The sequence below is a fragment of the Zosterops lateralis genome (genome assembly GCF_965231275.1).
Source record: "Zosterops lateralis genome assembly, chromosome: 1".
Lineage (NCBI taxonomy): Eukaryota > Metazoa > Chordata > Aves > Passeriformes > Zosteropidae > Zosterops > Zosterops lateralis.
In genome coordinates, this window is record NC_139762.1 from 141096403 (window position 1) to 141673118 (window position 576716).

Sequence of the window (576716 nt, forward strand, 5' to 3'; positions counted from 1 at the left end):
CTGAGGACACCAGCCCTGGACTCATAAGATCTATTTGTTCTTTTGACTCATGCTTTGGGCATGATCTTGGCCCATGGTGGCTCTTGTATCTATCCCAACCTCCCATGAGAGAGTAGAGAACCAGGAAATGCTCTCAGCCATGAGGGTCACAGAAATCCCTTTTGTAGATGGAAAAGTACCTACACTCTGGTTGCTGTAACCATAAAAATATTTCAGAGAGCAAAAAGGGCCTCTGTAAAAGTAGTTTTGCCACCATGGAGAATTCAGAGTGAACCCTGAGGAAAAAAAGGAATCTTTCTCACAGGAAACAGGACTGTCTTCACATCCTCTTCTTCAGTGAAATTAACATTGCCTAGGAAGGATGACGTCTCCTCTAACGTCTTAATCCCTGCCACCTACCCTGCTGGCACTGGGATCATATGCATCTTTGGCAACAGGCAATTGGCATTTTCAAAGCATGTTAAATTCTTCCCTTCTGCTGCAGTGCATCGGGACATGGAACATATTGGCAGCCTTGCTCAATGTTATCATTTTATTACAAACTCTTGAAGGAGCATATTTGTCTTATCCCTTCAGTTTTTTGTTATTTCTTTCTGGTAGCAAGAACCAACAGCCAGTGAGGTACTTTCCAAAGAAAATAGTGGCACAGTGTCTGCCTTGCAGGGCCATCAATCCCTTTAAAATCCTCTGCAGTGTTGTGAAATAAGAGAATCAGAAACCCAACTCCACCATTGTGACAATGTAAAGGTACTTTCAATATTTCTCTTTTCTGAGTGTCTCTGTGTGAGTGTGTTTAACCTTCATCTGCTTAATAAGGAGGTTTATTTTTCCATTGTAAATGTGATGATTGGGAAGTGTTCTTGATTTCCCTGCCTTAATCCAGTTCCTGCTCCAAGGTGGAATATCACATCAGCTGTGCTGTTAAACACCGAAAGTACTTTTCCTCCTCAGGGACCCTGGAATAAGCAATTCTTATGGATGCCCCAACAAAGTCTGGAACAGCACTGGCTCAAAGAGTTTGTGGGGATTTCAGGAGTACAGTCAGCATCTCATCTGATCTAAACTGGTAGAGCTCTGCTGTGCTCTTCAGAGCTCTGCCAACTCATACCACATGGGGATCTGGCCCTCAGCCTCTATTAATTGTCACACGCACTCAGAGATGAAAAATACGTTTATCACAAAGCAGGGAGGAACCTGCACGAGCTGCCAAAAGGGGAGGTGTTCACTCAGCTCAGCTCAGAGGGGCATTGCCCCAGTGGCACTGGACACAGCTTTGCCAGCAGCAGGAAGGCTCTCACTGATGTTAACCAGCAGTGACGGAGAGAGACCAGACAGCACTTTGGAGTTCCTCCCTGCCCTATTTTTCTGATGTCTGTTATTTAACAAGGAAACAACTCTCCCCTGTTGGTACAAAATACAACAACCAAAGCCAGGCAATGTCATGCAGGAGCAGAGGGCTTAAAGGGTTGTGTGGCTCTGTTCAGACAGGATTTTAAGGACAAATTTGGGCTTCTGGGAATTGAAGATATGGAGTGGGTAACCAGGAGATCCCAGTGGAGTAGGGCTACATGCAGTGATGGTGGTGGATGAATTCAGAGCAGCTGGCTCTCCCTGGGCATTTCTCTGCCTGCTTTGGGAGGTTTCATAGGGATTAGAGAAGGATTTGTCAGGCTGTGGTGCCAAACCAGTGTTTATCCACAGAAGCCTTTTGATTTTTTAATTGTGTCAGAGATCTCTAGCTGGCATCTCTCTCTCCAAACCTGGCCAATCAGTGGGAATGGAAGATTTATACCCAGCCTTTGTTTTAGGGCTGGAAGTAGGCAAAGGGAGGACTGAGCTTTCTTTTGTCTGACTTTAAAAAGATACCCCCTCCTCTTCATCTGCTTCCAGCTCATCCTCCTGGCTGGCAGACATGGAAACACTCCTGCCAGAGCTATGGAGGGATGGGGGAGGCAACAATGGCCCCCTTAGTGTGAGAGCATCAATAATAACACAAGGCCCACTCAGATGCACACGAGCCCTTCTGTTGATGGCTGTGGGAGTTGCCTGCATATTTTAGGAGACAATTAGGCCGGTGCTGTGTACACTGCCTATTCAGTCTTCATTTCCAACCCTGGGGAGCAGAAGGAATGATTTATTAGGGAGACAGACTTAATGTCTTCTGGCTTTGGTCAGCTGTGATGTGAAAATAGCCTCATTGAAGGCAATTAATATCAAATCCTAATTAAAAACATGATCTTTCATTGGTTTGCTCACAGACAGCTACTGCACTGGAGCACAGTCTTGCAGTGGGAGGACAGGGAAGGTGTAAGAGGAGATGGGGAGGGGTAGGAAAAGGCAGGAGCTCTCACTCATGAGAAAGGCAAGTGTGGGTACCACTCAAGACCACTCAGCCCGTCATGGAGGACTGCCCCAGCAATGGGAATGTCTCCATCCTGCTGTGCTGGGGCTATACAGTGATCTGAAAAGCCCAAGAGAGATGGCTTGTGTTAGCTGGTGCATATCCAGAGAGTTCAGGAGAGACTAGCACTGCTCTCCGTGACAAATCCTCAATAATCCTCCAAAAGCAGAAACAAAAACTAAACAAGTGATGCAGCCTGAGCTTGCAAACAGGTGTGGGTGGCATTGTTTGATCTTTGGTCCCTGCCCAAATGGGGCTGGCTAAACACCAGCACTCCCACGAGGTTTGTACCAGCAGAAAGCCCATAGGTGCCAGGATGAGCTGCTCACCCCTTTGCTGTGGCTTTGCCTGCCAGACCTCATGTCCTTACTTCTACCCTGAAGCACAGTGTGGAGCCCCACATTAGCTGTCTCATTGCAAATATGCTTGTTCTGCCCTTGTGCCTGGTCCTCTGTCAGGTTCATTAAGTGACACTGACTGAAACCATTGCAGAGAGGGTGTTTTGTGCCTTTATACTGAAACGTGCCCTCTTTTGCGTGTCCCAATTCGAGCCAGAGGCTGCAGAATGGTGGATCATGTGTGGGTGATGGGGAAGCTCTTGTGAGGCTGGATTGAGTCTCCAGTCCCCATTAGCCCTGTGGTGGGGATGCCCACCTGTAAGGAATACCCTGCCAGGTCTCACTACACGCAGTGCTCCAGGGGACACAGCAGCTGCACCTCTGATAACAAATTAAACATGCCCAGGCCTCTTCTCTGTCACTGAGGCCAACCAGCTTAGAATAGCCTGCAGCTGTACTTCTGAGCTTTTTTTGCTCTCCAGAACAGTGTAACCTCTTCCAAGCTGCCTGCTGGGAGAGGTGGCTGACCCATGCTGCTTCCTGAACTGCACTGGAGACTTTTCTTACAGTGTAGATAAGTTCCAGTGCTTTTGAAATAGAAAATCTCCTAGCAGTATTTAATTTATCAGTCGAAATAGAGATTAGATGTTTTCAATATCTTCAGGTTAATAGAGCTATCCAAAAGAGCTATTCCAAAATGCCAATGGTGTCGGAGAAATTTTTAGGGCTGCCGTTCTTGGAAAAGCAATCTCTGCATGAGCTGAAGCCATTACTAATCTGAGCATGAGTCTATTCAGCAAGTTCACATCCACGACATCTGCTGCAGCCATAGGCTGTGTGGTTCTCAGTGTATGCCTGCCCATCTGCTGAGCATCCACCTGCATCCCACACCACTGCTGAGCTCCCAGCTCCCTGTCTCAGCCTAGCTCCTCACACTCCAGGAAGGAGACACAGCCAGGCACTGCAGTGCAGCTCCACTGGGATGCTGGGGCAGTGCCTGGGATCTGGGCAGCAGTGTCAGTGAGGGGATGTGCTGATGGCTGTGCTGATGGCTGTGCCCATGGCTGTGCCAATGGCCATGCCCATGGCCATGCTGTCCCCTTCCACACAACCCACTTCTCCACTGCCTTGGGGTTTGCCATACGCAGGACCTGTGAACAGCCTGAACAGCAAACCAGAGCAAAGTCGGCCCACAAACAATGCACAATGCTTCTAATACTACAAAACAGACTATTCTAAAGACAAGTTTGTATCTGGAGTGTGCTCCTTGGGCTCCTTTAGAACTTTATTAAAGTTATATACATTGCAATTAAGCATCCATATGACTCATCACAGTTTAGTAAATCAGATGACACATGGCAGCCAAGTAAACCAACCATATTTCAGCATTGTACAGTGTGTGGCAACATACACAGCAATGTATATGGGGGTAAGAGAAACTCACTGACAACTTGGTACCAAAGCATGTGATCCCACTCAGTTCTGATAAGATTTCCATATAAAGAAGTGGCTTCCTGTCCTAGTTTCGTCTGGAATAGAGTTCATTTTCTTCTTAGTAGATGGTGCAGTGCTGTGTTTCGGATTCAGTATGAGAATAATGTTGATAACATGCTGATGTTTTGGTTGGTGCTGAGCAATGCTTTCCCTGAGCCACTGACTTCTCACTGTCCTGGGTTCTGCCAGTGAACAGGTGCACCAGAAGCCAGGAGGGAACATGGCCAGCAGAGGTGACCTGAACTGGCCAAAGGGATATTCCACACACTAGAATGTCATGCTCAGAATATAAACTGCAGGGAACTGGCTGGAAGGGACTGATCACAGCTCAGGGATGGGCTGGGCATTGGTCAGTGGGTGGTCAGCAATTGTAGTGTGCATCACTTGTCTTTCTTAGGTTTTATTCCTCACTCTCTTTTTGTTCTCTCTCTTCTCATTACCTTTTTTTTTTTTTTTTTTTTTTTAATGTTACTTTGATTATTAAATATTAAACTGTTTTTAATCTCAACCCATGGGTTTTATCTTTTTCTGATTCTCCTCCCCATCCCACTAGGGGTGGGGGGATTGAGTGAGCAGCTGAGTTGCTGTCTAGGGTTAAACCACGACACTTCCTTATCTGAGGAGTCAATAAAAAATTGGGTTTCTGTTCCTAAGAGGAACTGATGTATGCTATCATCTGTCCAATTTGTTCTGAGGTGTCCTCAGGTTCCCCTGCATCACTATGAATCACTTCCCCAGAATTATGTGCATTAAAATGTATGCCTGGAGTATTTTAAAAACAGAACTAATTGCCAGTTTTGGGCTCCTTTTGCACAGTCTATCAAGAAGATTTTGAAGATTAACTGTTTTATTAGATAGCCAGGATTAGATCTTCAGCCGTATAAACTAGGACAATCTCACTTCAAATTCCCGTGGATGATCCTTATCTCACTTGTGCATATGTCTTCAGCCTCAGGCTATACTCACTTCTTCTGCATCTTGTGAGAAACTCAGTGGGTGGAATAACCTGTTATGTATCCTAGTGTGGGGGAGATGCTGTTGTAGCACCTGCCCTAGTGACCACTGAAGGCAGAAAAAAAGCTGCACTTATATTTTAAGATCAGGCCTAAGCCTGGCAAAGCAATGCAAAATGAGTAATTTGCTTCCAGTGTGTGCCTCATTTTCAGTAATTTCAATGAGACTCAGAACTGAGATTTTCCAGAGACTTAATTGAGGTTATGGTGAACAGGTTGTTGAATCAGAGCCTGGCTGGGGTTGTTTCATTTGCAGAAAGTGGATTAGGGGTTGCACTGAGGGATGCTGCTGCAGACCTTCCAGGACAGATGCTCTCACTGCCACTCAGTCCACCAAATGCCAGATCCAAAGTTTTCAGATGCTGCAGTTAACCTGCCACATTCCCTGTGGAAAAGTCCTTCACAACTTAATAGTAAATTCCAGCCTTGTTAATGCCTATTTTGGGGCTTTTTAATAATTTTAATTCTAACAGGAAATTGCATATAAAATGCTGTAGAACAGACAGGAAATCTGCTGAATTTCAGGGGGTAGTTTTGATTTTTTCTACAGTTCCCTATTCTTGAAGATCCTCATGATTTCACTAATGTTAAATTTCCACAGAGGAAATCTGTCATTTATTTTCTTTACAATTTCAACTAAGCAAATACAGACAGAATAAAGTTTACTGTGGCACAAGGGAGGCTTGAATCTGAAGTCACTTTTCAACAAATACCTGGAGCTGTGAGTGATATCTCATGCCCAACAACTGAGTATGTAATTTGAAAAATCCTGTTACATGAGCAAATGAGAAGAAGAAAATACCTTGCTCAAAGCTTTTCACTTTTCCAAATTTTCTTTCTTTTATTATTTCTTCCTCTATCTGCCTTGATTTTAAGGGACCAACTCACAAAAAGTGTGCTTTTCCTGGTCAAGACACAGCTGTATCCTCAGAATTATTGCATCTAGTCCAAACTGAATCTTGATCCATGTGTTTCCTCAAGCCCCAGACTACTAGAGACTCAGGGTTGTGATTCAGGTGCACTTTCCTAGTGAAGATTAATTACATTTGGGTTTCCTTGAAGCTTCAGAGACCCAAAATGCTGCAGAGAGACTAGCAGAGATTTGATTTTTAAATTAAGGAAAACCCACAAAACCCACTGGCGGACATACATCTTTATATACCCAGTTTGTATATGGAAGAAGATGACTAAGTATTTGTATATGCCTTTATCTAATTGGGAGACTAATTATCCAGGTACAGATTTATAAATAGAATGGAAAAAGAGGGCTGAAAAAGGTAGAAAAGTAGATTATCAATTTCATCCTACCCAATCTATGCTCCTCCATCCCAAACACCTATAGAATCTTCTTCCCTGTGTGGGTCTCCATCCACTCCTGCCATTCTGGCACATTATCTTGCACACACAGCTGTTGCTTTAGAATAATGAATCATTAAGTTTGGAAAAGACATTTAAGATAATCAGGTCCAACCCTCAGCCTAGAACCACTGCCATGTTCATGATTAAATCATGTCCTTAAGTGCCATATCCACAATTTTGAACGCTTCCAGGGGTGGTGACTTCACCACTTCCATCAGCAGTCTGTTCCAAAGCTTTACAACCCTTTCTGTGATTTTTTTTTTTTTTTTTTTTACTACTAATATCTAGTTAAATCTCTCCTGATGTTACTGGAGGCCATTAGCTCTCATCCTTACATTGCTGTGTTATACAAGGCCAGACACTTATGTGCTATCTGGATGCATCCAGTGTTGAAATTTGAGCCATACTATCAAAGCTAATTCATAATGATAAATAACATAAAAATCAAGAGGAGATTTTATGCTTTGAGTTATCACAGCAGTGCAGGGAACCCTCCACAATTTTGAAGTGGCTGCTGCAAAATGCATGTTTTGATTCTGTGCTGTGGAAATCTCACAGCTCTAGTTAATATTTCTTTTCCAATTATTGCTGTGATTGGATAAAATATATTTTAGTATCTTTGTGCTAATGGTTCTATCTAGAGAGAGAAAGAGAGAGAGAGAGAGAGAGAGAGAGAGAGAGAGGTATTTCCACTGCACTGCAAGACCATTACATTTATTTGTACAATTCACTTAACTCTGGTCCATGATATCACCAGAAGCTCTTGATGGAATTATGGTTCCATAATTATAGCTTTATACATTACAGTCCTTAATGGCCTTAGGGCTGGATTCTCACTTGCAATAAATCATCAGGGCTTCATTGATTTTATTGAAGTGTATGGAGGAATGTCAACTTACACCAGCTGAAACCTGAGGTGAGATCTTCACCCTTTGAAGCCATCAGAAGTTCTGCCATCAGCTTAAAGGCAGCCAGAAATTAACCCTTGCTCCTCATTTTTCATAACCACTTTGCCACGATGAACTGCATCAAGACAATAAATTGTTGAAGCTAATGCTATCACAAACCAAGATGCTGCTGCTGATTAAAATCTATCATTATCACTCATTCTCTAAAAGGTTGGGCACTAAAAGGTTTGATTCCCTACCACTCTGCACCTTAGATTCCCTTTGTACAAACCAAATGCAGCAACCCACCCTCAACCCCTGCAATACCCTCATACATTTTTATGGAGGTTTTTATATATGCACACATAAATTTAAAGTTTCAGAGTATGACACTGTGCACTCTCAGCTAATTTACTGTTCATATATGAGCTTCAGTGAAAGGAAAGGATAAATAACAAGAAGACATCCAGCATTTCAAATGGTCAGCAAATGGATGGATGAGTTCACTCAGGCTCCTCTGGTAACCTCCACAGCCTTCTGCCAAGACGCCAGACAGTGGAAGAGGAGATTAAAATACTGAGTGTGGGGAAATGCATTGCACTAGGGGAAACAAATCTATAACATTCATATGTAAGTAGTGAGAATCACTCACCGCCATAGGTCAGATTTGACCTAGTATTGATCACTTGGGGTGGATGCACTATCAGTCACTAAAGAATAAGTGCATCAATGTATTTTAATGATAATATTTTTGTGGGCTTAAATTTGGCCATATGCATCTTCTGTTATGGAAACTGAGCTACTGAAAGTTTCAGTCCAAAACAGACATAGTTTTCTTTGGCAACTAAAATGTGGAGGTCTGTGCCTTGCCCAAAGTCAGCGTTGGCAGGCACGTCAGAGATCAGCAGCTCCTAAGTCTGAGCAGTGAACTTTTGATTACAGCTTATTGCCCTCCAAATCTAATTCCTTTAAAAATCAAAACAGGTCCTCCAGAGGAGGATTATTAGGGGCCTGCTAAGGATAGAACAGCACAGGCCCAAATTTACCAACAGATGAGACAGGCTGTGGCGTAGGCGAAAGAAGGCATAGAATGTTTATCCCTTTAAGCCACAGTGACTGATGAAGGGTACGCTGAAGGGAATGCTCTCCAGAGACCTCTCCTGCACTGCACTGCTCCAGTTTTGCTTTCCACTCTGCTTATGGTTATAACTGTCTTATTTGTCCTTCCACTAAGATAAACATAACTTTCCCTCATTTGAATCCATTAGGACAAATTTGTTGGGTTCACTCAGAGAAAAACTATCTGTTGCTTCTTGGTGGCTCCAGAACAGAAAGATAAGGATGGGGTGGTTGAGCTTCTCATAACTAGAGAATCCAAGGTCAAAGGACAGGTGGGTGATGAGGAAGCTCCTGCTCTGGTGGGGACTGTGCTCAGGAGCCTGTGGCAGCTGGAGGACTCTTTCAGCTCTGATACATCAAAGGTGGCATTTGGAAAGAAGAACCAAGAAAAACAAAAAGCAAAGACAGAAATTCAGGAAAATGGAAGAGTAGCCAAACCATTTCCATGGAGCATATAACTGAGAACTTAAAGCCACTTGGCCAGACACTTACAGGTGGTCAATTTAGCTTAGAGGATAATGCACTGATGCCACAAGCTGCCCTGAAAGGGTAGAGTGGCCTTGTCACAATGGGCAGCTGGAATCCTTTCAGGTCCATTGCAGCACAAAATGTAATGGTAGGGAGGAACCTACTCCAGCATGCCTGAACCCACATGCTTTCATGCTAACTAAGCCCTAAAAATAACCTGCTGTATCAAATGCAAAATGATAAAGTCAGTCCAGGGTTTTTTTCTCCTCTGCTGTCGCTTGAAGAATGCTGTAAGCAGTTTCATTTCAGTCATTTAGTACTAACAGATGCCTCTGCTCCTCGCACTTATGGAGAAAAGTGAAGCTTTCACGTAGGGAACACAGTTACTCCAAGCTACCTGCAAGGCAGTGATGAATACAGCCCCAGGGACCATATTTTTCTGGGTACAGCACATTAACAGAACAGTAACCAGGAGAACGTTAATTGCACATTGTCGCTGCTGCTCACCCAAAAGGAATTCAGACTGGCAAAACACCATCATAAAAAAGAAGGCATTTGGAACAAATCAATGTGTATGTGACACAAAAATGCCATTTGCATCTTGCCTAGGAAGGCTCTGCAAGCCTTGCATCTGCCTCTTAAGGTCTCCACAGCATCATCAAACACACTCTCAGATGATGGTCCAGTGACTCTGCACTCCACTTAATGAACACTGACAGGGAGATTAGAACAAAACCCAAAATACCCTTTGGTAACGTTTCCAGATATAAAACCTCCTTTTCTAGGGAGTTTTGAGCTCTTTTTTTTTTTCTCTTAAAAGTTCTGTTTTAAGACAGACTTCAACATTCCAGTGACCGAGGGCCAAGACATCTGGGTCTCTGAGGTTAGAATGTGCTGTGAGGACACAACTTCCTGATTCTCTGCCCAGTTTCATCCCCAGAGTCTCCCAGTCTGCTCAAATCTGCACTGTCCCCAGGGCCCACAAACCAGATGGGGACAAACCAGCTCAGCATACCCTGAGCACTCAGCTTGCACCCATCAACCCCCCTTGGAGAAGGAGACCAGGAGATCCATTCTGCCATGTCTATGACTGCTGGAGATGACACAGTGTAGAGAAGAAAGTCCCAAAGTGTTAAATCAATTCCCCTGAGCCACAGATAATTTGGTTTCTACTCAGACTTGTTTAATGGAGTACTGATCATCCATCTTCAGTGCACTCTGAATGAAAGCATACCTGTCATCACCATCACTACCAAGTCACTGTTCAGAAGAGCAAAGTGACCTGTATTTTAAAATCTATACAAAAGTTACTTTCAACAGCTGGTTCTGTTAGTGGAACACTCTGCTGTTAATGTATGCACACACACGGGGCACAGCCTGGTGTGAGCATGCAACTTTGGGTTAAAGCCACCATTGCTTTATAAATTGCGCACAATCATCCGTAATCTTTACAAAATACAAAATACAGTTTGCTCTCTGTTGCCTGTTTTGCACAGCCCTTTCATTACAGAAACATCTGTTAGAAGTGCTTTAGCTGAGAGCTCGTCAGACTTTCCATTATAAACCCCCATATTCAAGGGGTTACTGCAATTGAGCCATAAAAAGTTGCTCCAGGCTCAAACTTGGCATAAAAGGTCTCCAGTGGGAGAATTATTTTTTTCTAAGCCCAAAATGTTAAAATACATGTTAACAAAAGCAATTCACTTTCCCTCAGAGACTGCCTCTCCTGATTCTATGTGTTAGACTTACTTATATGTACTAATATTTTGCACGAGCCTTTAAAAGCAAGCTATTGATTAATTAATTAATTAAGCTATTTGTTAAAATAAACTCACTAACTTCTCAGTCTTAGTGATTCGTTTAAAATATAAGTGGCCAGATGATTTCAGATAGAAAAGCAGCGACCACATAGAAAATAACATTTCCATCCACATAAAAAAGCAAGATGTGGGGTGTGGGGGAAGTACTTTTATGTCATCCTTAGCTTTAACTAACTTTTCTCTTGCAGACAATGGATTTACCCCTGGGCTGACAGTAGGATACAATGACAAAAACGACCTGAGGGCAAGTAGAGAAGCTATTTTTACTTTTTTTTTCAGAGGCAGCCTGCTCTAGCAGGATGGTGGAGATTAGCAGAAAGATGTTAAGTAGGAGGAAATATGCTTGTTTAGAGAAGATAAGCGGGGGCGGGTGGGTGTGTGTTTGTGTGTGTTTCACTGTACTGATCAAGGCAGTTAAGGTGATCCACTGATCCACAAGCAGTGGTAGAGACAAAAATCCTTCACGCAGCCTGGGGACAATGAAGAAGAGGCAGAAACCATAGGAGAGTTCAATTTAGGAAAGACTGGTTTGCAGGTAAAGGAAGATGAAGCAAAGCTAAAACCCAGGAGACCTTTGAATTGAAGAAGGGCTCATTTTTCAAGCCTGAGGCTATGAGCAGTGTTGATGTTCAGCAAGGCAGCCCTTGGGTATAGAATGAGCAAAACTCTTGTTACACCATTAATTGTGCTGCACCCAGCAGCTGCAGCAACAGACCTCTCTGCTGATCCTGCAGGAATTTAAGCCCATGAGTAATCCCATTTAAATTAATGGGATTATGCCTCAGAAGTGTAGAGTTAAGCATATGTGTATTGGTTTGCTGGAGCAGGCCTGGGGCAGCAAGCAGGCTCACAGGCCCTGCCTGCAGTGCCAATGCTCTTTGTGCTGCCATCCCACAGCCCCTGCTCCTCCATCCTTCCAGCCATTGGGAAGGAAGGCTGCAGAATGAGCTCTAAGATCTCTAAGGAAAACCCCCCAAACTGAGGGAAGTCATACAGTGATTCACCATTGAATGAGTGCCACCATTGAGTGGCACCATTTCCTCTGAGTCAGTCCTGGACAAAAGTCCCAGCACAGCCTTAGGATGGGAAACTGCGGCTGGATGTGCGGTCCCATGGAGGAGATGGAAAACAAACATCCTGCTGGTGACTGCCACATAAGGTCTCAGTAGCTCAATTGGAGGGTTCGTTTTTTCACCCTAGTGTTTCTGGCCAAGATCCAAGTGCTGTAATTCCAGCTTTCTGGTTCACCCTCCCAGCATGGGCTCCTGTTGTCTTGTGGCCTTGGTTGCATTTCTGAACACCAACGAGCAGCTGCTGGAGTCCTGATGGGTGAGGGACAATGTCTCTGTACACACAACAGATGACCCAGACACCCCTAAAGAATGAACATGATGTGAAGAAACAACACTGCAACTTTCATTCATGCTGAGGAGAGCTTTGGTTTGTATTAAAATCAGGCGTTGCTCAGCATGCTTGACTACAGCAAAGTGGCTCCCCAGCCTTCCCTGACATTGGAACAACTCAAGATTTCCCTACGTGGAAATGTTCCTTTTAAAGCTTCAGCCCTAGCAGTGAGCTCAGGGAAAAGCTGTGAACAGGGTGCAGTATCTTATGTGAGTAATGCACATATTATATCCTGCCTATGGATGTAAGATGAATATTTCACCACTGCAATCTTGCTTATCATCATGCAATATGTTTGTAGGCTCCTGATTCTTTGGGCATAGGCCAATCTCCTCCAGAGCTCTGGAGTTAACACTGCCATCAGCTGATGTATTGTGTCGCACCCTCTCTTGAGCATCAGGAGCTCCTAGAAAGGAAAAGCTCAGACAAGGAATCAATCAGTCACTTAAGTCATAGGTTATCTGAAGTGAAGAATACCCATGGCTTCCTTCCTTTTTCCTGTTTTATGCAACCTTCTTCTACGGCAGTTGTCACCATATTTCTTAGGCCAAGAACACTCAGATGACCCCTCCTCATATTATTAATTATTATTATGAAAACATTAAAGTTCTCTAAATTAGAGTGTGCCAAATGTCATATATTTGACAAAATTGCTCCCCAGCAATTTGGTTTTCTGTTTTTGCTTTATGTGAACTGTGTAAATACATGTTTTGGCTAGTTTAAAAAACTCTTTTCTTTTACATATAAACAAATATTAAAAATCTGACAACAAAAGCTGAAATTAAGTAGCTGGAAATCTGAGATAAGTATCAGCTAAAAGGAATTTCCTGCTGCTACTATGTGTATTTCTACTTTAATCACTGTCATATTATTTTCTCATCCCTGCTTGTCCTCTATGGCATGATATGAGCAGATATGAGGTTCTAAAGAAGCCTTTTAGAATAGACCAGCCTTTTAAGATTCACCTTTGCTGTAAGAAGGGAATAATTCACAAGATTTATACTATTCTATGTAGTGAAATACTTTTCCTGGGCAGTTGTATGTAATGTCAACTTTACCTTTTTTTCCATTTTGAAACTTCAAACATGCTCATATTTACAAGTCAAATAATAATAAAAAAATCTTTCTCTTTGCACATTCTTTATGTGAAAGTGATGAAAATCATATACTTAAAATGAAGGGAATGTATGTGAATCTGTTACTTCAACAAGAAACAAACTGGTATTTCCATAAGCAATTAGACTATGTTAATAGTCTATAATCTTCCATGCCAAGAAATGCCAGAAGCAACTTCTCAACTATATAAAAGTGTCAGGGGTTTAGTTGATGTTTCTTCTTTAGAGAAAAGATAACTTCACATGTCCATCTGGATCTAACTCAGCTGTTGTGAAAGAGCAGCATCAGCATCCAGAGCAGCAGAAACAGCAGAGAGTCAGAGTTCAGGTCCCAGTGCCATCCTGTTGTTTCTGCAAAAGCAAGGCAAATGACCCTGGAAAAACACAGCAGAATGCATCAGGGAGAAGTGTTATTCTTGGCTATAAAGCTCTCTCTGAAGTAATCACTGTGGGTGTTGATTTGTCTTTCTTTTATTTTGCTTTTAAATAGGATCTGTGATCCTGTTAGCATTTTGCATGTCACAGTGAAACTTCACCCTAGAAAGAGTTTGGGATGGAGATTGCTCAGCTGTGGTCCAGGGCACAGTAGTGAGCTCACTGTGCCTGCAGTATGCTGACTTGCATCCTGGACTCCATCTGAAAGGAACAGAGCCAAGGAAAGGAGAAAAGATGAGATAAACAGCAAAAGTAGAAACCATGGTCAACTTTTACAGGAAGGTCAATACCCATATTCCTCTAAAGACTTCTTAAAAAGAGGCACAAATGCTTTTTCAGTATGGTTTTCCATGTAATGTAAATTGCCACAGTGATGTTACACAATGACTTGGAGGATAAGTACCCATGAGGCAATTTCTTTATTGAGATGTGGAGCTCATCATAGAAAAGCTGGAAAACACCTGTAGGTGTGGGAATAAGTTTCTAGTCTTAATGGAATAATATACTCTGGTCATTGTTCTGACTTTTCAAGATCCCATAGCATACAGCATCTATTTCTGTCTGTCCTCTGAAGGATCTCTTCCTTTTTTTACTCCACAGACGAGAATATTTACCTGGCATTTACCAGAAGAAAAACCATTAAACTACACATTTAAGATGGCCCATGATGATCAGAAGCCAAGAGACATTGGGAAAGAGAGGAAATTAAATGTGTGAAATGCAAGATTATGCCAATCTTGAGATGCAATGTTAGAATTGACTATCAATGGACCACATATGTTGTATTCCCTATGAATAGGTACAGCACTGAATGATGCAGAGGTCTGACCTGAAGACCGAAAAACTGAGGAAAACTTTCCTATTGACTTCAGGGCCTTTGGATTACTAGTTTTTGCAAGAAGCAGCATTGATTACTGAAATAGCCTCAGCCATATGAAACCCCTGAGAAATTTAGTGCACTATGCTGTAGCTATTTCTGCCACTACTTCTACCTTAGCTGTCTGTCTCAGGCTGATCTATTTTAAATAATTATTTCTTTCTGGAACTTTAAAGGCTTGAGTCATCCAAGATAATGAATTTGCAGGGAAAGCTCCTTTTCCACCCCCCTCCCCACACCCCCCACATTACAGCACTGTGGAGGCCTTGTACATGAAACTTCACTCCTCCATTAGAAGAATTTGAAATCTGACAGTGGCTTGAAATTTGACAGTTTGCATATGGCTTTTCAAACAGGCATTTACTTTCACACCTTTGAAAGGCAATATACACCACAGAATCACAGAATCAGCTGAGTTGGAGACCCACAAAGATGGTGGAGTCCAGCTCTTGGCCCTGCACAGCACCATCCCCAAGAGAAACACCTTTTGCCCAAGAGAATTGTCCAAACACTTCTTGAATCCTATAAGGCTTGGGGCTATCACCACTTTCCTGGGGAGCTTATTCCAGTGCCCAACCACCCTCTGTCTCTGGCTGAAGAAATTCCGTCTAATATCTAAACTAAACCTCCCCTAAGCCTCCTCTGACACTTCAGGCCATTTCCTCGGGCCCTGTCACTGGTCACCACCGAGAAGAGATCGGTGTCTGCCCCTCTGCTTCCCCTCACAAGGAATGAGGTTTCCCCTCAGTCTCCTCTTCTCCAGGCTGAGCAGACCAAGTGACCTCAGCCACTCCTCATATGGTTCCCCTCAAGGCCCTTCACCATCTTTGTTGCCCTCCTTTGGACACTTTTTAACAGCTTAATGTCTTTCTGACATTGTGTTCCCCCAAACTGCACACAGGACTGCAGGTGAGGCTGCCCCAGTGCAGAGCAGAGCAGGACAATCCCCTCCCTTGCCCAGCTGGTGATGCTGTCCCTGCTGCCCCCCAGGACAGGGCTGGCCCTCCTGGCCCCCAGGGCACTGCTGGCTCCTGTCCAACTGTCCACAGACCAGGAACCCCAGGTGCCTTTCTGCGGTGCTGTTTCCAGCCTCTCATTCCCCAGTCTATACACACAATTCAGGATAGCCCCATCCCAGGCAGAGAATCCAGAACTTTCCCTTGTTGAACTTCATATGGTTGGTGATTGCCAAGTCCTGATTTATTGAGGTCTCTCTGCAGGGTGTCCCTGCTCTTGAGGGAGTCAATGGCTCCTTCCAGTTTTGTATCATCTACAAATTTGCTCAGTATCCTTTCCAGTTCTGCATCCAAGTAACTTATGATGATTTTGAAGAGCACAGGATCTAAGAAAGATCTAGGTTTCCATGGCCAAAATTACCTGAGACACCCTTGCTATGTAGGATATGCCAGCCCCAACCTGACCAGGGGTGATCTAGACTGCAACTGGGTCAGTGCACAGACATCTGAGAACTGCAAAACTCACCCCAGCTGTGAAAAGAGGGCGGGTAAATCAGAGATTAATCAAGAATTGAAAACTACATATTCACATATCCAACAGGGATGGAAAGAAACTTAAGTGACCAAAGATGGGGAAGAGACAGCTCTGCCACAGCTCTACCCACGCAGCTTTAAGTGACTGATCTACACTCTCTTACAGTATGGTTATGGCATATTTTACAGTATGCATTGAATTTTAATTTTTCTGTGCAGATTTCACAGCCTTCCTTCCTCCTGTAGCTTTTACTACCCAAGAAGGGAGAGAGGCGGAACAAAAAGCTGCAAACCAAAGAGAGTGTGGGTGTGAGGGGGTTTATGTGTGCTTTGGGTTTGAAGCTTTGGCCTGAAAAGAGATATTTCTGTTAACAGACTACAAAAGATGGAAGATTTGCTGTACTGAAAAAGTTAGAAACTCCTGCAACGTCAACACAGTTCATTGAAAGTTAAGAGGGGGCGTGTTATTTTTAGGTGCTAAGTAATTCACAACATTTTGTGTTTAAAATAAAATATTCATCTGTATCATTATGAGTCATCTTTGTTCAGATAGCTTACTAAAATATTCTCCTTATGTAATACTATCATCCAACATGCCTGAGATCTCTATTTTATTTTGAAGTTGGTGTTCAGCAGAAAGTCAACAGATACATTTGTGTTTTTAAGGTTAATGGGGAAACAATATTTCAGGTATAGTCACTATTAACAAGTTGTAAAATGTTGACTTCCCCTGCTATATTTTCAAATATTCTGTGTCCTTTCTATTATTATTTTTGTTCTGCAGTTTATGTGCTGTACTCCTGCAGCCAGGAACATGTGTTTCCAATTACTTGAGCTTTCCATACCAGCTTTGCGTTCAATAGCAACATTTTTTTAAGGTACAGCTCCTCCTCCCACAGAAGTTAATATTCCTCTCCTTTTTCATGCAGCTAACAGCAGTGGCTCTTGACTTCAGGCTTATTTTAGAAATGATTTGATTGGGAGCTCCCCCAGACAAGAATATTGCTTTCTTCTAAACTTCTTGTACATTTTAAGAAAACCAAGCTTTCATATTGAATGTATATGAAGCCTTGAAGCCAGACAGGGAAAACTGACGTAACTGAGTCTGCCTTGCATGACATTTTCTCTAGTTTCTTATACAGCAAAGAATCCAATTTGACCACTAGAGCCACAATGGTAGAAATATGAGACATCATCCTATCCTTAAAACTTAGGCCTTAAAGATCCCATTCCTGTAGCATCTGTGCAACCTGTGTCCGAGTAATGTGTTTTAAGGTCATCCATTGTGATTATGGAGAATTGAGGCAGATAGATGTTTTTGCCTCTGTGTTGGCTTAGGGATCAAGGTTGACTTTTCTGGGACCCACCACTGAAGAGGGATCTGAAGGTCCTTGAATGTTTCCTGAGGAGGGCAACAAAGCCAGTGAGAAGGCTGGCAGTCATGAGCGGTGAGGAGCAGCTGTGGGGTCTGGGCTTGTCTGGTTTGGAGAAGAGGAGGCTGAGGGGTGACCTCCTGCTCTCTAACAGCTTCCTGAGGAGGGGAGGGGGAGATAGAGGTGCTGAGCTCTTCTCCCTGGGATTCATTGGTAGGACAGAGGAATGGTTTAAAGATGTACTAGGGGAGGTTTACACTTGATATTAGGAAGCATTTCATGGAATCAGAGAGGCATTTTAGGTTGGAAAAAACTTAAGATATCCAAGCCCAACTATTAGCCCAACATTCCAAGTTACCATTAAACTATGGTAAATTACCACTAACCCTAAGTGCCACATTTGCATGTTTTTTAAATACCTCTAGGAATGGTGACCCCATGACTTCCCTTGGAAACCCATTCCAATGCTTAACCACCTTTTCTGTGGATATTTTCGCAGTGCCCAATCTAAACCTCAGCTGGTGCAATTTGAGGCCATTTCCCCAGGTCCTGTCACTTGTGACCTGGGAGGAGGGACTTGACCCCCACTTCTCCACCACCTCCTTTCAGTTGTAGAGAGCAATAATGCCTCTCCTGAGTCTCCTTTTCTTCAGGTTAAATACCCCCAGCTCCCTCAAGTGCTCCTCACAGGACTCGTGCTCTAGACCCTACTCCATGCTGCTTTGCCCTTCTTTCAACATGTTTCAGAGGGTGTCAAAATAGTGGAACAATCTTCCAAGAGGAGTGGTCAACACTCCAAGCCTGTCAGTGTCTAAGAGGTTTAAGGGCATGCCATTAACAACTTGCTTGTTGTAGTCAGGCAGTTGAACTAGATGAACATTTTAGGTTCCTTCCAACTGAAATATCCTATTCTGTTGATCATCTGCATCAATTAGACATTGGCTTTCAGTCAGGCTTCAGTCTGAGAAAGGCCATGGGCTCATCATACGGAGAAAATTCAGGCACAGAGCTGGAAATTGAGATGCAGAACTTACAGACAGTGCAAACATAACCAACATAAAACACCTAACAAGAAAAGGGCCCCCAGCATGAGGTACAGTTCATCAAGAAGTGCAGCCAGAGAGACCCAGGCTGTGTCTTGTCTAAGCAGAAGGAATGGGGCAATGTTTGAGTGGAGTGGAGTAGAGTTACTGCACATCCTTTCATCCTGTTTCAGGTTGGGCTTAAGACAAAACACAACTAGACAGCAGTTTGACTGTGCCTTTGTATTAGCCACTTTAAGTGAAGTTTGGGTGATTTGACCAAGGTCAGCATAAGAGCTTGAACTTGGCATTAGCCAAGAACTTGCTTAATTTAACTTCATTAACAATTTAATCTGATTCCTAGGACTGGATAGAGATCAAAAAGGGCAAGCCAGTGGGGCAGAGTGTGGTCTGGGCCCCAGGCAGCAGAAAGGCCAGTCAGAAGGTGTTAAGGTGTTTGTAATAGGTTATAGACCTCTGGCCTTTAGTCACTGAGTAACCAAAATTGACTAGCAGATCTCTCACCTGACCTCCACGAGAGGAAAAGTCATGATCCCCTGTTTGCATGAAAAGAACCACATGGACACTATTTTGTGGTTGCCCTGAACACTGGGGAATATGAGTACCTCCTTCTGAAGTACAAAGGTGGTGAGGCAGTGTGTGCTGAAGTTATGAGGTAGGAATGCAAGATATTTAACCCAAGAAGAGTCATTCAGAAAGGAGATTAATTAATGCATGGTGGTGTATGATCTTCCTCCATGGATGTGCTTTGTAGACCTCAAATAGACACTGTGTTTGAAACCTCCAATGATAACATGGCAGAGCATAAATGAGAGATCGTGGATGAGCCAGGATGAATGTTTCCACTGGTGAGCAGTTGCAGAGGGATTCACAGCAAGTGAGAGTGGGATGAAGGCAGCCACCACCTCCCACAAGAGATGAAGAAGCTTTTCCCAAAGAGAAGCCTATAACCAGAGTATAAGGCAGAACAGTGATGTGATGAGGAGAAATATGGAAATGAGTCATCTGCAGAGCCCATTCCTTCTTTGGGGAAGTGCTGCAGTCTCTGTGACAGCAACGAGTCCTCTCTAATCACTATTTCTCCCCACAAACCTCTCTGGATTGTGCATTGGTAGCAGAGGGCAGGCACTGCAGCCCTTCTGAGCATGGGACACAGCATTTTCTGACTCACTGGGTCTAACAGAGGCCACCCTGCCACCCCACCACCCACGCTGCCCTGGTTTTCTCTCTGTAAAAGTCACATCTTTCTGCAGCAGTCCCAACCTTCTGCTGGGCCATCTCCTTCTTATCTACATACTTCAGGGCCATACCACAGCAGACTTCTATTTTTGTCTTTGGCTTTGTTTCTCAGTCCTGTTTCCTCATCAGCCTTCTAGGGTTTGGATTTTGATGACACACACACATACATATGCATAAGCATAAAAATCTGAACTCCTAATCAATTACAGTCATGGGGGAAAAAAATGGATTTGAGTCTATCTTCCTGTTTGTAGGCATGTTTCCACGATGGCCACCACCTATTTCCAAAAGTTGTGAATACAATTAGAAACAAAATTATTTTCTCAGTGGCCTTTAATTTTCTGGACCACTCTTAAGTTCTCCAGGCTAACAACTCATGCTCACAGCTTGTGTTGCATCCATTTATTTATTCAGTGCTCAGAGCATGTGATGCTTGCAGCATTTATAACAGTGTTGACTCTCACATGCCTGTGACAAGTCTCATGGCACTCATCCATAGTTTCAAATGCTCAGCTCCTTGTGATAAAGGATCAACAAGAAATATAGCACTAATTTTTTATGTATACATTTACTCTTCATTTGTAAAAATAGCTTAAAATAATTGCTCATATGACTTCCAAAGACCCAGACCATGAGAAGCTTAAGTCTCATTTTAAAAAAATAAAATCCCTGATTGCTAAACAAATCTGGTGATCAACCGGGGTTTGTCATACTGTTTGTTAATGTCTGGAATTCTTGACTTCTGTTTCTCATTTAACTTTTCTGTAACAAACCAGTGACCTCACATTGAGGAGGCACGTTTTCCAACCATTTTTAAAAAGGAAACCAAGGAAACTTTTAGTGACAATTGGAGAATAAGCCCAATGTGACGCTCACATGTCCAAGGTATCCTTCCAACCCAGCCATTTCAGCACAAGTGACATCCAGGAAACCTATAGAGAATATTGTAGAGAGAGTCAGATTTCTACACACAATATTTTTATTGCAACTTGGGTCTGTGGTGCACATTTCAACTTATAATTGTCTCTCAACATAATGTGGACTGTCCATATATCTTTGGAAAAGATGAAGGTCCCACCTACTCTGACACCATAGGGACCTTTCCACATGTCATCTGCTAGAGTACTCTTTACTGTATATTTCTATACAGCATTTTTTGAGCAGAGCCAGCAAAAATAATTGTCTGTATATGTCTTTGGTTTCCTCCCTTCACATGCTACACTGGAAAGAAAATAGGGGGCGAAAAGGGGACTATGAAAATACTCCCCATTTTTGCCACTGCAACAAGGAATAATGAAGGAGGGGCAAAAAAAGGAAATGCTTCAGATTTTGGGTTTTTTTTCTTATTTCAACTAAAAACAGTTGAAAATTAAACATGTACAACCTCCTGTGCATCATTGCAGCCTTTAGGTATCACTAAGGGTCAAGTGCTTCTTGTCAAGGCAGTCTCTAATGCCTGGACCTTTTCATAACGTCAAGAGGTGCTATTTGCTTAATAAATGTACAAGCATGTTGTTAAACCTGTTAGAACACAGCTTCTGCTGTATTTCCCTGAATGAACAGTGAGAAAAGTGGCAATATTCCTTGTGTAATCCAAGAGCACATGGTTTGCTGCTGGATGGAGCGGGGCTTGGTGCTTTCCCTAGTGCAACATTGCCAGCAGGGATGCTGATCTCAAAAGTAAACCTCCTTGGCTGCTCATTTAGGAAGGAGCAGGACTAGTAATAAAAGTGGCAGGGATCTCCAAGGAAATGTTAAAATTGAAAGCCATTGCACAAAGAGATACATTTTGTAGCACAGCAAGAAGTCTCTAAAGTTAATTACTGAAGTTTTCAAGAAAAATAGTGTTTATAGCTTATGCTAAGTTGTGTCAGTGTTTATGATATCCTTTTGGGTAGTCTTTTCTACTCATTTTCCCTAATGTTTGCAAAGTTTTAGTATATGCTGTAGTAAATCCAGACAGAGTCACAGTGTGATTAGGGAACATGGTTAAGTGTGTCACAGTATTTCTCCAGCTCCAGTTTCTGGTATCTAGAGGGAGAGAGGTCTGGGATGGCTGAGACACAGGGCTGGTCATGCTCTAAAGGGAAAGTACATTAGTTTCATACAAGTACATTAGTGAATATATCAAGTCACTTTTTTCAAGGATGTGAAGCCTCCAGATGACTGAAGGGTGGAGAACGACAAAACTGGGACCTGCAATTTCTTTCTCCAAATGTTTTAATTATTCTGTTGAAATCTTCTCCAAATCCAACAAGTAGGGCAGTAAATAATTGATCTTTCTTTCAGATCTATAATGAAAAAAAATCCTAACTATTATAATGATAGGGCTTGTAATTGAAACATGAAAAGCAACAGAGCTTGGGGCCTCATAGGTTGACGATAACTTTCTTGAGCATTTTGCTCATGATCTCAATAATGATTTCATGTGCTTTATCTTTCACATGCATATCTAAACCCTTTTAATCTTTAATGAACTGACTTGTCTTGATTCAGTAGCCATAGTGGTCTCTGTGGAAGAAGTGACAATTTTGTTATCAGCTCTAGGAATACACAAAGCTACACCCGGGGGATATAGAGCAAGTGATCAGAAAGCTCAGCTGCTAAAGTGGGTACATCAAGGGTGGATGTGGTCCAGGAGTTTTCCCAATTTAAAAGCAAGCATCTTCATATCTGTACTGAATAAGGCCACTGGGGGCTTTTTTTTTTTTTTTTTTTTTTTTTTTTTTTTTTTTTCCTAAGCTGATGGGGAACTTTTTGCAGCTGCTATGCCCTTCCAGGAATATTTATCCACCCTTTAGCTTTGATAATTCTGCTTGCCTGAGTCTGAAAATTTATTTCTACCCCATTTCTGTTGGAATGTTTCTGTAAAGTTTGTTATTGTCAGCTTCATTATTTTGCCTACCATGCTGTCCCTCTCCCTTTTTCCCAAGATGGACAGTAACATCTTTTAGTAGAGTTTTTCGACACAAATGTCTCATAAAATTAAACCTTTCATAATAAGCACAAACTTTTTTTCTACTTATTTTTTAACTGGAAAAACAGAAAAGTGTTTTTTATATTTTCTGATTCTTTCTGGAAATCGTTGGAGATGTGTTATAAACTGATAGTTTTCCATTGAATATCAATGATTCCCCTATCCCACCCTTTTGGAATTTTTCTAGACAGAAACCCAGTTTTGCAGCAAGCACTTGCTCTTCTGCTTACAGCCTATTGAAGGTAGCTGGAGGACACAAGGCTTTTTAAATTATTGCTTTATCCCCTCTCACCTTGACCTAACTCTGCCCTGGTAGGGAATGTTTGCCTACCTCTAACTGATTTACAGCAGATGTTAGTGGTAATAAATTATATCCCACTTCCCCCAGCTCCTTTTTTTTCTAGAGCTGCTTGAACGTTTTCAAATGAAAAGTCTCTCAGTCTTAAAAAGCTTTTTTTCTGGTCAAAATGCATATTTTGAAGTATTATGGCTCCTTTCTCTCTTTTTAAAAAAATTTCTTTCCAGTTATACTGAAAAGGCTGCACTTTATGCCTTTTCTCTATTTTTTTGCTTTCCTTTTCCTCCTGGAAAGAGTGGCACTAAGGGGAAAATACAAGAAAAGTAAAGGTGAAAAATGCTATGACAACAGAAGAACTTCTATGGAAAAAAAGTGAATAACTGAAATAGCTCACTGGCAAAGCACATGGAACAAGAAAAAAAATAAAAAAAAATGTTTGACTCCGACATGTTTTAATTTTTCCCTGTTTTTCCACCAGTTCCCTACTGACATCATCAAGCAACCATTTGGTCCTTGTTTCATGCAGCATGTGCTAGGCAAAGCAGATGACTTCATGCCTTGCAAGTCAAGTACTTGTTCTACCAGCTCTTTGCACAGATGCAGCCACCAGTGCTCCAACCACACTCATAGGGACCGACCCCCATCACCAGCCTCATGCTTTCCAAAGAGTAGTAGGAGATGACTGGGAACATGAGGACCCAACTTGAAAGATATTTTCCAAATCAGAATTAGGCTGGAGATCAGATGAGAGTTCCTGATGAAGGGATGCCCCCAAAGTCTGATTTTCCACCCCATTTCTGCTGCCAGGCTCCCTGAAGCCAACACAACCTAACTCCATAGTCCAGGCATGATGTCCAAGCCTGGCCACCTTCAAGGAATGCTGTAACCAATGCTGGTTTGCCAGAGCTTCTGTTTTTGAAATAATAAGCAGAAACACACTGCAAGTAGTAGAATATGCTGAGGGAAGCCTTTTCCTATAATGCTCCTATTTTTTTCCTAGCAGGAAACTTAATATAATGATACAGGTTAATATTGCATGTGGGACTCACATTAGGGCCATTTCAGATGAGATAATTGCCAGTGCCTTAAGCGAGGGCACCAGTCAGTGGATATTACCTCTGTGTCTAATTACTTCCACCAGCAAGTGGAATTCAAGGTGCTAATTCTTATCTCCTTTTTTATTATTATTTCTATGAAGTCTTAGGAGAATCGGAAAATCTAAAGACGTGATGTTTCTTTCTGAAGTGCTTTAGGCAGGACTGTCCCAAAAAGTCAATTTTCAGAGAGAAGAAGCATTTTTGGAAGTGGGCCCTTGCTTTAGGAGTCCATAATCTCTGGAAAGTAGAGAAGCCTGCCATTGTCCTCCTCCAGAAAATACAGTGAAATCTCCATTCGGCAAACATGCAGGGGCTTAACTCAGTGTGTATGTGTGTGTGCGTGCTTGTAATACTATGAATTTACATTTGGCAACTCTCATGTAAACTTAATTTTATTAATTACATCTATGGGAGCAAGGGGTCAGCTCTATGCAGTATTATTGTTTCTCCTTGCCTCTGTAACTAGCTAAAAGCTTTACATTAATAGTGTAACCAAGGTAGATCATCTAAAAGAAATAAATTAAGAAGTCTAAAAGTGATATTTTTATGATGACGAGTGAACCACGAGACACAAAGAGCCAAGTGTATATTTTGAAAATAGCCAACCAAAAAGGCTTCATCTCAATTTTGCTAGGGACTGCAGAGTCTGTTCCTCAATTCATAGAATCATAGGATAGTTTAGGTTGGAAGGGTCCTTAGAGGTTATCTAGTTCCAGCCCCTCTGGCCTGGAACTAGATTCCTTGACAAAATGTCATAAAGGGAGTCTCCAAACTCTCGTGTGGCATTAAGTAGCCTGTCCCTACAATTTCTAGGGGAGGAACCCCATTGTACCAACCTGGAGTAAACCATCAAATTTCCCACAATATTTGGGAAATATCCCACAGTCATACAAATCTCATGTTACAGCAAAAGAGAAGTGGACAAAGAACCACGTAAAACTGCCTCAGGACTACCAGGTATCCAAAGTCAATGGCACACAGGAGTTTGGCAGGTTGCTGCAGGGCCCAGGGTGCATCTCCTTCTCAGAGGAGGAAAATTAGGCACCTTTTCACTAAAGCAGCACTGTGTAGAAATCAATGGAGTTAAAAAAGGCGAGGGCAGGGCTGAATGCAGGGCTGCTGCTCAGCCTCCTGAGCGCTGAGGCTGTGCAGCCCCCCGGGCAGCTTGTGTTTCCAGGCGTCTCACATCGCAGATCTGATTTCAGGCTCAGCCATGGGCAGGCAAGGGGTTAACAGGGACGCTGCACGTTAACTGTATCTGTGGAGATTATGGCATGTTTATCCAGTGTTCAGATTTCCTGTCTGAGTGTTTGGATTTCCTGAAATCCCTGCTATCAGCCCAAGTGCTGTCCACTGAGCAGACCTTTTTCTCTCTCTCTCTTCCCCCCACCCCACCCCCCTCTTTTTTTTTTTTAACTTTGCTCACATGGTAGGTTTTCCTTCCTGCTCTCTTTCCAGTTGTAGTGCCTGTGTCTCCTCACCGGTCAGAACATTTATGGATGCTGATCAACACTCCCAAACTCCAGAACTCTGAGGATTGCCGTACATTGGATTTCCTTTTTATTATTATTATTTTTTTTATTTCACTTTATTTCATCATTTTGTGGCAAGAAAACCTGAAGAAACATGCTCTTTTTCAGCTGCCCATGGGAGAATATGTTTTAGCCTGAGATGGAATAATGGCCTTAGGCTTGAGGACCAAATCTGGAATGGGAATTCAGACTGCACACGTCCTGGTGAGTTACGGCGCGTCGGGGCTGCGCGTGGCTGGAAAGGAGCAGCTCAGACAGGGACAAAGGCTGAGCCCCTCCATTCAATGTGGCTGCGGAGCAAACTGCAAAAAGCAGATGGGTGAAGCTGAAGTCAGAACGTTTTCCAAAAAAAACAACGGAATTCCATTTTTCGTTCCCGAAAATGCACATGCTGCTCCACAGCCCAGATAATGTCTGGGTAAACTTTGTAGCCAAATGTGTAAGGCCAGATTCTGTCAGTCCTTTCTCATGTAAGAAACTTCTGCTCACATAAACCTCAGTGACTTTAAAAAGAGCTCATGTAAGAAAGGACTTCCAGAATGGGGCCCCACATTGTAAATTGCAACGTCTCGCTCTCAGCAAAAATTAATTTTAAAAGAAAACTGAGCGTTTTCTGATTGTCTTTGCATGTTTCCTTGGCCTTTTACATTTTATTGTGGTTCTAGATCGAAGTTTTAAGAAAAAAAAAAATCCGTGTGCCAACTATTTGCCCTATTGTCTCTTAAATAAGTTTTGCAGTAGGAGTGACAGTGTATTCCATGCAGCAGTTCCGGGAGGCCAGAAAGGGGCTTTCTGTTGTTGGAGGGAAAATGCTGAGTGCTGTGCTGCTCTGAATGAACTGGAAAGCTGCATTCAGACACAGGGCTTAGCTAAGGTTTTAGCTTCGTTTTTGGATGTGGCAGTTCATGATGACATTATCAGCCTTAGGTGGTTTTAGCTAAACCACAGTCACAAATGCAATGAGTTGAGCAGTCTCAAAATCAGTGACTCAGAATTTGAAAAGAAAAAAACCCCTTTCTTTCAGGCCTCTGAAACAGACTTCATTATTGGCATCCACAAAAGTGTTGCTGGAGTAAGTTGTGGAAGATAAAGCATCATCACTGTTGCAACTTTTGTTCTGTCCCATGGCTGGATGCTGTGGTTGTGCTGAACATTCCTAAGCTGCTCATTGGAGTCAGTCCAGGGATTTGATTCTCTAATTGTAGGGGAAAAACTCGTTTCAGGAATTGCTTAGATGTAGGGAAACATCTATAGGAAAACCAGTTTTTTATAGTAATTTTATTATTTTATAGTAATTTTTCTGTTCTTCTTAGACTATTGAACAAGTCCTGAATTCTAGGGTACAGCAGTGCATGTCAAAGAAGAGACTTTGATATTTAAATTTTGAGGGGGTTAGTGCGACAGAATACTTTCCTTCTTATACCAGTAAAGGAAAAGAGCCATTTTCCAAGTTCTTTGCAAAGCTTTCAGATTTGGGGTTTTAAACTAGCTGCCTGGTGTGCCAGCTGTCTGTACAACCCTTTGAACATGATCCTGCTGCTCATCTTCAAGGTTTTCTTTGCTAAAAGTGGAATGTTTTCTGGGGGAGCCAGACCAAACTAATGTCTTGTGTGCCTGGGAACCTCCAGGAATTCGGTTTTAATTATTGACATGGGGCAACATTGAAACTGGGGGCATTTCACGCATTGAAAGGTCAGTTCTTGCTGTGTATGTAGGATGTTCTCTCATTCTAGTGGGCTGACTGTCAAAAAACGAAAGGGGGGGCCAAGGAGCCCCTGACCTGAGTTAGACTGGACCATGACACCTTGCCTTGCAGTTACCATGCAATTTGATGGTCTGTGGCCATGGGTGTGATTAAACTGGCTGCAAGCAGAAATATGCTCCTCTCAAAGCTGGCACAAGAGTCAAATGTCATCAATGATCCGTGAACTTCAGAGAATACAGATGAGGAGTCAGGAGAAATATAAAGACTCATCTAGGTCTACCCAAATCTCCTAGCTTTGGAAATTTTGTTGGCCTTCCTATGAGCAAGATCCTTGAGACTGGGTCAGTTGTGGGATTTTTGCCCCCTTTTTGCAGGGCTGTTGGGACTTTTCTGGTTTCAGTCAGGTTGGGAATGCTGTGGGAATACTTTTTCTGGTGGTATTTTGGAACTTCCTCTTTTGCTCACACCCAGAGCAGGAAGTGCAGAAGCACAACCTTCAGCTCATTGTGTACGGGTTTCTTTTTATAAACCTGAATTCTCTGCCCGCTCTCCTCTTTTTTTTTTTTTTTTCATAATAGCCTTCACATAGGATTAAGGCTCTATTGGATTTAGACTGAGAATTTTTATATATTTTCATATAACAATAATAAGTACTCCGTAGTTTCTTGATACTTCCTTAATAAGTGATTATCACATTAATTTTTGTTTGTCTAAATGCAATATTCCCAATATTGCATTGATAATGTCAATGTGCCAATGTTCTCCACCAGCTGCTTCTGCTGGCATTTACCTCTGAGCCCTCAGCACCATGAGGACTAACTGGCCATCAGCACCCACCTACTCAGTTGCCCATGAAGAAATTCTGCAAATTCTTTTTTTTTTTTTTTTTTTTTTTGTAACAAACCGCACCATTAAACTCTCTAAGATTAGACACTTCATGCTTTAGTGTTCTTCCCCTCACTCATTTTCTTTTTCTGCATCAGTGAGGAGGTTCAACTCATGCGCCCTCACTCCATGTGTCCAACTCACTCACCATCACGACTGCCAGTCCTCCTGCCTTTCTTGCTGTTGTTGGCAAGGATGGATAAACAATTTTGACAGGTACAGAGTCCTGCAGAGCTAACTTCACAAGCAGAGTGATGTTTCACTGCTCAGACAATAAATGGACCAGAGGAACTAAACCACTTTCACTGAAAACGTCCCCCACATCCAAAAAATTTTAACCCTTCCTTTTCATGCAGTTTTCCTCAAAAACCAGAGAATTCAATTTTGTTTCACACCTGAGAAAGCAGATCACATTTCGATTGCACCTTCCCCCTCAAGACTATCCTAGCCAGGCTGTGGGCCCTTAATCTGCAATTTTAGACATGAAAATGACTGCAATTTTAGACATGAAAATGAAGTTAAGATGGATCTTAAAGTCAGTCCATGGCAAAATAATTATCTCTATCTCCATTTGCATCCACTCTCAGGAACACTACATGAACAGCTCTGCCAGTCATGATTGTAAACTGTCTCCACGAGTTTGCAAGACAATTTGCTCCTCAACAGTTTCATAGTCTTCAAAAATACAAGGAAATACAAGCAAAGGGAAGTTAATTTACTTCACTAAAATCCTCTGTAACTTAAGAAGATTTAAGCAGATGCAATGCAATTACTAAGGGAATTTGAGTTCTGTGCTTGCTTTGGGGTGTTTCTTTTTCTATTGCTGTTGGCTCCAAGTGTCTTTCTTGGGCTTTGGGGAGCTGCACAGATCCAGAGAGGGCACAAGGAGGGGGATGGAATGACAGCCTGAGTCATTATTTCAGACACTGATTAGCAGCAGGCCTCAGCCTAGACCACACATCACTCCTCCCATGTGGCACCCAGGAGCCAAGCTCCATCCCTGCTGAATAGGGTGAGATGTGAGCCTTGCTCAGAGCCCCCAGAACTCTAAAGCTGAGTTCAGCCCTGCCAAGTGATACTTTTAGTGCATCTTCCTCTATCTCGACTGGAGCTAACAAAATCCATCTGTCTCTCTGAGTCAGCAGAAAAGTATTCAGCTTTTATAAGAGTTAAGGGACATGGGATAGGACACTGTCAGAGCGAAGAAGTCTTCCCCCAGCTTGGCACTTGCACATCACGCAGGGAGAGGGGGTTGCATTTTCAGTTCCCATTCACCAGAGGAGCTGATTTACACCCGTGGAGGATGTGGCCCGTGGTGTGCACGGCCACAGCTGCTGAACAGGGCTCCTTTCATCAGTAAACAAATGAAATGTTCGAATGTGCACACAGCATCACCCAGCACGCACGGTGACACGGCGGCTGCTGGCACTTTAGGGAAGTCAGAAGATAACTCTATTTTCTTCTCATCAAAAGCAAAAGGAGGAAGTCTCCCCTCTCCTCTGCTGCCCCCAGTGCTACCACCCTGGCTTAAGCAAGTTGATCCTTAGGTATTTGTGTGGGGGTTTGTTCTCAGCGGTTAACCACATAACAATTTGAAGCATGTGGCTCACTCCAAAGAAACTGCCTTTAAACATTTGCAGACTGTAATTGTGTTGGAGGGAGCGAAGCCCCGGCTGGGGGCTGCCGGACACCCCGGGGGCTGCGGCAGGAAGCCCTGAACATCCCGCAGCAAGGTCTCATGAAGAGGGGGGGAAAAAGCTGATTTTAGATCTAGGAACTTCTCTTCTTATGCTCTACAGCCAGGGCCAGGTGTTCCCACCTCATGTTTTGTGTCTTTACTTGGTGTGTCAGAGCAAAACACCCGACAGGAAACAAAACAGAGAGAAAAGGGGTGGCAATGAGGGGAACACTGTTTTGGCACACCACTTTCATAAATAAAGACACAGAAAAAAATAACCAAGAAATTGGAGAAACTTTGCTGTGAAGCTGACACTTTGCTGTGCCTGAGACTGCTGCATGATCCTTGGGGGAAGGGGTGAGGCAGTATGGGACTGGAGAGCCAGGCTTTGTAGGGCATGGCAAGGATCAACCCTGTTTGGGGTGGTAAAATGCCTCATTAGAGTTCTTCCATCCCTTAAACCTGACTTTGTTGTACAGAGAGGAGAGACTGGTAAAAGGAGGTGTGCTTGCAGGGGTAAAGATCCCAACACCTGCATGGTGCCTCAGAACTTGTTATCCCAGAGCCATGAGGCTATGCTAACATCCAGTTTTAAAAAGTCTGGGGCTTAAAGAAGACAATAAAACTGAAGATTGCAACATTTTCCCATGGGAGAAGAAGTCTGTGAGACATTCTGCAAGTAGTTTGTGACTCTCTAAGGCCATAGGCTTTTAAATGCCATCTGATCCAGTGGATCCTCAGTCCATGGCTGGGAGAGCCTCTCCTTGGCAACACATACACAACTCCTAAATGTTCACTGTGAAAAATAACAAGTGCAACTAGTCTCCTTCACCCAGCTACAAGCCTTACTTGCAATTCAGCAGGTAAAAATACTGTCTCTACAATTGCCAGAATGGCCCCTGATCCAGGAAAGCAAATGGCTTTTGGAGTGTAGCCTTAAGGTTGAAAAGTTAAACTCATTTGGAGAAAGGGTAAATAAGGCCTTGCCAAGCCTTCTCTAATGGCTACAATGACAGAAGCTGTAGTCTGTGGCCCAGAGATGGGACTGGATTCCAATTAGAAACTGAGCTGTACCCCCAGGACCTGCAATCCCAAAAATTCCTTCATATCTGTTCTCCAGTCTGGGGAGAAAATAAATCTCTTATTTAGAGGCTGAACTACACCTCTGTGATTGCCACCTTCTGTCTCTGAATTATGATGTGACCATGGGTAGGTCACTGCATGACCCTACCCAGACCAGCAGCAGGAGCAGCATGGCTGGCTCCCACTTTCTTTTGTTCATCTCTGCAGCAGCCAGAAGGGAGCACATACATGGGAAACACAGAGCACATGGTTGATGGGCTCCTCAGAACCACTGGGGCACAGAGAGGGAGATGTCTCCTGCCAAGCCTAGCACAGCTTCATGTCCTTTTTATAGCAGCTGGCCAAATGCATAGAGAGCAATTTTGTCCTGGCCAGACCTGCCAGCCAGAGGACATTTCAGGCACTAGGACAAGCCTTATAGTATCTGGATTCAGCCTAATACCAAGCCCTTAGCACAGTGCTATGACTCTACACAGGAACATAAAACCATCTGAGCCAACATTTCAGGATCTTGTCTCCAGCAGTGGCTGACACATGGAAGGTGCAGGAGTTGAACAGAGAGGACATGTAACGGTATTTCCACAGACAATGGCCCCAGGATCTCATCTGGAGGATTTTCTGAGCTTTTGGAGCTCATGCTTAGGATGCTCTTGTCCTGCAGATATTTGCAATATGCTCTGTAGGCTTTTTCCTACTTAAAGTAATATACATTTTAGGCATCCATTTTAAAAAGAGGTTCAAGAGATTGTTAGACAAAAATGGGTAGGCAAAGTCATGAAAGGAATTTTGTCCTGAATTTACAGTTTTTAAATCGTTACTAACAGTGAGGATATGATCCTAGTTTCCTACCTGATTTATGGTAGTGCTACACACTGAATTTTACGGAAATATTCCAGATTAATTTGTGAGTAAATAAGATCTGTGCCAGCACTGTGCAACTCTAGTGATTTATTTATTTAATTTAGCATGGAACTATATTGCTACTTTCCTTCTGCATTAAAATCCAAGCAGTTCAGAATTCACACAAATTAATATGCCTACTGATGTAGTTATTTACATAGCATTTGTCACAAGATGTGTAAGACTTCATTCTCTGCTAATGTAGCATACTGGCTCCATCCATCTGATAAGAGGCAGGCTGTAGTTGCATATCCTTTAATAATTATTTCAGCAGGTGTCCTTTTATTCATGTTCATAATTAGTAGCTGTGTACTTAGCAAAGCTTGTCAGGATCAGAAATTCCTACAGTTTAGTAGTTATCTATATTCACGAACAAAGAGGATCTCTACCTCAGTAGAATAATTTCTGAAGATATTTTAAAATAATTAAGGTATTTAAAACTAACAGGTAACATAGTTCTACATAAAGTATAGAGCTTTTGAATTATTATCAACCAGCAAGGTATATTTCTGATGTTACATGTGTCCTAAATGCATCTGATTCCAGATTCAATCAATGGTAAGATAGGTCTTAGCCATTATCCCAGATCTCACAGGTCATTTAAATTTTGTCATTTTTATTTTCTCTGCTTTTGAAGCTGTGGCAGAGAATGATCTATCATATTTCTGCATTAACCAGGATGGGGTTAAAATCTAGTATCCAAGATGATCTACAGCTGGTATTTATTGTCACTACCTAGACAAATGGGATTTGACTCAGTGGAAACAAATGTCCTTACTATTGAGAATATCAGACTTAAAAGTGCATCAGTAGCAGAGGAACAAGGATAAAAAGGTGATTGTAAGTCATGTTGTGCTGGAGCCGTACAACAGCCTACCTGACACCTGGTCTGAATTACGGTAGTCTCTTGATAGTTGAGATTTATGCTTTTCTTCTCAGAGTTCCTTGGAAGCTCAGAGCAATAATTAGGCTGTTTCCCCTATAGGGTGGTATATACATGTCTGCACAGGGTATTCCATAAACTCCTACACTTCATCCCCTCCATTGCCTTGGAGCACAGAGGACAGCCTGGCTGTAAGGTTCCTCTTCAGTGAAAAACATTCTTCCTTTAAGGATAATTTCTAACACTACTTCTGCCCATTTCAAGACACTTTGGTTTCCCAAACAGCCACAAGTGGTTGGCACATGTATCTCCTTCCAAGTCTGGGATCTGCAATAGGCACAGGTCCTGTGAGTCACATCAGCTCTGTCCTAAGCAGAGTCCTCCAGTAGCTACAACTTAAGCAAGAGGGTTAGACTTACAAGTAAACCCCTACCATAGATCAAACACCATTAGACAGACAAGGCAGAAGGAAGAACATGACCCTAAACCTGGTAAGACCAGGTTTAGCCTGACCCTAAGGAAAACAAGAAATCTTAAACAACACTTTTCCGTGGTGTTGGTGCTGAAAGACACCTTACCATTCAAGGGAACCTTATCCATGTGGTGATTTACATCCTGGGGGAAAAAAAAGTAACTAATATCATAGGAATTCATATTATTTAAATAATGTGACACTGAGAACTCTGCAGTATCTGTAGCCTGTCCATAAGTGAGACTGAGGCAATTGCATTGTGTGTGTATGTGTCTCCCCAAGATTTTAACCTCCTCTCAACCAAAAGAGATGGAGGGAAAGAGATCTCAAGAGCTCCTACACATTTTGTAAAAATAGGCAAATTGCTAGAGGAAAAAAAAAATACTGTTTGAAACCTCTAACTACTGTGGTCGTGGTGTCTTGGGACCCTCATTCCACCTTGCCTGGCCAGCCCTGACACCGGCTGCAGTGAGAGGTACAGTCCAGTATCCAGGGATACCTTCCCCATCCTGTGGGGTCTTTGCAGCGACTGCAGCAGGAGCAATGATGAGGAAAGAAAGGAAGGACTCTGATGGGGAACTTCTGCTGGAGTCTATTGAGGCCCACAAGGGACCACGTGTCCACCAGAAGGTCTGCCCATGAGAGAGCAGATCTCCCTTGTGTCACACCTTAAATGCAGGGGAGGGGCAAAGGGAAGGGTACAGTGTGGGACCAGTCAGGGGGAAGGAGGGAATGGCTCTGTACATAAAAGACAGACAGAGAAACAAATCAAAAAGGCAAAGGAGGGGACCACAGGGATCCTGCCCAATCACTCAACACCCTCAATGGAACTTTCTAGACCCAGGGAGAGGCCCCGAAGTGACTGACAGAACTCAGGGTTTACAAAACATGATGATGGACAAATGACAGTAACCAGGGTAAACCACAAAGGGATAAAAATCGGGGTACAAGGGACAAACCATTATAACTTACACAAAACAGTATAAAAGCAAGGAACAAATACACACATAAAACTGATAAAACAAAAAATACACCCCTACAAACTACCACCTCCCAAAGGGAAAAGCCACTGTGAGGCCAAAAGAGAATTTCCACAGGAGTGCAATGATGTGCTCACTGCAATCTGGGAGAAAAGATTCCACAGCATTTGCCCCTCCAGGCTGCCCATAAGGTGTTTCAGAATTCCCAAATCCTCTTGGTTCTTGGTATAAATTCATGCAAACCTGTGTGTGCCAATGTGGCTTTAGGAGCAATAACGGTTCAGTTGTTATTTGTCCCAGGAGTTAAATTCTCTTTCCTTGCAATATCACAAGCCATTAAACCACCATGTAAATGCAAGAAGAGTTTCCTGGACATAATAATGTCCTGGCATCAGTATTGCTCCCATACTAGTGCTGGCTGCTGTTACTGTGCCAATGTTTTGAGAGGACCCTCTTTGCTAAAACTGGCTATTGAAGGTAAAATCTTAATTAGTAATTTTCAAAAGATGGTTGCCTAGAATTCAGAACTTTAGCTCATACAAATTAGATAGATTGGATTAGATTACCTCAATGTCCTTTTGAAAGTGAGGTTGATTATTTTAGTCTTGTAAGGGTTTTGCTAGACAAGAGTTCAGTGCTTCCTCTCAAGTGTCCCAGTGCAGGACAATGTAACTCCACTCTGAGCTGCAGAACATTTGTTTTTACCATTCAAGGCCTGTTCTAAATAAAAATCATCAGGTGGGTCAGGCTGTTGAAGACAAGTCAATCTGAGTCTTGTGGAAAGACACTAGGCTCCCTTCAAATTGGGAACTTAGATGGGAGAGAAAAGGGGATGCCCAGAAAGGACAGGTTTGTGCTTTTGCTCCTTAGCACCTCCAGCCATCTGCAAATATGAGTTTACCAGGTTTAGCAGGAGATGAATGATGGTCATGAGCACCAGAACTGAGCAGTACCCGCCAGCTCCCACTCCAGAAGCAAACTGCAGCAGGTTTTGCTCTGGTTCCCACAGATAGAATGTAAGGGAGGAGGAACACCACAGTGACCAGGCAGCATCTGTGTGAACACTGACAAAACCCTCTGGTTTCGACAGTAGTTATCACAAGAAAATATGTTTCTGCTTTGTCCTTTCTTGTGCATGACAGAAACAAACGGATTTTTTTTTCCCAGAAAAGAAGCAGGTTTATTCTGGAATGCACTGAGCAGATCACCTTCTTATAAGTACTGAAGGATATATATGTGAGATTTCAACATTTTTAAGCCCTCCCAGGATATTTGTGCAATATTAATTGTGTCAGTTACAGCACTGTTTTTGCAGCAAACAATAGACCCAATGTAAGGAAAGCTGGCCTCATTTGTGCTGTTAAGTCTTTCTTAGAAGCAGAAACTATTTGCAAGATCACAACTTCCCTCACAGACACTATGTTTAATTGGGGAAGAGTTCTCTTACAGGAGTAATATTCTTACTTCTGTTCACATCTGCACAGTATTTTCCTGATCAGGAGATCAAGAGAAAGAATCTGAACAACTGCTTCTCTAAGTAATAATGAACAGAGAGCTGTGCAGTAAATCATAATGTTCAATAAAATTAATGGCTGGAAAGGGACTTACTGAATTAAATTGGATCAGATGTTCCCTGGAAAAAAATCTGAGATATATTCACAGGGCTCTATGGTGTTGGTTTTGTGTTTCACAGAGGAAGATTTAACTTGATTGTTTTGCAACTATTAACAGTTTCTAAGCCTTGCAGAGTGATCTTGGGGCTTGTGGGAGAGGACAGGAACTGGCTGGAAACTCTGGTCCCACTCAGGCAGGGGAGGGGAATGAACACAGAACCTTCCTGCTACACAATGCCACAAACTTCTGAAGTATTGCAGGAGCATTGCATTTTTACAAGATAAGGAGGGCTGACTTCAGTTCCCACATTCAGGGCAGATTTCATGATTACAGGTCTGCTGCAAAGGCTGACACCCCTGAATTCCCTAAGGCTGTACTCAAAGCCTAGCTGCACCTCTCACGTTCCCTGTTACGTGGTTTTGGTGCCTCCTTCTTACTGTGTCTTCTCCTATAAAGCCAGTTTTAAGTGTCCAGCCCTTCAGATGTTGGCTAAAGACACATATGGGCTCTGACTCAGGCTTTTCAATTTTCCCAGTGTCTAAGGCCCTCTAAATCTACCCTCAACTTGGTATCTCACTGCCAGATTTGCTTGTGACTCCAACCACAAGCAGCAAAACATTTACACTTCAAGAAGTGCTCACCAAAGAAACCGACTTAGAACTGTAAACCAGTGATGGGGACCAACATTTCCCGCTGGTGCTGGTGGTTTTTCTAATCAGAGATGTCTCTTGTTTTGCCAAGATCCAGACTCGAGTCATTAATATATCAGATGAAGGAAACCAAAAGCTGCATAAATTGTCATTGATCATGCTAGAGATACTGAAAACTCTTTCCCCTTCAATTAATTTGCTGAACTGAAAGTGAAACAGAACCGTAGCAGGACAGATCAAAAGGCCCTTCTCGGCAGGCGTGATGTGAAGGTGATGCACACACTTCCCTCATCTCTGCAGCCCAGCAGATCTGCAGTGCTGAGGTTACAGACCTGGCCTTGTTAATTCGTGCTCCTCAGGCTTTTGTAAAAAATGGACTTAACAGCAGTTGCCTAGAGCCAGAAGAAGAGGAGAAAGACTATGTTATTAAAACCTAGAATGTAATACCATTTTAAAATTCATCAAAGAGCTCAGAGCAAATTCTCTAGAGACTGGGGACTTAGTCATCCCAGGTTTCTCTAGCTCATCTAGATAATTGCCCTTGAAATAGCTGTCTTCTTTCTTTCTTTCTTTCTTTCTTTCTTTCTTTCTTTCTTTCTTTCTTTCTTTCTTTCTTTCTTTCTTTCTTTCTTTCTTTCTTTCTTTCTTTCTTTCTTTCTTTCTTTCTTTCTTTCTTTCTTTCTTTCTTCCTTCCCTTCCCTTCCCTTCCCTTCCCTTCCCTTCCCTTCCCTTCCCTTCCCTTCCCTTCCCTTCCCTTCCCTTCCCTTCCCTTCCCTTCCCTTCCCTTCCCTTCCCTTCCCTTCCCTTCCCTTCCCTTCCCTTCCCTTCCCTTCCCTTCCCTTCCCTTCCCTTCCCTTCCCTTCCCTTCCCTTCCCTTCCCTTCCCTTCCTCTCTCTCTTTTTCTCTCTCTCTTTTTCTCTCTCTCTCTATCTTTCTCTTTTTTTCTCTTTCAGTAAGTAAATAACTAAGTATTCATGGAGCAGGCAGATCAGCTCCACAGCTGCAGAAGAGCAGAAGAAACCTCCAGATACCCACCATGCACATCTCTGCTTTCTATATTATGAGTCAACCCCATCTGAGTGCATTCAAAATACTCATCTCACTGTCACTTGCAGAGATATTAGGAACTCATTAGTCAGTTTAACTAATTAATGCATTGGTATATTAATTTTTATTAAGCATTTTATTAAATAATAGGAGGTGTTTAGAGAATATCATGTGTTATTTATTCCGAATTTTTATCTACCTTCAAGGCCTGGAGAACGTAGTTCTCAGTGCTTTCCCACCTTCTTGAAAACTGTATGATTTGCTTGCTTTTATCTTGGTATAAATTCATGCTGTTACCAAGATAGGCAGCCTAAGTAGTGTTACATGAGATTGAACAAGAAACTGATACCAATGAAACAGAAAAAAGAGGTTATTTTTCAGATTTTGGTAAAAAAATAAAACTTACATTGCAACGTATAATTTTATTGTGGGTTTTGGTGTAACTTCTATCAAATAAATTCTGAAAGATCAGTACAACTTCCCATTAGATAGCCACTGGAAAATATGTCAACATCCATGGCAGTGTAGCAACTTTGTTTGTGTCGTTTTCCATTGAAAGGTTGGGTTTTGGTTTTTTATTTGTTTTCTTCTTCCTGACTGTAGAACTAGAGGTACAGTCTTATACCTGACTGTGGTACAGTGCAGGGAGAAATAAAAAGGCCCTGCTGCAGTGCCCTTAGGCATGCATTATCTGTGGAGTAGCTGTTCACCTCTGAAATCAGCACCCTACTCTCTCTTTTAGGAGATTTTTCATGAGATTTTTCAGTAGGATGAAAAAAGCAGTTTAGCATGTGATTCATCTGATTTTATAGACATCTACTTTATTATCTCTGTTTTAAACTTCTACTTTTGTAGGATGAGGTGAGATGCAACCTACTTGCAGTTGTCTGTGTTGACCATATCATCAGTCACAATGAAAGGAGTCTGGAGTGAACAGACGAGGCAAAGACACTTTGTCAGATACGTCCCACTTTTACAGTCTAAAAGTTGAGTCAGAGCTTGCTAAAGAGAAGGTAAAGAATCCCATTTACATGGACAGAGTTTGGGTTAAGTTGTAAAGATTCTGTTCTGCCACTAACTTTTGAGTTTATGTCATTTTTCTATGTAGACGGAACATATGATTTCAAAGACATAAATATCCATATTCATGAATCTGGGCATGACTAAATGTATGGGTAGATACAGACCTTGAGGAGAACAATTAGGAACATCTTTCTGTGCCTGTATTGAGGTTTCTATGTGCCTTGTATTTTGGGAAACTCTCGACAGACACTTTGATAGTTCTTCACTCCACTGAAGGACAAGACGGCCAGCAGTACTACTGAGCCAAAATAAATTACATTTTTACAGGGCTGTTAAGTAGAAGTGTGGTACTGCTTGGTGAATGTCAAAGAGGAAGGAATGACATGACAAACAGGGCACTGTGAAGGACAGAGCTGCATCAAGAAAAGCGGGGTTGTCACAAACTGGAGCCTGATGCTCTTGTATTCAGTCTGCCGTCCTATAAATGTGTATCAAATATATTAATTTCTGTGAGATGTTCAGACACCAGGACAATGCATGACCTCATGAGTGTCTGACTAATAGATGAAGGCTAGAAGTAGATGTGGTGCTTGCTTTGCCTGAGTGCTGCCAACTCAGAGTAGAAAAGCTGCTGTAGGAAGGACATGGAATGTTCAAATGCACCCAACTTTTTTGTGCAGAGACAATTTAATCTTTACATCTTAACACAGATGTACCAGGTTTAGTTTGTAATTTTAATAATGACTCCTTCCTAAAAACTCAGCAAATGACTGATCTTGAATTCAGCCTACAATCGGTGGCTATTGAGAATGAGTGGGGCACTGACAAGAGGGCTTGATGTCATATTCACATTATATTATTAATTTTTATCTATAATCTATATACCATGCACAGGGTATTTTGCTATAAACTTTGTACTGAGTAAATAATTAAGCAGTGACTAAGCATACAGGGAAGGTGGGAAGCACTCTTGTGTGTTATTAGTTTTGGATTGTAAGTAACTCAATGTCTTGGATTACAAATGGCAACCTTGTCATCAAATATAAAAAAAAGTACCCTTAACAAGATCAGTGAAAGCCCTCCAGAGATCTGAAGCTGGGCAGCAGACACTCTGATTAGGTGCTGCCTCCACGAAATGAAAATTCTTCCCTGAGCCCAATAAAACAGCTGATGGATATAGTCAGAAGTGATAAAGAGGTCACTCTTAAATGGATACAAGGAGATTTAACTCACAATACCACCATCCTGAAGCCCTTAAGACAAATAAGAAAAGATAGGCTTCAAAGACTAGAAAGTCCTTCAGTCTAAATACTTACACAAATCTTTGTCATATATCTGAGTCTTAAATAAAATTCATCTCTGAACAAGACTGCAGAAAAATGACCAAACAAGAACCCTTGAGCCCTCTGGCTCTCTCTGGCAATGTGCTACAAAATCCCAGGGTGGGGATACAGTAAAAAACTGTTCAGTCTTAGAATTTTGTTTTGCAGCATGAATTCCAAACCACTGTTCTAGTTCTAGCACTTGCACAGCCCATCCATGATAATTTCATAATCATATGACAATTATATCACATGAGACAGAGAACTAATTTTCATTCTAACAGTAATAACTATCTCTTAAAACTAGGTTCTTTTTTTAATCAGTTGCTATTTCTAAAAGTGCCACACAAGAAAAAGTCTGAATTTTTAAGTTGATTTTCCATACATATTCAAACACGACGGTATTTCAAGATGAATAGAGGAAATCTCATACTTTGCCAATATATTTAAAAGTTTGGTGTAATAACCTGAAGATTAATAACCCTCTCAGCCTGACATCAATTCAGTGCAAAACACTGGAATTGTTAATTCCAGGTATTATTTATAAAGAATCAGAGAAAAGTAACACAATTTATTACTTTTTTCATTACTCATTGCATGCCAATCAGGATGAAATTAAGGGAAATACATTTTATTTCAAGAAAGCTATCTTGATATTTTTTCAGGTTTTAAATTTTCCCGGGGAAAATAAAAATCTATACTACTTATGTATTACTTATGAACTTTGGTAGCACTTGTGGCACTAAACAAAATTTTGATTAAGAAATTAGAATTTTCCAAAGTCATCACTGCAATGATTGAATAAACTAAAACCTGAGCGACTGACATTCTTGGAAACCCTCATAAGTGGGGACTCATCATCAAGAGGATGTCACTCAGCCCTTCAGGGTCACTCCTGGGTTCTGTGCTGAGTGAATTTTCCATTATTGTTTTCTTTGAGGATTCAGCCCATGTCTATGAGCATGCTAATATTTTGATTGTATGTTTATGGAAGCACTGAAAACCCATACAGCTAATTCATGAGGTCAGAATGGAGCTTCTACTGCTTAGGACATACTAAAATCAAGTCCACAGACAAATATCCTCAGATTTGCTTCTCTGAAGTTTGTTAGACTACATCTTAATAGTGTTATCCAAATGTTTGTCACATCCTGTTTGGATGATACCAACACAGACACAAACAGAACAAGCAGATTTTGGCATGAAATGAAAGATATTTTTGTTAAAGAACATGTCAGTTAACACTTGGACTGAGTAATTTAGTTCCGTACGTTGAAAGTGTCTTTAACAACCTTTGCACAATGTGATTTTGAGGACAGTCTTTAAATTTTTAATATCTGCTTTTCAACAGAACATAGAACAATGACTTGATTCACTGCTGTTCAAATAACCAACTTATTTTTTTTCATTTGCGGGAAATAAGATTTTTCTATCTGCTTTATTTTAAAGCTTTTGGGGTTATTAAACCTTTCTGTGCAGTCATTAGCTGCAAATTGCAGAATGAAGCAGTACCCTATAGCATTTCCAGATGAAGTAGTCTGTTTATACAGAAAGCACAAGAGCTATAATTACTACATGATCACATTTGTATATCAAGGTCAGATTTCTGTGATTCACGCTATTGTTTGGACATAAAGGGAGTTGATTTTCAGCATGGTGGAGCACAACCACTATTGTTGTTATATCAGTGATTGTAGAAACATTATTAACTTTTGCTTGTTTGAGTTCTTCTAGTTAGGCTAACTCTAGTTCGAGCATATGAGAAAATTGGCTGGCTAGTATTTTCCCTAAAATAGTCATTAGACATGAAAAATATGGACTTATATTATTGCTACTCAGGTCATATAATCTGTTATGAAAGAAAAAAAAAAGTCCTATAAAACAAAAAGCAAGATAAAATAGGTCATTAAATGACTTAGCATGAAATCACACCCAGTTTAAGCAATATCAAAAGCAGGTAATTAAAGAGTGTAAAAAAAAGATTTCCTGATATTTTCCTCTACTCTGGAAAATCCCTGAGTAATTTTTTTTCTTGATTATTACCCAATAGATTGGCAATTTTTATATTCTCTTCCTAAGAATCCATTAGTTTTCCACAACATTTACCCTGTACTAAAACCTTAAAAATACAGGGATTCAACTCATTATACTTATTAGTTAAGAATTAGGATTAGTCAAGCATTTAGACTGTACCAATTAATGCAATATAATTGTATGTATTTATAACTAGGCACAAGAACAAATGCTTTCCTCATCTAAGGACTTATAGTATCTGCTATTGTATTACTGTATTGTGTTGAGTGTCACCCAGCTGCCATTAATGTCACCCTGTTCCCAGTTAGGCCCCCTCCTTACTTAAGCCCCACTTGACTTTCTCTTTTCAGATGTGGGTGTTTCTGGGTGAAAGGCAGTCATATTTCTCCAGTTTTCATTGTTCTCTCTATCTTCTGGGCTTTAATAATTCATATTCACTCCCTGCTCCCACTCACATACTGTTTTATAGGCATTTTCCACCAAGCTTGGTAATGTTATCTCCACACTGCTAAGGATGGTTGGGGAGCATTGGTTTTGTTTTTTTGGGGGGCAAGAAGAAGAGTCAAAATGCCATCTTGACACAGCCCAAATTCTACCACCATTATTGGGTCAAGCATCAAAAGACTTAACCCAGATAAATGACTCTAATGAGCATATGGCTTGAGGAATTTGCCATCTGAATGATGGCAAATGCCCTAATAAATTGTCCAAGGTCACTGAGTCAGTGTTGAACTTACATGAGCATTTTCATCACTGGGCCATCATTCCTCTCTTTAGGAGAGCCACATATGTTTCCTTCTCAGTGTTGTTTCTCATCAATCAATGATGATAACTTCAACCAACTTGATTTCTTTATAAATATTTTTCTGGATTTCTTTGATATTTAATTTATTCACTGATTGCTCTTGTATCAAGAGGCCCCAAAATGAGTAGGAGACCTAGAAAGGGAATATAATCATTCTAAACCACTGAGATCTAACCAAAAATGCTCATAATACCACTTGTAGCAAATGAGCAATTAAAATAATATTCAGTAGCTTATTACAGCAGACATAAAGAGATTCTGTGACTTCTTAGACTTATGAAAATAAATTGCCATCCATTTAAAATGTAGTCCAATGTCAATCATAGTTATTTGTAAACTTAGATCAGCATCTGATTTAGAAAATAATAAGCCATTATATATTTTTTATTTCTTGCTTTGATTTGAATAAGATAAATCTATGATGAGGGTGACTATTTTGCCTAAGGAGATGAATAATATAATTAAATGGAAGAGGTGCACTGTAAAATTAAAGCACCAGCAGACATGTCATCATGGGTTGAGTCATATCCAGGGCTGCCAGTGGCTATGGGTTTGCTGTAAGATGGTGGTACTCAGTTGTCTGCCAGGAGAGGCCTTTCCCAATCCACAAAAACATAGTGCAGTGCCAGGGCCGCCTTCTCACTACTTTTTCCTTGATAATATTCTTGATTTGAGGCAGATACTCATCCTCTTGTACACTTCAAACAAAGGACACATCTCCTTATGAGCAGAGCCTGTAACCATTTATCCCCCTGTGCTGCCAGGCTGGTGGCATACCTGGTAAAATATCAGATCCTTTCCAGCCAGCACGTAAAAATCTGAAATCTACTTGTAAAAAAGATGTCTAACCTTCATAATAAAAAAAGAGCTCTTGACAACATCACTTGAAAGTCTCCTAAAGGCTCAGAAACAGAAGGGGAAAGAGATATACTAACAGCGCATCCAAAAACTTGTATGTCGCAATTTTTAATTGAATCTCATATGTCTTGGAGACAGGGATTATTCTATGTTATTTTTAATGCTAAGGGTTGGAAAACCTCCAGACCCACATGACATATCTGGAAACACAAAACAAACAGGACAAACCCCATAAACAAACTACAGCAGCCTCTGGGGAAATAGGTCAACAGGCATAACAAGGCTTCTCTTAGACAGAAAGTTAAAAAAAAATACTCATGGAGAAGGATTTGTGTTTTTCCTCATGGAAAAAAAGGAATTTCCTCAAGGAATAGAGTGCTGTGCTCAAATGAAAATGGGCAGACTGGTTAATCAAAGGGTGTAATCTGGGGATGGCCTCTCCCTCACTCCCTCACTGCCTGGGCCCCTCTGACTCATCTCATCCTTATGGGTCCTTGTCACCTCTCCCATGTGCAAGCTCACACAGCCCACATCTCTTTGTCTCACAGGGCTTGTGTCAGCCTCCCTGCTTTATCATCTCATGGTGCACTGTAGTATTCTCCTTCCCAGCACACATATCTGGCCTCAAGCCTCTGCCACTCCTTTTCCAGCTTGTCCCTTTGGACCAAACATAAAGATCAGCCCAGAATGTCCCAAAGTGAAAGGTATGTTCCAGCCCTACTCACCTGCTCAGGGCTCTGCAGCATGTCTAGCACGTTCCTTTCCTCACAGCAGCACAAGTATTAAACTGGAGAGAGTATGCAATATAATGGCAGAAAAACCTGATGAAACACTGTGAGACCACTTGTCCATATCCTGCTATGACTCTCTCCCCACAGCCTCCTGCCCTCTCCTACGTGCAGGATTACTTCCTGTCAGAACACTTCTTGTTCCCAGTCTCTTTATCCTTCAGATCTTATCTCCATCTTCCAAAAAAGATCAGTCTGGTGCATACACCTGACATGGAAATTTTCAGCTCGGATGGTTAGACTGAAGTTATATCAGAAAACAGGGTCTTCTGAAGTGTCAGCCAACTTGGGCAGGCAATGTTACCAGCACTGCATTCAGTGCAGCTGACTGAGTAGTTGCCACATTGAGTTAGACAGAGTTTTCCCAGCCAGCTAAATGAAGCTCTCCTCTAGCAATTTTTAACAAGGTGTTCTTTTTCAGGGGATTTCTAATGGATCTGTTTATCACAGTGAAACTCACAATATCAAATGCAGCAATCAAAAAATGTAAGATAAATTTCCATCACTGAGGAATTAACACACATTGTTTCAAACTGACTGTTTAAATAAGCAACTTTGTCAGTCCCATAGCTTTGGTCAGTTTTACTTACTTGATCTTTTCTCCTCATCCAGGTAGGTTTCTGGTCGTGACAGATGAGACATGAGATCTTCAGCATCCAGGCTTTCAAGTTTTTCTTCAAGAGATTCACTATGGAATCGGTAAGAAAGACAAAAGACCTAAATATAAATAACTAGTTTAAAGAGTAAAAAACAAACCAGATGTTTTATCAATTTTAATAACTGCCAGTGGGGCTTTTTTCTGCTTAATGCCACTTCAGACTTTACTACAGTGGGTGTTCCTCAGAAAAAGTCTAACCTATTGATCATTTCAAGGATCAAAAATTCCAATAAATCAGTAAATCCTTACAAAGCATTGACCACCTGAGCAATTATTATAAAAAACACCAATATTTATTTACATAGTTTGCTTTGCTTTCATAGATTTCAAAGCTGGATGAGGGGGGCAGGATATGCAAAGGATATTTTAACTCCTTTCAACTCATCTAGATCTGGTAACTGATGTTGCTTTAACTTTGAAAACAACAAATCTCTCAGATCAGCCTGAAAAATCTATGGCAAGGTTTGCGCAGAGGCTTGAAAAAAGGAGGGACTCTCTTCTTTGCATGATGTAAAGTGCTGAATAGCACACAGTTGTCTAAATATGCTTTTGTTTATTCAGTCTCTGGATGGTGAGTTCTCTTGTTTCAAAGTTTTCACTCTCTTTCACTGAACCACTAAAAGCTACATTTGGATTGCCTGACTTGAATCCCCTACAACAACAATACTGATGGTTAAGGCTGAAGTTTTCTTTGTGCTGGATGCACGGGCTGGAGCTACCCTGGCACAGGTCATTGCTCCCTGTGTGACCACAGAGCAGTGTGGGACTTGCATCCTTTCTTCCTCCCTGGGGGAATCAGTTGACCACATTGCAGTCCAGACCAGCCAAGAGGGTGAATCATTGCTGCTGATCTTCTCAAAACTGAACAAATCTTCCTTTGGTGCATTTGCTTTGTCACATGGCTACACATATTTTTCCTTTTTTGAGTCCTCAAGGTCTTAAATAAGCAAGAGTTCAGAAGTCAGTCATATTTAAAAAAAAATCTAGAGCTATTAAGCTGGACATTCCTATTTGATTTTGAACCAGTAGTTACATTTTTATGTCCTACTGCTCCTAGATTTCCTTGAAGGACAACCACCAAAAGGAAAATAGGTAGTGCTAAAATCTCTGAAGTTAATGAAACCAAATTTCCTACAGACGTGTCTTGACTGATGCTCCTGGGAAGGTGCAAACCATCACTGAAACTCTTCCCATGACTAGGACACTTGTGGGATCTTTCTCTCACACAGATTAACTTGACAAAGAACAAGGTGACAGTGACCTTTTCTTACTCATAAGAGCAAGAAACATCTTTTTCCCCTGCTCATTTTTATTTTCCTGCAGAACTTTTAGGAACTGAATCTTTCCTGCCACCCTTTCAAATTTTCTGAGATCAGCATTGCTTTAAAAAAAAATCCTTAGAGGCAGAACAGATGAGCAGATGGTCACCCTCTACAGTAGTCAAATGGAGCACCAGTTAACTTAGGAAGCTGCAAGCTCAAATGCAGTGGTTAAAAGTAGAAGCAAATGAGTAATCAGCAAAAGGAGCTGCTGCGATGGACCTCAAGGCTGAAATTCTGCACTGCTAAATTCCATTTAGCACCATGTGAACACTGGCCCAACAGAAATTTGGTATACACAGCAAAACTAGATTCCAAAAACTTCCATATGGTTATCTGTCATCCTGGGTTGGGAACCCTATGACTTCAACATTCAAACATCTACATTAATAAAACCTGCAAACCATAATTTTAAATATTAGTAATTTTGCTTGAGCATAAAGGAGACATGCCTCACATTTTTTCAGATTTTATGTACTGTTAAACATTCTGATTTCCTCAATAAAACAAAAAATATGCAAACAAAATAAACACAGACAAAATAAAACCCAAAAGGCATCAGTCCTGAATTGGAAATTTCTTATGCTACCTTCAAGTCTAGGGTATGGCCAAGTGATGCAGCCTTGAAAACACTAGCTTATATAAGGGAAACACAGATGTGCTGATACATACAGCGGTTGCAAGGACCTTTTTTACAACATCCAACATCTGCCGATTTATTTCCAGCCTTTCTCTAATGAGATGCTATTTAGGAAATTATGAGAAATAAAGTATGCTCAGACAACACTATAAGCCAGCATTTAAACTTCAACTCAGTAGGCCCATACACATTTATGTCTGCAAACCATGTCTTAGCAAAGCTTGTGTAAAGCACAAATGAGTTCTGTTTGTTATCATGGGGGTCTTAGTCCCTCTTTTTCCACAAAGTAATCCTAATAAATCTATAATATAGAGGGAGAAGTCCCTCACAAACCCATATCTTTCTGATTTATATTTTCACAGCATTAACAACTAGTAGAAAGAAAGCCTTTCATTTACCTGCCAGACCTTTTTGTCTGTCCAAAACAATGCTGACAAAATTGTTTGGACTGAGAGTCCTTCTCAACCCTCAGCTACTTTTTGAAACTCCTACAATAAAATGTATATTAAAAATACTTAGTTTTGATACAGCAGTATTCAGCTGAAAAAGCCCAGTGTGCTTTCACCTGGAAAAATAAATGTAATTTTCTGCATTCCACAGATAGAGAAATGATGCACACAGAGATCAGTTGCCACGTCAGAGCCATGAGTGGCAGCTCAAGGACATGATCCCAGGTCTATAGAGCCTTTATTTCATTCTCCAACTGCTCCCAAGGTTCATTTTGGTCTGAACCTTCATTTTCACTGCAGGGATAACACTGCATGTTGCCGTCAGCATACATTTAGCAGCTTCGGTAGAACCAGAGATGTGCCTGGTAATGACACAGCCATATCGTTTCCAGAGGGAAAGAGAAAATATTGAAATGTTTGCAATGTGGGTTGAGGCTTTATTTCATTCTCTTTTTATTTTGGAGAGCCTGCTATGCCAGCTGCCCTGCAACATGTTCATTTCTGCAGTATCACGCTCTGATTTTAGTCATTGCTATTTCTCATATTAAAAAAAAAAAAAAAAAAAAAAAAAAAAAAAGCATCCAGCTACTATGACTCCCTCTTTGGAAGGACTCTTTATTTCTCTCATTCCAATTAGAGTATCTCTTCATGTCATGTTGGCTTCATCTTGTCCTTTGCAATCCCACTGGCATGGCCTGCTCTCATGCCAACATGTCTGCAGTGCCCTTCCCAACAATCCTTTAAAGACTGGCTCAGTGTCAGGAATGCAAGGATAACCATGCCCAGTTTTCCCTGTGGTGTTCCTCAGCCTCACCAATGCAGTGATGGTGGGTAGTGCTGGAACACCACCTCCCTCAGGGTAGGCAGTTCTTGCCTGACCATCTCTGTGAATAAGGAGCAGGCTCACATTTTCACTTAGGCAAGGGTTAATGTCAAACATGTGAGTGGCTCCACTGAGAGTTTTCTTTTTCATCAACACTCATACAAGTTTGATATCTTTGGACTCTCCAAAAACCAGTCCATATAGAAGAATATACTGCTGTGCTTTTATATTCTGTAGATGTTGTAAGAGTCGTGTTTGAATCTGTTGTCTCCTGACACACAGAATCATAGAATCATAAAATATCACAATGTCACTTAGTTTGACTCCTTGCACAGGACCATGTCCAAGAATCCCACCATGTGCATGAGAGCATTGTCCAAGCACTTCTTGAACTCTGTCAGGCTTGAGCTGTGACCACTTCCCTGGGGAGCCTATTCCAGTGCCCAATCACCCTCTGGGGAAAAAATCTTTTTCCTAATATCCAACCTAATCCTCCTCTCACAAAAGTTCCAGCCATTCTTTTGGGCCAGGTCTCTGGGCACCAGAAAGAAGAGATCAGTGTCTGCCCCTCCTCTTTTCCTCATGAGGATGTTGGAGATCACAATGAGACCTCCCCTCAATCTCCTCCTCTCCAGGCTGAACAACCCAAGTGACCTCAGCTGCTCCTTGTATGGCTCCACCTCCAGACCCTCCAAATGCATTACTACACTTTCTATGAACTGAAATAAGATTTCTTAAACGAGCATCCCTAACAAAAAACATCTGTGAAATAGAAATGCCAAACCCAGCACACCTGTAACAAGAAAAGGAGGATATGTGTCCTGAGCCTGCTGCCTCTTGCTGCAGTGAGCATTTTGCTGTTTTCTCTTTGGAGAATGCAGAGGTGGCAGGGGAACAGCCCATTGCTTGTTGTTGTTACTGGGAGCCTGGAATGCCATTATATCTGTTTGACACTTGATCTTGCATGACAAAACCAAAAAACAAAGGCAAAACTGAATCAGCAGATTAGTCAGCTTAATCTCGTGTAACTCAATGCTGCACTTCATTTTCAGTGCTGTTATTTTCAGCTGTCCTTTGAGATGGTTATTTGAGCTTCCTTATCATTCAGCCAAGCTACTTGCCCAGGACATTCAAGTAAATAAGATCTAAAATATATAATTCAGCAAAATATTTCTGATGTTTTGATTTAATCTTTTTTCATTTTGTCCATGTAGCGTTAAAACCATAAGATCTTAATGCTACTAAAATGTAATCTATAATGAGAACACAATGGGCTCTCTTTTTGCTATCATTGAAAGAATGCAAAAAGAACCTTCTGTTTAAGCCACTATTGTAAGTGCTAAAAGGTTTTTAAAATAACATGTAGTTTCTGAGACGTTTGCCATCTCATTTTAAATACCAGATGAAGACAAATGCTGGGAGATGCCAATATTAAAATTGAAATCAGCTGATTCTTGCATTCAAAACAGTCATAGCAGCAGCACAAATTTTTGACACAGCTCATGTAGTTCATAAGCCACATAGGCAGATACTATTTCTTAAAAGACACAGAATTGCAATCAGCATGTTGGCTGGACCTGGATTTTGGTTTTCTTCATGTTTAGCAGTGTGACCTGGGCAAGAAGTTTTCTTTTACTGGAAAGTTACCTGACTATTCTGTCTCAGTAACACAATCATTTCAAAGGTTTGTTTGTAAATGTCAAAGCCAAAAGCTTTCTTTCTCAAGCAGAAACACTCTGCAGTTTACCATGTAAGTTCCCTTCAAGCAAATTAGCACCAGTCACAATGTGTGATGTAGGCTTTAGTGTTTAAAATAGACTTTGCCTTTTCCTGTGAGTACATCATGCACTTACATGATATTAAATGTGTAAACATGCTGCAGGTTAAGATACATAGAGCTGTTAAATTTTGTACAAGGCTGTCAGCCGTCCTCTGAGAGGACACAGCTCCTGGAGGTGAAACGCCTTCTGACTAAACATTTCCTGCTGAAGCACAAAGTGATGACGTTACTTGTCCTTACATAAACGGGGTGGTTTTGTTTGGCAAAACAAAACTAGGAGAGTTCCATTAACAAAAACAGTTTACTGAATTCTGGCACGTGAGATATTCCCAAACCAAAAGTGTAATTCATCCTGCTGAGATTGTTGTTGATTTGAAGCTTCTTTTACCCTCTAAGCCCAGCATCCAACTCAAATGAGAAGAGATGATACTCAGAAATTTGTGAATATTTTAGTACTTATGGCCATAAATTTAAATAAGTCTTTCCCATTAATTTTGTCAGAAGTTATCTGAAAGTAAACCCATAAAAATTTGGGAATAGCAATTTACTGTATAGATGTTTTCTCAGGGAACCTCAAAACAGCTTTATCATGTATCAGATGGCATGAATGTCTGATGTTATACAATGATCTCATAAAGTGAGTTAGGATCAGGAGGAGGATGGGAAGTACTGCTGACTGCCGTGTTTAGCTGAAATGGATGAATCTAACACCAAACCACAAACGTATTCAGGATAGCAGTATAGTAGAGAAACATAGCCTAAAGATATTTTCCTGATGAATTTTAGCACACCACTACTTCTGTTGCTATTTGCTGCTGAGCTGGTGACACTCTTCATGTTTGTGGAGATGCTAAGGAGCATAAAAAGAATAATTATATAGTTTACTAAGAAAAGCATGTGCATTTCAATGATTTGAAATTATTTTAGTTTAAACACTACTGTCTATCACATTATAAAATCACCACTTTTATCTGCAGTAATAGTCAAGATGGGAACCTTGCAAGTCAAGAAATTAGTGTAGTTGTAAATCTGTATTTGCAAAAAGGCATCATCATGTTCATACTTGAGAATCAAAACCCCCTGAATTTGACATGTGAGATCCTGCCATGACTACACCTGTACTAATCAAAAGGAGTCCCTGCACAGAACCCATGTGCAGAGTGATTTCCTTCTCCAGCTAACAACTCACTCCACTGCCACACTGAGAGGTTGCAAATGGCCCTGGAGGCAGCTTGTCTGAGCATGCTTGATAACACACTGGTGCACAGCCAGGGACTTGGCTCAAGCTTGTTTCCAAAAACCAAGCGGCAACCACACCTGAGTTTGCATCTGTGAGTTTGCTTTCCTATGCAGCAGGGAAGTGTGACCTCAGGGTGGTCCTGGGGCTGCTCTCTGCAGGCCCAGAGATTCACAGCCCAGAGATTCACCACCAGCTTTGCCCTAGATGAGGTGCTGATACCCTGAAGAACTGACTTTGCATGACTAAAGCTAGACAGCCACAAATACAGCAGGGCCACAAGCTCATCTATCTGGCTCCTTATCTGCAGTAGAAAGATAATCTTGCTGTTCTCTAGCTCATTGCTGTGTGGTTTCAATAGTTAATTGTATTGATGATGTGAAGAGCTACGCAGGTGCCATGTAGCTCTTCACCTCCGGCACATACTGGTCATGCTGCAAAGTTCACAATGATGACAGCATCATCACCTGTTCGCTCCTGCTCGGCTCCTGAGAGTGAACTGATGACCTCAAGCTAAATATAAGCTGCCTAAAATACTATAAAATGAAAAATACCATTATAGCTATTCAGTTTATTGCACAACACCTGTGTTAGTAGTTCGTCATTGCAATGTTCCTTAGCCTCTCCCTAAGACTGGTGACTATCACCAGTACTGCAGAATTACTGTCAGTTTGCTGTAATCAACTCTTCTGTTTGCAATCACAATAAAAGCCAGGGAATCAAGTGGATTTGCAGACTGAATCACTGGGTGGGATGGCGAGGCAGCACAACTTCCTTCACTGCAATGCATCAGCAGTAAGGAGTAAGTGATTTCCAGTGCTGCTTGCAGGATCCTCACTGGCATTAGCATGTCCAGGGTGGACAAGGAGATTTATTTCACTTCAGAATACCCAGAGCAGTGAGATAAGCAGAACTTCATCGGCAAACCTGCCATGAGAAAAAGACTGTGGCACAGCCTCACTCAGGATCTGGCACAGACTAAGATAGCATTACAGCAGGCGCTGTGAAATAAAACTTTCACACTCTGATGATTATTCTTTGACATTTGTGAAGTGAAACAGCGATTTCAGTTAGTGACAATTTATAGAGAGGTGCATCTTACAAATTTAGAACTGAATCTCAGATACTGATCGCAATTCAAAACAGGAAACGTGGTTAAATCTGAAATTCACTAAATGCTATTTGAAATACTTACATAATTTGACCAGTTTAAACATTAGCATATTTTTACAGGCAGCTTGTATAATTTATTTTTATTAACATCACATTAATTACCTGATCTTGCTTTGAGTGAGTTTAAGTGAAAATAATCCAAGTCTAAAGAGGTCATGCCTATAGGGCTATTTTCTCTACTACCATTTGAATAGGGGAAGGGAAAATCCTGTTTCTAAGTAGCAAAACTCTCTCTGGCAGAATAAACAATTTCAGAACTGTCAAAAACAGACCAAAAGGCAATTATGATCTTCCTTTTTCATTTTTAGGCCTTGTGCTATTCTCTTTATTTGCCAGTCTTCTTCTGTATTCATTCTACTTTGTATACATTTAATACATCTTTTTAGAAGACAACTTTTTTTCCTGATGAGAAAACACAAAAGCTCAGCTGCACTTACTCTCTGCTCTGTCTTCACTTCTGTCATTCTTCACTGCTATGGTTTGCCTGGCCTGTCTACTCCCTTTCTTCTTCTCCCTTTCTTCAATTCTGTAGTTTAAATTTTCACAAAACAGTACAACGAAATTATTATTTCTTTAGCAGTATGTTCAGCTTCTGGGGAGATTTGTTCGGGATAGCAGATGAGGTTATTTTACAATCCAGAGATTAATGGCCAAGCTCAGTAATTTCAGCCTGAAGAAGAACAATCCAACCCTAACAGTGAGAGTACCCAATTAATTAAACCAGTTTGTCCATCAGTGTGATGGATTTATCCTCACTTGAAATCTGCCAGCGAGGGATCAGGAATCTCCCTAATGTGAGCACTGTGTCTGACGTGCAGCCCACCAGCCTGGCCCAGGAACAGCTGGGTGACAGCCCGTGATTGATCTTTGGCAGGAAATTACAGGGGATGACCACAGAGACCCTGCTCGGCCCTCGGGCCACATCCCTCACCCAGCCAGTTCCAGAGCAGGCTAGGCCAAAACAGCTCTTTGGGATGTCACCAACAGCTCTTCCCTGGCCCAAGCCCCCAGCCAGTTCTTCACTCTTCTTTCCATACTGCCTTTGATGCCACCAGCCATTTTTATCTTCTTGGTCTCTCTTCCTCCTCCACTCCTCTTACGAACACGATCATCAATTGATTTTTCTTCCTACCTCTCCCATTGCTTCTTCAGCGCTTCATTTTTATTATTTTTTTTTTCCCAAATCCATTTTTCAGTGCGACTCCCACACAGTTCTTTTCTTGGCTTCCTCCTCCTCTTGCCTACTCTACCTTTCAGAGTCTCATGACGTTGAACAATCATCTGTACGAGCTCAGAGCCTTTGTGCCAGGAGCTGCATCACGTGAAGCAGCAGCAGCAGCAGCAATCACATGGCCATATGGAGGGCTTCTACCAAGGCAATGAAATCACAGGAACGTGTTCAGGCAGGACCATTGCTTGGGAATATTGGTCATATTTTTGCAGATAGAATTGCATGGAGATATTTTTTTTACGAGTATACTCAAATCAAGCATCTCCTTTTTATCCTTACTCAGGCATTGCAGTTTTTAGATGATACTGCCAACTATTTTTGAGTTGAACGGGCATTTTATTAGAATTACCTACAAAACTATGTACAAGCCTATGCACACATCGTAATGTGGTAGGTACTTATACAGAGAACATAAAATCTTTTGAAATGGATACAGCCATATAATATTGCTCATTCTCAAGTGTTCAGATTTGAGAATATTTGCCACTCCAGAATGGCCCAGCTTCAGTGGAGAGAATCCGAATACAAGGAGGAGGAAATCACACAGTATGACTAAATAAATCACACTGGCGCAGCAGATGACCACAATTACTTTGAGCCTCCTGAGTCTTACTTAGCCTTCCTTAGAAAGGAAGAACATATGGGACCCCGGACCTAAGCTAAAAAAAAAAAAAAAAAAAAAAAAAAAAAAAAAAAAAGAGGAAAAAGAAAAAAGTCATTAGAGCTGTCTGTCAGTTCCCTGAGTTACATGATGCAATAATGAATAAAGGACATTATTATATTAACTATTCAGAAGTGTTGCTTGTGAGCGGACTCAGGGCACCACTGGCACAGGTCTGCTCTGGAAAGGCTCAGGAACAGAACGAGCAACGCAAAATCGGCAATAGCAACTCCTCTGAATCGTAGCAGAACTTCTTAAAAATTAACTAAGTCTACGGAGCGTAAAAAGCCTATGCAGCCAAGACTGCAGGGAGGGATGGCTCCCACAGCAGTGTTTGCACGAATCCTCGGCTCTGCATCACCGGCGGATGGGGCTCCGACCGCCTGTGACCGACTTTAAAAAGGGAAAAAAAGAAGCAAGAGACCCTGTGGCCCTGGGGGTTCCCTGCACCGGGAGCGGAGCCGCAGCCTGAGGCGGGCAGGTCCCTCCCCGCCGCCAGAAGGCACGGGAAGCTCATTCTCCCGCTTAGGGACAGCACCGCAGCCCAAAACCCCCATACCATGTCAGCTTCCACCAAAAAAAGCCCTTTTTTTTAACGATAAGAAAACGAAAGAGCGGCATCCTCCTCCTCCCCCCTCATAAACCGCGCGGGGCCGGGGGAGGGGAGCGGCGGCGGCTGCGCCTGCGCGGAGGCGCTTCCTCCTTGTGGCGCGTAGCGGCGGCGGCGCGCGCCCGTGAGCCGTGCCCGTGAGCGCGGCCCCGCGGCCCCGCCGTGCCCGTCAGCGCGGCCCCGCCTCCCCCGCCCGGGGGGCGCAGCCCGAGCCCGCACAAGTCAGTGCTCGACGCGGGCGGGAGCCGCGGCCCGGGCGGGGGGCGTGGGGGGCTCCGCTCGGCTCGGCCGGCTGGCGCGGGTGGGGAAAAGGGGCTGAGCCCGGCGCGGTGGCCGCTCCCCTCCCGCCGCCCTCCCCGCAGAGCAGCGCCGCGGCGGGGCCGGGCCGGGCCGGGCTGGGGCTGCTTCTGCTCCTGCTCCTGCTCCTGCTGCTGCTCCTGCTCCTGCTCGGAGGCGGCGGCGGCGGGAGCGCTCCCCACCGGCGGGGCCGGGCCAGGGGTGCCGTGCGGGGGCCTCTCCCCCTTCACCTCCTGTCCGGAGGAGGAGGGGGCGGCCGAGGAGAGGCTGGATGCAGCGGGCGAAGCCTCAGCCTCCCTCTGCGGCTCCGGTGCTTTGATGCTGCGGGTCTCTGCTGCTGGCTGCTAACATCTTCTTCCCTCTACCTTTTTTTTTTTTTTTTTTTTTTTTTTTTTTTCCGCCCCCCCCATCTCCTTTCCCCTCGGAACTTGGCTTCCCCTCTCTCCGGATCGGTGTGCCCGGCTGCTCCGGGGCTTTCCCGTTGGGGCAGGATCATGCCGGACCAGATCACCGTGTCGGAGTTCATCGCCGAGACCACCGAGGATTACAACTCCCCGACCACCTCCAGCTTCACCACCCGCCTGCAGAACTGCAGGAACACCGTCACGCTGCTGGAAGAGGTAAAGCGTCCACACCCTACACCCTAAACCCTGTTTTTTTATCTTCGTTCCTTTTTATTTTATTTTATTTTTTTAAATTATTTTTCTGTATGCCTTTGAGAGAGCATCAGGGACGGGGCAGCACCACCCGCCCAAATCCACAGGAGCCAGAGGCGTTGGTATGCATGTAATCTGGTTTTTTAATTGTGGGACTTTGCCCTTGTATTGAGCTAGTTACAGAAAGCTTTCCTTACTCTGGCGTCTCAAAGATTAGTGCGTAAAGCAGTTGTCTGAACTTAAAATGTTGCTGTGGTTGGTGCTCCTTGGTGTTTTCAGTGTTGTCAGTTGTTGCAGTAGAAAAAAAAAATGCGTGAATGTTGGGATTTTTAGAGGGAAGATGAAGGGTGAGTTTTGTTTGGGAGCGTTAGTAGAGGGTTTTCCCCAGCCACTCGTTACATCAAGTCAGCACAGAACTCTGACTGCAGAAATCTGCCAAGGGAGACTTGGTTTAAGAAATGAGGTAAGGATGAAGAGATTAATGTGGAGCGAGGGAAATAATATGAAAACAGAATTGGTGGAAGGAGAGGAGCAAAATAATGCAGCAGAAGAGATTATACAGTCTCAGCACTTCAACCTTGAAGCCTCAGTCCTTCATGCTTTTTTCATGCTTGTTATGAGTGTCATTTAAATGTTCACCCTGCTCTGCTGTCAATAAGTAGGAGTGTGAAAATGGGTAAACTTCCAGAGCTGGTTTCCAAGGAATATCGGTGCACTGCTTCCTATCTGAGGTTTCAGAGTAATTTCCTATGGACTAGGTCAGTGGTTATGAGGAAATGTCTTCCAAATGACTTTAAAGCAAGGCAGTGTACAGCTCTTCTCTTGCCCTGTGCTTGCTTGAAGGTACAAGCACAATGACTCTGAAAGAAGACAGTTTTTGCTGTTGTTGCATAGGTTGCAGTTAGTTGTTGTTTTGGGTTGTACAGTTAGTTCATCAAGTGTTTGTCAATTCTTCAGGAGCCAGCCCGTATCTAGGAGATGGATTTAATAGAGTCTTCTAGTTCTGCTGAGTGTGTTGGCATGAGCAAAACATTTGGTATGCAAGGAAAGAGTATTAATTATTTAATTATGGTGCTTGCCTGATAGTCTTGGGTATGGAAATATAATTCCACAGGATTCAGATCAGCCGAAGTTTTAATAGAAAAACTGTCCATGTTCAAAATTTTAACAGTGCTATTGTCTGCAGCAACTGACTAGAGTGATTGCAAATTCACATCTAGAATGATGTATTTTATTTTTATTATGTAACTTAGAGTAACATCTGTAACTTTTCCATAACTGTAGCTGCTTTTGTTTTTCTTTTCTCTTGTAACAGAGCCATGGCTGCTGATATATTTGTCAAAAATCAACCTGTTAGGTTAGTGTTTGACAGAATTGCTGCCCCCTGGTCTTAACTATGTGGAATAGGTACAGCCATTGATGTGCTTATTAGTACAGTTGACAACATGCATAGAGTTAAGTAAAAATATATATTTTGTCATCACTGGTGACTTACTTCTAGGGTAAGAATACAGTGTAATGCTTTCATGGTTTGGGAGATACATCAGTGCAGGCTGAATGTGATAATGCTGGTCCAAAGAGAAACAAAATATAGAAGGTAAATACACAGTGTTCTGCACTATTTGTGTGGACTGTGTGTGTTTTAGAAGTTTTTATGTCACATTTGGCAGCAATAAATCAGAAGAATAAAGAATGATGGGTGCTTCTGGTGTTTGTGTTGCTCTTCTTTGGATTTCTTTTGTTTGTATAACTGTTTCATGTGCCCTATTTAAACTGATTGCAGTTTAAACTGGACTTGTTTTGCATTTTATTTTATCTGTAAATACAAAAAAGCTTTATTTGGTGGGAAACAAGATATAAACAAGCTCTACCTTTACTCTTGCAAAAAATCTGCAACTCTCCCAAGTATATAGTTAATTAATTTGCATGGGGAAATGCAGACAGTCAGGATGTGGCTACTAAAAGGCTCCTTTGGAGTCTTTGTGTGTGCAAGCTACAGTGAAGACACAGTTTTGCTGCTGCTGCTTTCAGGCTGGGCTGATTTCTGTATACCTGCTTATCCAAAGGAGTGACTCCTGTGAAACACAGGGTTGAAAATGAATGGTCCAAGTGGGTGTTCTGTAGCTGCTGTTGTTGATGTGTCGTGGTTGACCCGAGAACTCCTCAAGCAGCTCCTGAACTTGAGTGTTGAGCCTGCTGTGTTAAGGCAAAGGGGTTGATTCCATCCTTGCAGCTGTTTGGTTTTTAAATGGATGTTGCATCTGGGTTGGAGCTCTCTCTGGGCTTTCACAGGCAGTGTCAGGCTCTGTGCTGTTATGGCGCTGCTGCCTGAACTATCTCAGGTTGTTATTTTACAGCTGATTTAATTCAGCACAACCTGCTCCTACCTCAGTGGCTATAAGCTCGTTTGTGGATTAACTAATTATTTTCTTTATTCTAAGCAAGGCTGCAAACTATTGGAACTATTTTCTGAGCCGAAGTGGAAGGGAAATTGAACAGATTTGATGAAAGTTAGGTCTGTTTCCCAGCCTCTCAGTCCCATGTAATTCCTACTGTAGATCATCAGTTTCTCAGATCAGAAACACCTTTTCATAAAGAAATGGTTTTGTGTGTGGATGCCTTTACCTAGTTCCCTGAAGTTATTAAAAATTGTGAACTTACTGTTCCTACATAACAACAAACAGGTTTTCTGAAATAATAAGAGGTGATGGACTCATTTGCTGATTTTCTCGTGCTTGTCCATCAGTGACAGGGGCAGTCTGTTCAGCTGGGTGAATTGCTACATATTATCTCCTAGTTACTACTCTTTTCCTATTATAATTAAAATAATTTTCAGGAGAGGGAGGAGATTTTGGATCCAGTTAGATGCAGTTTTGGAACAAGTTTCAGCTGAAAAATCAGAGCAGACATGTTTACTGCTTCTGATGAGTTTGCATTCAGTAAGTTCACAGTGGAAGGCCCAACAAAACACAAAGGCATACCTCACAAAATGAGAACCATGGAAGTGCTCCTCCAAAGGACTTCTCTGTTCTCAACTTATTAAAAAAAAAAAAAAAAGACAAAACAAAACAAAAAAATCCTTCACCCAAACTTTATTTAAATCTGTCATAATATTATCAAAGGCAATATTAAGAACATGCTGCTCTATAGCAGTTTATTGAATAGGAAGGTTTCATGCTACATTGCTTAAAACTACTGACATTTAGGAAGATTTGCAAATTGCTTTTCCTTGTAAGAGAACCAAGCTTAGATTATTTTTGTCATCCAGTCATACCAGATTTAAAAAAAAAAAGCCCCTGCCATATTTCTAGCCAGGCTTAGGCATCTTTAACAGTAATTACCAAAAGCTGTAAGATTGTTTTATAGTATTTTTTCAGAGCATGAGTGTTATGTAATTGCCTCAAGTAAACACACATTTTAAAGTTTATTCTATTGCTAAAATAATAGGGCTTTTTCTCAAACTCATGGAGAGAGAAGCAACCATTATATTATACTATGGGCTGAGTTTGAGAGAATTTGCAGTCTGTACTCCTTTCTGTTGATTTCTTCTGTATAATCTTACATTCATGCAAAAAAAAGTTACTTTTAACATATTTCTGCATGCAGGTGGGAGATGTTTTATAATGCAACACCTTCCTCTTTAGAAAGGCTGAGACAGTTGGAGTGGGACGTTTTACAAGGGCATGGAGTGTCAGGCCAATGGAGAATGGCTTTAAACTGAATTGGACATAGGGAAGAAATTCTTTACTGTGCAAGTGGTGAGACACCGGAACAGGCTGCCCAGAGAAGCTGTGGATACCCCATCCCTGGATGTGTTCAAGGCCAGTCTGGATGGGACCTTGAGCAAAGTGGTTTAGTGGAAGGTGTCCCTGCCCATGGCAGGGGGTGGAACTGGATGCTCTTTAAGGTCTCTTCCAGCCCAAACCATTATATAAATCTATAATGATCATATGAACAGGGAATTATTGCATATGTAAATTGGATGGTTAATTTCTTTTTCAAATAAAAAAAAAGCCTAAATCATAAATACAGACAGATTACTGATTCAGTCTCTTAAAATACAGCCTCTGCTTTGTTTTGACCAGACATGCTTTTATATCCACAGAAGCTCCATGATTGGTATTACTCAAATAGATTTTGAAAAGTTGATTTTAATCATTGAGTTAATATTACTTTGTGAGCTAGTTGGAATTTTTAGAGAATGATGACATCTGTTCTGAGAATAAGTAGTGCACATGTGGGATCACCACAAGACTGTCTTGATTATCATTTCACTGTGTCCCAGCTCCAGCTGAAAGGACATCTTTGCACTCAAGGGATAGCTCAGTTATCATGACCAGGCAGTTCTGAGTCTTTCTCCTAAAGTAGCAGATGTTGTGCAGGACTGTCTGGAGACAGAGATTAAGCTTAAATATTTAAATTCTCTTCAGTCAGGCTGGTAGATATGAAGGAACAGTTAGAAGCTGATGATAAAATAAAGAATAGCTTCAGTTGTGTCTGATGCTGATTTTGCAGTTTAATGCGTGTTTTACTGTTGTACTTCTGTAATACTTGAACATCTTTAATGATTAATGTTATTTCTTTCTTCTGCACTTGAGTGAGAAGTTGAAAACTCAAAATGTGCTTTCTGACAATTAGATTGGCTGCAGATGTTTGTGTTTTGCTTTCAAGTTTTGAGGGTTTTTTTTTGTTATGTTTTGGTTTTTAATTAAAAAAAAAAACACCACCACCACCCCCAAACAAACAAACCCCACAACACTATTCCTGCAACGATTGTTGCTCATTTTTTTTCTTACTGTGCTGATGTGCCTGAGCCCAGCAGTCTGTCAGTCCAGGCTGGTCCAATTAACACTTGTGTGCATATACATCAGTAAAAAAAGTGACTGGCTCCTGCTCAGCCTCATACACAGTTTGTTGTTCTCAGTGCAAGTCTGGTGTAATCTAACATAGCTCGAAAGGAGAAGATTTCTGATGTTCTTCTTCATGTCCTGGATACGTCTCTAAGATTAGAGATGCGAAAGGGGAAAGTACGGGGTTGTTACTTTTTTTATTTTGCCTTTTAAGAAAAATTTCTATCAAGATGTGTTGTGTATGAATCATTTTCACAGTTCCCCATATGTAGCTTTCCCTTTGGGTTTCAGTTTATGCATATATTTCTTATTCTGCTGTGAGGGAGGACTTTGGGCATGAGGGTGAGGGGACAGCATTTTCCCTCCTTATAATTTTGTTGAAACTTTTGTAGCACTTAAAGTGCTGTAACATCAGATCTTCTGTGGTGTTTTAATACACTTTTCCGCCACAAGATCCATTTCCAGTGACAAAGTACTGTATCAAGGGAGGCAAGTGAATCATGCAGGTGAAGAGGAGCATTTCCATTCTGAATGAACTTTTATTGGTATTATGCACAGACTTTGTTCATTAGCCTGGACTGTGATAATGGGTAGGATCTATTTTTTGTGTATGTTAAGAGAAAGAAATAATAGAGAAAATTCTATCACTTAATTTCTTTTGAAGCATCACTCTATATAATTGCAGTAAATAAATTGTAACATCATATTCTTTGTATTTCTTCATTTTTTTAAAATTAAAATATATTTTTACTTTTAGGAGGTGAGTCCAGGCAACTCCAGCAGCACTAGACTTAAGCCCAGCTTTTCCTAACCTTGCAAACTATTACTTATGGCAGTTGGAAGCAGTCTTGCATCATAGAGAGCTTTGTACTTCAGAGCTGGTTGTAACAGGCCACGAGCAATCTTCAGTTTTTGAAGAAATGTGTCTTTGCTAGCAAACCATCATAAAAATAACAGATAAGAAGAGTTTATTTGTGTAGTTAATAAAACTCAGGATAATTTTTGCTGCTTTTGCATTGAATGACAAATTGCTACAAAGATGTAAAAATGGGGATGTGAGCATTCTGAAATACAGAGACCACAGTGAGAGCACATGGGGGACTCCCAATCACAATACTGAAAATGTGATACAGGTGCAGTTGACAGAAGTGTCTTGTATTTTAAATGCAGCTGAGGATGCTTTTATATTTCCATGCTACAGTGCTTATTCATTTAGTGTGTAATCAGTTTTACCCTTCATTTGATAGTAGTCAAAGCATTTGGTTGTAATAAGGAGGCAACCTCCTTTAACGTGACTGATGTGAGGAAAAATAAGAAACACTCACTGGTAATTCTAAGTTTCAGTCATGGCAGATGAATTAGCTTTGCCTTTTGAGAATTTGTATTCATTTTTAGCATATTTTTGAAAATATTTACTGCATTTAGTACCTCATATGTTTTTTTGAGAAGTATTGCTTCTTGTTTTGAACTCCCAACAGGCTTCTTCATGTTTACTCATCAGTTAGGAAGCTGTGAAAGTGCTCTTTGGTGCACTCTGTTCAGTATGCTGTGCAGATAAACCCTGACAGAGTGTGTACCATGTAGTCATGGGAACTTGGCCCCCATGGAGGGGAGACACTTAAAGTGACATGGCTTAAAGTTGGGTTTAATGTTTGAATTTGAGTCCTGTGGAGGCACCTTCCATAGTTAAAAAGCAATAAAAAAAGTACTTTGAAGAAAGCAGAGAGGGGAAACAGCCCACAAAGCCACGTTTGTATTTCAGCAGGGTGTCACTGAAGGGCTGCACGTGAATGACTCAGAGCAGAATGAGATTGGTTGATTTAATTTCCAGTATTTTTCTTACTGCAAAGAGTAAAACTCAATTTTCATAACTGTCCTTGTGATTTGTAACAATACGAATGAAAATGGTTGTTAATAATTTTAAACAGCAGATGTGAAGCGAATTTACAGAGGGTAATTGTAAAAAAGATCGTAACATCTCATTTTGAATAGAATAGCACTTTGCAATAAAACCATTAGGCAGAATCAAGCCTAGAATGCTAATTATCAGTATTGTTTCAAGTGCAAAGGTAGGTAATATAAGCATCTTCTAAAAAAAGGACTCTCAACTAAACGTGTTTTTATATTTCATGGGAAACTTTTCAGGGTCCAGTTTGTAGCATATAAGTAGTAAGTAGTACTTAACCACTGTTCAGCCATGTTTGTTTGATACTGGCCAAGAAGTCTAAGGTTTATTGGTGAGTACAAAGGAAAACCCCTGAGATAATAGCATGAGTTTCCTTTCCTGAGGGAGTGCAGCTGGAAGTCTACTCCCAGCTGAGAAGTGCAAGAAACAGTTATTTTGTATTTCTAAAGAGAGAGTGTTGATCTGTGTTATTTATCTATATCTATATATAATGGGTTGTAAATATCGCTGTCAGTGGGCTAATGCTGAGGTTTTGTATAATCATTGTGACAAGTAAGATTTTGGAGTACGGTGGGCTTGATTGTGGTGATTATGGAAAACATTTCCTTTAATGATCCTGTGAAAAAGCAACAAAATGCTGTAAGGATCCCATTTCCCCTGAAAATTACACACATAGATGTGCTTGTGGGTGCACGTGGCCTTCTTGTCTCTTTTAGTCAGTGCTGGAAGGAGAGGTCTGAAGTTGTGCTGTTGCTGGTTAAGCTGGAAAGTGTATGCTTTTTCTTTCTTTTAAATAGTCACCTCTATCTTCACCTTCCTTGTTTTGTCCTTCTTGTTACGTTTCTTAACAGAAAAAATACAAAGCTCTTTCTGATGCAGAAATAGAAACTTATGATGCCAGTAGAGTCTTTTAATTTCTTGATTTTTCTCTTGGTTAAGAGCTAAAGATCAGTATGGTGCTGGAGGTAACTTCCTGCTAAACAACAGTCTGTAGGATTAGTCTGTCAGGCCTTAGCCATGGTGTGCTCTGGAAGCCTTCTGGTGAGAGATGGACCAGGTCAGGGGTCTGCAGGGTGGGTGGGACATGGACTGGGTTGCCAGGCCCTGGGGATGGGGATCAGTGAAGCAAAGTCCAGCTGGCAGCAGGTTGCAGGTGGCACCAGTGCCTTCCAGGATCAGTTTTGGGATTAGAACTATTTGGTATCTTTTAATTGTGTGGATGGTGGGCTTGAGAGTGATCTCATCAATTTCATTTGGACAATACCAAATTGTTCAATGTGCTGGCAGCAGCCACCCTTCAGTGGGACCTCGAGAAGTGGCCTGGTACAGGAGGAGCCTTGTATGACTCATTGAAGAGAAATGTGAAATCCTGCTCTGGGGATGGATGGAGTTGCCATGTGCAGCAGTACAGGCTGGCCAAAAGACACTTTTCTAAGGAAGAACCTTGGACTCGGGTGTAGGAGTTGTTGAGTGTGGGTTCACAGTGACAAAGGCCAGCCACAGTGACAAAGACTGTGTTATAAAAAGTGCAGCCAGCAGCCAGAAAATATTGGTTCTCCCCCTCTGTCAGCAACTGTGAGACCACATCTAAAGTACTGTGTTTGGGGTTCACCAATACAGGAAAGAAATTATAGACTGTCACAAGTCCTGGTGAGGATCACCAAGATGATTAAGGGCTTAGAGCACATCACTTGATGAGGGAAAACTAGACTTCAACCTTAGGCAAGAGACTAAGGGAAGGTCATATTGATTTCTCCAAGTGGGTAGTATATGTAATAGGAGGAAACTGATAAAGCAGAAATTGATTAGTATTGAGGGGGTGTATTTGTGGTTCTTTATTATTATTATTTTGGGGGCTTGTTTGTTTTGAACCATGATTCTGGTGAACAAGTGCTCAGATAGAATGTGAAACCTCTTGTCCTCAGAGACATTCAAAACTCCACTTGACTGTAGAAGTAGGCTCCTTAAAATTGTTTGGACTCATGATTTAATCTTTTAGAACATAAGGAGGCAGAGTAAAGTGGTTGTTTAGTTTCATGAATGTGTTTTTTTGTGTTTTCAGGTAGAAGTTTACAGTGAACTTATTCTTGGAAAAACAGCAAATTAAACCTAATAAAACTGGTGTAAGCAAAATTGATTTTTTTTTTCCTTCATTGAAAGGAAAAAAATTATTGCTTTAATAGAGGAAGTGGGATACTTCTCACGTTTCTATAAAAGTGTAGTTGAAAAAGCTTGTCAAATTTGGGGCTTTGTGTGATTTTTAGGAATAGTTTAATAGTTATTAAATGTTGGAAAATTTTATAATTATTTTTAAATTATCAATCTGCACTTGTAGAAAGTCAGCTAATTTATTCCGTCAAATTATAACTATATTACAGCTTAACTATGTCTCTGCTGGATTAATTTTTAACTTGTCTTTGTAGGAAGGTGATATGAATTTTCAATTCTAGAGCTCCTACCCTGAATTTATTACACTAATTTACTTCTTCCTGTAATATATTTTACTCTTCAAGTAAATTGTCTATTGATTTTTTTTGATTCTCAAAGCAAAAAAATTTGGACTGAATAGGGAAATATGCCTGCAGAAACATCCTTAATACAAAACTTAATCTTTTCCATAGCACTTCAGAAAAACTTATTAGGGGCAGGGGAGGCAGAGCAATAAAATATAGCAGGTTTTGCTTGTTGGGAGACTGGTGTCTTGTTATGAGACCACACTAGGATTTAGATGGCCGATTTTGGTTAGGTTTTTAAAACTTCATTTTCTAAAATCATAGAATATGGGGAATTTTTTCCTAATGGCTAATCTAAACCTACTGTATTTCAGTTTGAAGCCATTCCCCCTTGTCCTATCACTACATGCTCTTGTTAAAAGTTTCTTTCCAGCTGTCTTGTAGCCTCTTTTAGGTACTGGAAGGTGCTATAAGGTTTTCCTGGAGCCTTCTCTTCTCCAAATTTGACAACCCAAATGCCCTTACTTTGCTTTCATAGGAGAGGTGCTCTGATCATCTTGTGCCCCTCCTCTGGACTCACTCCAGGTCCCTGTCCCTCTTATGTTGGGGACCCTTGAGCTGGGCACAGCACTCCAAGTGCAGCCTCACCAGGGCAGAGTAGAGGGGGAGAATCACCTCCTTCAACCTGCTGGCCATGCTTTTCTTTGTGCAGCCAAGGTACAATTGGTAACTTCATATTGCTGGATCATGTCTGGTTTCTTTTTTTTTTTTTTTTTTTTTTTTTTTTTTTTTTTTTTTTCCACCAGAATCCTCCAGGCCTTCTGGACACTGCTTCTCTCAGTTCCTTCATTCCCCTGCTTCCTGATATAGGGAATTGTCTGGACCCAGATGCAGGAAGTTGAGCCGTTGATTCCAGCTCTTTGGATGTGGTCATTGAGCCAATTCCTTGTCCATTGAATGATTCATCCATCAACCCTGTGTCCCTCTAATGAGTGACAAGGATGTTGTGTGTGGACATGTCCAGGCCTTACAGAAATCAAGGCTGGTGACATAAAAACCATGTGACAATCAAAGGACATGAATGCAATGCTCATACAAAACAGAACCATTTTAATTAATACTTCTACATGTCAGTGTCATAATCTTGAAAGTACCACACAGTGAGAGTAGTTGAGTTGTTCTGTGCAGTAAGGAAATGAAGGCAGCTGCTAGAAAAATGTGATGGTGATGTTAAAACAAACTTAGGATGCTTTTGTTCAGTGATGACAGACTGGCTGTTTACAACCTTCAGAAACTGTTTAATTGTCAGTTTATGAAACTGCTGAATTTTAATAAAGTTGAATAATGCCAGGACGATTATAACAGAGTGTGTAAATTGTGCCAGGCTGTGCCACATTGTAAGTAATCAGGACCATGATGGTCCATCCCTGTGTTCTAAATAATGTAGTATACAATGGTGATGTTGATTTAAAGTATGGATGACTTTTAACTAAGAATTTTTAAGGAGCTAGCTTAAATTTAAGATACATGGATGTCGTTGGTTGTGGTCTGGCTTTCTAGTTTTCTTCCCTCACTAAGTGTCAAAATTATGGGGAAAATTGTTAAATGAAGAGTGGTGATGTTATGACAATGCAAGTGGGATATCATGAGTATGTTTTTTGTCCAATCCAATCCCTTATCTTAGAAAAGTATTTATATTATCTGTGTTAGTCACAAAGTTGAAATGTATTAAAACAGACAATGAGTTTATGGCAGACAATAAGTTATAACTAACTTGAAAGAGAAAGCTTAATGAAGATGCCTTAGATTTTTTGACAAAGCTATTTGTTTATACTATAAAACTGGTCTCAAACACTAAATTTTCCAAACCCTATAAATGATGCTTTTATTTCTTTTGCAAATTTTTCTTCATATGAGACTTTGCCAAAATTAAGCTTTTATGATTTGATTTGTGAAAAGCTACTTGGGCAAAACAAACAAAAAAATTGTTTTGCAAGGCAGATGGATAAATATATATATGTTTTAGTTTTCTAGTATATCGTCATCTCTGTAGCACTTACAATGGTATCATTTTCAGGGGGTGTTTTGTGTTGAGTACTTTTTTTGTTGCCTGTTTGGTTGGTTGTGGTTTTTGTTCCCCTACCTCTAACCTCTTTCAGGGAGGGATGAAAGAGGCCTAAAGAGACTCTTTGATGTGAAGACCTACTTAAATTATTTTTCAGTGTTATGATAGAACAGAACTGTCTGCTCACAGATTTGGAAAAAAATGGTGCTGTTTCTAAGATGATGTGATTTAAGTACAGAGAGAAGTAAAATCTTTTAGGGTGGGGTCACCTGCAGAAGCCCAAGTACCCAAGTATTGTCTGCTCACTAGTACAGTTATAAGGAAAGAGATGCTAGATCTCTCTAAACCCTCCTTTAAAAAAATATGTTTATAATCCTCTGGTGCCAGATTTGTGGCCAAGCTTTCACAGGAAGTGCTTGGAAGGAGGCCTTGTTTAAACTGACAGAGAAAACATGAGAAGAAATGCCTTTTTTTCTTTACTGACACTTTGGAGGTTTAAGCAGCTCCTTGCTGCTGACTTAGACCCGCAGATTCACTTCCTGCCCTTCCTTGTCTCCCCATTTCATTTGAAGTGCTCCATATGCTTCCTTGCTTGCTTTTTCCCCACCATGTCTAGGACAGGCTTTTCAAAAATGCTTTTTTTTCTGTGGTTAAAACAGCTGTAATGGTGTTGCCTTACTGCAGCAAAGCCTGCTCTATTTGCTGAACTCGTGCAGTTTAGTACAGCTTCCTGTTTTTCTCATCCTATTTAATTAGGCAACAAGTTGCAGCAAAGCAGCTTCCTTTAAAATGAATCAGTGAATATTGTACATATTGTAAATATGAAAGCAATTCGTGTCTCTTTGAATCTTACAAAATCGTGGGTATTTTTCCATAGCTTTAATGTTTGTGTGGAAGGTCAAACCTGGTTGCATACAAAGCAATTTTCTCCCTTTCTGTGTATTCCCTTTCAGTTTGATTTGATCTTCTTTTTGTTCTCTATTGCTGCCTTTTGATGGTAACAATAAAGAGCTGTCCTGCCTTATTTTTTTTCTGTCATAATCTCTATTGCTTCATGACATATAACTTGTTCCTACAAGTAATGGTGCTATTTCATTGGGTTGAGTGTATGCCATTAGATAACTCATCAATAAAATTGACAAGTACTTATTAAAACTGTCTCATTAGTCTTGCAGTGAGCATGGTATAGTGTGTTTATTCTTATAGCAATACAGCTGTTTCTTTGAAACACTCCATGTGTGTTCACTGTGAGAAAAGCAAAGGGAAATGAGTTAATACAACAAAGCATAGTTTGTATCATAAAGCTGGGAAACAATTACAGGCTTGGGGATTAGTCTGAAATCATTGATTGGTTCATGACTCAAACTAGGAAAATACTGGATGGAGTGATGACATCTTACTTGTAGTTGAAGTATGCTGGAAGCACATGTACAGTGTGTACACGGATATCTGGATGGATGCCTCTTCTCTGATAGAGTGATTTTGCCTGTTGTGAACATGCACCTGGACCTTTGTCCATGTGCCAAAAGTTAAAGCAGAAGGCTGTGATTTAGACTTACTCAACAGGACGTTTTGGAGTATCATTCTCTCATCAGGTTGCTGTGACTCTCTAATTTGAAACAAACCTATAATCTTGTGGTAAGGAAGAAAACCTGAACTTTGTTCATCATGAAGCAGTGTTTAATAGAGCTGGAGTTTGGCCTGAGGCTTTAAAAGTAGATGCACCTGTAGTGATTGTTATGAGGTGCAAGAAACACTCTTCATGTTAGTGATTCCTGTATGTCAGTGAGTGAAGTGCAGCGCTTGAAGGACTGCCCAGTCTTTATGGACTGGACTATCAACCTGCTGAATAATTCCACCATTTGGGGACTTTATGGTGCTTCTGCTGGAAGAATTTACAAATTAAGTTAAAGCTTGACCATGATTGAGAGTTTTTAAATAAAGATTAGATCTCTCTCAAAACAGCTGTGGATGAGTTAAATGTATAAAATACTAGGGTTTGATAGTGTGAATTTTTAACTATTGCTTATACATGCTGAAAGTCTTTTTAGTGTGAAAAGCAATTGCAGAAAAAAAATAATTATATCTCTTGGTCAACTGAATGCTAGAGAAGTGGGTTTGTCCCTGTCCAGTTAATGAATTTGTCTGAGGTAATTAAAAACATCATGTAGCATGTTTTCCATGTGACCAATAATTGGAATTTTTTGATTTCTGAGAACTTGCCTTGAAGTTGAGTAGCCTAGCTGAATGAAGAGAATACTAAGGTTCTCCATGTGAAAGCAATTGAATGTATTAATTGACCATAGCAAACTTTACAAAACTCTGGGGTACTGGACACTTAACTTTAATGTACTGGACACTTTCTTAATGGAAGATCTTAACTCTGGTAGGTCATCTTACTTTTTTTGACAGGGACCCAGGTAAATTAACTCATATTGCAAAATTCTGAGTTATAGTAGAGTCTCATAAAATGGCAAATAAAATCTAATATTTCTGTTTTCAATGCAGGATTTGAGTAGCAAGTAGTTGTAACAGGAAGGAAAAATATGCAGGCCTAGAAGTTTATAATGAAAGTAGACTGAAAATGTTTTAAAAAGGAGTTCAAGCACCACTCAGCCTTTTGGGAAGATGGGCTGGGATAAATTAAAATGGAAGTCTGTAGAGACAGATGGTCATTTAGGGATGTGTCTTACACGTGGTAGCAATTAAGATGTGAATGGAGCCTGCAACTGGGCTTCTGTGTTCTGTACTAACTTTCGTTTTGACCCTCTGTGTTAGGGTATATTCACACACATCAATATAAAAAACATAAAACTGAATGGAGCTGCTGCTTTTGTGTGTCTAGTTTCTGGCCCACTAAGCAATGCACACACAGTGTATAGACAACCAGTGCTCTTTCTTCGGTAATATGGGCATTTAATTTGAATCAGGCTGATGCATAAAGAGTTGACCCAGGCATGTCACTTCTCTCCTGAAACTTGAAGACAGTTGGTAAGTTTAGGGTAGTATAGAATCATAGAATCCAAATCAATGGTTTGGGTTGGAAGGGACCTTCAAAGGCATCTTTTTCCAGTGTCCCACTAGTGAGAAGGAAAATCTTCAACTGGTTCATGAGCTTTGGTTTATTTGACTGCATTGTAGTCTCAAACAGGCTTCCTGTAATCAAGGGGTTTGTTTGTATTGGAATTTGATTTTGTGGATTAATCTTCAGAACAATTTTGACCATTCTTAATAAGCTTTTAACTGAATTTGAAGGTGCCCTACTTCATACTTTGTGTGCATTTTTAAAGCATTTTTTCTTTCTTTTTATTAATAATGGCATTATTAATTAATAATTATCTGTTAATGAATTATTTTTATTAAAAATGGAATAGAATAATATGTTGGTTCAAAAGATAGTTTGTGAAGAAAAATGAAAATTCATACAGCAGAGTAATACATGTACTCCTCAAGTGCATGTGATACATGGATGTAATGCGTTGTGCTGTGTTGGATGTGGATGTTGCTTTCCAAAAAATTATGTGAGCCATGTGATGAAGTATAAAGCCAAAAGTAGATAATGAAGGTTTATGATCATGTTCCAGGATCTCCTAGGGACCAGGTATATTTTAGTACTTAATGAGTTGATGCCTTTTGTGCTGCTCTTACTCTGTACTCAGTGGTTTGATATCCTGGTAGCTCCTGAATGTTCAAGGATGGTTCAAGAAAACTCTTAAAACTACAGAATGTATTTTGTCTACCATGGTCATGGTTGATTCAGACTCACATTATATATGTAAATTTACAAAAATGTTTTTCCATATGCATTACTTTATGCCTTTACATATATATTTCTCATCTGCTCTCTCAATGGGCAGTTGGAACTTGTAAAGTTACGTAACCTCTCCACAACTAATTTTCATTTTTCATTCTCGAACATCTCATATCATCAGTGAACTTTGTTACTTTACCAACCACATCCTTTCAAGACAGTGTAGGATGCATTGAGGTGTACAGATGGCAGAACTGATTCCTGATGACTTCTCTTGAATGGCAAAATGGACCTTTTGGAGTTTATTCCTATTTCCTTTCATTCTAAACTGTTGCTGATCTGGAAGAATGGCTTCTCCTCATATCGTGGGTGGGTTGTGGTGGTTGTTTTTTTTTTCCTCAAGCACCTTTGGTATTGAACATTGGTAGATCTTTTTGAAAGTTCAGGTAGTTCAGGTAGACTGTGTTAAACAGGTTGCTAACAAACCTATTTGTCCACCAAATGTGGATGTAGTATATTAAATGACTTGGATCTTGAGGTATTGCTGTACAAAACTCATGGTTTGAGTTATTTTTGTTCTCCCTCTCCCCATGTTTGTCTTTTTTTCTTTTTTTTTTTTTGTCATTTTGAGGTGTGGGAATGAGGGAGGAGGCTCACAGCTGAATTAAGACAAGCTTTTTGCTTTCCACGTGTTTTAAAAATATATTGGGTTTTAGGCATTTAGAAGAATTGTTACTGCAGATCTCCTGGTCTGTGATTTTTACGTTCAGTTTGCAGAGTACTTCTGTGATTGCCTTATTTACCCATCACTGCATCCTTTTGGAGGATGTTTTCTTTTAGTAATCTCTCTTACAGGCTCTTTTATCATTGTGGTCTTTCTGAAAAGCTCTGGTTTTTAAATGACAGACATACATTTTCTTAGGTACAATTACTTAAAACATTATAATCAAAAATCTAAAATTGTATATTGGAGAATGGGAGAAGATCTCCTACATACCTTGTTGAAAAACTGTAACACTGAGAATTATATGTGAGTACTAATTTAATATGAGTAAGTATTTATACTGTTTCGCCAGGAGACTTTCTCAAACTAAACATAATTTTAATGTACTTTCAAAAAGTTTTTGTGTTTTCAAATAAGCTTAGGTTAATAATGCAAATGTTTGTACATTTTCAGGAAAAAAGACCTTTTAGCCAGCTGACCTTTGCTAAAAACATGGGCAAGACTGGGATGCTTGTGGAAGAATTTTACTTTAGAAATACACTGAAGACATCAGCACCTAAATTCAAATGAGAATGGTGGACATATGTTCCTTGCATTGCTCTTGTCCACTGAGATGATGTTCAAAATGTCAGGAGACTTCCTTCTTTTTGTGTGGAAAATGAGACAGCACGTCAGTCGGTCAGCAAACATTAGAATATCCTGGTCTGACGTTGTCATCTGAGAATTGAGCAGATGCTTACTTCAAAAACATGAACAAGTACTCAAAACTGGGCTAATTAATTCAGTAGAATCAGGGGTAAGGTTTACAGTGTTACAGTTTTTTCTCTTGCTTAGTTAAATGAGTTAAATTAAAATTATTTCTTCTTTACAATGTTAGCCATATGTCTTTACATGAGAGAGAGAGAAGATTTTGTGTCCTTTCTCTCTGTCCTTACATCAGTGCATTGCTGTGGGGCAGAGCCTGTGCTCAGCGCTGCTGGAGCTGCATTAACCACACAAGTGCCTGGCCAGGAAGTGGAGATTTTCTTGCCTGCGCTGCAAGAGAAGTTGTGACATGATTGTGCAGTGGCGCTGCTGGCAGGAAGTTCTGCCTCTCTGCAGGAGGAATGTCCCTTCTCTGCCCACTCCTGAAGAGGGCTGGTCAGAAAGGTGGGATTTCCAGTCTTCAAGCGGACATGATCAATTCGGGATTTTAAAATGTGTTGCCAGTCGCTTTCAGTTACACTGTCGGCCCAAGCAATTTGGTTTTTTTCGTGTTGCCTTTTGGCTTGGTTTTGTCATGGCTTTCTTTTGATCACCTGTGCAGCGTGGCAGCAGTGAAGGGTATTAGTCCTCCAGGCTTAACTTGTTAACCAAGCAGTGTCTTTGTTCTTTGTTTCAATAGCTGTCCTTTTATCAAAGGGCAGGTGAGCTATTGGTGTTACACAACTCTTCTTATCCGGGGGTAGTTGCCTCTGCTGCAGGAGTGGTGTTTGTACCACCCTTCCTTCCCCAGCCTGCTTTTCTGGCCAGGCTTGTGTGCCTGGAGCAGGAAGAGCAGCACTGCACTGTGCTCTACCACTGGCTACTTCTTGGCTCTTGCTGCTGAAGAAGGAATTGCCTGCCTCTCCTTGCTTTTGTTCCTATTGATTGGCCAATTGTGGTTCATTTTTAGGAGAGTATTTGTTTACTGGGCTGGATGTTTTGGCTGACAATTTTTAAATGTGACAAAATACCAACAAGGCATCTGCCTTGCCACTGGGATTGCGCTGGGAAGGCAAAATGGAAAAGTTCTGTGGAAAGAAAAAGGGATGAAAAGGGAGATGAAGTGCTTCAGACAGGGAGGAGAAATAGTCTTTCATATTATCTTCAGGATGTGGCTCTCCTCATCTAGTTTATTTTTTTTTCTTTACAAGATGGCAAAATGTAGGCAAAATGTAGATTTAAGTAGGAATTTGTTTGAGGCGTGAAGGTATTCACAGTGTCGGGTTTTTGGGGATCTTTGATGTTCATTAGGGAGTAGTTCTGTGCCAGATAATGTTTACTTTGCCTTTTTTAGTTTCCTTTGCAAGCTGCAGTTGCACTATTTCATCCTTCCTCCTGTAACTGTTAATGTTTCTTAATTAGCTTTTCTTTCCCAGACTTTTCCTAGGCTCTAGAAAATTTGGTTATCTGACTTCTGTGGGATTAAATTTAACGCAGAGGAAATAGAGAAGATGTGGTTTTGAGGTTTTTTGGTGTTGGTGTTTTTTTTTTGTTTTGTTTTGTTTTGTTTTGTTTTTTTTTTTTGTTTTTTTTTTTTTTTTTTTTTTTTGTTTTGTTTTTTTGTTTTTTTGTTTCTACAAGGGACTATTTTTTTTGCAGCGTGTTAGTTCTAAAGTTGCATATGAATGGATAGGTTATCCTCATGTGGTCATTAAAATCAGTACTTAAAATATTACAGTGTGTCATGCTCTGTGTTTGCTTTTTATATTTTTCTTATGATAGTAAATTGTATGTTAATTTTATTTTCTGTTTATGTTCTGAGTATTTCAGTGTTTGCTTTTCAGATAATTTTAAATAAATGTTTGGGTTTTGTTAAGTCTAATGGAAACACTTCATAGTCTTAAGAGACGTCTTCATAAAATTAGCAGAACTTTACATTTGGTGTCATATTTAAACTAAAATACTGTTTAGAAAGAGAAAGAGTAGTTATGCCCTGCGAGTCATTATTTACAGCAAACAGAAACTGGTTTTGCTTTATTTCCTCAGTCTCAATACATTTAGTTCTCTCCATTCCTCACATTGTAAACTTCTGTCTGAAATCGTGTGGGTGAGGAGCTGGTACTACAGGCAGGTGTCACGGGTGTTTACTAATCAGATTAAGAGAAACTGAAATAGAGAAAGGAACTTGCACAGAAGGTCAGAGCGCTGTGACAACAGTAATGAAACATCTACGTGGTTTGTGTAGGAAGCGAGCAGGTTTCAGCTTAAGGCCAGGAGCAGGGTAAGTGCCTGTACCAAGGTTACTCTGCGTGATTGATCGGAGGATTGCTCTCTGAGGGCTGATGAATAAGCTGGATTGGTATCCCTGTAATCACGTTGTGACCCAGGCTGGCCCGGGCAGGTCACAGGGCACCGCTGCAGCAGCTGAGCTCTCCTGGTGCCTTCAGCCAGGGATACCACTGGGGTGTTGCAGAGAGAAGTCTGAGGAGACAACCTGCAAAACCTGAGTATTCTCACTCCCCTTTCAGATGTATACTTCTTCTGTTTCATAGTGAATAACATTTACTGATTGTTACACTGTTTCACTAGAAGGGATTAAGAGAAACACATCTGAAAAGCTTTATCTAATTCGTGAAAGTTGCAGCTTTCGTGATAAAGTTGAATGAATGGTGAATTAAATGATACATGAAATAGTAAATTCATTTAAAAAAAAACTACTCCCAAGATCAAAAGCAAATTCCAGCCACTGAAACTAAAGAACGTGTTGTAAAATATATTGGGGTCCTTTGTGGAATAAGAGGACCTCTTATTCCTCTGTCCAACATAAAGGCAGCTTCTGGTGTCTTCTCACAGGAGCCACCTTGCAACTCCTCTATTGCCCTGCCCACAGCTACCAAAACCTTGCCACATAAACCAAATGCACTAAATAGCACATCTACCTACCAGAGAAGTTATTTTAATGTTGAATTTGAGAATGTCCTTATCCAAGTCGTGGTAACAACAGCTGTCAAGTATGGCTGTGGATTAGAGAACAGAGTGGTGAAAAACTGATCAAAACGTGCCTGACATCAGCACACTGTGCTGATAGTGCAGTGCTTTGCATGACTTTCTAATGTGAAATTGCCTGAAAGTATTTGCCAAGATCTAGTTTGACTGTTAAGTGTACTTAAAGGACATTTAAATCAGTTTTTCAGAGTTATTGCATGTGTAGCAAGTTTGACAATTTTGGGGGAATCAGACTTTTAGCAGAGTTGGTCTGGAAGTGTGTGCAGTGCTTTTAGGAGTTCCTGTGCATCCCTTGTGGATTTTGCAGAATGAATATAATGAGTGGGTGCTGATGTCCAGATTGCTGAGCATGTAAAGGAGTTTCTGATGCATGTGATATGAGCAGGTACTTACCTGGGTCAGAAACCCTCTGGGAATTCAGACAGCTGCAGAAAATCCTCAATTTGTGTGGGCACAATTTTTGAGTTTCTTAACCAGTTCACTGCTTGGATCATCCAGCCGAAGTGGGAACTTGTGATTCTGATAGCCCCTTGAATAATCAGAAGTATGTAATAGGCAGCTGGGGTGTTTGGTAGCATATCTGTCTTTTGGTAACTTGCTACACAGTAGAATTAAAAATTCTTTTTTTTTTTTTTTTTTACCTTAAAATCACAATCAACTCCAACCACGGTAAAATGGAGTGCAAATTTAAATCATTCATCATGGCTTTGTGAATGGCAAAACACAGTACAAATGTTTCTGAATGAAGTAGGAAAAAAAATGGGAGAATGATATTTAATCAAGTTGCAACTGACTTCACTTAGAGGTTTTTCTTCCCCCTTCTCTCTCACTGAGTCAGCTGGAGAACTGCCTGTCCTGGATTCTTTCTTTCATCCTACCTCCTGCTGCATCTGGTAGAAAGCACAACCAGCCTTGATGCAAGGTTTGTGTGTATGACTAATCTTATCCTTGAAGCCACAGGTGGAAAAGAGGGAGAGGTCTAGACTTAAAATTTTCTTCAATTTTTTTCTTTCTTTCTTTCAGCTGCAAATATGGGTCAAGGTGTCTTGCAGACTAGCACATTGTATTTTTCAGGGCAATTAGCAAATGTGTTTGCCTGAGAGTGGTAAAATTTTCTGTTCCTTTTTGTGACTTGCTAAGTATATTATGCTGCAGAGTCTACCTGAGTTACTTTTTTTTTTTTTTTTTTTTTTTTTTTTTTTTTTTTTTTTTTACTTTAAACACCAGCAACCATATTTTATACAGTTTACTGAATGGGATAAGTATGTATCATTATAGGCATTGAATTGTGTGTAGCCACAATGAGGTCTGCAATTTTTGTGGTAACTGACCTCCAACTTTTTTCCTTATAATAACAGTAAGACAGTAAGCCACACCTGCTTATCAAATGTAAACAGGGTGTGGGATGAATATTTGAGAAAAACAAACCAAAAAGCCCATTACTTTTATGTGTAATTGTTTTGTGGTTTTTTTGTCAGAATAAGGTGTATTCAGTTGTTCTTAACAAAACTGTAATAAAATCATCATCTTTGAAAAAGAATGGCTCATTTGAGCATTGCTTGTACACTAAAGGTATTGTTAATGTATAACACAAATCAGTAGAAATAGTAAATTATGTATTAATAAACATTTTATTGCAAATATTCCCTATTTTCTGCGATTTGTGATGAATGAGTTGTAGCAAGACCTGTTAAAAATTCCTCCCTTGTGTTTACTGATGCCAGTGTTAAGTGAAAAATGTCTGTTCTTAGTTCAGTAGTACAGCACCAGTGATGACTGTTAAGACCACACAGATGTGTTATTCTTCTTGAGAGCACTCGGGATGGCTCAGAGGATACTATTTACAGGCAAAGCAAAATCCTGGACAGCTTGTTTTTCATTCCTTTCCACCAGCAGTTTAGATCGATTGGCCTCCAAGCTGGCAATTATGTTTCATCTTTGGAGGCCTTAAAAGATACCTTTAAGGTACATATATCTTTTAGTGTCTCTCTTGGTACTTTTCGAAAATAATACTTCTCCTGACAAGTGAGTTGCTTGGAAACTGCTGGATGATTTGGAAAGTGTATTTTCTGGTCATGATACTCCTTGGTAATGTATGGCACAGATGTAGTGAAGGCCTGTAAATTAGGTAACTGCAACAATTGCAGAGTGCTGTTAATACAAACTTGTAAAACCATGGTCTAAGCTACTCTGGGTTTGTTCCAGGCAGGGACCATGCACGGGGGTATCTATTAGTGGTTCAATTTCATTTTATTTGTTAAGATGCTGTATATTGGTTATATATCTTAAGATTTGGAAAACAAAACAACCCAACTGATGTTGTATGCTCTATAGACATTCGTACATTGGTCGTGACTTACTGATTTTTCAAGGCTTATTTTTATTAATATTGGTGAGTCATTTCTGCAGAGGTTATTTTGTTTCCTTGTGTCACAAGAAATAATTTAAAAACTGCTGCTTCTGCTAATAAAGAGCAAAAAGCTTTCTCCTGACTCAAGGCATAAACAGAAGAGAGGTCTCAACTGAGCATGTGACTGTTCAGGCATAACAAAATCAAAGCAGCTGGTTGAATAGCTTGGAGGTTTTTGTTTGTGCCAACCTTGCCAAGACATCTGTGTTCTATAAGACATTAAGGGGAGAAGTTGATTTCAAATAGTTTTATGTTTTTGACGGCCTGGCATTTGAATAAAGGGTTTGTGTAAGTTTCTTTGGACAAAAATGCAGCATGCCATGTACTGTGTCTTCCACTGCAATCTTTCTGAAATTCAAAATGTTTTAATAAGAATCTGTTTCAATTTGAAGTGTCAACTTTATGTCAGCTGGTCTCTTACCAAGCAGAGAGGTATTTGGAGTCATTGCAACAGTCAAACCAGCACTGAGTTTTGCCTTGTGAAAACTAGGGAGAGAATCTTTGCTTTTGAGGTATTAGATTGGCTGTTGTATCACTCATCTGTGAAACTATGAGGTGCACAAGTTATTTGGCTTTTAGCTAAGAATTTCAGAAATGAATGCCAAGAGTATAGTATGGTAGTTATGAGTGAATCTTTTTAAAGCGGACAATTACTTCCAGCTAATTGGTTTTGAATGCTTTTTCTTTCAGTTTCACAGAGCTTAGAGTGTAACTGAGATTTTATTTTTCCTCAAGATTCTTAAGATATCCAATACACACATTGTAATCTAACACTCAACATAACTTTAGGAGTCTGTGATACCACACCTCATTCTAAATTACACTTGAAGGGTTCAGAAGATACTGCTGTATCATGGAAAGTGCTTGCTTTTTATGAGACTGAGGATTCTCTGAAATGTGTAAGCTCATTTGAAGTCATTGACACTTTGTTATAGGAATACTCCTTTATTTTGGCTAGTATACTGAATTTACATACTGCTACAAATAGTACAAAGGGTTTAGTTCTTAAACTCAGAAAGCAATTGAGAAGAAGAGCTAAGATGGTATTAATTGCTGTAGAATGATGTTTGTTTGTTTGAATTTTAAAGTTCCCATGTGTAAGAGCATGCATACATTCATTGCATCAGGTAAATGTGTTATTGCCCAAGTGACCATGTAGTTTTAACTTGTTGTTGAGTGAAGGCACCTCAAGGTAGTAACAAACATTCCTCGAAGTAATGTAACAAACAATCTGAAAAAGTCTTTGGAATTTAAATTTCTTACTTATTAAAATAAGTCTTACTGAACTGTTAGCAGTATGAAACACGTAAGCGTGAGCTATTTGTGGAACTTTGGAATTACAGGCCAAAACCTAAGTCATCGTTTTTCAGAGTTTCACAGACAAAGTTTTTGTAGCATCTGCTCCTGCAGGGCCAGGCCTGGTGAGCAGCTGAAGGTGCTGTCTCTGCATGAGGCTGTGCAGGGTAGTCCTGCCTCTCTTCCAGCCCTGGGCTGCCCATTCTGCTGTGTCACAAGCCAGGAGTGCATGTGGAAGGCACAGCAGCGCAGTGGGTTTGGGTTGTCTCCAGGGAAACCATTTCTGGAAGAAAATGGATAAATGGAAATGAATAAAATGGAAAAAATTTCCTTGAAAAGTCAAGGAAATTCTGCGGTTTTTTTTCTTCCATTTAATTAGTAGTGCCTATAATAGGACCTTGAGAACAATTCCTTTTTCTGCTTTTTAACGGCATGTTTTTTTAGATTTGTATTTTATCGTATTAATTGGTGGTCAATTAATCAATGAAGTCACTCAATTGTTTTGTTAGACTGTGAGTGTGATGTTTTCTTTGTTTGTTTTGAAGTTACCTGCTGAAAAAGGCATATTAAAATATGTCACTTGTCTGTTAGTTTTTGGGTAGATAGTAGAATTCATAGGGTCTTTTGGAAGGATATGAACTTTTCTTGAGCTCTCAGCCAGAACGGCTGCAGATAAATGTGGTTTGCAAGCTGTTAGCAAGGCACTGATGGACTGACAGAAAGAGACAATAGGAGTAATGGACAACTGAGAAAAAACCCCATTAAATTCTCCTAGTGAAAGTGGGAGGAGGAAGAGACTAGGTGGAAGAAAGATTGGGCATGGGGTGGGTGGGCTTAGACAAACACAGTAAGGATTCAGAAAAGGGAGCCCATAGAACTTTAACAGCAGGCAGAAAAGGACACAGTGTTACGTGAATTGGCTGTAGATTTTTCAAGTCAGTAACTTAAAAACAAACGTAACCAAAGTGGGTTTTATTTTTAGCAGCACACAGCAAGGTAGCCTTCGGGAAAGCAGAGCACTTTCAGAGCTGCGTGTAATGCAACTCTTGGAGCTTGTTGGTCTTGCCAAGGTCTGAACTTGGTGAGGGTGAGATTTTCTGGTTTTGCAGTGGGTTTTATGTAGTTTGGGGTGTTTTTTAAAGTTCATTTATTTAATCCAGTTCTCAACAAATTCACTGATCTCTGGGATACAGATGAAGAAGAATGTGTGTTATCTTGAACAGTTCTGCTAGAGAAATGAGTGCCTTGATTTCCTCTAAAACAGCTGTGCTGGCTTGTATGTACACCTTCAGCTTTGCTTTTACTTTTTGGGGAGGAGTAACCTTACAGCTTTACCCTTTTAACTTCTTGTCTCTTGCTGTCTTCCAGATTTGTCCATACCTGGCTCTGGCCTTCTGTGTTCTTTTGCTTGTAGACTTAAAGGGAACTTCTTTGACTTCTTACCCTTGCTAGGGACTCCCTATGGATGTGCTCAAATGTTACATCTACCTCTTTCATGTTGTCAGTAGAGACTTGAAAAGAGTGCTGTCTGTCATGCTATCAAGTGCTGTCTTGTTGTACTCCTCCTCTGTGTAGAAAAACATTTTCATTTTCTTTCATATGTTGTCTCTGTCAGATCAGATACTCTGACACTTGCAGAGTTCTTACCCCAAAGGAGTTTGGCTTCTGCTTGGACACTTTGGTAGTATAAGTAAGAATACTCTTACCTCGGCTCTGCAGCTTTTTTCTTTCTTTCTTTTTCATTTTTAGACTATATTATCTGTGGGGAAATTATCATTAATTGATCATGTCCTGATTGCTGTAGAAATTAATTTCTTTTCTTCATTTTTTAAGGAGATAGGGAATGGTATGTACATCCTGGCAAGTTTTTGATGATTTACAAACTTTCAAATAGATCTTTATTAAAAAAAAAAATAACCTTTTTTTTTGTAGGATATAAAATTGTTAATGTTGGAAAAGGCCACTAAGGTCATCAAGTCCAACTGTCAACCCCCACACCACCACCATGTTCACCACTGAACTGTGTCCTCAAGTGCTACCTCCACATGTTTTCTGAGCACTTTTAGGGATGCTGACTCCACCAGTTCTCTTGACATCACCTTAACTCCTGAGTATCTGAGGAACAAGGTGTACAATGGTGCAGTCCTCTCTGAAATCCAGGGGATAAATTAGTCTGTGTGGTAAAAGACTCATCTCCAAAACCACAAAGTGACTCAGTGGAATGGTGGCAGATGGGGAAATAGTCTGAGAAATGGAGCGTCCTGACCTGGTTCTTCTCAGGTCTGCCACAGGAAGGTGATCATTTCCACAAGACTTATTATGGGATGGAGGGGAAAACCATCCATAAATTCTTTAGGATGTATTATGGAAAGTGTAGAGGAAGGGCAAAAGGCAGGGTCTGTGATTCTGTAAAGGAGGATTCAAGGTGATTTGGAGTGGAAGCAGCATAGGGGAGAGCAGCATGGGGGAATAAAGGGACTAGTAATATATTGCTGGGTGGGGGGGCTCTCTTCTAAATATATTTGTATATGTGGAGTATTGAGCGCCAGTGTCAGCCCACAGTCCTGACTGGAGTGGGAGCATTGGGTGTTAGGGGCCCTGCACCTTGGTGTCCGGTCAGCTGGAGGGTGTGCCCTGTGTGGCGGTGTCAGTGTGCACCAACAGCAGGGCTGGTATTGTCCTGGAGAGTGGTCAAAGGCTTGGAGCCAGGTGTTGAAGCAGCCATGAATCCAGGAGGGACAGAGAGCAGAAGCTCTGCCAGTTGCTGATGGAGGGACTCGGGTCCAAGCCAACCTCTGCAGACACAATAAGGCCTCAGGGCTGGGTGAGGGCCACGTTTGTGAGTGGAGTCTGTGCAGAGGCACATCAATCACACTGCAGGGATGTACTTCTGTCCATTCAGCTGTAATGGAGCCCTTTGTGCTCTCTCTGTCTGCTGGAAGTACACACTCAACCTTTGTCCTGGCTAGGACTAGGAACGTGGAACTTCACCTTTACTGAGCTACTGGAATTGGTGACACGTGAGCCATTTGGAGGAGTTTGTGTATGGTTGTCCTTTTCCTCTGCTATCTTATGGGTGTGGCTAAAAATGGTACAGGGTGGACTCTGGGTATATCTAACCATGCCCATTAGGCTCTTTACAGATTACAGTTCAAAATAGGGTTTTTTTGTAAATTATATATTTAAGGATAGCAAATCTTCATTGAGATATAACAAGTATCTTTGCTTCAGATATTTTTTTTTTGTGAAGCCCTCTGGCTCCTGTTATCAAGAGACTCTTGCCTCTTTCTGCACTAACTTAGTCATATCTGCCCTTTTCTGCACATCCTGTAACCCACAGTTTCCACTTTCAAGGAGTAATGAATGAATAGAATGTATAGAAATGAACATAAAAATTACAGAAGTGGAGGATGAGCAAGCGTAGTCATCTTACTGTTGCCTTCTGAAAATCAGACTCATCTGACAGTAAGAAGTCTTTGATAGGGGTCTCAACTTTCAACACTACTCTGTTCTAGTTTGGAGCTTAAATATTGTTTTGAATTCAATTTCCTTAATATCCCTCTTACTGTTCTGTGTTTTATGTAATGGAACAGCTTTATAGGAGACAAAACTGGATTACTTTTGTATGAAAATAAATTGGAGGATGCACTTTCAGTTATTACTGAGCATTCAGTGCACAGAGCAGTTTAGATCTGGTCTAGAGTAAACTCTTTGAAATGCATCTTATGTGGACAAGTTTTGTTTCACAGATCATATCCTATTATTGGGCTGTACTTGTGGCTATAGATATGTTTTCTATTTTGTGGAGCAGCACAAATATGTGGAATGGTTGTTTGTTTGCTTTTCCTCCTTTAAACAACAGCAAAGCTTCACCTAAGAGGAGTTCCCTTCTGATGTTCTCTAAGAGGCTTTGTTTTTGTGCACCATGCTGATGAGGCAGCTGCAAGTCATATATATTTCTTGAAAAGATTCAGGATTGCTAATCAGTTCATCCTTCCTTATTATGGTGTGTATTTAAATACTTTTCCACTGTGCTGCTTCTTTTTCTTCTGTTCGTATTATTTCCTCAGTGCTTATGACTTTGTCAGTTGAATGTCTGTGAAATAATCCTTTGTCTATGGTCCTCAAGCTCTGCCTTTCATCTTTTTATAACTATTGTGAAATGTACCATACAATCACATCCACTGTGGGAGCTGGTTAGCTCCAGTTGCCATCACCTACTGTATTGTATGACTTTAACTATGATTTCTACTTTTTATATTATACAAACTGTATGTAACATTGGCATTAAATCAGTCTCTTTCCAAATTCTGGAACTCTCCAATTTCGTGATTAACAAGTGTTGTCTTTTTTGATTATTCAGTATGTAACTGAATTTGAACATGTTCCAAATGCAAATGCTTAGAAAAGTAGTTCTTTACTGAATCTTCTATTTATATTCCTCATGTGAATGAGCTGGAGGTTTTCTTACTTTCTTCCTCATATTCAGGCAGAATACAAATCAGCAATAGGATTTTTTTGCATCATTGCACACAGCTTCCTTTTCTACTGCTCCATTCTATTTGTGTCCTGCCTTCAGCCCTGCTCGGATACAGCCCTTAGCATTCTGTGCACTCCTGGCTTGCAGGCAGGCAAACAATGCAGCCTTCATGAAAGCTTTGAAAGACTGCAGTTGCCAGGTGTAGGACTTACCCTGGTCTAGCTGGTAACTTGTAATAAACCAAGACAAAAATAGAATCCTACAATATTCTCTTGTGAATTCACAAGGAAAGATTTCTGGTCATGGGGATGTAGGTACCTTTGCTTGCTCAGCCCATAGCTGTCTCTAACCAAGGTGAGAAATGGATGCTTATGGAAAAAGGGTAGAAGCAGTTTGCAGTGATATTTCTCCTGGTATGCAGTTCCACCGGTTTTTGAACAGGGACATTTTCAGCTGGAGTTGCATAAAAGCTGTTGGGATTAAACCAAGACTTTTTGATTTAAAGGTAGCATCATTACTGTCTTTTACCATTTCTGTTTACCTTCAATTTAATCCAAACCTGTGATGATACAAACTGGAGTTTTATTGTGTTTTTCCTGGTAGATGTTCACCAATTTTTTTTGTGTTTGTTTGTTTGTCAAAGCATTCTGGGTCAGGGTAGATACTTCTCAAATGCAGCATTGCTTGTTCTCCTTGCAGTAATGGGCTGAATTTACCATGGTACATTTCTCCAATGTCTGATGTACTAAGAGTCTTTCCAAAAAAGTATATGTACAAAAAAAAAAAAAAATCTATATTAAAAATGTTAATCTTAAAAGGCTAGGAGCTAACTTAATACAGTCAGTTCATTTTTCTCTAAAGGATTATGGATTTTATTAAAATGAAATAGCTTTCTGGGAAAACTTTCTACTCTTAGTGTTTCAATTTAATGCATTAGTTCAGTAACTTTCCACTCACTGCATAAAGACTGGATGTCCTTGAGTCATATAAAGAAGTTAATTAACTTTCACTCTTGATGTGTATAGGGCAAAAGTTACAGTATCAGACAGCTGTCCTTGTAAAGACTGGCAATAAATCACACTTTTCTTTTTCTGTGACTATAAAAAATTCTCCAATCTAAACATGAAACAATCAGGTTCTGTTCTCGTCTTTAGTTTAAAACATATTGTAAAATATGCAAAGGAAATTTGAACAAATTGTATATTTTGCTTTGAGTTTAATAATTTGATTTTGAGTGGAGCATATCAATTTGATTTGTGGAACTGGAGTAATGTCTAAAGGGCATGTACATTTACAAACCAAAATGTGTGAAATGTTTCATTGGTGTGGTGATCATAATTCCTGGTGATCAGTTAATTCCTTGCTACTTAGCTACTGTTAAATCTTTCAGAAAATCTTCCCCCTTCTGTGTGTAAATAGCTTTTGGGGCATTTGTTATGATACCTGATTCTCAGATCTGAAGAGGAAAAATTGTCCTAATTTTGTACAGGACTTCTGTGGGCTTTTTTCCCCAACTTTTTACTGAGGTTTTTCTGTGCTTGCTATTGTGCATATATGGTTATCTACTGGTGAATTCCTTGTTACAGCTTACATAACAGAAATGCCATTAGTGAGGGGAAGAACAGCTCTTGGGGTAGTCTAGAAGTTGATGAAAACCTAGGAGTTTTCTGATATTGCCAGCAGTGGAGGATAAAGGAAGGGTATAGGAAAAGGGCAGAGTTGTAGTGATACCTTCTCCAGTATGACCTCGCCATCTCCAGTAACATCCAGCTCAAGGTATGGCAGAACAAAGGTATTAAATTTATATTTAAAGGCCATACTGAAATTTTCTTCCATGACTTTATTTCGTCTTCTATTTTTCGAGGTTTGTATAATTTTAAAATTCACGGGGTGTTCCACAGCTTACCCTGTGTGGTGCAAAGCACTATACTTTTCCTTTTTTTTTTTTTTTTTTTTTTTTTTTTTTTTTTTTTTTTTTTTTTTTTTTTTTTTTTTTTTTTTTTTTGTGAATTTGCTACCTGCTGGTTTGCTTAAAGTTCTGTACCCTTTATGTTGGAACAGACTGTGTTCAGCCATTGGCTGTGCACCCCACTTTGTCATTTGGGATTTTTATAGGCCTGTGAGGCCAGGCAGGGTGCTTGGCCCTCTGTCCTGCCATGTGCTCCTCTCCAGAGATGGACCTTGTGCCTGCTGTGACTGCTCTGCAGAGATCTGAAGGGTTGTACTTACTGTCTTGGGCAAGAAGGAGGAATAGGTGAGACTTTTGAAGGAGCTGCTCTGTGTAAGGAGATTCAAGGTGAAGTATTTCTAGAAAAGCTATTGTCGATTTTCCACAGCTTCTGTAGCACCTCTTAGTGTTTTCTTTCTGTTTAGTGCTCTGTTAAAGCCAGCATCTGGCCTTGAGGACTGAATTCCCCCTTATTAAGTACCACCTTTCTCTGGGCAAGAAGTGTGCTGAGAGGAAGTGCCATCTACTTAGAGCAATACCTGGTGTAGTGGATAAATGGTCTTATAAAAGCAGGAGGAGGTATTTAAACCAGGTTAGTAGACAGAACACTGGAAGTTACATAAAGTGCTTTCCAGATTTTGCTCCATTGGTATTGTCAAGTGCAGTAACTCTGTAGCTGCAAATGTAAAACTTCGGATCATTCTTCAGCCATGGTTTATGTACTTGTGAAGATCATGAGAAATGGCGTAAGGAACAGCAGTGAGTTACTGTAGTTTAGATAGCTGGCTGAGTTTCTGAAGGATAAAGCCATCTTAAAATCAAGAAAAACAATGTGAGATTTAAACAGGAAAGCTGTAGATAGTCACCTCTGCTTGGTGAAGGAGAAGACAGAATTTAGCCTCTGTACATGGATATTTCTGCCTTCTGAGAGAGTTACTTTCTAAGCATTCTAGTTTTACAGTCTCAAAGTGTATCTTCACAGATCAAAAGTAGGTGAATTGCAAGGGATGCAGCTCAGATAGAATGAATCTTAATGTAGTTGAAGTTTGAAATACAATTGTCTTCTCAGATCACAGTTTTCGTGGAGTCCCAGAGTGGGTAAGGCTGGAATGGACCACAGTGGGGTATCTGGTCCAATGTCCCTGCTCAAGCAGCATCATCCCAGAGCACATGGCACAGGATTGGTCCAGAAGTTTCTTGAATATCTCCAGTAAGGGAAACTTCATACCCTCTCTGGGCAATCTGTGCTGGTACTTGGTCACTGCACAGTAAAGAAGTTCTTCCTCATTTTCAGGTAGAACTTCCTGGGCATCAGTTTCTGCCCGTTGCCTCTTGTCCTGTTGCTGGGCACCGCTGAGCAGAGCCTGGTCCATCTTTTGGCACCTCCCCTTAGATGCTCATCGGCATTGATGAGGTCCTTTCTCTGTCACCTCTATTCAAGGCTGAACAGGCCCAGCTCCCTCAGCTTTTCCTCATAAGAGAGATTCTCCAGTAATCTCCCTTAATCATCTTTTTTCCTTCACTGGACTCGCTCCAAGAGTGCCTGCCTTGTACTGAGGAGCCCAGAACTGGACACATCACTCCAGGTGAGGCTGCACACATCTGAGCAGAGGGGCAGGATCACCTCTCCAACCTGCTGGCAGTGCTTTTCCTGATGTATCCCAGGATACCTTTGGCCTTTTTGGCCACAAGAACACACTGACCTGTGTGTGCAAGTTTGAAAGGGATCCTTTGAAAGGGATTAGAGCCACCATGTGTGCAGTTTCATTTGCAATGGCCAGCACCCACCAAAAAACACAACTTTAGTCTGATCTAATTCTTGACTTTGTGATCACTAGTGTGCTGATACAGAGAAGGTGGTGGGAATGAAGGTTGGAAGAGGAGAAACAGGAAAACCATATTTTTCAGGTCCTGTGAAGGAACTGACCACTCTAGCTTTCCACTAAAACCTGCAGGGATTACTGTTGTCTTGTTGCTTTCAACCAAGAAATACCAGCTAGAATGTGGAATGCTATGGATTTCAACCTTCATTTGCCTAACGATTTCATCTTTCCTGTCCAAATTTTTGTTATATTACTCACCATTTTTTCTATACATTCATTCTGTGTTCCAAAGTGAATCTTATAACCGCACCCATACATTTGATGTATATTGTAGGACCTCTATTGTATTTTATGCTACCTGAAACAGTTGTTGCTTCCTAAGGAAAAGGAGAACAATTCATTTTCATTCATGTGCCTTCACTGAATTAAATTGCATTTGAAGGTGTTAAATTTTTATCAAAAATACTGTAAGAAAGCTGCAGAAATGTTAAAATGAAGAGAGTGTCTGTCTCACTAAAAGCGATCATGAAATGGTTCTGTGTTTATTGGTGATAGCGTTGTGTTGTGTCCCATAGCATCAAAGGCTGAAGGTGTTTGTCAAGCAAATACATTGTAGCACAAATTCAGAAGTTTCTGTTGTGTTCCCAGCTTCTTTGCAACTTAGTGAGAGGTACTGGGCTGTTACTTGTTTTTAAAATACTGCAGCCTGTTAATCTATCATTTTTCCAGTATCTTAGTCTGTTTAGTTTTTATGTAAATTTTTTCCTTGATTGTGGAAACCTCATGATTCTCTTTAAGACTGATGCTGACTGATGTTGACTGAGGTTAATTTTATTTAAGCACTAGCTGCATCCATTAGATTTAGCTAATACAATATTTAGAGTGGGCTGAAATGAATAAATAGTTTTTGCAAACCAAGGTAACTTCAAGATAAATGCTATAAATTAATGGGTTTTAGTATTAGTCTTAATTTTGTGCTTTGGAGGGGAACGTATAATTAAAAGAAAAGAAACATTAGACTAAAATATTAATAGCTTGGTTTTTGATTAAATATACTTCATTATGTAATTACTTCTCTATTGGATGGATTTTAGATTAATGGATTACTTTTTCCTATGTTTAAGTGTAATCTATATGTTCTAGTTGTATATTATACAAGCATGAAAAACTGCATGGTAAGAATCAACTTTGTCCATGCACTCTTGTTACCCTGTGGTAACAATTGTGGTTTTCATTTGCTTTCCCACATTCCTTTCTCCATTCTGAAACATAAATTATATTCTTTATTGTAGAGAAGGATGTTGCCAGCCTGTGTTCTTTTGAAGTGACATCCATCCTTGTTAGAGAATCATAGGATGATTTGGGTTGGAAGGGACCTTAAGGATCATCCAGTTCCACCTCCCTGCCCTGGGCAGAGACACCTTCCACTTAACAGGTTGCTCAGAGCCCCATCCAACCTGGCCTTGAAGACTTCCAGGAATGGAGCATTCATATCCTCTCTGGGCAGCCTGATCTAGTGCCTCACCACAGTAAAGGATTTCTTCCTAACATCCAAACTAAATCTACTCTTGTTCAGTTTAAAGCCATTCCCCATTGTATCTTGTAGCTCCTGTAGCTACTGAAAGGTGCTATAAGGTCACCCCAGAGCTTTCTTTTCTCCAGGCTGAGCAGCCCCACCTCTTTCAGCCTTCATCACTTAGACTGCTATTTAGATAAAACAAATCAAAAAACCACAGCAGAGTTCATTGCATAATTATTTTATATTCACCGTGGGTGTCTAGTACAAGTGCTAACAAAAGTATTTTAAGCTTGAGGAAGAGAAGGGTGATTGTGCATGGTCTCCTCTACCTCCACTGAACTTGAATCTTCTCCTTCAAGTCTTGCATATATGCGGAAGTTGTGTTCTTTGACTCACTTTTGCTTTTGAATCTGTGGAATGTGAATGATTTTTGTCTGAGTATTTTAAAGAAAATTGTTGCTAGCTTAATTTAGCTATGTTTAGGATCTTGGCTATAAATTGTGTGTGAAGTGCGATATTATAAAAAAAAAATTATAGAATATTCTCCAAGGGCATCTGCTCTCTAATACTGTAATAAAAGAAAAATAGCATGGGGCTCTTTTTGCAAAGCACAAAACTAGGTTAAAAAAATCCTGTGAAGTAAGTAGCAGCTTGTTTGCAAAGTACTCGTAATGATTCCTAAAATGCTGAAAATTGCTGCCAAATTCTTCCAAGTTTCACTGTGGGTTTAAAACAATACCTTTAAAATCAGCACTGTATTTAAAGTGTTCTTGGTATGGTAGGGAAAGTTGTAGATTCTGTGTTGTCCCAATGACTTTGTCAAGTCATATACACAATTTGGGGAATTCGAGGTTGCCTTTACATTGTAGGATTTTGGTGGTGTTAAAATATCCTCTTCTTGCACCTTGATTGATTGGTTGCTGTCACTTGTACATGAGCCAGAAATTATTTTTTATGCATAACCAGTTTGCAAGTGGTCATAATGTGTGCCAGCATCCCCAGAATAAACCCTTCAGAGTATAATCAAACACAGGTCTTTGTTTTAGTTTTGATATCCCTTCTCATTTCACCTTTTTTACCTGAGAAATCAGATTTTACTCTAGTCTTAAGTTGTATATAGAATTATTCTGGTAATTAAATATACATATAAATAAATCATATGTATTACACACATCTATTTCTTCAGCCTCTATTGCTTTTAAAGGTCTGTAGGTTTTCTGTACCACAATGAAGATGAGATACACATCTTCATTTTCTACTGTACATTTATGCTGGTTTTGCATGTTGCTTGAAAGGTGATGTAGAAGAAAATAGAAGCTTTTAGATGAGGCTTTTATAAAAATACTGGACTTTGCTTTTCTGTAATTTTCCCACTAAATTTTATATATGTCCAGGGAATATATTTATATTAAAGAACATGACATGGAAATTAAATAAATAAATATATATATATTTCACATCTAAATTGCTGTTGTGTTTTTTTTTTTTTCTCTCTTTTTAAAAGGGGATCTCCAATCCCCTCATTTATGTGTTTTATAAAGCTCTAGTCACAGGCTAAGCAGAATTAGTATATATACTATACATACTAATATATAGTAATATATATATTACTATATATTAGTAATAATATATAATATAATAAATACTACTGCATTTAGTAAAACTTCTCATTTCTGTTTTTTAAATTTACCTTAAAAGCAGAAAATTTTGAATGTGTGCTTATTTTATAGATGGGTTCTAGATGTGTTTTTATTTATTTTTCTGTTATTATCCCATAGTTTCATTCTGTGTTATATCCTGTAATGAGGATTGCTTGTAAGATGATAAGCCCTTTTAGCTGGTGACATGAATGCAGCTGTGAATTTTGTAAGTGGTGGTGGTTGAAGGTTTAATATGAGGTAAGATGAAATCTGGCTGAGTCTGCCATCATTGCAGGCTCCATAAGCAGAACGAAACCGGGCTGTAATAGTGTCCCATAATGTTGTAGTAGTCTTTGAGGTCAACTTGAAGGAAGTAAAACTTGAACTTTCTACTTGAAAAATAGGAAACCGTATTTTTTAAAAATTTACCTAATGAAACCCTTGAAAACTGCAGCCTGAAAAAAATAGATACTTTTTTTTTTTTTTTTTTACACTAAACACTATTAGCGTGTTAATATACTCACTTTTTTTTCTCTCAATGGACTAATTCTGAAATGGAATATTGCAGTCATCCATCAATGTATGCATTTAAACATTTCTTCAGGAGTTAGGAGGAGAAAGGAGCATGAGTTGTTTCTGTTCCCAAGTAAGAGATCGTATCTGTTCCCTCACCTCAGCCAGGGCAATTTCTTTTTATTGAAAGGATTTCTAATAGTAGTAATGGCTGGTAGATCCCATGAATGCCACTCGGGGTTGGAGTTTATGGAGCCATGAGATGTGACTGTGCAGCGTGCCTGCAACACCGTGGAGGGGTTGCATTTGCTCCTCAGTGTTGCTTTTGAGTTTTGTAGCACTCCACAGAAACTGTGTGCCATATTTGAAGAGTTTTGCTGTCAGTAAGAATAACTAGTCCTGATCAAGTGCATCTTCCCTCCCTGAGTAGAAAATCCCTGTGAGTTACTGGGATAACAACTTAAATGCAGAGCCTGCTGCAAAATACTTTGTGGCCTCAGAAAAAGAAGGAAAAGAATTAACAGGGGACAAAAATATTTTGTAGTGTTTAACTCTGGTGGGTGCTGAAGAGCTCTCCTGCTAGTGAAATTTACAGTCTGGTATGATGGGGGGAGCAATTTTCCAGAGACTTATGTGCTTTTTTCCAGTTCAACTTGTAAAGAATCACATTTTTAATAACCCCCATGTCTGTTAGCACATGTATTGAATGTGGTTGTGTTTATGCTGTTTGTATGTCGTCTTCTCCTCACTTTATTTCCTTTTGAAAAGAAATTGCCTCAAATACTCACTGTCTTGTGATGAGTTTATTGTTTGATTGTTCTCAAAAATAAATAATCTTGTTTTATTTTTTAGTGTGTTAGTGTTTAGATAAGTCTCTTGCATATAAGCTTTTCAGATTAGATTTTTATTAAATGAAAAGTCACTTTGTAATGACTTGGGTTTTTTAAATGACAAGAAACTTCAATGAATTATGCTGGGGAAAAAGAAAAGTGGTTTTGTAAGGTAGTATTTGGTAGCCAATACTCTTACCCAAATCAATGTATTTCCCCTGGCATTTGTAAAAAGTGTAAAGGGAGGTTTGCAAGAATGCAGGGAGAGAATAGGCTTTTATTGGTTCAGGATCATTCCCTTTGTGCTTTTAAAACAGTACTTAATAGATTGCTGATGTGGACAAGAAGAATGAAGTCAGAGGGAAAAAGACTGACAATATGCCATGACTTGCTCAAAAGTAGAGTGCAACAGCACTCGTTATTTTTAAACAGGAGCATTTGTAATGTGGGAAGATTCTTGGGTTGTGTTCTATGCAACCACCTGCTAGTGCTGTGCAGCCTTGATGCTGGTAAAAGCCATGTGTATAACCTGGGAATGATGTACAGTGGAATCTTCAGGGGCTAGGAGCCTGGCTATGTGCTGGTTTCTGAGCTGTAGCCGTATTTTATCTCTGCGGTCGTGCCAATGTGTTTATCCAGCACCTGGGGTAAGAAATAGGGAAGGTTGTGCTGCAGTGACATTTAAACTGGGAAGGTTTTTTTCACTGGTTTTGCTGTTCTAGATTTCTGTACCATCCAGCTTTACTCCTGCTGAGTCAAGAAATGGGTTTGTATATAGTGAATGGTGGGTGTTCCAGCAGTTGTAGCTAGTTCAAGGTGTGTTGTTGCCAATGTAAAGATTAGAATATTGTCACTAAGTAGTTGTGGATGTCCCATTATGTCCAGAGAAGCTGTGGATGCTGGATGCCCTATCCCTGGAAGGTTTCAATGCCAGGTTGGGTGGTTTGAGAAACCTCTAGTGAAAGGTGTCCCTTCCCTTGTGAAGGGCACTGGAATTAGATGATGTTTTCCAACCCAAACCAATCTCTGATTCTCTGATATTTATCACCTAGATTAGTTTCTACCCAGTGAAGCTGTTTTAGGGCCTGTGGAGGAAACAGTCACTGGATGGTTTGAAGTGTTGTCACTGGTTGTGGGCTTTTCAGCATCTCCTGCACAACAGAAATTAGAAAATAAATCTGATAAGTGTCATCAGCATTCCTGGAAACAAATCTCTTAGCTTATTCTTCAGATATCTCTAAAGGTACCTTGTGCACAAAATAAGTTGAACTCAGAAGTATTGATGTAACTCAACTGAGAAACTGCCCAAAACATTGTTAAGCTTTTCCAGGTGCGTCAGAGCGTGCGCAAAATCCAACATCCACACTATGATCATTAGGGAAAATGTGATATTAACTCCATTTTATGCAGAAGTGATCATACATAGATAGTGACTAGTGTCTACATTCTTGCTCTTGCAGAAAAGGCTGCTGGGTGGGAGGAGTCTGGTTGCAAAGAAGGATCCAGTTGACAAACAAATTACAATTAGCAATACTGCAATAGCTAATACAAAGTAATATCTACTGTGCTTCCATTTGAGTAATACTTGGAGAATAATAAAGTGGCTAACATTTTTGCAGCTCTTTTAGGAGCCCACACAAATGAGCTGGCTTATCTCTTGTGACCTTTACAGTACTGGAGGTTGATTTTTGTCACATATGTGGAGTTTGGAGAGGCTGTTGTGCTTCATCAGACCATATAGCTGAAAACAGATGTGAGGAAAGTTCAGCTGATGGGATCTGTGTTAAATTTCTACATTACCTGAAAAAAAAACTTTGGAAATAGTGTATTCACTCTGTTTGATCACTGAATGCTTTTTTCATTAGTTTATGCTTAAAACACTTGAAGCTTGAAATTTTCAGAAAAAAAGAAAGTTTTGAAGACAATGGTTTTTTAATTGGTCTTGTGGGAGCAGCTGGTCAGTGGAGGTGTATGAAATGATGCTGGCATCAGTTATTACAGTGATAAATGCTTGGTGATGTGTTGTTTTGGTTTGTTTCCTCTAATTGGGATGCTCTGGGGTTTTCTTAAGTAATTCAGGACAATTTCAAGCTGGACCTTTCTATATCCACCTTTCACAAGCAGCTTGTCTCTAGAAAATTCTTAGCACTTGAACACCCCTATTTTTGTCATGTAGACATGTGCTGAGACCAACAATTGGAAACAGTTTTCATTCTGGTGACTGGCAGGACCAGTAAAAATTGAGTGGAGAGGGAAGGACAGGGAGGGTGGTTTGAATCACTTCTCTGTGTTCAAAATTAAGTGGGTTTGGAATTCTGCTCATTTCTGAATGAATGAGCTACAGGAGACCAACACTTGAAGCTAATATTCTCTTTTGGTTATATTTCACTGTGGCAATTACAGGGGTTTGTGTTGTTGCAATTTCAGTGGCATGCAATAACTTACTGGCTGTCTAGTCTGTGTTTATTGTATATCCAGTAAAGTCTGGATTTTATTGTGAGGAAAGCTGATACTGCTGCTGAACAGCCATAACTTTGTAAGGTGCTATTGCGCTGCTTCGTTCCCTGGGTCCTGTAACTGAGACTTGAGCAGAGGGCAAGCATTTTTTATAGTATAGCCAGCAGTAACTTCTGTGCCAGGGTTAGAGAAGTGTGTAAATTGGTAAGTGAAAGATTTACTGCTTTTAGTCCCTTGAAGCCGATAAATCATCCGTGTGTTCCGTGAAATAATTATTCTTGTGTCTGACAATACAGGCACATGGCTACCAAGCATTCATTACACCCATTTGTGTGTATAACCTCAAATATTTTTATGTTTCACATGGATTACCTTTTTAATATAAGAAAATAATTTCCTGAAATATGTGGAGGGAGGGGTTTTTGTGATGAGTACGTAGGTTGTGCTTGCTTTAACCACCTTCAAGGTTTTGTCATGGGTTTGTCTTGTGCAAAATATTGTAATGGTTTAAAACATTTCTCCTCTGGTTTACTATTTTTGTGGGCAGGTTCTGGTAGTGGTAGGATTTGGAATCTCTTGTGGCAAACCTCCTACAAGTCGTGTGAATTTCTAAACTTCCTCTGATATAAACATGAGTGGTTTGTTCCAGTTGGAAAATGCATCTCCTTTGGATAATAATCTACAATCTACTTGAGGGTAATAATATCCAATAATATATTGATATATATGGGGTTTTTTACCCTTCTTCAAGCTGTAAAGGTTTGCAAGGTACACAAAATGTATTCGATATTTTAGGACTCTAGTGGGCTCAATGGGCAGTAGCATCTTTTGTGCAAATGTATGCCTCTGGGTTGGTGCTGATTTCTAGAAAAGCTAAATTTAGTATGTGTGCAAAGCACTTTTGTGATTGGTTTCTGGACAGCAGTTTTGTGGTAATCTAGAAAGAAAGGTTTATATGTTTTTTAAAGCATGTTTTCCATGTGTAGTATCAATAAGCACCTCAGATATTCATAAGTAGGCTTATAGTATGTAGACTTTTGTGTACAAACACATCAGGTCAAATACAGGATCACAGAATGGTTTGGATTGGAAGGGACCTTAAAGTTCATCTAGTTCCAGCTTGCTGCCTTGAGGAGGGACACTTGCTAGTACACTCTAATATAAGTATTTATGCACACACATGCCCTTAAATGCATACATATCTATACAGAATAAAAAGACACGAGGTTTTAAAGAAACAATTAGTGTTTTATCTAAATGTGAACCTGACAGTTTTTACCACCTCAGAGACAGATGGCAGACCAGAATCTACCACTTTGCACACTGCACTGTAGTATAATTTCTGGTTTAAAATTTAGACGTTATTAAAACAGAGCATGGTCCCAAACTATAAATATCTTCCACTGAGATCAGGCTCTTGAGGGCTGAGGAAAGGCAGAAGCAGTGTCTGTCAGCATGAACAGCAGTGGAAAATGTGTAGCAGAGAGGACTGGTGTGGGGTAGGGAATGTCAGCTCTTCTCACCTGGCCCCTGATCTGTGTGCTGTGGAAGGCTGGTAAAAGTGCACACGCACTACCCAGTGATCTACATCAGTGAAATGATTCTTTCCATTGGGAGAACCCACCTTGTCATCTTCAGCCCAAAATTAATTTGCTTTTATATCCTCAAGTGGACAATTTTTCCATTCACTGATATGGCTAACTACCACCAAATGTACACCTTAGGAGGGAGGAGATACCTTGTCTGAAAGGGAAATGGTAGCTGTAAGGACAAATGTCTGCACTGATGGAAGGTGAGCTAAATCTGCAGTTCTCAAAAGGATTCACAGGACTGACTGTTGGCACCACAGCAGCTCCTGAGCTCCGTCAGTGTGAGGGTCTGGGGTGATGGAGCTGAGACACTCCTTCCTTCAGCAGTGCAGATTTGAACCAGCAGTGCAGGTTGGTGGTTTGAAATGGCAGGCTGGGTTCAAAGCAGCCATATTTTAGCAGAAAGGAGAAATTATATCTGGGGTAACCATGTAGGGAATTCCACACTGATTAGTTTGAAGAGCTGATGTTGGATGATCAGGAGATTTTCTTCTTGAGCATAAACTTCAATTTAAGTGAATGCAGCGATCTGAAACCTCAACAGAGCCAGAGAATCTGCTGAGAATGAGGAGCAAGGACCTTCCCTTGCTTCATTTTATTTAAGCAGATTAAATATGGTGGGAGTTTTTTGTTCTTTCTCTTTTTTTCCTTTTTTTTTTTTTTTTTTTTTTTTTTTGGTGGAAACTGATTTTGCATTATTTTGAGTTTCTCTCCAGAATGACCATTTTCAAGAATAAAGGTTTGTTCAGCTAATAAGGTAATTAATCTGTAGTGTAGGTACCTTTAAGTGATTCATCTTTCCAAAATGCTTGAGAGGGTAAGGAAAATGTTCTGCTGTGGGACTTAAAAAGGCCTCCTGGAAGATGGTATCATGGAAATGAAGAGGCATTTGCCAGGAGTGGGTGGTGGTAAGGCAGAGATTAGTAGGCAGGAAGGAGTGCCACTAAATACCTAGAGATTGTCACAGAAACCCCTTGGCTCTCTAAGACATTGCAATTTTCAATTATATAAATGTATGCCACTTTTAATGGAAGATTTTGTGTCTTCTATGATAGGTAGTTAAAATATTTAGTATTCTAAATACTCGAAATAAAAATTTATGGATACTGCAAAAGCTTGTTTTCACCTAACTAGGGAAGGCAAGGCTGTTCCTGTCTAACATGCTGAGAAGGTAATATTACTCTGGAATAATAATTGCATTGAGCATTGAGTGCAACTTAATTCCTTTGCAGCAGAGTGCAGCTAAAAATTATCAGCAAAAGACATTTAAGAGGAATGTAATATATTTGGAAACAAACTATCTCCAGTTATATAAAGTAAACAAATCAAAAACAACCAACCAAAAAACCCTCAACACCCAAAAGCACCCAAGCAACCCTAGATAACAGGTTTTGTGTATCTGGTATGTGTGTTTTATTTATAGTTTTGGACTGTGAAGAAGTAGTTCACATAAAAATCGTATTTGCAAATATAAAAATACAAAATTGGCCTGTGATGTCATTCTGACTTAGATCACTGGCTCCTTCAGGCTGCGGATGTCATCTTTGTATGTTGCTTTGCTCAATGATTCCTCTTTTAAAATAATGGATGTTCCCTTTCGTTCTCTCACATTGGTGATTACATCTAATTCAATAGCAAATCCAATTTAGAAAATTTTTCTAGTCTGCTTGTCATAGTCTTTTAGATTGATAACTTCAGGAAAAAGTTTCCTGAAGTTTTTGTGTTTCTTTCTTTCTTCTGAGTGTCCCATTTGCTTCAATACTAGACCTTAGCACAAAGTTTTCTCTCTCAATTTCATCAATGTTAACCATTGTCTTTCTTTCAAAATATTAGTTTCAAAATCTTATCCTGTGTTCAAACTCACAGTAGACAAGTGAGTCATTATTTTTTTCTGGTCATTGAAGATGGAGAGAACTTCAGTAGAGATGTATGATAGCAACTGCCTGACATAGCAGGCAGGCAGAAGCAAAAGCTTTTGACAGCATTTGCAGAGGAATCAAAGAGAAGCACTTGCTGTGCACTGCCTTGGAAAGGAACACAGAGTTCCCAATATTTTATTACATTTAAAAATGGTAACTTTTCCTGGCAAGATGTAAGGCAAGTCAAACCCACTATTTTAGTGGGGAGCAAAAGAAGTAATGATGTTTGCAGTTCTTAATGTTTTAATCCATTGTTCTGCTGTGGATGGGAAAAAAAAAAAAAAAAAAAAGAACCCAGAGATAAATAGCCTCAGAAGGCATTTTTACAGCTCTTGTGGTTCCAAACGTTCTAGTTTTAGCTGCCACAGGAGTGATTGTATGATTTGAGAAAATGGTTGTTTCCAGTTAAGGAACAGAAACATTCCATTTTATTTTGTTACAGATTATCGTGCATTGTTCAGCTATAACATTTTGCATGGTTAAAACTGGGCTACTCAAAACAGAACCATTATCTATGAATTGGTTTCTCTCTGTATAGATTCCTACTGTAAGTGTTCATACACAGGAGCACTCAGTGTTGGAACTTACTGAGGAACAGTATCCTCACATTTAACCATCTCTAGTGCTTAACATGGTAGCTGACCTGGAGCTCCTGACATGTTTCTGGAGCTTCTTCATACCCAGTGGGATATTCTTCAGTTTTAGAATCATAGAATGGCTTGAGTTGGAAGGAAAACTAAACATCATCTAGTTCCTACCCCCCTGCCATGGGCAGAGACACCTTCCAGTAGACCAAGTTGCTCAAAGCCTCATCCAGCCTGGCCTTAAACACTTCTAGAGATGGAGTATCCACAGCTTCTCTGGGTAACCTGTGCCAGTACTTCCTCACCACCCTCACAGCAAAGAATCTCTACCTAATATCTAATTTCAACCTACTTGCAGTTTCAAGCCAGTCCCCCTTCTCCTAGCACTCTATGCGTTTGTGAAAACTCCCTCTCCAGCTTCTTGCAGACCCCATTTTTCAGGTACTGGAAAGTGCTATGAGGTTTTATAAGGCTTTGACTGTCAAAACCATCTCAGTTTTGACAGTGAAAGCTCTGCTTACAGGGTGTTTTCACTCAGAGTTACTGGTGGTGTCTCTCTGTGAGGAGGTAGGAGTAGCTGATGTTGTGCCTTGTTCTGCCAGTCTTCGGACCTCCAGGAGCTCCAGAGTTTAAATTTTTGGGAGACAGGGCTGTGCAAGGATCTGTGCAGGTGAATGGTGTGGTCATTACCAGCTCCCAGGCTCAGTTGTGCTGCTGTCCTGACAGTGTTTCTGAGTACAAGTTCTCCAGTCTTCAGTGGTTTGAAAGTGAATATAATATGGCAAACACTACCAGTTTCATTAAAACTTGGAGTTATTGATCTAACATTACCTAGGTAGTGGGAAATTGCCTGTGATCTAAATGGGGAACAAATATAGCAAACTATTTAAATATTTCTGTGTGTGATTAGAAATCTAATCCTCAATTACTTAATAACATTACTTAATAACATTTTATACTGAATTTTGGAACTATTGCAGAAAATTTAGAATTCTTAAAGATGTAATCTTGAAGATGCACTCTTGATGATGATGATTATTATTATTATTGTTCCTCCTTCAGTCGCATTATGTTACAAAAAATCAGATATTATTCCTTTATTTTGATTTGCTACTTTTCATCTGCTGTACTTTTAGAGTTATGTTGTGGAATTTGGTGCAAGGGATTAATGTGATAATTTGAGTCTATAGTTATACACTGTTACTCTGGGAGAACCACAGATGTTAACAAGCAATTTAGTTGTAGTAGAAACTCTAGGGCTAGTGTAGAAGCATCTGCTATTTTTTGTAGTTTTGGGTTTGTTTTTTTTCCAGAATGTAATGCAATTTGAATAAATGCTTTGTCCTTTGAAAAACTCTAATAGTGTTTTTCTTCTAGCACTATCAGTACTGTTCTACTCTGTTGTCAGGGCATTTTCAATTCTTTAATTCATCTTGAAGGGGCTGAATGACCCCAGACCTTCCCACAGGCTGAATCAGTTGTACCTCCAGCTTTTTCCAGCCTGTGAAACTATTTATTTTGTGTGTTTCTTTTTAGTTGTAAAAGTATATTCTGGCAATCAATGAAGTAAATATTTAAAGTTTGTGTACTTCTTGCTATTCTAGGCATTGGATCAAGACAGAACTGCATTACAGAAGGTGAAAAAATCTGTAAAAGCAATATATAGTTCGGGGCAAGGTAAGACATTGTTTTCAGCTTTACACCAGAATCAAAGCGTTTAATTTTAAGTTTGAGGTGTCTTGCAATTCATCCTGTTGAAATGTATAGCATAAGATATATGGAGTGTTTGAACTTCAACACTTTCTTTCCTTACTCCTGGTTATACATCAGATTAATGTGCTCTCCAGTTCTTTTACCCTCATATTCCTTCTCAATGGCCTCTAGGACAATTCCATGGGTAAATTTTCCTACTGTCATAATAATTCAAGCATTTACCTTTGACTAGAACAATGAGAAAAAAGTGTTCTCAATGGAATTTTTAGAAAGCAATTATAAGTGAAATAAGATTTGGAGCTTTAAAAGTTTAAAAGTAAATACATTAAAAAAAGTTTGTTTTGTCAACATGTGCTCTCCCTTCATAATGTATTTCCCTTCTTACCTAAAATAGTGTAATCACATAATTGTTTTGCTTGCTTAAGAAACTGTTGATGTTTTACTGGAACTGTAGTAGTTACTTTATTGGGAAGTTATCTGGTTAGAATATGAGTAGATAATCAGTTTGAGTGCAGTAACAAATGGTGATCGAACACATCAATACAGAAATTTGGTTTTAAAAATGCTATAACTATTGCTTCTACCTTTGTTTCCCTTAAGTTCTAAAAACTGTGCCAAAGGCAGATAAGGTAACAGAGCTGTGCCCTTTCCAATAATCCTCTTGCTGTAAATACAGGATTTTAGAAAATCCTAGTTCCAATTTCCTAACAATAATCAGTTTAGCAAATATTTTCCATATACAGAGCTACTTTTGAGTGCTCTTAGTTTCTGTGTTTATGAAAGTGTCTGGGATTTTTAATATCCTGTAGATTCTGAACTATTCTCATTTGCCAATCACTGATGTTGGTCTGGTAGCACCACGCTTTAATTAGCTGTAATTTCAGTTGTTGATAAATGTGTTCCCAATAGACTCTGAAGCCTGATATAAAGTGAAAATAGTATTTGGTGCATGTGTATTTAGCGTTATGCTTTTAGAAGTATTCAGGTGCTCCAATAAGCTTTTCTGTTTGACAGTATTTACTTAAACAGAGTTTAGAAAACTGAGTTTCAAAACTGATGAAAAGTGTAGAACACAGTAAAGGTGTTCTGCTTGTTCTGAAACATATAAATAGCTACCATTTGAGTCTTGTGATAAAAATAATATTGTTGCTAAGGCCTGTAAGTAAGGCAGTACTATATGATGAATTCATTGCATTGAATAAAAGCAATAGAAGGTGGGTTAATGGTTTTGATTGGGTGCTCTGCACTTTAAAAAGAGCAGAGATTCATAGTTAGTTTTAATTTTTTTTTACTTTTTTTTTTTTAACAAGCTTTGTTTCAAAGGTACAAGTTAGCAGGAATTCTTTTGGCTCAAGAAAGCTTTATGCATAATCCTCTGGCTCCCTCTTCAGAATGCTGCTGTCATAGGCTCTGTTACAGTGAAAAGGTCTGTGCAGGAGTCAGTTCATGCAGTGACTGATAAACTGGGATTAGTAAAACTAAGACCAAAAACCTGTTATACATGTGAAACCTTATAAAAATAAATGTGAAATGAATCAAAACTCAACCTCCTTTTGCCTCCTTGTACAAGGAAAATTGCTGAACCAGATATTTTCTTGTGCTTCAGTGATGAAAATGGATTTTGTTGATATTTAAGTAAACCATACCAGAAACGGCTGTAAATGGAATTGGGGTTTATTAGATCAAGAAAGTATTATGTGGCTATTTTTATATTTCAAAAGAAAGCCTCTAATTACATTTTGAGAACTCAAAATTTGAATTTTGTTTTACAAATTTAATAGTTTGATAGAAGTTAAGACCATATTTAATTTACTAGAGTAGGAGAAGATATTTTAGTACTCCTGTGCTTCATAATCTCCTTTGAGAACTCCAGCTGAACTGGTGAGAAAGAGTTATTCAGGGACAATAGAAATTCTTTTTTCAGTTCAATAATCCAATTCATATTCTACCAAAAGCCATAGCTAGGTTTTTTTTGCGTTGTGGTGGTTTGGGGTTTGTTGTTTTTTTTTTTTTTTTGTTTCTTTGGGTTGTGGTTTTTTGTTTGGTTTTGGGTTTGTTGTTGGTGTTTGTTTTTTTGTTTTCTTTTTGTTTTGTTTTGTTTTTTTGGGGGGGTGGGGAGAGTGTTTTTGTTTAGTTGGGGTTTTTGGGGGAGTTGTTTTGTTTTGTTTGGGTTGAGTGGTTTTTTTTGGTGGTCGGGTGGTTTGGTTGGTTTGGGTCTTTTGTTTTCTTTTTTAATATTTTTTCCCTGAGTAACATTTGACTAGTGACAGTGACACAATGCAGTGTCTCATACAGAATTCTTCAGGAAGGCTGAGCCTTGTGCTGTGTTGGTTTGTTCCTCTCCCGTGCTGAATTATGAACCACAAGGGTCTCTGGTCTGTTACAAAGAGCTTTAACATCACCCAGATACTTTCTGCTCTTCCTGTACTTCCTCACCCATTGGTCATACTCACATTTAGAGCTACTGCTGTGGAAATGAAAATATACCAACACAAGAGTATAGAAAACCCTTAGAAATGTCCCTTCCCTATTGTCATTTCTATAAGTGTTGTATGGGAAAGGACTGTTTATGAAATCCAGTGAGATATGCAGGCAGACACCTCTTTCTCACCACTTGCTCCCTGTCTGGCTTGCTATTTACTTCTGGAATGATTGATTGTATCTGTAACTAGGAACCCTTCTTATGGCAAGGGTGCTTGAACTTAATGAACAATCTGTTCTGACTTCCTTTCCTGTAAGATTTGGATTGAATTGTAACAGCAGTAGATTGCACAATTATTTTTGCTGTAGATTTTTCAATAGCTCTTTTTCATTACTTCCCTGGGATAACTCCCAAATATAATCAAAAAGAGTTTACACAATGGAGAAATAAAACCATAAAATCCATACAAGACCAAAGGTACTGAGGTGGATCAGCAGTCCACATGGTCTCCCACAATGTTCAGCAGCAGATGCTCGAGGAAGTAGATTTTAAGTATTTTATTTAGCACTTTCTCAGCTCACAGTGACATGAAGGCCAGGAATTACCTTGAGCCAGAAATGATATTGTGATGTTTGATACTTCTTAATGGACTTCAACTTATTTTGTCCAAAGAAGTTGAATTAATGTAAATATTTGTCATTCACAGTCTTGCATCACTCTAGTTAAATTCTCCTGTTTGGAGTTTCCCAGTGCATATTCATGTTCTTCAGATCTTAAATCTCCTGAGGAGGAGACTCACAGCATTGGCTTCAAACCCACCAAATTCTCATCTGATATGAAATTGAGGGAGCTTTGCATGTTCTGGCCATGAATGTTTGTAAGAGGTATTGAAGTGCCAAAGCTTACTAGAGCCAGAGGAGTTTTTGGTGGATGAATCCAAACCTTTTTCTGTGGACCATTGTCTCTCTTGGGATAGGACTGATTTGTTTCCATTATTACTCACAGTATCTCTCTTCTGAACTCAGCAGCTCTAGGGGGTTTTAAAGGGGTTTTTTGTTGTTTGTTTTTTACAGAAACCATCACATTTAATTGTCCTCACTTTCTCTCTCTCTCCAAAATGGCAGCATCGTCTTCCTTTTCTAAAATAGGAAACAGGAAGAGTGAATTTTGGGGAACAGGGACAGGAACTGCACACAATACTCAGGGTTTAAGCCCACTATGGCAATATTTTGATATTGCTCTATTGCATGCTGTGTTTCTTCATGATTTCTGATGTGCAGCTTTGTTTTGCTTGGTAGTGAATGTCAAGGTTATAGAACTCCAGAACCTTTCCCTGCAATGTCTAGTAATGCAATAATTTCCTTAAAGTTAGGAGTGTTTTCTCTCGTGTGCTGCACTACCTCTAATGCACACATCTATGCACTGGCCATTCAACATGAGATTCCTCTGCCTTGGGAACTACCCTGGTAGGAGCCTCTTGCTCTAGACTGCCCAATTAGTGGGTGTATATAGAGACTTCTAATTCACTGGTGACCTCCCTCTGGTGAGAAATTAAACCTTTATTCTTTCCTTCACTTTTTTTTTTTTTTGCCTGTCTTTCCTCCTTGTGAGGCTCATCCCTCTTAGTGTGCTTAGTTCTTCCAGTGTTTTTGTGAGGGAGAGAACTTCTTGGAAAATCAATTATTTAATGTAGACTTCCTTTTCCTCTGTGTTTGTTGATCTCCTGGAGGTGGGAGTTTTATGATGTAAAATTTTCTTTTTATAAAAGCCATGTTTCTTGTTCAGCATTTCGTGTTCATCCACATGTCCACCAGTTCTGTTCTGCTCTGTAGTTCCTACAAATAGCCTGGGGAATATATTAGCAATATTGCTGTTGGTGCATATTTGAATTCTCAGTTCTCTCTGGAGCTTACTAAAAATAGCTATTATATTTGCTTTTCATTCTTCCTGTAGTGTTGAGGATGGTATAAATAAGAGGCTTTTCTTTGCAACTGTATATTTTGCCTATTTTATTCTTTTGTAGGTGGATCTAAGTGACTTGCCATTGTTCATGTTATCACATTTTAAGACCACCATAGTTAGATTTAGTATAAACCCTCTGAAGCAGAGGAGAAAGAAAATTCTTCCATGAGAATGTCTTCAAGTGTGTCAATGGTGAACAGACATGCAAAAAGAAGTAATTTACTTTTCTGGGCTGGGTTATCTCTCAGTGCTCTTGTACTGTGATGATCTAGAGAACCTTGCAGAATCAGTGAGATGCTTCTTGCTCTGAAATATGGAAAAGAGGCTTTTATTACTTTTCCCTTGAACAATCTCATTTGACAAGATGTTATTGTTATCAAGATCAGACAATTGTAGGCTGGTCAAATAATTTATTTTTCTATTATTTTTTTCATTATACTTCAGCTTTGTGAAGAATGAAATGAGAAAGAGTGGAGTTTTTTTTATTTCAAATAATTTCTGCCATCCTTTTTAACCTTGCCAACTTTCTTGCTTTTCTAAAGCCTTTCTGAGTCATCTTTCATTCATAAATGCATCTTGGCTCAGACCCTGGTTATTTTTCCTCTGACTATCCATGGAACAAAGCTGTTTTAGAAGTGAAACTTAAAAATAGTTTAAATTTGATCAGAGTTCTGAAACATGATTTTTATTTTTGTTAACCACATATGCAGAATTAATGCTTGTTAATTTAGACATTCTTCAGGTTTCTTTGGGCAGAATCAGTGACAAAAGAGAGTAATGTTTTTCTTCTGTAAATTATCTAATTTCTTTTGTGCTTGTGTTCTTCGGTGTTTGCAGGGTAATATATGTGAACAAAGCTGTTGTAGAAGGAGGAAATTTTAAGGCTTTAATTTTAGTGATGTGTTTTGTAGGTTCAGCATATAAAGGCTATCCTTTAACCTCTCTTCACAATATTTGTACTTCTGTACTCTTATATGCACAAGTAGGCAAGAATCTCAGTAAGTTCAGAAGCATATGCTAAAATTCTGATAATTTTTGAGTGGGAAATAAACGGAGTATTTAATGAATGCTGTGAGCTCCAGTGAAAAAGTACAAATTCTGAGAGTCTTATTTAAGTATTTTGTGTTCATAGTGGGAAATTTCCCACAAGGTCACTTTTAGGTATGGACAACTGCAGGTGACTGCCTGGGAATGCAGTGCAAGGCAGGATTGAGCCTTGGGAGTCCTGCAGACTGTGCCTCTACAGAGCTCAGAGCAGCTGTGCTCCCTGCTTCTGGCAAGTGCTGCTGTGCACCAAAGGGCTGCTGTAAAGCTGCTGTGGCTGCCATTCCTTCCTTAGCTCCTGGGATCTGCATCTCCAGAGGTGTTCCTGTTGTTTCCCCTTTGCACTCAACATTTCCTCAGTATACATGTTAGAGCTCAGATGTAAGGGATGCCACAAAGTTATTGTGCCCTGGGAGCTTGTGAAGGTTTTCTCAAACCAAAGGTAAATACCGTGCTGAATGTTGCCCAGAGTTGAAGGTGTGGGTTGTGGAGGGGATGCACAGCTTTCAGCTCAGAACATCCCACTGCTGTGTCCAGGCCTGTATCCTGCTTTATACCACGTCTGCTATGCACTAGTGGCGTTCTCAGTGTGGGCTCAGGGTCTTGCCAGATCCCACTGGGAAGGGAATGATGAGCTCCCTTTGAAGGGAGCTGCATTCATCAGTGGGTGCAGAGCCCTTCCTCAGTGTTCCATGATTCTGGCATGCCTCAGGGAGCTGCTGAAGGAGCAGGATGTCTGGCTGGGGAAGCTGTTCTATTTTCATCACAGCGCTGAGCGTTGCTGACAACATCGGAAAGACGTGATTCAGTTCGAGAAGATAAATCTTAGTCCCTGTATGTACTGCTGTCAGTGATCTTGTCTCATTCTCAGCGTTATTCAAGTCTTGTATGAGAACTTGTAGCTAAGAAAGTAAATATCGTTGTGCCTATTACAGCTTTCTGTATGCAAAGGAAGTTCTATTAGGACGCCAGGAAGTAATTCCTGAATTGGCATGAGGCACCTACAGTGAGAATAAAGGATGCTCTTTGCTCTGAGCATGTCATGTTTCACATTCCGTATTTTAGCACACCTTAAATCTACCTTCCAGACTTAATTTTTCAGCTATGTGCACTTAAGGTTGAGTAGGGAATTGCATTACCTCTTCAACAGAGAATAGTTAATCTCCTTTTGCAAGATTTGCATTGATACTTGTGTAGAAATTGAAAATTTCTTATTCTTACAGAGTACTTGCATTTTGTGTGGCAATTACAGAAGTAAATACAGGAGTATTCCTTTTACTTCACCATCAAAACTGCATTTCTGGATTTAGGTGATTTGTAGTCTGGGATTCTTGAGAATTTCCTCTATTTTGTTCTAGGACAATGATCTGCTTCCTGCTTCCTCTTTCTGACTGGGAATTTCTTTTGCCTTTCCACAGATAAAGGAAACAAGCTTCTTCAGCTCTTTTTCACTCTCTTTATGAAATAATTTTTAAAAATTCTCTATGAAAGAACATAGTCCTTAAAATCCAAATGCTGGGAAATACTGTGATGTAAAAAGTGCTTCCCAAGCAGGGACAGGGATTCCATGATCTAGCATGGCTCGTTCTGACCTTCCATTATCCTTCCTTTCCCTTCAGCACAGCTGGGTATGCTTGGGATTTACTCACTCATGACTGCATAAGCTAAAGCTCCTTCATAGATAAAGTCCTCTGTGTATATTTGTGCAAAAGCTTTTACATCAAAACAAAATGCATATTTTATTGTTACGTAGTGGTTTCTGTGCTAAGCTTTTTCATTAAAACTGTATGCTTTTGGAACAGTTTTCTTATAAACATACAGCTTGAATTCCAACTCTGTATTAACATATGAATTAATATTTGGCCTTTTGAAAACTCAGTATTAATGTCTGATTTTTAGAATTTGGTGTGATGTGTGAGCTTTGGGGCTTAGTATTGGTAAATAAGAATTGTACTTTTTTTTAACAGGTTTTGACATTTTTTTTTGTTGGACCTTTGGTGCACTGCTGAGTATCTGCAATACCTTAGAAGAGTTAACTGTTTAACTCTTCATCAGCTGTTTGTTAATGTCCAAATAGATTTGTGAATTATGAGAAATTATTCATGAGACTTGTTTGAAACTCACATCTTTTTTCTTTTCCTTTTCTTCTATCTTTTGAGTCATAAGTTGTAATTCAGATGCCCTCAGGCAACATCACAATCTGAATTTAAAAAAAAGAAAATTGGAGATTTTGGGGTTAAAAAACCCCATGGTACCAACTGGCAACTTTTCTCTTTCCCTTTTTCCCTCCCTTTCATTATGCAGAACTTGTACTGTAGCTCTGTGGTTTTGTGTTTGTGGTTTGCAGAAAGGAGCCCACATAGTAAGGCTAGGAGATGCATTAAAATTAAATATTGATTTAATTAATACCAGTAATATCCTCTAAGAGAGATAAAGGTGATAAAGTCTTTCCCAAAGGGCTGTAGAGGTAAATTTTCTATTTTAAGAAACTAAAATGGAAGTAACAAAAATTATGCAAATGCATGCCAGAAAGGAAACTAAATAGAAGCAGGAAAGACATTTCAGGTACAACAGTTTCAAATTCATTCTTGAGTCAAGGATTTTTCTCACTTTCACTGGATTCAACTGCATGGTCTTGGTTCTGCCCTCCCTGAATGAGCAGTTTGCTATTAAATACATTGGAATGGGTCTTTGGCTGTGCACCAATACACATCCCATTATCTGGGATAACTCAGTGTACAAAGCAGGCAAAAGGGAACCTTTATAAGATGTTTCTTCTTTTGACCTTACAGTCAGATTCAGACTTGGTCTCCTTACTTTTATATCTGATACTTTTTACTTTTTTTGTTCTGTAAAAATGTCCAACATTTCAGAAGAAAAGTTCATGTATTCATGAAAGTTCCTGTAGTGGGCAGCTATAAATCATGATGTTGCTTACAAAACGGGCTTATGTTGTTTCACTGATGTATTATTGATCTTACTACTCTGTCAATAGCTACAAAGTTTTCTTCATCGCTGTATTACAAATTCAACTTGCTGATTTAGAAAGCATATATATGCCTATTGCTAAATAGTTCTTTTTAATCTTAAAATTATTTTAGTTTTCAGTAAATGTGCTGACTTGTTGACTTTTCTCAAAGTACTGTTTGGTAGTTGTTAAGTTGCAATAAGCTTAAAATTATAATTGACTGGCTACAAAAAATCTGACTTCTGATTTTTCTTTGCAGATCATGTTCAAAATGAAGAAAACTATGCACAAGTACTAGATAAATTTGGAAGTAATTTTTTAAGTCGGGATAATCCAGATCTTGGCACAGCTTTTGTAAAATTTTCCACACTTACTAAAGAATTATCAACACTGTTGAAGAACCTGGTGAGGAATTTCAAACTTTCTTAGCTTTTAACTTTTTTCAAACTACAATATAATAGAAGAACTGCGTGATCATGATGACTAAGGATAATTTTTAAGATGCTTTCAGTTTTTGTCAAAAACAAAACCAACAATTTCTGCAGAGAGGATCTCTAAAGGCTGTTATAACGCACTCTATGTTTGATTCTTAATTGGCAGTTAGGAAGGTAAATATAAATGTTGAGACATCCCTTGTGTCGTCATTCCCAAGTGATTGATGGTGATATATACCTCATGGACCTTAATTTTAAATCATCCCTTAACTTGAAGTCTTTCTAGTTAAAAATGCAATATCATTAGTTATGGGTATTTTGTTTTACCACAAAAGGGAAAACATTTGTTTTTTGGAAGAAAAATAACAATTTGAGCATGTTTAACTGGTGTCAACAGTCTGCTCTCCCTGTGATATATAAAGCATCCATTGCTTAAATACCAGGTTTTGCAAAGTGGTTTAAAGGTTTGTCTCATTTAAAGTTTGCTTTAGGCCTTTTATGTTTGAAAGCTGCATAATATAACTACAGTCATAGCAAATACCTTTGAACACTGAAAGTAATGAAGCCACATGTCTTGCGAAATCGTTTTTCATGGGCTTTGTAACTGTTATATTCAGAAAGTCATAGCTTCAGTTTTACATTTTTCTTATAGTTGGGCTTATTTCCAAGTTTTTTGGTGTGTGAAGTACAAGAGGTATTACAGACTTGTCTTCCTACAGTCCCTAACACAACAAAAACTGGTGTAGATCACACCAGAGGTCCCTGTAGCAAAGTTCCCTGCCTTTGACAGTGGCCCAAGACTGAGTCTTGTGCTTTCCTCTGTGGAGACTGCTGTCATTCTAGGTTATTTTGACCTTTAATTTAACTTTAGTGCACAATTGAAAGTAAGTATTTTAAAGTGTGAATTAAAGTGCAATTTAAGGACAGTTTGGGACTAGGTTTGGGACTAAGTTTTTTGGAAGCTTTCTAGACTGTCATTCCTAGCAGGGCATCCACAGAAATTTTTAACCTATTTCAACTAGCAAACAAGACATTAGAGTTTGTTTATTTATTTATTTAAAATAGTGCTGATCAAGAGGAAAAAGCACTTTTAATTTACAAAGCCACACTTATTCTAAACAACATGATGCTATTTCAGCTAGATTAGGAAGCATTATCTACTCAAATTCTTGTTGACAGAATTCAAAATAGGGGGTTCACTAATTTACTTCATTCAGAAGTCTCAAATAGACAACAAACTTATTTTACAATTGCCTCAGCATTTTAAAACCATTTATTTTTCTTTTTTTTTTCTCCCCGAGATAGAAAATACTGCTTTGTTGTTCTTAGCATAATTCTGTTTAATAAGATTATGCTGAAAGAGAAAAAAAGATGTTTATTTCAAAATAGAAGTTGAGGTACATTGAAAAAGCAGTTGAAAGGAGGACTGTTATATCACTGATAAAGCCCCAAAGTAGGTACTGAGCCTTATGTTGATAAAATTAATTGGAAAAGTGGCAGGAGTTGTTAAGATGAATGGCAGGATAATAGGTTTGGGTTGTTGTTTTTCTTTTTTTTTTTTTTTTTACCTAGATAAGATGGTTAATGCCGTATTTAATAAAGGTACAATAAAATAATTAATGGTCTTCAAAGACATAAAGATGAATAAGAACTAGAGCTACACAGTAAACAATGAAAAAAAATGCTTCTCAAATTTGGATCCTTTTTGTTCCATCTTTGAACTTCAACTATGATTAATTGAAATTTTCATATGAATTGTGATATTATGGATATTTCATGAGAAGGAGGGTACGAAATAACTTACTTTCTTCTTCATCAATTATGGAGTGACTACTTTTTGACTGATAGACACTTACTATGAAGTAAAAGCAGCAACTTTTATTACATACACAACTTTTGGAAAGCATAATTTTGAAATGATTGCTTAGCACCCAAGGGCAAGAATAAAAGCATGTCCATTAATCATTTTAACAAGGCTAAATAAGTTGCTGTGCAGTTTTTAGTATTAGCTGTTGATGTTATCATTAAATATAATGTCTGAAACTTGAAATCTATTAAAATAATAGTTAAATTGTTGAATCATTATTATTAGTATTATTTTATGCAAAAGACACACAATGATCCTTCAGTAAGATTTTACAAAGGTAAAATATTGGGATTGGCCATTTCCAACCCTGGTCTCTGTTTTCAGCAAATTCTGAGTGTCCCACCAGAATTAGTTTCTCTGGTTTTTAATTCTACCTCCTTGTCCATTTCAGGTTTTGTTCAGTAAATCATTATAATAGTGCATGTGGAAGGTGTATATGAAGATGAGTGTGTCAATATCTTTACATTGATCTAGATGAGGTTTTGGCAGAACATTTGTAGCACTTGGAGGTTATTTATTTTGAAAATTTGCATGGTTCTTGCCTTTTTCCAAGTGTTTAAAGCCTGTTTTTCATTACCTTAATTTCCTGTAAATGTCCTCAGCTAATCTTCGTAGGCAAATTACCTTTTATTCACAACTCCCACTATGTTCTCATATGTTTCCATGTATTGAGGGGTTTTTTTTCCCCTTTTATTTTGTTTTATATGTGAGACTATTTTGCTTTATCAGATTGTTTCCAGTTCATTTGGGCTAGTGTTTTATCAGGTCTTCAATGATGTAATAAATTATTCCAAACCCTTACTGTATTGGAGTAATACACTGCTATTTAGCTTTGGGGTTTTTGGGTTTTTTATATAGCTGATATACTCACTGGCTACTGTTCAGTCATTTCAACCCAAAATTTAATGGCTTGAGTTAGTTATTCTTAAAGGATGCACCTGGAAAAATGGAAAAAATGGCTACAGTGTCTTTAGAATATATGAGGAGTTTGAGTTGGAACACTAGATCTAAGAACCTGTTTGAGTGGTTGTTTTGATATTCTTGTTGATAATCAAATAGGCATGAACTCTGGGGGGTGAAATTTAAACTCATGAGAGTTTAAGATGATGTCAGATGTACACGATGGACAGTGTTCCCAAAAAGGGGGGAATATTCAAGGAGCTGGTGCTCTTTTTGGCTCCTTCTGTGGTTGAATTAGCACAAGCTTTGTGTGTTCCCTGCCTGTGGCACAGCCGGTCCTCCTTACCCAGGAGACTGCAGCCAAATTTGTACCCAAGTTTTTGCTACAAGAAGATGAATACTGCCTTAAATGCTTTTAGAACTTTGCTTATGTGCTATTTGTAAAATTCTGGGTGTACGTCACCTTGTTTAAGTAAATGTTTATTATAACCTTTCTATGTCTCATGCAAGTAAATGTTTATTAATTCTTCCCATACTTGAATTTACTATGAATTTAGAAATGTGAGGTGATTGCAACTTGATTGGTGAAGTTCAAAGACTTGTTGGCAGCAGTTTGATAAGATCATAATAAATCCTGCTGAATCATAATGTTTTTGTTTTTAGCTCCAGGGTTTAAGCCACAATGTTATTTTCACTTTGGATTCTCTCTTAAAAGGAGACTTAAAAGGTGTTAAAGGGGTAAGTGTTGCAAACTAAATTATTGTTTCATGTTCATCTGCCTAGTGACTGTTTTCCTTTCACTCATGAGAGTATTTCTTACGTTGGCATTTTTTAATATTCTGTATTTAGTTAATGTTCTGTACAAAGAACAAAATTGGCATGACTGCAATGAAATCTTGAAAACTTCATTGTCAATTTCTGTGTTAACGTGCACAGGAAAACAATAGTTTACAAGATTCAAACCCAATATTTTTTTTCCAACTGCTGTCTGAAAAGTTATGAAGAAAACAATATTTTTATTGCTATTTATTACTTGATAACTACAAACAAAAAGTTTAAAAATGTTCTAAGACAATTTTCTATTTCCTAAGGACCTCAAAAAGCCTTTTGACAAAGCCTGGAAAGATTATGAAACCAAATTGTAAGTATTTCTCTCCTACTTGGCTTTGTTTTGTGTGGTGTTAGGATTTTTTATATTAATTACTAGTGGTAATTTTGTTTTTATGGTTATTGCTATTATTAAGATAATAACTATTGATTGTTTTCCCCAAGTAACATACAATCTAGAGAACAGAGTTGAAGGAAGGGCAGTTTCATGGCTCAATAGCTCATGGCTCAAAATATACAGAATTTGGTAGAGGAGCTAATCTTCACAATGTCTTCTTTGATACTTCTTAATTATTACTTTTTTCCCTAAATAATGCTAGATCACATTTTAATAGAAGGAATTCTCTAAAATGTTTTCCAATTAAAATTTCAGCACAAAGATCGAAAAGGAAAAAAGAGAACATGCGAAACAGCATGGGATGATAAGAACTGAGATAACAGGAGCTGAGATAGCAGAGGAAATGGAGAAGGAGAGGAGGCTCTTTCAGCTGCAGATGTGTGAAGTAAGAAACAAATTTCAGTTTCTAATTGCAACACCATAACTCATTATTAACAGACTTTGTGGGTCTTGAAGGTGGTGAAATCTTCTTTGTCGTTTAATGGGGGCAGAGAGAGGAAATTATTTCAGTGTGACACAGTACAGCAATATAAACAATTATTTTAACAACTCTTTTACAAAACTTGGCTTCTTTTTTGTTTTATTCTTTTCCCCTGTTTTTAGATTATTGTGGGAAGGTTCTTGGGCTGAAAATACACTATGGAAATATTTCTTATTTTATCAGGTTTATGGTTTTAGCAGTATTTTGATATCTTTCTTCCAATATGCTTTCTGAAGCCTTCTAAAATTTCTAATAAAGTGATAAATCTTAATGATACATTAGTTCCATAAACCCAAATTTTTATACTAAAAGTTCTTTTTATTACATTGTAGTGGGGATTGCTTAAATTCTACAGTGTTTGTTCTTTCAGAATATTTCGGTAATGACTACAGTGGCATTAAAAAAGGAAAATCTTTGGACAATTGTAAAGGATAAAACTTTTTCCTTGAACTTGCTTTATGTTTTGGGGTGTTTAAATCTTATGAAGTGGCCAGATAAACTGTTACCTGTTTTAAAGTTGGTTTAGCAGTGGTGGACTGGTGTTTTATGGGTCAGCACCCAAGTTAAACATAGAGTTTAATTCATTGAGCAGATGATACTTTATTGTTTGAAAACTGTTGAAGATTGTGATACATGATTATCAACATGTTTTCCATTGTCTATGCAGTATCTTATTAAGGTTAATGAAATCAAGACAAAAAAGGGTGTGGACCTTCTGCAGAACCTTATTAAATATTACCATGCACAATGCAAGTAAGTGCTGCAATGCTTTAAGCTTCAATTACAAATTTCTTTTTTGCACAAGATTTTGTTTCCCTTTGTTTGAATGTATCAGGGCTTTTTTCATAATTGTGATGTGCCAGGTATCTGGATCTTCCTTTTCTGAGGCTGTAGATTTCCAGTAGAGATTTGAGAGTGAGTTTGTGGGGCGGGGCAGTGATAGAGGCCAAAGGAAAACCTTGCATATTGCATACAAAAAATAATTTTATTTCTTGAGACATAGATCTAGAATGGATTTCTAGAAATATCTTGTTTATTCAAATTAATAATTTTTAGTCTTTATGTAAATTTTAAAAACACTATGGAAGCCAGCAATTTCTTTATATTTCCTTGAGGTGAAACTGGTGAGATACAACCTTGGCATCAGTAGAACCACAAAGACAAACACACAGGAAGTTAAGTTAAATACAGAAAAAAGATTTTAGAAATTACTGTAGGAGAAGCATGTTGGCTAGATTCTCTCTGATTTGGTATTTGCTAAAGTCACAATGGTGTATCTCCACTGGTGAAAGATACTGTACTTTAAACTACCAGAAAGGGGCTTTTTTTGTTGGGGTTTTTACTTGTTTAATTATTTTCTTCAGTGTTGAACATGAAAGAAGCTGGATATGTTTTATTGGTTTTGCTGTTTTTCACCACAAGACAATGTACTCTGTGTTATTAACTTGATATATTCCTGATAAATCAAAGTATTTTTTCATTCCAGTTTCTTCCAAGATGGTTTGAAAACAGCTGATAAACTTAAACAATATATTGAAAAGTTGGCTGCTGACTTATATAATGTAAGTTTACTTACAAGAGGCTTTAGATCTGAAAATGAAACTATTTTGTTATATAAGTACATTTTAAATATAACTACAAGGATTTATATTTCATTTGCATCTTATAAATGAAAAGTGTTACTTGAAACTGAACATAGATGGAGAAAGACATCTTGACTGTTAAACTTCATATGCAGTTTTTAGAGCTATTAGGAGAAGTAGGTTTCATTCTACTAATTCAATCATACATTATGATAAAACTACTTTTAAGTGTGGATATTGGAATCAGCTTATATTATTAGCATTAATTTTAGTACCATTTTCACTTTTTAAAACCAAACTACTTAGACAGCACCAAGGTTTTAAAAATAATTTGTGATGTTCATTGAAAAGTAATAACATGGAATCAAAGATCACTTGTCACCCATGTGGTTTTGTATTCTATAATCGGAATTACAGTAATCCCATTTGCTATTGTCATTCGTTGCTAAATTAATTTTCATTCCTTAAGTAATCTATCAAACTTATTGGAGTTATTTTAATATTTCAGAGGAAAATTTAGTTGCATTAGATATAGTAAGATATTACAAAGTAACAGAAGGAACAGTGCATGTCGGGTTCTATATTCATTTTAATTTGCTTTTCAAGCAATAAATACATATAGAAGGTAAAGATATAATAATGGACTGCTCCATGAAAATAAACTCAACTATTACAAAAGCACAAAATAATTGAGCTGGTTGTTCAGGACATCTGAAATGGTATATTGAAATGCATAAAACATTAAAGTTGCATCCAGAAAGCATCTAATGGCAATCTTTTTCTATAGATAAAGCAGACACAAGATGAAGAAAAGAAACAACTTACAGCTCTTCGAGATTTGATAAAATCTTCTCTGCAGCTTGATCAGAAAGAGGTATATAATTTAAACATGCTATTCTTATATTCAGAAATTGGTTTAATTAATGTTAAATTTGTGCAATTATTGGCTCAAAAGAGTTGGACTTTGAGCATTATGACAAATCTAATATTTACAATGTTCAACTACATATCAACAAAGTGTTTTTACACTTGTTTTCTGTTTCCTTTTTATGTACAAAAAGAAATTATTCTCTTTTTTTATGTATTTTCTTAACGTACTGTAAGAAGAGTTGTAATGGGTCAGATACATGCTTTTCATCTACTCCAGAATACTGTCCTTGACAATGATAAGGAATGATTGTTCAGGGAAAAAAAATGAGGAGAAGGGAAGCACACTTCCATCTTGTGCTCTGATAATCCTCCAGCCAGTTGGTGTTCAGGATTTTCCTGACCCAGGGGATTCCCAAGGCAGAATGAGAACCAGAGACTTGCCTTTAGCTGTGGTTTGCACGTTGGAGTTCATCTGCTAACTCACATGGATTTTGTGCTGTTGTTCTCCTTTCCAAACTCCTTTTGCTAATAGTATATAGTAAGGAAGAAAATTTGCTATTTAAACAGCAGGGGCTGAGACAGATGGGGCAGTTAAAAAGTAAAATTCATCATCAAATGCACTGATATCTGGTATCCACTGCAAAAATGGAGGGAAGCACATATGATGTCTACTGCAGATGTTCTGGAATAGTTCTTGAACTAGGAGCTAACATAATAACACACATTCCAGCTTTTACCTGAGATAATACTGTGACTCTTCAAAATCATATGCTTGAGAGAAATACTGAATATCCCATGGTGACAGTGGCTGTTGGGAGGGTCAGTGTAGCTTTCCTTCAGTTTCCTTACCCTCTGTTCAGTTTTCTTATGGGTGTATACATTCACATTTAACAGATGTCTGTTATTAAATATGAATTATAACTAAACATTAGACAGATGCCATTCTGCTTAATATATATGATCAACATTATTGCTAATATATATATATATATTTAAATAATTTACAACCAGGTCACTGAGTCAGCCACATTTCTGATGCCAGTTAATAATGGGTCTTGAGAGTAAAATGCAGAGCAATAAGCACTGGTACTTCCCCAGAATACCCTCCCAGCAGTAGCTTGACTGCCTTGGAAGTCTTTGAATTTTTGCAGTTGCCTAACATAAGTGGTGTAAACCATCCACTTATGTTACAGCTGTGCCTTTCCCACCATGGCTGCATGTTTTATGGAAAAATAAAATCTTTCCCTTTTTATTTATTTAGATCTGCATACTCTATCTGAGTCTGTGTGAATTTATGATACCCTCACTAGATACTTTTCTGAACTTTTTTTTCTTTTTTAATTTTTTTTTTTATTTCTCCATATAAAACCTTACATTGACTTGCTTTTTGGCCAGAGGAAGTGTGTAAGTTTAATCATCTGTAAAGCTATAACCATGTCATCCTGTTTCTGAACCTTCATGATGAGCTCACAGTATCTTATTCTCCTCCTCTGCATCACTTGGCATTTTTTTATGCTGATCTTCACCTGTCATTTGTTGCCAAGCTACTCACTAACATTGAGTTCCTGAGAAATTCTTCAGTCAGCCTTTCTTGAGTATCCTGAATAATTTAATAGCATCCAACAGAATTTGACAGTTTACTGTTCGCCCGTTTTTTTTATTGTTTGTGTTAGACACCCACCACATGTGCTGGCACAGCTTTCTGTGAAACTCATTTGGCTGTTTCATGCTTTTAACCTGTTACCTCACCTTAGGACTTTCCTCTCATCCTGTGGCAATGTAATTCTTTCCCTGTCATAAGGAAGAATAAGTGCCCATTGAAAGTCCAGGTACACTGGATTAGTCATCATTTACTTACTGATCCTTCCAGGAAACTCCAGGAAATGTTTGTACATAACCTCTCTGTTCAAATGCTGCCCTGATTTTCCAGTGTATGTAATAATACTCTTCAAAGTAGTTTTCATTAATGTCCCTTCTGTGGTGTGAAACTAAACAGTCTTTACTTTCCTGGAATTCTTTTGGAACTTTTGAAAAATAGAACTTTAGTAACTGGGGCAAGTATTTTCATGGGCTGTCATGTAATTTTATAGATAGCCCAGTGTGATTATGGCCACTGTGTGCAGATGTGTGACTTGAAATTAGTAAATAAACTAATGTGGAATCACAGTTAATGAGGAATGATGGACAAGTAATTCCTTACAGTGGTGTTTGTTTTTTTTTTCTTTTGAATGCTTGCATACATAACAGGTGCACATCATATAGCAGACAAACCTTGGCCAGGAGGCTATTTTTCCTGCCATCTCTAATCCCATCATTCTGAAGGACAACACAGCCTTACAACACACTCTACATGCTTTTCATGCTTTTTAGAATTTCTTTCATGGCACAAATGCTAACAGGAGTACCACAGAGCAGCTTTGAATAGATCCCAATTTACTGTAAAAGCTGCCTGTTCTTTCTAGTGCTCAGTTTTCCCTTATCTCATACTTCACAGTCTTTCCTGATTCTCGGTTTGGTGGGTTTTTTTCCGTTCCATCTCCAGTGTGCAAATGGACTTACCAGATCTCTTCCATAACACTTACAGAGCTTTCCAGACAGGCATTACTTTCGTCATCTAAATCACTCTGGACTTAGTTCCTACTCATTCTTCATCAGGAATTGATTCCCAACACACAGAGCAGCAAGATTTACTCTGCTCCCATGTACCTTTTCTTCCACAAGAAAATTTGGGAAGCAAAAAAAAAAAAAACCATCTCCTCCTCTCCTGGATAATGCATATGTTGTTGAGTTCATGCTTCTTGATAATCAGCCAGTTCTTGGAAATAAAGTAGGACAAATGGGTGGATGCTCTTCAGAAATGTATTATGCATTCGTGGCTGCATATGGTACAGTCCATACAAGTCAAGTTTCAAAATTGCTCATAGATTATTTTGAGGCAGAGTAACAAGCGAAATATAATGTTTGGATTTTTGGTTACCTATTTTCAGGATATGTAGTAAAAATACTGTGTTTTAGTGGAAAGAAACCTTGTGGGTGAGCTGTGGGGTAAGGCTCTGTAGCCATGCAGAGTCCCCAGGCAGGTGCAAAGGATTGCAAAAAACTGGCCTTTTTTAATCAGTTAGGCCATTATCAGTTACAGAGCTTTAAATCATAATAAACATAATTCAAGCAACCACCATACACCATGATGGGAACACATGATGGTTCCATGACTTGTCAGCTAAGTCACTTTCCCCTATCCTTCTCTGCTTAACTGAAGTAGCAGCCTGAGCCATGATTTTACAGGCCTTCCTTTCGTAATGTTTTACCTATAAGCAAGAAAACCTCATCTGAAATATAGAAGTAAAGTCAAATATAAATGTGAAGTTGAATTTTGAAACTTGAATGCATGTAGAAATAAAGTATCTTCACAGGCATCACCAAAATAAACTGTGCAACTGTTCTGACTGTAATTACAGTGTGGACAAATTGTAGGACTCATGAAAAACTCCGTGTGTATGTGTGTATATATAATATAGGTATATTAAGTTATAAATATAAAAATAAAGTGTTTATTTTTAAGAGAATTGAAGTTGTGTCCTAGAATAAAAAGGAGCGGTATTGTGATTCACAGATATCCTGGCAAATCACAGGAGAGAGAGAGAGAAATACTGTTATGAAAGAATCTGCTGTTTTGATAAAATAACCATTTGATCACATTGATGTTCATGTTTCTCTTTCAAAATCAGCATGAGGACTTTGAGTCATGAGATTCTGCTATGTGACATGAGTCAGCGTGTAATGATGCCAGCAGAAATTGAGGAGCTTGATAAAACAATGTGTTCCTTAGGTATTCAGTGTTTAATCCTGAAGCAGCATGTCAGCATTCATTACTCCTTGGTTAAGAGACAGCCAAACCTGACACGGCTGCAGTTTTTACCAGTCAGCCTCCATCAATGTGTATATCCAAATCTTTAAGTACATAAATCTGGACTTCGTTATTGGGACAGATGGCCTGGTGGATTATGATTAAGTATACATTTTCCCACTCATATTAGTGCATTATAATCTCATCACTGGGAAATTGATGGATTAATGGAATTACTGAAGAACATGAAATGAATGGGATTTTTTCTAGTGGATTTGTAAAAAAATCAGAAGTACTCTTACCAAACATTGCTTTGGCAGGGAAGCAATTGGAAATAATAAAATTGAAGCCCTGGTTGTTTATAGTTAAAAGTTTATTTGACTGAGAGAAGGAAATTGAAACCAGTGATTCCTGTCCAGATTGTAAATTCTGCCACCTTTAACCTCTTTAGAGTTGCTATGAAAAGTGAGACATCCCAACATTTTGGAGGTCTCATAATGCAACTCCTGTTTACTCTTTCACTTTTTGAGGTGTTTATTTAGCATTATGGGCATCTGTGATGACCTCACCGATTTTTGTAGCATATCTGTCCTTTCATCAGTAAAAAAATATTACTGTAATCGCTGCAATTATCTGGTTTCTGGAGAAGCACATCTTGACTGTGTTGAATCATGGGCTATGCAGCAATGCCAGTGCTGCAGCCCCATTGCAGGAAGTACCATTGACATTGGCTCTGCTACAAGCTCTGTTTCTTGTGGCCACTGTTGGGACAGATTCTGTTACCTTGTGCAAGAATTATCTAATTTTGGAAAATCATTATGGTTTATGGCTTTTGGAAAAAGTATTTTAATGAATACTAGTGTACTTTTAATTGTGTAAAGCATCTGATCTTGTATGTTGTGAAATGCTCTATCCTAAGAAGCTTAAAATTTAAAAGAAACTGGGCCTTTAATACAGCCTTCTGTTCCCTATTTTCGTCTATTAATTATTGCTGCAAATTAACTTAAGATCATCAAGTTGAATGTAGCTAAGTTTTGGACTCATGTTTTGTGTCTGTTTTGTCAATTTTTTCTTTACAATTCGATTTCCCCAAATCTCCATTTCATATGCTACTTGCAACAAGAATTATATCTCATTTTGTTCTTTCCTATGCTAATACCAGCAGAACCCTAATTCCAATGGGGATTTGAAATTTGCTTTTAACAAATGAGCTGCTGATTGTGGTGGTGTGAGCACTGCTGGCAGCACCCAGCTCACAGGAGCCTCTGTGCTGCTTCCAGCCACAACTGCCAATTTTACCAAAGCACTTCTCTAAACTCTGTGGCAAACTTGTTACAAAATGAAAAACAATTGTAAGCACCCTGGATAAACCAAGAGGGAGTAATCTCCTATATTGGTTGTGGTAGTAAGAAACTCTTCTTTAGAGTGGAAAGGTTATTGACAAGGGAGTAATTGAACTTGCTGTTCTTTTGATTTCTTGGTTTTTTTGGTGGGATGTTGTCAAATGCTTTGCAAGGTATTGTTTCACAATTATATTTAAAAACAAATTGACGTGCCCTTAGTTATAGCTTTTTGCATACATTTGCAAGAATTAGAAGTTAACTTTGGGCCTGCCTGATCTTTTTCAATGGAAATTCAGAATTAGCTCCTATGGTGGAGGATACAATATAACTATCATTTTAGGCAATTTAAAGATTACAAAGATCAGAAGATATATTAAAATTTGATCCTGCAGTCATCTTAGTTGTTTTGTGAAGCCAATGTCATGTATGCCAGGTTGCCTGGAATTTTGTAATGCTATTTTGTTACTGGATGAGGCAAAACATCAATATGCCTAAAAAAATAGTTCTTTCCTTCTCTAGTAGTATCTTTAGAAAGGGGAAACATGGTTTTAACAATGGGGGTTGTAAAATTTCTTTTCAAGGAACATGTTTTTTTAAATGAATAATAATTCTTGTTTTAAATTATTTGCTTTCTCTTTCCTCTCTTGCTTTTGCCTTTCGTGATCGAAGTCTAGGAGAGTAAGTCAATGTTTTAATGAATTTGGGGGATTCTTTTTTCTGATGTGCTTGTAACAAGTTAATCTATTTCACTTAATTGTTTCACTAGATCAGGTCAAAAGTTATTTCAGCTGACTTCATTCACTAAAACTCCTGAATTATACATATTTTTATTGGGAAAAAAAAGTGATTATTAGCATTTGTCTTTCTTTATGTATGTGTTCCTATATATATATGCATGCTATATTCTGTTGTTTTCTTTTTTTATCTTAGCCTTTTACATTTTGCTTATAAGATTGTGCAATATTAAACATCTGTATTCTGAAAGTCTTTGTTTTGAGATGCCTATTTGCATCAAAGGCCCAATGTATTAATTAAATCTTGAATACGCATCTAGTTCAAGATGACATGGTGTAAAAGCAAGCTCTCTTATGAATGTAAACCATGCACTAGGAGTTCTCCTTTTTTAATCTTTATGAATTTGTGGTGTTGTAGAGAAAAAAAAAATAAAATAGGCTTAAAGGTTAGGAAAGTTTACTGTGCACATCAGGAGAACATTAATGTTGTGTTTCCCTTTTTCAGGATTCACAGAGCAGGCAAGGAGGGTACAGTATGCATCAGCTTCAGGGGAATAAAGAATATGGCAGTGAGAAGAAAGGTTATCTTTTAAAGAAGAGTGACGGGTATGTTCTGGTAGCACATAATAGTGAAATGTACTACTATGTTCAGGCTCTAATTTTAATAGCTTTCTACTGTGGTTGCTTCAGGCATCTTCTCCTAATGCATGTGCCACAAGTATTTGTGAGTTCCAAAGTTCAAGCCTAAACACAGAACTGAATTTAATATAGCAAATATAAAAAGCATGACAGACAAGCTTGAAAAAAATAAACATAGTTAAAAGAAAGTTATTGTCTTTATAACTCACTGTAAGATGATTAAGATCTCTCACAAATCTCCAAGTTTCTTTTGGTGAAGCATTTAGTAAAATTTTGACTGCATCTGTTTGTTTTTATAGCTAATAGTCTCAAAATTATAATGATATTAATGTGCTTTGAAGTCACATCTGTTTACTAAACTTGATCTGATATTCTTATGTAGGTTAAGGAAAGTATGGCAAAGAAGGAAGTGCACTGTTAAAAATGGAATTCTTACCATCTCACATGCAACGGTAAGTTATTTTTATATCCATGTATGAAAATAATAAATAGCACCATCCTTTCCTGGTGAATCTGTTGCTGCTAATGTGCTATTGCAAAAAAGGATGTTATTTCAGCTTCTGACTGTTGAAGTTTTATGAAACTGTAGCATATTAAATGAATTTATCAGTAGTTCAATAAGAAAATGGCAAATGTGTTGAACAGACTTGTTAATTAATACTTCAGATGGATTTGCTTATAAGGATTGTCATGGTGTATATGTGACCCACATAATTTGGGAAATAGGGAAGTATTTGATATTAGGTTAGAGACTGAGAAATGAGTGAATGTGTTTAGTATTTTGAATGCTTTCAGTAAAAAGTTTGAAATGCTGGGAAGTTTTGATCACAGTCAGTTCTTGGAATCAGGCACATACCTGAAGGATTCTCCTAGGAATGCTCAGTTGTGAGGTAGCACCAAGGTGATCATGGTGGGGCAGTGCTAAAACTGCCTTGTGGGAGTGTAATAGGAGCTTTTTGGAAACAAGCACAGGAGTTGCTCTTGTTAAAGAAGATGGTCCCATTTCCTCACCTCTTTTCCCCCTTTGCCCCAAATTCCATTGACAGCCCTCAATTTTTAAAGCTTACTGTCTCTACCAAGCCCAAATTCCTCAAAGATACACTTAATTATCATGTCTTAAGTGATTTAATTACAGCACAGAATATCAGAATTCGTATTTATCCTGAGTTCTGAAACTCCAGATCTTCAGCTTTCCACTTCCCTTTTAAAGTTTTAGGATTATATTTTGATTATTTTAAATGGGTGGAAACTAGGAATATGGGCATGCTGTAATGAAACACTGCATTATAGTTTTGCCATTGTTGATGAAATACAACTTAAAAATATTAGCATGTTGTAAATTTAAGGTTGATTCTCTTCATCCCTTTCTGATAAAGTGAGGCCATGCAAAATTTAATTTTGTTTAGATTTAGCAATTTGTCCATTTTGAGAGACCAAATCAGACCAAGTGCTGCTGCTCTCCAACTTTTTAAGGGTGGCTATGTGTGCATGTCCAAGCTTTAAGTTATATCATACATGCCCACTCCCCAGAACGGGAAAATAATCCTAAATCAATACATTTTTAAAATAAAATAAATTTTCTTTTTAGTCCAACAGGCAACCAGCTAAGCTGAATTTATTGACCTGCCAGGTGAAGCCAAATGCTGAAGATAAGAAGTCCTTTGATCTAATATCACGTATGTAGCAACTTTAGTACCATCTTGTATTGTGTGGGATTTCTGAAAATGTCATTGCAATGTGCTTTGAGTAGAACACAAGGCTAAAGCTCAAAGTTCAGGTCTGTATCCAGACACACACAGTGTCTCATGAGTGTTCAGAGCTTTAGTTCTGATGAGCAAATGGATGTAGAACCTTTCTCTTTGTAGATGTGGCATAAATAGTGTTTGTTTGTGACAAGCCGTGACATGCAGCCCGTGTTGGCTCCCCTAAGTTCAGAGAGATGTTAAACAGCTCACTGGAACATGTATTAGCTGTATCCACCAGGAAAGGAGAGAGACTTCTGGCTTCATCCTGCTTTTCAGTCATTGTTCTGCTTTTTGGGTGCTATTTGAGGGAATGAAGAAGACAAGAGACCCAATTTCTTTCTGTCTTATCCTACAGTAAAAATGTATTTCTCTTTGTCTGAAAATTGGTAGTGCCTTGTCTTCTCAGGATTAAAGCTCCTGTGGTTCCCCTTCTTCCCATTTTGGTCTTATACAGCAGGTATTTGTATCCAGTCTGATTTTAAAAACTTTTGATGAGCCAACTTCATGTTTTCAGACTTTACATACAGAGTATTAATCAATAAATAGTTTCAACATTCTATATTGAAAAGGACAGTCTAGGAAACCTTTGATGTGGGAGATAATAGCCACTTCATGTCTTCATCTGTTGGATAGTAAAAGGATTTTCTTGGCTCAACTGGAGGGAAAAAGTATATAAAAGGAACAAATTAATTTTGCCCTCTTCTCCTAATTATGTTTCAGTTTTGACTTCTGAAAGGGTAAAATTTGATCCAGGTGTTTATTTTTCTTTAGTATTTCAAAACTTAAGACTTTTAAAATACATGCAATTGGTGTGAATCAAAATTTACAGTTTCATCTTCCTTTTTTCCTTTTTTTAGAGTCGTTATCCATAGCTATGAATAAAGGATTAATGATGCCTTTTAAGAGAAATTGCTCTTGAAGACTTTAGCTGCCAAATGGGTTTTAGTACCAAATATGCAGACACATTAACTTTTATCATGTGCCAAATGCAAAGATGTATTTCTTTATTTCAGATAACAGAACATACCACTTTCAAGCAGAAGATGAACAGGAATACGTAGCGTAAGCATGTTTACATTTTTTCAAGTTTATTTTGCCAATAGAGATGTATAAAAATCACACATAACAGTGGAAATAATTTTCTCAGCTAATGCATAAGTAGTGCCTACTGTCTCTTTTTTTTCTGCTGTCATGAATCTGTAAATGTAAACTATTTTGTGTCACACTATAGAGCTCTTTTAAATCCTGGTAACTTTAAAACCAAAACTTAAGCCAAACCCAACTAACCAAAACCCCATTTAGATTGTAAATCCTGCCAGTACCTGTTTTGTGTGAAATGCTTGGGATGATATTGTAGATCAGATTATTAAAAATCAAATGAAATATTTTTAAATCCTTCTCATATCTTTTCTGTCAACCCTGTTCTGCAGTTACTTCTTTCCCTCTTCATCCTGCCTTTTCCTTGAAATGAAACATAATAAATAGATAGAAGATCTCCATATTTTCCATAGAAAATATCTACAGGCAGTGCACTTTTTCTTCTGTAGGCCTAGAAATAAACAGCAAAGCACATCTGAGATTTGTGTACTTCAGAATCCGGTGCTTCATTAGTGCATGTTTCCAATTAGATTATTTCCTTTTAAACAATCTTTCTTCCTGCTGCATCAGAATAATTTCCTGAGGACCATACACCACTGTTTTTCCCTCCTGTGTCACCAGATGTGTGCTGTGGATGTTGTCTAATGTTCAGCACCCAAAAGTTCAAGGAATAAAGTTACTACTGAAGAGGACAGCAAAGGCTACCTCATTTTTTCCTTAAATATGCACATTCTAGTAGAAGACTGTGTTGCTCCATGTGTATTTTAGAGGTACAGGGGATGTTTGTAGGGTGTTTCACTTGTTTGGTAGTGTTGGGTGGCATTGGCATTGTCAGCTAAACCTTGCAAGTCATGGGTGAGATAAAAGGGCTGGAGAATTCTTTGTCGTGCAGCTGTTTCCTTCTGGGCTTCCACAGGTTTATGTTGGCTCTTACAGTGCAAAGCTGACTTGCTAGTCATGATTACTGCATTCATCCTGTATCTTAATTTTTCTAATAATTTTCTTAGTCAAGAAGAAAATACCATTATTTCTTATGAGTCGTAAATTTTTGGTACTCTGCCATAAATCAATTTTTACTGTATTAGTTGGTTTAACAGGTGAAGTGGTTTGTTTGGGGTTTTTTTTGTCTTAACACATGAGCAAGGTAGGGCAAGAATTAATATCCTTCTTCTCAGAGGCAGATGAATAAATTTAGTTTAGCAGGCTGCCTGTTGGACTGTTTTGAAATTCCAGACTGGTTTTATTCCCTATTAGAAGCACTAAAATTTTTGTCTATCATTTTAAAGTCAAGTGGCTGAGAAAATTAATTGCTTTGGAATACAGAATCCTAGAATATCTCAAGTTGGAAGGGACCTTTAAGGATCGTTGAGGCCAACTCCCTGCTCCTCCCACTAAGGGTATTGTGGCTAAGGGTATTGTCCAGATGCTCCTTTAGCACTCACAGGGTTGATAGCCTGGCCATTTCCCTGGGGAGCCTGTCCAGTGGCCAACAACCCTGTCAGTGAAGAACCTTTTCCTGGTGTCCATCTGAACTTCCCCTGATGCAGCTTCATTCCATTTCCTCATGTCCTATCTCTGGTCACCAGAGAGGAGTTCAGCACCTCCTCTTCTGCTGCCCTCCAACAGGAGGAGGAGCCAGAATGAGTGTAATTGTGCTGATGGGAAACTTTTTTTCTTGTGCAGCCACTGAGTGGGCCCTAAAAAGCTTTATTATCTAAAGTGTCATGAGAACAGCACCCCTTGAATTTCCAGCCTTAGTGATTTAAGGGTGTTCTGCAGGAACCACTTGATGTAACTCCTCGGTTATGAGCTGTCATCCTCTTGTTTCAATGTCCTCCTGACTGGTGTAGGTGTGCCTCTCTCTTGGTCCTTTCCTCTTGTGTTTTGTCCACACAGTTTTAGTGCTGCCTCTCTTCTGTCCTTTTTACTTTGTGAGCCAATTGAAAATGTGTAGATTTTCGAATCACCTTTTTTTTATAGATTCACTTCTAAATAGAGAAAAATACGAGATTTATTTATTTTTATTCTAGTTTAACTGGTCTTGCATACATTTTCCTCCAGTAATCATTTTACACTGCTTCCATAAGTAGCTCCTCAAACTTAATAATAATAATGATTTTTACAAGGAAATTTTTTTAAAAAACATGCATACAAAACACTGAAGCCTACTTGTTACAGGCTTATTACTGCTCCCCCTCAAAAATTTCCTTCTGGCCAGTGCCATTCTTGATTTTTATCCAGACAGCTGTTTGTTGGCCTTTAATTACTTACTGACAGTCCCTAAGTTCTCAATGGATTATTAGTTTCTCTAGTAGATAAAGTACAATTGTTAGGGGGAAGGGGAGTGTGAATAGTGCATGTAAATATATATTTTTGTGTAGATTATAGGAAAAGTAACCTGATTTTTTTTTTTTTTTTAACAAATACAGTTGCTTTCTGGGGGGTTTTTTTTGTGGTTTTTTTGTGGGGTTTTTTTTTTTTTTTTCAATAATTGTGGATAAGGCCAAGCTTTGGGCATGATGAGCTTTGGGCTCTTTTCTGTCCTGTTTTTGAAGGTCAGGAGCATATCCTTACCTGCAGGAAATGCCTGGATTATAAAAAAAATGCTAGATTTAGAAAGTTTTCTATGAAGAAACAGATATCTAACTTCAGTCTAGTTTTTAACAGCAGTCCTCAGCCATTTTTCACCTTGGAAAGACTGAGCTTGAAGGCATTGATACTGTCTGATGCTTTTTCCATACCAAAAAAAGAGTTATATATCAATATTTGAAAAATATTATGCTATTCTTGTTCCATTTACCTGGAAACAACAGTGTTGCAATAGCAATTGTCAGAAGACAGTTGAATATTTATTGCAAAATGAAAAAAAAAAACAAAACCCAAAAACTATTAGACTGGTTCTTATTCTTGGGGGAGGGTTTTTTATTGACTTGAAAATACTGAAGCAAAATAAGAAGTGTGAGTAAAGTCTGGTCCATGCAAGATTAACAAATTCCTGTTTCCTGAAGGCACCAAGAATGCCAGATATTTGTTTAGACTTGTTTCTTCAAAATTGTGAATCTCTAGCAAACAAAATGCCTTAAAGGATGATAAGAAATTACTCATAATCAGAAAAACAAGTTTAACAGATGAATGGGCCACTTATTTATTGTGTTAGGTAGAATAGTATCATAGACTAATTTAAGTTGGAAAATACCTTTAATTTCATTAAGTCAAATCATTAATGAAACACTGCCAAGCCCTCAACTAAACCATGTCCCCAAGCACCCCATCCACACCCCTTTTAAAGCCCTCCAGAGATGGTGGCCCAACCACTTCCCTGGGGAGCCTGTTCCAGGGCTTAAAAACCTATTTTGTGAAGAATTTTTTTCCTGATGTCCAATCTAAATGGCTGCTGGGACAACTTGAGGTCATTTTCTCTTGTCCTAAAACAAGAAGACAAAGCTATTCTGTAAGACTTGATTAATTTTTAAATTATTTGAAAGAACACTACAAAGTATTACCAGAAGGTTTTTGACTATTCATTTGGAACTGGCAGTATTGTGAAATAGAGCAAATAGAGCAATAGAGCAAAGGGAGAACAAAAAAGACTAATACAGATAAGAAAAAGAGAAGAGCAGTTAGAATGAGTTTTATAAACTATGAATATTTAATTAACATTCCATATTTATGGCTTGAATTGTTTATTTTTGAGTGTGCAGTTTGCCAGGAAGGCCTGGTGACCAACTAGGCACTTCTTGATAAGCAGCACCAGTCATTCAGAGCATGTCTGTCCTTGTGCTGCCTCTTGCTGTCACTTATGGGTGCCCCAGTGACAGTCCTGGACAGACACTTCCTCCTATCTGAGCAAACACAACCAAAATAGTGATTGCTCTGACAGTTAAATACTGGTAATAAGGGACTCTATATCAAACTAACAGCTGGCTCACTTGTGTTGTGTTTGTTTTAGTCGTATCTAATAATTTTTTAATTGTTACTGCTTTGTTGAGTTGTATTAAAATTCTGCCTTTTTAACAAACTACTCAAATTGTGACTTAAAAAGAAATTCTCAGCAAATGTCAGAATAAATCTTGCTTGTCTAGGTTTAATTATTATTTTACTCTGTATGTTTAACCAAATATTGCTATAATATTAGAAACGAGACACCATTGTCTTTTTTTTTTAATGACATTGACTTTCATCAATAAAATTGCAGAAGAATGCCCCCTAGTGTGGGTTCTCATGTAATGAGAAAGATTAATGTACCTTTATTGTTTTCAGCATATAAACTTTGGAGCAAATTTGTGCTCAAGACTTTCAATTTCTCTTTTATTTTTAAGGTTGATTTTTTCAATATTTTAAAGCATTTTAAGCACTAGTTCATAGATTATTTTCTGCATATAAAAATTTAAAAAACATATGTGCCTGAAGTATATAATATGGAATGCCCATATATTAGTTCAGGCTCTGAATCTGTGTTCCTAGATTACGCAAATAAAATTCCCTTTGAAATCCTTTAAAGCTAATCTTTTCATTGTTATTTCAGTGAGAAATTATGAATTTCAATTCAAAGTTCTCTTAGTTTGTTTAAATGCCCATATCCATTTCTGCATATTTCAGAAGACTGATGATTGCGGACAATCTGAATATTGTAAACATGAAATGCATTGAGGACACTGCCAATTTAAAATATTTCTGCATTAAAAAAAATATATATATATATATATTTGCAGTAAACCTAAAATCATCTAAAATCACTTTACCTGTGAGGAATTCTTTTTAACTTGCTCTTTTTTTAAAATTCTGTGTCTGCAATGTGTCCTTAGTGAAACTGCTTTCCCTTCTTTACTTCCACATGGAGCACAGCAGCTGCTGAGAAGGGGTTTTGTTTGGTTTTAATTAAAACATTACGTGTAAACAACAACTTGCAGAGTTATTGGGAGGGGAGAAAATAGTGCCTGATGTATCATTAGAGTCTTGATTTGTTGCACTCAGCTGTTGCTCCTAAAGTTTTCTGTTGGCTATTGATATTGTCACTCACCTGTCCTCAGTCCCTTGGTTGCCATGGCAGTTGTCATTAATTTGGGCTTTACAGTTTGATTAGTGCACAGAGATCTGCATGTAAAAGGCAACTAGACATCAATACATTCACCAGGGTGCTTGCTGTTTCCTCTGTGAAGAGAAAGATGCACACTGCAGAAAGTAGAGGTTATCATTTTCTCCAGGAAGGAGACTTTAGGAAGATTTTGGGCACCTTTTAATAGAATTAAATTTACAGGAGCTTATTGCCGCTTTTATCTTTCACAACTTCTGCTTATCTGAGAAAATTGTTCTGTGGCTTTAAAATTGTTCACAAAAAAGATGTTAGAATTAAGACTATTTATCTCTTCTCATTCTTATCTTTTCTCAAATCTTTCCTTTTTTCATCTCACTTCCCCCCTCCTCAGTCTCTCCCCACAATTCAGTCCTTCCCTGTAGTCCCACTAATATTTTGTCCCTGGCAAGCTTTCTACAGTTTATAGATTAACGTGTATTTGCAAATGCAGATCTTCATTAAGGTCTTTATCTTGTGCTAGATGGATATCAGTGTTGACTAACAGCAAAGAAGAAGCATTAAATATGGCATTCCGTGGAGAGCAGAGCACAGGTGAAAACAGTTTAGAGGATCTGACAAAAGCCATTATTGATGACATACAGAGATTACCCGGCAATGAAGTCTGTTGTGATTGTGGCTCACCAGGTATCTCCATTTGTTCACGTGGTCATCTTCTTGTTGGGAGCAAAGTAATTTCTTTTAAGAAGTGTTTGTAGAGTGCAAACTAATTTTCTAAGTGATGTTTCTCAGTCTTCAACCTGTTTTTAAAAGATCAAGTATGACTTTCCTACATCAGTTCCGTTTAATTCACTAAAATATTTTTGTGTGTTGTCTGTGCTTACTTCCAGCAGTTCAAGCCCCTCTGGAGTTTGAACTGTTCTTGTTGCACTGTGTCTAGATGCTTGTTGCACTTGAATGGAAGTTGCTTGGCATCACTGATCCTGTGCATGCTACTAAGTAGAAGTGAGTAATATTTAGACAATGATTGTGGAAAAATTGACCTGGCCAGGATCTTGCTCTGAGGCTTTATCTGAGCATGAGACTACTGGAATTGCAGCATCAGAAGTTTTCAGAGATGGAATAAGTAGTCTTATGCAAAGGAAGAGACCCAGAGTTGAAATCCTTTCAGATAATCTCTTCAGAAGTACAGAGTTACAGGTCAGTTATGTGTCACTTAGAGCTTGACAAGGGGCAGCTGGTCACAGTTGGACTGAGCTGGTGTGGGAGCTGTGAGAGCTGGCAGCTGTTGCAGCTCTCTCATCAAAGGGACACTTCAAAAAGGTGATGCTGATTTGGAACTGAATAGATCCTGTGTATCTTGCTGATGCAGAACTGATCCAAATTTGAAATAGCTAGTTAAAATTACAAACTGGGATATAATTATGTCAAATCCTGGAATTGGTTCATTCAATTATTTCATTATGTAAAGGTATAGAAATTTCAGATTACAGTTCTCATTCATCTTTTAATTTGTAGTAAAGTTTTAAGCTTCACCTCTGTACTCCAGCTTGCTGCTTTAAAACTCTTGGCTTAATGCTTCAGCGGTTACTATTTAAGGTCAAGGAAGAGATTAATTTTGTGCACAAAGTATGTCTGGAGCTTTTTCTTTTCCTTAAGAGCTGGTCATGCTTCTTATGTAGCATTCGTAGTATAAAATCTATTCTAATTATACATGCAGATCTCCTCCATGACAGCATTTTTTTAGTAATTTTTTTTTCCCTGGACTAGCCAGTATTCCTCAAATTTCTTCAACACACTGATGTTTTACATACTGGAAAGCGCTATGATTAATCTTTTATGAAGGACTATTTAAGTTTAAGAAGTAAATTTTAAAACTTCAGAGGTTGTCAAATTTAGGAGATCTGTTGCTTTTAAAAACAGGAAGTAATTTGTACAGAAAACAAATGCTAAATGTGTTGAGATACATTCATTCAGTATGAATGAATAAGTGTGAATTCAGTGCCTTTGGGAATGTTCCTAAATCTGAAAAACTGCATTCCATTGGTAGCAATTTGTAGTTAAATTTGCACTAGAGTTTGGAGAAAAGTATGGAATGTTTTTAGTTTATTTTCATTCTTTGAAACATTAAATAAGGAATCATTTCAGAATACATCTCTTACCACCATTGCAAACCTTTTCTTGGACTTTGATTAAATACTTTGTTTTTCAATTATGCAGATCCAACATGGCTGTCAACTAATTTGGGCATTTTAACCTGCATTGAGTGTTCTGGAATACACAGAGAAATGGGTGTCCATATTTCTCGAATCCAGTCTTTGGAATTAGACAAATTAGGAACGTCTGAACTCTTGGTAAGTTTCTTTAATTTATATTGGGGTTTTTTTTGTCAAATGTTGACATATATGTAGGAAGTACCAAAATGTACAATTTACCGTTAATCTTTTTCAAGGATTATGTTTTTGCAGAATTTCTCCTTCGTATTTCTGTAGATATTTTACAGGTGCACAGTTATATATTATTATATATTATTGGTGCTCTTCTCACTTCTCATTTCATGTCCTGTGTTGTAGAATCAGTGTTGACATCCATTGTAATCATTCCCATCAGAATTTTGCCTCTCAACAGCTGATCTTGACCCAAAATCAGGGCAGTCTAAAAGCTCATGCAATTTCAAACATGAAGCTAATTTGACTTGGGAACAGAGAATGACTGTTGCTAATTCTAAAAAAAAAATATTGGCGGAATCTTAAGTCAATGAATGAAATCATGTAATATCAAAGTTATAAAAGGAATCTGATGTGAGACTACAAAAAAAAAAAAAAAAAAAAAAAAGGAAAAATATAAACAAGTCAAAAAAACCCCAGCTACAGTAGTTTTATCTCCCTAGATAGGTTTGGCCTGAAAGAAGAAACTTGTTACAAAAAATTTTGTATAGGCAAATTGAGAGAAAATGTAAGGCAGATCTGGATCTGGGTATAGGTTCAACGTTACCACTTTCTCTCTTCATTAAATACTGAGGTTTTTTGCAAAGTTATTATTAATCTAAATCAAATTTTACTAAGCATGATCTTCAGTAAGCCTGAGCTGCTTTCCCAAAGCAGCTTCCTGATCAGTGTATCAGCACTATTTCAGTGTTCGTGCTGCTGGATCCTCATTCTGGTTTTGTGTTGGAGGCAGATTGTCTTGAAATGAAAATAATTCTGTGACTGTGAAGTCTATTGTACAAGTTCTGGCATAATAGACCCATTTTCTTTCTTTTAATTGCTCTGTATCTCCATGTAATCATTGGACTTTAATTTTTCAGTCGTCTGTTTTCCATCATTTATTAATAGTGTGGAAAAGGCACATTAATAGTCCTGTTGTTAGGTTGCTGTTAAAACCCAAATATACCCACCTTCATTTATTGTTTTTCTTATCACAGCTGGCCAAGAATGTAGGAAATACTAGTTTTAATGATATTATGGAAGGGAATTTACCTAGTCCTTCACCTAAACCCAGTCCATCGAGTGATATGTAAGTATTGAATCTTTAAACTCTCTAAGTTTACTGTGGAATATATCTGTGATGTAAAGTGTCGTAAACATTAACCAAGCCAGGGGAAGGCATGGATGGCAGAAGACTGAAGGTTTTTATTCCCACTGTGGAGCTTCTTAGAAGTTCAGTCTCCAGTCATACAGTCGCATTTTAGCTACCTCAGCTTCCCTGTGTATAAAACCCTTAGTTAGGGTTTTAAGGTGCATTTTTTGACTTTTGAATGGTTTTGAGTTTTGCAATAAACACTCAGATGATAAACACCATAGACTAAATGGCACCAGCTCTGCTTTTTTTTGCTCTTAATCCCCATAATAATAGTAATTTTTGTATATAACAAGAAGACAGGACAAAATTGACAATTTTTCATATTTGGGGCTTGTTTGCAAGAAGGACATGCAGTGTAACAATAAACAACACACTTTTTATCAGATAGTTTTCTTCTTCCCTTCTCAGCTTCCAAGTTAGACAAGGTGATTTTAAATTATAATCATTGACCCATTTTTCTAAAAATTTCTAAAGCAAGCTCTATTTTCACACCCCACAGGACTGCACGTAAAGAATTTATCACTGCTAAATATGTAGATCACAAGTTCTCTAGGAAGACTTGTGCATCTGCGGCAGCTAAACTGAGTGAATTACTTGAGGCTGTCAAATCCAGGGATTTACTTGCACTAATTCAAGTCTATGCAGAGGGGGTAGAGCTAATGGAGCCACTGCTGGAGCCTGGACAGGTAAGCTTATCAGGTAAACACTTAATGTTTTAAATCATGTGTACTTGTAAAATGCCCAGGATCTAGGGCAGCTACTTTAGGTGATAAAAGAAATAACAGATGAAAATTATGGGGTTTTTCTTCCTTTCCTTAACGTTGCATCTTTGTGGGGAGGGAAAAGAGCACTTTATCTTTTGTCATCAATTGTTCTAAAGGAGTGTGAAATGCAATAGTGATCTCATACACTGTTTTGGTGCCACTATAGTGTGCTGAAAAGCACCTGTTCTGCTGTGTCTCTTTTCTAAAAGTCCCAAAGAACTGACTTAATAGCCCAGGGTCACCTGGTACACATACAGTATCATACCTCCTTTTAAAATAGTGGCTGAAGGAACACATTATTGGCTGTCTGCAAGTCTCTGTTTACCGTAGACAAGGAAATAATAAATCTGATGACTTCACAGCTTCTGATGAGACATTTACAGAAGTACAGTTTCAACTCAGTACTCAGTCTTCCTTCTGAAATCAATAACAGTTTTTTGGAAAAATCAGTCCAGGTCGACCTCAATTACCCATGGACAAATGTTAATCATGAGCAAAGTAACCTGTTTTTATAGGTAATAGATAATTGATGTCATGTAACCACTTGCCCAGCAATGTTTTCTCTCAACCTGGAGACATGTCAGAGAATGTTTTCAACAAGTTGTGTGCAAATAGCTAAGTTGGCAAAGGACACAGTGCCTGTCTGTGTTCAGTGGAAGGGATAAGTTCAGTATAGTCTCAGCACCTGAGCTGTCACAGAGTGCTTATCATGTAGAAACCCATTACAAATGCTCTGACTGCAAGGTCAGCTTTCTCTGTTTGTCATCCACAGCAGTTGCCACAGAATTAGCTCCTCAGTCTTCCCAGCTATTACAGGTAGTGACATCTAGAAAGGTATGAGCACCAACTGAAAGTAGTTTGCAGTTAGGACATTTGTGGCAGTATTCTCCTCTGTAAATTCTCTGATGTTTAATAAAATATTTTTAGTTAGGACTTTAATTCTAAATATATATACTCTAATATGCTTTTTAAATTGTCCTTTATGATCAATAGGAGTTAATGAAATCTAAATTTAGAGTAACTTCTTGTGCAACTTTTAAATAGAATTAAACAGCATTTCTGTTTTCTATTTCAATGCATTAATGCAAATGATATATATATATAAAATAAAGTATGATTCAGTTCAAGTTCCACAAAGAGAAACCCTAGATATGGGAGAAATATCTGCACCAACTTTATGTTCTGCCTAAAGACACCTGGGGGTCCTGATGGACACCAAGGTGGACATGGGCCAGCAGGGTGCCCCTGTGGCAGAGGTGACAGTGGCATTCCAGGCAGTGCAGATGCATTGGCAGCACATGAAGGGCAGTGATCCTTCCCTCCACTCAGCACTGGTGCAGCTGCAGTGCCCTGCCCAGATCTGAGCTCCCCACAACAGGAGTGACTTGGGCATGCTGGAGAGAAGGGTCACAAACATGTCTGAGAGTCTGGAGCACCTGGAAAGGCCCAGAGATCTGGGACTGTTCAGCTGGGAGGAGGCCCAGGGGCATCTCATTGTTGTATGGAAATACCTGCAGGGTGGGTGGAAGGAAGACAGAGCCCAGTGGTGCCCAGTGATGGGACCAGAGGTAATGGCACAGACTGGAGCACAGGAGGTGCCCTCTGAACATGAAGAAATCTTTTTGTATTGTGAGAATGACCAAGCACTGGCACAGGTTGCCCAGGGATATGGAGTCTCTATCCTTGGAGATATTCCAAAGACATCTGGACATGGTCCTGGGCAACTGGTCCTCAGTGGCCCTGCTTGGGCAGGGAGGTTGGTCTACATGACCTTCACAGGTCCTTTCCAACTTCAACTGTTCTGCAAATCTGTAAGAATTTTAATGTATGTGGGACTGTGACTTTTGTGATGCTGTTTTTGTAGCAGATGATGTTGTGACATTGCTTGGTGCTCACCAGGCTGTTGTAAAGCAACAAGTACTGCAAACTTACTTAGTATTCCTTGACAGGATCCCTTTCAATTACTGGTAGCTAAAATGGTTAAAGCCTCCTCAGGGTTGTTCCATCTGGGAAAAGTGAAAATTTGGTTTAGGAAAGATCTTGGGAAGTGTAATGCCATTTCTTTTGAAGCACTTGGTATCTTTTGGAGATAAAAAAGACAATAATAATTTTCATCATAATTTCCTAATATTTTTCTTTCAAAAGACTTGTAGAGAGTGAATGTGATGTATCTCATAGGTCTGACATACAAGTTTTGCAGAAATAAGACAGAAATCTAACTTACATTTACATGTGTTTAGGAGCCAGGTGAAACAGCACTTCATTTAGCAGTCCGGACTGCTGACCAAACCTCTCTCCATCTGGTTGACTTCCTTGTACAAAACTGGTATGGATTGCTAACTTCTCATTAAATTGTACATGACAGTTCAGAGTCGTACATGGATATTCAGAGTTATCTTGGCAGTGCCTTGGATGGTGTTTGCTCATCACTTACAATCTTTCTCCTTAGATATATTTCAAAAAGAGAATAGTTTAGTACCTTCGAGTTTACCTTCGTGCTCCTGATCAGAAGAGAGAGGGAAAGATGTGTAGATTAAAAGCATTGAAAGCAGTTACACAAAAATAGGATGAAAGGAAAAGCTGTGTAGTGCATGAGAGAGCCTTGATTTAGAGCCCATGATGATATGTAGCCATGCAAACAAATAGTTCAGGTACAGGAGAGGTGGCAGGTAAATGTACCAAATGCAGGACACATGCAAAGGAGTTGTAGGAGTAGAAAACAGGGTTCTTTATCAGAAAATTATGAACAGATGCTACATTGACTTTGAAAAAGGTGTTCCAATAATTAACAAACTGTATTAAAGCTACTGAGAGCATAAACTTCTTAATTAGTAATTTGCAGCATCTAATTTATTGGCTGAGTTGTTCTTTGTTGTCAAGGGATGTGTTCATAGAAGTAAAAATCCATAAAAAAAAGTGAGTGCTGATTATGGGAGAGTGTTATTAAAGTAACAAATGAAAAATAACATTCCAATATTTTCAAGCTGTTTGAGATCATAATTTGAAAAATGTTTTAGAAGCCCAAATTACTATTTTGAGCATTATTAAAGGATTTTTTTTATTTTGGACCATTATGTAAAATTATTTTCTTTGGTAATGGATCTTCATAGTTTCTTCAGACAGCTGTAACGTTCTGTATGCTTCTGTCTGCTGTGTGGGTTTTTGTGGCAGTCTCAAATTTAGGAGCATCTTTATAACCCTGTGGGCTCTTACTGTCCAGTATGGGTAACACTGGGAAAAGCTGTTTACTCCTGTGCTTTGCTTTTCTGGTTTATGAAAATATTTTATTTTTCCCAAAATATCAGTAGCAGTTTTTGAAAAACCTGGGTTTGGAAGTTGAAAACTGAATAAAGTACAATTTTTAAAAAACCTTGTGGGCTTCTTTGCCCGTTTGTTTTTTTCCTTGCCTTAATGTGTTGTCCTTACTTTCCTTCTTACAACTCTTCTGTTCATTCTTACAGCTGCCCTCCTGATAGTTCCTTGACTGCATGGGATTTATTAACCTATTTTAACTGTATTGGAATTATTTTTCAGATATTTCTAATGGGCTAATTTAGCATGTTTGAAAAAAGAATTATAGTCAAGTGGCAAGTGGAAAACAACTGGCATGACCTTAGAGAGATTTAGGTTTGAGTCTCTGAGTTTCAGTTCTTTAGTTTTTTTGAATGAACATCTGTAGATTTTCAATACTTTTCAATCACAGCTCAGGTATTTCCAGTGTCCTTGGAACAATTCTTAATATTTTGAAAGTAATGTTTAATTTAATTTTTTTGTCCTACTTCATATTTGTCCAGTATATTTTATATGCAATTATTGCTTACAGGGATGCTATATCTGAAATTAATGGCACAGCTACTGTTATTTTCTTGATATTTTGTTCTTTTTTTTTTTTTTTTTTTTTAGTGGAAACCTGGACAAACAAACAGCATTAGGTAATACAGTTTTACACTACTGCAGTATATACAATAAGCCTGAGTGTTTGAAATTGCTTTTGAGGGGGAAGCCAACTCTTGATTTAGGTAAGTTCATTATTTAAAACCAGAAAATACAGGTTTCCTAACATTTCTTCCCATTATTTTAGCCACTTCTGTTTATTCTCTGTGCTAAGCAAACTTCTAAAACTATGGTAGAAGGATGAAGATCTTGTGAACAATAAACCTAAAGGAAACATCCAGTTAAGAAATGGAATTCTTCAAAGATAATAGTTACAAAAATTCCTGATATGAAATACTAATGGCAAACCCTAAGCAGAATTCAGAGTTCCTTTTCTGACCCATTTTAAACTGCCTGGAATTTAGGTTTATTGTTTATTATAGAATTTGTATGTTATAATGCTTCAAATGTTTAATTCGACTCTTAGATACATGGGCTTTAAGTACACAGCACTTAATTCTTGTGTTGATATCAATGTGGCGTGGTTTCATCCAGTATGTCCCAGCCAACACTGCCACTGGTTAGGGAAGGGAGATCATCTAGAGAACAAGAGATTATCATCTGTTTGTGAGCAAACAGAGATTCTATTTTCAATTAAACTTTTGGTATACCATTGTGACAAATGTACTGATATAGGTGGAGCAAGTGTTACACCTGTCTAACACATGCAGGTGCAAGGAGAAGCTGAAAAGCAGCTGAGAAGGTTGATCCCATTTTTCATGGGATCAGCTTGTTAGGCCCAGGAGTTAAATGTGATCAGCCTGTCTATAAAACATTTGCATTCAGTCAGTTAATGGTATAGAAGATTTTTAATGGCTGAGGAAAACTAGATTTTGTTTCTCCCTTTTTCTTCATCACCTTTACTTTCCTCCGCTCCCTTGTAAAGAACTGTTGTATAAACTGAAGTTCGCAGTTTAGTGGCAGAACTCACTGTGTTCTTTGCCTTTTTATAGACCTTTACAATATGTTCTAATATTAACATAAGTCAGAGAATTTAATGTGACCTTTTTTAGCAGGTATAAGGGGAAAGCTATCTGAATAAGTTAAAGTAGGTTTGTTGGTCCTTCCATTGAACTTTCTTCTAGGTAGATGCCAGAGGAGTGTTCAACACCTTTTTGGTTCCTTGTTTTTTGAGTGTTTTTTGGTCAGAGAGAGGGTGTTGTGCTCCTTTTGTTGTTTTTTGTTTGTTTGTTTGTTTTTGTTTTGTTCTGGGTTTTTTGGTTTTTTGTTTGGTTTGGTTTTTTTGAGTGATCTCACATAGACCTTGAAACATCAGGTGTACACTTAAAAGTTGAAAGTTTGGATTTTATGCAGTCCTTAAGCTATCTGTGTGTTAACTTCAATAAGAGGTACTATGTTTTCATTCCTTTCCATATTGAACCATCTCTGATAGATCTTTCCAAAAGTAAACCCTTCTTTTAGGGATCTGAATTCTTTCAAAGTCACAGGCCTTTCTAGAGGACTACTTTGTATTTTCTAGGATTCCTAACTGATATTCTCTGTGTAATATTTCACACAGACATTATAGATCTCAGTTTGATCACTTTCAGTTCCTGATCACAGAAATGCTTTCCAGTCTGGTCGTGCTTTAGAGCATTCTCTATTCCTGCTCCATGGCATTTACTGGTGTATTGTGAGAGTAGATTTTACCTGGGGTTTATTCACATCAGATGTGGGAGTTGTTTCTGTTTACTGATACTTGCTACTGAGCATCTAGGAAGGATTCCATTAGATGCTGTGCCTGAGGACCTCCCAGCAGCCTCAGATATCACCTGCTTTCTGATCAGGTGTTACTTTAAATTGTAAACCATTTTATAGCTTTGAGAAAGACAAAGTTAGATAGTCTTAAATTTATTCTTGTTCAAATGTCTTCAAACTAAGGCTTCAAGCCTCTACCTATTAATCAAAGTAAAATCTGCATGGATCAACCTTTACCCCCCCCCCTTTTTTTTTTTTTTTTTTTTTTAAGTCTTAAAATTAGTTTTCTTTTTGGAGCTTTTTTACCCTGCCTGGTTACTTCTCCTGCTTATTCAGGTAAGAGTTTTATTGGCAAAGACATTGAGTGGAGATTGAGATGAATATAAATTTCTTTATATTCTCTGCTAGGGTGGGTAGGAAAGATTTGGGAGCTTGTCCCAGGAGCTGCTGCTGTTCAGAAAGAACCTGACGATACATGAAATGCATGAGCACTTAGCGTGGAATCTTAAAGAACTGCAGCTGCCGTAAACAGACATTTTTCATCACTTTTAGAATTTACTGTGTTACAAGTAGTGAAATTTAATAAATTATTTCTTAGGACATCTCAAAGAATTGCTCTTTTTTGTGCTGTTAATTTTGTAGTAAACCAAGCTGGAGAGACGGCTCTGGACACAGCAAAAAGGGTGAAAGCTGTCCAGTGCGAGGAACTGGTAAGAACTGGGCCTGGGGGCAAAGGCAAAGGCGGGTGTTTGTGTCTTCAAAAATGTGATCTACTTTATATATCATTACATTGTATCTCACACTTGTTATTGCTGCCAGCTGGCTAAGTGTTGATCTGAAGGCCCTACCACAGGTGACTGTTTTCTTACCTAAAACACAACAGTAATTTTCTTTGTAACAGATTCAGAAAAAAAGATCTTTCTTCTAGTGGCAGTGCCAGTTATTATAACCAGTGTATTTGAAGACCTTGAGTACCAAAGGATCAGATGTGTCAATAAATAAATACATCATTCAAGGAGATTGGGGCTTCATCACCTCAAAAGTTCTTCCTAGAGGCTTTTTATATCAGGAGTACTAAACAACTCCTGTAATATTAAAACTCTTTTAGGTCTGGATCTTAGTGTCTTTTCCTGCTTTGGCTTTTTTCAGATTATTTAACAGGATAGATAATTCAGAGATGGTGAAAGTCTTCTAATAAGGAGAATTGAAACAACTTAAAATTACTATCCTGAAGGGAGGAAGAAGCTAAAGGGTAATGTCTGGAAGTTGGTGTATCAAAAGATGTAGAACACCAGCTTCTGTGGGACTTTGTCCCTCTGCTGAACTTGATCAAAGCAAAAACCTCCTGGAATTTTGAGGATGTGTGAGGGATTTTAACAGAACACTTGAAAAGATTATTGGAGTTCAAGAAATAAGGATTTTCCCAAGTACTCCTCTGAAGCATTTAGCCAGGAATAAGCATCTTACATCAGACCAACAAGCTGGGTTGTTCTTGGCCCTCTAAAGTGCCACCAGCATGCATTTAGTAGGCAAGTGAATTTAATTACTATCAAGATACTAAAAAGTCTTAAGTACCGTGACAGTTTCACATTCAAGATGAAACCAGGGGAATTTACAAAACACCTACCACTTGCCACTTAATTCTATTTCTTCTTCCTCCTCATTTTGATGATCTGAGGATATCTACTTTTGCTCTGCAGCTAGTAATTTTAATACTTCTCCTGTGACAATTGAACGTTCTTGTCATGAATTAATTATTGAATAATCAAAAGACCTTGTCCTTCACAAATCAAAGAAATTTTCCATGTTTCTGGGGATGCAACTGAGCATTTTGCTGTGGTTGATAAGATGGGACTGACTTCTCAGTTACTGCTGTGTCTACTGTGTAAGTAGGTGCTGTTTACAGTGGTTTGGGTATTCTGTCAGCTGGATCAAGCAGATCACCTGTGCAGCACACAATTGGGATGGATTGGTTTTTTTTTTATAATATCCCTTTAAAAAAAGTTACTTCTGCCATTAATGTGGATCACCTTGACTATGTTACAGAACAGTCAAGTGGATGTTATCAGTGAGTTTATCTAGCAGTTAAATCTTTAGTTCTAGTGATCCAAATTCCATGAATACCTCACTGATTATTTCATTCAATTCTCATAGAGCATTTATGTATTTTCTCTTTTTTTTTTTATTTTTATTTTTTTTAATTTTATTTTTGAAGAGGAAAATGATTTCTGCATTTTTTTTTCCAAAAGCTGCAATGAGTTAAGAGTGAAAAAGAAACATGAATGAGCACATTGTTTGCCATGGGTAATAAAAAAGTACAAGATAAATAACTAGGTGTTTGCATTATGATAGATGTACTAAACTCGTTTCTGTTGCATAACTAGAGTCTTAACTGTGTAATTAAATTCAGTTTCAGCTCAAGTGGGTTCATGAATACTTACATAACAGATTGGAAATACTTTTTTTTATTCCAAATTTCATTTCAGGAAGATGGTTAAAGGCACTCCTGAATCAACTACTATCAAGTAGACTACATTTCAAAGAATATGAAGGAATAAATAATGATGGAAGATCTAGGCATTGAAAAGGAGAATTTATCTCCTCAGAATAACCATGAACTGCTCTATTAGGTTTTTTGCTGATCATTGAGGTAGTTATTTTATAAAGAATGTGAAATACATTATTTGGGCTGGAAAAGTCAAGGAGTTTTGTGCTTAAGACATATTGACCTCATCCAGTGAGAGAGAGAGGCAAAATATCTCAATAAAGAGCAAATACCTTTTTATTTGATTCAAGTACAAGGATTGTGATTTTGATGGGGCAGCAGTTGTATGCACCAAAATTTATAAATAGGTTTTGCCTTTCCTTTTTGGAAAGGAGGGCTACAGAGAAATTCTGCTTTTGTGTGTATACCTTCTCTTGGTGTCATCTTTTCAAATGCTTGTCAAACATGGTGACTTCTGCCCATTTTGAGAAAATCTTTCTTTTTTACCTTTTAGCTGTTTTTTCTATACCTCAAACAAATGAAAGACATTTGTGTGATTGCCCTGAAATTGTTTTGTTCTGTTTTGAACCCAGAATAATTTTAAACTTCTAAATATTCCAGTTTATTTCTTTCCATTACGAAACTAACTTAGTTAACACCAAAAGCACAGCAATTATTTTAACAAGACTTTTTCTTCTTTCAGCTTTCTCAAGCCAAGGCAGGAAAGCTGAACCCACACGTGCATGTGGAGTACGAATGGAATCTTCGTCAGGAAGAAATTGATGAAAGTGACGATGACTTGGACGATAAGGTGAGTGTGAATTACTGATACAGCTTTGCACAAAAACTGTCAGCATCTCTGCTCCCTGGAAATAAATGGTGATTAGAGACCCACTTTAGCCTTTCTTCTCTTACAGATACTTTTTGGGGAAAAGGAAAATCTAATTTTGAGGCCTGTGTTAACGACTAAGTGCTTTTTGAATATACTTTGTCAACCTAGTTACTATGGGCTGTTTCAGAAGTTTGACTTTGACAAAGGCATACAGTATAAATATAAATCAGCAAATCTGAACTACTTTGTTGCTTTATCCTCTTCAGAATTCTAGGCTGTTAGATTTTAGCTGGAGGAAATCCAAAGCTTACATACTTAATTTTTTCCATTAATTAATTAAAACCCTAGTTATTTAATAAATAACTCTGTTTTTCACAAGCCATGCAGTGCTATTTGTTCCTGGTTTTTTTTAAAAAGAAGTAATGGAAAGGCAAAACTTGAGGGCACAGAATAATTGCCATCCTAGAGCATGTGAAAAATTAGCCTCAGTGTCCTACTTTAGCAAGTCAGTTAATTACTGTGTGCTCTATTTCTGCAATAAATGCAAATACACCTCTCCTGTTTTATGTGAGTGCTGCAGAAAGAAATGTGGACAGCTTCTCATTTTATGTGAAATTTGGGACTGAAAAATTCAGAAACCTGAGTAATTTGCATGTCCTCAAGGACAGCAGAGAACAAAATAATCATCTGTGTGAGGAGCCTCTGGAGGATGAGAGATGCTGTGCTGGAGATAATAACCTGAACCAGAGCTGCAGGGAAACAGATCGTACTCCATATGCACCCATTAACGTACAGCAGGCAAAAACTGATGTGTAAAATTTCTTCAAAGAGCAATTAGATGTGTTTAAAAAGAGCTGCATCATGGATTATATTGCTAGTTCAGGGACCAAATAAATCTGATCTGCCAGAAGAGTTTGTTCATTTTTACTAGGCATCAGTGGCATAATATACTTGATACTTGACGATAATTGTTTAGTCTGAGTTACGTGCTATATTCCCTGAAAATTACTCTTATATTCTAAAACATACTAGACTTCTATTGGTATTTTATTTAGTATGTTCTTAGTGTGTATTTCCTGCTTTGACATTGAATCTAATTTTGTGTTCATGATGATTTGTTGATGGTACAATCCTAATTTTCATTTAGAGAGGACCTTTCAGGTTGAATTGCTGAAAAAGGGAGGAGTGCAGGTTTATTTGTCCAACAAAGAAAAAAAAACTTGGCTCATGTTCACTAAATTACATTCTAGTATTCTATTTTCCAAACATACTAACTATAATTAGTGTTTAGACAGCTGTGTCATATCTTTGTTTTTCTATTCACAGCCTAGTCCTATAAAAAAGGAAAGATCTCCAAGACCCCAAAGCTTTTGTCACTCCTCAAGCATTTCTCCCCAAGACAAACTGACTCACCCTTCATTTAGCACTCCCAGAGACAAGCAAAGACTCTCCTACGGAGCCTTTTCCAACTTTGCTTCTGTAAGCACAGACTCACCCACCTCTCCAACGTCTGATGCTCCTCCTCTTCCTCCTAGAAATGCTGGCAAAGGTAAGTCTGTCTCCAAACTACACTTGCAAGCAGTGATTTTCCCACTGTTGCCCTTCCTTTAACAAAGGACATTGCAATGTTTCAAGATACAGCACATTCTTCCTAGTGATGCAGTAGTGTGTACAATGCATGTTCTAAACTTAAAAGACCTGGGGGGCACTTTGCAATAGACTCATTCATAACACTGAACATGAATGGGTGAGGAATAAACTAATACTCTGCTAGATGAAAGTCAGTTCATTTTATGAGACTTACAGCTGCAGTGGATTTTGATGGTTTGACCTCAGTATCTCTAATCTTTAAGTTTAGAGGATATTTTTATGGAACAAAACTTTTTACTGTATTATAATTTGTGCAGATCTGCTTTTTAGGACAAAGAAACCTTTCATTCATTTTCACATGTTTAATTTAGAAATTGATAAATTGTGGTTTTTATAGGAGACTTGTTAGAGAAATCTTTAGTTGTGAGGGTTGCAGTATATTTTAACACTTCAGCAGCTATGCTGATGTTCCATTTTGTTAGCACTACTATAAGTTCATTTCTCAACTGGTAATTGACTTTGTTTAGGAAAAGTGCAGAGATGCTCTCACCAAAATGTGAAAGAGTGAAAGGGACGGGACAGTGTTGGCATCAGGTATTTGCTTTTACACGGTTCAGATGCTGTCCCTAAGCACTACTATTCCATCAGTCTTTGTCATGTACTGGCAACTTTTAAATGGATCCCTTGCCTCTCTCTTTTAAACAGGTTTGTTTCCCATTACAAGGCAAAGCAATTTTGCCAGGGTTTGCATTTTTCACATGAGATTTTGTAATCCATGTTTCCTTGGGGACTCAGTTGTATTCCATGTAACTTTACTGTGTTGACCTGCTCGTTGGTATTATAATATTCTACTTTTTCCTTCCACTCTCGCATCCCTTTAACATGCTCTATCTCAGAGCCTGCTATGGATTGTTCATTGCAAACACAATGTACTGGCTTAGATATTCATTCATGACCTAGGATAACTTATTTTTTTGTCACAAAGTTGCAAAACTTGGAAATTAATCATGCATCCCATTTCTTGAAAAAGGTTAATGAGGTTGCATCTGGTATCTGTACACACTGCTTAGTATGTTGTCAGTTTTCACAAGATTTTAATGAATTGATTTCTTTTTTTCCAGGAAGGGGAATATTTATGTTCATATTTCATTTTAAGTATGTATTTTAGTTTCTGAAATGTTAGGCATTTTCCTAGCTGTTCCTGGAATTCCCTTGTTGTTCCTAGACCAAGAAATCAACACAACACCAGAGCTACTTGGAAAGACTTGAGGCATTGAGTTTGTATGTGTTTTCATGTCAGACATTATGCAAAAAAATCCTTATTTATATCACAATGAAATAATATTACTATATCACAAAATTACCTTCTAATGTAACATTAACTACTTCATCAGAGTGGAAAATGTCAGATTCAGAGAGTAAGTCAGAGAGGTTGAATGGAACTGCGTCACTATGCTGAAATTCTAAAGTCTGTGAGTGATGCTGGAGTGGAGTTTTGGTTGATACCCACTCAACAATACTGTGAAATTAGAAATTTCCATTGTATACATGCCTGTGTTACAGGAATAATTCAAAACTTAAAAGTTGGAGAAAAAAGTGACAAATGCATAGGACAACTCATCAGTGTGCTGTAGATGCATCATTTCAGATGCACTTATGGTTCATTTTAAACTGTGCTGTTCCTTGTTATCTCCCCTCTTCCAGCTCTCAGATTATTTAAAAGAAGATGAAGCAGAGACTCTCCACTTCCATAAGATACTGTTGACACATCTGAATTTTGAAATAGAGTCAATTTTTTTGTGTAAGAAAACATAAACCTGTAGAATCTTTCTTCTCTTTTGGATGAGTAGTAATAGAGTATATCTCTTACATTGAAGTTTACAGAAACTTTCTTGTCAGATGTGTGTTTTTATTTAAAAAGTTCATTTTAATATCTTGTGTTTAAGATTATATGAAAACATAGTGTTACTTTTTTCACTAAGCTCCCTAAACAGCAAGAGTAACAAAAGCACTGAATCTGTATTTAAATTTAAGCTTACCTTCTGTCTGAAAACATAATCTGATCTTCGTCCCTGTGCTGCTGTGAGGCCCTGGAAAATAGCATGGGCCCCTGCTAGGACTTGGAGTCTGCAGGAAATGGATAGCAGGTGCATCTGCATTTTGGAAGGAGGAAGACAGTTTTTAATTTTCATGGATTTTCATCCTTTGGGACATGCAGATGAAACTGTCTTTCCAAAACATGTTTTATTTTTAAGAAAACCCCCTCCCTGTTGCCCTCTGTTTCTTTGCCCAGTGATGTTCTGTGGTGTTCCTGAGGGGCCACAGTGGTCAGGAAACCATCCTCTGAACTTGTGCTGGGGAGAGGAGGGAAGTTTAAAGGAGTTTACATAAGGCACATCACTCTTGCTCATGGTTTTCAGTGGACATGCTGGCTAAAAATAATTTTGTAGGTACAATAGTTAGAGGAGGTGTTATGGGGTTGTTTTAAATTTCTTCATACATCATTATAACTCATATCCAGATTTTTCATTTGATAACTTCTTCAAAATACTCCTAAAAATGCTGGAACCTTCATGTATTTTACTCCACACTGTCTCATTTGTGGATACATCTTACTTGCTGCTATTTGAGCTATAGATGTAGTTAATCCTAACAAAATGAAAAGTACAGAATAAGTGCAGTGGCTGCCTGAGCCAAACACTTTGTCTTTTTCAATAGTTTATCTAAGCTTATTCAGGTTCAACCTGCTTGTGTTCTTAGTCCAATCTTAAGCCTGTAATATTCTCAAAATCATATTTTTTATTGCTCTTTTCAGCTTATACCTGTACTATGGCTCCAGACATCTAACAGGTCTTCTGCTTATTGTTTTACAAAAAGCCTTAAAAAAAATAAAAATCAATATTTAAGTAGTTGCATGACTTGCCACAATAGCTAAATAAAATTTTGCACAACTTTCATTGCAAATCCAGTGTGAGGGTAGTTTGGCTAACTAGCTTTGGAGGAGTGCTAGGCAGTCTAATCCAGGTTACCTTCACTTTAGCTGAAAGCCAGTTGTTTTAATGGTTCTACCTGTTTATCCCAGATGAACATGGAGGTCAGGGAGAAATTGTGTATCATGAAGTTAAGTTTGGATCTTCAGCACTTACAAGGTTATATAGTTTACACTCTGTCTCAGCTCTAACGTGAGGAACCTAAACCCAAAGACACTTCCTTTGTGGTTCCAGTCCACTGCTGCTGCAGACACAGTCACATCATCTGCTCCTTCACTGGGTTAGACTCCATTTCTAACCAAATTAGTTTATTTGAATTTACTAGTAACTTCTAGAAGTTGTCTGACTGCACTGCACCCAGGATTAGGAATCTTCTTGAGTTTGCTAAGTTACTTTGGGCATGTACCAACATTGCCCTTCAGCTTTGGTGTTTTTCTGTGGCTGGTGGCTGTGTCAAGGCACTGCCTGGATGGAAATCGTACAGGTCTCCATGTCTGGGGTGTTACACTAAACAAACCAAGCATATTTTACCTTATCTGATTTTATAATATTTTCATTCTCCTGGGGTTCAAGTTATCCTTTCATCACACTAACTCTTCTTTGTACCTTTGCTGTTTAAATCAGCTTTCTGAAATACAACTGGCTGCAGGTGTCGGGACAGTAGTAAAATTTGCTGTTTCTACTGGAAAGGCATATCAAAGAATCCTTTGGTGCTATTTTTTTTCCTGATTGTATCATACTGTGGCGTAGCAGGCATTACACAGTCTCTACTTATTTGTAACTGAAGTTCTTAATTGATAGCACAAATGTATTTGTTCTCATTTCCATTACCTCAGCCTTTGCGGTCATCCTGTTTATTCTGAATGCTTGCAGGATTCTGTGCTTCTCTTGCATATATTTGCACATTAAAAAAATATTCTTATAAATATGTTGAACATTTTGATTAAATAATGCTACTTATCCCACTAAGACTTTGTATCTTTTAATACCATAATAGGAAAGGAAGACTAGCTGACAACTTGGTTTCATGGGCTCTTCTATTTCTGAATCAACCCAAAATACAAAATTCTTTAGTATAACTTTTACTTTTTTTCTTTTTAAACTGAACCTTTATTTAAGCATTAATTATCTAATGTACTTCCAATGCTAATGTTGAATCAATTTATATTCTTAGCTTTCTTATTCAGAGTGATCATGATCATTTTGTCTTTAATTATGCTCTTCAGTACCAAAAACATATCTGAAGTAAGACAAATTGAAAAGACTTTTAGTAATATCTGTTCATTAAGTCACTCATGAGAAATTTAAAAATAAGGATAGCAACACTTGTTAATGAAAATACTGTTTTTAATGTAAGTTACCTTCCTTTGCAGTGTCCATTCTACCATTAGCTGGAATTCTGTTTTTTCCCCCATCTCATTAAGTGTTAAAAACAATTGCACATGTGAAGATTTTACACTCTAAACCCATCATTTCTTGGTTCGGTGGCAGCAGCTCTGCATGGTTTCAGAAGGACACAAATGAATTTTTACTACACTAAACTACACAAACCCTAAAGGACAATGCATTAATTGCACACCTTACCCAGTTATTTACCTTAGTACAATAATTTTGAGATTATTTGATCTATTTACCCATGAAAGCCTGATCTTGGTAATATGAAAAAGTGATAAAACACAACAACGGTTAGTACTGTAAGCATTTGCTTCCCAGTAACTGGGGAAAAGAAAGCCCGACAGAAGCAAAAGGAAAAAATTCTAGATCAAGTTTGTTGGGGTTTTCTTTCTGGTTTTTTGGTTTTTAATCTGTGTTAGGAAAATGTCCTTTACAAAATGTGGACTTCTCAACTATGTGAGAAATCATGATTAAGCCATCTATTGGAGAGGAAATGACTGGCTCAATTGCTGCCTGGTTAAAATCACAAAATACCTTTAATGTAGTAACTGCTCTGATTACTGCTCAAAGATACCTGGCCAAGCCTTGTATAATTAAAAATATCACACAGGAATTGTTTTGAGCTGTTGGTTTTGCACACACATTTGTATTTATGTGTATGTGTGTGTATACACACAGGCTCACTGAGGTGAGCAGCCCTGGTCCCAGCACTGGAGGGATTCCCAGAGCAGTGACAAATTGTGTTGTTGCAGGAGCCACAGCAGCTGACAGGACAGCACAGCAGCTGAGGGGACATGGGCAGGGCCAGGGGCAACAGGGCTGAGCCCAGACGTGTGGTAAGAACTTCTTGGAGAGCACCGTGAACAGTGCGAGTGAGCAGGGAATTTGCATTGAATGGCATGCAGGAAGGGGCTGTAACTCTGCCAGCCTGACCAGGGAACTATGGTGTCTGCCACTGAGTTATCAGTGCACATTGCAGGAGCTTTAAACTAGATTTGAAAGGGGAAAGGGACAAAACTAGGCTTGCTCAAGGTAACCCTGGTGGCAGCACACCAGTGTTTGAGGGAATGTGTGTGCCAGTAAGGTCCTTTGGGCTGGTGTCTCAGTGCAGTGGGGAAGTGACAGCAAAGACATAAGGCATGGAAATGCCTCCAAACAATCTTGTAGAAATTAGAGCTTCCCCCCCAAAAAAGGTTTCAGGATCGATATCCCAAGTGAAATGCATCTACACCCCTGCACACAGCACAGGCAACAAACAGGGGGGGCTGGAAGCCACTGGGCAGCAGGAAAACTGCAGCTGCCATCATTTTTGGGATGACTCACAGAGCTGGAGGGCTGTGATGGATGGCTGTAAACCCTTCAGAAGGAGGCAGAGGGGCAGCCCTGTGTGTTAGGGACTGTTTTGAGTGTCTGAGCTGAACAATGGTGGCAGTAGGGTCGAATGTTTGGTGGTAGGAACCAGAAAAAGGCCAACAGGCTGAAATCCTGGTGGGAATTTGTTAGAGACCACCCACCCAGGATGGAGAGGCAGATGAGATACCCTGTAAGCAGCTGGGGAAGGTGTCTCACAGTTGCTGGCCCTTGTTCTGCTGGGGCAGGAATGTCTAGGATATGTCTGGAGGGAGTGGAAGAGAACTTCCCTACTCAGCTGGTGAGGGAGCCAGCAAGGGACGGCACCTGCTGGACCTGCTGTTCACAAAGAGAGAAGGACTTGTGGGTGATGCAGGTCATCTGAGGCACAGGGATTACAAATTCTTGGACAAGGGGGATCAGCAGAGCTGCCACCTCAGACCTCCAGCGGACAGACTTTGGCCTGTTTAGGAGCCTGGCTGACAAGAGTCCCCTGGGAGACAGTCTAGAAGGAGTCCAGGATATTCCTCAAGAAAATCCCAAAGGTGCAGAGATGTGGTTTAGGGGAGGACTTGGCAGTGTCTGACTTAGTGATCTCAAAGGTCTTTCCCAGCCTAAGTGATTCTGTGATACAGGGTATTTTATAATAATTGTACAGACAGTTCATACGTAATCAGGTCTTGTATTATTTCACCAGTTGCTTCCATAAAATGATTTTGATTCAAGAACTTTCCCCATGTTTTCTTTATTCAAAGTGTGATGTCATTCTATACCTCTTTCTGAAATTATATTTTGAAGTTTTCTTTATTTTGTTTGTATTTGAGCCTAAGTTATTTTGTATTTCAGCCATAATCTTGTAATCATTAGTGTATTACTTTAGTATTCATATTTATTCCTTCTGTGAGTTTAATGCAGAAACAAATGCTAGGAGTCTGAAAGTATGATTTGTAATACCTTAAACACCTTTTCCCCATCACATTTGTATGCCATGTGAACTTCTGAAAGCTGTGAGGGGTTTGTTTTTTTTTTTTCTCATTCTCAGTAATGTCTGGATACATATAACTAATGTGAAATCTAAAGCATGCCCATATAACATAATTAAGGTTTTTTTTTAAATTATACTAGTTTAATTTTGTGGCAAAGATTTCTTCCTCTTATTGGCCATTTAAAGTACTGATTTCACTTCATGTCCGAAGCTGAATTTTGGCAATAAGCTCACAATACCATTTCAATGCCCTTCCTCCCGGTGTTTTCTGTTCTGAGCCATTTTTGGGTGGTTTGTGCGGGGGGGGGGGGGGGTGCAGTGCGCGCAGCCGCCGCCAGGGGGCGGTGGGACCCTCCCATCGGGTGTTGTCACCCTGGGAAAGGTCCCAGTGTCGCCACAAGGGACAAATTGCTGCTCGGACAACGCGGCTGTTGCTGCTCCGTGCTTTAAGAATAACCTTACTGGTACCAGCGGATGGTGCCTGTTCCTGTCCCCTTGTCATTCCTAGGCGCATTCGCGTTACATCATAAATCAAAACAGCTTTTGATTCACATTTCTGAAAGAAAGAATCGGTGACTTGCAGGAGTTTAAGGGATCACCAGTCAAAATTTAGAATGTGGAAAGTTGGTCTTGCTTTCAGAAACATCTCAATGTACAGTTTAAGTTATCTTGCTTACTTAAGCTTAAGGAAGAAATTAAAATGAAAAAGGGTGAGAGGATGCAAACTGGGGAACAATCATTAAATGCACTGGAATTTGACTTGTCAATTGATGATTTTGTGAACTTGGAAGTAAATTGAGAGGAACAATTGCAAAATATATAATTTGATTTACAAAAGCAACCAATTAATTAAGCCAGGCCCAAAATATCTTCTGGGCTTGTGGTTGAGAAATTCTGCACAGCAGAAGGCCTTCCAGGATTGAATCTGGAAGAGAATAGATTGAATTATTGACTCATTAGGGGCAGTTCTATTAAATTTTTCTGTTTATAAGACAGAGGGAGGTCACCTGCTGAAAATATCTGACAGATTCATGCCTATAGAATCTTCAAAGTTACTTTTGTCACTGTTAAACATTTCATCTATGGAATTTTAACAATTATTTTTCACTGATTTCAATATTTCTATAATATGTAATAATTTTGGAAGGAGTGCAGGTATTGGTCATTTCCAGTCTACTTACAGAGAACATTCACAAATATTTTTGAAGAAGACAGTTTAAGTTTTGTTTGCTGCATGGTAAGATATATGTCAAGTAACTAAATGAAGGTTTTGTCTCAAATACTGCTCAAGGTAGCTTTTCAAAAATAGGCAAGTTGGTTCTACAGTGCTAAAAAATAGACTGACAGTAGACTTGAAATTTCAAGTATAAATAGACTTTGCTTTTAAAGTTTTGTGTCAATTTTCTGCGTTTCTCCGGACTGATGACAAAGCTGTTTGACATGTAAAACTTCCTGCAAGTGAAGACTGCAGTGATGCCTTAGTTGTTGGCTAGAGTAACCAAAGACAAAACCAAGAAACCCACAAACTAACAAAAACCACCCCAAGAACCAATCCCCTGGAGCTGTTCTAGCTAATGCAGAACTGCAGAAAGTGTGAGGAGTCATTTCTGAGGGTGGTGGTGGCAGCTGAACTCCAGCAGTGCTCCCCTCATGCCCTGCTCTGCTGCCTTGAGCTTCTGGTTAGAGACCTTTGTGAAGGTCAGTGGTGGAGCTGATTAGGAAAATCTCAGTCTTCCCACTGGGTTATTTTGTCTTTCAAGCTGTATCTGTCCCCATTTTGTGTAAAACATGCATTGTGTTGAATAATACTTGTGCCAGCATTAAATCAGAAGGAAATTAAAGTATTTAAGGGTAACTGCAAAGGCTTTTATAAGCAATGCTACCATGAAATATCTAATCTCAGTCCCAGAAAGGACTTCTCTGATGTTTATTTTATGTACAACAATTTGCATTGCTTTTGGAATATTTTGATGTATTTGATCTACAGAAAAAAGAATTACAGAAAATCTTCTCAAGCTAAAAGTCCTATTTTGAAAGTGAAAGGAAAATTTGTAGGCGTATTTGTATTTCTTTCCTCCTTCCAGTTTATTAACAAAATTTTTATGAGATGGTCTGGAGGTCTAAAAAACCTTCCTGCATATTAGAGCATATAGAAAGCACTTTCATTCTGGTATAAATTAACAGCAATATCAATCCCATGTGCTAAATATTACTTAATTTTAATATTTCATGCTGCCTTTTTTTTTTTTTTAACAATGCCTAAAATTAGAAATCTTGGCGTGATTAATCCTGTATTTTTTAAACACAAGTACACATGTCGTTCTATTGTCAAGTTGCTTATATTCCCACAGCTGAGATGGTTAAAAATGCGGTGGACGTGTCGTTTAATCTGAACAGTGTTTTGGCATGGCTTGTCTTTTTATTTTAGTCTTTTGCTGCACTTCACTGTGGGTCTGACTGTGAATTTTTCGGTGCTGCTTTGACGTTTATGCACATGTATTTGTAAGAAGGTTGTTTGTTATTTTGCAGGCCCACCTTCAACCCTCCCTCTAAGCACTCAAACCTCTAGTGGCAGCTCCACTCTTTCCAAGAAGAGACCACCTCCCCCACCCCCAGGACACAAAAGAACCCTCTCTGACCCACCAAGCCCACTACCTCATGGACCCCAGAATAAGGGCCCAATTCCTTGGGGTGAGTTTTGAAATGCAAAACAAAAGGGCAGGGGAAAACCTTTATGATGGCTGATATATGATCTTTGGTTTCTTTTTACCTGGTGCTTGCTTTCCAATGATTGCAGCTTGATGCAACGTCAGCTCAGATAAATCAGCAGTTCCATCTTCTGTCACTCTGCCTTCCAGGCTGCTGCAGCCGAGTCTCACTTGAGAAAGCTGAAAATCCTCCACGCTCCCCTGGGGCCCAATCCAATCTCCTCCAGTGCCTCCCTGTCTCTGCCGTAGCTGCCCAGGCTCTGCCCTCACCCCAGCCCCTCAGCCACTGCTCTCCTCTGCCTTTGCCTCTGCCCCTCCTGCTGCTGCTGCTGCTGTGCCCAGCTCAGGAGCCAGTGCAGGGATGCAGCTCTGGGGCCTCAGACCCCACTGTGTCTGTGCAGGTCTCACAACTGCCACAGGAGTCTTTCCTTGGGCTCTGGGCCACGCCTCTCCTGTCAAGTGTTCACACCTTGCTGGTGGGAATGTGTTGTCTTAATATGTGATGTTGGCTTTTGTGATGTTGTCTGTACATACACAAAGACTGATAGGTTTGTATCCTGCTACCAGAAGAAGTTACACAGAAACTGCCTTTTTTTTTTACCAGGATACCTTTCTGACAGATGCTTTTTGGAAACTGTTTTCCAGACTACTCAGATTCTTCCTCTTTTGAATAAACATTGCCCTATGCAGTCTGGTTCTCTTGGTAACTATAAATCTCAGGCCCGTGTAATTTTCTGTGATTTTAGTCTCAGTGGCAGGATTTCCATAAATCTGTAATTTTTTTTAAACTGGAATCCAGTGCTTACATAGGTGCATCATCCATAAACTACTTGTACCTTAAGAGAATCCTCTCTATTCTAGTACAAACACACAATTACTAGTCTAAAATAAAAAAAAAATTGCTAGCCTCAAAGCACCATTTTTTTCAGCAAATTAAGTGTAGTAAATCATGGAGACCTCATGTGTGATTTAATCTGGATTCAATATGAAGAAAAGTATAGAATCCAATTAAAAGCAAAGACTTTTTCTCAAGCAATAAAAATAATGGAATCTTTTCAGTTCTCTACTTCTCAGAGGTCTGAGATATGGAAAAAAATGTTTCCTGTCTTCTGGAGTCTTACAGCCCTGTGCTTTTACAGAGGTAGTAAAGACATTTTGAAGAGCTTGAACTTTAAATATGTAAAAAAATCCCAAATATTTAAGTCCAAAAGAGCACAGAAAGTACTATATGCTAGAATACTGTATGATGTAGCACTAGTAGGATGAAAGGTGTAATAGGATTAGATGCTAAGCAGGTGCCAACTTTTCCTTAAATGCCTTAGGCAACAGATAAAGGAAGAAGAAAATATAGGAAAGATGCAGGTGTGCAGCTGAAGATGAAGAAGCCTGTAGCAGTAAAGCACCTTGTCAGAGCAGGACCAAAGAATATTGCTTTTCCTGTCTCTTCACTGCTTTTCAGGGCAAGCTGAACTTCAGTGGAGGGAGGAAGGGCCTCTTCTCCCCATTTTTTTAGCTGAGATCTGTACAAAAGGTTGTTTCAAAGTCCATTTGGATTTTTAAGCAAGTATTAAATTTTGTGTTTATAAAATAGGGAGTTTCTTGTATCTGCCTTTGTGTTTTTTGCTTAAGGATATTGTCAGATGTTCACTGCTTTTCCTTTCAGAAGCTTTCTTCTCTGTTGTTGTATTTTTTGCTATGTTGAATTTCAGCATTTGTCTTCTAATCTGTGCATTAATTGTAGTTTCAAGCAGAGCAATACTTAGTTTATGTCTAAGCAAATTGAGTTACTATTCAAAGATTTTCTAAAAATGTCATTTAGATTATTTTGTATTTCCATAGCAACCATGAGATATTTTTTCCTTCCTTTATCCATAGGATCTATATGTTTGCTGTTTTACCTTAGTTCCATTTTTGCACCTCTTTTAAACACAAACATATTTTTAGCAAGGCACAGCACGAGCCTTTTCTGCTGTTTCATTTAGACATCAATGCGCCAAGAATGGTATTTAGAAAAATGTGTCATTCTTTTGAATGAGAAGTATTTTGTGTTCTTGGACCATGAAATGTCACTTTGCATCTCTTTCAGTGACAAAATTTACTAATGGTTGTTGAAGCTGGTTCTGAGATTAAGACATGCTGTAAAAGGAGAGGCAAAGGGGCATGAAAGGGCACTAAACCAAATGAGTTGGTGTCATTATATCTTGAAAATGGTGATTGCTAATGAAGAGAAGCTTTCTGCTGAAGGAGTCTGAAGCACTTGGGTTTGGATTTTGCTACCTTTTGACAGAATTCTGTATACCCAGGATCTTTTCTTTACCAATGGCTAAAGTGCAAATTATGGGAACAGACAAACTTAGTCACTAAGTCAGTAAAGGCTATTCTTTACATAGGATAAAATACCAATCCTTAGAAATTTAATGTTATGTGAATCACATTGGTGGTGGTTTCAAAAAGACGTGCCTCACAGTGCAAAATGCAAACATCTGTGATAAATTTATCTGATACTGGCCTGCTGTATCTCCTCCTATACAGAGAAAATTGAAACACTATTTCAAAACAAATGCCCTACAGCAATGTCATTCAGTCTTCCCTTGCCAGGAGATGAGAGCTACCAGTGAGTTGTTTTAAAATGTGTTATATGGAAGGTCATCTTGGATTATTTTGTCTCTCCTGCTTTTTCAGCTGCAAAATTATTAATAAATAATAAATTTATAAATAATCTTTTAGATGTGTTGTATAGAAGATGCATAGAGTATCACATGTTTTGCTTTAAATTGCACCCTCTGCTGATCATATTTCAGTTATGCTAATGATTTCTTTTTTCACAAATTGTTGTTTTTTTCACCTCAGGTAATGATTTAGGCCCACCTTCAACTAAGGCTGCAAACAAGTTTGAGGGGATGTCTCAGCAGTCAAGGTAAAATCTGCATATATGAAGGCAAAGATGAAAATTTAAATAAATACAACTGATTTGTAAATTAGAAAAGAAAAGCCTTTCATAGGAAATAAAATCCTAGCTATGTTTCTTCATTAGTTTTCTGCATGCCTTACTAGCATGCAAATACTTTGGCTGCACTGAGCCTCCTACGCTTTGTTCCTGGCTGTCCATGCACAATCCACCCTTTGAGCAGGATGGACAGAATGGCCTGTCCCCAAATCTATCTGCTGCTCCTACAGAAGTGCTCTCCCAGCTGGGGAATGCTGCCTCACGCCACAGTCCAGCAGGACAAAAGTTTCATTTTCATGTCTCCTGGCATTTCATTTGATCTGCTCCAGTGTGAGGTGTCCTGCCTGTAGCAGCAATGTCACTCTGGGTACAGGGTGGCATCTGTAAGAGAGAGAGAGTTCATCTCAGTGTTTAGCTGTTTTCCACTCTGTCAGGCTTCTGTGCTGCCATGCACTCTGCAGTAACACAAACTGCTTTTAGCTCGTAGTTCATGAGCTCTGTCCATTACAAGTGTCTTTTTCCATAGTTGGAGCAGCAAGGACAAGCCATACATTGCTGTCACTTAGAGTTTGCTGCTCCTCTGTCTGTGCTGTGATTCCAAGTCCTGAGGTTCAGAGCATGGCAATTCCAATAAGCACCTGCCTCAGGCACACAGCCTTCCATGACCACGAGTGTGTGGGATGGGCTGTGGCTGGGGATGGATGTGTAACCTCAGACAGGGCACAGCAGAAGATGTGTAGGAAGAGTTTCTGGACACCCCCAGACTGTGATGTGCCTTGTCAGGACAAGCGGGGGACCTGTTCGTGGTTGCACAGCTGGCTTCCCACGTTTGCTGAATCCATCCAGCTGGCACTGGGTATTCAGGGAAAAAGTGGTAGTGTTCCATAGCAGAGAGAGCTGGTCCATCCTAGATTCTTGTCAGACAAGGATGAAAGTGTGGTCCTTGTACTCCGTGGTATTAGAGAGAAGACGAGGTAGTTGCTGGGCTTTGATGATCTTGGTGGGCCCCTTCCAATTCAGGATACTCTATGATTCTATAATTTATTGAATCAAGATTGAGCTTGGATGTTCTTTCAGTTTCATGCCATGACGTATTTTTGCTATTTAAAAAGCAGCTAGAAATTAAAATTGTTTCATCATGCTTGTTTGAAACATTGGCTGCAGAGACAAGCAATTCCAGAATCAAGGCAGTTGATGCAGAAGAGTCTCTGCTCTGTTGAACATAAACTGGCAGCTTTCTCACTCATTTTACTTTATTTCTTGGGTTTTTTGAGTCATTATTTTGAACAGATACTGATTTTTATGTATTGCTAGCTTTCTATGCCTTAAATCAATTTACTTTCTTCTCTTTTTCCACATTCCTTTTCTATAAAAGTGACACAGATGTGGTTTTAGAGGAAAAACTTGGATGGGAATAGCTAACATAGGTGTAACATGGGTTGACAGAGTAAAGCATGTTGTTTTCCCACAATCAACAGCATTTCCTGGGAGTAGCAGAGACCTTGTCTCCTCCTGCAGCAGAGTGTGTGTGTGATACAATATCATACATGTGCAGGAGGCTACAAGGCTTAGGCTCAGTCCTGGAAAATTTCACTGACATAAAGCATGGATTATGTTTTGTATGTTTTAGTATAATTATTTTGAAGAACGAATTTTTCTAAAGGCTCAAGATCTTCCCACAGAGTTGGTCTTTCAGCTTCACCTATTTTCAGAGTACATTCCACATGTACCATAGCTCATAGAATATATCTGCCCCGTACCATTGAAGTTGTGTAGAGTTTGTATGTCTTTTTCTCTGAAAAAAAAGCCAGCTAATTCTTAAATGCTTTGAGTTTTGGGATTTATTCACAGACAAAGTGATTATACAAAAGGGGCAAAATAAATGTGGAATTTTTGGGGGGATTTTTTAACTTATGTATGTGTAAAGGGGGAAAGTGAGAAATAAGTATATTTTATAACAGTTGTAAGCAGTAATAATTCCCATCTGTTGATTTAGCACTGGGTCTGCAAAGACTGCACTTGGCCCTCGAGTTCTTCCCAAACTACCTCAGAAAGGTAAGAGATTTCTTTGTGTCTATTCTCATAATAGCACCTTTTAAATGTGGGTGAAAGTAGATACTTGTTTTAAATATATGGATCTTTTCAGCAGAAATTTTATTTCTAAAAGGCCAGGAACCATGAAAGCTTCAGAAAACTGAAAGGATTTTGGATGATGGGGAAGGCTTTTATTAAACTGAAAATTATACACCTAGGAAGGGGGAAAATAAATCATGAACTGATTGAAGGCAGAAGAGACCTTAGGAGGTTTTGTGATCCAGTCCAGCACTTGGAGCAGGGCCAGCTTTCTGCCATAAGGGCAGGTTGCTCAAGGCCATGTCCAATCACATTTTGAGTCTCTCCAAGGATAACTTCTCTGGCCTTCTGTTTCTATTCTAAACCACTCTCATAGGTTTTGGGGGTTTTTGTCACCCTAATATCTCCAAGTCCAATTTCTTGATAGCTTGGAGCAAGCTGTATCTGTGCCATGTTCTGGCAGTCAGGGTTGTGGTCAGTGCAGCTACTTTGGAAAGAATCAGCTACTGTTACATGCTCATTTATGTATAAGTGACAAACTCACTGAGACCATCATCCTAGGGAGCACCTTTCTTTTAGAAATGTTCTTTTCTCATATCTTTAAACTCACACAGCAGGTTTTATTTCCTTTATTTGAGTTGTTGCAGCAGTTGACTATAAAATAGAACTACTTCAGACTATTCCATCTGAATGCAGAATCCATCAAAAATATGTTACATCTATATGAGTGGATGATCACAGTAGAGCCCAAAGATCAGGAAATGCTGCTTGTCCAAAAAGCCAGATGCCTGAAATTGAGAGTGCAAGTCATTTTTAACAGTAAAAGCAAATGTAAATTTTCAACTTTAAATAAATTATAATTATTTTGACATTTTAGCTTTTGAAAGAGACACCAATGATGCGCTAGGGTGGCACTGTGAAGGAAGTCAACACTTCCTTGATTTAAAATTATTTAGGTGAAAATTTAAGAACGGCCAAATCAAAGCACTTTGATAAGGGCTGTTATCAGGGTTTTTCATATCATTTGCTTACATCTCAAACCCATGTGAATGATCAGTGTGTTCACATTTGCTGTGAGGTAAGCCTAGGACACAGAGCCATATACAGGGATGAACAAAGACTTTTTAAAATGAGACATCTTATAGTAATTATACACTTTCTTTAATGGAAACTGCAGATGGGTTTGGTTTGGGGTCTCTCGTTGTTTTTGTTTGTTTGATTTGATTTTTTGGGGGAATTTTGTTTTTGTTGGTTTTTGGGGGGTTTCTTTGTTGTTTTTTGAGGGGGGTTTTGTTTTTGTTTGGGTTTTTGGTTTGGGTTTTTTGTTGTTGTTGTTTATGGGTTGTTTTTTTTTTGTTTTGTTTTTCGTGGGGTTTTTGTGGATTTTTTTTGTTGTTAGTTTGCGGGTTTTTTTTAATATACGTAGCCATAAATGTATCATACAAATGTTATTGAAGTGGATGATATCCAAAAAGAGTGTTGTTGCTTTCATAGTCAAATGTCAGGCCGCTTTTATGGCTGGTACAATATGATACTAAAGCAGTGCTGAATGCAATAGGAAATTGTTCATTCTAGTCAAAATGTGTTGCTTTCATCACAGGATGTAAATGTTTTCTCTTTTGTCCCCTTTCATCTGTTTTAACATTAGGGTTATTTGATTTAGAAGGTTCTGGGTTGGGGTTTTGTAAATGAGGTAGATTTCAGTTGAGTTTTCTTAGGGAGCTTAGCAGTAAAATCAATAGATGACACTGAGAAAAAGCACTGTCTGGAAATCTAATTTCAATTTTCTTCCATCAAATCTGCAAAATACACATTTTAAACCTTTTCATCTTTACTAAATTGTAAATACATACAATAATGCATTTTTTCTTAGTTTTAATGTGAATTCCTGTTATGTTCTATACAGTGCATAGATCTATATATGTGCTCACTCTCTCTCTTCTGAGAGATTTTACAGGTACTAATCCTGAGAATCTGGTGGTTTTTTTGTATGGGACTCAACTGTATATGTGAAAAATTGTCACTAAAAAGAAATTTTGTTACAGTCATACCAATTGGTCTATAGGTGATTTTGCAAAGTCTTTTATTATATTTCATACTTTTTGGGTTAGGTCCAAAAAGTGATCACTGTATTTCATTTTAAGTGAATAATCTATGAATTCACATCTAATAGCTGTTGGAATAAGCACTGCTGGCCTCCAGGAGGAGCAATTAAATGAGACCTCAGTGAACAAGGTTTATGTAAAGTTGTATTATCTTGCTTTTGTCATAGACTAGCAGGATTTATGGGCAGTTATGGGGCCCAGTGACCGTGTGGTCATTGACACAATTGCAGCTTTGATATATGCCTTCTTTAATATTAAGATTGTGAAAAACATTCTTTTGCTTTTCTGTTTTAGTGGCACTAAGAAAAATAGAAACCAGTCATCATCTTTCAATAGATAAGTCCCATCAGCACATGGAAATGTTTCAGAAGCCCTCACTGTCCATCGATATACCACAGAAACCACAGCCTGGAGACTTGCCCCCAAAGCCTCTGCCTCTGGAATTAACTCAGAAACCTCAAGTGGGAGATTTACCCCCAAAGCCTGGAGAACTACCCCCAAAGCCTCAGCTGGGAGACTTGCCACCAAAACCACAGCTTGGAGACTTACCTCCCAAGCCACAAATGAAGGACCTTCCTCCAAAACCTCAGCTGGGAGAGTTGTTGGCTAAAACTCAAGGTGGAGAAGCAGCATCGAAGCTCCAGCCCTCAGAGGCAAATCAAAAATCTCACTCCACAGATCTCTCTCCAAACGTACAATCCAGAGACACCGTCCAAAGGCAAGCATCTGAAGAGTCTAATGACATAACACACACCCTGCCAGAAACCCCTGTGCCACTTCCCAGGAAAATAAATATGGTAGGTATTACTCCAGCTCCTTGGAAGTATCCATGGAAGGCTTTGAAGTTATTGTAGGACTTTCTGTGCTACCCTTGAGCTATGCACTCAAGGCAACATGAAGCTATGGGCTGGGGTAGGGAATGAGGGACTCCTTTTGTGCCCCAAGGAAACTTCAGCAAATGTTGGGGGTTTTCAAGGCCCTCCTGCATGCTCAAACAAAAACTTGCAGCATAAAACAATAACCTTGGGAGCATGACAGTGTATTTTGATTTATTAGGATTTATGTATTTATTATATCTATGCCAATCACAACTCTGAATGAATTGATGGCCTTCTCTGTTGCCTTTGGTCATGGGTCTGTGTGCCTTAGATTGCTAGAATATTTATGTATTTGCCTTTAAGAAGGGATGCTAGCGCCTGTTGTCAGTAGATGCAAAATTTAAAGTCAAGTCAACTGCGACAAAATAGTAAATATCCCTCTTGTGAGTATTTAATGTTGATGTACTTAATGGTTGAGGTGTAGGTTCAGATGTATTGACATTGCTGCATGGTATGTAGCAGTAGAACTGGAACTTTAACTTCATTCCAACCCCGAATTTATCTTACTGTTCATCTTTCTAACTAGTACAATTTCCAACAGAGGATTCTTAATGCATATGTAGATTTAGATAGCTGTGAAACTCCAGAACTCTCTTGAGATTTTCATCATGAAGAACACATCAAAAGGGAGATGGCTTTGTTTGTCAGATTGGCCATGCAAAGCACTTATGTAAAAAGGAAATAAGACTTCATTCTAGTGAAACAGCAAAAGCAGAACGTGAGTTTCTGCCCTGTGCTTGTCTGAGGAAGAGCCCTGTGGAGACATCACTCTGCTTGGCTTCTGCCATGGACTTGCCTATAAGCTCCTGTCTGAGCCCAGCACAACAGAGTTGTTGCTTGGGCTTCCTGAGTATTCTGGAATTTAAGTATTACAGGGATCTGATCAAAAAGTGTTTGTTTACTTATGTGCTTTTAAATATAAGCAGGCAAATGATGCTGGTCATTCTCAGCTACTTTTCACTTTATTAAAGAAGAAAAGAAAGCAAATAATGGATTACCTGTTTAGTTAGGTTACTTTTAGCTTTTTTTAAACTGTCACCCTGCTGTATACAGAAGAATTCTGAGGAAAGCTTCTTTGTTCTCTAAATTCAGCCATTTTCACATGTGCAGTAAATTAAATAGTTCCACTGTTGTGCAGTGATCAAAGCTATTCTATATCTTCCCAGTATATATAGATATCTATATCTAAATATGTATTGCCAGGTTTTTGTACATCTTTGAATGCACACTTGTATCTCTTTGTGTTCAGTGCAACCTTTTTTGCTTGAGTGATAATGTGCAAGAATTCCTCTGAAATGTGTTTTGCCTCCATTTTCATCCTCTGGCTGTATCCTCTGCACAAAGCTGGTGAAATGCCTCATCCCAGTGATCAGTGACACTCACGACAGCAGCCACTGGGCTCGACTATTTAGCCACTAAAGAGAGAAGCATAGGGTGTTTTTTATTGGTAGTTTTAGAAAATTAATTGTTCAGAAATATAATCTAAAAATTCCAATGCTGATGATTTATAAGGATTTGAAAGGATATTTTTAGAGAAGCAACACTTGCACTGAGCGCTCCTGAAAGAGCACTGAGCACTTAAGCATTCTTTTGTGTGTGGTGGTTTCTATAAAGGAGACAAAATACTCATTTTCAAAGAAAAAAAAAGTTAAATGTAAATAAGAGCATGGTTGGATTATTAATGATCACAGCATCTCATTACTGTTCAGTTTTAAGCATAAAATCTCTTGTTAATAAGCACTGTTGGGTACAGGGAGTCAGTGGTGGGTATTTGTTTTTTAGTGCCAGATTACATTTCCTGGAATTACTTCCATTTCTTTACACATCAATGCCACAAACTGTTCTGGAATGTGAACAAAATATGTTCTGGAACATGTGCTCTCTACATATCCATCCTTTTTTATACCTTCCCATGATTAAATACACCTTGAGCTTGAATGCTTCTTTTGCTGCTTTCCGTGAAAGGAATAAAATGTTAAAATCTGATGGAACCAGAGTAATTCCCATCATTTCTCATCTGCTCTTACAAGCCGAGTTCCATACAGTTTTCTAAGTTTAGAGGAATGTAAATTTCTTTATTCTTTTTTATTGAACAAGACAGTTTTTACCTTGCAGAAGTAGTTGCTTCCCTTCATCACTGGAGGATTGATTGGGAGAGAGCACTCTTGCTTTGTGAAGGTTTTCTGGAGTTGAAAGCTGGAACTGTCCCCAAGCACCCATTCCTGTTGAATTACAGTCCCTAGTGCTGGATGAGATTTTGTTTAAATTACATTAATATATTTTTAAGAAAAGAGGAAGCATTCTTTGAAGTGACTTCTCACTGCAGCAAACCTTTGCTGTAGAAAAGAACCCTTGATCTTATATGATCTTCAAGTATTTCACTTCATTTGTCTTGAGTATGGCTTTTTTATTAATTTTATGTTATGTTAACTGCTTTCTCCCTTAAATCCCCTGTAATTGTTATTTTTCTGTACCCTAAATTTAGTGGTGTGAGTGCTTTCTTCAGTGTGTCTGTTCTGCTGTTGAGCTGCAGGGATTTTTTTTTTTTTTTTTTCCAAAAAATGGAGGAATTTCAAGTGGGTAGGTAACAGCAAAGAAAAGACTCCCTAGGAAATTTCCTCTGTGAAGTTAGTTTTGGCTCAAATTCCTCTAAACCTGCTGACTTTTCCCTTCATAGCCCTTCTGCTTCTCATCTCCTTCTGCTCTTCTTGGGATTTTGCATTCTTGTTATCTGATTACTTCTGTTAAAAGAAGCAACTGTAGGTTTTGAAGAGGTGTGGGTATGAAAATACAGGAATATAAAGTAGCAAGAGTGTTTTGCTGTGAATATTTCTTACTTACTCTATTTGGAAATCATTTAAGTCATCTTCTCTGCCATAAGAAACATATGTCTGGGGAGGAGTCCATGGCTGAGGCTTTTTTCATATGAATTAGCAGTATGCAGCAAAGTATGACCTAGAAAATACTTGGACTCAGAATGGTAGAGCTGTGAGAATATCTAGTGTGAATTATCATCTGAAAATAGTACTGCCATCTGATATTAAGGTAATTTTAGTAAGAAATTGCTAACATTTGGATGGAAAAATCTCTAAAAAAATAATTTCCAGTCCTGTAAGCAGATTTGAAATCAAAGAATACTGTGTTTTTGCACTAGATCCAAAACCAAAACTGTAAGGAATACTGGGATTTCAATGCAGCATTTTCCTCAGTCCTTACCTCTCTTGGAGCATTCAGAGGAGACTGGATTTAATTTTCTGTTCATGGTTTTTTGATGAAGTATTTATTAAAGGAGAAAGAAGGTATTTGCAGACTAGAACAATGTAAAGACATTATTTAAACTTTGTTCACCAGAAGAAGCAGAGGTTACTTAAGCCCTCTTAAAGGGCTACATGTTATGCACTACACATTACATTCTGCTGGGAGTTCCGAATCTTAAGGAAAAAAACCTCCAACTGTGTCAGTAACTTTTTATTTTTTTTAATATCCTTGTTGAAGCAGAGTTTTTGGATTTCCATATTCCCAATTGCAGGGAAAGTAATAGATAGCCTTCATTTTCTTGTAAAATAAAACACAACTAAAAGGCAAAATTCATATCATACGTATTTTTTCTGTTTCCCATGTCCTTCATCTCAAACTTCATTCTGTTTTTAGGGGAAAAACAAAGTTAGGCGAGTGAAGACCATTTATGACTGTCAGGCAGATAATGATGATGAACTCACATTTGTTGAAGGAGAAGTAATTATTGTAACTGGTGAAGAGGACCAAGAGTGGTGGGTATGTATCTTTCCCTTTTACACTTCCACATAACTTCTTTATGACTTTTATAGGGAAGCCTTTTTTTCCAAATGTGGAGGGTTTCTCTTTATTTTTGATTGTAGGTGGTGGGTTTTCTTTTTGTTTTGCTTTTTGTTTGGTTTCTTTTTGCCTGAGCTAACAGCCAGCCCTTAAACTTCTAAGAAGTTTAAAGAGAAAACCCTTTTATCTGGGAGGGAGAGTCTATTAGAACCAGCCCCACCAGGTTTAGTTTTATTGCTGGCTTATACAGAACATATTAACACATGTCTCTCTCTGTAATGCACACAGCCTTTCATTAAATGAAGAAGTGGTGATTCTTACTCCATTTAACAAACTTACACCCTCCATGAAAATGAGATGTGTAAATTATCTTCAGTTCATCCAAAATGTTAAGTTATACCTACAGGGGTTGCTGGAAATCTGAAGAATAGTTTGTAATTGATGCTATAAGCTGATGGTTTTCCTCTTAAATGAGGGGCAGCAGATAACATTTTCTTTCCTTTCTTCTCTCTCATGGCCCTGTTTTATACCACACTCCCCCTATTGTGGACTGCATATTGTTCAAGTGCTAACACCAGGGTTATTTCAACCCCATGGGAAGGCTTTCTTGACAATCCAGCTCATGTCCCTAAAGCCCTGCTACATCATATTTCACTGCCAGAGAATTATTACTGGGGATAATGAGACAGATTTCATTTGACTGACTGAAACAAATTATTATTGCAATGCTGCCTGTGATATCCTAATCTAAGTGCAGCACAACCTTTGCTGTTTTGTTTCCAGCTACGTTTTCCTCTCACTCATCATGTAAGTGTGGAAGATTTTCAGCCAAAAAACTGATATCAAAAGAGCAGTGCCCAGTGAAAAGTGTTTGTGTTGCTCCTATTGCCTAGTCCCTGATTACTGCTGCATTCCCTGCTGAATCTATTTTGTGAAGTGGCTTTTTAAGCCCCTTAGGGACATGCCCAGCAAGTTCCATGAAGCACCCCAGTCTGAGTGTTTCTGAGAAGGGAAACAAGGGCTGTTGACTCATATGCTTCAGAACTTTGGCTCTCCAAGAGGAAATGGCCAGCCCTGTTCGTTTCCCCTTCCCATTTTGTAAGCTTGTGGAAGAGGAAGGAAGGTACACCATTATTCTCCATGTAGTGAGCAGCACTGTGGCAGGGTGAGAAGAGGGTTACGTGGTCAGTCAGGGCTGCTGCTCCAGTGCTATTCAACAGTTGTTTATAATTATGCATTTTAAACATGGAAAGTTCATATAAAATATTCCGTTATTTTTTTAATCTTTTTGAATAAGTCTATCAGCTATTTCTTTATAAGTAATCATTATGCAAAAGATGTAGGAAGATGTAGCTGAAGGACCCTTAATCAGACAACACTGTAAACACTAGTATGCACCTAAATCATTAGGTATCATACTAATTCAATGAGAAAACAGCTGGGCTTTTATCACCTTAAGTGAAACATGCAGATTATCATGAGTAACTTCACAAATATAGCAGACAATTCCCTTCAGTGAGATGTTCAGGATTTATTCACTTAACTAAGATAAGTGGTTTGCAGAGATGTTACTGAAAATCTGCCTATCAGACAAAAGAAACTCAGGCTTCTGTTTTGGTGAGATTCTTGAAATTCAGTGATGTATGTAAGCTTCCCTTAAAAAAAAAAAAAAAAAAAAAAAAAAAAAAAAAAAAAAAAAGTAGTTTTATTCTTTTCAGATTTAATTGGCTTCATTTGTCTTATTTATAATATGCTTGTGCAGTTTCATTTTTTTCCTTTACACGAATTCAAATGTTGTTGACTAAGGTCTGCTGAGGCTCTGTGAGCAGTTCTGCTGCTTTTGCATGAATGCAGTCTGTGAAGTCTGTGTGTACACATGCACATCTATCTATCTATATATATGTATATATGTACCTTCTTCTCCTGTGTTGCAGATTGGCCACATCGAAGGACAGCCAGAGAGGAAAGGGGTCTTTCCAGTGTCCTTTGTGCACATTCTGTCAGACTAGTCAAAACAAAACAAATCCTAAACTTGAGCATTGCACATTCTTCATGCAAGACGGGCTTTTTAGCAAAAGCGAACGCTGCTGCCTCCCTGTAATCCTGTGCACAACTGTATATATAGCTGCTGTTACAAATTAAGATTTCATTTAAGTTTCACCTCATGAGGTTGAATTATATGTATTGTAAATATACCGTGTTATTCTGCCTTTGCCAGTATTATGGTAGCCTTGGAACCTGGCACGCCTTACCGGGTTTGTTGAAGCCATCCTGGGCATTTAGCACTTCCATCTCTGTCCGTGCTGTCCCACACGTGTGGACTGCCAGCTTCCCAACATCGGTGGTCTCTGTCACCCACGTCACTGTACAGAAATGACTGTTCCTGATAACTTGGTATTCTCAATATACAATTAGCAGAAAGTTAGAAGGAGTGAATGGTTTTGGACAATTTAAAGATTGGTCTGCAGTTCATAAGTGTATGTGGTTTACAGCTATGAAACCCACTTCGATATTTATTTAATATAGTGCTCAGTTAAGTGTAATTATGAAGACAAATATTCACTGACTTTACAGATAACAGTAATGTTTTACAGTGTGCATACAGCATTTCATGATTATATTATGTGGACCTATGCCAAACTGTGATTGCAGTTCCCCTGTGATTATTACCTCACTATAAAAAGTTACAAATTTATTTCATTCGAAAACTTACTTTAATGAAAATTAGTCATATTGTTCTTTAGTAGATATGTGTGAAATTTGCTGGTTTCTTTCACTGAATTCTTAGTAACCAAGGACTTCTAGCAAATGTTAACTGTTGACATTGTGCATGCATTTAGATGCTTACTTGAAACCTGCCTTTGTACAAAAGTAGTACTGTAGTCATATAGCTACATTTGAGGAAAAGAACATTTTAAACTTAATTGCTATTCAGGTTAATGTGAGCTTGCAACAGTATTTGTTTATAGCTAAATTGGCTCTTTGAAAAATGATTTTGTGGATTTTTTTCCTCTGTCTTCAACCTTGCTAAAAGTTAGTTACCTAAAATAAATTTTTTAAGTGGTGATATAAGGATAAATTTAAATTATTTTTAATGCTCTAAAAAGTGGAAGCTAAGATGACCTCCTGTGCATTTGATCAGGCTGGTAATGATAGATCTCAGATCACAAGGATAAGGCTGGTTTTCATGGAGTTCTCCAAACTGTGACAGTAATGGTCGCAACCCAAAGCACGAAGTGACAGACAAACGGTCACAAAACTCATTTCCAAGAACATCTTTGGAAGGCTGCATTTGACCTGAAGTTTCTTGAAAGTTGGTATAAAGTTGCATTGCCAGAAAACACTTCAATGTATTACTGGAAACTTTCATTTCCTGTGTCACTTTCAACAATAATTTTTAATCTTTTGAAACATCACGAGGTTGTGTTTTTTCCCATGGTTTGTCTGTAGCGGGTTCCATGACTTTCATATGTAGTTTTGTATTACTTGCTTTAAATGTTATTTTGGCTTCAGTACCTAGTGCTGCTATTTCAAAGCAGATTGTCTTGGCTGCATGGAAAGATTTTCATTTCATAAAAGCATATCTCAGACTTTCTGAGGGCTTTCATTTCTAATACAGTTTTACAAGACTGTAGTCAGTGAATATTTAATTCTGTTTGTGGTTAATTTAGAAACAAATATCTGTCTAAATCCCACATGAAAAAAAAATGCAAAACATTTATCAACTATTAATGGTTTTATCATTTATTTTTAAAGAATGAATTCCAAAAAAAAATATGCAATGAGTGAGCGAAGCCTGCTGGCATCTAATCTTTCAGTATTACCAGCTCCAGTATTTCAGACTTTATTCTGTTTTTATGGAAAGGAAGTCAGGTTTAGCATTTATTTAGCATTCCATTTTATCCATTACTACAATGTTTTAAGTTGCATTAAAGAACAAAACCTATTCACTTTTGTGGTCAATTGTATTTTTAAGTGATCTTGAAATAAACTGATAAATGCAAATCATATAATGAAAACCTAGGCATGTAAAATTATGTAGAGTCAAATGTCTATTCTTTTCTACGCTCTTTAAAATAGTATACATATGCATTTTATAAAATTAAATGAGTTCCATAAGGAACAATAGTTCTGTTTATTCTGGCTTATTGTGGGTCATAAGAAATCTGAAAATGTATGATATTGATTGAGTTTAAGTACAGTATTATATTTGAACTCAATGAGCCACTGTCTGCAATTTTGTATATGACATAGTATTTGGAAAGTCTAAATCTTTATGGAAAATTAGCTGATAAAGGGTTGGGGGGAGGGGCAGGGGAAGGTGCCCCCAGAGGGGGAAGTTTGCTTTGCAGATGATGTCTTATTTACTGTTGAACAACAGTTGCTATTTATTTTTTTATTACATAGTACATCAACGTGTACAGAAATCAGATCTGGTCATGCCACTAGTTAAAATCTTGACTTCTCATTGAATGTTAAGGTAAAACATCAGTACACATGTCTATTCACATGTATTTAATGTGACAGTTTTTGAGTACTGTATGTGTTAATTTCTACTTTTTTAATATTTAAAATTGCTTTTAAATAAATGTATTCAGTTGATCCCAGATATCTGAACGAGGCCCTTTTTGTCAACTGGAATATCTTCTAGGGAGAGAGTCTGGATTCCAAACAGGTAGAACTAAGACATTTGAAATGTTTTCTCTTGAATATAAAGCACTCCTTATATAATGCAATTAAATGTGTATCTCTTTAACAGCTGTTAAATATGGATGCAATTGCCTTTATCTGGAAAACTTTACTTACTAAAGTTAGCATCAAACCACTTGTTTTGTCCATGAGTTTCCATTGCTTTTCTCTCTGGCCTTGGCAGGCTCTGTGGGCTCCCAGCCCCTCTGTGTTGTTTCCCCAGCCGCCCCTGGGGCTGAAGGAACCATTCACAAACTGTCTGTGGGCAGGATCTCCCAGCCCGACAGCAGCTCTCACACCAACTAGAGCAGGACTAATCTTTCCTAGATGGAGTGACACTGTTGCTTAGAATTTCAGTCCTGACCCAGCTTGCAGAGGTTATTTTTTCCCCTGTCCCTGACTCAGTTCTTGGATGTTTCTCATTTGAGACCTATTCCTGTCAAAGCTACTCCAAGATGAACAAGTCACTTGAAATTGCTAGAAAGCAACAAGAACATTCCTTAGCCAGAGGAAAAGCTGGAATGTGGAGCTATCAGATCTGGTTTGTATCAAGAACAGTGGCTGCCACAGCACAGGGCTCAGGAGTCTGCTGTGGTGAGAGCTTCTTCAGCCTGCATTGTGGCACTGGTGTAGTCACCACTGTCACAGAACATCCTACTTGCTTTGTTTGGGGCTTTCAAATCTACATAGACTCAACATGGGGGGGCTGGAGGGGGGAAATATGGATGTGGGGCAGGAGAATCTGGTTAAATATCATGCTCCTTCTCAATTTCTACTCTGTCGCAGTATTTCAAGTAACAGCATTGAGAGAGACATTGATCCCAACAGCCTCAGTTCTCTGTCCTATTTGTATTTCATGTTCTTCAGTGACATGTATTGATTTCTTTTCCTTAGTCAAAACTGAGGTAGATATCTCATATACTTTTGGAGCAGCAGAGAACAAGACAAATACATGCCCAGAGAACTCTCTTGTTGTTCAAAGTTTGTCTCCTTACCCTTCTCCTGGCAAACAGAAAGCTCATAGTTAAACAGAAAATTGGCAGTCTATACCAGTGAAAGTGCTGCAAATATTAAATACCAAAGAATGAAACTCTTAAGTAGCTCCCTACTGCACAGCAGAAAACAAACAGTTCAACCATATAAATCTGATTTGTTTTCAGATGCTTCCCCTCCCCAGAACTCTCTAGTTCCCTGTGGTAGTTCACCTGAGTATCAACAGAAAACAGCTTTATTTTCCCACTGTTACATAGTTTCATACCCTGGACTGGGAACCCTTCTGTGCCATGAAACCAGAACTAGACAGAGGAGCCATAAGTAAGTGAAGTTCAGCTTCAGGCCTTCCATTCTTACAGAGAGCTTCTCACCTTAAGAGTTTAAGGCTCTCAGGGATGCTTTTATTGGATTCTTCAGCCCTTCTGAAACAGCTGGAGGCTTTTCGGGTGGATGAAAAATGCACACACAACTGTAAGATGATTTCCTCTGCATAGCTGCAAGACAACATTTTTCTTATCTAATACAAACTAACTATTCTAAGTCGTCTTAATGATTCTTTTAGGGCTATACATAACAAGATTTACAGCTCTGTCATCTGCTGAAGGAGTGCTCAGGTTTCTTCTCGAGATAAGCTAAGTGCTGTTTGTCAACTCGTGCTTAGCTGACACCCCCACCCCCCCAAGCTGCAGCGGGCACAAAACCTGCACGTCTTGGCTGGTTCTGGTCAGCTGCTGCCGGGGAACAGTAAAAACGATAGTGTGTCATGGTACAGGCTCTGCCTTGTTCCTCTGTAAATTACAGAACAGATCCTCCCGGCTGCAGCAAGGCGGATGTCTGCTCCAGCCCTTTTGTAATGCTGGGGGCGGGGAGGAAAGTTTGTGACAGCTGTCACATCTGTTAGGCTGTCAGAGCGGAGGGGAAGCTCATCGGTCATTTTCTGCACCACCTAAAGAATGTTTTTGAACAAGGTTTAAGCTTACCTGGAACTAAATCCAGTGTTGACTCTATTAATGTCATTCCTACAAGTTTGACCTGAGTTCTTGTAGTGTCTGTTCAGAAAAATCCCTTCTCCTTGTACTTTTTGTTGTGTTGTTCTCTGAAAAGCTGTAAAGCTGTGTAGGACTATGTCCATTTCCATGTCTTTTTTTTTTTTTTTTTTTTTTTTTTTTTTTTTTTTTTTTTTTTTCTCTCCAAGGCTTGAAGATAATTTTGTCTCAGTTACCACCAGAAATTATGAATCTGATTCTTCTCTTGCAGTCCCATTGAGTGGATGAATCAACCCTGAGCAGTCAAACTGCTCTAGAATGGCTGTATTAGAGGTTCATTCTTGTCTTTAACTTTGTTCACTTCAAAACAGTAGCACTAGGCTTTGTTTTTTGATAACTAATTAATTTCCCCAGTCTTTTCCTCCAGGAATAACTTACTGCCTCTGTGTGCAAACTTAGAAGCTTAAGTTGCTCTTAAACCAATTTTAGTAAAGTAATGTTTTTTATCTCTCCTTGCTCTCCCATCCCTACCGTAGGTGTCAACAGTCCCTCTGATCTGGGGATCATAGTCCTTAAAAAAAATTCAAAAATTTAGGTATCAGAAAGGACTGAAATGTTCTGAACTTCAGACTGAAGGAAAGACAAGGCACCTTAAGCTGAATGCACAAAAAAGGACAGCAGCTGTTTGGTGATTAAGCAGGGGTTTATTGTGGTTTTCTGTTGGAGTCGGCAGATTTCCTTAATGACCTGACACCAGCAGCCACTTGCTGCTTTAGACACCTCAAAGACAAAGCAGACTTTTTTTTTTTTTTTTTTTTTTTTTTTTTTTTTTTTTTTCTTTTCTTTTCAAATAAGTAAAGGTTCTACTACCTGTAATCACTTGTCTGTTTGGGATCTATTCCCATCCATGGTTCCAGATCTACATATCCAAAGGCCTTCCCTTTATTCACTGTAGGGTTTGAATTCAGAGCTGTAGCCCTACTTTAACAACTGTAGGCAGGAAAGCAGGAGCCCCAGGCAGCTGAGCAGCAAGTGAGCTGCAGCCAGCCACATGCTCTCCTTTCAGCTGAGAAAATTTTATTGTGTGGAAACCCACCCAGGAACTGGGAAAAAAGCCTTATGGAGCAATTTCAGGACCACTGCAGTAGTTCTGGCCTCTGTAGATAGAAGAGTGGGGATGAAGGGCAGATTTGTGATCCAGGATACTTCTCAGTCTCTGTCCTCCCTACACGAACTGGGCCAAACTCTGCAGAAAGAAACAGAAGAAAGGCTAAACCTGCTTTGACAGGATGCACAGAGCTGCTTAAAAGAGAAGCTGGACATCTGGACGGCAGGAAACATCTTTATCTGAAGTGAACTGACACCAAGTGATGCTGGAAGACAGGGAGTTCTAAGACTTTTGCAGAGTATAGAAATAAATCTGAGCTTTATATGCTACATGGTAGAGACATGGGAAGAGCAGGGGATGGAGGCCATCACATACCACAGCTTGGACACCTCTGAAAGAATATAAATGACTCCATTGTTGATGTCAAGATCAACATAAGGAGTCAGCAGCTGTCCTGTGAGTGCTGCAGATACTTACCTGAGAGGTCAAGGTAATGCAGTCTTTAGTAAGGTGAAGGTCCCTTGTCCAGGAGAAGCAGCAATACCTTAGCAAGCAGAACTTGGGGTGGGAGGGCAGCAGGGCAGTAAGACCATCTGGTCAGCATTATGCAAGTAGCTGCTGTGATTGCTGGGCCCTGAGAAGGAGTAGCAGGGCTTGTTCCTCCACCTTTGGCTGTAAGCAATGAGGTGCTGCTGCCCTGCCAGAGCACTCTGGCTGCAGCCTCACACAGGACCCAGGTGCACCCTTAGATGTGGTTCTGGCACCCCCACTTCCTCCTTGGAGCAGATCTGGAAGAATGACCTTGCTTAGGGACAGAACATCCTTTAACCTGGCACTTAAGTTCCCGGCCAGGTCTCTCTGGATGAGCTGCTGCTGGGTCCAGCAGAAAAGCTCCTTCTATGACCCTTTCCCTGCTGGGATGTAGAGACATTTGAGAGGGGAGGAAAAAACCAATATATCAAAAAACAACAACAAAACAAAAAAATTGGAGGTGGAAAAAACTTCTTTACTTTAAAATCCTTGAGAGCAGGATTTTTTTCCTCTCATTTGCCCATGGCAGTTCCATCTAAATGGTTTTTTATGCCAAATGGAACCCATGGTACTGTTTATTTAGATGGGGACTGCCAGGGGTCATTGCTTCCCTCTGTAGAGCAGGCACCTACATCTCTGTAGTGACCCACAGCTTCAGCTGCTTGCCTGGTGGAGTATAAAAAAAGGCACCAAATGAAGTATTTGTGCATAGGGGTCCCAGTACCTACAGGACTTCTCTGCACCCCAGCCTCACTGCTGCCCACGTCTCCATCTGCTTTGGGCAAAAGATGGGACTTGTAGCCACGGTGGCAAGGCCTGGTCCTTGGGGGCTGCAGAGTGAACTGAAGCATCACAGCCCCCAACAGCAACTGACAGTAAAGCTGGAAAGCAAAATGCCATTTAGAGAAATTACTTTAAGACTTGTTACCCACACCTAATCCCTGTCCCTTCCTGAATGGGATTGATGGTGCAGGAGGACAACAGCATCTGTTGCTGGAGGGAGGGAGAGCTTCCTGAGGAGCAGATGGACAGGCCGTGTCCTGGGGGGACCCTCACTCCTCCTGTGACCAGGATGTCATCAGTTGTCAACAGAATGGAGAAGATGAAGAAGAAACAGAACAAGGTGCCTCAGAGATGTCACAAGTGCTCTGGACTCTTGAGTGTACTTCTAGAGATGGAAGAAGCTTTTGCGGCTTGAAGGAGAAATTAGGCCTTGATGAGTTCTTTCTTTGATCCTCCAAAGCTTGTCTTGTATACAGTGTCTCACTGCAGTGGTTTGGCTGCCAGGCTGGATAACCAGGCCTTGGCCAAAGCAGGGACCAACAGCTGCTTTTGGAGTTGCCAACAGCCCCGTCCCGGGATGTCCCTCCTTCCCTGCAGCCCCGGGTGCTGCTCGGGCCAGAGCAGCTCCAGCAGAGCCCGCAGCCAGGAGCCTCTGGAGATGGCTGGGGTTTGTTGCACACATTTGAAGCCTGCAAGGTGCTCTGGCATGTGGCTGCTCCCTTCTTCCCATGGCTGCAGAGCCTCGCCCGAGCTCTGCTGTGCTGTGTGCGCTTCCTGCGCGCTCGCCCATACCTGGCTCCTCACGGAGGGTCTCCCCATTCCCCCGGGATGGATGTGGGGGCCGATGCCAAGGCTCCGACCCGCGCCCCATCCATCCTTTCCCCCCGACCCGGCGGGGTGAGCACCCCTGGAGCGCCGCTGCCCCGGGGGCTGCCCGGGGGAGCCGCAGCCGCTGCTCGGGGGCGGCGGGGAGGGACCCGGTGGGGGGCCCGGGGCTGGGAGCTGTGGGGGGCCTGGGGCTCGGAGCCGGGCGCGGCGAAGGTGCCGGGGCCGCCTCTCCCTCCCCCCGCGCCGCTTCCTTTTATATCGATGCGGCACCGCCGCCCGCAGCCACAACCTGCGGCCGTGACGCCGCCGGCAGCGGAGGGACGAGGCTGCGCCCCGTGCCCAGGTAAGGGCTGCCCTAAGCGTCTCCGAGGGGACACGGGGATCGCCTGAGGGGCCGGGAGGAGCCCGAGCGGAGCCGTGGGGTGAGCGCGGGGCGGAGAGGGGCCGGGGAGCAGCCGGGGTATGTGTATGTGTGTACGGGCAGCCCCCGCCGCGCTGTCCCCGTCCCCGTCCCCGGGCGGGAAGGCGCAGCCCCCGCAGAGGATGCTCAGCGCTGCCCGGGCGGCGCCGGGCGCTCCGTGGGGCCGCCGAGAGAGCACAGGGGCGACCGTGGGCAGCTCTGGCCGAGCTCTGCTCCCCCCAGGGCACCGGGACTGCGGGGCCGCCCGGGTCAGGAGGGACCAGGCGGATCTGCCCGTCTGCGGGGTGGGGGGTGACAGGCCGGGCACGGAAGGTCCCGTGTGCCCTGGGTCAGCCAGCGGTGTGACAGCCGGCACACCAACCCACAGCATCCCCAGTCACCGCCGGATTGAAGGCGAGCAGCAGCCGGCCCCCGGGGGAAGCCATGGATGGGTCCTGTGTGCCATGGGGTGCTGCTTGTGGTCCTGGGCTGGAGCAGCAGTGACCGTGTGAGATGGAGGCTTTCTGTACAGATGCCGGGTGCCAGGCCCAAGACTTATTTATTAGTCGTCCTCGTTTATGCAAATGTTGTAGCTAAAAGTTCAGCTCAGCAGGCAGAAATGTGCTGGAGTGGCTGGTGAGAGGGTGAGCACTTCTGCTTTGGGGTGTCTGGTACTTCCTCATCCGGGCAGGAGCTCTGGTGTGGTTGTGATCGTGACTCTGTGTGAAAACTGCCCCTCTCTTGAGCAAGCTGTAGCGTTTCAAAAGGGTTACTGCTGAAACAGAATAGCTCAGAGCAGCCCCTGAACAGGGAGGATTACCTGGCTCTATGGTTTGGAGCAGGAGTTACCCTTTTGCCATTTAAAAACGAACTCTAATCCCTAATAACCATTTTTAATATACATAAAAATGCATACATTCTTTAAGACCCAAAAGGCTGTGAAGATGATGCTTATTCAGTGTTTTGTTAGATATGTGATTAAAACAGTAGAAAGGCCCTTTTATTTCATTTAAACAGAGAAAACCCCACATCTGCATCCCAAACTGAGAACTGCTTTGAAGAGATGTGGGATTTTGGTGGAAGTTTAATGTCCTCTTTGTTTCAGAGCTTAACTGAAAACGAGGTTGGCAATGGCTGCTGCCTGTTCAATGTTGAGGAGGCCAGAACTGATGCTGTGGGGAGGTGGGTGTGCTCCTGGTGCCTATATGTGCTCTGAAGGACCCTCTCAGGTGCACACAGACACCCTGGGTCATTTCAGTGCTTGGTGCTGCTCAGGGTCATCTTGCCTTAGAAAGAGGCAGCATTTGGCTGCATGGCTCCTCCTGGGTTCCCTGCTCAGGGAGGGATCAGGAGCCTGTGCCTGTCCAGGCAGCAGTATGCTCTCCAGCTGCTGTTGCAGGCAGCAATCCCTACCTGCTGCCTGCTCTTGCTCTCTGGGAGCACTGCTCAGGCCAGAGGTGCTCCGTCATTAGTGCATTCTCTGATGGTTGTCACTGCTTGCTTTCCCAGGGTCGGTGATGTGGTTCCCTCCACAGGAGCCCCTGGCAGGAAGGAGCTTCTGAGGAGGTCTGAGGCAGTGCTCAAGAAGTGTTCAGCATCCAGTAGAACAGTTGTACCAACAGGACTTTTAAAGGCAATTCCAATAAAGTCCAGAGCATCCTTTTCTCTAACTGGGATCAATAGTTCAGACTGTTCAGCAAGGAGCGTGTGCGATGGATTTTCAATAATCAGCACAGCACAGCTCAGGCTGGAGGAAAAAATTATTAGGCCTCATTCCACGCCTCTAAATCTGAGTGTGCCCAGCAAGAGCACTGGGAGAGGCTGATGCACTGAGGGGAGTTAAAAAACATCAATTCTGCCTCTGAGCGGGGAAGGGCACAGCCACTCTCAACTACTATTTATTTCTTTGTACTCAAAGGCATCAGAGGGTACACAGTGGCTCACAAAAATAAAGACTGGTATTTGAGATACTTCCTGTGCTTGTTGGAGGGGAACAAGGCCCAGAGTATTTTGAAAGTAAAAGCCTATTTCCTGTGAAAAACTGCTGAAGTGACGTGTGAGATTGTTTCAGGGCTGGAGGCACAAGCAGTGATGATTCAGGCCAGCAGTGCTGGCAGCTGGGCTGCTGTGGGGCCAAGGGGAGCGTGCTGAGCACCAGCCTGTCTGAACCTGCAGACAGGGCACAGGCATAGCGTCATGTGCTCCTCTTGCTGCCCTGGGAACAGGAAGACAGGCTGTGTCCTCTGGCTGCAGACAGCCTCAGGGGCTTGATTAGGGACTAGAGGTTGGTGTGCCAGCAGGTAAAAGCAGACCTGCTCTGGTTGAGTAAGTACATGCTCCAGAGGCTCTGTAGAGAGCCGCTGGAGCTCTCTGAGCTACCCAAGCACAAAGGTAATTCCACTGTGGTATCAAGACTGTTTCTGTATGCTGAAGGTCATTCCTGCACTGTCCTCTCTCTACCCTGACTTGGAAAGACTTGTCTCTGAGGTTAGTTCAGTCCAAGACCTGTCTTCCTGATCGTCTGGTTTAGGTTTTCCTTTAGTGCTTACCATGGCTGTGAGCCTGCTTATCAGCTGAATCACTGTCCCCATTCAGACCTGCACCGTTCCACTGGGAGCTGAATCCAGCTCTCTGGCTCCCAGGAGCCTTCTCTTCCCTGCAGCAGCTCCGAGGGAGGTGGCTGGGAGCAGAACACAGCCCTGACAGTCTGCTGGAACACAGTTGCTGGAGCAGGTTTTCAAATCTGCAGCAGGGCTGTATCTCACAGTGGGTAGGAAGCACTTTGCACAGTGTCTGCAGTCACTCAGCTGTTGGAAACCTTTGTTCTGTGCTGCTCTGTGTGGAGCTTGATATAGATTGGATTTTTTTTCTTTTTTTTTTTTTTTTTGCTTGAGTTCTATTACTGTCCTTGCTGGGTATATTTTAAAACAAATACTGCACACATGAATTTATTCCTTTGAGGTCTTTCTGCACTAGAGATGTTCAAACTGAATGTATGTGTGACCTTGTGGTAGTAGGTGGGATAAGTGTAATATGTAGCTTTGGTTTCCATTCCCAGCAGTTTTTCAGGTGGTGGAAGCTGCATATTCTATCATAAAAATTCATTTTTTCTAAAATTTCTTTCTAGAGCTGGGTTTGCTGTCTGTTTTGCCACAATGCCGTAAGATCTACCCCAGGGTATGTACGGGACAAACTCATTTCTCAAAGGCTTGCTATATAGAAAGGGAAAAAATGCCAAGTCTTCTGACTACAGCAAAAAACTAGGAATTTTATCTGAGTTTCACTAGGATAGTCTTTGTCACAACCAGAAATAGGACCACCCCCCCCCAATCCCAAGCATCTGCCTCGTTCCCGCTCTTGAGGTCAAACCTCCTGGCCACAACCCTCTCTATCTAAGAAAAAGATGTAGACACAAGTTGTAATCCTTGCTATGAAAATCTAATCTGTGACCTAATTTGTTGTGATGCCATGAAGAACCTGTCAGGAGCAATCACTGTAACCCGTGGCACGGAGGCACTGCCGGCTCTCCAAGAGCGCTCGCTCGCTGCCGCCCCAGAGGGAGCCGTGTCATGCCCAGGGAGAGCATTTGGGCTCCTCCACTGACAAATCTGGGGACAATATACAGACAACTCTCAGGTCAGTTTTTTATTCTTTTAAAATTGAAGTGGTATGGGCAGTCTTGCTGTGTATGGAAGGGAGGCTCTTCTGAAAACTCCTGTGGAACAGGCTGGTTTGAAACGTGTGGGGAGGAATGAGATGCGACCAAAACTGGGCAGTTTTCTGTGCCTGCCATAATTGCTATTTACCTGCCTGTTGTTCGTTCCCCACGACCATGGCAGCAGCTTGGATGAAACCATCTCACGGGGTGAGTGGTTAGAGGAGGGACTTGTCTGAATAACTTCTCACCAGTGGGAGCTGTGGTTGCGTGGGCTGATTCTCAGAGGGCAGAAATGGCTGGCTTCTGGTACAGCCCCTTTAGGCCAAGTTTGTTGTCCTTTAAGGTGAGAAAACAAGGTCTTTTTTGGTGTGTTGCTGAAAACACAGCACTGTCAATCTTGCTCTGCGAGGCTGGAGAGGGAAGGAAAGGTTTACAGGTCAGGAATGCACATGTAATAGGCTGAAAAACTGGGAACTGTACTCCCAGGTCCCTGCACTGCTACATCTGTCAGGGAAAAATCTTTACTAAGGAACTACTGCTGTATCAGAAACAACAGAGCTGGGCTTCCATTTTGATTGTTCTAGAAATAACTGGGGGGTTTGGGTTTTGTTTTTTGGGTTTTTTTAAATATTATCCTTCAATGCTTTACTTGAAAGTACTAAATTAAAATTTACAGGGATATGCAGTCTGTTAACAACTGCTAAAATCCATGTCTGGTTAGTGAGCCCATCAATGCATTTGGACTTTGAGATCCAGTAACCTGGATCTAGTAAGATGAATGTGCATGGTCTGCTGCCTCCTTTTCTCACCCTCACTGGAGCTACTTGTGCTGCTGTGCATTCGATCTTAAGACATCTTCTTTATTTTGAGCCCCCTCTTTATTTTCAGTACTGTGTTCCCTAGCATACATTAGGTGTATGTTAGCATAGAATACTTGCATTCTGGTAGTAATTTGTGTGTTCTGGTTTTTTTTGTATTTCAGTGTGCTGTTACCCACCCTGAGCGCTCAGAGCTCAAGTTTCAATGTGTTATTTGTTGATTTTTGTTCACTCCAGGCTTTTCCCTCCACCCACTCACTTCCTCTCACAAATGTTTCCTCATTTCACCACTTTTTCACACCCATTTCTAGCGCAGGGTTGCCTCCCACTGCGGGCAGGCTCAGCACTTCATCTGCTGTTCACCTCTGCGGGAGGTGGGTGACAGATCCAGGTGTGAGGGGAGGAGCAGAGGGACCAGAAGGTTCTTGCCCATGTCAGGGGAAAGGCAGTGGCAGGGAGAGGAGGTCTGGGTGCAGCTGTATTTTTGGGCAGTGGGACCAAAGGCGTGTAAGCAAGGTGGGTGAGTGGGTGGAGGGAGTGAAGGTAGAGAGTGCAGGTGGTTTTATGTTGTGCTCATGATGGGGCACAGCACAACCACTGTGTGTGCACAGCTGGGAGACAGCCAGGCATGCTGAGCTGGGACCTCTGAGGTTTGGAGAAGGTGCATCTCCAGACCACAGTGCAGCCAGGCCAGAGGCAATGCACTGGCAGCTGAGGTGGCACTTGTGATAGCTCCAAGTTTTAATGTGCAATTTCATTCTGTCTGTCTTTTATTTTTAACAAAAGGCTTCTCACCTCCCCTTGGACAGCACCAATTTCTTAACCACGCAGAGTGCATCTGGCAGCTTACAACCTGTTAAAAAGAGGAAAAAATACCACGATGAAAATAACATGTCTGTAGTTTTAAATTAGGTAAGGGCTAAAATTAGTAGGAACAGGCCTGTCTGTGGCTGTGCAAACCGGCAGAGGATTAACATTCATCTGATGCTGAGCAAGGCAAGCAGAGGTTTGCAGCTCACACTTCCTTCGCCTTGTCCCACTCCTGTCCTTGCAGCTTCACTTCCCCGCAGGGCTCAGTCACCAGTCAGCAGAAAGCTGTGCAGATACCACTAACCTTGTGCCAATACTCAGTGCTACTTTCAGCACTGTGAAGTGTTAGCAACAGCCAGAGCATTTTTACCACACTCCTTTCATTTCTTTGCTCAGCTGCTGTGAGTGCATCTTTGGATTCATCGGGCTGAGGTCCCTTGTTGTCAGAGCCCTGGATGTGGCCTGAGTCCCATGCTGGGGCCAAGATCCACCCACCATTTCCTCGGTGAGATCGGAGCCCCCAAGACACTTGTTTCCTCTTCCCAGCTGTGGTTTACTTTCCTCTTCTGTAATTGTGTTTCTGTTAACAGAGCTGCAGTAAAAACCAGTTGCTGAATTATTCACCTCACTAGAATAATTCTCGGGTGGTTTGGCTCTTTGCAGACTATTTTTCATCTCACATCCTGGCGTCGTTTCCATTCGCAGCATGACCCATGCAAACAGGTTTATTGGTGCAAGTTAAAGTGTGCAGCAGACTGGTGGGGTGATGTGTTTGAGGGAGGGAGAACAGCAAGAGCCTTCACCTCTCCCCCCTTCCCTGGGAACTGCCGTGCTAGGCCCTGTGCCCACTGCCAAAGTCAAACTCCTGGGAGTGAATGTTCTTCCACCCCTAGCATATCCAGAGGAATCAGAGGTCACTTGGAAATCAAAATTAAACAATGCCTTAGTGCAGCTTTGAAAAGTTTACTCAAAGGGCTGGCGTTGCTCCAGCACAGTTAAACTGGTGACCTCCTCCTGTTACAGCACCAGAGAGGGCTCTGGTTTGGCTGTCAATGGCCAGGGGTGGCTGCAGAGCTTCACCCTGGGTGGCAGGGCTGGATTCACACTCCTTGCACCGTTCTCCCAACCAGAGCATGCAGGGTGCAAAACCAGGGAGGGCTGGACTGCGTCAGGCACGTTGCTGCCCAGAAACCTCTGGCAGGGGTTGTACTGGAGACTTGTGAGGTGCCCAGGCTGCTTCAGGCAAGGGGCAGGGCCCATCCCCAAATGGGAAAAGCTACAGAAGACCTGGACTTGGCTGGTTTTCCCTGGGTTGTGCCCCCTCTGAACTATCCCATGGAGGGACAACTGGAGACTGTCTCTGCAGGCCTCATCCAGCAGTGTGCTCCTGGCAGTGGACAGGTGCTGGCACCAGGGCACTTACATGATGGATGATTTATGTTCCACTAACTCAGTGCCAGAGTGGACACTCAGTGCCAGAGTGACATGGGGAGTATCTCTGTGGTCTGCAAGCTCTAGGGATGACTTGGGCTTCCATGGTGGTTGGTCTGGATCAGTCAACAAAACGCATAGGCAAAAATAGGAGCCCAATTCCCAGGACTCTTCTGTCAGTCCCAGAACTGAGGAGAGCAGGTTCTCCTGCCTGTGAATCCTAACCCTCACTGAAGGACTCACTGATGACCAAATACCATCTCCTGTGCTTTAGTGGGTCTGTCAGGCAACCTGCTTATGTTAAAGCATTAAGAAATATTTACTGTACATGTTAGTGTTCTCTTGTAAGTGCACTCTGAGTATCACAGATATCACTGGCAATGGCCTACAGAAATCCATCAAATGTGAATGAAGAAGCCACTCCCATCTCTATTTGAGGACTGGGACCACATTTCTTTCCCAGGATTACTGCCTTGAAAGGAGATGGTTTTAGGAGTGCCTCCAAGTTGCAAATCTTATACCAAGACTTCTTGTGCTGAGGATTCACAGCTGATACATCCTGGTTACTGGTGTTACTACAATTGCATTTATGAGCAAAACCTGCTTTAGGTCCACTTGCACCCTTTCTAGGTCTGCTGCTATCCCCCTTCCCCCTCCATGCCTGGACATAACATGAATCACACCACCTCTAAAATACATTTATGCACTGAGGTATAAATGCACCCAGGGCTGCATCTGCTGTTCATACCAAGAAAACTGGTCTTTTAAACTTGTTGAGGTTTTGTTTGTTCTGTCATCTTTTGCTTAAAAAAATAAACTACCTGATTTGAGAAGCACTTGGTGGATGTGCTCAGGATTCTTGGTTTGTGGGAAAAGGCCACCTGTGTGGTGACTGTGCTACCCCATGCACTTCTGCAGAGGGCTCCCAGGAGATCACATAGCTGGCACAGGAGCAGTAAATTCTTCCCTCTGCAGACGCCAGTCAGTTTGAGGAAGCAAGAAAGGAAAGCAGGGGCCCAGAAGGACAATACTATGTTCAAGTGAGCACGTAGGAAAGGACTGATCCTGATAAACTTGAGTGCCTGCTGAGCCCACTGGCAGGCTGGAGCACTAATCCAGAGCCCTTGGAAAGGACTATCTGACCCAAGGCCACCAAACAGATCATGCCCTATCAGCACATTGCCCAGTGCTGCATGCGTTTGGAGCTGTTCCTGGGTAGTTTTCATGGAGCTGAACACAGTTATTTGCATGTTGTACAGTGTCTGGGCTTTTCCTCTTCCTCTTAGCTCTGTTGGGCACTGCTGTACAAGTGTCTGCGAGGGAAGTTGTGTTCTCAGTCAGTGCCCAAATTGGTGTAATTTCCCCTGGACAGTGGCTCCCAGAACTGCAGCCCCGTCTGCACCAGCCCTGCTGGGGAAGGGGAAGAGCAGAGGCTGTTCTGCAGGGGGACTTTGGTGAGGAACTTCCCCTGTGTTTGTTCTCCTCCCCTAGTTCCTCATGCATGAGATGATCTGAGTCCTCATGTTTCCCGTCAGGTGACATTCACCAGCTGGGGTTTCTGCAACAGGGGATGCTCGTGTCCACTCGAGAGGAGCCGTGGGCTTCCTGTGAAATCCCCTGTGGAATAACAGCACACCCCCCATGCACATTACTGCCCACGTGTCCAGCATGCCTCTCGTCAGCCCTACTGCTGGGGGAGCTTTGGGGGGCAGTTAGAGGTGTCCTTGCTTCTGGGGGAAAGCAGAGCCAGCCCCTGCTGGCCCTGCCTGCTGGGGTTCAGCACATCCCCTTTCACTCTCCTCTCCTGAGAGCTGCACCACCTGCTCAGGTACAGGGAGCCAGGAGGGGGGTGAGCCATGTTTCTGCCCCCAGTGCCCTGCCTGCAGCCATGGCAGTGCCCTCCAAGCCTTGGTCCATGGGCAGGTGGTGCTAGTTCACACCCAGCTAAGACCCACCAACTTGCCAAGCTGGTCTTTTTCCAAAGTTGCTCCATATCTGCTTTACTCTCTTCTGCAGGATGGAGCCCAGACCAACATTCAGGCTTTGCTGTGTTCCCTTAAGGTTTGACCTACTCACTATCTGTCAGGCAGTTGTGGGTATGTTCTAAGTATTTGTTTAGATCATCTTTCTCATAGTGTGCTGAACAGTTTCTGAGCTGGAAGAGCAGGCAAAGCATTGGACTGGGAACAAATTAAGCTACCGCCTCTTGGTATGTTTTTACTTTGTTTTCTTTTCTTTACTGCACTATTTTGTTGGGCTCCAACACGACTGCGAATTTCACTGACATCAGTAGAAAACTGACAATTTCCCCAGTGGATCTCAGCAGGATCAGAACTCTTCAGAGATGAAAGCATATCCAATTGTGTGAAAGACATATTTTTCAGAGGTCACAGAAATCTGGTCCCTTGTCCCAGAGCTTCCTTTTGCCCTAGACACTAATATTGCAAGTGCAGTAGGTGAATTTAGGTTCCAGCCCCATGAGAAGATACACTAGTTATTAGAGAGAACTTTAGAAATTGTCCTTCCTCTCTGTGATGTAATTTTTATCCCTTGAGTGTACAGAGATTAAAAGATAGCTGATGAGCATACTAAACATTCATTGCACATTTCTCTTCCAGTATCCAGCTGACCTCAAATCTAGAATGAAATGAATTTTCATTTGTTTCTAAAAGTATCTTATTTTGTGAATCAAAATGTCAACACATTTGAAAGTGGTCCCACATGAGACATTTGTATCTCTTGCAGTTTAAATGGCTGGATCAATGTCCCATTAATACTAAGGGTGTTTAAAGGACAAATTCTCTGCCTACTGCAGTGAAAATTTACCCCGAGGTATGACATTTCACCTGCCACTGAGTAGAAGATTGTTGAATATAATGGACCGGAATAGCAAGATTTGCACATGCTGGTAACAAAAACGGGTGAGCATCAGATCCCATTACAGAAACTTTTTTTTTTTTTTTTTTTTTTTTTATCCCCTCCTCCTTTTTCAGGCATTAAAACTTGCATGCTCTTTGCAACTTATATTACTGCATTACTCAGAAGCCCATGCCTAAATTTGGGCACAGTTTAGACATGCAGCATAAGAGAGCCCCAAAAAGCTTCCACTCAAAAGGGTGCAAGGAAATCAGAGCACCGGGGTACATCCAAGGTCTCGTGGCACAAAGCCTGGCTCCAGCTCCCCCAGTTCCTGCACTGGAGCACAGAGCTGTGAGCCCCATCACATGCTGTCCTGCTGGTAGCTCTGCTGATGGACAGAGCTTTGTCTCTGCCCTCAGCATGGCTCTGTCCTGAGGGAGCAGCAGGACAGTTGGCAAGTCTCGACCCCCTCTTCCTCAAATGAAATACAGAGACAACTGGGCTGATCTATTGGCAAACTGCAGCACTGCAGCAAATACTCTGAAGGCAGGGGCCCGGAGAAGCTGAGCCTGAGGCGAGGCATGTTTACCCAGGGAAGTGCCAGCAGAGCCCAGGAGAACATACCATACAATTGCACCACAGCGTCCCTCCCTCGCGCTGTCACGGAAACCAGATGCCAGGATGGAAAAGCACCAGGAGATGAACAGAAAAGCTTCAAGTGTCAGAGAGCCCTGCTCAGCCCTACCTTCTGCTGCAGGCCATCCATGCTTCCCAGCATTCCCTGGTCTCTTGCCAATTCCCATCAACAGCTGTGGTTTGTGGTTGTAATGCTCAGCATTTGTCTCCTCTTTCTCCTAGCAGACCTGCCCAAAAGCTGGATGTGCAGCATGTGGCAGTTCAAGGGTCCCAGGACTCCCAGAACTGGCCTCTAAGTATGAAAACAAATCCTTCTTTACTCCTTTATCTTCTCCAAGGCCTGAAATATTGCAAGTGTGGGTTTGTAAGGCTTCTGGGCCCTTCTGGTGGCATTTGTGAGGAAAGGTTACAGATCACAATGCTTTATAATACATAATTTTCCTTCTTTTAAAGAAAAAGAAAGTGCCAGCAGTAAGTCTAAACCTGGATTGCCAGCCCAGAAGCAGCCTGCTTACTGGATTTAGCAGATGAAATGTTCTTCACTCCACCATGCCCATTCCCAGTTTCTGTGTCTATGAATTGCTGTTGAGGCTGCAGCTTGGGTGGGAGCAGCTCCAAGATGTTAGCAAGTGTCTGTTAGGAATCCCACTCCCTGTTTCAGGAGGCCCCAGAAGTTCATTAGATGTTTAATAGCTTCCAGTCACTGCAGTGGTGGATGGACCTGAACTGGTGACCGAGGGGGGAAAGGTTCTCTCACACATTTACAAAGCCTGAAGCATCTGTTCCCCAGACACAAATTTGTCTAATTCCCCTAAACCACTGGTGATCTGCCCTGAAATGATACTCCCATTCCCTTAGGAAATCCCTTGGGTCGATATCAAGTAGATAGTTATTTTTGGATTCTTTCCCAGAGAGAGTGCACTGTATTGCTCTGAACCCTACACACCAAATAAATATATCATCCTACTGTAGTAAAGGTCCAAAAGGTTTTATTGAAGGGGAAACAGATTATTAATAATTAAGGGTAGTTCACTGTATTGGTTTTGAGCCAAGTAAAGCTAATAGAACTTTTTTATATATATATAACAGAGGCAGAAGTGTAGGCTATTGAGACTGAGTTGATTGCAGCATTTAATGCAACATAAGGTCAAATCATGGATTTCAAGGGTTAACTCTGCATTAAAATGAAACATGATGCTCACAAGCAATATATTAAGCATTGTTACAGATTAGCAAAAGCAAACAATCAAAAATCAGAAAAACACCCCTTTTTGATTAGTAAATGCCTATGTTTTTTTCTTCCTAAGGGAGAAACTCATATGACCAACATTTTTACTTCTTTTATCCTAAAGTTCTGGGCACTTATGCATATGTGTGTGCTTTCCCCTTACCCCCTTTTAGAACAAAATAAAGCCTTTACAAGAAGATGATCAGTGATTTACTCTAACAAAATTCTCCTACGGCTGCCTGCAATGTTCTTGTGGCAGGGATGGACAGTAGTGTAGAGGGAAGAGTATTTGACAAATGCTTTTGTAAGAAAGGCTCTAAATGAGGAGAGTTCTAAACTGCTACGCATTTGGACCACCCCATGCTGTTTATTGTCTACCCAACTACAGTTTCTGAGTTTAAAAGTATATTTTCTATTTCTCTGCAATAGCAGAAAAACATGACACGGAAAAGAGAAAACAATCACCAGGTGATTAGCTGTACTAATGAGGATGAGGAAGGCTTTAAAACATTAACTGCAACACTGAGCAATTTAAATGTTTATCGCAGAATAAACCTGCAGTCATTCCTTCTCACTGACAGCCATTATATTGTAGTGTTATCCCTTTGCAGCCTTTCCCAAACCAGACACTTCTTCTGAAACCTTTGTCCAAGTCTCAATATGACATGAGGTCTTTCTCTGCACCGTGGTCTCCTACTCTCCGCCTTATTTCTTGGTAGCCATTCAGACTTCCAGTGGGCACACGTGCCCCTCTTTGCCATCTGGCCACATTCAGGTCCTGAGTGCAGCCCCCTCTGCACTAAAGCCAAGCTTGTCACACTCAGCTGCAAAACCTTTCACAAGCTCAGGGGCAGAGTCTGTCATCCGAGCAGCAGCGTGTTGTGCCTTAGGACAGAAGTGACCCCATTAAAACCATTTAGAAGCATGCACACTTATGACTGGCTCACTGCCCTTACGCCTCTCCTTGTTCTCACATGGTTCCCCAGGCTGTCTCGCATCCCTGCTTAAGCTGGTCTTCTTTGAGCAAACCACAGAAATGTGTTTTCTACATCTGCCCCTACCAGCCTTTTAAAGTAAAATTCAACTGATAAAAAATTTAGATTAAAATAATAATGGCAACATAATGGGACCATGAAGGAGCAGGTACTATTGGTCTTTTCTTAGAAGAGAAGAAAATATAATTGAAAAATAGAGTCCTGTGAACAGTGTAACTAATGAATTGTAATTTTCTCCTGATTTGCATTCTGTGTACCCTGCTGGATCTTTCCCACTGGATCTTTCTCAGTGCAAAACTTCTGGGCTCCTCACTGTTTCCAGCTCTCTCTTTCCCTGCTACATTCCCAGTGCTTCCACTGCAGTTCCTCCAGTCTCTCATTTACATCTTGCCAGCCAGGCAGGAGATGACCAAGCAGTTTCACTGGTCAGTATACACATGCTGTTGAGTAAACCTGATTTCCAAGGGAGTGCAGGCTGTGTGTCCTAAGGCAGGAAGAATGGCTGCCTGTCACAGGCCAGGGGCTCACAGGAAAGCTAGAAAGCCACTCTGAGTGAGTGATCAGCCTCACTGCATAACACACAGCAGAGACACTGTGCTGCTCCAGCTTTTGTACCCGTGTTACTTGGTTTAGGACTAGCTTGGTGGTGGAAAGCCAATGCATACAGCAGATCTCAGCATTTGTGGTTTCCTCTCATCTAGGACTTAATCTGCAAGCTGCTTGGAGCAGGAATTACACCAGTGGTTTTTTAAGGCATTGTACAGATATTTCCAACTTAGCTTTTTGCATATGAAATCACAGAAGTTTAATGGTATCACTTTAGGCATTTAGAAGTTGTCAGAATGGGAGGTACCACTGCCAGTCTTCAAAGCCTTCTTGCTTAATGTCATAAGAGAAGTCTGGGGTCAGAAATACGGTCTAAGCTTCAGAGTTACACTCTAGCACCTCACAAGAAAAGATCATTTTGCTTCTTTCCAGTTTTTAGCTTGTTCACTGCCTGAGAGAGGAATAATGTAGAATCAGGAGAATATGACCATGTATTTAAAAAGCCCTGCTGGTTTGTGATGCAATCCTGCAGAGGTGGTGTGATCATGGATAAAAACTGTCTAGTCTGATCATTAACATAACAGGCACCTAAGCTGTGACTCCGGGAACCCATTTGTCTCAGATGGGACTGGATCCAGATTGGTATAAACAGGAACAGAATGTTTCCCAGCTCATGAGTGGGGTTTATCACCTGGACATAAAAAAATATTATCTTTTCATCAATTGCGAAAACTCAGAAGAAGTTTAAGCAATTACAATGTGCAATACCAGCTTTACTCTCTTTCCTTGCTAACAGAATATTAAACAGCTGTGTCTGGTGCTAGATTTAGCCCTAGGTGCCATATTCCTGCTCAGGAAAAAGGAAGAGAAAGACGTCTGGTGTGCAGTGTTACAGTCGCTCAGCAGAGGAAGTGTTTAAGTGCCTGCCTAAATGCTTTGTTTCATGGAAGCGTTCATCTGCACCCCGTCTGTCTCTCACAGATTACAGCGCGGGGAAGTCCTGGCTTCCCATTTCCTCTGCTAGCAAACTCCTCCTTGCAGCTAGAGGGACTTGCGCTTGTGGGACCAGTAAGGACTCTATTTCTGTCTCTCGGGCTACCCAGGCATCTTAAAGTGATTGTGCTCAAAGATTCTGCTTCATAACCCAAATATGTCTACCATGAGGGTGATGGGTGACTAGGAATTTCTTATCCCACAGAAAAAGAGTGCTACCTAACCACTTCATATGAGGTCATGGGAGAACCTACAAGAAAATGTGTGTACTGATGAGGAAAGTGTTTCTTCAAAGTTCTTTACATTCAGTAATTTGGTACACCAAAAATGGTTTTATTGTCTGCTGCTCTTTGGAGCACATTGATGGCATTGCAAGAAGGCAGCAGTATTAAGGGACACAACAGATCACCTCTTCAAAACAGTGTAATTTTAAAGAGGTAGATGTGGTTGGTGAGCTAATACCTAAATCATAGTCTACTTTTTCTCTCATTTTTCAGTAGCCTTGTACTCAATATCATTTAGATCACACACAAAGATAAGTTTGGTTTATAGAAGTTCAAGTGAATGCAGCAGAACCAGCTGAGGTTTTGATTGATTAAATTGAATTCCAGTTTTCAGATTGGACCAAACAATCAGGTCCTTTCCGACTGAACTAGTGGTGTAACAGCAGAACAGTGGCAACAGTGACACTGCAGTCCTGTGAGGTGCTGAGCACCCTCAGCTCGTGGTTATGCCACTGGAGCTCAAGGAAAACATCCCATGGGATGCAGCCTGAGATGCTGTCCTTGCTCTTGTCTTGCCCAGCAGTGCCCAACACTGTTTGTTAGTTTGTGAAATCCATGTTTACTCACTGAATTTTGAAATTGTCCCCTGAGACTAATACTCTGCAGAGCCCTTCCCTGAGGTGCTTTAATTAAGTTACCTATTTCCCCAGCAGAAGACTGCAACTTCCCCTGTGATGTGAAGAGGAAACTAGGAACAGCTGTAGCAAAGGAAACAGCTGAGGCAAAGTGAAATGGTCTCTTGACAATGTCCCTTGGTAACACCTAGACACAGGCCAAAAATCACTTATGAGCCAAATGCTGTTCTCAGGGCTTCTAATGACAAATGAATTAAGTACTTTGGGAAAAAAGAAAAGAAAAAAAACCAAAAACACCCACCAATAAACAAAAACCCTGAAATGATTACATCATGACAAAGGATGTGATCAAAGTAAAATACCAGTCTCATGCTCCTGAGGTAGGCAGAAATCTCAATGAAATCAATAAATATTTGTTTCCATCAGGGCAGCACAACTGTGTTTGGTCAAAAACATCCAAATCAAACCAAAACAAAAAGCTGAGTTCTCTTCCAGAGAGTCATGAGACAGTCTAGCTCTCTGGGACATTGTCTCTGAAACATTGATTCTGTCCATTAACTTGAAGACTTACACTGCTGATCTAAAAAAAAAAAAATTGGGAAGAGAAGAAAAAGAAAATTACAATGTTTGTGAGAAAGTTCCAGTTCAGATATATATTTTATTTCCCCCTATGGTCCTGGTGGTTTACTTTGTTTAATAATCTGGCTTTACTGGGGCTAATGGGAGGTCAAGTGAAACTCTGCCACTCTACATCACCTGATTTGCAGCCTCCTCTGACTTGATGAAGTCCTCACTTAAAGGCACTGACTGCTACTCAGAGTGAATAATACAGTGACCTTCAGGAGTTTACAGTGACCTTTAGGAGTTTGCTGGAGAAAGGTGCCTCTCGTATGGGCAAAGGTGATGGCCCAGCACCTGCTGAGGTGATCACAGCTTTTCCACTACACTGAGCACAGACAAACAGGTGCATCTGGGGCTTTTCCTCCACTGAGTGCCATCAGTGCAGAATCACAGTCTGTGGTCATCACCTCCTAAACGTGGTAATGCTGGATTTTTTTCAGTTGCTTAGCAGGCCTCTTCCCTTGCCAGTTTGCTACCACCACAGGTTCACCACTGCAACTGCTCAAAGTTGTCAGTGCAAAGGAGTCCATGTGGTGATCACTGAAGAAATTCTGTATTTCACAAACTTTTATAAGCAGCTTAAAGATCTCACTGTTTAATACTGTGTTCTGCTCTATTCTGTAGCAGGTCTACTACTCTAATTTGTCTTTCTATTTTCCAGTAGAGATAAAACATGATTAAAATAGCTGCAGTTCCTCTTTCCGCCTTCCTCAATGCTTACTGGTCTGTAATCTTCTAATGCAGGCTTAACACCTGACATTTTCTCTTTTTTTCCTCCTTTTTCTTCTCTGTCTCATATAGGTGAGCTGTATTTTTGAGGTAAGGCAACAAAATGTGATTAAAAAAAAAAAGATTCACTTTGTAAAATCTCCATTATTCTTGATCACAGTCCAGCTGACATGGCACAGAACCCCCCTGTGTTACTGGACTTAGAGAAGTGTTCATTAATTGAGAGTGTGCTATCTATTTTAGCTGAGGCTCCCCACACGGAGAGCCCGTGCTGATCATTTGTAGGGAGCAACTGCATCACCAGATGAGCAAACTAGGAAACAATCTCGGACTTTGCAATGGCAGAAGAGGAGATGACTGATGCAATTAGTCACTTGAAGTGACTGGGGCATAGCATGAGGAGATGACAGGACTTCACCAGCTCTCTCAGGATAAAAAGATTGAACTCCAGAAGCATCTCAAGTTTTCCCATTTGCCACCTAAATATTGAAATGACCTTTTTTTTTGGTGGGGGGAGGGGAAGGCATGCTGAGGTTGTGAGCGCCTGTCTCCATGTGAGTACAAAACATTGTAACTGTTTGGCATGACAGTATCTGGAAGCACTTCAGGGATCCTTATGAGCATCCAGCGATTTGACCTTGGCTTTTTGTTTCGTCTGTGCTTCTGGAAATTTATGTAGATCGTTCATATTTTGTTACAACTGTTTACATTCTGAAGAGCAACATTCATATCAGAGGATTTGTACTATCTAAAGGAAAGCCCTAGAGGACTCTGTGTATAAGTGTGGCTGCCTCTGCTCTCGTCTACTACCGTGGCACTTGAGAATGTGGGGAAATCTGGGCAGGGGAGGGCAAAACCTGACATTAGTTTATCTGAGCTGAAAGGTGCTATGAACCACAACAGCGTAACAAGGGAGCCCTGCAAAGCTGCCTTTCTTCCATTCTTGACATTTTCCGTACGAAATTTCATCCTTTTAACCATTTCTTTATAAGAATAATCTTTATCCATAGGATGTTTACTTTCTATTTTCATCCATGTAATGGAAGAGCCCCCCAACAGGGCTGCTGTCAGTGGCCAGGACTCTCTATTGTCCCTGCTGAGTTCACATGGCTCGGGGTGTTGGTCACTTCTCTTTCCCTTTGGACTCTCCCCTAGGCTGCCATTAGGTTGAAAAGCAACCCAAGTATCCCAACAGTGCACGGCACCTCAGGGCAGCTTTGCTCCTGTGGTTTTATTTATCCATCTGGCCATCCATATATAAAATAAAGTCATCTTTTGTCACTGGTGTATGCACACAGATACACAATACATATACATCCAAAAGTACATTTGGAGCTTATTCTTTCTTTCTTATATCTTTCTTTCCCTGATAAAAAATACTCTGTCCTGTTTTCTTTCCTGTCAGATATACCTCCCTGGCACCAACACCCCTACTAACCAAACGATCCTCAGACATTTAGCAGCATAGGAACAGTTATGTTCTGTTACCATACCTTTATTATATGATACTAACTTACAAATATGATTTTTAATTCTGTTTTATTGTTGTTGTTTTGGAGGTTGTTTTTATTTGGGGGAGGGTTTTAATATTTTTTGCAGTAATATCCTATAAAATAACTTTGTCTTCAGAAGAAGCAATTAAGAAATTAAAAGTGAAGGCAGAACTAATAGAAAATTGATGGGTTTTTTAGTCATGCAGCATTTTCCACAGTGTTCAATAATTTTTTATGCTTCAATTATTATGTGGGATGTGGATGTCTTAGTGTGCAGCTGCTGTTAAAGCATCAGTGATGCTCAGTGTTTGGGCATCCTTGTACTTCTGAAAGGTATGAGAGCCAAATCAAAGGTACCTTAAAATTTTGGAGAACTCTAAAGTGTATATATTATTATAAACCTGCTCATGGTTTCAGTAGGAAATTTTCTTTGTCTAACTCCACCCTGCCAAGCCCCGAGGGCTTTATGATGTTACGAAAAACAAAAACTGTTCATCCTTGAGGCTGGTTGTGTGTAGTTCTTTAGTTCTGTGTAGAGACCTCCCAGTTTCTATTAACCCCAAATGGTAACAAGTCCAACATTAATTAAGAGCACAATTCTCCTTCCCTTGAATTCAGTTCAGTGGGACTTGGATCACCACCTCCTGCCTGGCACACAGAGTTTTAAAGCTCTGTGGAGTTTAGAGAAGATGAGGATGTGGTGGTGACCTGCCTCATCTCAGGAAGGAGTGTGCATCGATTCACACCTCAAAATTTGTATCTGCTGCAAAAACAATCCTTTCTGTGGCAGAAGTGAAAAGCCTTGTCAAGCATTTGTTCAGCCACTTACACAAGTCACACACAGGCAGAACTGGAACTTCTGTCATTCTGCTGAAGGTGCTTCTGTGAAAATATTTTTTTGTATCTCCTTTGACATCTCCCCTGTTTGCTCCAGTGTGTACAAACCTCTCAGAGCCTCCAGAGCTTGCTGGAACACTCCCTTTTCCCTGCTTGGGTGAAGGCAGTGGGCAGGTCTGTGCTGCACCAGCCCTGGTCCTGCCTGACTGCTACCCAAGGACCAAAACTCAAGTGTGGTGATTTCCTTCCAGTTCACCAAACAGGTTTTGCAGCTGAACTATACTCACAAATGGCTTCCTTCATATCCCAAGATACTCCTTTAGCTATTTATTTAAATAGTTAGAATATTTAATAGAATATTTAAAAGTTATTATAGTCAATCCATATAATCTTGAATCCTAACAAGTTAAAGACAAATTAAGTTTATCAGATTAAGTCAACATATGGTTAGGTATGAAAAGAAAAAGAGAAATACATTGACATATAAATAAATCTCTGAGCTGTTTTCCATTTTTGGGCTTTCTCTGTGGCTTGGGGGTATCTAATATTCACTAATATTTGGCAGTTAACAAACTTCTATCAGGCTTCCTGAAGAGAAACTAATAGAAATGGTTGGACTGTGAGGTGGTTGGTTTGTCTCTTTCAGATTGAGAAATAGCCTTTGATTGCATCTGTACTGATAAAGTTTTACCATTTGAGGGTGCAAGTTTTGTCCTTGGCAGTGTCCACACACCATTGCCTGGCTGTCAACTCCATCTCTGAACTGCTCCCAGTGCAGCCTCACTGAATGTGCTGTGAACTTCCCTCGGCATCACAACAGCTCAGTGTGGAGGCCAGGTGAGACTTCATGGCAAAATTTAGAAAAGCATTGTCTAGATTCCAGGTTATGTTATTAAAAAAAAAACAACAAACAAACAAAACCAAGGCAAACCAAAACCAGCAGAATTTTTAATTTTCTTCTTTTCAAGTAGGTCTGTGTGGAATTTTACTAAAGCAGCAAGCCCTAAAACAAAGTATTTGTGCAGTCCTTCTGCTTTGGCAAATTTATCCACAGCAGGAGAAGCAGGTCAGACTGTGCATTGTCCCTGTGTGAGGATACCAAAATCCAGAGTGCAATATGGAAGGTGAAACCTTCATAAAATCAGAGAATATGCCCAAGTTGGAAAAAACCCCCAACGAAGACTGAGTCCAAATCCTGGTCCTGCATAGAAAGCACATAATTAAGTCCATGGGATGTTCTTAAAATGTTTTTGTGTTTAGAGTCATTTAGAATCATTTCTGCTGAAGAAGAGCTTTCAGATCATTGAACCCTTCCATAAACCTGTAGCAAAGTGACCACTAAACCACATCCCCAAGTGCCACATTTACATGTCTTATAAACATCTCCAGGGATGGTGACTCCACCACTTTTATGGGCAGCCTGTTCCTACGCTCGACAACCCTTTTTATGAGTTTTTTTTTTCTTTTTTCCCCTAATATCCAATCTAAACCTTCCTGGTGGAAGTTGAGGCCATTTCCTCTTGTGTCTATTGTCACTTGGGAGAAGAGACCGACCCTCACCTGCCTACAGCCTCCTTTCTGGTAGTTGTAGAAATCCATGAGGTACCCCCTGAGACTCCTGTTCTCCAAGCTAAATAACTCCATAACTCCATTAGGTGGTGTTTGTTTTGTTGTTGTTGTTGTTGTTGTTTTTTTTTTTTTTTTTTTTTTTTTAAATTTTATTTTATTATTATTTTTAAACGCATTTTGCATGTCTTTTGCGTTTTCGGGAGATGGAAAGCATTCCAGGATCAGCCTGAGCGCAATGAGGGAGCTCACTGGGGCTCTAGCAGTGCTCACTGAGGGATGGAACTTTTTTTTTTTTTTTTAAATATTTATTTGTTTATTTATTGCTCTGATCCACCTGGGCAGACACTTCTGAACGGCTTTAAGCCAGCAAGCCCCGCTTTTCCCAGAGGAGGAGGACCCCCATCTCCCTTCCCAACCTGGCTTTGCCAACTACAAACACTTTAAACCCCGGAGCCAGGCCTTACAAAAGCCTTACCCGAACCACCCCGCCGGCTCCAGGAGCGATCAATGATGTTGATTGAGTGACGTTAATGAACTGTCCCTGGGGGGCCGCGGGAGGACGGCGGCCCCTTTAAGGGCTTGCCCCGCTCGCCCGCCCGCCCGCGTCTCTTTCGCTCCCCCGCCCGTGCCCGAGACACTGGGAGTCGAAACAGGTGCATGCGCAGTGCGCTGGCGGCCGGGCGCGCTTGCGCAGTCACCTGCTGCTGGCCGCCCCCCCCCCCCGGTACATCCGGGTCACGCACGCCCGCCCGCACGGCCGGTGCCCGCGGTGCTGTGCGGCCGCTCCCCCCCCTCTCCCCTGGCCCCCCCCCCTCCTTCCCCGCGCGCGCTCCCGCCGCCCGCCCGCCCGCGCGCGCTCCCGGCGCGCTCCCGCCACCCGCGCGCGCCGCTCCCGCCACTCGCTGCTCCGGCCGAGCGGAGGAGGCGGCTCCGATCCTGATCCCGATCCCGGTATCCCGCTCCGGATCCCGGTCCCGCAGCGGTGAGTGCCGGCAGGGCGGGAGGGGCCGGGCGGGGCGCTCGCCGCTGCATCCCCCGCGCCTTCCTGCCTTCCCTCCTTCCTTCCCTCCTTCCCTCCTTCCCTCCCTCGGCGGCGGCGCGACCCCCGCCCCATCCCGCGGGGCCCCCCCGCTCCCCGCTCCAGCTGTTGCTCTCCCCCCCCCGCCCCACGGCGCTTCCCAACTTCTCCCGTCCCGAGGCGGGGCCGCGGGGGCACCGGGCGGGTCAGCGGGACCGGAGCCCTGCCCGGGGCTCCCTCACCCGGCGGCTCCTGCCCCCCGTGACGGGCAGCGGGCTGGGTCAGCCCTGGGGAGCGCCCCGGGGTGTGCGGGCAGCGCCCGGGGATGGATGCGGGATGGATGATGGAGTGACAGCGTTAATGGATAACGGGAGCGGCGGGAAGGGAGGGAGGGGAGAGAGAGCTCTCGGAGGGACATCTGCAGCCCCTTTCCGAGTGTGGCTGAATTTCGGATCCTTGCGGGTTTGTCGTGGTTAAGAGTGTGTCCTGCAGGTTTGTGCAGCGCGGTGCTGGTGCTGCTGCTGGAGGTGTGATTCCAGCTGGGGTCCAGGGGAATTTGGAGTCTGTGACAGGAGAGGGTTGTTTCTAACCTAGTCATTATAGAGCTGATAAAATCAAGTTTTAATTGCATTATAATTTCCTTCCATGTAATTCGAGAATTACCTGCAACTTAATTTTTTGTTACTTTTTTTATCTGGTGTCATATCTCACTTGGTAAAAAATACAGTAAGTTTCTTCACAGACCCCAAAGGAATCAAGAGACTGTGTGTTACTGAGGCTTTTGAAGTTTGTTTTTTTTTTTTCTTTATCTGTTCCATAGCATCAGCATCCTGGATTCAGATGTCAGCAACAGTGTGACAGCTGTCATACTGCTGTGGTAGTGGAGTCTTAATAATGTTTAAAATCTATCATTCTGAGTTTCTGGTAACATTAAATGGAAATACAAGTGTACATTAGCATTAACATTAGTGTGTTAATCCTCAAACCATTAAAACATTCCCTAGATTGATATGATAATCTGCATTCTTCATTATTACTCTTTCTAGGGGTGAAAATTGCAAAGTCTCTTTTGCTCAAATTCTCTCCCTCCTGATTGAAACAGAATCTTTTTTTCTTTGTGCTCTGACTGCTTGGACTTAAAATACAGCTTTTAGTTAATCAGCACTTTCTGTTGTAGGTTGTGGCAGATTCGGGTGTTGGACAGTAAATAGCCTGAGATTACTGTTGTCAAGGTTGGAACACGGATTCAAACTTAAAAGGCTCTCCCTGACAAATATCTTTGTTCAGCAAGGTGTGTTGTTTTGCAGAATGTCTCTTTGGTTCTGTGAACAGCAAAACCTTAAACCACATGAATAAGGTACTGCTGTTAAATGAAGCTGGATTGTCTCTTGCCTGGCATACAGAGAGAGTTCTATTGTTGAAACAGAAGCTTTGAGTAGGAGAGAAGATAGATTTTTATCCCAGTCAGACTGTCAGATTCGTTATTGCATATATTAGCTGTCTGAGAGCAGGGGCTGTGGAAAGAAGTGATCCCAGGATCTGTTTTAAAATATCCCTGTCAAGAGGCACCACAATTACATGAAAGTCAGGAATGAATTTGATCCCATCTGTTATACAACTTCCATTTGTCATCAGGTGCTCTAGATTTTCTTCCTTGTTTGCAGTTTAGCTGGGGCCACCTGAGGGGACAGATTATAGGAGAGTTTGTCTTCTGAAAGTCTCTGCCTCTTCCTGTGAAACCTTCCCTGCCCTGGCTCTGGAAACCTGGTGTCAGCCAGTTCTCTTCTTGCATACAAAACTATTCTGTCCCTTTATCTGGGTTTTATGTTAGTCTTTATCTCTTGATAAAGAGAAAAAAAGGAATCAATTTTCAAGTGTCTATCAGCAGTTATATATATTTGCAAAAGAATTAATTGTTAAATTATTGAATGCACTAGTTTAAAGGCACTTACGGGGGCACCTTAAGGTGTCTGTCACCAGACCTCTAACAGGGCTTACTAAGTATTTGGAATTAATACTGTAAACAGACAGAAGGACAGGGAATATTTTTATTGCAGACTACTGAATTATTGAGTAATACAGCAACAGAAATTGTCTCTGTCATTTGGAAAAGCATATGTAGGGGCCACTTTGGAATTTCTGCAGCTGCTTTGGCATGGTAAACATAAATGTAGAATTTTTTTTTCCCCTCTTGCTTGTGTATCTTGGAGAATACAGACACACAAACAGCCTGCAGTCCCCTTTTTCTTGTTCTTGCCTGCCAGCTAGGGGCATAGCTGGAACCAAGGCATATCTTGATGCAGGCAAAATTAAAGCTTGTATGCAAGGAGTTGGATTTGTTTTTTAAACTGGTTTGTGTGTGGCTGTTGTAGTTCATTTGGTTGGTGGTTTTTAGGAAATGATGGCACTAATGTAAGTCAAGGTTGTCACCTTTGCCTGTCCTACCTAAAGGCTTGTTCTCTTTAATTATACCAAGAGTTTCTGTCATTGATTTAGATGGGCATAAGTTGAGAAAATGGGTATAAGTTGAGAAGAATGACTCCTGTTCATTAAGGTAATGTTAACTACCCTGAAGTACATTACAAATCAATTTCATGAAACACATCCATCGTAAAAATGTTTGAAAATACATCTTCAAAGCTGAAATATTTTGAGTGTTGTCAAATTGCATCTCATGGATTATCAGCTGTCAAGCAAATGTGCTATAGGCAAGGCATGCAGCTCATGTGAATGTATGTGCTGAATCCACACAAGGCTTGAATGTCAGTGCCAACCCCTGTGCTTGGAGAGTCATCCTGGTAGTCATTTTGGTCCAGCTGAGTCCTTCCACACTGTCCACATGTCTTCAGAGGTGATGAGAGAAGGGGATATGGAGGCAGCTTTGCCTGGATTGGAAAGAGTTAAGCACTGGGGACCCTCAAGCATTGGCACTGCTTAGCTGTGGCACCTGAAATACATGTATGTATGAATTAGGCTGGGTAAGAATTACTTCAAATCATTTTCCAGCTGTTAATGTTGGCCACTTGTATGTACCATTTGATGTCTTCCCTACTCCCATTTGTTTGTGTATATCAAGAACACTTTTAAGTAAATGGATGGTCCTCTTGCATGCCTTTTAAATTTTCCTTTATATTAATCTATGGCCATATAAACTTAGGAGCATCAGCATTTTCTTCCTTGTGATCGTGGAAAATTTAACACCTCTACCCAGTGTAGAGAAATCTGCATTTCTCTTCATGTTTACAAAAACAGGGGCTTATTTGATTGCCTTTAATTTCAGGATCTCTTGTAAAATCACCTCAGTTTCCCCCCATCTGTGATTCAGGAATGTTCTCTCGAGTGCCACAAGTTGGCTGCTGCAGCTGGCAGAGTGTTTCCAACTGTCTAGAATTTGCTGAGGGTAATGGGCTCTTACATAGGCACTGTTTTACATTTGCAGTTCCAGTGCCTGCTGGGGATACATGTATTGCAATCACATAAACAGCAGAGCTTAACAGAAACCAACAACAAACAATGAGCAGTTTTAGAATTGACTAGGTAAAGCTGAAAGTGTTTTTTAGCTGCAGCACTTTCTCCTGTGTTCCCCATCCCCTGTGGTTTTAATTGCATTCTGCTTTTTAGAAATGGTATTTTGTCCTCTCTGTCACGTGGAAGCCTGATGTACAGAGAACACCTTCACTGGGGAAACAGTGAAACAGTTACAGGCAAAGCATAACTGAAAATGATGTATTCTTTGGCTTTTCACTCATGATCGTTTGAATTTCGGGTTAGTTGTTAGACAGTCATGGTTGTGAGGTAAGGACTGACCCTATCCTGCTCAGTCTGTTTATTTGGTTTTTGAACTCAGATCTGTTGTTACAACCTTTGTTGTCTGGTTGTGCTGCCCTCTTCATTTACTGTTGCTATTGAATATGGTGTTATTGATGAAATGTTTAATAGCTTATTTCTGGTTAACTCTGACAATGTCAATGCTGTCTATGTAAATGATTTGTAAAAGTGTTTTTGCTTCCAGACTTATTATCTTTGAATGTTCTTTAGGATTGCTTTTTCAGCACGTAGAAAGAGAATTTTTATGATTCCAATACCTAGACAAGTATTGACTAATTTGTGTGTCTTGGGAAAGGCTTTTGTTTGCCTTCTTTGCACTAACCTAAAGTTCTGATGATGCATTTGGGGAATGGTCTCTGGCTGACCAAATCTGCCTTTTTTTTTTTTCTCTACTACATGAAATCATTGTGGGACTGCAGGAAAAAATTGGGGACTAAACATCTGTGAAACAAAAAGATTGTACATAAGGACAATCTTCAAGTGTATAAAACTAGTTCTCTGTAATGATGTTTGTATGGGAGGAGATATTTTTATTCTTTTACTCCAGTGAAAATGCTGTATGGTTTGTGGTCTTGATTACTAAGTGTTGGACTGATTCTCTGGCTTGTATCTACAGCACTTGGGATTCCCAGGTGGTCCCTGTGCAAACAGTGTGACTGGGGCTGGGACAGCTTAGCTTGTGAGATTTGACTGCATTCACTTTGGTGTGGCTGCAGCTACAAAAATAGCATGCCTTGCAAAACAGGCCTTCTGTCTGCCACCCACACCAAAACCTAAAGCTTGATCCTGTAGGCAGTTAATACGTTTATCTTGGAAGCTGATTCCATCAGCAAATGCTTTACCTGAAATTGGTGTCCACCAGGCAAAAAAAACCCCCACCTGATATTGGTAATCACTTTATATATAAGAAAGTACAGCAGAACACTGTCCTAGATACATTTTTAAAAGCACTTTTTTACTTCAGACTACAGGGCTTAAATGTTCCCTGGTAGCAGGAGGCAGTTCTGTGAGCAAATTCTGTTTAACTGGCGTAGTTCAAAAGACTCTTCAATTCAGCCATGAGGCAATTCTGCTTCTCCTTCAGTACTAGATGATTAAATTAAATGGAGTGTTAGCGTGAGTAACTTTTTCTGGTGTACTACACAAGGTAATAGATGAGTTCCTGGGAGCCCTAGTTGTAAATTAGGTGACTGGAAAGCCCCGTTTCTGTGTCTAGTGGCTGTAGCAGTTGAAGAACTTCAAAAGTTAGGTCTAATTGCATATTCTCCCAGTCAGGTGTGGCACTGGATCATGGCTCATTCTCCTTTTTATTACAGCAGTCTTGAGGGTAACATCCTCATGGAAACAGATTTCTTGCCTTTTTGTGTTGCACAACAAAGGTGTTTATTTCAGCCTCTGATGTACAAATCAGTTTGACCCTCTACTGAATTAAAAAAGAAACAAAAAACTAAAAAAAAGAGTTTTCTGAATTCTAGCACTGTTATTCTGGAAAAAGAAAGCTGTAAGAATTAATAAGAAATACATTCATAGTAGGGTTGTTTTTGTTGTTTTGGGTTTTTTTTGGGGGGGAGAGAGGTTTGTTGTTTCAACAAAACCTTCCTGTTTAGTGTCCTTGAAAGTGATAATTCTTAGGCAAAGTGCATTCTGGGCATGAAAAGGCAGTTCATTTCTTGTTGTATTTGCACCTTTTATGTGCTGAGACATACAGTTACTTGAAACTGTTCCCTTCAGAGGTGGAAGTGAAATAAGTAACCACTGGACTTCATGAGGCTTCATTTCAAAGATAAAATTGCTGACCTTTTCTATAAATGAAGATCATACAGACAAGAGGGAGCATTGTGTAAGGATTGCTTATGGAAGCAGTTAATTGATTCAGAGTTTAGATTTCCTGGTTCTGTGTGAGGAGATGTGGATTTGTCAGCTGAACAGGCAATTGAATCGTAATGATGGTTTTGAAATTTTTTGCTATGGCTGCTTTGCTTGTTCTCATGTATAACTGACTAAAGTCATGTTCTCCTAAGCACTAAAATAGGAAATGCTTTGTCTGTTCTTACCTTTGCATCTCCGAGTTGAAAACTGAATTAATTTCTTTGCAGGAGTAATAGCATAACCTAGTTGATATCTCTGACCTTGAAGTTTTGAGGACAATCCTGCAAGAACTTTCAACTAGTATGACAAAGCCCAAGCTGTTTTCTTATCTCGTCTGAAGTTTATGGGTTCAGCTGTGTCCAAAGTTTTTGTGGGGAAACCATTATTCTGTGACTCTGACTTCTAAATAAACGTGGGGTAGAATTGTGTCCCAGTAGAAAACTCCCTGTAGGTGTGACTGGCAGTAGAATCTAGTAAATGGCAGTGTAAGAGACTATTGATGAAGACCTAGTATTTTGAGTGTGACATAATATTGATGTTAATATCATGTCAGGTTTTCAAAGGAATTTCAGTCAAATTACTTCAGTAACTGCCAAAAGTGGAGCTTGGGAACAGATGTTGTAATGGGAGTCTTAAAATTTGACAGCTCTTCAAATAACTCGTGTGTCTGTGCTTTAGAGCAGAGTGTTTTTGCAGGGCTGATGCCTCTCACTTTGCTTTTCTCCCTGTCCCTAGTCCAGAAAGGGCCTCTGTTTTACCCCATTATCATCCTATGAAAACTCATGCTCTAATAAACATGTATCCAAGCAGGCAGCATGGAAGAAGAAATGGGTTTGGATGGAGAGGACAGCTGAGGTGAGGAGAGATGGCAAATTAACTAGGAGGAGGAGCAACTTGCTTTGAGTTGAAAGCAGGGAAGAATTAATTAGAATGTGGGACTGATTTAGGCCCAGGTTAATGATAAACTCTCAGAGAGGTTGGATTGTGAGCTCTTTGGCTGTGTGGGAAGTATTGGTCAGTACTGGGGGAGTGTGCAGGAATGATGCTGCTTCTCACCCAGCATCCTGGGGACATCAAGGAAAATGAGGACTTGCTGGACAAAGAAAATACATGAGAGAGCTGGTGGGCAGGGAAAGGCAGACAGGAGTAGTTACGGTTTAAGCAGGGATTTTGTAAAGAAGGCAGATAGGTCTCTTGGACAAGGAACTTGCGATGGTAAAAGTCGAGTTAGAAAATCTGTGTAAGGGAAGGGACTACAGTGGAATAAACACTTTCAACCATTGCCATTAGTAGCCAATGTGTAGCCAGCTACCATTTCAGCTTAATATGTATCTCTGAGTGGTAAAAATTGATGTTGTGAGCAAGTGGTTCTGATTCTGGTCATGAGCTGTGTAACTATGAGGATGAATTGTCTGGGCTCTTCTCCTGGTTAAGAATTTGCACTGTTTGGCTGTGTAGCAGTGCTCAAAAGTCCAGAAGTTGCAGAAAGCAAGCAGCCGTGAATACATAATTGTAGGACATTTATTCCATTATGCCTTGCTTCATCCTCCCCCCAAGTGTCTGGTGCTATTTCCATAAACAGTATGTCTTCATAGGTTTATACTGCGCCATGCTCTTGCTAGATTGCTCCAGAGAAGCAGTTAATTTCCTCACAGATAGTCTGGTCCTGCTTTCTGTAAAGTTATTTATTATCAGAATGGTCTAGTGAGATGAGGAAGTAGTTCTCTTCCTATTTTACACGAGGAGCGAAGGCACGGAGAAGTTCAGTTAGTTTTGCGTGGTTAGAAATTACTGTAACCTGACTCTTTTTAGACTGCTTTACATGTTGCAGCCACATCCCCATAGAACCTGCTACTTTTCTCTCACTGTGATTCCCTTTTAATGATAAATTCTAACCTCATGCTTATTTCTTGTTTGTAGTCTTCTTTGGGCATGTAGGTGCCCCAATCGAACAGGAGGATGAGGCAGTGGCTCTGCAGCATGGGCATGGCCATTTAAAAAGGCAAAGTTGTTTCTAGTTTCTTCTTTTGTAACTCTGTCACTTGCTCAGAGAAATGAGGAAGTGTTAATTCCGGGCTTGTGTGACTCTGGGGTACTTGTACTCTCTGGTGTTAGGAGCTCCTTTAAGCATTTGATATTGATGTATTCCTATCTGTACTGCATTCACACAGCTTTAGGGCCAAACTGACACATGTTGTAAAAAGACACCTACTTGGTGTTTTAAGTGTTATGGAGAAGCTGAAGTGGTGTTGCAGCCTTATTAACAGAATTGTGGGCAATGAATTCCTTTCTCAGCTTTATGGTGAGGGAAGGAAGGATGAGCTGGTTTTTCTTTTTCAGGTGGGAGTCTCTCACAGTTGTCCATATTGCTCAGCTTATCTGTTTAATTTGACAGTTCTGTCCTTCTGTCACCACTGCACCCATAAGTTCTTTCTGGTTTGGAGCTCTTACGGCTTCTTGAGTTTCTCTATAGGAATGAAACTGTATGAACCAAGGTAAAAAGTATAAAGCTGCTGTTTCATCTCTCAGGAGAAGCAGTGATAAAAAAACCTTTAGCTACTACCCTCTTGGGTTTTTTGATGGTGTCTGTGTGTTTTTTAATTTTTTAAAATTTATTTTTATTTTGAATCATGCTCATCAGTTTTTCTTAGACACATCTTTTTTAAAGAGAAATTCTGTGAATTAAGTTTATTATGGTTAGAAAATTATACTGGCTTTTTTAAAAAAAGAAAGGAGAAACTGTTTATTCCTGGGTAATGAAGAGACCAGTAGCCTCTGCACAAAGAGCTGTGGTGTTCTGCCTTTTCTTACAAGACCTACTATGTTGGCTTATGTTCAGTTAATATTTGGCTGACCAGCTTTTCAGCCTGGAGGACAAGAAATATTTCTGCTATAGAATAAATTTGGTGGAAACTTTCTCTCTCATAAAAGTGTGGCATTCATTGGTACCAAATCTCTCTTCATTATTAAGTTAGAGAAGGGAATGATCATGGGAGTGCTTTTGATCTCAAGAGTCAGTCTGGGTTTCTCAGAAGCACAGCTGGCTTCTTACGTGATATTGGGAATGTGGCAAAGATTGGTGCTCAAACTTGAGGTGCTTTCATGTGGAAGAGGACACATAAACAAAGATTTTAAACAATTAGAACCTCAGGTGCTGTTTCTGGCCTTACGTAGGCTTTTTGTGTGTTTAGTTATGTGATCTGTCAGCTCTTCCCACCTTTATCTCTGTGGGTGGATTTATTCAGTTTAAGTCTCTTCAGTTCAAGTAAGAATTGTAGTGACACTTTATACAAGAACACGAACTGCAACATGCTGAAGCATAGCTACATGTGGGTGAGTCAGGAGAGAGCTGGAGTAGCAGCACTAAAAAGAAAAGGAAGTACAGTCATGATAAAACTTTGTTTAAAAAGGGGAAAAAAGCAACCAACCTAATAATAATAAAAAAAATACTTAATCAAAAGCTGTCTGCCTCCAGAGGATGGAATGCAGTAAAGTGATATAGATTGTATCTTGGTGACTCTCTGTGTGTAGAGATTTTTATGTGTGTGTAAATCTGTAATGCCACACGTGCAGCCATGTGCTTGGCATGTCTGCACACTGTGCAGGTAGTCAGCTGGGTTGTGTCTCAAGGCACTACTCCAGCAGAGCAGTTTATATCCAAAGCAAATTTGAGCTGATGTAGAACTCACATGTACCAATATTTTAGTTACTGGTCCAAATACTTCAGTGACTTTAAGCTCCTGTTTTGATATACAAGTGATGCAGCCTTTGCTTATGTTCCATCTGCTGAGGGCAGGTCCTCCCTGCCAGGGGCCAGGCATGCACACACTCCCTCATCAGGGCACTCTGTGTTGCTGACAGTTGTCAGGAAACAAAAAATGCTGTGTACAGTAAAGTTTGATTTCTCACAATGTGTTGATTTTACAACACTGCCAGAATGGTTCAGTACTGCATAATTTTGTGTTTTTGGTATATGTGCCATAGCTTCAGTGAAGGAACTAAAAATCACTTACTAAGATCCCGTAATTTGTGTTTATCCACAGTTGCATAGCTTTACTTCCTCAGAGAACATGCCATCTTTGGTCTTAGTATTTTAGCATGTTAAAAAAAAAAGTTGTAAGTCAAACACTTTCTTTAAAATGAAAAGCACAATTGTTGTGCTGTGGTCTATTTCCTGGTTCTGAATCAGTGTTTGGAAAAAAAAAATATTTACTTGGCAAAATGTTGTTCTCTGCAAAAGGATTGGTGTTTTGGTTTTGTCATGTGTTGTAAATGAGCACAAATTTCATTTCACTGTTCAAGATATTACTTCATAACTTAATTATAAGAAAAATAGGCTATATTATGTTGGTACTTCAGCGTATCTCTTTTCAAGGACAGTGTTCTAGCTTATGCTACTACTTTTTGGAAGTCCAGAGACAGAAAAAAATTGAAGACAGTGAGTGAAAGCCTTGTTAGATATGTCTGAGCAGTCATCATAGGGCTTTATAAATGTCCTAATTCTTTGAAGCGCTTGTGTGTAGTTTTTTGCTTGATTTAAAACTGGTTTATTCAAGGTATTCTTTTTTCCCCTTGCCTTAGGCAGTCCCAGAGTATGAATTTCTACACTTCATCTGCTGCCCTTCACTGAAGAAAGGCACCTCTTAAAAAGTATTTTCTCTCTTATCAGGTGGTTATTGTGTGTAACATCATCTCTGCCTTACTGCTGTCAGCTGTGCTCTGCCTCAGAAATTGCTGAGGCTGCTGTTGCAGGAAATGTGGAGGCTGTGTCCTGCCTGCAGTGCTGTAATAGAAGTAACTAGAAGGTGGGGTTCATGCTCTTGTTTTGTGTCTGCTCAGATCGTTTCACTCTCACTGTCTCTCTGTCCTTCCTTATCTTTTATTTAGCACTTATGTAAAAGGCTCTTCTTGCTTGTACTTCAGGAAATATCTGACATAAATAGCATTCTTTGTGTTTTCTTTTGCTCTTACCACCCGTTGCTGTGCTTCATGCTTCCCCTGAATGCTCCTACACCAGAAAGTTTAGAGTAACTAAAAAGAGCTACTAGTAGAGTCTAATTGAGTAGTACAGTAGGTCTGATTGTTTTCCTACTGCTTCTTTCATTTAGCATCACGATTATTTGTAATCATCTCTGCAACGCTGCGGCCAGAACTGCCTGAAAAGGAAGTTGTTTGAATTTTGTGTTTGAACTTTCCTTTTTTTTCACAGAATCATAGAATGGTTTGGGTTGGAAGGGAGCTGAAAGATCACCAAGTGCCAAGCCTTCTGCTCCTGATGGAGAATCTGTTTATCAGTTCTGAATGCAGGGCCAGGCAGGCCAGGAGTGCAGAGAGGTTCTCTTTGAACTGTGTTTTGGAATTGGGGATGGCTTGTTGAATAAGACATGGCTTCCTTTCTTTCTTTTTTTTTCTTTCTTCCTTTTTGCTGCTTCTCAGAGTTTCTCAGTACTTGTAATTGGGGCAGACTGTAGTAGTCTGGTTTCCATTTCTGACAAATACTCCTTTTGGGTCTGGGTGAGGTTTACAGTGCAGAAGCACTTTTCTTCTTTGTGAGGAGCCATGAGACACTACTCTTTTCCAAAGCAGTGCTTCTAGAAAAAAAAAAAAACTTTTGCAGTGAAACTGATCTTCAAGGTCAATACTTCAAATTTTTTGAGTATCATTTGAAAAGAACTAAATTCAGTATCTACTGCCTGAGATTTTACAATGAAATACATTTATGCATTTCTTAGTTATATGGCAGTAATTCTGAAAATCTGTCTTGGCTTTTGTCATTTTTCTTGAAAAAGTTTGAAAAAGGTAGTATCTTTTTCTTAGGCAGGTGGAGTCAATATCCTCCCCCCTCCAAATTTTGTAGGTTTCTTACAAAAGGAAGTCTGTAGAGGAAGTTTGTCTCTGCACAGTAACTGTGTCCTCAGCCTGGAAACTTTGTGATTAGTTCCTCCTTTGCCTATAGTACCTGTGCCAAGTAGTGACTCTCTGTACCTTATGAAGTGGGACTGATTTAATCTTTAAATAGAAATAGTATGGTCATGTTTTTTAAACATGCTGCATTGTTTTTTTAATGGCTAGCTACACTTCAAATAAATTAGTTTGGAGAACACTTGTGAAAGTCCAGCCTCAGAACTATCCCATCTTAATGAGACTTGAACCTCTTACTATTGACTTATATGTATTTTATCTCACTTGTGTTTATAGAAATCTGCAGCACATATAAAGATTGAAACAGTAATATCAGTACTTTTGACTTACACAGAACAGAAAGGATGGAAATGTGTTATCTAGTCTATTTGCCTGGTAATAGGGGATTAGTTCTATCTGCTTATCATATTTATAAGAAAATTATTATATTTGCATTTGTCTCATGGCCCAGCTTGTATATCGTGTATAATACATCAATATAAAATACATATTTAAACACATGATATTCAAATACTTTTTTCAGAATTCAATAGATGGAGTATGCAACAGAAACAGCTGTACCAGTTGATCTGAGATATTATTTAATTTTTTTTGTTTGGTTGCGTGGTTTGTTTTTTTTGTTGTTGTTGTTTTGTTTTTTTGTTGGGTTTTTTTTTGGATTTTTTTTTTTTTTTTTTTGTGAGTGAAATGCTCTAATCCCAGTTGCTTAATTGTTGTGGTCATACAGGTGTGCAGGGTAGGTGATTTGAAAAGGTTCATCTATTTCAGTGTGATGAAATGAACTGAAGTTGTCTATTGCATAAATAGAAGTAGTCATCTAAAGCTTGGACTTACTGAAGTTCACAGTTGTGCTTGCCCCAGCCTGTGTGCTGGTTGGGCTGCACAAAACAGGCTTGTGAAACTGGTCCAGACTTCAAACAAACAACTTGTGGGCTTGTAGTAGTTTTAACCAGTGAACCTACCCATGTTAGCCCAATGATATTGCTGTTGGTAGAACAGAGGAAGTAAGGCAAAAACTGTTTCATCTCTGGCAGTCACGGCTTAAAATATTTTATTTAAAGTGGTGGAGAGACCAAAGGAAATAAATACAGATCTTAATTTTATACTTTTGAACTCGCTGTGTAAAAAGGCTTTGTCTTTATAGTTAGTTGAATGAACTGTCTGCTTGCTCCCATGTGAGGGTGGTTGGGTTTGGGTTTATTTTTTTTAATGCAGTAAATAGAGTAATTTGTATTCCAAATGAGGAATTTGTGTACATTATTCACTCATAAATGTTAACGCCTTTCATTTATCTTGGAAATCCTTTGACAAAGTTGTCTGGCTGTTAAGAGCATCAGGTTTTGCTTCTAACAGGAAAAAAAGGTGTGCAGTTCTCTTGTCACAGCAGAAGATGAGCCAAAGAATTGAACTGTGGCTTCCCCTGAATGCAAGGCTTTTCTGTTAAAGGAGGGTTATTTTTGTGTGTGAGTTTTTTTGCTTGGGCTTTTCTTTTTTTTTTTTTTTTTTTTTTTTTTTTTTTTTTTTTTTTTTTTTTTTTTTGCTTCTACCATGGTTTTTTAACTTTCTAAAAGGAGACCGAAGGATATGACTCAACCTTACAGAAGGAAGGAAATATGAAATGACGGCTGCTCCCCTGTTCTGAACTCACAGCAGCCCTTAGCAGAGGGCTCTGTGTGGTGCTAAATAAGTGCAGAACTGCTGTACTGTTCATGACAGGCAGGGAGAGCACAGCAGTGTCAGTGTTCTGGCTTTATGGAGAAAAGAGACTGCATGTAATGACACCTTGTGTGTCACTACAACAAGAGTAACCTACCCCCTCATTTAAATAATTTCAGTCCAAAGAAGTATGAAATCCTATTCTTCCTTCCCCGTGTTTTTAAGTTGTGGGAACAAAATGCTCTGTATCCTTGCTGTTGTGAGAGGAGAGTTTGAGGTGGTGGATTCAGGTTTGGTGTGCAAACAGGACAAGTGTGGATAGGAGGATGATAATACTAGTGGTTCTCCATTTTTATAGATACTTTAATCATTTTGTCACTTCAGAAGCCTGAATATGATTATTCCTGTCATCTGTTGTTCCAAAGTAAATTTATATTCAATACAAATTTAGAAACAATAGTGACAATCATAAATATTAAACTTCTTGGTTTATGGTAGTTTTCTTTGTCTAAAAATAGTATGCTAGCTAAGAAACAGAAGATGTCTTTATTTCACTTTTTCTAGTGTAGTCCATAGTCCCAGGAGAGTTACCTCCTTCATGGCACTTCTGAAACTGGTTTTGTTTTCCCCTGACTGGGGGACGGACAACACAGTAAAGTTTTATAATAAGTAAAAAACCAAGAAAAAAACCCAAAGACCCTCCAAAAAGTCAGCACAAGTGACAGCTGGTGGTACCTCTGAGCCAGAGAAGAGACTTGCACAACCATAGAAAGAGTTTCTCCCAGCAGCTGAGACAAGTGGCAATTCCCAGTACTTTGGTAATAGGAAGAAAAGTTTGGGAGAGGACTGAGACCTGGCTGATGGCTGATCCAGGACTTCTGCACTATATACTTGCTCTTGATCTGTTGTGCTGCAGTTTGAGCTGCAGGGTAAGTGAAAAAGGAGAGACCTTCAGGGAAGTAGAGATTGAAGGAGAATGGGTGGCAGAAGATGGACTTTGTTAAAGCTGCGACCTTGTGGGCTCAGTGTTGGATTAATGATCTGTTCAGGTGCCATTTAAAAGAGTACAATCATCCAGGGCTTTAGGAATAGACGGAAAAAATTCCTTGTAGCCTCTGTAGATCAACCTTGTTCTAATAAAGGTTCAAATGTACCAAACAAATACCATTACTGCCTTTTTCTGTTTGTTTGCAGAGATAAGAGTCTGCATGGGTGTCAGTAAATGGTTGACCTAGTTTCCTGGCTACAAGCTAACATATATGTCTGCTTTTTGTAAAAGCTGGTAACAGACCAAGCTAATGTGTGAGGTGATTGGAAGTCTTAGAATGCAAATGTAGTTTACTAAACTGAATACCTGAGACCTTGATTTTAGGGAAATTGAAAGGCAATGTGGTAAAGGTATAATAAATGAATGATACAGCACAGGCTGACAGAATCAGGAACTTTTCTTCACAGCACTGGAAGTTGGCACCCAGTTATCAGGCAATATCTGTAAAATAAATCAGGCTCTTTTTTCCCCCTCCCCTCACACAGTACCTAACTGGGCTGTGGCACTTGCTGTCATTATTGGTTGGAGATGCAGAAGATGCTCATATCAAATTTGCAGGAGTAACCTGTAGTTCAGGCAGTCTCTGCATTACCTCTATGGTGGTCCCAAGGATATTTCCCTAAATACCTGCTGTTGGACTTGGTGAGCCCTTGGTGTGAATCGTTTTGGCTGTTTATACATTGCAAAAAACACCCATTTGCATATAATACATGTGAGTGTACTGGGTAATAGCCTGTGCACAGTGTCAAGGTCCTTTAACCTTTTAAAGAGGAAATTCAGGGCTTTTCTTTGTTTTTGGATTTTGGCAAGTATGGAGACAAAGAAAGGATATTCCATGAAAAAGTCTTCTGTTACAGTGAGAATATTCAGCTTTAAGTAATGTTTGAGTTTATAACTTCTGTGAAAATAGGAGCATGTCTATACTTATTCTTGTATCAGTGCTGAAAAGTTAGTGTTTAAAGTATTTAAAGTTAGTGGTAGTGCTGGTTGTGATACTGATTGTGAGATTTTTTCAACACCAAAGAGTAGAGAGTGAGGGAAGCCAATCACCCTTTGTTATTAAAGGCCACTAGATACAAAATTCTGTGCCTTGAGAGCTGTGTCTGAAGTAGTCCTAAGTCAGGATGTCATGTCATTCCTGTGGTAGTCTTCTTTATAAAGGATGCTGAATAATTATTCATGTATCACTTCTCAGGGTGGAAGGTGATTTTCTGCTGATGTTGGCTCTAATCAAACCCTCCATCACCTATATACTGGCATCAGTCATCTTGTTTGCATTTCTGCACTGCAAATCCAAATTTTTGTGACTGGGTTAAGCTTCAATTGGAGAGTTGTTTTTTTTTTTTTTTTTTTTTTTTTTTTTTTTTTTTTTTTTTTTTTTTTTTTTTTGTTGTTGTTGTTGTTGTTTTTTTGTCTCTACTCTGTTCAGCAGGAGAAATAAGTTAACCTGCTGAATGGAAAAGAAACAACTTCTCCTTCTTTTGTTTGTGTGATACTAACTGTGCTATAACTGGGGGGAGAGAAAGGCAGGAAGAAAATACTTGTTGATTAACAACTGCTGTAATTTTCAAACAGGGCTGCACTTCCCCTGTTAGTCTTGTTTAGTATGGAATTGTACAATTCTGTATAAAGGTAGTGCTGTATTTATTGTGTGGTTACCTTCCCGTGCCAGTGGTGTTTTCTTTATTTTGTGAGAATACTATAAAAACGGAATTGTTGATACTGATCTGCACGAAACGGAACTTGATTGCTGCATGAAAGTGGGATTTTTCTGCTAGCAGATGTAGTTCAGGGGTTTTAGTTACAGTCATTCCTGTTTGTATTTAAAATATTGTGTAAACTGATTTTTTTTGTAGCTCTTTTGGTGGCTTTGCTTTTTTGCTGATGTTAATAGCCTACATGTAGTTCAGCATTCTACATGAAAAAATGAAGAGTAAAGGTGCAGCAAGAACTTAAGTAATGTAACACAACCAACTTCTCACTGTACCACAGCTTTCTACTTGTCCCCAGCCCTCCAAGCTCCACCTTATCTCTGTGAGTTTGATTCCCTCCACCCCAGTGCTGACTGAGGGAGCCCTGCACTTCCTGTGTGGTTTTGGAAAGGTGTTTTATGCTTCTCCCCCATTTTTCCAGCCTGCCAGGCTGGGTCAGTGACAAGGCTATCTCTACATGCCATCACATCTCCTGGGGTCCTGTCCTCATGGTATTGCATTGCTTGAGACTCAGGTCAGCGTGGGAAGTGTCAGGGATGCTGCAGTCAGCAGTGAGCAGCTCTGGGGAGTGACAGCCAGCCAGTTCTGGAATGGGAGATGCCAGTGCCAGTCCCATGGGGACCTTTCTTGGACCATCCTGGCTCACCAAGAAGCAATTCAGTACATCTCATCAGGCAGTGGAAGGTCTCCTGCTGGGTTCCCAATAGCTTCAATGTGGAGGGTAGCACTGTTTCTGAGGATGTTGCTGCCCAGAGCAGCGTGAGGTTCAGCAATTGACAAGTGCAGGGTCTGGAACCTGGGTCCAGGCAAGCCCTGGTATCAGTGCAGGTTGGGGCATAGAGGGGTTCAGAGCAGCCCTGAGGAGAAAGACATGGGGGTGTTGGTGGATGAGAAGCTCAACATGAGCCATCAATGTGCCTTTACATCCCAGAGCCAGGGATGGGCTGCATCCCCAACAGCAGGGCCAGCAGCTCAGGGGAGGTGGTTCTGCCCCTCTGCTGTGCTCTCACAAGACCTTACATGGGATAAATACTGTGTCTAGCTCAGGAGTCCTCAGCACTGCAAAGACATGGACCTGAGGGACTGAGTCCAGAAGAAGCCCAAAAAACAATCAGAGGGACAAAGCACTTTTTCTTTAAAGGCAGGTGGAAAGAGCTGGGGTCATTCAGCCTGGGGAAGAAAAGGCCCTGGGGAGATCCTAGAGCACGTTCCAGTACCCAGAGAGAACTTGTAAGACAGATGGGGCCAGACTTTCAACACGACCTGTTGCACTAGCAGAAGAGACAATGATTTTAAACTAAAAGAGGCCAGATTTAGACTAAGGAAGAAATGTCTTGCTATGAAAATAGTGAAACACCAGCACAGGTTGCCCAGGGAGGAGGTAAATGCCCCATCCCTGGTAGCATCCAGGTCTGAGCAAGCTGACTGAGTTGAAAAATGTTCCTGCCCATGGCAGGGTGTTGAACTAGATGCCCTTTAAAAGTCTGTTCTAACCCAAACCATTCTGATTCTGTGCTTCTTGGCAGGAAGTGATGCATTGGGAAAATCTGTTTTGAGATGTTTCTCTGATCTGGTGATGTGTGTTGATTTTGCATTATGCATTCATGGTTTGTGTTACTTGTTTCTGTCTTGTTCTTTTGAGTAGTTCAGAATCCGAAAAACGACTTAAACCAAGTTAATTTTTGGACTTGTGAATGTTTTCTACATTGTGTGGCTTTTGCCCTCCTATGCTATTAGGAAAGAAGGAGCAGTTGTATAAACACATAGTTAAATCTTCTCAACCAGGAGAATTGAAATAAACATTTTCCAGCTAAAAATGATGAACAGTTTGGCCTAATCTGAAGTCCATCAGAGGCAGTCAATAACGTGTTGTCAAGGAAAGCTAGAGTTTAACTCTTACTCAATATGCTTTATATATTCCCTGTGCTGCCAGGGAAAGTAGCCTGGGAAACTGTTGGCATATGTAGTGCTGGCAGTTATAGAATATCTTAAAGATACAAGATTTTGTTGATTTGCATTTCACGTTAAACATAAGTCCTACCAAGAAGTTAAGTAGGACATCCTTCCAGGATCAGATGTCTTTGAAACCAATGCTTTACTTCTGGTCCTTTCAGAAATCTGTTCCAAATGTCCCTTCACTGTAGCTGTTATTTAAGACCTTGTTTAACTAACCTGTTATCTCAAAGCAAATTTGAATTAAGTACTGGTCTCCCAGATAGTGCTGGCAGACTGACCTGTTTAAATAAAATTGGGAATCACAATCTTGGTAGTTGTCATATTCACAAAGAAACACAAACTCTAAACTGTGTCTTAGTATAAAACTGATATAAATTGTACATGTAACTGACACAAGAATTTGGCAGTATTTGTAAGTGATGTTTTTTCAATTTGCAAGATTTTTGATTGCTGAGTAGCAACTTTTTGTGCACGTGTGTAAAGATGGGCAGGAAATGATGGCTTGTCCCAGCTGCACAGCAGCACATTTTGCTGGCTACTGTTAAAGTAACTGGCGCAGTCCTGTAAAAGGTGTCTGGGGAAATAGAAAAAAAAAATCTACACATACCAGCAAATTCTTTTTACTGTTATCTGTGTTGTACAAGGAAAAAAGTGCTTTTTTCTTCTTTTTATCTCATTAAGCACTACTTGGTTAGACCTGACTTTAGGCATCTACATATAAAACTATCTCATGAGAATGGACTGTATTTTTCTTCCCATGATACAGCTTGAGGTGACGTTAAGTAGAAGGTCTAGGCTCAGCTGTATGAAAGATAGGGTGGAAGGTTAGAAAAAAAGAGAAGAGAAACTAAACTAAAACTCAACTGATAATAAATCTCTGCTGTGTAAACTCAGAAGATAAGGCAGTCTCACTACATAAGTGTTCATGGTGGCAGAGCTGAGTTTTCTGGGGAACTTCTGTGTACCTGACAATCTCTGTAGTGTTGCAGTCTTTAAAGAGTAAAGCCAATGGGAAAGAAACCTTGATTTATTCTTAGGAGCTGGGAGGAATTGTGTTGAATAAACATGAAAAGTAAAACTGAGATCTGTTTGAGGATGTAGCTGTAACATGCTGACTGACTGTCATGCTTTTTGTATCAAGGGCTGTGTGTGCTTGGGATTGGAGTTAGGCTGGAGCAGTGGTGTGAATGGCAATGCCTTGGGAATTAAAGATGGTTGATGAAAGTTGCAGTTTAATCTGTAAACAAGAAAGTTGAGATTGTTTTTAATGGTTAGGTGGTGGAAAGGTGTAAGTGTATACAGATATTAAGTCCTGCAAGTACTTGACAGGCAGAACTCCTCTGTTGTAACACAGACATTGATGGAATTTTGACTTTGGTGAAAAGACAGGCTGCTACATAACCCATAACTGCAGCTGCTTTCTTGGAACCACTTACAGCATTTACAGCATGGCTTTAACTGTGTTCCTGGCATGACAGCCTTCCCCCCTTCTGATTTGTTGTTTTGTTTTTTTTAAATTTCCTTCCTTCTCAGAGCTAACCTTTCTGTGCTGTACAGCAATAAAAGATGTGTCTTCCTGTCTCCCCTGAGAGATAATGGGGGCTGGTGATGAAGTGGTTAATATTGCCTCCTACCACTACCTCTGTCCAGTAGTTCCTTCTAAGCTTAAATAAATTTGTAGGAGTTCTGTTCAGCGTTTATAGTTCATTTTGTTCATTTTCAATTTCAGCAGTTTTAAATCTCAAAACCTTCTGTCTCAAGGCTTTTCCTCTGACAGTATCAGGCTCGTAAAGAAGTAGCAATAATTCTTACTAATCCAATTTCAATAAACAGTTGTCAGTGACAAGTTACTTGTGGGGACCTGAATGGATTATGTCTGTAAATTCCAGCATCCTTCCTGTTTTTAGATGTTTTTCAAGGAAAGAAAAAACTGGTAATTCAGGCCAGTTAATCTTATTTTTGTTGTGAGGAGAAATGGGCATTTTCAGGTCTGATGACAGAACAGATCTTTAAGGTAGGAGCCACTTACTCTCTTGCAGATACCTTTTATAGTATATCCTTCCATCAAAGTTGTGAAGGCAAGTGCTTTAAATAAAAGTTTGTAGATAAGTTTAATCCTGTGATCTTTGTCGCAAGCAATCTTCATTGTCAGATTCAGGAGTAACATGAGATTGATTGCCCTGATGCCTGCCTTTGAATTCTGTACAGTTGTGCCTTTTTAATATTAGTTTTATGTGTGCTTTAGAATTCAATGGATACTCCCTTCACCTACGAGGAGGTATTGAATTTACCCTTTTTCTTTGCCTATTCATATAAGTAGTACAAAATTGCCTTCACAGTTTGTATGCTATCTCCTCACTGAAAGCATCCAGGAATGGCATTCCTTGATTTCTATCTCTCTTCTACCATGGAAAAGAACAAACTGCTAAGATTTCTTTGCCAATTAAGAATACTCTTCTGCATTTCTTTGTGATTATAGCTATCTAGAGACAGTGTAAATTAAAGAAACTTTAAAAGTAGAAGTGCATTAATCTAGACTGACTGAACAGATACTGGAACTTGCTTAACTTCCCCTTTTAGTCAAGTAACAGTGGTAGGCTGAGACCCTGCCTGCTCTTAACTGTGATGCAGCACAGCTGTATAAATTATTGTTTGGAGTAGTTCTGAGCTACGAGATTTATAAGGACAAGGCTGGTAACTGCAAATACTTCTTCATTTTCCCCTCAGGTAAGTGCAAAGTTTATTCATATTTGAATAATTTGCCCAGGGACTCGCTTCCGTATACAGAGATTTCTCCCAGGCTTGTACTGTTTGGCCTGGTTTCTTCTCCTCAAATAGTTGTAGGAAATCTTTTTTGTCTTCTTAACTAAGTTGTGGATCTGGAGTTGCTTGCTCTTTGCCTTCAGAAATGGGGGGAAAAAATTATGTACATGGACAGGTTTTGGTTTCTCTAACTTTGAATAGTGTCTATTTTAGCCTCTGAGTATCAATTCTATAAATAGGGAAAAGTAGACTTGGTTAGAACTTTTGAAAGCAGAAGCAAAGTCTTAAGGGTCAGAATTTCAGAAGTGCTCATTTTCTATTAAAATATCGAGCTAGGCATTTTTTAAAAAGTAAACAGGCCAAAAGTAATTTTTTTATTCTTCAGAACACTAAGGAGGAGGCTTAGGAAAGCTATGAATTTGCATGTTGGGAATGGTGTTTATGGTGTTGACTTTAAACTGTGTTGCAACACTTGAGTGCTTTACTGGTTTGAATGTGGCTGATAACAATGATTGCACACCAGAGGAGCCTGTCCAGGGTATGGCAGATTCAAAGTCATGAACAGTCACGCAGATAACAGAATGTATTAAGACATTGTTAATACTCCAGCTTTTAAAAGATTTTGTAGCTAAGAAAACTTGTGTGGCGCTCTGATTTCTGATGAAAGGTAGCAACAGATTCAGGTTAAAACACTGAACTGTTATGTTGCTCTCTGTAGAGCATGTTTCTATGTGTAAACTCTTGAAGGGTGCTGATGTGGCTGAGTTTAATTTAGAGCGGTTTTTATGAAAAGATATTTTTTTTTTTTTGGGTTCTTTGCCTCACTTCCCTGTTGTAAATATCTAAAGCAGTGTAAGATGTGAAATGTATATCCTGTATTTAAGTGCTTTATTTACTTACTAGGAATTGTAATGGAACTTAGACAGTCATAAAATTGATAGTATGAAATATTAGTTTAATTTAAACCAGAAATTCTAGAGCTGTTATTCTTTTGTGGGTGCAAGACAGCAACTTTGTGGGAACCCAGGGTGCAGTGACTATTGTGAAGCAGCATTTTGAAGGGTAGAATGGATCAGGTATAGGCATCTGTGGGCTGTTTTTTGTCTCTTTTTCTGTCCCTCTCCTTCCTTTTTTATCCTTATCTGTTCTTAAGTACTCTTCTTTTCACCTTGTGTATCTTTTGAACTTCCATGTCACTGTGTGCGTGACTTAATTCTCCTGGAGTTTGTGTGCTGGGACTTGATCCTGTTTGCCATTCTCCTGCTCTTGCAGTCTCAGAGGAAGTGAAGTGTTCTGCCTTTGGGCTGGCACAGTTAGGGCTTATTATGACAAAAAGTAGGAAGAGCTGCAGTGGGAAGGAGGTTGAGAATCACTGCCTTCAAGCAGTAGCTTTTATTGTCTAGTAGAAAAGTTATAGCTCTGTTTTCTGAAATAAATCTGCTTCAATGGCTTGGCACTACCCCAATGTACCTTTTTGTAACAGTGATCCTTGACATAAGTGAGTGCTGAAACAGCTCTTTCCCATTCCAGGCAGAGGGCTCAGTGGAAGAAACTAAAAGTCTGTAAAATACTGTTTGATAACTCCTTGTGATAATCAGAACTTTGGTAATGTGTGCAAGAGTTTAAAGTAAGGAAGACATTATTTCCTCAGAGTTTAATTTCGTACCATATGTTGCTCTTGTGATGCCGTGGCACATTGGGCACCAGAAAGTGCCTCAAATATTGGGTTTCTCAGTGAATTAGTTCTTGTTATTGTTGTATTCTGGTCTTAACAGCATGTGACACCTTTTAGGGCAAGGTCTGTGTGCCTGAAGTTACAGGTGTTGTACCTACTTTTGTAGTATGTTTTATTTGCTGGTTTCATAGTGGGAAGAGGAGGAGTAGCTGCTTGTGCCCTCTGCTATCTGTTAGGAGTGTGACACAGAACCAGAGTTAGAGATGCCACCTTTCTGAACTGTCCTTGTTTGCTTGCCTGGTTCTTGAGAATGTGTTTCATGGTCTTATGAACTGCTTAATAACTTCTCTGTTGTGTTGTTAAGTGTGGTGTTCATGATCACGGAGGACAGTCTGGCTGACCAGCAAAACAAAAAGCTGGTTTTACTTTACCCAGGTATGGTTCATTCTTCACTAGTTCTATAGACTTGTTGCAGGCTCTTGTTGTATGAGAGATTGGAATTTGTGGATCCTGTTAATGGTCTGAACACAAATTTCTTTTGGTCGAAGGCTTCTTCCATGGGAGCAGCTTTTTCTATGAATTTGACTTAAATACATCTACTAAAATGCAAATTGTACATTTACACTCATTTTTCATCTTAGAAAATTGTCCCAATGTAGGTTCAGTGTTGTTTTTTTAAGAAGTGTGTTCCAGCTACAGGGCATCTTATGGCATTCCTCTCTGATAATCCAGCAGTAGCCAGTGTTGAAGTTGGTTGATCTGGATGAAACTTTATTTTTTTCCCCTCGAGCACATTGTTTGACATGTGCATCTTTTAATTATTTTTATTTGTTATCTTGGTGAAAGGATAATTTGATCAGCAGTTTGGAACACTAGAATGAATTTACTATTCTTAGTAGGTTAATAAAATATTTTTTTGAACTGTAACATGCATATTGAAGTGAAGTTACTGTTTATGTCCAGGATTAGACTGGACTGTCTAAAAAGATTAGTTAACTTCTTACTGTCTGTAGGGCCTTAACTTAAAGGCTTAAGAAGCTCAAGTTTTCGGCAGTAAAACAGTAACTTCCATTATTTTTCAGGCTGATGGATGAGAGTTTAACAGGAATATCTTTGCTGGATAGGAATGCAGTATCTGATTTTTGGAATCTGTACTGCTTCAGCAACTTCTGTCTGTGATGTGATGTAGTGCAGAGATTTTGGAGGTATTTTGTATTTGTGCTTCTTGCGGAGTATCCTCACTGCCTGCCTGGAGAGTCCCTAAACAGCCTCTTCTGTGCTTATGCCTTGATCTATTGCTGCCCTTAGCAGCTCTTGCTGTAGCAGAATTCGAAGACAGCACACCTGGCTAAAGTCCTTCTCTTCTGAGTGTTGAATGTTTGGCCTCATCACGAAGAAAGATAAGATAAGGAACTGAGGTATGGCAGTGTTAATTACCTGGAAGCAAATAGGAAGTTGTAGTAAAAACAGGGATCAAATGGATGTTTCCCTAGTTACTGCAGCGCTGGAGTGAGTTTCTGTAGTTGAATGACTCCTCATAAAACATGTTTAGAAGATAGAAGCAAGGTTTGTAATAGGATACAGGACTCCTTTAGTTTCTCTGCAGTGATACATTAACTGAAAGTACATTCAAGTGAAACCTTTTCATACTTTCAGATCTGGAATATCTTAGTCATTGTTGGTGGCTTTCTTTTTAATACTGTTTTTGCTGATCCTTGTATTTTTAAGAAAATAACAATTTGCACAAAAATGAGATGAAGGTGAACATCAATTTCTAGATTAGAACGATAAGACAATAAATAAGTTAATATTTGTCTTGTTACTAAATCTTTGAAAACCAGTTTAATTTTTATTGAAAGACAAACTACTGGAAGCCTGTTGATCACCCAAAGGGGTTTTATACTACCCTTTGTGAGTGAGCTTTCTGTGGTGCTTATGACAATACCATTAGGCAGAAGAAATTTTCTAGTTCAGCCACAGTGACAGGCATATCTTTATTAACAAGATTTATCGTTGTGTAAGTCGTCTTACTTCCTCTGTCTTGTTTTTGTCACATTCCAGTATTCAGAGATTGCTGGAAAATGTCTGTTGTTGGAAAGCTCCTACTATAGGAGATCTCTGCTATAAGAACACCCATAAATCATCCAGTTCTTTGGCAGTGTCTTTGCCACATGAGATGTCCCTGATAAATTGTGTAAGTTCATGGATGGCAATACAAATAATTCCATAGTAGGTAATGTTTTTTTTAGCCCATGCTGGGCACGGTGACCCTCAAACTAAACACTGTGAAAGTTAACTAGCTTTACTTACTCTGAGACTCCTGAGAGAGATGTGGAAGCTTTCTGTAGTTGCACTGAGTGAGGTCAACAAGGCTCAGTCAGTCCTGTTAGAGCAGATGATACAACCTTTCTGAGTGCTCCTAATTGTATATGTGTGTGTAGCCTTCTTGTGTCAGTTGCCAGACACATCCATGGTGTGCAATTAATCTGTGGATCCGTGCTGAATCCAACACACTCTTCAGGCACTGAATCATAGTCCATGAACAGGTGAGTTCTGCAGCACCACGGATGGATCCAGCTCCTTGCTGGAAGTTACACATGGATGCTGCTTCCATTTGTACCTGTGGCCAAGCAGGAGCTTGCTGCTGGGCTTCTGCTGCACAATTCCTGTCTCTCTGAGGAGCTCAGGAGCCTCTGCCTGTCATTTGGTTGAACACACAGAGTATGTGGCACTGCCCATGCTCTGGTTGCATGGTGTGGTGAAGGGCCCTCTGGGTTTCTCATGGAGGAGCAGCCTAAAGCACGCTCTGCCTGTAGAGCAACTCTCTCATCACGTGGTTTGATGGAGTCCCTGATCTAAATTTGGAGGTTGCAGAAGCCAGGCACCTTAATTTCAAGTCTGGTTACACATACTATACAATTTATACCTGGTTTTCAATGATGCTCTTCAAGTTGGTGGTCCTAGGACTTTTTTTAGGATGCTGGAAGTACTGGTGATACTCTTGTTGAATGTGCTGGCAATCTGTCTGAAATTAGTGATAATTGGATGAAGGGAAGCTGCTACCTGGGCATGTCTGTTTTGGAGTTTTACTGAAATGCAGCAACTTTGTGTATACCAGAGTTATGCTGGCCATGATTCCACAGTTTTGTGCAATACAGTTCCTTTTCTTCATGCGTGTAATTAAGTTGAGTTTTGTGGCTATATTTCTTCATGGAAAGTGGTTCTTCAGAATCTGTTAGTCTTAAGTAAGTCTTTCGAGCCTCAGAACAGCAAAAAAGCTTTGTACTGTGACACATCTCTAAATAGAAAATTTGTTATTTTTTTTTTTTAATTTGACTTCTGTTCCAGGGTAAAGTTTGATTTCAAAAGCATGAACTTAACTGCCTTACTGCTTGTGTGAGTATTTGAACATTGGAGTTCGGTTTTGTTTTTTTTTTTTTTTTGCTTAAGCAGAAAAAATGTAAGACTTGTTCTTAAATGCTTCCTTTGTTACTCCAAATACATGGTATGCTCCTGTTTTGACTGAGGTTGTAACTTGCACATTAAATGTAGGAAAAATGCCTCTGGAAATGATGGCATCTACAAGTACCCTTTGAACAAAGATCTTGTGCTCTCTCAGTACAGACTTAAATGAGAGGATGTGGGAGTGTAAGAATGGCTTGAAAATTCATCAGATTTCCTGTGCAGAAAGAGGAGTCCAGTTGCCTTTAATGTCTTGGTAGTGAGAAGCGGATGTAAGAGCTGAGAGTCAGCAGACAACCTTTTGAGGGTGAGACTTTTTACTCAAGGTCTCAAACATAAGCTTTGCAGTATTTTTTTTTTCTTTTCTTTTCTTTTTTTTTTTTTTTTTAACAAATATTGGATCCTAAAAAGATCATTCAGACTGCTTAAGCTAAGAGCTTAAAACTATTTACTCATCAGATAATGTTAGGTACTGTAAACATCACTAAGAGCTGGAACTAATGCCTGCCTCTCTGTGGACTAGATAACAAGCTTGTCTAAATCCAGCTGATTAGAAAATGGGGGAAAAAAGGATATATTGTCCAACTACTGAGAGCAAGGGCTTTACAGCATTTTTCCTAGGCTGTCTTCGCCCTTCAGAATTTTTAAATTAAAGACTTGTTCGCATAATGATGGGTAGTATAAGGGACAGCTGATTCTAGTGTCTATTTAAGGAGTCTGGAATTGATTGTCTACATGAGAGCCAGGCTCATGCCTCCCTCCCAGCTGAAAGCTGAGACGCTTTATAAGTAAAAATATGAAGGATACTGAAGCTGGGACATGTTATGAATAGGGGCTTCAGGTGTGTATTCAGGAAAGACTAAGCACTAAGAGCCTGGTGACAAGGAATTTTAATGGAGTGGGAAAGTCTTCTGTGTTTAGTCCTTGCTTTGGATAGATCTCTGTCCAGGGGAGATCTTGAGCTGATCTTGCAGTTAGGACATGCAGCTTCTATCTTATAATTACAAGCCTTAACTTATTGAAGAGTTTGTGTAGCTTCCTCATAACTTTAACAGTTAAAACTCTTAGAAAGCAGAACTGGTCCACTGGTTCTGGTCACATGAGGGTCTTCTCTTATTGTGCCTCTGTAGACAGCAGAAGAAACAGGACTGATCCAACAATCAGTCCTTGTGTTAATTCCTGGTTTCTGTAATGTAATTCAGTACCTTGGTTGGGCGTTGTGTATCCAAAGAGAAAAGATATACTGACTGAGATCTGAGGTAAGAAAATTCGTGGCGTCTGTACTTGAGAGTGAAGAAATATTCCAAGTTATGCTTTGTGCCTGTTTTTCTGTACAGCAAAAATGTTTAAGACAAAAGAACTGCTCTTGACATTCATGATAAGATTTATCAGACTTTCTGCAAGGACTCTGCACTTCTACCAAGTTTCTATAAGTTACCTGGTCTGAACTTAGTTGTCCTTCTCCTTTGTATTTATCTAGAACATTCTCTCGTTAGAAATAGGAAAAAATTTGTCCTTTCTCACACTGTCTGTGTATACATGCCCTTTTCACCCTGCTATGGAAACCTGCTCCATAACTAATCCAGAGAACATGTAATCTGTGTCCTGTCTCTTCATCTCTGAGTTGAGTCACTCTAAGAACTTGAGTCACTCTCAGAAGAGTAGTTCTGTTTCAAAAGGGAGCTGGAGAAAATACTCACCCTGTTATTTCAAGTCTGGGATCAAATACATTCTTCTCCGCTCACAGTTAAACTTTAAGCCTGTCTAATATGAGGGTATTCAAATGATTGGCATATTTACTGCTTCCACATTTGTCTTTGGAACAGAGGAATATACTTATTGTATGGCTAAATGGAATAAGTATGTAGCACTTTCAGTTTAGTTGGTTTTTTTTTTACACAAAAGCTACTTTCTTCTTATTGCTGCATTTGTATTAAATGCAGATACAGGTTCCTGAGCTCCCAGAATCTAGGTGAATTAGAGCTTGAAGGTCAGTAATAGTCTGGTGGGAGTCAGAACTTCTGCAATGTGAGCAAAGTCTACTGGAATTGCAGCATTAATTACATTTCCAATTGTAACTAATAACAAAACAAAAAGTGATAAGGATATTAATCTACTAAAACTCAGTCCTTCTGTAGTACTTAAAATTATTTTGAAAACCTGTATTTTTAAGGGAAGTTGCTAAACTGTGCCATAGTACTGAACTTGAAATACCAAGTCCAGTATTTATTTGTAAGTTGCAATACAACACTGACAGAGGGAAGTATTCACAATTGGAAATCCTTTCTATGACTTTAGAGTAATTATCAGAGGAATAATAAGCTGGTCAGTGTTCTGTTGGATAAATTACACTTCAGAGAATACATTGTGTTGGGCTGATAATACTTTAAACCTCTGCCAAATGTTTGCCGTAGGACAAGGGAAGGTTATGTGTGTCTTCCATCTCTGTCTTTGCAACTCTTAGCTGACTGGATGATCCTAATTTACTCACAGAATTAGCTTCTAGTACGTGAATAAATACTAGAGGTACATTTTAAGCCATATTTAGTGGCTTTGCAGCTCAAACCTGTAAGGACTAGCCTGTTTAAGTCCTGTAACTCATGCTGTTCTAATGAATGAAAAAAGAAGGAATACTTTGGTGTTGAAAATGCTCAGGGTGTCATTAGAATGCTCTGGTGTTACATGGAAGCAGAGCTGCAGTCTTCTGAAGGCAAATAGTTTTAACCATGGAATGAGTCTTAGCATCAGTGTTATTAACTGCATGATGTACAGTTGAAGCTCAAACTGTTGCGTTTTAGTGTAATTATTTGATCTTAAACACTTGGTTTCATTTCTGTCCTGGAAATAAAGGAATGGCAACTTACTTTCTTAGCTGTACAGAAGTGAATAACTGGGGATTTTTGAATAGTTCTCAGGCTACCAATTCTTCAAATCCCAGGAGAGTTTCCTCTTTCAGCTGAAAATTAAAGTTTTGGCAAAATATGTTCATAAGGGGAAAAAGTAGTTCCATGTCCTTTTAGTGGGATATAAAATTCTCAAGCTGTCTTGCTGTGGACCTAGTAGTGAATTCTAGTATTTGTGTGTTTTCCTGTTCTTGTAGGACACTGGTTGTGTTGCTTTCTGCCTCTTTTTTGCATAGCTATTTACTATGAAGAGCAGCCTGCCAAAAGCTCTACAGGGGTTATTTTGACTGCTCATTGTGTGTGCTCTCTTACGTCTGATACCAGAATTGTTTGTAGGCTACCATAAGCCTTGTGACACTTAGTTATCTTTATGGATCTTTATGGCTTATTTTTTCTTCAGCTCATTTTGTATACTTTGCATTTTAGATCTGTCTTATGATGGGCTGTTGTGTCTAGCAGTCTGTTGTGATCTGTGTTAGGGAGGATCCATCACCTTAAATCCACATTATTGTCTCTCCTGTGCTTTCTATGTTTTGAGCTAAGCAAAATCAAGCACAGGCAAGGATGATATGTATAATGTGATTTTTAAATGTGGTTCATAACTATACAACAGTCTTAGGTACACAGGTTAGGTGGAGTTACTCCTAAATGGAATTCAAAGCTGTTGAGTTGAAATAGCCTGCATGTTAAGTTGTGAAATCTGAATTTGTCTGGGCTTTTGAAGATGCTGTGTAGGTTACCAAATAAAGAGGAAGTGAAATGGCTCTCAGGCCGCCCCAGATGGTCACTTCAGCAGTGTCTTTGGGATGCAATTATCTAACTGGAGTAAGGCAGAGAACTGAAACGTGGGCTATTGGGTCAGGAGTTGAGGGTTTGGGCAGAATTTAAGGACAGACTGACCTCTGCATCTGTTTCCCTCTGCATCTCAGCCCTGAGTCATTCCTGTTACCTGCTTGTGAGGACACGTAGCCAGCTCTGACATGAGCCTTACCTGAGCTGTAAGTGTCAGTCTTGATTTAACAGTGGCAGTCTGCAAAATTATTTAACTTGAAGCCCTATGTAGAGACTGCTGTATCTGACAGCGACTGCCTGCCTTACCTCAGTATTTCAGCAAACTGCCTTGAGTGGATCCCTCAGTAAAACTGACTAAGCCCTGTGTTAGTGGCTTTACCCTTTTCTCCTGAGGATATAGCCATTAATAAATTTCTCAGGACTTTTCTTCCTTGTAGCTCAAGTGAGTGTGAAACTTGGAGGCTTGAGAAGCACTGGCTGTGTGCCTCTGCCTGTTGAAACATGTACACCAGGGAAAAGCAAACACTGTGCGGTTCACAGAAGGCTTTTTGCATCTTTATGGTTAATGGTTTTCTTGAGCATGAATTTTATATAGAGAACAAGATTTAATCAGGTGCTGTACTAATTCCACCTTCCCCTTAAGTGACAAAGCTAATGAAGTAAGGGATGGTCGCTTACATCAAGAGATGAAGTCTCCCTAATTTAGCAGGAACAAGTACATTTATTGTCTGCTTCCTTCGTTTGAATTCATCATCCTACAAAGCTATGCCAACACAGTGTGTGGAGGGCAGGCAAGGATATCTCCTGGGAATGAGCTTACTCTTTTGCTGTTCACCTGCTATTCTCATTAGCCTGTCAAAGAAACAGTGTTAATTTACTCCACAAAGGTCTATTGAAGTAAAGCAAATGAGCTTGTGAACAAATCTTGTCTGTAAACTAATGGCAGCTAACTTGTTTTTTCTCAGCTATGCTATTTATACCATAGGTTACAGTTTGGGGATCTGTTATTTAAAAAAAAAAAAAATATCTCTTGACAGGTTTTATGGACTGAACAGGATTAATCTAGATCATACATAAGGAATTGTTGCCTTGAAAGCTGTTGAGATCTTCCAAAGGGGCCACGCTTTCTGCAGCTTTTTCTGCGTTTGCTCCCACTTCAGCACCCTTGTCCTTTCTGTGTGCAGAGCTGCCCAGTGCTCCTGTGCAGCAGCCTCCTTCCTCTCCAGTTCCTCCTATCACACCAGCCTTAATTCTTTGCCCTGTGCTGGCAGATGATGTGCTTCCACTGTTTTTTTTTTTTTTTTTTTTTTTTTTGTTTTGTTTTGTTTTGTTTTTGTTTTTTTTTTTTTTTGTTTGGATGTTCCCATCATCTCTTCAATCTACTCTAATATACGGCAGTTCTGCCAGGTGGACTGGAGAGGGCAGAGGGGTCTCCAGTGGGCTTAGCTGCTCCTTTCAGTAAACAAAAATCCTGCTTGTGATTTCAATAGTTACAAGATTTAACCATTTGAATTTGGCAACATGATGCTCCGTGTCCTGCCAGTGGAACAGCAGAAATATAACATTTTTTCTGTTTAATGAAATGATCAATCATGCTTGAAAAAAATTCCATTTTTGGTACTAAGAAGCTTTTTGTACTGTGGTGTAGAAGGGTAGAAGGAAGTGGTTTTCATTGAGTGTATTTGAAGGAACTTGTTGAGTTTCTCAAATGGTCACTCAGGCAGCAGGGTTTTCAATCCTGTTATGGACTGTAGGCAGTGTTAGAGCTGCTCTGCTCAGCTCTTGCCAAGCAGCATGAATGAAAGGATCTTATGGCTTCCATTCAGTTTATAAGATGATTGTTAATCTATGCAGTTGTCTGGCAAGAGGTCCATGAATGAAAGGGACTGAATAGGGTGGAGGAACAATTGTTAAAACAAAGCCTATGCATTATTGGAGTGAATGTGTTTTGGGTGTTTTTTTAGATTTCCCCTTCTGCAAGAAGGAGAAATAGTGCTTCTTACTACATTTGCAGAAAAAAACCCACCAACACATTAACTTGACAGGCAGTTGCTTATCTTAGGTGCTGCCTTGACACGAATTGGCAAAAGCTATCGCTAGTTAATATTATTCTTTTTTTGGTTTTGCTTTTCAACCGTCTGTTGCAATTACTTGCTTCGATGTAGCTGTGAATAGGATCCCTTGGTTTTATTTGGCCATTATATTTTGCATAGCACATCAGAGTCCTTGCCTTCTTTTCTCCTAGCTGTGCTCTTCAGGCTGCAAGGTTTTCCTTTGCAGAGAGAGCAGGAGGCAATGGGTGGCATCTTCTGTTGGTAGTTTTCACTGTGACTAAAATCCTTGCCCAGCCTTGTTCTTCCCTCCATCCTTCCCAAGCTGGGACAAATCAGTAATGTTATGGTGTTTGTGATTAGAAATTTAACTGCAAAGCAGCACATTTTTGTTAAATGCTTGTTAATCAGGATTACCTGATGTAAGAGGAACTGCTGATAGCTGATTAAATACAAATTAACACTGAGTCTTTCATGCCTCTTCAGCTGGATTTGAAAAGACATGACAGGGATTTTATATTTCTAAACCAAGTTCATGCTAAAAACAGATGTGTTGCAGAATATGCTTGACTTTGCTTTAAGAAGCAGAAAGAGAATTGGAGGACAAAATGGGAAGATCACTCTCTAAAAGAAACTTTGAGGTGTGAGATACTAAAAAGAAGGATTCTGGTACTGGGAACACCTAAAGCAGGAGCAGCAGTGATTTTATATTGGAGACAGGTTAAGTGACAACACTCAAGTATTTAAATTAGCTGAAATCCTTGAAAGAGAAGCAGCCTACAAAATGCCAAAGGGAAAAGACTTATGAACCTTTCATCACAACAGGAAGGTACAAGTTCTGGGCAGTTCATCATCCAGTTACTGTACTAAAAAAGGTAGGCTGCTTGCTATATATATCCACTCCCAATGAGCTGAAATACCCTCCAAGTGCTTGCAATGGAATCTCAGTGCTGCATTTCCCTAGGAAATGCTGTTTGGTCTGGCCATACAAATACTGATTTTTCTAAACCAGAAACTTTGTTTTGAAACAGAAAATCCTAGTAATCCTGGAGAAGTTCAGATAGGTAGAAACTTCGATTGGTGGCATTTTTCTTTACCTGATGAAAACCGTAGCAATGAAGTATTTTTCCCTGTGTGTGCAGTATGTGACACTGTAAATAAAGCTTGAACTGAGACCTACTTTTTTCTGCTGCAATTATGTGTAACTCGGCTCCGTAATGCAGAGATGTAATGCTCTATTTTTTGTGCTGTAACTATGTAACTTAACTCGGTAATGCTGAGATGCAATGCTCTATTTCTGATGCCTGTGATGGTGGCTAGCTAATAGCCTTACTGACTCACAGAAGAGTTTGTGAGGATGCTTCTCTGCTTGCTTTTGTAATGTCACTTCCATAAAATCACCAAGTGTTTTTGAAATTGGCATGTTTCATTTGCATTCCTAAAGGATTATGTAGGTTCCTTGGCACTGCAGGATTAACTTTGATTTACCCCTGGCACTGGTTTATGTGATTGAAATAATGTGCATTGTTTATGTTTAATGGGGTTCTTCTGTTTTTTCAGATTGTGAGGACGAGCTGCTGCATCAATAACCTGAAGAAGAGAATTCTCTGTTAAGACTGCAGGAAGATACTACTAACTGGTAAACACTTGCTTGGGTTTCTTTGCTTGTAGAATATTTCTTTGTTTTCCATAATATTTTAGGCCAAGGAGTACAAAGTATTTTGATCTGTTGAAAACAAGAAGTAGTTCATGCAATATTTTTTCTTTCTGACTGTGTGTAGCTCACCAGACAAAAGACTCAGTAGCAGTGGATAACATGTGGGTATTTAAATTGGAATACAAATTGATTAAATTCCTGCTCTCTCAATAGGAAAAAAAAAATCTTTTCTTCCTTTAATGACATGTTAGACATAGTCTGTTTGCATTTTTAGCTGAAACAAATACAGTGTGTCTGTACTGTGTCCTATATAAATATTATTTGAAGCGTGATAGTGCAAACAGTGAAACTTCAAGTATAGTGCTTCAGAGTCTGGAGAGAGAAAAAAGGAAGCCTTAACAGAAGTCCAGATGCTTTGGAAGATGCCATTAATGTGCTTGTAATTATTCAGTGGATGTTTGTTGAGGCCTAATTTTCGCTGAGAATAGTGTATGATAATAAAACTAAAGACATCTTGTGATTCCCAGACACACCAAATCATGCGCAGGCTCCTTTTAGGTGGAGAACAATAATAGGATCATCAGTGAAGAGCTATGACCACTTAATAGCAGTTTGCCAGCCCATAAGTCAAGATGTTGAGCTACGGCATTACACAGCAATCACAAGGAAACCTGAGAATTTGGGGCATTTGAATGTCCTGACATAGGTAAAGCATGTGCACATTGATAGTGGGTACCAGAGTTACAGCTCATTTCTCAAATACTTAATGTTGTACATAAAGTAGCAGTTATCCTCTGTAATTATACCTTACTATTCGCCTCCTGTAAAGCTTGGATCTTACCTTTCTGTTTACTGCTGCCACTTGAGCTGCAGGGTTCATTAAACTTGTGTCAAGAGAGGGTTCTTAGCCCAAAATGGGGTGATGTGGCTGGGTTCAAGGGTGAACATGGAAAGAAACCCATCCTAGCCAGTAAGAAAGCATTAAGCTTTCATGACTTAAGCATTTGCAGATGCTTTATTAATCTTCACTCACCAGTTAATTTGCCTGAATTTTATAAGCAGTCAAGGATAACTTTATAAAGTTTTTTGCTGTAGCTGTTGCAGAGAATATTAAAATGCTTGGTTACTCTGCCAAACCTAGATTAATGGTAGGAAAGTTTTGAAAGCTTATAGTAGTCAGCAATGTGCATCTGTCAGGATGACATAGTAAAAACAAAGTTTGACTTCTTTAGTCTTTTTTTTTTTTTTTTTAATATAAAGATGAGTATGGTTGCATAGTACAGCTATTTCTGAGCAATAATTTCAAGAGTTTTGTTGCCTGTAAAATTGCAGTTTCTGAAGCTAAAATACATACGAGACTCATTCCTAAATACTGGTTTTGAAAGTGTATGACCTTCAGCTTACAGGGGAAAAAACCTCTGGCATGTGGTGTGCCACCATTTGAGGTACCAAAGCACTGTGTTGCCAACATAAGTTTGGGACCACACTATAATTATCTGGTAGTAACTTTTAGGATAATACTTTGGATTATTCTGGTTGTATATAATATGAATATGTGTGTCTGTCTCTAAATTTGGGGGCCTAGCTTGCCCTCTACAGAAGACTGAAAAGCTCATTAGTCTAGAATTGAAGTCTTCTGTCTTTTTCCCTGCTTTGGCTTCCTCTTCCAGCCCATCATCTCCCCATCTCTCTCGGAGAGGGAAGTTTAACAGAATGGCCATGCTGAGTGAAACTGGGTAGTTCTATGAAGTAGTTCTTTGTCTGCAGCTGTGGTAAAGTATTTGTCTTAATTCAGTATTTCCTTTAGGATCAGTAAGTCCTTTTTTTAGCTTGGGATAGTGCTGCACAAACTTGGTTTCACTGTTTCCAGCAGTAACTTTGGTTTGGGAAGACAGGAGGAGCTGAGAGTCTGCTGAGCTCTACTGCATTTTAGACCTGACCCAGGTTCTCAGCCCAGGCCCCCAGCTCTGGGACTGTGCTGAAAATGGAACATGACACAGAACTCTGCATCCCTTGGGACAGAGCTTGTTTGGGCCCAGGTCTTCAGGACTGGTGCCAAGATAAGAATTCCAACCCAGCTAGTCCTTGGTGTGGTGCAGAATAGCCCAAATGGTTGCAGAAGATGTGCATGCCCATTTTATCCAGGTGGTATTTCTTTTCTTATGGTGTTTCAGCTGTCCATTATCACAGACACTGAAGGATGAGTAACATTTCAGTGTTTTCCTTATTTTTCTTGTATTTGCTGTTCTTTTTCATTACACTAATTTAACTTGTATAGGATTATTTTTCCAGATTATCAATTGTTCAGAAAAGATCTTGATAATTGTCTTCTGCCTTCATGTATAATTTCTGATAGTTATTCACTCTCATTTTAGTGCTATCTTTTAGATACAACTTGAACTTGTCTGCATGCTTGAAGATTTAAAAATCTTTCCATGCAACTTAGAATTGTTCCCCTGTAATGATGATGGGGAGATGTTTTAAGCAAACTGATTACCATGTTGTGAAGTCTCTGTTCCAGTACTGATACTGCACTGTGGGTGGATTAACAGGTTTTGCATTTATGCTAATTTTAATAAATATGAAAACACGTTCAGTATTATGTTTACAAAATGGAAGTAAATGCATGCCTGCCATTTTCTTATTAGCTTTGAGAACTCTTTGTTGTGGCTTATGTAGTTCTTATGAAAGTAACATTTGTCTGGCTGACACATCTTTAAGTGTTTTGCTTCCTCTTGTGAAGAATCTTTAAAACTTCTTCAGTAACAATATTAGTCTTTTCCCTTTATCCCTTTTCCCAAATCCCTTGATGTGTGTTAAATTTTAAAATAGCAGGAATATTTGTTGTCCCCATATCTGTGTGCCTAAAAAAGGTTTGAAGTGAAGGATGTCATGCAGAAGAGATACTGCATTTGAGTAAGGCCCTATTCTGTGTGTTTACAGAATTCTGTTTGGTTTTGACTGGTGGGGAAGTTTATATAAAGTCAAACATGCTGCAAGAAATATAAAGCTAGGTTCTGGGGGTTTTTTTTATTTTTTTTCCTCAGTGCTAAATGTTTCCTCTATTAAACAAAGAAATAGATTTTTAAATGTATAGCTTTTAATGCAGCTTTCACAAGGGTTGATTTGTTTGTTTGTTTGAGGAAACCCATGTAACCAACATAGAAAGTGGTGACATTACAATTACTTCTAAAAGCTTTCAATGGAAAGCCCACCAGATAACAGCAGGGTAGTGTGGGAACATCAGGGGTAAAAAAATAATCTGCCACAGTGATGTTATAGAATGTAAACATGTGAAGTAAAATTGTCTTTCTGACAACAGAAACCACCTGTACTTCCCATTTGTGCCACAAATTAAAAACAATCTCCTTTGGTATTGTTGTAAGTTTGTCTGTAAATTCAGCAGAGCCTCTTGAATAGATTTCTCATCCATGTGAAAGTGGGTTCTTGTAAATGGCTCTGAGTACATTGAGGTTAAGTACTTGTTGTGATTCTGACACTCAAGATGATGTGGTAGAGATTCTGATCATGATGCTGATATTCTACCAGCATGCATTTATTTTGCATTAATGGTGGTGTCTAAGGCAAAAAAGAGGAATAGCTGACTTGTTTTAGGCTGAACAGAGCTGTCTTATATTTATTTGCTGTATTTTATCTTGGGGCTTGTTTAACGTGCCTCACTGCAATAGCACAGGAATAGATTGATATGTTAGAAGCTTATATGCAATGCTGTATTTTTAAAAGTTTAGTAATGTCCCTATGCTGAGGAAACATAATGTGGTATCTTTTTTCCCCACAGTAGACGTAAAATAAGTTAAACCTCGAATGAAGATTGTAGTAATCTGCAAATGATTAGTGACAAGACTTTTTCACTGTAACCAAGTGGAATTCAGCGTCAAGCTCTTCCAAAATATCCTTCCTTTACTTGTAGTAGTCCTACTGCAACAGTTAATAGAGTAGTTTGAAAATAAGTGAGTTTTGAGTTTGCTTTAAAAGCTTATTTAGTAAACTGTGCTGTTGAGACTTCAGCCATGCCGACTTGTTTATGAAGGTAAAGCTGCTATTTTTCTTTACCTGTAAATAGTTGCTCAGGACAACACGAACTGTTTAATTCTGTTTGTCCAATAAGCCTTCAAATCAAAGGCATTAATTTAAGGGTTGTTTTGACATTTTGAAAAGTCTCTTTTAAACAGGGCAGCAAAATATGTAAACTTTTCTCATCAGGAAGACATTTGACCTGAAAAGCTGTGCTTGTTGAGACAGGTGACTGGACAGTCATATTAAGTTTTATGTGTTCTGTTCTATTAGGTTAATGTCAGATGTTGCTTATTTCACTTCCTGACTTGGAGAAGAACACTTAAATACTTGTTAAACGATAATTCTAGGTTTTTGGAGGGAGAGTTTTTGGGGTTTTTTTACTCTGTAGGCACTTGAACTATAGACATACAGTCCTTTAGTTCTTGTTAGTGTTCGGCTTACTGCTTGACTGCATAACTGCAGTTTTATTATTTACGATCATAGAATGTCTCAGGTTGAAAAGGGCCCACACAGAACATCAAGTTCAGCTCTCTGCCCCTTGCAGGACTCCCTGCCACTAAATGGTGTGACTTAAGAGCATTGTCCAGATGCTCCTTGAGCTCTGTCAGGCTTGGTGCCATGGCCACATCCTTGGGGAGCCTGTCCCAGTGACCAGACACCCCTTCAGGGCAGAAGCTTTCCTAATGTCCCATCTGAACTTCCTTTTATGCAGCTTGCCTCCTTTTAGGTGATCACGGAATTAATTTGAGAAACTATTGAAAAGAAATAGTGTGCAGCTGTTGAGACTCAGTGCCATTAAATTACAATGCAGGAATTATGACCTTGTTGTATAGCTCCTGGTTTTTTTGGTTTATTTTCCTGCCTGTTGGACAAAGCTGTTGAATATACAACAGTCCCTAGGAGCTGAACATGGGCATTCCCATGTTGCCCTGTGTTTTATAATTTTTGGATGTTTTTCCATCTCATGTGCTACCCAATAAACATTTGAGATCCCAGGTTAAAATAGCATGGCTAGATTCTTCCTTTCTGGACAGCTAATGATTGATAGTATTCTAATCACCCATGTTTTTACTAGAATGATTTCAAAACTGTACCAACTGCAATGTATAGCTAATTGGAATAGCTTCTTCATACCCTGCCCTCTTCTTTTTTTAACTGTAGCTGCAAGAATTATTGCAAATATTTGTGTAGGTGAAGCTCACAGAGCTCCTGGACAAGCTGGAGGCACTTTTAAGAGTCTCAGTGCTCTGTGAAAGTTCCTGTGGAGGGAGCAGAGCTCCTCTATCCTCCTCGACAGAAATTGCTGCTTGTCCCCAGGCTCTCCTGGAGTCACCCTTTGGAAAGTCCTGCCTCCTTTAGTGTATGAGTTAACACTGGAAGGAGCTGCCTCTACTGAGATTTGCACAGTGGGGTAGCACTGGGGACCCTGGGGAGAAGGAGTTAAAAGTGAGGTGCTTGACTGTCACCCAGGAACTGCTCAGCCCTGAGCCTGTGGCAGAACTCACTGCTGCTGGTGTCCATAGGAAGGGCTTTCCAGGCTTTTAAAAATGTCAACTGTGTTGTTAGCAATCTGAAATGAACTGTCTCTGAGCAGCAGAGATGGTGTGTGGGATACTTCCCCAGCTGTAGCATAATCAGCTTAGGTCTAAGTTCATCTTAGAGTTTACCTATCTGGCAGGTAACCAGGGCTTCTGCTTTCAGTTTTTCATACTGTCGATGAACAGTTGATGGTTAGAACTCACTAAAACCAGTAAAAAAGATCTTTTAGATGGGAAGTGACTATAACTTTTCTGTGGCTGGGATGGTTTTTGGGTTTTTGGGGGTTTGTTTGTTTGTTTGTTTGTTTGTTTTGGTTTTTTTCTTTTTTTTTTTTTTTTTTTTTTTTTTTTTTTTTTTTTTTCTTTTTTTCTTTTTTTTTTCTTTTTTTTTTCTTTTTTTCTTTTTTTCTTTTTTTTTTTCCTCTTTCTTGTCGTTGTTTAGTTCGTTTTTGGGATGTTTTTGTTTGGTAGTTTTTTTTGGGTTTTCTTTGTGGTAGAAGTTCCTTGCTGTTCATATGACCTAGTACAGTCCTGAGGAAAGTTATTTTGTTATTTTATATATATATATTTTTTACCCTGAGTAGAAATCTAGATGATTAAGGAGCAACTTCTCTGTTCAAGCATTAGGGAATAGGCCTGTGGGTCTCGGCGTTGCTCAGAGCTGCTCCTACACCACTAATAATGTGAATGGAAAAGCTCTGCTGACCTCTCCTTGTCTTACTGTTTGCATTGTGCAAGTGCTGCAAACTTCTGGGACATGGGCATGGTCTCATTTCTGTTTTGATGATATTGAGCCAGAGCTCTCCATTAAGCTCTGTCATATTCCTAATAAATTATATCATCTGTATATCTTAAAGAAGCTGTTGAATCACTGGGGTATTCAGGAGCACTTCACAGCTGGGTGTTAACAGCAGAACCACACAGGAGGCATCTACTGTGGCAAAACAGCCATGCCAGGTAGTCATGGGGAAGTCAAACATGCAATGGAGCAGATGCCAATATCATTTAAAGGTATAGGAATGATATCCCATATCTCTTCCTACCTTAGGAATATTTCAGTAGTTTCTTTGAGGAGTGAAAGCCTGAATTCTGTACAGTTCCTAAAAATTCTGCTAGTGTTTTATATCTGGTACTAAATCACTTCAGGATTTGGATTTATGAAAGTTTAAAAGAAATACAGGAGATAATATGTTGCCAAAAGTAGAAAGTTCACTTGTTTGAGTAATTGACTATTAGACATAGGACTTGCTTTAATAAGTCTTGCAGGCTTTTTTCTTTCTTTATTTGTGGTAAAACCAGAAGCTGTGTTGCTTGGACTAAAGTTCCACAGCTCTACCTCGTGCTCCACTACCAAAAAAAGCAACCAACCACAAACTAATACCCAAGTCTAAAGTAAAGAACTGAAGAAGTCCCGTCTCTGTTTTACTAAAATTCCTTATTTGTCTTCTGGTTACCCAACAGTTATTTTTCTCATTTTGTTTCTATAAGTGAAAAAGTTTATTTGGCAAATATTTAAATTAACTTTTTGGTTAAAAAAATGGCTTGTACTTTATGTTCAATTTCCAAGGTTTTTTCTGTGTAGAGCTTTAAGATGCAAAAATGAAGATTATGATAGTTGATTTTACTATTTCCACTCAGCCAAAGTAATGGCTTGTTGCAGAACACAGATGTGTAAGTGGATGAAATATACATTTTCATGCTGAAAATATGAAATGAAATATAAATTTTTATACTAGTTTTGTGTGAATATCCTCTTCTGCCATACAAGCTTCTCAAATATCTTTTAGTTTTCCCTTTTTTTCCTTAAGTTGTTGAGAGGGGTGTATGTGTAAAACTTTGTGTCCCTCCTATTGGTCTATAATGCAGCATCTAACTTTCCTGAAAGCTTTCAAGGAATCTTTTAGCTTGGAAGAGATGTGCAAGATCAAGTCCAACCATTACCCAACCACTTGCCAAGTCCCCAGCAATATAACATGATAGATAATTACAAAAGGTATTGAAAAAAAAGGAACCTTGACATTAAGATCCTATGAAGTGAAGCTGCTATGCAACAGTAACAGTTTAGAGATAATGTATGCTGTGAAAGTATAATAATTAGGAAAATTGAAATTAGCTTGAAAAATTATTATGGAACACTAAACCCTCTGATACATTCACAGTCCATTTCTATCATTAAATGACAAATTTAAAACATGGGTTTGAGTGTAGCAAGTAATGTTAGGTACTGTGGCAGCATTGGGAAATTACACAGGATAGGGAAAGATTTAATTTAACACTTGGACTTCTAAGATGCAATTTTGCCTCACCAAGATAAATGAAAATGAATGGAGAAGAAAGATTTGAGCTGGAAGTCAAAAAAGTGGTTTTATAGCAAGCATCCAGTACATTTGCTCTTTATGAAGAACTGAGGTCACTACAGCAGTGGTAGCCTGCTTTGCTAATCTTAGTCTCATATACAATTGCCATACAGATATAGAAGAAGCTTTGTCTACAATCACTGATGTTAAACACCAGAGTTCCCATCCATTTAGCATTGAACCGTGGGTTCATCTGCAGATGCCCTGAAACTCCCTTTGAAACATGCTCTTAGCAATGAATTATTTTTTTATAGCTTAGACATCTGTTATGGTTACTGAAGTAAAAATCAAATTTTATTACTAAACATTTCTTAGTTTTCACTGTTTATTACCCACAAGATGTGGGATGTATTTGACTTGTGGATTCTGTTTTGGACTGGGCTTGGTTTTTATGTGTTAATGTGTGCTTCTAAGGGTAACAAGTTTTTTAGAGCTGTTTTCACAAACTTTATTTCAAGTCTGAAACTGAACCAAGAGAGCAGGAGCATCTAAAAATTGCCAGGGCAGGTAGTCTTTGAGATAGATTCTGTTATCTTCTGTATCCAAGGGCTTACCAAGAGGAGTCCTAGTGCAAGCTTGAACTGCAAACTAGGAATTTAAACATTTCCTCTGTAAAAGTAGCAGTCTATTGTGTTTTGAAAACAACTTTAGTCTGGGTGCCCAGTATTTCACGTAGAGTACATTAATCCTGTGCAAGCTTTTGCTAGTAAGTGTTGTAAGCTTTGTGAACTTAATACTTTCTGAAGTTCCCTGATGAGCTGAGATACCAGCTGAGTACACAGAAAGTAATATAGATTCTTGCTTGCAAAGTTGTTGTTAATTATTGCTTACCACTCAATGTTTTCAGTTTTTAATAGGCAGAAGAACCTTGAGTGTTGGAAAGGATGAAAAATCACCATTCTTGTAGCAAATCATGACTGACAGTCACTGACAAGTCCATACCTGAGTGTAAAGGCTTCTTAATTAGTTCAGCCAGAGTTGGGCAGAAGACAGTGGTTTCATACTGGAGGTTAATGGTTTGCTGTTCTCATGTGAAATCTGTTCTACATATTGCTGAGTTCAGCAGCATGAGTTCAATATGAGGTGGATGCCCAAAGCACAAGGATTACTCAGTGGTTAGCCAGTTTTCATTGGGGTTTTTTTCTCTCCCGTTTCAATATTCACAGTGATGCCAAGTTTATTTACTGTATCTTTTTTATCTGGGTCCCCTGTGACTTGTCAGCTACAGGCTTTTCCTCTGACAAACTGAACCATGCTCGGTTTTGTTTCTGTTATGCTGCAGTTTAGATGATTCACTGTCCCTCTCTGATGGTTCTAGACAGTTTTCCATTTTGGTTCTTCAGCTGTTGTCACAATTCTTTGAATTTCTGTTGTAGTTGGCCTGAGATATTGGCATGTGCTTTGGCCTAGTTCTGCTGTGGTGAAGTTAGGCTGCAGTTCAAGGGAAGGGGTTGTGTGTCTAAATGAGATGCCTGGGATGGGATGCATTAATCTTTCTGCTGTTCGACTCCATGAGCTGTAACCCACTGAATAAAGTTAATTTTCCTGCCTAGAACTTTTTTCTCTGTAATGTAACATTAAATATTTGACTACCTTAGAATCACAAGGAGTTGAAAAATGCTGGGTCGCAATTATTCAATTTTCTCTGCCTATTAATTTGTATAATTTACATGTCTCATCTTGTGCCCGTTTGTGGTATTTCTATTGTAATCTGCAGATCTAAACCTTGAGGATAAGTCAGAAGGAAGCTTAGAGGTTTTGCAGATCCTCTATCCCAGCGTGAAAACCCAAGTAGTGTGCACTTTGAACCTGAAAGAGTTGTTCATTTAGAAAGTCTTTTGTCTGAGTTAAGGTGCATCCAAAGTGCAAGAATTAATTCTGTAAAGAATCCATTACACCAATCATTTCACATCTGTCTATTTTTAATGCATCTTTGCTGATGTTTCTGCCTCACTAGAGATCAGCAAGTCAATTTCTTATCCATTTAGGCAGTGATTTATTATATTGCTCAGTGCTAACCTCTAAATTTAAAATACCATGATGTGAAGTCACACCATGCAAAAAAAATCAAATACCTTTCAGCTTGCCAGTATAAACCATCAGCAGTGCTCAGTGTGAGCTGCTTTGCACAAAGGCTTGTTCATAGGTACTAAGAGATGGGAAACCAGTTAATGGATTCCTGTGCTAACATCTCTCTGCCTGTTATTGATGACAGTCCAACTGACCGATCATTCTCAGCTTTCCTGGCTGCTTCCCTTTTGCCTAATGGCTTTGTTTTTCTCCTCCTGCCTTCATTACCACAAGAATCCTAGGAGGCTTTGTTAATTATTAACTTCCACTCATTCATTGAAGCCTTCAGGACAAGCTGGCTGAGCATCAGCACGTTGTTCTTGCAGGTGGTGAGTGCTTGTGTCTCTGTGTTGTGCAGCATTGTGTCCAGAAAGATGGAAAGAGCTGAGCAATGCTCATTTTTTCTTCCTAATAATCCTATCAGTTGTAAATGAACTAGCACCATTAGAGTACACTTTTTTTTTAATAGTCCCTAGGCTAGCTGCTGCAGTGGGCTTTTTTTTCTTTCATTTTCAAATTTTTTCTTATAGTCTGCTCATTCTAATGAATTTAGGCTTCTTGTTTTTGTTTACAGCTCAGTCCTATCCGACTTTTCTTTCACTCTTTTTCAGGAAATTAGCTTCTTACAGTAGTGTTGGGTCACGCCTTGGTTTCAGTTTCTCTTTGCAATGTCAGTTGTGTTCAGCCCTGACCTGCAGGGGACCAGCGATTTCCAGGGGTTTATTTTTGTTGTGCTGTCTCAAAGCACAAATTGAGTGATCTGAAGTCATGAGAAGGTAGAATACCCCCTAAATATATTTAAAGTATGCTTCATGAGAGTAGGTGTGTTTTAGGGAATTGCAGCAGCTCCTACAAAGACAGTGCTATTAACCATGTTTTTATCCCGAAGTACTGGCTGTTACTTATTTCTGAGATACTGAGGGAAAGCTGAAATCAATGGGCAAAGGCAAAAGCAGCTGCTACCAAAATTTACGCCTGGTCAAGGGGAAAACTTCTTTGAGGGAGATGCATTAACTGGAAAGGATGGAGAGTTAAATTTCTGCAGTTGTAGCTGTGTCTAATGGTCATCTTTCTGTTTATGTTCAGTTCTCTGGGCTGTGAAGAGTCATTCTCACTATGGTCTCCACTCTGTTTCTTGCCTCTGCTGCTGTGTATCTTCCCTAGCTAATGTTACACTATTATTTCCTGTGAGCTTTGAGTTACTGTAATACTCCATATATTCTCCTTTAAACTGTGCTATTAACATAATTATTTGACCATGTTAGGACAGTGGTAATGATGTGTACAGCACACTGAGGCTGTCCAAGAACACTAGTTTTCTTGGTTAAGCAAATGGTTTTCAGTGGTGACTTGAAAATGCCTTCTCTGGAGGCCTTAAATTTTTTTCAAGTGCACATTTGTGTGATTGGATCAGAATCTTGTGTGATTTTCATGTTAAAGCAATGTGAAATGCAAGCGGAACAGTTCACCACTGGTATTTTATTGCAGCTTTGACTCTTTAGTTATTAAATTTATTCTGGAATATGTGTGTTTATGGATTATCTAATATGGCAACCTTTTTCCCTGTAAGCACATTCATTGCCAAATAACAGCATTCCTTATTTATTTGTGTGCCTAGAGATAAATTACATTTTCTTAGCATATTTTTGAAAAATCCCACTGAATCCCACTATGTTGATGAAGTAGATACACAAGAACGATGTCTGGAACAGATGTGTGTTTGCTTTTCCAAGGTCACATTGCATTGCATTTAAGACTTTTGGTGAAAAATAATTAATTTCCATAATCTCTTGTTTTTCTTTTGAAACAGACTGGAGGCCAAGAACAGAGTGCAGCACTGGCTGTAGGTAAGAAATGAAACTTAACCTGCTTGAAAACTGCTGACAAATAAGCAAAATTGCAGTATGTTAAAGGACAGAAAATGGGACTCTTTCAATATTAGTAATTTTCCCTTCAAGAACTTGTTTTCCCTCTTTTCCTTCAACAGCTCTTGAAATTTGTGGTGTTCTCTGGGAGTGCTGATCCTTGACCAAATTTATGCCTCTCTGTTTAAAGGTGCTGAACTAGTCAGTAAGGGTTTGGTTTTTGCCTGCACAGGGCCTCACCACACAGGCTGGTGAGGCTGATTTGAAAACCCTTCACCAGAGTGATGTGAAGTCCCATTACTTCAAAGAAGGCATTTCCATTATGCACAGAGTTAAAGTGGTTTGGCCACTTGTGTGTGAACTTACCCTAGAAGACTATGCAACTTCTTGAACTATTTGAAAGAAGAGATAATGTTTTGGTGGTTTTTCTCTCTGTCTCTTTAGTAAAGCTACTGTGTAGCTGAACCAGATCCTTTATGCCAGAAATCAGTACTCTGAACCAGCTTGTGAGACTGAAGAGGTAGCACATGCTCGTATGAAGGTGTTAAGTCTTAGTTTTATAACCTGCTGCTTGTATAGAGTGTCTGTGTTATACTTCATGTTTATTGTGCTTTGCCAGCACAGCTATTAATCTTCTGTCACATTGGGAAGGTAATGGTACCAAACTTGAGGTAGGATTTATTTTTCTTCTGTTTCTGATTAATCATCAAAAAGCCTTTGAATTCTGGGGAGCTGGTTGAATGGATTTGTGTTGTGGGTTAATCCAGGCTAGATGCCAGGTGCCCACCAAAGCCACTGTGACACTGCTTTCTTAATTGGAGAAGGGAGACAAAATACAATAAAAAGCTTATGGATTGAGATAAGGGTGGGGGAAGATCATTCACCAGTTATTGTCATGGGCAAAACCAACTCAGCTTAGGAAAAATAGATGAATTTATTACCATTCAAACCATTCCCCCCACCCCTCCTTCTTTACTAGGCTTAACTTTATCCCCAGTTCTTTACCTCAACCCTCCCTGCTCAGTCAGGGGAGATGGGGAATGGGGATTACAGTCAGTTGATCACAGATTGTTTCTGCTGCTGCTGCTTCCTCCTCTGGGAGAGGAGCCCTTCCCTGCTCCAGTGTGAGGTGTCCATCCCACAGGTCACAGTCCTCTAGAAACTTTTCCAGCTGGAGTCCTTCCCAAGAGCTACAGCTCTTCACAAACTGCTCCAATGTTGTTTCCTTCCATGGGGTGCAATCCTGCAGGAGCAGGGTGTTCCAGTGTGGGTCCCCCACAGGGCCACAGGTCCTGCCAGGAGCCTGCTCCACCATGGGCTTCCCACAGGGTCACAGCCTCCTCTGGGCATCCACCTGCTCCAGTGCAAAGTCTTGCACAGGCTGCAGGTGCATCTCTGCTCCCCTGTGGTCCTCCATGGGCTGCAGGGCACAGCTGCCTCCCCATGGGCTGCACCACAGGCTGCAGGGCAATCTCTGCTGCAGCATCAGGATCACCTCTTCCCTCCTCTTCCTCACTGACCCAGGTTGCCTGCACCATATTCTTTGGTGTCTCTCATATATTTTCACTTTTCTGTTCTCTGTCCACAATTAATTCTGTGCCATAACTCTTTTTTCTTCTGAAATATCCCAGAGGCACTACCACCATCAGTGATGGGCTGGGCTTTGGCCTTTGGTGTGCCCATCCTGGAGCTGGCTTGCATTGGCTCTGTCAGACATGGGAGAAGCTTCTGGCAGCTTCCCACAGAAGTCCCCCCATAGGCCCCCTGCCATCACAGCCTTGCCACACAAACCCAATGCAATTTGTCATCAGTTTTGTCTACAAGAGTATAAAACATTTTCTAGCGCTGTGTCCAAAACTATTTGAATCCTCCACTCAGAATTAGGAATATGTGGCATATAAATGTGTTACTGAAGTAATTGTCTTTATTTTAGTGCATAATTCATGTTTTAAAATGCTTACTTTGCAGAATTGCAGGTTTTGATGAGCTGTCACATTTTTTTTTTCATTCTTACGGTAGTTTATGATGTTGCTGGTTCAGGCCCACAGTCCTTCTTTCTTACTGACTTGTGTCTCTGGGATAAGGAATGAATCTAGGAACTGGGCAAAAATACAGCAATATTTTCCAAATCTTTAATAAACTAATGGAAAAACATCCAGTGTTAGCAGCAGTAGTACCTTTTTCCTTTAATAGCTTTTACTTACAAAATCCTTGAGGATGTTGTTAAAGCTGCAATTGGAACTAGTGCAGACTTCTAATTTACAGCATTGTGTGCATTTGCAAATTATACATTGTAAAAGTCACCAAAGTGACTCACTAAAGTGAGTCAGACCATGGGTCCATCTAGGCAAGTTCAGGCTCCAGGATTACCATCTTTCTTCCCTCTGCATATGTGCATTTGGTTTTGCACATCCTTTCACACCCTCTACTTGCTCCTCTACTGGACCAGTGCTGCTTCTGCTTCTGCTCAGGAAGGTGAGAGTCACCCAGAAGAGCTAGGAAAACTCAGGGTGCTGGGAAAGATATTGCCTGCAGGAAGAAGAATGCTGTCCAGCAAAGGACTACAGCACATGGCAAATAACTTCTATTTTCTTTGAAGAAACTGTGAACCAACAGTGTTTCAGGTATTGAAGAGAGAATGTTTGTAATCAAGCAGAAGCTGGGGTGTCAAGCTCCTGATGCTTTCAACTTCTCCAGCTAAGCCAAGACAAAGTTAGCTGCCAGATGCTTGACAGCATCATAAATCATCAGGGAATCAGCAGTCTTCAGAATTGGGAGGGACTGACAAACCCTACCCAAGCAACATGTAAAGTAAAGAACTGGAGACAATGGAAAAGTTTGGTTAAGTTTTAAAAGATGGGACGAACTGAACTAGATGTTGCTGTTGAATGAGGTTAAAACCTGAAAAAAATATTCAGTAAAACTTGAACCTTTGTGTGAGCAGGTCCTGAAGGAATAGTAGGAACAGGGATACCATCTATTTGTGGCTCTTGTAGTATGTATTTTCAGATAGAGTATTTTTCAGAGCCAAATGTGATTATTAAACATGTTCAGTATTAATATCTTTCTATTCTGCCTGTGTACCTGGTTTTCCCCAGGAACTGCTGCAAACTTCTTGTGAGGCAAGATGAGATGGACCTGTAGAGTTCACAGATGGACCACTGCAGAAAATCATAACTCGGCATGATATTCAGTATATTTGTTACTGATCTAAATGGATTTCAGGTTGTATGATATCACTGAAGAATAGCAAATGTTTCTCCATATTTTCAACAGATGGATGAGAATTGTCTTATAATATCCTAGCCTTACTGGGTACCTTTAGTTTGATTTTAAGGTTAAAATAAAATTTCAGATGACGGGAGAAATGGAAAATGGGATGAAAAAAATTTTCATATTTGCATAACTAGAGAAATCTGGACCACTGGGGTCAGGTGGAGTTTTCTTTGAGTTGGGTTTTTTTTAACACTTTCTTTCCAACAAGAAAAACTATCCAGGTTCAGTAAAAATACTTGGTGGTATATTTGAGGGGAACTGAAGTAGTAACTGGATATAACAAAGATATCTGTAGATCCCTGTTCTTGCAAGGAGTCACTTTTGAAGCTTCAGATAAATAAAAACCACGTAGAGACCAATTTTATCCCTCTGCCCTGCCTAATGCCTGCCTGTTTGTTACTGCTTCTGAAAACAGATGGAATGAGAAGGAGCATCATCCTGCTACTCATTCTCTGTTGTACCATTACATCTCAATGTGCTTCATTAGCCTTCTGTATCCTGCAAACACACTGTGTCTGACTGGTGTCTCAGAAAAAGGAAAGTCCACAGAATAATCTGAAAGCTGTCCTGAAATACAGAAACCTGCCCTTGCAGCTCCATGATTTAAAAGGTTGTGGCCCTTCCTTTCCTGGTTGATATTTCAGAGCTGCTGTGTCACTGAACTGAATTCTCAGGTGGATAGTCAGTGTCAGGTTCATACACACAAGATTTGTGGTGACGCTGTGACATTCCAGTAGAAGTCCCTTGGGATGGGATATGTTAATGGCTATTTCTATCCATCAGCTTGATGACGAGATAATTTATCATGACATGGTTAGTGCAGGGCTGTAAGCCAAGGCACTGAAGGGGTGCAACACTTTTAGAACTGATCTCAGAGAAAACATTTTACCTGAGTGTTGCAGAGCAATGTGGGTGCTTGTACTCCTTGTCCTGGTGCATTAGATGGCAGCACTACCAAGGCTGTGGGATCCTCAGTGCAGCTTCTGATACTGTCTGACACGTCTGGCAGTCTGATAGATGGGAAGTCAGCTCCTCTGAAAGAAAACCATTTCCAAATCAAACTAGACTGGAAAAGGAGTGCTGTTTCACATGTGAAATACCAACTGAAAAATAGCATGTCAACTGGACTAGTTAGGAATTAAAAACATACTTATTTTTTTTAGCATTTAGGTAAAACTTGCAGGTTTGGTTTTGGAGCTTTTTTTTTTTTAATTTTGCTTGGAGTTTTGCTTGTTTTCTTATTTATACAGAAGTGATTGGCAGGAGAAGGGCTTACCATACAAATTATTGTTGGTTTGTATTGTTTGTTTTTTGGGGGGAATGAGAGCTTGAGGGTTCTTAAATTATAGGCTGACATCCTGGAAATAGGAAACTTTCTTAGTAATGTGGTAGTATAGCACAGTTCTAAAGGCAATGCCATCTTTCATAGAATGAGCAGCTTTTCTCTAAAAGAATAAAAAAAAAGTGTAAATCTGCCACAGCTCTCACTAATTGTATTTTTTTTTTTGGTATCTTTTTCTACCTGATAAAAACATTCCCAGCTGACTTTGAGAAAAGGCAGACTTGAGGACGAGGCATCTCCCTGTCCCTGGAATATCCATCCAGCGGTAGGGCAGCGGCCTCTGTTGGGGAGGGGCAGCGCTGCAGGAGAAAACAGAGTGTAAATTGCCTTCCAATGGAAAAACCTCCCTGAATTGAAAAGGGTGGGTTTTCGCCATGGCTGCAATGTAATGGAATTAAAACCAGCATTTTGCAGAATTAAGTTAAAGCATGTTGAGCTTGTGTCCTTTTGAAAAAGGAAAGTGTAATTAATTATTTTTTTAACCCCAGATTCACGCTTGGAAAAATTGTGCAGTTCCTTGTTGAAGGGTAAATCAGAGCAGATTTCTGGAGCATAGTCCCTGCCCTATTCAATAAAAGTTCTGTTTTAAAAACAAGCGTAATTCTTCCAGACAAATTGGATTTATTCCAGACTTGTGTGAGCATGCTTAGTTATTTTATTGTAGCCCCTGTCAAATACGTTATTCAGTGTCAGCTGTGGCACTAAAATATTCCCAAATTAACAAGGCTCTAAGAATACTTCTAAAGAAACTGTGGATTCTTCAATGCCTTTCCTTGATTTCCTCTAAGAGGAAAAATGGACTGAATAAACACTCCTCTGACTGTATTTTACAATTCTGGTTTTGAGGAATCTGAGTCTATTCACTAGTCTGTTTTCCCTGGCAGACCTCCATCCTCCTGATATGACAAGTTTTGAATTCAGTTTTGTTCTAAAGGAGACTTTATTGATTATGTGTGATCTCCAAAAAAAAAAAAAAAAAAAAAAAAAAAAGCCAACCCAAAACAACTTTGACTAAAACAAGTTATTGTATCAAAATCAGTTTAGCCAAATAAATTGACATCAGAGGCAGCTTCAAACAGCTTTTCAGTAGTCTGAATACTTACTTTCCTGTACAAAAACATTTCCTATCTGGCTGTATAATTTGTTTTTCCACTTTTCAGATAAGATGCTAATGATTGAAGCCTCCAAATTCAGTGAAATAGGCTGGTTTATGTGTTTGGAGGGGGATTTTTCGCTTCCATGTATTTTACTCTTCTTGTGGTTGGTTCGTGGCCACTGGGTGTCAGCAGTGCAGAGCCGTGTGCAGGTCTGGGCATGGGTTTGGACTGGGAATTCTGTCCCAAAAGAGTCTGTAAAAACTTCTGAAATCTTAATGCTGGCTTGAAAAACTTGTCCATCAATGAAGTAAAACTGTGTGTTTTATGCAGCACTGGGAGTGGCTCTGGCACTTCATTCGTGTGTTTGATTCAGCACATTTGTACAGGTGACACAATTTGAACTGTTACTTTTAATATTAGTGATGTTACTAGAGCTGTGATGAATCCTGAAAATGAAAACAGCTTATCCAAAATATAACTTGCTTCAGGCTAATGGCACCAAGCTTCTCCTTCCTAAATCTAAAGGTGATGAGTGATAGCTACTATTTTTAATATTGACTCAAATTATTTAGTTTCTGGTATGTATGATACTGCTTTGGGATTTTGTATCATGGCTGGTCTTTTATTTAAAAACATCACTAAATCAATAGATGAAATTAGGATGTGTCAGAAGGCATCTCTGCTGCTCTGGCACTATTGAGAAGAGAAATAAATATGCATTAGTCCAGGAAAAACACGTTTGTATCCAGGGAGAACGTTGCAGCCATCAAAAAAGAGCGATTCCTGCCGTGCATTTTACCAGCTTATTTCCATCCCTGCAGCAGTCTCTAGCATTTTAGGTTGAGGGCAGAAATGTTCTCACTGGTTGTGAGGCTTTGCTGCTTCATTGGCAGAGAAAGGCACACGGGATCCCATAGGCTGCCAGGCTGTGATGCCATGTGTTGCTAAGGGCTGCCTTGGATTCAGCTGATGTGGGCAGACACCTATCCTCTGCCTCATTCCTTTTTTCTTTTTTTGCTTTGTTTTGTTTCTTTCTCCCTGTTCATGGCTAGATACTGTTTGGTAAGCCTTGAAACAGGCTGTGATAGGATTATCCTTCTCGAAAAAACAGTATAGGGAGACACTCAGTAAGTGTTTTGTTCATGTGACAACACTGCAAGTTATAACACTGTAATTCTATACTTTAATGCTATGCATGTTTTTTTCTTACTATTTTGCCAAAATATCTGAATTAGGTTTTTGCCACATTTATGTGACCAAATGAAAGTTTAAAACTCAAATCCCAGGAACAAAATGTTTGTTGTTTCATTAGATGTGCTTTCTGTATAGTGTTGTGCTTAACTGCATATGAAATTTTCAGAGAGTACAGTTTTCATCCTGTGAATTTTAGTATTGGGAATAGCTTACACATGCCTGAAAGGTAAGCTGATGTTTTCTTGAAGCAGATTTTCTTCAGGGATCACAAACAAATCTTTTAATCTATTTATCTGACTGTTCTTTTCAGCTAGTTTGAAAGTATATTATTCTTGTAATAGAACGAAAAAAAAAATAGAAAACATCACTTATGAACACCTTGGTAATCTTTTACCTGTAATGAGAGTAAGTTGTCTAGCTGCTCACCAGTTGAAAGAAACATCCTTGTTAATGCCCAGTTTTTCTTTCAGGTGTGAGAGGGGAAATTTTTTTGGGGTGAATTTACTTCCATTGCGTATTTCTGTTATGTTTCCCCTGGGCTTATCCCTGGGGAGGGGTGGGGGGCACTGAGATGTGTGGGGATGTTTTCCACAGGCAGGGCATGCGTGCAAGACTTGTTTTGAAAATATGCCTTTGCTTTCCGCTTGTCTGATCATGACTCCACACGCAGCATCATACAACCCCATAAGGCTGGAATGGGCCCAAATCATCCTAATCCAATGTGGCATTCCGTATGTCTTCCTCTGCAAGTAGGTCAAGTTTAAGCCGTGTTTCCTGGCTTGTGCTCCTATTTCCCATAACCTGCTCCACGTGGCTGGAGTATTGTGCTGGAGTGCAGAGCATGCCAGCAGGGATTCCGAGCAGCCTCACAGGGACAGCCAGTTTTTGGACAGAAACTACTGGTTTTCGTTCTGCTCTGATCTCGTGATGTTGCCTTCTTGGCAGGAGAAATCTTCAGTGGTTTAAATGTGTGCTTTTACTGAGTCTTAGGCTGTTAGTTTACCTAATGAGTTGCCTCTGGATGCTGCACTATAAAATTTTAAAATCATTAATACCTCTGGGAGAGAAATTGGTTTGCGGGTTTTGAAGTTTATTGTATTCTGAATGAGAATACCAGATAAAATTGGATAGAGGTTGATGCTCTGAAGCTCTGGAAAAACAAGTAGGTGGTGACCTAAAGTGTACTTCATGTACATGTGAGTATTTTGTTATTAATGATTGCAATATGCAGAATTCTTGATAAGGATTACAGCTTCAATGTGCCTAGTTTTCCATTTGTTGTGAGTGAAAATGTGGGTTAGCACCCACAGAGGTCACCTCCAGTCAGTGCTCTGAATCAACTATTTGACTCCAAAACAAACCCCAGCTGCAGGACATCAGAGTCAACAGTAGTGCTTGCTGATGGCTTAGGTCTTTCTTGAATTGGAGCTGGTTGACGTGTCAATGTGCTCAAGAAGGGTGCAGTAAGTGCAGGGAAATGTTCTTGACTAGGCGATGGAGGCTCAGTGTCAGGGCTACCTAGCTGGAACCACATCTGACTTTCTAAACCAGTAATCTTACTTACTTCAGATGAAGTTGTGGACTTGCAAGGAAATTGTAAGAGAGCTTGGTAAATTAATACTGCCTGAGCATGCCACTATGTGGTTAATTACTAAAGTAATTCACAGAACTATCAAAATCTTCATGCTGGTGATGCTTTTGCAGGGCATCAAATAGCAGAAGAGGTCACTGAAGCTAAGTGTTAATAGCTGAATTTGTAGACTTCTTCTCATGCAATGTGCAAATTGTCATCATCTTTAGTATTAGAGCCAGTAGCAGTCCTTTCATGTGTTTTGGGCCCAGAAAAATTGCAAATGATGGGCCATCTTGAACAAAACAAGGATCTCTAGTAAATATTTTCCTTATGTGTCAGAGACCTGATGCATCTCTGAGCTAGGTTGGTTTACTCTAGATTGGTCCAGATATTCTGCTGGCACAGCACCTTCTCAGAAAGGTCAGATTTCATTTTCTCCTCTGAGGTGTTCCCTCTGAGTACAACAGGTCAGCTCTGCCAGCTGCTCAACTATGCCTTCTGAAGGAAAATAATGTACAAAAGCGAAGGGCCACCTAACCTTAGCTGTGGCATGTTCACCTGCAGCTGCTTCCACAAATCTGGGAAGTTCCACAGATGGCACCATGGTCTTGTTTCTAAAAAGTCATTTCAGAGCTCAAGAGGGAAGTGCTTAGCTTTGCCAGAGGAACAGATTCTGACCTTTTGGCTCTTGCATTCGTTATCTGGAATGCTAAGCTGAGGGGAAAGCATCTTCCAAAAAAATGCTAGAGAAATTACATCTTCTCAGTATCTATCTAAATTGAGTTTTCAGGCTCTTCGTAGCCTAAAGTCTTTTTGGATTGCAGCTGGAAGAAGTGGTTGTTTCCACAGTTCTTAAAACACAGCAGGGCTTCCAGTTTTAAGGAATGCTTGAAATCCTTGAGTAAATGGCACAGTGTGTCTTGATTCAAGTTTCAGAAATACTGGCTTTGTCCAGTTTCAGCTAGATTTCCATGCACTCCATAAAATCTGAATACACAGTGGCTGTTTTGCTGCTAAGAAGGCAAATGTGATTGCATATCTTGTAAGTAAAACTCTGATGTGACTAAAATTTATCAAGATTTTTTTCAGGACAATGGACACATGAAGGGAGAGGTTTGTTGAGAGCTCCTTTACGAACAAGTGTTCAAGCAGCTTTGTGTTCATGTAAATTGAAATACATTCCTATAGCACATCTTGTCATCTTGCTGCTGTCACAGTTGAATTAATCCATTATCATCCATTTCTCTCCTTTGCTCAGGGAAGCTCTTCAATGAGATGTTGCCTTTAGATCAGTTGCATCTTCTGCTTGAATATCGCATTGGCTGTTCCATTGTAGTGCCAAAACTTTTATTATGCTTCTCTATTTGTTAAACTTAACTCCTGGAAAAGAAACTGTATATTCTTCCTGGCAAACTTTCCTGAGGGATGAAGGTATACGTATTGCAAAACTGAGTCCCCAACTCCCTACTCATATTAGGAGGTGGTAGGTGCTCAGTGAAACAATCTGTTCTGCAGTGCCCACATGCTCTTCTGTGAACTTAAGTTCAAAATATTTCAACTCTATAAACATGTCCCTCCTCTGACCTTTGTAAGTAGTGTTATCCAATATTTAAGCCACGTGCATGAGCCGGTAAACTCTTAGGAGACTGGTTAATATCAAAACAAAGGCAAAACCTACACAGAGGCATTTTTTTGAGACATGGAAAATATTTTGTTGGAGGAGGAGATGGTGCAGCTGAAACACAGCAATAATTGCAGGTACAGGAGTCCTCTTTAGGCCATTAGCACTATTCACTGCCACATGTTTGCTGCTTGTTTGTTAATGTTGGAATTGAAATATGTAATATGCTGTTCTAAGACTGAGGTTTGGTTTTTAAATCTGAATCTGTAAACTGGATCACCATTAAGCAGCTTCTACTTCTGGGTTTTTTTATTGGCCCTTTTGAAAATAATTTGTTTAAGGACTCCTCTGTCTGCTCCCCAAGAAGAGCATTCATAATGTGGAAAACTCTGAAATACAAAGTGGCTTATTCAGTCCTGTGTTATAGAACACACTTGAGAGATATGGAAAAGTAATTTGTCTGCTTTCAACTGTTGCATGTTTACACAGCATTGGTTCACATGTAGCTTTAACATAGTTTGCTGTGCTATGGGATAGAAGGTCCTGGGAAAGCTGCCTCTTTGAAGAACCGTGTTTTAATGGATTAGTTTTCAAGAAGAGTCTCTAAACTGGACAACCTAAGTTAAAAATTCCTGAATTCATAGGTGCTTCTCACAGGCTGAGAAGTTTGATCCGAATTTCCAGGAAATAAGTTCAAATTATTTGGAAGCAGGTCTTGTATTTCCTTGAGTTTCAAGGAGAAGGTTGAACATGTGAAAAAGCCAGCATACAACCTCCTGATGAGGTGCTGTGTGCAGAGTCCCCTCTGGTCACCTGGGTTACACTCAAAGTCACAGTGCTAGATTCTTAACAGTCATTTGGTCATTCTGTAGGAGTTGTTGCAGCAAAGACTTGGGTTATTTTCAGCAGCTTGGGATTAATTGTCCCTTCCTTCTCAAGCTTTGATTGCTGAAGATCTTGAAAAATAAATCGTATGCTGTTCTTAGTTTGATGAAGAAATCTGTCTCAATACAGGTTCTGAAAGTTTGTTTTACTAAACAATCTGTTTTGAGTTCACATTGTTTCAGTTTCCTTGACTCCTAATAAAGTAATGATTCTTGGTGTCATGCTATCTTCCTCCAGGTAAACATAATTCTTCAGTAAAAGTAAAAATTGGTTGATATAGTTATACTAATTTGAAAATCATTTTTTTTATATCTTGTGCTTGAATCCAAATGTTAGATTGTAGATGGCTTGGTCTTAAAAAATTCACAATGAGATTTTTGGGTATGTCTTGCTTGTCTTGCAGCAGCACTCTAGTGAGCTCTTGGCATTTCAGAACAATGGTAATAGGGATATTTTCAGCCTCTGTAAAACATGGGAAGGTTCATGAAAAGGCTGCTTTGTTATGAAATGCAGTTTTCATACTCCAGGTATTGATTTCTGAATCTTGTGGTAGCATTTGAAACTTGATAATTTATCTGATGTCAAGTAATCTAACAACTATTTAATTTTCCTTCCATTTTTCATTTCTTTTAGCTGGGATGTGACAGCAAACATAAGAAGAACTGTTGAAACTTGATTTTTCTCCTGGTCTTGGAAAAGTGTAGTTTTTGTTTTGCTTGTAACTCTGTGATTTAATGGGAAAACTGTTCATTGGCCACAGATGACTACTACTGAGAGGCTTTCTGAAATCTGTTTTGGATTACAGAGAGGTAGTAAAAAAAGTGCTATGATAACACCAGTTCCATTTGAGGTTCCTTTTGTCCTAAACAATAATGGGTTTGTTTGGCATTGAGTGCTGCAGTTATGCAAAACAATTGCTCAGTCATCATAGGTCACATGTTCTTTATATGTATTAAACAAAGATGAAAAGGAGCCAGTAATTCACATCTTTATTTTTGTCAAAGATTGTAACTTTTCCAGTTTTTCAACAATCACTGCTCTCTAAGAAGAAGGGGCATGGAAATGCACTGTACAGTGCACGAGTTCTGCTCCCCACCAGGAACTGATGAATCCAGAGTCCAAAACGCAATGAGAGCCCTGCTCCAGTGAGACCCAGGCGTGTACTTGAAGTAGGAAATGGTTATTGGAACTAAATTATTTTGCCATTTTTATTTTTAGGTTTGCTGGCATGGGTAATCTCATTAAGGTGCTAACCAGGGACATAGACCACAATGCAGCACATTTTTTCTTGGATTTTGAAAGTAAGTCTCTCAGCCCTTCACAGCTGGTGCCTTTCAGATGGTAAAAGTAGGATTGCTTATACCTGCTGCAGTGAAGGCCAGGGGACTCAATTGCAAAGTTGGAATTTGAAAGAGTTGCATGTGGTTTTTTTTGTTACTTTTTTTTTTCCCCTTTTTCCCCCCCTCTCCAGTAGTAGCCAAACCACCATCATGCTGCTGTGTAAATTTTCTTTCCATGTGCATAGTCATTTTAGGTCTCTGTGGTCAGTGATGTCCATCCATCTGCCTGCAAATCAAATAATCATGAAATGAGAAATTCTGTCAGTATGCCATAGTAATCTGTGCTGAGCAGTTGTTCACTGTAATCCTCTCATACACAACAGTGTGTGCTAAATCATTCCTGATCCTGCTTTGGTCATTCATCGTGCAGTTAATGTGTGTTTTTTTTACATCCAAAAGTCTGAAGTGAAACTGTCTCAGTTTCACAGATGTTTTAGGCACCTTGTGTGAAAGATCTGTGGCATATCTCTATGAGCATTTTCTGCACACTGAAATGATGTATCACGATGTGATTTTCTACAATGGCCTTCTGACACAATTGTAAGGGCTGACAAAATTAAAGCTCTTTCCTTCTGTTGTCCCATCAGGTTAAAATCTAGCATGGCTAATGCTTTCTAATCTGGTACTTGGCCCTCAAGGCAATACTCCTGCTCAGGACACTGGTACTAGGGTGTACTGGGACAGAACAGTCCCTGGCAAAGCCTTTGATTGGATCCTGCCCCTTTCCCAAAGGGGCAGCTATGACGATGTTGGTGACACGGTCACTTCTTACAGGAAAGCTGCACTGCTGGGGCCACCAGCTGTGCATCCTCGAGGTGGGGATGTCCCTTCACCCAGCCTGAAGGACCTGATGGAACTCCCTGGTCTTCTTTTCCCACTGCTTCAATCAACTACATTTGGGCTGTTCTTTCTTACAAAAAGAAAAATTTCTTTTCTCTCATTCTTGTCTTGGCAGGTACCTTAACATGGGGAACCTTCTAAAAGTTTTGACATGCACAGACCTTGAGCAGGGGCCAAATTTTTTCCTTGATTTTGAAAGTGAGAAGATGATTTTATATATCTATTACTCTTTGCCTGCAGTAGACTGCATTTGTCATGTACTAAATGTATGTTTTCATTTTGCCATCCTTCTAACTGCTTTGCATGCCTGAGCTATGGATAATTGTTCAGCAAACTTTGGTAGAAAGCAATAACCTGTTCTAAAATATCCTCAGGTCCTAAAGTGTAAAATCTTTATTTCAAGAAGGGCTTTCAAATTAAAATTTGACTGTTGAAACCTGATTTGCTTCTTGTTTTTTAAACCAAAATTCTGCCTACTTTTAATCAAAATGTTAAGAACAGATGTAGTGATTGGAAGACTTACTGAAGTTACAACTGACTCACTCAAATTTGTGAGTTTTGTCCCATGCTCCTTAAAGAAAAAAACCTGAAAATAAAACCTGATTCTCATCACATTCAATGTGACTTAATAATTCTGCATACACAGACTGGCTCACAACAGCTATTCATAGCTCCACCATCATCATGTTAAAGGTTATATGTGAACCTTACTGGATCTGGCACTGAAACTTAACCTCATGCCTTCTTAAAAGGATGTCTCAAGGTGTACAGAGATGAAATTGATTTTGAAAAGAAGAGACGTGTTGCTTGTCTGATCAATGCCAGGTGTTCTCAAAGGTTCACATATTTCAGTATTTCTGCTTTTAGTTTTTGTTGCATGACACAGGATAGCCTAAGAATGGCAGGTAAGTGTTGCTTCTGCTGTGCATGTTTAATTACTTTCTTTTGCGATGTGGTGTTTCTTTAGCCAGCTGTACATCAGCAAGCATAAATAAGATTAATGTTCAAGTACATTTTGACCATGTAATAGAGTACAATGGAGTAGCATAATAAAAAAACTGATGATGTATTATTATACGGATAATTCGAGGTGCATTATATCTTTTTTCCCCTGAATTGTTTTTCAGTTGTTTGATGAAACAGTAGCAGGGTTTTTTTATATTATAATATGAAAGCAAATGCTTGAAGAAATATGGTTTTGCTTCAATGACATTTAAAGTTACAGCTTTTCTAAACTCTTACCCTGTAGTGTTAAATTTTATCACTTGTCTCTTCTGAATATATTGTTATTGGAAGATGCTAGCCATAAAAATTATTCATAAAGGGAAGATTATCAAGGCCTGTGTTCAAAAATCAGAAAGCAAAATTTGTCTCAGACCGATTCTCACATATTGTCATAATAGGTACAATTAAAGGAAGGGGGAGAACTCATGTATGAGGCCATTGGAGTTGTGAAGCTCCAGCTTAATCTGCAAATACTGAAAATTGAATTGGAGTAAGTGAAATTCATGGTAGCTGGATAGGAGAAGCATAGTTCTAAAATAAATTGCAATTAAAATTGCTTGGGTTTTTTTTGCCTTTTTAAATACAAATTCTTTATCTATCAGTTTTGTTTTAAAATGCATGTTTTGAGCATGAACAGGATTTGGCATGAGAGTAAGCAGGTTGCTGACATGAAATGCTTTCATATGCAGTCAAATTAGGTAACTTATATTATGGCTGAATTTTTAGACTGTTCTTTGTTCATTTTGGACCCTGTTCTGCATTTGTTTCTGCTGCTATACTGTGTATCCATGCTTCTTTCTCTGTTTCAGATAGCTTGCCTTGACAGGATCTTGGCTTTGACACAGCCAAGATCTTTCTTCAAGACTTGGCACTTAATCTTGTGATAGTTAATGTTGTGGTTTTGTGTGGAAGGACAAGTAAGCTCTGTATTAAAAACAAATTTGCCAATTCTGTGTTACGCCTGGCCCAATAATAGGCAGTTTTAAGTCCTTTGTTCTTAAATCCGTGTATGTGAGCAGGCTCCAATGTTTCTTACATAGTACCATAAAGAACTAAAATGTAACATTCATAAAGCTTTGTAGTGCTAGAAACTTCAAATTTAGAAAGGTTTTAGACTCCTAACCATTATTTTTTTCCCAGATGTTTTTCTTGGTGCTAGATTCCAGTGATTGGTGTGACTATCAGAATCCATGTAAAAAATACAATGAGCTGTAGGCTTTTCCTTGCCTCCACACTGGTTAAGCTTATGCTTTCTTTGGTCATCCACCTTACGTGTTTGAAACAAATGGTTTTCTTGAGTGTTCTTTTAAAGTCCATGCAGTGCCATTAGAACATGAGCAAAATGCACAGGTCAATATTGTTTACAATAAAACAGCCACCTAAAGTGTGGGAAACTTACAGCTCAGCTTTTACATTGGTGTCATCACTGTCACAATTGCAAATCTTTTCCAAATTTACTGATTTGAATAGTAGCTAAAATACAGTGTACTCTGAGATGGTGATATCAAGCTAGCACTGACAGTATCCTGCATTATCTCCAGAGGACTTGGCCAGGTTTCAGAGGAGCCACAGAGACAGCATTCTCCATAGTAATGCCAACAGAGATGAATAAATTATTTCATCTCCAGCAGTCTGGCATTTTTTCCCCTTGTTTGTGAGTTTTGTCCCAGACAGTTTCAAATGACTTGATGTGTTCTTCCCTGGGAAAAAAATCTCAGCTTAAATAGTTTGCTGTGCAGTGTAAACTTTTAACCCCAAATTTCTCTCCCTACTAGTTCTGTAGACTAGTCAAATATTATTTTAATAGTTACTAAATGTGTGTGTTCCCCCTCCCCCTGGCATGCAATATGTTGTCTCACTTTTGTAGTATTTAGTTCACATAACAGCGTTTGTATATTGTTTCAAGTCTCCTCTTCTGTCTCTAATACATTACTGTGTGAGCATTCTGAACTCTGAGTGTATATTGCATCTAGTGCAGTAACATTCTGATCAAACACAAATTACTTTAAAGACAATTCCTATTTACTTGCAGAACCTCAGTCTTCCCTTTTGTTACTATTGGATTTAAAATAGTAAAGTTACCCTGAATAACCAGAGGTCAGCTCCTGTGGCCACAATGTCAAACCTCAGAACATCTGGGTGAGCTGTGCTGTGCTTACTGGGTTTGTTCCTTCTGTGGAAAGCATTGGTAATAAAGGCACGGCCTTGTTGTAGCCTTGTGGCAGGAACTTAAATGGACAAGGGAGAAGGGAAATCCATGAAATTGTGTATGTCACTTCATCCTTCTGTTTGGATGCCTGGCACTGCTGGCTGCTTTTTCTCAGCTGCCAAGAGTAACTCCAGAAGTGCAACTCCCTTTCCTGCTCTGTGCACTCCACCTTGGGGAAAAGGAGTTCCACAATTAGTGGTTCTCAAGTGAAGGTCCTGTAGCTTGAGCCCTCAGGTACGTCCTGGGAGGTGCTATTCCCATAATATGGGAGTGCTGCCTCCATCTATTCAAGATGATAACAGTGCTTAGGAAGAGGGACCTCTCCCTCGTTCTTCCCTGTGGTGGGCTTTCAGAATACAATGCCCTGACCGGCACTGGGAAGCAAATAAACCAGTTTTGCTCTGGGTCAGCCAGCATTAGGCCCTGAAGATTTTTTACATCATGCCTTTTAACCCTATTCTAATAACGTCTTAAATGTTTTGTGAAGGGATTATAAAATAAATTAAATTTGCTTTTAAAATTCAACACCTCTTTCAGAGAGATGGCAGAGGAAATGAGTTGGGACAAATCAGGTTTTCAGATGTCTTTTATTGGAGAGGACTAGGATGACCAAAACTGAAATACATACCAAAAGAAATAACTCAGTACCTACTTGGTTTTCAAATAGATTGATATGTAGAAGTTCGTAATAATCGAAACAAACAAGCAAGTAAAAAACCCCACTACCCCAACAAATTAAGTATCAACCATTGGTTTAACTTCCTGGAACTTTTTAAGGAGATGAAATACAGTAGTTGGCTGATTACATCCTACACTAAGAGAGGTGATGATGGTGTTGACTTGCATAGCCAGCTGTCCAGTGAAGACCATTACATTTGTATCTGGAAGATGATTTTCATTTCTAAACATGGAGGGTCACAGTGCTGCAGCTGTTCTGCATATTGGCAGGTTTTGAAATGAGGAGCAGGAGTTCTTTTGGGCCCTCCTGCTCTGCCCCTCCCAATCTTGAAAAATTAACTCTCCTTACTGCACAGGGTAAAGAAAAAAATGGCCTGAAAAATTAAATAGGCAGGAGATGTTCTCAGTGTGAGACAATCCAAGTGACAAGTCTTGATTGCATTATTTAACAACACAATCTGGAATGCTACAGAGCTTCACATCTTAGTCTGTATTTCACTGTAACATTTCATGTTCGTGCATGAACTGCTGCCAGTCAACTGGTGCTTCCCTGTCTGCTATTTTCCCTCATTTCTTGTCTTCATTTCTTACAGCAGTCTTCAGCAGCTTTCAAAATTATGTGACCTTTGTGATGATCTGAAAAGCACTGGCCACTTTTACTCGATGCCTAATCAATGTGGTGCTCATTTATTTACAAAGGAGTGACCAGGTTCTTTTTTAACCTGTGCTAATTCTTGATGTTTCTCAAAATACCAGTTAAACTGTTGCAAGGTCTATATGTAGGCATATTTGCTAATAATGCCCACTCTTTATGCATTAAACTATAAAAATAAGAGGTATTATGCAAAAATTACAGCAAAATCCAGACATGCAACATATGTAAAATTTATTTTTTCTAATACAAACTTTGTTTTGTCTTGTGTTTTTTCTAGTGTATAACACTAAGATAATGTGGGACTTTTTTTATTTCACATGTAAACTTCCATGGGAAGTTGTACATATGGATCATGGAGAAAGAACTTGTAAAAAGACATTTTCCAGACTCTTCAAACTGCACAAAGTCATGAGGATATATTGTCCTTAGATAGCTTTTGTCTGTCCTTATAAAAAAGAATCTATTGTTAATACCCTGATTTTTGGCATTGGAAATAATGGACTAAAATCCAATTATATTTATTCCATAACATATTTTTCCCATGTTAACAGAGAAGTGGGGTTTTTTTACAAGAGCTTTAGTAACCAACATTTTTTTTTTAATACTATTCCAAAAGGGACTAACATTATAGTTCCCATCACCATTTGAAAAGAAAAAAATTTGGTCCAGGTAAACCATGTCTGAGATACTTGTCCAAGGTGATTGTTTTTAAAGAGTAAAACCTTTTGTTGATTTTTCTCAAAACATGCTTCTTACAGAATGGCATTTCTTTAAAAATGTACATATAGCTTTTTGAAATTATGACCCAATATACTTTTGGGAAGCCCTTAGCTAATTAGGAAAAAATGGGAGACAGCTTATATCTTTAAAGACAATAAAATAGCCCTACACAAGCTCACACTAGATCCTTTTGCTCTCAACTCTGATTGTGCAATGAGTGCAATAAAGAATGCATTTTGAAAATTAAATATATTTATTGGTAAAAAGATATGGCTCCTTTGCCAAGCAGTTAAAGATGAGGCAGATAAGATGGAAAATAATCTGATGCAGTGTTTCTAGATGACAATAGACATGGACACCTCCTGTACTATCTGCAGTGACCATGTCTTTTTAGTGCTTACCTAAGTTTCTTCCAGTGAGCCTCTACCGCACCCCAAGGTGAGATTATATGGTAGTCATAAAGACAACAGGATTTCTTCTGCTAACACAGTTTTAAATAAGTGAAGAAGGTAGAACCCAGGTGAATTTTTGGGATGGTAAATTAAAAGAATACTAAAATGAATGCAATTAGTCTCTTGGAGTTCCTTATACGTTGTAGTAGCTCTTCAGAGAATGAAAATTCTTAAAGAGTTGCTGCATGAAGAATTTGTCCCATAGGTGATGGTGTGCCTATTGAGTTCCATGTTGTTGTTAAAAATATATACATTTAATATGTTCTGCTGTTTAGATGCCCAACCTACAGAATCTGAAAAGGAAATTTATAATCAGGTGAATGTAGTGTTAAAGGATGCAGAAGGAATACTGGAAGACTTGCAGTCATATAGAGGAGCTGGCCATGAAATACGAGAGGTGAGCTAGAGCGTTACAGTTGTGCACAACCTGTGGTTGTTCATTGTCCAATCCTAACCAAATACTGCTGGGGTTTAACTTTGCTTGCAGGAGCTGTTTTGGCAGAGCATGTTGTGTATTAAAATCACTGTCTTGAATTTCTGCTCTGGAATGTTTCTTTTTAACAGCAAAACAGATGTTGCTTGTTTCAATCATATTAATCCACATATGTAATAGCAAATGATGCTTCTCAGAGTTTTTGGGGTATTATTGCTATTGATTTTCCTTTGTGTTCCCACATAAGCTCTTCTTGAGTTAATAGTGAATTTGGAAAGAGCATGGTGTGACTACAGTGCAATACTGAGTAGTGTTGACATTCTCTTGTATGGTAACTGGAGAAGCCTGGTTTGGTAAACCTAACAGAAAAGGCATCTCATTTTCAATCCCTTCTAATTGGCTTTTATTTATTAAAGTAAATGTTTGGAACAGAAACAAAGTTCCTGTACAGAATGTCACTCCATTTTTCCTTTGTTTAATAGAGGGTGGAATAAATATTCTCCCAACCCTCTTTCTTTCTTCCTCACGTGCATGAGGGCTGCTTTGCTCATGAAGGAAAGAGTTACTCACTGTAACATACCCTTAAGAGATGATATTAGAGAGGAGTCTCTACTCACTCCATAGCAATTTGAGATATTCAAAGCCATTCAGCTTTGAGAGTTTTTCTCTCCATGGAATTGATAAGGTAGGTTTAAGAAGGATAACTGTCACACAAAACCCTTAGGAGAGGGGACAGCTTACTTGTTCTTCAAGGAAGGAGCATGTTCAGGGGCAGGCTGTAGGATCAGGAATGTGTGTCTGCAGATGCCATGGAGAAAGGAGAGAGAATTCTCTGAAAGGAGGTAGATATGGCAGGGAGGAAACTTTCTACGACAAGAGAAGAGTGTCCTGCAAGACACATTGCATGGTTGACTGAAACAGTTCTTGAAATCAAGAACTTGACAATGAAAATGCTGGAGGAGAGTTATGAGCATTTTTATTTCTGTTTTCTTGGTATATTTTCAGTTGCTAATTGGAGTGGTTGAATTTAAGGTATTATATGTCTGTGAAGTTTACTGTAAAGACAAAGTCTATAAATATATCCCTCAAAGCTGTGGTATATACTGTGTCCTGGTGGTGCTTTATGTCATTGATTATGCTTGAATGTTCCTACTGTAATAGCCTGAATTTCACAGCAATTTTTTTTCTTTGCAAATTTGGGAATTAGTGATAGATACCAACATTAAGATGAGGCTTTGATCTCTAAATTTTTTTTTGCTTGGAGTAAGCACAGTAAAGTTGTTAATTTTAATTAACTAGGTCTGGTTATGTAAATTTTCTTATCTGAGTAACTTGATTTTTAACCATTTCTTTATACTCTCTCCAAGTAGTTTTCCTGTTCAGGATGCTTACTTTCAACACAAATTTTTAGACCTTTTTGGAACAGACATGGGTTAGTACATGCTTGTCTCTCAACTGAAAACTTCTTAGTAGGTAGATTTTTAATTATTAGCTCTTCAAACAATTGTCCTGCATAGGTGTTTTGGTTTTTTGTGTTTTGTTGTTTGGGGTTGTTTTGTCAGCAGTGCATTAGTTATTTCCAATGTAAGCATACTTTTCTCCTCTCTTTTTCTAATTTAAGGCAATACAGCATCCAAATGATGAGAAGCTGCAAGAGAAGGCATGGAGCGCAGTTGTTCCACTAGTAGGCAAACTAAAGAAATTCTATGAATTTTCTCAAAGGCTAGGTAAGTGGAAAGGTGTTAGCTTGGGGGGTTTCGCCTTCATTAATTAGTATATTTGCATATATGCTGATCACATCTAGTGATCACATCTAGTGATCACATCTAGGTCAGCTCCTTTATGGAAAAGAGCTCATACTGCACAGATTCCTCCATACACTGGATGACAGCAAACTTGCTTCAGTGGATACCTGAGAGGAGAGAGAGAATGGGATCATCCTTCTTGCTCCTCCTCTACTCCTTTAGTAACTCAGGAAAGCAGTAACGAGCTGATTGACTGGAAATTAGTGGACTAAATAATCAGGAATTAATTCTGTCAGTGCTTCTGATACCAACAGTACTTAAAAGTGACTGTATTATTCCGCTCTAAACAACAGAAATAATTTGCTGTGTGGAAATGCCTGATCTTGGTTCATACACATGAGATGGTGCTTCATGCCTCTTCAGAAACTCACTATTGTGGTGGCTATGCTGATAAAATTTATGGCACTTGTTTTTTTCACCAGCTTTCTGCTGTTATCTCACTTTTAATCAAATTTATTAACATAGCTTGTACAAAAAAGTGTTTAAAACATGGAAACTTTTTGCAGGCAAGTTCTGCTTTTTGAATTGGGTGACGCATTTTTCTCAAGAAGATGAATAGGAAGCTGGATTATAAATTTATCTTAAACAAGGCATGACTTCTGCTTCCAGCTGTGTGCCCCTTGTATTGTGTTTTTCTCCTAAAGGCTGAAGTCTGCTAACACAGACTTCAATATATTATTGAAACATGTTCTACACAAATGTTGCAGACAAAGCATGAGTAAAGCTTTTGAAGAAGTTTTGCTGTCAGTGCTGATGAGACCTGGTCTGTACAGCAATTTGTATGTAAATATGACAGCAGTTGACGCATAAATAAGCAATTCATCAAGTCCCTTTATTATTAATCACCATGCATTTTGGCAGCTGTCTATTTCAAGCCTAGCATGCAGAATATCAGCCAGTACTGATACAAGAAGCAGGTGCAGTTGTGTGTTGCAAACTCCTCTCCTGTCGTTGCAGAGGCGGGACTGCGGGGCCTGCTGGGAGCCCTGACCAGCACTCCCTATTCCCCAACACAACACCTGGAGCGAGAGCAGGCTCTTGCTAAGCAGTTTGCAGAAATTCTTCACTTTACACTCAGATTTGATGAGCTCAAGGTAAGAGCTTCTGATCAGAAGGGCTGGAAAAAGAAGCCAAGTCTGTTTACTGGAGCAGCCTGAGTTGTGTTCTGTTCTGGAATAGAATGTGCAGTGGATACTCAAATATCCTATATGCTTGGCTTGCTCTCATGACCTAGAGTTAGATTAAACTGGAAAGCAGATAAAATATCATATTAGCTTTAGGCACTTGTTGTGTTTCAGTTCACATTAACCATGTTTCTTCACCCAAAATTGGCATATCTCTTGGGATAATGCTGCTGCTTTTAGCTTGTGTGCACCCATAGTCCAGCTATGTTCTTCCTAATGTGCAAAGAACTAAGCTGAAATGATAATTAATTTGCTGGTTTGATCCTTGGAGTCAAATTAGCATAGCAATTTTTTCAACCTACTAATTTCCAGCTTGTATTTAGGAGTCTGCTCCTTTTCTCATTCTCTTTAGAGCTTGTTCTGAGTGTGAGAAACCAGAAAGCTTTATGTTGTGCTTACCATCTTCCAACATGTCACAGGCCTTTTTACTTCGCTTCATTCAGCAAGTCGAATATTTTCTTGTTGGGTGTATTATGTTTCATGAAAACTTGTCCTTACTTTTCTTGAATTTGTCACAACTCTCTTGCTTTCATACCTACACAGATGACAAATCCTGCTATACAGAATGACTTCAGCTACTATAGAAGAACTCTGAGCCGTATGAGGATTAACAATGTCCCAGTAGGTAACCCTTGGATAAGATGAAATGTAGTCTTCTGCTACCACCTCTCTTCTCCATGTGCAGAACAACTAAACCCTTTCTTCTGTTTTTCAGGCAGAGGGAGAAAATGAAGTAAATAATGAGTTGGCAAACAGAATGTCTTTATTTTACGCTGAAGCGACGCCAATGTTGAAAACCTTAAGTGATGCCACAACAAAGTTTGTGTCAGAGGTAAGAGTATAAATTTATGGCTTGGGTTATGTGCTTCATAGCACTGCAGGGCCAGACATAATGGGCAACACAACCTCCTCCAGCCCTAATCTGGCATCTGGAAATAAAACTTGGGGTTTGGAGCCTCAAGAAATGTAATGTGTCTTTCCCAGATGCTGTAGAGTTAGGGACTCCAGACAGGCACTTTGTGTGTGCATCCCCAAAAGTTAATGGATAGTGTCACATCAGTAGTGATGGCTTTCCTCAAACAGGGAGGTAGGACAGGTAATTATTTTGCCTGCATTGTGGTGGTGGTTTAGAGCAGAAATTTCAGAAAATTGAAAGAGAAACAGCTTGATTCTCTCTGCTTGAAATAGGGAATGGAATTGAAATGTAGCTTCCTGTTCTCCTTCCCAAGACTCTTTCGTTACACTATGTAAAGTCAAGTAGACTAAATTATTACAAAAGAGAGAAGGAACCTGAACTGGAAAAGTATTTTAACATTTTGACACATCCCTATTTATCCTTGACTACCTAAATAAATATTGGTTGTAAAATCCAGTCACTACAAGTACTGGGCTTGCCTTCTTGTAACTGTGATGATTTTTGTCTTACAAAGAATGCTCACTATTTCTTAGTAGAAAATAATTGTACATTACATGATTAATGCAAAGTTACATCTGTCTTTTAATTTTTTTTCCTTAATTCTGCTTTATGCTTGAAATGCCTTAAGAAAACTGTCCTCTTATTTTACATTTATTTGTGATGGTCATCTACCACAATTTTAAGCTTTACTATTATGGCAGATGAATATGTTTGGCTATAGAAATTTCTGTCTTTGAATGAGCAGGTTAGATGATTCCTTGAAAACTTTCCAAAAGTCCATCATGTCAAGGGTGTAATTACTTGACTACAAATAAGCAGGCAAAACCCATGTGGTAGCTTTCCCTCTGTAAATTACTAGTCTATATGATAACATTTTAAAAAAACAGTGCAAGGACTACCTGACTTACCATAGCTGCATTGGTGTTTTTAATTGCTCCACATTGCTATGCCAGCAGATGACTGATTTGACTTAGGTTTTACAGTATAACATTTCACAGTAATTGAATTGTGGAAACTGTGAACCTCTCTTTTGCAGAATAAAAATTTACCCATAGAGAATACAACAGATTGCTTAAGCACCATGGCGAGTGTGTGCAGGGTCATGCTGGAAACCCCGTGAGTACAAACACTGCCTGGCTTTGGGGATGGGTCACCTCTCTGTCTCAGACCTGATGTGGGATGCATGGAAGAAATATAATTGGAGTAATTAGGAACTGTGATGTTTCCTTTTTACCAGCCTAGTTGTTTACACTGACATGAAACCACCTTGTCTCGTTTTGCCAGCCACGCAAATCATGTGGTCTACTTTTCTGAACATATTAATATTTAAAAATGGAATGGCTGTGGAAGCCAGACAACCTCTTGGCACTCTTTATAAGTGGTTTTCTCATGTATAATTCAGAGGAATAAACTATTTGAGCATGATTGCCTAGGGCCTCCTGAAAGAGGGGCTGTGGGCAATACTCTGGATGGGGTGTCCTTGCTGACTGGCCCGGCTGATGACTCTAACAAAATGACAGTGCTTCTCTCAGGGGAATTAACTGACAGCTTCCAGGCATGAGGGAAGTCAGTTGTCTTCTGTACATTTGAGAGGCACTGGGAGTATGACCAAAGTCAGACTCATCTTTGATTATTTTTTTAAATTGATTTCTTCTGCGTTCTAAATAGTTTTCTATTGGTAAAATTACTGGGGCATGAGCCATGTCTTTATAAATGAGTTTCCATCCAAATACCACAGGACATTTGTTTTGGAGTACATTAAGAGCTCCAAGCATTTATACTCTCACTCTTCTTAGGAATGGAACTCTTTATTCCATTTAAAAAAGCAGTTAAAGGTTGTCCATTCACCTGCCTTTTTTTTCCTAAGTCAGAAGTTTGAGTGTTTGTTAGAAGGTGGCAGGGAAAAGTGTAGGAAGCACTGGAGACAAAATTAGTATGTATTGTTTTAATCTTTGTTATCTCTGAATGGTGTAGAACTAGAATCCTGTTTTAGGTTTGAGAATTTTTATTAATATTCAGGTAACTTTCTGCACAATCATCTGACTTTTGGCAGGTTATTGAAGGGAATAAAGAAAACTCTCAAAAGTTTAGGATTGGTGGATTTGGTTGGGTTGGTTCATTTGTTTTTTCTCTGAGGATTTATAGTATATTTTTTCTCTTTAATCTTAATTTGAGTGTTACTAGTATGTACTGTTATCTTGTGTTTCATAGATAACAAGCTGTGTTTTTAAATTCCAGTGAATATAGAAGCAGGTTTACAAATGAGGAAACAGTATCATTCTGTCTGAGGGTAATGGTGGGTGTCATCATACTCTATGACCACGTGCATCCGGTGGGCGCTTTTGCCAAAACTTCAAAAATTGATGTAAGTTTTTACACTCCTGAGTATTTAAATTGTATGTAGGTTCCTTTTCTGTCTTGCAGGCAATAATAGCTTATGTGTATACAGGGTTGGTGCTAAACACGCAGCTGTGAGCAAAAATGTATATTTAAGGAGCGAGAAATACAAACGAGGCCTTTGGATGTGTAAGTGGGTTGTGAAAAATCTGGTTTTATGTAATTCAGGTGTCTAGAAATATTTGTAAGCAGTGGTTGTTTTGAAAGATCCAGATCAGAAAGTAACAACAGCCCCAGTAACAACTGGAACATTCCTCACTGACTGGTGCATAGCTCAGTTCAGCATCCACCACACTTTGAGTTTCCAGCTTTCTGCTGTTGTTTGATAGTAAGCCCTGTGGAATCCATGCTGTTTCTGTGTGTGGTTTTGTGGTTATTTCAAAGGGAGTATTAACCCATTGTATTAATTACATGGTCATTATTTCATTGGCTGAATGTAGTACTTCTTAATGGATTTATGATAAACATGTATTTTCACTCACAGTTCCATTTTTTTTTAAGATTGATAAAGCAGAGCTTGAAAGTTGCATTTGCTGAAGTTATCATAGAATGGTTTGGTTTGGAAGGGACCTTAAAGATCATCTAGTTCCAGCCCCTTCACCATGGACAGGGACACCTTCCACTAGACCAGGTTGTTTAAGCCCTGTCCAACCTGGCCTTGAACACTTCCAGGGATAGGGCAGCCACAACGTTCAGAGTCATTCTCCCTCATCATATCACTACATGTTCTTGTAAAATGTGTCTTCCCAGCTTCCCTTTACATACTGGAGAGTGCTCTGAGGTCTCCCCAGAGCATTCTCCAGGCTGAACAGCCCCAGTTCCCTCAGCCTTTCCCCACAGGAGACGTGCTTCAGCCCTCTGATCATCTTCATGACCCTAGACTCACTCTGGCATGGCCATGTCGTTTTTCTGCTGGTGATACCAGAGCTGGGTCCAGATGGGGTCTTCCAAGAGCAGAGCACAGGTAGAGAATCACCTCCCTTGCTGTGCTGGCCTCATTTCTTTTGCTGCAGCCCAGGACAGTGTTGACTTTCTGGACAGCCAGAGCACTTTGCTGGGTCATGTTGAACTTCTCATCCAACAACACCCCCAAGCCCTTCTCCTCAGGGCTGCTCCCAATCCATTCTCTGCCCAGCCTGTGTTTGTGCTTGGGGTGCCCTGTTCCAATTGCAGGACCTTGCACTTGGAGTTGTTGAGCTTCATGAGGTCCACAGGTCCCACCTCTCCAGCCTGTCCAGGTCCTTCTGGATGCCTTCCCTCCCCTCCAGTGTCAGCCACACCACACAGCTTGGTGCCATCAGCAAAGTTGCTGAGGATGCATTTGATGCAGCTTTTTAAGTAGCTAAGCCAGTCTGTGATAGGAAGATGTAATACTGAAAGCTTAATTCCTTTCTAATATCCAGAAAATGTCTTTACGCAGCTGCTATTTTTAAATACTTATTTTTGATCTTTGACATACTGAATATAAAACATTCTTGTAAACTCAGAAGGTATTAGCATGGAAAAAAAACCTGTAATTTTTTTAACTCCTAGATGAAAGGATGCATCAAAGTTCTTAAAGACCAGCCTCCTAACAGTGTAGAAGGCCTTCTAAATGCTCTCAGGTACTCCTTTTTGTTTCTTGGAGGGCTTTTTTTAATGCTTTGATGTGAGTTTTTATTAATTGTCCAGGGCATTTTCTTACAGGAAAGTATTCAGTGACTGTTACAAGGAAAGGTGTATTTAATTATTGCAGGCCTTTCTTCTAATGTGTCTTGAGACAAGGATGTATGAAGAAGCCTCTGTATTTTAACAGGGTTGTGAATTTGCAGTTGTTCATTCTAAGATAACTTTTCCCATGCATGCAGGTTAAGAATGAGTCAGTATGACATGGTAAGTAACTAGAAATTACTCCTTTTCAGAAAGAACTAAAGGCACAAGTCTCTGCTGTAGAATAGCTGAGACAAGAATTTGCCACATTATTGGAAGAGTAAAGAAAAATTAATTATTCGGTGTATTAACCCAAAACCTGCTAATTTGGGTTGTAAAGCTGTATCTATACTCAGTCACATTAGTTGTGTGGGTGTCCAGAATTGGGAAAAGTGGCAAAAAGTGGAAAAATGTGATAGGCAGATGAAGTCTTTGTTCTTCTCCTTACTTGGAAAACTATCATTACATTGCTAACAAATAACTGTAACTGGGTGTTGTTACTCATGCACTTGCTTGGAATGTGGAAGCTTTAGTTTGTCTTGTCTGAAATTGTGCAATTGTGATTTGTTTGCCTTATCTGTAGAGAATCTCTAATTTCATTTGCCCTTCTTTTTATTTTTGTGTCACAATGTGGTAAGGAGTTAAATAATGTGGCATTGTAGGTGGGTTCTTTTGCAAAGTTGTTTCAGATTATTAAAATTTTAAAAATCCATGCCTAATTTGAAACTTCATGTGATTATTTCCATGTTAAAATCATGTTCATCTCTGAACTTTCTATCATGATCAGCCTGGGAGATGGTGATCAGTAAAAACACAGGCTTCCAGAGGAAAATGCTGCATTAGCATTTATTTCTGACTAGTTTATTGTGATTGCAGCTGCCTTGATCACCAGTTTTTACTAGTAGCCCATTTTTCCCATCGTTGTTGATATTATGAAAGTACATGGAAGGTGTAGTTCAGGTGCTCACTGCACTGAGCAGTGGCATTAACTTTTGGTTAATTACACAATTCACTTTGTGGTTAGGAATGTAAATCCAGTCCATGCTCTCAAGCTGTGCTCTCCCTGCTCCAGCCCTTTCCATGCATGTAACAGTCCTGGCTTTGTACATTTGATTACTCTCTGAGTAGGATATTTAAATCTTTTCTAAACCACGTTTGGAATTGTCAGGAAGAGATGCAGGGGTGAGCTGCTGTGTGCTCATGTGATGAAAACACGTTCAAAATGTCATCATGACAAATTAAATCCAAATCTAAGTCTTTGATTCTGGAGGAGTGAGAAGTCCCTGTGTTTCCCCAAGAGACATATAATGTGTTTCAAAAACAAATGGAAGGTAGTATGGATTTTGGAGGGAGATCAGCTCTTTGTAATTTCAAATTCATCTGAGTATTGTAATTGTGTTCAGCTTTTTCACATGGGCAGAATACCAAGTGCAATAACATTTCAAGATTTCAGAAAACCTTAGGCTACTTGTTTGTTGAAAATATAAATTACCAAAAAAGTGCTGAAATCTACAGTATTATTAACTTCCAAACTAAAAAGTCATTATATATTTATCAAGTGAACAAGTAAGATAGTACTGCAGTTGTGGATAACAATGGAAGTTGTTGGTAATTTAACATGTTAAATTTAAATTACGAAGTAAGTTTTATTTGCTTTTATATTAGTTAGGAAGATCAGGGAAATGAATCATACAAAAAGCCTGCAATGAGGATGTCTTTTAAAAATAGAGATAGCTAAGTTTTTGAAAGTGATTTAAAAATGTGCTATTATCCTAAGAGAATTTTGAAAGGGAAAGGAGCTGAAATAAGCACATCTGTGTGCTCTTCAGTTTTAGCAGCACAGTCACTTAACTCAGCAGGAAATTGGGCTGAAAAGTGATTAAATCCATAGTCATTGAGGGATCCTAGGAAGGTTTGATCACTGGAAGTTTTGAAGAAGAGTTTCTCAAGCTGTCTTATTTGAAGATGTTTCCTGTGGGCAGAGCCCTCAGAGTTGGTCTGATGGATAATTACCTGTCACAAGTGGTACTGTGAGCTTATTGTTAAAGCCAATGTCCAGCTGAGATTTATTTTGAGCTCCTCTTGGTGCAAGGCTGCTGGATTACAGTTGTGATTGGTAATATCATTTTCTGATCAGAATGTGTGACTTGTGTTCTCGGTGACCGTGGAGTGGATGATGATCCATGGCTGAAGGTTTTGCTCTGGTACAGTCAGGTTGAGCCATAAACAAAAGAAATTAGATTTGTAAGCTAAATTGCAATAGCATTTATGCTCATCTTGACTTTATTTCTGTGTTTAGGTACACAACAAAGCATTTGAATGATGAGACTACCTCCAAGCAAATTAAATCCATGTTGCAATAACAATTACCTGGAATTCGCACCTGCTGTAGACAGTATTCTGCAATGACTGAGATGCACAGATTTTTTTTTTTTTAGTGATTGCAACTACTATCTCGTTCATTCTTGCTTTTTATTTTCTCTCTTCCTGTTTACCCTTTTTTTTAATCACTTTCTTGTACCTAAGTAAGCTCAGACTTCTTTTCTGTGCCAAATCAATGAAAATTATCAATTCTGGAAAGTATTTCTACTTTTCAGAATAGCCATCCTAAGTGGCAGCTAATTATGCGTTGCATTTGGATTTCTCTGTACTGGGGAAAGATTTGTGACTTGAACTAAATATTTTTAAACTTGTGGTTTTTTTCTTTTTTTGAAAAACTAATATTTAATATTGCTTCTTCTGCATGGCAAGACTGCCTACTTCTGCTATTTAAAAATCCCTTGATGACTTCATTTTCTATTGCAGCTTATTTTCATGTGCAACCATGAGGAAACTAAAAGCAGATTTGTTTAAATTAACTGTGTTTGTACAAAATGGTACCCAACACAAAAAGTTTTTTTAAATGAGTAAAAACTGTTTTGTTTAAAAGTTACGTTTGCATTTTGACTCATTTTTGTAAGGATGTATGTTGTATGTTTAACCTTTAATAACTAACGTTAAACTGTGGTGTGTGCGTAGCAAATTACGTATGCATGTTCATGTCAAATGATTGGCTGTGGATAAGATAATAAAATCAGCTTTCATTTTTCTAAGTGTGGTTTGATTTACCAGTATTTTGAGTGAGATGTCTTCGTGCTCTTTGGATTTTTACAAAAAAAAATAAATTTATAAATTTTATATAGTGAAAACTCTGCTGTTTCATTACCAGTAATCAGTTGCCTAATCCACTGATTTAAGCCTAGTGTGTTTTAGGGTTCTTGCTCTCCAGTCTGTGCTGCTGCTTCCCTCTTCCTGAGAATTATTACTCAGGTAGGGTTTGTGGTGAGGAAATTGGTGCAATCCATATAGATCCCAGTGGACACTGCTGAAGAACCTGCATCTGGACTACCTCATGCTGCCTCCTCAGCAGAGCCATCAGAAATGACACTGCACATTGGGCTCTTTCCATACCAGGGGTGGGGAGATGAACTCCCCTTGCTCTGTGCTAGTGTGTACTCTTATGAATCTAGGTATTTGTACTCTGTAAAATCTGAATAATCACAGCATACTAAATAATGTTTCCTCTTAGGGTAACAATTTATGGCAACAAGGCTTACATAGGTTGGTGAAGAAATTGAAGCTCTTTTGGGAGGGAAAGGATTGAAGGGGAAAAGTTACAGCCCTTCCAAAGGACTTTGGCAAATTGGAGAGATGAGCAGACAGGAATTGCCTGAAATTCAGCAAAGGCAACTGCAGGGTTCTGCACCTGGGGAGGAACAACCAGCACAGGCTAGGACTGACCTGCTGGAAAGGTGCTCTGTGGAGAAGGAGCTGGGAGAGAACAGCTGTCCATGAGCCAGCTGGGGGCCAAGGGCAGTGGTGTCCTGGGGTGTGTTAGGAGGAGCACTGCCAGCAGGTCAGGGAAGTGATCCCCTCCCTCTGCTCAGCCTGTGCAGCCTCACCTGGAGTGATGTTTCCAGTTCTGGGCTCCTCAGGACAAGGCAGACATGGAGCTTTTGGAGTGGGTCCAGCAAAGGGACTGGAGTTTTTCTCTTACAAGGAATGGCTGAGGGAGCTCGGGCTATTCAGCCTCAGAAAGAGAAAACTGAGAGGGGACCTCATCAGTGTCTGTAGGGAGGTGTCAGAGGATGGACCAGACTCTGCTCAGTGGTGCCCAGCAATAGGACAAGTGGCAATGGGCAGAAACTGATGCCCAGGAAGTTCCACTGGAGTATGAGGAAGAACTTCTTTGCTGTGCAGTGACCAAGCCCTGGCACAAATTGCCCAGAGAAGGTGTGAAGTCTCCTCACTGGAGATATCCAAGAGCTGTCTGGACACAATCCTATGCCATGTGTGGGATGACCCTGCTTGAGCAGAGAGGTTGGACCAGATACCCCACTGTGGTCCCTTCCAGCCTTACCCATTCTGTGATTCTGTGAGAACAAGAATTGAGAATGACTAGAAAACTCTGGGAAGTCATGTTTTGCACTGATAAGCAGGTGCTCATTAGTGCTCCACGTGTGTGGCACCATTGTGATTATGCCTAACATGAGTTGTCAGTGTTCTGGAAAGGAGACTTGAAACCTGCAGGTGAGTATGAGTCTCTCAGCTTTATTTGGTGGACAAGAAATATTTTGTAACTTTGCATAGCGTGGTGGCTACAGATAGAATGTATCAGTGTGACCATGCTTGATTTCCTATGGCTATTCCTTCTGCACCATCAAGAAATGTTTTCCTTTTTTATTTTTTTTTGTTTGTTTGTTTATTTTTAAAAGAAGAGATCTGCAAGATTGTGAATCGTGGCACTTGAAGATTTTGGAGAAGGTTCAGGTGTGTACTGTGGGCATCTGTATGTCCATCTCTTAGGACAATACATTTTTTTCTTTCTGGCCAAAGATGCTTAGCCAAAGTCTCTGTCACTGAGAAACCAACCCATGTGCTTTGCTGGCCACAGGAATAAAATACTCTTGCTTTGACATTATACTACTCTAGTATTTTTTGCAATATTACAGTTGAAACAGGCTGAGGAAGGACAAAACTGGATTTGTTTGGGGTTTTGAAAAGGCAAAAAAAAAAAAATCTGAGTGCTACAAACTGTATACAACTGACCCTTTTGCAGAGATCTGAAGGGGAAACTGTCCTCATCAGTTTATTAGCCTGAAGAAAAAAATAATAATTTAGTGTCAGCCTTGTTGCTGCAAGTACAGTTAAGGAATAATAATCGCAGGAGGAGCAAGTCATGCTCCTTCCAGTATTACTTTTTGTAATTAAAGCTTTCTAAAGGAAAGCTAATTTACAGAGAATGAGTTTTAAGCACAACTTGTGTATTTGACAGTTTTACTTCTGATTTTATTGAAAAGCACTTGAAACAGTAAATCAGGCTTGAGTGCTGTCATGGCAGAACCAGCCATACAGCAGATTTCTTCTTTGTCTTGTCTCAGCGGCTGCTGACTAAAACAACACAATTTCTTCAGTCAACTGTTTTGGACAGATCTTCCCTTCTGCTGCCCTGACGGCATCTTTGCTTTTAAATGTTTTTCTTGTGGCCTGAGAATAATTGGAGCTTTCCTTTTTTTCCCTCTGGCATTTGTGTTTTGCAGTTTCTCTGTGTACGCAGCTGGGACTGGAGATTAGAGCTGGCTTGCCTTGGAGCTGGCTGGCCCACTGCTCCACAAGCTTCCCCACTCATGAGCTTTCCAAGAAAACAGGCTCTTCCAGTGCACCGGGCATCAGCTGTTTGCAGTTTTGGGCTGGAACTGCTGTGTGTTCCTGCTCAAGCTTTGGTGCTTGTTCCTTGCAAAACCATGCTTTAATCTTGCCCTCTTCATTTTATCTGTGCTGGTGGACAGGAGAGCAGCTGGCAGCCCTGGCACTAAGTATGGGTCACTAAACAGCCTCTATGTAAGTTTTGGGGGGAGATTTGCACCGTTTGGATGGCACCACCCTGTTGTGTGTGATAGCTTGTAATTTTGGGGGGCTGGGCTGGGTGGCACTCAATGGTTAAAATAAATCCTGTGCTGAAATTAGGCACCCTCCCTGTGCTGTGTGCTAGTGTCACCAGCCTGTAGCTGTTGTGGATGAAAGGCTTTCTTCTCATGGTGCTGCATCTCTGAGTAAACACTATTGCTTCTTTCTTGTGAGCCTCAGGTTCCAGGCACAGATGGGTCTCTGGGGGAAACATCCACAGTGCTGTGTGTGATGTGTGTCACGGGCAGTAAAGAGGCTGCATGGCTGACAGCCTGTCACCCCCAAGCTCTGGAATGTTTCTGCAGTTCTTTAGTACCAGTCTGCTTGAGTGATGTTGATTTCTGTTCCTTAAATTTCACTTTAAATTATGGACGTATCTCTCCTAAAAGAAGTGTCCTTTCTTGTCCATATCTTCTGTTAGTAAACCACATTGGGATTTTACTTTGCCAGAAATGTTGCCTATTTCTGTGTAGTTTTATTATGATTGGAACAGAGCTGGAGAGAAGGATCCTGAAATGGCCTTGTTTCATGTAGACTCACAAGAGCATTCCTGTGCAAACATCTCATTCTGGATGAACTGTCTGTCCTCTGGCTTCTTTCTCCTGGCTTGCATAGCCAATGCCAGTATGTCTTTTACAGCAGGGATGCGATTACCCTTCAGACTGCTGCTCCACTTGAAGGTTGCTCATCTTCCTTTTCTTTGGGTTTGTTAAGCTTAGTGTTATCTTTCTGTCCCTGCAAAGACTTGGGCTGGTGAAATAACTAGCAAGGAGTAGTTAAGGCAGTTGCTGTGAGTTTGTAGCTAGGTGTGGGATTTGAGGAGTGTGGCAGTAGTGAGTTCACTGTGACATTCCCTGGGTGCTGCAAACACATGCAGTCACAAGTCCTGTTGGATGCAGGAAACATCCTTGAGGGTGCCTTTTTTTTTGGCTGTGGGGTTGGGATTGCTTATTTCTCAAAATCTTGAGAAATAACTCTGTGAAGCAGCTTCTTTTGTCAAAACAGAAAACTAGCTCTAAATTACCAAGCTGTTGGTTCTTTCTTGCCCTTTTGGTCTTTTTACCAGCCTAAGGAAGGTTTTTTGAGCCCTTCTCCCGAGCCCTCTATAAATGCCTGCTTGGCAGATCAATAGTAGCAGCTCAGGGGCAGTAAAGCAAGGACTAAAGCAATCCCAGTATAAAGTTCATGGTATCAGTTTGTATATGAATTTTGTAATGAATTACTATCACACAAGATATTTAAAAACTGGATGATTGCAACCAGCTAAGTGCCCTGGATCTGGCCAGTGGTCTGCTTCCCCCTGTGCTAATGACCCTTTCAGGCTGGTCTCATCCCTCAGTTTTATTACTATGGTAAAGGTGGCTGGGCAGGGTTACCTCTTCTGTCAAAGTTACAACAAAGGGCTGTACATAGTGAGCAAATCTAGCCAGGTACAAACTGACCCTGTCTCTTACGCCTGTGTGATGCTGTGGACTCTGTCACAGCTGTAGCAGTGACAAGAGGGGCTTTCTGAGGTTCTCTGGGCCAGTGGTGAAGTTATCAAGTTACTACTGGTGTGTTACAAGTTAGAATAGATAGAATCCAGTTTTCTCCAGGGGATTTGTCAGATTAAGCACTGATCTTTTTGATCTCCTGAACATATACAGGGATACCATGTGCTGCAGAATGATGTCAGATACAGCTGACACTGCTGAATCACTTGAACCCTTGGATGTTTTATTATGTGGATTCACTGCTGTAATTATTTCACCAGCAAATGCTCGAGTGCATGGTAGGCTGGTAGCAAGTTACACAGACTTGGTGTGTTGTGAACACACTTCCTGAGGTTGCTGTTATATGTGAGTGGTCCTGGAGCTCCCACGGCCACACTCACAGGCTTTCCTCACTTGCCCTGCTCAGTCATGTCTGTTTTACAGCTGTAGCTTCACCCAAGACCCTTTGTCTTCCTTTCAAAGCAGTCATCTTACCTGTCTTATATATGGAGAAGTGCGTTGGTGCTGTCAGTTATCTTTCATGTGCTTCTGAGGAATTACTGAGGACAGGTCTTAGGATGGCTCCTGAGACCTCGGTTCATGCCAGAGGAGTTTGAGAAATTCAGGAGGTGTATTTGTCTTCTCCCCTTCAGCAGCATGCTGTGAACTGCAGCAGTCTGCTACCCCCTGCAGGCTCCTGCCCCAGGGCCCTACTCATGCTTGAGCCCTGTCCTGGAGCCAGCAGTTACTGCAGGGATCAGAGGTGACCTGGTGACCATGATGATGAAGTGAGATACAGGAGTGCTATGCCCTGTCCTGGTTCCTGCTGTGGGTTCCCTCCTTAGAGGTGGCAAATTCCTCTTGATCCCAAAGTCTCCAGAGGAGTGTTTCTCTGCATTCACCACTTCCTTGCCATTTAGGATGTATCATTGATGTCCCCATCCTCAGAAGCAGGGAGAGCTCCTGTTGCAGGTGACAGAGGTGACCTCTGTGGTCATGGTAGTCTAAGACAACCCCAAGTCAGAGCTGGTCTGGCAAGAACATGTATCTGGCCTGACCCATCTCTTCCTTGGACACAGGCAAGGAAACAACTGAGCTGCTTATTTTATCCTTGCTCCCCATGTTCCTGCATTGCGTGATTTCACATGTGCCTATTGTGTCAAAGTGATGCTTGAACATTGGCTAAGTGATGGGCCAGTGTCCAGGTTTGGGAAGGGAGTATGTGCACACATCCAGCTCATCCAGTGGGCTGGAAACACACCCATCATGTGAAGGGTCACATGAGATGTGTCCAAGTGCAGGGTAGAGAGAGATGAGATGTTGCAGTATAAAACTCATGTCCCCATAACCAGCTATGTGACCCCTGATCAGTATTGGTGTAATTAAACAGTGTAGGAGTGCATTACTGGAGCATGTGAGCTTAAGTAATGTAGCCATCCTAACTGTGCTCTTTCTGGCTTTAAAGCAGTTGCCTTTATCATCTTTAGTACCCTTTCTGTTGTTTTTAAGGTGATAGAATCTACAATCAGTACTGTACGTCTTTGAAATGACTTGTAAGTGCCTGAGAGTGAAATGCCACTTGGAGGCTCTAGCTAGAGATGCTTTCTTTTTGTGGCAGCTGATTGACTATTCTGGCTAGAAGAGTGATGATTTAATGCCACTGGAAGGAAAGTTGGCTGATGTCACTAGGAGTTTCCTAACACTTCTCTTATGCTAACGAAAACATCTTGCAAGAGAAGTGTAAGAGGCTCCTTAGAGACATTCAATCTGGATTGAATAAAGGGCAAGAGGTGTCCATTAGGAAATGTTGCTGTGCTGAAGTATCCCAGACTGATTGACAGGACTTTTTCATCTTTAATTGAAGTTTGCCCTGGAAATTATGTTTATGAGGTGTTCCTGCATAGGCAGTTCAAGGTGTCAGAATCCAGAAGCTGGCAAGCATTGGACTCAAACATCCTCCACAGAGCATCAATAATAACGGAAAATATAACTTTGGCTGGAGTTGCAGAAAGCTTTGTTTTATATTCTATTAACCAAAAACTGCTCCCAGAAAAGCTGCTGGATGTTGGGAAAGAGAAAGCAGCCATCCTGAAGATGGCAGTGATGCTCTTCTCAAGCAAGCTCTATTTATTGGCTGTACGCCGCTGTTCTTTGAGAGTGACTGTCCCACCCGCAAACTCTCCCTCCTATAAATTACTGCAATATTGCTTTTCCCTTCAAAGACTCAGTGATCCATTGCTCTCTTTATTTCTCTCCCCATTTTGACACATTAACACAACTTGCTTCGTGCTCTGGCTTTGCAAATGAGGAGCAAGTGAAGCGGGAGTGTAATTGCGTGTCTGCTCTCGAGGAGGGAATGCGTTTCCAAACAGAATGGTCCTGGACTCCAAAGTTGTGCCTCTGCTGATCTGCAGCTCTCTAAAGGATTTTTGAAATATGCTGTTAATCAAAAGCTAATTAAACATTTTAATTAGTTTTTACAGTGTGGGTTTTGTTAGAAGGCTCTCTCTAGGTTCTTGTCATGGGAGGCTCTTGCTCAGGAAGCAGAGCAGGAGAGTTTCAGTCAGTTGCTGAGCTGAAGGACACTCAGCCTCACAGGCACCATCATCCTCAGTGTCTGTCCCTCTTCACCTACAGCAGGGAGAGCTGTCTCTTGTCAGTGAGGCTTTGGGAATGATGCTGTTCACAGTTCATCACCTGCTTCTCTCCAGCTGAACGTTGCTCCATACTTGGCCAGCTCACAGCCCCTCCCATGCCTTGGACTCGTATTTACCCTTCAGGTCTGAGTCCTGGTCTCTGCAGCCCCAAATAGCTCTCCAGCAAACGGATGGCTCATCTGGAGCTTGGATCTGGAAACCCTTAAAAGCAAGATCCAAAGGGAGAACAAGCCTACCCCATCTGCTCAGGAGATAGATTTCTTCTGCAGTCTAGGAAAGCTGGAGGACAGACCATGGGAAATTTCTGTGGTCTGATCCTAGATCAGCATTTACAGTTATTACTATAAAGTGCTCTGTGCATCCCTGTGTGTACATCTCTCTCATCACCTCCTGTGCCGCTCTTGTCAGCACTGCAAGGTTACACTTAAACCTTTGCTGCAGGTAAGGGAGGAGCTGATCCTGGGCACTGCAGGGATTTCTTTAGCCTGCTACATCTCCCTCCCATCCCTTGGCTGGGGCTTTTGCTGGATTCTTATTCCCCAAAACTGTTCGGTGTTTTTTTGTTTTGTTTTGTTTTGTGTTTTAAATAACGTCAATAACAGCCACAACTCGAGACTACAGGGAAATTTCTGGGGTCAGGTTAGCCTGAGGCTGCAAATATCCCACACTCAATTCCTCCCGTAAAGGAAGAGTCTAGCTCTCTGAATCTTCACTGCGTTTTCGGGTGTGAGCAAGCGGCCAAGGCTGTGCTGAGCCGTCCAGAGAGTGACTCGGAGGGGCTGTGTAAGGGGATCGGAATTCGGTCAGTCTGCGCCGCTTCCTCCTCAGCGCGGGCCGGGAGATGAAGGAGGAGCTGCGGGAGCCAAGCCTGGGTTTGGGACACCCCGAGGAGTGCCAGGGCCGGCACACAGCCTGAGCCCCCCTTCAGACACAGCCTGATGCTGTGATAAACCACACAATGCCCGAGCATCGGGGAGCAGGGCTCTGGACCTGAAACAATGTGTGCCCCAGTCACCAATGAGGTTTGAGACATCCTTTTTAGGGAGATTTTTGTGCAAGGATAACAGATATGCTGATAGGCACGGTGTAGACTGTAAATGGGGAAAGCAGACAAATTTACATCGCGTGAGTTTCTGGGGGTGCTAATCGAGCTGCATTTCTTCTTCAGGAGTGATTTGGCCACTCAGCAGTTCTGTCACCTCCTCTAATCAGCAGCCTGTTGCCTGAAATGCCCATTTCTCAGCAGGAAGACAACGTCAGTGCTTGCAGAACATCAGGTTTCAAGGACGAGATTTTAATTTGGGCCAGGAGGAAGGGCTTGTAACTCTTTAGTGCATCACTGGAAGATCAAAACCAATCAGGATGCAGGACAAATGCTGCTTCCCACCCCATCAGTGTCTGTTAGTACTGCTGACCATTAGGTGCCATCTCACAGAGCAGGAATTTTTCAGGATAATGCAAAAAAATAATCTGAATTTTTCATAGCGAGTCTCACACGGTGAACAGCAGCATCCAATGGGCTGCCCAGGATTGGTGTTACTAGATTTGCTGAATCCCACAGGAATCACCTTCCTCTCACTTTTTTATTTTGCTGTCTGAATGCAGCCACCAGAAAAGCTCATTAGGGTGGCTCAGCCTGAGTGCAGGTCCTGCAGTGGGAGTTGTGTTGTATGATCTGGACCAAAGTCCTTGCTCCCAGCATTCCAGCTCATGAGCTGGCTGGCACCACTGCTTTGGGGATAGTGGCACATCATGGTGGCATTGTCAATGTGTGGCACTGCTGCCACTGTACCCCTTGTCTCTTGGTCATGGCACTGCCTGGACTGCTTTGCTTGCCATGCTTTGATCAGCTCCATGGGCTTGGCAGATCCTAAAGAAACCTGTCTTCTCCTCCACTTCAGCTGTGGCTCAGCAGGGCCCCAACAGGAGCCCCAACAGGCACATCTGAGTGGGCATCTCTACAGAGGCTCCCTGCTCTCAGTATTGGCACTGCCTGACCTGCACAGTTTGGGTATTCCTGTACCTCCTTCTTGCAGAAAGAACATTCTCACTGTTGGAGAGAAAGTGGCTGTAAATCTGGCACAGGCTGTAGCATATGGGGGGCTCTCACTAATCCAAAATGCTACCATGTGTCACTGGAGCAGCACTGGCTGCTCCAGCACATCTCTTCTGGTGCCTGCCCTGTGTGCTGCTTTATCAAAGAATCATAGAATTGTTTGGGTTGGAAGGGACCTAATCCAACCTCCCTGCCGCTTCTACTAGACCAGGTTGCTCAGAGCCCTGTTCAGCCTGCTCTTGAACACCTCCAAGGGTGGGGAGTCCACAAGTTCTCTGGCCACCTCTGCATACCTGTAGCATTTGTCAGCTTACACCTTCTCCAGAGGTGTGGGGGGAAAGATTTCTGGGCTTGAGCCTGTAACATACAAGAAATCACTAGGTGATGTAGAGAGAAGTTTGTGGTTTGCCATCAAATTCCTTTGGTGGCCTGCTATGGCAAAAGAACACACATTTGGGCAGGAGGTGAAACCATTCTATGTTGAGGTTGTGGATCTGAAGACCATGATCAACCTCCACAGCTGTAAGGAGCATCTTTTGGTCCTGCTCTGTATAAAACCAAGACTAGCTGCTTCCACAATAAAGCACTCCCCATCTTCCTGACCTGGCAGACTGAAAGCAGAAGGGGCTGTAAACTGGGCACACATAGTGATGTAATGTCATGACTCATTTGTATTGAGGGACACAGTCAAGGTTGGAGAGCTCTTGCTTTGGCTGTTACAAAACGGGTGAAGAAAATTAGTTGGGGGAAAAAATCCCAAACCAATAAATGGATTCAACACTGTATGGAGAAAAGAGAAGTAAAGCAGACTGCACATTAATAATTAAACTTTCAGAGTTATATCTATGATATAACTATCTATGATACATATCCTTGATATATGTATATCAAGGAGTCCTATGTATTCCTTCCTGAACTGCTTTATATAGTCGCCCTGTAAAAGTGTTGGGTCTCCTGCAATGGGAAGCTCTTTTCTCATTCTCTCTTTCTTATAGGCTAGAAAAGCACTTTAATATAGGTTTTAGTACCTAATTTGTATATTTATGTGTGTGTATGTGCATATATAAATCCAGATATTTGTAATGGACAAGCTATTAATTACAGTTCCTGGGAGAAAAAAAAAGAAAAAAAAAAAAAAAAAAAAAAAAAAAAAAAAAAAAAAAGAAAAAAAAAGGTAGCTATGGTAATGTTTTTCCTGTAACAAAACATCTGAGTTTAGATAATAATATATTTCTATAATTACTGTAGAAAATCAAATGTTTGTAGCAAGCAAAGTGTAAGTTACAATTGCTTTTCTAGGAATTTAGGAGCTGCTAAGCTCCCTCAGACCTGCAAGACTTCTAGCCCAGAATTTTGACAGTGACCAGAACAGGGCAGACCAAGGGTGTTCCAAGAAACCCTGCAACAAGCAGTTAGGTTATCCCTTATCTCAGTAAAGTTTCCATTCCTCCCCTTCCCTCTGTAATTAGAGGTTAGCTAATGCCTTTCAAATCATGAGAGTTTACATCTTTCCTGAGACTTCATTTCAAAAATTACACTAAATATTTACTGCTATAACTCTGGTCATGCTCATTACTCATCAAAATGTCTAATCGTGGTTGGAGTCTTGCCAGGGCTTTGTTATCTTTCAGCTTCATCCCATTTTCCTTCTGCATGATAATCTAAGGATGGTTGAGAGCTGTAGAATGACCAAATAAAGAATGGTAAGTTTGTAGAAATCACTAGAAAACAACAAATCTTTTTCTCTCTGTAGTTTTTCCATTTCACGTAACATTCTGTTGCAGGAGCACAAAGGCACAACAGCACCATGTTTTGGGGTTGTTTTCCATCCTGGTGACCCCGTGTTGGTGGCAATACTAAAGCAGGTTGCCCAGAGGTGGCCCTTTCTGATGGGAGCTGCAATGTGCTGCTGGCTCAGAGCCACATCAAGACCTTGGCTGGAGCAGCCCCCTCCTCATCCTTCTCATGGGCTGAGGGTGGTTCTGGAGGGCAGAGCTGCAACTATTGCCCTGCAGAGACAAGGGGACCACTGCTGACTCAGGCACGGAGCTGTTTGGGCACAAGGGGTTTTGTAGGGCCTGGGCACAGCATGCTGGGGAACCTGTGCAATCTGAGGCAGGTAAGTTGTGCCAGTATGGAGGCAGATGTGGCCCTTGTGGGTGACACAGCCACCTTTGGCACAGAGGGGAAGCAGAGTCAGACACAGATTTCAGCTACGTGGAGATGCACAGTGGGCTGGACACACCCAGTGTGCTTGGGGATGTGTCTCCAGTCAATTACCAAATATCATCCTTGTGCTGAAATGGGGCGCAGAGCAGCAATGTCTGATTTTCCTGTGAGCCACAGGCTGGGGCTCTGTGTAACAGGTGAGAGCAGCCTCATTCCAGCCTCAAGGTTTGCAGTGACAGTGGTTCACTCGCAGTTCACTGGAGCACAGGGCTCTTCTGAGACACTTTGGTCCCTCTGGGATTTGCCCCATGAGGGCTGGACTGGTGTGTCTGCCAGGCATGCTGATACTGGTATGAAAGCAAGGCACTGGGGAATGAAACAGGGCTCTGGTGGCATGATACCTCATCACAGACTCCCTGTTTGGAGTTAGTGATGGATGAGATCCTGCTGATAAACTGTCTGCTGTGGTATTATCAGGATGGATCTCAGTGTTAAAAGCTGGTTTGATGTGGTGGAATTTAGTTTCCTTCCTACTCCTATCAGTGATAAGACAGTGATATTTAGCTGGGATAAATACTCTGCTGTATTCTGCACCCAGAGCTTTCTTTTCCCCCCCTCTTTTGCATTAACAGCAGGCATTATTATAAATGTATTACTGTGTTCAGGAGGGAATTGTGAAACTGGCAGTCGAGAATTTCTCAGTCTCTCTTGTTAAAGGGAGGCAGCCTTTGCTCAGGCTGAGTCAATATTTAATCTTGGATCCTTTATTTCCTGTATCTGCCTCTATGGTCAAAGCTGCTGAATAGTAGGGAAAACAAATTTGAACTTCTTTTGGAAGTTCAGTGAGCAATCAGTAAATTTTCTATTTAGTATGGAGGAAGCTTTGCATTTGGAAGAAAAATTCATAGACACTTTCCAGTGTTGATAGGTGGATCTTCAAAAGACAAAGCATCTTCCTAACACTCTACTAATAATACTGGTGTGCTTATTTGTATTTGAGTGTAAATGAAGGTACCTCAGAACCTTTGATTTAAAGATTGAGCACTCACAGTGCTAGAAGCTGTAGAAGGGGGTAAAAAAAATATAAGAAAGCAGCTGTTCTGGTGATCAGACCAATGTGATTATTGATTACAGATTGGAATACAACATGGAATAGAAGAGACAAAGGACTTGTAAGTGCTGACTAGTCATAAAGGGTTCTTATTTCAAAAATGACTGTATCTTAATTCACAACTTAATGGTCCCCAGGTGGCATGATTTACAGTAGGGCTGCCCACATATAGGGGGCAGAATATAATTTGTTTGCTTGCTGTGGATATTAAAACCATAGAGTGCTCACATCCAAGAGTAACATTTTACGTTCAATGGACAAAAATGTTAAGGTGTGGTACCAAAGGAAAGATATAGGGGAGTGGGGAATTGAGAACATCCCAAAGCCATGTCAAACCACCCTAACCATTGCTTAAGGTCACACTTGTCCTCAGGCTTTGGTTATTGCTCCAGCAGCAATTTATCTGAATGAGCAAAGAGCACCACGCTCTTTCCCTTCAGCTGCAGCCAATTCAGATCCTATTACTGTCTCCAACAGCGTGGAATTGCTCTTTGTGGGATTCATTGCTGGTGCTTTCCTGCACGCCATGGCGGGGTCTGATGCAGCTGGAGTGCACAGCTTTGGCCTCCACCCCCAGCTCTCCTGACAGAGTGGCTGAGGTAGCACATAAACCCATCCTCATGCATTTAGATGTCTTCATCAGCAGAGAGAACCGTTTGGGAAGGCAACGTTTAAAAATCTCTTTGTTGGGTTTATAGGTTCTTTAAAGCCACTTAGTCATTAGATAGCAGGTTAAAATTAGTCCATACAAGATGAGGCATCAACAGAGTCTTTTCCCAGAGCTCCTTATTAGCATTGATTTTTCAGTCAGGAGAAGAGCCGAGTAGTGGAAGATTAAATTAACGACGCTGCGGTCGGCACGGTTTGCCGGAAACGCCTGGCATCTTGTGCAGGCATCTTGTCACGTGGCTTTTCATGATACAAGACTGAAAATTCAGCAGCAAGAACACATAAAGGTCATTCTCATTTTAGGGTGTTATTTTGACTGTGGTGAAAACTGTTTTTCGCCCCCTCTGTCTTTCATTTCACTAATAGATGGTGGATGACCTTACATGATTCTCATTTTTCAGAACTTGGTTTAGAAAATTTCCTGGTGATCGTGGCCTTCAAATTCATCAAAGCACTTAGAAATAGTAAACTTATTCTTTCAAGAAAATCCAATATTTATTTTTTTTAGTTGATTGATTGCTTGGTTGGTTGGTTGGTTGGGGTTTTTTTCGAAAGCTATATGTGAGGGAATGCTCTGCAAAATGGTGTTCTGGAAGGAGGGGGTGCATTCCTAGTGGTTGTGTCTCACTGCTTGGCTGTTGCAGACCAAAAGGCTGATGCAACATCTTGAAATTGATGTGACTTTTTCTCCTGGCATCTGTGGGCAGCAGAGAGGTGGGATGGGAGGATGAAGCCTGGCCAAGGCTGGAGCATTCCCTGGTACCTCCAGGTATCTCTCTCTCTCTCCTTGTGACTACAGGAGAATCTAGGTGGCTGTGGTCAGGTGTGTCAGATCATTCTACAAAATAATAAAATGAGAAATTAAGGGGAATTGGCTTTAAACTGATAGAAAATAGGTTTTGATTAGATATTCAGAGGGAATTCTTTACTGTGGGGGTGGTGAGATGCTGGAACAAGTTACCCAGAGAAGCTGGGGATGCCACATCCCTGGAAATGTTCAAGGACAGGTGTGATGGGGCCCTGAGCAACCTGGTCTAGTAGAACGTGTCCCTGTCCATTACAGGGAGGTTGGAACTGTATGATCTTTAAGGTCCCTTCCAACCCAAACCATTCTGTGATGATTCTGTGATGGTGGGTTTATTGCTGCTATTTTCTGAAGGGTAACACTTGAGCCAGCACAGGTGCAGTTATAAACTCATGGCAGAGACCCTTGGGTTGTAAAGTGTCTGCAAGACAAGCAGGTCACAAAACTCTGGTGCAAATATATCTTGACATTTTCCATTTTATTTTTTTTTCTACACTGGAAGTAGCAAGGACTGGATAGCCTGATGTCTGAGTACTGGGAAGGAAGTATGGTCCAAAAGTGATTTGACCACAAAGTTTATTAAGAAAAATCTGCAGGCCAGTTTGTTTTGCACCAGTGAAGTCACCAGAACTGCAATCCTGTGCAAAGCTGTAATTAAAAACTTCTTAAATGAGAAACTATGATAACAAAATATTAATCCTCATCTTTGCCTGGCAATTGACCAGTCACCGGTGTTCTCCATAGACATTGTCAAACTCCTGCTGATGAGTGAGAAGTCCTCATTTGGATTGTTTTTCCTTGAAGCATTTCACAGACCCGTTTCCCATTCCACAAGGCAGTTCCAGCCCATACTGGTTGGTCCACACCTTACAGGCTGCAGACCATTGGTTTAGCAGACACTTGGGGATTGGACAGGTGCATTATATGAGGGGAGATCTCAGAGGCTGTGGGGGAACTGATGAGGTGACTCCTCTGAAGGAATGGCCTGTAGGTGATCATGGAGAGATCACAAGAGGAGCCAGTTCTGTTTATTGATGGTCACTGTGGTGTTGATGTGCTGAGCCCTGTGGATGTGATGGCCTCTCTGGAGAGAGGGGACAGTAGCTAAGGAGAATTAAGAAGGAGGGACCTGAAATACCAAATGTATCTCCCCTTTTAATTATTTTTTTTACGTCTTTAGACTCTCTTTTAGGGGGATTGTGTGGGTTTCCAAGCCTAAATTTTGCCTTGTGGGAAAAAATGTGTCCTAATTTTTATTTCTTTAGATCCTAGCATGTCAAGCTGGGGTCCTTGAGGATGATGTGACCCCTGTCACAGCAGCTTCTCTAGCTCTCCTTCTTCCCTTCCCCAAAACCATGTGTTTGAGCACGGCAGAAGATGTCATCAACACTGTAGCATCCAGTTGCTTTATACTGGTTGATGCCATCATTTCATAAATCAGATCAAAAGACAATACTGGGTCGTTGTGTCCTGACTAAAGTGATTAAGTAGATCTGTGCTATTAACTGCAGTTATCTTCTTAAAATGTCAGACATCCTGCCAAGATCTTGCCGTGAGTTAAATAAGCATCTGCTGGCTGAGGATTCAAACTCTGGATTGGAGGCAATAATTTGTAACTCCTAAATGAAAACCCATGGATCGAGCTGCCCCCTTGGACCACTGGATCCTTCATCTTGGCTACCCCTTGGTGTTGTAGTTCTGCACAGAAAACTCCTGTGCCTAGCAGTCTTGTATGATCTTTATGGTTTCTTTCCAGCTGAGATATCACATAGCTGACAGTTGTTTATTGAGAGGCAGCAGTGGGAAAAGAGGAGTTCTAAGGAAATTAAATATTCTTTTAAAACAGCAAATCTTTTTCTGCATATTCAGTCTGTTAATTCAGTGGCTCCCCTGGACATCTGGCAAGTATTTTGGCTGTGTCTGAGGGATTTTGGAGAAGGAAGGAACCTTGGCACTGACTTTAAATGCCGTAAGACATAACCGAGAGGAGAAGAAATTGCTGCTCTAAGGAGGGAGAACATTTGCCGCAGTGCAAAATGGCACGGGGAGCTTTTACTGCGGGCTGAGATGGGATTAACATGCCTGCAGCAGTGTTTTGAACTGCCTCCTGATTGTCTGGAGATGGCTCAGGACCTGCCACCCCCCTGCCGCGGCAGTGCCGGCCCTTAGCATTCCTCATCCACAAATGGATGCTGAATCACACGGCAGCCCTTTAATAGTTCCCTTCAGGATCTGAGGACATAAAACATTAGGAAACTTGCAGGGCTGTAATAAAAGCCACTGGGGATGTTTGGTAAGACAAACTATTAGAGGTTTCCTCCTGCATAAGTAGTCTGTGTGTGTGTATATATATATATATATATATGTGTGTGTGTGTGTGTGTGTGTGTGTACACAATGTTTGATTCAGATGACGTGCACAGACAGAAAGTCAAAGCTTAAAGCTTACTATCCTCTTCCAGTTCAGGGCAAGACCTTTGATGTTGCTAACATGTGAAAACACAATCAATGCTGAATTTTGTGTATTAGGCTTTACTGTTTTCTTAGGATTGCTTTGCAGCCTTATGAGGATGCAGCAGAAATAAAAGGCAGAATCTTTACAACTGAAATGCCCTTTACATTGACAGGGTAAAGGCAGGGCTCCCAGCTTTTATTTCCCTTGGAATTTTGAATGTTGTCTTGCCTATTGCACTAAACTTCCCCAAGATCCAGTTAACTTTATTGCTATGACAAAAATATTTCCCTGGTGCTGTGAGGCTGCAGGAAGCAGGTCAGACTGGTAGAACAGTAGGGGAAGGACAATTGAGTTGTCTGGCCTGTGCCTATGTCCTCACCTGTCACTGTTCCAGAATATTTGCTATACTTACCATTGCCTTTGTTTCCAGTGGAAAGGTTCAAAATGGTGGGTATTTGGAAGAGTGTGTTCACTTGCAGACTCTTAGGCATAAGGGCACTGTCACTCGATTCCTGAAGTGGTTTAGTGGCAAGGCTCAGCTGAGTTTGCATGTTCAACACCTTGTTTGAGTGTCTGTCTCAGTAAAGAAGAAGCATGTCCTGGGGCATCACTACAAGAGCACCTCAGCTTTGGGACAATAACTGTGGGGCCTGGGAGAGATGGGGATGGTAAATCCTCCAGCCTGCTTTGTGTTAAGGGAGTTCTCCCACACACCTCCTACAGGATTGTCCTCTCTCCCCAAGTGAGAACTTTCCATTTGTGAAGGTAAGAGTGCTGAGCTGTGCAGGACACGTTTCTTTCCTGTTAATTCAGTGCTGTGCCAGGAGAATTGGCCCCTGGTGGGCTGGTGTCAATGGCTCCAGGCATTTCCCCTCCTGGCATGCTGCAGCCATATGGACACAAGGACTCTCACTGCTCTCACAGCCGGCGGTTTTGCTGCAGCTGACTTTTTTCCCTTTAAACTTTCCATTGCCTGAGATAATACTGCAACTCAGAAGCTCGTGTGGCTGTGATGATCCTTTGCTTGTTGGCTGTAAGAATTTATTTGCTTGTTTATCATCCACCCTTGTAATGCCTTAAGCCCAAGGTCAGGACAAGAAAAGATTAAAAAGCCTGTTTTATAGTCTCATGTAAATACCAGGGCCATCAGTGGCATTATCTCAGTAGGATGTTAGACCTCAAATTCTTATATTCTGTATTTTTGCATAACTTTGTCAGTGTTTGCTGGGAGTGAAAACTGTTGTGTCACATCCTCAGCTGCTACAAACTGGCACAATGTCATTGAAGTCAAAAGGGAAACAATAATTTACATCAACTGAGCTTTCTGGCATTGTGAAGTGGTGAAGAGGGGACCCAAATTGTTTCCCCACATGCCCTATACTGAGTGACCTGCTGTGTCCAACTCCTGCATGGCAGATTGATCATTTTCTTGTGCTGCTTGGCAGTTTCAGTCTAACCCCTTTTCTCCATTTCCTTCTGCCAAAAGCAAAATAAAAGAAATTAGCCAGGACTCCATTGCTCTGGATGCATCTCAAAATCCCTTGGAAATAATGTCACTGGATTCTAGTAATATTTGGCATGGGTTTTTTCCATCCATGGTTTATGGCTACTAATTATGGGCTTTTCAGGCAGTTGCACAGGGCTGTCTGTGGGAGTCAGGAATACTGAGCATCCTAGAGCAAGTAACTAATCTCCATTCCACTTTGGGGTGACAGATGTTGTTTTGTGAAATATAATAAACAACCCCAAAGTTCAGTGGGAGATAGGGGCATAAGTTTTGCATTAACGGTTTTAACAAAGAAGTGAGTATATATATAAGTAATTTTTTTTTTCACCTGTTTCTCTGGTTTATCATTTACATATCATCTCCAGTAAATTTCCTGGAGAAACTTGTTTCTTGATCATGGAATTACTTTTAACCACATATTTGTTTCCTTAAAATAATTTGTCTACATTTTTTTTTTCTGCTTCCTCCCTTCAGTTTTTTGCTTGCTACAAACAGAGTCATTTCCAACCTCGAACATTTGAACACTAATGATATCCAAGGGCAAGTGTGAATTTGGTGCAAATTTGCCAGATTATTACTGATTTCTCTGGCAGAGGGAATGGAGAACATTACTCATGAGCTGTGAGTGTTCTGTAGCTTCTTGTATGAGTAAAAGTGCTTTTTTGTGGCTCCAGGTACCACAGTGATGGAGCACAGATGGGGTTTGGACACAGGTATGGTGCAGTAGGGGTGCTAGGATCTGCACTTTAACTAAAGGCTGTTATTGCTCTGCACCTCAGTGATGAGTTCTCACCTCTTTCATACCAAATTGTGGGATAGTTAAAGGGAAGAGCAAAGAAGAGCTTGTTTCTCTCAAGCTGCTGGTGTCAAATATGGGACCTGACAATGGGAGAAGAACACATGCCCTCAGATGTGGTCAGGCAGAGGATGAAGCCAAGAGAAATCTGATTTATTTCAGCCCCTGTTGCCTGGTTGATCTGAGCCTCATCACTATTTCAGCTGAGAGATTGAGACACAGTGAAACATTGTATGGGAACCTGAATCTCTCCAGGTATCTTTGCTGAGAAAAAGCTGCAGCGTTTCCTCCTTAAGCTCAAATTGACTTGGGGACCCTCCAGTTCCAGATATGCTCAGCTTGTGAAGTAATGAGTTATTTTTTTGCATTTGACTTGTGTGCATACCATATGCTGTGGGAGAAGAGAAGGCAAGTTGTGCTGAGTTTAAAGTGCAGCCTTTTCATGTGCTCCTGTCCTTTCCCCAATCTGGGAGCCCTTTTCATTCTCCTGCCCTTAACCTGAGCTCTGTAGGATACCAGCTAAGGGAACATACTTGCTTTGTATGGTGAATTAATGAGTTCAAATGGTCACCTTACACAGCAGAGATGTGTGGGAAAGAAACCTGTGTCAATGTGAAACATGTGTTTGCCTGTCCAGAAGATGAGGCGTCTGATTCATAAATCAGTGGCAGGGAGGTAAGGAGAGATGTGTGGGTTTGGTAACAACTGTCAGACTTAAATGGTGCATTTTACTCTTTTTCATCTGAAGTCTCCCAAGAAGATCATATTTTTGACTTACATGTTTTCTCTCTGTTGCTGGCCAGAGCTTAAAGCATCCAAAAGGTCAATATGTTCCCATTTTGTGTCAGCTTGTGATTCCTGGTGATGCTGTAGGCACACAAACCCTTCAGGATCTGCAGAGTACTCATTTGGGGAAAAAAAAGCAGGCTGCAAAAGCTGTCTGAGAACTGTGTCTTGTCTGCCCCTCTGGGCAGGTTGAAACCTGGAGTGTGTTAATGCTGCAGTGAGTGGGATGTGAGGAAATTCAAAACTGCTTATCTGTGCTGGAAGCATTTCCAGCAAAGACACAGGAATATATTATAGGGGAAGATGTAGAATATATTGTTCTTGTTTCTATTGCCCCTTTAATACAGACTCTGACTGAATTTGCACTAGCTCTAGATATCATACAGGGAGTTCTCCCATTGCTGTGAAATCTGTAGCCCATGAAGAAACTGCCTGGAGCAGGCAGCTCCTGGAGATGGGGTCTGAGACCAAAAAATAACTTTGGGACTGAGCCCGTAGTTGGCAGACTCTCCTCTTCCTTAGTGTGATTTTATGTTAGCTGTTGCAGCTGTGGATGTTGAGAACCCCAAACCTGGGTGCTAAGCTTGCCTCTGGAACCAGGCTAAGGTACAAAGAGTTGGTCTGGGTCAGACAGAACATAGATGGAAAGAAACCTGTCCATTTTGCTAGCAGACAGCAATTCCATCTGATATTTTAGACAGGCCTCTGTTTTTACCCTTGGGCTATCTGCTTTAGCAGTCCCTGAGCATTGCCTCTGGGCTGAGGGAGACTAAGGCTGTGCTGAAGTAATCCACATCATGTCTTCTCCCACACCACAAAGGTCAGGCTGGTCCTGCCACAGCTCTGCAGTTCCTGTTTATGCCATACATGACGTCCCCAACCCCTTCAGCACTTGCAGTATCATTTCTGCAGCTCTTCCTTGATAACTAACTCCAACTGGCACAGCTGAGACAGCAGCAGGATGAATCCTTGGAGTGCAGCCAGCTCTGGCTTTGATTTTTGCACTTGTGTCCCTGATGTCAAGCCTTTGAACAAGGCCTCTGCTACAGTGAGGGGCAGACACATGCAAGAACATTCTTGCCTTGTGGGGACAACCAGAGTCACAAGATCTCCAATGGGAATGCCAGAGTGCAAGTGTTTGTTGTGGTCCAAGCCACTACTTATTTCCTTCTCCAGTGACGCAAACTCGTGTCATTCCCTTGTGACACTCTGGTGTCATTCCCTCTGCTGCCCACCCCAGCACTCCTCCACTTGTCCTGGGCACCAACTTGTGCAAACCCAGAAATGAAGGGCTCAGTGCAAAGATGGGGCTGCTGGAGCTCTGAACCAAGAGCTGTGGGGCTGGAAATCTCTGAATGAAGACTGGGAGAGTGTGGGGTGTGTAGCATCTCTTGCAGCTGAGACTGGCAGAGGCTGGTTCTTAAACTTTTCCAGCTGCAATCAGGAGCTTCCCAGCAAGAGCTAAACATCTGCAATCAACATCTGTAAGAGCGGTGGGGAAGAAATAGCATACTCTTAACTAGTCTATGGTAAAAAAAATTCCTGCCCCTTGGTTTTGTTGTAGGTGTGTGCTTTTTAGGGCAGGACTGTATGTGGGAGCAGCAGCTGTTGACTTGCTTTGCCTTACAGAATGCTAACAGTGAAAAATGCACCTGCATTGCACATGCAAAAGCATTTATTTAGCATTTATGTTGAAGAATATTCTGTAGAAATTATTATTTTCCAGGGGAGACTCATCAGTCCCTTCCTTTTCCTGACAATGCATGACTCCTTGAAAGCATCAATCTGTTCCTATAAATCACAGAAGTTCCCACCGAGCAGGTTGAATGACCTCTACAGAAAAACTTTCTGGTTTGGAATGACAAAGCCTTTTTCTCAGTGAAAATCAAAAATTGAGTATATGTAAATTCTTCCAGTTTGTTGATTTATTTAACTTTTTATTCCACCCCCCCCCCCCCCCAGTCTTTCCTTGTAATGGAAATAATAATGAGAATAATAATAATGTATTTTCTCTGCCTTTATTGTGTTTTATGCACACAATGGCATGCAAACTGAAGGTCTGACTTGATATTCTCAGCAAGACATGGGACAAGTTCAAAGGCCTGTTAAAACCCAAGTCAAACTATATGTCTGAGATATTTGGCCCTGTCACCTGCAGCTGTGAGGCTTCTCTGCAGAATAACTCCAAAATGCTGCAGGGGATGTGGCTATGTCTTAAATAGCTTTCCCAATAGAAACCTTTGCACTTAAATTTGGGAGAGAATGTTTCTACAGAGCAAAAGCACCATATGCTTTGATTTGCCACTATATGAGTTGGAAAATGTAAGTAGAATTAGATCATGTTACATAAACATTTTCCTTGCCTGACTGATAGATTTTTCCCTATACATACTTTAAAATAGTGGGGGTTTATTTCTTTAAGTCTCAGATCTGATACTTGAAATATATTTTTTTTTCTAATTCGCAGAGGTAAAAAACCCTATATTCTCTGTTATTGTAAACTAATTAAATTACAGAGCAGACCAGAGAGTCACTACAGGTGCAAAAAGGCTTTCTCTGCCTTCCTAACTTCTCTAGTCTTATTATCAGGCATAACAAATTTCTGACAATTGACTTACCAGCTTTCCAGCAGCTATGGGCAGTCATTCTTCTTAGTGAAAATCAGCCAATCCTTTTTTAACATGGAATTAATGAAGTGATGAAAATTCACATCAGCAAAGGATTTATCACAGAGCCTTACTACTGAATTAAAGGTATTTATGTTTCCATAAATACCAACCATTGTTGATAATCCAAGACTTGAAGTCTTAATTCTGTCACTTTATAGTTAAGCTGGTGAAGAATAAGAACGAAAGAGAGAAAAAAAGCCTATTTTGCTACTCTAGTAAAGAGAAATTATTACTTGAGCAAAAGTTATGGCCATGCTAATTGGTGAACTGAGTGAGTGGATTTGTGCAAAAGGTTTTCATTGTGTGCAATAAAAAGGTATTCTGATATCCCTGAAACTTTTCTTTATCTTTACATCTGCTATACAGAATAATCAAGTGTCAAATGCCAGTATGCATAGGGCCAAATGGGCCAATGAATCCTCCTCTTCTTCTCTCACCTTGAAGTCTTCATTTCACTGTAACAAATGAAAGTCAGAGGTAATTCATACGTTCTGACACCTGACTAATCACCTGTAGTTTAAATGAGATCTTGAAGAACCTGTGTGGTCATTGTGAACCTACTCAGGAATTCTCAAGTCCCAGAAATAGCATTCCTAAAATATATACTGAGCAATTATTCATTTTTTCAGTTGGATGGGTGCAAGCTGCGGGGTGTTGCTATTGTAAACTGTTCACAGTTTTCTCCTGTTGTGTTTAAAAAAACTCCACACCTGGATTTGTGCTCCTCCCAATGTATATTGGCAATGTATTTTTAAAGTATTCCTTGGAAGAGAGGGAGGGCATGCAGGTAGGCAGTGACATAAAGACCAGGTACTGCCTGTACTCTAATTAAGCCAGATCAGGAAGCACTGAGTGCTTCTGTGCTAATAATCAAGGACAAGTCCCAGATGTCATGATTAACTATTCCTTGTCTTCTTCCAAGGAGAGAGGACATATACAAATAGTCCTGAAAATGCATGGAAACTTACTGAGAAAGCCCTTTCTATAGGAATGAATGTTTATTATTTTTATATTGGGGTGGTGCTCTGAAAAGATGCTTCTGGGTACCAAGAGAAGGGAGGATGATGTGGGAATGTACCCACTGGCAGCCTGAAGTAACTTGGAGTGTGACAGGGAGTGCCTGGTCTTGACTGTGCAGAGTCTCATGCAAGTTTCCACTGCCTCATTTTCTTTTTGTTCCCCAAATAAAAGCAATCACTCTTCCTATGAACACATGAGATTAGAGGTGAGTATTTAGCAGCATTAATTCATGGTCTTTGTGAGAGCTCATTCCTTCCTCACCCCACCCCAGAGTGTTTAAACCTTCTCTCTGCCAAAATATAATAAATTGCAGGTCTGGCCCCTAACGATTCCTCATCCGGGAAGCCAGGGATGAGGGCAATTTATCTCCTAACGATTAAACCTGCAGGAAAAAAAAAAAAAAAAAAAAAAAAAAAAAAAAAAAAAAAAAAAAAAAAAGTGAATTGCCTGAATGAAATTACTGCCATGCATTATTCAGCCACCTGTGGGGAGTTTCTGCAGGAGAACAGAGGCCAGCATCCCAGATCAGGTGGGTTCCTCTGGGATGGGCGACCCACGCCAATCCCTGTGGGGAGTTATGGGGCTGTAGATGGCAGCAAAGGCTGCAGGATGGGAAGGCACAGTCAGAGCTGGTTTCAGGGGCTCCCAGGGAGATGGTGTGTGGGTGCATATGGCTGGAGCTTTGCCAGGCCATGGGAAGAGGAGGGGTGCTCACCCCAGGCTGGGGCTGCGAAGACATCAGAGAGGATCTGTCCTGCAGACAAGAAGTGTGTGACAGGGAGAAGGTGGAGAAGAAGAGAACTCTCTGCATTGGTGTGTGCTTGACTGCCCTGTCTGGAGTGTCCAAATCCCACCTGTGTTTTGCTCTTGTCAGATCCTCTCTTGGCCCATGTAGGGGGCTGGTGCTGTGCACAGTGGCCAGAGGGCTTTGCTTCCTCCCCAGGTGCAAAGAGGCAGGAGGGGACAGTGGAGGAGGCACAGCAAATCATCTGTCATGCTGCTCTGCTTTGATAGTTGCTAAATGACATTTTTTCCCCCCAGTTTTAATTATAGTGCCCAACTGGATATACAGATGTTAAAATTTTGATTGTGAGTGCAAGTTATGGAGTCTCCCCTGTCCTGCACCTGTACTGTCTCAGCTTCTGTGGCTGCCTTTCCCTTGTCTTCTCAAAGACAAGGTGGGACAGGGTGTTCTATGATGAACTCCCTTATATTTGCCCCTACAAAAGACATGGTTCCTGGTTGAGCTGGGACTGAAGATCATGTATCACATCTGGCACATGAGGCTGCACAAGACTTTCAGGAGCATCACTCTTGCCCATCCTGGTTTAGGGGTAAACTCTGATGGCTGTCCTGACTGATGGGTCAGCTTTGGTGCATTAACCCTGTACTATGCCTTCACTGCAGGGTAACTGATCTGGGAGCCATCTTCTCATTTAAACTCAGAGGGTTGAGAGATGCAGGGGAATACATCCAGATAAGTGCTCCCCAGTGGACTCAGATGTCAGCCTGATGCTGACCATGGTGTCCCTGGAACTGCTGCTGGGGAGCAGAGGGAATTTACCCACTTTCTCTGCTTCTGTACAAACTCTTCCCTGAACTGTCAGTTGCAATGCTCTAGAAAACTGATCAGGCGTATTTGATAATATGAAAAGCTGTATTTTCCTCTTGATCAATCCAATGAAAGATCTACATCCAGTCTCCAGCAAAATCACCTTAATTTTGTTCTTTAGTCTCCTTCTAGCTTTAGCTGATGCAGGACTAGGGCAGAGGGTGTGCACAAGTGCTGGGAAGTGAGAGCTGCAGTGCTTTCACTGAAATAGCATTACTTGGCAGGCTGAGTGAAAGCCACCTTTAAGCTGTGCCAACTGGCTATTTTGAGTCTGGGAAATAGGCAATACCTCTAGGGTGCTAAAAGTTCATGAATTCTCTTTATTTTGATTGCAATACATAATAGAGAAACCAATGCCTTTTGCTCCAGCAAGATGTGAGCAAGTTTTGAAAAGTAGTGGTGTTCTGGCTGATGTCTCTCCACATTGAAATGTGTCTTCTACTTCCTAGTCTCAAAGTATGGTAAATGCTTTTGGCCACTGATCAGGGTCAGGAAGAGTTTTTCATCCCAGAGCAGTGAGGAAAACTGTCTGACTATGGGTGAATGAGAAATACCAGTTCTGTGGGAAGTAGGTTGGCATCTCTGTACCAGAAATGGATGGGAATCCCAAATGGCTGCTCCAGTGCAATGTGTAGCCTCATCCCCTGTGAATCAGACCTGCCTCATACCCAAATTTGCCTTGACCAACTCTTAAATGACATATCGTGTCACTGGAACTCATGCAATCACAAAACTCATCCTGGCTGAAAATGGACAAGGAGCACTCTGGGCTCTGTCACTGAGCCCTTCTCTAAAAGCCTAGAGACTTGCATGACAGGGTTGGTTGTTGGTCTCACATCAGGGTTTGTCCTGACTTACTGGAACTGGTTGAATTGAGGGTCATGTGAGGACTGGTGAAGCTGGATGGATGCATTGTAGTGTGAGAACAAAAAGAAATGGTATTGCACCCATCAGCTCTGGCCAATGAATAATAGAGATTCCTCATTTACAGGATGTGGGACAATTGTTTAATTATCTCAGTGTTTGCTGGTATTTTTCTTCTGTTTTGTCACATTTTTAAAGCAGTGTGTTTAAAAACAAGGCTGCAGGAGATGGAGTGAGTCTATGGAGCCTTCATGCCCACTCCTGGACTATGGACCTCCATCAGCAGTGACCTCCAAGAACATCACCTTTCCCACCTCCCTGCCCAAAGGTGCCATGGGATTTTTGTTCACCTATTCAAAGGGCCTTTGAAGGAGACAGCAAGACCTAAGGGAGAGCTAACAAATGATCCCTCCTGCTCCTTCTTGCCCTTCCAGCAGGCTGGGGGCCATGTGGCTTTAATTAATCAGTCGACTCACGTAGTGACACTGACACAAATGGCACCTGCTGTCATCCCCTCCCACGTAAATGCTGGTGATGAATGGCACAGGCTGTGCTGGCCAGTGATTCCAGTTGGCTGAGCAGAGATGGATGCTTGTGTCCCTCTCTGTGATGGAGGAGTTAATCATGATGAGGAGTGAACATGTAGGGCAAGCAGCTCCAGCCTGGTCTTCCAAGGAGGGTGCTGTGGTCCAGTTCACAGAGAGACTTTACCAGTGATTTAGAAAGGCATAAAAGGTACCAAGTTCTCCCTCGTGTGCAAGCAGATGGATTTGGTGCAGGTCAGTTCACATTTTAGAGGATGTTTTAGGTAACTGTGTATGGGAGGCTGCTCCTCATCCTTAGCCCCTCTTAGATGCAATGTGCTATGAGTTCCTCTTCCAGCAGAAGTGTCCTGGCTGGTGTCACCAGGCATGCAGCTCTGCTCTAGCCTTGGGAGGCAGAGACACTGCTTCTGCCTGGCAGGCCTTCCAGGCTCCTCAGAATAAATGGTCATTAGGTGTATCGTCAGGTCCTGCTGACCCAAAGGGCTTTCTTGATCTGTTTAATACATCCAGAGGGACGAGTCTGGGCTTTCTAAGTTCCCTGAATCCACCATTGCTCCTCTCCCTGTCAGTATTGTCTCACTATAAAATCCCAAAGCTCCTTCCACCATGAATGTACCTTCTAGGGCAGGAGATTCTATGAACAGGAGTGTGACTCGTGAAGTGATGCAGCAAGGACTGTGTCCAAGCTTGGAGTATCAGAAAAAGGGTCAATGCTATCAGATGGTCACACACTCCTCCCTGTGTTTAGCCAAGGAGATGTGCTGGTCTGTGTCAAGCATCTGCATGGCTCTAAGGCCAGTGCTTCTCCCAGCAACTGATCTCAGCCGCTGCTCTCAGTGACAGTGACTAGTAACAGTAAAAAGAAGCCAGGCCAGAGGGCACGTATGCATGTGCCCAATTTTCCCTTTGCAAAAATGTTTTAGAGGTATCAAAGATACTCAGATGATGTGATATCTGATGGTGGAAATTATGTGGGGGCAGGAGAAAGAGTGCAGTGGGCAGAAAAGAACCAACTGAAATTCAACAAAGGCAAATGCAGGGTCCTGCACCTGGGGAGGAACAACCCCAGGCATCAGGACAGGGTGAGGGCTGACCCCCTGGAAAGCAGCTCTGTGGAGAAGGACACGGATGTACAATAAGCTGTCCATGAGCCAGCAGTGTCCTTGCATCCAAGATCAGTGGTTTCCTGGGCCACATTAAGAACTTTGCCAGCAGGTTGTGGGAGGTGATCCTGCCCCTCTGCTCAGCCCTAGTGAGACGTGCAGAGAGGTCCCTGCCATCTCACAGGTGACTCCAGAGATGGATCTGGAGTGCTGTGTCCAGTTCTGGACTCCTCAGCACAAGAGAGACATGGAGCTCCTGGAGTGGGTCCAGTGGAGAGCCAAAGATGATTAAAGGACAGAAGCATCTCTTATGAGGAAAGGCTGAGGGAGCTGGGGCTGTTCAGCCTTGAGAAGAGGTTACTGAAAGGGGACTTCATCAATGTCTATCAAGGATGAGCTCTGTGGGAGTTGTTTGGTCTGTGGTGTAAGGTATTGGGTGGGGATACAAAGTCTAGGGCACAAAGCCTTTCTCTCTGGTGCTCAGACTGGCTGCACACAATCTGCAAAGTCTCCAGGCTCTCCTTCAGACCTGGCCTACAGGATCAAAAAAGCACAAAATACTTCCACTGAGGGAATCACTGGAGCCTTCTCCAGCAGCCAAGGAGAGCACTTTTAATGTCTGCAGTGTCCTGGTGGTTATGCTATGTGACCGAAAAGTTGATATTTGTATTGTTATTGACTTCTCCAGAATGAATTCAGCAACCCTTATTAAGGATCTCATTCTTGAAGTAATTTCATAGTTACTGAGAGTAATCTTCATAAATGATGCTATGCTTCTGTGTAATCTCATCCAATAAATTTTACTGCATCAGCTATGATTTTTTAAGTGGGGAAATTGGTGCAGAGTTCCTTGTTTTACTGAAAGCAGACTCTGAAAAGCCTTCTAAGCCCAAACTTTTTTTCAGCCTGGGCTGAGCAGTGTGGTTTAAGACTGAAAATACATGTTTCTGTCTTAAGTTTTTGACAGTGCAATTTGACTGTGAAGAAGTGTCCAGTCTTTTCTGCCCTGACAGCTCATTGTACAGGTCTGTGTGTCAGTGCACCATGTGGGGACATTACCCAGACTGGGGTCACCAGGGTGACCTTTACTCATTGCTTTGCCACCGAGCTGGACATGGAGGGAATTGGAGATGCTGTCTGCATGCCAAATGAGATCAGTGTTCCCAGTCTTGCCTCTTCTGCTTTGGGACCCATTGATCACTGTCAATATCTGCTAGGTGTCCCCTGAAACAGCTTTTCTCTGTTACTCTCTGTTCAGATTGCATCAAGGGCTAAAACCCCCTTTTGACTTCAGTGATACTTGGATAGTTTTCTTTGAAAAAGAGAAAATAAAACACATTAACTCTGCTCCAAATCCCCAGAATAATTAGAAATAATATCAGTAAAAATGATGGGTTTGACTCAAAGTTGAGTCGCACTGCTCTAGGAAGAGAGGAACAGGGTTTGATTTGTGATACAGTTGCTGTGGAAAAGTGGAGAACCACACATTCTTCAGGCAGCATTGTTAGTCCACATCCATGGACCAGCTTGGTTCTTCCACTGCCTTTTCAGACTACAGCTCCTGGCCGCTGTCCAAGATGGGACACAAGATCATGCCTTGGACTAAACGTTCCACATCTCCCTATCCATGTGAAACAGAGAAAGTTCTTTCTATCCTCTTAATGCTCCAGGCTAGAAGTTGTTGAACCTCAGTGCTGGGTGTGGGCTGCCCAGAATTTTGCTATTAACTTTCTTTGTGCTGATGAGAGCTGTGCATAAGTGCAGAGATGTCCCTGCCATCTCACAGGTGACTCCAGAAGAAGCTGACAGGATTAGAATTGGATGGCAATCTCTCATTTCCAGCCTGCAGCAACCCCTTCCAGGCAGTGGTCAAATTTTCCCTGGGAAAGAGGAATGAGTTGGTAGGGTTTGCTCATGTTTCAGTGATCACACCTGTTCTCACCCTAGGGTACAGCAGTCTTGTGGAGCTACATTAACAGCACTGCTTGTGCTGTCAGCAGAGACCTTCATGTGCCTTGATTGTGGAAAATTAACTCCTCCTTCAACCACTGTGGTGTTCCTGGGGGCAGGACTGATGTGGTTTTGTTGGACCAGATTTTTGGGTAATCAACATTCATCATTAGCTACTTGAGGGAAAAGTTAGAGGCATGTTTGATCCCATAATAGCTGAGCTTGCTTCATATTTTACAGAGATCTCAAAACATTTAGGATTAAAGTTGCACATGTGTGCAACTGGAATTTCCCAGGATTTCACACAAACCACATTCTAGTCTTTCCCCTTTGGACCACTTCTAAAGTGTGAGGCTACTGTAAAAAATGTTGTAAATCAACATTTATGTCTGTGGAAAGATAATTTAGTGCTCTGGCACATTAAGTATTTTGTTCAAGCATTGCCACCAAAGCCTGCTTAATGAACTGAAGAAAAATTCTCCCCAGGAGGAGGACAAAGTTTGGAGAATCAAAATAACTGGAGAAATTCTTTCCTTGGTCAATATGGCCACGTGTCACAGTGAGAGGGGAGGCACTGCCAAGACTTTCTTTCACACAGTTCTTCTTGACCACTCAGGTGTCACTTCTTTATGCTATTTTTGTTCCTTCCAAGAATGTGATTAATGTTTTGTAGATCAGAAGAAATGAAGAAGAGAAGAAATCAAGGATTGGCACAGTGTTGCCTTTGTTAACACCTCCTGAGCTATGTATGACATGGGAGTGAAGCTTGACTATAGAAATATTTCTGGCCTAAATTGAGAACACTTACAGAATCCTGGATTTCAGTTCTTTGTGCAGATCCTTGTGGCTGTGTCATATTCTAAACAATGAACTATCTGTGTTTCTATTAAAGGAGTCTCAGGTTTTTAATTCTTCCATTTTAGGTTCCCTATTTGAGACACGTAGGTTTTGTTTTCCTGGAAGTATTTAAAGTCTGACTGGACAGGGCTTTTAGCAACCTAATCTAGTGGAAGATGTCTTTGTCAATGGACGGAAGGTAGGACTAAATGACCTTTAAGTGTCACTTCCAACCCAAATCATTCTATGACTGCATGATTTTCAGTGAGTCCAGACATCCATGGATTCTGTCCCTTTTAAGCCACGAATTTTTATCCAAATACACTTTTACATCACTTTTTCCTCAACTTCAAATTTTGGTAGAGCTGTGTTTTGGCACTGTTTACACAAAACCTACTATAAATATACAGCTGCTCCTTTGGTTTCTCCCCAGTATTTCTTACTTTATTACATTTCTCAGATGTATACATTTTAAAATCCCTTGTCGGGTTACTATTGGATCCAGGGGGAAGCATAGACCACTGTGTTATATCACACAGCAGCAACGAGCCAAGCAGTACTCAGTGGTGGGTGCATGGATGTGCCAATTAAGATTGCATCCTACTTTCTCAGTCTGCCTGCTTTGCTCATTTGGGGGGGTCGAATTGTTTGCTTGCAATTATTTAGTGAGTTTAATGAGGCTGAAAAGAGGTCAGATCACCTGTAAATGTCTTAGAAATCTGGAAGCAGGTGTGATTTTTTTTGTCTATAGAATTTAATGTTCCGAAGACTTTAAGGTAGAACAAAAAAATAGCCCCAGAGTCATGGCTCTGCAGGCTGAATATAAAAACAATTGTCTCCTAGTCCACATAACCTTTGGGACTCTGGAAAGAAACTGCCTGCTAGAATTAAAGAGCTATTGCATTCAGTCTGTCACTTGTAAAACCCAGTGTGCCATTTCTGAATGTATATGCTGATATTTTCGTTCATCATGCCCTGACTGTAGACTTCACTGCTGGAAAGAAAAAAACAACCTACAGGGATAATGATAGTTTTCTTCTTGGGCCACAGGTGGTTTCCTTGATGTTTGTGCAAAGTTTCAATTGATTTTCCTAGAAGAGGTACCATGACCCTTTCATGTGTTTATCAGTCACAGTAAACTGTACTTTATGCAAGACTGAGGTTACAAAGATTGTGGCTTTCTATGGTATGTCCTGGGAAGGGTTCCTATCCCAGGGAGTTAAGTGGACATGGATGAACCTTAACCCTGCTTTGAATTGGATCTTCTTTCATCTTAGGAAAGCTGTGATGGCCTGAGCTGGAGCATAATCATAGTTCAGTTTGTCCCTTCAAATATTACTTTTTAATATTGCTTCTTATAATTATATTATTAGTAATTGTTTATAGCGTTGTTATTACAAACTATCAATATTACCTATCCAGATCCCTCTGCAGATCCTTCCTACCCTCCAGCAGATCAGCACTCCCACTCAACTTAGTGTCATCTGAAAACTGACTGCGGGCACTCTTGACCCCCTCATTGAGATCACTGATAATAAAATAGAATTATCCCCAAAACTGAGCCCTGGGGAGCATCACTGGTGACTGAGAACCACCTGGATTTAGCTCCACTCACCACCACTCTCTGAGGCTGACCATCTGACCAGATTTTTACCCTGTGAACAGTGCACCTGTCTAAGCCATGGCAAGCCAGTTTCTTTAGGAGAATACTGTGGAAAATGGTGTAAAAACATTTACTAAAGTCCAGATAGACACATCCAGCCTTTCTCTCATCCTCCAAGCTGGTGTCCTTGTCATAGAAGGAGAAGGTCAAGCTAGCCCTGCTTTTTATGAACCCCAGCTGGCTGGGCCTGATCCCCTGATTATCCTGCACGTGCTGTTTGATGGGACCCAAGACCATCTGCTCCATGTCCCTCCTGGGCTCTGAGCTCATGGTGACAGGACTGTGGCTCCCTAGATCCTGCTTCCAGCCATTCTTATAGATGGGTGTTTACATTTGACCTCCAGTCAGCTGGGACCTCCCTGTTGAGCCAAGACTGCTGGTAAATGATGGAGAGTGGCTTGGTCAGCTCTTCCACAAGCTCCCCCAGTACTCTTGGGTGGATCCCATCTGGCAATATGGACTTGTGAGTCTCTAAGTGCTGTAACAGCTCACTGACTATTTCCCTTGGATCATGGGGGCTTCATTCTCCTGCCTGTCCCTGTCTTCCAGACCAAGGGGCTGAGAACAACTGGCCTCTTAAAGACTCAGGGAAAGACAGTGTTAAATACCTCAGCCTTCTCCTTTGTACTATGTTTCCACCCTCTCATCCAATAGAAGATGGAGCTTTGCCTTTGTCCTCTTTTGTTAATGTATTTATATAAACATTTTTTTATTGTCTTGTACAACAGTAGCCAGATTAAGCTCTAATTGCACTTTGGCTCCTGAGTTGCCTGCCCCTTCTTCCAAATGCCCTAAACTCTTGTTTCCCTAAGTCCCTGACAAAACTCTTTGTTCAGTCAGGCCAGTCCTCCCCACTGGCTCATCTTTTGGCACAGAGGACAGCCAACTTCTTTAAAACTTCCTTCTTGAACAATGTCCGGCCTTCCTGGATTCCTTTACCATTCCAGAAGTTCCTCCCAAGGGGATCTGTCAGACAATAAAATGAAGATTACTGGCTGTCTTTGCTCCATAAAGCTTCTAAACATGAGAATGCATGAGAAGACAATTTAACAACTCTAATGTTCAGAGAGATATTTTAGCTCAGGCTTACACATTGGCATATGTACAACATGAAGCACATGTACAGTCTTTGGGATCAATCACCAGAGCCAGGTTCAAGAGGTGCCAGTTGGTTTTTTTTTTCTACAGAGATTCCTGAGAAATTTCATACTAACTTCACATAAAACCAATAATCTCCAGCTACAGAGTATTTCAAGTTTTGTCTGGGAAAATGAATTTTTTAAGATACTTTTGAATTTTGGACCAAAGTAGTTTTCCTAATTTCACCTTGTGCATTGCTGTTGGGACTGACACAGGAATCCAAATTCCTGCAGTCTCATTCTATTACCTTACAACTTCTCATCCTCCTCTTAGTTTTCCCTGATATGAAATAGAGCTCTTATACCCATTCAGTATCCTTCTTGGGGCTCTGTGGAATCATGTTGCACAATGTTTGTAGAGTTCCTGGAAGACTTCTAGTTGAAAAAGCATGGTATTGGAGCTGACACCATTTCTTCTCTTCTTCTGCTTTTTAGTTTTTTTTTACTTCAAGAGTTATAAATCTGCTTGCTGGTGTTCCATCCTCCTGTGGCTTGGTCGTTGGTCTGCTCCACATCAATGTGTTCATTATATAATATGCTGATGTGGAAATTGCAGGAAATTATTGCTTCCTATTACATAATTGGTGCTGCGTGTCTGATGTGTTTTCTGATGCTCAGGGGAACAGAAAGCTTGGTGCCTCTAATTGCTGTTATGCTTTTGCAGCTCCTTGACTGTACACCATCATTAGTCTTAAACAAGATGATTTTATTGGAATGTTGCAGGTTTTTCTTCAAATACCTTTGTGTTTGCATGTTCCTTTGCTGTTCTCATAAACTCAAAGCTGGTATTTGTGATTTTGCACAATTATGGTGGAAGCTGTGGAGATCTAGATCCCTGCAACACACAGGGATCTCAGGCAGTGGGGTCAAACAGCTTAAATCATGCATACACAGGGCTCTGTTGCATACACATGCAACAGAGATGTGTCAAGTAAATCCACTGAAGTGTAGGGGCTGGGCTGATGTATCTCTCCTCAACCCTCAGAGCCCTTGCTCTTGACCTGACAATGAGGTCAAGTCTTTTATCTCAAACTTTGATAAAGAGCATTAAAGGTGCATTATATTTCCACATATCTGGAGATAAGCAATCCTCTGGACAGTCTCCAGAATTCAGCTGATTAGTGATAACTAATGAAACCACTGTTTCTCAACTGTGTGCGCCAAGCCCTCAGTGATATTAGTACCTGATAGAGCTACTAGCTTCTGTGAAGTGGCAAAACCTCAAGGTTGTCACAATGGTAGCCCATGTTCTCTAATTAATACTCTGTAGAATGATTCTACAGCAGCATCAGACTAAAACTGTGCTGGCAGTTGCATATTTCAGCAAACTGAAATCAAAGCTGTGTGGATGAATTTGAGTCAGTTTGGAAGTCACCAACCAACAGCATAAGTAATGAACCCAACCAGGGTGTATCCTGTAAACTTTTGTGTCACAGCTCATAGCACATTATCCAGCAAACACTGCATCAATCAAATGTGTCATAAAACAATTATAAACAAAAATAATTTTGGGAAGATGGTCACAACAGAATCAAAGTTTTCAGAGTGAAATAATATCCTGTATCTGGAAAAATATGACGTGTAAATTTCTAGTAAGAAGCAAGAAAAATAATTTTGTAGATTAGAAACTTTGAAATGCTTCTGATATGTGTTGAGTATTAATGAATATGGCTAGTTAAAATGTGGGACTCTTTGTAATAGGCATTTTTGAAAAACACAGATAGAGGACAAAGTGTCTCTGCCTCAAGTGACATTATGTAAGGTAAGACACTGACATTCACTTCTGTTACAGGTCTGTATCCTATTTCCTTGCCCAGCCCTTACTGCTCATTGAAAAGATTCAGCCTCTACAGCCCATGTGTTTTGCAGTTTGTCTGTTCAGCAAATTCAACATATTTCATGTGAAACCAGAATGTTTGGGCTACATGCACAGGCTGAGCTTCGTGGTGCTTCAGTGGCCCTGCAGACCCTGTTAGTCAGGTAGGCAGAGAAGGGAGCACAAAATCCAGGACAGACCAGGAGATCAAGTTTCAATAACTCATCTATCACACTGCTATCAGATTTCCTAGATAATTCTAGGAAATCACCTGAGCTTTTCTGACTACTGTTGGAAACACCAATGCCGATATTAATGACGCAAATGAAGTTTTTGTTTAGTATCAAATCCATGCGGAAAAAAGGAATGCTAGTATTTCTCTTTCTTCCAGTGAGACATAATTTTAACTGAATCATATTGCAGAATTTGGGACATCTTTAAATTAAGAATCCACTTCCAATTCTGCTGAGAATGTTTGGCAGAGTAAGATCATGAGGTCATGGGATAAACCCAGGCTGGAAAAGACTGCAGAATTTTTTTTGCCCAGCCTCCTACTCAAAGAAGGGTCACCTGTGAGATTGGAGCTTCATCCTGTTGGGCTTTCAAATCCTCTGAGGATGGAGAGACCACAAGTTCTCTGCTCCAATGCTTGGCTGTCCTCATTGTCATCTCTTATTGTGTTTTGAGAAGTATATATCAAGGGTGTGATTCTTCTTATTTTCTTCAGAGCAGCCAGTCCAGACACCATATCAGTCATCTGATAAAGGTAGACAGATCCCTCAGACTTAAGGTAAGGGGCAGAAGTGCTTGGACCAGGCAGAAATAACTGCTAAGCACCTAAAAAGTCAACAGGAAATCAGGGATCTTAGTGTCAGGAATTAAGAAGGTGTCTGAGATGATGCTTAAGTGGGTTTTGATAGAACTAAGTGTCAGTTTTTCTTTTTTTTTTTTTTTTTAATTTTTAATGTTCACAATTAAAAAAAAAATCTGATTATTTAAAATGCCCCGTAATGTACTTTACTTTCCATTTTCTACAAAGACGAGGACTCAAAAAGAGGATGCTGTAGTCAGGGAAAGTTAACATGTGGTTAATTATTAGGTGATTTCTGTATCAGCAATCATTTGCTAGTAACTGTGACCAAGGAGCTGGGATCATGAGTGCCTTGATAGTGATTTCTGCAATGTCCTCGGGCATGTTTTTTAATTTCTTTTAAGTTCCTCATGCAGAAAATTATGCTGCTTACTTTCTCTCCATATTTGTCATGTCTATTTAGAAAGAGAGTGTGAGGAATCTAACATAAATAACCTTGTTCTTGTAAAACACTGTCTTACTGATGTACAAATAATAAACAGAACAAAATGCCATGCTGATGCTTAGGTCATGCTGAAAGAATTGTTTTAAAACAAAGATTTTGTTGTTGTTGAATTTTTTTCTGTTTTCTCACCTGAATTCTGTGTGCTCCAGAGGATTCCTCTTCTCCTATCTAATTATTTTTTCCTAACTCCATCAGGAGGTCCATTGTATAGGAAAACTTCCAGACATTCTCTCTCTCACAAATCTTTTTTCTGCAGATGCTCTAGTGAAAGTGAGGAAAACTGCATGACTGATCTGTTTGAATGTTGCTTCACTGGATCATGGTTTCTTTCAGCTGCTTTTCCTGGGGTTTTCCTGGCATACTCTGATTACATTTTATGTCAGCTGAAAAGCGGATTATTTTTTCTGACTTCTCAAAATGCTGCCCAAATCTCTGTATAGGAAGGTGGGAAAGTGCCAGAAAAGGCTGATCACAGGTGCCCAGAACCTCAGGGTTCAATACTCTGTGATATAATTTGCGAGTTGCTTTGCAGGGGATGAAAGGAAGAAAACTCCCTACTTCTTGCATTTCTTCCTGGACTATTACAACATCAATTCTCAGACTGGTTCTCAAGATTTCAGTGAAAGTGAAAACAACAATCCAACCACAAAACTTTTAATCAGGGATGTCTATATAAGGAATATTGAAGCGAGTTCCCCAAACCCTCTGTGAGTATAAGGAAGATCATCCTCTTAGGAGACTTTAATTAGGCAATCTTAACAGCTTATTGAATATTCTTTTTGGCTTGGTTCCATCACTTTTTCCAGAGTCCCTCAATTTCCATCAGTTGTATTTCTTGACCAAGTCATCAATTTTGCAAAATAGGATTAGAAAGTGGTACATGTACCCCTGTGTACTCCTGTCTGCTAAAGCCCTGAGGGACAGAGATGGTGCTGCTAATTATACAGGTGGGATTACCTACAGAAATCTTGCCTTGAATAATAGTATTTTATGTCTACTGTTTCTTAACTTGCATTGTATCATTTGTTCTTTCAGTGATAATTAGGTAGATAAGGATTGGTTGTTTACTGTTCTGAAACAAAAATGCTTCTGATGGTAAGTGATAGAACTTCAGGTAGAATTGTTAAATCTGATAGCTACAATGCTCAAGACTTCCTTTAGATCTACTGTAAATTTATACCCATATAAAGCTCACAAAGGTGATGACATAGTTTATGGGTTAGCACCTGATACTATGTTGAATATCAAGTAATACCTTTTTCCAGAGAATGTGTGTTTCCCTTCAGTCAGCTGTGAATGAGCTGAAGTGTCACATAAAGTCATGTCTGAACAGCTGCCTGTCATTGTGAATAAGGGCCTTAGAAACTTGATCTTGCTATTCCTCTATTTATAAAATTTGTCTGTAAAGGGAGATGTTCTGCTTTGGGTTAACACAAGGAGTTTGGCTCTTGGTCTTTCTAAGTGTAGTTTACTGCCTGATGGAGGGAGGGAAGTAGAACTTCAGAAATCTTGTTTCTTAAGTGTTTGTCTATTGGCAAGCACGAGAGGTACCATTTCTATGGATTCTTGGTATCTAAAAGAAATTTCTGCACATCAGACCTTGCCTTTGTCCCATCAGTTACTTCTATCCAGAATGCAGCTCCTCTGAGGCTGCTTTTCCTTTGCCACATTTGGTTGATGTGGATACACATTTTCCAGCTATTGGTGAAGGATTGTCTGACAGGAGGTTCAAGTATCCTAAGCCTTGTTTATTTAAGGAACAAGTTAGAAAAAACGATAAACTTTGGGATCAGATTCCTAATCAAGTCTCTTAGACCATTTCTGCTGTAATGTCTGGTGTATGGGTGACATAATATCTTCTATGGGTGTTCATGATTTAAACCACAGAGACTATTAGTTGATTGAAAAGAAATCCAAGGCTTTCTGGAATGTTCCACCAACAGAATACTTGGAAGCACATACTGGGATAGTGACACAGAACTACAGACTGGAAAAATCCTTGGATAACACTGTGGGTCTCCTACTCTAACTTGTGTGTTCCCTTCTGCTGAAGCCCCCCAGCAGGGCTGGCACAGACACAGGTGTCCTCTGGTGAGAGCTGTTCTTACCACAGACACTGAGACCACAACATCTTTGTTTGGCATCTCCTTCCCACTAAATGCATGTGATTGTCTGTGAGCAAAGCTCAGTGTAACTCCTGCAGGAAGTGCTCCTGCAGAGCCCACTCTAGTTTTTTGGGCTGGATATTGATGAGTCTTTTCTGTGTCAACTGATCAAGTGCTGAACGTTAGAGGAAACGGTTTTCCAGGGGATAATATGAATATACTCATAAGAGTAATTTCCAGGATATAATAATGCTCATAAGTTTATCAACTAACCAGCCTTTTCTTTGCTTTTTTGTTTGACCTTTGGATAGCAGAGTTTTAGATTGACAGAGCACCAACAGTTCTGTGACAACAGAGATGTAGTCATTGACAGGACTAAGATTTTGGTCACTATCCAAATGGTTTAAGCATTTTGCTTACCTGCAGTTACCAATTTTTTGGGACTGAAATGACTCAAACATGTAAAGTTTTTCTGCAATAAAATAAGGAATTAAAGCAATTGAGAGACTCCTGTGGAATCTTTTTGACTTTATGCTCTTGCACTGGTAGTGCCTGTTCTTTAAAGTTTAACTGTAATTTTTATAATCTATAAAGTGAGAAATTTAAGTCTTGAACACCAGTGTGTTATTTTAACTGTAGGAGGGTCACAGCACAGGCAGGTCTGGAGTCAAGAGAAAAAAAACAAACTAGAAATAATCATAAATATATTAAACATGTGTTGGGAAGTAGATGAGGCTTCTTTCACCCATATGTTCTATTTATAGAGAGTTGTTTATGTGTGTATATGTCAGAATAGACACATTTCTACAGATGCACCCATACTTTAGCAGAAAAGCACTGATTGCTGGGCTATGCTGGTGTTTTCCACAGATGGGTTATAGGATGAGGAGTCAGAAGTGGGACAGTGTTAAATGTTATTTATCACTTGGTGCAGGGATGCAGCTTACTGGAGACCAGGAGGACCAGCTCAACTCTACTCTTTGTTTTAGGTGAAGGTGACTTGTGGGTTTCATCCACACTCTAAGGGCCAGCCTTGCAGAAAAGTGGCTGTAATTAATTTGAATGAGACTGCTTCTCAAAGGTGTTTTATAAATCAGAAGGTTCAATAAGTAAAAAACAACAAAATAACAAATGTTACAGAAAGCAAATAATAAGCTGTGCACAGATGCCTGAGAAAACCTCTTGCATCTTGCTAAGACACCTCCAAAAAGCCTGGAGTTTCTTTGTTCTCTCTCTCTTTAGTACTTAACAACTTAGGTGGGCTTTTTGGCCCTTGGTCCAATGAGATGAACAACAGACTCTGAGTTGCATTCTTGAAGTCCAATCCACACTTCTGGGCTATATCTCTGTCCAAAAGGCATAGAAGTTCCTAGGTAAACTTCCTAAAATGTCAGAGGTAAACTGAAACTCTTTCCCTATTTGGAAGCACCTGCTGGGGGTGTAAGAGATGCTTTACTACAGTAAATCCTGCTGATTACCTCAAGGCTGCCTGATCTGTTTCCTGATTTCTCTATTAGCCTCCACTGAGGTCCTAAACTTACTTTGGTTCTGTGTAGGACTGTCTTAAGGATTGAATATGTGTTGAATACACTGTGCTTCTAAAAACTCACCTCTGCCATCATCAGGTCTGAAAATCCCTGTAGCTTTGAGCCCTGTCACTCATGGGGCTTATTCTGTGTCTTTGACTGAACTTAGAGGGTTTCACATCAAGATTCCTGCTCACAATCATTTGTTCAGGACCTCACACAGAGACCTCACTTAAACTCTGAAATTGCCACATTGATTTCGTGTAACAGTTTCAGATATCTGAATTTTTTTGTTTGTTTGTTTGTTTGTTTTCAGTATTCCATCAGTTGGAATTTGATTGCATCCTTTTAGCACTTTTCTTCTGGCAATTACACTGTATGATTTTGCAATTTGTTCAGTTTTGCCACTCTGTTGGGGACTGCCTGAGCTTTTTGTCTTACAAACAGGGAACTTAGGTTTAAATAGAATTTCAAATGAATTATATAAGCAACACAGCCCAATAAAACTATTTCTTCTTTTGATGAATCTAGACTTCCTTCAGCTTTGACAGGAGGAATCTCCCAATTTTGTGAAAAATATGTTATTTTTTCTTATGCAAGTCTAGTGTAGCTATGATTGATCATTTCATATTCATAGTTGCTAACTGTTAATTGATAGAAGAAGATGTGTTCATTGTGCTCTGGAGCATTTCCCCATCTTTCTCACAATATTGCTGAAATATTTTTCAATAGCTAGCATAATGTTTTTTTCAATCAAGGAAGAAATTAGTGAAAATATATTATCACTTTATTTCTAGAGCATTGCCAGCCTTAGTGGAAATAGACCAACGCAGCCTCTGACAGATATTTAGAATGCATGTATATTTATGACATTATTCATGGAGGTGTAATTTTGGTTTTGAATTGTGCTGGGGATTTCTTTATTTGTTTTCTTTGTAATGTATGGGGTTTTTTTTAAGGGTATTTTGAATAAGCTCAAAAATATAAATTTTATTGTAGAAGTTTCAACAAAGAACATGTTGAAGGCAGGATTTGTATGAAAAGTGTTTTGCATCATGTAAAAATGTTTGCCTTCCTTTAATCCCATTTAAAAATCTGAAGAAACAAGTGTCTTCAGCCAACCCATCATGATGGTTTTTGGGAAAATTATAAGCAGATGATGGCGAGGCATATGAAACCATATGTAGGTATTCACACTGATGCTTGAAGAAACAGGCAGTGGGGCTGCACAGTTATTGGGAGGGTTACAGGAACAAGATATGGGGACAAAAAGACTGCTGTGAGGAGAAACGACTGGCCACTGAGATTGGCAGAGGAGTATTTGGAGAGCACAGCCTCATACAGACTTATGAAACAACGTACAGTAGATTTAGATCAAGTGGAAGCTGTCGCCTTGATTTGAACTCATTCCTGGTATGATAAATTTGACACGTGGGGTCTTGGGGCAAGTGGGTGGAAATTGTTGCTTAGAGACCTGTGTAGTGAGGGTAAAAGAGAATGTAAAGCTGGAAGGTGAGAAGGAAACTGCTGATACCTTTTTGACTTCTGCCTTGTCTGTGGTATTGAACTCAGCTATCGTGGAACCATCACTCTGTATCTCTCTGTTTGTGCCACTGTCCAGGAATATTCTGGCACTTTAATTCATGCTGGCCACAGCTGCTGTTCTGGTGCAGCAGAGAGACTTGGGACCCCATGGGATCATCCCTGCCTCTCTGCCAGGTGATTTGGTTTCCCTCCACTCTGCCAACATTTCCAGGTGTGAAAATGTGTCTTCATGCAGAGCTTGAGGGGTCAAAGAGGAAACAATATTTTGATTTAGATATTTTGAGGAGACCAGTTTAGGCAGCAAATACCTGAGCAAGTTATTGGTAGGTCAGCGGGTTGACTTCAGATGGAGGGAAAGGCGACAGGGTTGGCTGGGAGAATAACCTTCCCCAGGACTGGTTTGCAGTAGGAGAGGGTGTGTTATTCCTGCATCCTGCTTGTTTCCACTCTGCTAGGCAACTCACAAGCCTCTACTCTGTCTGTCTATGCAGTTCTTGGATGCTTTGACTCTGCCTGCATGCCAGCACACTCTCCCTTCTCCCTGCTCCCTCCTGCCTTTTCTTTATTCCTTATACCCTGTGGCTTTGCAGCTCATTAGACACAAAATATCAGCTCAACTTGACACTCGGGGAGCAGCGATTTACAATTTTTTTCAGTTGATTTCTCTGCAGCTTCTCCTGGATTTCCAGTGAAGTGGAGGGTTACAGACACTTTGACCATTGGAATGGTTGGTAATGACCTTGGAGTGAGGAGCACCCGAAACAAACCCCCTGAAAGATAAAGCCTAGGCAATAAGCAGGGCAAGGGTCACCCAGACACAGGCATGTTTTCCCCCTATTGCCTCAGGGTTAAGAGTGAGTAATTGGTATTTCCAGTTTGGCTTCTTTCTCATTTTGTGTCATCCCATCATGGCATGCCAGGATGCATTACATTAAATGGCATCAAATAGCTGGAGAGTGTGACACTATACATTATCTGACATGTCATCTCACACCCTGTCATAACACAGTGCACCCAAAGATCAGTGGGGACCAGAAATTCATTTGTCTGATTTCATTTTATCAGTCAACCCAAAGGGAGGCAAGCATATTAATTATTTGCATTGTGGTTTGCATCCAGTGCTGGTGGGAAGAGGATGGGGGCATGATGGCAGAAGGACAATTTTTATGCAGAAGGACAATTTCTGTGCTTCAGAACAGTTTTAGATCTACTCTCTATGCATATAATGGTTGTCAGGGAGGGTGTGACAATGAAGGATCAATCTCTAAAACTTCATGCGTGATGAAAAACTAACACAAAAATAATACTTGATACTTGAAGAAATGCTGGTTCCTCAGCATGAACAGGTACTGGAATATGAATTAAGTATCTGCTCTACAAGAAAGAGTGATTAGAAAAGCCCAAATTGCAAGGATGTCTAAAAAACCCTTTGTTGACAGCTGGTCTTAATATGTAGATTTTTTTATGCTTCAGAAAACTTGCTTCAATGGGCATAAATTGTGTGATAAATGAAACTTCAATGGAGTTAGCTGGGATGCTTTAGGACATTTGTTCCTTATTTTTAATGTCCAAAGTCTGTTCAGAGGCCAACACTGTTGATCTCGGTTAAACCCATATGTAACCTAATGTGTTAGCTGATATTGTCCAAGAAATTGCCTCATGACATGAGACTGGATATGTAGAAAAGGTGAAAGCATATGATTTGGACACCTGAAAAGAAAAGGTTCCATTTCTAACTGATTTTTTAAACTAGAAATAAGTCTCAGCTCTTCCAGATTTCGTGATGTGCTTTTTTGTGAGTAATTGTATTCTGTGACTGGCAGTCTGGAGCCCCAAACTGAAATTATTATGAATAAACAAACAGAGGTCGTTTGAACTCATCAAACAGATGAATGCCACAGCAGCTTAGAAAATGTTCCTTTATAAGTTACAGGTGTCACATAAACTCACATAGAGTATGACGAAAAGAAGCAGTCATGCATCTCAGTGAGTGAATTTAAATACAGGGATGTGTGCAGCAGTGTGAGCAGTGCTTACCCTTATGATTGCTTTTAAAGAGGGAGCAATTTTAAAGACACCACCACTGGTGGTGTCTGGTACCTCTGGCTGTGGAGAGAAGCAGCTCCAGTGCATGGTTCAATTATATCCCCCACGTCATTCTTGTTCTGAAATGTTTAACATTAGTTTTAAGGCACTCCTTGAAGTGGCTTATGCAGTATGGTGTAAGTAGTAAGCAATGTTTGCACTGGAGTAACACAAAGCTGTGTCCAGTGCCAGGGTATTTGCTCCTGGCCCACATTTCCCCATGCAAACTCCATGACCAGTTGTAGTTTGACTTGTGGGTGAAGGCTCACATCAGTTCTTCCATATGAACTGGGTAGTGCCTCCCTATTTAGCACAGATCTTCAGAGAAGAGTACACATTAAACATCTGCAGTGGCAGCTCTGTTTCTTGTGGTAGGAAACTGCATTCCCCTCCTTTGGCTGCAGATAGCCTTGGCAATGTCCCAGGTTTGTGGAGTGGGATGTTGGAGAGACCATAGTTTGCCTCTGGGGAACAGGATGGGAAGGCATTGCTGATTCCAAAGATGTGTCTGCAGCAGGGAAGTGGATTTCACTCACACACATCCTTCAGGGAAATATCCCTGAAGTCTTTCAGCTTTATGACTTGGATCCATGCAGGCTGCACAATGGAGAGATGTGTGAAATCAGAACATCAGTGAACAGTATATCCTCATCCTGTACAACCAGTGCTAAACTATATGGAAATAAAATAATCCTTTCCGGGAGATGACAGCTCCAGATGAGTCATGGAGCCATGATAGACATATGCAAAACTCCCAAAGACCAGGTCTTGTCACAAACTTCTGAGAAAAGACATTTTTGAGTGGAACTTATCATTGCTTGATGCTTTCATCCTCAAACCAGACCAAAAATAGTGCCCCAAAACACACTGAGGATGAAGTCATCCTGTTCCTGAGCTGATAAAGCAAGTCATGAATAATGGCAGATGTACTGTCCAGGTTGTTTTTAGCTGTTTCAAAAAGAGACTTTTCCTCTTGGTGTAACTGGCTTTGGTCCAGATGTGGTGTATCATTAAAGGGAAGAAAGGAAATTAGTAGGTTTTATCAACCGTGCTACTAAGCCAGTATGGTCAAAAGGGAAATTATTTATATTTTCTCAAAAAAGATTCTCTGCAAACAAATGCAGAAAGTGGGAGTGAATTCTAGGAAAGGGGAGTGTTTTATACAGATTATGACTTATGACTCTCTTGTGGCTCAGACCACAGTACAACAGGGCTGAAATCTTTAATAGAAACTTTTATAGGCCCTGTAAAGATGAGAGTGGGAACAAGCGTGGCATGGAAACTTCATGATGTATAGACTTAGAAAAGGTCAGAGGAGAGGAAGGGATTGAATGTGAGTAGGAGCAGGATAAAGAAGAAAATACACTTGGAGCTTGAAAGGTGTGAGTTTGAGTGACACTCCTGCCTGTGCTATTTCAGCTTTTGGTGGGAGAATGTATCTCTACAAAAAGCAGGCAAAGGGCTGGGACATGTTCTGTAGAATTTGTACAGATTCTGGTCCAGGTGCTGCAAAGAAATAACTGCAGAGAACATCAGGAAAGCAGAGATTTAGGCCACCTCATTGCAGCCACTCAAGTACAGTGTCCCATTCAGGATCCTGGCAGCTTTAGACCCCTTCAGTAACCACTGAAGGCAGGGAAGGATACAGGTTTCACAAAGAATAAGCATCCTTCTCCATGGTCTTATATCATGCTTGCTCTTGTTCAAAGACAAGTTAAGTCAATAAAGTGAATTTCAATAAGCTCACTGTCACATCCATTGAAATGTGCCTTCTGAAGTCAGAGGTATGGATGGGATTCAGTCACCTATCATGGCAGTTTGCACATTTGGTGCATATATCATCAATAGAGCAAGACAGACATCAACCTGGGACACCTCTGCTGGGGCAAATGAGTTCTGCTAAGATGAATCCTTCTTCTTTGACTGGATAGAGTCCAGATAAACAACTCAAACTAGATAAACAGCCAAAGATAGACAACAGAAAGGCTACAGTAGAAGTTATGATATGGTGATCTGCTCAGGACTGGTCTATACTGGGGACAAAATGCAAGCTTTCCTAAAGAACTGCTCAACAGATGACATCTTCTTTTGCTGACCTCTGACTGCTGTGTGGAGTGCAAAAACATATCTTACTTGTGGCCAAGAACTGGCCAGGCTCAGTTCAGATGAATCTTTGGCCCACATGGTGAAAAGTGATTTGAAAAACTGGGGGTTTGATTTTCAAAGAGGCTTTCTCACAAGCAGCAGGGCTGATTCCAGGAACAGTGCTGTGGTGATGGGGTGTGGAGAAGACAATGTGGTTCCCTATGCTGGCCTCATTGTTGTTTTGATTATGCAGCATTCCCCTCTGCCCACAATGCATGGATCGCCAGAACTCGTGAACTGTTTTTCCTCTTGGCCATATTTTATTGCCGTTATCCCTCAAGATAGTCAATATTTAAATGAATGTGGGTTTTGTTGTATGCTCGATGAATTCCATGTGTTCATCTCTTAGAAGCAATTTGACAACAATTAAGACAAGAAAATTTGCAAAAATAGTGAGGACTCATTTTCAGGGAAAAGTAATTGAAATTATATAAGCCCAAATCCTGATTGAATTTCTCAGTCTATGACATGGCTTGAGCAGAAAGTGCTAGAAGTTCTGGCAAGGGTTTGTTCCAGAAACATATAGAAATGTCCAGCAAAATCTATATCTATCATTTAATGCCCTGGTGATTCACTTAAATGCAGATGCATGTTTAACCTTTGTCTGTTACTAAATGGAGATAGTCAGAAATTTGTAAGTGAAAGAAGTTTATTTATATCATGTATGAATATGTAACAACAAAAAGCAAACCACATAGGATACTCTGATCAAAATTGGAAATTAAATAATGCTGTAATTAAACCTGTGTAACTACTTGAGAAGGCTGAAAAAAGGATGTGACAATTATACCAGTCACCTTTCACAAAATACTACTTTCTATAGCCTGGGATGTTATATTGCACTGATTCTGATCTTGTGTGATCCCTGAGCAAATGGCAATACAAAAGAATTAACACCCACTCAGGCACACACAGAGAACAAACAAACAAAGGAACAAACCAGGCAGGGGAAGCAGTAACCTGAGGGCTGGTTGGGGACAGAATATATTTTGCTCTGAAGAAGAATCGATTTCTTGTGTAAGGGATGAGAAGCTATCAAATTTACCGTTTCCCTCAATTTCTTAATTAATCACAACCATACACAAGCATTTCATGCCTTTCTGCTCTCTCTGTTCTTTCCCTCTAATAGACGTTTTCCCTAACAGCCTCTGGCTCATTAAGCACTCAACAGCCTATTGCAGGATGTTAACCCAGTGCTATCTGACCATGGACTTTGTGTAGATTTCCAGTTTATCATATTTTTCTCTGCTCGGTTCCTGTGATCCATGCAGTAGTTCTGGTGATAGCCCATTCATTCACATTGTGTTGAAGAGCTGACTGTAAAATTCTTCTTTCTTTCCCCCCTCCTCTTCTTGCAACTTAATGCCTCTTCTTGCTCTTTGATTCTGGCAGCATTCTTCTGGGATTAAGGGTTTTCTGTTTCCTAGAAGGAATAAAATATGACTATCTGAGCCAGAGGAGTAGGAAATCTCTCCGTAAAGTCCTTAATGGGGGTTTTTATGGGATATATTTTCACCTCATTTAGTTTTTATTTCAGTGTGGCTCTTTCATCAGTCTGAGCATCTGAAGGAAATGACAACTTTATGGGAAGGCAAGAAGGAATCATTGGATTAAAAGAAGATATGAAAACAGAACTCAAAGAATAAAAAGGTTTAGAAAGAATAAAAGCCTAATAGTGACTCACTGAAGTCAAACTAAAAGGGTTTTTTGGATGGAGAGATTCCTGAGACATTCTACACGATGACCAAGAGCTGTATGGGATGGTTCATAGAAGTGGGCAGATTATCTTTCTGCACAGATTTTAAAACCAGTAAAGAGGCTTTGATCTCCCATGCTGCTTTCTTCTCAGCAAGGGCCCTGATCATCCCCATGAATACTTCTTTCAGCTAGGTCATGGCATTATGGAAGACAACTGGCCTTTCAGATGTCATGAGATTTGCAAATCAACTTCTTTCCTGGGTAAGTTATTTTGGTAATTATCTGAACTCATTCTTAGCATATTTAAAAATATATATTTTATCTCACCTGTCTGATTTCAAATTCTAGCTGGTCAGGCATTGCATGCCTTTTGTCTGTTAAACAGAGCAACTTTTTATTGTCAGAAATATTTTCCAGTCCCAAATACAGACTGTGATTCCATTGCTTCTCAGAGTTTTTTCTAAGAGAAATTAAAGAGGCTGAGCTCCTTATGTCTTTTGTTTTAAGGCAGAATTTCCAGACATAGAATCATTGCTGTAGCCTTTTTGTGATCCCTTTCCAGTAATTCAGCTTCCTCCTTGGCCTGTGAATGTTATTTGGGTAATGGACTCACCAGCACTGGGTGCTGAGGTAATAACAACATTCCATCTGGCTCAACATGCTCTTTGTATATCCAAGCATTGTACCTTCTGTTTTACAGGATAGTATACAGGAATTTGAGTACCTGATTCTTAATATGCTCTTAGAGTGGATCACTAGATGTAGAAATTGTGTGTTTTACTGCAGGGCAACTTTTGGAATAACGGTGTCAACCAAACTTTGAGGACAACTGGCCCATTCCCATTGTTGTTTAGTGTTCTCCAAGTGTTTCTGTCCTCTGAAAACTTCACCATCCTGGCTAAAGATGTTGAATAACTTTTGACAAAAGGAGATCTCTGTAGGATGCACAGAAAATGCCCCCCTTTGATGGTGATTTCCTATTAACAATTGCTTTTTAGGAGTGTAACTCTGGAAGAGACCTCCTGGGTCATTGAGTCTAATCCTCAGCTATTTAAAGTAACCACATCATACAGTTCCTATTAGAAATCTAGTTCAATTTTAATCCATTTAATATGTGCTGCATTGGTTTTTATATAGTGCTGCTTTTGTGCTGAATGCCATGTGATAATAAATCATTAAGTCATTATTTTATTTCTAGTAATGACAAAACCCAGCTGAAGTGATTTTTATATATTGCAACTTCAGTCTAGAAACAATGAAATGCTCCCCAAAAAAAGAGCCTGAGGTTTTTCTTCTTCACTCTTTTCAAATGAAATATTTTTTAAAAATTAAAATAACAACTAAGATGACACCAATAATGTACTGAGACACATTGCTGAAAAAATAACATGTGGGATGTTTTTAGTAGGACAGTTCAAAGTTCCAAATGGATTTTTTCCTAAGGATGTTGATTCATAAGAACAGGAAGATAAAACACAAATGGCAGGGTCAACCGCTTTCCCCAGTACTTCCTTCCCTTCTTCTCCCAAAGGTTGCTGCTTTCCTTTTCCTGGAAGCTGAGTTCCATGTGAAGTAACTTTTGGACTATGGCCATTTGCATCTGCTCTGTTAAAATCACCCAGAATTGCAGATGCTTGGAGATGGTTTAGGAATCACAACACACAGAGTGTGACTGTAACCTCTGCAGTGCCACAGTCTCCAGGAAACAGAACAGGTAGTTGAGGGAGGTCTCTATTTAACCTACTGGTTGCCACGAGTCAGCAGCCCTATGCCCAGCCTGGGCTTATGATGCTGGAGAAGGCCAGGCAGTGTCTGGCCCCTGCAGGAGTCACAAGCTGAAGGATGAGGTGGCCACTGTCAGCTATTGCTGAGTTCAGCCACAGCTGATGGCTGTAGTAGTGATGTGCCTCCTCCTCTGTGTGCCATGGCCGTCAGTGACCAGAGAAGGTGCCTGTGTGTTTTTTTTGGGGGGAGTGAATGCAGCACCCAAGCCAGTTGCCTGTGTGCTCTGAGGATTTTGCTGTAGAACTTTATTTCCATTTGTGTTGGGAAAGAAGGGTCAGGAAGGGCTTGTGAATATGACTGCATGGTAAGAAATACTGCAGATATAAAACCTGTGAGTGAAATAGAAATGAAAGGCAGTTTCAAGATGTGAGCATGGCAGGCAGGAAGACAGTGATTAACTGGAGACAGGAAAACAAAAGACACAGGAATGTTGCCTTTCCACCTTGGCAAAGGCATCAGGGAACAAGTACATAAGAAAGAAGTCTATAGAGTTTAGAATATAAAATTACATGGTAATGTAGTAGTTCTTATAGGCTGCATGCAAAGTTTGTAGGTTTTGTATCACATGTCGGTTGGTCACTGTAAATTAGAATATTCAACACAAAAAGAGATATAATGTATTGTAACAGGAGGATCGCTCTCTTCTCTTGCCCTCTCACCTCTCTTACCCTCCTCTCTTCCCTTACCCTCTTGGCCCTTCCCCTCTCTCTCTCACCTCCCTTGCTCCTGCTTTCTCCCCACACTTTCCCCCTGCTCCTGCCCCGTTTTCACCCCTTAGCTCTCTTCTATCTCTCTCTCTCCTCATTCTCTCTTTAGGGCTTTGCTTCAGCCCAGGCTGGTGGCTGGAAGCAGGCCCTCTTTACCCATGGCCCTTGTAATAATAAAGCCACGTGTTTCTAGAACATCTCAGGTCTGCAGAGTTCCTTATCCCTGCCATCCACGGAAATTTCTACACATTTGGTAACTGGGAACTAGAAAGAGCTCAGCTATTTAAGGATATATACTTTAAAATTTTGTCAAAGTGGATTTAGGTAACACATATATCCTTCTGTCACAGTCTCACCCCAAACCAGCAACTCAGCCTCACAGAGCCACTCACTCACACTTCTTTGGTGGGATGGGTAAGATAATCAGAGGAGAAAAAGGGAGACAAATCTCAGGTTAAAATAGATACAGTTTGAAGGTAAAACAAAAGCTGTGCACGCCAGAAAAGTAAAAGAGGGAATTGATTCACTACTTCCCATGGGCAGGCAGGGGGTCAGCACCTCCAGGGAAGCAGAGCTCCATCAGTTGGAATGGGTACTAGGGAAGAAAAATAAAATCACTCCAAATGTTGCCCCCTTCTTCTTCCCCAGCTTTATATGCTGAACACAATGGGGTTCACACTACCTGGTGTGGAATATCCCTTGGGTCAGTTGGGGTCAGCTGTTCTGATTGAGACCCCTCCCAACTGCTTGTGCACCCCCAGCCCCCTTCCTGGTTGGGGTGGGGAGCAAAAAAGACCTTGTCTGTATAAACACTGCTCAGCAGTAGCAAAACATCCCTGTGCTATCAACACTCTGTCCAGAATACCTCCAAGGCACAGCCCCATTCCATTTACTGGGAAAGAAAAAAAGACTCTACTCCAGCCAAAGCAAGAACATTTTCTTAAATGTTGGAGACTGAGCATTTCTGAGCTCATTTTTAGAGTTGGGAATGGGAGAAGAGTTAGAAAAATCCTGGGTGTCAGACAATATATTCATTTATAGCCTCATTTATTTGATAAATTATACTTCTGAAAACCAACCCACAGTATTCAAGGCTTCCCTGCCCCACTGTCATAATGCTTACAAGAGATGTTTCCATGCCTGTGACATGTGTCCAATCAAAGAACAGAATTTTGGAAGCTTCAAAAGAGGAGTTATTTGTTCTTGCTCAATAACTTCAGAAATATCAATCTTGCTACTTCTGTAAGTGTATTTCATCAGGGACCTCTTCATGTTGGGCATCAGAGTGGAAAACACTTGGGTAGTAACTGAGGGAAGCCATTCCCTGCACAGCTGGGTGCTGGTGGGATGAGGGCACTCGTGTGATGGTGTGGGATTGAAGCCAACAGAGCAAAACTGTAATCTCAGAACTTTTCCCCTTCCATTTGATGGGACTTCCATTTGCTGTTCCTGGTAGACACCTTTTCAGAGGTTGCTTATGCAGAGTTTAGGGCCCAAAGATATTTGTGATCTGCAAAGACCACATAGTTAAAAAAATAAAAATCACCTGTTTTCTAGATCTGTATATTTACCAACTGCATTTTCCTTGAATTCTGCTGAATGGAAGGACTCTCTCATTTTGTCAGTGTTCCAAAATGTGAATGTTCCAGAGAATTTAATTTTATTTTAGATTATTCTCCTTTTTCTATCCAAGGGGGCATGCAATCTTTTCTATTGCCAGGTTCAGAAGCTGTCCAGAGCTGGCTTTTCAAAGCACTCTGATGTGGCCAAATGGCTAATTTCTAGGCATCACAACATCCAAAGTGAAGGCAGCTAAGGCATTTTATTGTCCATAGCCTCCCTTATTCCTTAGTTCCCATCTCAGCACTGGGGTAGCCCATTCTCCCTTCTAAGGATGGTGCGAGGATAAATACATTAAAAGGGATGAAGTGCTCAATTATTATGGTAATACGACTCCTATAAATACCTTAGATATATATGTATATTTGGATTTTAACAGAACCTAACTTATAACTGCAGCTTAAAAAAACAAAACCCTGCCATAACCCCCATATAAATTCCATCTGTGAATATTTGATCAGATGCTATGTGGGTGGAAAAGTATGTTTCATTGCTATTGTGATTGCTTCCTTTCTTTAGCTTTTCATGAGTAATAAACATGAAGAATGTCCCAATGCTTTTATGCTCTCCCAGTCAGTAATATTTTCTCCGAACCTGTATGCGAATGTTTAATTCATTAAATGGTATCATGCAACTTTATGGTGAAATCATAAATCTGCTCTGTTGCATTGCTTATTGGAAAATCTTCAACCCCAAGCAAGCCCCTAGCACTATAGCTTGCCTCCCTTGATTACATACGGCTTTTTTTGGCTGCTTCCCACTTTCTCTTAGGTTATTTTCTCCCTCTGCTTCCAAACTCTTCATTCCACTTTATTGTGAATCCCACTGGTTTGGGAAGAGGACTTTTTACAAGTGCATATAGCTGACAACAGGGATGATACATCTTGTCCTGCTTTTTACTTCATAGGGATTTTGTGCTCAATACTGCCCAGATTTTCGGGATGATTGTCAGTGCAGCAGTACTGGAAAATTCCCTAAGGGCATGAGACACCTATGAAGGTACTTGAGGTTAAAAAAACTCAGACATGTTTTTGGATTCTCATTAGCCATTTCCAGTGTTAGCCAAACTGTGCAGGATAGAGTGCCACATGCAATATCACACATTGCTATCATTCTCACCAGCATGCTTTATTCATGGTCATGAATAATCCTCTAAGGCCTTCAGGAAATGTCTCTGGAGACCTGGAGGTGGGTATCACTAAACTGAAGAGCTCCTAGGAAGGCAGTTTGATAGCAAGAACATAGGCTGATAAATCTCTGCAGAAAAGCCCAGCATGCAGCCTGTACAATCTGCCAGAGGGGTCCAAGTTTTGGCTATGATTATAGACCAAATACCTGTCCAGGCTGATGATAAATGAACTGTTTTTTCTAGACTTCTGTGGCCATACTTTTTGCCAGACTCCCAGTGAAATGCAGTCAAAGCCAGCATGGCTGTGAACATCACCCCAAGGGACAGCTGAAGAAGCTCCCTCCTTGTGGCTCCTTGCAGCTGCCTTATCTGTGAGCTGCATGTGCAGCTGTGAGAGAAACAGGGCAAGCTGCCCAGTGCTCAACTATTCCAGATTCTCTTGAACACTACCTTTGAATCCTTCTTCTTCCTGAGCTGTGTTGTGCTTTTTGTGGTCACAAATGATCTTGTTGGGCAGTAATTATTACTGAAGGCTTTTTGGGGGATCTTTGATGAATTCTTAGTGTGCCAATGTCCACATCTCAGCAACTGCCCAGGCAATTGGAAATAGTTGGTGGCTTCTTGGTAGCGTCAGCTGAAACACTCAAAAGAAGAGATTGAACCTTAGCTCTAAAGCTGGCTCAGAGGCCCATAAGTTACAAAAAAATTGCCCTTCTCTTGCTATGTCTACTGCTAGTGGCTGCTACTGCTTTGGATCTCTTCTATCCCCATGCTCTGATTTCCAGAATGGTCAGCAGAAAGGTTTCAGTCCAACAAGATATGATGACACTATGGCATCATTGGGCATAACAGTACAACTCATGTCTGAACCTAAAAGATGCTTTCCTTAGTGCCTAGGTACTACCAAGAGCCATGGGATACAATAATGTTTAGGCATCTAAAGACACAGAATGACATGACACTGGTTTTTAAAACCCACATGTTTTATGGAATTAAAAATGCCTCTTTATTTAAGGTGGGCATGTGCTTAAGTACTCTGGTCTATATATATATATATTTGTCCTTTATAGTCTCCTGTATTTTAAAAGAATGATTACATTTGCATTGAGGAATGTGCTCTGTACAAAGGGTGGGATTCCAGTATATTTTCAGGAAAGTGAACCGGGCAATTATCCTGCAGGACCAGTGCGGACGCCAGAATGAGGAGGTGTGGTGAAGGGGAATGTGTGATTGATTTCTTTTCTACTCCAGAGCTGGATGAAATGCCTGACACAGCTGTTAGCTTACACTGCTTACAAGAATGAGGAATCAATCTCACCAGATGTTGTTCATTTCCTCTGTTGCTGTGTGGCCAGCTCTGTTGTACGGAGGATGAGGGGGGCGGAGGGGAGGGAGGGAGGGAAAAGAAAAGGGAGAAAATCTCAGTCTAAATTACACAAGAGGGCCCAGTGTGGGAATTCAGCGTAAACGAGGAACACAAGAATGAGCCATGACTGAGAAACTGGAAGCTGGAAAGACAGAGCCTACTCATTTGTGAGCCTGTTTCATTCACTGGGGAGCACAGCAGACTCTTGTTCCCTGTGGGACAACACATGACCATCTTATGAGTTCTCCTGAAAGCTAATGTTTTCAATTAAAAGTATGCAGGAGGTACATGGGGAGGCTTTGGTAACAAATGATTCAAGGCCATGTCTGCCAGCTGAAACATGTGCTGTTGGGTGAGCCTGTGGAGCATTTACTCACGTGTGTAGAGTCTTTGAGCAGCATTTGAGGAAGGGATCACAGTGCCAGTGTGATGTGCTGCTACCACAAACAAACTGCCTGTGTGCTTGGGGTCCTGTGTATGCCAGCACCATTCCCAACCACCAGATATCCCCAGGCTGGAACAAGCTCCTGTGCTAGGAGATGCAGCTGGAGAGACCAATCTTGACACAAGAGGTACCTGGTGCTGGGAAGCAACTGAAATGTTAGTCCCCTCTTCCAGCTTTTTTCACCACAGCAGTTGTCTTCTGCAGATCCCTAAAAGGTTTCTTTGCCAGTGTGACTGGTTGACAAGGAAACAAGCAGAGGCAGAGGAAAGCACTTTCAAATGGGAAGGGCACTTAAAGCTAAGGATAAAAGTTTCAGGAAGAGAGATAAGAAACGAGCAACCTTTGCAGATGAGCTATAGAGGTGCCACAGACCAGGAGAAGGCATGGTGATATCCGTTTCCCATGGAAAAAAAGCTGTTTTAATAAAGCTGTTGAACCCTGACTTAATTATCATTACTTGTTATAAAACATCCACTCCAAAGTGAATTGATTTCTGTTGCACACCTTTTTGACATCTTTGTCTGCACATTCTCCATTTCTTTGCTGTATGGAGCATGTAGGTTACTGCCTCTGCTTCTCTACCATCCTTAGCAGGTTGGTAGGAAAAGGGGAATGCTCACAGGGCTGCTGCCATGGGAGGTAAGACCAAACAAGCCCTGGTTTGAGGTCTGTGAGAAAGGGCTACTGTCATGCTTTGTGACTTTCTGTCTAAAACACCTGAAAATAGGACCATTTCTCTGTACTGTTTAGCATTTAATGCATTATTAGTAAAAAAAAAAATCCCGAAGATTTAGAAACCAAACAAAAAAGGATCCTGCTGAGGAAGGGACACTCAGCCTCCTGCTCTCTGGATGTAGGACAGGTATATTCTTGCTGAGGTGAGAATTGAGATGGAAACTGGACCATAATGCTCCCAATAACAGTATTGCATTTCATGATGTGTGGCCTGCAATTATGGGCCAGGATGGAGCTGCTCTAAGATGTCTTCACTTGAAGTAGTTACTTCTGCCATGGGTGGGAGACTGGGTTCTATGGAGCACTCCTTTTTACTGTTGTGCCAATTCTGGTTATCAAAGGGAGTATAAATTAACTGAGGAAGCTTTGTGTTGAAAGTAATGCAAAGGTTCTGTTCTCCAGATGCAAGGATTCTAAATTCTGAACCAATCTGTTGACATCAGTCCAGATAATCTAGATTTGCATCAGTGCAAAATTTGTTCATTCAGATGGATTATCGGAAGTGACTTTTTAAGGGTGGATAAAATGCTCTCACAGGACGTGTCAGAGGCTCTAGTGAAAGGAATCATTGTATGGCTCCTGGGAATGTGGATGAGGCATCTTGATGCTCTATAGTTACATTGATCAGATCCTCACTATTGCTCAAGGCAACCTGGAAGTTATTCCTTGAAGTCCATAAATATCCTGCTTTGTTGCAATTACACCAAACCAAACCCTACTTTGTCACATGGCTTTGAATAGACTGCTCTGAACATCACCCTGGATATCCCTCACTGGCTGTAGTTTTTGAAGTATTTTATGCAATCCATGAGGTGTGCCAAGGGGATTCTTCCCTTCAGTGCCAAAGCTGGCAACTCCTCCTAAGTCCTTTGCTCCATGCAAACCTCCTTTGCCATTGCTGAAAGGCAGAAAATGCATGTGCAGTTTGAAGCAACGGTTAAAATTACGTGGAAAGAAAATGACAGGAGCAGCTGTCATATTTTTAACAAATCTTGGTCACTGCGGATATGAAACCTGAGAACTTGCATAAGAGACCCGCTCCAGTGAGTGTTGGTTTAGTCCACAGAGCAGCTGCAGGAAGGGGGGCACTTCGCCGCTCCTCTGGAGCTCCTTCTCTGGGGAATTGTGGCTGCAGGTTCCCGAGGGCCCCCTGGTGTTTTGCGCAATCTATCTTTAGAGAACTGCAAGTTAATTTCTGAGAAGGGCACTGGCTTCGAGCAGGGACTCCCTGCAAACTGACAAACCACTTCCTGCAATCGTTAACTGAATTAAGAACTTGCTGTCCCTTGAAAAGACCCCCCACTTCCCACCCCTTCACCACCACCACCACCCCCTTGGCTTGGCATCAGGAAATATTGGTAAAGCACAGGGAAGGTTGAAGTGATACTAATTCATAGATCTCGCCCTTGCCTGTGTCTTCTACAGAGAGCTCTGGTATCAGTCCCATTGGCTTTCTGCAGGAGCTAAAGCCATGGCAATTCCAGAGTGTTTTCCAGTCACAGGAAGGAAGGTGCCTGTGTGTTTGGTGCTTCCTTTGTATTTCTACTAGCATCACTCTCCTCTGACACTGATGCAAAAGGGTGTTGTAATTTTTGGTGAAATTGTAGGAAACAAAAGAACACCTGCAACTCCTGGGGCAGGATTTCCTTCTAAAAATATCCCAGATCTGATCAGTATCATCTTCCATTAAAAGATGTGGCAAAACCTTCTAATCATCAGTAATTTAATCATCAGTTCAACAATGTATTCTCATAGCCATTGAGAAAAAGAACAGCAAAACTACTCTGAATTCTTTCTGTTTGATTTCGTACTTGGTGATGGTGGCTGTGGGTCTTTTTTCCATTTTGTTTGTTCCCAGATGTGTGGTCTTTTAACATCTACTTCACTCAATTTCGGCATATGTATGTCTCCAAAATGTCTTTCTACTGGGTGAAATTTACAAGTGGTTACTTAGTACATGTTGCTTTCTCCCTGGGTTCCTGATCCTCACACTTTGAAGGTCCCCAGGCAGGTTTATTCCCTATGGACTTAGAGATCCAATCAGAATTTTGCAAACCAGTGACTGAAATGGAAATGTTAGCTCACTAACACTTTTCACTTATGGACAAGGTAATTTATTTGAAAGCATATTTTTGTTTCATTTTTAAGATTACAGAATCATTGCAGGTACCAATTGGTTCTATACACATGGAACACACTAGTAGTTTTAAGACTGTAAACACACTTTAAAACATGTTCTTCTACTTCATTTTTATTATCTAAGCTCCATGAAAACATGACCCTTGCTTTGTAACTTAAATGGTCACGAAGGATATCCTTCCTACAGGCCTGTCTATCTCCAATAAGAATATAAGGTTTTTGACTGTTTTCACGTATAAATATAAAGAAAGATTTGTTTTGCAAGCAAGCATTTTCTCTCAAAACAGCTGCTTTCCTTCTACTTTGCCATAGACATGATGCCAACAAGAATCAAGGAAGAACTAAATGGGGCACATATGCTCTATATTAGTATCCAAAGATGTGAAATTCATGGAGGAGTGCATAGCATGAGCAGAAGCAGCCAAAATCAAGAATATGTAATTCTGGAAGAAGTAATTTGAATTTCTTATTAAACTTTGAAGGCTACCTTCCACGTGCTTGCTTTTTATCCTGACAATACTTGCAGGGCTGAGTACTGTGTGTTCCAGAAGTTGCTGACTTCTGTCCCAAAAAACAAACAGAAAAGCATCTGGAAGCCTCAGCTTCTACTGTCTGTGAAAGAAGAGCAGGAACAAATGACCAGGAACAGTTTGTCCTCCCTCTCCATCTGGAATGAGGACCCCCAATGGTGCATTTAAACTCTTGCAGAAGATGGACTGAAGAAGCATGTAATCACTCCAGTATCAGAGGTCTTGATCCAGTATTTCCTGAGTGTGCAGGGCATCTGAAAGCAAGATGAGCCTTTCAATTAGCCCAAAGGACAGAACTAGGGGAAAAAGCTTCAGCAGAGCAGATTTTCATTGGGAAATAACATTTATTTGGAATAAGAACTTTCCCTGGGAAAGTACCAGTTGGAATGAAACTTGTCATTGTCATTGCTGACAAAGCTTCAAACTCCAGAAGTTTATAAAAACTGAAACTGCATAAGAAAGACATACAGGCATTTAGCTTGAATACATTCTACAATATATACACCCCAGGAGTCTGGAGTGTATAGAGGCAGACATTTGCTCCCACCAAAAGCATTTGGAGTGTTTCCATCTTTCTTAATAGAAGCAAGATCATGTCTTGAGTGTGAAAAATGCAGAGGCAGATAGTGTGAGCCCAGGGGAGATGCTCATTTGTTTGGCCATTGCTGCATGTCTGTTGGATGCTCACGTTAGCTGCAATAGTCCTTTTTCAGTAGGAAGCCATTGATGCCAAGGATGACATTTTTTACACTTGTATAAGTTGCAATTCAGTCCATAAATGCCCTGAAGCCTTCACTGGGTCCTTGCTAAAGCTGGGAGTGAGAGTGATATCCATTTCCACTGCTGTAAGCAAGGTTTTTGAGATAAATAGATAAAACATGCTACGAACACACAGAGGATTGTGTCACTGTGGTTTGCTCAGGGGTTGGCTATTGAGCTGCCACTCTCCCACGTAATTCACATGAGATCTATGGGCTGTGGCTCACAGCCAGTCGTGCACCCTGGGCTATCGGAACCCACTTCCCTCACCTCTGAGAAGAGCATCCTGCCAAGTGTGCCCAGGGGATATTTGCGGCTAGAGCAGTGCAAGTTGAATTTGGATACTTCACTAGAAGTGGAAGGTCTGAGAAGAGCAGGAAGTGAGAGTGAGAGACTGTGCAGCCCAGAGGCTGGGGTAACTCTGGTCATGGAGCCCCAGGCTGGGCACTGGGCAGGTCCTGGTTCAACAGCAGCCTCTGGGCTTGATGCAGTGACTGCCTCCTATTGCAGATGGAAAAGGGCTTTCACAGAGACACTGAAAGAGAGAAGGTGAAGATCATGTCTCTGCAAAGCCTTTCTGAACCCTGCATTTCCAAATTATACATTTATCATCCCTTTTTGCATATTTAATTCTAAGTTGTGGCTGCTCCATTTGATAATGGTGGGGTTTTAATGGTATAATTGTCAACTAAGCCCTTTGTTGGTCGTCTAATGGAAAGACCTGTATTAAACTGCTTTTACAGCCTCTGACCTAGGACTACAAACTTCTGCCTTAAGAGGCAGACTAAGGTTAGACTAAATGCAGGTATGCTTGTTCACAGATCTGTGTTCTAATGTATTTTTCACCCACCCACTGCCAGAGCCTCCCACTTTGAACTTGCTGTGGTATAAAGTCCTTTGACTCAAATGCCTCAGCAAAAATGCATGCAGAAGATCTACTGAAGGAAAGCACCACTACCCATGATGAATTTTTTTGAGCTACCACAGAGAGCAGCAGTAACTTTTGAGAAAGATTCCTAAATCTCATTTGCTCATTTCAAGAATCAGAGCTAATTTTCAACCATATTGGCCAGAGTTTGTCCTCACTGCAGCAGAGGTTGTCATTGCACTGTTACACCCCCATGTGGCTTGTTCAATTGACCATCTCTACTCCTATTTAAGAAGGTTCAGCTTCTCAATGTAAAGCAATAGAAATCAGGGCCTGAAGGGATTTTGTGGGAGCTGTCTAGCCCATCCCCCTTGCCCACAGTTCAGCTATACCTAAATTTGTGCATGAGGAAGGGCAAGGAGGGGCAGCAAGGCTGTCAGGCTCCAAGCTACTTTTGGCTTGGCCCTGATTAGCACCAAGCACAGGTGTTAAGCACCTCTTCACTGTCAGATTTTCCATGCAGTGTGTGTCCTTAATACAGGCAGAAACTATTTTTGGTTGCTACACAATCAGCTATCTTTATCAAGGGGTTTTCTACAGGACCTGACTGTATAGCAGCCAAGTACTTCCCAGACAGATTCAATCTTCGTGGCAGGAATGAGAAAGAATTTCTCTGACAAATTATTTAAAAATAGTATGGGCAGATTTATTAACACCTTATAAAACCTAGGCAGCTGGTGCTAAGTATAAAGTCAGGCAGCAAAACGATGGGTAAAAGCTGGTTTATGTTTTACGAGAGGTTTTCTAGACATAAAAGAACACTTTTTTTTTAAAGTGATTTTTTTACAGAAATGATGTGTTTGAAAATTTTTGTTTGCAATTCACTTACACATTCCAGACACACAACCCACAAAATAAACATCTTAAACTTGAGAGACTCACTTCAGTTTACTTAATTCCAGTCACTAATTATAGATATTAGATTTCTGTAAGTAACATCTAAGCTAAGTTTACATTGTCTGCAGAAAGGTTTGCACCATTTAAATCTATTTAGAAATCTGTTAAGTAAATCTGACTCGAGTTTAGTTATAGCAAATATTTTAGCTAATAAATTTCTTGGGACTGGGTTTTATCTTTTTCTGCATGCATGGATGAAACTCAAGTGCTCTCAAAGCCTCAGCAGATAAATAATAAATGATGCAAAATAGCTTTTTGATACATAATAATATCATAACTTTAATTTTTTTTCTAGGACTAGAAATGAGTGTGGTGTGCCCCTCTGGGAAGTTATTAAATACCAAGAAAAAAAGAGCTATTTCTAGTGTTGGAAGCTGGTCAATGCCTCTCTCAGCACACCCTGATTCCTGGTAATCATTTACACTCATCTCTTACACCCTTCCAAAGGCGATGTAGATTATTGCCAGCTCTGTATGTTGCACCTACCTTATCACAGGTGAAAACAAATTTCAAAACCATGATGATTCCAATCTTTGGTATACACATGGGCAGAAAAGCTGCTGCTTTGGCTTATCAGACATCCTTACTTTGCTTTACTCCATTGTAACCTCATGTTTTATACTCTTAACCCTTTCTCAGCTGATACTTGAGCCCATATATCACAGGTCTGCTCTCTCTCATATGTCCATAAAGCTTTCTTACTCAGATTAATCTCCATTTAGACAAAAAGTGTTTCTCACCTCACTAAACTGATGTTTAGTGATCCCTTGTGACCTTTGAGCTCTTTGGATTTTAAGGCAATCCAAAATCTAGCAAAAGCTGAAATCATTTAACTGGTGTGGCCAGGTGGAGTGTAGTCAGTGTCACAGGTGAATAATATTTCTTAATCCATTTTCAATTACGTATAAGTAAATTAAAAGTATCTCTTAAATGGCTCTATTATAACTTTAGAGAACCACATAAAATGCCAAATCTTCCCTTCCATGATAAGTTTAATTGGAAGTTAGACTTAACCTTTGATTTTCCTTCCTGGAAGGAGCTGAGCAGGCTGAGGACATGACATCCATTCCTCTCCTTCCCCTTCCATTTTCAGGAGCAATATCCCTCCTTTCAATAAACCTGATGTCCCACACAGCCCCCTGCAGCTGTTACTGCAAAGCTCCCAGGAGCAGTTTCCCAGCACCTCACAGAGGCCATGCCTGCTTCTCTGCTGCTGCCATGTCTCTGTTCCTGGGACCCTCTTAGGACAAAGAGGCAGATATTTGTCATCAGCTTTGACAAACGAGCACCTTAGGCACAGTAATTCAGAAGTGTTGCTTGTAATATTTGTCAACATCTTTGTAAAAGTCCCTTTCATAAGTATTAAAAGAAATCTGCAATGGTGGCGAATTTAAGTACTCCCAAATTAGGAGATAAAGCAGATAAAATTGTCCAGGCAGCTCCAACTTGATCTCTTCATATCAATAAGTCATCTTTAATGATGTAATAGCAGACCCCTGCACTTCCTGGGGCTCCCATGCACAGTGGTCACTTCACACTGGGCAGTTCAGTTCAGAATGGTCAGTGTGAGGCTCATCTTGCCAGACCCACACAAACCAACTCCCTGTGCAGTGCAGCACCACTCATTTTCCAAGCATTTTTCTATCATGCTAGAAATCAAATACTATGCTAAAGGAAATATTTGCTCACTAATGCCAAAAGAGTTAAGCTATCACTCTCATTTTTGGTGGCAGAGAGATTCAATAGCTTTTAATACAGGTCATGATTTCTCATTGTCCACACTCAGAATATGGCTCCTTGCACCTCTAGTCACAGCTGAGAATTAAGACTGTTTTGTCCTTTTCTCTGAATGAACTTGGGAAAAGTAGGCTGAGTATGGAATTATGGGTTTGAAAGACCTAGAAAAATTGCAGAAAGAGGCTGGGTGTGTGGCCTTCATTTCATCCTGCACTTACTAACTTTTTAATCTAAATATTCCTTTCTATCTCTAAGTTGGAGCACAGTGCATTTTTAGATTATATTTTCAACATATCCAAACATTTGAAAACAGCTTATAACATCATTAGGAATCTGAACTTGCCATTGGATCAACCAACACTTTAAATTCAGTGTATAAACCCTTCCAAGTTAATCCACAGAATCAGTAGATTAATCCACAGAAACAGGAAAAATTTGGGGCTGGAGTGTAGAACTGTAATGATTCTTTGATGCAATCACATCAGAAAAACTGGCATTGTAGGAAAGAGCTTGGAAGGAAGAACGGGGGATCTTTGTGTGCTGCTGAAGCCACTGCTGTCAGCCCCAGCTCCCTTGACCGCTGCTTTCAACTCACACAGGACAGGAAGAGTACATTGTATTTTATCTCAAGCTTCCTAAAGGACCAATTACTCCAACAACTCATTCCTACTCAGAGGCAAATAAGAGATTTCTAACAAGACATCACCAGGTTTCAACCACTCTCTGAGCTCGCCATCTCTGTGCTGTGGATGTCTAAAGCACCTTGTGAGTTTTAGCTCTGCTTTGCTCAGCCTTGAGCCTTCTCTTGCTTTATCTCTTATTCCTGTTGGTTTTTGGTTTTGATATCAAGAGTTCAAACTCTTTTTTTTTTTTTTTTTTTTTTTTTTTTCATCTTCCTTCTGTTGTGGAAACTGTGGATCTGTCTTTCATTAGTAATTACCTTGTGGGAGGGCGACAACTTCACAAGAGGCTATTGTCCTCTGATGCAATACACTAGTCCAGTGTCCTGCAGACCCATTACATTCATCTTATCCAAGATCATGATAGATTTTCTGCTTCACTTTTTTTGGTGAAAATGCTCCACTTTTTACCATTAGCACCTAAAATAATGTGCTGGTCTAGGCAGAAGTGTTCTCTGCAGGTGGGAATCCTGTTCAGAGGGTATTGCTGTGTTCCAGGTCTGATTCCTCATCTCTTTTAAGTGCCCTTTAACAGTTTCTTTTTATAGCAGCAATAAAATATAACTATCCTAGAGCTGAAATAATGCTATTTTTAAATCAAACTTTTTTTTCAAAACACAGCCATGGCATTTGTGGCCTGTGAGCCATTACTGCTGCAGATGGTATGCTGTGGCTCACAAAGAAAGGTTTTACATGTGAGGTGTCATGTTTGGAGTTATATTCAATAATAATGCTCTTTATGGGTAAAAAGGGATGATGATCTAGATTTTTTTTTCTTCAACACAGCCAAATGAATTGATATTCATCTTGGATAATTATTTAAAGCTTTTGAATTGTCATTCTGTGCTGCTTCTGTTTGTCTATTCTGTCCATTTTAAATGGCCTTTCCTTTACAACATTACTCAGATCATATTAGTCAATATTTTTCTGTGTATAACATTTCTCTACATCCTGGGTATTTTGAGCTTTCTTTTGTAATTTCCATATTTAATCACTTTTCCCTCCTCCTTACCACTCTTTTATGTTTTGCTTTATTTTTTCCTATTTCCCTGCATTCCTCTTTGATCTGTGCCCTCCCCGTTTACTGTGCCTCGGGGGGCCTTCTGACGTAGTCATTGCAAACCTCATCTTCTAAAAATTTTGTTCTATCTCAACTTTGTGTTCTCATGACAGAAGGGTTTGTTCTCTTCTGGTTTTCACAGATCACATGCTTATGATCCACTCAGAAGATTGGCTGAATATTGTTCCCAACTCTGGACACTTTCCTTCCCCTCCCCATGGGAGCAACCCATGAAATTAATGGATAGAGAGGCTGTGGCATTACTCAGGGTGCAGCTGAACCCTGGGAGTTTGCAACATGTGCTGAGACTGTGATGAGTTTGGTTAGGTCTCAGAAATGAGTGGAAAAATCTCCCTAGGGAGCAGAAGGACAGTGGACACTGGACAGTATTTGCTGCCACTCAGCAGTGCTCGTGATGTCTAGAAACAACAACCTCCAGGAAGAGCAGAGGCCATGGGCATGAGCTGGTTGTGTGTAAATATTGCTTTTTCCACTTGACTTACAGAGTTGAGTATTCTTAATTTAAAAAGTGAAGGTTCCATTCAAATCAAAGATATCTTTTTGGGTAGTGCACTTCCTGGAAGCCCCTAGGCAGTGCCACCTCTCCAGCCAGAGGAATGTCCTAACGTGCCACCTCTTCAGGAGTGATGTGTCCCTGTATGAGCTGAGCATTGCTGTTACTGATTCTGGCTTCACACTCTGTGTTGTAAATCAGGTATCGTCCTGACCTGTGCACCCAGTTGAAATTAATAAAGTGTCTGCTAGTGTGCAAGGTAAAATCTGCTCCATGTAGGTCTTAAGACTTGCTTAAATCTTTCCAATAAAGAATTAGGCTTGCTTGTGTAGAGGTAATATGGTTTACACCCACTTGTGTAAATTCTGTTTTTATGGCAGGACTTTGTAAATTACATTTGTATTTTCTTCCAGTTTTTGTGCAGTTCATCATGATCCCTCTTTCAAATTTTTTGCAGTTTTTCTGTTTCTTTCTGAGCTTTTGATTTTCTTCCAGTTGTTCCTTTGATGAACCCAACCATCTGAATATGACCTGTTTTCCTTCAGAGCTTTCAATCTGAAAATTATGTTCCCTCACTTACGGTGTAATTGGCTTTTCCAAACTGAAGTCAGAATATTTTCTGCAATCTTGTTCTTGGTTTTGTCTCTCCATTGCAACTTTCACCTCCAATTAAAGAGTTCATAAACTCTCCAAACAACACAATTGATGCAATCACCATAATTCTGTTCTCAAAAACTCAAAACTCCCTTTCCTCCTCTTTTTGAGTTCTCATATATCTTGTCACATAGTACTCTCAAAAGTTTCATTCTATCTTGAAAGTTTTTTTTTCGGTCTTGATTATAATCTCATCCCTAGTTTGACCTTTACTTAAATGCATATTATCAAACAAGGCTTGTGATTCTCCAACGGAAAGGCTGTTTTTAGTCACCTGTTTCAGTATCTTTGCTTGACCTCATCAAGGCTTGATCCAATTGCTTGCTGCTGATTGACAGGGTCAAAGCTGATTTGGCCTTCTGTGTGCCACATTCTTTGCTCTTTTATTTTCCCTTCTGTTTCTAGATACACTCATTTGTAGCAGCCTCCACCTCTGCTGCCATGTAGCACTGGAAATTTCAGCAAAACTGCCATTTTGGTCCCAGAATTTTCTAAATAAAACGGCAAAAATCTACTATGTCCAAAAGAAAGATTATCGCCTATTGCCTTTTTTGTTTGTTTTGGTTTAAATTTTTTAAAAACAATTTAATTGTTAAAAAGTTTAAATTGTTAAATTGTTGTTATTTATTTTTTAAATACATTTTTATTAATTTAAATTGTTTTAATTTTCAGTGTATTTTCTTATTCAGTAATTGCAATATATTGATCAGCTTTTCCAGATTTTCATTGGTTCGTATCTACATGTAAAAAAATAACCCAAAGTAGTATGTAACCTGTGTTCACAAGGTTAAGGTTTTGCAAAATACATGATGACCTGAAATAAATTTTAGAGTGAGAAATATAAAGCAGCTAGTATGTGCTTCCAGCCCACCATAAAGGGCATCTCTCTCATAGAAAAAGGGCTTTGTGGAAGGTGTGCTATGCTTGTTGAAATGTCAGTAATGAACATTAGCCTGCAACATTTCATCACCTTTCCAGCTTTTTACATTTGGACTCTTAATCCTACATCCCTGTCTTGGACTGTTTCATGCTCTGATTGTATCACAGTATCTGGACTACATGTCTGTAATCAAAGCTGTGCCAGGCTTTATCTGTCTAGCAGTCAAAGATATAAATTGGGCACTTTATTGCCCTACCTCATGCTGAGCTGAACTGGGAATAGAAGTAATGCCACCTCTTTACTGGTCTGGCTGCAGTCCCCTAATGCTTAGGGACCATGTATCTTTTCTAGGGCAAAATCATCTGAGGACTGTTAGAAATTCAACATTCTCTGATATAGTTTTGTTGTTTGTAGAGCTGTTTTACTCCTTTATTTTGCTCAATGAAGGCAGAACAGGGAGAGAAGGAAATGATCTCAACCAAATATCTGTGCAGCAGGGTTAAGGGGAGATACATCCTCAGTGTGAAAGGTTGTGGGAGTTCAGATTCATTTTGAGATCTAATGCATGCATAATACATTTATAATACTATAAATAGGTAGCAGGTCATGAGAAAAACTCAAGTGTTAAGAGCTGGCTGGAAACCAAAGCTGTTTGTAAACAACTGAAGTGAGCAAGAGTCACCATTAGCATGCATGAGGATAAATCCAGCGCTGTTTCCTTGTCATTGGGAATTTCTAAATTTGTACCGATAGGATAAAGATAACTGTGATTCCATGGCATTTTACTCACTGAAGATAATGACCTGTTCCTATCCCCACAGTGACCACAGGATACCAGGAGATTGGGAGACAAATCAAAGTGTAAGAAAGGTATGAAATGGAATTGAAATTGGCAACTGTAACTAAAAGCCAGGACAGAAGCTCCTATTCAGAGTTTAGGTGACCTTAATTCACATTTGTCTGGCTGACTTTAAGTGCACAAACCATTGGCTCTCTTGTGCATAAGGACATCCAGGTTCAGCTGCCTCATAAGGAATAACATACTCAGGATGTGCAAGACAACTCCAACTTTCCTTTTAAACAGCTGGAGTTTTACATTAATTGCCTCTATCCATAAATATACTTTCTTCATCCTTCAATAAGAACAAAGAACAGCTGTACTGTGGTTTGTTGTAATGTGAGTATGCACACATCTCTAGAGATTACTCCCCCCCAGGCCTATATGCTCATCTCAGATCTGACTTTGTGAGACAGTTTGCTCTGTTTTTCGTATTCAAACTTTTAAAACTTGCCATATATATATATATATATATATATATATATATACACACACATATAGCACATATAGGTTGGGTTGGAGTTTTTAAATATCTATCTATCTATCTATCTATCTATCTATCTATCTATCTTTCTACTATCTTTCTACTATCTTTCTATCTATCTTTCTAGGACCACTAGAAGCATAAAACCTTTTTGACACAGCTGTGTGGTAAGACTATTCCTGTTCTGGTCAGTGTTGAATTATTGTAATTCAGTATCAGCAAGGGAAAGTGTAAAGAAAAGTAGTTTCTGGATGAAAATGTCACTTTTACTTCTCACTAGGCTCTAGACAAATGAAGTGAGCCCTGGTGTTGTGCATCTCATCTCCTCATCCTTGGAACTTTGCTCTGTGTTCTGACAGTGGCTTTTTGAATCATGATCTTATCTGGGGCAGATGCCCTCCGATATTAACTGTAAATCAAATTTATTACTGTTCTCTCTTTCTTTCCTTTTTCCTGATAATCTTGCCCTTAACCTCTGCTTGCCATAACAGAATTTTCTAGCAGACCTCTCTAACTATAACACAAGGGCCTCACCACCTTACTTGTCCCAGAGGAGGTTATGGTTGGCTGATAGAGGGGGAACCAAGCTGCTCTTCCTCTCCAGTGGTGGCCCAAGAGACTGGAGGACAGAAGTTCTGCAGTTATTGCCCAGGGTAATAAATCCCAAAGGGAAGGGAGGATTGAGAGCACTCTAAGTTTGCTCAATTTTGACCACTCTCAGTCGCAAGTTGGTGGGATTTTCTGGAGGGTAGGAACAATCTGCAGAGGGATCTGGACAGGCTGGATCAAAGGGTCAAGGCCATTTGTATGAGGGTCAACAAGGCTAAGTGTCAGGTCCTGCTCTCGTGTCACAACAATGCCTTAGAGAACTCCAAGCTGGGGGCAGAGTGGCTGGAAAGCTGCTCAACAGAAAAGGCCCTGGGGGTGCTGGTCAACAGATGCTGAACATGAGCCAGTGTGTGCGCAGGTGGCCAAAAAGGTCAATGGCACCTGGCCTGTGTCAGCGACAGTGTGGCCAGGACCAGGGCAGTGATTGTCCCCCTGTGCTATAAGGCTACACCTTTTGGCTCCTCACTTCAAGAAAGACATTGAGGAGCTGAAGGGTGTCCATAGAAGAACAATTGAGCTGGGGAAGGGTCTGGAGCATAGGTCACATGAGGAGCAGCTGAGGGAGCTGGGGGTGTTCAGCCTGGAGAAAAAAAATACTCAGGGGAGACCTTATCCCTCTCTACAACTGCCTGAAAGGAGGCTGTAGTCAGGTTGGGTTGGTCTGTTCTTTCAAGGAACCAGTAAAGAGACAAGAGGAAATGGTCCTAAGCTGCACCAAAATGGTTTCAATGGAAAATTAGAAAGAATTTCTTCACCAAAAGTGTTATCAAACATTGGAACAGGTTGCCCAGGGAGGTGGTTGAGTCACCATCCTTGGAGATGTTGATGGGTAGATGTAGCGCTTAGGGACATGGTTCAGTACTGGACTTGGCACTGTTGGGCTTACAGCTGGACTTAGACATCTTAGACATCTTTTTAAACCTAAATTATTCTAAGATTTTCCTGGAGGAGGACATGACTGGCTGGTATTGAATGGGAACCAGGCTGATCTTCCTCTCCAATGATGGTCCAGAAAGCTGGAGGATACAAGTTTGGGCAGATATACTCGACTGGCATCTCTATGGGTGACACTTGGAACTTCCACTTCCCAAGAAAGGCTGAAATTGGCTTCGATTTCAAATGTGATAACAAAGTAGAAAAAGAATTGAAAATAATTGCTACATGAATATGTGCCACTGAGTTAAAGATAAGCTGACTACTCTTCGTGGCTTAAAAATCCAGACCAAAAAGTGACAATAGCTTTCAGCTTTTCTGCTCTATTGTGACAGGTGAGCAGTGGTAGTGCAGTATATAATTTTGAAAAATTCTCTAGTGAGGTTTCAAGATTTTTCCTCAAAATTTTTCCACAATAAAATGTTTATAGCTTTAACCTTTTTTTTTTTTTTTTTTTTTTTTTTTTTTCTGCAGGAAAATGAGTTCAGTTTTACACAATTTTACAAGGAAATATATTTGATTTTGATATTTTTCCTTCCCTGAAATAGAGCTCCCAGATGTTTTGCTGAAAAATTTTCCAGTATATCCCAATCTTATAAAAACAACCAGTGATATTGCAAAATTTTGGTATTTGATGCAGACAATACCACTGCTGAAGCAGAGAGCTGTAGTCCTTGCATGCAGAGAAAATTCTTAATGCAGTTGTTTGGAGTATTGTGCAGTCAATTAGATGGCAGGACTTAAACCATACAGATTTTGGAACAAATGTTTTGTGTTATAAAAACCTACTGCCTTTATGTGTTTGTGCTCACACTGCCTCCAGGAGATACAAATCTAAGTTGAGTGAGATAAGACTCTGGTCTCTAGGGAATAACACAGGAGCTTCTGGAAGGGGGTGGGTGATTTAGCAAGAGCATTCTTTCTGCACTGACTGGAACAGAAAGCATAAAGCTGATGGAGTTCCCAGCTAACATACCAGAGATAAAAAAGAACGACGAATATTTATGTTTATGAAAGATGTCCTGGCATTTCCCCCCCACAAAAAAAAAAAACAAAACAGGAAGCTGAACTTCAAATCGGCATCCTGGCTGATTGCAACTTGCATTCTCCTCCCACAGACACCCTTCTTCCAACAAGAGGAAAAGGGTGCTGTGCTTCCCATGTGCACCTTCAGCTTTTTACTTTATCTCAGTGGGAGCGTGCACAGGCACAGCTGCAAAGGTCCTCTGTTCTGACAGTGGTGCTGTGAGCACAAGGCACACGTGAATTCCACCCCAGAATTTAGTGGCTATGACTGTTTGTGACAGGAGAGATGAATGCTATAGATTTGAATTAATGAAAGCATGAGAGAGATAAGATTAGAGAATCACAGAATCCCAGAATAGTCTGAGTTGGAAGGGACCCACAAGGATCATTACAGTCCAACTCCTGGCCCTGCATAGGACAGCCCCAAAAATCACATAATGGGCCTGTAATTATGGGTTTATCTTCTCTGCTTTTGGTGTCCAGGCTCTGGGCAGAATACATAATGCTAATGCCAATCCTGCCCAGATTATTAGTAAATCTTAATTCTTCTTGGGCCCCAAAACAAGTATCTGATTGAATTTCATTCTGTCATATACTGTGTATGGGTTTTGATGCCTTTTGCTGTCCATCATTTTGAGTTAAGATGAACTGCACTGAATGGCAGAGATATTTATACTGCAAATATATGACACATATTGGTACAATCCCTGGGTTCATTGATCATTCAGACTCCTGCTGTCTTTTCCCAAACTCTCCACTGCACTTCTAGAAGGCACTGTGTAGTCTTTTAACCACCAGACAGTGGTACAATGTACATCATTATGTATGTGATTTGTTTGAAGGATCAAGTTAAGATGGAACTGGCAAGTACGTATGTAAGAAGATAAGGTCCTCTGCCTTTGGATTGCAAACCTGTATGTAAACCATGGTGAATCCCATGTTGGAAGCAGGAGAGACTGTAGAATACCATTGGTTCCACTTGGGGATCACTTTGGAGACCACTTTGGAGACCACTGAGGCACTGCAGAATCTCTGGATAGAGCAGGTACATTCCTCAGGTACAAGAATCACACACTGTCTGTGGTCCTCTGGGGAAGCTGGACCTGGTGTTATGGAATCCAGGCTTTATTCTGTCCTTGACACACATTTCCTTCTCAAGCTTGGGCAACTTTTGTTCTTGGGCATTAGAAATGCAAACACAGTTGGACCTCCTTTTTGGAAGGGCCATGGGGAAATAAAAATATGGAATATACAACTAACAAGGAAATAAAATGATTATATGCAAGTGATGTTTTCGCAAAATCGCAAAATCATGATTCTGTAATTATATGCAAGTGGTGTTTTGTTTAGTCTTACTAATTTGCTATGAATTCATCAAAAATCCATGCCAATCTTTCAGCTGCCTTGTCTGTCTGATGAGAGATATTTATTTTGGGTGACTAATGGATGCGAATAAAGATAAACCATAAGACCACATGTGTTTTTCACGATTATGTCTAACAAAAAACTTCTCTTGGCCAAAACCTTTTCCAGAGATTCCCAATTTCAAAAAATACTCATTGCAAAACCAACTGAAAGCACATTTGACTGAAACTATTTTAGTTTTTCATTCTCCAACTGCTTTTGATCCTTCTTTTCTTTTTCTTCTGTCACATTTCAATTCACATTAATTAAATTTCTCTGCCTGAAGGGTGTAAAATATTGACCATTTTCTCAGCGTTCACTGCAATCCCTCCTGGGATCAGCAGGGGTTCCTCTTGGACTGTGGCTAACCAAGCTCTTTGCTCTTCTCCTTTGCCACTGACCAGCCCAGGGGATTTCTTCACTGGCTACCTGGTTTATGCAGATTCTGTAATGCTAGGGAAACACAACAGTGCAAATATGTTAAAGAATTCTCTCGTTTTTCATCTTACAGAATATCCAAAAAGTGTAATCGATGGATCACTGTAGATGTGTTTTCAAAGCAGACTGTCTGTACTCTAAAAGCCAGGCAATGAAAGAGCAGCATCACCACCACATTCAGGAGATTATGACCACTGATGATGTGGGCAAACTTTGATATAGCTTTTCCACACCTGTAATTAAAGCATTTTGAATTGCACATCTGGACAATAGAAAACCCCACACAAATATCTTCTCTGATGATTTCACATTGTCACAGCTGAATACAAGCCTACCTAGAATATAATGCTCTTGTTTGTCTGCAGTATGTTTAGTTTAGTTTCCTCTAGCTCAAGGATATTTGCACTCAGGATTTGTGTTTCAGCTCCCCTGGGAGCTGAGGAGTTTGACCCAGATGATAGGGAGCTGCAGCTGACTGTGGTGGCCAAGGTGGCTCGTGATAGTGTGACCTGCGGGTCACCTCAGGGTGACCAAATGACTCAGGTGCTTTCCTTCACATGCTAAAAAAAAAGGAACAGAAGGAATTAGCTCCATTCCACCAGCAAGGCTGGCCAAATGGTCACAAACCTGTGTTACTGATAAACAGACAGACTGGACAGTTGCTAAACCATGTAATTAACTGAGATGGGGTTTGGGACAGAACCAGCTTTCAGAAGAGAACAGAAGACGATGGAAAAGGTGAGTCTTTACCTAATTTGTGTCATTACTGAAAATCTGAGAGAATAAATTATTTTTTTCAGCTACAGACAGAACCCCATCTCTCATACTAAGAAACATTAATTGAAGACAACTATGACTTACTGCGAAAAAAATTAGACACTAAGAGCAGTTTCTGTAAACTGAGTTGTAGCTATACGATACAATGCAAACTAATGCCTCTCCATTTTTATTACAGAAACATGAAGAACAGTAATAATTGATTGCTCAATCTTTCCTAACCTTTAGTAATACAAAATTCTTTATTTTCTGTAGAGTGGGAAAGGAGGGAAGGAATATTTTTTGGAACCAACATTCATGTGATCTTGTTTTCTTGCTCTGCCTTTCTCTATATTGTTTTTGTTCATCAAAACTCAAATGAGAGAAGCTTTTAAGGCTGGTTTTCAAGTCTTTTAAATTCAGGTGTTCTGAGTGTAGGTGTCTGGATCTGAGGTGGCTGGCAGTAGATCTCTGTGGTAGTCTCTGAAGTCCCAGAGCAATCAATGGGGTTCAGGGTGATATCTGACCTCCTGAATCAGCGGTCTGTCTGTGCTGGGGTCTGTCTGTGCTGGGGTTTGTCTATCTTGCTCTCTAAAAGACATAGATGCTATTGGTCAGCTCTAAATCCACTTTGCAGATGTGCTCAGGTTCTAAGCCTATGTTATAAGCAGTTAGATTTGGCACCACAGCTCTTAGGACTTGCATTCCAAGTGCCACTTTGGAACTCTGGGCTCTTTGGATGCTCTCCACTCTGCCAGAGGGGACATGGGTACCCTTCCTGGATGAGTATCAGTGAAACCTCTGGGTAAAATTCTAGCTTTCATTACAATTCTCTATTATTTGCTTGAACTTTTAGTGAGTTATGATTTCATTCCATGGCTTATGCTGCTCAAGCTGACAACTATGTGCTGGACATTACCTGAGGCAAAAATAGGAGAGACTTTCATGGCACTGTACCTGGGAACTGGGTGCATAAAATACCTAAAATAACCCAGGTTTATGCATTTACTATCAGGTTACCTGAATGAAAGTGATGATTTTTTTTTTCCTGGCTTGTGTAGCCTGAGATTGTACAGACCAAAATTGAGGAAGCTTCTCTATGGATGTAGGGGATGAGTTTGAGGTCAGGCTTGTGCTGAAGCTCATTCCTCTTGATTTGCATGTATGATAAAGCTGGCCAAGCACTCATCTCTAGAGAATTGCCTGTGCATCAGAGTACTCAGACCTTGCTTTGCACACCTTCTTCTTTGTTTCCTGAGACCTGGGCTTAGTCAGGAAGGGCACAGCACCAGCTGTTTACACCAACATGGCGAGAGAGTGGGAATTGGAATCACAGCCAGGAGCAACACCACTAGATCAGACCTGGCTGACTGCTAGGACCTGCCACATCCCTGATGTGTCTGGTTCTGTTTGTCATGGCTGGGTAGGTCATTGCCTGTCCCAGCTCCTGTAACACACACCTTGTGCCACAGATCTTCTGTGGACCTGGCTTTAGAACAGTTTGGAGGAGTTTCTGTCTCTTACAGAGCTCATCTGCATTTCTGCTCCTGCTGGGACATGTAGACACTACAGCTATGCAAGTAATGTCTGGCTAATAAAAGCAATCCCAAATGTTGTGGGTATTGCAATGAACACAGAACTGTTGTATTCCTTCTTTCTTCATACTTGCAGTATGCTAGAATGATAAACATGAATTAACAGGTAAGGATTTGTTTTGAATACTGTTATTGAGGAATCAGCCATGCTGTTCTCCTGACAGGCAATAGGATATGCATGACTAATTCCCTGAGAAATGAAAGGACAATGTCCTTTGTTAATATTAGATAGAAGGAAAACATTTGCATTATGAATGCAATGATTTTGTACCTGAATGTAACCAGCTTTACTCAGTCTATTGCCCTTAAATGATTTCTCTGTCTTGCATGCAGAGCAAAAAAAAACCATTTCACAGCTCCTCATGAAAAGTGGCCAATCATTACTGCAACCCTTGGGACAACCCAGGCTGTGATAACATTATTCATGATGAATTGGTTGGACATCTATGGAACCTTAACACCTTTGGACTGTATTTCTGAGTACTGCAGACTGGTTTATATTTTTCTTTCCACTCACAGAGAAGTTTTTCCAGTCAGTAAAAGTATCTTATTCACAACATCTCACCTGACTATTTGTTACAGCACAACTGCAGATTTTTCCTTTTCTGAGGTCAGAACCATGAACTTAGGTCTTCTGATAAAAAAATGGCTTAACCATAAACAAACTGGAGACTATATGATCACTGAAGAAATTAGAGCCCTGAAACAGTTCAAAATCCTACAAGCTGCTCACTCTAAAAAAAAAAAAAAAAAGAAAAGAAAAGAAAAGAAAAAAAAAAAAGAAAGATCAAGGGGAAAACTTATCTCTTCCTGTGTGATTGATCTTTTTTTCTTCCAATTGCCCTCTGACCTACAATAAATCATTTTAGAGTGTGTCAGGAAAATCCCTTCAATAGCTTTAGAGCTGGGAGGAGAAATGTTTTGTCTCTCAAAGTATTATCACAAAAAGCATCCAAACAATAGCAGCTTTTCTGTTATTTTTCCCACATCCAGTGAGATGATGAAGGAAGGTTTTTCCCCCATGTTGCTGTGAGTTGATTGTGTTTAATGAATATTCCCATCTAAAATCCATATACAATTTTGATGCTGTAAGAAATATGTAGAAGCAGACTTGGATTTCCATATGGCTAAAAAACTTAAGAGGGAAAAACCACACTGGAGGAATTTTAGCCCTGCTTTATGGAGCTTGTTCTCACTTGGAAATAAGGGTATTTTTGAAATGATTCTTTATTAAACAGTCAAAAGTATATTGCTGAAACCATTGTTCCACTTGGTGTCAGGAGGCAAGAATGGGTATGAAGGCTGACTTTCCTCTGATCTGTTTTCAGGTAGTATGATCCCTCATGGTCATTTTTGTGATAAGTTGCTTCTAGGAAACCACTGTCTCTGCAAAACCACCTGAGAGCTGTTGTGAGGGGTAGCAACGCCTTCTAACACATTGCCCTCATAAAACCTGAATTTGTTGGCTCTTGATGAATGCATCCTGCACAAGGCATTCATTTCACAAGTAATTTGGAGGTGGGTGATGCCTCCTATAATGACAAAAACCTGGAAAAGACTTTCTGTAGGAAGCTGAACTAGTTCCCATTACAATAGTGTTGAAAGTTGCCATTATTATGCTGGGTTATTGAACATATTTTAGGACATTTGGGATGTGATTTCTGTGGGCAAAACAAGCATCTAGTACACATCTCTCTACCTGTGGGCTGGTAACTATGCATTATCAGTAGTCACTGCAGACCAAAGAAAAGTTTGATGCATTCTGAAGAAAACATCTAAAATATCATTCTAAAAACATCCTAAAAATGCGTATTTCTTTTAATGAGCTTTTAATTTCTCTTTCTAGAACTCTCAGAGCTTAACTCAGAGCTAGATGTCAATATTTCAGATGTGTGATGTTAGGAGAGATGAATCACTGTGGATCACAAACAAATTTATAGGCATTTTAAAAGCAGAACTCCAAGCCTAAACACACGAATAGACTCAATAGCTTTTAAATGCTGACTTGCTATATTTAATTTTACAATTATAGGGGTTTGTTGCATGTTATATATTACAAAAATTTGTTAAATTGCTCTCCCATTTTAATTCAATTCCTTGCGGTTTTTGCTATCCACAACCCCCACTCCTTGCTTCGAAGAGGCCCCCCAGATATTTACCGTAAAACATCCCAGAAATGCCATTATGTAACTCTGATACCCTCCTAATCAGTTGAGCTCTGGCTGGGTGGGTAACCCCAGAGGCAGCAAGAATCTCCCGCACCTACAGCTTGTCCAGCTTCCCCTTCTCAGAACTACTGACCACAAGAAACTCCTGTGGTTACTAACAGAAGAAACAAGTTCCCTCCAATCTCCCAGTGCACCTTGTCAGTTGTGGTTTGTGAGAATTACACTCTTCTCTTATCCAGAGCAGGCAGGAGCAGTGCAGGCTTTGCACCCCCTTTGTGCTGCCGGTTTGGGGTCCTCAGCTCTCAGCTTCAAACTTTCCACCATGGTGGCTCCATTCTGTGGGAAACTGTTCAAATTAGTCCCACAAAGAATGCAAGTGCCTTGGGAAAGCTACCTGTGCCCAATCACAACCACTCTGTGGAAATGAAACAATGCTTCCCTTGAGATTTTTTTGATTTATTTTTCATTTTTTGTGTCTGCTAAAGTGGGAGATTGTTTGTGGTAAAAGATCTTGGTGCTTTCTTCCTTTTAACACTTTCTGAGCAACCTGTATTCATTTGTATCGTTACCTTTGCTGTGAGAATGATAGGAAATGAGCCATTTAATGGCAGTGAGATGGGAACTGGGCGATGTGAAATGACATGTTTCCTAATTAAACCACTAATGACCATAAAATATGCCACCAGGTTCTTTTATTATAACACATAACTACAACAGGAAAACCTTTGGAATATAGCTAGTCTCTCCCTTTTCGTTTCCTTGAACCTTTATGTACATTTGTTTCTCAATATGATCCAAAAGATCAGGCCTTGGAAAACATCTTCCTTTGTAAAAAGCTACCCTGTGCTCTGTCAGTGCATCCCTCCCATCACTGCTTTTGTCCTGTGACTGCTTGGCTGTGATCCTGGTGGGATTACACCAGCCTCTAATGGGCATGTTTTCCCTGGTTGCTCCTGGCTATTCTGCAATAGTACCACTCAGCTCCATCAAGGGAATAACTGCAATTTTCCCTTCCCTAATGAATTTCATAATGTAATCAGTGTCAGGCCCGTGACTGAGAATGAAACTAAAATTTGATGTAATGGTCAGGCAAGAAATTTGACTTGGAGCTTTGTTTTGACTGGGTCCCAAATGAGGAGAGGAATTGCTGACAGCTCTGAATATACTCTGTGGATGGTGATGGCTCCAGTGGTAATAAAAATGTTCACAGTTTTTTGTTTTTGTCTTGTTTTCATTACCACTGTCATGTTGCCTCTTTCTGTGAAGTTTGGGTTGCCAGCTAATGAACTGCTTCCAGGGACAGGAACGACCTTTGTCTTCCTGCAGAGATTAATTAAAGAAAACACAATAAAATCACACTGGGAGTTCTTGTGTGGAGGCTCAGCCTCCACAGAGTGCTGGCTGAGAGCAGGTAGACAGCTGAAGATGTCACCAGGCATGCAAAGGTGTCACCAGGCGTGCAAAGGTGTCACCAGGCTCTCAGGTGAACACTCAGCTGTTGAGTGTGCTTGGGATGTTAAATATGAGTTATTAGGTATAAAACACCAGGGACAAATTGGTGAAGGGGCACCAAGCTTCACTCACACAATAATCCACATTATTTTCATACTCTTCAGCATGACTCAGTTTAGGTAGGCGATACTACAGTGAGCAACATGTGGTCAAATAGTGACAAGTCTAACTACTACTCCCTTCCCTGCTTTTCTATGCATTTTGAAGCAACTGGCCATTTCAACAAGTCTGGGGTAAAATTCTGTTTGGGCCTGCACATCTTTTTTGGCTTTGGGACAGGACAGTTCAGGACTCCCAAGCCAAACATCTGTTGGAATCTGAAGACTTACAAAGTGCATTTCCAGAGGGTTTTAATGTAAGAAGCCATTTGGCTTAGCCAACATGTTGGCATGGGAAACTTCTGAATGTTGCCAGATAAAGGGGAGACCAATGCAGCAATGAGTGAGGCAAAGCAGCGTGACTGTTTCTTCAACACATCAGCCCAGCACAGGCCAGATACCCCCCTAAATGCTGCAGCTTCTCTAAGGTCCCTTGATGAGCCTGAGCCTGGGGGTGAATCACCAGGACCGTTGTCTCTCGGCAAACACTGATTTCCCAGGAGGCTGGAAAAGGATGAGATGGCTGTCTGGGAACCCTTGAGTTTACAATTGGAAGAAAAAAAGCCACCCATAGTTCTATTGTGTCCAGTTGTGGCTGCAGTTATTGTGCCAACCTTCCTCTCCAAGAGCCTCGTCCAAATGCTGTGGTTCTTTCCCCTGGGGCTGGTGGCTTGGGAGCTGAAGCAATGGGAGACTCCTGGAAAGACACTTGGGATTTCTCCTTGCTACAGGCGAGGCAGCTGCTGCTTTAACACCCCTGAGAGTGGTGGTGAACTTTCCTGGTGGGCTTTTGCTGGCTCATTGTGCTGATAAGCAGAATCCCACACTTCTGGAGTGCTTTGAAAGGGCAGGGCAAGCTGTAGCACTGTGGGTGAAATGCATGCAAGGCTTCACAAAACCATTTATTACAACTGCTGTTCCACTGCCAAAATCTCTGCTATGGTCATTTGGCACCTGTCTGTGGAGTTGAGCTTAACAGAGACTATAGCCACCAACAGAGACTTGGACCTCTCTGCTGGAAAATCCCAGCCTTCCAGGATATGCTTATCTTGCTACAGCTATTTTATTTTGTCTGCAGTAAAGCTGGACAAGTGATTTGGCATTGATGGTCTAGGCTGTTAAAAGTATTCATAAATGTGAGGAGTTTCATCACTGCAGAGGACCAGCTCCATCCCTCACTGCCTCACTGAGGGCAGCAGTCTCACTTCAATGAAGACAGGCAGCCAACAGTGCTGGGCCCTCTGGTTTCTGAGCCCAGAAAGAGGTTAATCTTTCCTGACTCTTGCCCTAATATTCTTTATTTTGGATATGTCTAACCTGAGACCTTGAGTTTCCAAATCTCATGGCTCACCCGTTTGTGAGTATTTGGCATCCCCAGTGCTGTGATGACCTGCTCTCCTCCCCTTAACTGGGATGCTCTGATGCTGTGCCCCTGGTAATGTGGCTTCCCCTTCTAGGCTCATGGCTCTGGGTACCTCACAGGAGGCACAATGTGTGGGTCTCCTCATAGACAAAAGCACTACAAGGATGCTGATGTTCATGAACTATTTCTGACAGGATCCCAGGCCATCTCTTGGGCGGATTAAACTTAGAGCTGGTCCACAGGACAGTCTGGGAAGGTGGTATTTCCAGAAAGAGCCACTCAACACAAAGCAGAAAACTCAAACTACTGTTTCTGAAATGTGTAGAAAATGACATATTTTCTTGTGTTCCTGAGCAGAACATGAATATTGGTGCTAGGCTGCATTCAGGACATTGCTATTTTGGTTTGGTGGTCACATATGGATTAAGAAACTCACTTGGTGTTCTCTTCACTTGAGAGGGAGGGAGACTCTTGTGCACTGTGCAGAGCTCAGTGCTCTCAACCTGCTAAGGGTGATACTGATGAATGCAAAGTGCACTGAAGTTTCACATGTTCTTTTTTTTTTAATTTTTTTGGATGAAAAAACTGTTCAGTAGAATATATGTTTGATGAAATACAGCAAATCCTATCAGTAATGGCAAAGAGAAGCCTTACAAGGCTGTCACTTCCCCACAAATTTTCTCCTGTAAAGAGGAGAGGTGAATTGCTGAGATGAATGGTTCAAAATAGCTGTAGTAGTTGTGGATTGTTTTCTTGGTTTCACTTGGTGATGATGTGATTGCTTCAAGGTACACACTGCCTTTCCTCCCAGGACTCCAGTCAAAACATGGCTTGTGGAAAGCAGTTCCCTTTTACACTTTGACTGCCTGGTATTTACATTCTCTGCTCATTGTTTGTTCTCACTTTCCTCTTGCCTCTGTGGAAGTGCCTGCTGAGAGTTGTGCCATTTGTTAGGGACAGCCAGAAGATGTTGACTCTACTGCCTTCCCTGCAGGAGTCTTCTTTGCAGTGATGCTTATGGCAGCTGTGTCTAATTTCCTGAATGGTGTGCAAGGCAAACGTGCAATCAATTAGGTGTACTGCACAAGTGATGGGATCACATTGCTGGGATCCATCAGTTTTAAAAGCAGAAAGAACTCTTATCACGTAGCCCCACCTTGCATATTCCAGGTTTTGTTGCACAATTTATTGAAAGCCCTTTCCCTCCTTTGTGATCTGTAGGGATAGGCAGTACTATATATAAGGCTGATGCCCACCTCCCAGGTTCCAGAGGCAAGCCCCAGGAGGGGAGATGTGATGTTGAAAACCTGGTGAATCAAATTGGTATTTAGCTGCTATAGCACTTAAATGCTGATTTCAGCAACTAGCTGGAATATATGGACATCCTATTTAGGCATGGACAGGACATCATGCACTGCAGTTTCCTAGCACTAAATTTTAGAAAATCAGGCCAATGACCTCCTTTAGATTTTCAGTTTCAGACTGATAAGTGTATTAGAAAAATTATCTGTATGTTCTTTTGTTAAGTGTATTTTTGCAAAGATAGAAAATAACCTTTCACACATAATAAATTTTAAAAGGGTCCTTAAATAACAATCAGAAGTTTCTACACTTCTTACAAGCAAACATTCCCCCTCTTCAATTAATGTCTCCCTAGGCAAATTAATAATTTTAATTAAATGCTGTTTTCTCAAAATCCTGTTAGAATCATAAAATATCCTGAGTTGGAAGGGACCCATAAGGATGACCAAAGTCCCACCTCTGGGTCATTATAAAATTTCACCATGTGCCTGATAGAGTTATCCAAATGTTTCTTGAGCTCTGTCAGGTTTGATGCTGTGATCACTTTCCTGGTGAGGCTATTCTACTGCCCAACCACCCTCTGGGTGAAGAATCTTTTCCTAAATTCCAACCTAAACCTCCATGACACAGCTCCATGCACTTCCCTCAACCAAATATATTAGTTAGATTTGATCCAAGGTAGCAGCCATATGGGCTTCATGTGATTATTTTTAAACAATTTTTGAATTCTTAAATCTTTAAATTAGGGAGCAGTTGCTCAGGGAACAGAGCAGGTGGGATATTATGCTATTTTGGACAGTTTGCAGGAGAAGTCTAGATGGGAGGAGAGGATGGTCTCCACCACACATGGAATGTGGATTGCCAGTACCCAAAGGGTGGGAGTGGACATGGTGCCAGATCAGAGCTGCAGCATTTGTGTTTCACTTTGGTTTGGAGTGAAGGACCTCACACACCCTGCAGCAGTGCACACCACTGTGCATAATCCAAGTCAAGATCAGGTTACTTCCAGCATCACCCTAAAGAGTGCTGTTGTTGTGTGCTGCTCTTGAGTGACTCTCTTTCCTGTCTGACTGAGGACACAATTTTAGGGGAAAAGTTACTTGACTTAGTAATCCTAACAGCACTGCACAGGTGTGGGCTGATTCCAGATCTTCCAAGTGATTGCTGCCCACCATGCAGCCCTTACTAGCATAGATAACTAGTGCTATTAAGGAAGTTGAGAGCTCCAGAGAGAAAAAATTCAAAACTCTTCTAGAAAAATGAGTCTTGTAACCAACCCAAAGGTAGAAGAGAGGCAAAGACTAGAAATCACTGAAATTTCTGTGCATGTAAGAGAGTTCTGTGGGGCTTTCTCTATGGCTGTGTGAATCAAGAGCTACTATCAGCCCCACTCCCCCGAGACCACCAGAAACACTCTTGCTGATTTCTCTAGATGTGAGATCAGATCTGCAAGTGTTGCCCCTAACAGGCAGAGATCAATGGGAGAAATAAGGGCATAGACCAATGGGAGAAATAAAAAGCTGGTGTTAGGCAGCTGGGTCAAACACCAGCACAGCCTGGTCAGAAATGACCCTCTCTGACCTCAGTTGTGGCCACCCCGTGCAACCACAGGAGAACTTGACTTTCCTTCCATTACACAGGTATAAAGGTACCCACACATGGTTAATTTGCTGTGTTGATAAAGGGTTTGTTTCCAACAACAAATGAAAAAAGTCAGGCAGAGCTGCCAGGGCCACAGAAAATAAAGACAGCGCATGTGTGTGCCACAGCAGATCGACCCCTAATCTGTTCCTCCTGTCAAAATACTCTTTATTGCTGCTTGTCAGTAAAGACTGACCAGTAAATGGAGATGCCAGCTCCATCTGGGAGCCAGATTACCAGGAGAAGGGCTTCTCCCTTTGGATCTTCCTGACAGATTTCTAACACTTGAGCGAGGATCTCCCCTTCCCTGAGCCTCCCAGCTGTCATTAGAGGGAGCTGTTGCCCCAGCAAGATCCAACCTCCCTCTGCGCTACTCATCACACCTGCCCGAGCTGCCGTGCCGAGGAAATTCCCTCCAATCGTGAGTTGGCACCTTTCTGTAAGCACTGTCGGTCATGTCAGCTCTTGAGGGCGCCTTGCAAATAAAGACCTTCACTTTCATTTGTTTGGTTTTCTGTATGCAACAGGAGAGAGACATCTGAGTTTAACCATTGAGGCATTGGGATCTTCCAGTGCATGATGGGGAAGCCTTTTAGCCCTTCTGTTAACTAACCTAAATTAACAAAAGCAAGGGAGATCCTTGATGTGATTTTCTATCATTTTAGTAGCCCTTTGTTTGAACTATTAGTATTTTCCCTGATCCTGACCCTGTTCTCATTTCCATCCAGACTGGAGTAATTCAAACCAAGCCAGGAAGTTACATGAGTACAAACCACTGTGAATGAGATCAGAGTTGGTCTTTTTGTAAAAAAAATAACAAAGGCCTGTGACTAAAACTTTGCTAAGTCAAGCATCTGACTCAGTGGTAAACGTTTGCTTTTAAGTTGTAATGATTTTTCTTGGAAACAATCATCAGTATGGAGGCCCTGAGTACTCTGTCTCCATGCATTCCTTGCTTGTTTTCCTGGTGGGGATGGGCACATTCTTGGGTTTTGTTTTCTGATGAGAAATGTGTGGAGATTAGATACACGATGTCACTGGTGTTATTCCAGGCTGATAACATCACATCGTGTGTTTCATACTAAGAGAGGGTGTAGATTGAATTACTGCAGGCCCAGCACGGGTCGTGCAGTGAGTGTGTAAGAGAGTATTTCAGCTGAGTGAGGCAACACATGGGGCATTGTTTTAAATGTGCATGGGCTGAATCAAAAAAGCCAGCTATCACATGAGGTTTGTTTTTGAATGGACAGGAACAATTGTGTAACCATGCTTATTAAACCAAATCCAGATTGGTTGATAAAATTTAAATAGGAATTTATTTGCCTGTTTACTCTGAATATCTAGAAGCCGGGAGCTGGCTCACTTCCTGCAGTGGGACTGTGCACCTCGTGTACCTGTAAACCACCATTCTTAAAACTGTGCTATTCATTTGAAGCAGATAAGGTTATCATGGTGTTTGCAATTTCCCTTCTACTCTTCTGTTTTTCCGGGGGAGAGCACTTGGCACTGTCTCTGCTCTAAGGAAATACTATTTAATTTTCCAAAGCAATTTGTCAGGTTTCTAAGTGTGACCATTCAGCATGTAAATTCAATGCATAATCCTTGCGCTGTCATCTTACTCACTTAAATGAACTGAATACAAGCCATATTTTTGTAATCTGTCTCTGCTCTCTTGGGACAGCTTTGTAAATGACATGTTACATTCCCGAGTCTCAGCCAGGCAAAGAGGTTTATTCAGTGCCAATAAAGAGCAGTTATTTCCTAATATGTATATTAACTGCTCAAAACGTTGTTGTGAAGATCTGAGAAAATGCTCTGTCAACAGAAAGCAAGTGTGAGCGAGCAGCAAGTGGCTCTGCTCAGGATGTGTGTCTGTCAGGCTGGGAGCCTGTCCATCAGGGTGTATCCAGCGCACTGCTGACAGACCCGGCCTCTTTGCCTCAGTGAGGTGACCCAAGTGCTGGGCTGAGCTGTTCTGGAGTCAAAATGCACACTACCAAGCAGAAGGTGCCCAGGAGTCAAGTGCTGTGCTTCCAGGCTCTCTGTAAGCCAGCAGCAGCCACCACTGCCACTCAAAAACCTGCTCTGCCTTTCCCTACCCTTCCTGTAGCCATCACCAAGAGTAGGTTTTTCTCAGTTCTGCAGGTAGCAGGGTCTTGGCAGTAACCTGGTCTAAAACTTCCCAGGAAACGGCAACCAAAAATCATTTTGACTGATCTGATTTATTGTAAAGCCACAGACACTGGCCCCAAGACATGGTGAATAAACTGCAGAAATACATTTTATGGAGCAGCAACAGGACTACTCTGGTTGCAGTGCTGGTTTATGGTGCTTTAAAATGAGCATTAAACTCCAGGTTAAGATACCTATTGCAGCCAAAACCTCTTACCTGCCTCAGCTCCACAGTGCTGAGCCATTAATTCCCTAATTTAAAGGGCTCCTAAAGGAGGTCTGCTCTGTCAGCCCCTGGATATACCCATGTCCAGCTTTGTATCTCCTCTGTGTCTTGGGCAGTTTGGTTCAATCAGTGCCAGTATCTTCTCTAGTGAGTTCTCTTTGTTGCTTCTTCTTTTGCTGCCTTAGTCTGTCAAGTCATGGTCTTAAATTTCATGCAAAGCAAAGAAAATAGTTTCACAGGGTTCAGAACTGACCAGGGGAAACCACTGTCAAGGAATATAGATGTCAAAAGCATAAAGAAAGTATTTTTAAAGGCTTGTAACCTTATGAAGGAGGCTTATACTGATAATGATAACATATGATGTCTTAGAAAAGCTGTTATTAGCTAATTTATTAGAAGAGGATAATTCTGCACATTACCTCTCTGTTCCTTAAGCCTAGTGTACCCCCTTCTGTCTTCTAAATGTGACAGGGGCTAAGATTCAGACAGCAAACTGGAGTGTTCAACTTCTGGTTTGATCCAGAACAGACTTTCCTACACTTCAAAATATCATAATAAACTGTGAATGGAACTGAAGATCTGAATGTGCATTGTCACACTTTGTGCACATATTATCACCTGCAAAAGCAGTAGCTTATCTGGCAAACTGCATGGTTGTATATTCTCAAGGAAGAATAAGATCTGGGTGTTAGCTTAGAAACGTGAAGCTTCCCAGTCCTGCACAGCAAAGATAAGGCCAAGTATGTTAAACTTCCATGTTCTTACTCCAGATGGTATTCTGCTGTGGACACTGAGCTCTTGGGGAGAAAGGAGGAATGTGAAACCTGCTCTCTTTGCTATATAGCTTTAATGATAATCATTTATTTATCCCACAAGCAAATGTTTGTAACTGAAAATCTGCACAAACTATTTGGAGACTTGCTTTTATTTGCATGAGGATAAACATAGAAGGATTCCTTTGCAGCTGCTGGATGTGGGGCAGTGTGACAATGAGCAGAATCAGGCCTTAAGTATGTCAAGGTGCCTTCTCTTCCTGAGTCAGATAGAAGAATCAGAAAGAGCTCCTCATTTCTGCCCTCTGCTTATCCCACTGGCAGTGTAGGTGTAGCACTCAAATGGCAACTGGGAAAATTTGGATCAGTGTGGCATTTTTTTGTAAGTGGTCTTTTAAACCTATCTTGTTAAGAGGGAAAGACAAATATTCCATCATTCCTCCACCTTCAAATACTTTGCAGCTCATCTCTGGACCATGTAAAAACTTCTTAAACCTGTGCCATTACTTATTGCTGGCCCAATGTAGTAAGAAACACTGTCACCCTTAGTGACTGTGAAGCTATATCAGGTGAGAGAGGGACTCTTCCGTGCCTGTGGCATTAATGTCAGGTTGTGTGTGAGGGAAGGGAGTTCTTGCAGTTGGCTCTGGGGTTCCTTGAGCTCCTGGAGGCAAGAAGGAGACCTCTCAGGGTGTGCTTCAAATATGTGACCTCAGGCACGCTTGAGGGCTTGTGGGATTTATCAAGAAAAATGAGAGATGGTTCTATCCTTTCACTCTGTGATTTGGAAACTACACACAGCATGTCATTGCCAAGTGAACCTGTTTTCTGTGCAGTGAACTGCACAAAGCCCACTCTCAGTAGCAAAATGCACAAAGAGCTCCAAGGCCTTCTGCCACAATTGCCACCAACAGAGATGCAGGAATTTCAGGGCTGAACTGAGCTGCAGCAGGACATGCAGCAGGGAGGGGATCCTGGCTGCCCAAACACAGCAAAGAAAGAAGTGGTTTCATTCAGAAAGACGGTTTCTGCTTTTCATTGAAAGTGGGAAGTGCGTGACAGGATCCAGCGAGGTGATGGAGGGAAGTAACCTGGAGGGAAGTAACCTTTACACGCAGTGGGAAACGGAAGTCATTGAAGAAATACCTCCCCATCCCTACCCATCTCCTAAACCCATCTTCTGCCGCAGGAAAGATCATCTGTCAGATACTGGTCAGGCTCTTGTTTTTTTCTCAAAGAAAAGTAGGAAGCTCTAAGCATCAGGCTCACAGATCCCGCTTCCTCCTGCGGGCCAGAGTAGCAGACACTTTCAGACCACCTCTTGTGAGGGGAGAAAGTGCTCTCTGGGGGGGTTTGGCCTTCAGGGCGGCTATGGCTATCGCTCTTGTCTGGAGTCATGTGCCTTAATCCCCCAAAGTGGGCTGCCCTGCAGTTGAACATTCCTCGCATTCCTGCCGCCTGCTGACACGAAGCCCATTCAGAGCCAGCTCCCAGGCTGTGGGAACCCTCTGCAGCAGCTCCCGCTCGTGTCCCCGGTGCCAGGGATGCCTTTCTATTCGGGGCTGCAGGGCCACCCGCGCTGGGGATGGATATAGATAGGGAGCAGCCTGGGAGAGAGCCTCTGGAGAGACACCAGCAGCGCCCATGGGCTGGATGCTCACTTGCTGCCAGGGATCTGGCGCAGTGCAAATCCCACTGCTCGCTAGAAAGAAATCGAGGCAGGGGCCAAGAGAGATTTTTTGGGGAGGCTGGATCTTGGGTCACAGAGGTTGAGCTGGGATGGAAAGAGAGATCCAGAGATGAGGAGAAGCTATGGTAACTGTCTGTACCTCCATCCCCCTGATGAGACCTAGCAAGGTGGGGAGGGTACTGCTTCTGCCTAGAGTGTGCTGTGGGCAAGGTCTCATAAATCCTTAAAAATTCAGGAGAAAGTGACATTTCTGCTATCCCAGAAGGGTGGAAAATTATCATCCTTGTCCTGCCTGTGTGTTTGGCAAACCTTAACATAAATCCAGATTAAGGCTGAAAATGAAGGCTAATGTTCTCTCATTCCTCTGTTTGCAAAGTGGAAACAATAATAATAATAATACTTATAACAATTAGAATTAATAATTCTGTCACATAAAGAATGTTCTGAATTTGATTATAAATAAAAAAGTAATGCAAGTATCTGCATCCTTTGAGAAGACTGAGAAGTCTTGAGAGTATCAATAGGATGACTCTGCTGAATAAGGGTTGTGCTTATGAGAAAAGGCTAAAGGGGCCAGGCAGTGGCAGAATAGGAAGGATCATAGTAATTTTTTTTTCTCAGTCTGTTCTGGTTTCTCATTTTCTAAGAATTTCAGTGACAGGTAGGAATTTGTAAGCTTTTGTGGGCTGATAACAATGGCCGTTAGGATTTGACAAGTGTGGAAGACAAGCATATGTTGTCCCCAAAGATATGCAACACCAACCCTCAATGCATCATCTGTGGACGAGTGTTTACATTGTACAACTTTCTGAATCAACTGTCACTTCTTCTTGTTCTCTCTCTCTCTCTTTTTTTTATGAATGAAGTCTGAAGCAAGCCAGACAGAAAGGAAGGCTGCAGCATGTTTTATAGCTTGTGTTTCCTTCTGGTGAGGATGTTACATTTGCTGAGGCGAATTTCTGAAAGAGATGTGGAAGGGTTTTCTGGTCAGGGTTAGGGGATATTTCATTCATGCAGGAAGTTGCAAAAGCTGAACAGAAAGTGTATATTCTAGAAGTTTCAATTAAAAAAAAACTAGGCTGAAGGGTAAAATTGCAAAATACCAGCTGAGGCTCAGAAGTTGAGTTCAATTTAGTAGTAAAGTTTAATATTAATAGCAATAAAAAATGCTTTAAATCTAAGACAGGGGAATACTTTTTCTTTCAATCTTCTAGTGCAAATTTTTGAAAATGCTCTTTTCTATGATGCATTTTCATTACAAATAATAGCTGCTTCTTACATAAGCATTTCCAGTGCAGAAACCTTGGACTGAACATAGGGAATTCTTCAAAGCCAGGTTGGATGGGATAGACATAATATCACTTGAATTTGGATTTAGGGAGTTTCAACATGTTGCTTTCAAGCAAATCACCAGAGCAGCAAGAAATTGAAATGCTGCTCTTTTGTCCAGAATGGATGCATGAGCTGATTTGAACAGGGATTGTGGTTCAAATGCCTTTAATACTCCACATACCAGTGCATCAGGGAGTGGAAGCTGATGTGTTTTAGCTTTGTTCTGCTAAGCAGTTAGTTTTTCTCATTCATTTGTCCTAGACCCATGGCACACAGCTTTACTACAGACGTGTAGCCTCAGTGGGCAAGATGCCAGGGGTGGGAAGGGAGTGTTGGTATAGACAGTGAATTATACCTTACTGAACCACAAGGATTCATAGTTTCATAGGTTTTGATGTCAAGAAGAGTTCACTTAGTTCACTTTGGCTATCTAGTTTGACTCTGTGTCACATGGGTGAAAGAATCTCACCCCAAACTTTTTACGCCACACTCAAAATTTCTGTTTGAATGTGTGTGTATTTCTAGAGACAAAACCAATCTCAATTTAAAAGTTTCCCAATGAATTTTCCTCATCTCTAGTTAAGGTTATGCATAGAAACAACTCAAGTTGTGTGAGCCCTTTATGCAGAGCAGTTTCAGCCAGTTCAATCCTCTCTTGCATCACTTTTCCAAATGGTTAATTTCCCTGGTCTGAGCACATGATAAGGAATAATTGAGTTACTGATAATGTCCATCATATGAAACCTGCTAACTAGCCATGTGCATGCCTCAAGCCTGACCCACTGAGAAGTGTGTTAGTTTAAACTGTCTCTACAGTGGATTTCATTTTCATTAGGAGCTAAGCTGGCAAAATTTACTTTGCAGCTGCATTATGCTAAGGACACATGCATGGTCAGGCATCAACCATTACTGTGGCTTAGCTGACAATCAGTAGCTTGATTAACTGCCTGAATTCACTCATGCACCTCGGCCCGAAAGGAGTGGGTGGAAAAGATCTAAATATCTATATTGTTATCTCATTTAGTTGTCCCTGGACACTTTTTATAAGCTAGAGGAGGCCTTGAATGCACTTCAGAAGTCAGTTTACTGTGCTATTTAAAAGTGAAGGGCAAATAGAGGCAAAATTTACATTTCTCCACCCAGAAACAGGACCTCTAACTTAAGCTTTTTTTGTTAAAGAAAGCAGTCTGTGAACTTCAAAAGTCACAAGCGTTCACGACAGCAGCTTAGCGTCTCATCCAGAAAAAGGACTTTTTCTGTAGCTTAGCCACCTCCTAAAATCACATGAGGGCACTGCTGTGAGGGCTGTGACTGCTTTGCCTGTGTGATCTCATGGAATCAGAGCCTGGAATGGCATGTAAAGTGACAGGCTGACCCAACAGATGGTTTTGTTAGTACTGCACAGGTCATGACAGCAATGCCTGCAGTAGCCCATGAGCATATGTGCCAGGACATTGGGAAAGTGAAGACAAGTTGACAAAATCACCAGAAGAAAAGTAGAATAAGTAGGAAAGCATATGAAACCTGGAGGCAGATCTGGTTTTCTGCTGGTGTGCATCTCCAGCACACTGACGACCAAGTGCCTGACATGGACTCCAGCAAGCATTCAAAATCAGGACATGCTTGGAGGTCTCTGCCTTGTGTTTTGCCTTTGTCATCATTCCTAATCACTTGCAGGTAGTTTACAAAAGGGATATTTATTCAACAGCTTGGTGTTTGTCAGTGCTTTGCAGCCTGAGTGGCCCATCCTCCCCAAGTCACAGCCCCGTGAGCCCCATTCAGCAGGGGTCCATGATGTTTCATGGTGTGTTGTATGGAGCAGGGACTGTTCCTAGCCCTGTCTGTGCTCCAGAGGATTGCAGAAATGGCTGGTGGAAGTGACAAATTGGGGGATAAATAGTCCTTCCTCCCTGAGGAAAATGGAATATTTTCAAGTGAAATGAAATGCAGAGCCGCTGTATGGATGGAAGCACAGCTCAGGGCTTGCAAGAACAGAGCATCCTAACGCAGTCAAGAAACACCAAATGGGAAAAGAAAATAAAGGAAAAGGGGCAAACCCTCATGGTTTTCCCAGGAGAATAAAAGAAACCATGAGAACACATTTTGACATCTCTCATGGAGAAAATACACAGGGGAAATCTTTGAACTGGAGAGGAGTAATTTTTGGTGTAATGTGGGTATAAAAATGGAAGATTTCCATCCTCATGGGATGAAGCTCTGGGGTTCTGCAGAAGTTTGTGGCCAACCTCCAGTTGCACTGGAAAAAAAATTTACCCACTGCTAGTTATCAACCCAGCTGTGTCTACATACCTAGTGGAGATGACTAGCTCAAAAAATAATCTCTGGCAAGGTCTTTCCTCTGCTGAATGTGAATGTCATCGATCTGCTGAGCTTAATTAAACTGTCTGTCTGTTTCAGCTTGCACAATTTAGATAAGAAAATGACTTTTTGTGCCAGACTCAGAAAGAAACAACTCAGTCTCTTCCTTATGTGGTATGAGCCTGTCGTTGTCCTGCTGCCCAGTTTGTAACACTGAACTGCCTGTACTCAAATCGAAAGCTGCTCCTACCACAGATCAGAATTCTGTCTTCCCCTCTAGATGGCAAACTCTCCTTAATTTTGGAAGGGGAACAGCCACAGTGATTGCTACTGGCTTTTGTAATCGTTAATTTGCAGCATAACTTTTGTTTCTTGTTTTGAATCAACCAGACCCAAGAAAATAAATCCCAGGAGTGGCAATGGAAGAGGAGGGAAAGGGGGGATCAGTGGGGACATACATGAGTTTCACAGATTCCTGGTAAGTGAAAATGGGAATTAACAGACATTGAGACATCTCACACACTGGAAAGTGCAGTCTGGTCCCTGCAGCTGGGTGCTGTGGATCTCCAGGGGTTACTTCTCCAGTACTACATAATTCTGCTTAGGTGCTTCAGTTATGACAGAAGCAAGAATAAACATGAACTTCTATTCATTCATTCATTCATTCACTCATTCATTCATTCATTTTGCCAGTGAGAGGAGCCTCAAGCAAGGGGTCATGGATCCCAGTTTTTCAGTAGACAGCAAATTCTTCTGTTCTTCACTCGATCCCCCATCCCTTTGGCTTTACCTATCATCCCGTTTCAAAGTCTATTTCTCTTTTTTCAGCTGCCATCTCCTGCCAAATGTTTCCTATTCTCTTTTTTCAACCATAATCCAGCCCTGAAGCTCCAGGAGTTGGGCTTTGAACCTTGTGGGTCCTTTCCAGCTCAGGATACTCTGATTATATGATCCTTTAACCCCAGCACCTATGCACCTCATTCCCAAACCCCACCTCTGCCCAATTCCCATCTTCCCTAAACATTCAGATCCAAAACATGGTCAGCACTTCTGCAGAGCATTTTGGCAAAGTCACAAATAACCATCTCTCAGTTGCCTCTCAATATCATATGCTCCACAACAGGTAAATATTTGAAGCCCTACAAAGTGAAGAAGGTTTGTTGGGTCAGTTCTTAATCATCCCCCCTTTCCCAGAAGCACAGGCCCTTGGGGGAGAGTGTGGGCTTCCAGGGAAGTATTTATCTGCTTAAAGTGATTGTCTGCAGTGCAGTAATCAATATCTGAGCTAGCCACCTGGGCTGCACTTACAATCAGTGGAGAGTTGTCAGCAGAATCTTGGGTACTTCCGTGTGGCACTCCCTGAACTACCCATAAAGAGAGCCTGGACACTCTGCTTAGATGGAAGCTCATACCATAGGGAAGATGACTCTCATTTTTTTTGTTCCTCTAGTCAGCTGAGGTGATATTTTTATTTTATCTATTTATTGGAATTCAGAATATTTCAGACTTCCTCTTTGTGCAGGAAACAAAACAGCCTTGGACATGACTAGTAAGACTTCCTTCTTCCTTTCTCCTTGAAAGCTTTTAGAAATCAATTCTCAGTCCCTCTAGTGAAGTTAAATTTAAAAAATAAAAAAGTGAGAAAATCCCTCTGGAAAATAAAGAAAAAAGGTAAATGTAGTATTTTCCAAATCAGGATTGTGTAAACACAATTTCTTATGTATACTCTTGATAAAAAACCTTTGCAAGAATATGAGGTTTCAGAAAGGAACTCCTTCTTCTTTCATTTTTAGTATGATGAGGGGGATGAGGAGACCCAGTTGAATATCTGTGTTTGCTGTCTTATCTAGCACTGCAATATTTTCCTATAGTGAGTGAAACACCATTTGTCTTTTCTTAATCATCAGTACTCAGGATAGAGAAAGAACAAGTAATTTCCAGACTATATAGAGTCAGTTTGATAAATTACTCCCCTCCCCAGTGAAATATTTGCTAGCTTCCTTTATATTGCTATGTTAGTACCAAAGGAAGGTGCCAAGCATGTTCCTGGATGGGAACATGTTCTCAGGATAACAGGGATTTCAGAGATACACACCCAGTGACTTCTCTGTTCATGACATGGTTAGTGGAAGTATCTCCATTTTCAAGCAGCTGAGCCAATGGCCTTTTATTACAGAGACTGATTTCTTATGCTTCATGTAATCTGGTTTGAAAACAATCAGTTAATAAAAGGATAAAAATTAAAACTGCTTGTGCTAATGAGTGCTACCTTCTCAGTATATTCGGGCTACAAAGAAGCCACATTCAGACCTATGGAGATTTAATGCAGAGCTGTGCTGGAAAGGAAAGGGCCAAAGAATGTGAAGGTCTGGAGCTCACAATGAGGCATTAGAGGGCTCCTGTTGAGGCTTTACAAAAGGCAGTGAGCAGCTGCTTTGCAAAATGCATGTAAAAAGTCACATCAGCTCATGGCATCTCAGCTTTGATTGTATGAAGGTTTTGCCCAACTCTATGTGAGTTTTTAATTGCAGATTATGCTTAGTTATCAGGTGATTGTTATCTAGTCTTTAAGTTATAGAAGATTTGTATTTTAAATATTTGTTTGGACTCCAAAAAGCGGGCTTACTTTGTATGTAGAGAAAAATATATTAATGAAAGAAATTAAGCTGTGAGAAAAATGCCACTGATTGATCTCAATTTAAGCAGAGACCCCACCAGTAATTACTTATTATTATGAGCACACTGCCGTAGAGCTTTTATTACTCATGGGAAACTATTATTTTTTATTAATTGATTTGTACTTAATAATTTCAGCCATTACTCAGTGCCTGTGTCACAGAGATTGTATGGGTGCAGAGGAAAAAGACATGAGTCAGAGGGGGAGAGCCTAAGCCTAATTTGCCTTTTCCCAAATTTACCTTTATATTTACAGATGGTTGGGAATTTTCCTACTAGGATATGCTAGTTTTGCAGAACTAAAATTCTCATTAGGGAAAATATAAATTTTACATGAAAATGTTGAGGGTTCCTTTGAGAACTTGAAAATATGGTGGATACCTACTGATCTGGGAGTGTGGCATGTCCAATTGCTCTCACTGATACTTGCCAAGGAAACAGCCGGTCTTACATCTGAACTGGAGGCTCAGGGTAGAAGAAGGGGTGAACAGGACAGTTGCACATAAATCAGCTTTCCTAGAAATTGTAATGGCCCAGTACCTCTGCATACAATCACCTCTGGGAATGAGTGGATAAGGGAATTTGCCCTGTTAATTACTTGGGGGGGAAGTTTAACTATTAATCCCACCTGACAATATTGTTTTTCTGAAACCCTGTTGTTTTCTGTGGAGCAGAAATTTTGCTGATGGCCAAGTGTACAGCACAAACCTTGCTCTTTACAATGCCAGTTACTGCTGACTGACTGTCTTACAGTGCAGGCTATCAGGTACATGGCTTAGCCATTCATCTCAATTGGTCCATCATATCTCTGCAAACATCTTTAAATCCAAATTGATTACCTTTATTGCTACCTCAGGATAAACTCTACACAAGTTGGTCTTTCAATGGTTTGTAAATGAATACCTCTCCATAGGCTGTTTATCTGCCATGTCCTATGGAATTAATGATGTTTATCCCCAGCTGACCAATTTGCATTAGTGCCACCTTTACCCAGTTGCAGGATATACTTGAGCTGACCCTCCACAATTAATCATGCCCATCAACACAGACTGTGCAACATTCACTCAGTCTCATTAACCAGCTGGAAACTGTTGATTCTTAATAGGTGGAGGTACTCATTGGAGTCCCTGTGAAGAAAAGCAGAAATTCAATCTCACATGATATTTTTTTCTAAATACATATACCTTAAAAATACTCTGGGCTTAATTCTGGACTACAGAAGGAGATAATTTCTCATGCACACAGCACTCTCAATTTAGACTAATAAACTCCAACATTTAGACTCATCCAAGCAGTTTTGTTTACTTAATTCAGAAGCCAAACTAAAAGATTTTACACACAGAGCTGTTATAGTCGAGAGAGAGATAGAGAGGAATGGCCTTCTCCAGGGTGTGCTTTAGCTCACTAAAAATCAAGCCAAGAGAAGTACCTGCACCTTTCCACTCATGACTCTTCAGCTTACAGAGAATAATCATGGGCCAAAATGGGTGGGAATGGCCTAAGAAAGGGCAGGATAGAAATCTCAGGAAAGCTTCATAGACATGCTTTCAGATGAAAGAGGATTCCTGAAGGATGAGGAAAGTCAGCTTTGCTGGTGGGGAAGAATCTTAGGACGGGTTTTGAGTTGCTTGTACTCCACATCAGTCATTAGCCTAAATATATGGTCTGGTGACATTTCAGACGCCCTGCCTTGCCCAGCCTAACCTTCAGCTGCTGGAGAAGGGCACAGATTTCGTGTAGTTTATGTGTCACATCTAGAAGACTGATCACAGCTGTCTACTTCAGATACACAAGGGCATTTTATATGGCATCAGATACTTGGGTTTAGGTAAACCAAATCTGCTGAGAGTTATGTAATAGTCCCTTATCAAAAGGTTAAAGAATCCCTCAGAGTGGAGGAGATGTCTTGGTATTTGGGTTCTTTTGGGCAGGTAAATTGTTTGTGTCCATCCTCCATGCCCACAGCCTACTGTGGAGGATATACTCCTGACATAATCTTGAGTGACTGACTCCTCTCTGGGCTCATCATACAGTGGTTGTGAAACGTGTCTGCTGACATATTCACTTCTCAGTGGGTTGGGTTACTCAGATCTCAAAGACTGATGAGAAAAAGATAAAGGGATAAGTGTGTATTTTTAAAGATGGTCCTGTGGGTGACTTTGTTCCAGTTGCATTATTTAAAATTAGAATGGTCAAAATTTAAACCACATCCTCCAACTTAGTTAAGAAAAAGTAAAATTATTCCCTTCTTCTGTCTTTATTCTTTCTCCTACATTTCCTCTCCTTTTCCTAGCGAGATCCTTTTTGCAGGGGATTGTCCTTTTTGCCAAGGTGTCACTGCTTTTAATGGTGTAGGAGCCTGTCTTTAGCTGTTGGATTAACCCAAAGTTCAGGGCCTTACAGCTCATTTCACTTAAAAGGAAAAACCACGGACATGTGAGGTTTCTCTTTGTCTGCTTAAACCAAGGGGGCATGAGGTCCTTGTTGGTGGGATCAATAATAGATACTGAGGATGCTCAAACCATTTCAGGCACCTGTCTTTGAAGCCTCTGTGCAGCTGCCAGCTGCAGGCACACCTGGATGGAGCCTAGACACATCTGTACATGCAATGGTTAAGTTTCCATTGGAGAAGTTAGATTTCCTAAAATTGATTCCTAAAATCAGTGGCATGAGTAGTGTCTGCCACATACAGTATCTCCTCTGACAACTTTCTGCATCGGCATTTGCTCCCTCTTTGCAAGCTTAGTTCCATAGTTTTCTCTGGATTAAATCTGGCCATTTTTACTTCATTTCTGCCAGCCTTTCTCACAGAACACATTACTCAGTGAAAGCCTCCTGGTCCACACATACTTTCAATACACCTGTGACAAGGGCAGGCTCATGCACCCATGAGATGATGGAGGTCACAGTTGTCTTTTGAGGGAGGCTTGGCCCAAATCAGCATAAACTGTTCCTCCTGAGCAGCGTTTTCCCCAAAAACATGGGATCAATGTGGCTTTGGCTCTCCTCCCACACCTTCATTAATGGTGTTGAACCTATTGGTAATGTTTTCTGTTAGCAAGGTCAGAAACAGTGTGTATTAGTGCATTTTGTATTCATGCATCTGTGTGTATCACATCATTCTTTCTTCACCCCAGTAAGTTCACTTTCCCAAGCACATATTTAAATCCCTTGACTACAGTCTAGTATTAAGCCAAGCTTTTGAAACCCTGAATGCAAAATTTTGAAAAAAAGCAGACTTGCTGTTTAACTAGAAAAACAATAATTTCTTTTTTTACTAAACTTGTTAATATCGTGATTGCCCAAATAGTTTTCACTGGTATGTGAAAATTCAGACCAGAATTATTTGGTTAACAGCTGCTTGACTAGCAGGCTCCGGCAGATTACCAAGGCTATGGGAATTGCTCTACAGAACTGTAGCCACCTCATCATGGGAAGGAGTCGTGCAGAAAGATGGAGAAAACATGGATCTAAGAAGACCCTCAATGTGTGTAAAAATGAAGTAATTGATTAGTAGATTGAGGCTGCCAGTCCAAAAGTGTGGGATTTTTTTTTAAAGATGACTCCAAGAGCTATGTTAATTGGTGTGTATGTGTGTGTGTAATAAACAGGTCCCTGAAGCAGTGTGGTGACATTACTGCAATGCCTACACTGCCACTCAAGTTCAGAAGCTCTGCAGTGCTCAAGTGCAGTGGTGATTATGCAACTTTTCATTCCATAATTGGTGCATTTCAGGGGTGGACATGTCCCTGGCTTATGACAAAAGCTGGATTAATCTTGCTTTGTCTTAGATGTCCATGGTGTAGAAGCACATGCATACCAGCCAGTCACCCATGGCTTTTTCATGGTTGATGGAGAGAAATAGTACTTTTCAGAACATTATTCCTGTGATGTATTTTAGATGTCAACTTTACTGTGAGATAAGTTATGCCCCAGAAGAGCCTGTTCCTCTCCACTGGTGATAAAGGAAATCTAGGTGGTTAGCTCAGAAGTAAACAACTACAAGGAACTAATTGGAGTGCTGTCTGACAGAATATGCAGAAAGCATGAATCTGATGGCTTCAAGCTGTGTGTGTTCTCTGCACAGCCACATTCTTCTGGCAATAGACCCCCTTCCATTTTGTTGTGATTAATGACACATTTTCTGCCAAGTAAATTTTGTCTGGGCCATTTGCTGACCTTTGCAGCCCATATTTGCACTTCAGTATTCATTTTTAATTGGATTTATTTTGGTTTTAATGAACTTTTCATTCAGAAAGCAGAATTTTGACTTGACCTGCAAAATTCAACCCTTTTTGCAAAGTCAAGCCCTGTGCTGCAATGTTGTTGATCTGACCTTGTTATCAGTTACACTACAAATAATCTACTCACTAATCCATTTCCTAAACTATTCATTCTCAGTAGTCTAGTTTTAGCAGCTTTCAGTAGTTCTCATGCTTCTTCTGAAGTGTACTGTCAGTTTCCAGTGCCTTTGGAGCTGCCACATCCAATACTGAGGAAGATTTCAGTCTAACTTCCCTGAAGTAAGGGAATTGTTTCCAAGTACAATTAGGAAAATGACAATCATTTCTTCTACTTCTGTCCCTCAAAGGAAGGACCCAAATTTCATGGATCATGCTGTCAGAGTTATAAAAGTTCACTGCTTCTATTATATCTGGTACCTGTCATTATACAGGTATAAAAAGTGGGTAGCAATTCATAAGTGCCACTAAATGCTAGATGTATCAGACTGGAATGATTATGTTGATGATTCAGTTCAGATCTTGGGATCAGATGTAAGGAAGGTACATGGAACATCCAGTTTGTCCCATTCCTGACTGTATACATCGATGACAACTTTTTAATGATTTTGTCTATCAATGCCCTCTAGGAAAAAGGCCTGACAGCCATCAAAATTAGCATGATGTAGAAAGTAAGATAGAGAGGAGAACAAGAAAATGTGCAGAAGAGATCAACAACATCAGTTATGTTCTGTATCCATAAAATTGAAAAAGGAGGAGGCTGAGGATGTTTGGACCACAAGATGGAGAACCAGAAATTGATTAAATCATCTGCTTCATGGAAGATCACTAGACATGTGAAGGTATGAAATCACTTATGCAACAATGAAAAGAGACCATGGCACTGAAAATTTCTCAGGATATAATAAAGAGGATTCATCTCTGAATCCTGTAAGTAAACTGTAAGTGAAAAGTCAGCCATCAGGTGTGTCCAGTTCCCTTGTAGTCAGTGGAGAACTGATTAATAGCATTAGCAGAGTTTAGGGTGCACTCTAGTATTTTCTAGGAGACTCTGATATTTGGTCAAGTGTACTTCATCTGGCCTCACTCGTGCAAGACTGAATAATTCCATGGTGCCTTGGGCATTTACCATTAAAGAGCAAGCCAAGTATGGTCCTCACTGTATAACCAATTTATAAATGTTTATTTCCTGCATTGTAAATGGAACCTTCATGTGCTCTTTGCCAAACACATTGGCTTGGATTTTATTCAATTAGTAATGAAGAAGCATGGAACACTGAAGACCAGGAACTTCGGCGATTTTATGCACCAATGTTTGGCACTTCAACAGCAAGCAAACAGTGGTTTCCTACAGACATGGTTACACACTGGTGGGGCAGAACAAAAGTCAACAAACATCTTAATTACCCTTGGTACCGTATCCACAGGTATCACATTACAGCCCATGTACTTCAGAGAAAGCCGCGGCTTAGCTGCAAGGAGACCAGAGCCTTTGCATCAAGCAAGGTCAAAAGTCAAGGAAATGCCAGTAGAAGCAGTAGTCACAGTAAAGGAGCTCAATAAACCCCTCACCTTCTTGTTTACTCTTGATTTCTCATTTATTGTATAATAAAGGCAAATCTAAATGCATAACGGCACAAGAAGCAGCTGGACTGTGTTTGTTCAAGGAGACTCAGCTGCTGATGGGGACAGGAACTCTGTTAATCAAACCACACTGTTGTTCTGCTCTTTGGTGCCCTGAGGCCGTGCATGCAGTAGCTGGAATTAAGTCCTCACATTTGCAGTGATGGACAGGATGCCTTTGACAGCACCATGAGAGAAGGAAAAAGTTGCCACTAATATTAAGTATGTAAATAAAGCCAATGGATGAGATTAATGCAATTGCATGTCTAGTGCATGTGCATGATTTCTTTAACTGAATGTGGGACCCAGATAATGCTGGATTATTGCTTGACAGCTGCATAACCACCAGGCTGCCTTCCCACCTTTCTGTAGCCAGCTGGGACAGACACTTGATAGCAGCTATGCTGGTATAGTCTTTCTGTTGTAATGGATTGTCCTGATTTAGGTCAAATTTTGGGAGGAAACCTCTGAATAGGATCCCTCTAGAAGGAAAATTCAATTGCCCCTTCCCCCAACTGTTTAGAGAAAAAAATATTGCTTAGAGAAAAGTGGTAAAAACTGTTTACTGAACAGGCAAAGTGTTCACAAGCACTAAAAAAAAAAAAAAAAAAAAATCAAACAATAAAACCCCTCGCTGTTCTGAAGAGAGATGGCAAAATTGAGAAAGTCTTTGCTGTGGGTGTAGCTCAGCTCACCCAGTCTCTTATCAGTCCCTCTGGTGCTGGAAAATGCCATCCTGGGCCCTGGTGGGCTGCAGGCATGAGCTCTGGGTGTTTTTTGGGTTTTTCCGTCCTGAACAGGTTTAAACAGTTCCAAGAAAAAGAAAAATATAACCACAGTACAGGGAATTTCTCCTCAGCTAGCTAAAAGCTAACTCAAAAGCAAAGGGAAGCTCTCTCCCACTGTCTGTCCATGGACAACACAGTCCAGGAGCAGAATGCAAAGGACTGAGGGCAGTTTCTGCAAACAAACCGTGTGCTTCTTCTTACCCCTTACCTTTGCTCTCAGAACCAGTCTTAAAGGTGTAGAACTCAAAATCCAGCATAAACAGAACAGACAACTGGGTACAAGTATCACAAAGTCACCCCAGGAGATTGGTTTAACTCAAATCATAGATTAATGCTGCTAAAATAAGGCCCAGATTTACTGGGGCAGGTCCTTGAATAGATGTGGTCAGAGCGCAATTGTTGTGGCATGAGGTCTTGTGGTATGAGTGGCTGGAGCATTGGGCAGCTGCCTCTGCAGGCTTTGTACCAAGGTCCAGCTGCCCTGAGAAGCTGTGGCCCTCACCCTGATCACTGTCCTGAACCTCATTTTTGCGTCATCTGCTCTGATTGGTGTCCCTCATCCTCTGCCACCACTGCCATTGCAAACACACTGACACTATCAACAGTCTCTTTCTGTTCTGCTTGAGATGTCACCATGTCCCATCCCAGGGGCTGCCAGGAGGTGCATCCTGATTGCCAGCAATTTCAAGTGGTGCCATCATTATGGTGCTGCTGTTTGGAGCAAATCTAAAGCAATGGAGATCCCAAGTGCATTTTCTTCTGATTAGAAAAGGTTCTTTTTTTTTTTTTTTTTCCATCTCTCCGGTGATTCTTGCTTTCTTCAATTCTCGTTACTTTTCACCCTGAGTGACCCCAGGGTAACTTCTGGGCTGGAACATGTATGACATGTCCTTACAGAAATCCAGAGCTCAGCTGCTGGGTGAAGAGGGGTACAGAGTCTCACTTAAATCTGGTGCTCTGCCGTAATTTCTTGTGTGGCATTGGATACTCTCCTACGACACCCATAAATCACAAGTTGGGTGTCTGTCCATGTCTCGGATACCCTGTGCACAGTCTACTCTTCACTCCTATGGTACCTGGACACTCAAGGAGTGTTGGGAGAGTTGACATCCTGTTGCACTTGGGCTGAACAAAGAGCAGAGAAGTGACAGCCATGACTAAAGCAGCTGCTCTGGGGAAACAATCTGAAGATGATGTCTTAGGGACTCTGAGGTGCTCAGGTGCTGCACTGACTGATTTTAAACACTCAGAATTTACCAAAAGCTTCACAATGTTTATGTGGATTAAATGATTAATTTTAATTGTAAAATTGCCCATTTAGTTATGCAACCATTTCAAATAGCCTGTTATGTACTAAATCACACACCTGCTTTCAAGTCCGTAACAGTTACTTCCATTTTGTGCTCTCTCAGTGTAACTCATTGGCATAAACAGATGCATCCCAATGAGGAAATTTATCCTGGTACACAATTTGACTTTTCATAATTATGGAAAAGAAAGCTGATACTCATACTAACTGTAGATTTATGTCTTTACTCTTACCGAAAGAGATTGTGGTTGTTTATTAGTATCTCATAAGTTGTAGCTTATGTATTATATGTAAAATACAGTACTTCAGCAATTAGTCTGGGTTTCAGAACCTGGGATGGAAGTGCTTACGTGTAATGTCTGCCACAGAAAAACCTGAATGGGCAAAATTACTCTTTTTCTACATACACAAAAGGTTTAAAAAATTGCCAAAGCTGCTGTGAGGTCACCTGTAACAAGTTCCAATTCCCAAAGCATGTGGGAGAATTTTCAAAGTCAAAAATCAATGGCTATGAAATTACTCATTAGTCTAAGGGAGTGTATTTGCCTGTTTTCACAGCTAACATTCATCTTCTATAGTAATACTGGCGTAGACAATTTGACACAGTAAAGTTGATCTATAAGTGTTTTAATTAAAGCTCTGACAGCAAATTGAAATCCTATTTTACTTACAGAATAGACAGAATTTATCTCCCTCTCACCTGAGGACTCAGGTTTCGAGGAAGACCTCGGGACTGACACAAGTCTGGGAGGTATATTAGGAAAACAGACACTTATCCAACTCTAAGCTAATGCTGTTTTGTTTTCTTTCCCATGATGTTGTTATAGTTTGGATACTTCTTGGGCATTAAGATTCATCAGCTCTTTAGCAAAGGTCTCTGGACACTTCAAAGTGCTGGTTTTTAGGAGCTGAGGGGAGATTTTTTAGCTGGTTAACAGAAAGGCAAGTGGGGAGAACAGCACTCTGTCTGAGCAAGGCATGGAGGCTGCACAGAGAGAGGAGATGACAAAGAGAAAATGCCACATTTCAGTAAAGAACCTTTGATTTTTTTCCCTCATGCTAGAATAAGGCAGTAGCCCTCAGGAAGGACAGGGTTATCACAGGCTTTGACAGACTCTTAGCCAATGCTCAGGAAAGAGAAAAAAAGTAAGGCAACAGTCTATTGCAAATTTTATTGATTTCTGTGGCTCTGCTGTGCCATGTGAGACACAACACATGGTTGAGAAGGCTTCAGATGGAGGCCAAGTAGGTAGTTATCCAAGTACAGAGGTGGAAATGGCAAAACTGCACTTTGGAGAGAGATGTCCTTGGTCTTGAAGAAGCATTAGCATCTCTGTAAGAGCCAGGTACAGCTCAGTGCAGCAGGATGGAAGGAAATCCCCAGCAGTGCTATCAAGCCCTGATGTACTTGTTCATCAGGAACAAGGGCTGCCACCTTCCTGGCAGCTCTTCCTCTTCCACTGCTGACCAAAAGTCTGTGAATGTTGTAGAGTTGCATCTGCTGAGAAGGCAAAGTCTGGGAGCCCTGGTTCCTGGCAGCACTCATTGCTCTTCCACCCCACAGCATGGTGTGCACAGTGTCAGCTCTGGCAGAGGAATGGGCTGGGGACAGGCCATGCAGGGCCATGACAAACTGCTGCAAGCCTTTTGTCCTCCTGAGTTATCTAAGTGATGCTGATGCCCAGAGGAGTTCTGCCTCCTGTGCCAACATGAACTTTTCCTTTGCTAAATGAGAAATCCTTTAGTCTGTGAGTTTAGAGATCTTTCACTGATTTAGGCACAAGAGGTGTCTGTCTGTTTCCACTGACTGGACAGGGCATCCTTAAGGGCGTGGAAAGACACTAAAGAGATTAGAGTCCTGAGAAAAAGATAATATTAATCAAAATGAATAATCAAATATTTGTAGTCATATAAAGGAACATCTTAATTCCTAGAAGTTCAGTGGGAGAATTAGGCAGTCTATAAGAGGATGTGTATCAGTCTCCTACATTACCAACTAAACTGGGATTAATGGATACAACTCAATTTCTTCTGTTCCCAGTTTTCCATTCCAAGATTTCCCTGTGCAAAAGCAAGTATAAAATATATATTTCTTACAAGGCAGAAATCTCTGGTGGGATGGACGCTAATATTTTAATTGAGTTTTGATTTGAGAAGTGATCTGAGAATTGGCAAACTGTAACACCATATAGCTTTGCTGTCAAAATTCCTTCTGCAGGTTATCTCCCTGTTTCTCTCTCTCTCTCTCTCTATTTATCTATTTATTTAATCTTTTTTTTTTCAGCCAGGGTAGAAAAACACTAGGAAGCCACAAAGGCTCATGCCTAATTTTCACAAAGTGTGAGGCCATGGTGGTTAACCCACAAGAAAGAATCATGAATCTTTTCTAAGTCTGCCATCTCCTTTTGGGACTCACACAGCAGCTTGGTTTTGTAATTATTTATAGAACATTAATTTTCAGTCAGGAAAGAACTGATTGTTTACTATTAGCATAACATTCAATTTGAAATAATTAACAAGAACTCTTTTTTTTTTTTTTCACTAATCTTAATCTAAGTCTAAAATGTATCCCCAAAGTCCATTAAAAACAAGCAAAATCTACTGTTAATTAGCAAATTGCTCCATTACAATAGCTATGAGTTTTAACAAGTTCAACCACGGACTATGCAACATTATACAATAAATCTCCTGGTTTGTCACATTTGAGAGTTACTAATAAAGAGGATAATTTAACATTATAAAAGTACTTACTTTGTCTGGGAAGGCCTAACAGTATGTCAGTATTGTAAAAATTCACATGATGGCAGATCAGAAGAGAGATATAAATTGTCTGGTTGGGTAAATTAACTGAGGATTGATTCTCTCTGTTTTAATTTAGCATCAGAATGCTAGAAAACTTCTAAAAGCAGATGGGCTATTGATCCAACAAGAGGGTAATCAGTGCATCGAAACAGGGAGAGGACAAGGAATGGGTACTCTTGAGGCTCTTCAGCAATTGCTGCTTTAGACAGAGAGGTCTTATTCACAGCGAGTAAGGAGGGGGAAGAGGAAACTGGGGGAGGACAGGCTGCTTTGGGACAAACTCCTACCCATGCAAGTGAAGCTGAAAAAATATATCTAGCAGAAGAGGAAATGTAAAATTTAAAAGGGAAGATCTTAAATCACAAGAGTATGGGGGAAAGGAAGGCCTTACAACCAGTGAAGACACATGATCCATCAATGTCCATCCTGTCTGCAGGGCACTAATTGCCATGTCCATGAAAGGAGCTTGAGAGACCTGAGGGGATGGGCTCCCAAGAAACCCAAGAGTTTTCTGCTGTGTGAGGTCCATGTCCTGGCATGAGCTTCCATGACTATTTACTTCTGCCTGAAGTTTTTGAAGGTATGGAAATAATTAATGATCTGGTCGTGTCTCTCTGGCTCTGGAAGCAGAGCAGCTCTGTGTCCATGTTAACCACACAGAAATGATGCTGTCCGGTGGGAGGCTGTGTCACAGAGTCAGAACGTTCTGACTCCTGGCACAACACACAGTTGTGTGCAGTGTCCTAAAAGCAGCATGGGAGCATCACTTTTTGAGAAGAATAGGGAGGAGAAGAATAAAATTCTTATGTTTAGCCAGCAGCGCTTAACACAGATCCTGGAGGGAATCCAGGAGGACTTAAAGAAATATTTTTGTTTCCTTCATCTCAGTTACTTTCCCGACATAGCTTCTCTCTGGCAAAATTTGAGTGACCCAGAAGAGGCTCTGTCTTGTGCACACCTTTGTTAATCTGTAGTCCTAATACAGTGTTTGTGGAATATTTGGGGAATGCTGCACCCCTTTTCCAGACAGTGCACCCTACTATGGTGTGTCTGTGCACACAGATGGGGGCTGTGGGAGTGTGGTCTTTGATTGATGCACCAGAATGAGACTGGTCTATGAACCATAGACTTCCTCAGTGACTCTAAGTAAATCACTCTTTTTCTGCCTTTTTACATAAAAACAGGATGAAAATTTCTTTCCCCTTAACCCTTGTGTGGCTGTTTTGTTTGTAAGTATGTCTTGGAAGAATGGCTTTCTCATTATGTAGAATGCATCACACAGGAAAGTCCATCAACACTTAGTTGTCTCTCAGTTGGAGTTCGCACCATTTCACACGTCCCTGGGTATACTGCAGACCATGGTCTGCTGAAGGTCCTGCATCAGACCTGTCAGCCCCCTGTGGACATCCTGGATACCTTTGGGCTCCTCACAGTTCTCTGACTCACACCTTGTTTGCTGTGGTGGATCCATCAACAGTCATCAGTTCACTTATTTGTGTTTCTAAGCCCTTCTGAGGCATAAATTTGGTTGTATGAAGTGGATGTTTGATCCTTGCAAGTGTTCAAGGACAGGTGGAATGGGGCTGTGAGCAACCTGGTGTGCAAGGTGTCCCTGTCTGTGACAGGGAGTTTGGAACCAGATAATCTTTAAGGTCCCTTCCAACCCAAACCATTCTACGATTCTCTTACAAAGCAATAACATTGGGAACTTACCGACATTTAACCATTTTTTATGACATTGAACTAATTCCTAAGTGTTTACTGACTTGATGATGCTTCCAGTGGGTTCCAGTGACTCCCAAAGTTTGTTCATCACACGCTTTCTTTTAATAGTGATGTATTACAGCTATTAAGCTATTAAACTATTGTATACAGCTATTAACCCATGCCTTGGCATTAGTGTGACATGCTTCTCACTTACCAGAATACTCTTGGAATGGGTGGAAGGGCTGATGCTCAGAACACTGATATTAGGAGGATTGTGGGATGTTTTCACTTGTTTTGGATTCAGGACCATCCCAACCCCTATGAGACAGTAATTGTGCCACTGGTATCAGCTCTTCTTCTTCCATCTGACACCCAGAGGAGGAGCCATCATCATACACAGGATTAAGATTTATTCTGGGAACCAAAAGCAGGTGCTCTCCTGACCACAAAATTCTGTGTTTGAGCTGGGCAGCCATAATACGAGTACAATTTGTCCTGATCTTGATATTCTGAACCAGCTGCTCTGATATTGCTGGTTTAGAAATGGCTATGTAAAGAACAAGTGGGCAAGGTTGGAGATGCTCCCTGTAATTCTGAGGTTTGCCCCTATCTAGGGACATTCAGTTTGTGGTATCGTTAGAGGAAACAATTTCATATCACAGGGACTCTGGAAAGGACAAGTAAAACCTACTCCCTTCCTTGGGATCAAACTAAATGCTCCTGCCTGAAAGACATCAAATAGTTCTCTCTTGTTTTGTTAAGTATCAAAGGTGCTGTTCATTGAAACCAAAATATTGTGCTTGCTAATGTCTTCTGGATTTGAGTCTACAGCTGAGCTGCAGGCAGTAAGAATGCTTAGGGATTCACTGAGGAGTGGAAAGCATTTTTATTCACCATTTTTTAATAGTAAAATCTCAAAATGCTCAAATGTTTTTTTTTTAGAAATTTCAAATTTCTGTGACAAAATGAAATTGCATTTATACCTACATTAAAAATTCCCGTCTGAGTTTGCAAGGAAAATTTGAGCATTAACAAGCTGAAAGCTGATAAATCCCTACCCTAAACCCTGAACACTTAAAACACTCTTTAATTTTTTACAGGATTTAGAGTTGTAATAACTTTGAAGGAGGTTGATAATGCCATGGAGGCAGAATGTAAACCTCTTCTTCTGCTGCTGGTTGACTCAGCAGCTTGTCACTCAGTGTTGGTTCCTTACACGTCTCTCTTCCCTTTCACCTTGTTGACAACCTGTGTGCTCACCTTAGCTCTGAAACCTCCAGTCACTGGCAGGGAGATGTCAGAGGAGAGCACTGAAATGTCTGTGGTCCAAATGGGGAAGGGAGATGTTATGACCTCAATTCTAAAGGTACTGAAGCCAAAGGACACTGAAAAAAGTAGCAGCTACAATGGTCAAACCCTGTTCAAACCCTGTTACTCATTACCCTGTTCACCGATGGTTGCATTTAAATGTTCCTGCCAAAACTAGTTGTCATGAAGTTCACTTTTCAATTGTTTTAGTTGTCAATAAAAGATGTTTGAAGAAGGTGAAACTGCAATGATGACTTTAAATTAAAGGGCTTTTTCTGAGGGAAAAAAAAGGTGCTTGTGTTAATAATTATGTGTATTACAATTGTACCTTCAGGCTTCATACAGAAGCTGCCTTTGCCAGGGAAGAATTCAGAATTAACCTCCTGCAGGGTGCTAATCCAAGCAGACCAGACAGACAGAGAAATGATTATCCCTGACTTATCAATGGAGATTTGAGGGATTAAACCTCGGTTCCAGAGACCCAGGTATGACCTTGGTGGAACTGAACCCTAAATAAACTAAAACCCTGTTCAGTGCTATTGGCTGCTAACATTATTTCTTTGGCCTTAATAGTCTGAAAACAAAGAGCCCAAAAAAAGCATTGTACAGGTGTTCAAAACTAGTGATAGAGCCAATTAGGGAAGCATGATGTTACTGCATTGAGCCCTTTGGTGCATTCCTTAGAAAATACCCCAGTGAACTGCTGTTGCCTCACTTATGGCACTGAGGAGCTGACTGTTATGGATGGGTATGAGGGATGAGAGCAGTACATGTAATAGTGAGGGGTAAAATAATTTCTTAGACCAGCTAAGATAGATAGAAGAAGCAGGCAGTATTTTTGGCAGTCGATCCCTTCCACTGGTTACCGTGTCATAATTAGATGATAATGGGATTGCTAAGTATTCTTTAATGGCTCTTAAAACATCACAAGTCATTCCCTCCTAGCCAAAGCAGTTTGTTTCCAGCAATTATGCAATCTTTGTTTTGAAAGGGTGACAGAATCCCACTGCAAGGGGCTCCCTGAATACAAAACCTGGCACTGTGGTAAGGAGCACTTGCGGGTTCCACAGGATCATTGGTGTGAAGATTGAAACTCTTTGGTTTTACGGCCTTCAACCACGAAACAAACAAAAGTATTCTGTTTCTCTTGAGGATTTGCATGGCCCAGTGCAGTACATGATCTGGTTCAAGTGGTGTAATCATCCATTTAGCATAATATCCACTAGAGCAGATTAATTTATCGGGGAAAGCGAATAAGGCTGAGTGTGACCACACTGTTTCTGATCCAGCACTGGTTTAACTGTCTCCTTCCTGCTTTGCTCTGGTCCTGTAGGGTGGACATGCCCTCTGAGGACCCAACTCATGTCAGATTCCTGAAGGCTGCCCAAGCAGGCTACATGAGACCCTTCTGAGAAGATTATTTCTCTTCTTGGGCTGGAATTATCACTAGAGGGATACAGGAGTGAAACAGACACGCAAAGCCCAAGTACACTGTAGGTTAGTGAACCGTAAACATCTCTACAGGATCAAATTGCCTCTTCATCAAGTCATTTTCACAGAAAATGTTGCTGTTGGAGCCACCAATAGGTCTTCTTATTCAGTATTGCAGGTAGGGACAGATAAGTGTATGAATAGGGTGATTTACTGCGCACTTCCAAGGATTATTTTCCTGGGTGGATACTTGACTATGGATGCTGCCTTCTTCTTGGCCCAGCTGAAGCACAGAATATGAACCTTCTGCCTGAAGGATGGCGTATGCCCTGTGTTGCCCAATACCAGGAGGAAAATTTTATAAAGAACCTCTTAGGACTTACTTCTTTTGCTATCTGCTATCTTGTCTCTGCTATTGGCCTGTGAAATGAGGCTGCCTGGAAACCAGAAAGAGAAAGGAAAAGAGAGGATATTCCAAGGTTATAGATTTCTTTTTCAGTAAATAAATCTGCAGAGACTTGTGGCCACCAAAATGGTAGCTCCTGATGTTTAAATTCCCTACCCACTATGCCTGAGTGAGCAAGTATTTTCCCAATTTATTGTGTTCAGCTCTTCCCTGTTCAGTGGCTTATGGAAATTTACAATTTTATGATTCACAAAGGAAATAAAAATACTTCAATTGGCGTAATGCATCTAACATATAAAGTTTATAGCAATTCTTTCAGTAAGTAAAAGCATGACTTTATTGGCCTATATTGAAGTAAGTAACTGAGTGTGATTGCTAAATCATCATGCATCATTCAATTTGGTTTCTTTGAAGATGTCCTGAAAATTGCCACTGTAAAACAATGCAGAGCATTTGTGGTGCGTTGCTCACATCACAGGCCATTGTTTTAACTGACACTGTAGTCAACTAATTATACCCATATCATCACCAGGCTTTGAAAAAAAGCATCGTAATAGAAGCTGGATGAAGACCAGTCCACCTCTAGAAAAATTTGGTTTCAAAATAGCAGTATGCCTTGCTTAAAAACCATTCTGGGCAGCTCTGTTTGTGCCTTTGGGACGTTATTTGTAGTTCCCAAACAGGACAGCTTTAGTGCAAGAGAGCTCTCAAGTCCTGCTCTGTCCACCAAGGAAGGAGTTGCTTCTTCTGATAAAGGTTTTTCAGTACCAGCCTTCACCCAGATGGGGACTGCATCATACTCCCAGAGGTGAGGAATTCCCTGAGCACAGAGCATAGGGGTGGGGATGTATACTAGGCTCAGATTGGCTCAAACTGATGATCTCCTCCAAAAAGAAAAAAACAACCCAAAACAAACTCAAGCAAAAAACCAAATGCAGACTGTAAGGCCAACACATTTCAAGAACCAAACAAAGGCAGTGCAGTGTAGTGCTTTCACATCCTTAGGGCTTTGGAAAAGCATATTGCTTTTAAAGGACAAACACACTAGTGGAATTCCTGTTGCTTCATTCTCCTTTTCTGGGCAAGTCCAAAACTAAGAGCCTTTTACTATCCTCTTAAGGAAGGAATGTCTTGTAGGAGACGCTTGTTAAAATCTTGGCAGTGTGTAATTGCAATGTACCTTTCCAAACAAACCCACAGACCTTATGATTGCTTCATGGTATTTAATGTGTAACATGGAGTTCTGCTGCTATTGTAAAAATACCAGCTGACTTTTAACAGGACCATTAATTGATACAGTATCTTATTAGAACTCTTGTTTAAGTGGCAGTAAAATGTTAAACATTCTTGAATGTATTAATAAAGAAAGGCAATTAGACATGCTTGTTTCAGGAATCTTGATAAATGAAAAAATCTTGAGTTAATTACAGTGTTGGGCACTGAGATTTAGCTCTCAGAGGCTACAATCAATACATTTCAAAAGGACTCTCATCATAGTTGAGTACATGCATGCATAAATGGTAAATCTGACAGGAATGAATGTAAGGGATAACAATTCTCTTCTCTTCATTATCTATTATTATTTTTTTTCGAAGTTCATATGAAATCCAGTTAACACTGCAATCTGAACATCTCCAGAGGTGTGAGAGGAGGTTTGGCCACCTATTTTTCTTAATATCCTTTGGTACCATTCATTACCAGATCAGAACTAAGTCACATGAAGTAGGGTGACACTGTACATGAACCAAAGCCATTTCCTACCATTTTTGTCTCACTCTGCCTTAGAGGTGGGATAGAGATTAGACTCAAGGCTGAATATAGGCCTGAAGCATTGTCTGCTTCCCCACCAGAACCGTTTGCTATAGAACTGTATCAGTAAATACAGGAAATGTTTCCTTAAATCTTGGTATATTCACCTTTTACTTACTGTTTTTAGTAAGTACATGTATTTTTACACATAAAACTTTGATACAATACACTTGCTAGCATTCTGAAAATCTTTGTCATGTTGTTTTTATGCCTGCTTGCCTGAACATCTGGTCTGCTTTAACTGGTGACAATGTTCTACTTGCTTTTTAAAGGTTTTTATTGATTTAGTCTATAAATTTATAGAAATCCTATATCCAGTAGTAATGTTTAGTAGTCTGTCTACTTTTGTAACTGGTTCACACTCTGTGAAATGTTAAGTTATTCTCTTGAACTCTGCCTGTACTGGCCAAGACTCAGTGGCACCATTCTGCAGAGTATAGGGTAACTAATATGTGGAATATTCATTTTTTTTTATTTATCTGTCTAACAACACTCCTCCATCCATCTGGTCACCATGAAACTCTCCAGAACCTATTGCTTTTCAAATCTCAGTTTCTTAGGTGGAATTTAAATTTATTTAAATGGATGGAAATGCAGAGAGGAGAGAATCCTGGCTCCAGCCATAGGATTCAGGATGCCTGGACTCTGAGGCATTATTCCCCAAACTCAGAGTCCAGAGAAGCAAGGTTTTGAAAAGATGTGTGTGGTTAGTAACAGAACAGCTTCAACAGTGTATTTCTGACATGTTGCAAACTAGAAATGACCCCATGCTGAGAACAGCTCAGAGTGTAAAATTCAGTTTAAGAACACTATTCTGCCATGGTCATGCAATTTAAATAATACATGTTGCGCTGTCTTTTTATACCACAGATAATTTTTTTCACAGACAGAGCATGGGTTTGAAGCTGAAGAAAGGTACAAGGAGCAGAACACAAACAGGATCCTTTCTTTTAAGTCAGTGTGAAGAGGAACCAAAGGTTTTATTAGCTTAGTGTAACTCAAGGCTCAATGAAAGCAGATAAGCTGTATTCCTCTAAAATAAGCATGGCAAAAATTGACCCACCAGCAATCACATGGAGATCACATTTTATTAATTCTGCTTTTTACTAGGCAACTGGCACATAAATGCAAAACTTTGAGTCTTTACTTCAACCATTTACTAGAAAGATAAGACTCTTAAATGAAGTGTAATAATAGAAGCCCTTATGAGAAGCAATCAGAAGAAAGGTTGAAAATCTAGTTTCTAGTTCTCATAATTTCCTTTTAACCAGATAGTTATTTGTGTTTGTGTTCAATCAAACCATACACGTATTTTGCCTTTGGTAAACCATTGCTTCACCTGGGTATTTTTTTATTGATTCCTTCAAGCTGGAGATTCCCTTTGCTGGATTTCTGCAGAAACTGACAGTAAAGTCTGATGATAAACTATTGGTCTGTGACAGTTATTAATAAAGAAAAGTCAATAGTTTGTGAAGTCAGCAGAGAGATTTCTGATCTCTCTCACTCTTTGAACAAAATGACATTGCTTCAGTTTTACAACAGCCCCCTGCACCCTGGGATCTGTCCCAAGAAATTTACTTTTCAGAGGGGTGGATGAAGAATGATGATTATGACTCTAAATTCTAATTGTTATATCCTAGCCTAGCAGAATGACAACTGTGGATAGCAACAGGGTCATTTCTGTAATGAGAAAGCCAGTGCTATTTGTATTGTGTGGCTTTTTTTATGATTAGAGAAGCAAATCTAAGCAATTTGTAAGGAAGTTAATTACTTTACAAATGTGCTCAGATTTGCTTGTCTGCAAAGCTGTGTGCCAAAAGATATTTACAGAGGTTTTGCTTGGATTAATGGTGGGAGGCCAGAGGGCCAGCACAGTGCTGGTGCAGTGCAGAGCTGTGAGAGGGAGCCCTGGGCTCTCTCTCCCTGAGTAGGTGGCTGTGAACACCCAGAGCAGCACTGGCTCATGCAGAGATGTTAGAGACAAGGAAGTGTCTTCTTCCTGTGAGCAATCACAGCCCCTGTTCCCCTGACTGTTTAAGAGGTGGGATCAGGAAACCCTTGCCTCATTTTAGGGCAGGATACCACCTACTCAGTGCTGTGTTTTCTCTGTTTAACTGGGGACTCCCCTTCCTGCTCCAGTTACGATCTTGGTGTCTTGCTGGATAGCAAACTGGGACATACAGCTGGCCCCTGCTGCCCTGGCCTCAGAGATAACCAGATCCCCCAGACTCAGCAAATATGAGTTACCCTGCAGCTCATCACCATGTTCTGTGTTTAACTGTTTCTGTATGTTATTGTGGATAACTCTTTAAACACTGCTGAGAAGAAGAGTCAGTCATGGTGGAGGTCACCCCACATCACACTGCATTTAAACCCATGGCTCCCCACTGGAAGCAGATCTGTGCACTCTGGTGCCTCAGCAAACCAAGGGGCTGAGCCTCTGAACAGACCCATCCACACACTGTGGAAGCTTCCTCACTCCTAACCAGGGGAGTGAAACCAGTGCTACCCACAGCCAGGGAGGGTTTACTGTAGTGGTGCCTTATTTATCAGAGGGTATGGTGATCTGCAGTTGTAGGGAATAGAAGCAATAAATATCAGACCTGTTCAGCTCAAGTGAAACCAGCTGAGGGCTCTCAGAGGTCTCTGCCCAATAAAAGGGCTAAGTGACAACACCTCTGTATTATGAATGATCTCAGATTGTCCCCAACAGTGTTAGGTTTTAGATCCGTTTCCAGTGCCAGAATCCACACAGGGCACTAACCTGATCTGAGATCTTTTACCTTTTTTTTGTCCACTTTCTTCTATTAAAAAAAGAGTTATCATCTTCAACCCAAATGCTGAAGAATAATGTTTTTAGCCGAAAGGATGAGAAAGAAGAAACACCGTCTTCCCTACCCAATGCCAAAATTATCTGCTTTCAGAGGAGAAGTTTCCCTGACCAGCTCAATATGCCACATTTCTCCTGGAATTAAATTAACAGGTCATTTTAAAATGGAAAAGGCTGAGGATTGATTTTCTTCAAAGTCCATATTCCTTTATACAGGCCAGTTCCCTTGTCTAATGCTCTCTACAGCATGGTCACTGAGGTAATGCTTCCCTGAGACAGTTTTCCAGCATGATGACAGTGCCTTTTCTAGCTCTATGCCTGGTTTCCATGCCAGATCTGACAACTCTTCATTTGGGCTGAACCATTCTGCTCGTAACAGCTGAACAACCAAAACCAAACAGCAGCAACCGTGTGGGGAAATAAAAAAGGGTCAGAAGGATTTGTCCTTTAACACCTTTCTTAAACCTTTGCTTTCTTCACCTTGCTTAAATCTTTGCACTGGATATGTCCTCTAAATGACTCTCACTTGGTTTTTTTGTCTTAGAAGGAAGCTTTTAAAGTGAAATTACTCCCTAGGAAATTTTCTGCCTGATATTCCCAGGCAAGATGACAGTTTTTCCACCTGAAGGTAAGGTCTAAGTGAAACTGAGGTCACTGCTTTTTGTTTTGTATTGAAGAGAAGATGATATAGTTAACAGAGGCAGTGCTGTCCTAACTGCTGCTGTGTTGTCCAGACCATGCTGCCAAAATAAGGACAGCATGGCTATCCTGGATCTCATTTCCCACTTCCTCCTAAAGGATGTCACACTCCTCCTCCCATGACCATGGATCAATCGTGCCATTCTTTGGTCTGGAGTAACTTTATGTGTTCAAATAATAATTTTGTGCTGTTTATATGCTGCATATGCTGCTAATAATGTATTGTGAATAATAATAATTTATCCATGATTATAATGGAACTGCCTGTGCTTGCTACCAGGATGACAAAAAAGGTTAAAATAGAGCTTCAGAAGTAAGATTAGTTAATTAAGGGGGGGGGTACATGCGCAGCATTGTTGAAGAATTAAGAAAGAAAATGTTCACAGATTTGCATAGAAAGAACCACAGAAGGAGGAAGAGGACAGGTTTCTGTCTTCAGTGAGACCTGCATGGACACAGATCTGCAGTGGACATGTCTGTAAAGTGTGAACTTCCCACATTCCACATCTGGGGCTCGGGATGAAATCTGTGCTACAACCCTTGATCCCCCACTTTATTTAAATGCTTTAAATGCAGTGTGATGTGTGATGTGTCAGTAATAGAGCAAGACCATAAAAATATGAGGGCCACTCTGATTTGAGTGGCATCACCTGATGTGTGCTCCTCTGCTGTGCTGCTCCTCCTCTGTGTTGAGATCAGGTGCTGGGAGAAGCAGAGCAGTCACTCAGGGGCCCCTTTGCCAGGCTCTGAAGGGCAGTGCCAAACAGCCATCACAGCTTCCCTTCTTGCATGGGACACCTGGCATATGCCGTACCAGATGGGGCTGAAAGATGTTTTCCTTATAAAGCCTCAGCCAATCTTCTCTTGAGGAGCTGTGTGCATCAAGTTTGGAGTCTGCAAGGGAGAATGCAAAGCTTGTGCTGTGGTCAGAGATCCCCAGGTGCTACAGATGTGCCACATCTGGCAGTCAGGCTGAACTATGGGACACTCACACACGTGTGTCAGATTGTGTCATCTGTAGCCCTGATTTCATGCCTGAGATGTTTTGGTTTTCTGAAATTCTTTTCCCATGGAATTTTCTGTAAACAAGAGACATGTTTTTGTAAACTGTGCCTATGTTATTAATTCCTTTTTCTAGGAGGGACTTCTTCTTGATGTCCCTCTGGTCTGACCAATGTGATTGAAGAGGTCTTTGTGTCACCAATCAAACACTTTTTATTGTGTACTCTTTTACCGTGTAAAATAGTATATAAGGAAGACACATCCCAAAAATAAAGGAGTCATTTCAGCCTTCTGAAGTTTGGAGTCTGTGTGCTTGTGGTATAAAACAGCATTAGTCTTCTTGCATATATCCCATTAAATGCACCAGTGTAGCTGTGAACAGGGATGAGAACCTTTCTGCCACAATGAGGGAAAGCAAACCCTGTGTGCTGCTTTTGCAGCAGTGTAACAAAGACATTTCTTTCAGCTCTGAGAGGACCTATAGGACTAGTCTGAACCCATCCACCTTCAAAAATTGCATTCTTTTGTGCAGTTTTAGAAGTATAATTTTTGCTGAACGTGGACTCCAGACTCTAAGGAAGATAAGCAATAAGGCTTAATAGTTACATCTTCAGGAAAACTGGGTGGTAAATAGGGTGTTTGTCCCCATTAAAAGATGAAGCTGAGAGTTACAGAATACTGTGGTTGACAGTGGTGTGTACCTGTTGAAGGAAAGACAAATTGGAACCTGGTGGAAGACAGTGTCTCCATTTATTATGGGACTGGCACCCATTTCCACAGAGTCACACTGGTTCTGCCTGGAGAAAATTTTAGAATTCTAAAATGATCACATAAAATTGGAAAAAATGTTTTCATTAAACACCCAAAACCTACAATGTACACTGGCAAAACAGACAGATGTCTATTCTATGGAGCAGCCATTTGAGCTCTCCACTTCAAACCAGATTGAAATGTAATCTCTCCCCTAGACAACCATCCTCAGGAAGGTCTCCAGACAAAATAATGAGGTTAAAAAGGGAGAACATTCACCTTAAAATCAAATTCACCATACACTTTTGGGCCTGCCAACAAGCTGGCCCATTTGAAATAGTAGCCAGGAGAATCCAGATGTATTTCAAGACTTTTGGAGCTATTTGTACTTTTATTGAGGTTGTGTTTCAGAGTTCACAGCCACCAAAATTCAGGCTTATATATATGGTCCATGTAAGCTATTTTTTTTTTTCCTCACGGAGAACAAGGACCAGTCCCATGCACAGGAATAATTTTCAACCACTGCCCTTTCCTGCAAAAGTTTTCAAAGATAAAAGTGCTATCAACATATTTAATTCTTGTTTTATATCACCTAAATATTGCCCACTACTCCTTAGAGCTGGATTTCACCTTAGATAATGGCACTGCCATTATCAGCTGTATCTTAGTCAGGCAGCAAATGAAAGAGGTGATGGATTTTTCTGATGCAGGTGATAATAGTTATCTAGGTGTTTAGATTAGCACAAACTCATTGATAGTCATGCACAAACAATTTAATGAGATTAAATAGATGAGGAAAAATACAGTTTTTGAATTCAAGAATTTCCCTTCCCTTTGAAAAAAAATGTTAACCTGGTATTCAGAAAGAGAATTGTATAAAATTATGTGTCTGTTCCGATGTGCTGAGAAATGTGAAGCAATGACATTTGCAGGGCTATGTCCTTTTCCTTCCCTGGATAGCCCAGCTGTAAACATAAGGCTTCAATTTGTCAGACAAAGTTAACCCAAAGTTTAGAACAGAGAAAAGATGGAGACTGAGAGCTGCATTTTTAATCTTTCATTATTTCAAGCCTCAAAGATGTAAAGTTTTGATTCAAGGCCACTGCTACTTTAATTGCTGTTGAAATGCAGCCAGGCTTTGGATGTGAGCATCTTTTTAAAAGGTACAGTAATAATTTTATCAATATTCACACTGACAATTTATAACTAGCTTCACAAGTTTCAAAACCTTTAAGAGTTATTTACCTTCTGGATCCTGCTTTTAAAAACATCTACAAACTGCTACAGATCTTTTCAAATGCTCAACCTCTTATTGGTGATTTTACACTGACAGAAGTCAAATTCTCTGTGCTATAAGCCTTCTGGGCACTACAACTTAATGACTGAAACTGAGTAGCAGTAAAAGAATGATTAATGGCAAAACCTCATGTCTCCCTATCCAAGCTGTCTCAAGAGCTCTGCTCATATAGCTGCAGATAAAATATTTCTTAGCTTTGCAATCTTCAGACAATGAAAAATGGCATCTTATATATTTCTAAGATAGATAGTTCCCTTAATATTGGCTCTGTTATATGAGAAAATTATGCTTTAAATAAGGATAAATATTGACATAGTTTATTATGGAAAATAAACTCACATTTGAGTCAAAATGCCACTACTGTCTCCTTCAGTAAATTATTGTTTAATCATTATTTAAATTTTGGGTTGATTTACTTGGAAAAAAAAGACACTTCAAAAGAAGATAATTTAAGAAGCTAAAACAGTGCAGAAATGACAAGAACCCAAATGCTTAAAAACACAGAAAGTCAAGAGTGACATAACTGGGAAAAACACTGTGAAAGGGTTTTAATCAGCAGAAGTCATGACATATTAATACCTCTGAAAACACATACTTTGGGTTTAAAATGTTTCATGCAGGCAGTTTTAGAAATTATGTGTGTGAGGTTCCCAGGAAACTGCAGCAGACATGAGTCTTGTGAAACCCAGGCCAGGTTTGAAACTCAGAGAGCTTTGTGCAGTTGCCTCACAAGGTACCACAGCCTGATGAGGAACCTGGTGGCTGCTCTGCCAGGAGCATGATGAACTCTGCAGTGCCACACCCTGCTGAAGATAGTGGAATTTCTGGTGGGGGTTTAGTGCTGTCCGTGAGTCCTGGATCCAAACGTAAGGCTACAGAACAGGAAGACTTCAAACTTGGGAGACGCTGCATTACTGTTGGTATAAATTTCAAACTGAGTGTGCTAATGACACTAGAGGCTTTTGATTGCAATATTGGTTGCTGGATTTCTCTTCTTCCCCAGAAAAGGAGTATCTTGTCTTGTTTTGTCTTATATAAATACATTATTTCATTTTATTATATCTTGTTCTATTTTGTTTGTTTTCTTTAATTTCTGCTAGCATTGAAACTGGGCTAGAAATGCTTCCACCACACAAAATGCTTCATGATTTTGAAATCTCCATTTAAAATTAAAAAATGACCCTTAATCCTTTAGTGCTCTGTGTGCAAATAGTGGGAGGTAGCTTCTGAGTGCCATGTGGATAAAGGCACTCAAAATGCAAGTTCGGTACTCTTATGATTCCTGGGCTGATGACAGATCTGAATTGACTTTTTCCATGTTATAGATAATAATTTCTTCCAGCCTTACACTTTTTGGGGAGAATTAGAACCTTTGCCTTGATCTTTGCTGATAGAACATCCCCTGAGAGATTTTTATCTCTCTGTAAAAAAAATTTCATTTCCCAGACAGGTGCTGTCATTTGGACAGCATCCTTGCACTACTCAATCTGAAGAAAAAAAAATTAATTAAAAACATTTCAATCCCCTTGGAGAGCAGGAATGCTCACTCTGAGCTGGCAGCATCCTTAATCTCAGTGGAGATTTCTGCTAACAGAAAGAAATGGCAGCTGCAGAGCAAAAGGTGAATTTCCATGTACAGAGCAGCTGACTCTGAAAGGTTTTGAACAGCAAGACAAAGACATAGATCTTGATTATCCTTAACAGAGAGAGCACCACAATATTTAGTTTTTAGGACACACTGAGATCTACAGCATTCCCTCAACAAATTGCTTCAGAAACCTGGACAGAGATATGGACTGTGGGGAGGTTCAGGTGAATATCCAGATGGCAATATCAAGTCTTGTAATTGTACAGCCTCTAGTAAAATTTATATATAAGCCATTGGCTTTCTAAAGGCCACATGTCTAGAATTATTTTTTCTCCTTTGTGCTAAGACACAGTTTTTCAAGAAAAAAAGTATTGCTAAGAAAAGGGCACCTGTCTAAAATTACTAAGGCTCAAGAAAGAGATTTGCAGATCAACTTCGTTGCCCTTTTCCCCTTGCAGTAAAATGATCCGCTTTGCCTACTGAGAGTATGAGAACAAGAGAACATGCCCTTGCCTTGATTTGTGAACTCTAAAAAATGCTGAAAAAGTATTTGTGAGGAAAATGCAAAACTGGCCTTCAGCTGTGAAGGATTTATTTTCCTCATTTTTTAAAAAGAAAATGAGGATGCCATAAACAATCTGTCTTTATTCTTGTGGTCCTCTGTTTTTCCTTAAAATAATTATTGCAAGGTTTATTTACACCATTTATTGATTTACACTCCAGTCAAAGCCAATATATTTTCAATATAAAAAACCCCAATAATCCAATAATCGACATTTGAATTTGTTTACTTCAGTAGTTGTATTTAAACCTAGTCAGAAAATAGAATTTACAGTCTACATGAAAGTGTGGAATATCTGTATTTATTTCATTTTGGTCTTCACTCAGTATAAAAAGACTATCACTGGCAGAATAAAATGCTGCAGAATAGTTTGATTTACAAATAATAACAAAGCATTTTTTATTTTGACATTAGAGTTGAACAGAGTGTTCTGCTGTAAAATAACCATCTGCCCACCTCCTTGCTATGTTTGCCTTCTCTTGTGCAATTTTCAGCTGAAGGAAGATTTGCTGTATAACACATTTTTCCACTGAAAATAATTTTATTAAACCAGCTTCCATCAAAATACGTAATTGCCAAATGATGATTATTAAGAATCTAATTAAATCTTAAGAATAGCAAAACTTGGGGATTTTCCAAGCCGGTTTCCTACAGCTGTGGGATCACTGTATTGCTCCAGTCCTAAACTGCCCTAGGACAGGGACAGCTGTGCAGGGCCAAGGAGGTGTTTTGTGTGCTGGATTCCTGCACCATCTTCTTCAACCTATTTGGAGCGAATCATAAAAACAATAAAGAGAGAATTTAATGAGTTGACATTATAAAACTGATGACAAAATATCACATCTTGCTGCTGATAAAACCAGTCATAAAAGGAAGAGAATGTTTTGGGCCCTTGCAGTGGATCTGTCACGATTCAAGTGTGGCCAGGCTTAGCCCCTACCTGGTGCATAAAATTCTGAACAGCTGGTTCCTGAAATCCTCTGCAAAGGAAGATGCCACTGAGTAGAAATGGCTTCATCTCTGCCACAGTGTCTTAGGTAATAGTAAATATTATTAAGACACTGCTTTGCTCCCATGATAATACCGGCAAAATTTGCTGTGCATTGCTTTATGTTACAAATTACTTTTCCAGTAAAAATACATTTGCAATTGGAAATATCAGGGGGAAAAAAAAAATCAAGAAGCTTCTTGGCTTAGTTGTTATTAGCATATGTTAAACACTTCCCCTCTATGTTGTACATGAAAATTAAATGTACAGACCTGAGGACTGAGGGTTTGTGTTATAACTGTGCAACATTGCTCAGAGTCTGCAGATATACTTCAAATCTGTGACAATAGTTCTTCAGCTGCTGTAATCAGCTTAACTATGGCAATTTACTTCATTGTAAGATTTCTGCTCCAATTTAAATTTTTTAATTCCCCTGGGTTGAAGGTAGCTGTGGATGAGTCTCTTGGATAAATTCTTTCATGTTGCAAAATGGTGCAGCTTTATGCACACAAGTTCTTGCTCTGTTCCGACTGTTCCATGACAGGAAGGAAAGAGCCTCAAAATCCAGAAGCTGCTTTTCTTCCCCAAAATATAAACAATTTTTTCACTTCATACCAATGTGTATATTCACCTGAAGGAAGAACTTAGCTTCAGTTAAGTCAAAATGAGTCTCATTTTTATAAGACCAAAAGGCTTCTACGGGTAATTTTCTAAAAGTAAATGTATGTGATACTTTTTCAAAGGTGTGTGTGTCAGTAGTAGTATCTATACTTGTACCTGCCTGTTTTTTAATGCATAAGAGTCAAGCATATAAACTTGAGCAGCTTCCAGATTTTCCACAAATAGATATTCTCTAAGCAGCTCAGCAGGCACACCACATACATAGAGCTGGTATTAGGGTAGTGCTGTTAGCTGGCTTTAAACCAAAACAAAATAAAATTGCTTTGCAGGTTGTCTTTTTCCTTCATCTAGCTACAATTCTGTGCAAAGCAACCAAAGAAGCAAAACCAGACTGCAGCTGCTGACATGAGAGATGAGTCAAAGTGTGACAATCAGTGAAGCTGAGAAGAATTTCTCTCTCATGAAGTAATGTGTCCTGATAATCCTGGATATCCTTCAGTTGGAAGAGCAGCCTTGTATAGGGCTCATTTTTTCTTTGCTTTGAATGAAATTTGCTGAGTGTCTGGGTCACTGTGGATCATGGGAGACACTTTCAAAAGAACCTCAGTCACCAAATGCAAAGATATTTGATAGTACCTGGATCTTTATCTATTTCTGAAATGTTCTCATTAGGAAAGAAAATAATTTAAAAATATAGAAAAACTTTAAAACAAATCAAAGCACTTACACAGGACAAGTGATAAGTGGTGTGGGGACAAGAAGTGCAGCCACAGGAAATAGGTCAGTGTTTTAAAGCACAGATTCAAAGTGTCATGATATTTATTTATTTATTTACAACGACCTTTTGAACTGGAGATAGCAGATAATGAAATAATACTGGTAAAATAAGATATGAAGGTTCTCCCTATGGATAGTGCAAGTTCTGCAATGCTGACAGCAGCAGTCTGTGCCCAAACATTTTGATTCCCAGGGAGCCCTGGCTTTCCTGACAATGCTCTGCAAAAGATGTTGCAGGTCCATGAGCAGTTTACATCAGACCTCCACACTCTTGGATTTCACTCTGTTTTCAGTGCATTAGCTCAGCTTTACAGATTTGAGCACTGGTGCCTGGTGTGGTTAGGAGTGAGCTGGCACCAAGCACTGAGCACATTGCACCCAGAAGGAGTCAGTAGCTGATCCAGCAGTTGCTTGCTGTTTATAGGAACAGCTCAAGATCCCACAGTAAATTGCCAGAAAGCCACTTTCATGACAGACCACATTCCTTTCCCCCTCATCGCTCCCCTCTCCACATGACATAGCTGGATTTCCAATTATGGTTGAACACTGATGTGTCTTTTATGCCCCTTTTATTTTTTTTCCCCTAACCTCAGAAGCCATTGCCAACCTGCTCTTCTCTTAACTAACCATATTCTTCCCTCATCAACGGGAACAAGTGCGGCACCGTTGAGCCCTGTGTAAATAGCCACAGTGACATCTGAAACAACAGAAATGTCAGTTTTCTCTTGATGGGGGTTTTTAACAACATGCTTGGAGATGTCGAGGGTTTGCTCTACATCTGCAGCATATTCACTATGTGATCTGTTGATGGGTTGCAGATGGCATCATGAGCCACTGCTTGCAGCAGAAGTAACAACCCTGGTCACATTTTACCACATTAAACAATTTACTTGGGTGGTAATTACACAGCAATTAACTTTGCTGCCTCACAAATGCTATGTGAGTAGTCTGGCTTTTGCAGTTTTTTCTCCTCTGTCAGTTTCAGTCTTTTATCTCAGGCTGGGTACAAGTGTTCCTGCCAGAACAAGCCATTAGGAAATGAGGGCCAGCCATGATCTCTATGGGAAATAATGTCTGCTCCTCTGGGCAGGGCTGGGAGATGAGCTACCGGGGTATATTTTAGCTGCCACTGGATTACTGTTACCACTTAAAGGACGGGCTCTGTCTGGATCAAAATATTTGATGTCTACTCAAAATCTGCTGCCCAGGCTCCTTCTGCAGTCACTGGATGGAGCAGAGTCTTGACAGGGTGATTCACACCCTTGTCTAGTCCTGAGGTGAATTTCTGATGCTGAACACAGACATGACGTGCATAAGATATTTTTAAATAACTACATGTTAGGGGAAAGGAGCCCTGTTCAGCCTGGCTACAATCTGAAAACATCTAAATAGTGTATGGAAGGTGGACAAAGTCTTTACAAACAGAAAGAGCTTGAGCTATCCATTTCAAAACATTTACCTCCAGGTGATAAGACAAAGTGGCTCTTTGGTACTTTTAAGATTTATAACCAAAAAACTTACAGTAGAAACATTTTTGTGGAACAGAGGTGTCATCAATCACTAGGACCTCTGCGGTGCTCTGTGGTAGGTTCCTGAATACTTGACATGAAGACTGGGCATCTTTCCAAAATATATGTAATACATACAAATGATATGCTACATATTAATGGGATGAGTAATGTATGGATATTTTCTCATTGGATGGCTAGTGTAATCTTTCTGGAGAAAAGTCTGTGAAAAATTTCTTACATACATACCTTTTGTCCACAAGTTTTGCTGATAACATATCTTTGTTATATTAACACATTTTCATCACTAAAATTATTAATAACCATCTTTAAAGAGGAAAGGTGGTTGTGGAAGAAGGCATTGCATGAAAACAGAATTCATCCAGTCTCCATTCTGCCAGTGATTTTATTTGTCTCAATAAGGTTCAGAACTTGCAATGTTTTTAATATTGCTTTTGAAATCTGTGGGAGAATGATTCATAGTTGAGCTTTGGGCTATGTGGGTTGCATGTAGAATTTCTACAATAAGAGCACAACACCACCACTTCTGCTTGTTTGACATCAGCACTCGATGATCTCCTTTGACTGTCTCTTGTTAAGAGCTGCCAGACCTTTGCATCTTAATCAATTGAGAGAGGATGAGTCTCAGCTCATAGTTTGGCCACCTCCAGTAGCAGGTCAGAATGGGATCTTTTATCTTTTTTTTTCTGATTTTTTTTTTTTGTCATTCCTCTTCTTTTTCTGCAGAGTCTGTAATCACATTATATGTAGACATTTGAAATTGCAGATGCAGCTCTAAGTGCCACTTTAGCATAAATAAAAACCAGCTACACAGGGCAGTCACACTTGATAAGTTTCTTTCAAAGGCCTTCACATTTTGTTCAGTGTTACTGGACATTGTGGAATTGCTTATATTTTACAGGATGGACTGTAAATTAAGAAATTTTGCCTCATAGAAGAAAGGTGGCATCTGCAGAAGCCAGAAGTTTAAAGTCCATTAAAAGTCAGTAATATTGTTGTTTTATAATCTCCTTGTGTAGCTTTTACTATCTCTGACCATCTGTTATGACAGAACTTCTCTATGTTCTGAACAAAATCCTGGAAAGATACTTTTCTAGTGCCATAAACTTAATGCACTCTAAGCTCTGATTACAGTAGGGCAATGGATTTTTTTACCTGCATTTATACAATCACTATGCCAAAATTTCTGTAAAGCAAATGGTGTTCTGACTGCCTAGAAAACTCAACAACTTCAGTTTTTCTCCTTGTCTAATATTTAGCAAGTGTTATTTAGCTCTGTGGCATCTGGACAAGAGCAGTCTAGTAAAAGCTGTTAATGTTATTTTTGATTATATGTTCCCCTTCCTGACTATCTTGCTTCCTACAACAGCTGCTGGAAGCACTAAAATGCAACTTCTACCAGCCTTTAGGTTATTTTTTTATTATTATTATTGTTATTATTGTTGTTATTGTTATTGTTATTATTGCTATTTTCCTAGTTGTGACAGACACAGCAAAAGAAAGTTTTGTGACAGGGAAGTTAATCTGTGAATGAATTTCTGTTGTGGCCCATTCCTTCCAAAATGACAAAAGTCTTACTGGATTTATGCCAGAAACCTATCTGGAAAGAGGGTAATATTGCTGACAATTTTACTAAGCTATCTGAGCCATCACTACTGAGGTAGATTAGAGTTTTCCTAGTTTATATCGGACTGGCCTGGAATTCTTTGTGGCAAAAATAGTGTTACAGAAAATCAGTTCTATCAAAAGGGACTTTGCTACACTTTAGGCACTGATTGGACCAACTAAATAGAAAATTCACATTTTTTAATTTTAACTGAAATTTTCACTGTTGGATCACATCATATCATCATATGATGTCATATATCAATGTTGGATCATCCATGTTTGCCTAATGATGTGGCAACATTTAAAAAATGTTGAAAAAGTAGTTTTTGCCACTTTCTTTTTTTTTACAGATCAGTATTTGCTTGCAGGATAGCATAGATATCCTAATGTACAATAAATTAAGGCTTATGTTGCTTTAAAGTAGTCTGGATGTGTAGTAGCTGAGTATCTAACCAGGGAACACCACCTAGGCCTTATAAAGTGAAAAACAAGAAATTTACCTATCTTCTAGATACTTATGTGATCTTGATTAATGATCTTGATTAATGTAGTGTAGGCTCATATCATTTTCTTCCTTCTCAGCATCCATGAGTCAGCAAACTGCAAGTATTTCTGTTTCTCATGTGAGAATGGAAGGCCAATTCACACACCTGCTCTCTGTGAGCAGGAATAAACAGTGATCTATGCTGCGTGCTCAGCTACCTGCTGGGATCAGGGTAAAGGAAGCTAAAAGGAAGCTTAGGCTTAAACCTCCTCTTTGCAAAATAGTTGCCAGAAATAAGAGAAATGTAAACTGTTTTTTTGCCTAGGCCAAGATAGCTCTTTGTGGACAGGGAGCTTCAAACTCAACCTTTGCTTGATTTGGAGCAGAACTTGAGGGTCATTTTCCTTCTCCAGGAGTGAAAATTATAGTCCTCTTTTTGGAAGAGTTCCATTTTATCTAGAACCACTCTTCACCAGGGCAGCATCTGGACTCCACTAATTCAATTAATGACCATGATAGTTGAATTGCCTTTCTCTTACATTATACAGGCTATAGGAAGAGAAACAACAGTCTGGTGACTCAAGAACTTTCCTAGAGGTGACTCATGATATCAGGTTCCTGTTTTGGTCTGGAGAGTGAAAAGCCATGTTTCTTCTGGTGCAGACACAGGCTGAAATAACTGGGTAAAAGAGGGCAGCAGTTGCACCAGCCCTGCAGTCAGACTGCTCACCACCTTGGGTGTGGGGACAGAGAGTAGCACGCAAATGATGAGTGTGGAAGAGGCTCTGCAGATCAACAGGTCACTTTATATATTTCAAGAAAAAGAAATGTCATTGCTGAAGGAGTTCCCTGAAAAAAAAAAAAAAACAAAACAAAACACTTTCATGCTCTAAGGGTAGGCAGAAACTGAGTGGCAGGTTAGACTTTTCCAATTAATGGCCTGAGATCAGCCTGAAAACTTTAATTAATCTGCTTTAGGAGCAGGTTGTTTTTATGTTGGTGGTTAACACCTTAGATGAAAAGGATTGTAACGCTCTCCTTGTTTATGGACTCTCTGGAAACACTCCAGGATGTGACTTTGTCCCATGACTGTACTTTGAGAAACTTCCTCTTCTACTGTGGTCTAACCATGCTACGTGGCTGAGATTTACAGGCTGAGGTGAAGCATGAGTGTGACTGCTGAGGTGTCAGCTCAGAGGTAGAGGCACAGAGCCATCCACAGTGCAGAGAGCCCATGCTTCTCCCTGAGCTGATGGTGCCAATGCTGCCTCAAAGATGGGCATGGGCAGCCGGAATGACCATCTGAGACCCTGGCTCTCTTCTTGATTCTTGACTGTTGAAGTTGAGGGAAACAGGGTGTTGCCTAACTTGCCATGACAGTTCCATTTCTTATAGAATTTCTCCTCTACTCGAGAATTTCCAGTTAATCAAACCTGCATGATAACTCTCCAGGGAAATAGAAGAAGAAAGTGAAGAAAACAATTGGAGCCACATGAAGGAAAAAAATATGCAAGGAAAAGCTCTTTGGTTTTTGTGCTGCAGTCACTGAACTTAGCTGTTTGTCCCCTAAAATAATAAGATCATGAGTCATAGAATAGTTCAGGTGGGAAGGGACCTCCAGAGTTCATATGGTCCCTGTCTTATTTTTTTCATTCAGACGTTCTCTTGACCGGAGATTGGCAATCTGTCAAATAACATCCTTGTTATAAGGTGTCTCATTGTAAATATGTAACTGTGATTTGCATCTCTCCAATCTGAGATGTAATCCTAAGGATTTTTCCTCCCCTGACAAAACAAATACAGCCTCAGTATTCATAAAAAGTTAGACATCAAAATAATATTGAGTAATCTTTTAACTGTAAACAATGTGGTCAAGTGGATTCAGTGTGAGAAGAGCAGGGAAAGGCAATAAGGATTCACATCCGTGTTGTGCATTCTCCCTAATGTATACATGGCCAGAGAAGGAAAGCTGTGCATGGATGACTGCTCTGACTCAGAAACATTAAAAAAACCACCAGGCCTATGAAGTGTAAACACAAGACTAATTCTGTTTGGCTTAATTTGAATTTTCTCACTGATGCCTCCTATTGTGTCTATATAATAATTTATGCCCAATATCTTTGCATAATCTGCATATACATGACAGGATATATCTAACAGACAGAGCATGTAATCCTAAACATCTGCTGGAAGACATTACATATTCATATATGTGCTTAAATGTTTTGTAAGCACAAGTTGCTGTGAAAATGTATATTATTTCATTCCTTCATCTGCTGTAGAACTGAAGGTACTTTAGAGACCTACTAATCTTGCATTCATGCCATTTAAAACTGAATAAAGTCCAAGAAAATAATATAGGAAATTATGCATCACTGGAGCAAGAGGGAAAGGCTGGCTGCATTCCTTATACTCATTAAGAGGCTTCTGTACCAGATTTCAGAAATGTAAATATGATGAGCTTTCAAAGGAGTCAATGAGATTTGAACTGCATCAAGGGTCAAAATAAAGGTCTGTCTAGCTCAGCATCCCTCTCCTGTCCATCTTGTGCTTGGTATAGGACAAACAAGATATTCTTGGGACCTTGCAAAAGGTTCAAAAGAAATCCCATATAAGAAGAGAAAAATTCAGTGGCTCAGTCTTCTATATGGTGTTTCCTGAAGGAATCAGTACACGTCATTTTGGGGCAATGCATGAAAGGAAATAAAGTTTCTGATTCACAGGTGCCTAGACAAAGTATCCCCTACGGCTCTTTCTTCTCCTTTCCACCTGACAACTTCTCTGGGATGCCTTGAGGTGAAAATAACTTCCTTGTCCTCCTGAAGCTTCCTGAACATTGTCTTTTCCAGCCTGAATTACTCCCTGATTTATCAGGGGTGGATTCAGCGAGGAGAGAGGAGTAATTAGCTGTACCTTGCCCTGGTTTCTGCACCTCAGGACCAATCACTCCAGCTTGTGATGAAGCATTCTCCTCACGTCATGCCAGAGTCTGCCATGTGGTTGCTTTCATCTGCTCAAATTAACCCAGGGTTGGGTTCAGTTGGCCAGACGCTGCCACCAGCTGTATTTAGTTCTCACAGCCTTGGCAGGTGCAGTAATTCGATGAGGTTAACCACCAGCTAAAGAGATGCAGAAACCACTTCTCATGTTTCAAGCTATTGTATTTTGTGTGGTAGGAAATGTCCCTTCTATCTATATGGTTATTGATCATATCATTAAAATGTAAGAGTGGCTGGAAACTAGAGCTGTGTGAAAGCATCAGCGGTTTTATTTCCCAGAGATATTATCAAGAAAAATCACCTCCCATGCCCTCCATCAGGCTGGTATTTAGATGAACCCAACATTTCTAAATTTAAAAAGTAAATGTTCAACAACTAGTATGCATTGCATTTAGTGCTTTTTTTTTTTTCAGGCAAAACTTTAACAGGGATGAAGGAGTGATCAAAACCACAGACTAATCAGAGACAACTTTGAACCTAGCTTATATATCTATTCATTTTTCAAATGTTGGCCAAAGTTTTGGATCAGGAATGAAATAAAAAAATCAGACCAAACAGCTCTATTCCATCATAAATTAATAGCAGGATTGTGCAGGGAATCTCTGAGATCACTGTATAAATTCACCATTTAGCTCCCTGATCATGGTCTTGTTTCCTTACAGCATGAGCCCCCTCAATCAGTCTCACCTCTTTTTTTCCTACTCCTGCTAGGGAAGAGCTGCTTTATTGCCACTGGGTATAGCACTTTGCACATTAGTGCCTTGCTGCACACACAGAGCACCCCTCATGTGGTGTGACCAGCAGCCCTTTGGCTGGATTTGTAAGTTCTACAGGGTGCAGCTTTCCCAAGTTATGTCCAATTTTATATTTAATTAGGTTGTTTTTGTTTTGTTTTGTTTTTTAACAGAAATATGCTATGTGAAATTTCTGAAGTTATGATCAAACAAATTAATAAATGTCTAATGCTACTAATTGTAGACTGACCCAGCATGGTAAGAGTCCTGCTGAAATGTGTGTTGTGTGTCTCCACATAGGCCAGAGCTCTTACAGCTCACACAATGTGCTCACTAAAGCCAGTCCTATGAATCTTCATTAAGCCAGAAATTATAGGCACTATCACAGGTCTAATTCTGATTTTCCATGTCTGTATCTGAGACTGTGCTCAAGAAAAATACCACTTTATTTCCAAATAATTTACAAAGAGTGTATTTTTCCCCACTGAGAAGTTGCATTGTAACAGCAATCAGCAATTCAGAGCTTTCAATTAAACATTGTGGCAGTAAATGGTAGTAAAAATGAAATGGTTGAGCAGAATAGGAAGGAATCTAAAACCAGTTGCAATTACATTTATTTTTATTTCAGACTCTTAAATTTTAATGCCTTTTACAGGCACACAAATAAATGAATTATGCAGGATTCACAACTGTTGGGAATTAATTCATACCGTTCCAGAAACCTCTGGTTCAGCAGAAGTAGAAAGTGGGATAATAGGTTCTAAATGTGCCAACTGTTGGCCATAGGTCTCCCAGTGATTCCAACTACAGGTTACAGCACCTGCTGTGTTGCTTGGGATCAGGGGAAGGGATTGCACCACACCCTGAGAAAATAACTCCTTATGAATTTCCGTGGGACATAACTTCTTATTTTGCCTCCAAGGAAAACAGTGTTGCTCTTTACTCCTGTGCACACTTTTCCCCTCCATCCTCAAGTAGTATTGACAATATAAGTTGTTTTCTCTTGCCCTTGTATCACTGCATAACAAGGGCACATAGTGATAGGACAAGAGGGGAATGGCTTCAAATTGAGCATCAGTTTAGAGTAGATATGAAAAGGAAGTTTTTTTACTGTGGGAGTGATGAGGCAGTGATACAGGTTGTCAAGAGAAGCTGGGGATGATCCATCACTGGTAGTGTTCAGGGCCAGATTGGATAGAGCTTGGAGAAACCTGGTCTAATGGAAGGTGTCCCTGCCCATGGCAGGGGGGTTGGAAATAGATGATACTTTAGATCCCCTCCAACACAAGCCATTCTATGAGTCTAAAATAACAAGCACAGTCTCCCATACTTTGGACATTGGTAAATATCATTATAAGCTCAGTGGCCTGTCATGACGATCCAAACATCAGTTTGTACTTAGATTTACACTGCATAATTTTGTCTGTAACTTGGGACTTTTTCACTTAGGCTCCTTGTGGGTTGCAAATTTCCTTCAATTCAAGGCTATTAACACCTAATGGGATTTACAATTGCTGATTATAATTCAGGAGCTGAGGCTGCTGCTCTGCTCAATGAAAGTTTGAAAGTTCCTCTGAGGATCTTACTTAGGTGTCTGAAGTCTGATGATATGAATACTCCTCCTTTATCTGTCTGAGGCAAAAGTCTGAAATCACAGCTCCAAAATGAAGCACTGACTTGCTTAAACAAGAAAGTAATTTATCTTATCCATGAAAGAACTAGCATAAGGCTTGACCTGAGTTATTTTATTGTTTTGGGCAGGGATTCAATGCTTTATAAATGTCAGGGAACATCAGCAGCTGACCTGAATCACACCAAGCCCATTTTGCCATGTTCTGAGTACTCTGTGTTCTCACCACTCAGTAGAAGTGAAAGAATCTGGGAAGCTCAGATGGGATCTTCTGAACCTTGCAAAACCAGGAGTTTATTAAACCAGCATTCCCTGCCAGTTTCTGCAAACAGGTGCTACTTCCCAAACTGCCTTTCTACAGCACTTTCCTGAAGTGAGCCAGGGTTGTCAACACAAAAACCTGTTTTCCAGGTCTGTTTACCACATATACACACACCCCCTGTACTTGGGTATCTTTTCTCATGTGGGAAGTAGCAATGAAAGTTCAGATGACCACAACACTGGTTTGCAGTGTGGTTTTTATACCATACATGAGATGCTGCCATGTGTCTCTTGCTCAGCAGCCATCACCCTCATGGAACCATAGAATATGAATCATAAAATACACTGGGGGAAAGTTCCCCCAAGGGTCATCGAGTCCAGCTCCTGGCCCTGCACAGGACCACCACAAGAATCACTTCATCTGCTTGAGAGCATTGTCTAAATGCTTCTTGAGCTCTGTTGGGCTTGGTGCTGTGACCACCTCCCTGGGGAGCCTGTTCCAGTGCCCAACCACTCTGGGTGAAAAATCTTTCCCTAATATCCAACCTAAACCTCCCTTGACACAGGATCAGGTTATTCCTTTGAGCCTATCACTGGTCACCACAGAAATGAGATCAGTGTCTGCCCCTCCTCTTCCCCTCACGAGGAGGTGCAGACTGCAGTGAAGTCTCCTCTCAGTCCCCTCGAGGCTGAACAAGCCAAGTGACCTCAGCTGCTCCTCACATGGCTTCTCCTTCAGACTCTTCACCATTTTTGTCCTCCAATTCCATAGTACCTCCACATCTATTTGAAGGTTACCTTGGAGTGAATGCCTTGCACAGTGGTCCTGGAACATGAACAAGTCCACAGAATGCCCCATTAAATTCTGCTGAAGCTGCAAAAGTGTGTGAAGAGGGGACACAGAGCAGATACAAATGCAGTTACTTTGTGCAGCTGATGGTTCAGTATCTGGTCATCTTGACTTGTGTTAGGAGGTTCACACAGGAACAAAGAGGAACAGAAAAAGGAACTTTGCTGTTCAGCTTTACCTACATCCACTAAAAGAGTAACTTTTTGGTTTCATGACCCTCATGACCTCCCCTCCCCACCCCTGCCCCAGCACTGCATTTTTTTTTAGTGTTACTGTACTATTCTAAACTTTCATTATTATTCTTCAGAGCATTACACTGACATCATTGCCACTCCCATTGTGTCAGGGCAAACTGGCTAGATATAAAAGTGAATCTGTCTGTCCTCTGTCTGCATCAAAGACAAGTGTTTTAGGGAGGAATTACAATATGAAGCTATCAAGAGTTTCAGGTTCTAACTTTTCTAAGAGCTGGGTAAGTTCACTCCCTTTTTCCATGGTGCTTTGTAATTTATTCTCATCTGAGAATATTCTTAATTCTGGGACTTGGAACACACATGAAGTTCACAAGATTTGTCTTTGAATTAAACTTACTGCATCTCAGATAATGAACTGAGACAGTATTAAGAAGAACATGGAGTCCTCCCAGTACTTTCCTCCCTTCTATCCCTTGTAGTGAGATCAAAGATCCCTGGAGTATATCAATAGTTTATAAAGAGAAAGGCAAACCTTCACCCCTCTCCTGCTGAGGCCTTGCCCTGGTTTCAGGCTGCTTTCTGTGATATGTAGAGTAGGGTGTTCCCAGAAAAGTTCTAAGCTCTTTAATCCCCCACTACTCTGGTTTGGCATTTAGACAACCTTGTAGAGTGCATTTGCAACCACAGGACAACGTACAACCTTTAACAGGAGACTGGCTGATACCTCTGGAGTTATTTTCACACTGATAAGGATTCAGTTAAGGTAAATATAAACAAGGGAGATTTTCCTGAGTGCTAGAGGACTAGTGGAAGCCAGGGAGGCAGTTTCTTGTTGTTCCAATCACTGGAACATATCTTCCATGATTGCACTGGGATCTCCTGGAAGTGGTTCTGTCCCTCAGGCAGACAGACCACAGCACCTATGTCCTTTGTGTGCATTAGCAAAGGGGATAAAAAACAAACCCTCTCTCATTCCAGAGGACAAACCATTCATCTGTGTCGGCTTACTGTCACTCTTCTTGCAGTTAAGCTCCTTTAGCAAAGGCATAACAAATTCTAGCTCAGACTTTCTCTCCCAGAGCTCCCAGGTCCTCCTCACCACCCATCTGCACTGTCCAGGGAGAGCTCTGCCAGTTCTTACACAGCCCAGTGATGCATCCAACCTCCTCTGGGAAGCCTGTGAACCCATCACTTCTCTCAGGGTAGGTAAAGGGGAGTCTGCTGCTCTGCTCCATCATCTGGGGCCAGGACTGGATTCCCTCTGTGCAGAGACCAGACTGTGTCCTAAGCTTCACCAGGAAGGAAAAGTGCTCTGAACAGAGGCTGAAGACCTGCTTTGGGAAGAGAGATGAGCATAAGCCCAGCTCATGTGCTTTCTGTCAGTGCTTTTCAAGTGTGCGACTCCAATAAGTGTATTTTTGTAATTTCCAAGGTACACATTTTGTGAGCCATCACCAGTGAAAATCCCTCAGCTCAATTGTATTCTGATGTTTTTGTCAGAGGGCTAAAAGTGCAGGAGTTAGTTACTAAAGATTTCTTCTTCTTTTCATCATCACTGCTGACCTGATGTCAGAGCCATATTACATTTTTTAACACATCTAAGTCACAAAGATTTTATTTCTGTAATATTTTCTCCCTTCATGGTAAAAGTAATTTTAAAATGTCAAATTTTTGGAAGCACTCTAAAATAAATTAGAGAGGTGACTCTGTGGACTCTTCAAGAATAGCTCTTTCTAGAAGGACAAATCATCTGAGAAGAAGAATTTACTGAAAACTGATATAAATTGTTTTACTGGTTGGTAGCTTATCAACCAGTGGTGGCACATAATTCTCATTAATGTTCATTAAATGGCTGTAAAAATACAAAATTGAAACAAACACCTGATTCCCACAGCTGCAAACAAAATAGGAGGAGAAACTACTTTCAATGTTCAGCCTGACCCTTATTTGCTTTTGAATGACATGACATGGGGCAGCATTGCAGAAAATTGTCCTAAAACTTCCTGCTACAGGCGGCCTTTTTTGATTCAAAACAGTTGGAAAAAACACGTCTATGAAAGTGCATTCAGAGGGACCAGCTGTTGAGATGGCTGCACCACTTGAAGTCTTGGAAAGTATAGTGGAAAACTGTCTCAGAACTGGCAAAGAAACAAGCTCAGGACTGATCTTCCCACCAGAAGTCAGTGTGCCAACAGGAGTGCAGATACGAGGGTGGGCAAAAACTTGGATGTGAAACCACAGCCGCATCAAAGCAACAAACTCCTATAAATGGGATTATTTCTTGGAGCAGTCTGGGGTTTGTGCTTCTTTTAATTTGGAAAATTTCACCAGGCTATGACTGCCTTACTAAGGGAGGTACTAGAGAATGACAATTCAAGGAAGAACCATCAATGGCAAGCAGAGTGTGACTTCAGAGACATGACACAGAGTCATTACTCAGTTATTAAACCCCACTGATTTAAATGGGAAGTCATGTAAACAATCACTTACCAGAAGTGTACAGCTGCCAGCCTCTAATGGAAATAAAATATAAAAAATTATAGTGAGTGGAGGTTATGTACAAACAGTCAAGAAAGAAAGAAATCCATCTTTTTACAGTTTCTGGAGGTAACAGCAGATAAAACACCTAAACTTGAAATACTGGTTGGTTGTTGACTACTCTCAGAGGAAAATCTCTGAAAACCACAGAAGTGGGAACACTGGTCTATGTTTGATAACTCATGGATGTCTGCTCCTGACATGCACCAATCTAACATCCAAATTTCAAATCCCTGAGTGACAACATCACCTACATGGGTAGGCAAGGGAGGGAGCACACTGCAGCCCTCTCTTCTGAGAGGGCAGGAAAGCAATGCTAATAAACAGGGGGAGAACCAGCAGCAGTGTCCAGGCATTAAAAGCAAAAAGTCACCATATCACTGTTTCAGCTGTGCTCTGCACATCAAGGAGCTGGAACTGGCAGCTCTGAGAGGAGGAGGCAGTGAGACACGGAGGAATTCAGCTGATTCAGTATGAAATAACCAGATGTGGAATTTTAAGGCATGAACAGGTGTAGACATCTCTGAGTGCATTTTTGTCTGGGTAAGTGCCCTGCAGAGCCCCAGGATCAAAGTTAGGCTCTATAGTGGAGGAAGAGAAGTTTGTCTTTTGAAGAATGAGGGGGAAGATCATTTTTTGAGCAGACGGTGAGTGAATAAATGCTAGCCAGGAGTGTTCAGGGCTGAGAAAATAAGAACAATGAAAAGTTTGCCAGGATTAAAAGCATCATCCTCTGCAAGTTTCCTCATTATGTTCTTTCACTCAGTTGGCTGTGATCCAGCATAAACTTGGATAGAGCTCATGACTACATAAAGGAAAACACCTGAACTCTTTTTCATATGTGCACCCACACACGTATGGGTACATAACCGCCAGATTTAAAACTTGTCCTACTGGGAAGGGAAGAATTGCCACTGGACTTGCTTGTGAGGCATCACCCTTGCCTTCATCTCTATCCAATTGCATTGTCTGCAGCATGACTGAGGCTGCAAAGGGCCTCACACATTTGTGCGTCTGCCACTACAAACAAACATAAAATTAAAAAAAAAAAAATGGTAGAAGGAAAACAATGGGCTTTATTCAACTCCCAGAGTCTCTTTGTTTTATTGCTGACCACATGCGTGGGGTTTGCTGCTATCCTGATTTTCACCAAGTCAGTTCTCTATTGGTCCTTTCTTGCCTGGATAAAACTGACTTTTAAGTAAATTAAACTTTTAGGTAAGGTAAAACTTAAAAGACAAGTCCATACTTGTCTTTCTGCATGTACATTCATTGATGATTTCTGTAAGGACACAGATTTCCTTGATATGTAGCATATTAAAGCTTTGCATTTCATCCCACTCTTGTTACTATTGTGATTGCTAAGCATGGCTGCAGTTTCAAGCATTGTACAAGCACAGAGCATAAAAAAGGTCCTGCAGAGAAGAATCTGAAGATAGGCATCAGCAACTACCATCACCACCACAACAACAAAACAATCAGAAATTTAGAGAGCAGAGATTTTTTTTTCCTCTTCTTTTGCCTTTTGCTAACCACACCTCTCATCTCTGTCCAGCAGTGGAGACACATGCTCCACCCTGCTTTGTCCATACAGAATGCTGCCCCTGGCACAAAGAGGCCTCATGCTACATCTGCATTGTGCAGGCAAGGCAGAGGGAAAAGAACAAGCTGAAATGCTGCTGACTGACCCATACCAGCACATGGAACTCCAGCAGGCAGCACATCTCAGATGCATATTTGCACACAAATGAGGCTGCACTGCTGCTGCTCCCAACTCTGCTCAGCAGTGGTTTATGTTGGCACAAGCACAGAAAATGCATATACTTTTTGAAAAGAGGAAAAAGAAAATGGAAGAGGAATGTCCAGCCTACTCTCTCCAGGCTCACTCATCTCCAACATTCTTCCCTGTAGTAGCTCTCAGAAGGGCAGATCTGGGAGCTCCCAACTTTCATCCCTCTGTCATGAAATCCACACATAAGGGATAAATGAGTGCTGGCATGTCTGAGCAGAAGCTGTTCTATATGGGAAGCCTTGCAATCTGAAGAGCAATTCCCAGCTCTTAGATGAGGAGCAGTGACTGCTTTCGCCTCCTCCATGCAATGAATGTGGATAAAATGATGACAGAGAGACAGGAAAAATTTGAATTTGAGGAAGTCACACCTTGGTTGCTGATGTTCATATCACACTCAACATAGGTTTTGCTGTCCTTGCACTGCCATTTTCCAATGTGCCACAGAGTTTGGACTGACAGATTTTAAACTGCATCAAAGGAGCTGTCAGAAGTGAAGCTACATGTTTTGACAGCTGTATAGTGGATAGCTGATGCTTTAGACACCTGGAAAGGCCTTGGGAGCCAGTTTGAAGCTCTAGGATAAGCACATTAAGTGGATGTATTGGCAAAGTAACAAAGTTATTAAGAATGGTGGGATTTAAACTGTCATCATAAAACCTTCACCATCCTGACTTGCACTCCATTCTTGCTTTCTGGACTACCTGTGCAGGGACACACTGTTTCTTGGTGCCTGGTGATTTCGGCAATGGTGGAGTCCCACATTATCATAGGGAACATGTAGCTGACCTACTTCACCTGTGCTCACAGTAATTCTAAAATCTGGCCTGGATTTTATGCTTTTTAACAGGTGAAAGTTGGAAAGGTCCCACTTTGTCTTCTGTCACAGATGGCTTCCTTCCCTGTTCACACACAGTCATTCTTCTCTGACTAGCCTGAAAACCTGTTTTGAAAAGACTGAATGTAATAAAAGAAGATGATTTGAAGCAGTTGGAGATTTTGTTACCAGTCTACTTCACTGGATTTGAAAATTCAGTACTAAATCTCCACCATCAAGCCGTTTTTTGCTGGGCTGTGACAAACCCTTAGAGTTCCTACCTGAAATACATAACATTTGCTGCACAGATGTCAGAAATACATCTGTGGTGACACATGCACACACAACCCAAACTCATTTGCAGAACAATTCATCATCTTAGTGATTATTTTCCTTTCCTTGTTTTCCCATGGATAAGATTAATTCACTTCAAAACTCATTCCTTCATCTTGAGAGCTAAGGCAAGGCTTGTTTAGGACTAGGTCTAACCAAGATATGTGAGGACATTTGTAGCTGAGCCAGGAGTTCCAGATCCAGCTGACATGCAGCCCTAACAGCTGATCCAAACATCTACCAAACAGCTGGCATGATGCAGCCCACAGCTGTTGAAAAAAAAAAAAAAAAAGACAAGGAATGGTGTCTGTTTGAAGAGGCAGAAGAGATAGTTAGATAGTTTAAATCCTATGACCCAGGCACTAGCAATACACAAAAAAAAAGATCCTTTCAATCCCCCAGTGTTGTACACATTGGATGTGTGCATATGCTGACATGCTTAATTGCAGTAGGCTGCAATAAAATATAGTGGGATAATTGCAGCCTCAGTGCAGCTAGTCATGGCAAGGCTGCATTGTTCAACAAGGCTGTGCTGTTCAACTCCCAACAAGAAGAACCCCATGGGATCATGGATCCATGTGAGGGAGACAAAAACTGGGAGGAATGGCAGGGTGAGTGTGGCTGCTCTAGATTCTAAGGGTGAGGAGTTGCATTAGTGAAATCATTCCACTGCTTCCATGTGATGCAAAGCTATGCCAAGTGTTTTGATAGGCTCTGTGTATATCAGGGAGCAAAAAAGACTGAGGCTATCTGTCTTGCTGCTCAATAAGATCACTGTTTAGGTGTTAGAGTGACTTAAGGTCAGATTTGAAAAGTTTAGGAGTCTAGAAGTAAAGTGCTGTAATGTTTGATATTTAGGAGCCAGGTCTCTGGAGCAGGATCCAGAAACTGAATTGTCCCTCACATGAAGCCTGAGGAGCACTAGTGTCTCCAAGCTGATGCCCAGACAGGAAGAATATGCAGTTACAGATACTGGGGAAACACTGGTGACAGTAGTGTGGGTGGAGTCCAATCCTTCCAAATGCCTCACTCCAGATAACGGAAAAGGCAAGAAAATATTGTACTGACCTGACCTGGTACCTCAGTTGATTTTCTCTGAGTGAGGTCTGACCACAGACCTCTGTACTGAGCTGTCATGGGGTTGTACATGGACCATGTGTGAAGATACACCCATCCACAGCTTGCAGTCTCCTGTATTTTGTCACATAAAAGCTTGAGGATTAACTGTAGTCAGAGGTGGAAAAGCTGCTTTAGTTGCTGAAGCCCAGCCCCCTGCGGTATGGGATTTTCCTCTTGGATAGCTCAGTCAATAGGGGAAACAGAAAACCAAATGAAATGAGATATTTGGCTTCATGGAACTCAGTTTGGAAGCTGCACTTTTATGAACATCTGGTAATGTTGCCTCCCACTCATAAATGTCAAATGCAGGACCCTCCATGTCCCTTTGGTCAAGATCTTCCACTTCTGCTGCAGTGCTTTATCCAGGGAGGAATTTAGAACATTTCCTCCTTGCCAGCAGGTTGGAAAGTGGAGGCCTTAAGGTAAAAAAGATGTTTCCCACTGCTTCATTTTTCCTTTCTGATCAGAACGGACCATGAGAGCATCTTCTCATTCGTTAAAAGTCCTCACACATTTTCCTGGTCTTTGTGTCCAAAACAGTAAGCAACCCTTCTGGTCAAAGCTTTTAATTAATATGTAAAAATCATTTATTTAACTGTAGGTTTTTGAAAAGTCTTACTCTGGAAGGTCAGCTGGGGTCCTGGGGTTGGCTCTGGCCTGTGGACCAATTTCCCACAGAGGAGGCAGGGACATCTGTTTTGACGGTGAATATGCTGACATAACTGCAGCTATTCCAGTGCCAGCCCTTGGTGGACGCATAAACCCAGAGACCACAGCTGGGGACATGGGAGAACACAAGGACCCTGAGTATGAGATGAGCTCTGGACCACATCTCTAATTTGGCCTCCCAAAGAGAGTAATTTTACTAGGATTTGGTTCCTGTGGTGGGCAGTCAGATGTTCCAGGTTAAATTATTGCTCATCTTAAATACAGTGAAAAATTTAACAACTGTTGTCACATGGATCATATTAGAAACAAAGGATGGGCTTTAATACTTAGGCTACAATGGATGAAACTTAAATAGTTGTAAACCATTTCTAACTTCAGGGCAGCCTCTCCTGCTGCTATGCTTTGTTCTGCCCACATGTACATAAGATCAACAAGATTTCCATGTCAGCACAGGAGCAGCAAAGACTATTTGCGCCTTGTTCTCTTGTTGGGATAAACAGTTGACCTCAGCCCCAAATTCCCTGAAATCAATGTTAATTGCCTTCCATAGGTGTTGGTTTAAAAGTGATTAAAAATAAAATATTGTTTGGAGGAAAAAAATGCCTCCATTGACTTCTCAAAGGTAAAGAATAAGAAAACCATGCCAGTGTGAACAGACAGATAGAAGAGTTCCTAGCTTGATGCTAGTACAAAAATTCCAGGCTGTGGAGGATTGCTGTCCCCAAAGGGGTTTTCCTTCCTTTCTCACCATAATTAGCCACCCTCTAAGACCCTAATTAACTGTCTTGTGAGGCCCCTAATGGAGTGGGAAGACAAGGAACAAATTCATGTGACTGGACTCTGGTTTAGCTTCACTTTTAACATTACTCCTGTTACACTAGACTATCTGGGTGGTGCCTCTGGTTGCTCCCTGAGGTGTTGTATTAATGGTGCTGTGGGCCTCCACTGGAAGAGCACAACTTCCATTAATGACCTCCTGTGTTTAAAAGAGGAAGACATTCCAAAGGATAAAATGTTAAGTTTCCTACTAGCAAATTTATGTATGTAGACCAGATGAAATGACTACAAATCAGTTTATCCAAAAATCAGCATCCTTTGCATTTTTAATTTTATCACTTGTCTTAAAATTAGAATTCAGTGGCCAAACCCAGAAGATGTAGTATTTAAATAGAGACTGCCCTTGACTTAAAAAAGCTTGTAGACTAAGTTCAGATGCAGTGTAATATAAGAAGACCTCTAAAGAGGTCTAGTAAGAAAACCTTGCTGAAATTCTATAACTTAAAAAACTGTGGAGCAGTTTGTGTGTTCTTTATTTCTGTCTTCATGAGGAGGGAACTTCAGAATGCCTCTAGCCAATGTTCATAGGATCACAGGATACCTAAGTTGGAAGGGACTCACAAAGTTCATTGAGACAGGCATTTGCTTTGGTTGAACTCTGTATAGTTGATGATTGCCCAGTTTTCAATTTGTCAAGGTCTCTGCAGAACCTTTCATGTCACTGCTCTTTCTTTCTTCTTGTTGCTTGTATATGCCTAAAAACTGTCTCATGAAGATTATATGTTCCTTCTGCATCTTTCTGTCAAACAATATAGAACTCTGGCTGAATTCCCCCTCACAAATATATGCAAAACCATTTCAGTGAAATTTCTCACTTCTTGTCCTTTGCTTACACATGCATGGACCAGAACACACAATTGAATATTGCTAAATTTTAATGGAAAATATTAAATTTTTAGGTAAACATTTCAGTGGAGTTTAGTGTTTAAATTTACAGAGCTCTGTTGAAATATTTTATTTATCAATTCAACAGTTCTTTTCTTGACCTTTCTTAGGGATTTCAAGAAACTTCATTTATTCTTTCTCCAGAATAACCCATCCCAGGCCTGCATTAGGGAACAGAGGTCAGTCTTGTCCATCACATTTGCCCTAACAATGCAGCAGTGTTCTGCCATAGAGCATTTCTAAAGCTGCTTGCATGGGTTAATTCCTCCAGCTATACCATGGCAACACCAGGTGCCAAAAAAGAACTGTGGATATTTTAATGGTGGCCAGTACAGCCCACGACATAACTTCAAAAACCATCACGTTAGCAATACTGGTTTCTTCAAGGCATTTTTGCCAAATTAAATCTTAGCTGACAGAAGTAAATTTGTAATTCTGGTGTAGTTCATATGCTTTCATGCCTATATCTATGTGCCTTCAGCCTTCTGATTAATGTTGTTACCTTTGGTTACCTCTGGACCATCTATTTATTTCCTTCCACAGCATCATCATGACCAAGTCCAGGATACTTAAGCACATATGATTATTTAACTAAAAACAGTGGGAAAATTGGCCCATGTTTCTGAGCTCTCCTAGAAGAGGAGATTCTCAAATTTCTCATGGCATCCAGTGAAAAATCAGGCTTTTAAAAAGTACTATGAAAGACACGCTTTAAAATACATTTAGAAGTTTCCTAACAGTCATCCATCCCATCCAAATGCCTGTGGAAAAATACTAATGGTGACGTAAGTGTAAAAGATTATAAATGTATCTTCATGTAAGCCTTCATAATATAATTATTGATCAACATCCACAGGGACAGAGTAATTTTTGTAAATGAGCTGGTGTGGGGCAATATTGAGATGTGATGACCTTCACTTTATGTTGCTTCCTCGCCACCAAAAAATCAGCCCCTAAAAGGTTTACCCTTCTGCACAGCATGGTGCATCCATAATACCTCAGCCTTCAAGACTTAGGTACATATTCCTATTAAGTAAGTCAAAGCTATGTCAGTTTAAGATCACAATCTGCTAATGGAAAAACATTAGGTGTTATTAACCATAAAACATGGACTTGAACAGAACTGACAATATTTTTATGGAATATAATTTTGGTTAAATTATAAGCAATTTCCTGGTATCGTTTTGATAAAATCTATGCTGTCTAGATTTCCTTTACAAACTATAAGTAAGCAGGGAATTATTTATCTAGGCTGATTCAGAATGTGGGAAAATGATAATGTAAAATACTAGACTTTCACTGGAAGAGAAATGGTGTAGTTACACTCTCAGGAGCAGCTCAAGTTCCTGGGCTGAAGAAGTTCCATTAAATACAGAAACAATTGAGTGATTAAAGAGTTGGAATTTTTGGGTTTTTTTTAAGTTAGACCTTACACCGGCCTCTTGCAGCTAAGAGCTGTACACATACCCAACAGCTTGTGACCAAGGGATAACCTTAAAAAAGCCACACGAATGCAGAGAGAGTGAAAGGTGGAGGCAGTGAAAGTTATAGAACTAGACACAGTAGGTGGCCTTGTGCCATTTCAGTGTCAGATTCTTTAAAAAGTATTTCTATAATTATTTTGATGATTTCTATGATTATTTTGATACACAGAATGGTAGCATGGTCCCTCCTCTCCCTTCTTCTCCCAGTGTTAGTTTGGAAGACCTGTGTATTTCTGCTTCTAGTCGTAGCAGGAGACCACACCATGGGATCAAGCAGTCCATACCATGAAGACCTGTAGAGACAAATTTAGAATAGCATAAGCTTTATTACCATAAAACAGTCAAAACTAGAGTGAATTCTGTGGGAAGATTTGGACTCCTGGAACTCTTATCTGTCAGAGCTGATCTGGCCATACAGTTAAAACATAATCTCCAAGATCACATCCTCAGCCTCACAAGAGCACCAGGTTGGAGGATGGGTGATAAAATGCATGGACAGTTCCTGTTGGGTAAATACTGAGTGATTATGACTCTTCAACACAGAGAATAGACAGTAATGACAGAAGTCTGTAAAATCATAAACAATACAGGGAAGGTGCCTCTTGCAGAACAAGGGGATGTCATGTGAAAATATCAGGAAACAAGTCCAGAGACAACTCTTCATACAGCACACTGTTAAGCTATAGAACTGCTCCCTACAGGATATGGGGGATCTAGGTTCAGGAAGGAACTGGACCACTTCATGAAGGAAAAATCCATTGAGAGCTATTAAATATAAGAACTTCCAAGTCTGGTTTAGAACATCACTAAATTGCAAATTATTGGCAGCTGGGGTGCTTTTCTGGGAAAATATCCCTGAATGCTTTCCCCAGCTCTTCCATGGGGATCTACTATAGGGCTAAACTGACCTTTGATGTGAGATAGTGTAGTACCTCTTGCGTACTTACATCACAGAATTACTTTAGACCTGAAGGAAAAAGTGCCCAGCTTGTACAATTGTAAAACTCTACATTTCAGTATTTGTCTCCTGCTTCAGAAATCAAGTCAAGCCTTTAAGACAGCTTCCCACATACGTTTAGCTCCAATGAAACTTATGCCAAGCTTAAGGCCCTCCCTTTAGCTAAACTGGACCACAATCTGCAGGTTCAAAGACACAAGAGAAAGAGTCTGTGATGGGAACTATCCTCCTTCTCAGTGTGGACACTTCCAAGACTCTGTTGTATTCAACTACAAATAAATTAAAGTATGATTGAGAATTGTTCTTTTAAAGGCCTTGCTTCAGCCCTACATATTCATTTTGAAATTCAAAAAGCTGTTTTGAACAAAGAACCTGGAAGATGATGTGGTTAATATCGGAGTTATATCAATGTCCCAGACTAAACTTCCCAGGTGACAAAGCATCAGCGGGTTTCTCTTTTTAACTGAAAACTCAACCATGAAACCCAGAGCAATTCATCATCAAACAGATTTTTCACACCTGTTCGGAAAAGGTAAAAACCACCAAGGAACCACCTGGTGTCAGAAGCAGCATCTGGAGTTGTGGGGACTGCCACCACCCCAGTAGGAAGCAGAGGTTATTTTTTCCCTAGGGTACTGACCTGTGTTCCACCACCCTTTTCTTGCATAGCTGAGAGATTAGTCTCCCTCTGCCCTCTGCTATATCTACAGAGAGGCCTCTCTGGTGTGCAATGACCTGGTTGCACTGTTTTTAGTTGAAGATGATGGCAAACAGGCAAATTGTTATAGCTGGAATCTGAAGATAAATGTTTCCTTCTCCTTGAAACCAGAGCTTCTTAACTTTGAAACATGTGTGAATAAACAGATTCACCTTAGAAACAACATATAAGAGCTTTTTTACTATTGCTTTATTTACGTTTGTATTTATTTAATGCTTTTTGAACAATGGAAACCTATATTTCATATGCTTATCTCTCTTCAATTGAGATGTTGACACTTTTGATTAAATCTTTGATTGACCCAAACCTGAACCCATTTTCTCAGGCATGGAACAAGGAAACACTTTTTTTCCCCATACTTTTAGGATGACTGGTAATTTTCTGTCATTACTCAGCATGTGCAATCTTGCAATATCACCTCAAGCTTTTAATTCCATCCAGAAAAATAGCTTCAACTCAGTGCAAATTATGCCAGATAATGTCTCTTTTCAAACAGGATAAAAGAACAGCAAGTGCAAACAGTAAGAACTTAGATTATTTATTTAGCCCTCACAGTGTTTAAGGGTACAGTGCTCATTATAATGAGAGAAAAGCATCACTGCGTTTTGAAGAGATCAATGGAAGGTATCAGATTAAGGAAGAAGTCAAGAGCAGTCAATCAATGCTCTCAGTGCAGAGCTGTTTGGAAGGTGTGACTGTAGTTATCTAATAATCTACCTAAAGACCATTAATTTAGGTACCTAACCTCAATGGAAGAGGGAGAAATCAAAAATTATCTCTCTTAATTCTCTGTATTGGGAATTCCAAATTTTAGAGGGTGGTTAAATAAGCTTAGGGGTTGACCTTGAACCTTATGGAAAAAAGGATACTCTCTTTGGAATCTGCAATGTAAGATATTCTGCTGTGAAATAATAACCAAAAAAACATGTAACACTGTAGTTTCAATCAATTTGCTCTTGTTATAAATCTACTATCTCTTGTCATCAATCCAACCTTTAGTTACTTATTAATACTTCATTAATTGCTTAGATTTTATGGTCGTGGACTGCCTGATGAAACCTTCAAGGTAAAGTTGTGTGGTTACTGGGAGATTGCTAACAGTTATCACAGGAAGCAGGACCCAATACACCAGAGAAGCTGAGCATGATATATGTTGGATTGTTATGATATAATGTGTTCATTTGCATATTTTGTACTTGTCAGAATAGATCAATTAATAATGATCCTGCCAGGCCTATTTACAACAGCATCTCTGTGGAACATTATTCATATAATTTCAGTCTTTTTAATATAAATTTAAGGCAGCCAATATTGTGAATTTAGTCAAATGCTTTTTTCTTTTTCCCCCCTCTAGGTATTTTTAGAACAAATAGTGCTGCTTTTGTTGTTTCAGTGGCTTTTTAAAAAGCCTTTTATTTGCATGCTGAAAAAAAAAAGCTCTGCTTGCATCTTTTCCCTGCAGAACCAGCCACGCCGTGTTGCAATAATAACCAAATCCCTCCCCACATCAATGTCACAATGTTTGTTTTAGCAATCTTAAGTTCAGCTGCCAGCTGTTCTGTTCTTTGGATTTTATTGCAGGAAATATAAATTCCCCTTGGTTTGGCTGGAGGTGATTTTAGAAGCCCTCAAGTGAGGAGGAGGGGTGGTGGAGGAGGGACGGGAGAGCAGGAACAGCGTGTCTATTTTTGTTGGGGCGGGGTGACAATCAGTTAAGGACTATTAAGCTTAATGGCCTTGATGTTATAGCGTTGCATCTCTTTTTACCATTTCTTAATCACTACAGAGTAATAACATCTTTAAAATTTATTGGGGCAATTAGAAGAAAGCACAGTTCCTTTGACCCCAGCTGTTTCAAAGACTTCTATGGTTTTCTCTTCTTTCTCTCCTTTTTTTTTTTTTTTTTTTTTTTTTTTTTTTCCCCAGGAAGAATAATCACTGGATTGAACTTCTTCTTAAGTAGTTTCTACCTTGAGATTTATGTCAAGTTCCAAGTTGCTGATCAGATGATGATTAAACTCAAAAAGAGAAGGAATGTTTTAATGAATAACATAGCTACCTTTGAGATTTTAAAACTGTGAAATGAAGATCTCACCTGGGTAAAGAAAAAAGTCCCCCCAGTTCTTTGCCTGAAATTTGAGGCAAATATTTTTTAAGAGGTTGGAAGAAAGGGATGGAAATTTAGTTAACACTTCCCTTTGTTTACATTCCTGGTGGCACTTAAAGTGATACTGAAACACAGTAACAAAGATTGGTTCTTGTCTTTTATCAGTCTACATGTCCCATGTCCATTCATCATCTCATTTCCTCCTTCCAGTTCAGCTTTTCTCCTCTTCACCCTCTTCCATTTTGTTAGAAATCTGTGAATTTTGTGGCTCTGAATTCCTCTCTAATTTTCTTTTCTTTCTTCCACAATGTCCCACATAAAGATAATTGCCATTGTTCATTTTGTCTGTGTCACACTAAAAGATAGCTTGCTTCTCTCTTCTGATACCAATGAAGAAAGAATTGCATCTATCATCAGGTTTTGGATCATTTTTACATTGCTTGTTTATAGCTTCCATGTCAGGGAGAGGAAGAATTACACGTTTTAAAAGAAGAGATGAAACTCATGGATGAGAGCATTAAATACCTAAATGAGACAACTAAGTGAGTGTAGTCAACACTGCTTCAACTAAATAGCTATCAAGAAAAAGATAATTATCTCCAGAGTACTACTCAACCCAGCTAAATCTTAATCCAAGTTGTCAACTACTATCTCTTTCTACCATCTACATAAAAATACCTACAGGAAAAAAAAAAAAAAAAAAAAAAAAAAAAAAAAAAAAAAAAAAAAGAGAGTATTTGAACTCAGATAATCCAAAGACAAAGACCTGGACACATGCCAAATTGTTGTAGTGAAAGATTGTGTCAAGATGCAGGCTTTGTTCTAAGTGCAATCTCCTGGATAACCTTTATGGCTTTTTCAGAACAGATAAGTGAAGTTTGAGTTCCCACTTTCCACATAAGCATCCTGGCAGGTGGCAGGGCATCACTCCCCTCTTTTGGGACATGCTCCACTTTGAGCAATAATTTCAGTCAGCTCAGAGTGAGACAGACTGCACAGCCCAATTGACCACACTTGGGGACCTTGTGTGTTCATTCGTTCACAGTATTTGCAAATACTCACCTCCTTGAGTATTTGCATCAGGTCTCCTGATGAAAGTAACCATTCAACCTATTTGATGATAGAGTGGTCTTGTTTTTCTCTACCGTATGTTAGGAAAAGTATATCCTGTAGCAATAGGGAAGCAAATGTTAAAATAGCAGCAGTTTGCCAAACACACTTTTGCTTTTCTCTCCAGCTTTGTCTGTATGTTTCTGCCTTAATCACTGGACCAGCTTTCTTCTATTAGAGTCCTAGAAGTAGTATTATGGGGCTATCATACTTTTATGACCTTCAAGACTGAAATCATATCATGCCACATTGTTTGAGAAATGCCATGTAGAAATGCTATATTGTATATATCACAATATAGCCCACATTGTATCATCTTCCAGGTTTGATCACACTGAGGCCAAATTTATTAATCACCTTCAACATGAATCTAAGCAGTTACCTGAAATGATATACTATATAGATTATGTAGTTGAATTCATGGAACATGAAGGACCAAAGTTTTTCCTGTGGTCCTGTTGAGAGATCTAATTCAGTACTGTGAGATTAGGATTCATGTATAAGCATTTTAACATCTATATATTCCTCCAAAAGTCTGTGCAGATACAGTCAGTAGTCAGCCAGTAGATCAAGCTGGGCTAGAATTAGCTTATCTCAGCTTCCTTCACTCATTATTTCTTTTCCATAATGTATCCAGATATTGTATTACCTAATAATCCAGCTTCAATCCATAACTGTAAAAATCTTAGATTAGAGAGTTAATGTCATATAGCCTGGCAACAAAAAACTCCAACAGTATTTTGTTCTCTTTTTTCTCTTTATTTTGAAGACTATAAACTCACCTCTTTCTACTGAAATCAAACTGTAGATAGAATGTCACCAAAAAAAAATCTGAAATATTTCTCTTTTTTAAAAAAAGAAACACTTGAAAGTTTTGAGCAGCAACATTTGATGGTTTTGAATTGCTCTCATTTCAGCTTTTTTTTCCCTTCCTCTCAGAAGATTCATGATCTTCTAGGATAAGCCAGGATCCTAATCAGCTAGTTAAATGTTATGGATTCAATGAGGCTGTATAAACAGACACTATCTAAATGGTGTATGGAGAGCTGGAAGATCAGTAGTATAAATAGGCACTGTTACAGTAATTATGTAGGAAGCACATAGATGTGTCCATGTGCATTTATTTATATATAATGTGAACAGTTTTTTGTTATTGTTTTGCTTTATTGAGCCCATTGATTACATTTACATAATGTCATTAAATATCTCTGCAGAGGCTCATCTGCATCAATATTGTTATAGCTCTAAATCACAAATGGATTGGGCTTCTCAGTCACAGTAAATAGCTCTCTCTAAGATATGCTACAGAGAAACAAAACCAAACTGTGAAAAACTGCAAGACATTGCTGTCCTACTAATTTAGTAGTTTGGTTACTGCTGAGAGCTGAAGTCTGCCTAGTACAGGCAAAGAAGTTAATGAGAAGAAAGGAAAAAATACTGGTTATAAACCAGTCATGAAGTCCTGGAAGACCAACAGAGATCTCTGAATATTCATTCAGCAATAAATTAAAGAGCAAGAGACTTGAAAGAAAGCAAAGACTTCCATGAGCATGGAAATGAACTAGAAAAGGCCATGAGGAGAGTGTATAAATGGAGCTTGAGAAAATGGTTATTCTAAAGGTAGCAGTGAAAACCTCTATTTATGTAATTTACCAGGATGAATGCATGTGCTAATCTCAAGACCCTGGGTGCTTTCCAGAGTTAGGAAGCTGACCTGTCTGTACCTTTGTTGGTAACAGCTTTTGTGAGGAAAGCTGAAGAGAGAAGATATAAGGCCAGGCAGAGACACAGCTGAGATGCCACTGCAATGCAGCACTGGTGAGGGCCAGTGACAAAGCCTCAGTTTAAATGCAAATCCCAAGGGCAGGGAGGGACAGGCTATTACTCCTAGCTTTAAAGGGCCCTGACACTAAGGGGAATACAGCATGAAGAGAAGAAAGCCCTATGTGTACTCTCAGCTCTTGGTCCACACTCACAGTTGTTGAACTAAGCTTGTATATGGTATTTGCTGAGCTTCACATTAGAAGTGGTAGGGCCATTCCCAGCTCTGAATCTCATTATTTTCAACATCTTAAATTGAGAAGGGTGGTAAGTGGTACTTCTTTTAGAGAAGTGGTCCAAAATGTTGCAAAGGCTATAATTTTCAATGGAAATACAAGCTTAAAGTATTACAGCTTCTGTAGATGAGTTCAAGAGTGATTCTTTATACATTTGCAGAAACCAGGGCCATTTTTGTGGCAATTTATTGAAAGGACATTCATGGTTCTGAGTTGCCCTTCCAGGAAAGCAGTAAGCTTCCTTTCCTGCTGAGCATTGCTGTAAAGCTCTGCAAATGCTGCATGAAGCAGCTGTCTGCAGCATTCTGTACAGTGCCAGAAATTCTATTTTCTGGTCCTTGAAACTGAGAAAACATGGGGGAAAATGATCAATTGAAACTTACACACGTAAGTTAATGTATAAGTGTAATTGTGTATGGGTTCAATAGTGTTGCATGGTTTTTATGGGGTGTAAAGGACTGGTTGTTTGAAAATAAATGGTGATGTTTGTCTGACATTTCACAGTGACTCTGAGTTCAGTACTCTAGCTTCACCAATGGTAGACAATTTTAAGTTTTTGGACAATTCTCTGTTTCAGGGGATTCTTTCTGTGCATATGCCTGAGAGGGATTTACTTATAAGTTCCAGCAAAAATGTTCAGTTAATTTAATGAAACAGATTAGGGGGAAAAATATGAAGTTTTGTTATTATTGAACCACATTTTAGGAAAACCATGTTTTGAAGCAAGTGTTTCAAATTTGGAGCTTTGTGAACTTTATTAGCAATAGATCTCTTGCTGATGTCATGTTGGAAATCCCTAGCATAAGTAGCTAAGTAATAAATGAAGGAAAAATTCTTAGTTAAAAGTTGCTCTGAATTCTATTTTGCACAGATAACCTTCCAAATCCTCTCTCCTCATGGATATCATGCTAAGATGGCACAGCACAAGCTGAATACACTTCTCTCCACGACTTCTGATCCAGACTGTGTCAGTGTGATCCTCCATACTCTGACCTGATACCCAAATCCTGGTGTGGAGACAGGAATATCTTCCCTTGGCTTTGGATGGGATAAAAGGCAGACCAAGCAGAGAGAAAATAGCAAAATACAGGTACAACAAATGTGTCTACATGTACCAAAACAACACAAGCAGTAGCTGGGACTTTGGGGTAAATGAGATGATTAATCTTGATATTCATGCAAAGGGCAAATAGGGACAATTAGGAGGTTGTTAAATAAGAGGCAAGCCTGGCAGGAAAGAAGGCTGAAACCATGAAAAGTCCAATATTTTGGTCCAGACTCCCCTACTTTAGTGTCCAGCTGAGTAGTCTGGTCTGAGTAACTCACCAGTTATTTTCTGGCCTAAAACTTGATCTTTCCTTTAATGGAAATGTTTCATGGGACAGTGAGAAGCTGCAGAATGTGCAGAGAGCTGATGTTCTCTGTTTTGTCACCTCAGTTTGGAGTGAGAAAATGGACAACTTAAGAAACCACCACTCCTACCAGTGATCTAATATTTAAACAGGTTTTCAGAGACTGGGAGGGATGATGCATGTCCTGGGTTGTAGTGTAGGATGTTTACAAAGTATTTATTCTATCACCATCTTCATGAACTATTAAACCAAGTGGGGTAGTGTTCTAGTGTTCCCAAGCCCCCTGCCTTTGGGCTGTCATCTGCTAATGGCCCATCAATGCCTTGCCCATGACTCACAGGTAACTGTCTCCAGGAGTTATCTCTGTTTAATGGGCCATCAAGGACCCACTTCACAACTCCTCATCCCACTGGGAGATGCTCTGCCCACGGGGAGGAGCCAAGCATTCTCATAATCTGGGATTTGGGACAGTACAAGCAGCCCTTATCCACTGGATTCCCAGAGGACCAGAGCTCCCAGACCTTTCTACAGGATCACTGCTTCAGGAAGACCATCTCATCTGGACTGCTTCCACTATCCTGTTCAGGTTGTATTCTGGCTCTGTCAGTGGTCTTTTGTGTTATTGCATTTATTTTATTTAATTTTTACCTTTTAACCTTTTAACCTTCTTTCCTATTAAATTGTATTTCTGACTTGGAGCCTCTCACTAGTTTTGCTTTCAAACCATGACAGTTCATAAAAAATATCTGGGCACCAGGAGGTTGATAAATCATTATTATTTTCACTTAGTTTACTATTAGAAGGAGAATAACAGCTTCTTCTCCAAACAGCTGCTGAGTGAAGCAGAATTTGTAGCCTTGTTTCATTTGGTATTTAGTCTAGGTGTTCAAAGGATCTCAATCCAGAACTTGGGATACTCCTTCTGAAAAGCATCACAAAAATAACAGTGTTCCAATGTCTGTGGAGAAATTAGATAAAAGCCAGAGTAGTTATATTTGGAGCAGTGTTGGTAGACAGCAAGCTAAACAAACATGAAAGCAGACACTTATTAGTGAGGTTGGAGGGTGAAAATGCAAGATGTAAATTCAATGAGTTTAATTGCTTTTGCATAGTAAAGAGGGCACATAAAAAAAATCTGTCATTCTGTAATTAAAGGATATTTGATAAAATGTGCACACAAGGTACAACTGAAGTTGTATATTCATCCTTAATGATGGCATTTCCTAACTGATGATTACTTGATCTTACCACCTTGTTGCTCTTTAAACAAAAGCTTTGGATTTAATGAATTTATACACTCCAAAATATGCATATTCCCCTAAACCAGATAGCCTTTTGTATACAGAGTGTGTACAGTTATTCTTGACTTATAATTAAATAAAAAAGTGTGGGGAATCAGGTATGTTTTAAAATATTTTAAAAGATATCAAAACAGAGGTTTAAACCCACGAAACATAATGGACCAGAAATAAAGATGAGACCAACAGTGTGTATACTAAAATAAAATCTTGTCTATGAGAGTTCAAATGGTTGATGACTTTCAGTCAGGAAGTGAGACAAAAGGATTTTGAATAAACAAATTTAATTACTAATGTGATAATGGTACATTAATAGCATGGAAAAAACAAATGGCATATTGGAATAGTTTTCTAAATTGAAGTCTATTATCCTACTGTTTACACTGAGGGTGTCTGGTTATCAACAGGATGTGGAATTATGCTTCGATTCAAGCATGTGTTCAAGTGTTTTTCCTCATCCTCGAGACAGTGAGAGTGTGAGCACACAGCTCCTCATCTCTCCATGGGGAACAAGTGAGCAGCACCATGCTGCTTACAAAGACTGCTGTTCAACCAGGCCAAAGGAGGAAGACCAGCCATAATCACTTGGTGGGAATAACTAGTATTTAAAAAGAGAAAAAAAGAAAGTGTAAGGTTTATTTTTCTTCCTTAAAACTGGAGAAAACCAACCATGCCAAGGAAAGACACATTTAGACGACGTACTATGGAAGTATCAGAAGTAAAATTAAGTTCTAAATCTAGGGAGACATGAAATGCAAAGCCCCTGTCCATAGAGTAAGCCCATAGTACCTCATATTAAGAAGATTATGTGGGGATTAGTTCCAGTGTAACTGCCATATTAAAATATATGGTGACAGGTGTTTCTAAATTACTGTAACAAGGTGGAACCTTCTCTCATGCCCAGAAATTTTGGCAACAAAAGAAGCTGGGTTTTAAGGATAAGAAGCTGCAGACAACTGGAACAAAGAGAAATCTATTGACAACAAGTGGAAGACTCTGGTGTATATTTATCACAGAGACTTGAGTGTTTTCCTTAAACTTGGCCATGTATTGTTTAAAGAATAAAAAGGAATTCTGCTGAAAAATTCCCCCTTACTCAGTTGAAAGTTCTCCTAGCAGCACATTTCCAACCAGCTTTCCTGAGAATATTTAACATTTCTGTGTTGACTGGTGAGGAGTCATACACATAAAAGAGGACAAGAAACCTCAGATGTGAGCTCTACATCAAGTTTAAGAATTTTGATGTGGATGCAACAGCTGAAATCCAACTCTAGAGATAAACAGTATCCAATAAGTGGCAAATATCTGTGCCTTACGTTGTCATTGGGCTACTGCCCTTAAGGCGTTTATATGTCACTGGCCCATAAAGGAGTGACCTGACTTGTGTGATGTTCTTCCCACATGGAAGAATGGGTCCAATTCTAAGTGGCTCAATCCAGAGTGAGCTCTGAAACCCTCATTTTTAAACCTATAAGACACCATCTTTGGAGAACCACTGTGATTCAGAAAAAAAGAAAAAAAAAAAGAAACAAGCAGCAAAACTGGTTAGGATTATTTTAGTCCACTTCCAACTAAATCGATGACTTCAGGTTTTGCAGAGTGAATCAGAACCAAACACTGCAGTAAATGAGGGAAGGGAATGGACAGTTAAGATGTTTTATTTTATCCCTAAGGCTGCATCTTGATATAGTAGTAGAATAATAAGAAATAGGAACCAAAAGTGGAGTCAAAATCACTCATATACTTCCTATTGCTGCACTAGTACATTACAGACACTTCACCTCGATCACACATTTGCCTGAACTCTGAGACTATAGGCAGAAAGACTTTCTTCCCTCTAAGATACAGGTATTTAAAGTCTCCTTTATTAAGTATATTAATATATGCTTAGTAAATACAGTTTAGTTTAGGTGTCTAGAGCATGAGTCTTTGCATCTGAGCTACCTGCTTGACTCCTGCTAAAGCTCATTAAGGTGTAATCAATTAGAGCCAATGGAGGCTGATTGGCATTCATTTAATCTCACAGCACCCATTTAAACTGAGATAGTTTCATAAATTTCAGCGGCAGGGTCTTTACTGACAATTATGGCATCCAAAATTATTTTCTTAGTGGTGAATACTTAATTTGTAGGCATTCCGACTTAGGGAAATCCCACAATGTTGTTTTTTCTTTCTTATTTCACAGGTATTGAAATACTTGGCTTTCCTGTTACAGTGCACGACTCGTGCCACGCTCCAGTTTACAAGGCAATGAAGGAGGAACTGGCTGTTCCATGCATTGCTATGCCCTTCTTCGCAGGGCTGCTCTGAGTACCTTCCTCCCCCAGCCTGTTTTTGTCCTGGGTGCTGTCCTGACCCAGAGGCACGTCTTTACACTTGGCCTTGCTGAATTTTTCCCAGGCTGAGAGGAGTAGCCCACTTCAATGGAATATATCTTAAGTATAGACTACAAATGTTTTCAGTCCAGAGTATATATGCTCAGGTAGCTCTCAAAAAATCTGCAAAATACTGGTACTTCAAAACCTCTTTGTAGGAGGTGGGTTTATAAATGTTCTTGAGCATTTTTTCAGCTGGCCTATATTCAACAGAGGTATCTCCTCCCACCTTCACAGCACAACAACATGGATATTGAAGTCCTTTGGTGTAGAATGAAGCGTTGCAGGAAATGACTGCAATGAGTAGTGCAATGAATACTCTCCCTGAGTAGTCATGCTGCTCCAGTAGTAGTAACAATCACACAGTGTAAGTCATCACACTCTTTAGACAATAGCTGAGAGAAAACTGTTTCAGCAGAGCTCAACTCCAGCACAGATACAGGTGCTGGTCTGGAGGTATTTACCGGAGCACAGCCCAAATTAGCCCAGGCTGATGGAGCTTTGCTGATCCCAGCAGAGCCATTGGATTTAGACTGCTTGAGAGTCTGCCTCACTAGTTTTACTACACTCTAAACATTTGTGTTTATACATGTGGATTCTTTTGATTTTTAACACTTTTTGGCATCGCTAACCTCCTGCAGATGAATAGTTAATTATCTTCCCCCCTGCGCACTTAATAGTATAAGTGGCATTTGCAGGGTTTTTAAGAGCATGTGCCAAGCAAAAGAACTTTCAGCAACCACAAGAAAGTGAGATCTTATGATCTCTTGGCTGGAAGTGTATGCAGGGGCCTTGGGTGGTGGCACTGCCGTCTGCAAATCCTGGCACCGTTTGGTTTCACATGTGCCTAGGAATGCCTGCCCTTCCTCTGCAGTCAATTTCCCTGTCTCCAGCTTTATTTGGTTAGATGTTTCTCTTGTGCATCCAGTAAAACTCGACCACAAGAATGAGTAGTGCTGTTTATAAAATCAGCACATTGTTATGTAATCCAGATGACAGGAGAAGTGTGAAATGCTGTTACATACTTGACTACAACCACAGCTCAGTTAGATCTAGACAGTTAAAGTGCACTGGCGTCTAGGTTTCCTGAAGGGCTGACTCTAGAAGTGGGAGGCCCACTTCACTTTCAGGGGGTAGGAAACAGAACAGCTTTCACTGAAGTGTATACACTTATTCTGACTTTTTCCTGGTATGAGTGAAGGAGCAAGGCTACCAGTGTGACAGAAAGTATTAGATACATTCATAATTTATCTGAAAATTATTAAACCTCCAGGAAATTCCAGAATATTTCCATTCACTTAGAGAACAATCACACTGATAAAATGGCAGTTTTGTTAATAGACATGTATTAACAAAATCCTTTCATCTCCTTATTCTAATGGGGAAAATAGAACAACTAAGAAGTTCTGGACACTGGGTTTCAGGTTCTGTTCATTCTGTTCAGGAGCACCAGTTACTAAATGTGAAAATATCTTCTTGTTCACAAATTATTTTTTTTTCAGTGCTATTAGTGTGGACTGGAAAAAATTTTGCTTTTTCTTTACAAATGTGATTCCTTATGATGCCTTATTAAGCTAGCCAGTATATTTGATTCTGTATCCAAGTAAGATATTTAAGACTGAAAATAAACCAGAACTGCTGAAGGGAGATGCCTCCCTGCTCCAATTCTATTGTCTGCCTACTGACTCCATGAAAACATTTAGGGAGGAGTGGTGAAACAGCTGGGTGACAACCATCATGTCATTCATTCTACATTTTCTCCTAAACTGAATCCTGTACTACTTGGTGGAAAACAAAGCCTGCTATGATCCACTATTGATGTCAACAACTCCAACAAACTTACACTTGCCAACACTGTGATGTGCTGAATAAGGTGAGGCAGTTCCTAATAACTTCACACCCAAATGTATTTTTGTTACTGGCAATGCATTATTGAAAGCAAGAATAGATGAATTTAAAACATCTACATTTCTTTGTAAAACAGAGAAATACTGCTAGCTTGAACCTCACTCCCAGAAATACATGATAAAGAAATACATCCCCCAGGTTCTCTTCAGAAGTGGTGTTTCTGTAGCCATAGGAACAGGAATACTGTATAAAACAAGGAAATACTTTATAAATGAGAATGAACTTAGGATTTGGGAAAAAAAACCCCAAACACAAGGTGGTACTCAGAAATTATTTATTTTCCCTGTCCAAAAAAGTGAATTTCCTAAAAGAAAAACCCACTCACTTCCATTTTTTTGGTCTCTGACACATTCATCTCATGGTTTTGGAGGTGGATCTCAGTATGGTCCAAGTATACAGGGTCTATCTTCAGTCTCTAAAATTGTTTCTTGGATCACTGTATGAAACAGTTGCACAGACTTTTGTTTTACTGATCCTGATTGAATTATTACCTGGATTTACTCAATTTTGTTGCAGTCATCTGTAACAAGAAACATCTTTGATGCTGCCTCCTGCTGCCCAACCATCTTTAGAAAATCCCATTACAAAACTCTCAGGGGGTGATGTGTCAAAAGCATAATTTGTCACAGAGTTGGTTCCTACAAGATGTGAATTCTGTCTTCTCTTTTGCCTTGCCTTGCTCAGTCTTGCTACCTCCGAGCTCTGAGTTCCTGCCTGTTCTGGGGGCTCCTCAGGTTATCAGTCAAAGTAAAAGAGAAGAAAATTTCATCTCTTAGCTGCAATTTCTGCTATTCCCATGCTGAATGACAAACAACTCATTCCAATGTGCAGCTGCTGTCCATTGTTCCCCCTCTCCCTTAGAGGACTGTGGCAAGCTCAGCATTTTATGCCTTGCAAGGACATAGAGTTAAACCCAGAAAAATCCTATTTGAAAGGTACTATTCCCAAGATCATACAGAGGGATTACAATTTTTATCTGTCCACAGCAGCTATTTCCTATGAGTTAATGTTCATTCTACACTAAACAAATATAGAACAATGCTGGGCTCTTTTACTTAAAAAGTGAGCAAACTTTATCTGCTCAGATGTGGCAGTGAAGAGAGCGGACACTGGTGCCCATGAGCACCAGGAGTGTGGACAAGTGTATGTCTTGCTTTCTCCAACTTTCATCCAGGGAAAATTATTCCTTGTATATATGGCAGCCTCTTCTTTCCTTCTGGGAGCTGAACCTGGTCTACTTCAAAGATTGTCTCTGACATATGTTTAACAAAATGGGGTGCCTCATGTAGCAGTGAACAAGGACTACATATCTCCAAAACTGGTCAATATCTGCTTTAATATTCTTCCAGAAGCTGCTGAAGATTGTGTTTCATCTCTTTGCTATCTTTCCATGTTTCTTCTTCCAGTTCTGCTCACAAGGAGCTCCTGTCTCTGTCCCTGTCCCTGTCCCTGTCCCTGTCCCTCTCCTCTCCCCTGTGCTGGTTGCTCCAGTGAGTTGGAGCAGCAGGAGAGGCCAAAGATGTGTAACCACGAGTAAATGCCATGTATGGCATGGGTGGCACCCTAAGCCTGGGGCTGATCCCCTTGGGCTGATCCCCTTGGCCAGCCACACATCTGTTTTCTTTATCATGGATACCCAACTACTCCCATCCTTTGGCCTAGCAGCAGTCCTCCTGCCACACTGCTGTTTCCAGGAAGTGCTTTTAGAGATCAAATGTTATCTCAAATTTAATTTTTGGATAAGTGCATTATCAGAGCATGCATCATGAACAGGGATTACTTTCATTTAAATGTAAAAAAAAAAAAAAAAGGAAAAAAGTATTCTAGAAGGACATTCTGATGTACAATTCCCCCAGCAAATTATAACTTAATATTTTGAGTAAATTAGTAGATCAAATTTATGAAACAACCCTTTTAAAGGTAGGAAATTAGGGACTTGCATGAATTTGTGTCACAGACTCCATTTTACAAGCTACATTTTATCATTCACAGTACAAAATGAAAGTAAGGAGCTCTGTTTCATCAGTTACTCATATCCAGCTGCTACAAAAATAATATGTTTGATATAATTCATTTGACATTTGATGGGTTTAAGGTTCCTCTGACAAGATATAATCAACTCATTATGGAGAAACAGAAACCTTCCTTGTTACAAATAAATTATTCCTAGTCATGATTGAATTACTGTGTATTCAATGAAAATGGGATGGAGGGGTTTCCAGTAGAAGTGGATATTTTATCATCAGACCTGTGTGATAAAAGCCAACTCAAGTCACTTTATGTTTTCTCTCTCCAGTGCTCTGATTAATGAGTGGCATTACTTTTTCAAACCAACAAATTAGGTCTTTCCTCTCCATTTTTTTCACATTAAAGCTGCTAGATCAAAGTATAAAAACTGTGTCTTTCCTTTTTATGCACAAAGCCTGGATAAACAGCTTGAACAGAGTGCTCTTTTACTTTATTTTGTTAGTTTATTTTTTAAAATCTCAATGGTGTTTGTGAAGAAAAGCTGGCTTCATGGGTGGGGTGTGAACTGTCTGTTTCAAATCAGAACATGTGATTAATTTAATTCTGGTCTTAACATCAAATACATTGCACGCCGTGTTCTGCGCCATTACTTTGGAGGAAGAGGAGAAAGTTGTATCATTTTGCTGGAATTAATTAATTAAAAATGCATCTCCAGAGGCAGCTGAGGCAATGCAGCCATCCAGGACTACAGAGCAATGCTGGGCATGTTTGGGACTGAAGGAACGGTGCAGTGCACACCAGTCTGAGAGATCAGCTCTCATGATTTCAAAGGAATTCGAACATGCAAAACCTTTTTGCAGTTTTTATGGCCTGTAAAATAGATCAAAATAATGTTACATGGTGGAAACATAAAAACAGCAATGAAAATAAATCTGGGCTGACAAGTTTGGGGGAGCAGATCAACATGTGAGGTGGAACCCTGCAAATACCACCAGAGGACCACATTGCCTGCTTCAAAAGCTTCTAATTATAACAGTGCTTCTTAGACACTAGAACAAAAAACACTAGGGCCATTTTGAAGCAAAGGCACATAAATTACCCAGCAGCTACTGATTGTTTCTCTAGACTTCCAGAAATATTACCTCTCATAGGAGCCACTTATTATTTCTGCATATCTAAAGCATAAAAAAAGGATTTGTATACAGTTAAAAGGAAGAAGAACAGACCTGAGAGCTATGCACCATTTCCCCTGCTCTTTCTAGTTCATCTTTAGCAGGAAAGTAGGAAAAAACCCTGTTTCTTTGTTCTTTGTCATTATTATAGCATAAAATGTATGATATGTGTGTGGCTTCATAGCTCATAAAAAAAATTTCCTGTACTGTGCTTAGTTAATGTTACCACACAGGGTCATCTGAAGTCCAAAAAGATCTAAACAAAATGAACAACTGACACCACTAATACTGTAAAAAACTAGAATGATGCAATACACATAAAGTCACTCTAAGTCTCACTAATTCCACATGTGCCAGCCCTGACTCTGCTCTGTAAATTATCTTATTGCCAGTTACAAGCAGTGCAATTCACCATGACACAGAGGGATTTAAAAATTAACCTCCAGCTATTCCACTAAGCACCATTCACTAGAACGTGATGATCGCTCAAGGGAAAGTTTGCAAGATCTTGCAAACTGCCTATTGAGACTGAATGGTAAAGTAATACACTCTCACGAGTCCCTGCTGCTTTTCAAAGTGCAGCTCTGTAACCCTTGCCAAAAGTCAGAATAATCTCATGTTGCCACACTTTTATCTCTCTTAGATGGCTTTGAAAGCTGTAGCATCCAAGGTCTCCATCATGCTGACAGGTTTGAGTCTGCAGTTTCTTCTCGAGGGCTGGAATTCTTTGTAATTTTTCAACTCTATTGCTCAAAGTAACTTTGACATCTTTCATTTGGTCTTGGTTTCCTACTGCATTTTCTCCCTTGTTTCCTGGAGCTGTGAATCATATTTCTCACCTGTTTACAAATGTTTTATAAGGTTTTTTTCTTGCTGTGGGTCAGCAGACCATGCTTGCTTTTCAGAGAGGGATGAAAAAAAAATGATGGAAGAGACCTATATGCATAATTAATATACAGATAATTTATAGCATTTTTTCCTCATTTAGACAAAATTAGATAACCTACTCCATGGGAAAATACACGACTGCAGTCTATGGAGAGCAGAGACTTTAATATATGTGTAGCTAGCCAGGATTTCTTCAGTTCATGCTTTTGTTTCTGCAGTTTTTTGTAACCAGACATGACAATTGTGTCTCTCTCACTGAGTTAATTACATGTGATAACTGTTTTCTGGAATTCAAGCTCTTCTGAAACATAAAAGTTTCTTGGCTGTCATGCAGCTGTACTGTTCACCCATGTACATGGGCAGGGGATGTGAACTATATAATACAGGTGTTTTAACTAAGATTATGGAAGTGAGAATCTGCATTTTTAGAGTGGTCATTTCAGTCTTCTGCACTATCAAGTAGCCATAACTTAGTTAGCAGCCATAGCCTTTGTTAGTGAAATTAAAGCAGTTCCTGCGCAGCTGGGAGAGGATTTGAGAGCAAGATCTCTGTGGATACTGTGGGGGAATGAATGGCCAGGCCAGTGGTGGGAGGGAATAAGAGTTGATGGAGAAAAGCAGAAAATGTCATGGGAGGGGTAGAATTTATCTGCTGCTGCTGGTAATTATGTCCATAGAACAAATCTGTATTAAAACTAGAAGAAATAAAGACTCTCTTCCCACCATCCTCTCTCAACAGGAAAGGCAGTTGAATCTGCTAAGAAATAAAAAAAAATAGTCTTGGCAGCGAGTGCCTGGAAATACAGGAAATTTAAACTCTAAGGAAGTTAGACCTTCTACATTGCAAGAATCTGTCTATATTGCAGGAGTTGCTGAGAGAAAGGCTGCTTGGGGTGACTCCTTTTGTTACCATGGGAATAGAAACAACTGTTTTAACAGTACAACAGCCAGCCAGATTGGGTTAATTTATGAGTATTTCACAAAAAGTTATTTTTTAGCTTCATGATCTGAATTGTCATAAACATTAATCTGTTTACTTGGCAATCTTCAACAAAAAAACCCCACAAAACCACATATCTTAAAAATTATTTGACATCAGGATTTTACCAATTATTTTGCAAAGTACGAACCTGAAAAGTTTGGTGGTTTTTTCTTTTTTTTTTTTTTTTTTTTTTTTTTTTTTTTTTTTGGGGGGGGGTGTTGGTTTTTTAAAGAAAATATGTTAGAAACAAAGCAAAGCAAGGCTGGTTGATTGATATAGATTTTTAACAGCTTCTTGCTAAAATCTATTTCATAGACAAGCTGATGCCAATAGCAAAGCTATTTCCTCTGATCAGCAATAAAGAAAATTATTAGGGATTGGCAAATGGATTCAATAGGATAATTTACACAATCATTATTTTATAAATGATGTTTTAACTGTCCTCAATAACTGCAGGATGTGATTAGCTTAGTTCCCTTCAATCAAAGCTTACTCTGTTTTCCCCACTTAAGACGTGAGCAGATTTTTTTCTCAAATGGGAAATTACCTAGAAATAGAGAGCCTCACATTTCTATTTTCTAAATTAACTTCCACTGTAGAAATGGGTTATACTTGAAGTGACAGGTGTGCTTAAAGTTCCTCAAACTCAATCCTGAGGGAAAAAAATTCAGCCACCTCAAATCCATAGATTTTGATTGCATATAATAGAAATGCTATTGACGCAATTTTGTCTATCCAATGATTTTTAACAGGGGTGATTAAGAAAGCTGGGGACCTAAAAAAATTAAATTTTGAGGTTTTTCCAATTGTGACAGAATCCTTTCTATTATTTTATACAGCAAATAAGGGTCAATTGCTGAATGCCTTTGTAAGGATATTCTTGATGAAAAATCTGGCTAAGAAACCTGGATGACAAACTGGATTCTGAGTGGTAAACCCATGAATTGCTTAAAAATTCATCTAGAATTTCATAGAAGAAGAGGGACCCATACAGCTATGGAAGGCAAACCTGTGGTCTCTGTTTTGGGGTGCCTTTAAGACTTCAGAAGAAAAGTTCCTGTCTCATAACTCTGCATGATGTCCCTAATCTAAAGAGAGGCAAGAGTCACTCAGGTGTGTGAGCTGTGCTGTGCATCTCATGCTACAGACATTGCCATGGTTTGTTGGTTTGTGTCTCCTAGTAGCAGTGGGACTGAAGATTTCTGCATTAAAAAACATGTTTTCTTGAAACTGAAATTCTTTCCAAATAATTTTTTTTTGGGATTCCTAATTTCAGCTTTTAACATTTTTCATTTTATGTCACTTAATTGCAGCTTCTTATTGTAATGAGAGATTATAATTTTTTAATTTTATTTCAGAATCACTAGAGAATTGCTACTTATGTTTTAATGCTTGTCCTAGACCAAGTTACTTCCTTTTTATTAAATTGTAGGAAACTCCACACACAGAAATTAAACAAAAGGGACATGGGAACAAATTTTTTTCCAGTTTGAACAACTATCATTAAATAGAAATTTCCTGTAATTACATTATAATAAAGGAATACCAATAACATTAAATTTGAATAAAATTCTAGGCTTTAAATATTTTGCAATTAAAACATCTGATTATATGTCATTGAAATATTTTGAAACTGAACAAAACCACATCTCATAACAGTGGAATTTCTTCAGAAAACTAGAAATTCTCATTTATCACCAGTTTCATTTTGTAAGCTCTTGCTCAGCATCAGTTTTACATCTAAATCACCTAGCTGACATAGAACTTATTTAAAACATAACTCTGAGGGATAAGCTTTTGAGATACACATCTCATTTCCGAGATGGGCCCAGTGGGACAGCAATTAAGCAATCATCTCCCAACCCAGTTCAATAATGGCAAATAAAGGCTTGAAAATCAACCAAAACACTACTTGAACACATTTTAGTGTTGTTTATTAAATAAAGTTGTCATTTATAATTTTCTCTTTCCTTTTAGTCATTCCACAAAGCCTCAACACAATGCCTGGAGCACTGTTTTTATTAATACCTTCCTCTAGCAGAAGGCTGTAAATTTTTCTGCATTGTGGAAAGTGCATTGTAAAGAACTTCAGTGAAACAAAAATCTTTACTAGGATATTTCAAGTTATATCCTGTACTTATTTTTGCTCTTGTTGCTCTCTGGCAATAGCAGTGGAGTCTTACTAAGTCCTGTGAATGCCCTCAAGTCCCATGAAGAATTTGCCAAGGGAATTCACATTGCTTCCATCAATAGCAATATCCCAAGATCATTCAGGGCTGCAGCTAAAGCAGCCTGGAGACTTCTTTGGTAATGGAAATGGGGTCATCTTGATCTGCATGGACAGTTCCCGTGCTCAGATGGTTTTGCTTTCAGCCACATCCATTTTCTCCCTCTAATTCTGATTCCTTAGGCATTCAGCCCCTCACCAAGCACAGCTAGAAAAATTCCCAGGAGGACAAGTCTGTTGGCTGCACATCCCCTCTGTGCTGCTGCTGGGTGGGATGTAGAGCTGGGCACGGTGTGGGCACTGTGGTGTTCTGCTGGAGGACAGGGCATAGCTGCAAAGCTACTTTCCAACCAGTTGCTTTTGATACCTTTTTTCTTTCTTGTCTGGCTCCTGAAGAGGGAGAGCATTATTATATGGACTGTACAGAATTTTTCCACTGGGAAAAGAAAATAAAATTTTTCCAAGGGAAAAGGACAGTAAAAAAAATCAGTATCTTTGTCCTTATGTTCTTTCCTAGCAGCAGTGACAGTGAGAGAGACACAGAGAAATCCTTTTCTAACTTGACACCTACTTAAGGTTGTTTCAGAGAAATATATATATTTTTTCCAAATACTTTGCACAGGATTATTTTTTCTTAGAAAGAAAATAGAAAAGCATTGAAAAATATTTCACTATTTGGCTATCAAGAAGACTTTACTAATAAAATCAGTGAACTTTTAATCCTAAATGAATGAATAGCATTTAAGTCTTCCAAAGAATAACAATGTCTGTTCCATTCATAATTTACAAGAAATGAGAAAAGTGACACCATTTTGCTCACTGGGTTTTCTTACACAGAACTGTATCACTTCATCTAATGAAATATGCAGTAAAATAGATTAGTGCAACTAGAGTACTTTTTTAGTACTTTTAAAACCAGGACTTTTAAGAATTGTACCAGCATCTTTAGAGTTAACCATCTGCATTCCCTAAATGCTTTTCTCACAAATGTTGTACCCTGTGCATCAGATGTGACCAGCCAAAGAGCTACTTATTGATCCAGAAGCCTCATTACAACTTGTACAATGTGAACTTACCATCACTGGTCATGCCATTAGTGTAATTACCTTATTTCATTAGTGATAATGCCATTTTACATTACAGTATATTGGCTCACTTAAAAAGTAATAAAGATTTGCAATCTGGAGATGTATTTGTTAACTTCAGAGCATGCCTCTGAACTTGTGCTTGGCCATGCTAACTACCAGGATGTGCAGGAATAACTAAGGCTGTGTAGTTCTGAGGGTGGCAGCCCTCCTGCACTGGCAGTGTAATGAAATTTAAGTGTAAAGCACTGATGTCCATGCCTGGCTTCCTGGAGTTTAGGAGAGACAGCTGCATCTCTGGGTTTTGGATCCTGAAAGGCAGTCTATTTCTCATTAATGTGCCAATAACTATAAGTTAGGCCCTCTGAGGAAGCATTTTTGCTCCCAGCATCACGGTCTCCATCAGGATCTGACCTTTCACGGTGGCTTCTGAGCAGGATGCAAACACTGGTGGGTGATACACCAAAAAGCTAATGTATTTTTGAGGGATTTCCTCTTCTCCATCTTTTCAACACACTGACTAGTACAGCAAAATGTAAGTTCCTGTGGAGACTATCAAAACTCATCATCTGCTTGGGTTCAGTAAAGGTTAACTTGAGGCTATGCCTGGGATCCTTCATTGCTGGGCAGTAGAACTGGTGGCTGGATCCTGAGTATTTGTTAATCTAAGTAAGCAACCACCCTTCTCAGTCAAGCAGAGGCTGCCAGATGTTTTCTACTTCTCCTTGCCCTCCTTTATCGTGTCCTTCCTGTGAGTTCAGCAAGGAAACAAGCTCTGGGATGGCTCCATCTCACACTTTTGCTCTCTAAGCTTCCAGTGAATGAGCAGAAATTCCTCTTCCAAGACATGCTTCTGTAGTAACAGAAAGACTCTTTCTCACCAGAGACCTGCAGCACTTGGGCTTTGAATCACAGATCACAAAGCCCACTCAGAATTGGCACTGGGATTGTTATTTTTGTTACTACATCAACTTTAGTTTCACATATTTAATTTACACTTACGCATTTTAACAGTGGACAAGCTGATGGGTGTTTTTCAGCCAAGTAAAAAGCTAAAGTATGTGGAGATTAGACTGGAAAACTGTTCAGAAGAAAAGCAGAAATCTAGCATGATAAAAGAAAACATGTGCTTTCAGTGTCTCGTCCTTGCTTTCAGTTATGAAAATTATCCATTAGCCCTTCTCTACCACAGATGAGAAGTGACTTTTCTTAGAGAGGGAGTTTTCAGTGTGGACAAAGCTTGTGTTCTCTCTTGCAGATAGACACAAAAATGATTCACATTTTAAGCAGCTCATGTGGTCTCTACTTTTATTTCTTCTAGCTAGTTAGTATTAATGGAATTTGCTGCCTTAGCACTTTTGCTCTTAAACTTTATGACAGCATGAATAAAACTGCATTTCAGATTACTTATTTCTGGCCAGTCCTTGGAAACACGCTGACACTAGTGTGTTGTTTTCTTTCACTGAGCTTTTGTTCCTCAAGGATTGCCATTAAAACCACAGTTAGTAGACTGGGGTATCTCAGTTTGCCACTTTGGTCAGTCTCAGGCATTTGGCAGGGCATGTAAGGGATGCAAGAATTGCCATCTTCAGTGTCAGCTTTGACATGTGTCTTGTCCAGTGTCCAAGAATACTGAACCCAGGAATTTTGGGGGAAAAAAAGTGAAAAAAATAAGGTTTATCATATGTAATCTGACACCAGTCTGAAGCTGGAACAGTTTTTTTGTAGTTGAATGATATTTGAAAGATCCTTTTCATCTGAGTAGAACTATGAATCATTTTTATTGTCACAGAAAAAAATGGAATTTTACTCTTTTCTCTTAATACTCTACCACTATGATAGACAAGTACAAATTTGTACATTAAAAAAAAAAGAAATTGAGAGGCTCAGAAGTGGAAAAGAGTTTATTAAAATTAATATTTAATAAATGCTTTTAACATGGTAAAAACTTGAACAAGGATGACTTGGGACTTACCTCTCTCAAATGTGTTCAAAAAGAATTTTAAGCCATTTCATGGCAACTTAACTTCTCAAAATCAATGAGCCTCATTATCCTACTGTAGATGCTGGTGATGAATCTCCTCTAATAGTTGGTAGTACAGGTCTTTAAATGTAAACAGATGCTGTTCTTTCATGGCAGATGGATGCAGTAAACTCGTATTCTAGCTCCTTGACTCCAGGACAAAAGTCAAGAAACATGCACATTGAAAGTATTTGCAGTGCCACATAAAATAAGAAACCTGAACATCTAAATCTTTTTGCTTATCCAAAACTGTCACCTTATCATGCTCTTGTCATTCAAAGAAATTGTCTTCACTGCGAAAACACATGGGATAAATACCAGAAATCATCCCACTTTTGACACCTATAGACAAACATACAAAATGGTCTCAAGTTCTGCACAGCTGATCATTTAATTCTGTAAGTCCAGACAGTATCAGAGCACTACACACTGCCAGAAATAATCTCACATAGTCAAAGTGATGGATTAACAAATTTCATCACCCTTTTCTAGTACTGAGGTTTTATGAATTGTGCATTGTGGGTTTTGATTTGATGTTATGGAAGATGGACTTGATAAATGCCTTGTTTTTGTGTATTTAATTTTTCACTATAGTTCTAGATGAAACATTGATGATTTCTTCAGAGTACACATGAAGATAGCACTTTTGAGGGAAATAATGGTGTGATATATATGCAAAGTGTCTGATTGGGGGGTGAGGGAGGGAGAGAACAGCTGCTCCTTTCAAGATCAATCTCAGGTATCAAGAGTGTGAATTACTACTTTCTAATCTCCTCAGTCATGCCCTGAGACTGTAAAACCAAAGGCTTTATTGCAGAATTACTCCTAGAAAACCATCTAATAATTATCTGATCTTTGAAATGGATACAAACTCACCATAGCTTTGGGAGCAGCAGGTAAAGGTCACACGCTGAAATTGCTACCAGTACAAACAACCAGACATGCTGGCTATTGCTGGCTTAAAGATATTTGTAATGACTACTCAAACCCATCAAAAAGTGTAAAATATAGTGGCTAAAATCTGGTTAGGAACATATTCCAAGTAATCCTGACCATTACAAGAAGATGATGCTATTCTTTAAGCACTTTCCTAAAATACTTAACTTAATAAATAACTCCTAAAATACTAACTTAACTTAAATATTTGCCTCTAGGATTCCTCTGTATTCTAAGGAAACAGTGAGGTGCCTACAGAAAATTATTCAGAGCAAGAACCTTCCTTTGATTCTTTGAATATGCCTTTGAGGAGCTCTTCCCTCTGCAGAAGACAGTGTCAAGTCATGAATATTTTATAGAGTGTCCTGCAAAGCCATGGTGCTTGTGCTCACGCACCAAAGGGCAGCCAGTGCTTTGTGAATCCACATCCTGCTCCTCCAGTGTGAGCTTCTCCCTGAACCTGGCACAAAGATTTCCAGTGAAGGCAAAGCTCCTTTCTGTTATGGTAGGGCTGAGGTTCAGAGCTGTCAAGAAGAGACCAGCTCCTCCCATTGCCCTTACAAGAACCTGTCATGCCCCAGGACACTGAGACTGGGAGGTGTCATCCCAAATTTCACACATTGTGTAGATGTTGCTGTTTCAGACACTCTCATGCTTATTCTCAGTCTGGTGTCTCTGTGTCCTCACATATGTGGTGGGGAAAAGGGGGATTGTGCTACTCAGCTTTTCCAGTCCTGTTTGACAGAATGCTTTCCTTAAAAATCTGTGGAGTGGAGCTGTGCCCTTCTGTTTTATTAAAATCCATCCAAAGACAAGGGGAGAAATAGTTCAATAGATTACTAGAGCTATGACTGAAATTACCTTATTAGTAATGAGTGCCTCTTCCTTTGCAGATTTTCTGTTGTTTGGGAAGAGGATATTGGAGAAAAAGGTCCACCTGTCTATAGGATTATGGTAATTTTTCCCCTGAAATTTGATTAATAGAAAATACGGCGACTTCATAAGAGAAAAGAAAAAAATAAAATGAGTGTATAAGAGGTAACATAATAACTCAAAACTGACAAAAGAAACATGCCAGAAGAGTTTAAAGTCCTGCTGCAGCGATGCTGGCTCTCTTTGGAGTTATGCAGTACATGAGTAGGAAGTTTACTTCTGACTATCTCTGTCTTTAGGAGAATTACCTAAAATCTGTGTAATGGCAAAAGGTGGCATGGTGGAAAGGGCAAAGAGGGGCAAGACAGCTAAAACAACGGGCCAGATGATAAAGTAAAGTAATCATTAGCTCACACCTGAAGGAGATCCGTGGCAATGTTCTGCCCCTGAACAGAAAATACACTGTGAGCGTCTTCTCACTGTCTGAGGTTTCCAAAGGATTCCTGAGCAAACACAACCATGGGTAGTTTAACAACCTAATTATAGCCTGCTCACCCTCCATTCTTGAAGTGTTGCTGAGTTCTTTGGCACAACAGCTGTTTGAAGTGTGCTTCCCAGAAGTCTTGGGCTCCCTGCCATGGTAATACACTTGATTTATATCAAACTTTCACCAGGGGACCTAGGGGAGACTTGATTCTGGAGCTGATGATGATTTTTTCCTTCAGACCTTGGAACCAAGAGCAGTCTTTATTCTGTTCATGCCTGTAGGTGTCCAGATCAAAAGTCCTGGAGTCATCTGCTCCCTGAAGTGCTCCCTGGAGAAGTGAAATCTGCCTCTGTGTGGGATGAAGAGCTTTTCCTTCCTCGTGCTTGTTCACTTGACAAAGTACTAGACTTGTTAAAAAGGACTTCTTTCTTTCTTAGGTTACTGGAAGGTTTAAAGCTTCTAAGCACAAATCACTTTTTTTTTTTTTTTTTTTTTTTAAAGAAAGAAGTAAGAACATGGGGCCAAAACACCTCTCAGCTCCCCAGGGTGCAAGTCCCTGGCTTCAGTCCAGGGAGGGAACAAAGCTGAGTCCCTCCACACTGGCAGCAGGAGGATTAAGAACAGTGAGTCTTGGCCCTATGTACAGAGCAGGCTCTCCACACACCACAGAGCCAGCCTACTGAAAAAGTTTACATCTGGCATGAAGCTGGCAAGGCAGGATTTCTCCTCTTTGTATATGGAGTATCACTTAAGTTTCCACTGTGTCAAGATTGTTTGTTTCTTGGAGACATGGAAACGTGTTAGACAAATAGTGCAGGCAAATCACATCACTTGAAACTTTCTTGGCTGGAAGATCCAGAGTGGGACTATAGCTGATTATAATTCCTTTTGTATTCTGAGAAGGCTCAACAATCTTTAACTGAGCTTCATAAATAAGAACTGATCATTACTTGCCAGTAAATAAAATTGATTTTAAAGTTTTGACTTCCAAGGTTCTAGTGACTGTGGCTTATTTATGAACACAACGTGGGCTAAATGCTTCACTGCAAAGGATACACATAGAATAAGTACCCAAACTGTGAATGAACAGTGATTGCTAAGTACCATGAACATCAAGGCTAAGTGCTCTTCTGACTTAAGCATCGTTCAATTGTCTGCTTCTGTACTGCACAAGTGGAGGTGGAAACTGCAGTGATGATGCAAGAATAAGGGAAAAAAAAATAAATCTTGATAGTGGTGATGTAGTGGGGCTCAAAAGTAAGAGATGGTCATGATATACAGCAAAATCCAAGAGACAAGGAGCTTCAAATTCATGTTCTTCTTTCAGAAATAGACACCTATAATATCCACAGCTGAAAACACAAGATCTTAGTGTTGGTGGCCAGATTTGTAAAAATTAACTAACTTTGGAGGTGTACCTTGGGAATATCTGACAGCTTGATTTAGAGAAGGGAAATATAAAATGCCAGCTGGAAAATCAAATGCAATGTAAACCATTCAAATCTGCAATAAGTATCCAGAGAAATTATGGCACAGCTGGCAACAATCTGCCCCAGCATATAGAAGATGTCCAATATCTTTATCTGCAATCCCACCCAAATAACCTGCTCTTTGGTGTAGTATAAATGTGAACTTTTCCACAAAACTGTTATCATGAGAGATTCAGTCTGATCAGAGAAAACGCTACTCCTGGGTAATTTATTTCAGTATACTAGATTCTTATCCAAGGATAAGAATCTATACACAGAGAAGGAAGATGTTTCTGTCAGAATAAAACTCAATAATTTATTCAGAGCCTTTATTTAAATGCTAAATGTAAGCATATATTAATAGACATTGTATTATGTAATAACTGTACATTGTACATCTCTGAGTGGTACTAAAACTCAGCACTGCCATCTCCATCATCAGCAGGTTATGTCTAACATTCCCCTGTGAATGGATGGTGAAAGACAGGTGAGACCTGCTCATTTCAGTCACCTGAACCTACCTTTGAGACCAGACCTAAGAAGTTAATGAGAATAATGGAAAAGGACAGTGCTTGAACGAAAATAAGTTTTCTTAACATTCTATAACTTCATGGCTAAAGAGTAGAAAGAATTTGAATCATGTAGGGATTATTCTACATTGTTTTGAATGATGGTAAATTGAATTACTAATAGGGTATTACATTACCAGCATTGTTTATAGTGCTAACTTTTTTAATGCCCCTGAAGCACCAGGTATAGACTGTCACCGAAACGAAGACCTACAATCATTGGTCTGTTCCAGTATGGCATCTCTTCTCTTGAGTGTGCAAAATGAATCATTAATCTAGGATTGTATGACTGAATATTCTGAAAATAAAAATCAACAGAGGTCAAGTATTATAATCTGAAGGAGGGTAAAGTGAAAAAAATCCATTCACTATGAGAATTTCACCCAATTTTAACATAGATCTTGGCTTTTCATGTCTAAAAAATTGCTGAACATGTAAAAAGCTTCAAAATGCTAGGAGACTATCATGGAATGCAATTTAAGGGTGTTATTGGTTGATTTTTGGTGTTTACAGATAATTAATAATTAATGTTTTTCCTCTGATGGATCTATCTTTAGTGAACCTTCATTCCCAGGAAAATGTTGAAAGCACCATTTTTGTGCCTTTCATCACCAGCTGGTCTATATAGGGATTTATCAAGGCCCTGTGGCCATCCAACCCAGAAATAATCCAGGTAGAAGGCAATCAATAGGTTTGGCCACTGCATTACTCCAGTCCTATCCAGCAGATACATCTGTGTGTTTTGCCAGGTTACGCAAGCCAAGTTTTCTGAATTGTCAGGTTAGATCATGCTATTTTGTGAGTTCTTACAGGTTACTTGATAATATTTTCTCTGCTTAAGTCAAGGCTAGTAAAATTGTCCAAAGAACAATTGAAGGTAGGAAAACATTTTCCCAGGCTGTGTATTTTGTCATCAAATTGTTCTTGGCTAGTGAATGTCAGTGCAGAATAATGATCCCACATTTGGTGAAGAGGGAAAAAACCATCCTTTTTGCTTTTAACCACAGATAAATTTCAGCTGGGAGAGATTAATCACCCTTGCAAAACAGCCACCCAGGTAAGGGCACTGGCACAAAAGGATTTCCTCTTAGGGTGGATTTGATTTCACTGTCCTGGCTTTTAATAACATGCAACATGGGATGGTTGAAGTCAAATAAAAAGAGTCAAAATGTTTGTTCCCTGATTCCAGTTAGGTAGATGACTTCTCTGAACTGCTGATAGTCTTTAGAGAAGGACTAGACTTAGGGCTGAGGCTGAAGTCAAGGCCAGGAATAGCAAACAGTTTTAAACTGATCTCTTAGCCTTCAAAAAGTTGGAAAAACTCTCTTTTACTGATTTATTCAATCTGATGTGCAAGGGAGAAAAATATTTATATCAGAGCTTCAGTCATCCAAGTTCTGAGTCATGTGAGTAGCAATTTATTCATGTTAATTCAATGAATTCATCAGCTTCAAAGACAATGCTCACATGTCTCCAGATTTGGAGGATCAGGTCTTATTTATGTAATAGCTTGAAGAGTGAGAAAACCAAGAACTGTCTTTTCTAATATTCTCTCCTTATATAATTTATTTACATTTTTTGTAGACATTGATTAGCACAGATGGTCCTAATAAGATTTTCACATCTGATCTGAATACATTTTTCTATTGTTTTGCCCTTGAGAAACTAGAAAAGAGGAAAAAAAATATTCCCTGATCCTCAACTTCCTTTCAAGAAAAAGAGAGGATTTGTTTATTGTATGAACGAAAAGAAAATGTATTTGTGGGTAGATCTTGTGCATATTCTTTGGCTGAACTATCTTTTAGTCAGAAACAAAGATGTAATTCCAGAAACCAAATCTTAATCAACACATGTATAGCATTACTTTACCAAGTTATTTTCATTATGTATGAGGTGGAATAAATATTAATAGTAACCCTGGGCAAGAGACTTTAAAATAATTTCAGAAATCATGGTGTAAGTAGGCACAGTGACAATGAGCTCATTGTCTAGCCTAAAGTATCTTTTAAGTACCAGCTTAATCAGGAAATGCTAGCAGGCTTTCCCATAAAGAAATAACCCAAGAACCACAAGTGCAGCACTGCAAACTTCTCTCCTACACAGATACTGGCTCTCTGTGACAGAGTTCTCTCTGTGACTGGGCTCTAGCAAACACATGGTAAAATGGCTAGTCAATCTAGCTTCATTTGTGTACTTACAGATTTAAAAAATAATGAAAACATTTTAAAAAAACCCCAAACTTTTACTTCCTCAACATGATTAACCCACTAATTTGCAAGATTTTTTTTTTCCTATGGACAGTGTTATCCAGAATCAAGGAAAAAAGATTCAAATGAAGTTATAGCACTTGGGTTTAATTTCTAGAAGGGCAAGGAAGTATCTTTCACAGTGTAAAATCTCTTTTCTGTGCCTGAGAACATATCTGGAATCCAAGTAGGCTCAGATACTGAATTGCAATTTTAAGCATTTATTTCTGAGAGGGAAATAGTAAAACATGTTATAATGACCACTACTTAGATTATTAGCCTTTTATTGGAAACATCTGCTTAACTGTCAAATGTCTGATATGTAGGAAAACAGGTTTAATTGCAGAGACAGTGGAAAGCCTGTTTCAGAGCAAGCCTTCAAACAGTTGTTTTGCCACTCATTTGGGTAGAAGAACATCCAAGATAACATGAGGTCTGAACCATAATTCCTCAGGACAGGCAAACTAAAATGTCTTAGCTCCTGAGACGTCATATGCACTGAGAATCAACCACAGCTCAGATTTGATCCTTAAGATCTTTGGTGGGGCAACAGCATCTGGACTCCATGTCCTGCCCTAGTTAAGGGTTAATTATTCACTCAGTGGAAGGAGCAAGGTTAACAACAGTGAGCATCAGTTCTCCTTCTATCCCCTCATTACACTGATGCTTGAAATGGGAAGACGGAAATTGAAATCTGTATCCACCTTCTGTCTACAACAAGCTGAAAATCACTTCAAGATGAATAAGGAAATGAAGGAAGTTTTCCTACATTCGAGGGAGGAAAACCTCCTAACCAGTCACCTGATAGAAAATAAAAGGACAACCTCTTCATTGTAAATATTTCATTGATCTGATTGAAGAAGGATTAAAAAATCTTTGCTGAATTCATACTGAATATTTTTTTCTGTATTGCAACCACTGCAGAGAAATTAGAAAGGAGAAAAAACATTTTTTTAAAATATAAAAACACAAAGGTATTGTTATACCAGTCCCAGTAAATTTAAGTCTCATAATGAAGTAGTAGTTTTCACAGAATATTAGGCAATACAATTTCATCTTCCTCAAAACCTAATTATCAAAATAAAATTTACATATCTTTCAGATTACAAGGAGTTCATTTAGAATAATGATAATTGATGTAGAGTTTAAGATCTCTAACTCTTTTGTCTGGTTTTATATACACTAGAAGGGTCTTGCCAGCCATTCTGGGTTTGCTGAGCAGTGGCTCAGTAGCAGGGTTAAATGAGTAGCTGTGAATCCCACTGTTGATGTCCATTTCACCAGGCTGGCATTGACTGTGTGGCTGTGGGATGATGGTTGTATTACTGGCATTGAGATCTATACAGAATAGAGAGCAGTCATGAGCCTACTCAGTTTAGAAAAGAGAAATACGATAACATTTACTTGAACAGGAACTTCCATTTAAAAGCTGTATTTTTTATTTGAAATTGTCGTGGTTTGAAAGCAAAATGAGTGAGAGGCTGCAAGTCAGAAACACAATTTAATAAGAAGAAAGGAAAAAGGTAAAGTAAAATAAAATAAAATAAATGCAATAACACAAAAGACCACTGACAGAGTCAAAATACAACCAGAGCAGCGTGGTGGAAGCAGTCCAGATGAAGTGGTCTTCCTGAAGCAGTGATCCTGTAGAAAGGTCTGGGAGCTCTGGTCCTCTGGGAATCCAGTGGGTAAGGGCTGCTTGTACTGTCCCAAACCCCAGATTATATCCAGGTGGGAATGCTTGGCTCCTCCCCCTGGGCAGAGCATCTCCCAATGGGATGAGGAGTCGTGAAGTGGGTCCTTGATGGCCCATTAAACAGAGATAACTCCTGGAGAGAGTTACCTGTGAGTCATGGGCAAGGCATTGATGGGCCATGAGCAGAAGAGCCCAAAGGAAGGGGGCCTGGGAAAACACTGCCTCACTTGGTTTAACAGTTCATGAAGATGGTGATAGAATAAATATTTTGTGTACATCCTACACTACAACCCAGGACATAAATATTGTGCTATTTCATCAGCTCAGCTCCCAATCACCTGCAGTAATGTGCAAAGCTAAAATGCAGCCTGTTTTAGTTTTACTGGGACACAACTTGTGCAGCAAGAGTTTGAAGTTCTTATTCAAAAATCTGATGACTGGAAGAGCTCACTGAAACAATATATTTTATATATATCATTGTACTTAAATTGCTTCAGGAATATACCAGGCTTCCAGGCTTGCTAAACAGATTGAAAAACCATAACTTAATTATGCCACTGAAGGCAAAGACAAATTTACCTAATTTTAACCAGAGAGAAGAAGCAATATTTAAAATTTGAAAAATGACTCAAGACGTATGCTCCAAACTTTAGTGTTAGGGTGTTTTAAAAGGTCTCTCTGTTTCTTCAATACCAGATTATTGAGCTTTCTGGTTGTCTTCATATTGGAAGGTAAGATTCACGCTCTGTTCCCATTTGAATGTGATTTTTCATGTTAATAGCCTATTTAGGAAATTTAGTGTCCTGCTTCCCAAGAAGAATGTGGAACTAAGAACAGAAGTCTCTGTATAATAAATATTAGAGAAAATGTGAAAGGAATAGAATTTCACGAGTACTTCTCCAATTTATTATATTAAGAAGGTGAGGTCATGCTCAAAGAAACAACTGTGGTGTCTGTCTCTGCAAAACTATGCTGCTGCCAGAAGCTCTGGCCTAAAGGAGTCATGGGACAGAGAGGGACCTGTTAGGAAATAGGGATGGAGGAATTAACTCTTAACAACTGAGAAACATGAGTCCAAAGTCCCTGGAGAATGGAATATCAGCATAGCTTAGTACCAGTGTACTTTGCTGTTTGTTTATTTGATACTCCAAAAGGCACAAGAACTTTTGTTTCTCACAGGGAAGACTCACTACAGACAGACTACAGTCTAACAGAAAATACTGAGCAAGATAAATGGGGCAATTATTTAGAGCAATGCAGTCAGATGAGGAATAGGGAAGTCTTTGTCCGGGCTCAAGATTTTCCCATTTTCCATGCATATATCTTTATTTCTTTTCTTTTAAAATTTTTATAGCAAGACCTGAATTCCAACTACAATAATGGAAACAAAATGTTTAGCAATTATTTTTAATTTCACTTACTACATATGGTGGCAGACCAGTTTATCTTTATGATTGAGGGATGACCACAAAATTCACAAGTGGTGAAGTGCAGAGAAACCATAAGTGCCAATTACACAAGGCTATATCCCTTGAGTGAAAATAAATTGGTTATTCCAACCTCCACACACTGCATAGTTGATTTATATAGTTTCATACTCTCTCTTTATATTTATTATAATAGTTTCAATACTTTCAATTACCAGGGCTGGCTACTGTCCTTGGGTTGGCACCTGAAATAATTTTGTATCTAACTGATAAAGCATTGACAGGAGAGATTTACAATATTAGTAATAACAAGTATTTGTGCATAGTCTTGTAGCTGTTTCACTCTGAAAATCTCAAAGCACTTTATATATGGTGATTAAGCTCTATAACTGGGTCCTTTGTGAGGCAGCAAAATTTATCTCACACTCCTTTATACTGCAAGATTAACAAACAGCATTTGATCCTTGCTAGTATAGGGATATCAGATAAAAGGAGGAAGCAGACGGACTATGAGATCTAGCTGTTGTAAGAAGACTGATATGGATTTGTGGTTAGAGATGTTTAAGATCTTAGGTCATGACAAAATTCAAGTGACTTTTGTAAGATGGTTGTGGGACTGAAATCACTGTGGAAAAAACAGAAAGAAGAAGATACATATTTTTAATATAAAAATACAAAGATATTATTATGCTATTCCCAGTAAAAGGCAACCATACCGTCTCAATTCTTTAGAGCACCATAAAATGAAAGAAGGCTGTCCTGTATCACAGGAATCAAGAAGGGTCTCCTTTAGTATCTACCTCAACTACCAGGCAAGAAAGATGAATAGAAGTTGAAATACCATGTGGTTGTCTTCCTCCTCTTCAAAGAAAGGCTGGGGCTTTTGCCTGAAAATACTTAATGAAGGATAAACCACATTGAAAGTTTTTTGGAAGTCTCAGTTTTGGGACAGTTCATTTTTGTGCTGATCTCTGAAAAGATCATTGAAAATATCCCAAATAGGAATGTAAGACTGCTCCCCATTACAGCGTATGTGTCTACAAACCTCATCTGTCACTGGGAAAGCAACACCAAATTTCTCACCAGTGCTAGTGCTCAGCTGCACAGCTCCTACTCTGCTGAGTATTGTGCACAAGCTTGATAAAATACACCTACACTTTCTCCATGAGGACTGCACAGCTAGGCAAACTCAAAGTAAAAATGGTCTTAGGAAAATACTTGGCAAAAAATAAAATTAAATACTATTTGAGCATAAAGAGAAAACTGTTACAAATTTTCACCAAATTTGCCTCCAAAAGAGTATGATGAAGTTTTCTGAATAATGCTGGGGGTTTTTTGTGGTTTTTTGTCAGCATTAACATCTTGTGAATTAGCATCAAAGGAAACAAGAAAAAAACATTTTTGTATAATTGGAATAAATTCCATTAAATGAGAGTCAACAGACATGCATCAGAGAAGGGATTAAGTTGTTTAAGCGGCATTAAAGATTAAACAAACCCCATGGCAAAACAGTATCTGTTTTCCATGTGAGTTTGAATATAGAGGGTCCCAAAAAACCACAGTGTGGCCAGTGAATTTTTTGAAGCATCTTTTGTCATCAGTGAGGTTGCACTAAGTCAGGGTTAGGGTTAGGGTTAGGGTTAGGATTAGTGTTAGGGTTAGAATAATATCTGTTCCTTAGCCTGACATCCTTGCATAGAAAATACAGCTGTGAAAACTTCCAACAGGCCTTAAAGCAGGTAGGTGGGAAAATGGTTTAAATGAGCAGTTGGTGCACTGATGTATGTTCTTGTCTCCCTGATGTCAGTGGGACTTTTGCCATTTATCTCAGTGATGCCAGGAGTTGTCTCATCTTAATTTGTTTTCTAATTTTTATCTACAGTTTCCATTAGGCTGGCTGCAGTTCAGGAAAATTATTGAACCAGTGGATGGTTTCTCATATTTTTGCCTTCCTCATTCATCTCAGTAAGACTGTTCTTAATGAAAAACCATTGCAACTACCTCAGTGCAGAGCAACACTTATTACAACAGCATATTTGTAAAAGAGAAGTATTCCAGCTAGAATAAAATCCTCTTCTTCCAGAACAAACCTTTACACCTTCCCTTAAAGTTTATTCCCCACTTATACTAGTCCCTAGTCTCACACTCCTGACTGAGAATGCTGTTTTTCTTTAGGAAAGGGGAAAAAAAAGAGTCAAGTTCCCTTTAGAGTTGAGTTTCTTTATAAAGTCTTGGCTGAACTTTGCAAACTTTACCGAAGGGGGAACCCTTTCCCACAATCCATTTCAAGACCAACCCCTTTGATGTCACAGCTGGCTCAAGTAAACTCATTTCCTTCTTCCCTAATGTGTGTCTGATGCAATTTTGGCAAGCCATCTCTCCCTGCTGTTACTGCTGCCTGTTTTGAAAGGAGGCCAAGTGCAATGTTTAATGTGAGTGTTTGGTTTGGCCTAATCATCTGTGCTTTGTTTCACTGGTACTCCACGTTATATATTTATATACCCAAATCTATCTATAGAGATCTATAGGCATTTCTTTCTATCTTTCTCTCCTCCTTTGCAAATAATTCACACCACATGTTTTCATTTTATTCCTTTGTGGTCTACTCCACCCAGTTCCTAAATCAGTAAATCATCTTCATGCTTCTTCCCACACTGAATGAAAGTAAGTTCTCAATTACAGAGGCAGAATTGATTTTTCAAGCCTTTGCGGTAGATGTTGATTAATTTCTTGGTGAAACTTGAAGGTGCTTGAAAACAGTAGAGAAGGTTTTGGAATAGCAAGGTTTGCCCTGTATTATACATACTGCTTCAATGTCAATGGCAGTTTGAAGATGAGAGGGGCATGTCAGGAGCAGTTTGTGAAGGAAATGACATAGCACATCAAAATCGTGGGAATAATTTGCTTCCTCTGACAAGAAGATGTTGATAGTGGAGAGAACTCTCCAGAGCAGGAGATGTGAGCCTGCAGAGCAATGTGTCTTGAGGGTCACCTGTGAGATTCCCACCTTTTTGGCCCACTGCAAAACCTCTTTGTCTCAACACACTTATTCAAATTTGTTTCAGGGATTAAATTTGACTCTAAAGTTAAACTTCTATTAGGAAATCAAACAGTATCAGGGGATATTCCCATGCCCTGGGGCTGGATTGCTTCTATTGCTGTACTATTAGAATGGCCCTTGGCATTGCTTTGGCCCCAGTCAACCTTCTAGACAATTCTGTGTATTGTTCAGGGAACAGTAGGGCCAAAGGCCTTTCAGTTAAACAAAAAGAATACAGCCCTCACTGTTTTAAAAGATAAGGGAATTTAAAACAGTCTTTCATGTTGCTCAATATCTGTGCCAGAGAAGGTGCTGGGAAATGGGGAATTTCCCAACACAGTTATGGCCTTGGAGGCTTTTTTTTTTTTTTTTTTTTTTTTTTTTTTAACCTTACCTGGCATTAAATATCTTCTTCGCAGTTTAAATGCAGAAATTAATGTTTCCCTCTGCATGTAGTTCAGAGAAATGTATCCTCTGCCCCTTCCTCTCCTCTGAAAGTAACTCCAGTGTATCTGAGGTAGGTTGCACTGAATAACCAAATCCATTCTAGGGGACCCTTCTCCTCTCCACTGACTATAGAGAAGAAGCAGGGTCCAGCTCTCAGACAGTAGCTTTGGGATCTAAAAGATGTGCTGCAATTGAATTCTTTGGCAATACAATAATGAGAGGCAAACTGGGAATGCTCCTGAATATGGATAAATAATATTGCAATAAACCAATGTGACAGGTTGACCTTGGGCAGCTTCCAGATGCCCAACCAGCTGCTCTCTCAACAGGGTGGGGGAGAAAAAGGATGGAAAAGCTCCTTCATCAAGATAAAGACAGGGAGATCACCTACCAGTTCCCATCACTGGCAAAACACACTCTAATTGGGAAAAATCAATTTAATCGTTACCAATTAAAATATGTTCAGATAGTGAGAGAAAACAACAAAATCCATAGCTTCTCTCTACATTTCATTCTCCCAGGTGGGGAATGGGCTGTGGTCAGTCCCTCCCAGCCCCTCTCAGTGGCTCCCTCCAGCCCCACTGTGTGGATACATAAAAGGGGTAAAATTAACACTCAAGAAAAGTGTTAAGCAGGAATGGGAAGGAAGCCTTTTAGACTCCTATACTACAAATTGCTTTTTTCTGGAAGTCAAATGATACTTGACCACAAGTTTCAATGCTCCACATAGTTAAATAGAAATAGCAAGTGCTCACCCTGATTTCAGGTAAATGGGAAGGACTTACAAGGTTCAGGTCCTGTAAAAGAGTCTATCAAAATTGTGAGTCTTTGATACAAAGGTCATGAGCTAGAACCCTAAGTTTAGTAGTTGGGTTTGAATTCTCCTAGTTGTTGTTGTTGTTTTTTTTTTTTTTTTTTTTTTTTTTTTTTTTTTTTTTCAAATGGGCAGCTTTGAATAAATAACAATTAAACAGTAGTGCATTATAGAGCACAGGCAGACTACAGGCCCAAGTTCTTCTGCATAACAGGAGAAAAGGGAGTGAGAAAGGAAGGCGAGAGTCTCCAAGAGCTGACAAAAACCTATTCCAAAGTTAGATGTTCAGCATGTTTACCTGGTGCTAAGTGTTTGTTCTTAAAATTACAGACCCCTGCAACCCAAAGAACTGTGATAGAGCAAGGCACTACTGTTCTACCTCTGCTCAACCAGCCAAATTAATTTTCTGATATCTTCAAAATTATTCTATTGTCTATTTACACTCATATACACTCACCATCTTCAGTCAACATCAGGAGGGGATTAGTGTGGGAGGAAATGTGAACTCAGAGTGAGGTCCTCAGCTATGGGTGAAGAACATCAGTGCATTAGTGTACACTGAGCAGGAGGAACAAAAAGTCCCAAAGCAGCAGTACAATAATAGTAACTTTTATTTGGCTAATTACATCCAACTGATTATTTCTGGTGATTCAGTCCTGCCTGTTTGTGTCACTTTTTATCAGTTATATTAGAACATAAAGGACACGATCAATGTTTTTACTAGACTCTGCAGGAAGAAACATTTTAATAAAAATCATGGCATGTAATTGGACAATATCAATTTTGGATTGGAAGCAGAAACAATTATTAAAGAGAATTGGCTTTTTCATTTTAATAAGATGACTGTTTCTTTCTGATTTGTGCACAGAGTATACTTAGTGTGTTTAAAATAATTTTAATTTTATTCTGACATTAGGACACCAACTGCAATAGTAAGATAGCAATTTTCTTATATTGAAGATTTGGATTTGACTAGATGAATAGTACCGAAGAAGAATGTTTTCCTGAATTAGTTTCTATTTGCAGCTGTACTTTAGATTTCAGCTTTAATTCAGGAAAAAAAAATACTGAATTTTGGAATATACTGCAGACTAGATATTTCTGCTTCTGACTAAGCATACTGGGAAACAGTTCAAAACAGCACTGTTAATTTATAGAAAATATGCTTAGCACGCAGAGACTGCAGTCATACTGATCACTAGGAGTGATTGGAATGGATATAGATCAAATAAGAATTTATGAATTGGGTAAATGTTCAGAAGATATGATACCTGACAATTTTAATTACCTGCTGTAGTTCTTATATCTCCTATAAGTTAGTGACTATGTCATCTTTATTACCTATTAAGCATGAAGCATTTTTAAGAAACTTGCAGAAAGCAAAACATGTAAGATTTTGTGATGATATTACCTATGTTTCTGAGATTGGTCTGAGACCTGGGTTTGTGACACAGAGGTTGGTGAAAAAATCTGGTCTCATAATGGTGTGAGGAAAAAAATTACAGTAATGTCATTCTTGTGCTGAAATTAGTCATATTTGTTGTTAAAGCCACTGCTCACAGCAAAACAGTTTTAAATATATGTGCTTAAAAGAGTTCACTGTTTTCTAATGAATTATATTATAGATACAAGAATAAGCTGTCCAAATTTAAAGCAAACAAGCAAACAAAAACAAAACCAAACAAACAAACAAACAAAAAAACCCACAGAAATTTAGAAAGATTCAAACTTGGTGAAGCCATGTGTTCTTCAGAGAACTTGAGCCCCATAATCAGAGAAAAGAAAATGTGGCATCAAAGTTCCCGAGACTAACTGCAAATGTGATGGAAGAAAAAAAATAAATCAGAAGAGTAAAGACAAAAATTAGATCAAATGATAAATGAATATAGCACAATATTTCTTAGGGCATAACTGTGGAAGGGTGGAATAACGTTGGCAATTCCCTTCATAGAGAGGGAAAATGATTAGTAGAAGGAACTGAAAGGACTTAAACCCTTTTTTGGTGAATTCTGACACTGGATAAACTTGCTGGGCTGACATATGTGAGTTGGGTACCTCTTATCCATGCCTTGAGAAAATTCGTCCTAGCATACTCAGGTGACTGCCAAAGAGATATCCAAGGAGATGTCAAGGAAGCTGAAAAAAAAATCATATTGTTTTGTGAAGAATTAATAATACTTTAGACCTAAACACTTTCCTCTTGCATCAGGAAAGAAATAAATTATTGCTGTTGCTCAGTAGGGATGGTGCAAAAAGTTACTGTCTTAAATCACAGAGGGGATGACTTATGTTTGGCAAAAGAAAAAGACTTAGTAAGGGAAGTTAAATTCTGGAATAACTTGCCTAGGGAAATGCAGAAGTTTGCACCACAAGGTAGTTTTAAAGCTTACAGGAGATAAATATCATGAGATATTCAGGAATAGTTAATCTGGCACTTGGAATATGCCTGGCTGGATAATTTATAATAACTTTTTTGTCTCTACACTTGGTCAAAATGTTTTACTTTTTGTACTGCTGGGGAACTTTCAGGGTACAGATCTGCTCTACCTTTTCTAGAATGTATATTCCTATACACAGATATAGAAATAGTACTGGGGGGAAATTTGCCAGAATACTGCTATTTCCACATGTACACCTAAATCCATATGCATACATTTCCATAGATATGGAAACAGCAATATCATGGCACAGTAATATATTTACATGAAAATGGAAGAGACTTTAACCTGCAAGAGGAATGTTTAGCAGGACTTTCATGATGTACATGTATACAAAAGGGACTTCTAATAACCCTGTTACTGAACTTAATCAGCTTGTTTTATTTCCACTATCAAGTACAGCTTTTCTAGTTTCATCATCTTTCTTTACTTTTTACTTAAATATAAGGTAGTTATTTTTGAAAATAACACTGTCAAATCTGCTATTTCTTTTAAACTTCTGTAAGATGAAAACTCACACCTTTTGTGGTGATCGAAGCCCCAATGTGTACAGAAGCTGAGCACATTAAAATCTCCAATAGCAGCAAGAAATTCACACACTTATTGAGGAGAAGACATGATAATCTTGTAGCTTTGTCACAGGTGGATAAACTGAATTGGAAAAACTAGAACTGATTTGAATTTTCTTCCCTTCAAATTGGAATCAGACTGGGTCTTCCAGTAATAAGTTCTAGTAAGTTTCAGACTCTTCATTCACCAGAAACTTTGAATCACCTGGGCAGAATTAGTGTCATGCCTGAGCACCACCTAGTTGGGGTGCAAACAATTATATTCAAAATTCTGAATAAATATAATTGTTGATACTAACAGTGGAGTAAAGCTATAAAGTGAAAACCTGAAATATGATTTTGGTAACTAAAGTGTGATCTAGGCAGGCTGTAGCCACTAACTTCAGAAAACTCACCTCCAAATATGCCAGTCCACTACAGCCTGTGAAACTGTGCTAGAGGAGTGTCCAGCTGTGAGCTGAGCACAAGAATGTCAAAACACAGTCCTCCCTGTGAGCACCCTTGTCTGCCTCCACTCTCTTGTCCTTCAAGTGGAGGAGCTGGATCCAAAGCTGTTGTTGGAGCTCAGCACCAGGAGGTTTTTCAGCACAGAGTTTACGACCTGGCCGTGCTCTTCACTCCACAAGAATTCCTACAGACTCACCCACTGCTCAGCCTCCTGACCTCACTGCCATGTTGCAGTACACTATATAGATGTTTGCTGCATTTTCCAAGCTTTTCCAAGTAGCCTAGATTCTGCCAGTATCTGGCTGCATGTCTTGAGGAAGCTGATGATACATCTCTGTATATATTCCTTTATCTTTTGCAAATAACAGTGCTGAAAGAATTCACCCACTTCACAGCACCCTTGTGAGACTGAAGTCATTGTTGCATTGTGACTTTGAAGAGGTAAATGGTAAGCATTACTATTTGATCATCACTCTTGAGCTATAAAGAAAAAAAAAAAAAAAAAAAAAAAAAAAAAAAAAAAAAAATCCCACCCCTTCTGCAGTCAGGTTGCTCAAAAGAAGAGATAAATGTTGCGATGAAAGAAAGGCCTTGAGCACAGATGTGAAATATCTCTTGAAACCTGTGTGATCTCCCCACCTGCACATCTCTCTTCACCTGCTCAGCAGCCCCTGCTGTCACTGAACACAAAATATTTGGCTTTTTTGCTAGTGCAACAAAGGGAAACAGTATACACTGAATAGTCTCAACCCCTCCTCTGCATCTGTCCTTTCCACCTCTGATAGATAGTCTGTGTAATCCCCTCTGAGAACATTTTTCTAACCTCCTGAATAGGTGGTTTAAGAAATGCTATGTGATCCACCACCTTGTGAGTCTTCTTGGTATGGGCAAGGGAGGCAGCAACATTAACTTTTTGATTATCACTGTGAAAGCAAAATGAATCTCTACTCATTTTCAACAAGATTTGGACCAAGCAAAAAGCCAATATCCAGCTGGAGAGTTAACTGTTAAGTGATCACTCTTATGACTGCTGCTTTGGTCAGACTTACTGAGTTGTGAGATCATTTTAATCCATCAGTATTAAGAAGGTAGTGGCCAAGAAAAAGACAGGTTGCCATACACACGCAAAGGTTCCACACCTGCTTGGGCTGACGTTGTCGAGGACTACAAATACATTGATATTTTGGACATCTGAGATACACAGGGAAGAGGCTACAGCCTCTCTTTGGCCAAGTGCTTCAGAAAGAGGACTATCTTTTGTCACACCTACAGTACATTGTTTTGTACAGTGTGGGAATATATCACCATGGTCATGGAAATAGATCCGTGGAAAAGCAATACTGTTCTTCCATCTCCTGTACTGTTAAACCCTGACCTCACCCCTCTCCCTCTTATGTGGTTATAACTTGATTAGTCCTCCATCACCACAGAGCCTTTTAAGGTAGACAAGACAGGACTTTAATTGGTGAGACAAAACATTTGTGTTTCCTCATCTCATATGATAGAAGACTAGAACAAAGCCACACCATTTTTTCTTCCTTTGCAAGTCAGAATTTAGAAGGGTTCAGAAATGAAATAAAGAAATGCATCTTCATCAATTTGTTTAGGAAATAAGAAATGAAGATTCTTTCTAGTATTTATAACTGAAATATTAACTCAGTAATCTGTTTCATATCTGGCTCCTACCTGCCATCCCTTCCTCTTGTACATGGGAGAAGTCAATAGCACTTAACTTCTTTAATTGAAATCAGCCTGCTGACTTAGTCTGCCCATGGATACAGAAGCTGGACGGTAATAATCTGTTCTGCAGAGAATTAATCTCTTGGGAGTGAGGCAGACCTAATTACCAGCCTCAGTGAAAAGTCTGGATTTGCTATTGCTGCTTGCGGGCCCAGCTGGAGGAAAAGGCCCAGCACACCATTTAACTAATCTCTTCCTGAAATGTTCGAAACATGCCTAATACTACATCTTGTGCAATTGGTTTTTGTAGCTCCAGTAATGGGGTAGAGGCTCTGTTTCAATCACACTTAACATTAAAACAATCTGAGCCTTGTATCTGGCTCAGGGCAATGGCCTGAAAGTCTCTAGAAGTTATGAGTAACCCCAGGCTCACAAATGGCATTTTGACCATGTGTTTTGCAATTACAAGTCAGCATTTATGTGGGCCACAGCTATTTTGCTAGAAAGAAGAGTCTCTGCCAATGGCAAACTGAAAGCATAAATATTTCCCTTGCATGAATTGTGTATCAGCATCTTTCCAGCTTTGTCCAAGTGATGTATCCCACAGGATAAAACACGAGGAGGTCACAGCCAGCACATCATTTGCCAGGTTATTCTTCACGAAAGACTCACTTTTTCATGAATTTTCTTCCATATTTGTCCAGCTGCTGAGCACTCTGAAGATTAATTGATAATGGTAAAAAAGAGTATCAAATCTAGTTTCCTAAGTGTAAAATGAGAAGTCATATGCGAAAGCCAATTAATGTCAGGCAGTCCAGGAAATAAAACAGCTCTTGTATGAGCTACCCCACATTTTTTAGAAAGTATTTTCTTGATGTAAAGAGCTTAAATTTGAGTGTGAAGAAACACTCATAAACCCAATGCGTTTTAAAGGTGCAGTAATGGTAAAGATTGTATCAAATGTCTCATATATCATAATGTATAATTCTTCATGCCAATATGAAATCCACACAGGATTTATTTGCTCCTTGTGGACTCTGAGAACGATGCCATTAAACACATAACACTGTTTCAATATTTTTAGCCTGTTATCAGTTCAACAAATTCAGAGACCTAATTTTGCAACGTAGTACAGTGGTTCAAATTCAGTAGATGCAGGTGGAAGTGGAGCAGCACATCCACAGTCCTTACCTGCACTGACTTTAGTTAGACACTGTGAAGTTTCCTTTACGAGAGAAACTTTTTTCATTGAAAACCTCCAGAGTAAACATACAATAAAAAAATCAATAGTTTTGTTGATGAAACTGGAGCCTGGCTGATGTTGGGCAGTGTGGACAGTGGCATCAGAAGCAGTGACAGATTTCAGCCAGGCAGGGCATCTTGGATGTGTTTGTACAAGTATAGATGAACCTTTTTTACTACAGGGCACTGCTGTATGGATGAACTGACAGCAACCAAAGCCAGTGTTTTGGAATTACTTGGTAATTCAGACCACATTTTCTGCTGCACTTTCCCCAGTTGTGAAATTGCCCTCTATTCTCCCTTTGAGGTTCAAGATGTCACAGCCTCCCTGTTAGAAATAGGAACTCCATGAATGGAAATCAGAGACTTTCATCCTGCAGATGCTTCAACTGAAAGCAAGCAGCAACAAGATTTGTAAGAGAAGGCAGCTTGCAAAGTAAGGAAACAGGAAAGAAAAGTGAGTCTGAAGATCTCTTTAAGTGATTGGCTTGACTAAGTATGGCCCCACTAGCCAGAGGCACTACTGAACCCAAAGGCTAGAAACTCCCTGAGAGCATTGTATGCCACTTCTGGTACTGCCATTCCTTCTCCATGTTTTGCCAAAATGACCAGCTTTTGTGGCAATAGTAATATTATTTCCCCTAATGGGAATTTGCAAAGCATTCACAGAAGATAGCCCTGAACCACAAACTGAGTTAGTGGGTTCATTATGCTGAGCTCAGAGTCAGCAAGTGTCATAGTGATACAACAGACTTAGTTATTAGTAATAAGTTTTACTTTTCCCAGCAGACATGTCTGTGAAAACAGTCTTTTATATTTCCCCGAGTGTACAAATACTGCTTTTGCATATGTGTTTTATTTAGTTTGTTTTCCTTGGCTGTATGCAAATCAAACCTCAGCCACCTTTAGTGCCAACCTTAAGCACATTTTCCAGTCTGGTCTCCTGTGTGCATTTATGTGACTCCAGGTATCAGACAAAAGTAATTGGTTTTAATATTTCACTTTATCAATAGAAGGATGACATCCCTTGTCACAAGAGAATGTCATAATTCATTCTGGATTGCTTTATTACTGTGTCAACACTCAGGCATCTAAAATAAGCTTTAAATGCCTTATTTATGAACCTGGAGACAGACACTTAGAATTTTAGTTTGCAGTTAGAAGTCTCAAGGTTGTAGGGCTTTGTCCAAGGTGAGTCAAGACATGAGTTCATTGATCAGTCTAGAAGTCCCAGTCCTTAAGACAGGGCCTGTAGGGCTGAGGACTGAAAGAGATCTTATTTCCATTGAGAGCATCCTTGTAAGTTGTAAAATGGCAGAAGAAGACATCCCAGAGGGTAGCCATTGGTAGCTTACACCCAGCTGGTAGAACTCACTTGAGAAATATAGGACAAAGAGGCATAAGGCCAGGGCAGGGCACTTTTCTAGAATAATGGCATTATCTGAAACAGCAATGATTCAAATTTTACCCTGGTTCATGATGGTTAGATCTTTCTAAGTTCACTGAAAGGGCTTAATTTTATTGAGGCTACAGTGACACCTCAGTTTCCTCCTCTTCATGCCAGTTCACAAAAGTGCTATGAATTTGCAGAGACTGTCAAAGCACAGGCAGACAATCCTTTGCATATCCCAAGATTATATTACAGTCTCTCTAGCCTCCTTCTCCTCCTACACACAGAGATCCTTCTCTGGACATATCCCTAATATTTCCAAGAAGCTATTCAAATATCATTAACAAAATGATCTTTTAAAGCAAAAATGGGTAATAATTTTCTTCATGTAAGAATATATAGTTCTAATAAACAAATTTTAATCATGCTGTTAGACACAGTCGCAACACAAGTGATAGAAATGAACCAGAAAAAATATAATTTATTTTCTCTGGCTTCAGGGGAAATTGCTTGTGTGCTTTGGAAATAAATCCCTCACTGTGCTGAAACTTGAACATTACTGAGTCAGAGGAGACCATGGGAGAACATGCTGGCGTTTTAATGTGGGTTCCCTCTGTTGAAGCCCTTCCAGAATTTAAGTAAAATAAAAGCATATTACAATGTTTTGGCAAAAAAATTAAGAAGAAATAATAAAAAGTGCAAATAACATGACTGTGACTGAAACCAAGAGAGAGCTGACAGAGTTTCTCTTTGGAGGATAAGTATATTTGTGATGAAAGAAAAATTATTCTGTAGGATTTTCAGCTAAAAAGAACCTAAATTATCAGGGTTGATGATAAAAACAAAATCTAATACCCAATAGCTACCTGAACAGACTATTAGAGCCCTTTCAGGGGAAAAAAGCACAGAAAAATCCTTCACATCCTTTTACAAACATATACGTATTAAAGTCTGATTTTATCAGAGTGAGGCGAATATTAGCTGAGATAGAATCAAAATCGTCTATCAGTGTCACTGCTCAAGTATTAAAAGCTAGTGCTGCAACAATTCATAAAATAATTACACAGATGCAGAAATATTAGAAGATTGAGGGGGATGTAAATGGAGCATATTGCTATCCCAGTTATTCAAAAAATAGGTTTTTCAGTAAAATATTCTAAACTTAAAAACATAGATAACAATCCAAGAAGATATAGATGTGGATTTTTAGAAAAAACAATAATTGCTTTCTGTTGATTCATAAAGATTCTTAAAGAGGCAATTATTTGATCCAAGCACTTTGACCAATGCTTTTTTTTCCTAGCAAAATCTTCCCCTCCCAGAAAAAAAAAAAGCTCCAAAAAAACCAAAATGGTCTTAAATTCAAACCCAACAAAAACAATGTATGAAATCAAAGAGAAATTCTGAAATGAAAAATTAATAGGTGATTAAAAATTCTGAATAGAAATAAGTAATTATCTTGAAGGCCTTTCTCTATCCCCTATTTCCACAGTTCATTTCTTCTCCTTTTTTGTGGCAGAAACCACTCACCATTTCTTAATTGCTTCAGTGACCTCTAGAAACTGCATTTTTCTCTCAATTTACTATTCAGTGAAATTATACCACCAAACTAATTATAAAAGCATTTACTAATGTCAACTTCATTGTTTCATTACATCATTTTAAATTGTAAGGTCTTTGTGGCAGAGTCCACTTCTCAGCACAGGCAGCTGAGTTCCCAAGATCAAGATGGCATCCAAGGCTCCCAGTTTGGAGACTCTGGCATGGCTACACACATGGGAGAAATACTGTCATCTCTCTCTTTCTCTGTGGGATTCCTGCATCAGCCTTGAAAGGGGCTCTGGTTGTGATTAGACCTTCTTCCTATTGACCTCTTTGTGGTGTCAGCAGGAGAATTGGGGTGAAAGATTTGAATTTAGTCTTGCCCTTTTCTAAGCACACTAATCATTGCTTAGTTACCTTTGGTTTTAGTCATTGACTTTCTCTGAGGTGCGGCTGTGCATCCACCCTTCCCCCAAAGCAGACAGTAACTTCTTGCTGCTTAAGCACCTCTATGTTATGCTTAAGCACAGCAGTAGAATATTTTTGGTAGCATTTAGAAAACTGTCTAAATAAGAGTTGTAATAGAGAAGAAAGAGAGTCTTCTGCTTCCCTAGTCCTTATCTCCGCTGGAGGGTGGGGCTGTGTTTTATATATTTTAAACAATCTAGCTACAGCTGTGAAACTGGTGATAGAAATGCTTATCAAAGCGACTTGAAAATGCTCGCAATTTGTTCAAGTCTCCCCCAGAAGAGGAGGGGGAGGAAGGAATTCCATGGTAATCCATGTTATAGAAAATGCTCAAATGTATGTAATGCTGATTATTACCACCTGCTCAGCCTCTTCTATGTTACAACCCTCTTGGGAGAATCATACTTTAGGGTCTTGTCAAAAAATGTCAACTTTATTTTTTTCACCAGATGCAATAACTTTCCTTGAAGACCGCCTGCTTTGGATCCCACGTGAAAATACCATTAAGCCTTTGGAGAATGTGTTTGGGGATGGCAATCGATTTGGGACTAGTTTACGGCTGTTGCAGAGCTCTGAAAGTCCTACTGCCCCCCCCCCCCCCCCCCCCCCCCCCCGCCCTTTGCTGAAAAGGCAAGACTGAGGGAAATTCCATTTGTGTCATTCCTTCTTTATTAAATAAAAAAAAAAAAAAAAAAAAAAAAAAAAAAAAAAAAAAAATATATATATATAGGAGGCACTTGATTTGACTGTCTATGATTTCTTTTAATTAGAGCCCTGAAGCCATCCTTTTCCCAGGGGCTAATGTTGTTAGATACTCTTGAACAATGTGTGTATGCATTACAAACCCAGCAATTCAACCCCTTCTTGACTACAGTTATGTGTCACAAATGAGTTGACAGCAGGCATTAGGAGGTGCCTCCTGTGAGCCAGGAACAAGGATGTTAGATGTTCATACATAAAGAACTCAGGCAAGCTTTTTCTGACCTCAGTAGCTTGCAAACAAAGAGACTGTGTTACCAGGATTTCCGCACCTATAAAAAAGTCCTTTCCCCTTTGTGCCTTAAAATGATGCTGTCAGTGATGTTCACAGTGGAAAATCTTCCTCTGTAACCCGTTGTTTTTCTTTATTTTTTTTGCTTGGCAGTTCCTTTTGTTTTCTGTATCAGTTCGAGGAAAATCTTGAAGTGGGATATATCTATTTTAAAGGCTTTCAAGCTGTAACCAAATGCCAAATAATAGATCAGACAAGGGCACCTCTGGTGATTGCTTGTCTGTCTCTGGCACATCGCATGCTATTGTTGATCCGTGCTTCAGACCAGCCCCTTGCAAGGTTTTAGTTCTTTGACTGGTTAATAATTAATGTTACAAGCATTTGAAATGGGGGTCAGGGTGCGGTCATTGCTGGTAACTAATTGGGTTTTCTTCAGACTTGTGGTGAGTTCAGTGTTGAGCTTTGAACAGTTCCTTCCTTGAACAAAGCCTGGAGGAGGCAACTGCAAGTGGAAGGCTTAGATCAATGTACCTGGGGGCCTGGTGCTCAAATTCTGACACTGATGATGACTCTGTGTGGCCTAAGGCAAATATCCTACTGTCTCAGGCTCATGCACAAAAAAAACCCAAAAAAACAAAACTTCCAGCTGTTTTTATCTCTTTTCTTTTGTATTTTGTGTGACCAGTTATATCATCACTTCCTCAGGTCTCGCATGCAGACCTTGATGTTGGTTTTAGTATCTTATGCACTGTTGTAATAAAATAGCAAAAATAAAGACAAGAATACAAGAACAAATAAATTTTGAGGCAGCTAAACAAATTTCTCCGTCTGTAACCAGCCAGGGCAATTTTTGGCTTTCTCTTCAGTCTTGAGGGCCAATGTGATTTCTGTAAACTGTAAAAGAACATTTGTCAAGACAGTTACATCTTTTTGACAGATGGAGAGGAGGAAAAGTAATTTCTGCATGAATGAGACACATAAAAGGTCTTGATAGAGCCATTATTGTCAACTGCCTGATACTGAGTTATGCTCATCTTTATGGTAGAAGATGGGAATAGAGTCTATGATGTGCTACTGGTCACCGACACAATCCCAATAAAAAGGTATTCTTTATTATCTTCAGAATCAGAATCATTAGGTTGGAAGAGATCTTCAGGATCATCAAGTCCAACCCAACCCTAACCTCAACTAAACCATGGCACCAAGCACCACATCTAGTCTTTTCTTTAGCACATCCAGAGATGGTGAACCCACCACCTCCCCAGGCAGACCATTCCAATACTTTATTACCCTTTCTGTAAAAAACTTTTTCCTGATATCCAGCCTATATTTCCCTTGGCATAGCTTGAGACTGTGTCCTCTCATTCTGTCAGTTGCTGCCTGAAGAAAGAGACCAATCCTCACTTGACCACAACCACCTTTCAGGAAGTTGTAGAAAGTGATAAGGTCACCTCTGAGTCTCCTTTTCTCCAGGCTGAACAACCCCAGCTCCCTCAGTCGTTCTTCACAGGATTTGTGCTCCAAGCCCCTCACCAGCCTCCTCTGGATGTGCTCAAGTGTCTCAATGTCCTTCCTGAACTGAGGGGCCCAGAATGGGACACAATATCTTCTGCTAGAGTTTGAACCTGTGAAATCAGGTGAATTTTGATGTGTAATACTGAAAAGATTTAAAGATTTAAATTAACTGGGTCATTGCGAGTCAGAGCTTGTCAAAGTCCCTCCATGCATCTACAGAAGAGCTTTATGTGAGTCTTCCAGAGCTACCCACAAATGCTTCAGAAGAACCTGAATGCATAATCCACTTGTTTCTCCATCACCATCCTGTACTCAGTTCAAGGGTAGTTGCCATTTGATAGTAAGTATTTCTTTTTTTATCAGGAATCCTGTAAACTCTGACACTTCTGTCCAAATTTTGTTAATAACTTTTTCAATTTTGGTTGATTGTCTGCAGTGTTGCCAGTTCTCTTTAGACAGGAAAAAAATTTAAAAGCAAAATCACTCTTCCTTCATATAACATGATTTTTGTACTACTAGATAACTACCAGAAAGAGATTTTCTTGAATGCAAAATACAGTCAGAGTCTGATGCAAATGTATGCTTGGTTGACTACCAGGGGCTGGCTGTGCTCTTTGAGAAAGGAAGAAATGATACAGTGTGTTTTTCAGCTGTTGAAAGAAGTTGGGGAAATTTAATGCAATCCCTCCCATAGGGTATCTTTCTGATCATCCCAAATGGTTTGAGGCTAAGTTGCTCTGGGAATCACTGGAATTCTCTATGAGTCTGGTGCCAAACTGAATGTATTTGCTTCCCTTGACAAAACGGGGAAAGAACTTTTCAACTGAGAATCCATCAGAAAGGGATTTTGTAGTTTTGAGACAAATAAGAGAAAAATAGACATCACTGGGAAGAAACCAGAGAGACATGTTCATGTTAACAGTGCATAGCACAATCCCACACGATCAAGTCCAAGGCCATTTCCCTCAGTGTTGGAACTGGAGACCATTACATATAGGAAAGTTAACTTGGCAAAAAAATGATCCTGTGGATATGGCATGACAGGAAATAAATGCTTGTAGTGTATAAACTCTTTGTTGGTGATCCAGGATACTTTCAGTCTTAGTCCATAGATACCCAAATGAAGACTTTGAATATCTGTATAATTTCATTTTATTCACTGTAGAGGGATTGAAGAACAATCTTGTGGTTATAGCACAGACCTGGAAGAGAGGAGATCTGGGCTGAAGCCAGACCACAATTGAAAACTTCAGAAAATAATTCCGAGTACTTACATCAGGCATCCAGAAACAGAAGTATCCCAAATTAACTATCTCTTTTCTAACTGCTTACTTAACTTCTTTTTAACTCCATTTTCCCCTGTCTCCTTAGTAGTAAGGAGAGTATGATTTTTCTTTTTTAAAAATTGCTTCTCTATGGAAAGGAGGTCAGCACACTACCTCATATTAATACTAAATCATTTGTTCCTTATTTGTTATCCATTGAAAGTGTAAGGTATGCTGGGATGCAGAAGGAACAGCCTAACCAAATACATCTTTTCACAATAGAAAATTTTACAAAAATACTTTGAGGAATTTGGAATAAATATTTTCTTCTACTTTCATATTTTTGAACAATCCTGCTCACACAAAAAATCTTCTCTATTTGATGTTAGTTTTAACTTTATTAAGGTAACTTGGTCTTGCTGTTGTAATGCCTTGGCTTCTGCCCCATTACAAATGTTGAATGTTAAGTAGAATTGATGGGGGCTATTCTTACTAATTGCCACTTGTGAAAAGATAATTATATTCTCTGTCTTGGATAATATACTGTGGCGTTTGGGACTAGCTAGGCATGACCTACCTGACCTTTCCTGTTGTCAGTTTTGGAATGAATGGTGTGGAAAACAAAGGCTAGTTGAGACTAGAAAAAGTGACTGCAGGTCTTCAACCTACCGTAATTCATTTGAAGGAAGTATGTTTAAAGTTAACTTAACCAATAAAAAATGGTGGTCTGTGTTGCCAGGAGTGACTGGGAGATGTTAGTATCAAAAGCAGTTCTATTTTATTTTGTGGTATAGTTTCAGTATCTTTTTGAAGTCCAAATACATGAAATTTATATGCCCATGTTGCACAAAATTTTTATCAGTAAAATAGTACTAAGGGAAAAAAAAAAATTAAGATACCAACCTGCACTGCATCCTGACCAACAAAGACTCAGAGCAGGAGGAAAAGCTTTTTTTTTTTTTTTTTTTTTTTTTTTTTACAGAATAGTTACCTGGTGAAAACTGAAACTTCATGAAAGCTAAAATGTCCCATCAATTCTATGGACTGGTTTTTTTTCAGCTCTAGGATGACTCTGCAAACATAGATGAACTGTTGCAGAGTTTCAGGCCTTCACTGGTAGCACAGTTCTAGTTCAAGTCCCCTCTTGTTTTCTGGAACATCTGTAAGCCTGGTCTCCCACAACAATGAAAGTACCTATTGCAAAGTCTTCCTGGAGTTTTCTGTTTGTTTCCTCCTAGAAATTCTGGAAAACTTTGTTTTCCTTCTTTATAGCAATGAAAACACATTTGAAGCTTGCATATATTTTATGAAACAGAAGTGCTGTTTTCTGCTCCTCTGCATTTTGAACGTTTTTGTTATACTTCCAAGGCACCCCATCACTTCTACATCTTTGATTGTGACTTTTGAAGTCTAAAGGATCTTAATACTCCATCTAAAAACTAGGGAAAATTCAGTGCTCTGTTTCTAAATAGAAAGAGTGGAATAGAATGGAGAGACTGTCCCTTCCTTCTCATTTTTATTTTACCTGTTGTTGTTTTCTTTCTTTGTTTTGGTGGGGTTATTTTACATTTTGGACACTTACAAGTATTTTGCAATGCACTTAAGTGAGAGTCTGATCTGTGACATTCCTTATAATTGTAATGCAAATAATTAGCAAGATCCAGAAAATTATATTACAAAACTTCAGGTGATCACAAACAAGAACTAAATAAAAATAAATTACTAGGTATTAATTACCATATCCTCACACCATTTTTAAAGTACTGTAGGTGAAAAAAGATGAGAATTTTTCAGTCATCCACTGGGCTTTTGTTATAAAAATTGCCACTTTTCTCAGACCCTTGCAAGTTTATGGTCTATTTACTTTTGACTAATTTCTGCACTGTTCTACTTGTTGCTCTAATGTCTTGTTATTAGACTTCGGGCAAAATTTTGGTTTCAACACTTCAGCAAATTAGCCCTGTTTAATTCTTTTTTTTCAGTAAAGCTGCACACATCTACCACCACTACTTTTCTTTACCTCTGCCAGAAGTCCTCACTGACAATTAGCATATACTTATTTTATATTTTTGCCAAATTACAGTTAAAGTCCATAAAGCCCTGCAATGAAGGAAACTCAAAATTTTGCCTTTTGTAGTCAGAATGGGCTAGTATGTTCTGACGGGCAATATTTGACAGGATCCTGATATCTTTCCATATGTAATTCAACAATTCTAGATTTCATGCCTTCAAAACCCATCAAATTCCTGAAAACCAAGCTAGTCAAAGACATGAGTCAGCATTTTATTCATCTGCTGGGCTTCTATTGCTTTCTAGAGCAGTGACTGTTTCCAGCTGTGCCTTGCTCCCCTCTCAGTTAAATGTGGGTGGCAGCATGTACCATTGCTGACTGGTTTATGGACCCAAGCCAATGTTGAAGGAAACCACTTCAAAAGATGATACCACAACAACTAAGTGATATCAGATGGACATTGACTGAAATTTGGTCTATTTCGAAACAGTTCCCAAAAATGCTACCCTTTTCCAGGTCTAAGTGTGGTGTTCTTTTTTACGGCTAAATTGGGTAATTATAGGGGACATATATCTCACAGCTATATTCAACCGAAGGCCTTTCTTGCCTTTATTTTAACAGAACAAGAATGTTTGAGCAGCTCAAGGCCCTGATGGCCTGGATGCTGAATACTCCCTGTTCACTGTCATATTCACCTGGGAGAGGGAAGTGATGCCCGCCAGGATCGAGCTCTGAAGGTGTGTGCACTATGGAACTATGGACAAGATCATTGTGTTGGGCTCTGCAGACTCCCAGTGAATATGGATATTAACAATGAGGTATATAATCCAGACAAAAAGTTCCCACTGATGTCAAAGGCTGAGTAAAATCTTGAACTGTTATCCAACCAGTTTGCCTCCTCTTTATTTTGGCTTAAGAAAACTCATATCGTAGGATACACATCCAAAGTGACATACAGCTTCAGTAAGCAAAAAGACATGCTTTAAAGCCTCCTTAGTGTCTTCCAAGTCCTCAGGGTGTTACAAAGGTGTTCTGGGAAAAGATTAGTTGAAAGAACTGGACCACCTGCCTTGGCACCAGAACATCAAGCTACTTGTCCCTGGCCAAAAATATGAAGAAGACACGAAGCAAGACAAAATTGAATTTCAGTTTGGCAAAGGTGTGTCTCTCTGTCTGCCTGAGCTCACTGGTGTTCATGGGAGAGACAGTATTTTTCACATAAACTTTCAAATGTTTGCTGTTGAATGTTTTGTGCCAGGCACTAAGCTCTCATGAGAGGGTGAAAACAGAACTTAGATTTCTTTTTCAGTCATTTGAATTTTACTTCCCCACCCTGTAAATATTGTGAAATATTGTGAAATATATTGTGAAATCTATATTCTCATATCATGAAATCTAACCACCTGCCCCTTTTGTATCCCACCTCCCATCGTTGGCCAACCTGCACATTCTTTGTGTTAGGAAATGGCACAAGGACTTTGGGAGAAGCACAAAGTAAGTGACACTTACTTTGTGTCCTTCACATGCATTATTAATAGAAGAATGAATTGGAAATAAAATCACTAGTAACTGAGTCAATAGGAACGAGGTACAGAGGGAAAGAAAAAGCATTAATGTTAAGAGCAAAGAGGAGAGCATAAATGGAAAAGATTTGAGAGAAACAGCAAAGAAAAGAAAGACAGGCAAACAGAATGAAAAAAAAAAAAAAAGTAGTAAGGTGAATCATAAAACTATATGCATATAATAAGACAAAGTCAGGCCGAGGAGTAAATGTCACAAATGAGCCTAAGCTGGGCACTTTTGAAAGTCTGCCCCCTGTTCCAGATGCTCGTAAATTTAGCCTGAGCTCTCTCAATAGTTTGACCTCACTTGTCTGAAGTGAAACCCTTTCCTAATACAATAAACTACTTCATAGGTAGATACAAGACCATTTATTGGAATATTTGTGACTTTTCCCTTTGCCCACTCACCTTATCTGTGAACTTTGGAACGTTTTAGCTGCATCTGCATAAAATCCCAATGTTAACTGAATCAAACTGATCTGAAAATCTCAATATGTCATTTTAGCTCTTTCAGCAGGCAACTAATGCATTTCAAAGCATGACTTTTAATATGCTTGAGTCATACTCAGAACATGAGGAGTGTTTATATCTTTCTTTTCCAAGTACATGAGAATATAAGCAAAGAGGGACCTGACCTGCTGCTTTCCTGTGAACTTCTGTGCTCACTAAATGTGCAGCTGTAATTTATAGCCCTCCTTGTTTGTGTCTCCTCATGGTAACCTCAGCATTGCCATCTTGGAAAGTGATGTATGTGAATCAATTACTAACTGAAGTTACTAGGATAGCAACACCTGAGAAAGTGCTTTGTCTGAAGCTGGGAGGTGTCTTGAGACCTGACCAGAGAGCAAATAAAATAAAAAGAATGACATAGGAAGCAACAAAAAAAGTAAGTGGAAATAAATAATGCTTGTTTAATAGCCTGGATTAGGATAAGTCTTTAGCCTTTCACTGTGAACTCGCAGAGTTAACCAATAATTATGTAAAATTCTTCTTATAAAGCTGATGCTAGGACCTGAGTGATCAATTTTGTTAAGTGGCATTGGTGGGCCTTAATTCCAGAGTCCATTCTCTTTCAGCAGCCCATTTCAGTGGTGGCCTAAACTCAGGTATTCTGAAGTCCTAGAGGTCAAGCCCAAAGATTTCACAGCTTTTACCTTTTGCAAAAAGCAAAAGAAGGATTCCATCCAGGTTTGCTCATTGCCTTAGTCTTCATTTTAAAATGGAAGAATAGGGAACATCTGGACAAATATCTTGGCATCTTTTTGTTGTGATGACTCAAATTAAAATTTGAGCTTCAACAATGCCTTGTAGCATCCAGTCACAAGGCACAGAATGACTTTAGCTCTTCAGAACTGAAAGATTTTGGAAAATTCCGTACAAATGAGGCCCAGACATATAAGTCTCAGAAGCTTAATTGTGGTGTTTCTTTCCATTTAGCTTTGAATAAACATTTGTTTGAAATAAAAAGTAGTTTTATTTTTTCCCTAACCCTGTTGTCTTTTTTTTGCTTATGAGTTTTGAAGATATTTTCTTTTTTCTTTTTTTTTTTTTTTTTTTTTTTTTTCATTCAGGATATCAGATTCAGACTGTTTATGATTTTATGAGGGGACACCATTGCTTCTTTTGACTTGTCACCTCAACCCTATAATAAATTTTGTCAAAGTCAAGGTAAATAGATATAAACTTGAAATCTGGACAAAAAGAATGTTAACAGAAACTGCCTCAGTCTTAACCAGTAACAAAAAGGTCTCTGCAATATAAGCATGATGCTTTATTACTATTATTTTGTTGTACATGAATTAATTAATTAATCTCTGTGTTCATACATTGAGGAAATGGAATTTACCATGATTTTTATTCCTATTCCCCATAAAGAGCTGACAAAACAGATTACAAACCTCTTTTTGGACTACTGTAGAATAGGTAGTGGCAAATAATGTCTTGTTGAAAGCAAGTTTCTGTTCTCAGCTTATAAGGGTGGAGATACTTTTGCTTAGTTTCCAGGGATGAAATTCTGCCCCATTGAAGTTTTGCCATTAATTTCAGTTGAGCCTAAATTTCGCCCCAGGTCTTCAAAACCAGCTTCCAGATGTACAGTAAAATACCTGAGTTTTGGCCAGCTTTCCTCCTCTCTTTGTCAGCCACATGCATAGAACAAATACATGTAGAAAAGAAATGTTATAGAGTCTCACAGACCTGAACACAATTTAAACGTAAGAAATTTAAATAAATGGGAAGGGATTCTATATATAAAGGAAAAGATTTTTTTTTTTTTTTTAAGATTGCTCTAAGCATAGATCATCAAGCAGACATTCAAAACATCGAAATTTTCTCCCAGTTCTGCCACTTGTGTATCTGGTGACTTTGAATGTATCATTGCAGTTTACTGAGATGTTCTTGCATGTAAAAGAGTGACTAATAGTCAATCTCCTCTAGAAGGTACCTAAAGAACTACAGAGTAATCCCACTGTATAGTTTGGCTTTTTGTTTTCCTCCCATCTGTGAATGGGATTTTTTTAGTGAGAAATGGGCACTCATGGTTCATGTTTAGCATTTTGCAACATGCAAATTTAAGAGTTGCCTTTATCATGCATATGGCTAAAAAATTATTTATTGGGTATGTACATGATGCAGTGCAGAGATCCAGTTCCATGTGGTACTTCATTCAAAGTGTCCTTGGGAGATTTATTCTACAAAAGCTGGCGTGCTTTTTTTTTTTTTTTTTTTTTTTTTTTTTTTTTTTTTTTTTTTTTTTTCCTATAAGAAAATAGACACTTTTTGTGGAAGAGAAAAAAAAAAAAAAAAAAAAAAGGCTGTAGGATGTGTGTCCACATCCCAGTAGACTGTGAAGAACCCAAAAAATGAAGAGGGCTCAGACCCACAGTTTTTTATCTGATTTTGTGTTCTCTAGAATTTTTTCAACAGCTTTAAAAGCAGAAAATATTTTATGAGAAAAATAGAATAACACTTAAAAACAACGGACTTTTTTTCCCCTAATCTGCAGCAGAGGCAGCTATTTAAAGTTGTAACCTGCAGTTTGGAAGGTGCATGAAAGATTTGCAATCACCAACCAAATGAAGTTCAATAAGGGGAAACTGCTGGATTCTGGATCAAGGGTGGGGCAACCCTGGATGTGTGAATAGACTGGGGAATGAGATGGAAAGCAGCACCACAGAAAAGAACCTGGGGTTCCTGGTCTGTGGACAGTTGGACAGCAGTGCCCTGGGAGCCAGGAGGGCCAGCCCTGTCCTGGGGGACAGCAGGGACAGCATCACCAGCTGGGCAAGGGGATTGTCCTGCTCTGCTCTGCACTGGGGCAGCCTCACCTGCAGTCCTGTGTGCAGTTTGGGGGGACACAATGTCAGAAAGACATTGAGCTGTTAGAGAGTGTCCAAAGGAGGGCAACAAAGATGGTGAAGGGCCTTGAGGGGAAACTCTGCAAGGAGCAGCTGAGGTCACTTGGTCTGTTCAGCCTGGAGAAGAGTCTGAGGGGGGACCTCAGTTACAATTTCCCTCAGGAAGGGAAGCAGAGGGGCAGGCACTGATCTCTTCTCTCTAGTGATTTGTGACAGGAGCCAAGGGAATGGCATGAAGTTGTGTCAGAGGAGCTCTAGGGTAGATATTAGGAAAAGGTTCTTCACCCAGAGGGTGTTTGGGCTCTGGAACAGGCTCCCCAGGGAAGTGGTCATAGCACCAAGGCTGGCAGAATTCAGGCAGTGTTTGGACAATACTCTCAGGCACATAGTGTGAGTTTTAAAGATGTTGCTGTGCAGGGCTAAGAGTTGAATTCAATGATCCTTGTGCATTCCTTCCAGCTCAGCATATTATGTGTGATTCTGTGTGTGTGAGTCTGCCTTGCATATTTACTTTTTGTTGAGATTTGACTTTGTTTATTTGATTTTTTTTAATGGTGTGTGTTTTTAACAGCAACCTATTTTATGTGAAGGAAATAAATATGTGCCACAAATGGAAATGACTCAACAGAGTTAAGGCCAAGAGGTATGATTAGACTATTTACCTAGGACTCTGATATATTAGAGTTCTTTAAATATCACCTACTTATTCTTTATGAAACTATGTCTGCTTCTACTTCACCCTAAAGAGGTATTCTAGAATGATAATCCATCTGTGCTACCAGTGGTTAGCTGTACTGGTTAACAACACTTACTCTTAAATATTTGACGGTTGTTTCTTGTAATACATGATGCCGTTCTCTCCTAGATCAAAGCACTTCCTAGTATCCACTCTCTTCTTCCTGGGAAAAGGATTCATACTTATAAACTCTCCCTCTCTTCTTCTGATGAGATAAACAGATTAAAACCTTTTAAGTGTCTCCATAGACAAAAATTTCATTGTCTTCAAAACGTTTTACATTTTAAACTTTTTTCCTGAACACTTTCCAGCATTTTTGCAGCAATTAAAAGGTGTAGAGTGCCAGTGAAGTGTGCATCATTCTTCCACAGAGGGTAGCAGAAGACTGTGCTGCACACAGGTCTCCTCTCTCTGCTGCCTCAACACCCTTCTCTTGCATGCTAAAGATGACATTGATCTCTTTTGTCACGGAATATATGTTGTGCTTGCACCTAATGTACCTCAGGCCCTCTTCAGACACCTGGAGCTAAGCTGGAATGTTGAGCAAGGTTAACCATCACATCAAAAGCTACAGTTCCATGGCCACAGGTTTATCTACCACAGTCCAAGTCAAATAATGGGAACGGTTACACAGGGTAGGTAAATAGGTACACTTTATAATTTCTACTCCAGGAAAAATTAGAAGGAAAAAACAGTGTTCATTATCACAGCCCTAATAATCTTCAGATTTTCTACAGGTTATACATTCCAGAGTCCCTAGATCTCACAGAAAGTTCTTGGGGTATTCTGGTGCTGTTACAGAAGCTCAAGGAATTATTTGTACCATCTTCTTGACCTAATTTCTGCTAAATTCCGCTGGAAATGCTGTGATTTTAGTGGTTGATCCTGGTGCTGCTTTAACAAGAGATGTATGGAGCATTCTTAGAACTTGGGAGGCTCAGAGATGAACTGGCAACCAGACCAGCCCTTCAGTGGTCACTTGCCTTGTTTGCCTTCCTGCAATGTTTCTCCACAAGAGTGCTCACCCTGGGGCCACCACACTAGCTTTGCACCTGTACTCCACAAAAGCATGTCCTTCAAAGGGAACATCAAAGCTCTGAGAAATAACCATGAGAAACATTTCTCTGAACATCATTCGAGCTATTATCTTGACACAACTGCTGTGTTCTGGTGCTTAACCCAGGAGATTAAATCTTTATGCGCCAGTGCAAAAACATCATATCCCTGTAATTTTTCATACATATAATTTCTCAGCTGCCATAGTTTAAACTTGTCATATTTATGGCACAACTGTAATTTAGGTGCACACTTTAAAATGCCATTCTCAAAGGACAATTCTCTAGAACTGTTACAACAAATACCTTTCCTTGGCAGTATATTGGGTGGTGGAACTTATCACTGCAATCAGTTATATTTCTGAGCCAGTGACTGTTTAATATTCTCTAAGAGAAAAATCATTAGGAAATCTCTACTAATAAATTACAGTACAGTGTAATTGAAGTAGGATCAAAAGGTAAGATTCTGTATGTAACTGCATTTGCTGCAGAAGGGAGTTATACAGGAGTAAAACATCTTGGATGCCTAGAAAAAAACTGGGCTGGAAGAGGTATAGATAGAAATTGATTTAGTAACACCCTATCTGCTTTTGGTGTTCCTGTACCTACTCTCCAAATATGTCTGCTTGTCTGGTGATAAGTTAATAATTTCCATATCTTCTATCAATCATTGTAGCATTTCTTACATTGCCTACTGGTAAAAACCTTTCTATACCTTGAGGAACATTAAACAGGACACATTTTTTGGATCTTCAAATTGTGGTCAAACATGTGGTACCATGCTAACTGAAAGTGGCTGGGATGACTAATGTGGCTAAAGGCAGATGACAAGAGCCTGTGCTTAAATCTCACTAAATTTTGTGTGATTTAGGCATTTAATTAATTGCAGTGCCAGACTGGGGTGATTGTGTTCCTGTCAACACTGAATCCTGTATTGAGCTGATTCTGTTCATCAGTCCCTAAGGACAACAGTGGTCAGGAAACCACAAGACTTTGGGCACACTGAGAAACACAGCCTCAAAAGTGAACTGCTGTTAAGCACTGAAGGTGATGTGGGTAGCTACCAGGCAGCAAGAATGTACTTCTGGAAGAATTCTGTTGATTTATAGGATGTTTCTGGTTACCCTCTTAAAAAAAAAAAAAAAAAAAAATTGGAATTTCCAAGAATATAAGAGAATGAGGAAAGCATAGACAGAGAGAGGGTACACCACATCACAAAAACCTCCACCAGCACTGACATTCTTTCTGTTGGCCTTGGATGGCAGCCCAAGGACTGAACAGGCAAACGAATCTTCACTCCCTCCTGTGACCCCTCATGAGGCTTGCAGCCCATGTGGAGAGGAAGCTTTTATTGATATTGCTGCTCAGGCTGCTTTTGAATGGCTCAGTCTCCATGGTTGTTGAATTGGTTTCTGGATCCTCAAACTTACCTAACTGAACATGGTCATCTTTCTGCACAAGCTGTACGCTGGGCAGTTCTGTGAGCCTAAATTAGGTTCCTGGCCTTCTTCTTGTGGAGCTTTCCCCTCCATGCAAGGCTCTGCAGAATTGCAGCTTGGATACCTCACTCACCAAAAGTAAAAACTTAAAGCAGAAAGAGATCTTCAAGGATTTGGATGAAAGACAACTTATTTCCTGTTTGGGTCACTAAAATCATTAAACTCCTCCGTACTGGATGCTGGAAATTTTAATTCAGGATATGTTGTTATATTTTCTGTTCAAAAAATCATGGAGTCTGTGCAGAAAGAGCATATATGGGCTTTACAAGGCAAGATTCAGTTCGTGATTTTCTGAGAGAAAAAATAAAGAGGAAACTAAACAACAAAATAAAAGAACAATGAACCACTGTGTTAACTGTGGTATATCATGAGCAGTGGGTTGGGCTTGACCAACACCCTGCTAAGATCAGCAATAAAGTGTTGTTCACAGCAAAGATTCTGAATTAACAATTCTCTATATGCTGCCTCCACATCTGCAATGAGAGCTAATCCAAACAGCTGCATTGGACTTGTCACTGGCCTAAAAAACATTCTTTGATACAAGGCAGTCTCCAAGGAAAAGCTCTTCTCTATTCATAAGGGCTTAAGAAAGGGTCGTCCTTCAGAACTTCTCTTTCAATATTGTCCTCTATGAATTTTATGTTGTTATTTCAATGTGACTTGTACTGCATACAGATGGTATTTAAGGTGTAGATCTGAAGCTGGGACTGATTCAAGGTTATACTGGTGTAATTGGTGCTGGACCTAAGTGTCTTTGTTGAAGAAGCAGCTGAGGCAGCAGGGCCTGCATTATTACATCTTAGTGCAGCTCTGCACTCACCAGAGCATTTCTCTCTAAGTCAAGTAAAGACATCAGATTTTCAGCTCTGAAATACATGAAGAACTCTCACTGCTGATCTGCTTTTCTAGGTTTGCATCATAGGCTTTGTTACCATGTAAAGCTTGCATTCTCAGCTTGCTAGATCAGCGGGAATCAAAGTTCCTTTGAAGTGGTCAAGGAACTCACAGCTTTGTAGAAAGCAATATTTGGAATCCTCTTGGGATGCTTCTAAAAGAGATGCCTGTACATACAACCTGCCAGCATAACCCCTTAGAATATTGCTGTGCTCAAAAGCAAATATTCACATACAAAAATCCTGTTGAGTCAGAAAAAAATTATATATCTGTAGTATGTAAATGACCATACCACTGAGTTCAACTTTGATTTTTGGTGATAGTCTTAGCAGTCCGCAGTCTGGTTCATCTGCCTTCTGAATATACTACATGCTAACTTTCAGTAGCTTTCTTTATTCTCTACAGGACTGTTGAGAAAGATTCTCTTGAGGTTCAAGAGCCTGGACTTCTGTATTACGCTTCTTCAAAATCAATTAATTATTATTAGAGCAAGTTAATTAGGATGTGAGGTTTTGCAGGTAGCTAAGTCAGACATTCAGGCTAAGTCAGTCACCCAGTCTCTCTCCAGACTCACTGGGGTGAGAGATGTAATTCCATTGATTCATATAATGTATCAGAATGGGATAAATCACAGTTTTGGAGATGTCCATCAGTTTTTCTTGGGGTGTCCCTCAATTCTATACTTCGATTTTGTACAGCCACGGGAGCGTGGAGGTCTGTGGGAGTTATTCCTAAACTTCCCGGAGCTTTCTGCCTCTGTGACTAGATAATTTCTGTTACTTATTTAGCTTCTTCAAGTTACCTGAAGTATTACAGATTTTCTGTCTTCGTCTGTAAATACCTCCCAGAAGACCATGAACACATAAATACTGCTCAGGCACCCAGCACTGTAACCTCATGTGGTTGTGATGGTTATACAGACATCACCATGTGTCCATGGCACAATAAAAGCCAAATCAAACCAAAACAGAAACCCCACCCAAACTAGGAAAAAAACCACAAAAAACGTGAATTTAGGCTGGCTAATTAAAACTAGTTTGGTCCAGATAAAGTGCCATGGAAAGCCTCAGGCGAAATGCTGAAGGATCTTTTAACTGATGTTGAAACATCAGTATCCAGGTTTAGGGCAAATTTTAGTACTTTGAAGTAAATTCCTAATTTTATGGATATTCTTCTGACCTTTGGTTAGACAGACAGAATGTCTTTATGCAGTTTCATCAACAGTTTAGGTGGAAATACAAATGTTTCAGACAATGAAAAATGCAAATACAGATACCTGTAAGAGGAGAGCTGAATGAGTTGCCCTTACAAAGAAGAAAAAGGAAAAATCCTGACTTGTGTGGTGATAAGACCATTGTAAAAGGAAAAATCTTGGTCCTGTAAATTTTAGACAACATTGATTTTAGTGGACTTCCTTTAAAATTGATGAAAAGCATAATTATAGTTATTTACCTCTTACAAGCATTGAAAAATTTATCCAAGATTTGAGTATTTTCTTTGTTCTGATTGAGCTACAAGTTCTGCTCTCTTTTTACTGAGTGCTGTGGATTTTGCTTAGGCAGCACAGGTGTAGCTGAAAGATGAATTTGGCCCAGCACGTTTTCCCACATTAACAATCCATTTGACATTTAAAATGAGCTGCACAAAGGCAACAGATTAATCAAGCCAGATATTGTAGATATGCCTGGAGCACAAAGGAAAACAACCCCACTGAGCTCAGAGCTGCATTGCCTGAACTATAAAGCAGGTTTTCATTAAGTGTGTATGATTCAGACAAATTAGGAACTAAGTACAAGGGAAAAAGAAAACCAAACAATAATCATTCCTGCACACTAAATTAGGATTTAAAACAATAGAGCTGTTTGACACGTTGCTGACCAGGCAAAAGTCTGTGTCTAGATGCTTAGATTATTTTGTGTCCACCAGAATCTGCCAAAGCTTTTTGTTGTTGGATTTTTCTCCCACTCTTCTACTGAATTGTCAAAGATTCTTCCTTGGCTCACAGAGTTCAGGCACAACCTAGGATTCCTCATAAATCAAACGTACTATGCAGTCACTAAATCACCATGATTTCCCACATGCCTGCATTTTAAAATGTGCACATTATTTTCAGATGTGGCTAAAAACGACATCTCCAAAAGATGCTGTTATTTTATACAACACTGAGGGGAAAAAAATGTAGTAATGTGTGTTCCTAATTTAAGGACTTTGTAGTAACATAGTTACATATTAATATACTTTTGAAATTCTTTTTCAAAATACCATTGGATTTTACCACCATAGCAGTTAAGATGAAAGATGTTCTACTGAGTGTAGGACTAGCTTACTTCAGGTCCCCATTCTGTTACAAAAGCTGTTGACGTTGTTTAAGACATTTAGAAATCAATAGGTTACAAAAGCCTAAATTTCATTGAAAATCTAGAGCTTTTTATCCATATGTGGTCCTGTTTCCCTTTTTTAAAATCAAGGTTAATAACACGTCTACTTCCAAATATCTTGAAAAAGATAACTGAGCTATAAAAAATAGATTTTTTTTTTTTTTTTTACTTTGCAAGATAAATTAAGAAAAAATAGAAATTTTGCCTTTTGATTTTTTAAAATGCTTCTTTTTCAGTTAAAACAATCCCATCCACAAATTATTACAGTCAGAGAGATTACACACAAAGATACCACGTGTGGTCAGTAACGTGGGTCATTCCATTTTTTCTGATGAGAGGTACACTAACTAGAATGTGATTAAATAAGATATTGTTCCTTGTGTTTGTCCTATTTGCAAAATTAAATATTTGAATTCTTTCTTTCTTTCCTTAACTTTTTCTTCTTCTTTTTTTTTTTTTTTTTTTTTTTTTTTTTTTTTAAGGTGCCAATTATTGCCTCTCTGAAGGAGATGTATTTCTGTGTAGTTCACAAATTGTTCTGGCCACTCAAGCTGTTTGAATCTAAAAAACCCCTTCCTGCTGTGAGTGGCATACTTCTTTGGGAGAGGTCACTTTTTATTTCCTTTTTAGAGTTGCAAGACTGCAGGTACAAGTCTGCACATTTAAACATAAATATTTTTGAGGCCTTGTAGCAAAAATAAGTTATTTAGATCTTAACTGCAACAGCATTGAGCTGCCATAAGCCTTACCTTTTCTGATTTCACAGAATCCATTAGGTGGAGATCTCACAGGTGTGGGATCAGTGGGTGTATTCCACTTCCACTGGAGGCACATTTCCATAAAAGCACATGCAGCTGCTGTTGTTAGGTCCAAAGAGATTACTATTGGAAATTAATTGAGGATGAAGCACCACACTGTATTCTGTTCCTGAGGACTTTTAGAATACTTCAGATGAACTTAGCAAAAGCAATAGCAGATTACTCTTAATAGAGTAATAAATTACTCTTTCAGCCAGAATGCAGGGCTGAAATAAGCTATTGGACCTCTGTATCCTGAATCCAAGCATCCCCGGCAAGTTACAAAGCCAGCAAGTTACTTGGAAGGATCTGCAAAACATTGGCTCCATGAACCTATTCAAAAGCCAGCCACAAAGTGCTTCTAACAAAAACATACTACAAAGCATTTCCCAACTCTCTAAGGCAAATCAAGTGCCACATAACTACAATAAATCCAACACTGTCTTAGGTCTTTGAAGTATAAACTTTTTAAACTTATGGCAATCATTTTTACAAAGTATTGCAGGGTATACATGACCAAAAATCACCTCAGTCATTTGGAAAAGATGTAAATTATGCTGGAATATTTGTTTATTTAATCACTACAGTAGGCAGTGACTGGAAGCAGATCTTGATGAAGCATCCCAGCAGTAAAGTTGCTAATTTTAAAATTACAATTTTTGTGCAAATGCTAATAAATATCACTGACACTTGCAGTTATTGTTATTGTAGTTTTATTCAAGAGATAAGACAAAATTACATAAAGAACAGTCAATCACTTAAAACTCCTTCAAGCTCTAATAAAAAAAGCATACTGCAGAATATCATGGTAGAAATGGCTTCTTGTCCTGGGGTGACTTTATGACGATGAATTGTTTCCTTGTTCATCTGTTTAGCCCAGAAATAAGTTTTGCACCTTTAAAACTAGATCTGAGAGTGAAGGGGGGCAGAAGAAATAGTAGTGGAATGTTTGAGGAGGTTGTATTCAAAAACACAGAAATAAGAGCTTCAGTTTTCTCTCCCATGGACTGTGTTGCCTGCAGCATGGGCAGCAGGAGAGGGCTCTCCTTGGCTTTTAGTTAGTTTTTAGCTGGCTGAGGCAGAGAAGTTCCTCAGACTGTGGCTTTTCTTTTTGTTGGAACTGTTCAGCCCTGCTGGGGACTGAAAACCCAAAAAAAGCACTGTGAGCTCACACCTGTGGCCCACCAGGGCCCGGGACATGGTATTGTCCACTGCGAAAGGGACTGATAAGAGACTGAGTGAGCTGAGCTACACCCCAAGAGAAGGACTCTCTCTGAATTTGCCATCTCCTCAGAACAACGAGAGGTTCCATTGTTTAATATAATTAATTTTTGCATGTTTGTGAGTACTTTGTTGGTTAAATAAACAGATTTTTTTCCACTTTTTTCAAAGAAAATTTTTGTCTCCCAAACTGGGTGGAGAAAGAGCCACTTCAATTTGCTTTCTAGAAGGACTCCTTTGGAAATTTCCTCCCTAAATTTGCTCTAAACCAAGACACTTCCACTATTTTTGGTCCTCTCACAGCCGTCTGGTGCAATCTTGTTCTGGAGCAGTTGGCCACAGCAAGCACAGGAGCTGCAGCCATCTGAGAAGAGGACACACTGAGGGCACATGAAGGTCAGCTGTGATATTTCAGGAAGAGGTCTGAGCCACAGTGGTCAGACACTGATTCAGTCTTCCCCAAATTACAGAGGTTTCCAGAACCGAAGGTTGGCTTCAAGCTCAGATTTTCTGATTTTGCTTTTTTAAAAACACAGAGTTTAGTATTCACAGCTTGTGTTGGTCTTGTGGGAATACTCAGAGGAGGGCACACAGAGAGAGTTTGCAGTGCAACTGTTTTGTTTCTTCTTCTCCCATATCCACTTAGGAATTTTCCCTTAATATTAACAACCTAGCATCCATTTCTGAATCTGAAACTGGAGTAAGTTGAGGCTGTGAGGATAGGTGATTATAAACAAATATCTCTGCTTTTCTTTCACCTTTAAGAGAAAATAATGGTATTTTTCATGTGTGCTTCTTCATGAGTTTGTGTTTCAGGGCCTCATGGTTTTGGTAAAGAATTGTTACTGCTGTATCAGCTGGGAAGGTCTAGTCTTAGTCAGAACCCATTAGGAGCCCAAAAACATCTTCAAAATATGTGTGTTGAAGGGCATCATGTATACAAATACTTTTTTTCCTTTAATGCAATTGCGAAATATTCACATTCCACTTTAAGAAAGGTTATTGATGATTAGAAAGTGTATATCTTCTCCACCATTTTTTTTTTGATGTGTAGATCTCTAGACTGTCTAGTTGATGTTCATTATCTTTGACAGCCCCTTTCACCTTTCCATGTGGCTTATCTCAGTCCTCTCTTTGATGAGTTTACTGAAATAAACTATCTTGACTAACTGTGATGTGAACCATGTGCATTTGAAAAGGGAGAGTGAAACAGGGCTTAAAAAGGACCATTCAGTGATCTGACAGGGATGCCTGATCTGAAGTTTTCAAATTTGACTGCTGTTGTTAAAATCTGGAGCCCACTGCTTAATGTTATTGCTTAAGCAGAGCCTTTACCACAAAGGGCTGTCTCAGGGTGTCAAATCCTCATCTGGGATGAGTGCAGGAGACCAGGTTCTTTCTTTTCTCCTTCACCTGGGGAAAGCAAACTTAGATGTCTATAGCAAAACACAAGTCACTAGCCCCATACTAAGCATTGTTTGCAGTATTTGCTCTTGACACTGGCATGGTTTGTAGAATATTTACAAATAATTACACTGCAGCTTGAACTTTCCATGCTACCATGGAACTTTCCATGTAGGTGAGGAATCAACTCTGCCAAACCAACTGCCTCAACTGTGGATCAGTTGGATACATCTCTCTTCAACAGGACAGGAACTTCTCCTGAAAGATGAGAAAGCAAGGCTAGGCTGCTCATGAAAGCAACCATTTTCAGAGTGATGGTCATTCTGATTCAGGGCAGGGATTTCAGCTACACTTTATGAATATGTACAACCTCATTAGTCCATTTAAAATAAGTTCAATCCCTCTTCAGAGGTCTTGTCGTATAGACAAACCCTTGAAGTTTCCTCTCCAAAAGTCTATTTTCATCTTCTCCGTGCCACAGAAACAGCAAAACACACAAGTAAATATTGAAGCTGTAGCTCTCAGACGAAGCAAACCACTGAGAAGTAATAATTTTTACAAAGGTGCTGATGTGGCCACATTTTCTTCAGTTTTCCAGGTGTATTTTCTTCCCCAGCTGTAACACATATGAAAAAAACAAAACAAAACCATTGCTTCCTTTTTTTAGGAGATACTTCATTACAGTTCTGAGACAGAGATGAAGAAAAAAAGTGCATTCCTTCTCCAGCCATTAGGATATATAAAAAAGTATAGATATAAGAAGTTCAATGCTAAAACTTCAGATGTTTCCCCTGAAAATACTTAATAATGCAAAGTATCTATAAAGATAATTGAGATAGTTTGCATGCAAAAACTCTTGAGTTTCCATTCCAGTGTGTGAATGATTTCTTTTTCCCAAAGAAGGGATAATGGCTGTTTGGGTTGGTTGTTGGTGTTTATTTTTTTTGTTTGTTTTTGTTTTTCTGTTGTCCTGTTTGGTGTTTTTTTTTTTTTTGTTTGTTTGTTTTTTTTTTTGTGGTTTTTGGTTTTTTGGGGGTTTTTTGGTGGGAAGATTCCTTGGTTTTTTTGAGCAGTACTGATATACACATTGCTCTCCTGGAATAGTCATTCTGACTTGCCATATTATTTCTAGAGGCTACAACCTAAGGTGAACAAACTCAGTTGGTTCTACTGCTGAAACATAGTTTGAAACACTAGAATTTAAATATATTGGAAGAAAATGTCAAACATTACATTGTGGGTTTTTTAGGTCCTTACTTATAAACCATAGTATACAATAAAATATCAAAAATATCTCTAAATATTTTACAGAATAGTCATACTGTGAAAAGTGAGTATAAAAGAGCTTTGTAGATACTGTGCTTATATTTTCTCATAAATTTACTTACTTTGTCTCAAAGTGCAATATATTACATAGATCCACTTTAGAAGATGCAAACTTCTCCAACTTATCCAGAGTCCACTTGCACACAAAACCAGAGCTTTGAAACAAGAAGGGAAGGTGATATACACTCCTGGGTCTCAGCTCTGCAAGCCTGAGGGTGTGAGGGCAGCAAATCCTCAAGGGACTCAGCATAACTATCAGGGCACTTGGCCCAAGCTGATTAGCCTGAAGGCTGTCTTGCTCTCTGGACTTGAAATCCTGTCCCAGAAGAGCACTGGACCATGGCCTGGGGAGGCACAAATCTGTGAGGAACTTGGTTGGGTATTTCTGCACCTCACAGCTAGTGAACATGGAGCCACTGTTACATCTGCAGGACACATTAGTGGCAATAAGCAGTGCTGTTCTGGAGCAGTCACAGTCCCTGCACACGAGTGGATCACATATGCAGAAAAGAAGTGGACATACAGCATTTTTACATCCAGTCAATTATTTTTGCAATATATGATCCATTCATTGTCATTTAAGCTTGTAACAGCTCTTAGACAAGGATGTTCCTGAATTAAGCATACAGTTTTGTGAGCTGAATTTACAATTTTATGTAAATTACATTTACATGATTAAAAGTCTAATTTTTAAATTAATTTGTATTTGTACCTGCATATGCAGAAGCATGTGTGCTGTTGCACATGTACTTCTTCCTTTAATTATCTTTGTCTTGCCCATTTACATACTAATTTTTTCCAGCTGAGGCAATTATTTTTAGCCTCCTATTAAAAAATTGAGGCACTAGGTAGAGAGACAATGAGCTGAACATCCTTCAGTCTTTTTCAAAATGAGAACAAGTCTGACAAAGCAGAAGGTCTGATCCCTCTTGAACTTAGAATGTGCAGAAGTTCAGGATCAGACATGAGTCTCCAGAAAGCTATGCACCCATTCATTCATTGAAGGACCAGACCCAAAATAGATTTGAAATTCTATTTGTACATACCATATATGAAGGCTTTGTTTGTACTTCCTTCCATTTTTAAATGCAATTAAAAATAAAAGACACTCTTCAGAGAAATGCATACCAGTCTGCAAAATTCCCCCTTTCCCAGGGCAGAGGCCAAGAACTAGACAATGTTTCTTTCCCTGAAACAAGTTCTGGTTGTACTAAACCAAATCCAGCAAAAGAAATAGTTGTCTGTGGTCACAGACAGATCAGGACTCTCTTTTGGTAGTTTGGCTCAAGATACAGGCAGACAAAATGGAATTTTAGTGCACACATTTAAAAAGTAAAACCTCTGCAAAGTACAGAGTTGAAAGTGGCATTAATTACACAGGATGAAAGAGTCAAAAAACCACACACATACAAAAAATGTACCTGCTGCAATCTATTTTGTGGGAAGTTGCAACTTTGCACTCACGTACAGGTATTTCAAATACTAAATTAACAACCATTAGCCCAAGAGGAAACAAACACACTTTAAAGTTGGAGCACAAAGTTATCAACAAATGACAATGGAAAAACAAGCTGAGGTGTGGAGATACAGGTCATGTTTTTTGAAATAGTATGCAAAGAGGATTCCAAGTTGGGATTTAGCTGCTGAAAGTGGAGGGGGAGTGTGAGAGGAACTTATGCTTACCATAGAGATAAGTATGGCTATGGGCTTAACTTAATGGCTTTACAACCAAAGGAAAGGAATAACGTTGAACAATGGAGTCCTTCTTCTACGTGAAAGAAGAAAAGCTGTTGACCAGCTGATAGCTGGAGTCATGCATTACAAGAAGCTAAACGCTCATAGCTTACGGATTCCTTCCCACAGGGAGCTGGGACATCCCCCACTCTCTCCATCTGTGCACTGTAGCAAGCATGAAAACAGTTCTCTGAAGCTCCTGCCACTATGCTGAGCCTTCTCAGACTCTTTCCATCACCACTTGAAATAAGAGTACTCTTTTCCCTTGTTAAAGAAGATTAATCTGCCATGATGTCAGTGACTGAGTGGACTTCATGTATTTGGTCTCAGTCATGGTATTTTTACCCTAATTGGAGACAATGTTGCTGATTTAGACCATCTGCTGAAAGACAACATCCTTTTGAGGCCCTCACAGACCATAAACAATAACCTCTCAACATGCATAGAGATGTTTTACACTTCTATCCAGCATTTCCATAGAGAATCTCAAAGCTCTCTGCATACCAGTGTGTTCAGCTTTGCAGAGACTTCAACCAGTGGACAATACTCCTGCTTTACACATGGCAAGATGAAACCTTGAAGAAGTCAAGGAACCTGAATTCAAGATCACCCAGCAAATCTTTATGAGGGTGAGGAATAGAAACCAGGTCACCTTACATGTGGTTCTGCACTTTATTCATCCCCTGGTGCTCTGACCTCACTGCGCTCCATGAACCTCGTCATAACTATATGGGAAATGCAGCTGTTAGTTCAAACATTACCTGTTTGAACTGAAACCACACCAGCAGATGGAAATACAGTAGGTTAATAGCTATTCCAAGAAGCAATCATTTAAGGTTTCAAGAAATTGCTTCTGTTAACCTTTTCCCTTTGTGACATTTGACCAGTATATATGCAGGTTACAAAGGTCACCCATTATCACCATTTTATGAGACTTGGATTGCCTCTGATCTTTCTCCACATTTTGCATTCAATAGCCTTTACCTGATCCAGCAAATGGTAATATTAACCAGCTACAATAAGTTTTTTTCCTTTATGACCCAGGGCCCACAGCCATAGAGAAAGTATAATGTAGCTTTCTTTGCAGTTAGATACTTCTTCTTAGAGTCTTATACCAATTTTATGGCAAAATCTTCTTCCCCTACATCTTTGATCCGGCCTCAATTTCATATGCATTTTAAAAGTTTGATATCACATTACTAAATACATTTTGTTCTTTTTTTTTTTTTTTCAGTTATTCATGCTTTGCTGATATACTTTCACTGTCAAACTAACCTGTCTGTTGTGCTCCTTGTGTTACTCCCCAGACTTTTACATCTTCTCCTTCATAAGAAGCTTAGCATAGATCTGAGTGCTATCTAATAGAGTTGTAAAATATTTGGGTATGTCTGGCTTATCAAGTCCTTTGGAGGTTCAGGCAATCAGCACTGCTGATGTCCCAGCCTGATCTGTATGCCTTCAAGGACAAGAGTAATTCCTGAAATAATTTTCCAGTGTGATATAACAAAGAACTCTTAGGAAAGAAAGGGTGTGTTTTGATCTAAATTCACATCATACAGGAAGTTTTGCAGAGAAAAAGGAATGTGGTGATGATTTAATTATCCTCTTCAAAGCAAAAAGCATGTTATTAGCAAGAGGCTGTGACTCAGAGGTTTATACTTGGTTTAAGTTCTTATTAGCGGTTTTGAAACAAGGGAGATTGATTGATTCTTGTTCACTCATTAAACTTGTTAATTTACTAAGATTCATTGCACTGGTGTTGAGAGTAGCAGGAAGTTGCAGAAAGAGATTGAATATGGTGCAGATAATGTTATTTCTTAAAGGATGTTCATCTATTCCCTGTAAGGCATCCTTTGAGCCACATTTTGGAGACTTCTTTTCTGTTCTTTTAACATCTAACTAATGAAGGGGACAAACATGGGCACTCACCTCCTGACCCAAAGCATTTTGTAAAATTATCTCCAGAAGCAGTTACTTCAAGAAATAACATTTTGACATCTAGAAGTTTTATTGCTGTTATTTCTGCCAAGGGAAAACAAACACAAGACTTTGAATCATGAACTGTCCCAGCATTAACTGTGCAATCTACAGATATTGTGGGATTATCTTTCTCTGCGTCACATACCCAATACAATTTCTTTGTGAGGTGTCTTTTCAGCAATAAAAGATGTGAATACAAGGTCTGTCATGGAGGAAGATATTGAGCTTCTTCACAAGGCTAAAGCAAACTAAGGTGTGGACTAAAGGAGATGAGAATAAAAATATTGTTTCAGCTTCTACTCTAAATCAAAACCAAACAGAATCAGCAAGTGTGCATGGCAAAACACATCAGGTTAAACCTCCCCCCCACTGACGACTGCCTGTAATTTATTACAGCCTTGCTTTGCTCTGTTTGGTACAAACTAACAGGATTTAAGCAACAGGCAGTGATTATGAATATCCCAGTTGTGATCTGTTTGCCAGAAAACAAGTGCTCAAGTGCCTTATATAAAAACATAACACCTTTAAAATATGTCAGTCTGGTTACAAACAGCAAATATCTCCCCTTCCCTACTAAGGTTTGTTTCAGGAAATATTGGCTGTGGTGTGACCATTAAGATGTCCATGATGAAAAGAGTCTGTTCTGTGTTACACTCTGAATGGATTAGTATCTTGTTGGTTCAGGCAACACTTCTCCTTTCCAGCCCTTGATGCTGAAAGGTTAAAATAGAGCACAGGAGGTCAACTCTGTTACTTTTTATGGAGGCAGAAAATGGCATAAAATGAAAATAATTTCCTGTGAAAGCTGAGCACATTCCTTCATTAGATTTGTTTCCTGTGCTAGGTCATATGGCCTTTTTTTTCCTTTTTTTTTTTTTTTTTTTTTTTTTTTTTTTTTAAACATGCATTTGCTGGTTTCCTGTGCCCCAAGGGCCTTAGTGATCTGCTTTTATGAGACCAGGCCCACCAATGCTGTTTTGTATGGTAAAAATGAATGAACTAAGTGAATCAAAACCATCAGAGGCGTGCTTGATAAGGGACAACAGGTGATATGTGTTTGATAGAGGCTAAGTTACTTAGGTTATAAAAACCTGAGTTATTACAAACTCACATTCTAAATAGCCACCTCACCTCAGTACCTCACAACTACAAGTGACACATCCTCTTCCAAACAGCACCAGCTGGACTTCAAACAGACCTGGTTAGTCAACTCCCTCTTTTTTCATTGTGGGACATAAAATGCCTAGCAATAATAAGATCCAGAGATCTTTTATATTTTTTTCACCCTCATAAAGCTGTTGTTGCCCGGCAGGAAGGAACAGCTGGTCACCTCTTTCCCCGGCTCTGGTGGAATGCAGAGTGAAATGGAGTCCTTCATTCCCACTGCCAGCAGACCTGAATCCCAGGCAAACTGTCAGGAGATTCACACTAAACACAGCGTGTGCTAGACCAGCACAAAGGAAGGAGATGAGGCAATATGACAGATCATGCTGCCTGGCTGATTTCTCTGCAATATCACAGATATTTTTACAATATTATTACAATATTTTTGTAACTTTAAGAAAAAACACAGCAAAGATGAGCAAGTAAAAATGTGTAAAGAGGCATTACCTCCAAGAGAGAAAATCTTGTGTTTACAATAAATGGTTGTCGCTTAGTCACGCTCAGAAAGGCAAATTGAATATTACACTATATTAGGAAAGGAATAGGGAGCAAACCATTCTTGCTGTAAAATACGTGTACACCTTCATTCTAGTGATGGGGCTAACCTTTGGATGTTTTCTCTCTCTCTCTCCCCCCACCTTCAGGAAGAATGTAGTAGGACTAGGAAAGTTCTTGAGGACAAGGGTAATCAGAGGTATGAAATATTTTCTATACAAGGAACAAATAAATAGACCAGGACTTTTCAGCCTGGAAAAAGGAGATGAGTGAGAGGAGATTTGCAAAAGCATGAATGACATGGAGAAGGTGAATAGGGAATTATTGTTCACTGTCTCTTCCAGTACAAGAACTACTACATCAACCAACCAGTCAGCAGGTTCATGGACCAAAAGGTGATATTTCTTCAATCAGACATGAAGAACTCCTTGTCCCCTGAAATTGTAGATGTGGGGAGCTTTCATGGCTTCCAAAACTGATTGGAAAAAATCATGAGAAGAAAAAGGAGCAGAGAATTTTTTATTAAACACAAAGACATGATTATCCATCTCAGCCCCAGAGTTGGTCTAACCTGATTCAGCTGTTCGTGTGCTCTCATGCTATATTCTCTGAGAGGGGATTATGAGATTTCTTGTAGCTCACCTCTAAGTACAGACTATTTTGATTCTGACTGGGTTTTAAGCTCAAAAACCTTTGCTCAGTTCAAGTAGGAATTTTGTCTGAATATGTGTTTATTAAAGACTGGAAAAGAAAAGACATCCCTGGGAATTCATGTGGAATGAAATGCTCTGTCAATGGAAGTGGCTGTAGGTAATCTTGAAACCCTGAATAATTACACCAAGAGTTTTTGTATAAGACTTCATTGATTTTAGTGCATGAATACATACAGAACTGCTTCCTAAGAATTTTAAATTGATTGTGTCAGGCAGATCATACAAAACCCAAGGACTTTGGGAAATGTTTGCCTTATTCATTTTTTTTCTTGCTCAGTAGGCTAAAAATACACTGTCTGAAGTAGTGCCTCTGAGGCATTTCATTCCTTTTAACTTCAGACACCTTAGCCACCATCTGAACTCTTGAACAAAAGCTGCTGTAGAACTCAGATCATTATTTTGTGTCCTACTGTACATTAAGTTCTCTTCTTACTCAAGGAATGCAAGACCTGCAATTTTGTCACTATTTTTCTTTAGTAGCTCTTTTCCTTCCCTCTGTGTCTTAGTTTTATACAGAAAATATTTTACAGCAGTGCCTAATGAACTCTTTTCCTTTAATAATTCTGATGGACAGGCTATAAGGACACAGAGTGGTCAGCAACAGAAGAGTCTCTATGTTATCTGACAAATACTGAGAGCCCCCACAAGAAATTTTAATATGACATATTAGTTTGTTATCCAAGGAAGGTGCCTCGAAGGACAATGCATTTTGTTGCTAACAGATCACCTTTTATCCCTAACACTCCAATTCAAGATATTTCTTTACAGTGGTCAGCTGTTTTTGTAATTTTTGACAGCAGTTTGTAATACCTTAATTTTCTAGATTTGTTGTCCTGAATAGAGGTGATGTTGAAATACAAATTCTATTACAAGCTGAACAGAGGCCACAAAAACATTGAGAGTTAAAGCCAAGAGAAGATATATTACAATAACTCAGATGCTGCCATAAAGCTGTTAACCACTACCTTCCAAAGAGTATTCAGAGTGGGCCAAAAGAGGTGGGTAAACAAACTCATGGCTAAACTGAATATGATTAAAATTACTGGATATTAGTAAACAGCAAATGCATACCAAGAAAAAAATATATGTGAAGATGATATAGGGCTATGATGCAGAAGATCAGCTGTTTAAAAAGGTGTATTTATGCCTAAAAAGAATGGAATTCCAGTGGAAAGAGCAGCCAGGGAGATGATGGAACTGAGCAAGGACATGAAACCAAGTACTTCATGGCACACTGCTTTCAAGCAATGAAAGAAAACCTGTGAAAGATAGAGACACAAATCTCCATTTAGAGATTTAATCATCGGTAGGGAAGAGTTTCCAGGACACAATAAAGAAGACAGATATGGTGAAGCAGTTATTATCCTTCCCAGTCCCAGCAGTGGTCCTACAGGTGTCTTCTTAACTGGAATTTTCATCTAATCATAAACAACTTCAAGGTGACCTATTCTGCAGCTTTTTGCTAGAGAAAACACTAGAGTTTTGCTTCCAAAATACAGTGAATGAAATTTGTAGCTATATTACATATTATTGACAAAAATTATCAACATCTCAAGCAATCTGCACTTCTCTAAAGATAGAATTTCATGATTGCAACCACACACATATATCTGTGGATAATTTGCATCATCAGGTAGTTCACCACAAAAATTTGTTAAAGAAATAATAGTAGTATGAGGTAGTATTAACATATTTAAAATAATTGCTTGATGAATAAATAGTTCCATAATTTAACATAATTTTAGAAAATGACAGAGGATTCCAAAATATCAACCATACTTATCAAAATAGAGTCAATTCTCTTGCTTCAAAGCATATGCTGGATTTTGTCATTGAGAAGAGCTGCCTTTGGCAGCTGCATCATACTCACAGTTGGCATTTAGAAATAGAGAAAAGTTTAAAAGTTTCATCAGTTTAATTTCCTGAAGTGTTGGCATGATCTTCAATTTTAAATTCAGCCTGTATGAATTCAGAAGCACTGGGGAAGTTTCTTTTTTTGTTTTTAGTTGTTTTATTTTTATTTTTTTTTTAATAGGCAGATATTTAATCTCTGACAACAAAAAATTTCTGCAAATTCTCCTATTTTTTTCTGCAATTGTTTTTGTTGGTTCTTCTCATTTTTCATCAAAAATTATTCAAAGCTATAATTACTGGTCATGACATTGCTGTAGTAATTTTATCTGGCCTCTAGAATTGGTGAGTCTAATTCTAATTTTCTGATTTTCTGAGAAGATTTTCTGTCTTTTTTTTTGTTTTTTTCACTAGCCAAGGTGAGGCAATTTTGCAAATAAAAGCCCCTACTACCAGTTTTTTATGCAGTTTTTCACCATTTCATTTCTTTGAGGTAGCTGAAAATATTATTTTGGCAAAGTTTCAAGAGGCATCATTTCATGTGCTAAAAGACGTTGTTTTTGTTTGTTTGTTTGTTTTTTATTAGAACAACTTGAAACAAACTGTTTTCTGATGAATAGTGGTAGAGTCATTCTTCTTGCCTCTGCTTCATCAGCTGCTTTTGTTACAGGGTTGTCAAACACAGGGGAATTCATCAGTGAGGTACAAACTGCTTTCTGCAAGATCTGAGTTCATTGTTAGATCAGTGATATATGAAGAAAAGCTCATCATTTTTCTAAGGAGACATCAGGTATCTCCTTGCCCGAGGTTTTACAGATATTCTTGGATGACTTCAGTTTCATCAGCATATGCATTAATTTGGGCCACCTTTAAAGTTGCTGATTTGTATTTTTTTAGGCACTCATCTGAACAGCTGCTGTTACAATTCAAGTATTGTTCAGCTGAATTATTCAGGTAGCTGCACACCTTTTCATCTGAAAGGTGAAAATGTCTCCAAAGTACTTTGGTAGAAACATTTCCCCAGGATGATCTATGCAAAGGAGTTTTTTCTTTCTCCTCTCTGCAGTGAGGACACCATTTGCCTATGCTAAATTCTGATTCCAAGGCACAGGCTAAAACTTCTATCTTGAATTCAGCAATAAAAATTTAGCATGTTGTTTCTAATATCACCAAACCCACTGCATCCTGCTTTCAAAAATCTGGATGCTGTTTATTAACTTGTGTGTCTCTCTATAGTTGCTGCTTTCCCTGGGTAGGATAAAGTTGTGTAGTGTGTTTCAGCAATAAGAGGCAGGAATACAGGGCAAGGAAGGCTCAGGCCAGAGAAAAGTGGTCCTGCTCTTGTGTAGATCCCTCCTTCCCAGGGCAGCTGCCATGTCAGAGTCCTTCATTTTGTCTTGGAGGTTCTACAGGGAAAGAGAAAAATATAATGGTGGATCTCAGGGGTGGAGAAGAAAGTTGCATGGAGTAAAAAGTAAGAGGCAGCTAATGGCTGTGCTTTGCTTCCTTTTGTTCTATCCTCCAGTTCCACAGAAATATCATGACTGGCTTTTATTTTTATAACCCTTTTATTTTTATATTGCATGTTGTAAACTTGAAAGTATGTTATGTGCGAAAAAGTTTCTCTGTTTGTTTGTTTTAGAAGCAATGCTGTTATCAATGCATTGTACTGTGAACCCTTGGTTCCTTCACTATGAGAGAGACTGATTTCTCTGCACTCACCTTCTTCACAAGTCAGCTCTTTGTAGATCACCTTGTAAAATGTTTCTGTGCTGTTATCATGCCCAGACAAGCTTTTTCTCACTGGACTTGAGGGAGATAGACTTTACTCGATCAATGGTTGATGTGAGGAAACTGCCACACACTCACACATATCCATGCACAAGGAATAGATTAAGCATGTCAAATCAATTATTCCTCACCTATTATTCCTCAGCTCTTTGGTACTTCTCAAAAGGCTGAGGGATTCTAGAAGCCATGGTGGGATTTAGATTTCTTCTCTTAAGCAATTTGCCCACTTCTCATGTGAGGCCCAGAAGAAGGAGGAAACATTTTGTTGGAGGGTAAACAATAATTCCACTGTCTACAATAAATGACTCCAGTCAGCAGTGCCAAGGTTCATTCTTGATCCTGTAATGAGAAGTGCTCAAAACTCTGGCAGTGGAAATTGCAAAATGTTATTTTTACCTCAGGCTTGTAAGGAAATGAGGCTTGTTTGATCATACTCTGTGTGCATGCATGTGTCTATCTATCCATCTGACCTTTCCTAATAATGTTTGAGGTCTTTGTCTTATTTTAAGAAAATCTGATGAAGGATTAAGAAATAGCAAGCAGCGTTAAGTACCAAAAAGCATCAGAAAAGTAAGTGGTCCCATAACAAGGGATGTTTGGTGCCCCCATTGAAGGAAAGGCAAATATATTTTACAAACTATCAGAAGGGGCTGCTGAAATATAGACTATATTAGCTCTTTCCCACCTTGAATGTCTGCTTTTAGTTTCAGTTTTCTTTTTCCACTTAACTTTTGCCTATAGGCTTTTCTTGTAACCATTACATGTAAGAGTGGTAGCAGACTACAGACACTCAGCCAGAACATCCCATGGGAAAAGCAATCAGCCTGAACAGCTCAGGACTATAGACCTTCAGTTTGTAGCAAAAGGGAGCTTCTAGCCTATGTTGCTTACAATGTTGATGATGCCTTAAGTTTTAGCTTTCATATTTTCCAGATCCTATACTGCATTAGTATATAACTCTGAACTTCATATAAAGTGTTAGCAAGTTCTCTTCACAGTTTAGTTAGACAGAACAATCCTTTTCCAGCCTGAGAAGCAAGGACACTGTTGCAGTTTCAGGCTCCAAAAATTATAAACAACAGCGAATTGAGGAGAGCAAACTGGAAAGATGGGACTTCATAACCTGAGGCTGTAATTGGACAATTAACCCAAATATGTAAATGGACCAAAACTTATAAAAGTGTGGAAACTCATCATCTGTCATCCATTTTGGTTGTAGCCTCAGCTGGGCTCTCGTACTGCCCAAGGTGTATCCTTTGAAGGCCTTTTAAATAAATACCTACTTTATTCCTTTAACACTGTCTAGCCTCTGTTCTAGGTTGCCTCTTAAGGCATCACTGACAGATCTTTTCGGATTCAGCATCCTAATACTTTGTTGAAGAAGCTGAGCCTGGTAATTGCTAATGGAAAGTCATGGCAAGGTTGTCAAATGAAAATATTCAGATAAGTTGGGCCATGAAAAAATATGAGATTTGTTTAAATATCTCATGGCTATGTTACATATTGCATTCTTATACTTGAGATTTGGCATAACACACTGAAAATAAAATACACAGCACACGAACTTGATAACCAGAATATATCTATATCTATCTATATCTATATCTATATCTATATCCATATCTATATCATCTATATCTATATCTATATATCTATCTAGATCTAATCTATCTATACCTATATCATCTACTTATATATATATATAGATCTAATCTATATCTGCACATGAATAGCTGAATGGCTAGGTAGGTGGGATTTTCCCATTAAAATTTTTGTTAAAATTTTTTATATTAAATCTAAAATCTCTGAAGGTTATTATTGAAGCATTTTTACTTCAGAAGATCTGGAAGTAAATCCATGGGTGGCATCAGAAGAATTCTACTCCCCTGAGTAGGTTGTTCCTTAAAACCATTTAGCTTACTTCTGGTAACTTTTGAATCAGTGCTACATTGTTGTTGATATGAAGCCAAAAAACAAACATTAATGTGTTTGGATCCACTTAGAAGTATTACAGTTAAACAGAAACTAAATTAGCAAAAAATCCTGAAATACAAATATGAACAAAAGTATCTTATTAACTAGAACTAAGTAAATCATTACAATACATTGATAAGAAAAGGTTAGGGTGCTAATTGTAAAAATATGGAATGGTTTGAAACAGTAGTATAGGAACTGTTGTAAAAGGTCTGAACTATTTAGAGCGGTTAAAAGATCACACTACAGAGTAAACATCTACATTTAAAATGGGAAGAGTGGGGAAGAAAATAGTTGAAAAATTCACCTTTGAAAACTTTTTCTGTCTATAATGAACAAATAATTTGGAAATCTTATTGATTTTTAAAATTATATTTCTTTTTAAATCAATAAAAAACATATTTTAAAAGTATATTTTCTTATTTTAAAAGGACAAATGAAAGGTCTACCTGAGATAATATTTTCAGTTTATTGGAATAAAGTTTTTCATTGACCTGAAGTGAACACGAGTTTTTTGCATGTTATTCTGTAAAATAATTTTGCAAGATTGTGTTTTGTTTCTATTTTCCCCTTGGTTGGAAAATCCATTTGCTGACCAGCTATACAAAAGAGTCATGAAAGCAACATTTTTCTGTCAAGCAAATTGTTTACTGTATTTTGAGCAATGATATACTAATCTTTGGTGTCTTATGGAGATGATGCATAAAATATTTACTATGCACTTAGTGTACATCATTTCTTTCAACTCAGAATTAGTAGATTCCTCAAACTTTGATTGCTTCAGTTTAGAACACACTGTGGATTAGTGAGAAATTTGCAAAGTGAGTGTCAGCAGGTACAGGAGTAACCTAAGAAGTAGAAGAATGTCCTGCTCCAATTCAATCTGCTAGAAAGGCTGGAAAAGTCCTTTTGCTAACCTCTGCACAGTCCTTGTCCTAAATCTGGAAAACAAAAATTATGCCACCTTGTTAGCAATGTAGTTTTAGATTGATGGATAAAAATGTCACCTAGGAGCTAGATAATAATACCAACTGTTTATAGTTGATTTTGTTTAGAAAATGAGGGAAATACACAAGAGAGCCTGTGGTCGCAAAGCAGGATAGGGGTTGGGATTGGCGTGTAAAATTTGTACTTCTAATACCCTATTTTAAAATTTCTCTCATTTTGGAAGAACACTTTATATCACATTTAAATATTCTAGCATATGTAAATGCTTTCTCAGATCATAAAAATAATAACTTTTTTTCCTATCAGGTATCCTAGCCTTCCTGTATGATCTTCAAATTCATATTGTCATTTCTTCCTATCTTCATCTATGCCACTAGATATAATAATACTGCATTCATCAAGAAAAACAGTAATGCAATCTGGAGCGTCCATATTCTGTGGTGGAGGTTAAATCTGGCAAATTAATCTAAATGCCTCAGCATGGTGAACATCAGGAGCCCCACAGTTCAGCTGTAAGTGGGATCTGTGTGCTGTGATGGATGAAACAGGGCTGAATCAAGGAGAACAGAAAGAGTTGTGAGTGATCTTTTCATTCTTTCATGGACTTTCCCTTGGATAACACCACTGGTCAGGAGGCATTGACATCACCAGATACAGCTGCCTTTTCTTCCTCTCTAGCTAGTGGATCAAAGCAGAGACTCTTCCAGACAATGATTTTAAGCAGATGTTAGACTTAGGTGTCCTGAATTGTCTTCCAGGGATGTTGTTCTGTTTTTGCTGACCAGAGACAAAGTCAGAGAAGACTAGATGGAGGAATAAGCCATCTATGATGCCAAAATTCAAGAAAATGCCTCCCCCCCTCCATTTTTCTCAGTAACTCACAGTTACTTCACAGTGCTGACACTATCCTTCCCATGCAAGACTCTCCTAAGTATAGACTAAGCAATTCCTACGGAAGGTAACACAGAAGAAACTGCAATTTTAGCAATCCCTGCATGAACACTTACTGGGAATAGCCATACCAATGAATACCTAAAGCAGCGTGACCTCTTTGCAAAAAAGCAACGTGCATCTTCATCTGTACTGAAACCAGAATCTTTAAAAAACATTTATAATTCTTTTTTTCCCATTATTATAAGCTGAAATAGTCGGTTTACCTAGTTGGTTTCCCATCTAGAGGGCTCATTATTTTGACAAAGCTAGTTTGAAAGGACTTGTGTTTGATTTCAGTTCAGATTCAACATTGTGGAAGGGTTCAAGACAACCACATGGAATAACTGGCCCTCATCTTCACTCATCACTCTTGAAGTGTTACCCTTCTAAGGCATGATCAAATCATCCAGTAAAGGGAAACAGAAGACAGATGAGCTTTCTTTCCACTGAAATCAGGAATGACTCTAAACTCTGGGAACATCTCATCAGTGACGCTTGCTTTGACCCTAGCCTGCAGCTTTGATATGAATATCTCAGTTTTCCTTCCTGCAGGGAGTAAGAGATAAAATTTGCAAGCTGGGAAGAGGGTAGTGTGTGGTCTGACCTTGAAAAAATAACTGAAAACAACTTTTCCTTTTGTTGCAATGAAGATACACTGCAAGACAGGATGTGCCTGTACGCCTCGTGCACATACCTTAAATCTCTTCTCCCTCCTATAGTTTTCCCAAACCGAGTGTTGGCTTCAAGAATTATCTTCTCAGCTTTCCAGAATTTGCGGTGTGTTTCATGTTGTTTAAAAAACTAGGGTAAACCCGGGGAAATGACTTCAGCTGTGTGGTGAGAATTGCTAGCTGCTAACTGAACCACAGAGTACTGCTGGGAAACTTCATGCTTCCATCTGATAACCATTTTATGGGAATGTGTGCTGACCCACAGCTGTGGTTCTCCACAAAATAGTGGGAGCATGAGTACTCTTCCACCAAACATACTTTAGAGTCTATTCTTAGCCTCTTTTTTTTTTTCTCCTTTTTTTTTTTCTTTTCTCTTTTTTTTTTTTTTTTTTTTTTTCTTCTTCTGTAGCAGACTCTTTCTTTTCTAAACACTAAGATTAATTGGAAGAATAAAAATCCTTGACAATGTTTCTTGTGTTTAATTGTGTCTTTTAATGGTTTGCAAATGGAGGTAGCTCTGTTAATCGCAGGTCTGGTGTGAGTTGGTTTCAGGACTGAACTAATTGTATTTTTATCAATTTATATTTCCACATCTGTAACTTCTGGAGAATGGCTATTAATTTCACTTATGGCATTTATAAACTCAGATGGTACAGAAATTTAAGGAAAGTAAAAGCTATCTTGTCTCTACTAGAAATATCTCAGTGATATTAGGGACAGGCATTCCTCAGTCTTCCTTCTCTCCAGGACACACTTCTGTGGATACATACATACATATATGTGTGTATATATATATATGTGTGTGTGTGTGTATGAAATAAAGAAAGAACATTTATGAGTAATGAGACAGTTGGCAACTAAGCTGTGGTGAAGGTAAGATTTTATGCTTGACTTCTCTGGGGCTAAAATTGTATATCGAGTTTTCCTAGTGGATTTCCCCGCGTGATTATTGGGAAGGTTTCAGTGTTCCAGCTGAAAATGATCAGATATTTCAATACTTCAAGATAGATGAGTCACGAATTTTCTAAATCAGGCCTAAATGCATTAATGTGTCAGGTAAGACCCTATAAAGTCCCTTTAAGGTAAAGTTTCTGGGAGAAATCTTCAGCAGGAACAGACCTTCCCATCACTTAGCAGGTATGAAAGACCAAAACAAAGTTCCACATTTTGAACTCTTCTGCCATCTGTTTTACAGAATGAGGAAGATCCCAAAAATCCTCTGAACAAAGATAATCTACCTGTGGATGGAGGCTTCTTGTTTCCCAGACGTGAAAACAGTTGTATCTCTTGTTTTCTTGTTAGTTTGGATGAGATCAATTGATTTAGTTATGGCATATTCCTATGAGAAAAGATAATCAGCATTAAAAACCAGAGTAAACTAGGTGTACAAAGGCAATTTCACCACACATGCAGTGTCCCATGCACAAGCATACACACATATTTATACAAGTTACTTTATATTAATCTAGCAAAGTAAAACAATGTACAGAAGAAGATAATTAAATTCTACTTAAAGGATCTGTTCTTTCTTCCTCTTTTTATTGCCTCTAGCAGTTACTTGGCTGCCTTTATAAACAATTAATCTCTGGTCTGATAGCATTGAGCACAGCAAACTGGAGCAAACTATTCAAATAGAGTGAAGACAGCTATAAAGTTTCCCTCCTGAGCCCCCCATCTGACTTGGGAAAGCTCCATCCTGTTTTCTGCCTGAAAATGCAGAGGTCTCATCAGGCATTTTCAGTCTCCACATCTCATGGGATTGGAAACTGGCCTGCAATGTCCCCCCTTTTCTCTATTACCCTATTTGTCACATCTTAAATACCTTGAGGGTATTGCCATGTGTTCACTTAAACAAAGCTAGTACTGTGGAAATAGTGTTGGGATGAGAACTGGCAAGATGTACAGGCTGCTTTCAAGGCATGTTGGTTTGGGAAAAAAGAAGAAAGACCCCAGTGTGTGTCACAAGGCAATCTCTTGAGATATGGACCCTTCTTCCTTGCCTTACTCCCCTGGAAAGGTCCCGCCAAGCACCTCGCACAGGAAACTGAGGCACAGTGACTCTGCCAGAAACCAGCACTTCCTCCAGGAAACTGTTTTAAACTGGTAAAACAACTGCAGTGAAGACTAAAGGTGCTTGTGTACCATGGTGACAGGAACACTGAAGAGAGGAAAAACCAGCAGTCAACAGTGCAACTTTCTTGCAAACCCTTTTGGACTCTACACAAACTGTGAGCACGGACTTGCTCTTCCTCATCTCACTGATGCCCACAATGCTCATGTGCAGGAGGGAGGCCTGAGGAGCTCTGTCTGTCTGCACCATTTACTGCCTGCTCACAGAGTCACTGGAGAGATCTTGGGCTGCCTTACCCTGGAGAATGGTGTAATACAGCAGGGATGAGTCTGGATCCAGCCTGCCTGCACAGCAGCAGTGGCAAAGGAAACTGCTTCCCATGGTTTCTTCCCCTAACTCCTCTCAGGGCACTTAAGGCAAGAAAAGTTTGCCCATTTGTCTGCTTTGGAGTCAGCAATTTCACTTGCATGACAGTCTAGTTCAGTGAACAAATGAAATGGTTTATTTATAAGCTTGCTTCTCACCGGGGAGCCAATTTATGCTTAAAATTAGCTAATTGTCCCTTTGATGGATTTCTACTTGAAGTAAATAGAGGTCATTAAGTTTTTCTGTTAGGATGCATTCAGAAAATAGCTATCTGACAAGAGGTTGACCTTACTGAGAAATCCCAGGTAAAGTCAATTATTTGGAACTGCTATTTAGCTTTACACGTTAGCAAAGTGCCTAGGGAGGAAGAGGATGTCATTACCCTGACAGTCTCCTCATACCTTATGCCTTTTATGACTGGAGGCACAAGTTAGAATAACTTGAGATACACTTATAAAAAGTCACTTTTTTGGGGGTACAGAATGATTTTAATTTCCCTCTTTGGAAACACTAGTACCCCATTAATGACTTTTCTTATCAGACCTCCCAAAAGACCATTGACTTCTCTTGAGAAGAAGCAGAAGTGCTAATAAAACATTAGGCATTCTCCCAAAGTCAAACAGTTGGCTCAATCTGTACTTTCCAAGCTCTGCCAAACCCATTAATACGTCTCCTCTGTCTACTGAGATATGGTACACCTGCATTGCAAGCTCCAAATGTACAAGGAAACTTTTGAAATACAGCTTCTTTAAACCCAAGATATTAGAATATTTTTATTGTTATCTATGATTTTTCACTACAGCACATCTTCAGCACTGGGAATGTACACTGCAAAGGGGAACTCACTGAGGTGTAATTTAAACAGAAATGCATCATGTTGTAGGGAAGTTCTGTGGCAATGGGAATTTGGCCCAGCATGATTCAACATTTTTATTAACGACCTTGAAGTAGGAGCATATAGTACATTTGTTAAATCAGAAGATATTACTAAATTAGGAGGCGCTGCAGGCTGCAGGGAGGATGGGAAAGTAACAGAGAAGGAACCAGAGTTGTCAGACATGTGGGCTGGGAATACTTAGCTGAAATCCATCCTGGACACAAGGCAAGTCAAAAATTAAAGAAAAACTCTTCAGTCTGTATTAGGAAGAAGGGAAATGCTGAAGATCTGGACAATTAGAGGAGACAATGGTTGGTTAGATAAAAATGTCTGAATCTGATAAAGATCAGTGAAATATGAAATCCCAGCACTGACAGTGGCTCTCTATGACCACTGTCTTTTTATTAGACACAAAGAAATGTGTCTTACATGCCACTGGTGAAACACTTCTGAGAATGATCTTATGTAAAAAATGTAGTAGTCCTTGTAGTCTAAAATCCTGTCTTCAAAAGGTATTACTCCTATATAAATGAGGATAAGGTGTAAGGAATTCTGGAGCAAAGAGTTGTTGAAGGGATTAAGATGTGGTGTGCCCAGAAATGAAGAAAAAGCCTTAGATAAACTTTTTTAGGGACAGGGAAGACCTCAGTTAGTCCCAGTGAGACTGCCAAGTGGGAGAGCTGCTGTAGAAAGCTTTTGTCCTGCTAGAACCAGAGTCAGTCTCTCAATGTGACTCCTCACTTGGGCACAGGGCCTGGAGCTCTACCACATCATAAATGACCTGCCCACGGGAAGAATTCCCTATCCAACTCCACTCATTGGATGTTCCTCAGTGTCCTGATGGTTTGCATCCATTTCAAAATTCCTTAGGTAAAATATTAGTCACTTGGAAATTATTATTAAACTATTGAACTTAGTGAAAATAGGATTTCTTCCAATGGATATATGTTACATGGCAAAATCTGTGGAGGAATTGAAATGTCTGCATAGCAGCTTGTTTATATTCTTCCTCTTATAAATCTGCTATCTCCTTTTCGCTACTCCTGTAACAACTTCCTCTCCCCAAAGGTAATGTCTGAAAGATATCAGATATCCATGAAATATTGTAAACTAATTAATCAGGAAACTGGCCATGGGAATCTTTCATAGAACTCTCTGAATATTCTAAAAATCTGTGCAAAAGCAGTTTTTTGTGGAGAATTAAACAAAGGCATAGGAAATTAAATTTTGTTATTTGATCGCTTTTGTTTTAAAATACATAAAATGAATTGTCAAAGTTATCTTAAACAAACAAAGAAACATTTAATAGACATTTGTGGTTCTTCTCTCCCATCCTTTAACCACTACTGAGAAATACAGTTGCCAAATGTACTTTTTTCTGCACTGAGGAGGAACGCAGAGGGAGGTGCATTAGATAAGCAATTTCCTCTGAACACTTAGTTTTAGGGTGCTGTGTTTCCCCCAAAAGCATAATTTTCTACCTTCTAGTCCACAGCAGCTAAAAGGTGTAACAAAGCTGCAAGGAAGGGAAGAGGTCTCCTGTTAAACTTCATGGCTGCAGAAGGTTCTGTCACAAGAAGAGGACCGCAGTCCTTCTGACACTGTCACTGACTGCAAAAGGAGCTTTCTGTGCATTTTGCAGCCTCACTAAGTTCACATATCCAAAATCTTCTCTCTCTGTTTTTTTGTTTTGTTTTGTTTTCCCCTTTTCATTATTTTTCAAAAAACTTTGACATGCTAGGAATTTGTTAGAGTAATAAGGCTGTAAAACTCACCAGAACCTTCAGTGAAAATAATCTACTGCTACACAGCTTCCTTCACAGTCTTGCTCTCTCTGCTCTTCTGATGCTACTGCATCGTATGTGTGGAAACTGCATGAAAATAAACACTGCTTATGAAGTGTAGCCTCTATAGAGATTTTATTCAGCATATTTAAGCAATAACTATTATTTGATTTTCATCAGACAATGATTATTTGTGGCAACATTCCAGCCTCTAAATTGGCCAATTGTGATTTCTTCCCTTACAGAAGGATGAACTAACTTCAAATCTAATTGTGTGGAGCTTAGATAGAACTGTTCTGATCACTTCTAGAACCAATGTAAAGTGAAAGACATCAGCTTAATTTCATCTTCTTTTGCTTTTATACTTAGTGTTATAACTTACTTTAAAATTGAGAAGGAATCTTTGTTTTTAAGCTTTGCTTTAAATGCAGACAATTTTTATTCAGTACTATTACACTGGAAACCAATAAATGCACAGAAAATTTTTCTTCATACCAAATTATTACAAAATTATTAACACAAGTCACTACCACAAAGCAGCAGAGTAGAGATTTAGGAAGTATTTCTAGGATTTACTGCTACTTATGACATTTAAATTTTTTGCTAAGCAAGACATATAAACTAAAATATGTCTTGGTTTCCTCATTCATAAAACTCAGATAATTAAAGTTTCTTTCCTTATAGATGTGGTAGGAATTTACTTTTCTGAATATTTTAATGTGCAGCAGGTTATTAATTATTTCTTCGTGCATTGAACTCTTGGACTGCTATTTTCTGTCTGATTGTGTTAATGCAGAGCTTCATTTTTTTCTCTAACAGTGCTCTGCAGAGGGTGGGACTGGGCTCCAATGTTTTCTGGTGAAGCATTAGATCTTGATTAGCTGGCTCTGAATGAGGGAAGATGGACTCACAGCTTTCAAGTTATGGTGCTCTCTGGAGAAAGCCCAGATTGATGGACCATAGAGTCCTCTGGAATGAGACACTCTGAGTCTCACCTGTTGGAATTGCTGCATCTTTCCACTAAATATTCAAAACCCCACTGGATATTAAAAAACCTGTTCCCCCACGTGTCTCTCCTCTTGACACTCTACCTTTTCTGAATCTTTGTCACCAGTTTTCCTGGATGTTGGATGGGTGAGCACATGCAGCTGCTGCAATTCTCTGGACTCCATCCCAAGGCAGAACAACCCTCATCTAATCCTTGAGAGCCCTGGGAATACGTCTCTTTTACAATACATAAAACAAATGGCTACTTTTAACTGTTGTTATGGAAAATAACATTATACACAGTGGTTGTTGAAGCAGTTTTTACCTCAAGGGGTCAAATTACGATGTATTTACTTCAAGGGGATTTTTTGTTTGTTTTGGAAAATAATGTTGTTCCGTTGATTTTTATCATATGATATAGTAGTTTCCATCTTCTCAGGTTGATTGGCAGATTGAGGTTTTGTGGAAACAGTGAGAGATGAAAACTGCAGCTAAAGAGAAGCAGCAGATAAACTTCATAAGAATGCTGGCAGGTAGAAAGCAATAAAAACCTATATACCTATGAAGTGTGAGTCTGCTTAGTAGCTATGAACAGTTTATTTTTCTAAATATTTTATTTTTATTATGTCTTTAATTCTATAAACAAACAAACAAACAAACAAAAATAGCCAGCTGTTGTATTGAATCAACAGCAACAACAAAACATCAAGAAGGAATTAGATATTTCTAATTTTCTCCTTATGGGAGTGTAAGAATCCTGCAGCTGCTGCAACTGGCAGTAAAGTCACCATTTCAAAGAACTTATTGAGCAGTAACTGTTAAAAAATCCAGGTTGCCACTAAATCACAGTTCTTCACTTGGTTCCCACACTATTGCAGTGCCCTAAGCTATACACAGCTGCCACACATCTCCCCAGAGGTGGCTGCATTTCAGTGGCATGCAAAAGAACACCCAGATTACATCAACAGGATCCCCTCTCTAATTCTACATTGCAAGCAATAAACAAATGCAAACCATCTTTTTATTCAATAGGTGACAGAATTCCTTCTTGGACAATAGAAGCTAGTGTCCCAACATATTGCTAGAAAATACTGAAAGGCTACAAATATTTGGCTACAAATATTTGGCCACCTCTCCAGCCTCACTGTGCTATGTGTGGTCACTTAGAACTATTTTGGTGCAGTCTTGTAATGCTGCAAAATCAGCATGGTAACTTTCTGTACAAACTTCATTTTGGTTTCCACAGAGGCAAATTGCCATGACATATAAAATGCAATGCTGAATGAAGTTCAGTCTCATTGAAAATCCCAAAATATCAAATGTGAATGCAGGGTAAAATTCTAAGAGGTCTATTTGTACTGGAAAGGAGTATATTAGGATGTATATTAGAAATAGGGTTAAAGGTGCATGAGAAACAGTGTGAAAAGTAAATTTTATGAATATTAGTGAAGGATTTTTCTGAGGTATACGTACATCCTCTAAACCCTAAAAAGTCAATAAGTAGAAATATAGATTAATAAATAAGCAAAAAATGCCAATAGCTCATTTTGTTGTAATGAAATTATTTTGAAATAATTATTTATCAAATTCCTTTTATGTGCCTGGAAAAGCAAACAGTAACCAGTGCTTGACTTTCCAGCAGGCACAATTTTCCCATGAAGTAATTGATATGCAAGTGTTTGTGATAAATCAGAGGCTCAATGACACAAAGGGAAAAGAGTTCCTAAAGGCACAGGTAGAATGCCAAACGCAGCTGAAGAGAAAATGAAAACCAAATTTTTGTACATCTCACCAGAATTAAAAACTACCCTTTAATGTTTCCATTATTACAAAGTGCCAGTGTACTTAACAAATCCCATAGCTGCTCTGAAATTGAATAAGAACTTATACAAGGTATTTCACAAAACCCCAGACTGTCTTCAAAAATAATATCACAGCAACCCTGGTATCCTCCCTCCTGCTTTTCTATACAGGTTTTATTAAGTGCATATTAGATTATTAGAGCTCCAGTCTTCAGGGCTATTTTTCAAAAGGAGGTGGTGTTTACCTCACAATTTACTTCTTCCAGAAACCTAAAATTCCCTGTATTAGCAGCAACTTCACTATAATTTGAAAAAACCCCACTCCTCTAGCTTCTATTAAATCAGAGCAGAGATTCAGGCTCCAAACTACTGCTGCAAGCTCAGTAGGAGTGATTTATTTGAGCTGCTGCCATCAAGAACATATTCTTTTAGTAGTGCTGTGTGTTGAAATTGTTTATATAATCTCAGTTTGTCATTTTTAGAGGTTTGGGTTTTTTGCACCTGTGCATTTGAAGTTAATATCTGGAAGGACCTGCCTCCCCTTGAACTGCACTTGGTGTCTTGTGCTGTAATAAAGCAATTTTCCTTGCTCTGTTTTGACAATTTTAGTAGCCAACAAACAAGAGTATTTAATGTTGATTGCACAGAATCAAGGCCATTATTCACCAAAAAGCTCTTTTCTTCCCAGACTCTCTTCCTTTGTTTGCAATATGGGGTGAAGAAGGGTTGTCTCCACAAAGTTAATCTGAGTTGACAAGCTTCCTTCATATTTTATATGTGCCTGAAACTCATATAGGCACAAAGCAGCTGCTTTCTGCTTACAGTGCCAATGCACGAATGTCTTCCCCCAGTCACTGACCAGGAGTAACCTGACTGTCCCTGGAAAACTGTGGAACAGCAGCAAAACCCCACAATTTGTACAAAGGCTTTTTTCAAGGCTGGATGTGTAAGGAAAAGGTGCAGGGGGTTTTTGAAGTGCTGGTCAGGGAAGACTGTGCAACTATAATCCATCCTCTTTAGTCACACATTTGGTGGTCATATTTTACAGTGTTCATTCAAGACCAGTTTTCCAACCATGAGAAAGATATGTTCATTTTTTTCTTAAATGGTTGGGCTAGGTCCTAAATGTGTCCTTAGGGGTTGTAACCAGGACTGGCTGCTCTTATGAATATAATAAAAATGTTAATAAGATTGAGATAATGAAGGGGAGATATGAATCATAAGGAGGGTAATTGGTGAATTTAAAATGGTAGAAACACTATTAGCCAAAAAGGTTCAGAATTTTAAAACCAGTGATTAATCACTTGCAAGGTCCTGGTTAACCCTGGCATTTAAGTAGAGTTTCATGTTGCCTGTGTCATCAGTAATTCAATATGCTCACAAAACTATGATACTTTCATGGGTTTTTTTCTGTATCTGACTGTCCCAGTATGCTCCAACCACACACTGGAAAATGTACAAGAAAATGTGGCATTGAACCATTATTTCTTGTTCATATCATCAGGCCACATTAAGACAGCTCAAATCAATTCAAAATTCCAGATGTTGCAGTTAAAAATAACTTGCAGGGAGAGCAGGTGAAAGGACCAAAAGCACATTCAAGATAAATATAAGAGAATTCTATTTGGAAAGTCTTAAATAAAAATTTCCTAAGAGAAAAATTTAAATTTGGATGGTTTGACAGTGTAGTTGCGAGCAGTTTCATTTCTTATTATTCATTTTTCATAATCCCTTCTCTGTCCAGGTCCATGGCTTGTGTACACATTCCTACTGCATGTGCACAATTCCAGAAATACACAGGAAAATTTAATCTATAAGGAAAGAATATATTAGGAACTTCCTTAATCATAACAGTTTTGGGGTGTTGGATGTATGTCCTTTTGTGACTGAACTTTGTGATCTGACAATCTTCAGCCTGAGATCTTTCACTGCCCTTTCGACAGCTCCAGTTACTGCGTACAAAAAAATACACTTATTTAAATTAACTGAATCAGAATGAACCGGGCCAGCAAAATCTGTTTTAAACAGCTTCAGCTAGCTGAACTCTTTTGCAGCTGAGGTAGGCTAGGGGGCATTCAGAGGAGCAAATTAGCTGGCAGACCTGCAAGAGCTGTAGTCTCCTGCAGACATGCCAGTGAGCAGCAGGGAGCAGAAGGCATGGTCTTCTGTTTTCCTGGAGCCTTGGGACTGTCTGGACAGTACTCAACTTAAGCCAAAACTTGCCTGTTCTTAAGCCATCTATCTTCACTAGCACCTTGTCAGTAGGCAGAGACCCTGAATCTGAACCAAAAAAATATTCAGACCAAAAAATCTTTTCCCATATCCAGCCCCCTTATGACTCTCTGTACAGTCTAACCTGTGTTTTCTGTCTTTAGATACTGCCAGACACAGATATTTTGTGCTGTTTTTAACCTGCAGATTTCTCATCATGGTCAGTTTTCCCAGAACCCTCCTCAGACATACAAATAAATACTGAGTCCTTCAGGGCAGTTCTTCAGAGGTGAAAGCCACTGGTCTTGCAGTGGTGGGCAGACAGGAATTGTTCATGTTTTCTTGTTCCATGCTGTGAGGGGAAGTGATTGACCAGGTCTGTGGTCACTGGCAAAAACTGAGCCCAGGAGCTGGCACAACCTCTCTAGTGGTGCTCAAAGGAAATTCTTCTTGTCTTGAGGATACATAAAGTGACAAACATCTTAAATTTTTAGGTTGTGCTGACTTCTATGCATATTGCTGCAGCATTTATTACTACAGTTGCCAGGATTCATACAGAGATTGTCTTCATGTAGAAGTCTCTTCCCACTACTATGGTGATGGTGAAGATGCTGAGGCTGAGGAGATCTGCACACCCACCTGACGCCATAGCAGAAGCACTGCTCTAGACCACTGCAAGACAGTTGTAGCCTGCTAGAAGTTTCATGGGTGGCTCAGAGCAAAGCTTGGTGACTCTCTGAATGTCTCTGTCAGGAGAGAAGTCATTTCCCCAGCTTCAGCACGTGATGAGCTTATTGTGGCTGCTGAGGAGGTGGCTGGAGGTCAGCTGCTGGGAAGGTGTGCAGCAGAGGGCAGCAGCTCACAAGCACACATACACCTGCACCCAGAGCTCTGCCACACCCAACACACACCCCAACAACACTTCTTCCCATCAAACACGGACTGGCAAGTTTTGGATCTCTGCAGGTAAGCGAATCACTTTCAGTCTGAACCTGTGAGCTCATAAAAATATGTTCCTCATCCTGGGCGGAGGATCAGGGCTGTTTGCTGTGTTTTGCTTCTGTGACGTAACCTGCATCCGCAGACGTGCTCAAGAGTTCTGTGCTGGTTTCAGGGCAATAAAGGATACCCTTTTACAAAAGAAGCAGGGGTAAGCAGGGGTATTTATTCTGAGAGCTTGCATGCATGCCTTGACAAACAACCAGCCTTTAAACAACCAGCTCTAAAAGACCGAGAGATCAGACAATGTTTTGTAGACGAGAAAACTGATCATGATGCCGGACTCATTAGTCAGTTCATTCTTCCTGTTTGGTGGATTTTCTCAGTCTGCCTTTCTAAAGCTACCCTAATAACCACAACAACACACTGCATTGAGGAGTGAGATATATACCATACTTTAGGTATGAGTCAGGTTCTCTTTGTACATGAAAATATAAATACCATTTCTTTCTATGAATTAGAGATGCAGGGGGAAAAATGCATTATGGGCCATTTCACCAATTCTGAGGTTTTCAGAAAGTTTGTGGGAGCCTTCCTCCCAAGAGTGCTCTTGAAGCATATTCTCCCATGTCAAAAAAGGGTGCTGTTGTCATTGATGAGAATGATTCTGGTGTTTGAAATATAGCTACTCAAAATGGTTCTGAGCCTGAGAGTGAAAGTCAGGCTCAGATATCGAGTTTCTTCAAACTTGATGCTGGTCGCATTTAGTCTCTCTACTGCTTGATAACAGAGGTTGCAGCCAGCTGGAATCAAGTAAATGCATATAATTTTTTCCTTAATCTGCAAATGATTTGGATCCAACATTTCAGCCTGTATCTTCTTGATTAAAAAGAAAATTTTTCAAAAATAGTGAATTTAAAATTGCTATAGTGTGTTCTGGAATCCAAGAAAAATTCTCTTGCCCAAAGTGATGAAAGAAATCTCTGAATGGTTAAAGAAGAATAGTCTGCTCATAGATAAATTATTTCTAAATATCTAGTGACTAATTTACATATTTTCCTCAAATTGTTCCAGCAGCAACATTACTGTCCAGCTCCCTGTCTTATCCCTACTCATATGGAATTGTTAGTCTCCATGTTACTTCTCAGAAGTAAGATTTTTCAAGATACTTGCATGTAACAAAACTAATTAATTTTTAAATTATGTAATTTTAAGAACTGATTCCAAATATAGAGGACCTAAGAAACCCCTTTAATGTCTATGGCAGCAGAAACCTTTAAAATATCCCTCCATTGTTAGACAGAAAAGCTTTAAAATGCCAATCAATTCAGTAGACCAAAACAGAATACAAAACAATATTTCTTTTTTAGTATTATAAACATAATTTAGTAATATAATCTCTTGATTTTAAGTCTGTATCAGGATCCTTGATTAAAAACTAAGTACTTATTTCTGAAGAGGAGCCATTCACAATTGAAGACTCTAGCAAGCAAAAGCTACATAAGAAAGAAATGAGTTACTGCTGGCTCTGATTCAAATAATTTTCATGGATACCCAGGCAGGATAACAATAAATGGTGGTTTCAATGCAACGGGAAGTGACAAGCAGCAACAAAAACTGAATCCAATTTTTCTGTGGGAATTTCCCACTGGCTTCTCAGACACAATTTCATCAACTTTTGCTCTGCAAAATTCTGGCATTGCATTGATAGTGCATTGAGATTCATTCCAGTTTACTCAACTCCTTTGCCTCATTCTTCTGTGTGGAGAGACTTCTGTAGAATTCTGAATCATTTGAACAATGTCAGACACATGCAAACCCGGCAGAGTGAGCAATCCAGAAAAGGACAAAGGATTTATCCATAACCACCTGCTCTTTCTGGCTGTATCACTTGCTTTCATCAAAACCTTTTCCCAGTGAGACTTTGAAACACCTTTTAGAAAAAGTTATCCTGCCACTCATGCACCAGTACTTTATAAGGTTTGTCTGCATCAATACTTTCTGTTTTCTAACTGTCACAAACTGCAAGAATTCATTCAGATCCCATTTACACTTTTTATTAGCACACTGATAATGCATCAATTGACCAGGGTACAATGTGTTTACAGACCTTGGAGGGATCTCAATTGAACCTGGCATAACAGAGATCAGAGTTTAGCCTGACACAGAAGACCAGTAAGTTCAGGCCATAAAATTTTCTTTTTTCAGAATAAAATTGTATCCTTTGGACTGGCCCATTACAATGAGTAAAATTTCTTTTGTTTCATAGACTCATAGAACGGTTTGTGTTGAACAGGACCCAAACATCCTCTACTACCAGTCCTCCTGCCATGGGCAGGGACACCTTCCACTAGACCAGGTTGCTCAAAGCCCCAACTCAGTGTTGAACAATTCCAGAGATGGAGCACCCACAGCTTCTCTGGGTAACTTGTTCTATTGCTTCACCACCCTCACAAGAAAGAATTTCATTTAAACTTACTTTCTTTCAGCTTAAGACCATTCTCCCTTGTCCTATCACTCCATGCCCTTGTGAAAAATACCTCTCCAGCTTCCTTTAAGTACTGGAAGTAATAGTCCTAATTATTGTTTGAAAGGCATTATTTATTTGACAAAACCAGTGACCTGATTGAAAGTAAAGCATTTGTTCCTTGTAGCTCAAACATCAAATCTGATCTTTATTGCAGTGGGTTCATGACTGATGAACTGCAGGAATTTATACTGGTTTTATAATTTTATGCCCATTGCACAGGACAGATGCCTCTTCCATCAAAACATTAAATATGGTGAAGACAGAATAGTTTGAACAGCTCTGAACCAGCAGAATGAGTTTATAGCACATTTAAACTTTCTTATATCACTACAGTGTTTTTGACCTGGCAGTAGTGGAACCTGGTTATTCCACAGAAAGCCAAGAAAGCAAATCATCATCCAACAACCACCCTTCACACCTGCTTTGATCATCTTCTTGCTAACACTCACCCTCTGAGATACTTGGCAATTCAGATTTATTTTAAATAATAGGATTCTTTTCAAATCATGATTTCATGAAAAATCATAACTGTCATTGCAATAGCTCAGAGCATATTGTAGACTCACTGCCAGCAAACTGTGTCTGTACTTCAAAATGAGAGTCAACATGGAGGACAAAAGAAAAAAAAAATAGGATAAAAAGGTATCAGTATATTACTCAGAAAAGAAAGAGGTTTCCAATGTCTTGTTTTGGAGTGGCAATAGAGTAAGATATATATATATATATATATAAATAAGTCCTCCTGGCAGATCTTTCTAACCCTGAAGCACCTAACAACTTCAAGTACATTTAAGGATAAGAAGCCATGAAAATAGATAATTCAGTTCAGATTCTTCTCCTTCTTCAGCAAAGTTCATAAAAATATGTTAGCAATTATTCCCCAGAATTAACTTTTTCTTTCTATTTTTTTGTTTTGTCTTCCTGTTTCCTTATTTACTTTTAAAGTTTAATCTTAATCTTAATTAAAACAAATAATATCCTGCACCTCTTCTATGTCTCATTTGGGAAATGGACAGACTTGGATTCATAAGTCTCACCACTCTCCCCCTTCAGAAAAGCTGAACAGGTTGGCTTGGTCCGTGATGTGAGCAGCCCTTGTCCAGTCCCATCCTGCACTGTCCCATCCCATCTCACACTCTGGGCCCAGGCATTTTCTGACAGATTTTTGGTTGGCCCAGGCCAACTCTTCCAGGAAAAGGGATCAGCTTCTGTGGTTTCTCTGATCACTAATCCATGGGCATGATGGTGCCCTGGGCCAGTTTAGTACAGAAGCAGAAGATTTCCAGCTCTCAGGCTTCCCCAGAAATCTCCATTTATTTACTGAGATCTGATTCTCATGCAAGTTAAAGGCGAACCATGATCAAATATATCAGAAATGTTTATAACTCTCATAAAGACAATTAATAGCAGACATCTGAGTAAGAACAGACAGAGCATGGGTTATAATACAAGCTAATAAAAAATACCCCATGTATCAGATAAAAACAAAGAGTGAATAAAGCCCAGATCATGCCCTGTGAAAAACATCACATCAAGAGTAGGACAAAAGTATTGATGACAAGAAAATGAGAAAAATAAGTAGCAAGTTAAGCCATAGCCCAAAGGTTTTAATTTAATGCTTTGAAAGCCTCTTGCCTCTCCCTTTCGAATTGTTATTTCAGGTTCCAATATCCAATCATAAATTAACAGTGCCCTTGTCACTCAATAGCTACTCTGGGTGAATTAAATGTAGGGAGAAATGCTGACCCTTGGTAAAAGCTGAAGTTCAATTTAGACTTCAACAACAACAAAAAAATTTGTGAATTAGGCTAATGAAGAAAATGCAGCTGAGAATGTTTTTAGATAATCATAGAAAAAACTGTAAAAAAATAAACAAACCAGGAGAGCATTCATAGGATGTGTACAATTTTACCCACTATAAAAACATCACCAGAACAATAATTTCCAAACCACAGCTGTGATCTGCTTTGTTCACTCTCCTGACCATAAAAGTAACCATGAACCATCGCTTCAAAATGACATCAGAAGACAATGCCTTGGGCAAGCAGGGGCTGGGGGCTCTGAATGAACAAAGTCAGCCAAGGAGCTGTACTAACCTCCAGCTTCTTCCATCACTGTTTCTGGCACCTGGCACCATGCAACAAGCCATCACTGGAATGTGATCTGTATGAATGTTGTTCCTTCGCTTCCACAAATTGTGTGAAGCTTGTGTGTTCATCCCACTGCCCAACTTGTCTTGAAAACAGCGAGTGAACAAGGAAGGATATGAATCTATGTGTTGGTTAATTTATAGAGAGCACAGTGTTCACATCTGTAGATTTTGGATCATCTAGCCTGAGGAAAAATGTCTGTAGAGATGCAATTTTTTCTTCCCTCCAGGAGGCTTTTGCAGTCAGAATATTACTAGTGTGGGAGTGTTTTGGATAAGTTCCTCTCACCGGTGTGAAGAAGTTATACACTCATATACTGCAAGGTACAGAAACCACTGAGAGGTGTGATTTATTCAAGAAAATCATAAAATGTTAGGCTGAGGATCCAACCATGTTACCCTTTAAGCACTCTCTTCATAATCTAGGAGCATTCACTTTCTGCTAAGTGAAAGAACCTAAACCAGTCAGAAATGGCCTTATGCCTTTTAGTAAAACCCAGTGTCAATAAAACGAGATTGTTTTTTTTGCTGACTGAACTGTCCAGTAACTGGCAGTGGAAAAGAGGTATTGAAATATAATGAAATTACCTATTAATATTATGCTGCAACCACTAGAGGCACAAATAGTGAATCATTTGAAAATCTGGGATTCAGAGAACCTCAGCAGCTGGATAAATGCAAAGCCTGATCTCAAATATAGCTTATATCCAAGAAGACTTTTTTTTTTCATTTTCTAATTGTAGTTTTGACCAAAACTATCAGGAAAGTCTAAAGAAAATATAAAACTTGGATCAGGAAAAGAAATATTTTTCAGTTGTTTTGGGATTTTTTTTATCAGCTAAAATAACTACAGTCACAGTCATGCTGTCAGTAAGGCTGCTGCTGGGATAAATGGATCATTCCTTGTCTGTATCACTTTGCTTCAGCACAGTAGGAGTATTTTATCTGCTTCCAGAATTATTTCAGACAGGCAACAATGATTACTCAAAAAATTGTTTGACTTGAAAGTAAAGCACAAAGCATTTAATGAAGATTTCTGTGGTTTATCTGACAAATAAGCATGAGGCCAATGAGGCAGAGAGTGCTGGAGGTTCTTCAGTCTATGATAGAGTTAAAAATACACAGATAGTTTCACTAAAATGTTATTTTCACTTAAAGTTTTTCTTCTGCAAAGGTTTGACATACTCCAACCAGCTAGTTTTACATCAAGTCTGTGAGCAGCTAATTATAAGATCAGTTTTACAGATGGGAAACAGATATCCACAGCCTAAGAGATCTGCCAGAAGTCGCAGAATGCTTAACCCACATCCTCATGAAGCTGGTAGTAGTCTCCACATTTATTCTATAGTTATGCTTAACTCCATGGGGAGCCATGAGTAGAGCTCAGTTAATTGCAGGGTCCTGTACATGCGTGTAACTATTGCCATTACAGGAAACCCAGGTCATTTGTTATGCCACTGGAGCATCCAACTGATCCTGTCATTAATCACTATGACATCACAGGACAGCTACCATATGGTGCAAAATAATCCCCTCCCTTGCTACAGAAATTAGATATCTTTAAAGACAAAATCATCTTTATGCCGATTGGAAAGTACATTAGACTTTTGCTTCCTTTTTGAACTTTGTCCTAAAATGATGGTTAAGACGATTTGTGAAGGAAAAGTGAGAACTTCAAACACTTTCTGCAAGAGAAAAGAGGGTCAGCCAATGCAACTCTTGGTATATGCAAGCCTAACCTATCCATAACCCTAACAATATCAATCTGATGATTAAAAATCCATCCCTTCTAATGCACTGGGAAAATATTGGTCAGAAACAATAATTCACACACTCTCACACACACTCAGACTCCTATTCACTTCTTTCCTTCAGATGGAAAGACTTGTGAAAGGTTCTCCAGTGGTGGCTACAATGATTCTTCAAGTATGGGCCTTTTGCAGTGAACAGGGTGATATCCCACCATATATTATTTAGATATGGCTTTACTCCCAATTCAACTCTATTAGTTACACAGTTTTAGTTTTGATGTTATATTTCAGTTATCTTAATCAGTGTCTTGGAGGACAGCACACTCTTGGTTTCATTGCATTTCAAGCTGTCATTAGCAGCTTTCAAGGCTTTACAAGTCTGCCCTTAGTAAAAATCTTTCCCCTTTACACAGGGAAAGTTGTGCCAAGTCTACATATTGCAACACCCTACTTTGATGCTAAGTTTTTGCAGCAGAATCTGGATCAGCAAGTACCTTTGTATACCATATTCAAAATATCCAAGTTATTCAAGGAGGAGGTGCCAACTTTATAGACTTAGATTTATTAGAGAAAAAGTTAAATAAATGGACTTGTTTCCATTTCTCATTAGTCCCCATATCTTTTTTCTTCAATAGGCTGCTAATAGCTCATCTACTTGTAGGCTTTAGGAACCCCTTCAAGCATTGCATTTTGGGATTTTAGCACCCATATTTTTCTGAATTCAGCCTTTAGTCTCCATGTAAAGGACAGAGAATGTGGTAATAGAGGGAAGCACGCCAGTCGTCAGTGATCTCTGTGCTCCTATAGGAATATCACCAATTTTCAGAAATCGTGTAAGTGTGATAAGCTTCCTTTGTGTGCACACATTCTGGATTGATTCTGGCTTGGAAAGACTTGCAACTTAAACCAAAAACATGAAAGGAAGGTGTTGTGGTTTCAAAGACAGGTGTCTTCTAGGGAAGGCAGGAGCCTCCTTTGGAATGAAAAATGTAAACCCCCTTCCTCCGAATTATTATAATTTTGAGATTAAGGGCTCAAAATTATAAAAGAGGCGATAGGTCCCTCTTTTAGTGAGTAGGTGATGATAAGGCCCTAATTCAGTGGCTGCTCTCATGAGCAGAGGGTCACCCCCACAGCAGAAGAAACAGCTCTGGGCTGGGCTCTGGCGACAGCAGCAAATTGTCTTCCCCAAGTTTTGTCCTCCTCTGAAAACAAGAACAAGAGAGCCAGCAGCTGCCCCAGCCCTGTCCTTTACCTCCCCAATTCTCTATCTCTGTCCCTTGGAGAGAAACTCCCCAGATGAGAGAAATACAACCAGATGTCCTCCCTCTCCCTGAGCTTGGCCAGTTCTTTATTTTCTAAAATATCCATAAATACCCAGTAGTTAGTGTTTCTTAGCAACTTATGGAAAAAATTCTATAGGTAAGAAGGAACAAAAGAAAAGAAACCTAACTCCCAACAGAAAACTTTAATCACTGCTTTACTAGTGGGAAACTGAGGCACAGAAAAATTAAATTCAGATAAAACACCAGATCATTCAAACCAAGGAAGAAATTGGACCAAGTGTCTTAACCACAGGATCATTCTTTTTTCCTCAATCTTTTGTGAAAATCTTGATGACTATAGTGGGTTCATTTCTTTCTTCTTATTCTTCCACAGGAGATTTGATGCATAACTGGACTTCCTAAAGTTCTATTTGATCAGACTCAATTTGGCCTAATTATGAACACAAATGTTTCATTAATTTATTCTTATTCCTCCACCACAATAAGTCAAACACATAAAATCTTACGGTACTTCATTTTGAAAGAGAAAGCTTGTAGGAGAAATAATGCAAACCATGTGATGTCTCTTCTCTGTTTACAATCTTGCTGGAAACTCTATTTCCCAAGAAAAAGAGGGTTCCTCATGTATAACCAAGTCCAGATTCTTATTTCTTTTGGTTCAAACATATTGTTAACATCCTGCAGTATTTCATATACATTTTGCATATATACATATGGCTCCAAGTTGAAAAAAAGCCTCCACATCTATGGCTGTAATTGCATTTGACTTAGAGTGAATATTCATTAATATCTCTCCTAAATCTGTATTAGCAGGAAGAAAACTCAGCTGAATAATGGTACCCTGTTTAGATGTTTAGATATTACTGGTGGTCATTGAATCAGTATTTTAAGGTAATAGAAATGCTGCCAAATGTAAGTCAGACTAATAACTTCCCATCAAAGTACTAGAAGACTCATGCTAAAGGACTACATGTTAAAGCAGATAAAATATCATGGGATTTTTGGGCACTTGTAGTTAGCTTAATAGACAGGAGCTCCTGTTGGAGGGTTGTGTTGCTTTCTCTTCTTCTAGTTGAGAATCTCAAAAACCGGATAACTTCTGCTGTCTTTCCTCTGATCCACAAAATAGATTTTAATCTATTTAATTTTAAATTTTTAATAGATTATTGGAGTAATTATGGTGTTGATTTAGCATCTATGAAAATACTTTATACAGAGGTGAGCCTGTCAGTTGGAGCAATAGTGCATATTCATGACTATTTACCTCCCTGGCACCTCTTCAGTGTGCCCAAGGGGAAACAGAGGGTATACCCAAAGGAAAAAAGAGAGGTGTTATGGCAGGGATCAGACATGTCCCCACAGAACAGAACTGTGACCTGAAAAACTTTCTGGCATGCACTAAGTCCTAAGGAAGCTGAAAGTTGTCAGAGCATTTGTCAAAAACAAGTTCTCACAGAATCACAGGGGTCAGGGTGGAAGGGACTACAGTGGGTCATCTGATGCTCAAGCAGCATCAACCCAGAGCACATGGCACAGGACTGGTCCAGGTATTTTTTGAATACTTCCAGTGAGGGAAATTCCACACCCTCTCTGGGCAATCTGTGCCAGTGCTTAGTCACTGCACAGTAAAGATGTTCTTCTTTGTTCTCAGGTGGAACTTCCTGGGCATCATTTTCTGCCCATTGCCTCTTGTCCTATTGCTGGGCACCACTGAGCAGAGCCTGATCCACCTTTTGACACCTCCCTACAGACACTGACAGACATTGATGAGGTCCCCTCTCAATTTTCCCTTTTGAAGCTGAACAATCCCAGCTCCCTCAGTCTTTCCTCATGAGAGAGATTCTCCAGTTCCAGAATAATCTTTGTTGTCCTCCACTGGACCCACTTCAGGAGCTCCATGTCTGCCTTGCCCTGAGGAACCCAGAACTGGACACATTACTCCAGGTGAGACTGCACAAGGCTGAGCAGAGGGGCAGGATCACCTCCCTGCTTCTGATGACAATGTTCCTCCTAATGCACCCCGGGATACCACTGGCCTTCTGCTGGCTCTGAAAAATATTTTGTCCCAAGTATATTGAGGAAATCTATTTAATCAGTTTTGTCCAGTGAATTTTTATTTTATTGTGGTAAGATAAAGATCTCTCAGCTGTCAGGAATTTTAGTTTAGGGATAGGTGACTGAAATGTTTTGAGGGAAAAGCAACCTTGTTGGTTGTTATGTATTTGTGATAAACTTAAATCGTTCTGAAACACACACAGTAAGATGGTTTGTCAAATTTAAAAACACTTAGTTTCATTTTCATAGATAGGTAACTGTTGCTTACACAGCTATATAAATATGCAATAGACATATAAAGGCATATAAATATAACAGCCATTAGATAAAATAAAATTTTATTAATAAGTATTTTCTTTTGATAAATCAAATATTAACTTTGATGTCTTTCATTCTGCCATTTTCCTATCAGCATTTTTTAAAATAACATGCCCACGTCAGTCAGTTAGGCTTACCAGAAATATAAATTTTCTCATGTTAATCAACTGTTTTTCTTTTCCTGCTTGAAGAGTGTGTAACCCAGGTAACTAATTGCTTTTTCTTTTATTTCAGTAAGTAAAATTCTGTATTACTCCAGCTGAGATAACATTCTTTGAGTTCAGTGCTGATGTAACATCTGGAAAATGAATTCATTCTACATTAATATTAACTTGTAGTCTAGCTCTTCAGACCCTAAGCATATTGCTTATGGAGAAGAAATTCTTACTACTTATGCATTTTTCAGATGATTCCATCTTAAAACAATCAATGACATAATCTTCCTCTTTTTAAGGCAATTAAATCTCCATATCCTCTGTAACTGATTAATTGAATAATCCAGAGATAGTATTAGAATACAGTGCTAAGAACAGGAATGTAGAAATGGCTTGGCTGGGTCAGAAGTCTTGCTGACCTGCCTCTAATGGCAAACACCAGCAGGGCAGAAAAAGCAATATGAAAATGAACTCCTGGTGGAAAAGAAATTTGGCCTACAGTGGTTGACCAGCAGTCATTCTCTAGACTGTTTGAACTTGCAGTTTTTTCCAGAAAGTATACCAGATCCACAACTACTCTATGGAAATTCAGGGGTTAATGGTAAATAGATGTATTTGTGTAGGAAGGGGAATAAGGGGAATTTTAGCATAGTAAAGCATTTCCCACACCCAGCAAGTGTTTTCCATAAAGGGAAAAGTTTAAGGCTCAGCTCTTAAGGTAAAGAACTCAGAAACTTCCATACCCACCTGGCAGAGACTGGCTCAGCACCAGCACAGGGGCATGGATTGGGCTCTGAGAGTGTAACTCAAAGCCTCTTGGTGATCTTATTGTCTGCAAGCCGGGTTATCCCTCCTAGAACATGCAGTATTTAAGAAAGAGCACAAAAGGAAGTAAAGGCTTTTTGGGGTGTCTTAGCAAGGTGCAAGAGATTTCTCAGGCACCTGTGCGCGACTTTATTATTTGTTTTCTGTAGCGTTTGTTATTTTGATATTTTTCCTTATTAAACCTTCTGATTTACAAAACACCTCTGAGGAGCAGCCTCACTAATTAATTTTAGCCACTTCTCTGTAGACAGCTGGTCTCTCAGAGATTGATATATTAGCACGTGGCTTATTGCAGTCTGGCCACGTGTTACTCAGTATCATTTTAGGACTACTAATGGCAGTTAATTGCCTTGGAGTAAATTTAATACCTGAAAATCCTTCCCCAGCGCGTGTGCCACTAAAAAAGTCTTGATTTTCAGCAGTGATTAAATTTCACCTGTGATGACCAGCACCTCTGGAAACCAGGCCAGCTTTTTCTGTCAAAGACAGGTGACATTTATCTCCACCAAACATTTAAAGTATATAAAGAATGCTTTCCAATATGCCTAAAAGTGCAAACTAAGGAAGGTCTACATGCTACATGTAGGACATTAGCACAAGTTAAGTAAATCTAGGTCTAAAAACTGAGAACCTAAGACCTGTTTATCTGTTGTGATTGATCTCTGAGGGCTTCTCCTGTTTCAACTATACATATTTACAGGTAGCTGATGTCTCGCAGCTGCACACGCCCAGCAGAATTTTGTTGTAGACAAAGATGAGTTTACGCCAACTGCTTTGTGGCCAGTCAAGTGCCTTGATGGTAAGGCCACTTCCTATTTGGATTTCAGCTGCGCTTAAGCAGTAGGAAGCTACCTGGGCTGCTTCCATGCTGACAACTGAATTAATGCAGCTTAGGAAAGAATGAGTTAAAGAAGAAAGTGCCCAATTTCCTAAGCTGTTGGTTACTGAAATTACGTATAAAGCACAAGGGAGTCTGGATGTCAACACAGGATATGGATAATACAAAGATTCCTTCCTGAAAACTTTTATTACATCTAATTTTGTAAAGAAAAAGAAATAGTGAGTCATTTGCAGATTTTTTTTTTCAGATAAGCATGAAATGCATCCAACAAATAGTAGCATAGCCAGGTGCTACATCCTGTTTTGTGTTCGTCAAGTCCACAGCCAGCAACTTGTGAGTGGGGGAATGTGTCCAAAAACTCCATGTGAAGAGTTGGAGTGATATATAAAAGCTTGAGAGACACAATTTCTCTATATTAAAAATAAGTCTGTGATGCAGCATGATTCACCTCTTAGGTATATGGCCAGGTCAGTTCCAATAGTTCAGCATCATTATCACAGCCAGCACCTGCCATGCTCATTTCCCTGTGATCGGAAATCCAAGTGTAGAATTTGCTGTGAATTCCGTTAAAATAAAGCTTCTCTCTCTCTTTTTTTTTTTTTTTTTTTTTTTTTTATTGTTCTACAAGGTTCCAAATTATAAATTTGCATTTGGCTTCCAGAAATATCCTGCTTCCTAGAAAAGTGGATAAGCATGCTTAATCTATGAGGTCGCTCTCCGCAGCATTCCCTGGTTTTGTCTAATAACTGTGAGGAACAGCAGAGGGATTCCTGACAGGATTTCAGATATGTGAGCAAAAGTAAGGCTGGAATAAGCCAGCTCTGCTACAAAAAAAAAAACCCTTTTCTGGGCTTGCAGCTCTCCTGTTTGAACTTTGTGAACCCCAGATAGCCCAGCTGATTCCTCCAAATGCCAAGTATAGTTGTCATTGTTCAGGTCTATTTCCAGAGAACACCACACGAGGCATTAAAGCACAGAACGCATATTTATCCTGTTGCACACTCTTGGATAAAAGCCCACATCTGTTCCTTGAGCTGACTAGACAAAAATGGGTCAGAGGGAAGGGAATAAAATCACTAATACAGATCTCTCATATGTAAAACAAAAATCCAGAAAACTTCTGACCTTTAACCAGAGCATTTCTAGTTCCTCCTGCCTGTGCCTCCATGAGAACACAAGTACTGAAGCAGGCCCACAGAATGCTGCCTGTTTCTAAGAACTGAGAAAGTTCTTCTCAGAAGACAAGAAGGTTGATGCAATTTGGAGGCCACAGATAAAAATACATTTTCAAGGAAATTGTTTTGTAATCATCACCACTCCCTATGCTTAGCTCAAGTTCTACTGCACACAGAGAAAACGGAGAGGATGAGCACTTCTCCGCCAGATCGTTTGCCTGGGAGAGCACCTTTGTCTTCAGATGACAACAGATGGGAGCTCTGGCAGGGATCCTCTTCTCTTTTTCCTGACAATAGGAAGTTGTTAAGACCTCATTTACATCCATTTAAAAATGCTTCAGCAAGGGAAAAATTAAGTATCATTTCCCACCTGCAGCGGGGGAAACTGAAGCATGAGAGGTTATATGTGCTTTTTCATCATTACAGAAGTCCAGCCTCAGATCTTCTGTTGCAAACCCATTTGCTTGCTCTGAAGGTGATAGAGCTGCTTTTAGACTGAACAGAGCTTTGTGCTCCCTTGTTCTCACAGAATACTTGGGAGAGGTTCTTCATGGAGACTTCACTCTATTCTTGATTTGTGATCATTTTATGAACATCTCTGATTCTCTCTTGCTTTGCTTTTTAAGGCTATTGGAAAGATGATCAGTCTTCTTCAATGCTGGTGACTACACAGGTCATTATTTGATATCATAGCTGAATACTTAGATATATCAAAAGTCAAGCTGCTGATAAGCTTACCTGTATGTGTACACAAGACCATTTGGGATCATGTTTAATGAGTAATATTGATGACAATGTAGAAAAAAAAACCCAAAATGATAGGTCAAGTAAATATTAAAACATAATTTTTATACCCAAAACACTGTTCTTTGCCTGAAAACAATTTCTTCCCTCCAAAAGCCCATCGCTGAAAATTTTAGTGAAAAAATAATTTTAAAAGCAATTAAGGTCACCGGAAGCTGTAAATACAGCCTAAAAAAAAAAAAAAAAAAAAAAAAAAAAAAAAAAGATATTGCAATTTACACTTTCTCTTTGACAAAACCAGGGTAAGATTCATTAAAAAAAAACCTAACTGTTTCTTGGAATAATACTTGTTTTTATGTTAAAAACACAAAGATCTAGAAGAAAGAGCAAAAATACCATCTTCAGGAGATTATAAGATAATCTCATAACTGAAATCCATAAAAGAATTGAGTGAAAAATACATTCATGGTGCTGTCATTGCACTCCTACATAAGTTTTCGGTGTCTCAGTTTTCCCATGCAGAGCTCACATTTTCCTCTGCTCTGCCAGAGCCATCATTCACTCACCTTCACAGGACACTGAAAAACTCCTCTCCTGTGAGTGAAGGTCAGAGCTCTGGTCATCCTGGACATGTGCAGTGAAAATGGATGGTGCTTCAACTTCCAGACAATCACAGAATAATGGAATTTTTCTGACAGTTTATGAAGATGATCCTTAATGTTTGGATTTTTCTAAGTAGTGAGGAAAAATGACATTAATTTTCTTTGCAGGAAAACCAAACCGAAGTAAAGTTGTTCAGCGCTCAGGTTTCCCTTTCTTTCTGTGGGAGATAGAAAATTTAATATCACAGAAGACTGGGCCTAAGAATTTTATGCAAAATCTCACAGGAAACCTGTGGTAAGCCAACCCTGAACTCAGGGGTTGCAAGTCCCTATCTTAATTTGGACTCAGGGTTGTCAAAGCTCTCTGGATGTGGATGCCAAGATGGTAACCTCCCATAATGAGTTCTAGGCAGTTGTAGCTCACACGTTCCTTTGGTTTAAGTTCATGGGAGACACCATATGAATTCAGTCTGCCCTTCACAGATGGACAAGTAAATGAGATCAATGCCAACTCTTAAAATTAGAATTATAGATATGACATATTAAGGCTTGTTAAAGCACAATTCTAATTCAAGGAATAATGTAGAAGTGGAAAGCATGGAGCAATCTGTGTGAACCATGTTATTGAAAGACAATCAATATTCATTGAAATTTAAAAAAAGGAAAAAAAAGGAGATATAGTTGGATTAATGATGTCTAGTTTTGCAAAGGTAACTCTGAGATCAGTGCATATTTGTCTGGATCTCTTTGTGCTAGGGTCCACTCTTGTGTTAAGACTGAGGCTAGACCATGTTTGGAGCCAGAGGTCTCACAGCAGAACCCTAGGAAACAGCAAAGTCTCTGGGTGAGCAGGGGGAGTGAGTATGGGCAGAGATAGCACATCATGAGTTGCTTGCATTTGCATTCTGATGTGACAAAAGGGGATTACCCAGCTGAGTCTAAAAGTTGCTGATTTAGTAGAATGAGGAGACACCTTTACTTGTGATTTACTTTGTTCATTCTAAAGAACAGCTTTATGAAAGGGGCCCCCCAAAGCCTTAAATGCAACAGAGAGGATGCAGTTGATATCATTGATCAAGGATAAGCAATAAAACCAAATTTGTGTACAACTCACACCTTCCAGAGCTACATATCAGGGATCCTTAGCAGAAAGCAAAAGGGAAAATACCTATCACAGCCACAACACTGCTGACTAGAGATGGTGAGAAAATGAATCATCAGTATTATCCATGTGCTATCGCTCTCTGGAAATTTTCAGCAAAAATGAAAGCAATGAAACAATAACTGCATAGGGAACTCCAGAGAACAGCCACATTCAGAAAGGGATGAGGTAGTGGCACAAGTGTGCAAGACAGTTTCAAAGACTGTAAAATATCCCAGTATTTTCTCAGGAGATGTCATATTTTTAGCAAAGAAGTCAAAACTGAAGTATTCTCCCTGTGAATGCTATTGTTTCATGTAGATCCTGGAATACTTTCTCTAGCAAGTTAACTCTCTTGGACAGTGGCCTGTGCTCTAATGAACCGTGGCCTTTTTGTTAATAAGTGCGAAGGATGCAATGGAGACAGCCTTTGTGGTGAAGTGTGCAAGTCATGGGACATATAATATGTCTTAGGAGAATATATAAAAGAACAAGGAGGTGAAGAAATGTGGAGAACATTGGCCAGGTAACTCAAAAGAATTGTTTCAATCTCTTATCTGACTGAAATATTTTGGTGTCTGTGGTATCATTCTGTTTATAATTAAGGAAGTCCAGTATGTCCAACAAAAATATAATGTAAAAGGAAAAAATTCTTTCTTAAAAAAAAATCTTAATTGGAAAGTTATTTCAGTACTATTTTAGTCTGAAAAAGACAAGATAGACTACTGTTGACATACTTTTTTCTCTATATTTGACAGGATAAGACCAGAACCCTTTTCCCCTCCAAAATTAGGGGTTCTGGTTGCTATCTGTGTGCTTTAAGGTGGTGCAAGCTGTCAGCTGGATTTTGAGGCTCTGTAATTTCTTCTCCAGGTATAAACATGCAGCACAAAATGTTCCTCATCTCAGATGAATATGGGGCAGTGATGCACACACTCCATTCCTGAGAAGGGTTAAGAAACCTGATAGCAGGGATAGAGAAGGAGAGACCCTATCAGGCGGCTTGGATCTAGTTATATGTGAGTATCTGTGAAATGAGATTAAAATCAGTGGAGGGATAATATCTCTGTGTTTGTGTCTTGCTGAAAAAGCAGCCTTTTCCTCTCCCTTTACGTCACTGGCAGTGTCACAACTGTGAGTGCAACCACATGAAGGGAGTGAGAGCTGCCAGCTTTGATGGTCTGCGCCCCGCTTTCCGCAGCATTGCCTTGGAAAGTACGTGGGATGCTTTCCAGCCAGCAGGCACAGCAGCAGCATTCTGTCCTGGAGTGTCACCTGTGTAGGGGACACTGGCGTTGTGCTGTGTCTTTGTCATGGCAGAGTCAAGGAGAGCCATGGGGAAAGGCCTGCGTGGTCCCACCTTTCTCTCTCACACATCCTAACACACTGTTCCTGAGGCAGCTGGAGATGAGTGCTGGTATTAGTAACCCATCATCTTTACTGCTGAGTTATTAACAAAAATAATTAATGGTCAGCAAAAATATACTCTGATAGTTTCCTTTAATGTATGCAAAATGACCTTAAAGATAATTTAACATTAGCATTCAAAGCTTTTCATATATCCAGCTTAGAGGGATATAGTTAGCACACAGTTTCAATTAGGTCTCAGAACTGGTGACCTAAAGGAAGAGTGATGTGGGACAGACAATACTGGGAATGGCCCTCCCAGAGTTCAGAGAAGTGCAGATGCTGAAGCAGTGACACACCAGTCGCTCATTAAGGGCAGCAATGCACAGCATCGAGTTTCAGGTCAGACACGTGTGCTGGGAGCAGAGACACACAGCAGCTCATACACAGTGTGGGCTCCAGTGGAAGCTGAACAGCTTCAAAAAGAATTATTAGTAGACTAGGTCCCTAACTAACTATTTATTGGTCAGGGAATAAATCAAAAGTGTCTGAGTGCAGCCAGTCACAAACAACCAAAACTTCCTGTTAAACTTCTCACTGTTTTGTTGTAGTTATTTATCAGTTTCTTAGATCTCAGAATGAGCTAGACTGTGAAGTTTATTACTTCATATATGCTAATATACCAGTAAACATTGTGTGACCATAATTCTTAATGTGAGTCTAGGTATAATATAATTCTCAGTGTGGGATGTATGTACCCTTTGCAGCTTATTTCCTTGGGCTTAGTAATGGTCTAATATTAAGGAGCTTTTCAATTTAAACCAGACTGATCCCTCAAAATATCAGGTTGAAGTTTTTCCTCTCTTTTAGTTTCCTAGACCTGCTTTTAATTTTCACTCTTAGTCCACAAGAAGTCATGGAAATGTTGTGAGGAAATTCAGATTCTCTGAGCATTGTTTCCAGCCAGATAAAGACATGCAGTAGACCTGCAATGTTCAGTTCTATCAGATTTTTTACCTATGGCTTCCAGGAATCTTAAATTCAAATGAACTTTCAAGACGCATCTAAATTGCTAGATGTTTATCTGACCTGTATCTAACCTCTCAACCTTTTGTGGCTGACACCATCACTTAATATCATCTGTACATATGTATGCACACCAGAGATAGATGCATACACTGCTAGGACATCGTTCACTTTTTTTTTCCCCTTGAGCTCCATTTACTCTTCATGGAGTTTATTCCTCTGCATCATCAGTTTCTGGGGCTGCCTGCCCTCCAAGAATGACAGGTTGAGGAGTATAATCTGTTTGGTTATATGCCAGGAAGAAAAAAAATCTAATTTTAGCAAACAAGTGTTGATACAAAAGGTCACCAAAGTCTGTCATCTCTTACGTGGGAATTGGGAATGAAGCATTGTAGAGTGAGGATGTTGCCAAGAACATGACTCTAATGGCTTTACATACTGTCAGTGACATGTGGGAGGGGCAAAGGCAAGTGGATGGAATCCTTGAAGGACAGGGGATATCTCGCCCTTGCTGATCTGGAGGAAAAGATAGTACATATATACAATATATAGTGATCTTTACAAGAGAGGTAATAAAAGCAAAAGTCAAAAATCAGTTCCAGTGCTCTGAAGGAATAAATCATGTTGGCCAGATGGTATTTAAAATGTTTTTTCTTTTAAAAACATCTTTTTTTTTTTTTAAAGGTGACATTTCTCATGAAGATGTAGCTTTCTGAAAAAATTCTCTACCCTAAAAATTTTCTGCATTTTTTCATTTGTCTTATCCCCATTTGCCTGGGCCAGCATGGCTGGCAGTTAGAGAACTCTTTCAATATCTAGAGTGAGAACTGCTCTGTTTGTTTAAGAGATTGGCTAAGAGGATGAGGAATGGAATCATTTCAAATCTGGCAGCACAAAATCAACACCAAAGTTTTTCTTTTTTAAATGTTACTTTAAAAAAAACCACACAACTTTCCTCCCAAAACCCCCAACACATTGCTTTTTATAGCATTTTCCTTCTCAAATACTGACTTTAATGAATTTGACCTCACCCACTCCCACTGGGAGGCAAACAAGACCAAGGTCAGTTACTGTGTTCTTTCTTTCAATGGGAGATCACCCTGCTTGATACTTAAGATTGTACCTACAGAACTCAGCTATTCTGGCTAAGTCTACACTGGTAAATTAATGTGCCCAGTACTGGTCTAACAATGTTAGTGCGTAGACAGCCTTGTTCCTCTGCCCAGGAGGATTTTCTGGCAGTGTTTCATTTCTTGGTTCATTTAAGAATGTCCTGGGCCCCTCCTCAAATGAAAATATTTAATCACTGCCCAGCCAACAGAACCTCACAATCTCCAGTATTTCAGATGTACATCTGCTGATAATAGGTTTGATTGCTTTTAGTTACTTCTGGGGGACCCCTTAGAAAGATTCAGGGATTGATTGAAAAGCACCATGTGACCCACTCCAGTCTGCAACCCTGCACTCGGCATACCTCAATTACTTCTTTCCCAAATTCCCAGAAGGAAAGGGTTGTTTTCATCCTCTGAACTGCTAAGGATGAAATACAGTTTGTATGAAATCTGTCCTGAGACTTAGACCATGAGAGAGTTAAGCAAAATGCTTTAAATTTGTCCAAAATAGAGTGAGAAAACTCAAAGTAACCAAGGATAAGGGAACAAGAAGGGAAAGGGGAAAACCCAAAACACACTTCTGATAAGAAATATCAGGTGAAATTTATGCTAAATGATAGACCTGACAACAACCAGGATCTATTGCCCTATGTCCACTGAAGTCAGAGATAGCACTTGAGATTTTAGTATTAGACATAATTTGTTTCCTGATGCCTTTCCTTATCACAATCTTTAAATTGCTTGCCAGATTCTAGGAGAAGCCAGTACAAGCACTGTTTTAATAGAAATCTCTCTGGTGACTTCCCCTCTTCTCCCTTGTGCACACACACACACATTTGCTATATATAAAACCAGCTTGGTCAAACTGATAGAGCCAAGGTCATAATTTCTCAGGGAAATGGCAGACTAATGGAAAAAAAGGTTATAAATATAATAAAACATGAGTCCTGTGACATTTACCAAGGACAATAGTTTCATAATAAACTATCAGGCACTTTGAAGTCTTCAATTAGGCCCCCAAAAGACATCCTGAATCATCAGTGAGGAGGGGGGTGGGAGCAGGAGATGGAGGGAAAATGAAGAAAACTTTGAAACAGCCAGGGGAAAATATGCCTGTGGTTTCCAAAGTGGCCTGAGCTACTAATGCTCTCTGATGAGTTGAAGGATTAAAAGTTCAAAAGGGCAGGTCACGTCAGGGCACCAAGGTCATGCAGTGCTGTGACCTAGGAAATACTGACTGGTCAGAGAGTGAACCCTTCCACAGCATGTTACCAATTAGGGTTTAATGACCAAATGTGGAATGCATTAGTGCTTCTGAGAACTGAATATGTTTTCAAAGGGTCCAAGATGTTCTTTACAAACATTCCTGTGTGGTTTGATTCACACTGTGTTTGGGGAAATCTTCAAGCTTTGTCCGGACTACAAAGCAGATATGTTGCGAATTCCAGTGGATGTAAGAATGGAACAAACATGGTTTAAATTTCTAAAGAGACAAAAAGTTTCAGCTCAAGGACCCAGGAAGGGCCTCTAGGAGTTAAAAAGGAGAATCTCCTGCCATTATTCAGTGGCTAACATGCTTGGTACTTAATTCAAGACTAAAGAGTATGCAGATTCAATGGAGCTCTCTCAGTTTATACCAGTTGACGAACTAGTCTGTGCTCTAAGACCTTGCTATTATAGAGGCCTGATGTTGCAAACTCTTCCTACCATACGCATTGTTTCTACATCAAAGTTGCAAATTGCACACATGAATAGATTTTAGGAAGCATATGGGGGAAGAACGGAAGGAAAATTCACTAGAAACCAAAGCCCTGGCTGTATCTTTCCTAGAGTCCAAAGAAAAGGGCAAAGAATTGGGCCAGAATCAGCATGCTTCACTGGTCCTTAATCTCCACTTCTCCCCACGTTCAAACCTGACCCTCAGTTGATCTTCTCCCTTCCTTTAATCCTTTTCAATTCTATACCATTTACTACTCACAACATTTTTTCCAGGCTTTTTCTTTTTCAGCTGTCTGTCTCATTTTCAAAATTTTATCTTGTTTCTCTCCAACTCCTGAGAAATCTCTGTTCCTACTTGCCCCCCAGATTACCATACATAAGACTGACTCATCTCTAGATATATATATCAGGCTAATTTTTGTACCCACTACCTTTTAAATACATTTTTTCAACAGGCACTCTGTCTGAATGTGTATTTTTAGTGAGCTATACTACAGAGAGAGATTAGGAACTAATCTCTTAGTCTTAACTAATAAAGGGCAAAAGGCAAAGGATAAGGCTTCTTGTTTCTTGATTCATTCTGTTCCATTTTCTTTATGCCATCTGAAAGTGGTAGAAGGTATTTCCAAATATCTCTATCACCTAGAGGGATGATTCTCTCAGTGTATGTGCTACAGAAAATAAATATAAGATTACTTTTATTAGAACATCCTCAAAAATCTTGGTAAGGGCCAGGATGGGGGAGTGATGGACCCATTTTGGTAGTGTATGGTAATAATGCTTGCCTGGAGTGTCCTTGGAAAAGCCAGCTAATTTGAAACTGCCTCTGGGAGGTCCCAGGAATAAGAAGCAACAATCACTTAAAGTCACAATGGCATCTCTCTCTCGGTTCAGAGAAAACACACGGAAGTTTCACATCTGTGGAAACAGACCAACAGCGATGCTCTGCCCCTTCCTCCTCCATTCAAACACAGGGTACAACAGTTTAGTTTAAACCATTTATATGCATGACTTCTGGTTGTCAGAATAAACAGAGGGAAAAGTTTGGAAGGTCAAAGCTTGGCTGAGAAGATGTTGGTATTTATAGAATCATAGAATTTGATAATGACGTTACAGTAGGTGTAGGAAGGTACAGTTCTGTGTTCATATAGGAGAGCACAAACCATCCACAGACTAGATTTTGCATCCCTAGTCTAAGCCCTTCTGCCACAGGGCTGTCACAGAATCCAGACATTAATGATGTTTAAATAGTCCTTGTGTAGTGTTATATAAAGCCCATTCCTACAGGGACTATAAGATTTTGTACATCTCTGTGTTAGGGTGCTTGGAAAAAAAAATAAAAAATCATGGTTTGTTATATAAGGAGCCTTGGGAAACAAAACCCATCTTTTGGATTTATTTGAGGTCTTAGCTAATAGAGTATAGTCAGACACAGAAATTGGGGATTTTTCTGGCTGTAGAAGAAAAAGGAATTAATTCTTAGGAGTTTTTAGTCCTGTTTGTTTAACTATGTAATAGGTGTTAGCAGTTGAACAGGTGATAGAACAGCTTGAAAGTTAGCCAACCTGAACAAAAATTGCTTTTCTTCTGATTTTATCACTCTCTTCATATATAAATATAAATCATTCATTAGCTTCTCCACTCATTTATAGATTCTTCCAACCACCATCCCTTTCCAACTGTTGATATATTCACAACATGAGTACTTCCTAGAAGCAACTCTGAGGCACAGTGAGATAGGCTGCTACCATTTTGGATGAGCAGTTTAAAAAGCACACCTTTAAATGCCTACCTTTATTCATTTTTTGAAGGTTGAGTTCTGCTAAGACAATTAGAGCATGAACAGAGATTGGCATGTTCATTAGTAAATGAACAGAGAGTGGCAAACAGATCAAAAGCTTGGCCTGTATGAATATTCTCTATTAATAGGTCTGATTTATTTCCTTTGTTAGGAAAAGGCATCCTGCTAGTGGTGATAGGAATTATTATGCTTTCATGAGAGAGGAATAGCCAGCTGCATGTCTCATAACACATCCAGTGCTTCTTGAGGAAGGAAGGTCCAGCCCACTTTCAGAGATGCACTTTACAGACTGTTGAGGATATAAAACAGGCTTTGGAGTAAAACACTGCCTATGGGTAACAGCACACTCAGTTCTTCCATTGCAATCTTCAACTCTCAGTCCCTGTTTCATCGGAAAGGAAGAAATGCTATGTCTGGCTCTTGAAAGATGAACCAGAACTCAGCCCTCATGATGTTGAAAAGTTCCTTTTCCAAATTCTTTTCCAATTACATTGGAATATTTCTAGTCCCCAGAGCACTGACATGTTGTTGGATATACACACACACCTCCAGTCCAGTCCACCTATTCTAACACTTTTCAGATATCTGGATTCACAGGACCATGTCTCTGTTCCTTCCAAAAATTTATGTGGCTGAGCCACCCAGCACCTGTTCAGGGTGGACTCTGCACTTGGTTGGAAGATGTGCATCAGAGCTACATTTCAGTGTGAGGGTAGAAGAAGGATCACTGACTCAGCTGACTCGACCGTGTGCAGCTGCCCCTTTCATTCAGGAGCTGTCCAAAGCAGCAGCTGGTGAGTGCCAGAGTGATGTTAATGGCTGTGCACTCAGGTAGCAGCTCATGAAATGTCTGCTCAGACTTTACTGCACTGTTCCCTGAGCTGCTGGAGATCACAGTTTGTGAGACACTGCTGTCAGTTTTTACTGCTCATGGGGACTCACAAATAGAGCATCAGGCATTTCAAGCAACGTAGGGTGGCACTGAAGGATCAAGAAAAAATTAGGGATAGCAGTAACTCCAGAGGGAGTTCAATGGAACACTGAGATGAGATGAGATGGACCAAAAGCTCAAGAATTACTGTTGAATTTAGGAAGCAGTGATCTGATTCTTTGTTACATTGTATTTTCTGTGTAATCCTGAGCAAAATCCATAAAGTTGATCTAAGAGAATGGCCAGGGTAGATCTCAAGAGACATCCTTACTCAGCTTGGCTCTGTTTGCTGCTGCAATGACTGCTGTGAACTGTAAGCCACCTTGATGCAAGTCTTCTTATTTAACAGGAATAAAGAATCCATTAGATCTTCCCCAAGATAATACACATTAGGGGCAACATGATTGGCAGTGAGAAACCTCAAAGGGAGGCCAAGAACAGTATGTTGATTTTAAGTATGAATTCATGTAGCATGAAAAGAAAATCTCTACAATTGCAGAAATGGTAGACCAGGCCATTATGACCATAAACTCTTACTTTCACTAGGCTGGGTCACAGGCTGAGCCCTCTCCAGTTCCCTGGTTAGTGCTGAGAAGTCTTGCAATGGATGGCAGTGTTACACTGTTACAGTACCTGAAGATTTCAAGACACATGCAGTGGCTGCAAAGAGTTGTCCATCTCCATCACATGAGACTGTACTTGGCAGACCATGTCTTGATAAGAGAGGACTGCTTTCTCCTTCAATCTGCTTCTCTCCAGCCTGTGGAAAATCTGTTTTTTTCACAGGAATAAAATGCTGATCATAAATGATTCTCTGATCTACTAGAGAAAGATGGAACAAATTCAAGGATGCAAATCAAAGACAGGACACTTAGAAAGGAAACAAAATGAATGAATCACCATCAGGCAAGGATCCAAAGGGAAAAACTCTTCATGTCATGAAATCAAGAAAAAGATTCAAGATGATTATATCTTTCTGTAGTGATTATCTGAGAAGGCCAAATTTGGAGCCTGTCATGCTGGGTCTCTGCTGAGAATAATTCAGATTGCTCCTTTGGGACATCACCCTATGGAGGTAGTTCAATCTTTTCCATTGGATGTGGAGGAAACCTACAGGGACTGTGCTACTAACTTAGACATAAATGAAAACTGGATTTGGTTATTTTCCTGGATGAGTGCTGCCACTTATGAATTTCTGGGACAATTACAAGAATAAATGAATGGAAAATAAGAGTCTGGGACTGACAGAAGGGAAGTCTGTGTGCTCCAATAATTTTTTTGACTTAAAATCTTTTATAGTATTAATACAGCTCTGTAGAGGTCAGGTTTTCTCAACAGGAGGAGTAGTGTAGGCAGCTCCCTCATCATTCTTCCTCCCTATTTTACTGGTGCGACAGACAAACTCAATAGCTATGTGACAGACATGTGGCTCTAGCTGCCTCTTCTTCATCTTCCTCCATTCAGACTAGGGCTTCTTCCAAGCCTGACACTGCAAGTGGAAACCCTGATGTGGTGATTGCAGGGGAAAGTTCATGTCAGCCCAGGCAAGGAGCCAAACACTGAGCTCATGTTAACACTTCCACCCAGGCATAAGAAGACCTACACTAAAAACACATAGATTGATATCAGCATTTGGTGGGAACAGGTCCAAGAGCTGGAAGTGGATTTTGTGATGGAAAAGAAAAAATAAGATATTTGGAGGAAAAAAAAATAAAAAAAAGAGAGGCTCATACAATCATGTTCAATGTTCTGTCTCCAGGTTGCTAAACGGGAGAGGTTTCAGAGAAGAACCACTAAAGTGATTAAGGAATTATAAACATACTTTGTAGAAATACTCAGCAACTCAATTTGTTTAGTTTAATCACAGAAAACGTTGAGGGATGACTTGATTATGGGCCATTAATACTGACTGAAGGAATGAAACTTTAATAATTATGTCCTTTGTCCAGCACAAAAAGATTAAACAAGACCTGATGGCTGAAAACAAGCCAAGAACCTCACCTCACTCAAAAATCTCAAGTATTGTAAACAGTTCCCATAACAACTAAATTGTAAAACAAAGTTAGATTATTTTATGTTTCCATAAAATATTATATGATAAAATACTATCTGTGTTGATATGGCCTATCTGTTTCTCCACTCCCCTCAAAGTGCCCTAATTTGACTAAAGATATTAATTTTGCCCAATATAGATATCTACATTGGAGACATCTAATCTAATCTAATTGTTCTGCTTCTATTTATATGGTCAGAAAAGAGAAGTAGGCACTTTTAAGGGTATCATTTGCCTTACATTCAGGCTAATTTTCAACTAACCTCAACAATAAACCACAGGAGGTGAAGGGAAGTTTAGAGGGCTTAGGTAAAGGTGGAAACTTACATGTAGACTCACATGAGACTCATATGTACAGTTAGAGAGTCAGATGCTTTAAATGCTTTAACTCAGACAGGCATTAGCCCAGAGGAATTTGCAATATGTATTAGCAAGAAGATTCAACTAGCTAGAGTATTGCAAGATTTTCTTCATCTTTGTAGATTTTCTTCATAGGCCAGGATACTGAAACCCTACAGATGTGTTCCACAATTCTTTAGGGAATGATGGAGTACAAGGAGAAGTTAGAGACAGAATTTCCTAACCTTTTCCGTGAGGGCTGATCTCACCTCACATACTCCTCCTGTGCAGCAGTGTGATTCTGGCAGTACAGCCTTATGGTTCAAGAGATCAACTGCTGAAAATTATTTCTTTGAGGCCTCAACTGAGAACTTGACACTGCACTACCAGAAATAGTTCAAGCAGACACTGAGAAGTGAATTCTTCTCTGTTTATGTACAGTGTTATAAATATATTTATATACTGTTATGTATGGTCAAAAAAGACAACTAATGGGAGAGGAAATATCTATTTATAGGCTCATAGATTACATCTATCCAGAATGGAGCTCACCAGGTCTGTAGCTCAACCTTATACTCAAGACAGTGTTAGTTATAACATACGAACAGATTACTCAGGGTGCCCAGAGTTTTGTTCAGTCTGGTCTGGAAAACCTTTGAGGATCCAGAAGATGAACACTTGTTGAATCTCATGAGGTTCACATGGTCCCACTCCTCAAACTTATCCAGGTGTTTATGGATGACATTCCATCCCTCAGATGTCTCAACTGCACCACTCAGCTTGCTGCCATCTGCAAATTTGCTGAAGGTGCACTTAGTCCCAGTGTCTGTGTCATTGATGAAGATATTAGACACTACTCGTCCCTAAACTGAACCCTGAAGGACACTACTTGTCACTGATGCTCATCTGGCCATGGAGTTGTTGGCTGTTACCCTCATGCAATAGTTGAGTGGCTGTCTTGGGTCAGCTTCTTCTTGTTGCTTGCACAAAACCAACTCTCCTGGAAGAGAGACTCGGTTAATAGTATATCATTCCCTTTCTCACACAACTTCAGAATAATTTTGCCAGAAAAATCATCATGATGGAGGCCTTCCATTATGAGTTCAAATCCTCCCTGATGCTGAACTGAAAAAATAAATTCAGGGTATGCCAGAGGAGTTTGATAAGTGCCGACATCTGCTTATCCTCTAAAGCAACAAGAAGTTTCATGATTCTCCTACGATGGCACAGTTATGATTCCATGGTAGTAAGCCATGCTCAATGGCAGGCTGTGTTTGCTCCAACATAGCATTCAGATATCAGAATCACTCATCTTTTGGATTAGGGCTGACTGATATCCTGCCATTTTAGAAAGAACTCTCATCTGTGCAGACCTGTCCCCTTCCCAGTAAGCAACAATGCTCTCTTGTCATCCAGGGCTATTTGGCATAGCTACAAACTGCAAACATGATTTTTCCTGAAAAAGGTTGTTCTATTTTCCTTTTGCCAAGTTGATGGTTTGGAAACTGGGATGAAACAGCAAAATAACACCAATCTTTCCATACTCTCCTACCACAGTCTCTATATCAAGCACTTTCCTGCACACTGCACATATAGGAGACATCAGACCATATGGAGGTGGTAAAGGAAGAGATTTTCAGATTCAAGTTGTCTGATTCAATATCCTTCATTGGTTCCTCTACAGAAGCGAGGAAATACCATGCATTCCAGTTATCATTGTTATTGTATACAGAGATGTGTTAGTGTGCTTCTGAAATGTCAAAAAATCCCCACAGGGCATAAATTTTTTGAAGACAGAATTCCTACCTAATGTGTGAAACAGGGAAAAGAGAATTAAGACATTCTATCTCCACCTTTAAAGCTGTGTACTCAGAGCTTTCATACCAAAATGGGTAGTGAACAAGAGGAGACAAACACCATTGGCTTCATTTATTTCTGTTGAAGAATCTCAGAATATTTCAGGATTGGACAGAAGCCTCTTAGCTTCTCAAAGTACTCAAAAGATTTTAGTTGGTTGATCTATGTTTTAATGTTCACTCTTTGATATCTGAAGGAAGAGTTTATCTTTGGCTATCTCCCCTAAATGCACATTATTTTATATAGGTAAAGGAGAGAAGGTATGGTAGATGCCATCTGTACCTTCCTCCCTTTTTCTTGCTCCAGCCACATGAAAGAATGAGGAAAATAAGAATGAATTACACATTCAATTCTTGAGCCCTAAGGAGACTTAACTGAGACGCTAAATGAACAGCTTTCTTCAGACATTAATCAGCAACAATAGTATGATGTGATTACAGTAAATCACTGCTAAAAAGTCAAACACTGGCTCATAAGTGATCTTGGAATCACTTAATAGCTTTGGCAATTCTAATTTATCTTTTTTTCCCATTCAGGAGAAGGTGCTAGGCCTCAAAGACAGCTACCTGTAGACCAGGCAACAAATCTTAGCCATTTTGGCTGCTTGCCTAGTCAAAAGTGTGGTATAAGTTTCTTCCAAATATACATCACCTCCAGGCAGAAACCAAACATGGAAAATTGCCAGAAAGACCAAAACATGAGGAAGTTATTAACATGTGAGAACAGGAAGTTATAGATGAAGGCTATATTGCAACCTTTATTTTTGGAGGGTGTTACCAGGCTCCTCCCAGCCTGGTAAATATTTGTGTAGCTATCTAGGAACCTGATCCCTCTTCAATTCCATAGGAATTGAGACAGTACTTACTATTGCTTTCACTGGTACAAGAGTCAAGTCATCAAGTCTTTTAAAAAAGCATTGCAGTTTTTTCTTTCTCAAGTAAAAGAATTTTGAAAAGCAAGTATAGATGAGTTTACAGAGCCTGTCTTTCTGAAGTCCTTATGGCAAGAAAGTGCGATTTCCTAAGGAAACAGTACTTTTTGTCATTTGTAAAGAGGTTTTCAAAAATGTTAGGAAAAAAAACTATTAGAACATGAAATGAACTGATGCTGAATTTTTTGGTTTTCTGCTTTATATCCATCCAATTCTGTCCCCACAACAAGGCTCGATGTGGGAAGATGTTTGATCCTACATATTAATAGACACACAAACCCTCAAGAAGATATGTCACATAGCTTGAAGTGCAATCCTCAAGTCAATGTACTTTAAAATTAAAGGGGAAAAAAACAGAAGAAGGACAAACAGAGATAAAGTTCATTTCCCACTTATGAAGATCTCATTTGGATCTGGCTAAGGGCATCCAGCCCAGATTCCAAGAAAATGCTGCAGTAAAACAAGATTACTTTTTAAAAAACATTTACTTGAAATACCAAATCTAAATGTTCTTAAGATGAAAGAATCTCTTTAGTTAATTTTAGACTGTCCTATTTTGGTTGTGGGCTGGAAGGAGAGAATAGTAAAATGTTTACTCTGAGAACAACTGTGCTGGGAATTGAGCCCAAATACAGCTATCTCCTATAATTCTCTTACCAAATAAGATAGAGCTCCTTCTAGAAGTATTTACATAAATGTGTACTACTGCAAAATGACCCTGCAGCTCATTATCAAACAGCAGATCAGTACAGTCTGCTGCACTTCCACACGCTGGAGTCTTGCCACGTTCTTCAGCCACTATCCCTGTATCACTGCAGAGTCTACAGATGTATAAACAAGAAAGCAAAAGGGAGCTGGTCCTGAGACCTGGTGAGCTCTTTGGCTTTCAACATTGTGAGAGCAAGGGCAAAGGCACTAAATCTGATAAACTAAACTTGTGTCTCATGGGATGTATGAAATGAATAAGAGAGTGTGAATGCATGGGAAATGAATAAGAGAGAAAGTGGTCTGGCTCCAGCAATTACTACTCAGATGATAATGAGAAAAGATCAGTTTTGGAATTAATGAAAAATTCACAGGTTCATATTGCAGACAAGGTACAAGTCTGTCAGAATGGGAGATGAATAAGAAATATAGGGAAAGACACAATTCATTTTGCAGATGACCAAATTCTGCCAATAAAAGGCCTTGGTTGGGGCTTTTGGCCTGTTTTCTTTCTATGGAGCAAGTAAAATAATACTTTCTCAAAAACTAGCTTGTTGTAATGACTCACTAGATGCTGATTGTAAAAGACATTGATCATGGACAGCATGGTAAAAATACAAGGGACATTGAAACAACGAGCTACAGGCCTTCTATGGTGGAGTGACTGCATCAACAGACAAGGGAAAAACTCCTACTGTCATCTACCTGGACTTCATTTAGGCCTTTAATACAGTCCTCTACTACAGTCTTTGCCTTTCAGTTGGAGACATAAAGATCTGATGGATGAACAATTTGAAGGGTAAGGAGATGGTTGGATGGTTGTGTCCAAAGAGCTGGAGTTAAAGGCTTGATATCCAAGTGGAGACCAGTGACAAGTGATGTCCCCCAGGGGTCAGTACTGGGAGAAACAGTATTTAATATCTTCATTGACTTTATAGATAATGAGATCAGGGCCACCCTTAGCAAGTTTGTGGATAACATGAAAATAACTGGTAGATTGGCTTGAGAGAAGGGATGCCTTCTGGAGGCACTTTGGGGGGTTGGAATGGGACCATGGTACCACAATGAAGTCCTCCAAGGCAAAATGCAAGGTCCTGCACCTTGATCAGGACAATCTCCAATATCAGTACAGACTGGGAGAACAAATCTGAGGAGAAAGACTTTGGAGAGAGTACTGGTGGATGAAAAATGAGATGTAGATTGGCAGTGTGTGTGCTCACCTTCCAGAAAGCCAGCTGTATCCAGGTGTGTATCTAAAGATGTGTTGACATCGGGTCAAGAGAGGTGGTTCTCCCCTTTTGCTCTGCTCTGGTGAGACCCCATCAGGAGTAATGTGTCCAATGCTGGGGTCCACAGTACAAGAAAGACATAAACATGAAGGTAATGGAAATCGTCAGAAAGCTGGAACATCTCACCTGTGAGGAAAGGCTGAGAGAGTTGGGGGTTTTGAGCCTGGAGAGAAGAAGGCTTCAGGAGGACCTCATTGCAGCCTTTCAGTACATAAAAGTAGGCTTATGAGAAAGATGGAAAGGGTTTTGTTTAATAGGACCTGTAGTGACAGGACAAGGAGGCAATAGTTTAAATCTAAGAGGGTTGATTTATATGGTACATAAAGAAGAAATTTTTCCAGTGACAGTGGTGAAACCCTGACACATGTTGCCCAGAGAAGTTGTGGACACCTGGTCATTGGTCACATTTGAGATTAGGTTGGATATGGCTTTGAGCAACCTGATCTAATAAAGATATACCTAACCAGAGCAGTGGAACTGGACATTTAAAATGTCTTTAAAGGTACCTTCTGACCCAAACCATTCTATGATTCTATAAATCTATGAAATATCTGTGGTAGCACCTTCACAATAAAAAATCAAAAAGCAAATACTTCAAAGGAAGAAAGCAAATTCAAAATGCTGGTCATTGTGTAGCCAAACTGTGTTAATTTAAAATAGCAACAGTTGGGAATGGGAAGGGGAAATGTTTGTTTCTCTTTTTACTGTTTTTTTTTTTTTTTTTTTTTATTTCACCCAAGGGGTATTTTGAGGGTTGTTTTTTTTCTTTTCTTTTTAAAGCTTTTTTCTTACTTGACCCATTGCAAAAGTAAAAATGAATGGCAATTGCACGAAACTAAACAAAACAAACTAAAATTGTAAAGGCAAAATAAAAGTAATGATTCACATGAAAATTCATAATTTTGTTTCAAAATTGCCTGAAAAAAGATTCAACCACAAACACAATTTTCCCATGTAAACATGTCTGCTTTTTTTGATTTCCATTTTATCTTGAAGCACCACTTCAGTGTTAGGATAGACCTGGGACTTCATAATTTTGAATACACCAAATGTGTCCATTATAGATGAAGCAAAAGTATTCAATTAAGGCAACAGCACCTGAGTCCAAAAGAGATCAATGCACTTTAATTGCCAATGCACTTTGTTGCCATTTTAAACTATATCTCTATGAAGCCCATGAGACAAGTCTATGATCGCTTATCAAAGTAAGCAAAGTTTTCTAGCAGCTGGAGATCAAAGAATAATGGGCCTTTGGTCTACAGACTGCATCAGTGCAGTTCTTCAAAGGCAACCAAACTCCTCTGCCCATGACTGCAGAGCACTTTGAGATCCTTTGGGATTATAGATGTTGGGTTTCAAAGCACACCAAGAAGTGTGAAAGTCACAATTAAACAGTGCTCTGTCATCTGGGAGGAGATTTTGAAATTAACTATGGACAGATTCTTCATCATTCGTGTGAACTCACAGGAAAGCTTGCTTTGATCTTTCCAGAGAAGGCCACTTTTGAGTCTTGAGGAATACAGCACTGGACCTTAGTGAGCATCTTAGTGAAAGAACTATATCTTCCCCTGCCTCCCTGATGCAGGTCACAATATCAGGCACCTCTCTCTGCCCAACACCAAGATCTCTCTTCTTAGTAGGGACTTACAACTGGTGTAATAAGAGATAGGTGCTATTTTGAATGCTGCACAAATATTCTGTCCCCAGTACTGAAGCAAGATGGAGAGGTCAATTCCTAAGGCAACAAAGATGTTTTCCTCTTCAGAACTTTTGAAGTGGGGGAAAATACTATTAAGCTTCATCCTTAGGAGAGCAACAAAGCTACTCTAGAAAAGGAAGTGAGAGGAGGCTTCAAACAGGATATCTGATAGAGATTTGACTAGATGAGCAGGTGAAAGATGACGATCATCTAACTACCTTTCAGAAACCTCACACTCCCAAAGAGAGTATATCCTCACTACTGGGATACAAAATCATTCAGGAATGTCTTTTAACAAGATCAATTCTAAATGACTTACTGTGCTTTCTACAATATTTTCCTTCCTCCTGTCCTCACTGAAACCTCAGAAAATAAGTAAGTAAACACAATTAGTAAATGTACTGGTCCTTTACAGGGTTTTTGTGTGTGTGTAGCTCATTAGTTTTCCCAACACTTGATAAAGAATTAAAATATCCTTGTCTTGGTCTGCAGCTGAGGCACAAGAAGGGAGGGTAGCTCGTTAGTGTTAGAGTGTACCTACAGTACAGCTTGCACTTAGGGACAGGGTGACATTTCTGTTATCCTGACTTCCTTAGGCACAACTGACTGTGCCAAGCATGGAAGTCAGCAGGTATTTCACCAGTTGCAAGCCCTGCTCCCCTAAGCTCTGGCCCTGCAGAGCCACCACTTGCTTTCTGTAAACTGGTCCTGATACATCATGTAGAGTCATTTTGGATTAAGTTCTTGTTATGGAACCACTGAAATATATGAGAAGGCTTTGTTCAGGAACACTTGAGTATTAGACCCATTTTTTTCCTACCCATCATGATTTGATGATCCCTTTAGACCCTACCCTACACAGATCTGGAGTCCTCCATTGTTGGAGTCCTTTCCAAACCACACTTCTTGAATATGCAACATCTTAATAGCATCTGTCCATGGAAGACAACATGAAAATGGTGAGTGAAGTATGATTGAATATGTGGAGTCTAGAGACAAAAATCATTACAGTAAAAAAAAAAAAAAAAAAAAAAAAAAAAAAAAAAAAGACAAGTAGAATTTCTTCTTTCATTTTTTTTCCTGTGAACAATTTCAGCCCCTAAACTATCACATCTCACAAAGTGCACAATTCCATTTTTTTAATGAAAACTTATTTTCCGTTTGAGACAAATTGTTCTAGTGCAGCCTGAGTTTGTACTTCATACAGGATTCGTGCTGCTTCTTTTAGAAACTCTTTCTGGTCCAAGACTAATGGCAGGGCATTTGAGATAAATTTTCATAAAAGTTGTGAAACAAAGAAACTGTTGTATCATCTCAACTCTCCATTTCCCCAAATGAAATCATGTATGAGTTAATCTGAAAAATGTTCTTTCTCAGTGAGAAACTGGCTGTTCTCACCTCCAGCTGATCAGATTGTGGTTGAGAGTGTGTGGGCCCTCATTGCTGTTTGAAATTTCTAGCTTTTCCCAGAGGAGACTTCCTGCACTGAGAGGCGAATAAAAATTAATAATACCAAGCACTTGCAAGAAGCACATTATTTCCCACTACTGTGCTGAAATATAGATGTGCAGATATTCAAAAAGGGCAAAAGTGTGTAGTAAAACTGTCAAAATTACCTTGCTTTTTTTTTTTTTTACTCCCTTTTGAACCTTTTTTGTCAAGAATCCTAATCAATGAAGTACTGTAAATAAAAAATAGTCACAGAAAATAATCTGTCATCTCTTAATTAATAGCATAGGGAAGATAGATTCCTCATGTGCTTGAAGATTTCTCTGAAAGGAGAGTATAAAGCTCACTCAATTGGGGTGATAATGAGGAAAAATACTTCTGAGAGCTTTTAAAAAGCTGAACATCAAAGTCCTACTCTTAGCGTTTGATAATACGTGAACTGTGTTGCTATTGGAAATTTCTGCCTGTTTCCAGGGAAGGCTTAGTGTGCTGTGAATGAAGACCAGCAACCTTAAGGCCAACTTCTGTGAAGTTAGTCCAAGATTTGTTTGATGCAAGGACATGAAACAAATCTTCAGAGAAGGGGGCACGTTCAAGAGCTCCACAGCAACCTCTGTTAAACACAGCCAACACCAGCCCCAGTGGTATATTCTGTTTAGGGGTTTATTCATAGCACATTTATTCCATAACAATTGATGATATTACATAACTCATTGATCCAGTAATTATTGCATGGAATAAGTTGACATATCTCATGTAAGGGGTGGGATTTCAGTACTTCTTTTCTTGTCAGATAAGGTAATGATGTGTGCACAAATAAAAGTGAACATTAATCAAAATACAATTGACTTATATCAGCTTAAAATTAAAAAGATACTAAAATAAGAATTGAAGAATAGACAGGACATTTTACTAGGCTCTATCTGAATGCTTGTTTTTACCACAAACCACCCCAGAATATACATTTTAAGTCATATCTTGTTTTATAAGTGTTTTTTCACTAGTCAGGCTGGGTTACTTTGTGAAGAAAGCTCTTCTGATGTTTCACCCCTCAGTCTTAAGTGCTTACCAGCATTGACAGTGTTCTCCTCTCCTCTGTCTCTTCACGTGAGACCTCCAGCATAGTTTGATCACAGAAATTTCTGCCTTAGGTTTCTCTCCCTCCTACTTTCTTTCCACACTGCCATGAGTTGGATCACTCTGTACTGGAAACAGCATGACTTTCATCTTGATTTCCAAAATAGGAGGCAGTAGAAAACAGCCATCCTTTCAGGTTTTTCTCAATCCTGGAGTCTCAGACAAAGGTGAGGGATAATGGCAGAGATGGGGATTTTCTCCCTTCACTACTTTTCCAGCTAGCATGCAGGATTGTAGAATTTTCACAAGAAAACCAAAGTGGTCAAACCCAATGACATTATATTACAATTTAACTCATTTTAATTACACTTGTAGGAAGTTTTTTACTTCAGAATATGGACTTCAGTTGTATAGTGATGGAAAACACTGCAGAATAAATAGGTTTACAGTAGTACTTTTGGATGAAGTTTGAGAGAGTTTACACAGATTTGGGTTTAAATGTGAATTTCTCATATTTTCAGCAATCGCCCCTTTGACACTTTATAAATTCTTTTTATTCTTGTGCCAAACACTGTGGTGTTGAGACCAAGAAGCAGATTTTTGAATTGTCAGATTGGCTGGAGCTGAGATCCAGCTGGGAAAAGTTCACATTTATAAGCAATTATGGCTTGTTTCTTCCCAGCTCATCAGACACTTGTTGCACACAGACTGGCATCTCAGCATAAACTTCTGGACCCCTAATAATGAAAGTCTTCTTGGTAGTGGAAACCATTGTTTTATGAGATTCCTGTGCCAAACTCATTTTTCCTATGTATTTTTAAAACCATAGTTGGGATAGATAACTAGGATCCTTAGTCATAAAATACAGAGGTTACACAGTTTTAAAGGACCATCTGACTATGAGTGCCCATCCTTGTCTTGTCCAAGACCATAAAAATGATGATTCAGCATAACAAAATGCAATAGTATCATGTCCTGATTCATGGGTCTAAATCTCTTTCTCCCCAGTCAAAACTTAGCCACTTAATAGAATTTAATTTAATAATTTATGTTTTCTTAAATATAAAGTGTATATAGTGTATATATAGAGTTCCACAAATATGTGTATGTATATTATACATATATAATATGCATATACATTAAATAATTCTATATAAATATATATAGTTCCACAAATATATAAAAATATATATATATATATATACACATGCCTACATAAATACATATATTCATGTATTTTTGGAGTGACTAAGATAAAACTTGAAGGACCTATGAGGCAAATACTCTAGACTCTTAATCAACCCAGTTCCCAATATCTTGTCTCAAGAATGGCCAAAGGTGTCACCTTGGTAAAAACCAAAGTTATATTACAAGAGAATAAATTTCCTATCAGCATTGGGCACTGAGTGACCCGATCTGCTTAAGTTCTACTAAGCCAGTAGAAAATTTGACTAAGCACTTCTGGTGCACATGGACAGGAATGCTTGACCAATAGCTAAAGGAGTGAGATAAGCACATTTTAAATTACATTGCCATGTGTAAGCCTTATTTTACAGAATTGTGTGAAAGAGCTCCTGAGTTTCTAAAATGTCAGTGGAAGATCTGCAAGAAACCATGAGTATAAGAGAATGGTATCAGAAGACAGAAAATTGGCACCAAATCAAGAATTTTCAGCAAAGCAAAGGACTCCTCAGGGGTTTATTTCAAGATATTTGCATTTCTTAGAACATTAATTTGCCAATATCACAAAGAAATAGACAACTTCCTCACTTTATCTAAGAAATTAATTATGGCAGCTGAACAATTTTTAGATCATGGAACTAATGTCATAACAACAAATATGTGCATACATTGAGGTGTACCCTCAGGTCAGCACTCCATCCAGCCTTTCCCAGTCCTCAATCCTTGGGCGCAGTGGAAACCAAAGGCACTTTTTAAAAATGGGAGGTAGGAAATGGAAGAAGAGAATTTCAGAATTCACCTCTACAAGGAGGTCACCAGGAATCTTACTGAAATCAAGTTAGCAGTTTCATAGTGAAGAAAGAAAAAAAATGAAATAAAATAAAATTTAGACTAAGATAAGAGGTGTGGGAAACATAGTAGAAAGAAACTGAAGCACAGCCTAAAGTCTAGCACTGAACAAATTAGTTCATCATATCAAAGTTTGACCTTGCTTTGACTCTGTTATATTCTAGTTCTGAACATCCTGGAATGAAAAATATAGAGGCTCCTTTTCTGTAGGAAAAAGTAGATGTTCTTATACCAGCTGGTTTTTTTTGTATTTTTTTCCCTGGGAACTAGACTTTTAAAATTTTCTACTACTGACTGATTAAAAAACCCTGTACAGAGGGTCATTGTCGAACAGTGTGAAACTGATAAATAAAAGAAAAAAATTCACGGGTTTTACACAGTCATCACTTCTTGATGAATAAGAAGTGAAATATTTAAGGGGTAAAAAAAGGCAGCAGAAGAAGATGACTGTGATTCCCTAACATCTGAGGAGAATCACTGGAATGAAATGTAAAAAAAAAAAAAAAAAAAAATATCCAATACTGAGATAAATTCATTCTTCTATGAATAAAATTGAATATAAAAGCAACCACAACTCTCCTTTCTCCCTTTTGTGCTTCAAGGTTGTAAGGAGAGCACAAATCCTACTTAGTAAGCCCTGTGAAGAAAACTCAGCATGTTGTAAAGCTGAATGCTGGGTATCTTGCTGCCTAGGGAAAGCTTTCTTGTTGCACTTAGGGACTCAAATGAAGGTGAATTCTTGCACTGCTCTGTATTTCAGATTATACAGTTGACCCTAATTTATATGCACTAAAACAGATTAATACCTTTTTCCTAATTTTAGTATCAGCATTCTTTAAAGTATCCTAAATTCATTTATCTGCTTTTTTCCTAATATGTAGTAACTTAATTTATGTTTGAAACTAGTTCTGTATATTACTAAAGGCAGAATCAAAACCATCATATTTTGTCTTCTATAGCTATCAGTTGGCTGAGGTGTGAAGAGAATGTTTCTATAAGCCTAATTTTGATAGAATATTTTAATAGTCTGCTGCACAAGTCCCAATTAAGGCTATTTGATTAGCTATAATTATTTCTGTGATGTCCTTCAGCCACAAGTACCTAATAAATTAGCTGTAGAATGTGATAGTAAACCAATTACTGTTTCACTGTGACTTGGGATTCATATCCAGATTTATTCCAGTTTTTGGTCATGTATTCTAGCAGTGTTTGTAATTCCAATTTGTAACAATTTTGAATCCCAATTCAGCCTTCCTATCATTCAATCATATTTCAGCACCACTGATTGTCAGTTAACATCTCTGTCATGCAAATACTATTTGTGAGGATGTTTTTAAATAAGCTTCCCTCTTTTGTATATGAAGTTTTATTGATCAAAAGCCTGTATTCCATCACAGAGAGCTTCTAGTAACATATTCTAGTTTTAAAAATTCATTATTTAATGTTTTTGGGATATTTGCCTCAATTTATCATTTTTCTCAATCTTATATTTTCTCTGTACTCTGCTTTTCCTTACAGTAAGTAAACTAGAAGCTTCTGAGCAAAAAAATGGTCCAGTGTTTTGGTTAAATGTAGAACAAAATCTTAATTATTAGCTCATAGTTCTCCTTTAGGAATGTAATTAAAAAACGGTAACTGCTGATGAAACTGGGCAATCCAGTTCTTGACATCTGTCATTAAAGACACAAGAAAGAGTTTTACTGTATACACTGGTAGATTAGAAAAATTAAGTACAAATATTCTTATGAGAACAGATATTCAAAAAATACTAGAGAAACAGTCAATTTTATGGATCTGTCATGTTACTTTAAAGAAAATGGCTTCCAGATATGTCAAAAACTATGAAATCTGTAGTATTGGGTTTTGATACTGCTACCTTTGCATTTCATTGGGAGTCAAGATGTGAAAGATAAACATCAATTAAAAAGTCTATTTATTCCACACAGAGAAAGAAATATTTTGTGTGTCCTGAAGAACAGTGTCTAAAACCCTGTTCAAACAAAAGAAGTGAGTTGTTGTAGTGCAGAATCTTGAGGCTGAGTATTGCACCACTTGCCCACCACAACCCTGGGATCCTCCTGTTGAATTCTGCGAAGTGGTGGAGTGAGATCCCTGTGCTCTCTGCAGTGTTACCATACAGCTGTGTCATAGCTCCAGTCACACCTGCAGAAAGTCCCCTAGACTTCTTCCATTCCCTTCTTCACAGTGCTTCACATGTAACTTTGATGGAACACATTCCCAAAGCCAAACACAGATTATTGATTCACTTTTCCTCTCTTCTGTTCCACTTACAAGTGAATCCTTTTTCTTTGCTTCGAGAATAGTTCTCGTTTTGTGAGATGTTTTGCAGTATTTTGGGACAATATTACATTTTCAGTGCTTCATCACAAGCATTCTGATCAACCATACCTGCCTGCATCACATAGCACATGGCTGTTCTTATTGCCTACCTCGTGGTTTAACAAGTATTCACTGCAGGCTTTTAGGAAGATGGCCAACATGAAAATTCCTCTGGGGACCTAAGACAGGAAAACATTTTTTCTCCCCATTTCCAAGGTTTCTTAAGACAGAATTTCCTCGTTGTCCTCTCCTATACTGCAAGTTACCACAGTTATTATTCAGACTTTGTATGCTATATTTTAAACCCTCTGATTGATTGCATCTCTTGTATATTGTGTGATACAGCTCACCTACCAGTGAGAATGGTTCCAACTTCCTTGCCATAATTGTTAGTAGCTATACATGGTATAGCTGCTATTAATTTTGTGGGCGGAGAAGCAGCTTGATGATCTTCAAGGGCTAGAGTTGTTACTGCTGGATGATTCTAAGACAAGCAGTTTCTCAGAAGACCTGTCATTTGATGCTTAAACAAGGCTAAAGCCCAATCTGAAAGGCTCTTTTGTCAGAAGGAATCACTTGTGTTGGTATTTTGTTGGTTTTAACATGCAGCTTAATTAGGTTTTTAATTCCTGAACCACAACCTTTTCTTAAATTAGAAAAAAAAAAAAAAAAAAAAAAAAAAAAAACAAACAAACAAACAAAAAAAAACCAAAAAAAAAAAAAAAAAAAAAAAACCACAAAAAAAACCCAAAAAAAACCAACCAACCAACCAAACAAACAAAAAAACCCCAAAAAAACCAAACCAAAACAAAACAAAACAAACCAAACCAAAACAAAACAAAAAAAAAAAAAGGCTTTATGCCACCTGGAAGAAATTAAAATAAATTTCCTTTCCCACTAATCTTATTTCAAGTCACAACAATAAATATGCTCCGTATTCAAGAGCTTTTTTGGCCTGCAGCTAAGGGGAGTCCTCTGTGCAAATGAGCCCTTTCCAGCACCAGGAACTTGACAGGAACAAATTAGCAAGTCCTGGTAAAATCCCCAATTCCTGTGATGTATCCCAACTGGTGTTATCAAACTGTGGGCAATTTTGGGAGATTATATATATATATATATATATATATACATATACATATATCTCCTGGCTATTTTGCTGCTGGTTAGGAAGGTATCAAGGGAGTTTAAAAATTACTTCAAGCAGGCCATGAGTTTGAAGATCAAATTTTAAGTGGCAAACAGGAAAAAGGGAGGAAAAACTGAGTTCTGCTTATACCTTCTTCTCTCTGTACCTGAAAGAGGTTGCTCTAGTGCTAGGGAGCAAGGAGGACACAACAGCTCTGCTAGTTCAGACTTCTCCCTGCTGCTGACCCCAAATATGCCATAGAGGGCAAGGTTTTCACTCCTACACTATCAGTACCTGGTACAATTACGCATTTTCAGGAGCTTTCTGCTAATTTTGACCTTTATTATCAGGACGAGGATTTGTAGCAGGACGGGGGTTCCCAGTAGCTGTGAAATCAGCTTGTTCTCTGGGTCTTCACATCCCCATGAAGATAAACTATAAGTTTCTTGGCTGACCTGGGGTGTAATGGGTGCCATTGATACATATTATTTTCTAGTTCTTAATTTGAAGTCTGTAGTATCACCCCTATTTACTTGTGCTTCCTTTCTTTCCTCACTGCTGTATCACTGAACTCACTCAAATTTCTGCTTTGTACCACTAATCTGAGTACAAGGGTCTTTCTGGTTCAGGGTGCTCCTTTGACCTTTCTTTTCCTGAGGAAATCAATAGGGACAGGCATTTACACACAAATATATGAACACTGTGTAGTGTGAATATGTTGGTTTATGTCTTCACAGTTTTAACAGCTGTATGGTTAAAGCCAATATGAAATATTTGAAAACACTGAAACACAAATGTCTAATCATCAAAATACAAATCTGCTATGAAAATGCAGACACTCTTTGCTGGTCTGGGAGCTTGACTGCTTTATAATTTAGGTGTCAGATTCCCATTAATACCTTTACCTCCCACCTCATGCTCATTAATTCCTTTTATGTAACAATTCATGACCCTCACCATTTCCTCACAGTTTAATGACTTCAGAGAAAACCTTTCATCCCATTGTCAACCTCCTTCTTTAGCTATTGCCTTTTGCAGAGAGAGCAGGGTCTGCTAGAGCAGTGGTGCTCATGTCCCCCACATGCTCTGAGAGAGGATTCCCTTAGACATAATTGTAGCTGTCTACTTTCCTCCTGTGGACAAATCAGTCCCAAACCAGCCCAAGTACAAAGATGCACAGTTGGGCATCCAATTGTGATCTGAAGTCATTAGCAAGACAAAACACTCTGTGGAATTTGGGCTTTCAGAGTCTCCTCTGCAAGAAGGGTTTCTAAGAAAAACCTGGCAGTTCCAACTGGGAGAGGAATTCCTTCTGCTAAATAGAAGATAAGGAAAGATTAGTTTAGTGACAACAAGCTTGTAGTTAAATGCTCTTCAAGTGGGAATGTGCTCCTTCAGTGACTTCTCCTTCAGGAGAGTGAATCAAATTACCTAGATATATAAGAATCCATTTTCAAATAGTGACATTTCCTACTAAATAATGTTCTCTTTAACTGGAAACATCTTTTCAACAAAAGATAACTGTTGCTCACAATATTTTGAATTACTATTACAGTACTATTACCAGGACTATTCATAACTTTAACTCAACATTCCAAACTCAAAGAAAAATAATGAAGTCCCCACATTTGGTATATCATTGAGGATACTGAATTCTCTGTTTGGCTTGGCAAAAAAATTGGTCTTTTCCTTCAGTTTCAAATTTACAGGGAAACCTAAATTTATGGAAAGTCAAAGTTCCTGTCACAAGGCTGAAAGCAACATGTACTGTCAAAGAAAAGCCTCCCAGAGAAAAATAAGACAATTCTATCTGCACATCAAACAACTAGCCAGTTAAACTTGCCATCTGGTTTATAAATAAATCAAATTATTCAAAACAAAATTTGCCCTTGGATGTCATTTGCCTTCACTGTATTATTCCATCACTAAGTGACTATTACCAATGGAAGAAATATCTGTACACATGAAATTTGTTATCAGTGTTCGTGAATAATTTCATCACTCAGTTATACGGATGGAAATAACTTCAAAAAGAGCCTGTGTTTTCAAAGTTGTTAAAGGGGAATGTTGACATAAATATAAAGAGGAAAAATATACACAAAGCAAAAAAAAAAAAGGCTTTTCTCCTGGGCTGGGCAGGAGGAAGGAGGTTAAACCATCAAAAAAATCCACATCTAACTCTAAATAATGAAAAAAACCACTCAAATGCTTCATGAAATCATGTTGTGAAAAGGATGAAAGTGTAAATATACTTAAGGTTACAATTTGCAACACAAATTGTTCTGTAGTTGATGGGGAAGTCATTATTGCCCACTTTGAGCAGGGTTTTTTCCTTAGGAAGAATCACAGTGGGAGTGTTGAGCATGCTTTAAAATACAAACCTTATGTAAGTTCTTAATTGAGAGTCACTCACTTTGTAGGGGAAGCAAACAAACAAAACCAAACACCACCACTCCCTCCCCCTCCTTACTCTAGGTCACAAGAATTTGAGTAAAAAAGAAGTGGAAGCTGAGGCAATTTGAAATCTGGCTCAAGCCAAGTTAGAGGACCCCCACAAAAGCAACCTGTGCTGGCTCAGGGATTAATTAATGCTGTGATCTCCATTTTCTAGGAACAATGTTGTCCTCTCAACTACATTCCTTTTTTTCTAAGATGGAATCCTGAAATGTTCCTAGATTAGAGGGATAGTTGATGTAACATTTTTAGCACTGGTTTATATAAAATGTAGATTATACTTTTTATTTGAAGTAATTTACTCTGGGTTTATTAGAATGAATAGGCTGTAGTTTTACTTAGACTGGCTACATTACATTGATACATATGTGAAAGTTGTAAGCAAACTATTGTTGCTTCATTAAATGGCAAAAATTTAGGGAAAAGGATCATTTTAATTATTGTTGTTGTTATTATTATCTTAAGACGCCACTTAACTAAGAGAAGAAATTATAGAATTAAAACCCAGGTCTCCTATAAGTAAAAAATTGGTGCTTTTTTTGCCAGACTTTAAATTAATTTCTTCCTCTCAGTTCATTTGAGAGTAACTACTGCATGAAAAAAAAATTGCACCCAGTTGAAGAGATTCTCCTCCAGGGCTACAACCCCATTTCAGTGAGTTTCAGCTTCCCTTGAAGCAAATGAATCATCACAGGTTTTATTTCAGCTTCTTTTATTTTTGCCCTTTTTTTTTTTAATTCGAATTAATGGAAATTTAATTTTCTCTTTTTCTGTCCATTTTCCAGCATGAGTCTGCTGAACACAGTGGATCTGCAACTGCTTAATGAGCAACAAAAATACCCTTGCATTTGGATGCAGGGTTCCAGAAGGCCTTTAAAATAACCACATGCCATTGAGTTGGTCCCAGAATTCCACTGCTTATGGTTCAGAGATCTTAGAGCTCTGAGGTCCTTGCACTTCAAATACATTAATACAAATTCAGGTGAGTATAAATAATATAGACTGAAAATAATTCAGATTCTGCCTACCAGTTTTAGTGGCTTCTCCTGGCTTGCAGCTGGGCAGTTAAATTGATTTTGGTTACACATTGCAGTATGTTTCTTAGTATGGAGAAGTTCTGGCATGCTGCTAAGTCCTTAAGGTGGAACTGTGTCCTGATAGAATTAATTAATTAATCAATGTGGCTCATTCATTATGTTAATACCGATGTGCTACAAAAAAAAAAAAAAAAAAAAAAAAAAAAAAAAAAAAAAAAAAAAGCCATGAAAGGACAATTTTAAAAAAAATCAGCAGACGGGTGGATCTGAAGGCTTTTCAGTGTGAGGCTGCTATCTGTAGATAGTTATCTCACATGGCAGCCCTGTGTTTTAAGAAGCAGAGAAGTTTTCAGTTTGTGATTACACACATATGGTAGCAGAAGAGGCCCTTGGGGCCTTTGCAGAGACCTCACAGGAAGCTCAGAGCTTCAATCCAGGGCATGGGGGAGGAGGAGGAGGGATGCATGGAACTCAAGACTCAGAGATAGGAAACAATTATCATTCAGCTGGCAAAAGGCTAAAAATGTCCCACAGCAACATTCCTGGGATACTCCAGAGCAAGACCTGCCAGCGGAGGGAAGACAAGGAAAACGGAAACTCCTTGTTTCACCCGGGCTGAATTTCACATCCTATTACTAACTCTAGCAAACTCGATTTTCAGGGAGTGGGTGCTACAAAACAGAGTTTGAAAGCAACGACAACTAGCAGCAAATTCTGGCATGTCTTATTTTGGGTGATGCTCTTTGTGTGGTTGACTTGTGTAGTCTGGGTAAAGAAATAAGCATCATATAGGCTAAAGATATGGTTTATATACATCCATTTCTAGGCAGCTTTTGGGGCTTTCCTGCTGCTTTGCAAAGAAAATGGAGAGTTAATTGTTTAGCTTTAATAATTAAAAAAATTAGAAAGCATCAAAATATTATTTGAACAGTGAACTAAATGACCAATTTTTGTCATAAAAGCAAAGTTTTGAAAAATTAATATTCTTTATTGTTTGACAGTGAAAAGTGTTTGCCAGCATCAGAAACAATTGTTAATGCAGTTGGAGAATTGAAGAGTCCATTATTTGCACAGTTCATCTACTTATATGTGAGCAGTAAACAGAAAAAAAAAGATTGATAATTTGAAATATAATTTCAGTATTTTTTTAAATAATACAGTAATAAAAACAAGCCTAAAAATGATCTGTGTCTTGTGGAAGAAGCTGAAATTTCTTGGATGCATATGGTTCATGTGGAATATGAAGACAGCCAAACCAGCATGTAGGTTTCCTGGGACAGCCACAATCTTCTAGTCTACAATTTTTAAAGTGTAATTCCATTTTTTAACAGTTATTTGTGCCTTTTAGTGTTCCTAGAGACTGCTTAAACAAAGATTGCATTTAACATCATTATCCATTATTCAACTATAGCAATCTTGAGGCTTCAAGGGTAAAATATAATTCATCTCCATCTGAGGAAATCTAATGTCAGAAGCTCTACAACAGTAACTGTTAGGATGAGATAACTGCCCACTTATACTTTTTTTTTCTGTCTCAACCGATACAAAGATGAGTTCTACTATTCTCCATTTAGTTATCAGAGGCAGATATTGTAGTCAGGTGAAGACAAGGTCATCAATTTAAATTAAGCATTAACCTCCTGAGACTGTTGCTTCCTTTCTGACAGAAATTTCTAGTATTGTAGCAACAGAAAAATGGAATTGGGATGATAATCCATAACTTTCTGCCATCAACTAAACCACGGTCCATTCATGTTTCTGGAGCATTTTTTTAAAAGCATTCATTGGACCAAAATGCTTTTGTTTCTCAGTGTCCCACCTTAGATTTGTCTTCTCTTAGCAATAAAAATGATGAATATTATTTAAAGCTTTTGAAAAAGTGTTCTTCAGGAGACATTTCAGTCTTTTACAGTGGGCTAAGATTTGCTACAGGAAGCTGGAAGATTGCTATGCTGTAACATCAGTGAATTTAACAAAAAAAATAGCAAATAGTGTTCCAGAAGGCTAATCCTCTTTATGCTTCATGTGCCATGCTGTGGGTAAGTCTTGGATAATAATTGTCACAAAACTATGTTACATTCTCAGTCATGGAAAAACATGTGGTGAATATATTTATTTTTTACTCCAGTGATGTCAGTCCTTCATTAGCAGGATGTGAACTCAGTCCCATGAGCCCACTTCCATCCATGCAATCACTAACATGTTTCAGAAGACAATGTTCTTCAGCATGTTCTGATGCAACAGGACACTTTATTCAGAAGCTCTGTTAACTGATGGGGAGGACACGCTCTGACTGTGCCTTCTGGACTAAATACTAAAACATTTCTTCTTTGTCTATCGTGTAATGCCATTGCTCCTTTTTTATCCTGCATTTTATCCTACCACCTCGTTGACCAAGAGAAGTTTCCTCCACTGCAATTAACTTTAACATTGGGAACTACCAGTCTTGCTCTCATCTTCATCATAGGGTAAGCAGATCTCCAGCTTTGACTTAGAACATCTGATGTTATCTTTCCAAAAGCATTCAAAACTATTTTTACAAAATATAAAATATACTTATTGTCTTCCTGAAGATTTAAGTGCTTATATCCAAGCACTGCAATGATGCAACAGGGAGAAAGTTCTTTATGAGCCAAAGTATGAATCTTTTTAAAGGCCTTTACTTCTCTGGAAAATGAGATATTACTGAAAAATAACCCTGACTATCTAAGCTTAAAATTCCCAGCACTCCACATCACCCGAGCTCAAGGGTCATGCCCTTTTAATTTTGTCACTGCTCTCAGAAATTCCCACCATTCACTGGCATTTATTTAAAATGCCTGTTAACTCTTAATGTAGTAAATGTCTCAGGAAGCACAAGTTAGGACATACAGCAAATAGAGACACCAAAAGGCTGCTGTTATGCAGCCCTTCCACCTACTTCAACTTTCACCTGAAGAACAAATATTCATGAATGATAAACTAAACTAAAAACTTACCATCCAGGATGCCTGTCCCAGATCCACAAGTGCATTATGACAGACCCCACTAAACAACATCAAGTCCTGATGTGTGACTAAAAATTCACCTTTGGGGAGATGGCCCAAATTGTTAAATTTCATTAAATGTGCCTCAGAACAAAACCCGTCCTCCTTAGAAAGGAAACCATATGATTATTGGAAAACATCTTTTCTGCCTTGAGTTCCAGTTTAAATCATTTCTATAGGTAGAGAGATAATTCTCCAGAACCTGGTAGATATAGGAGTTCAGGATATTTAATTTCTCTGCCTGCTGCACTTGCTGGCCCCTGCCTTGGAGTTTCTACACCAGTTGAGTGAGTTACATTTACAACTCATGCAGACCCTAAACTGCTTTTACCTTTTAGCTCTGGAACAGACAGAAAACATATCAGACATGTCTTAGGGGAAACAGCAGTGAGCGATGTTCTCCTACACGGATTCACTCACTCATTATCGTTATTTTGAGATGCGCTCTTACAGCATCAGTGCAAGGCCTTTTTTTATGTGAGAATGCTGCATGAAGGAAATGGTAATATTGAATCACAGGGAATATAAATTTAGCATATTTTCCATGAATTCCAGAAAGAGCTGAGGGATATTCACAGTAGCTTGGTTTGTTCTTGTGAGTACTGCAAGCACACAACTGCCCTTTGTGCATTTCCTTACCAAACAAGCTAAGATCTTTATGTTAGAAAATATATTACTCTTTAAAATCTTGAAGTTGACTTCTGTTGGAATTTGGGGGTGTAAGATTTTGTCTGTTTGTGGTTTTTTGTTATTGTTGTTGATTTGTTGGGGTTTTTTTCCTTCAGAAAACAGGGAAAAAAACATCTAGGAGGAAATATTTTGGTTATCATGAAGAGCTACTAAGCACAAAAAGCTCTAAGTAAATTTTGAAATACAACCAATAGAAAGTGAAATTAAGACTTTGTCTCCAACTCTGATAATATGATTTTATAACTGCAGGAAAAGTTAATTCCACAATGTAAAATGTAGGCATAGCTTTCGACATATCTTCTTTTGCCCAAGCTTTTGTGTGTGATGATAGGAAAGACAAAAATGGGTTCACTTTGAGATATTAATCTACATATTTACTTTTTTTGAAATTCTGGGTACTCACAATACCTAGAAAATTCACTTCGTGTTTGCTTTATCTCAGTATTTCTCCACTAGCTGACAAGAATATTTTCCCACTTTTTAAAGATAATAATCAAACTAGGTTTAATTTGATTGAACCTGTTTCACTTTCCCACTAAGTTATCTGGATTCTGGCATGTAAAAAACTTCCATTTCCTCCTTTATGTCATTCTTAATAAATATATAATATTTATATATATATATATGCATTCAGATAGGTGTTCATATTTTAAAGTGGGGAGTGTGAAGGAAAGAGATCAACAGCAAGGAAAAACAGCCACAGAAAATATCATCTCTGTACCAAGAATTTCTGTTTTGTGAGTGACATTCAGAAAAACACATATGAAAGTGAAGGAAAAATTCCTAGTAGAAAAATGGATAATATTGCTGTATAACTATTTAGAGATATGGTCACATTTCTATGTTCATTATGCAGTTACCCTTGACTGTTGTGCTACTTCTCCACTCAAATATAAGTGACAAGTTTTTGCATGAAGAAACCTGTCTTCAAACCAGTCTATGCTGCAGTAGAATACAAACAACATGCAGGTTAATTATGTTCACGAAGTTCTGGGTGTTTTACAGTGTATCAAGACAGTTTGATCTAAAGTTAATTACTCTTGAATCCAACTTCCCAGCTGTGATTTGTGTATTGATTTATAAATAAATCTATGGAAGATGCAGAGATTTAAGGCTTTACTATGTTTTGGCCTCCAAAGTTGGTCATTTTTAATACTGATTTATGTGACATCTTACTTATCAGTTATGTCCTTCTAACTATTCAGCTAATAAAACTGCAGCTATTTATTAGGGACTATCTTATGTGCATTAAATGTTGCAAACTGGCTGTAAAGGTAAGTTGAACCCATTGGTTAATCAAAACACCAACACAGTGAAAACAAGAACATAGAAACTAGGCTTCAGAATGCACAATGAAGTCTTAAACTTGATTTTCAAACAATAAATCTTTGCAGGATTATGGTTTCAGGCACCTGAATAAATCACCTGTTCATTCTACATGCTAATCACCTATCAGGTCTCAATGGCATGAAAGAAATTTGTTGAAGGCTAAACATTGTTTCAAAATGAGGAATCTTATTTACATGCCTAAAATAAATGTTAGAGAATTAGCTGAAAGGATCCACTATTTCTTTTAGTAGCTACATGTTCTAAAAAAACAGCTATTAACTTCAATCTTTGTATATTTTATTTGGCAATGGGATCTTTAGGCTTGGTTGATCTATTAGCTTCCACTTAGTTCAAATTAAACAAGAATAAAACCTCTTATAAAAAATAAATATTAGAAATCTGAGTTAAAACATCCCCTGTCTCTCACCACCCACACTTCACGGCTTTGCACAGAAATACAGCCAAAGCACAACACATGAAGGAATGGAAAAGGAGTGCACCATTTTCCTACTCAAGCTACATGGCATGGGAAACGTGAGAACATGCATTCTGAAAAAAAAAATAAAATTTAAAATTATAAGCAAAGTTAACAATACTCACCTTTGTGGAGAATAAATGGGGAAGAAAGCCACAGACTAAGCAGCAAAGCTGTAGCAATCTTGTCTTTTCTGAACTTAATTAAGCAACTACCTAAAAACATCCTGGAAAGCCAGTAGAAAGCTGAAGTAGGGAGTTAAGCAGTGAGAGAATATCTGTAGTAATTTTGTTCCTAAAGCTTATTTGCTTGTTAGTTTTATTAGAAAATAAGACTGAAATGTATAGTCACGACTTCCCATTTTCCCTCTCCTATCCTCTCTCTCTCCCAGTCAAGTTCATCCCCTTTCCTAAAAAAACTGCTTTGGACACTGAAGATTTTAAGAACCTGATCTGGCAGAAGTATAACTGTCTGTTTAGTGCCATTAGATTTAGTCAAGGGACTATCAAACAGAAAATGGAAGTAAATATGAGGCAGCCCTGCAGGGATTTGATCTTAATGGATCAATGATCTTAATGGATCTCTTCCCACCTCAGGAACTCTTTACCTCTGTAAGCACAGTAGTCCTAATGTCCTCTGGTAATAGGAACTGTTCATGTTCCACACACACCCATGGGGGAGGGCACTCCTCTCTAAGAAAATTGGTCAGGCAGGTGTGGTGTGACCTCGTACCAGATGGCTGAGCTTCTTCTTGCCATCTTTGTTGGAATCTATGGAGACTTTCACTAAATTTTGCAAAATCCATATGGATAGAGGAGAAAGGTACAGCCTGGTTACACCAACAGCTTTTAAATAACCATAGCAAGTGTTTTGAATTGCCCTCTGGAAGCACTTCCCTCTTTCCGTTTGGGTTTTGGAGGACAAAGGCTTTAACTTCAGGTACTCTAATGCACAATCAAGTTAATGGCCTGATTCAGAGCCTGAAATAGCCTGGTAAATATACTCCACATGAGCAATGGGCAGGCTTTCCTCACCCAGTTACACAGACAATTTTGTTTGTACAAGTTCATTAGCTCTCAATAAAGAATCTTGCCTACCTACTGTAAAACACCTTGCCCTGCACAGCCCAGCCTACATAAAGCAAAACTTCCTAATGAAGTGACTCTGTAATGAGAAACTTTCTCCCAAAGCACCCTGCAGATCCAAAGCCCTGAAGGCACAGGGTGAATTTGACAAAATTACACAACAGCAAATCAATTAAGGATGATCCTGGCTATTGTCCTTATCTGGAAATTATTATCCCCCACATCCCTTTAGAAATTTACTCCTGCAGTCCTGGGCCTTCGAGCAGGTGCTGTGATGGCAATAGTTCATCTAATAGGCAGCAAGGAGTGTCTAATTACCAATTGGGGTGAAAATCAGGAGACAATATTGTCTCAGGAATATGTTTTGTTTCTTTATGAATTTGAGAAGCATATATTTTACCTTGCTGTCCACCCTTAGGTGTTATTAGAAGAGGGAGAAAGCTACAACTGCAAAGATCAGATATTTTAACAAAGCTGGACACCTCAGAAATTAAGAACAGAGACAAAACACCATTATCTTTATCAAATTTAGGTACTTGATTTCCAAAAGACACTGAATTACCTTCGGAGGAATCCAAAAAAAAAAAAAAAAAAAAAAAAGTGAGTCAACAGTAAAGGAAAATCTAGCAAAACTGAAAGCAAAGATGACATTTTAAGTTTTCCTTAACAAAGATCCAGAGTATTTTTCATTTACCTGACCATCATTGCTGGATGCAGAAGGTCCAGAAAATCCAAAATTCCTTCAATATGTCATGGGAGGATAGTAATTCATGCTGCACCAGTTACTCCTTCCCTATGTATTTATGCTCTTACTTAGATGGACATGCTTAAGCATGACATGAATTTTTCTGATTTCATACTGTCTTTTCAACAGAACAGATTCTTTACTACTGGTTTCTGGGAAGACATCGCAATTGGCTATGTTTTTTCAAAGGAGCTGGACTTGCTGGGCATGTAAGCAATTTTGGGAAAAAACAAGTAATTTACTGAAGTGTTAATATAAATGCATGAATCTGGCCTCTGCTTTTTTTAGCTTTCTGACATTAGTCTTGATAAAGTTAGTGTGCATACTGGGATAGCACTGGTCTCTTTCCTGTAGCAGAGACAAGATCTGAGGTCTGGAGAAGAAATACTTTGGTGATTCAAAATACTAGGAAATGAAATTTTTAAGCAGCATCTGAAGAGGAGAGAATAAAAAGCAAAAGAAGTTGGAGAGCAAGGATTAGATGAATTTAGAGAAAATATAGTTTCTGTGTGTGCACAGTGCATCTCTGAAGCTACAACATGAGTTTTGAGTAAGGGCATTGATTACAGCGGAACAAAATGTGCTGGTTTCAGACCATGAAAGGTCAATGAGCTTCTCCATTGGTTCTAGTTGTGATCCTTAATGTCAACAGCAAAGTGATACAGTGGAGCTTCAGACACTATTAAAAGCTGTGTAATTGCAAACAATGATTTGTAGAGGCACTTGCATTTCAGTGCTTGAAGACACCAAGGCCAAGCATATTTTGGTGACAGCAAAGACAGGGAAGAGCAGAGTAGGAGCAATGTCTGGGGAATGGATAAAAGAGGGGAAACACAGAAGATACACATTTAAAAGGTTCTGTTCTCAGGAAGATTTCCAAACCCCCTAACAGAATAGATAAACATATATGTATCTCCCTTTAAGTCTAAATTAATTCCTCAGTTGTCTACTGAAGAAGAACAAAAAAGAAAGTCTTATTAGTGTCAATGCTGGTAGGATGTCTGAAGTGAAAAGATGAGGTAAGAAGGGGAGGAAGTTTTAGAGTAGAGTGAGAGGGGGAAGAGTGGAAGGAGTGAAAAATCATCTCTAGTCCTAGTTGATAAGATAGAAAGGATGTGCGGAAAAAGGAAGTGTGAGGAAAATTGCATACATTTGTTTCCAGAGGTTATCTAGAAGGTAAAGTCCTGGTTAAATAAGAGGTCTGGAAAATTTTGCCAGGGGCCAAAAGAGGGGGTAAAGAAGGGGAAGAGAAGAAGGAGTGGTAACTGTGGTAAGGATGTTTCCACTTCTGAATCATGTCACAGCTGAGTATGAAGTTTAAGAGAAGGCATAAGAGAAAACACATATAGGAAAATAGCTCACACTTTGAAACCCAAAATATCATATCAGCCCATTGCAGTAACACCCTGATTTCCAGTGAGGAGAATCACTTTTGAGAGCTCCTCTCTGACTCCTCGGAATCATTAAGAATTAGCAGATTACTTCCTTCTGTAATTACTTTAATCATATTTGTTCTGTGGTTATCTGTTGTTAATAGAGCTCTTTGATCTTCTTAACTGCCTTCCATGCAATTAGGCAGTGGTGTAAAACACATGGATAATACTTTGCTAACGGTGCACTATTTGCACAGAGGAAGATGTAAGAGCACATGGCAACTCTCAATGAGGTTTTGACTCAAAATGTTGCGGACATATTTTATCATGTTTATTCTGTTGTTAACTGAACATCAGGCATGATTGCTTGTTACATTGTTAATTACTTTGCATAGCAGCCAAGAGGTTCAATTAGATCCTGCTAATATTACAGAGTGTTTCTTTGTTGTGAACTGGGTCAGATTCCAGGATGTTTATGTGTTGACCCTGCAGCCTTATTTAAATTTTGGGGTTTTGCAGCAGTGACACTTGGAAGAATTGCACTCCTTGCAGCAAGAAATATCACCCAGGAATCCCAGTCCTATTGGTATTTAGTGTCTTCTTCTGGGCCATGTAATCCATTCCTATGCCTTGTGCTGTAGAGTTTTGGGTGGTCATCTTCCCTGGAATCTTTGGCATAGGAGGTGACTAATTCTGTTTTCTTTTTCAGAAGCTGCCATCTGACCTTCTCATCTGGAATTAAACTACCCAAGCTACCAAGGTACTGTACAATTTCACATTCAAACCACCTTGTCAAGACATTCTAGTCTCTAACTGAAATGTGTAAATGAACTTCAGAACACTTGCAGATTTATGGCAGAAGTCAAATGTCACAAGAATTTGAAAATGTGCTTGTGAGTCAGACCTAATCATGCACCCAGATCAGTATTCTGACTCCAGGTTCTTCACAAATAGATGAATAAGCACACTTTCAGGAAGGGCATGAAAAAATGGCCACTATTGTAATGAAAAAGAGAAGACAAAGGAGAATATGCAAGTCTTATGCTATTAATGTAGCTCTATGTTTATAAGAATTTCTTCCAAGACTGTGAGCATTATTAACTGATTCATGAGTTACTCTGGAGAATTCTGGTGAGGAGATGCCATAAATAAGAATTTTGTCCATTCTACACTCCCTATAAAGATTCAAATCATAATTGGACTGAATAACTCCAAAGGCACGTATGTCTGCATGTTGAAGACAGAGGAAAACAGTGATTAATACAATTTTGACTTTAATGTTTCTGATACATGTTTCAACCTCTTGGCCTGAAGCTGGTTTACCAGTATTTTGCCCATCTGGAATGTTTTCTCTGTCAGTAAAACATAAAATTACTCAAAAGAAATAAAAAAACCCAAATCAACCTTGCTTTGGGTATTTCTAAATCTACCTTTATAACAACAACAACAAAAAATTCCTCAGTTGTAACATGCTCTTTAGCAACATTCCAAGAAATACACTATACATTGCAAAGCATTATAATTTGATTTTCAAAAGGCAAGTAAGTCTAAATATCTACCAATAACCACGTTTCTCCACAAGAGAGACAAGCAAGATTTTTCTCTACAAGTTAAGGACAGTAGTAAGAGAAATACAGAATTGTTTGTAACTTGAACCAGAATGAGCAGAGCAGTGTTTGATCAGAAATAACTGAAGTAAGATAGCCCTGAATGCAAACTACTGAATGGAGTTTTTAAGAGCTGATTTTTTTGGTTACAGTAGGCACTATAGGTGAACCTGTGGAAACAATAAATCAGTCAGGCCCTTCCCTGAAATAGTTCAAAATACACAAATTCCTTGCCTGGATTAGACTATGGAGCAACAGAAAAGAGTGATATTTCACTATTTTTAATCAATATTTTTATTAAACGACTTTTTTTTTACGTTTTTTCCTTTCTTTCCTCCATCTTTTAAACAATAAAAAACTCCTCTCTTCAGTTAGAGGAGTAACTTTGTGATCAAGCAATTTTGATTGATTTTATGTTGTAGATGGGCACCACACCCTATCAGACTACAGAAGAGGACACATGTTGTATGAAGTCATATACTGAAATATTGTGATTTTGTTGTCATTTTTTCAGTGTTAAACCTGCGTCCTGTTGTGTAGCTAGAGCAGTTTCTGCCAATATAACTCACACCAATCCCTAATTTCAAAATGGAGCTGTAATCCAATGTTGTTGTTCTTAAGTGCAAGCTATGACATTTATGGACATGGCAGAACTTAGTTCACCATCCTTGTGCCTCCATGGTGGGTTCTACTGCACCTGCTGTTTTGACAGTAGAGAGTTTCAGGGCTTCCATCTGGTATTACACTGTTTTTCAGCAGCTTCTCTTCAACACAAAGCCAGACTAAATTGCTACAAACAAGAGGTCAGTTGGACAGAACCTCATTGGTTTGCAAAGCAATCAAGTCACTGGATTTTCTATTAACATATTTCTTCCAAATGCCGTACCATGAAATACGTACCATACAGTAACTGGGATTCCAACTGAGCTGATGATTTTGCTAAAATATGAGGGTAGTCCTACTGCCCAAGCTGTTTTGCAGATCACCATATAGGTGTTGTTCTGATAGACCTGAATCACTGTAGCCAACATGTTGAACAAGGTCTCAGAGAACAAAATCTGAAGACAGCAGAAAGCAGGCAGGACAAAAAGCTTCATGAGTCTAGTGAGCATGATGGATTCTGTTCCATAGATCCCACTGGTTACTTCAGCTACAGGCTACAGTAAACATGAAGGTAGGTATTTTCTCACCTTGGCCTGTTCTTCAGTGGATAACATAGCGTAATTAATTTTAGTATAATTAATTTTGGCAGTAAGAGGGTTCAAAATGAATTTAAGCCTTCAGTTAATCCTAATAGGTGCTGCTGAATCCATTTATCACCACCCTTTGTGACTGGCAGCCAACACAAAACCGTGTAGTAAATGCAAAACTGGCTGCTTGCCCACAGAGCTGGCAGACTCTGAGACACTGAATGAATGAGAACATGAAGCAAGCAGGAGAACTTTGATTTTATATGCAAGAGCCCACTGGAGCTACAGCAAAAACTCTGTTCTGTTTAAATGTCCCTGCTAACACAACACAATAAACTGACAAGGGACAGCAACTCCACTTGACTAAAAATAAAACTGAAATCCAACATGATATGCAACTGCAAGACGAGCACTTTTTCAGCCTAAGAGAAACTCTGTATTATTCCAGGGATAGGATGGAGGCAGAAGACAGGAAACATAGGACGGCTAGATTATTCATTGCAGTCTGTTCTATTGTTTGCATTATACTTGGTTTATGTTGTTCTCCTTTCTTGATAACTGCATCAAGATTTAATTTGAATGGAGGTTTCCATTTACATGGAAAAATCAGTAATGGTCGTACTTTACTTGGATTCACAAGTAGTATGCAGAGAAAAGGGTAAGGAATCCTTATATTTTATTTTACTTTATTTTATCGTATTGTATTGTATTTTATTTTATTGTCAGAAAATAAGTATTCTTATTTTTATAGTAGCACTGAGAAATATCAAACTGGAGTAGAATTCTGTAGCCAGATGCTGCACATATAAACATTAAAAGAGAGGTATGAGATATAGGGTATTGTTTTCATTATGTTACACATGATGGGCAGAGAATGCAGATTATTTGCTCAAGGTCACACTCAAGAAATACATAGCAGAGCCTAGAACCAGACCCACATAGACTAGATAGAAATGAACCATGATCAGCAGTTGTAGTTCCAGTAAATCTAGGTCTGTTGCTCCAGACTTTCAAATACATCTACATGTTGTAGTGTAAAATATCTCAGCACCAATCACTAAAGGAATTGCTGCCTAATCTCAGCCTCGGGATGATTCTGTTTAGAGCTTGTAATACACAAGAGAAATCTGAAGTAAGGGTACCTGATGCTTATTTACATAATTTTACCTATTACCAGAAATGAGTAAATGCCCTCAAAAATTCAAGTTTTTCTACTCATACAGTCTCATTCACAAAGAAAATATTCCCAAGAACTTCCTGAAGGTTAAAATAACTGGTATTTTCAGTGTCCTAATAATGGGAGGAAGGAGGACATAGAATGGTAACTGAAGGACTGACTGAAAACTTCTGTTACTTGTTGGGATTCAGGAAACATGACATAAGTAAACAAGAAGTGCTGCTTTCTGGGGCAGATGCTCTGTGTTGAAACTCAGCTTTTAGACCTAGAACTGTCACAATTTATTTTTCATTAATAGTGTCAATGATGCATAACTCATCTCCCTATCTCAAGAAGAGGGAATCATCTAGCTCGGATTTTACTTTCTGCTCCACTTCACTTCCTGGCTATATAACATGCTGAACCTTCTAAAAATACCCTAATAATTAAAACACATTAGCATTTCCTGACTCATCATCTGGATTTGACCTACTTCTAGATTAAACTTTGACAGCAGTGGGGATGGCATCCAGGATATCCTCTTGCAAAAAACCACCTCCATTATAAAAGAGGATAACTTAATCTGAAATCCTAACATGAGACAACACATTGGGTTGCTGAGTCAGTTTTCAGCATGGGGAAATGGCTTGATCATCAAAGCTCCTTCAAACACATAAGAGGCAGTATCACCATCTGAAGTAAAATAGTCTTCTCAGGCTGTGAAAAAGGTTTAATTCCACATATGAAAACATTTCCTATGCTTGTGAAAATTTTCCCTTGTGACTTCTGCGGACTCCAGTGTGTTGACTCTTCAACACTGGAAATAATGAAACAATTCCTGCATCCCAGTGAAGTCTTTCTTATAAAGTATAGCACATTCAAGTCTTCAATTAAAAATGTTTCTGTGATAATGAATACTTGATTTCAGCTTCCTAGGCTTCCTGACATCCTGAAGGCCATTTAGCATGCTGCTTTTGTCCATGTCTCCATGCCCCAGAGAGCTTAGCAATTAAGCCAGAAAGATTTATTAGGATTTGTTAGGGTGGCCCAGCTGTATAAATGAGGTGACAGAGTTTCAGATCAGTTCCACCCTTCTGAAGTACATATTCAATGCACACATTCCTTCTGATCACAGAGATGACAGTATCAGAAGTCTGTGTGCTTCATTCTCTCATTGTGTCTAAAAATTGCTGTGGGTACAGGTAGGTCACACAGAGAAGCAAACAAGATAAAGATATGCAGTTCTAGTTCCTTTCTCTTTTTACTCCATCACAGCAAAGTTATCATGTTAAAGCTAAACTGAGCAGCTTTCCATCATGCAGGATAAGAACACGTATTTCCAGAAGATACAAAGCTATCTGCTAATTTTTATACCATGACACTGAACTAAGAGTTCAAATGATGACTAAGAGCACAAATGATTAGTGCTTTACAGAACTCGTGTGTGTGGTGGAACTTGACTCTCAGGGCACAAGCCCAGGGCTACAGAAATTAATAGAGCTCCTCTCCTAAAGACCACAACAGGTTATGGATTAGGCACTGATCCTGAGTGTCTGAATCTGAGTAATCCAGAAAGAGCTCAGCTCTGACTTAGCCACTTCCATTATTATCTTCTTTCTGAAATAAGGACCAGTATGTTGTTTTTGGGTGTTGTCACTTCCCACCTTGCTTCTCAGGCATCCCACCTTGCATGGGGCACCCACAACTTCTGGGATCATTAATAGTTTGAGCAAAGGTGAAAGATTTCAGTGGGTCTGCTCAGCACCCTCAAGGTGTTGCAGTAACTTTCCAGCCACTGGTTTGTAGTGTAACACGCATTAGCTAAAAGACAGTTGGGAAATTATTGTTGTTTTTTTTTTTTCCTTTACTGAATTTCTTTTTGACCACTACTAAAGAGAGGAAAAAAATATATGCTCAGATGCCTTTTGCCTATAGAAATACTGACATGGTAAAAGTCTGGAATCTGGAAAGGAGTCATGAACATACTGGAGGCTGGAGACAAAAGGTTTTTCATCGGTGTGGCTGTTCCCTGACTTTTGACAACATATGATATAAAATGACAGGAGTCTTTCTTTGGAAGGACTCTACTTTCTTCATCTTGGCAGGGCAGGGAAAACTCAAGACATCTAGTTGAGAGATACATCGGTGTGGTGAAGTGAAGGATAAAACCTCTGTCAAGCTCGTTGCTTCATGGGGCAGCTGGTCATATACAAACCACAGTCAGTTCACTTCTATTTGGGAGCAGCTGATTCAATTAAAGGTGAAAAATGTCTCTGACTGAGGGGAGAATATTCACTCAGGTTTGGCTGGCCATGTCACAGGCTCCCTGGGGACTGGGGTCCTCGAGGAAGGCACATCTCTCAGCATGTCCCCAGAGTGTACAGTGAGGAAGACTCGTGGAAGCCCCACACCTCAACCCTAGGAGGACCAGCTCTCCTTGGGGGCTGTATTTTTCTATCCTTGATGGACACAGATGATCCCTCTGGTTCTGGAGCCACTGGTCCCTCACAAGGACTTTGAAGTCCCTCTGCTTCAGTTTGTTAGTCCTCCCCAGCCCTGGCCTGATCTCTCACATGATTTCAACATCAACATTTGCCTCAGCTGGTGCAGCAGCAAGTCAATATGGACCCTCTCCTTGTGTCATCTACAGAGGAGCTGCAGGATTTGGCTTGTCTCTGATCTCTACTGAAACAACATTTGCATTAGGAATAGGAGAGCCGGAATGGATGGAAGAGAGTAAAATTAATAGTATGCAGAGCTAAAAGAGAGCACAGTCTAGGGAGGTGAAAGAGAGCACTCACTCTGATGAAACTTCTGTGAATATGAGGAGGTCATTCAGTTCTCAATATCTTCACCTCTCTATGAATAGGGATGACCCACATTCACAGTGGTGTTGTCCACTACCTTCAGACAAAGATACCAAATTATGAACTTTCAAGTTATTTGTATTCTGATATGCAAGGTTATCTTTCTGCCAAGAACCTTTCAACTATGTCCCAGCTGTCCAATTTATTTTTCCACATTTAGGTATTGATTTTGCTCTCTCAGCAACATAGTTCTGTGTGACGCTGAGAGATGTGCATGAACGCTCTCCTAAATGTCTTAGAAACTCAGACTTAAGAGAAGAGAAGAATCTAGACCACTGATAAACAAAATAATGTTTTTTTGGTGAGTGTGTGAAGCATTGATGACCAATCTTCCTTTCCAACCTGAAGCAAACTTTCCCTCTGCAGCAGCAAATTCACTCCCTGCTTGCTCCATTTGCAGCTACCATCACTCTTTGCACTACTTCCTTCACAGGATATTCTGAGCTGGAGGGACACTGGAGGATCATCAAGTCTATTCACTCTTAAGTGAATGGCCCAGACAGTGTTGAACCCATAAGCCACAACCTTGTCGTGATTAGCACCATGCTCTACCCAGCTAAGCTGATCTCAGGGTCCAGTGTGTAAATTTCACAGGGGCAGTAACTGGGATAGGGACATCCTTTATGAGAAGATGCTTAAGTTTGTAAGACGAGCTGAAATAAGATGGAAATTATTTTCCTGAATCACATTTGTTGCTTCACAGAAATGTCAGATGTGGGCCAAAGACCTTGGAGGGACTAGAAGAAAGCTTTGTTCTTTCACTCCTTGCTGCATAGTGGCAGTCATATTGTATTTCCATTAAAATACCACTTCAGAGTCTGATTAGCACATCTTTGTCACAGCAGCTTGGTGTTAATGGACTGACTGGGTTAGTCAGAAAGGAATTGTCTCCCAAAACAGAGGAACCACTGGGATTTGCCCACTGGTTTTCTGGCCTTCCTTTGTAACATGACTTGCTTTCAAGAGTAGAAGAGATGGAAGAGATGGAGCCAGTCCTGCACTACCTACACTCTGTTTCCCTGCCCTCTATGAATTTAGAAGTTTCAAACTCTACTGAGTTCAGATAATCCACTGGAAAAGTCTCACACTGCTTACAAATCTAGTGCCACCTGTCCTTGAGTTTTACAAGCCACCAGAACTTGATGTGATTCTGACATTCAGAGCTGATTTCCCATGCAGTTTATGAGCAGTTAGATCCATGATTATTTGATATCTCTGGTGTCAACACAGCAAAATGGATGTGATAAAATGAAATGAAAAACCATCAGTGCTCTGTCAAGACTAGCCTGGTTACCACATAATAGAAATTAGCCCTCAACAAAGAATTTTGCTTCTGTAATGCCCAGAAGACCTTGTGGCTAAGATAAAGCCTAATTTATTTAATGATTTTCATGCCCAGAAGAATAAAGACATGCCCTACCCACACATCAGCAATTGGACCTCTGTAAACCGGTGCTTGGAAAGAAAAATTAAAACGGATAATTGTCTTTTTGTCACAAGATTTTCCTACTTCCTCTCTTTTCTCAGGGCAGTCGGCAGCACTTTGCAGCTAGTAAATCTGTTTGGCAGGTAATCTGCCACCCATAGACCAGATGCTGCCTTGGCAAGGTTAGCTTTCCTGTTGCCATGGCAAAGCTCAGGCAGCCAAATGACACGGATGCCGTGGCATGTTGCCAAGGTAATCTGATGGCACAGGCCTTTGTTAATTGAAAGAGGGAAGCAGGCTGGTGCAGCCTGCTTTTCCCTGCCAATCAAGGCTGAACTTTGAGCAGGGCAAAGGACTAATTAACTGCCTCCACCAGCTGTTGGCTCCAGCATGCCAAATCTTCCAAGTGGCCAGGGCCATGCATCCTTAACCCTTGCTGTCTATGGAGGAGAGGCAGCAATTAATGAAACTGTTGCAACACTCGTAAATTTTGCTTTTCTTTGAAAGACTGGTAGTGAGGAAGAAAAAATAAAGTGGTTTTGTTCCTCCTGAAGAACTGCAAACATCGTGTTTGGTTGGCTCATGACTCCCCCTTTGAACTGCTGAAGCTGTAATGACACAGCAGCACACCACTCCAGGTGCCTTGCAGAATAAAAATGTAATGCAGTTTCAAGGCTGACTAGTTAAAGGGACTTGATTCAGCAGTTGCAGGGAGAAATATCTCCAGTGCTGACTGTGTTTGCCTGCAGACATCTCTAGTTCCCACTGTGCTAGGAGACCTTTGAAGGGAGTGTGAAAAGAAACCTTTCTGAAAGTGACTGGGAATAACTCATGGGTCCTGAGGTTTCCTGCTCTCCTCCTGGGCAGACTGTTCCAGCATCCTTTATCCATCCAGTACAGATTACAATAACTGTCCATTCCAGCATTCTGGATATAAATCTTTTCACTTTCAGGTGAATTAATTTTCAGGTAAATTAATTCAACTTATTCGAATAGAATAGAATAATAGTTACCCCGAATGCTTCTTAAATGACAGGCAAACCATTCCTGACCCAACCAGCTCACTCCTTTATCTAAACTAAGGGAAGATTTTTTTTGTCTCTGGGCATCTGACTTCCCTGTCTTATTGCTCAGCAGAAGGGATCAACAAGTTTCAGCCATGGGTCTTACAGCTGTAATGGATAAAACTAACAGCATCTTTACTCAGGGGTTAGTTCTGCCAATGTATGTCTACACAGAGAGAGAAAAAAGACTGAGCTATAGTATTCTGTTGTTTGAAATAAGTCTGTTGCTTAAAAGGCTCTGGGCAGTGTAATTTCTACTTTTATAGGCATGTCTTGGATGTGTTTGACTTTTCGAATCCTCTCTTCAGAGATCCAAAGGGGTCTGTTTATAAAATCTGCCTCTCAGACTCCTTCCTATATGAAGTTCAGAGACTAATTCCTACTTCTATATATAAATGTGTCCCTGATGTTTTCTCCTTGGAAGAATCTTCTTCCAATTCAAACACTTCCTTTCACAGACAAAAAGGGTGTCTCAGGCTGTGTTTCCTATACAGGCCCCTGCACACAACTGTGTGAGTGGGTGTGTGGGTGTGGTGTGTGTGTGTACAGAGAGAGATGCTCTGCCTGCTGTGGGAGCCTTTGCACAAAATCTGAAACATTAGCTGTAAAAGCAGCAGAGGAAAATCAATGCTGCTTCTGATCAGCTCATTTGTCCTGCCAAGCAACTGCTCCTGTCCTTTCCTGCCTCAGGCTGCCCTCAACAGTTGTCAAGCCTCAGAGGGACTGAGCTGACTCTTACCTCCTGTTCCCACCAGAATTAGGATTTTGCACATTTGCACAGCAGCACCACCACCACCTCTCCTGTGCTTGTTAGCTAGCTGGAGGTCTGCTATGGAAACCAGAAGGTGAAGGTCTGAGCTGAGGTTGGAAAATACATCATATCATGGTGTCCTGTTTTTGAGAGCCTCAGTCCCTGGTGAAACCTTGTGCTTGGTGTCTCCTCTGACTGACTTGAAATTTGCCAAATACCTGCATACATACATGTGGGTTTTTTCCACTTCCACATTCATTCTGTACCTGTGCCTAGTGGGTTTGGGTGATGCCATGAGCCCACTGAGGAAAACTACCTGAAAAGAAAGTATGGAAATTTATTGTGATTATTTAAGCTTTTTACCTGCTACAGTAAGAAATACAAATATTTTGCCAGCTTTCTGTGTAAGGAGAACATTTTTTTCAGGTTTTATGCCACAGTAATAAGAATATAATACTTCAAAGAGTTTCCACCAGCACTGTGATAGAATAAACACCTTTCCCTACTCTAGGGGGGAAGTTCTTGTTCCCATTTCTTCTTTTTGCTAGAATTAATTTGGATCCTTAAGCTTTCTGGCTATCCAAGGGTCAGTCACAGGAGGGAAAAAGTGAAAAAAAAGTCTCAATCCCCAAAAATTTGTTATTACTTGGAAGAATACAAATCGTGCATGAAAAATCACAGCCTAGGGAATGATAATGACGTATTTTGTCTACAAACTGCAGGGTAGATGGATCTGCCTTTTCAAGATAATTAGAGGGATGGAACACCCCTCCTGTGAAGAAAGACTGAGAGAATTGAGATTCTTCTCAGCCTGGAGAAGAGAAGTCTTTGGGGTGACCCAATTGTGGCCTTCCAGTACTTGAAGGAAGCCTACAGGAAAGATGGAGAGAGACTTTCCACAAGGGCATGTGGTGATGGAACAAGGGAGAATGCCTTCAGATTGAAAGAGAGTAGGTTTCAATTACATATTACAAAGAATTACTTTTGTGTGAGCTTGATACAGAAACAGGTTGACCAGAGAAGCAGTGGATGCCCCATTGCTGGAAGTGTTCAAGGCCAGGTTGGATGAGGTTTTGAGAAATCAGATCTAGTGGAAGTTGTCCCTGCTCATAGTAGGGGAGGTCGATCTAGATAATCTTAAGACACTTCCAACCCAAGTCATTCTATGGTGGTCAAGCATAATCTGCTATCGGGAGTAAATGTAAGAGCTTTTGTGCTAGAAAAGATTTAATTTATACAGGGTACACAGAAGTTAATGTGTGACATCATGTTGAGGCAACACATGACCTGTATTTCTCACATGGGTAATGAAGAAATGATTAAGCCATTTTCTGCTCCTTTGGGGCCGTAATAGTACAGGAGAATTTCATAGACTGGTTACAACAGTTCAGGGCATGGGATTACTATGGTTGTATGAACAGCAAAAATCAAGGCATAGGTTTGGACTGTCACTGTCTTTTTTGGAGGGATGCCCCAAGACTGAATAATTTCCCTGCAGCTGCTAAGTTCTTGGATTAGTCTCCCAATCACATAATGGTTAGAAACCAGATTTAAGGCTTCATCAATATCTTTTATGTTCTTACTTGTTGCATGTACAAGGGTGTCCTTTCCCACCAGCATATTTACACATGGAATGCATCCTGGGTTTTCCAGGGTCATAAGGCAGATTTAACCTGTTCTCACTACAGTTTTTCCCCCAGATGCAATCACTATTGCTAAAAAGGTCAGGCATGCACTGCAGGTATTGGGAACCACTCAGAGACATGTGCAGTGTTTGTGAGTAGCTAATTAAATAATATATTTAGACACATTAGCACTTCCCTCTGTGTGTTAGTGTGTGTGGTATCTGTAGAAAGGAAGTGTTAATCTATTAGCAGCAATTGCACTGTGTATGTAGATTTTATCACAGCGGCCATATATAGGACCTTCTCGTAGAGTCTCCACTTTTACTTTCAGTCTTTTACAGAAAACTTTAAACTCCCTTATTCTTACCAGTCTGAATCACAGTAAATATTTTATTCACACAAAAAAGATCTTCTTAAATGAGCCTGCTATTCCTGGTTGATATGATAATTTGCACATGTACAATACTAAGAGTAGATAAACCACATTAGCAGAAATGCAAAACATCTTGTCATGATCATAATACTGTAGCATTGCTTCAACTTTTTGTGAATTAATATAAATTCAAAGAATTCAAAGAAGATGAAAAGTTCATTTAAAAAATAAAACCCTGAGGTGTTTTTTTTTTTACTTTCTGTGGTGGCAACCACTCAAGACTGCTCAGTGTCTCAACAGTTGTTTTCATTTGGTTCTCAATGTGTATCAGTAGACAAAATGGAATGGGTGACAAACTGTTGCTGATGACACATAAGAACCAGAAGTTAATGGCAGAGAAATGTTTTTAAGACCAACTGCCTGTGATAATGTTCTCTTGGATATCAGATCTAAACATGATCACTTTGAAATGAAATTGAACACAGGATATTCCATTGAATGTTGTTGTGATGACAAATAATTAATCAGTTTTGTTCTGAATCAGGTAAGCAGGTCATAACACAGAAATCAGAGAAGCATTTCCTAGTTTTGAGGTCCAATATCAACATTTTGCATGGCCCTGGGCTTCAGAGTTGTGTTAAAACTCATTATTGCAGAAAGAGACTATTTATGGAAATTCTTTTGAAATTGACATCTTTTTGTAAATGCAATTTTAATCAACCATAATAAGTAAAACAGATAACATTGGACAAAAAAAGGTTCTGATAGTCACTAGATTTTATCAATGAATACACAGCTACTACTGATGTGTTGTATTTCATTTTTTTGATCTCTTATTTGTTTTTTCTTTCATTTGAAATTTACTATTTGTTACAAATTAAAACAGACAACTCTTATTCTCTGGAAACCTAAGTATAACTGACCCAATGTTATGCAACAGTCAGGTAACACAAAGTGAAAACATTCTTGGAATTGACTCGTAAGTAGTGCTTGCTCTCCAATTGAACATGGCTTTGGTTTTACAATTGTGGTTTCTTCGCTTTAAAAACTA

General features: G+C 39.8%; 2 protein-coding genes and 1 long non-coding RNA gene across 9 annotated transcripts; 2 read left to right on the forward strand and 1 right to left on the reverse strand.

Annotated features, from left to right (window-relative positions):
- The first annotated feature begins 25644 nt into the window (after nucleotides 1-25644).
- ASAP1 (ArfGAP with SH3 domain, ankyrin repeat and PH domain 1) lies at nucleotides 25645-171302 on the forward strand. Of its 3 annotated transcripts, none has more exons than XM_083865935.1 (30): nucleotides 25645-25983; nucleotides 45119-45205; nucleotides 55875-56004; nucleotides 100092-100164; nucleotides 108856-109001; nucleotides 112461-112535; nucleotides 112889-112938; nucleotides 113278-113407; nucleotides 114171-114256; nucleotides 114990-115065; nucleotides 115874-115960; nucleotides 122386-122486; nucleotides 122902-122971; nucleotides 124108-124195; nucleotides 125278-125326; nucleotides 130918-131081; nucleotides 132615-132748; nucleotides 133819-133910; nucleotides 134476-134662; nucleotides 136981-137066; nucleotides 138644-138759; nucleotides 141014-141081; nucleotides 143560-143667; nucleotides 145015-145237; nucleotides 154528-154689; nucleotides 157557-157623; nucleotides 159650-159708; nucleotides 162126-162628; nucleotides 166361-166483; nucleotides 168439-171302. In XM_083865935.1, exons 2-30 carry the CDS (start codon nucleotides 45147-45149, stop codon nucleotides 168511-168513), a joined length of 3387 nt encoding a protein of 1128 aa, XP_083722061.1. In that variant the 5' UTR covers nucleotides 25645-25983; nucleotides 45119-45146; the 3' UTR covers nucleotides 168514-171302. The 3 variants fall into 3 exon arrangements, with proteins under 3 accessions (XP_083722061.1, XP_083722062.1, XP_083722063.1); XM_083865936.1 differs by lacking the exon at nucleotides 25645-25983 and adding an exon at nucleotides 38670-38689; XM_083865937.1 differs by lacking the exons at nucleotides 25645-25983; nucleotides 45119-45205 and adding an exon at nucleotides 55273-55308.
- Nucleotides 171303-176715: 5413 nt separating this feature from the next.
- CYRIB (CYFIP related Rac1 interactor B) lies at nucleotides 176716-273572 on the forward strand. Of its 5 annotated transcripts, XM_083865973.1 has the most exons (14): nucleotides 197772-197886; nucleotides 231120-231198; nucleotides 243030-243066; nucleotides 255291-255373; nucleotides 256368-256450; nucleotides 262247-262368; nucleotides 264026-264131; nucleotides 265167-265303; nucleotides 265937-266014; nucleotides 266109-266225; nucleotides 267346-267425; nucleotides 268548-268674; nucleotides 270240-270310; nucleotides 272695-273572. In XM_083865973.1, the coding sequence occupies exons 5-14, from the start codon at nucleotides 256378-256380 to the stop codon at nucleotides 272756-272758; spliced, it is 975 nt and encodes a 324-aa protein (XP_083722099.1). In that variant the 5' UTR covers nucleotides 197772-197886; nucleotides 231120-231198; nucleotides 243030-243066; nucleotides 255291-255373; nucleotides 256368-256377; the 3' UTR covers nucleotides 272759-273572. The 5 variants fall into 5 exon arrangements, with proteins under 5 accessions (XP_083722098.1, XP_083722099.1, XP_083722100.1 ...); XM_083865972.1 differs by lacking the exons at nucleotides 197772-197886; nucleotides 255291-255373 and adding an exon at nucleotides 176716-176765; XM_083865974.1 differs by lacking the exon at nucleotides 256368-256450.
- On the reverse strand, nucleotides 180855-182490 carry LOC310919426. The gene is made up of 3 exons (XR_014591826.1): nucleotides 182413-182490; nucleotides 182094-182151; nucleotides 180855-180890 (listed from the first exon to the last, which is right to left on the reverse strand). It is a non-coding gene; the product is annotated as an uncharacterized lncRNA (long non-coding RNA).
- Nucleotides 273573-576716: the final 303144 nt, after the last annotated feature.

Bases quoted from the DNA above. Each gene is read 5' to 3' on its own strand.
- CYRIB (XM_083865972.1), top strand. From the start codon at position 256,378: ATGGGGAACCTTCTAAAAGTTTTGACATGCACAGACCTTGAGCAGGGG. The intron at 266,226-267,345 runs GTAAGAGTATAA...TCTCTTTTGCAG, and splicing joins CAACAAAGTTTGTGTCAGAG to AATAAAAATTTACCCATAGA. The intron at 267,426-268,547 runs GTGAGTACAAAC...TTTAAATTCCAG, and splicing joins AGGGTCATGCTGGAAACCCC to TGAATATAGAAGCAGGTTTA.
- ASAP1 (XM_083865935.1), top strand. From the start codon at position 45,147: ATGAGATCTTCAGCATCCAGGCTTTCAAGTTTTTCTTCAAGAGATTCA. The intron at 115,961-122,385 runs GTATATAATTTA...TCCCTTTTTCAG, and splicing joins TGCAGCTTGATCAGAAAGAG to GATTCACAGAGCAGGCAAGG. The intron at 159,709-162,125 runs GTAAGAGATTTC...TTTCTGTTTTAG, and splicing joins TCCCAAACTACCTCAGAAAG to TGGCACTAAGAAAAATAGAA.